This window comes from Lepidochelys kempii, chromosome 7, assembly GCF_965140285.1.
Source record: "Lepidochelys kempii isolate rLepKem1 chromosome 7, rLepKem1.hap1, whole genome shotgun sequence".
Classification (NCBI taxonomy): Eukaryota; Metazoa; Chordata; order Testudines; family Cheloniidae; genus Lepidochelys; species Lepidochelys kempii.
Window position 1 is genome coordinate 63,501,091 of NC_136386.1, and position 576,716 is coordinate 64,077,806.

The 576,716-nt window shown below is 39.4% G+C and overlaps 1 protein-coding gene and 1 non-coding gene across 2 annotated transcripts; both read left to right on the forward strand.

Moving 5' to 3' along the window:
* The first annotated feature begins 19,408 nt into the window (after nucleotides 1-19,408).
* LRMDA (leucine rich melanocyte differentiation associated) lies at nucleotides 19,409-483,787 on the forward strand. The gene is made up of 6 exons (XM_078853926.1): nucleotides 19,409-19,553; nucleotides 39,952-40,119; nucleotides 68,542-68,674; nucleotides 84,373-84,499; nucleotides 346,090-346,177; nucleotides 479,247-483,787. The coding sequence occupies exons 1-6, from the start codon at nucleotides 19,409-19,411 to the stop codon at nucleotides 479,324-479,326; spliced, it is 741 nt and encodes a 246-aa protein (XP_078710052.1). The 3' UTR covers nucleotides 479,327-483,787.
* Nucleotides 68,958-69,061, forward strand: LOC140915415 (U6 spliceosomal RNA). The gene has a single exon (XR_012160151.1). It is a non-coding gene; the product is annotated as a U6 spliceosomal RNA (small nuclear RNA).
* Nucleotides 483,788-576,716: the final 92,929 nt, after the last annotated feature.

Genomic DNA, 576,716 nt, shown 5'->3' on the forward strand with positions numbered 1-576,716 from the left:
TTTGCCACATCACTGTTTATCCCTTTCTCCAGATCATTTATGAATAAGTTGAATAGGATTGGTCCTAGGACTGACCCTTGGGGAACACCACTAGTTACCCCTCTCCATTCTGAAAATTTATTCCTACCCTTAGTTCCCTGTCTGTGAATCTGAGGAGGGTAGGAATAAATTTTCAGAATGGAGAGGGGTAACTAGTGGTGTTCCCCAAGGGTCAGTCCTAGGACCAATCTTCCAAGAAAGAAAATCCTAGTGTAGACAGGGCTTTGTCTCCGTCTTATTCTCTATCCCTTTTTTAATGATTCCTAACATCCTGTTTGGCTCCTCTACCATGTGATTAGAAATAAACACTAACACCAGGTAAGTTCCTCACCCTTTGCTAGAAAAACCAAACAGTAATTCATAGCTAACTTTTCAGTGGGCTGAACCATGGTTTTCTGAGGATAATCCTAAAACAAATGATGAAAACTTAGTTATTGAAAAGAAAGGTGATGTCATCAAAAAGATCATCAATGAGACTAAAAGAAAAGGAGTATTTGTGGCACCTTAGAGACTAACAAATTTATTTGAGCACAAGCTTTCGTGAGCTACAGCTTCATGCATCCGATGAAGTGGGCTGTAGCTCACGGAAGCTTATGCTCAAATAAATTTGTTAGTCTCTAAGGTGCCACAAGTGCTCCTTTTCTTTTTGCGAATACAGACTAACATGGCCGCTACTCTGAAACCTATCAATGAGACTGTTATATACCTAAGAGATCTGACAAAATTAGTAAATAAACTCAAACTTGTTCTGTAGGCACCCTGGGGAACGGGTGTCATATAGTATGGACTTGTCCTAAGTCCATGTCTGTTGGGAGATGGTAAAGAGATGCATCAAAGGGATACTGTACTATGAACAATGATGGAATATGACAACTACACTTCTTGGGACTATAGACACTTATTTTCTCCCAAGGTTTGGTGGGGAGTTTGGAAGATGCTGTTCAAAGCTCCAATTCTTGAAAGAGTTACGTCCTTATTGCGTGTGTATTTGTAGGATGAGCATCCAAGTTTGATATTTTTAATCAGTGGACTATTGACTTTATAGCCATAAGAGGACATGATGTGAAAATAGCTGAGGGATTTCCTTCTAACCATTTGGGATTCCCCTAGTTGTCATCAGAAATCACTTTACTGTTTAGCTGCTTACATAAAACAAGTCAGATTTCTGATCTCTCATAAATATTTCCAAACAAATGGAAGGAGTAGACAAATCAACCATCAAAGAGAGGTACCATGTAACCTTTGTGAGTGTCTGAAATTCTCCAGTCGCCGAATGCTGCAGAGGGGTGAAATCTGGTGGTGGTTTTGCCTACCCTTTTTTGATACTCTGATCTCTAAATAACATTATATCAGCAACTGATTATGAAAAAAGTTCCACATGTCCATTTTGTCTACCCACTTCAAGATATCATCAGTCTCCATTGAGTAAATAGCAACAAACAAAAAAACTTCAGTGCTGAATTTTGGAGACAAAGCCCTGTCTACACTAGGATTTTCTTTCTTGGAAAATTTCCCCACCTTTGCTAACACTGCTGCAATTCCACGTGTGACTCTAACAATGGGAGAGCTAACCTAGGTCCTGCACCAGTGGCCACCAGTGCTTTTACTGCATAGCCAGCCTATGATCCTCATAGGGGCACAAGGTTAGAACTGTGATATAAATATTTAATAACCATCACTTGGCAGTTATTCTCTTGGCAACCTGTCCTAGGTTAAACTGGTTTCTACGTACACAGTAACCACCAAACAGATTCCCGCTATAAGGGGACACACTGAAAATGGCATTCTAATCCAAACTGAACACAGGTACATTTTTAGCTGATGTGCTTGTGATACAGTACTGTATTTTTGGCAATTACCACAACTAGTCCTATATTGGCTACTGTAAACGGTCCAGTTAGTAACTGCTGATATCCTTCAGTAATAGGTCTGGCCATTGGCATGCTCAGAAAGCTAGCTTCCATCAGGTATAGTGCTCATGCTGGTCTTGTATAACATATAGCAAATGATAGCTCAGCTGTGCCTCACAGCAGAGTGTGGACATTTTGACATCCTGACCCCATCTCTGAATTTTGACATTTGGCTCCTGCCAGATTTTTCTGTAACGGAAAACTCTACTAGTTTGATGAAAACCGTAAGAAGTTGTTTCAACACGTTCAATGCCAAAACAAGACAAGTTGACCTCTGGACTTAGGAAAATAACTTTTTTCCAAAAATCTGAGAGGTACCAACAACGGTGGCTTTGATGAATCAGAGAAAAGAGAGACAGAATATGGAATCTGGCTTCATTTATTGAATATTCATAACATAATGGATTGACAAAAAACAGCCTGATACATTTGCGACCTTTTCCTCTGTATATGCTCGCCAAAATATCTAACAGGAAAAGACATGCAATTACAAAAGGAAACAGCTATTCTTTTTAATTGTGTGCTATCATACAAAGTGTATATAAGAGAAATCTGGTAGAATGACTATTCCCTAGGAGAGAGAACAATATAGACCAACAGGTATAAACTTGTATAATGCCCTCACACATCTGAATAAAAGTTAGTTCAAGTTTGTTTCTTATGACAAAATCCTGTATAAAGATGCATCATGTGAATGCTGAAAGCTTATTTTGTATCTCTAAAATAACAAAGTTTTCTTTTTTTAATGGCTAAAACTGCTCAGATTTCTTTGGTAGTGACTAAAAGTCAGAACCGTCTAATGGCTGTTTTGCTGGCGTATGGAATGTGTAGTAATTTTAGTCAATTTCCGAGTGAACAGACATTCATATCACAGAGAGCAGAGTCTCACAACTGGTACTATCTGACTGCTGGGTGTACATGTTTTCATATCGACAGCAAGATTAAACCCCCTACCCTTTCAAGACCATATCATTTTCTGACCATGCTCTATAGACTACAGCCTTCCCAGCATCTTGAAAACGACTGACAGAAAGCCAAAGGAATTCATTTCAGGGTAACAAACTGCCCACTAGCACTGGTAATATAGCCCACTGATACAGGGTACCGTGGCATAGTTCTTCCCAAATTATGGAAGGCTTAACAAAGACACATTTTGCACCATTAATGTCTTTTTATTTATTGGATTTTTTTTCTTTCTGTTGCAGCAGGATTTTTTTTGTCTCCAATGCATACAATTGGCAATGGGGGCGGGGAATGTGCAGTTTCATTCAGACACACCTGAAGCTGTTTGAGAGAAATTTCTTCTCTCTCTACAAACTTCTTCCAATCTTTATCAGCCCTTTTGTCAGTAATTCTATCAGGATTGGTTAGATGATTATGTTGCAGTCTCTTGGAAGAGGTGTTAAGGGTTTATTTAGTGCTTGCAGATTGATGGCTAATGCACTTTGTTGGGCTGTGTAAATGAAAGTTTTCCACAATCTCATACTAAAGTGGAGGCCTTGAGTGAAGCTTTTATCACTCTTTCACCAAGTCTCATCAAGAACTTCCCTTTCCTTCCTGGAAACTATATTTCATGTTGTGTATTTCTAATCCAAGTGTTACATCAATCAACAATCTAATAGAAGTTTGTGGTTCCAACAAAAAGAGCATTTTACATGCTGTGGAGGGGTTTCCTGGTCTGGGATATATGTCTATCCTAGACTTCTGTGGAAAATACTTGAACAAATACTTGAGCTTTACCTACAATTTATTATGCTCAACTTTTCCTACTTGATATTAAACTAATTTCCATGGCTGGCTTTCAATTGCTTTATCTTAATAACAAGAATTCCACTTTGGGTTGTGCTTGACCGGCAGATGAAGTCAACAATATGTTTTTCTCATGTGACATTAAAATATAGATGTAAACCACCTACTAGCAATAAAATAACAATCCCTGAGAAAAATACCCATCAACCCTAGGTTTAATATAGCGCTTTTCATCAGTAGATCTCAAAGCGCTTTACAAAGGTTAGTCTCATATCCACATTTTACAGATGGGGAAACTAAGGCACAGAGAGGTGAAGTGATTTGCCCAAGGTCACCCAGCAGGTCAGTGGCAGAGTTGGGAACAAAACCCAGATCTAGTGTTCTAGACATTAGGCTACACTGCCTCCCCTAAAATGTTAGTAATTTTCTTTTTTAAAGTAGTTTATTAAATACATACCTGTATATAAATGTATGCATGCACTTCATTTTGATAACATCCAGAGCACTATTTAGATGAAAAACTGGTGGGGGATCTTTGAAACCACACCCCAGAACGCTGGTAGGAGGAACTGTGCTGGTATAAGTGTCGTCTTTTGGATAGAACGTGACACTGAGGTCCGGACTATAGCGATTGTCCCATGGCATTTTGTGCAAGAGTTATAAATATTTTCTGAGTAATTACCTTTTGCTTGTACATTCTGTTAGATACAGTTTTCCTGTGCTAAACTCTTGGGGAGCATTGTTGTGCGCTGTTAAATGGGTGCATTTCACTTCTCAGGTGGCTGTAGTTCAGTGGTGGACAAAGTGATTGTGATAGATCTAGATGTATATTAAAATGCCACTTTACATACATATGCCTTGCACAATCAGTAAAACATGCAAAGGGTTTCGATGAAGAGCCACACAAATGCAAGCTCATTATGTAGAAAATCTTAGTTGATTTAAAGCTGATGGAAAATGACACTTTAAGAAGTTACTATTGTATGTAAAGTAAAATGCCAGGAAGAAAAAACAATCAATTATTATTGCTAGATGAACATATTTCTATACGTCTCTTTGGTCCAGAAGAAAGACAAGAGTATGATATTAAGGTCACATGAATAAAGGAGCAGCAAATAGGGCAATAGTGTACTGAATTTAAAAGATAATCTGCGTTTTGTGTAGCTTTTGCTACTACCAGAAAAGCTGGGAAACTGAAGCCTTATGAAGTCAGAAGGACACACATTTGATTGAGCTTTTAATAACTAAGTGTAACAGATTCACATTACATTATGTGCATATAAATAAAATAATGTGCTAATCCTGATAGGTACTGAGCATCCGCAACTCCCATTGTACTCTATGGGAATTGAAGGCACTCAGCAGCTTAGTAGGAGACTATCACTAATTTGCAGAATCAAGTCCTAGGTTTGGCAGTGTGCTACTGCTGCTATATGTGTGAGTTTCAAAAGAGGAAACCTCATTGCAAAAATAATATTAACTAAGATCACTTGGAGCTAAAGTTTTGGACATTTTACCCCACCCCCCACCCCCCCAAGCTTTTAGAAACCATAGCAGCTTTTTAGTAACACCTGCGCTGAAAGGGACATCAATGCTGACTGCATATCTCTTCTTACTTTATAAAAAGTAATTTTTGAGGCAGCCATGACAGCTCTGTCATTTCACTCACACCTCTAAATTTCTCGTTCTGTTGTCAGTCAGCAGACAGCAGTCACAGAATTCTGATGATTGTGATTGATGGCAAAATATATGAGAAATGTATAAAGGGCATTGAATATTATGTCTAAAACAATCATTTGTACTCTTGTTTTTCTATGGACTGTAAGTTCTTAGGAAAGCACTGCTATGTTTACATGTAGATCAGTCGTAATTTATATGACTGACTATATATTAAAATCTGTATATTTGTGTAAGGCATAGAGATTTCTACAGTAAATCACTTGCTCATTTAGACTCAGTTCAGTGGTTATATTTTTGCCACTGTTGAAATCCTAACATTTTACAGTTCTGCAAATCCCTCTTCCTCTGTATTCAAATGACTAATTTCCCACAAACCCAGGGCTTAAATGACAAGCAAGGAGCTAATATCAATCGGAAAAAGAATCTGAGTCATACTTTCCTTGAAAGATCTTTATCTCTTCTTAGAAAATGAGGACTGCAGACATCAATTACATCATAAGTAAATACAACATAATTTTTGAAAACGTTTTATTGGGTTTTTCAGATCAACACAAGTTCTGTATAGAACAGTGGTGGGAAATACCAAGAAAGGAGATTCTCAAATCAGTTCTTTGCATGAAATTTACTGTCTTATTTCTAGTAAACGAAGAGGAAAGTTGTGTGAGCTTGACCGCTGTGGAGCTGCTTTTAGGTTTTTCATTTATACAAAGTAATCATCTACTGTAATTGGAAAGGCAACCTTCATGCACACTGTTACTGTAGATAAATAAAACTTGACAATGTTAAGGCAGCTTGTGTGCAGTGACCACTGTCTGTGCTGACCAGTAACATCTCACTGTTTCCTCATACTCTCCACATCTGTTGTATTCATCTGTTGTTTCTCATTTTATACCTAGACTCCTCGGGGTCGAGCCTGTCTTTTTGTTCTGTGTTGGTACGGTGCCTGGAATAAAGGGGCCCTGATCCATGATAGTAGCTTTTCGGCACTACCACAGTACAAATAATACCACTGTGACTTCTAAGAAAAGTGAAAATCTCACATATCAAAGATGATGGGTAAGAGTGTGTCTGACCAGGGTGAATGTATGTCAAGAAATTAGGGAGGAGGGCACAAAAAACCTCTCCCTTCCATGCAGGACCGGCTCTAGGAACCAGCAAAGCGTCACAATTCCAGGGGTGGCATTCCAGCCACCCTTTTTTTTTTTTTTTTGCTTGGGCAGTTGCGCTCTCAGAGCTTGGTGCAGCAAAAAACTTAGAGCTGGCCCTGCTTCCATGCATACACTTCGGGGATTGCTACTGCTGAATTTCACTACGGACCCTATCCATCCCAAATAAGGAGTGAAGAGTAGGGTCTCATTCCCACGCTAGCCAGCAGACCTCACTGGGTGTCCTGAGGGAGTATAGCAGTGGGCACACTCTCCATGCGTGCTGGGGAGCTACAGGAGCTACAATGTCATGCCTCCCTCCAGCACAGTCTCTCCCAGAGCTGTCCTGGGGCAATGTGGCACTGGTCCCCAGTTAAAAGCCACTGTGTTGGTAAACCAAAACAACATGATGTGATTCCACATAATAAATCTGAGACCATAATCTGCTCTTAGTAACACACACGCAACTATGCTGAATGTATTCAGGTTACAGAGTGAAGGCAAACTTTTGCATGTCCCGTTGTCCAAGGGTTTATGCCTTTAGGGAAAAATTTTACTATGCTCCGGATCTCCTCTCCTTATGTCATTTGCTGGAGGCTCTGTCTGTAACTACAAAAAATGCAGTCTACAGAGATGTTGCGGATATAACTAACTTTCTCCCTTTTTGTGTGGAGAACTACAAAATGGGGGTTGAATTCAGAACAAAATTGGTAAGACTTTGCTGAATGTTGGTAAAGGTGGGTCTTGCATTCCTAGCTGTTTGTTAAGAGACAGCACGTAATAGTGGCTAAGACACATGAATCATCAAAGTTTCTCTGACTTACATACATCCCATTCTTAAAACATTTAAAGTATCCATATTGATATTCACAAGGAGGGAGTTTCTTTTCATACTAGTTCCTTTTGCACTCAATATTGTGGCAGTCTGGGTTGATGATCCTTTTGGAAAAGGGAATCATGGGAAATACTTTGTTTTCCCTGGGAGCCAAGGCTATGTATTTACTTCAAGCTTTATTAAATGAGTTATAAATTTTCCCAGCAATTTACTCATAGCTCAAGAGGTTTAATTTGCATGTGTTGCCTTTTACAATATGCTTTTCGTAATGTTGCAGATGCTTCTTCCCTAGCTTCAGTAAACAACAGGCATTTGGCCAGGTTTTTGACTGAACATTTGCCAACTCTTGGAAATATTAGTTAACTCTCTAATGGCCATTGGGTGGTGTTTAGCTTACTTTATCCAAAAGAATCTGAGCAAGTGAAGTATATGAGGCATAAAATAGGACAGAGTAATTTGCTGGAATATCTTGTTAGTGTTTTTTTTTTCTACAGTTTAATCTTCTCAAATTAATTTCTCTTTTCTGTTAACATTTAGCTGCAATCATAGCAAGTGGCTATGGATAAAATCTAGTGTTATGTTTCCAATAGTTTATTTGAACATTTTTTTTAAAGGGTTGCCATAATAAAACTTTCCTATCTCAAATTCCTTGTCTGTAATGATACATTCATTAATATCTGTGAGGCGTTCAAATACTATGAGGATAAGAACCATAGAAAAGCTCATGAGGAAATTAATAGTTCTGTATTCAGTGCAGGGTTTTGATGACATGCAGTAAATTTAGCATGGAGTCACACATTGATGAGGATAAAAAATAAATGTTGAACAGCTTCCTCATTTTGCCTGTCCTGTGTGCTGAATGAAGGAGGTTTCCTTTAGGGGGAAAACAGTATTTGATCATGCAGTTAAACACTGAATATATATATATATATATATATATCTCACACTCACACTCTCTCTCACACCCTCACACTCTCACACCCTCACACTCACTCAACTAAAGGTACATGGGCAATTTGAGTTCTGCTGTTACTAATTTTTGATTGCTTGGCTTTGCAACCTGAATTCGAGAGGGGGGGGAAAAAAACTTGTTTACTGAGTGTCAGGGGCCACTTACTTGTTTCAGGTAAATACTTTTTTGAAGGGATAATCCATAATTGAGGTGGAATTTTAGTGGCTTTTGGCCCTCACTGAACTGGGTTAGATTTCAACAGGTGATAGAGCAGTGAAAAATTCCATAATCCATTTTTAATTCACTGAACCATCCCAGCCTCTTTCTTTGGCTGTACACGTTTCATTTCTTCCCTTGTGTCAGTTACTGCTTTCCAAAAGGTCTTATGATGTGTAGCTAGCACCATGCTGAAATTAAATAAAATGAAGACAGTAGGTCAGTCAGTGATTCTTCATGACCAATCTGCTCTTTGATTCCTCAAGTTCATTTCATCATGCTGTCACTTCCGCAAGGTCCCTCATTTGTGAAGAGACACTGTGCTGAATACCTTAACGCTGTAACAAACTAGGAAAAATGGGCTCTAGTTGACAGAATAGAGTTTTAGTATAATTTTTAATTTAATCTCGGGCCACAAAATGATGCATCGTCTACTTAAAACAAACAAAAAGTACAAATGTATGAACTTGGAAAAGTTACTTTTTAGACTTCCAAGTAAATTTATACAACCAGAATGTTGCTAAAGTTGGGATTCTTAGAAAACTTAATATTGGACTCTGTTATCTCTCTTGTGCTAAGGGAATGGAGTGTTGCTATTGTGATGTCATAAAGCAACTGATGTCTTCGTATATCCTGCAAGAATTATGTGCCCATTTACTCTCCTATACATTGTCCCTGATGATCAATTGAATTTTCCCCAATATTTTTATTTTCTGCTTTCCTCCCTCTCTTTCCTTCCCTACCCCATGACACTGAAGAAAGAAAAAGCAGGAATGTTGCTTAGCAACTAGTATGAAATGTGTCAATACAGTTGTAAATATTAGCCCCTCCCCAATAATAGTGTTTTAAGGACACAAAATGGGAGTCCTTTGTGATTTTAAAACTTTTGATAGTGAGGGAATAATTTTCCTCTTGAAAATGTTGGGGCACGGTGGTAGCCTGGACTCCTCTGCACAACCAGGACAAAATTTTTAGTCTAAAGTCAGAGTATTAAAGTTAGGCACCTTCATCCACAAATTTTCAGTCAGAGTACTAAAGTTAGGCACCTTCATCCACATTTAGTCATCTAAATAAATATCAGGGTATTTAGTTAGCTCTTAGCTTTAGGCAAGTGATTTTGAAAATTTCATCCCTGATTTTCAGAGCTGTTTGTGCCTGGGCAAATCACTTAATTTCTCTGTGACTCAGTCTTCCACTGTAAAATGGAGAAGGCAATACCCCCTTTGTTGGCTCTAATGAGGACTACATCCTGCACACGGATCTGCCCAACTAAAGCCCCATTGACTTCTGTGGTACTCCGCTAGGGTGCAGCAAATTGCAGTCTTGGGGAGCAAGAGACTGCCTCTTACTATGTAATGGGCAGCATCTAACTAAGTGAGGACTCTAAGTGTTACTGAAATACAATTAATAACAATAGTAGAGATTCTGAAACTAGCAACTCCTATTGACATTAGTTGGAGTGATCGATGCCCAGGACTTTATCCTTACCTCTTATCCATCTCACAGGGATGTTGTACAATTTAACGTTCATAAAGTACTTTGAGAACTTCTATTTGAAGAGCGTAGAGAATTGCAAAGCATTAGTCTTCTAACATTATTTATAATAGCACAGGAAGTTTTATTTAAGATTTATTTACCAACTAATCAGCCACTACTCTACAGTGGAAAATAACACTCTGTTGTACTTAATTTGGAAATGTGCTATGATTAATATTTGAGCTTGAAAAATCACTGTCTAAACATTTGTCTGTTCCATGATAAGGCATTCCTATTACAGCACACAGAAAGTCCAACATTAGAGTACTCAGGGAACTTAAAACCAAGTGTAATCATTGTGGACTGCACACTCAAATTTAAAGCAAAGATCTCAAGAACTTAAACACACTTTTTATATCATTTATTACTTGTATTACTGTAGTGCCTAGACAACCCAACTGAGACCAGAGCCTTGTTGTGCTAGGCACCATGCAAACACATAGTAACAAATGGCTCTTGCTCAAAAGAGTTTACACTCTAAACAGAAAAAGACACAAGAAAGGAAAGAGAGGCACTTCTCAGTATTTGAGGCCTACAGTTTTTCATTGGGGAAAAAAGAACCATTTAAGAGGTCATTGGGAGAGCTGGGAATTGAATCCAAGGCTCCCGACTTCCATTCAGTGTACCTTATCCTAGACCACACTGCATCTCTAATGTAGTGTTGTATTATTTTTTTTTATTTGTCAGGCTCTTAAAATAAAAATATGCATAATCCAAGTGTTATGCATTACACTGAAGTATACATTGAAAAAGTAATCAGAAAATGACATGTCTGTGGTTATGCCAGTGACTTTAAACAGGAGTTGCTCCTGGCATAACATGTTTATCATTATTATATATGCAATTCCTCTCCCATTGATTCTATAACTGGGCGATGAGAACATTTAAGATGTCTTAATACAGTTCCTTTGAAAGGTAATCTACTAATTTTTGATGGATATGATGGCATTTTGAAATGGCAGCTGAGCTGTATTTGTTAGAGATGTGACCACCAAACCTATTTACCTGGTATATTGAACCTTCAGCATTAGTATTCAAAAGTAAATGTCTTCTCTGCTGTGCTGCAACTTAAAACTCAATAATGTGTGCGGGTTTTCTTGTTGCTAAATTACAATTTTTTAAATTAGAAACATGAGAGGTAGCTGTACTGTCCATGCTCTGCATAGAATTACAGCTCTGTGTATTTTGCTATGCACTGTAGTTCTGAAATAAAGAAAAGCCTTTTTTTCTTTTTTTGAGGGTTACACCTTGATCCTCATTGAGGCATCACTCAGTTGTTGGAATAGAAATATAATAGGGATATAAAAATGTAGATGAGGCTTGAATGTATTTGCCAAGAGGAGAGTTGCTTAATGCGGTAACTGATGTAATTACTCTGTTACTTAAGAGATGAATAAAAAGTGTGGAGACAATTTTAAAAAGATTTGGGAGAATGATTAATTTGTTTAAAAATAAATTTGATCTTATTACAATGTATTCCTATAAGGCTGTGCTTGTGTGAAGTTAACACTTGTAATATGTCACGTGTATATTTAAATAAATGCAGAACTGTTTCTTGGATCAGGGTGTCTAAAATTCCTAAATAAAGTGCTTTCACTTAAGAAAAATACATTGTCTCTATGTAGAGCTAAAAAAGAATCTTTTTGCTTTCTTTTAAAACTACAAATCTCATACTTCCCTTTGATTAAGTTGGGAATAATAGGAGTAGGATAGATCAATTACCACATTTGGTCAACTTCTGTTAAAATGGGTACAGAGAGTAGAAAAATATGTTTTGTACACATCTTCTTTTGGGACAGAATTTTTTTGTACTATAAGATTTCCTGTAACTCTAGTTGCTTTTTAAAGAAAACACATATTTTCCTGCATGCTTTCCTATGTCCTTCCCAATCAGTGTTTAGTGGTAGAATAAGTTGACTGTGTATCCTCTTGCAGCATGCTCAGAATCCTTGTGCTGACCATTCATTGCTTAGGACAGCCATAAAAAATTCAGTTGGAAGCAGCTGTAGTTGGACAAAATTAAATTGGCCAAACAATCTTTTTACAATGATTTTTATTTTAAGACCAATGTATCGTTTGCCAGAAAAACAGAACCTCCAGAAAACATTGGTCTTTGGAAAATAATCCTAATACCTAGGTGATTTGTTTTGTTTTGTTTTCTTCAGGAGACTCACTAATGAGTTATATCCTCGCTACCAGTTGCCCAGTTAGGGGAAAAATGTATTTGCACTCTTATTACAATCATCCTCAAAATGCATTTCAACAGATTCCTAGAAGTCTAATAAAAATACAAAAAAAAGTTTATCCATTTTTGGGAACTGTTATTTTCAGGTATCTAATCCAGTCTGTTTCTTCGTATCTCTCATCCTTGTTCTTTTGTCAGTACATCTTTTTTAAAATTTTCACCATTTTGCTAGATGTTAATAATGTTGTTTAACATGACTGTTAGGAATTTGACCAGCTTTCTGAACCATTATATTCTGTGTTTTCCATATTTCTTCACTTTCTAATACATTAACTAGAGGAGCTAGTCTGGAGATTTTATCAATACCACTGTTGCTTTATTCAAAAAGAGAGGTTGCTGAAAAGAAATATTTAAAGATGTTAGAGAAAATGGTTTGATCTTGAATTTATGAATTTCCTGTATTGATTAATGGTGAATTGCTGTTTAATTCCTGAGTCATCTTCCAGCACATGCTGTGTCAGGAATTGTGAGAGTGCATAGACACTTACCATTATTGCATTTTTTAAAAAAAAAAGGTCACTTGATGGTTGATTTACTGATTTTCATGCCTGGAGTACAAACACACACATCAAACACATTATTATGTCACCAATCTGTCCAGTCCTGAGGACAAGCAGCTAAACCTTGCGTTAAATTCTGGAGCCAAACGAACAGGTTGCAAAACACCTAGAAGAACAAGAAAACCGTGCTATCCTGAGCTGCCTTGGCAATGGAAGCCTCACTAAGTGAGTGAGGAAGAAATAGATGTAGATCGTGCCAGGGCAGAAAATGCATTCTTCACAAGGCCTATCCCACTTGCAGTGAGCTGGATAGGACCTGATGGTCCTGCTGCTTTAACAAGTAGTGTCATTTGTCACTGTCTAGACGCAGATTTCTACATGAACAAACACAAAGAGAGAGAAGGCATTCGCACGTTCATGCGATATAAGCATTGTTGTCTTTTGCATATTGGGAAGCATAGATCTTGATTTTTGCCGTTTTACAAAACTATTTGTTAATTCAGTTGGCATCACTTCTTGAACCAAAAGTCTGAGAACTGTGCTACCACATATTTTGTGAAGAACCACCCTTTATTAATCACTGTGTTCAGGATAGTAGATATTTATAATGCAAAATGGTGACACATTATTTATTGCCACTGGTCCTGCTTCTGGAAGCACTCCTCATAATTAGTGCTTAGCTCCCCAATTTTAGCCACAGGTACAGAGTAGGGAGCTGGACTCTGATTACAAGAGGTACTTTAGGACCATAGCTGGCAGCATGAAGAGCTCCCAGCAACATTTTTGCTATCAATGAAAGATGCCTCTTAAAAATTAAGGTGCCAATCCTCTAGACATTTAAGGCAGATGCTTAAGTTTGCATACGTATATAGTCCAATTCAAGTCAATGGTCACGTTAAGCACTTGAGTGTAGGTGATTGAAGGGTTGCGGCCGTACTCTTTTCACAATTGATTTGCAGGGGGAGAGGAGAGGAAGAGAATGTGGAAGCAGGACAGAGAAAGTGGGGTAGGGCCTAATTCTACCTTCAAAGTGCTTGCTTTTTTTGTGTGCGGCTTAGATGGTTTTTGCCACAGCGACTATGATGATCGCTGCTCTCAGAGATCATTATACGTTTGATCATTTAACATCATCTGTCTTCTTCTGAAGACTATGTGCAAAAGATAGTTTGAGGTAGTATAATTGATTCCAATTGTTTAGGGGAATTAAATCTATTTGTTGAGGCAGAGAGATAAATATTTCAGTGATGCTGAAAGTAGTGGGGACAAGTGAATTAAGATAAGCTTATTTTGATCCAAGTTAAGCTTGCTTTGCTGATATGCATTCATCTATAAAGCTGAATTTATACTAGAAGCCTAAGGTTGTTTTTCACTAGGGCCTACAGAAAAGAGTTGAAAATCCTGATGATGCTGATACATTTTGGCTTGGGTGAATTAGACTTTCACATCTCATTGAGAAAAGTGCAGGACTGACAGCCAACTTGCAAGAATACAGTGATGGTCAGGCACGACAAACTTTTGGTGCACATATTCCAGAAACGGGAATGAGCAAAGCCCTACTGGCGTGGCACAGAGAGAGTTTTTATGGAGAAAGACTTCTTGCTCCTTTATGGAGAAATCCTACAGAAAATAGGAGAGAATAATATTCCTTCTGTACGATTTTTAAACTAACCTATGAATTCTATAGCAGGGATGGCAGGCTCGTTTAATTCTTAAGCTTGCTTTTAAAAAAAACAGAAAAAACCTAGAGAGGCTATAATTTTTCACTGCATTTTATGGAACTTTTGCATAAAATTTGAGAGTAGAGCAGAAATTGACTATATCTGCCTTGGTGTCTATGTTAGTAGAGCAGCTACATTATATTTAAAAAATCATGAGCAAAATTCTATCAGCTAAATTCCATTTTCAAAAGTGATGTAGGCACTTAGGAGTCTAAGTCCTATTGGCTTTCAATAGATAGGCTACTCAGTGTGCCCAGTCACCTTTGAGAATGTTGCTTAGGCTGCTAGGGCACTTAGATGTCTTTTGAAAATGTTATTCCTTATCAGTTTCACTTTGGTACTCTGCTCAACTTGTACATGGAATGGAACAACAGAATGGGGAAGACTAATTTGGAGAGGGTCAAATAAGAGTAGTAAATGGGAAGGCAGAGGAGAAATGCGGAAGAAAGGCAGTGGTGGGGGAGAAACAGAAGAAGGCGGAAGAAAGGCAGAAAAAGAGGCAGTGGTGGTGGCGGGGGGAACAGAAAAAGGATACAGATGAAGAGAAGGAGAAAACAAAAAGAGAAAACATACAATGAAGAAAAGAACTAAAATAAAAGGAGAAAAATGTTTTTGATGTTATTAGAAATGGGAATGTAAAAAAAAATGTTTCAAAAATGTTTTTGGCACTTAACAGAAAAATCTGCTTCTCCTTGTAATATTGGGACAAACGCAAGGTAAAATTAAATCAGTCTGAATATGCTAAGGCCCTTTTTTTGCTCAGTAATGTTATTGTGGTTCTCTGATTTTGACTTATAGTGCATGCACTGGTGAATGACCAAGGTTTAAACAGTCATTCAACATTAGCATGTGTAAGAAATGTAGGATACTTTCATTAATTGGATCGGGGTTATATGTGTTTCATTTAAAAGCTGCAGTGATCACTAATGGAATGACCTTGAAGTCATTATCTGTTAAGAAGCCTGAGACAAGATTGTTCTTCATGTTGAGTTGTATTTGTCATTACTTGTGAATATAATTTTCATATAAAATATTGCCCCCCTGCTACAATTACACCTTCTTCTTTTTTCTCTAAAGGATGGTTGATCTTTGGCTCTGTTTTGCCACCCTGACTCGTGTTTGGCCAAATTGGTTTTGGTTGCCCACAGCAGGGCATCATGCAGACCAAGTAGGTGATCAAAGGACTTAAAAGTTATACCAGGTTTGATTCAGAGTTCCCTTCCCAATGAAGTCCACTTTTCTCATTCTGTGGCTGCATCACCAGATACAACCATTCCAACTAACTAATGGGCAGATTATGTGGTTTAGAGACCAAGATGTCACTCAGTTGACTAACTCTGTTACAAGTGTATATTGCACTCTACGAAGAGCATTAGAGAATGGTTATTGTTGCCCTACTTATCACAAGTATTCTGCGGTAGCTGAATACTGTTACTAGAAGGAGCTCAGCAACCCTCTCCTCCAAAACTTAATTTCCAAATATTTTTGCAAATAAAAGCCTAGCTTGGTTTGCTGTAATTCATAGGGTCATCATATTCCTTGTTTGCCAGTGTTCAGATGAAAATAATTGTGCAAAAATGAATATTTATCTGAAAATGTAGTTGCAAAATTGCATTATTTACCATTCATTATTCTCTTCTTACAAAAATTTGTCATCAGACAAATAGCAGCAAGAATACTCTGCAACCTCAGGTGACCAGTCTCACAATGAGAATAAGGAAAATTCAAAACAAAGACTTTATGAACTGTCTGTTGACTGACAGATGTTTGGCAAACATCCTGGTGAAATACGCAGAATACATACGCAGATTGTGGGGTTGTTTCACGAGGAAACTGATAACTGAAATATGGACTATTTTCATAACTAATATCAAGGTAGATCCTTGGGTCCAGAAAAGCTTCATTTTATACTCTTTCCTCCTTTCTGCCCACTTACCCCCAATTCAGCTGGACCCCTAGTCAAGTTAGAGCATCCTCAGTTCTGTTCTAATTTGCACCTCCATGTGATGACCCTCAAGGGGTTATTCTAGCAGCTGAAAATTGGTGGAATACAACAGCCCTCTGGCTTGGATAGAGTGTGGGAAGAGGTAAAGTGCTGGCCCTCTACCAGCTAGGTATTTCCTTTAGGACGTGGGGAATCCTTGTAGAGCCATCTAATAAACAGACTATGCAGCTGTTTCACCCAGGTGGACTGTTGCAAAATGAGCACATCTAAGGCCAGGGTCTTGCCTATTTATTACATGTAACACATAAAAAGAAAAGGAGTACTTGTGGCACCTTAGAGACTAACCAATTTATTTGAGCATAAGCTTTCGTGAGCTACAGCTCACTTCATCGGATGCTGAAGTGAGCTGTAGCTCACAAAAGCTTATGCTCAAATAAGTTGGTTAGTTCTAAGGTGCCACAAGTACTCCTTTTCTTTTTGGGGATACAGACTAACATGGCTGTTACTCTGAAACATGTAGCAAATAATGTCACTAATTATTCGAAAAGTGATGTTGTTTGGGGTTTAGGCTGGAGGGGATAATAATGTGTATGCATTTCCAAGGCACATCCTAATATCAAACCGGAGCACAGAACCTTATCATAAAATACCTTGGTAGTTCTTCCAGTCACTATAGCATGTTCAGGTTTCAGGGAAAAGGCAGGAATCAAAAGAATCCTCCTGGCCAAAGGAAGCTGAGATCAATGAAAATCCAGCATCCTGTCCCCTTGAATCAATCCCCTTTTGTTGATTATCCCAATTGCTTTGAGTTCAGGTTTAATATTTAAATGCCCCCACCTTCTTCATCCTCCAAAATAGGCATTAATTGTTGGCCTTTATCAAACAGGTGGGAGGGCTGAAATATTTCCGGTGAATCATCTGGTCTAATTTGGAAAGGTTTTAGGGGGCAGCAGAGCTGTTGATTTATACGGGAGTATTGTCTGTTATCAAGATATATATGTTGGGATTTATTATCAAGAATCTGTTTTTAATTTTAAAGATTGTTTACCTAAACTACTGTATGTCAGAGCTCAGGGCAAATTTCTGCTTAGCATTTAATTTTAGATACTTGCCAGAATGGACAGTAAAAAATGAATCCCTGGAATTTGTGGCATCATTATGTATCTTACCTTCTGGCAGCCCCTGCAAGTAGTTTGTCTTTGAAATCTCCTTGGTACTTGTTAACCCTGCTCCGATATGTAAGAGCTATCGTTTATTTATTGGACTTTGCCCATTTATGAAAAAGTACAGAAATTATTAATGGTTTAGTATCTATTAATGCATTACTTGGGTGGAATTCAAATTCCAGTATTTATGGTAAACCCCTTTATAATGAAATGTGCATAGAAAGAGGAATGCTGATTCTTAAAGTTGGAAAGCGTCTTGTGCCATTAGAACAACTGCCTGTAAAATATCTTACCAGCTTTTTATTTATAACTATAAATAAGAAATAAACACTTTGCATGTGAGGGGAAATGATTAAGAATGTTTGTGTAGATAACAGAGTAAGTAACCTCATTCAGTGAACCAAGTGTTTGTTATACTGCTGAGGAGGCTGGTGTTTAGAAGGTGGACTGATAATACTACATATCCTACACTGAAGTCCTGGCAAATGAATGGGCACATGTGTCCTAGTAGAGCAAGTAATTTTGCAGTGTCAAGCATCCAGATTTTTCTTTGGTTAAGAATGGACCAGAATTGAAGACTATAGGAATGTATTGCTGCTTGAAGCAGGAATGGTTTAGGATATAGATTTTTTCCCTACAGATTACGGGACAGGTGGTAAACTGAGGTAATGAATTAGTGCACTTGAAAAATAAGTAAAATAAGTAGGTATTTAAGTTGCCAGATCAGAGAGTGCATGTTCACTAGAAGTTAGAAACTTGTTCTGGCTTAAAATAATTGGAAATCAGTTGCTCTGTTATTCTACCTGATGAGTTTTTGTGCATCTCCTGCAAGAATTGATGGCAACAGAAAGGCCTGATGCAATGCAAGGAGAGTAAATCATACATGGTTTTCTTTGTGATAAAGGGCTTGAGTCTGATGTTTCCTACTCACAAGTCAGTGGGATTGAATTGGTGTAAAAACAGTGTAAGTGAATCATCCTTGTTACTTCCTCTTGCAGAAGCCCTGAACTTTGGTCTTGACCAGTAAAATTGGTTTCAGTTTCCCTTTAATTTATTGTACATGTAGGTTATGGAAGAGAGGTTGATACATTTGAAACACATGCTATTAATATGACCACTGTGAAGAAAATCATGCCATGAGCTCTCACTTTGTAAATAACCTACAAGATGAACAGGGACAGGACAGAGATTGTTGGATGGATCAGGCCCATAGCCGCTATTTTTTGAATGTTGTAAAAATGATTAAATCAAGAGATGATTCAGAAAATCTGGCTGTGGTTTTCACACTGTTAAATTTGAAGAAGTGCTTTGAAGCTAATGACATTCCTATGTTTTTCAGAATATTATTATAACTGTATTTTTATTATTTTTGGTTTAGCCTAATGTTAATCTATAAAATATTCATCACCAATGCTAAACAAGAACAAGAGTAATCAAATTGCATGGCTCCTTATATAAACCCAGAGCCCATCCATCACAAAGCATACCGTATGGCAATGTATCAATTTTAAGCATTAAAGTTATACTGTATTATCTTAGCATTAGGTTAACTGTCAAATAAAAATAAAAATTGATAAGCTGGAAAAAAGAAAGAGGAGAAGACCCTTCTCATTTAAAATCCTTAACAGATCCAGTAGAATTGAAACATCTTTTAGCAGAAGTGTTAGCTTTAATTTGATGAGGGATCAGACCTTATACAATTTTTATGGTAGTCCAGTATTTCCTTTGCCTTCCCAACTCACTGCCGTGGAACGTCTCTTAGGAATTAAATAATGCCCATCAAGCTTGAGACCTCTAGTTCTTCACATGGAGATGGTAGAGAAATTCAGAGACCACTGCACATGTGGGAGTCAAAAATGTCAGCTGCCATGTTATTTCCTGATCTCTTCAAGGAACTAACTGAGATGGGAACTCCTGGTATGCACTTAAAACGTGTGTGTAAAATAGGTGCTCATTTGTGGGTTACAAGCTAATAATTTTTATTAAAAGCGATGTAGTTTAATTTTGGGTTGGGTGGCTATAGGGCCAGAATTGAGGGTCAAATGCTATCAGTGCTGAATAGAAATAAAATTTTTGTTCTCTAGGTGCCCGAATAATGTATTTTTATTGTGAAAGTACAGTAAACAAGTAAAAGCAACAGTATTGATGCTATGCTTCTGCACGCTCAGCTGTATTGGGTGGGGGTAGGTGTGTGTTAATCATCTTCACCATCTGCATTAAGCAAATCCAAGATAAAACATCCTGGAAATTCAGTCATGTCTGTAAATGCACTTCCAATAGGGATATTCAGCTATTCTTTCATCTGTTTTAACACCATTAAACCTCTCTTATGCAAGGAAATACTTTTTAATCAAAGCTGTTGTAATTTTTGCAGGGTGAGTCTACACTGCCAGATGGGAGCATACCTTCTAGCTTGGTCAGATGGATACGTGTTAACTCTGCTTGAGCTAGCAAGCAATGTGGATGTTGTAGCATGGGGAGCAGCTCGGGTTAGCCACCTGAGTACAAACCCTCCCAAGCCCCTGAATCCAAACTCAGGTGGCTAGCCCATGCCACCACCCATGCCACAATGTCCACAGTGTTGTTTTTCGCACGTTAGCTTGAACAGAGCTAGCATGTGTCTATTTACCCAGGCTGGGATGCATGCTCCAAGCTGCAATGTAGCCATACCCTTAGTGGCTCCAGTCCATTTATCAATGTTGATCGCTAAGGCTAAAATTTTGTCACACACATTTTTAGTAACAGTAATGTACAGGTCACAGGCAATAAAGAAAAATTAACAGAATCCCATGATCTGTCCCTGACTTTTACTAGAAATATTCCTGACAAAATGGGGAGGTGGGTTCAGCACCCACTGCTGCTGGAACTTCAGCATCACCCTCTGCTGTGTTGAGTGGGAGCTCTGAGTCCTCTCCTCTCCTCTCCCCGCCCCCCCGGGGCTGAGCAGCTCTGGGAGGTCCCCACGGCATCAGGGAACTCCAGGGGGGTTCCCCGCCACCTGCAGCAAGTGGCAGCTCTGTGGTCCCCTGCTGCCCCTGGGGGCTGGGCTGCTGCAGGGTTTCCCTGCCATGGCTGGGCAGCTGTGGGGGATTCCCCCCACCGCGTCTAGGCAGGCAGGGGGACCCTGCAGTGTGGGGGCTAGGAGCTGTAGTCCTGGGGCAGAAAATGTCATGGAGGTCAATGGAAGTCATCCTTCTTGTTTGCTCGCTTATGCTGACAGGACCCTTGATTTTTCATTTCTAACAGAACTCAAATTCACGTACATAGAGTTTGTTTTGGTGCATGGTATTTTGACGTTTTATGATTTTTTTATTTTTCTGGCCAGCGTGCCTTACTTACCTTAAATAAGGCTGAATTTACTGACAATGTTAAGTTTACTGATATGTCACAGCTGTTTGATATGGTATCATTTGAGAAGCTAAGGGCCAAAGTCTTACTAAAATAACTTTAAAAAATGCTGCTGTTCTTCCTCCCCTTTGCCATTAAACAAAGTCCATGCTCGCCATTTTCCCCTATTAATATTTGTCCAGAATAAATTTAATTCAAAAGCACAAAATAAAAATTCCCACATGGAACAAGAAAAGAATTCATCATCTGAGTTCTGCATGATCTGCCACCTTAAAATATGTTTTAAGATCCCAGATAATTCTTTTTAAAGGAAAGATGAAACAAAAAAACAGTCTTTGTGTTATTAGTAACATCTTCTAACATTGATACTGACAAAATCTAACTTACTTTTCACTGTTTCTACCATTTTGTTCGTTTTCTGAACTTCACTCAGTTTGCACAGTGAAACAACAATCTGTCTCATCAACGTGTGCTGAAGTAGTGAATATTTAAATTAAAATGATCCTTTCTTCCCCTGTAGCCCTTTCCTGTTTTACTGAGAGTAAAATACAGAGAGAGAACATTTTTATTAATAAGTTTTGTGAAAAAAAATTATTCTCAACTTTGAGCTTGAACTTCTGCTAGCAGTAAATATTTATATTATGGTAGAATGCAAAAGTATAAAGTGTCCTGGCATTAGTACTTCGAGAGTGAGCACAAAGATTTTTTTTCCTTGGTGTTCAATAAGGTGCAGATTGGACGGAAGAGAATTTTAGGTTATGCGCGGAGTGATTATGGGACACGCTTTTTAAAAATCAAGTTTAACACTGGTTGAATAGTTAAAAACTACTATAAAAGGATGTGGATGTCACTGCTAAACAAGTTACTTAACACTGTACTGTAAATTCTAAGGTTTATTCTTTTAGGTATGGTAACAAAAGACCAAAACCATTTCTAGTGGAAATGTCTAATGCATTAATGTCATAAATGTTCTCTCAATGTGTATATATAGAAGGAGAACAATGGGATGCAATGTACTGTAGACTCCAGGAAAATTTGCTTAACATCTGGGAATAAGCAATCTTGAAAGTACTAGTTTCAGGGCTCTACTTTATGTAATATCTCAACTGTTTTGTTCACCTATTGGTTGCTCTCAGATCTGCCTGCCTCTTTGTCATTCATTTTCCTTGAGTATATTGTATTTTATTGATAAGTTCCTTCATAAGAGGGTGCAAAAGAAACTAGGTAGCCATGGAGTGAGGCAAAATATCGACCTGGATCAAAAAGTGGCTAAGAGATGGGGGGTGGGAATAAGAATAAATGACCAGTCTTCATCATGGCAAAAGATTAACAATGAGGTGCCTCAATATTCAGAATTACACCCTGTGTTTAATACATTTACTGATGGTATGAACAGGGGGTGGACTGCAAGGTAGAAAAATTTGCAGATGGCAAAGTTATTTAGATTAGTTAAGCCCAGAGAAGACTCTAAAAAACTTCAGACGGACTTAACCACGCTAGATGAATGGGCAGCACAGTGGCAGATGAAACTCAATGTTGACTGAAGTAATGCACAGTGGATGGAAAATGTGAACTGCTCTTGCATCTTACAGGGTTCTAAAATCACTGTATTAACTCACATAATGGCCTTTGACATCACAGTGTGTAGCTCTATGAAGAGTTCTGCTCAATGTGCAGCTGTGGTCAAAAAATGGAGCAAGATCTTAGGATGCATAAGCCCTGGGATAGAGAATAATATAGAAAATATACTTTTATGGAAATCAATGGTGCAGCCTCATCTAGAATGCTCTACTTAGTACTGGTCACCCTATCTCTAAAAGGTTATTGCGGAAGTAGAGGTGGTTCAGTGAAGGATGATGAAAGTGATTAGAGGCATAGGAAAACTCATATGGATGGAGATTGAAAAGACTGGGATTGTTTATTTTAGAAAAGAGATAAATAAGAGGGGACATGACAAAAGTATATAAAAATGAACGGTCTGAAGGTATACTGGGAGTTTCTGTTCTCTCTCACATCACAAGAGCAAGAGGACATTCAACAAAACTGAAAGGTAGAAAATTCAATGCTGCGAACAGGAAATACCTTTTCACACCCTGCACAATAAGACTGTGGAACTCCATGACCCAGGATGTTTTGAGACTAACAATTTAGTAAATTAAAAGTAGAATTGGATGTTTATCTGGATAACCAGCATATCCACAGTTTAATACAAATAAAGCATTATTGAAGGGGTAAACCCCACACTTGAGAGGTTAAATCTATCTATAACTATTAGGGATTAGGATGAGACCTTCATGGGGGCAGTTTATACAGTCTCTGCCTACTGTAAGGGTTCCTGCATCTTGCTCTGAGGCATCTGGTGCACTGACGACTGTCCGAGACATGATACTGGATTTGATGGACCATGGGGCTGAACCAGTACGGCAATTCCTGTGTGTTCAAGAGCTACGAATACAAATAAGGGTTTTGGCCCAGTAAGATTAGGATGGGATCATATCAAGATGCAAAGAGAGATCTGTATTTAAGGGAATTCTTAGTATACGTCTCTGAATACACCTTGGAACCAACGAATATTGAGATGTTTTGGAGTAGAGAGAAATGTAATCCATTTCGTTTTTTTCTGGGTCTTTCTTCATGCTACTTCCCAAGGCAGCTGTTAATGCCCATCTCAGCTGAGGTAGTATGCTCCATCTTCCTGCCAAGAGAGAAAGCATGATTAGAAGGGGACTGCAGAGGAGGGCTGGGGCAAATTCAGAACTAAGTTAAAATGTTTGGACCTAGAAGGAAAGGCTCAGCATAGGAGTGTCTGGTGGTGCCTCCAAATAGGGCAAAAATTAAAAATATATGAAAGCAAACCAACCATCTATTAGTGATTTTAATTGTTAGTATCCTGAATCTATTTAACTATATATTTATATATATATTTAACATGAATTCTACTTGCAATGGTGTTGTACCTGTGAGGCTGTTTCATAAAGGCACTATGTTTTTTATATAACATTTTGTCCCTTTAGAAATTATCATGACGTGTGTCAGGAGCTTTCACACTGAAAAAAATATGTCACATTAGCTTCCAAGTTTCTGATTGTCTAAATAACACAGTAACTCAACATACAGCTGTCTGGCATTTTGACAGTACAATAACCCATAATTCTTTCTGCCACTCAACGCTTCAAGGTTAGCATTTTGTAGTTTGCTCTCAAGGAGTATTCATTTAAATTTTCAAGAGGCAAAGAGTTGAACGCTGTCTTATATCTCTTTTGATTTATTTTGTATTTACTTTTCTAGTGTGTTGCATTTTTTTTCTCCTGCTATATACTTTTCTTTTTAACCTGCAACTTTTGAGCAGCTAAAAATGTTTGTCTACCTCTCAACTTTTTGGACCTCTGAAGGCCCCAAGTATTAACAGCATACCTTGCCGTAGCAAGGGGTATATCATAGACACCTGGAAGCTTCACCTGTATTTATAGGCTGTGGTGGTAACAGCATAGGAATAGATATAATGAATTATTGAACAGCTCACAGCAAAAGTTAAGGTTAGCCAGTTGCCTTTGGGAAAAGTTGATGTCCATCTAATTTTAAGTTGGACAAAATGTTGGGAAATTCAACATTCCACCCTTGAATGAAGATCTTTCAGAAGAGGTAACTCTAATCTTACCTTAGTTTTAATCTTCTTGGCTTTGAAACACTTGCTTAACCTTAGGCCTATGTGAAATCCTATACTTCCATGTCTCAAGAGGCACTCCTATTGACTTCAGTTGATACTGGATCAGGCCCTTATTGCTCAATGAATAATTAATTTTTTTTATTACTAATGGGAAATTCTGTACATGTCCAAGTTTGTTTTATGGACTTTCCAGAGAGATCAGAATGCTGTATTCTTTAGTCCTTAGCAAGAGAAATCTGACCATTCTTCTTTCACAGCAGAATAAGTGGAAAAATTGTATGTACATAATGTTAGGTCCACATTTTAAGTAGAATTAATATTGTAAATTTTGGTGCAAATTAAAGATTAAGGGCCAGATTCTATCCTCAGATACACATTCTGGGCTTGCATTGAAGTCATATGCATATCCAAGAAAAGAACCTGGACCGTGTCTGATTGGCTTTCACTATGGTCAGGGGAAACCCAGAAAGCTTTTGAATTTTGTGAAATGTTGATACTGCTCCGAAACAAACCATATGGGGGGAATATCCTGCCCCCTTTGAAGTCGATAGGAGTTTGCCATCGCCTTCACTGGAGTAGGATTTGAACCCGGGTCATTCTCCTCCCTCCCCCAATTTCACTGTGTTCTTGATATATTACAGTTAAATATAAGTGGACGTAGGGCCAAGCATTGAGATGTGCTAACAGCTTCTTGTATGGTCCAAGGTTTGAAAGCCATCTGCATGTAGCAGGATCAGGGCCATCATTAATAGCAGAGACTTTTTTAAACAGTAACACTTTTTCCACTTAAAGCCCAATCCTGCAAGCCAAGCCATCTCTGCATGGAATTCCCATAGGCTCCAGCTGACTCAGTGTGTGTTCAGTGAAACAAGAAGCTGCAAAATATAACTTTTTTCTGTATCTCTTGAAATCCTTTTACTATTAATTAAGCATGACAACACCTCTGTGAAGTAGGCATATTTTATAAATGTGCAAACTGAGGCATAGCAACAGAGTGACTTTCCAACGGTCATACAGGAAATCTGGGGCAGAACCAGAAAAAAAATATGCATCTCTCAGTACCCCAGTCCCGTGACTTGCTCACAAGGCTATCCTTGCACATTTATGGTCAGAAGAGATTAATGTATTCAAAAATACAACTTTTGTATATGGAAAATGTATGAGATCTAGTGCAATTATATGTAATTTAGAATATATTTTTCCAAGCACTTATTACTACGTATAAATAAATTTCTTTTGGTCAAAGCAGATATGCATGAAGCAGCTTCTTGATTATATTAATTTACTTGTGCTTTCAAGGAATTTAATGTAATTCAGCCTTTTAAGGCATAGGAAATTGATGTATTCTTCTAGAATCTTAAAAAAAAAAAAAAAAAAATTGAAAGGTCAAACTAACTCTGTTGGCCACCAGAATTGACATCAGCATACCTGGACTAGCAAAGCCAATAAACAATGTTACACTCCAGACAAGGGACCATTTTAAAATGGGAGGTTTTTTTAAACGTAGTATGTACACACACGCGCGCACACACACGCCCCATTGCTACCAAGTCTGTCCTTAACACACCAAAACCCTTTTGGGACCATCTCTTGCTCCTCAGACCCGTCTCCCCTTTGTCCTTTTCAGCAGCACAGTCCTTAATGGGACAGGGTAAAGGTAAATGTAATGCTAGCATTTCCGTATGAATGCTACAATACAGAGTTAAATCCCTCTATAATGCAATTTGAATATTTTCACAAACTGCTCACAAGTTTCAGGAAAATTAAACACCCTAATACCTGCTACATTTGGTGAGGCATTTTATAGTTCATTTTGGAATGTTTCTCAAAATGCAGTATTAGAAATTTAATTAGGTATAGTCTACATCTGCTGGCATGAACAAATTAATACATACTGTTGCACACTCTTGTCTGGTAACATCTCTTAACACCTCTAAGGGTTAGAGACCTAGGGGACAATCTGTGAACTTAATAAATCTTTTATGGCCACTTGTCTTTGACTCTTGCTTTGTTTCTCACTCTTCCTTGGTCTTTTCTTTCTTTGTATTCTCAGATCTGCTTATGGTTCTCTTTTTTTCCTGCTGTTCTCTGGGATAAGGCTTGAGTGTCTTAAAAATGCTGTGTTCCTTTCCCAGTGAATGTCTTTCTTTTTTCCCTTTTTCTTCCTTTTTCATGCAGAATACTAATTCTTAGACCCACCTCTCTACACCCTGCTGATGTAGGAGATTCCTTAGTAATTTTGCCCTCTTTAAACTCGAACTTAATTATGGCTAGAAAATTTCAAATATTTGAGTTTTCCGCCATAATGTTGTGTTGTAGCTAACACATTCCTTCCACTTTTGGTTATCTTACAAGAAACAATTTGTCTACCACCTCTTAAAAATTTGCATGGAAGAAAATTTTCTATTACATCAATATGATTTTAGCAGGGGGCAGAGAGGAGGAGGAGAGTTGGGTTTTTTTCTGTTGTCAATGGGATCCTTGTCTTTAAACTTTAACTATTTTTGTTTCAGTTTCTGTTCAGGTGAGTAGTAGCATCTTCAAAATGATACAAATGAGGCATGTATTCAGCTCACCTAGAAAAACCACTTACCCAGCAATATGTCCTCATAGTTTTGGTTTCTGATACATTTTAGATATGTGGAACAAAACTTCCTAGTATTCTCACTCTAAGGCTACATTTTAGTATATTTTATGGACCTGTAGCATCTTGTCTTGGAAAATCTCTTACAAAAGCAATGAATTAGTATTTGTAATGTACTTGGCTACCAAAAATAGGCTTTCAGCTATTGGAGCAAAGGGCTAAAAAGGAAAGGAAAAGACCAAGGACTTCAGATCAATTTATTTTTTGTATCCTACAATAAATAGAATTGTCTGGCTTTGACTGATTAAGGAAAAAAAATACCCAAGATTTGTAACAAAGTAAACCTTCAAATGTATCTCTGTAGTCACTATCTCCAAGTAATAGAATACAGGATTTCTTCTCTAACTCTGTTCCATCAGGAATATGCACTGCTTAGGTATTCATTTCAGTGGCATTGACAATACTGACAATATAATTGACCTAAAAAGTTCTGGATTTCCTGTTAATGCACTTTAGAAATGTACATCAACTACAAAAAATCATTTCTATCTACATTTCACTTGATTTCCATTTTCAAGAAAGAGGTTTCATCATTATTATTCTATTTGAATAGCACTGATATCTTGAGAGATGGAAGGAGACTTCTATTGTATGCAGGAGTACTTTATTTCGATATTTTCTTTGTCTGATTATACATGATAAACACACATTAGTGACATTCCGTGCATGTTTTGAAGATAAATGGGATATCTCTTTAAACCATTCCTGACACTTCCTAACCTGTGGGCTTAATGGCATATTCTTTCTTTGATTCAATAATTTGTCTGTCAAAAAAGCTGTGCTGACATTCTCCTTGTTGTGGGACTGAAATGGAAAGAAATCTCTTATCTTTAAGATAATTTTTGAGAAATCGAGGTGAACATTTTAGGATAAAAAATGTTTTTAAAATGGTTTTGGTTAGAAAAAAAGATGTAAGTGTTGACATTATACCAACTGCTAGGTGGCAAGTGATGAAAGGAAAAATATTATCTAAAACTATAAGTCCCCTTGAAATAATTAGGAAATGTGTGAAATCTTAGAAATAAAGACAGTTTTTCACTGCTATACCTTGGGTAAGTATTACTCTTGTCAAATATCTAGTGAATTTTAAAATAATGGACTACAGAGGGATCTACTGCTGTCTGAGTTGATAAACCTATGTCTGCTCCGCGTTTGTGCAACAAAAATATGCATGCACGTACGAGTGTGTGAATATATGTATATACATGTGCATTTATAACTGCATATATGTCAATACGTGTGTACATGTTAGCGTTTTACTCAGGCTGGGACCATTTTATTTACAGGATGGCCTTAGTAAATGTGAGATTTGTAGCAATGAGCCTGTATTTCTGAAAGATCTTTCTTTCATGTTTCTATATTCTAACATCTTAGATTAGTCTCTGTGGAGTGGGGAAAATAACTCTCAGGCTTGGTTTACGCTCAGAAATTAGGTTGACATAGCTACGCTGGTCAGGGCTATGAAAATAACAGACTGGACTGACATAGTTACGCCAACACTTAGTGTAGACACAGCTATGTTGAGGGAAGTATGCTTCTGTTGACACAGCTAACTTCATTCAGGAAGGTGACGTTCCTACACTGACAGAAAAGCCCCTTTAATCAGTGTAGGCTGCATCTATACTGGGGGTTATGCTGGCCTAGCTGTGCCATTATTGTCTCCATAGTATTGACATGGCTTGTGATTATTACACTGGGCATGGGATCTTTGTCAAAACAAAATTAAATTCTGCACTTTTAATCTGTGGTTCAGCTAGTGCAGAAGGTTCTCCATAGTAAGAGTTCTCAATAATAGTATTATATTGCCATGCAAGCTTTTGTCCTTTTGAGAGTTTTCTCTGGTAACTTTATGAGCTAGCCATGAGTGTGTCTATTGGGTGCGCCAATTTCAGATGTTGTTTTTGAGGAGCGTGATAGAAAGTGATTCTAATGGATTTCAACTTAAAATATTATGCTTTTATCAGAGATAGTTTAGAAAAGGGCCTTCACAGCAGGACTGACTGATGGAGAGCTTTGAAGCACATGCTAAAATTTTTCTTTCTTCATTGTTTCCCCCTGAGTTTCATTTTTGCCAATGGCCACTCTTTAGCACTTTTTCAAGAGCTGGGAAAATGGGTAAGATCCCTCAGAGCTGATATCAAACCTGGATGGCTGACTAACAGGGATTGATCTTGTGCAGGGTATCTGCCTTATTTCCACTTTCCTGATTATTAGACTCATTCTCTTTACTTTACAATCCTGCAAGGCCGACCTTGTGACTGCAGCCTATAAATAATGATTTAAAGCTGAAACTCTTGGGTTCACAGTGCTCAAGAGATTTGGAGAGGTACAACACGTTTTGAGATTCATGTTATCCAGCTAAGCCCCAGAGCATAAGATGTTTTAAGACATTAACCAAACCAACAGACCTGCTGATGCAATAAACAGAACTTAGTTGCACAGTAGCAAAGGAAGAACAGACTGGTTGGGAGTCGGTGAGAGAAGAAAAGAATTGGTTGAAACAGAAGAATTAATGAGTCCATGCTTGTGAGAGATGGAATAGTCAACCTCTTGAGCTAATGGGACTCAGGCAGATCAGGACCTGGTAACAAGCTGGAAGGATGGAAAGGTCAGGATGGCTTGCAGGAAGATGCGGGAGGGAGAAATCAGAAGACTTGAATAAACTTTGCACCTGGAACTTGGGGTTTAACTGCCCTGTCATTGTATTAATTTCTAGACAAAGGAAGACCAGTTCTCTAATGATTGCCTTTCTGCCTGTGGTTGGCCTTTCTAAGCATAAAGATGCCCTTTCTGAGTTAGGTTACGCTCCCTACAGAGTTGAGTTAATGGCAAGGCCCAGGGCTCTCAACATGCTCATTGGTGTAGTAGGTGGCGTCATACAGTATTGAAATATATCAGTAGCTCATCGAATATATGATGATGCATGTTTAGACATAATGAAATCTCAGTGGCCAGCTCCGTAGTCCATTAACCCACTAGCACTGCTCTCTGATTTACAGGTTCCTACTTCAAGGTTGTGTTTGTGCATCAAGGATGTGGTGTGTTATATCCCATTCACCATGAGCCCTTTTGTTGTACTATATGAAGTAAAAATAACAGAAGGCTAAGTGTGGGTCTGCTCACCTGTTGAGGACTCTCTTCAAAAGGGTGGGGATCATTTTGTTCGTTGTCTCCCAACAGGGATATAATGTCAAAATGTTGGTTTCATTATGGATTTTCTTTTGGTCAATTCTAAAACTATTCCCGGTCATCCAGTCAAGCAGAGTAGAGCACTCCAGACCTGGAAGTGTGTTTGTGTGCGCTGATGTGGTTGCTATAATTTTTCCTTTCCACCTTACTGGAAGAATGGGAGCTTTCTGATGTGCAGTAACTGGGAGAAGGGTAGCAAGTACTTTTTTTTTTAAATTATTCTTTGTATTTGACAGTGGTGAGCCCTGTACATCTGGGCTTAAAATCTGGGCCTGTGTGTGACTGTGACCGTCATTAACTAAATCAAGACTCAAGATGTTATACCTTAAACCTGCATCTCATGGTTAGCAGAAAAATACACTGCAAATTGATACTTGCCTGGGAAATTTCTTGAAAATAAAATATCAATTTAGTTTAGCGATCAGTTAAAATGTAAGCTTATCTTCTTGAATCCAAACCAGAACTGGTGTATAGTTACCATTAGTATGAAATATTAGCAGTCCATGTATTATTGTGTTCTGGAATCAAATGAAAGATGTTGATCTGATTCACTATTAAATCTTAAACTCTTATTACCACAGTGTTAACAGATTCAGCTGACATTAAATGGACGGTGTCAAGTTGCCTGACTTGCCTTGACACTAACCAGGTTATGAAGCATCCAAGTAAAATGATTATTCATAGATTCCTCCCTGCCCCCCAAAAATGAACAAAATCCCACAATAAATAAAGCAAAAGCTCTCAATCCCTTTCACAGACTTATAAATATTTAATAATCATCTGTCTACAGCCAATCTAGAAAAAAATCTTTAAATAGACTCTCTTAAAGGCCAAAACCTGAATTTTAAATTCAGGAATTTGTAATATGGAATACAAGTTAGTATGACTTTTTTCTTGATGTGAGTATAATTTTCATTTTTTGAGGTGGGGTAATACTTTTAAAATGCCATGTTATTTTAAAATGCAGCCTAGTGTGATCAGAGATTCATTTTTAAAGAAACAAAAGGTGGCCAGATTAGGTAGGAATATCCTTAACCACTTGATTTCTGAATGAAGTTATATCTTAGAAGATGTGTATATTAATGCATATATATATATATAGTGACACAATCTTTAAAGATTTTGATGGGTTTGCTGGAACTGTATTTAATTCCCCCCCTTCCTTTCTTTTTGGTCTCATCATTGAAGCCACCTGATTCAACTGTCCCCTTGGATGTACCTCTTGTATCTCACGCTAGCCAATTTCGACAGTCTAAGTGCTCAAATTGAGCCATTTTGTTCTCTGTAAAATAAACCCAGGCCCATTATGCGTGATTTTTCATTCACACGCCCCTCCCCTTCTCTTCATTTTCTCCCTCTCCTTTTCTACAGCTCTGTGAATGTAGAGTGGCAACATTGTGAGGACCAGTGTTTTCACTCCAGGCATGTCAACTTCAATCTGCTGCGATTTGGTGTGAAATCTGTGCCATGGTGTGGGGCAAAAAGGTCAAACCCCCCATAATTGATGTTGCTTATTCATCTGCTTCCCGTGTATTTTTCTCTCCACACACTGGCCTTTGTTTGGATAAATTGTTTGAAGATTTACTGTAGTTCTTAAAGCCTGAGAAGCGGCTCCTGCTGCACAACTTCAATGTCCCCGCTAGGCAGGAGGCTCAGCCGGGATGACACATAATGGCATTTAGACAGAAAGATCTTTTTCCCAAGACAAAACGTAGAGGACATCTTCTAGCGTAACAATTAAGGCAATTTTCAGACTAATTTTCTATAGAATCGCTTTGTACAGCCCCCTTGTACACTGGTATGAAATATGTTAATTGCTATTAAAGCCTGAAATGTTATTCTAAAGAATTTATAGACTTAAGCAAGTGTGTGTGTGAGGGGAGAGCTTTTAATCTGTGTCATGGTTTGAATTCCACATTGACACTTTTCAGATTATTGTAAAAAACCCAATGATGATAAAGAGTCTGAATATAGTAAATTATTCTGTGTTGGGTCATTAACCTCTGTTTTGCTTACGGCAGCAAATTCACTTCATTTAAACCAAATACCATTTTGAACTATTTGGGTGTTTGAGGTCTTACTGCAACTCTGAAAATCAATTTTTAGTAAGTGGCAGAATTTAAATATAAAACATTTTTTTTTAAATGGACATCTGTATCTCTGTGGCAGTAGTCCTGAAAAGGGTGCACAATTTACTCTGCGAAAAGGAATCTTTACAAATGAGAGAGAAGGCTTGCTTCTGTGATAGAAGAAGAAAAGAACATGTGCTGTCACCTAGTAATCCTCTCTGTAGATTGAATAAAATAGTTTGAAATCATTGTTTTGATTTTCCATTGACTGAAGGCTAGAGTAGCTTTATTGGTTAAGCTGTTAAATCTGCTGCAGTTTAAACACTTTTTTCCTCGTGGACCCTTGTTTCAATTGACCTTGAAATACATTAACTCATATTTTTGAAGAAAATTTCCTTTGCATCAGGCTCCTGAAGATGTCTTTAACATTAAATAAATATACTTTTCTGTTATTACGTAGTAGTTCTTAAATTTTTAAAAGGCTAACGTCTGCATGCAATCAGTGAGCATTTCTCATATGTATCTAAGAGAGCCTGCATCATCGTACCAGCGATTCACAAAGGAAACTATGCACAACTGACTTGCATAGTGAGGTTGTGGGTGGCACCAAGAACAGTTTTACTTGTAGAATGCATGAGTGGAACACCACCCCCTGCTTTCTTGCCTACAACGTGGTTAGATGCTAAGATGGTAACGCACTAAAGAATCGTTACCTTATCGAGAATAATGGATTAAAGAAAATCCTCTTGCAATTTAAAGTAACAGACAATAAAATTCAGATAACCAAAGTGATGCAGAATGCCCATTACTTTGGAGCTAGAGCAGGTTTGTAGTAGTGCATCCACACGTACCGCTCATACAGTCATTTTGGTTATATTCCTCCCTGGTGTCTCCATTCATGCACTAAAAATACAGCAAATATTTTTTTTCAAACCCAAAGAATGCAATCAAAATATTTGTGTTAATATCTCACTTTTTAAGCACATTCTTATTATGCTACTATCATAATGAGTTTCGATAAAGAAAGCATGCAATCATTCTTTTATTTTAGTCAGTACATGCATTTTAGTACAGTCTGTGAAATTTTTTTGTGGATTTGGTGTTCCTATTATGTCTTGTTTCAGCCTTGATTAGCTCATGTTGGGTTTTTTTTAATGTAAAAAGACACTTTCTTTTATATGACAACTTTCTGGACTAAAATGATATTATTCAATACAGCTGTGTATCACTTTTAAAGAGGACACGTGGGCAATTTTATTGGAGAAATGTGGCTCAATAACTGAACATTCATTTTCCTTTGATCCCTTTTAAGCAACTAACATGCACTTTCATGGATGTATTGAATTATACCTGAACAGGATAACAAAAATGCAAACACCATTTGGAAAACTGAGTGGAATGAGCAATGCTATTGTATTTCACACAGCTTCACAAATATTAGTTGCTGGATGACCATATAAAAGTTGATACACATAAAATAAAATAACAATATGAAGAATATTTCTACCATAGGTTTCCTTGACAAATGGAAGAGTTATAATACCCCAATCATGTTTGCAAACAATACTTAAAAATATTGCATCACCAAAATTAGCTTTCCTTAAGACCCATAACTATTTTACTACACTTAGTTGATGTCCCTTTCACTGGTCAAAGAGTTAAATTTATTCACATTGCACTTGCTGCCAAATATAGAATATAACCTTGCAGTGTAAGGCTAACCTTTCGTCTCCCTACTCCATTTAGAAGTCGTTGAAAGGCCTTAAAAATATAGCACCAATGGGAAAGGCATACTACACTGTAAAGGGTAAAGAGGCAGAATTTGAATTTATTCAGGAATTTTTTATTTAAATAGTAACTCTAATACAGAGGCAGCTTCTTCATCTCTTAAACTTCCTGTGGCTTGCTAAAGTGGAGCCCCTCTTCGAATGGACTAGGGCAGGTTTTTCAGCCTGGCTCTCTCTATACTAAACCTATTCAGGTTTTGTCATGGGGAGGTTGGAGCATTAGGAGAATAAAGAAACAAAGTACCATGTGGTTGGCAGATTGGGGACCTGTGTGAAGCAACTTAGCCAGACAACTGCAAAGCTGGCTCAACAGCAGAGTGTATAGAGTGGGGCTGTGGAATAGATATCTGCCATGTACTACTTTTCTTCATTGTTATCTCTCTGGCCCCACATCCCGGCCTGCCACCCTAGATCCCCATAGTTAGGAGCTGCCCAATGATCTATGTGCAGAGTGAAGCTGGATAGCATTGGCAAAAGGAATCAGGTGGTGGATATTGACACAGTTACGGTTTCCTTATACACATTAAATAGTTATCAGAAGGAAAGGGAACAACTTTTTATCTCTGCTTAATGTTAACATTTCAAAAAGTGCCCTATATCTGTGTTGTGGTGAAGATGTGAAGTTTTGAATTTTGGTGACAGGTTCTTTAGCTCTTTTAGTTTAATTTCTTTTTCTTTTCTTTTCTTTTTTTAAGTTCCTGCCTATTTTATTCCAAGCTATGCCTTAGAAAATGCATTTGTCCTCTGAACAGATAATGTAGGAAATGTGGAGACTAAATTCAATCACTGAACAGTGGAAGTGCTGCTTTAAATGAAAAGCTCATCATAACCTTAACCATGGAGTCATTCCTGATGCCACCATAATATTAGTCCAAACAAGCTCCAGTTCAACTCTGTGGAAATAATCCCAGTGACTTCATTGGAAGTTGGATCAATGCCTGAATGAGAGATTACTTGCATGGTTGTGTCAGTGTCTAACATATATTGCCAAGTTGCTTGGGTGTTATTTAAATAGCTAGACATGTATATCACACATTGTTTGAGGGGAGGAAGGTTGTGTTTGTTTCAGTAAAGTGTGAATGTAGTGTTTGTGAAAGGTGCCAGATTGGCAGAGAGGAGTTGATCCTCCAGGGCTATCTGCAGAACAGATACAAGAACAGGCATCAGAAGTAATGGCTTCCCTACTTTGGCTTACCAGCCTACCTTAGCCCTATCCCTGGAGGGTTCACTGCTGTCAGTGGGAGGTTGGTTTGGTCCCTGGCTTCTCATCCGAAACTAAAGACAAAAGTGCCAGTGATGGTGCATTTTTATTATGTGGTTACCAAATCACTGAGAGCTGGATTGAGACCATAAAACTTATTTCACATTGGCCATCAAACAGCCTTCATAGGGTAGCAGCTCACAGCAGCTGGGCTGAATGTAAACTGAGTACCAAGGGTCTCTAATTTCTGTCAGCCCCCTGAGACCTAAACTATGTAGCTCGTCCACTTGTTATCATATTAAGCTGGTAGTAAACAACCTGAATGCAGATTCTTGCAAAATGATTTTTTTTCCTTCTGGACTTTCCATTTTATGTTCAAGTTAAACTTATAAAGTGCTGATGCAGAAAGTATATGAACAGTGAAAAAGTCTCTTGAATGAAATTTTGCATGTCTGGTCATGATTATATTGATTGTATTGGATCAGTCTTAGCTGTTGCACTCCCCCTACCAGCCCCCAATTTATTTAAGCAGGGTGAAGGTCACCTATGGATAGTTATTTTTTTCTCTTTTAAAATCTCATCCCGAATGGGTTTGTAAATACTCAATCCTGACTTCAGCTTGCATTGCATTGTCATCAGTTATGACAAACTGCTGCCTCTTCCCTCCACTCTTCATCTTTTCCCTGTCAAAATGCACCCTTTGGCAGAATATTTTTCAAGGGATAAATGTGAGTCAGAGACGCAGTTGAAGTATTTTTTCATAATCTCAAGAATTCTTCTCTCCCTCTTGTTTATAATTACTTCTTAGAAACTCAAACTGAAATCAGTTTCTTTACTCCCCCTTCCAATATATGTACACATTGGATTGTGATTGCAGGGTTTCTTTGACTAGTGTGGAGAAAGTAAATAAGGAAGTGTTATTTACTCCTATAATACAAGGAGTAGGGGCCACCAAATGAAATTAATAGGCAGCAGGTTTAAAATGAACAAAAGGAAGTATTTTTTCACACAATGCATAGTCAACCTGTGGAACTCCTTGCCAGAGGTTGTTGTGAAGGCCAAGACTATAACAGGGTTCAAAAATAATTCATGGAGGATAAGTCCATTAATGGCTATTAGCCAGGATGGGCAGGGATGGTGTCCCTAGCCTCCGTTTGCCAGAAGCTGGGAATGGGTGACAGGGGATGGATCACTTGATTATTACCTTTATTATAATAATAATAATTATTATTATTATTACCTATTCTGTTCATTCCCTCTGGGGTACGTGGCATTGGCCACTATCAGAAGAAAGGATACTGGGCTAGATGGACCTTTGGTCTGACCCATTATGGCCGTTCTTATGTTTTGAGAGTTATTGAAACAATGATGAAACATCACAAAGCAGGGAAACATCACATGTAAAGGTTTTACATGATTTATTGCAAGCAAATAAAAAGAAATTGATAAATGTGGGGTCTGCTGATCTGGACTGATATCTCTTTGTCAGAAAGTTCTACCTTCCCCTAATATATTTCAAATGGCCAGCTGCTCATGATCCATGCATTCCATAGTTGATGAATAATGAGCCCCTAGGGTCGCAACAACTGTTTACGGTCTGGTGAGAGCTACCCTCAAAGACCACATGAAGATGGTGACTTTCTTTGATATCCCTGTTCTCTGTTGACCTGAGAATTGCAGCTTGCTCTGGCTTCCAAAAAAAAGAAAAGAAAAGAAAAAGAAAACTGGGCTAGTATGTAAGGTTTTGCCTACATAAATTGTGATCACCAGTAAGAATTTCATTTTGCTTGTTTGTAAAGGCCTCAGTGATTAAGTAATCAAAGTGAGATTTAATGTGCAGTTTTTCTAAAATATTACATGTGGAACTCAGTTTTCTCCTACCATTGCTAAATCTATATCTGATTTACACAATGTTGTCAACTCATGTCATATTGAGTTATGTAATATTTGGTGCTTTTCTTAGAGCCCTAAGCGCTTAGATTCATTTGATCATGTGAGAATCTCAGCTGTCATTTTCCTTTTAAAAAAAAAAGGGGGGGATTTTCTAGTCCGATAATTGTGCAGAAAAACTTGCAAATGTGAACCTATAAAGACTCAAACATAAGACAAATAAAAAGAATCCCAAAGATATTACTTTGAAATTCTCATAATTTTTATGTCAGTCTCATGATTTTTGAACACTTGGTGTTGTCATGGACACGGAGGTCAGGATTTCACAATTCAAAAACCCCTTTTATTCCCAAACCCTACCCCAAGGACAGTTCTGGCTCCATAAAGGGAGATGTGCCAGAGACTCTTTGAAATTCAGTAGGAACTTAGCCACTGGTATTGATTTTACATGGAAAATATTCAGATACTATGGTGGTTGGGTGACCGAATAAAATCCTAAAATAATCGTTCACAATATTATTTACAGTAGAGCCTCAGAATTATGAACACTAGAGTTACAAACACACCTCATTTGGAACTGGCAGTACACAATCAGGCAACAGCAGAGACCCCCCCCAAAAAAAAAACCAACAACCCCAAACAAATACAGTATAGTATATAGTGCTCAACATAAACTATTAAAAATGTAAAGGGAAAGTTTAAAAAAAAATTGACAAGCTAAGGAAACTGTTTCTATGCTTGTTTAATTTAAATTAGATGGTTAAAAGCAACATTTTTCTTCTGCATAATAAAGTTTCAAAGCTGTATTAAGCCAATGTTCAGTTGTAAACTTTTGAAAGAACAACCATAATGTTCTGTTTGGAGTTACAAGCAACCTCCATTCCTGAGATGTTCATAACTCTGAGGTTCTACTGTATATCAAATCAGTTTACTGTCACCTCTGCAACAGGGATGCCAAACACAATTCCAGTAGATAGCAAGGACCTGTCCTCTTTCACGTTTACTTCCACAATGTACCTAAGGTTCCACCTTCTTACATATTAAAATTCTACTCTATAAATTGTTCCCACAGGGCAGCCCAAACTAATGCAACAATGCCCAACTTTTATTTCTTTTACTCGTTGCAAGTTGAGGAGATTAACTATATTAGGCCTATTTGTATAGAGGTTTTCTGAGTCCATTGCTTGGGTTTTGTTGCCTCATCTAGCAGTGTACATTTAATACAAATCATTGGGACAAGAGAATTATTTGAAAGGGTTGTGTTATGAAGTATCCTTTTGCTCCTCCCTGTGAGCTTGCACATATGAAAGGCTTAACCTAGCTTTAGAAGGTTTGTTTCGTGTGCATGCATAATAGAGGAGAATGGTCTCGTGGTTAAATTAGGGAACAAGGATACTAGTTAATATTTTATGCTTGGTTCTTTCCATATGGCCAAAATGTGTCTGATGAAACTTACGGTACTTCACAGTGGTGTAATATGGCTTAGGTGAATAAAGTTGGTAGTGCTTTTAAATATAAAGAAATTGCTACTGTAGTCAAATAGTTGTTGGAAGGAAAGTAAAAGAATAGAAAGGATGAGGAAGATATTGATTGACTTTCCTCTACTGTTAATTCAAAAACTTTCTAACTTCAGGTTAGAAATTCTGTTATACTCTCTGGGTTCGTTTCTCTTCTTGATATGCACAGGCAACTCCGATTAGTGCCAGCAGGAGTTTTGCGCTGGCATCACAAGAGGAGAATAGACTCCTGTGCCTATAATGATAAGTTAGATAGCCTCTTGTTGGCTGTGTGTGTGATTCCTGATCTATTGTGCCAGAGATACTACAGCATGAGAGAGAGCTGCTGTCATTTTTCAGTAGAAAGTGAGGACTTTAAGAGCTAGAGAACTGTCCTCTTTTCTGAATAGCACTTTTGCTGCATGAAGTGTAATTTATTTTTATCACAGCAGGCACAAAGCTTCCAGGTTTTCATAAAGAAAAATGATCCGTATAGGGTCCATGTCGATGGAGCAATCATTTGAAAACCTATAAGTTCAAAACATAAACCTTTCTCAATGCAAAGTATTGTTTCTTTTTGTTACAGCTTTTTATTTTTTAAAGTTGGGTCTTCAATAATACTCCAGACACCCCATAAAACACTGTTTTGTTCACAGTAATATTTTAGTCAGCTATCAATCTACCTTATAATAGTGCATGGTGCTTAATTACAGTGTCAGAAACTTTTGCAGAGAGGGCTTTCATATCCTTTGAATTACCTTCAAGGAGATTTCTTCACCTTTTTTTAACTCAGTTGCAAATATGAGTCAATAGCAAAGTTGAAATTTTTATCAGAAAAGAAGTCTGTACCTTCTCAGACACACAAACACACAAAAAGAATGCAAACAAATAGGACCATATTATTAGTTCTACAACTTGTCAGTTTGATTAGTGAAGCAGTTGCCTCTGTCACTTCTGAGAGAACACTGCCTCATTAAATGATGTCCATTCTTAAATGAAGAAACCCTGCATTGTGTCTTTTTAGTGCGTAATTGGACTGTCTTCGGAATACAAGCAGAGGCACTTGTTTCTGAATATACGCCCTGTACCTCAACAGGTCAGAGAGATAGTAAAAACCTGTTGTTTGGCTTTGTCTCGGGGAATAATGGAGTCACTAATCCACTTGATCTCTCCGAGTCAGATAAAGAAGAAAGTGAGCGATGCATACATTTCAAAGATGGAAGGCACTTGTAAAAGCAATTTCTTTGGAGAGGAAAAAAACTAGAGCAAAGGCTGTTGGAAACCTTTTAATTAGTACTAATTACCTCAGCAGAAAACGTTGGAGGCTTGAAAGGATTTGTGTCAGCAAGTGAAAGATCAAAGATTGCGGCGCTTGCATTTTAATCTGTTGGCTATAAAAACGAATAAGGGGGTGGTAATGGGGCCCAGGAGAATGACAACCCAGGTGGTTGAGGCCTTAATCCCTTCTTTACTGCTAACGCCTGAAGCCTAGTTCCAATTACATAATAAGATGATTTAATTTTTGCTTTAATTTTAACAAAAATTAAGGTTTTTTTTTACCCTTCAGTAATGACAAGATGAAGTTTTCAACTATAAAATGCTTCTCCATTTATTTCTTTTAATGTTTTAAACCCAAACCTTTATTACCAAATTTTATAGCAAGGTCCAGAATGACTGTATAAAAGGCCATGAGACAGCAAAAGTGCTTTGATGTGGTCTGTGGAAGGGGGAGTGGTTTAATATAGGCCATTGGGGCACCTATGTTGTAGACATCTATTGAGTCTCATTGATCATTCACTGTGACAGTTACTGAAGAATTTGGTAACATGATGAGTGAGACCTGCAGTGCGTGCAGTCCAGAAATATGATTGCCCCAGGAACAAACTTCCTCTGTGTACGCAGTGTGAGCTCAGGGCCAGTGCGTTCTCAGAATAAGCCACTGCAACCCACTCACCAGATGGGGGAATTTAATGTCTTGGAATCCTCAGGCACCTTCTTATAGCATGAGCTAAAAATTTCACCAGCTGAAGGGGGGGAAGTCTTGAACTGATGTCCCAGTTGGTTTATAATTCAATACATGCACTCATATGTTCTCTACCAGTTAGTCAAAAGCTGGGGGGGGAAGAAGTGGGGAGGAGCTTTGGCTGTTGTTGTTTTGCACCAGAGACAACTGGTTATTTACACTCTGAAAGGGTTCCAAGATGATAGGTAGCCAGTCACCTCTTTGTGTGCGGAGGTAATCAGTTTGAAAACCTGGGGAAAATGGTAACACAGTCAAGGTCATTATTTTAGACATTTACATAATTGAATGAACATGACAAACATGGCTTGAAGTAAACTACTTTGAATTAGGTACCTAACTAAAGAGAAGTTCAGTTAATTGATGTCTGAAAGGTAAGTCTCTTAAATTTAAATGTATACAAAATTCCATTAACAGTAGTTGCTATAGTTTACAATGACTTAGCATCATCCTGAATTAACCTATTTCCTGTTGTTCACCCCTGCCCTCCATGTTTTTCAGTGTGTATATTCTGATTGTCATTATTCTGACCTTGTTGAAAATCTCATTCTGTTCTGAATCTAATACTCCTTGGTTTATTGTTTCTCCTTTGGGCACTTCTGGTCTCTTATGAGGCCCTGTACTTTTTGTGATGGGAGGTGAGACTTAATGAATACTGGACCACAAGTTCAGAAAGCTGAATTTCATCACACAATATATAGGGATCTATACCTTCTTCAGTACTTTTTCCTAAACTGTGAAAGGGATTTTCCCTTTCATGATATGAGGGATCATACTACATCAGTCATCCATCACCTTCCTTAGACATGGAAAGTGATGGCTCAATTACAACCTGAAACTTTTTACATTGTGGTGCAGAGGAGTAACACTAGATCGCCTTGTTGATCCACCACACAGCCCTGCTCCTGCAAGTGACTGTCACAGGCATTAGAGACTATTCATCTTGCAAGATCTGGCCCACAATTTTCCACAATTTTAAAGTGGAAATGAAGGTGTTTACTTAAATAATGATGGAGCGATGTTTCATTTTGTTGTTTTGGTGATGCATGTAAATACATGTAGTGGAATAACAACTGGTATTGTGTTCATGACACCTGTGCTTATTTCTACTTTCTCCTCCTCCCCTTCCCTATTACAAAAAGCATGTAGAGTGGCATGTCTTTTAAAGGTGCATCTAGTAGAGTATAATCAATAGAATTGTGGTTGGTATGTTCAAAGAACCACATAGATGGTGTATTCCTGCTATATACCATATGCGTAGGCATTCATGCGTAGGCGTTGGCCAAATCATATCAATTAGTGATTAAGAAACAAACAAATTAGATCCTCTAATCTATCCTTCCTCCACTGTAGGATTGTTTGCTACAGGGTTTTTTTCTCCAGTGTTTTGTCCAGTCCAATTTTAAATATACTGCTGATTAATAATGGAATGTTAACATGCTGTCAAGAGGACAGCATCTAACATTCTCTGTGATGTGCTTATTCCTTTCAAATGGCGTCGGAACTAGAGGAGACACATCTGTTGTCAATCATGTATGTTCCTGGGAAACTTCAGTGATTCACATGGCAGAGAGTGACACTTTGTGCCATTCTGGGGGCTTCATTCTAGAATTTTATTTTGACTAACTGTACTCACTATTAAGCACTTGCTGCTTCTGACACTGAAGCAATGAGGTAATATTTTTTTGCGATATATGAACAATAGAAAAATATTCAAATTAAAAGGGGAAGAAAGAGGTTTAAATGAGGATAAGCATTAAAAAAAACTTTGTTTAGGGAATTTTTTTAAATTACTTGATGGAGGTAATGTAATTCCTTTTTTCGGTTGGAAATTTTGTTACTTAATTGTGAATGAGTGTAAAATGGAAGAAATTAGTAGCAGTAAAATGAAAAAAATTATCAAGACAACCACTTGCCACTGAATAGAGGATAAAAGTATATAATCTAAGGCCCTTATCCTGCAAAGACTTACTCGTGTACTTAACTTTATGATGGGCGATCACTCGTTACCAAGTATGATCATCTTCCATGGGAGTTATGGGTCCTCAGGTGGCTAATAAGGCCAATCCTTGAACCACAAGTTCTACTGCAATGAGGGAAGATGTTTTCAGACTCAGCAGGAGGCTGTTGACCATGATTGGAATCCAGTCTCTCCTTCCTTCTGCGCCTCTTGTCCTCTTCAGCTTGTCGGCGAGCAAGTTCAAAATGCAGGGGACCATCACATAGGACTTCACTCCATTTTAAGCGATCCTGGGCAAGTGTCTCCCAAGTGTCAAATGTCAATATTACACTTTTTTAGGTTGTTCTTCAGTAAGTCCTTATAACGCTTCTGTTGTCCACCCACGTTATGGTATCCTTCTTTCAGCTGAGAGAACAGGACCTGTTTTGGGAGGCGATGGTCTTGCATCTGGACAACATGACCAGTACAGTGGAATTGCTGATGGATGATCATTGCGTCGATACTGGTGGTCTTTGTCTCTTCCAGGACGCTAATATTGGTGTGCCTGTCTTCCCATTTTATCTTCAGAATCTTACAAAGGCAGCGTTGATGGTGCCTCTCAAGGACTTTCAGGATTCGAAGACTTAACTTTATACATACTGAGTCGTCCTATTGAGCTTACACATATACAGATTTGCGGGATCCATCCTAATGGGAGTAAAGTTATTCATGTGTTGCCATTTTTACACTGTTACCATGGTATTGATGTAAAGAACAGGAAAATTTGGTCCATTGCTTGTATATGTACATTTTAGAATGATACACATATGTGAAAGACATGCTTTTAAGCAGGTAGATATCTTTTTTGGAAGAATTCTAATCACTTTTACAAGCTGGTTCAGTTATATAGAGGTCACTCCCATCCTAATTCCTGTTCCATAGACCTAGTCATCTGTTTACTAGCTTTTCTGGCTAAAAAACCCATTACAATAAGGAAATCTGTAACAAGGATGATAAGGATGATGATAATAATAATAATATGCTTTTGAACTCCGAGAAAGATGTGGGAAGGAGAAGGGCAAAAGGAGAATAAAATTGCAAAGCAAATATAACAGTATGTTTATACAACAAAAAAATGGATCTGTTAAGAAACTGAGATTATGCCAAAATTTTTGAAAGTGTGCCCAAAATTCAGTTCCTAAATAAGTGGCCAGATTTTCAAAAGTGCTTCTGTTGAAGTCAGTGCACTCTGCACAGTGCTCAACACTGTACATGTCTAAGACTTAAGAGCCTGACTTCAGGCACATGCTTTTGAAACTCTTGGCCTCAGTGTTAAGAAAAAAAAAAAAAAGACACAGTCCTGAAAAGCTTAAGCAAATCCCAGACCCCTGGACTGATCTTTTAGCTTAAATTTTTGTACACATTATGAACTCATTATAACCAATGTTTACTGGTATACCAGGCCCTTGGAATGATGTCAGTTTCATTTCAAAATTGTTTTAAAAATATCTTTCAAAATGTGAGTGAAGGGCAAATCAGAAATTAAATTTAAAGTGTTGTCTCTTTAAATATATATATAACAGTAACAGAAAAGGAGGACTTGTGGCACCTTAGAGACTAACAAATTTATTTGAGCATAAGCTTTCGTGAGCTACAGCAGCTTACTAGTGCAACAGTTTGCATGCTGATGAAGTTATTCATTCTTGCTGGAGAAAGTGTGAAGTGTAGGTAGACCTGATCAGAAACATTGCATTAGTGTGATGAAGCTCACTTTAGTAGTTCATTAGATCTATTTAAATATGCATTAAAATATTTCTGGGACCTATCAAACTGAGAATATAGTTCAGCTTTTAGAGAGAGATGAATATAGTGGCTGTTAAGTTTTAATTGTCTCTTATCTCTTGCTACTAAGGCAATAAAAATAAAAACTTTGTACAGAAATATTTGATATAATACATTATTTGCTGAGAATATTCTTAGTCAGCAAATCCATGCAGACAGGAGCGTATATTTTCTGCTTTTCCATCATTTTAATATGTAAGCTGTATGCTTTTAACAATCTTTGTGTTTTTATTGTCTGCTTTTAACGGCATTTAGAAATCAGTCTTCCTTTATGATACCGAAAGCTGCTGTTTGAGTGATTTCCACCCTCCAAACAAATTTGATAAGAAAATTAAAAATTTGAAATGATTCCTCTTGAATCGTATTCTTTTGCTGCCGTGCAGATCTGAAGTATTCTGATGAGACTCAGATAAGATGATGTGGCCTTTAGAGAGAGACACATCAAATATAGGCAGACAGCTCCTGTGTCTGGTAACAAAGACTGAGGAGGTCAAAACTATCCCAACAGGCTTGAGCAGGTCAGTCAGAGGCAATGGTTGGAAATAAAATTTGGTGGTGAGGGGGGCAAGGGGCGTGGGTCAAGTCCTGTTCAAAAAGTCAGCTTTGTCAAAAGCTTCAGTCACATTCTTACCTACAGGCAACCTCTGCTGATCCCAACTCATTAATCGAACTGGAGAGCCGTCTTGACCCTGGCTCCTTCTCTTTGAAGTGTGGTGTCCTCTGCAGCATGAGGAAATAATTTGCTGCCTGATTCAATGAGCCATCAGTAGAGCCAGCAGACCTAATGACATGTGAGAATATTAACCTCCCACTACGAAGAGCTGTGAATCTTGAGAGGCAGTCTATAATTCACCCAGCACTCCTGAGCCTTACCTCTCTGTCTTTGTCTCTCACTCATTTTCTGACTCACATACAGAGGGAGAGAGAGGAGAGACCCTCTTGTCCTAAAACTTTATTTTCTTCAGTCGTGGGTGCCTTTCTGAGCTGCTCAGTAATGAGTTACTTTCCTTTTGCAGTTATATAACATTTGTACTGAAAACTAGACATACCTCTTAATGTAATCATTTCTGCTAAAATGTGACAATCTGAATACTTATTAAAGGAGGCTATTTAATGTTTCCTTCTTTATTTTTCATGATCAAAGGAAAAAGTAAAAACGGGAGAGGACAAAGATGGCGCTAACATACTATTCTGTGTTGTGCATTCTAGCTGCCCTTGGTCAGATTGATTTCCTCTGTAATCCTCTTCTGCGTGGCCAAATACTGTATTTTACAGCAAGGTATATTCTCATCCCCTGTAAATGTAGTGTAAAGACAGATCCTGGGCCGAATTCTGCTGCCGCTGAAGTCAGTGTAAATTCCTGTTGCCTTCAATTGCAGCAGGATCTCTTCTAAGAGTAGGTTTCTACTGCTGGTACTAGTGCTATTCATTCTATAAAGGAAGATTTGCAATAAAAGTGAATAGGGTTCTGTGCATTTACAACAGTCACCATTAAAATGTCAGTAAGTACAAACATTTGCACCACAGTATGTGAGATATCATTTCCTATTCAAGTGTAAGGAAAATAGTGTTATCTCAGACATCACCATCTTGGTGAATGTTGATTTTTCTTCATAGTGACCACTATGTTATTGATGAATAAAAACAATATTGCAAATAGATGTACAGTAAACGAAGCCCTCCAGCGCTTTTTCACATTGCTAATGTGGCTGTTGTTGCAAAGGCGAAGTGTCACTGCAGTAGATATGCAGGACAGTAAATCCTGGAGCAATTTTGGCCTCAAATACTTTGGAGTGTCCAGTGAGAGGGATTGTTCAGGTAACCTGCACTCTGCTTTCCTAAGTGAATAAACAAGATTGCTCATCACCCCATATAATCCCTGAATTATGAAAAAGGACATTGCTTTGGGCTGACAGTGTGTGAGGAAACTTTTTTATTTCACTAGCTTCTGTTGGTGACAGAGACAAGCTTTCAAGATACACAGAGCTGTTGTTGTTTCCTGTTGGCCCTCATTGATAAAATCACATCAGATTTCACTGTGATCAATATGGCAGCATTGAAGTGAAAGTTGCCTGCTGATGGATATGCTAAATAAATTAAAAACACTTCTTGCATTGAAATTGCTGGCTGTCTCCTGTAGGTTTGGAAGCCCCCTGTGACCTCAGCTGGGCCCTGAAAGGGCAAAGCCTGAACCAAAAGAACTTTCATTGGCGACCCAGCAGAGTTTAGGCCTACACTAGAAAGGGTTTGCTGTTACAGGTCTACCAGCAAATACCTGTAGTGGAGATGCAGCTTATCCTGGCAAAGGAGTGCTGTAGATGATATAGATATATCAGTTATCTGAATGAAATAAGATATATAGGCAAAGGGGCATTGGTATAACTGTGTTTACGCTAGGGCAGCGATTCTCAAGCTTTTGTACTGGTGACCCCTTTCACACAGCAAGCCTCTGAGTGCGACCCCCCCCTTATAAATTAAAAACACATTTTTTATATATATTTAACACCATTATAAAATGCTGGATGCAAAACGGGGTTTGGGGTGGAGGCTGACAGTTTGTGACTCCCCATGTAATAACCTTGCGACCTCCCTGAGAGGTCCCGACCCCAAGTTTGAGAACCCCTGCACTAGTGCTTTTGGCCAGTATAAAAATGTTGTAAAGAATTACACCCTGAACGAACATTATTATATGAGCAAACATTTAGAGTGTAGATCTAGCCTTAGATTGTGTGTGTGTGAAAAAGAGACAATATATGTGTAGCTGTTGGGTGGAAAGTGGCAAAATAGTCTTTTTACAGTGTGCATAATGAACATTATTATGCTTTGTTCCGTTTTTGCACGTGTGGTTTAGTTTAGATGTTCTAAAGACACTTCTTAACAATGAAAGGGAGGGATTCAAATGATACGTCTGCAACACTTCTCTTCTCCTATCTAGCTTGAGCATCTATTATTTGTTCTCACCTCTCACAGCTGGTCACAAAGGCCAGTCCTCCTTGCCTCTCTCTGCTTCATCTTTTTTATTAAGTTTATTAAAACTAGTCAGATTATACTTTCTTATGGTAGAGGCTCTGCTTCGTCCATTCATTATGGTTTCTTATCTTGGCAGGCAATCTGAATTGAACGGCAGCTAGTCCATTATGCACATATGAAGCCCATCACTCCTCCAGCAATGGCCAATTCATCAAACATTTATCTTTTGCCCTCTGAGCAGTGCGTCAATTTGCTTGTCAATCCTCAGCCTTGGTTGTTCTGGAAGATAGGAGAAAAATTACTTTTCTTTCCCCCTTCTCACCATACTCTAGTAGTTGAAATGGGCTTTACTCTCTCTCCATGGGTTTTCAACTCCCCTTTTTCTGTACAAAAAGGGGAGGGGTCAGGTTACTCTCTGAGTTAGAGTGATAGAATGATTCAAAATGCTTCCAAGTAAAACTTCCATGATGGCACTACCATTGCACTTCTGGCTGTCCCTATTTTCATCCCTGTTGTCAGAGGATTTTACAAACAGGGTTGAAACATAGCCCTTGTGTCCGGTTGGTGTTTGTTTTATATAACTAATTTATAAATCTTACATATGTGGTTTTTGAAAGGTAGAATAGATCTTTTACCAGTTATAATCAGTACCCTTTGTTGCTCTTACAGAATTAGGAAATGGCGGTGTATGTGTCTTTTTTTTTTTAATGAATTTGGAAAATATTGGTTTTGTTATGATCAAGTTCTTTTTTAGGAATGGGGAGGAGATAGATGAGGTATATTGGTCTAAAACAAACAAACCAACAATCTCCCCCACTTTGCTTGTTCCTTGCCAAATCATTTCAAGGGTTTGAGGAGAAGGATATTAAGGTCCCCATTCTTAGGAATGCTGCTGCTGTGATATCCGCACAGTGGTCCACAGTGACTTCCCCTGAGTTGTTTGTTACAAATGGCCTTTGATAAAGTATGATGGAGTGCAGTAGTCTGTTGTCTAGTGGGTAATTTTAAGCCATGTTTTAAAATAGAATTTCTTCCATACTGTTTATTTGCCCATTAGACCACTAAGATGACTTTTTATGTTTGTTTTCATTATACATAACAGGGTGTATTTATATAAAAAATAGCCAATACACCCTGTCATGTGACCTCTCATACTCTTCCACAGGGAAGATTATATTCTAGATTGTCATTTTGTTCAAATTATTTTAAAATATAGCAATATATATTGAAATCCCACAGTGTTTAAATAATCCTAAGGGTATGTCATAAATCAATTTTAAAAAAAATGAGGGTTAAGAATGGAGCTTTTCATCCTGAAGAGACCTGTGTAAAACGCATATAAAGAAATCTGAAACTGAAAGATTCATTAAAAAAAATCCTTCCAGTTCAACAGTTCGTGGTTGGAGGTAAAAGGCACGAAAAGATGGTCATTTCATGTAGATTTGACTGCCAAGCAGGAAAATGTTGATGGAAATAGCAGTTTCACTTTGAGTGATGAAATGGTTATTTATTATTTGTATTGTGTTAGCTTTTGAAGGCTCTAACCTGGATTGGTGCCTCACTGCACTAGGTGCTGAATATGCACTTTTGAAGACAGTCCCTGTCATAAAGAGCTTACAAACTAAATGTTGCAAATGGTTTGTTTTATCGGGAATCTTACAATATTTGGAGTTTTACTCAAAGCTGCAACTCCAGGACTGAGATGATGCAAGAAAATCTCCTTTTTTCTATAAGAAAAAGTAAGCTTCTAGTCTTTATGGTTGTACAGAGAAGATTGAAAACATGACCCAAATGCACCTACGGGCTCAAAAACCAGAAGAGAGAGTTGGGTTTTTTTTAATCTCATGATTTTTAAGCTATTCTTGATTTCTTGGAGGCCTGAATCATCATTTTTGGACACTTGGGATTGGTAGTACTGCATACTCTAAGCCTCTAAGAGCAAAATGTGGGGTTGTAAAACTAAGTAAACTAGAGAGAACATGTTTTCAGGAACCCTGCCTGCAAAACAACTGATTCTTGTACAGCTTTCAGAGTAACAGCCGTGTTAGTCTGTATTCGCAAAAAGAAAAGGAGTACTTGTGGCACCTTAGAGACTAGCCAATTTATTTGAGCATAAACTTTCGTGAGCTACAGCTCACTTCATCGGATGCATCTTTACAGCTTTATTACTTAACTTGTCTTGTTGGGCCCTGCCATTGCTGTATGTGTGGGACCTAATGTCACACGCGTACACACATAGTCTTGGATGCAGTGTCTGAGCAAAGCAGGCAAGTGAGATTATCCATTCATTGTGTGTCTAAGAGTGTGTGCCGTAAGGGAAACAGCTTCTTGGATACATTGGGCAACCAGTTGCGGATGAAGGGTCAATTCCAATTTTTCCTGTGATTTTTGTATGTTAGTATCACAAGCAAGTAATATGCAAATCTAATTCTATGAAGACTCTCTTTCGGAGGAGGGCTATTTAGTGGTCACTGCCCATCCTCCCCCTTCACTTCTTCCTTTCTCCACCACTCATCACAGGCCTTGTTTCAGTTTTGGTCCAATGGGAGGAATCTGGAAACAGTGCCATCCAGATACCGTACTGCCTCAAGTGGAGTGATGCATGCTGCAGTCTTCCAGGGATTGAGGGAGCAACCTCAGTGCTAACAGCCCCAGCGATCTTGGAGAGAAGATGGCATTTATTATTGAAGTGCCACCACTGTGTATGGACCACAAGGACCTGGCCCCTGTTCTTTGGGGATTACAGTCTATACTGAGGCCTGGCCTACACTAGAAAAGGTTTGCTGGTATAGCTATACAAGGATAGCTATATAGGTAAACCCTTCTCGTGTAGACATGGTTTATATTGGCTATATAGTTTATGCCATGTCCTCAAATAAAATAAGCTATACCAGCAAAAGCACTCTTCTGCCAGTATAACTGTATCTACACTAGGGCTTTTGCTGGTATACAAAAGTTTTAAAAATATCAATCTCACCCCTAGGCACCATTACTATACTACCAAACATTTTAAGTGCAAACCTGGCTTGAGAGAGAGTGAACTACAGACAAGCTGCTATGAATTATAGTGGGAGAGGTTATTTTTAGATTTTGTAGATTTAATTTTCATCATTAATGGGTCTGTAACAACACACTGTAGCTTAGCTGACACTGACGTGATTTAAAGAGGGATTTGAATGAAGAGAGGGAAGATGCTTGGCGTTAGAACTGAACCCAGAGGCATCTTTGTTAGTTGGATTTTTCTTAAATTGTATTTGTAGTTGAGAAAAAAGTCCAGAATAAAACCTGAAAATCAGGCAGCCGCATCTGGTTTGTGGTACGGTTTTGAATGTGGAGTTCAGCTCAGCTTTGTAAACCTAGCTAAAAGTGTAATGCAAACCCCTTTTTGTCGCACAAGTGCTGGGAATGGATTTATTGTTTTGGTTGAGTTTTGCTTCAGGTTTTCAGGTTCATTGGAACTGAAAGTGAGACTTAATGTGGAGTCAGAATAGGGGGAACTGAAACTCAGAGAAAGTTCTGCTGAATCCCCCCAGGTGAATTTGATACACCAAGTTACAAATGTCTCCGTTTATATTATGGATCTCTGTTGTGGTGGTGGTAGTTAAAGTGCAGGACTGGAAGTTGGGAAACCTGGGTTCTGTTCCCTTCTGTCCTCGAGAATTGTTGGGTGTCAACTGGGGCTAGTCCCTTAATCTCTCTCTCTCCCTTAGTTTTACCCTCTGTGTAATGGCGATTCCTTGCTCAAAGCAGTTTTGTGATGCTTAATACATTAACATTTGTAAAATGCCTTAAGATCCTTGGACAGTTGATGCTATAGAAGTGCAAATCAGTCTTATTTTCTTTAATTTAAATACTGAAATTATGATTAGTGCCTCATTGTGGGCTGCTGCTTTTTTTTTTTTTTTAATCTGCTAAGAAATTAGAAAGGCCAGGAGAGAGAGATTTAAACACTCTCCTCTCCTAACAACTCTGTTTTTAACTTCTGGTAATGGCTACCTGTTGTCACCAGAGCCCAAATCAATTTCAAGGGAAAAGCCAAACTCTCTCATTTACATATGGTTAACTGCCCTCTCTTTTTCCTGTTAGACCAGAAAAAAAGTAATTAGGAACGAGTCAGCTGTCTTATTAAGAGAGAGAAGGCAGCATGTTCTCTTTTAAATATACTTCTGAGCACACTGTTATTTCAGGACAAGGACAACTGCATAATATGGAGGTTTGGTCATTCTTGGATGAGATAACATTGCTTTTTTCTCTCTCAAAATCCTGTGAATGCACAGCCAAATATTACCAATAAGAGGAGCTGCTATTTAGTTTCAGTGTAACCAAATCCGTTTCCACATCAAGCCAGAGGGACTGGATAAAATAGCATAGTCGACAATTACTGTGCCTATGCACAGAAAAATCTCTACAATGACATTCCTTTATGATTAAAACTTTGCTGGAAATCATGAATGAATTATGGAAAAGCGAGCTGGGAGAAATCAGACTGATTAGCTGAAGGACTTGGATAAAGGACGTTGCTGAGACCTTTGTATTATAAAGGATTATTTACTGTCTGGTTACAGAACATCTTAAGTCATTTTGCAGAAGGAGTCAGTTGCCTGTTTAGCGCACTGTTTTTGTAAGCTAATGAGGGCAAAGCATGAGCCATAGGCAATGATGCTGTGATATTAGCTGTGACAGGGAGCTTGATCATAATTATCTTAACGAGGATAGGGTTAATTACAGTGGAAACTTAAAGTTCTTTCTGTACAGATCAGGCAGAGCTGAATACATTGTGATGTTTTGTCATTTTGATGTGACTTCAGAAATTGCAATGGAAATCTCTTGGCAGCACTTGCTCTCCTCTGGGAGTGGAGTGTGAGCCCTGCAATGAGGTAACTGAGATGGTACCTGTGGGTGAGATAATGGGCAGCTTTCATGTCATTAGAACAGGGAAAAAGCAACCTGCAATACAATTCAGTGATGCTTATTAGCTTTCTAAACCAACTAGGGAAAAGAGCTAGCTGCCACTACCCCTTATGTCCTGGTTCTATTGTGGTGGTGAGGCGGTGTTTGTTAATTGACCAAGACGGGAGTTGCTCCCCTGCTATGAACTATGAGGAAGCATCCAAGATTTCATTTTAAGATGTTGCTGTTTCTCAGAAAATTCCTCCAGTTTTCTCTGTGTGTCTAGGTTTTGTTGTTGTTGTTTTGTTTTTTTACCATTCTTCTCACAGTGATATTATTGCTGCTTTTGCTGTCTCTTTCACCCCTTCACTTTTGGGTATGTTAATAATAAAATATTTTGAATACAATAATATGTTCCTTCTAGCACTCCATTGAAAGGGTAATATTCTATGTCGTACTTTTATGGCACCTGTCACCTGGGGCCCTCAGAACGTTTTCCAAAAATCTGTTCGGACTCACAATACGCATGTGTCACGTAGGCAGGTTTTCTCCCCACTCCACAGATGACAAACCACGACACACAGCAGTTATGTAACTTGCTGAAGTTCAAGCAGCAAATTGACTCTGGAGATCATACTTAGAGCTTATCCTTTTCAGTCCCAGGATATAACTACTAGATGACATTCCCCTAATATATTATGATGAGGATACACCTGCACTTTTATATAGATTTGATAACTGTTATCACTCATGATAGCAAACAAAATTTCTTCCTTGTTTCCTCAACAACTTTCAAATGAAGTTCTTTTTTGATTCTTTAGTGGGGATGGGAGCGGGGGAAGCTGATAATTCTGTGAATAGCAAAATAACATACGAATGTAAATTTATGTTAATTGTCTACACCCTCTCTGCACTGTAGCAATCCCTGCCCTGTCCCTAGGCTCTGAATTTAGCTGATTAAATCACCAAGTGCACACCATGCTGATGACATGAAAACAACAATTAATAAGCAACCCCCTGTGTAACACAGCTCCTTTTTAACTGAGCAGTTAATAACATTACATGGCAAAAATTATCAAAACCAGACAGGTGTAAGGGGATTTACACACAATTTTCTCTACTCATCTATGAAGCTAGTACCATTGTACGCAGCCTAAGATTTAGAAAGAAAGGCCATTTCAATAGGCAACTCCCTCTAGTGTTTCAGGGCCTTTGTCCCACTTCATGGCTTGTCATTTTGTTTTATGCCTCCCCTGCAGCAATGCTGGATGTATGCTTTCTTCTCCTTGCCAGTTGCCAACCATTTGCTGATTCTTATGATAAAGGCATTATATTTGCATAACATAACTCAGGAACAATGTGTATTTGATGCTGACACTGACCAGAACCCAAGCAATGTTTATTCACATAGGGTCTATTAGCGTCCCATAAGGCTCTGTGGCGCTGACAGAGAAGTGGTCTATTTTGAACTCCTTTTGGCAAGCAGAAGCCTTATATTAAAAAGTGAGGGTTGGCTATACTCCGCTATTAGCTATTTATATAGTAAAGAGTGTTAAGGGGAATTTTCTAAACTAGGTTCGTCAAAAAAACAAATTAAAAATCATAACAGCATAATAAATTAGCTCCTACCTCCTCTAGATTGCTTTTCTTTCACCGGTACTTGTGCAGAAGCATTGGGGCAGCTCTGGGTTCTAATCCTGATCCTGGCAGAAGCCAGGTCTGTATGGAGTGCTTTGCTGGTATAGCTATGCCAGTACACTATACCAAAAAAATGCTCCTAGCGTGCATGCAGTTTATGCTAACAAAACTGCTTTTGCTGGGATAGCTTATTCCAGCCACCTCCCTGCTCCTTCCCCCACTAAACCCCCCAAACAAATAAAATAAGCTGTACGTCTACACTGGGGGCCTTTGCTGACACAGCTATGTGGGCTAGAGATGACACCTCTGACTGGCATAGCTATGCCAGCAAGAGGTTATAGTGTAGACCTGGCCAATGACTTGCTTTGGGCAAATTCACTTAACCTCTGTGTACCTCAATTGCCCATAAGTACAATGGGGTTAATGATACTTAACTATACTTCCCACAGATAATGCAGTGTAAGTGTTTGAAGTCCTGTGAGAGCCTTAGACTGAAGGTGCTGTTTAAGTACTTGAGTGCTGGTTTTTACTTTTGAATATTTATAACTAGTAGACAGTGCCCTTAAACTTTAGTTTGAAGGTTGCAGGTTTGACTTCCCACATAAGAATTTTCAATTTGCACCCTCTGACTGTGCTTCATAATGGCAATGGGGGAGGCAGTGATGCATCTGCAGAAGCAGCATCTGGGTTTTTGTTGACTTGGTGGACATTAAATTAATCCACGCAATTAAAAAATCGCATTTCATCCTAACTGCTGCATTTTCCTCCATTAGTGACATGTTCCATATCTCTCTCTAAGAGGCTCGCCTTATTTTTTTTTTTAAATGGATCTTTGTGCAAAGAAACAAAGAAAGAGGTGGGTAGTGGAAGGGGGAAAATACCCCTAGTATAAATGTCATTAGAAAATGAATAGTGTAGACTGCATCTCCCTTATTCATCACATTTTATAAAACAGCCAAGAGATACAGTGATGATCTTCCCACTGGCCTGCATAGTAGATCAGCTGTCAAGTCATGCAATCTCAGCATCTCTCTAGGTGTCTGGTAGGTGAATGAGCTGTGAATGTGTGGCTGTTCATTTGCTCCATATAACCTGCTGTCTCTCTTGATTAATGTGGGTTTTTCTCCCCTTACCTCCCTCCTTTAGGAATGTGCAAGCCTCTGAAATTAAGAGTTAACTTCGGAATAAGTGCCTCAGCAGAGCAGGGAAGCTAGTTCCTCAATATCTTCCTCTACTTTCCTAACTGGGTGGTGGTTTCTCACAGATACCTGGCATTTGCATTTTTATGTTGTAAAGTTCTTCTTTTTAAAACTGCTTTCTACAGGGGTTGGGGCAGTAGGCTTTAAAATCAAAGCATACGGCTTCTGTGTCTGGAGCAATTCTGCAAATATGAAGCATTTTATGTTGGTCTCAGAGATGCAAGCAGTAGCAAATTAAGTAGTTAATAAAAAAAGAACAAAAATCCCCACAGCTTTTCCTATGATTGCAGTAAGGTAACTGCTAAGAAACGATACTTGAAGTTGGATGTATTTTTGTTGTTGGGGTATGATATTTCTTGGCAGAAATGATGAATGATAACTTAAATTTGTGTCCAGGGAATGAAGGTGAACTGTGACAGAGTTATTTATCTTGGGAATGGAGGTTAGGGTCAGGCGAGGCTGGGTGCCTGAAGGCACAAGACATTGACAAATTCATCCTGCAGGCCCCGTATCTGAAGCCTTTTGTTTTGGATCCTGGCTACTCACTAAGTGACCCCCATCCTTCATCCTGCCAGCATGTGAAGGATGTGTTGCCGTGCCAGCATTCCCCTTGCCACTAATTCTTGTCATTCACTCTCCTGACAGGGCCAAACCAAAACTGTTCCCTCTCTTGAAAGGGAAGGTTAAAATATTTATTTCAGCTCATAATGGCCTCTCTGATTTAATGGAGTATCATTTTTCCTGTTGTCTTTGTCGTTTGCAGGTCACTAGAAGGACTAAAAACATTCAGTTGCCTGGAAGAGTTGATCTTGGACAACAATCTCCTCGGAAATGACCTTTGGTTACCCAGGTTACCTCACCTCCATACCTTAACGCTCAACAAGAACCAAATATCCTTTCAAAGAAATACCTGCAAAATGTCAAATGAGTTTTATGTGTCAGCCAAATTAAAGTATGTGAAATATAGTTCATGTGCAGACAAAGCAGCCTCTCTCTTGGCACCTGGAATACTTCACAGTAATTTATTATAGGTCATTCATAAATGAAATGCACCATTATATCTTCCTGTTGCTCCATTTTAGAGTGAGATCTAAGTTATGGCTCTGAAGGAATCTTTTTTAATAGATAAAGTAGAGAAAGAAAATAATGTCAATGCTGGCAGCATGCAGCAGCTCCTGTGTTTGCTTGGGGTTTTGTTGCAGGCTGACCTCTAGTGGAATAGAGCATGCAGTGAAACAGCATAAACTTTTAAGACTTTGGATACCTCTTTTTAAAACAAAAAAACTCCTTGGATGTAGTGATCTGGTAATGCGGTTGGTCAATATGAACAGTTTGGTAGCTGTTGCGCATGTACAGTTCTGAGTCGGTCACTGAATTTATGACTTTCCCATTAGCTACCCCAAAAGATGTAGGCAATCTAAACCTGGGTCCAATTCAGTACGACATTTAAGAATGTGCTTAAGTCCATCGGTAACCAGCAAAGCACTTAAGCATGTGCGAAGTGCTATTAGAAGCAATGTTTTAGTGTGTGTTTGCACACGCCTATAGTCACCAAAGTTAGGGGTGATGAAACTGTGGCCTGAAGTCAAATGAAGCCTGCAGAGTCCTGAAGCATAGACCATGGAGGCCCCTTCCTTGTAATGGCAGTATAAGGACAAAGCTGCTCAGGCATTTATTACAATAAATGCAAACAGAAAAGCAATTTATAGTCCTGTATTGTGGCGCATAAAAAGTAGCTGCAAATATTACAGCTGCACACATTTATCTTTGACTTTTTAAATTTAAAACATTGAAAACATATGAGCAAAATTAGGTGTAATCTTGGGGTCCGAATAACTTGCCATTGCAGCCTTCTGTGTTCCAAAGATCACCTCTGTACTAGTTTAATTTGGTTGGATTTCTGGTTAATGGCAAGGTCCTGAGGGTTGGATATAGACAACTATTTTGTTTTATTATTTGCTTTTACAGTAAAACCTTGATTAAACACACTATGACACAGCGCAAACTAAAAAATTCTCGCTGATCCTATCCATGGTACAAAATCTGATGAAGCATTCCCCCCGCATGGGGTGTACAGTGTGGGTTGCCAGATCAGTGATTGTGTAGTTCTGCATTTCCCTGTTGCCAAGTGGAGGACACTCTCCTGAATCAAGACTAAATGAACAGAATCAGAGAAGGAAATAGCATTAGTGCGATTTAAAGAGGTTCTGTTAGAATTACAATGATATTCAATATATAGCACCAAATCCTGCTTGCCTTAGTCCAGTGAACAGTCCCTCAAAGTAATTGCGAGTAAGATGAGCAGGGTTTGGTCCATGAAGCAGTTTTTTAAAATGCAGGTTTTAAATTATGAAGGTTAGTTCTCTGGGTGTATCTCTCAAAACTCAGCTGTTCAATGGGATAAGGAATTACATATACCAGTGTACATTCCTGCAGCATGCAGCCAGTAATTTAACAAAGGACGTACACAAAATTTGTTAGTACAGTCAGGGGGGAGGGCATTGAACTTGCAGAGAAGGGGGAAAAATGCTCTTTGGAAGTATTTTTGAGTTCTATAGATAGGTGCTCTTAGGCAGGGAAGATTTGGCAGTATACAGAGGAAGGAGACCTCCCATAACCTTCTCTTCAGTTTGGATGGCACATTTGAAGAATGAGGGTTCATGTGAGCCTCCTGCAGCACATCAACTGGTACATCCTTGACTTGGCTATTTGCAAGGGGCCATGGATATTTAATAGCATACTGAAATGAGTACCATAGGGGATCAGTTTAAAATGGACTGCACTGATGTTGGAAGCCAGAATGCAGTAGAACTGTGGAAAAGGACATTAAACCATGATTTGAGGACTTCAGTAGCTCAGACATGGGTGAGAGGTTTTTCGCAGGAGTGGTGGGTGAAATTCTGTGGCCTGCGTTGTGCAGGAGGTCAGACTAGATGATCATAATGATCCCTTTTGACCTAAATATCTATGAATCTATGACATGGCAATGGGAAGAAGACCCATCTAGAATAAAACAGGAATCGGTCTATCCTTCCAAAAGGGAAATGCTCACAATCCACTTTATTTCTGAGATGACTAGTGGTGCATGGAGTAGAGGAGAAGGAAGTGAAATGCTTAATGGTGAAAATCTGTGGAAGAAGCAGGTAGACCTGAAGCCTAAAAATTATGTGTCCTGTTCCCGAGCAGTGATTAGAATACTTTAGCAGCCGTTAAATCATGGCTCTCTGAACTCTTCAGGATAGTGAACTGCTATATCCATCCTGATTAACTTCACACTACCCTGGAAGAAGAAGGCATCACATGTCATGAAGAATGGTCACCCTATTTGACAAGAAGGATCACCTGGATTCAGGGTATGCTCTCCAGGCAAAAGGAACTGTATATTGAGCCCAGGATTAGAAACATCGCTCCCTCTTGCCAGTCTTTGTCTCATGCTCACAACAAGATACTCTTGAAATACTACAAGAAAGCTTAGCTCAGACCTATGCCCTTCATATCTGTGAAAAACACCTGGGAATCTACCTACACAGAGATGCATAAATGCCACTTTGGAAGATCACTTGCTCCCAAAGTATGCAGTAAGTTTGGTCAGTACTAAGGAAGCTATCCCTGGGCCTATCAACCTACTGCCTGTATGCAACCCTCTATCTTCATCAAATTGTATACACCACTAGCAAAGAACGATTTTCAGCTTCACCTTGTCTGCTGCCAAGATTCTGTACCTCTGCCAGTCAGGTTTGAGATCAGAAGATGGAACAGAAATGGCATCATTTTTGCTGATGGATGATGTCATCTTGCACCCAGACAGGGAGTATGTCTACTCGTGTATTACTAGATAGTTCTGTGGCTATCCCACCTCGAATACCTAGCACTGCACGTAGGGTATGTCTACACTGTAGCTGGGAGTCTGCTTCCCAGTGGGCCCAGGCAGATATGTGATAGCTCTGCTCGAGCTAGTGCACTACAAATAGCAGTGTAGTGAGGGATAGCAAAGGCAGAGGCTTAGGCTAGCCACCTGAGTACATACTGTAGGGGGTCCTGATGGGTTTGTACTTCAGCAGCTAGCTTGAGCTGCCACCTCTGCTATGCTGCTGGTTTTAGCCCACTAGCTCAAGTGGAGCTAGCACCTGTCTGTCTACCTGTGTTGGGAAGCATGCTCCCAGCTTCAGTGTAGCCATACCCATCACCTCTCTTTCAGAGGTTAACTTCCCTTTTGGTACCACACCATTCACCTGTGGAATCTCTCCTGAATCTCTTCTGATCATCAACAAATTGAAGCAATCACATTCTCAAATGTAAATAATGTGTAGCTCTACTTCTTGCTATTTCAGTCTCTGTAGCACTGTTGCCTGGCCAAGATCAGCAGGTGGATGGAAGGGAGATGGGTGAAGCAAAGCCTGAGCAAGACAGACTGGAAGCTGGGAGGGAAAAGAGAAACGTTTTGAAGAGGTAAATGGTCACCATAGTACCTGCCTTCAAAGGGTCAAATTGGTTTGTAGCCTAGGAGTTGAATTCCTCACTGCTTCTGGATGCTCAGATAGGTGCAGCTGCCAAATATACCTTCCTCTATCTGCTCTTGGCAAGAGCAGAGCATACTATCAGACCAAGGTCTGGCCTTCATAATGTCCAGGCTGGATTACCGCAGCTCATTGTATTGGGAATGACTGCACTGATCTTAAAATGTGGGAGCTCCAAATGATCCACAATGCAGCAGCCCACCTCCTGAATCACACCAGCTGCCAAAAGCATAACACAATGGTGCCCCATTTACTACATTGTCTTGCCATAGAATATGGGTATTCAATGGCAATCTCCAGCTAGAGAGGACTGCTGCCACACCACCGGGGGAGGAGGATATGGCTCTGTCGCAGGGAGGACCCTGCCTGCTGGTTACTTCTGGCAGCAGGCGGTTCTCCCTCCCTGCTCCCAACCCACCCACCATAGTGATGAAGAACAATTATGCTGCCCTGGCAACAAAGGATGAGGAATCGCCCCCAAAGGTGGAGAAGGAGAAGCTCTGTACCCCCAAAGGCTGGGAGAATCATGGTCACCACTCCCAAGAGGAAATGGGAAGATATCTTTGGAAAAAGGCGGGCTAACGTAGCAAGATGGACTTTAAACTAGGTTCTGTGGGGGCAGGAGAAAAAAGTCCACAGGTGAGTCAAAAACATGGAGACCCGGGAGAAGGGTCAAAATCTGGGGAGAGCGTGGGCAATTATATCCAGGACAAAAGAGAGACAAGCGGGAACATAGAGGAGAAATCAAATCCGTATCTTAGATGTCTGTATACTAAGATGTGTTCAGTTGCACTGAGGTTGAGATGGAAATAGGAGGAGGACTTGTTGAAAGTCTCTGGGTAAGGATAAAAGGGGTAAAAAACAAGAGTGATCCTATGATAAGGGTTGACTGATTAAATAATTAAAGATCTAGGAAAAGAAACCTATGAGGGAAGATTCTAAAAAATTGAGTTTGTTTAATCCCGGAAAGAAGACTGAGAGGGGACATAAGAGTTTTCAAGTACATAAAAGGTGGTTACAAAGAGGAGGGAGGAGGTTCTCCTTAACCTCCAAGAATAAAACAAGAAGCAAAGGACTCAAACTGTAGCAAGGGTGGTTTAGGATGGACTTTGGGAAGAACTTCCTAACTGTCAGGGTGGTTAAGCACTGGAATAAATTGCCTAAGGAGGTTGTGGAATTTCCATCACTGAAGATTTTAAAGTACAGGTTAGAGAAACACCTAATAGTTATTAGAGAAACGCTAGTTATTACTTAGTCCTTCCTTGAGTGTAGGGGACTGAAATATATGACCTATTAAAATCCCTTCCAGTCCTACATTTCTGTAATTCTAAGGAGAAAATCAGGATATCTGTCATTGTCTGTGAGGTCCTCCTTTAATAAACAAAGCTAACTAAAAGTATGCCTCTTGTTCTGTGATTGCAACATCCCTCATTGGTTGTGTTCTATAGGGAATTAAGCTGTCAGTCTCCATGTTAAAACTTGAGAGGCCAAGCTTTCTTGACGGCTGTTTTAAATACTGTGCAACTCCTTTCCAGAGAAGTTGAAAGTGACCACAAACCTGGCCACTTTCAGAACTCTTTAATCCAACTCTTACAGTCACTCTTACGGTCACAACTACTAAGAAAAAAGAAAGGAGAGGGAAGAGAAGTGAGCTCTCTTTGACACGTGCACATATACACATACACACTACTGACCCAGCAACCTTTAAGGAGGAGTGAAGTCTTGGCACTTTATTGGACTTTATTCTTGTTGAATAAAAGAGTGCTTAGATACTATGGTGATGTGCACCAGAAGAGAAATTAGATAGTCAAGTTAGGTAGAAAAGAATATAAGTATCTTTGATTGTTTCACAGCAGACAGCACAGTATTGTTAGGATGGTGAAAGGGAGATAGAAAGAAGGTATTTTTGGTTGTGCCTAGCTTGAAATGTGGTGTTTGATTTTTATCAGTAGAATAAAAACCATCTATTCATGTGCATGTGTGTGTTTATACAATGGGTGGTACACAATGTGTATGCACATACTTTGTCTATGTCAATGTATGCACAATGAGCAGACAATAAAAGATTTAGAGACATTACTCATTCTAGTAATATTCCCTGAGTTTAAAATGGGGAATACTGCAGGAACCAGGAATATCTCTAGATCCAGAATAAACTTTAAGTATGCCTGTGTGTGTGTGTACACACACTTGTGCACACACACACAGCACACTTTAAAAAAGTTTATTCTATCTATTTCTTTGGGATTGGAAGGTATACACATGTATAATGTTTGTACATTTAGTGTGTACTGACAGTTCTGGTATCTTTAATCAATTTGAATAAAATAAAGGGACAGATAGCTCATTTTTTTTGGTGAGGATTTATTTTTTGGTAAGTGTCCTTAGGAACAACATAAACTATTGGTATGATTGATGATACTACTGAATAAGGAGACTGGTGAATACTTCCTGAGGCACTTTAATTGACATAGTTGAGGTATTTTAAAAACAGATTTCAAGTGATGGAGACGGCCGTATTCACATTTGCAGGCTACACACACGCACATGGTAGGTAGTCAAATATCTAAATAGTCAAAATGTACATAAAAATAAAAATAAAAAAACTCCATCAGTCCAGCACCAACGTGTCTACCCGTCAAAAAATAATCTCTAATAGTGTCCATGGATGTAATGGTGGATTTACTTTTCACAGAGAGCGGAGTTAAAATTGTGGTCTTAAAGTGCTACAGAAGGATTTTGCAGCTCTTTGGTTCAGATCACACCATGATGACACCCTCTGGGCTGCAATAATAAACCACAATGGGGAAGCTGAGAATGGATTTTCACTCCCACTTCTGACTCTGCTTACTTTGTCTGTTCTCAACACAACCTTATAGATATTTTAATGTATTATTTTGGTGGCCTAGTGTTGATCTTTTATAATGAGCACATGATATGCCAATTAATGAAACAGTGCACTGAGGCATCATGAGCTATGGTTCATTTCAGGGAAGCACTCAATCACGAGAAATCTCCTACGTGACTTCAACATACTTTGCAAAGAATAATCTGTGACAGTAGATGGATGGGTCTCCTAGTTCAGGGGGGAAATCTGTACATGTGATGGGCTCATGGCTATTTTTCATGGGTGCGTGTGTGATGGTTAGAGTCCTAGAGAGCAGAAGTTCAATTAATGAACTAAGGCATAATCATTTTAGTAATGACTTGGTCTCAGATGCTAACATAAATTATTCTGGCTTTCAAATTTTACCATCCTATTCCACATATTTCTTTTGAAGTGCTACCAGCAGATGTTGCTTGCTACTGTCCAAAAAATCCACTTTTCTGTAAATAAGTAGTTTTTTTTAGGGGTTTTCTTAGGTTAGGGAATGTGTCTTACTCCATGTTTCTATAAAACACCATGAAAATTTGTGGTGCTACATACATTACTGTTTTAAATAAAATAAAAAAAAAACCCATAGGATACCATCATCCATTCCATTGGAACAGGGTAAATTAAAGACCGCTAATAATACATATCTCAATAAAGAATGTGGTGAGAGGTCACATAAAACCGGCTATCAACTGAATCACTATATGATTCCCTTCATGCTTGCCTGGAAGTTCACATGCAAAATTAAAATCTCTAAATCATAGATATGTTATGGCTGGAAGAGATCTCGAAAGGTCATCAAGTCCACCCCCCGTTCTGAGGCAGGACCAAATAAACCTAAACCCATACCTGGCAGCTGTTTGTCTAGTGTCACTGCCGTTTTTATAACAGCCCATAACATATCTGAAGACTGTTATCAGGGTCCCCCTCAGTCGTCTTTTCTCAAGACTACACATGCCCAAGTTTTTTTTTTTAACTTTTCCTCAGGGGTCAGGTTTTCTCAATCTTTTATCATTTTTGTTGCTGTCCTCTGGACTCCCTCCCATTTGTCCACATCTTTCCAAAAGTGTGGTGCGCAGAATTGGACATACCAGGACTGAATAGAGTGTGAAAATTACATTGTATTCGTTACATACAACACTCTGTTAATATACCCCAGAATGATATTGGCTTTTTTTTTTTTGGTAGCTGCATCACATTGTTGACTTGTATTCAGTTTTGATCCACTATAACCCTACTTCTTTATAGCAGTACTACTATTTAGCTGGCTATTCCCTATTTTGTAGTTGTGTATTGATTTTTTTTCCTTCTAAATTAAAATACTTTGCACTTACTTTAGTGAATTTCATCTTGTTGATTTCTGGCCAATTCTCTAATTTGTCAAGATTGTTTTGAATTTTAATCCAGTCCTCCAATGTGCTTGCAACCCCTCCTAGCTTGGTGCCATCCACAAATTTAGTAAGCATACTCTCCACTCCATTATCTAAGTCATTAATGAAAATATTGAATAGTACTGTATCCAGGACTAACCTCTGTGGGATCCCACTAGATATGCTTTCCCCATTTGGCAGCGAACCATTGATAACTACTCTTTGAATATGGTCTTTCAACAAGTTGTGCACCCACTATATAATACTTGAATCTAGACCACATTACCTTAGTTTGCTTATGAAATTGTCATCTGATACTGTGTCGAAAGCCTTACTAAACTTGAGATGATATGTCTACTGCTTCCATCCACTAGGCAAGTAACTCTCTCAAAGAAGGCAATTATGTTTGTTTGGCATCATTTGTTCTTGTCAAAGCCATGCTGGCTGTTACTTATCACCCTATCATCCTCTTAGTTGACTGCAGCAGAGGAGTAGTGTGGATTTTCTTCTGCAGGCTTTGATATGGTATCTGGCTTCAAATGAACTCTAATTTTTCTTTCATAGTGTAACAAGCAAGGCACTGGCTGGGAGTTCAGATCCAAGGGTTTAGCCCAGGATTTGAAAAGTGGTTTGGAATCCTTCTGGATGAAAGATAATTTATTATTATTTATATTATAGTAGGACCTTGAGCCCCCAACTGAGATTTGTAGGTTCTTAAGAATTTTTACATAATTTGTTCCAGTATCTTTCCACATATAGAAGTTAACTGACATTTTTAATTCCCCAGCTCCTCCCTTTTTAAAGATAGGTACTATGTTTGCCCTTCTCCGGTCGTCTGGGATCTCACCTCTCCTCCATGAGTTCTTGATAATAAATGCTAATGGTTTCAAGATTGCTTCAGGTAGTTGCTTAAGTAACTGGGACAAATTTCATCAGGCTGTGATTACTTGAATACATCTAACATGTCTAAATATTCTTTAAGCTGTTCTTTCCCTGTTCTGGGTTGTGTTCCTTCCCCCTTGTTAACATTAATTGTCTTGAGTATCTGGTGACCATTAACCTTTTTAGTAAACACTGAAGCATGAAACACCTCAGTCTTCTTGATGTCGTCTTGGTTATGAGTTCTCCTTCTCTGCTGAGTAGGAACCTACATTTTTCTTCTTCTAAAAGTAAAGATCAGTGTCTGGTGCTCACATTTAATCTAGATACTTGCGGCCATATTTTTAGATTCTTAAAGGTGCAGATGGGCATCTTGTGGGATTTACCAGAGTGCCTAAGTGAAGTTGGCATGTCAGTACTGTTGACTTTCAAGGGAAGTTAGGTGACTAACCTGTTGAGGCACTTCTGTAAATCCTGCTAGAGGTTCCTCTCTGCACTGTTAGGCACCTAAATACTTTTGGTAATATGGTTCATGGCTGACTTGGATTTATAGTGAACACTTCTGTCCCAACCTGATTCAGCATTCTTTAAGTAGCTCTAAGGATTGAAAAATGAATAACTTCTGCTTCACAAGATGTTTTAATGAAGTGATGACAGAAAATTCTGCTCACTCACTCTGTAAAGGAAGATCTTTTCTACCTGTGCTACACTAAGAATTTTCTGTAATAAAAGGTCAGATCTTTAATAGCAAACTTCTTGGGATTGCCATTAAGGAAAAGAAATGGAAATAATTAACTTTTGTGGTGCTAAAGCACCTCTTTCAGGGAACATCTTTGTAGGTTGAGATGTCCTACAGAAGATTAACAGGATTGCACCTGAATCAGGGTTACTTCAAACAATCATGTGATCTTCCTTTGGCAATGTCTGACGACTCTCTAAATTCAATGCTAATGTATAAGTACTTCACCTCAGCAAAATGTGCTTTCTTTCTGTCAGTTATGTACTGACTAAGAGAGCCATGAATGATCTCCTCCAAAAGGATAATCTGTGAATCAGGGGTTCAGAGGCATCAGAGTAAGTTACCACTATGTCTTGGTTAGGCTTGGGTAGCAGAAAAAGATGGATTTGTAATAATATTGTTACAATAATGCACTTTTTCCAAGGGCCTGATCCATTGTCCCCTGAAATCAGTTGGAGTCTTTCCACTTTTTTTTTTAATGGTTGCTGAATCTATCTTGATAGTTCTAACATAATCCTCTATATGTGAGGCTTAACTCTGCTGTATCATGTTAAAAAGTGACACTCTTGTCTGCCTTAATTTTCTCTCTGTAGCTACTTTCCCCATTCTTATGCAGAGTATTTGAGGATACATAAGAGTCTATGGAAAAGAGCATAAATGTAAATATAGAGTTGGTGGCTATCAACATACAAAAAATCTTAATGATAATTATCAGCATGAGCTTTTATACACGTGAGAAGTAAAATAGAAATTAAGTTTACAACAAAAGAAGAGTTTTTAGCAATGAAGCCATTCTTGACATTCCAGGGCCTATTGCTGCTGCTGCTGCTCCTAAGACATTGAGGTGAAGAAATAAAATAAACTCCATCTAAAAATAACAAAGATCATACAAAAACATAAATCAAGTATAAATAATAGCAATAAAAGTGAACTGAGGATTATTTTGAAAAAAAATTGTCTGTAGCAGCAGAAGTGGATGAGAACAGAGCATTGAATTGTTCTTGAATAGTTTTAGAATAATTGTCACTATTGTCAAAGCCAGTCCATTTTTAAGGTAAAAATAATATGTATGTACTGTGATAGATCCAGGCCAGTTGGGTACAGCAGAGTAGTAGAAGGCAGACATACTGGTCACTGGATAAGCAGTTTTCTGTTCCCTGACTGAGCAGAGCAGGGGCTGCTCCAGGCTAGAGTGGACACATGACTCCAATTAACCTGCAAAGAGTCAGGTGAGGCCGTTAAGGTAATGTGAACACCTGACTCTAATTAAGGCCCCTCTGATACTATAAAAGGGCTCACTCCGGTCAGGTCAAAGGGAGCCAGAGAAGAGGAAGTGTGGCTGAAGGTCTGGGTAATGAAGACACCCTCAAGCCACTGGAAAGAGAGCCCTAATGTAAGAGTGAAGAAGGCGTTTAAGAGAGAAAGGCAGGAGAGCTGTTAGGAAGTGGCCCAGGGAAATGTAGCAATTCTGGCGGTGAAAGGTCGGCTGCCAACAGCTGCTGCCATTAGGGTCCCTGGGCCGGAACCCAGAGTAGAGGGCGGGCCCAGGTTCCTCCCAACCCGCCACTACAGAAACAACCCCTGGGAGGGGAAGACAGGCCCCTGTCAAGACAGGAGGCTACACTCTTCTTGAATATGCCCATAGGGATAACAGAGACTGTGGGAGTTCTCTCACTGACCTTCTTGCTGGCTTATGATGAAAAGGGCTCAGTAGACTGTAACCCTGGCCCTAGAGAGAGAAGGGGTATGTGGAGGGTCGCAGTGAGCCTCTGAGGCTAACATAAACTGCCTGGAAGCCGCGGGGACAAGGTTGGAGCTCTGCCACAGTACATACAGCTTCTTTCCTGAGAATCAGCATTTTCTTGTATATAATTGAAAGAAATAAGGTTATATATAATCTTTTAAGGACTTTTATATTGTATGTTAACAAAATGAATACTTTTTCTTCGTTTAATCAACAGCCCAGCACCTGTTCAATCTGATGTGTGCTGTGCTGCTTAAATCTAACTTGCATTTCTCATGTTGCAGTGGATATTTAAATCTCATTTTCATATTCATTTAAGGTATCCAAGGTGGAGATATTTATATAGTGAGGAAAAGCCTGATCAACACCCAACTATACAACCATTTGGATGATGTTTCCAGAGTTTATTTCCACTTGGTATACGATGTATACCTCATGTTGTAACGCTGGGGTTTTTAAGTTGCTTTCAGTGAAGCATTTATTCATGTATACAAATTGAATAATAATGAATGCATTGCTGTGACACTCAAAGCATTTATATTCTTGTAGTGAAAGCGGTTTGTTGTGGGTTGACTCCTTTTTTTAATTCACTTTCTAGTGGACTGAATGTATTAGTGATGAATGTGCTATGAAAATAACTGTTTGTTTCCAAGTTGGAAAAGTTTAATGGCTCCAGAAATGGCTAACCATTTTACCACACAGTATCCATCATTTTGTCAAAGTTTTCATGTTTTGCAGTGAGCCACATGGAAAAAGAGAGAAGGAAAAAAGAATGACACAACAGCCAACTTCTTTCAATCTGTGCCGAAAACCTCACTTAAATTTAACCCCATTTGCCTTTATAACAATTCATGTGACATCTTCCTGAGGGTCATAGTAAATTTGATTGCCAGTTATTGTAATGTATTTTTAAATCAGTGGTGGTGCAACTATAAATGCTTTTTGCATTAATGTAATTGAATCCTTAACCCACAATTTTTGACACATAACAGATTTAGAAAGCCTGCTGGATCACTTGGCTGATGTGGTGCCCTCCTTGGAATATCTCAGTTTACTAGGAAACATGGCTTGCCCAAATGAACTGGTCAGCAAGGACAAGGATGAGGATGACTACCAGAGGTACAGGTTAGTATCTTAGCTCCCAAATATGATAAGATGCGTCCATTTCTTAATGCTGGATAGAGTCAGATGGCTAAAACCAGAGCATGTTCCCAAAATAACAAACCTATACTCTTTAGGCAAAGATGACTCCCTTAGGGCCAGATTTTGCTGTGTGTAGTGCCTTACTATTTGAATAAACCCACTGATTTCAGTGGAATTACTGGCAGGGGGCCCGGTTCAGGAAAGCATATAAGCATGTGTTTATTAAGTCCCACTGAAGTCAATGGCAGTTAGGCACATGCTTAAAGTGAAACATGCAGCACATATACTAAAATTGGAACGATACAGAGAAGATTAGCATGGCCCCTGCACAAGGATGACACGCAAATTTGTGAAATGTTCTTAAGTGCTTTCTTAAATAGAGATGAACTTAATTGTGAGTTTACGTGCTCTCTTTAGTCCAGCTCAGAGCGAGGCACTACTCACTGTGTGAGTAAGGGTGGCTGAATCTGGTGATTCGAATCATTAGCTTATCGTAGATCTACGTTCTTTTTTCCTGCAAAGGAATTATGAGGACTTGCTTCTTTCAACATACTTCAAAAGAAATCAATTAAGAATACAGAGAAGGCTCCTCTTTAGATATCACACTTCTCTGCTCAAAGAGAGAGCAGTCAGTACGTAGAGTCAAACCATGAGTCTTGAAATAAGCAAAATATCCGTGTGACATTTGAATGTCTTTTCATGAGCAGAGTTAGACAAAAGGTAGTTTGGCAATTAACAGGAACCACTTGGAAGTGGAAGCCTGGTAAAGTGTCCCCTCTTGAGTGTAGCCCTACAGAAATGTATCTGGGAATTAGTTATATGCAAATAGGTATATTTTTTGAAGAACAAAACGTAATATAAAGGTTAATTGTCATTGGTGATCACAGTGATTGAATATAGATCCAAGACTCTGTGGAATGCCTGCTGAAGTGACATCATTCTTCATAGCTGCTGCCCTCTGGCAGTGAGACATTATAATAAAATTCTATTTGATGTCATCTGAGCTTCTTTGCCCCAGTCAAATACGATCCCGGATTTCAGACCAAGAGTACTGGCGTTTTCCATGTTAGCTGACTGAAAATGGCCCTTTTGTTGAGTTAAACAAGAGGCAAAAAGCATGGTCAGTAAGCTATCTATCCAAGTGAGAAACTGAGCTTTTTCTTCAGCATGTTATCTAAGATATTGAAAACACTGATTGTATCTTTACACGATCAAAAGTGTTATGTAGGAGGTATAGTTCAACACATGCAGTAGAAAGGATAGGAGACCTGAAAGGAGGTTTGTTTGGAGAGAGCAGTGGCTTATTGGTAATACTGTACTTGGTTGAAATTTTGCTTGTGGAGTTGGCAGCGGCACTGCTCCCTTGAGTATAAACATTCTATATTCAGTATTCCCAACTTCTGAGAATAGTTTCTATGTATCTTTAGCCTAAAGATGTTAACTGCTAACAATCCTACTTTTGAATTCCACATAGCTATGGCATCTTGGTTTCCACTAAGTAACGTGGCCTAGATTTTATAAAATATTTTCCCATCACTTTCACCCTGAAGTGGAAGGTATGCCTAATACCTAGCTTACAAAAAGCCTGATAGTGCTGTCTCTATGTAAATTTATGTGACATTTTCACTAGAGAATTGCTTAAAAATGAATGATATTTCTACAGTTTACTGTTTTTCACTTTAAGTACACTTTCTGACAATATGTCTGCTATTAATCATTTAAGCAAAAGTAGTACGTTAAAGGAGCCATTCAGAGGCAAGAACCCATGGTTCATTTAGTGCTGTCTGAAAAAAATCTTATTGATTGACAATCTCTGCGGTTATGTGATGTAATATTTATAATATGTCACACAGCCATACATCAAAACAAGCATGTCTGTTGTTTCATTTCACTGCAAAATGTTGATTTCTATGAGGTCAAGGTAGTTTTAGGTCACAATGTGGCAAACCACTGTGTCAGAAATGTGAAGTGACTGGATTTATCTTTCTGTTGAAAACTGCAACACTGAAGTCCCCCCCCCCCATCAGATTTTTTTTTTTTGGCATTTTTGCGTCTATAAAAACAGTTTTAATTAACCAGTTTTAAAGTGAATCGCCTACTCCGTAGTTAAATAACACATAGCTCTGGAGCTGAAATGCAAACTTCCTGGTACTTTCCCATAAGCATTCATTGTATCTCATAAACTAGCCTTGTCTGCATGGTGCTGTAATTTAACTACTGGAGTATGAGCTGTAGAGTGCTTGGAAGTGTCACAGTTTAACTACCCTATGTAAACTCTGCTGGTGAGAACTCAAAAGTACTTAGTTTGTGTTACTGTAGTCCTGTTTGAAATGGGACTACATAAATGTGAACTAGTGACCTTTTAGTGCACACCAGCAAGGTTTACACAGGGCAGTTAGAGCACAACGTATTAGACCATTCTACAGTTCACATCCCCATAGTCTTGACTTGTCTATACAACAATTAGACATCTATGGCTGTGTCATAAATATAAAGGGAAGGGTAAACCACTTTGAAATCCCTCCTGGCCAGGGGAAAGCTCCTCTCACCTGTAAAGGGTTAAGAAGCTAAAGGTAACCTCGCTGGCACCTGACCAAAATGACCAATGAGGAGACAAGATACTTTCAAAAGCTGGGAGGAGGGAGAGAAACAAAGGGTCTGTGTCTGTCTGTATGCTGCTCTTGCCAGGGACAGAACAGGAGTGGAGTCTTAGAACTTTTAGTAAGTAATCTAGCTAGGTATGTGTTAGATTATGATTTCTTTAAATGGCTGAGAAAAGAACTGTGCTGAATAGAATAACTATTTCTGTCTGTGTATCTTTTTTGTAACTTAAGGTTTTGCCTAGAGGGGTTCTCTATGTTTTTTAATCTAATTATCCTGTAAGATATCTACCATCCTGATTTTATAGGGGGGATTTCTTTATTTCTATTTACTTCTATTTTTTATTAAAAGTCTTCTTGTAAAACACTGAATGCTTTTTCATTGTTCTCAGATCCAAGGATAGCTGACACTTGTGCTCCGGTGTCCCTCCACGCGGTGACCTTCTTCCCGCCCACACTCACAGTTTCCCTCCGCTCCAAGGGTATCTGGGAGGTATCTGGGCCTGTGGACCTCTGGTGTGATTCCGGTGCAATGAACTGTAATCTGTTGGGGTTCTTGGGGCAGTTGGCCTTTACATGCCCCAGCTCGTTACACTTAAAACATCGTCCAGCTGACGGGTCACTGGGGCGAGGAGGGTTGCTGGAGAACGGGGTGGTGGGACGATAAGGGGTCTGGAGGGTTCTTTGGGAGGTAGGTGGGGCTTTGGGTGGCCCCCGGGAATAGGGTGTGGTCTGGGGTTGTCCCTTCTGGTCTCCGCTCCAACTGCGACCAGTTTTCTTCTTCTCTGCCACCTCCACCCATCTGGCTCCAATCTCTTCTGCCTCAATTACAGTTTTGGGTTTCCCATCTAGGATGTATCTTTCTATTTCCTCAGGAACACCCTCTAAGAATTGTTCCATTTGCATTAGGAAGGGCAAATTTACTGGAGATTCAACACTTGCTCCTGATATCCAGGCATCCCAATGTTTCACAATGTGGTAGGCATGTCGGGTAAATGACATGTCTGGTTTCCACCTTAGGGCTCTGAACCTCCGACGAGACTGCTCGGGTGTTATCCCCATTCTGACTCTCGCCTTGGATTTAAACAGTTCATACTTGTTCATGTGTTCTTTAGGCATTTCAGCTGCCACCTCAGCTAAGGGTCCACTGAGCTGCGGCCTCAGCTCTACCATGTATTGGTCAGTAGAGATGTTGTACCCAAGGCAGGCCCTTTCGAAGTTTTCTAGGAAGGCCTCAGTATCATCGCCTGCCTTGTAGGTGGGGAACTTTCTGGGATGGGAAGTGGTACTTGGAGAAGGATTACTAGGGTTTGTTGGGATATTCTGCTGAGCCTTTATCTTCTCCATCTCCTCCACATACTTCCTCTCTTTTTCCTTCTCCTCCAGTTCTTTGTCCCTCGCTTCCATAGCTCTCCTGTAAGCAGCCGCTTGGTGTTGTTCTGCCTCCCTTTCTTGTTCCTTCTTCAGCTGCATGAGTTCTATCTGTCTTTCATGTTCCCTTAGTCTTTCCTCAGCCTGAAATTTGGCTAATTCGAGCTGTAGTCGAGCCGCGGATTTTGCCATTCTAACCTCTCTGTTTTTACTAACTTTACACCCGAGGTTTAGAAATAAACAAACAAAACTTGGCTGTAAAATTTTGCTGTGCTGGAATAGAATACCTATTCTCTGATAGTGATTGTCAGCCTACAGAAAAAGACAATTCCCTTGTCTCTGCTCTGGGCCCAAATTAAAGTAAAAAACCTCCAACTACTTGGAAACCTGCTTACCCAGCCCAAAGAAAAAAAAAATTCCTTTTCAAACCTGTGCTCCTTGTAAAACAAAAAAAATCAAAATCCTAAAAAAAAAGACCCTGCCACTTTTGTCTCCAGGCAAATGGGTAGAGCACACCCCCCCTATTTACTTTTAGGAAGAAAAGAAAAAAAAACCTCTGGGTTGGAAGACTGTGAATTTCTCTGCAGGAGTTAAGTACCCTGCCTCCAGGCAAAGAAAACCTGCAATTCACAAGATAATCCCCTTTTGTCTCTGCTTGACCACAAAGCAGAGAAAAAACAATCTGCTTTCAGAGTAACAGCAGTGTTAGTCTGTATTCGCAAAAAGAAAAGGAGTACTTGTGGCACCTTAGAGACTAACCAATTTATTAGAGCATAAGCTTTCGTGAGCTACAGCTCACTTCCTCAGATGCATATCGTGGAAACTGCAGCAGGCTTTATATATACACAGAGAATATGAAACAATACCTCCTCCCACCCCACTGTCCTGCTGGTAATAGCTTATCTAAAGTGATCATCAGGTGGGCCATTTCCAGCACAAATCCAGGTTTTCTCACCCTCCACCCCCCCCCCCCCACAAATTCACTCTCCTGCTGGTGATAGCCCATCCAAAGTGACAACTCTTTACACAATGTGCATGACAATCAAGTTGGGCTATTTCCTGCACAAATCCAGGTTTTCTCACATCCCCCCCACCCCCATACACACACAAACTCACTCTCCTGCTGGTAATAGCTCATCCAAACTGACCACTCTTCAAGTTTAAATCCAAGTTAAACCAGAACATCTGGGGGGGGGGGTAGGAAAAAACAAGAGGAAACAGGCTACCTTGCATAATGACTTAGCCACTCCCAGTCTCTATTTAAGCCTAAATTAATAGTATCCAATTTGCAAATGAATTCCAATTCAGCAGTTTCTCGCTGGAGTCTGGATTTGAAGTTTTTTTGTTTTAAGATAGCGACCTTCATGTCTGTGATTGCGTGACCAGAGAGATTGAAGTGTTCTCCGACTGGTTTATGAATGTTATAATTCTTGACATCTGATTTGTGTCCATTTATTCTTTTACGTAGAGACTGTCCAGTTTGACCAATGTATATGGCAGAGGGGCATTGCTGGCACATGATGGCATATATCACATTGGTGGATGTGCAGGTGAACGAGCCTCTGATAGTGTGGCTGATGTTATTAGGCCCTGTGATGGTGTCCCCTGAATAGATATGTGGGCACAATTGGCAACGGGCTTTGTTGCAAGGATAAGTTCCTGGGTTAGTGGTTCTGTTGTGTGGTATGTGGTTGTTGGTGAGTATTTGCTTCAGGTTGCGGGGCTGTCTGTAGGCAAGGACTGGCCTGTCTCCCAAGATTTGTGAGAGTGTTGGGTCATCCTTTAGGATAGGTTGTAGATCCTTAATAATGCGTTGGAGGGGTTTTAGTTGGGGGCTGAAGGTGACGGCTAGTGGCGTTCTGTGTAAAGAGTTGTCACTTTGGATGGGCTATCACCAGCAGGAGAGTGAATTTGTGTGGGGGGGTGGAGGGTGAGAAAACCTGGATTTGTGCTGGAAATGGCCCACCTGATGATCACTTTAGATAAGCTATTACCAGCAGGACAGTGGGGTGGGAGGAGGTATTGTTTCATATTCTCTGTGTATATATAAAGCCTGCTGCAGTTTCCACGATATGCATCTGAGGAAGTGAGCTGTAGCTCACGAAAGCTTATGCTCTAATAAATTGGTTAGTCTCTAAGGTGCCACAAGTACTCCTTTTCAATCTGCTTTCAGTTTCAACTGCTTTCTGGACTTCCTTTCCAAAGGAAAAAAAATTTCTTTTTAAAATCTGTATTTCTAGTTCAAAAAATCTCAACTGGATCTCAAAATGATTTCAGGTTAATCCCACCACTGTGCCACCATGTCAAGGTTCCTCCCCCACTCTGAACTCTAGGGTACAGATGTGGGGACCTGCATGAAAAACCTCCTAAGCTTATCTTTACCAGCTTAGGTCAAAACTTCCCCAAGGTACAAAATATTCCCCCCGTTGTCCTTAGACTGGCCGCTACCACCACCAAACTAATACTGGTTACTGGGGAAAAGCTGTTTGGACGCGTCCTTCCCCCCAAAATACTTCCCAAAACCTTGCACCCCACTTCCTGGACAAGGTTTGGTAAAAAGCCTCACCAATTTGCCTAGGTGACTACAGACCCAGACCCTTGGATCTTAAGAACAATGAACAATCCTCCCAACACTTGCACCCCCCCTTTCCTGGGAAATGTTGGATAAAAAGCCTCACCAATTTGCATAGGTGACCACAGACCCAAACCCTTGGATCTGAGAACAATGAAAAAGCATTCAGTTTTTTACAGGAAGACTTTTAATAAAAAATAGAAGTAAATAGAAATAAAGAAATCCCCCCTGTAAAATCAGGATGGTAGATATCTTACAGGGTAATTAGATTCAAAAACATAGAGAACCCCTCTAGGCAAAACCTTAAGTTACAAAAAAGATACACAGACAGAAATAGTTATTCTATTCAGCACAATTCTTTTCTCAGCCATTTAAAGAAATCATAATCTAACACATACCTAGCTAGATTACTTACTAAAAGTTCTAAGACTCCATTCCTATTCTGTCCCTGGCAAAGACGACTACAGACAGACACAGACCCTTTGTTTCTCTCCCTCCTCCCAGCTTTTGAAAGTATCTTGTCTCCTCATTGGTCATTTTGGTCAGGTGCCAGCGAGGTTACCTTTAGCTTCTTAACCCTTTACAGGTGAGAGGAGCTTTCCCCTGGCCAGGAGGGATTTCAAAGGGGTTTACCCTTCCCTTTATATTTATGACAGGCTAGCCCTTGTCAGCTGACTCGGGCTAAGGGGCTGTTTAATTGCAGTGTGGATATTTGGACTCAGGCTTACAGCCCAAGCTCTGGGATCTTCCCACCTTGCAGAGGTCTAGATCCCAGGCTCCAGCCTTATACTGAATGTCTACATTGCAGTTAAACAACACCACAGTTAAACAGCCCATTAGCCCAAGCCCAAGTCAGATGACATGGCCCATCCATGGGTTTTTAATTTCAGTGTAGTCATATCTCTAGAATGTGCCAGACAGTATTATAATCAAAAGGTCTTGGTATGTATACTTATTATGGCTACTGCTTTATGGAGAAAATTGACTCAGTAGTTACATAGGTAGGTGAGAGTTTCAAAGTTTTGCTCAAAGGGCTGTGGTCAGGTAGTTGAGGCCCAAATTTGAAGGGACACATCTTGCAAAATTCATAGTATAGTCACCTCCATTCCAGTCAGTCAGAGTTCAGAGTATTTAGTTTCATAGGACTCTGTGCCTTACAAAATTCTGCCCTAATTTTTTTAAAAAAGAGAAAAAGTTTGACACAACCTATATGAAATTTAAAAAACAAAAACAAAACACCACACACACCAGAGCCTTTTGTTTTGAATTCAAACCTTCTGGTGCTTGCAACCTGAACATTGCTACATCCTACAGATGTGTGAGAACCAGAAAGTATGTGGCTAGAAATCAAGGTTTTATCAACTATTTTTGTTGTAACAAGCTGAATGGAAATGCAAAAAGCAAAAAACTAAACCAAACAAAACCCTACAAAAACGTAATCCAGTGGTGAAAAGTCAAATATATTTTTCAGCTTTTCAGTTTTAATTATCTAAAGTGCTGTTAGTTGCACAAATTAAAAAACGAATTTTAATGTAATTTTTTAAAAGTTATAGCATATCTAAATACATGTGGGATGTTATATACATAATTTTGCATATGAAATTATTCTTTCAGCAAGGCCCTGATCCTCTGAGATCCATGGTGTTGAATGTGTTTAAAAAACTGTTTTTGTAAAAAAAAAAAAAAAAAAAAAAAAATCTTTCTGTTGAAATTTTTTTACAAAGAAAAGCTATTTCTCAACTAGCACTATTGAAAATGCTGGAACAGAGTGTTTTTTGTTTTTGTGAAGATTATGTATATTTTTTAAATGTGAGTTCAGTTTCCTTTTTGTGTGAAATGCTATTGTTTAAAATGTTTACCAACATTACATTTTTACATAAGTTTATTTCAAGAAATAGTGTCTTTAATACTTTGGGGGGTTGTGGGGCGGGAAGCGGGGAGAGCAGCTCATGGGTATGTGTGGGATAACTGGGCATTAAGAGCCGTATATTAAAATATAGGGGAAGGAGGAAAGCCAGAAAATATTCCAGTCCAAAAAGGAAACATAAAGAAAGTGGCCTGAAAAACAGTGTGCATTCTAAATAACTTCACCTACAGTCTCTGCTTTGAAGATTGCAAGAAAGCAAAGGTCATGACCCAGAGATCAAAGTAACAGAAGTCAACACAATAATTGCTGGTTGCTTCTCTTGTACCCACACTTGGTCTCTCCTATGGGTGTGTTGTTTGTAGTGAAAACTTCAAACATGTTGTTATTGAACTGTGAAAAATCATCTGGGTCAGAATGTGTTACCAAGCATTTGTTAATGCTGTAGGTGACCTCACCTATTTTTATTAAAGCGAGATAATTGTGAGGGGTGTGTACCGTGTGTGAAGTTTTTAGTGCTTATTCATTCTTCTTTGCTCCTTATTGACATTTCCTGGTGCATTCATTAATAGCACTGTTGACATGGAAACAAAGGCAAGTGGAAACAAAAGCCTGAGTTTATTTTAAATTAGCTTTAAAAGTACAATATGCTATTTTTGGCAGAGAGGAGTAAATGGTGATAACCTTATAGAGTCCTCTTAAGATACAACCATAAGAAAGGAAGTTCATACATTTTGTACAGATTAGCTTGCTGAACTAAATCAGTTGCTCTGCACGTGTGGTCCTGCAAAATTGCAGCTCCTCTTGTGAGATTTTCAGCCTTCTTGTCAACTATTGCCCTTATTGAGAGCACACTACCTTTTGGTTTTAATTTTTTTGCTTATTGTATTTTATAAATAATATAAACTCCACAACTATGTATATCAAAAGGAGAAAAAGAAAGGAAATCTTTTCCATAAGGATAATGAACTATTAACAGGTGCAAACAGGCATAGGCTAATATTACTCATCTTATTGATGATGATGATATTTTGCCTTTCACCCAAGGCTTTTTTATTTCAACAGTGTCTAGAAAGAGAGAGAGAGAATTACAGCAAACAGCGCTTGCCAAACATTAAATAAGCCCCACAACTCCAATGTGAGAGTCACAATAGAAGCCAAGGAGCCAAATCTCAGTAGACAATCTAGCCCAATGCCTTAAAGTCAACCATTCATTCCCTCTGGGTTTGTTCTGATCTCTCACCAGTTTTACACTGGTGTAATATACTTCACTTCAGTGGTTTGTACCAGTGTAAATGAGAACAGGCTCAGGCCCTCTAATCCTGCAAGTGAGGTTATGGACATTCATGAGCCTTCAGGCTACTAGGGTTTGAGGGAAAAATATAGTAATACAATAGTTGAAAGGTTCCAATAAAAATGAAGATTTTAAAATGTTCTTAATCCAAAACTTTGCCCATCTATTTTGTTGCACATATGGTACTAGGAATGCTAGACTTTTCTGGATGTACTACTCTCTATCCTTCAACCCAAAATGAATTTTGTGCCATGAATTTGTTTACAGCATAATATGTATTTTTTTAAAAGTAAGAGAAAAGGAGAAAATTAATGGTCTTTGTATAGTTTAACCTTTGTTCCTTCATTACATGCTCAGTGTAACAGTTTTTTCTTCTATTATGTGAACTTCTATATATCCACTTCTCCTATAGGGTAAGAAGAGTCAAAGATCCATTTCCAATGGGCAACTTCATTGGCACCCTGTAGCTTTCTTTTTAGTCTGGTTCAAGAGTGATTATGTTCTCTGGTGCCATAAAGCCCAGCATATTCTGCAACTTGTGCCTGCTTTACGATGGGAGGTAATCTATGAATCCGCATGCACATGAGAGTGCAGATGCTATGACATTGTATGACTTTTCTTGTTATGGACTCCTTGACTCTAGAACAGAGATTTCCTAGAATTCCCAGTAGTACTAATGAATAATATGTTAATGCCTGGCAGTGATTTCTGACCCCTTAAACCTAAATGGTTAATGAAATATACCTCCAAGTAATATAAAGTGTAAATTAACACATTATAATTATTTAATGCAGCACATAAGGACCTGCTTTGCTTCAATGAGTTTTGGATCAGGACCCAGGTATTTCACATACATGTTTAAAACAGCTTTCCTTACCCTCCCGCCTGGTGTTTTTTGCCCAGTTCCATTTGAGGCTGGTTTCAGAGTAGCAGCCGTGTTAGTCTGTATTCGCAAAAAGAAAAGGAGTACTTGTGGCACCTTAGAGACTGAGCTGTAGCTCACGAAAGCTTATGCTCAAATAAATTGGTTAGTCTCTAAGGTGCCACAAGTCCTCCTTTTCCATTTGAGGCTGGACTCTTATTTATTGAAATGTCAGATCCTCTCCAAGGACTTTGTGAATGGTTTTCTTGTCTGTCCCGAGGCTCCAAAACACAGGCTCTGTCTACAGCGGGTAGAGTACTGGTGCTACACACAGAGCTACATGCTGCTGTGAAAGGCAGGCTAGGTCCAGGCTTGTCGCTGCAGTGGGTAGCTATACACGGCAGTGAAAGGTTCAGGCAGCAGGGAAAAGCTCTGGTAGCTCCCTCCTGTCAGAGCCTTTCCCTTGTTTCCAGAACCTTTCCCCACTACCTCCCCTCACTGGAGCCTTTCAGTGTGGTGGGGAAAGACTCTGGCAGTGGGACACTGCACTGCTAAAAATAGTCTAGATGTGGGAGGCACTGCTTGGGCATGTAGAGAGCTGTATAGGATATTGGGGTTCAGGGGTTCAGATGTCCAGGGCACTTCGTTCTACTCGTCTAAGCTGTGCCTCATGGTCTACGCTGCTGTTCATACCCATGCCAGCTGGGAGTTCAAAGTCTGCACTCTGCCTACCTCTGGAAGTGTAGATGTACCTTGAGGAGTACATTTTAAAAATAAGTTACATAGAGCTTTCGATTTGCAAATCACTTTATAAACATTAATTAATACCCACAATATCCCTTCAAGGTAGCTAAATGTTGTTACCCCCATTTTACAAATAAGGAAGCTGACATGGAAAATCTGTGACCATAGGGGCTGGAACTAGGGGTGCTGCTGCACCCTGTGACTTGAAGTGGTTTCCATCATATATAGGGTTTATAGTTTGGGTCAATGGCTCTCAGCACCCCCACTATACAAATTGTTCTAGCACCCCTGTCTGTGACTTGTCTAAGGCTGTGGAGTAAGTCAGTGTTGGAGACACTATTATTATTTGTTCACTGTTTGTATATTATGCATATAAAACTGCAAGTGTGTGTGTTGATTTAGTATTATAACTCACAGCTTCCTAAGTCTGGTTCCAGTACTCTGACTTCAACACCTCTCTCCAGTATTATATGGAGAATTTCCTCCCCAACTTTCATTAACATTGGTGGTGGAGTTGTATAACTGAATCACCAACCTGTGCATCCCTTTGAAAATGTCCCCTTAATGTTTTGACAGGTCTGTGTAAAAAATGTTAAAACAATCCTAATCACATGGAACACTTATGAAATTGGTAAATGAATCCTTAGCCAATATTGTCATTTCCACTTATTTAAAGCTGAGATAAAATGGAATACAATATTCTGTGCTGGGTTTTTTTTCTCCACCTACAGCTACAAGTGATCTTGACTTCTGTTTTGTGTTGGTCCCCTTTGTTAGTTTACTTTCCTAACACACTTGGGGGCGAAAAAAGTTTTGGACAAAAGATGATTTCGGTTTCCTTGCATAGCCGGTTTCCTTTGGGTCTTTACATACCTTCCTAGCATCCCTTTCCAGAGCGCACCACTTTCCTCATCACTACAGATAATAACCTTTTTTTCACAGTACTGCAAAGATGGTGATCCCCACAACAGCAGTCTCAGGGCACCTGCAGCAGTACTAAGATTCAAAATGATCATAAAAAACCCCAACTGACCCCTAAACTAAAACAAAACATTCCAAACTTGGATTGTAAAATTCAGATGGATTTTTTTCATTCAGTGGTGTTCTTTTAACTGGCAATGGTATAAGTCTAAAGCAGTTGCAATGTGTCATGCAATTTATAGATCCCAGTGCCTGCCATAAAGTATTTTATGATAGCTGCACTCTGTGTTATTAGTAGCTGTCTTTTTCTGCAGCCATCGGTGTTTGATAATAGTCTTAAAACACCCAAAATTACTTACCTGCAAGCAACATTCCAGATAGTCCCTGTTGACAGTTTGAATAAGTTTAGTGCCCTTTTGTTGTACTTTACCTTCAAAACAAACTGATTGAACCATCAATAGCTCCTGGAAGCTGACAGAGGCATGTCATCTGAGCTAACCTTCTGATAGTAGGTTATCTGTGGGAGTTAACCTCCATGCATTGTTAACTGAAATGTTTTATGTACTATGCAACTTTAGGATACTGCTGTGATAACCTTAGTAACTAAGTCATACATCACAGCAAGGAGATTTTGTGCAACAAATAACCCTGGATAATATTTACAAGGGTTGAATTGATATTGTAGTGTTCATTCCTTGGCTTTAGTAATCTTTTATAGTATTTTTATGGCAAATTGGTTAGGCTGAAGTTGCATCACAAATGAAATATATTACTAACTAAAATATACCTTGAAGTCGTATGCTGTCCTTAAACAAGTGTTTTATTAAAAACCTGTTTAATTATAACTATAACATTCAGTTGTAATTTAATTTTGGCTCTTTTTAAACTACATCATTATTGGGATACTTTACTCCTAATGATAGATAGCTTTTTAAAGTCTGTTACAGATTGCCTTTGTGTTTTATCATCCCCTGCAGAACCTCTGCCCCACTAGGAATCCAGAAAATACTTCTGTCCTGTGACACAATTGGCTATTTATTTTATGGGGCCTTTCTTAGCTAAGGCCCTAATTCTGGAATATTTTTAAAAAAAACGGGGGTGAGAAAAGGAGAAAAATCTCTTGTAGAAACAATTCTGTTATAAGTTTAAGTTCTCTTAAAATGATAGAGAGACTGACGTTTAGGGCTGTGCTCCAAAGTCAGCAAAAATGACAGGGCTGTCTTCATCTGTTGTCAGTTTTGTTGCTGCCTGCTTTTTGATGGCATCTTTCATTCCATCATTAAACATTTGCTGATTTTCTAATACTGATGTTTTCTTCACCTGAATATTCATCTTTTCTCACCCTACACTTAGTGGGTGTCTTTGCTCATTTGGAGCTTCGCTCTTGACATATTATTTCCTTCTGTACATGTCTTCATTTGAAAGAATCTGTTGTCATCCGAGCTTTTCTGCCAGTAACACAAGATGGATATATTCTCTTCCAGGGAAAGATACGGGGCAGCAGAATGTCAGAAAGGACTGGAAGGGCACCCAGGAAAGATGGGAGGTGTCTGGGAGTATGGCAGTATCTCTAATATCTAGCTAAACCGAACAAATGGTCTGTCTTGGGACATGATCTACGTAGCAAACTGACTTGCTTACTTTATTATTATTATTTCACTGAAGTGCATAGGCTGATGATTCATATTAAAATTGTAGACCATTTTAATGTGTGTCAGTGAACATATTCAATTTGCTTGTTAAAAATTTACAAGGCCATTGCCTCAGAGGAAAGGTGTATATAGCTGAAAGGCTGCTGTGTCGAATTTTTTTTGTCTGGATGTAGAAAGGTTAAATAATAAAAACATTCATGTGATGTGCATGAACTCTGTTAGTCTCACAACTTGGGACAAATTTGGAATCTCTTTGAGTTAATCATAGAACCATAGGGTTAGAAGGGACTGCAAGGGCCATCTAGCCTAACAAGATGCAGGATTTGTTCTGTTTAAGCCATCTAAGATGACTATGCAGCCTCCTTTTGAAACCTACAGTGAAGGTGATTCCAGGACTGAGAAATACTTGAAGGTAACTCTGATCTTTAAAATAATAACACTATTTTTCTCTTTAAAATATAGCCATCTGCATTGTGCAAGGTTTTCTGGGACTTCTGGATGTGTGTGAGTTCTTTCAAATGCCAGAGGGAGTCAGTATGATTACCAGTTTGACTGACTGACTGACTGATTTAGTGTTTATGGGAAGCAGCTAGGCATGGGGAATATTATCAATCACCTTTCCACCCCCTGCCAGGAAAGAGTCTGGCACTTCCTCCCTTTGCAGAGTCTGTTTCACATCTGGTTGACTGAATGTAAATAGGAGGTACTTGAAGTAGTTAGATATTATCACCTTCCATGGTTGTGTGTTTGGTTTTGCTTTTGATTCATGCCATGCTTTCTACTTCTATATGTAAGGAGCCGTCAGTATTTTTCAAGCCAATGAAGCTTTTGTTATCTGATCAAAACATGCAGTTACAGAGAACTAGCAGTGGGACTAAACAAGAACTTTGAATCTGAACGCCTGTCCAAAATTTGTGAGTGTGCGTGTGTGCGCACTTTAGAATCTAAACCTGAGCCAGGTTTAGATGCATGGGGCCCATATCAGTAACGAGACAAAACTGGAACTATACCTCCAAACTGTGGCAGGGTCAAAATTCCAATCTTGAAGCCAGATCCAAATTATATTGCTCAGTACCATCTCTAGATAAAGACTTGTTTTTAATAAGACTCTTAAATGCCCTTTGATGCACAGCATACATCACTGTGTACCTTGGAATATTATCTTTAATGCAGGTGACTTTCTAGGGTATGTGATGGAAAGCTGGATCAAAAGCCTAATATACAATTTACCTGATGTTGCTAACAATGATGATTGTTGTATTTGTAGCAAAAGTCAATAAAAGTTTGAAGGTGAGTTTGTGACTGAAGACCTGAGCATTACAGAACTGCACAGCAGGTGGAGAAGATTTTGTTGGTTTTTTGTTTTTTTTTTTTTACATAACTCCATGCCCAAATTGTCCAGCAGGATATCGGATAACATTATACTTAACAAATTAAAAAAAATTTTGGAAGCTGTGCTTATCAAAATCTCTGTATCTAGTCTCTGTTTTTATGTTCTCAGAAAGCTGCCTTTTCCAATTTGGCCCATTCATGGGCATGTCATACATCACATAATGGTTCATTCGGGTGTGCACCTACAGCAGAGTGTCCCTGGTCCACTTAGTATTGCATTCACGAAGGGAAAATATCAGTTTCCTGACATAGACAAAGTAGAGTAGGCTAGATCAGAGGGAGTGGGTGAAAGGTTGGGGAAAGAAAGGTCATTTCAATTGTATATTTTTTTGAGTCATATAATTTGTGAAGATGGATTTGTATGTCAATGTGGATTTTAACTTTCAAACGTTTTGTCATTTCTTTTAGGTATTTTGTTCTGCACAAATTGACCAACCTGAAATTTCTGGATACTCGGAAAGTAACCAAATGGGAGCGTGAGGAAGCCTTGTTACGAGGTGCTTTCATGAAAGTGGTAAAGCCCATGGATGCTAAGGTAGGAGACTAAATGGAGATTATAACATACACTGATCCCACAAATCAGAGAAAAGTAACTATGCATACCTTCGTTAAACAGTAATATATCTTTAAAACAAGTATTCTGAAAGGTTGGTTAAATCTATGTCTAAGCAATGGACAGAGATCTTGCAGGCCACAGTACTGCTTATTGAGTCAGGTGTGGGACAAAAAAAATCCTTAATCTGTATTTTCCAAGTTCAAAATTTTACTGTTAAATCTGATTAATGGACTGTAGTTGTTGCATCATAGTTGAAATGCTGGTTTGAATCATAACTAATCATAACTAATCAACACATACATGTTGCCAGGATCAAAAGATCTTTCTAAAGATCTATAACAACTCTGTGATATGTTAGAAAAGAAGGAAATTTTTCTGACGCTTTGTCCCCTGCCATGCATGTTGTACACAGATGTTGATCTCAGAGCTCACACCTATGGTGTTTATTGACCTTTGGTTGATACAATGTAATTTAATGTGGTGTCATATTAATGAGTGTTGACGGAGAGACAGTTTCTCTAATCTATGATTCAGACTCAAGCTTTCTCACACCAGTTGCCTCAAAATTGGGAAAATAGCATGCCTTTGACTCAAACAGAATACAGATGTGATTTTTTTCCAGTTTGCCTTCTTTCATCATTGATCAGTACAAGATAACAGCACCCTTAGTATTTCAGTGTATTTGTAGCATTACAAATATCTCTTGAAATGATTAGCTATCTAAAATTCTTTTCAAGTTTATTAATCTGGTTGGTTTCTGCAGGCTGTTTTTTCTCAAAAATACATCATCAATAGTTTATTGCAGATTTCCAATAATGCTGAATAATAGTGCAGCAGCAATGGAATTACACTATATTTGATGGCGTAAGTGTTACTAGATAAATTCCTTATCACCAGTACAATTGCAGTAGATAGTAAATTAATTCAGATTGATTCATTTTATAACTACTAAAATGCTAACGGTTCTTATTCAGGCATAGGTTTGACATATTGTTTACTAAGTATCTTTAGCTATTTCAGCTTTTATAATACAGTGTGTAATAGATGAAATAATTTATTTCTAAGCTTTTTTGAAATGGTTCCTCACAGAGTATTCTTTACTAAATCCTGCAAAATTCAGCAGTTGAAATGTGTAAATTATGTTGTGCTTATGCCACTTGTTTTTTATAATTATTCTCTTTCTATCTGCTCACATTTAATAGGTCATTATTAGTCAAGTTTTAATCTAATGCTATTAACAGTTACATTCTTCATTTATAAATCTATCATTTGTGTTTCGACTAGTGCAGGAGAAAGTGGCAAGTTTGTGTTTGCTGTTAAACCAATTGCTAAGGGTAAGGTGATTCTCATAGACAGGATCCAAACTCTATCCTTTGTATTACTAATTTAGACAATTGCGTAGTTTTGAATTAGTAGCCCTCTAAGTCTTAAAGGTAAAAAATACATTTATTTCAACAATTCTCTTCGCACAGGGTTCAAATTTAGTGGTGTTGTGGCCTTGTTGAATTTTTTTTGAAAAAAAAGTTGTTACAGAATTCAGAGTAACAGCCGTGTTAGTCTGTATTCGCAAAAAGAAAAGGAGGACTTGTGGCACCTTAGAGACTAACCAATTTATTTGAGCATAAGCTTTCGTGAGCTACAGCTCACTTCATCGGATGCATACTGTGGATCCGATGAAGTGAGCTGTAGCTCACGAAAGCTTATGCTCAAATAAATTGGTTAGTCTCAAAGGTGCCACAAGTACTCCTTTTCTTGTTACAGAATCGCTGATGTTATCAAGCATGATAAAATACCTTTGTAAATGCTTTCTGATGGCATGAATAAATACCTGTAAGTGTGCTACAGAATTATCTTCATCATACAAAGTTATATACTATACAAATAACCACTTTTAAAATAAGCAACTGTAATTGAGTTTGAATATACATATAAAAACAAATAATTGCTCTGCGTTAATGTGTTTTACTATGGATGTTCAGACATATAATATGAAAGCATATTTTGCCTGGGTGGAACTGTTTGTAGATGCTGTGTGTGTATATATATTTAGAGATACACTACACATATACAAATACAGTGAAAACCATTAAAAGGAACATTTTCCCACGAGTTTCCACAAAAATGGTACTCTAGAATGGGAAATAACTGTGGTATCGCAGAAATCACGGTGTGATAATTATTGAGAAATTATGCTTTTTAGTGGCAACCGTTATGTTTATATACAAGTATATATGGTACTCTCCTGTTTATTTGAATGGCCTGGGGGTATCTGAAAGTTTTGGGTAACTGGGCATTCGGATAAATGGAAGTACTATTAACGACGTAGGACTATAAGGGAGGCACACTGCATTTGGATAACTAGGATTTTGGATAAAGGGAATTAATTATACTGTACATGGGTGGGGGCAAGTAGAATCATAGGACTAGAAAGGACCTTGAGAGGTCATCTAGTCCAGTCCCCTGCACTCATGGCAGGACTAAGTATTATCTAGACCATCCCTGACAGGGTGTTTGTCTAACCTGCTCTTAAAAATCTTCAACGACGGAGATTCTACAACCTCCCTAGGCAATTTATTCCAGTGCTTAACCACCCTGACAATTAGGAAGTTCTTCCCAATGTTCAACCTAAACAGACCATGTTGAGGTTTAAGCCCATTGCTTTTTGTCCTATCCTCAGGGGTTAAGGAGAATAATTTTTTTCCCTCTTCCTTGTAATGACCTTTTATGTACTTGAAAACTGGCACCATGTGCCCTCTGAGCCTTGTCTTCTCCACATTAAACAAACCCAGTTTTTTTAGTCTTCCCTCATAGATGATGTTTTCTAGACCTTTAATAATTTTTGTTGCTCTTCTCTGGACTTTCTCCAATTTGTCCACATCTTTCCAAAAATGTAACACCCAGAAATAGACACAGTACTCCAGTTAAGGCCTAATCAGCGTGGAGTAGAGCAGAAACATTGCTACTTGTGTCTTGTTTACAACGTTCTGCTAATACATCCCAGAATGATGTTTGCTTTTTTTGCAACAGTGTTATGCTGTTGACTCATATGTAGCTTGTGATAATTAGTGGAATTGGAATGTGTTGTGGGGTTTGAATAGATGCCATATGAAAATATTTTCCTGAGTATTGTAGTACACTGAACCTGTTAGATTTATTTTTCATAACAAAATCAAATTTGAAGTTTGGTTTCTTTCATTATGGTAAGCAGGAAATAGAAAAACGTATTCAGCAAAAAACAAACAAAAAAAAAAAACAAAGCAGATTGATAAACTGGAAGAGGCTGCGATGTGTCATTTTATTCTTTCCATAAAATATGTGGGAGAGCAGAATGACCCACTGAGAACAACACCAGAAATGAGAATAAAGTCAGGACATTTTCATCCAACCCGCTTTTATTTACACAAATGCAGAAGTATCTGGCAATCACAAGTCTTCGCAAAGTCATAAATATTTTATATTGTATAAATTCCTATACTTACATTTATGTCTCAGGTTTTTATTTTTTTAACAAGACACTGCACTTTCTTGTGCTTTGCTTCATTTCATCCTTTGTTGTTTAAAATGCATCTGTTTGTGATGTGACTCTCTGATAGAGAGATGCAGTCATTCATTAGAAAACAGTTTAACGTTACAATGCACTGTTCCATCTCTCCCTGTAAAGTGAGCTAAACTTCATTACTCTGTGATGTTTTTATTTTCCTCTGTCAAAATATTGAATGTTGTATCATGCTTGATTTTAATAAAAATCTTGTAAGCCTGGCTAGATAAGGGGCATTGAGCCAGATGAGGAAGCCTCATTTAATGACCAGACTGTGACCTCATTTCAGTGGCATAAGTGTAGATCAAAGTGGAAGATGCCTGTCCAGTGTGAAGTATGTTGCTGGGCATGACAGCACTTCACATCAGAACGACAGCTTAAGAATACGACAGTCAAAATTGCTTAATTATGTCCCAGCTTTGTAATTATTCATCCCTGCTCCTGCAAAGAGCTCAGTTGTCATTTCTTTGACATAATTATTTAAAGCTGTACCCTCCTCCTCTTTATAGCTTGACTATGAATTTTGCTACCAAGTGTTTCATCTTTAAGAACTTAAAAATGCAAAACAGGGCAGGGTTAAATGGGCATAGTTGAAAATGCGCATTTGAGGATTCCCCCTGTTTGTACATTGCTTATGAGCATGAATAAACAAAATGAATGGATGAAGCGTCAGAAAACTGGTTATATTAGTTTTGAAAAAAGCCTACCTGGTAATTTAATTCTTCATCCAGTTTGTATCACATTGGTTACAGTTTTATATACAGACATACTGTAGACATACCCCCCACACTCACGGAGTGTGTGTTGTATATACATATAAATCTTAGTTAATGACAAATCTATATACACCATATTTTAGGATACCGTGTGTAGTATTATGTTTATTTTTCGCAATGTATGCATTTGGCTATTCTAGCATATTGCCAGTGAAACCAACACTTCTTTGTTTCCCTTACTGCATTTTAACTTTATAGTTTTCTCAGTTATGCTTATAGTAACGGATAATGTGAAGAGGACGCACATGAGTAAGTCTTGTGGTTTAAGCGTGTTGGACCAAATACTCTGCTGGTATGAATCAGCGTAGCCCCAATGAAGTGACTTCACATCCATGGAGCTATATCAGTTTACTCCAACTGAGCACCTGGCCCATTATGTTCAAAAGATTGAAATTCATTTATTTTTAAATGGCTTTTATTTTGTGATTATTTTTCAAATATTTTACTCTTCACACTGTAGTCTCAAAACCTGACATAGATTGCTTTTTGTAAATACATAAAAGAAGCTAATTAAGCAACAAGGCAGGTTGAGGTTATGGCTGTATTTCATAGGATGAGGTCATCTAACTTGTGTTCACACTGTGCTGTTTTGATACCCATCTTCTATAGGGAGGTGGAATGTTATTTTATTATGTTAGGAAAAGTAGATATTTAGAAATGCAGCTAACACCAGCTCAGCTAAGCAAAAACTGCAGTACCTGTTAGTTTTTGATCACTATCAGTGTTTTCATGTTGCTTACCACCCACAAGGTATATTATTTTGCTACCCTAATAGTTTTATCATCTACTTTCTCTAAAGCCATTAAAATCAAATCATACATGAAGGGACATTTGAGTGATTATACTATATGCTGTATAGGTATAAACAAATGGTTACTAGTAAAGTCACTCAAATGTCCCTTCATGTATGATATATATATAGATAGATATAGATGATATCGCTGTATAAATAATGCTTCTAAGAATGGAGGCACAATTCTTTGCTTGGATATGTGGCATCTGTTTTAATTTGTCTCATGCGCCTTTTTTTTCTTGAATCAGAGAAGTTGGTCATTTATAAAAATAGTAAAAGATACATTAAAATGGGGCCATTTGGAAACCTTTTTCCCCCTTATGCATGCTCATTATTTGTATTTTAACAAACCTTCCTAGGATCCATTGCATATGGACCTAGCACATAGCATCTACACTAGCTACAGAGTTAAGGGCTCTAAAGATGTCATAACCATACAGCTAAGGGTAGCTTAGAATTCCTCCTTACCTGTAAGGGGTTAAGAAGCTCAAATAACCTAGTTGGCACCTGACCAAAAGGACCAATGGGGAAACATGTCAGGGTTCCCTTCCCACTCTGAACTCTAGGGTACAGATGTAGGGACCCGCATGAAAGACCCCCTAAGTTTATTTCTACCAGCTTAGGTTAAAAATTTCCCCAAGGCACAAATCCTTCCTTGTCCTTGGATGGGTACTGCTGCCACCACCAAGTGAGTTAGACAAAGATTCAGGAAAAGAACCACTTGGAGTTCGTGTTTCCTTAAAATATTCCCCGAAGCCCTACACCCCCTTTCCTGGGGAAGGCTTGACAATAATATTCTTACCAATTGGTACAGGTGAACACAGACCCAAACCCTTGGATCTTAAGAACAATGAAAAATCAATCAGGTTCTTAAAAGAAGAATTTTATTTAAAGAAAAGGTAAAAAAATCACCTCTGTAAAATCAGGATGGTAAATACTTACAGAATAACAAAAGATTCAAAATCACAGAGGAACCCCCTCTAGCTTTAGTTTCAAAGTTACAGAGAAAAAAAAGCAGGTATAAACCTCCCTCTAGCAAAGGGAAAATTCACAAGTTGAAAACAAAAGGTAATGTAACACACCCTGCCTTATTTACTTACTCTTTCTGCAATATTGAGACTCATTTTAGGATGGTTTTAGGAGGAGTTTTCTGACCTGATGCTGCTCTGCTTCCCCAGAGAACACACCAAAAAAAAAAGCACAAAGCAAGCCTTCCCCGCCCCGCCCCCCTGGATTTGCAAGTATCTTCTTTCCACATTGGTCCTTTTGGTCAGGTGCCAACCAGGTTATTTGAGCTTCTTACCCCCTTACAGGTAAGGAGAAATTCTAGGCTACCCTTAGCTGTATGGTTATGACAAAAGGAGTTAAGATCTGTTGTGTCAGTGAAGTGCCAGCTAGTTAAGAACTCTCTCTAAGTGATCCTTGACACAATAGACTGTAAAAGTTTCTTCTGGTCCATTGTGTCAGAATTCCATGTCTTAAAATGGTAAGCAGCCACAGATTTAAGACTCCCAACTAGACTGTGATGCAGTAAATAATAATGGCTTCAAAGAAGACATTGCAGTAAGTCACGTTACAATCAGACATGCTGAAGCATCCATCATATACAGTTTCAGAAGTCCCTAAATATATACTTAAACAAGAGACCATAACACAGTGTTCGGTCAATAGTCCATGTTTAGCAATATAGGGTATAAAGAGTACTTAACTCTTTGATTGTAAAAAAAAAAATCCCCAAATACTTCTCACGTGGCAAACTACAGTGGTTTGCAAGGAGTCCTTATTGTCTTTTATGTCAAAGATCTACACCGAGTAATAGTGATGCTTGCCTGGACCAAGACCAACTTGGTGTCTATTTTAAATTTGTCTATTTTAAATTTGTCATTTTAAAATATTTCACTGTTAAAACAAAAACACAATTAAAAATACAAATTAAATCTAGCCACAGAAAATGTTTTGCAGTAATGTTAAAGGTATGAGTTAGAGCATTTAGGAACACTGTACAGAAAACATCATGCTGTAATGGTCTCCAAATAGTGAATCAACTTACTTACCTTACCTACGACAATACTGAGGCATAGCAGGGCTGAGTTAAGGAGGCATTGTCACCCTTAACTGGGAATTCCCTTGCTTTTGTAGCTTTAACTCAGATTAATGTATTTTAATGCTCCGATAAGAAGTGTGTGTTAAATATAAGGACTTTTTCCTAATTAACCAGAAATTATTTTGCTGACATAAGAACATTAAAATTCAAGATAATCCTACTCACTAGAAACGTATATTTATGCCCTTTTTCGACTCTCCATTACTGGCACACCTTGGAAGTTTGATCTCTGTACATGATTCTTCTTGATTTCTGTCCGTACCATTTAAGTGAATTATCAGGAATACTTAAAACAAAACAAAGAAAGAGAAATAGGCTGGTGCACCTGCTGGGTCCTCTGTCCTTTTAACTGCTGTTACCAGTGTTGGTTGTACCGAACATAGGTGCATGCTTCTGGTATGGCTAGTCTAGTTGCTATTAGTCTACAACCACTAATAGTCCCAGAGACTTTCAACACTACAGCGACCTGCTAGCTCAGGTACTAGTAAATGCCCATTTTAGTAAAGCCCATTTGCAATTAAAAGCAAGACAAAGGGCTCATTCTCCTTTCTTCCTTCACAACTCATTAGAGGAAAGCAAAGTATGGTGATGGCAAAATAAAAACCTTTGGGCATGCAGTTGGAATAGAATTGAAGAACTGTACAAGTAGCATTTATAGATAATCAAAATAGTTTGTTATTTGATCTTGTGTAGACACAAATTTGAGGGATGGTTAGTAGAGGGGTAAGTATCATAACACTGGCACCTTTGGCTGATAATAAAACTCCAATGAAAGTAATGTAATATATTAACCCAGTACTCGTTTGTTGACTTCTGTAATGATTATAGGCTAAGAAGTAAAATAGTCCTAACTCCCCAAGCCAACAACACTCAATGGAAAAAAAATAAATGTGTAAATGAAGTTGGCATTCCAACATATCTGTTGTTCCCTCCTCACAGTAGAGATCCTAAGGCACAATCCTGGACCCTGTGCCCAGTAGGAGAAAACAAATTGTATGTAGGAATGCTCTTCTGGAGTCAGAGGATGGAACCCTCTTTGTTCCCTTCTATCCAGGCTACAAGGTTTCAGCAGAGCTGCTTTACATCCGCTAACAGAGACTCAAGCCTGCATGGCTAGACAATATACCTAGCTTTAAGTGAGGGATTTTGGAGAGTAGATCTGTGTATCCAGCCACAGTTACCCCAGATACCCTCACTGTGCACTATAGTACATGGAGTGCTCTGTAGTGAACAGCCTTTGCTTGTGCTGGAAGATTTGGCCTGCACATTACTGGTGCTGTCATCTGTGTATTCAGGTAATAAACTATGATAAAAGCACACCATTGCCAAAATCAAGCATTCAAGAATCATGATCCAGGCCTCAAAAGCTGTTGAGATTATTTTGGGTTCTTTGTCTCCTGGTTTCTGAGTCCTTTGGGGTCACGTGTGTCACACTTTCAAGTTTTTCTGCACAACTGAGGACTGGGAATTTGCTTTTTATGTTATTTTTTTAGAGTTGAAATCATATTCATGTGATTCTGGAAAGTGGGGCTTTAAGAAAACCCCCAATATTGCCAAAGTTGGACAACATCAACTTTTAAGCCAAAACTATTGGTTAAGTTTGAAGTTTTTGACGAGGAATAAATGAATCGAAAATATTGGACCTGCCATCCCTACCAATCTGAAATGAAACTAATTAGAGAGGAAGGATGATCTGGTGGCTAAAGCACTGGAATGAGAGTCAGGAGATCAGGGTTCTGCTTCTGGCTCTGCTACAGATTTCCTGTATTACCTTGGGCAAGTCATTTAAACTGTTTTTGTGCCTCATCTTATCCTTTGTCTCGTCCATTTAGACTGTAAACTCTTTGGGGCAGGGACTCTTGCTTACTGTGTGTTTGTACAGGGCCTAGCACAGTGGGTCCCCTCTCTGCTGCAGCCTCTAAGCACTTAAGTAATATAAATAATTAATAGTACTACTATATTGGAACTGACTGGGCTTCTTTTATTACTTGAAGACATCCCTTGATTTACCGAAAAGACCCAAGAGCTGTTCTTGAGAGCTTTTAAGAACCAGGTAACCTTTGTTATCCTGGTGCCCAAAGAAACATAGTCTTGATTTCAACTCTGAACTGAATCCGTACAGATGTCTCTGAGAACAGCATAAAATGACACATCCTTTGGGAATTTGGCCCATTTATTATGAAGGCACTCTTACTCTGTTTGCAGCCTTTGCCATGAGATTTTCAACAGGGAATTTTTTTCTTTCTCATCATTGGGCCAAGACTAGAGTTTAGAAATTGTTTTCTCTTAACCCTACTGGTCTGTTTGTGTTTTGGTCTGTGGTAGATTACGAGATATCTTGTCTTAAAATTACGTCATTTTTATGTCATTTTTTGCTTTTTTTTTAAATCCCTGAGTTATTTCAGTAACACTTTTGAGAATTGCATCACTTGAATACCAATGATAGTTACAGTATTTGAACATTGGGGTTCCAAATTCTCATTTAACGTAGTACACTAGTTTTTAGCTCTGTCAATTCTTTAGACCAATAGCTACTAATATTCTGTTAGCATTGAACTAGAAGGGGGAAAGCAAGCTAGGGGGAAATGACCTACCACAGCTACAAAGAATTGTTTTATGTGACTAGAAAGATGAAATTATCAACCTTTGAGTACTATAAATTTGTAGACATCTTGATTCACGATATCTTTGAGGTTAGCTGTGGAGGAAGAAAAAGCCCAAACCCACAAACTTGACAATAGTTAAACAGCTGGTGTGCTGAGATCACTGCCTATCATGCTGAGCAGTAAGTCTCACTTTTTATTGTGCTCCCCTGTCTGTTTGTTTGTACCCACCTGTTGTCTCTTGTTTTGTAGTTAATCTGTAAGGTCTTTGGGGCAGGGACTGTCTTTCTATTATGTATTTGTACAGTGTGTGGTACAATGAGGTTCTGGTCTGTGACTCAGACTCCGATACAGTACCACCATGAAAATACGTGGTTCATAATAGATCAGAATTAAAAGTAGTATTTAACTCCCTTTTTTTTAGCTCTTTAGAAAATTTTAAATAGCAAATCTTGGGCTCATGTGTAACTTTAATTCCTTCCAGATATATTGCATGAGGAAATAGTAATTTATGAGTCCATGTGTCTTCCAGCAGAACATTTCTGCAGCAGCGTGTGCTGTTGCAGTTAAAAAGTACAGCTTATATCTGTTACTCAAGTTCATTTCAAAAGAAGAAATTGTTCAGCACTGAAAATTATGCTAAGAGTGCATACTGGAATGGATTTAATTCATTTGCTAAAAACAGCAGAAGTCAATAAAAATTGTCATGGCAAGTAACATAGAAAATTGTGTAGGTTATTATACAGTGGAGGGCTCAGTCACAAATCTTCAATATTCAGATGTGGTACCATCAGTGGGGATAGAGATGAAGGTATGGTGATGCTAAAGTGGCAAAGGAACATAATCTTCTACGTCTAACCTGGTTTATCTCCATCTGACATGAGAGGAAGAATAGACTCTTGAGGATTAGACAATTGTGTTATGGAGGAGGAGAGGGACTTTTCTTCACTGTTTATTTTCATAGTGATGTTTCTTGAAAGACTAATATATTGTAGCTCCTTTTGAAAGTTATTTTGTTTGGATTTCAATATCCAATACTTGTGTCCAAGACACATTATGGAAATGAAGTCTCTTTCCAAGGACTTGTGCTTTCTTTTTATTTGTTTCTGACTCATGGAATCAAGGTCCTTTTAGTCTTTGATGATTCAATGGCATTAGGGGTGTTAATCCCAGAGCCCTGGCCAAATCCCAATGCAGGTAATTACATTCTGTCTCCCTAGATTTCTCTGCAGTTTTAATGTACTATGGCATTGTTTTTACGTTTTGTCCTAAACTGTTATGTAGTGTTGCAGTGTGCTATTTAACCAGTTGCTGATGTGTACCTCAAAGTTGGCTGTATTTCAGTGGTAGGTGAATTGATTCCTACATAAGGCTTATTAAATATTTGTAAAACACTTTGAGATTCTCTGGCGAAAGGCACTCTAGGCATTGTTCATCATTTAAAATACATTTAAATGAAGATGGTAACTTGGGAACTTGTTTGTTACCTTTGTTTTAATTTTTCTACTCTCGGATTTGTTATATTTCCCATCTGTTAAGATTGTCTGGAAATTGTGAGATCTTTCGGTATGGAACCCAGTACAATGTCACCAATGTATCCATGACAATAGCATCCTCTAGACATTATCAGACTCTTTGGGTTTAGAACGTGGATGTTTGTCCAGTATTCCACCTATTCACCTAATTTAACTACGTTATTCTAGGGACTCTTGATACGTAGTCACTGGGGGTGAAATCCTGTCCCCCTTAAGACCAGGCAAAATTCTCATTGATTTTAGTGGATTCATGATTTCAGCCCATAAGTTTTTGTTTTTCGCTTGTTGTAGGTAGGATGAGACACGGTATCAATATGGCTGGGTTCTACTTTAGTTCTTGCTTCTGAGAGAAGCTCACATGATTGGATTTTGTTTGCAGAAGACATCACAGGCAAGCGTAGGAATTTCTTTATATGTCATAATCTTGATTAAAGAAAAATTAGTTCTATTTCAAAGACACTTTTAATATAACATTTGTGGGACTCTGGACTGGTTCATCTCTGTATTCTTTCTCCCCCATGCTGGTGCTTTCCCTGGATTTTGAGGCATGTTGATCCTGAACATTCCCTAAACGGTTGCCCATGGCTACAGTTAGAGCGGTATTCTTAAGTGCAGAGGTACACACATTGTTTACAAACCCTGAGGAAAGCTGATGTAATTTCGCAATTAGACATCATGGCCTTATTTCTTTTGGGAGATAAAATCGATGGCAAAACAACAATAAAAAACTACATGTATTTTGGTAAATGTGAAATATCTGGCTCAGAAGTTGAGAAAACTGTCATGGCTATGTTTTCATATCTCATTTGTTTTGACTGTGATGAGATATGATATGGCTGCCATAATAAGCTCTGCAGGGCATGTACACACTTTGTCTTAAATTGCCTTCATCATCCTACTGACCAACCAAGAAGGTCAGCAATTACTAGGGATTGCAGATGAGCCTGCTTGCAAGGGGCACTGGAAATGATAGCACAATTAGATATTATGTTTGCTTTTATGTTCTTTACAGTGGGGTGTCTTACAGTAACAGACAGGATGCTATCAATAAGGAGGCAATGCACTATAATTAGAGCTTTCTTTGATGTTAATTTGGCTAAGTTCACTGGCATTGTCACTGATAGCAATTATACCAAATGTTTTCTGCAAGGGTATTTTAACATCATTTTATTTTTCCTGTGTCTTTTTAAATATGATAAGGTTTTTGGCTATATTCCTGGAACTGGAAATCATTATTTCTTACCAGCCCAGAGACTTAATACTGCCACGTATGATCTTAGCTTAAAGATTTTTCTAAGTAGGAGAATGAACCAAAGTGGGTTCCCTTATTGCTGCAGGGCTTCAACTGTTGTCCTGCTGTAGAATGAGGATTATATAATAATTTGTTCGTTCTTTATAATGTTCATGACTTGTAAGTCAATGAAGCCTCTCCCTTACATTTCTTTTTTGGTATCTTGAGTCTTTTTTCTCTAAACATTGTAAAAAAACTGGAACCTAAACTTGTTGGGAGTTAGACCCAGAATTTTTTAGTCCCTCTCCCACACACTTCCTGCCTAGCCACTCCCTTTGTTTACTTTTCTGTTCTTTGTTTTCAGTCAGTCTTTTATGCTGCCTATTATTCCTGGAGCAGCCTACATAATATTGTGTTTCAAATGACCACACTCTCTTCTGTTTGAAATCTCCACCTCTTGTAGCTCACATCTGCTCCGGAGCTGATCAAATATAATCTTCCTATGAAATGTACTTCATTCCTTTATGGTAATAACATTTGTACATTCAATTTAAAAAGTCAGTAAAGAAACTGAAGTACAAACAGCTTTTTCTTTTTCTTGTCTTCATGTAGTTGCACACTCTAAAATACCCTATCTGCCTCCTTTTATTTACTATTGTCCTCCATTGACCCTCCTGTGTCTGTCATTATTATGTCTGTAATAAAATTTTAGGTCCTGATCTTGGCAATTGTGTGCAGGTGGACTCTGATGTCAGTGGGGTTGTGCCCAGGGGCAGCAGACCACCAGCACACAACAGGTTGTAGGATCCGACCTTAAATTGTAAACCCAACAGGACAAGGCCCATGTCTTTATATTTGCATGTAAAATGCAGTACAGTAGCACTGTGGTATGTAAGTAGCACATGTCACAGACCCTGGTTGTGATAGAGGTGTTCCGGAGTGGACTACTGCTTTTAATTTTGCTCTGTGAATTAGTTGAGTGAATCTCAAAATATTTGGAGCAGAAGACAATTAAAATATAATGTGGCTTGTATCCACCAAAATTTCGGGGCTCGCTTCCTGCTGCTCCAGCCTTGCATCTTGAGACGTGCTCAGGCCAAATAACTTCAGATAAAACATGATGATCCTCCCCCAAAGCAGAGTCCAATGGTCCTGCATGACCTCTTGGAATGATAGGGATGATGCTACCACTGAACACGCTCCAAAGCATCAGTCACTTTGTCTTCAGTGAGGACAAAGACCATAACTAGTCCACAGGGCAAAAACAATTTGGTTGATAGGTTATTTTAGGGGGGGGAAAGAGCTACTCATTTGCTTTTAAAAAGCACTATCCTTCTTCCCTCTCCCCCAATCTAAAGCTACCATTCTGAGAGTTTCTTAGGCCAATATAATTTTTTTTTTAGACATACGCAATGATAATGGCCCTTTCAGCTTATGTCTAAAAATCTTCCATTACTTCTCTTTGGCAAAGAAAAGGGATGAGGCGAGATCAGGCCTGATATAAATGGATGTAAATTGATTCTCTTCATTGGGTTGCACCTGCTTCCACCAAGGCCAAATTTGGCCTAAAATCTCTGGTTCAGAGTCCAGAGGCTAGAGAGAGCTAGTGGCGGCCTCGTATTTTGTTGGAACGCAATGAAAATAAATGCATCAATTTTGTGCCTGGTTGCAGTGGTTAATACCAGTCACAGTGCAAGCTAATCAGGCCTTTTACTGAATATCTAATTTCAGCTTCGATTTAAGTCAATAGAAGGTTTTCCATTGAGTTCCATCTCTGGATGAACAGGGTCATGATTTGCATGACTTTGGGTAAATTTCCCTTTCAGGAACAATTGACAGAAATTGGACTTTATAGATAAAGAGCTTGATTTGTATGAGATGCTGAGCACCCTTATTTCCTCTTTGAAGACACTTTGAGCTGAGAGTACTCAGTACTTCTCAGGTCTCTGGGAATATCTTACCCTGATTTATTTTGAAATTCATGTCCTAGTATGAAATGTACATAGCAAGACCTGTAAATCACAACCACCTCTGTGAGTTGATATTTATCTAATAAATGAAGAATGTTTCAAAAGTAGCAGTGTTTTAAATATGCCATAATAAGGAACAATCAAAGTTTTATGAACTAGGATCACTTTTAGAGCCCCTTGATTTCAATGAGCATCTTTCTGTTGACTTCAAAAGGAAATCGATTGGGCCTCTAATTCTGCTTAAAATTTATTTTAAAAATGTTTACTGAAAATATATTTTTACACATGTATGTTTCTCATGCATCCATCATCACTTATGTAGGTGTCAAATAAAAAAAAAATCAGCGTTGTCCTACAAGAATATTATTCTCTGTTCTACCCATGGTAGTGTGGTGATCCATAGATCATCTTTCCTCTGAAGGCGATATCTATGGTGTATTTTCTAAAGTGTTAAATTACAGCTACCTTTGTGTTTCTAATTTATAATCCAGAAGCTAATGGACATGAACCTTCTTTTAATGTACATACAGCAAACTAGCATGTAAATCTTGCCCAGCCAAGTTTCACGAGCAATTGTATTTATTTAAGTTAAAATAAAAAAAAAGAAGTAAATTCCTTTGAAAAACTAGCAGACTCTTCCCCCACCCCTTCCCACATTGTAAGACTAAATGTACAACTTTGTTCACATAACTGCTACAAACAGTTCACTATGTAGGCCAAATGCTCTCTAATGCAGTAAAATTAAGAAATAATATGCTTTGAAAGTGATTTATGAGTGTGGTTAAACTGCCAGATTTACAAAGAAATAGTTCAGATCTAGGGAAGCCTCAGGAGTCACGTCAAAAATGAATTTGACCATGATTTAAACTGCTACTTTTCTTACATGACATTTAATATGTGTACTTTGGAGGCCCATATGTCTTTAATAAAATAGCATTAAGTTTTAAACATAATATGAATGCAGTCAGTTTCTAAATTCATAACCTTTTCCACAACTCCAAAATGCTAACCAATAAGGGAGTCATACATGCAATAAAACATAAACCTTAGAAAATAGCTTTTTATTAAAACGGTTGGACAGTTGGCAGCTGTGTTGTAATGTAATAAATACTTGCAGCCAATATGGGTTTATCCGTCTTTGTTTACACTGTAAGCAACTCTGACCAGGCAACTAATTATAACTTGAAACCAAAGGTCAAAAAAAGTATTTATACTATGTCCAGTCAATGTATATTTGGTAGGTGACCCTTATAATGTTAAGAAAAGTTGTTTAATAAGGAAATGCTACAGTATGTTTCCCAGTTGTATTTGTACAGGGATATTCCATTTATTAGTGAGCTTATCCTTTAAGACTGTTCTGAAATGCTAAGTATTTCAGAAATTATGAAATATATTCACAATATAAAGAATTTTAGTGTTTAGTAAATGGAGGCCAAGTAAGTTTAGCGTTTCATGAAAACAGAAATAAAGGAATCTGCTTTATACTGAATTTTATAGTTAATAATGAAAGAATGTTAACATTTTGATGGGTATTGCTTTGCAATACTAGATATTTAATTTATTTAAAATGATATTTCTTCAGAATATTTTTGAAACAAGGGCTTGCGATATCAAAACCAAATTTCCAAACAGTTACTGCACTACTACAGATAGTTTGAACTTTTATTCAAAACAAATAATTCTGGCTTGCTTGCTGTTCTGCACATTTGTCGAGCGTAAAGACTATTTCACAGCCCTGTTACTGTGGTGCTAACCAAATATTCTCTGAGTACAACATTGTAATGAAAGCTATTGAACTAGTATGAGAAGTCATACAGTTTAATAGGAAAAGGTAAATTTTATGCTTCCTATTGAGAGGAGGAAAAAAACCATACTGGATTGCAGTTCATTTCCCTTCCAAAACACTCTCAACTGTCTGATTTTTGGTTAGTGTGGTTCTAGAAAAATGATTAAAAAGTCTGCTTTGAGAAATCACAAGGCGTATATTCAAATGCTAAACTGTAGTCCTCCAGAATTATAGGCATCCCTAGAGCATCCAGAAAATTATTAACAGCATGTAATCCAGCTCAGTGTGAATGCGTCTTTAGTCTGTTAGCCAAATCTTTACATAATACAAATCATTCTACCTATAAAGCACAAATATGTTGTTGTTCTCAACAGGCAATTTAATGCAGCTATAGGGAGGAGAATAAGAGAAAAGAAGATTACAAACTAGCTGATCACACTTTTATTTCTCTTAAATCTCTCTGCATTGCTCTGTGGTTATACTTGTTGAAAGATTGTATGTAACTATGATGTCTATATGATTTGGAAAGCAAATCAGCCTAAGTATGAAGTTTCATTGGATGTAGTTTTTAAGGGATTTGATATATTTATTACAAATTTACATTTCCCCCCAGAGCAGCCCGGAACCTATAATGTTTTTTTTTTTTTTGTAATTTTTTTGAAGACTTAAATTTCACTATAGATAGCTCATTTATATTTGTCATCCTGTTGTGCAGCTTTATTCATAGAAGAGCTATTAAAGCTAATCATTTTCTGGGGGGGTTTTAATGAAAAAGAATATTGGAGTTAACAAAAAGTAAGTGTGTGTTGGGAAGAAAAATGCTCTATTGAAATAATACACAGCCACCTTTTGTTAACTATGTCTCCTGACATGCTTAGGGATCAAGAACAAACTATGATGAGCACTATGCAAAAGAGCCTCAGAGTTTAACCAGTAATTCTGATAACCAAAAAGTCGGCTTTTAAAAAAAACTTTCTCCAACATAGATGGGACTGCTCTTCCCAGAGACCTCTGTTTGGCACCTAAATGAACTTAGAATTATGATATCTTTTGTCAAGTATCAAGGGGTATCCGTGTTAGTCTGTATCCACAAAAACAACAAGGAGTCTGGTAGCATCTTAAAGACTCACAGATTTTTTTGGGCATAAGCTTATGCCCAAATAAATCGGTGAGTCTTTAAGATGCCACCAGACTCCTTGTGATACCTTTTGTATTTGTCTTATGCTGCAGCAGCTAGGACATTAAACCATCACTCCAACTCTGCTCAAACTGACGACCATGCTTCCCTTCTATAAAATAACCTCTTCTTGAAAGTTGCAGTAGAGGAAAAGAGGATTGTTTTTACATTATAAGGTGATGTCTGTTAATATCTTCATAGCTTTAATGAACATTGCTGTGATAACATTATTGATTTCTAAATGACAATTATACAGATCTTAATGGTGACTGTGCAGTTTTGGAAGTTGTGGCGATGTAACTGTGAATTGAAAAGAGCATTGTATGTTTTGTACTGAATCAGTGGGTTTTGAGATTTCTTTTTAAACCTTATTCTTTTTGAGTTGCATTTTTGTGAGTAGTCCCATGCAGTCAACATAGGTAAAGGCTGCAGAATTGGTTCCATAATCTTGTGTTTTCTGGTAGGTGCTTGGTCGAGTGTATCAATTGGAGAGTTAGAGTAAAAAGAGAAAATGTCTAAAAACTGAGTTAATTAAAATGTCTGTCTATATAACTTTATATTCAAAACCAAAAACATATCACCTTCTGTCATAAATATAAAGGGAAGGATAACAACCTTTATGTATGCAGTATAAAATCCCTCTTGGCCAGAGGTACAGAGGTAAGGGGTTAATCAGTTCAATTAACCGAGTTGGCACCTGACCAGAAGGACCAATGGGGAAAGAAGATACTTTCAAATCTGGGGGGGGGGGAGGGGGAGGAAGGCTTTGTTTTGTGCTCTGTGTGTGTTCTCTCCGCGACAAAGAGAGAGACCAAGCAAGTAACACAGCTCCTACTGAAATGATACATCCAATATTACAGAAATAGTAAGGAATGCATTAGATTATCTTTTGTTTTAGCTTGTGAATTTTCCCTGTGCTAAGAGGGAGGTTTATCCCTGTTTTTTGTAACTTTTCAGTTTTGCTTAGGGGGGAATCCTCTGTGTTTTAAGTCTTATTACCTTGTAAAATTACCTTCCATCCTGATTTTACAGAGGTGCTTCTTATACTTTTTTTCTTTATAATAAAGTTCTGTTTTTTAAGAATCTGATTGGTTTTTAGTGTCCTAAAAACACAAGGGTCTGGTCTGTGCTCACTGTGTTTACCTATCTGGTTGGTAGATTATTCTCAAGCCTCCCCAGGAAAGGGGGTGAATGGGCTTGGGGGAATATTTTGGGGAAACAGGAACTCCAAGGGGTCCTTTCCCTGAATCTTTGTCTAACTCACTTGGTGGTGGCAGCAGCACTCATCCAAGGACAAGGAAGGATTTGTGCCTTGGGGAAGTTTTTAACCTAAGCTGGTAGAAATAAGCTTAGGGGGTCTTTCATGTGGGTCCCTACATCTGTACCCGAGAGTTCAGAGTGGGGCGGGAACCCTGACACCTTCCTAAATATAAGTAAAAGTGCAGTGCTGAGTAAGAACAATCTTATGGGTTATCATTGGGCAGGTAACCCATTTGATATTTGTTGTTTTGAGTCTGTAGAGAAGTGGAAGATAGAAAATACGGATTATATGAGGTCAATACTGCCCACCAGAGCAGCATGTATTTCCTCAGTAAAAGACACATTCAACATTGAACGATGCAATGCTGGAAGGTCAATGACTGCTCCAAAGTAGGGGACGGCCCAGAATGAAAATGGTTTTTTTTTTCTAATAATTTATGAAGGTGACTTTGGAGGTGATGGGGAAACAAAAGAGAAGACATGAATATGATATATCTATAGTCACTTCCATTTTACTTCTGCCTTGAAATTAAAATGTTTATATTCTCCAGTTTGTCTGTAGAAAGCTTCTGAAAAATTGTTTGTGAAATGCCTTTTTTCTTTTATGGATACACATGAGCCCCACAGTAATTTTGTTACTAGAGGACTTGCTTGGTTCCCTTGAGATGAGCTTTTGGGTAACACCAAGCTTGCTTCTTTCTTTCCTTCTTTCTTTCTTATAACCCCATTGCAGAATATGGTTTGGCATTTGGAAATTATTTATTACAAAACTAATGGTTCTCTTCTTCCGAGTCTGGCCTTCTAGATTCTGCCAAGAATTCAGTGAGAATCAAAGGCCAGTGGCTAAGAAGGCACCATAGTGGCGTTACTCAAGATTTATGGGGCTCTAATTTATGGGGATCTAAAATTCAGTAATTCAAGCTCCATAAATCTTCCACTATGGTGAATTTTCAGACAAGAGACAGTGTGGTCTAGGGGACATGGAGCACATGACTGGAAGCCAGGAGTATTCTTAGGAGTGTTACAGTTTGGAAGTCATTGTGTTGTAATCTGGACTTTCCAGAAGTCTGAAAGGAAGGATAATTGAAGTTTATTTTCAAGTTTTTTTATTTAGCTGGGCGATGTCCACTGAAAAGTTATTTCTAGATAGGACTAAAATGGACATAAACTATCGCAGACTGGAGGAAAGAGTATACAACTAGCAATAAGTCAGATGGTGACAAGGGATGTATAAGTATCTAGATGGAGAGACAGAATGTGTGTCTGATTCCAGGAAGAAGGGACTTTTATGTTTCTGTACATTATCTGACTTGATAAAAGGATGTCTTAATCAAATGCTAATATACAATGTAAATTAAGTTAATCTCAAAAGCAGAGAGTAGGACAGAGTCTGTAACTGGCTGATTTCACATTACTCTCAGAAATGTTATTCCCAGATGTAATTCTGACAGGTTAAGGTAGATCCATAGCGGTGGCTGACAGAAGGCCAAGCAGCTTCTACTATACTGGGAGAAAGGTAAACCATTCATTTATTCTGTAACTCAAGTGTTAGGACAGCTCATTCTTTGACATGTGTGGGGTGAAATTAGCAATAGCAAAACTTCCATTGACATCAGTCGGGCCAGGATTTCACCCCAGATGTTTAATATCTAACATCGTTTTGTTTCTGCTCGCTCTCCTGCATCTTGCCAAGAAGTACTGCTTTTGTTTAATGTAACCTGAACTGATGTGGATTCTTTAGGTCTGAGAGAATTGTATGCTGGAGCTTTACAAGGAAACGGATCTCTCTCCGCTCTCAAAGGAGAAGAGAGAATAAATTAGACCACCTTTCTCTTGTTAAGGATATGGGGAAGACAACAGTCTTTCCAAAAGAGTAGTGGACACAGGAGGACCTTCAGATACCACTGTGAGCACAAGACGGTGAAATATCCTAAGGGTGTAATGCACCATTACTGTTCTTGGTGGGGGCTGCTAGTCTAGCCTTCTAGGTACTATTGCCCAACACTTTCCATTATAAGACCTTATTTTCTGTTTTATTTTATATGGTGTTATGGTTTAATCTCATTGTGAAATGGGTTATTCTCGTGCATATTCCCCTGCATACATTCATAAATATTCTTGGAATATAAAGCGGGTATCAGGGGATAGCCGTATTAGTCTGTAGGTTACAAAAACAACAAGGAGTCCAATGGCACCTTAAAGACTAACGGATTTATTTGCGCATAAGCTTTCATGGGTAAAAACCCCACTTCTTCAGATGCATGGAGTGAAAATTACAGATGCAGGCATAAATATACTGACACATGAAGAATCATAGAATCATAGAATATCAGGGTTGGAAGGGACCCCAGAAGGTCATCTAGTCCAACCCCCCGCTCGAAGCAGGACCAATTCCCAGTTAAATCATCCCAGCCAGGGCTTTGTCAAGCCTGACCTTAAAAACCTCTAAGGAAGGAGATTCTACCACCTCCGTAGGTAACGCATTCCAGTGTTTCACCACCCTCTTAGTGAAAAAGTTTTTCCTAATATCCAACCTAAACCTCCCCCACTGCAACTTGAGACCATTACTCCTCGTTCTGTCATCTGCTACCATTGAGAACAGTTTAGAGCCATCCTCTTTGGAACCCCCTTTCAGGTCGTTGAAAGCAGCTATCAAATCCCCCCTCATTCTTCTCTTCTGCAGGCTAAACAATCCCAGCTCCCTCAGCCTCTCCTCATAACTCATGTGTTCCAGTCCCCTAATCATTTTTGTTGCCCTTCGCTGGACTCTCTCCAATTTATCCACATCCTTCTTGAAGTGTGGGGCCCAAAACTGGACACAGTACTCTAGATGAGGCCTCACCAATGTCGAATAGAGGGGAACGATCACGTCCCTCGATCTGCTCGCTATGCCCCTACTTATACATCCCAAAATGCCATTGGCCTTCTTGGCAACAAGGGCACACTGCTGACTCATATCCAGCTTCTCGTCCACTGTCACCCCTAGGTCCTTTTCCGCAGAACTGCTGCCTAGCCATTCGGTCCCTAGTCTGTAGCTGTGCAGAGAAGGGAGTTACCTCACAAGTGGAGAACCAGTGCTGACAGGGCCAATTCGATCAGTGTGGATGTGGTCCACTCCCAATAATAGATGGGCAAGTGTCAATTCCAGGAGATGCTAAGCTACTTTTGTAATAAGCCAGCCACTCGCAGTCCCTATTAAAGCCCAAATTAATGGTGTTAAATTTGCAAATGAATTTTAGTTCTGCTGTTTCTCTTTGAAGTCTGTTTCTGAAATTTTTTTTGTTCAAGTATAGCTACTTTTAAATCTCTTATAGAACGTACAGGAAGATTGAAGCGTTCTCCTACTGGCTTTTGTATGTTACCATTCCTGATGTCTGATTTGTGTCCATTTATTCTTCTACGTAGGGGCTGTCCGGTTTCGCCAATGTAGAGAGGCATTGCTGGCACATGATGGAATATATAATGTTAGTAGACGTTCAGGTGAATGAGCTTCTGATGGTGTGGCTGATGTGGTTGGGTCCTCTGATCGTGTCACTAGAGTAGATATGGGGGCAGAGTAGGCAACAAGGTTTGCTACAGGGATTGGTTCCTGGGTTAGTGTTTCTGTGGTGTGGTGTGTAGTTGCTGGTGAGTGTTTGCTTCAGGTTGGGGGCCTGTCTGTAAGCGAGGACTGGCCTGCCTCCCAAGGTCTGGGAGAGTGAGGGATCGTTTTCCAGGATAGGTTGTAGATCATTGATGATGTGCTGGAGAGGTTTTAGCTGGGGGCTGTACGTGATGGCGAGTGGTGTTCTGTTATTTTCCTTGTTGAGCCTGTCCTGTAGTAAGTTATTTCTGGGTACCCATCTCTCTCTGTCAGTCTGTTTCCTCACCTCCCCAGGTGGGTAGCTTTAAGAATGCTTGATAAAGATCTTATAGGTGTTTCTCTGTCTGAGGGATTGGAGCAAATTTGGTTGCATCTTAGGGCTTGACTGTAGACAATGGATCGTGTAATGTGTCCTGGCTGGAAGCTGGAGGCATGTAGGTAAGTATAGCAGTCAGTAGATTTCCGGTATAGGGTGGTGTCAAGGTTCCTTCCCCACTCTGAACTCTAGGGTACAGATGTGGGGACCTGCATGAAAACCCCCCTAAGCTTATTTTTACCAGCTTAGGTTAAAACTTCCCCGAGGTACAAACTATTTTACCTTTTGCCCCTGGACTTTATTGTTGCCACCACCAAGCTTCTAACAAATATATAACAGGGAAAGAGCCCACTTGGAAACGTCTTTTCTCCCAAAAATCCTCCCAAATCCTACACCCCCTTTTCTGGGGAAGGCTTGATAAAAATCCTCACCAATTTGCATAGGTGAACACAGACCCAAACCCTTGGATCTTAAGAACAATGAAAAAGCAATCAGGTTCTTAAAAGAAGAATTTTAATTGAAGAAAAAGTAAAAGAATCACCTCTGTAAAATCAGGATGGTAAATACCTTGCAGGGTAATCAGATTCAAAACATAAAGAATCCCTCTAGGCAAAACCTTAAGTTACAAAAAGACACAAAAACAGGAATATACATTCCATTCAGCACAATTTATTTTATCAGCCATTTAAACAAAACAGAATCTAACGCATATCTAACTAGATTGCTTATTAGCCCTTTACAGGAGTTCTGACCTGCATTCCTGCTCTGGTCCTGGCAAAAGCAACACACAGACAGAGAGAGCCCTTTGTTTCTCCCCTGCCCTCCAGCTTTGAAAGTATCTTGTCTCCTCATTGGTCATTTTGGTCAGGTGCCAGCAAAGTTTTCTTTAGCTTCTTAACCCTTTACAGGTGAAAGGGTTTTTTCCTCTGGCCAGGAGGGATTTAAGGGTGGTTAGCCTTCCCTTTATATTTATGACAGGTGGTGTTTATGTGATCATCACTTACTTGCACTGTAGTGTCCAGGAAGTGGATCTCTTGTGTGGACTGGTCCAGGCTGTTGTTGATGGTGGGGTGGAAATTGTTGAAATGTAGGTGGAATTCTTCAAGGGACTCCTTCCCGTGAGTCCATATGATGAAGATATCATCAATGTAGCGCAAGTAGAGGAGGGGCACTAGGGGACGAGAGCTGACAAAACATTGTTCTAAGTCAGCCATAAAAATGTTGGCATACTGTGGGGCCATGCAGGTACCCGTAGCAGTGCCACTGACTTGAAGGTATAAGTTGTCCCCAAATCTGAAATGGTTGTGGGTGAGGACAAAGTCACAAAGCTCAGCCACCAGGTGTGCTGTGGCCTCATCATGGTTCTTGACAGCTTATAGTCCGTCCTCATGTGGAATATTGGTATAAAGAGCTTCTACATCCATGGTGGCCAGGATGGTGTTTTCAGGAAGATCACCAATGCTTTATAGTTTCCTCAGAAAGTCGGTGATGTCTCGAAGATAGCTAGGTGTGCTGGTAGCATAGGGTCTGAGGAGAGAGTCCAAATAGCCAGATAATCCTGCTGTAAGTATGCCGATGCCTGAGATGATGGGGCATCCAGGGTTTCCAGGTTTATGGATCTTGGGTAGCAGATAGAATACCCCTGGTCGGGGCTCGGGGTGTGTGTCCGTGTAGATTTGTTCCCGTGCTGTAGGAGGGAGTTTCTTGAGCAGATGGTATAGTTTCTTCTGGTAATCCTCTGTGGGGTCAGAGGATAGTGGCCTGTAGAATGTGGTGTTGGAGAGTTGCCTGGCAGCCTCCTGTCCATAATCCGACCTGTTTGTTATGACTACAGCACCTCTTTTGTCAGCCCCTTTGATTATAATGTCAGAGTTGTTTCTGAGGCTGTGGATGGTGTTGCGTTCTATACGGCTGAGGTTATGGGGCAAGTGATGCTGTTTGTTCACAATTTCAGCCTGTGCACATCTGCGGAAGCACTCTATGTAGAAGTCCAGTCTGTCATTGTGACCATCAGGAGTCGTCCACGCAGAATTTTTCTTCCTGTAGTGTTGGTAGGAGGGTTCCTGTGGGTCAGTGCACTGTTCAGTGGTGTGTTGAAAATATTCCTTAAGTCGGAGACAATGAAAGTAGGCTTCCAGATCACCGTAGAACTGTATCATGTTCGTGGGAGTGGTGGGGCAGAAAGAGAGTCCCTGAGATAGGACAGACTCTTCCTCCGGGCTCAGTGTGTGGTTGGATAGATGAGGGTACCACTGTTGTAGCCCCCTGTGGCATGTAGGAGTTTAGATAGTTTACTGTCCTTTTTCCTCTGTAGAGAAGTGAAGTGTGTGTTGTAAATGGCTTGTCTTGTTTTTGTAAAGTCCAGGCACGTGGAAGTTTGTGTGGAAGGTTGGTTTTGTATGAGAGTCACTTTTGAGAGCTCATTTCTTGATCTTTTCCTGTCTGCTGATTCTTGGAATATGTTTTCATTCCTTCAGGATTTGATTTTTTTTTTTGAGGGGGAAGATAAGAGCTGTGTAGTCATTGCAGTTTCTCATGTTCTTTCCTCAGTTTTTGTATATGATAAGGGTGTTTAAAAAGCCTTTGTCAACTCTTCTTCTCTTGCACAGTCTTTATAAATATTTATAGAACACCATTAAGAAGAGCTAATCCATTACAATGTTTTAGGTTAAGATTAGCACTGACATATGTCAAGCTTATCATGGGATGGTCCCCCTTTCTTTATGCATATGGCTAAAAGTAAAAGACAAATAGATGAATGCACCACAATTGATGGAGCTTTTATTCCTTTTCAGTCCTTTCCTTTTCTATAATACAACATACAAATTGTTCCTGGTATTATGACTTTCATGCGAAAATATCACATTGATTTGCAGCTGATTACATGAAAATATGTGTATATCGGTATAATATTTCCTACCTCTCGGAGATGTGCTAGGCAGGAGGGAATTAGGTTCCAAGTAGTAATATGCAGTCCACCATGTGTTTGGTTTGGATGCTTGCTGAAATTTGTTAAAATCTGTTCAGGCCTTCCTTTGCTGTTTACATCCTCCCATCATCATCCCAACTCAACCTGGGAACAAAAGATACATTGTCTCCTATGTGACTTAACCCATTTCAGACCTTAGATATTTTATTAGAGTCCTGAAACATCAGAATTTCTTGATAACTTTCTGTCTCTGTAACCACAGCTTTAGAAGTGGGATTTTCAGCAGCCTAATTTTGGTCTCGTTGAATTCAATTGAGATTTTAGTATTGACATAAATGGGAGCAGAGAGACCAACATTGAATGCTTTTGAAAATTCCACCCTAGATAACCTTAAGAGATCTGCAGGATATGTATTCTTACTGCAGCTTCTTAGACACATTTTTCAAAGACAGTTTGTGGGGCTTTACTTAGGAGTAACAAATCACTTACACCACTTGGTGATAAGCAAGGGATTTAATTGAAAGAATAGGAAAGCAATGGACTACATAAATTATCAAGAAAATAAACAATTCAAAACTACGAGTAAGAAAATCATGTGGATTATCGCAGGAAAATGGAAAATATGAGCCAGGTCGTTTAAGACGAGTACATAAGTCATTAGAAAACTGGACCAAGTCATTGAAATGAATTATGTAGGCGTTCCTCAGAATAGAGACTTTCTCAAAAAGTCTCTGAACTTAGCTAAATAAATTTAGAAAAAGAAGCATGAAAAAAGTGTGATATTGTATAATCATAATGAACCATGCATTCATGTCATCCAGTTAAGTGTGGTATCCAACTGCACTGGCTTTTCTATTGTCAAACCCCACCTAAGAAAAAAAATCCAAATGTCAATTAGACCATGGATCAGAAGCCTCTAGTTGACCCAATATATGTATGAAAGACAGCCTATAAAAACCAAAGTATAAAAGAGTGGTTCATTTGAATCTATTCTTCCAATGATGATCTGATTGCCGAGAAGAATCTGACATGCTATAACTTCTCTTCAGATGTTGTGATTATCTTGTAGGCGGCTTACAAGGAATCTACAAACGGAATTTATCCTGGCAAATGGGGCAGAAGAGTCACTATCTTCACAAGAAATGAATAATGTGATTCAAGAACTTCTTCCCTAAAAATAATTCCTCAGTACCTTACTGGTACTGGTTTTATACTCAGCTTCAAATGTGAGTTAGGGGAATTCTTTCAGGAATGACTTTACTTTAAAAGGACAGAAGACTATTCCTTGATCACTCATTCCCTCTTTTATTAAAAGACTGATTAATTTAAGATTCACCAGGAAGACACATTGCCCAGTTTTGTTTTTCCAGCGTTGTTACACTCTTCTCCTGAGCCACACTAGGAGCAGACTTCAAATACTTGTAGGGCATCAGAAGACTTGCATCTTTCCAGTCAGCATCTATGAAATAATGGCTAGCAAATAGTTTTCTGGAGCTAAAATATCGAAGGGAAATTTGAGTACCATGTAAATATTATTAGATCTATAATGTCGTAATTTAGAATGATCTGAAAGGTGATGTCAGAAGGGCACTATAGGAGTAATGCTACAGAGCAAGGAAGTGTGATAAAACTGAAACTTGTTTCTTGGTTTTGCAGACAAGACAGTTGTTTGGGTTAATCTTTTTTCTACTGTACCTTTCCTTGCTGGAACAAGGGCTGTATTAAAGGAGCTTATTTACTTAAGAATAAATGTTTTCCCCTTTTTTTTCTCCACCCATTCTACATACTAGACACAATTAGTTTCATACATTTGTCACATACTTTTCTGATCCGTATGCAGCACCTTTTGGAACCATTGCAACTACATGTTATACACCTACTTCCTCTCTGTTTGCATTAAATTGTCTTTATCTCTCTCCCCTCGTCCCCTATTTTTAAAGTACTTGACACTTGAGCTAAGGTCACTGCAAGGAGCAAGTTTCACAGTAGGAAATGTAGATTTTTCACTATAGCCTGCCTCTTTTTTCCCCTTTCTAAGCACTTGTTAGATTGATGCAAGTGTCCCTCAAGGTCCTCCTCAGAGGAAAGTGGCTTTAACTTCTCTTTATGCTAAAAATACCTTTCATACTGACTCTGAAGCAGCTAGTCATGTAGGTTGCATGTGGAATTTCCACTGGAATTGTCAAGAGGAGGTCGGAGTCATGGAGTCCTTCTAGCTAATAAGTACTGGGACTAAAAGGGAACTGAGACTGCTGCATTGGGGAAAGAAAAGAGAGACTCTAGTTAAAGTGGTGGGGGTGGGGAAAGGGGGAAATCTATATAAGAAACCTTCCCTTTTTATAAAATTCATTCATGTGCAGGCTGCTTTGACCAGCAGTGGTAGAAAGTTGAGGAGAGGTCAGGGTAATATTTGGGAATGAGGCAGTAAGAAAATGTAAAGGAAGCTAAATTTATTTCTCCAGAGGGATCAGAAAATGCTAGTTCACCATACTGAAAATGGTAAGGAAAGAAAATGATTTGATCACAGAAAGGTTATGTAGCAGGAAGAGTCTTTGTTGAAACCTTTTTAGTACTACAGAGTCCAGGCCTCCTTGGAGACGTATTGTATTTCCCAACCACCTTTCTAGTTTAAAATACATGAAGGCAATATATATATATATATATATATATATATATATATATATATATATATATATATATATGCATGAGAAACATGGCCAGATCCTTAGTTTATGCCAGGTTTCAGAGTAACAGCCGTGTTAGTCTGTATTCGCAAAAAAAAGAGGAGTACTTGTGGCACCTTAGAGACTAACCAATTTATTTCAGCATGAGCTTTCGTGAGCTACAGCTCACTTCATCGGATGCATAAATAAATTGGTTAGTCTCTAAGGTGCCACAAGTACTCCTTTTTTTTAGTTTATGCCAACTATCACAGGTCATTTGAAGTCAGAAGAATTATCGTAGTTTACACTAGATGAGGATCTGCCCTAGGATATCCAGACACTCAGTGCACTTAGGTCCTTACCACATGGTTTCACTTGGATATTTTTGTATAAATTTAATCCTATTTAATAATTGTAGCATTTTTAGCTCTGTTTAAAAAATAAGCCTTTCTCTGTAAACGTTTCAGAGTAACAGCCATGTTAGTCTGTATTCTCAAAAAGAAAAGGAGTACTTGGGGCACCTTAGAGACTAACCAATTTATTTGAGCATGAGCTTTCGTGAGCTACAGCTCACTTCATCGGATGCATACCGTGGAAACTGCAGCAGACATTATATACACACAGAGATCATGAAACAATACCTCCTCCCACCCCACTGTCCTGCTGGTAATAGCTTATCTAAAGTGATCATCAAGTTGGGCCATTTCCAGCACAAATCCAGGTTTTCTCACCCTCCACCCCCCCACACACAAACTCACTCTCCTGCTGGTAATAGCCCATCCAAAGTGACAACTCTCTTCACAATGTGCATGATAATCAAGGTGGGCCATTTCCTGCACAAATCCAGGTTCTCTCACCCCCTCACCCTCCTCCGAAAACCACACACACAAACTCACTCTCCTGCTGGTAATAGCTCATCCAAAGTGACCACTCTCCCTACAATGTGCATGGTAATCAAGGTGGGCCATGTCCAGCACAAATCCAGGCTTTCTCACCCCCCCCCCCTCTTTTCCCGGGGACACACACACACACAAACTCACTCTCCTGCTGGCAATAGCACATCCAAACTGACCACTCTCCAAGTTTAAATCCAAGTTTAACCAGAACGTCTGGGGGGGCGGGGTAGGAAAAAACAAGGGGAAATAGGCTACCTTGCATAATGACTTAGCCACTCCCAGTCTCTAGTTAAGCCTAAATTAATAGTATCCAATTTGCAAATGAATTCCAATTCAGCAGTTTCTCTCTGGAGTCTGGATTTGAAGTTCTTTTGTTTTAAGATAGCGACCTTCATGTCTGTGATTGCCTGACCAGAGAGATTGAAGTATTCTCCGACTGGTTTATGAATGTTATAATTCTTGACATCTGATTTGTGTCCATTTATTCTTTTACGTAGAGACTGTCCAGTTTGACCAATGTACATGGCAGAGGGGCATTGCTGGCACATGATGGCATGTATCACATTGGTGGATGTGCAGGTGAACGAGCCTCTGATAGTGTGGTTGATGTTATTAGGCCCTGTGATGGTGTCCCCTGAATAGATATGTGGGCACAGTTGGCAACGGGCTTTGTTGCAAGGATAAGTTCCTGGGTTAGTGGTTCTGTTGTGTGGTATGTGGTTGTTGGTGAGTATTTGCTTCAGGTTGCGGGGCTGTCTGTAGGCAAGGACTGGCCTGTCTCCCAAGATTTGTGAGAGTGTTGGGTCATCCTTTAGGATAGGTTGTAGATCCTTAATAATGCGTTGGAGGGGTTTTAGTTGGGGGCTGAAGGTGACGGCTAGTGGCGTTCTGTTATTTTCTTTGTTAGGCCTGTCCTGTAGTAGGTGACTTCTGGGAACTCTTCTGGCTCTATCAATCTGTTTCTTCACTTCCGCAGGTGGGTATTGTAGTTGTAAGAAAGCTTGACAGAGATCTTGTAGGTGTTTGTCTCTGTCTGCGGGGTTGGAGCAAATACGGTTGTATCGCAGAGCTTGGCTGTAGACGATGGATCGTGTGGTGTGGTCAGGGTGAAAGCTGGAGGCATGTAGGTAGGAATAGCGGTCAGTAGGTTTCCGGTATAGGGTGGTGTTTATGTGACCATTGTTTATTAGCACTGTAGTGTCCAGGAAGTGGATCTCTTGTGTGGACTGGACCAGGCTGAGGTTGATAGTGGGATGGAAGTTGTTGAAATCATGGTGGAATTCCTCAAGGGCTTCTTTTCCATGGGTCCAGATGATGAAGATGTCATCAATATAGCGTAAGTAGAGTAGGGGCTTTAGGGGACAAGAGCTGAGGAAGCGTTGTTCTAAATCAGCCATAAAAATGTTGGCATACTGTGGGGCCATGTGGGTACCCATAGCAGTGCCGCTGATCTGATACATTGTCCCCAAATGTAAAATAGTTACGGGTAAGGACAAAGTCACAAAGTTCAGCCACCAGGTTAGCCGCGACATTATCGGGGATAGTGTTCTTGACGGCTTGTAGTCCATCTTTGTGTGGAATGTTGGTGTAGAGGGCTTCTACATCCATAGTGGGCAGGATGGTGTTATCCTTGATTATCATGCACATTGTGAAGAGAGTTGTCACTTTGGATGGGCTATTACCAGCAGGAGAGTGAGTTTGTGTGTGTGTGGGGGGGTGGAGGGTGAGAAAACCTGGATTTGTGCTGGAAATGGCCCAACTTGATGATCACTTTAGATAAGCTATTACCAGCAGGACAGTGGGGTGGGAGGAGGTATTGTTTCATGATCTCTGTGTGAATATAATGTCTGCTGCAGTTTCCACGGTATGCATCCAATGAAGTGAGCTGTAGCTCACGAAAGCTCATGCTCAAATAAATTGGTTAGTCTCTAAGGTGCCACAAGTACTCCTTTTCTTTCTATAAACATTGTTCACTGAACAGGGATATAACTTTTTAAAAATTATCTACTTAGTAGAAACCGAGAGATTTGCATTTTATGACTGTATTTGACTGGCTAGTATTAGGGATGACTGCTGAAACACTTTAAGTTTTACAAGTCATCTCAGCGATAACAAGAGGTCACACAACACGGCCAGTGTGCACAGATCAACCTCATTTGAAGAGCTGACTCATATTTTTCATATAAATCATATGGAATTGCCTATTATGAACACCCTGTAAAACTCAAAAGGCTTTATGATTGTTAATAGCTACTGCAGTAGTGATTTACTAGCTAAGCCAGGACAAAATATGCTGCAGTGTATGCTTTGAGTGTATGTTACCCCATCTGCCCAAATAATAGTACATAATCAGCTGTGCACTTTAAAAATAAGTGTAATACATATTACTTTACATCTTCAGAGTAGATTTGGCATTTAACTTTTACTTATGACTTAAATTAACTTGATTAGTGAGAAACTTGCAAAATTGAATCATGTATTAATTTTTTCATACTGTGATCTGTCACTTTGCTAACCTGTGAACTACAGTTACACTGCAACAATGGTAATCACCGTGTAACTGCAGTTTATTCATACTGAAAACTGCCTGATTAGGATAAAAAATAAAGTTTGAAGTGACATTTTTGTAATGATTGTGATAAAAACTTTATGTATCCTAAATGTATTCAGTGTAAGACATTTATAGTGGCCCTGGTGGAATATTAATATACACTTTTATATAGATAAGAGGTCAGATAGGCTTGATTATATTTCCCAATATAGAATAGAATTTCTTTTAGAGTTTGAGTTTTGCTTCCTCTGTTCTAAATGTCAGAACCAGTTTAATATTTTTTTAATTTTTTTTTAAGTGAATTCAGACCTCATTAAAGGCACTGGACTGGCAGCATTGCAAGAGAAGGTAGATCCACCAAATAAGCACATGAAACTGTCAGTGTACGTCCACCCCATCCCAAAATAATATGCCAATATGCTTAAACCCTACTCTGGAGACAGCACGTCAGTGGGTAAAAACCTCCATGTCAACTCCGTTCTTGGCCTTTCTTCTGAAATTGCCAGCATGAATGCTAACAGCTGATGACTGTTGTTAACAATGTGGGTGTCTTTCTATCTAACTGGTATTTGATACAATCCAATTATTTCACGTAGTCCATAGACTAATCAACGAGAGGTCTTGGTCACTACTGCTCTGGACTTGGATTCTAAATGGTAGACCAGGAGCTAGAAGGATCAATATGTAATTGTCAGTCTTCTGAGCTATCCATTATGCCACTGGCGTTGTTTGACGTTTAGTTTTTGTATTAAAAATAAAGATTTTAGTTTATGCTCTTGGAGGAACAAGTATGAATTGAAATTCTCAGATATCCTACAAGCAAGTCAGAATGTGTACTTTCCACAAGGAAAATTTATCCCAAAGAAATTCAGTACTAGAAAGCCCATGATGCATCTTTTTCAGTTTTGAGATGTATTCTGACTCCTGTTAGAACACTTCAAAATCTGCAGAAATTTTTTAGAGGTTTTGCTTTAGGTTCATCAGCTTTTAAAAAGAAATCTGCAGGATTTTTTTAATGAAAAGCCCTCCAGAAGCAGAGAAGCACATTAAAGTGTATATTGTTGCAGAGTGATTTTAAATAAAAATGACTTTTCATCAGTCATTTAAAAAAAATCAACCCACTTTTCTTCAGAGTTTTTCCAATACCTCCATAAATTCACTTTATCTGAGAGATCTTCCAATCCGTCAATTTTCTTTCTTTGCCCTTCTCCTCAGAGTAGTATGCTGATGCTTTGTACCTTGTTTCTGTGGAATGATCTTTCAAAGCTATCCAACTATGCTGGATGACTCATATTATCTGGTTATTTCATTGCTGTAGTTCTAAGCAGAAGGTGTTCCTTGGAGCTGTTGTCAGATTGCAGATTCTGGAACACAAAGCACTGGGCTGCTTTGTGATTTGAAGTGTAGATTTGCCAATAAAATACCTTTTTTTAAGGAGAGGCTGATCTTCAGCTGATGTAAATTGTCATAGCTCTATTGAAGTCAATGGAAATATGACCATTTATACCAGCTAAGGATCTGCCACAAAAACGTATTTCTTTTCCAGAAATATTAGAAATACCCAAAATCCACAAATAAGAGTCTTAAACTGTGCAGCATGTGTTCCCAGTGGCCTTTCTCCCATGATTAAGTTTATAGCATAGAGTATCTGTATTTCTCTTATACGCAAGTCCAATCTTTCCATCGGTTGCACGCCCATGAAATTGTGAAATTCCCTTAGGTGAATTTGTGGCCCTATTTAAGTTAAAGGGAGTTTTACCATCAATTTCAATTGGGCCAGGATTTTTACTCCTTGTGTCTTCAGAGCCTGAGGATTGGCCATACAAAAAAAACCCTCTTTGTTCAAGTCCCAATCTTGGCAGCAATTCAGATCATGAGCCATTTTCAGGATATTTTATAGACATCTTCAAGTTCCATTTGGCTGTTCTGAAGTTACAAAAATGTTTTGTTTGTTTGTTTTGCTTTTAAGTATCATTGTCATATGTATTTTCCCCAGTTCCTATAACTCCAGAGGCTTTTAGTTTACTTTGAAATATGGCTATTCTGTCTTCACAATTACTTTTACTTTAAATGTCTTTTTATTTAGTAAGCTAATTGCAACAACAACAAATTCCAGATGTGGAATAGATAGCAAAATATGATTTGTGCAGAAAAAGGAAAACCATGGCTGAATCACTGATCAGTAAATTTGGCAGTGCTGCGGTGCGTACCCCCGCCAGAGCCTTTCACCACCAGAGAGAAAGGCTCCAGCAGTGTGGAAAGGCTCTGGCAGGGGGGAAGCAATGGCAAAAGGCTCTGGAAGCTCCCCACTGCCAGAGCCTTTCCCTTTCACCTCCCCACTGCCAGAGCCTTTCCTTGCTGCCATAAAAGGCTCCAGCAGCAAGGAACTTCTGGAGCCATTCATTGCCATGTGTAGCTACACACCAATGTGGATACAGTCCACTTTTACTGTGTCGTGTAGCTACATGTACACTACATGCTGCCATAAGTGAAAGATAAGGCTTATATGGAGTAAATTGGAGTTTACATCTTTATACTGATTTTCTTGGTTTTTGACTACTGAGGATGAATACTCTTAACATTGTATTAAGTTTCCAAATATTTGTTGGTGGAAAATCTGGAGTGCTTGATGATCTCCAGACATCCATAGCACAAGGCTATAGTAGTCAAATAGTAATACTTTGCACTTGTATAAACATTACATATTCAGTGTGCTGCACAAACATTAATCCTCACAATGCCTTTGTGTAGATAAGCCACTTGGAGATAATGCTCCTGACTTAAGCAGGAATAGTTGTTCTGTTACATGAATGGAGGAGGTAGGACAGGAAATGCATTCAAGGACAATTAAATGAACTAATTTCTTAGAAAATCATTTCCCATTTATGTTGCTATAAATCATTTAAACAAAACTCAACATTATAATTACCAGTGGTCTCTCTTCTTTGAAGATGTTCTCAAAAAGTTGATGGGTCACTGGCAGCATATGGAGATCCTACCAGAATTGTGCTAGTGAGTTAATTTCTGATTCCGTATTCCAGCACACTCGAGGAGGCTGAATTCAGTCTCAGGAGAGAAGTGATAAAGACACTTTCCCAATTAAGATCACACTGCAGTGTAGCAATAGGCTACAGAATGAAGCCAACACTATTCAAGCTAGAAAATAACTCTCAATGGCCATGACTTGACAGATAGTTGAGATCTCAATTTTGGAGGCACATGCAGCCTCACATATTTCCGGGTGGAAATTTTCATACCTAATTTAGTAAACCCACAGTTAAGAGTTTGTCAGGATTTTAATTATCAGCGCTCTGGTTTCAAAAGTTTAATGCTTGGCTATAAAATATAATTTTGGTCTGAAACCCATTTTCTAAACTCTCTGCCCAAGGAGTTACTGGAATATAAACACATAAGATTAACACAATGACTTATTTATACAGATGCAACTGTGTGGAGAACTCCTGTGATTCCAGGATTGTTCAGGAGAATTAAATGTGCTGAAGGGTAAAGACAAACACTGTCTATGAAGAAAGCAGCTAAAATGTAATGTGTAATCCTATTACAAATAAAAAACATTTATCCAAAGATGTAAAGGCATATGACTGAAAACAAGAGAGAATGGTGTTCAGACAGCAAGCAGACAATATTACACTGTCTTTTCAGTGTGTTTGTAAGAAAATCTGAACCAATTAACAAATTTACTTTTCTCCAAAAGAACTATTAAAAATGGATATTTTATTAGCAGATTTATATAAACTTCCCACTTGGTAACAGTGAAAATAATCATTCAATAGGTATGTGATAGCCACAGCATATCTGCCCAGTCTTTTCTCAGCTAGAAGAAGACAGTTAATGGGTAAAGGTAGAAAAGAGGGAACATAATAAAGGATAAATTAGCAAACCTGGGGAAGTGAAAAGTCAAACTCTGTAAACCTTATGTGTACTTTAAACCACAAACAGAATGTTAATGCATCTTTCATATTAACTGTATCCTAACTAAAAATACAGAGCGTAACGTGAGACAACACCCACTGGATGTTTGGGATGTTTTCAGATTTAGAACAGCAAGTGATAAATGTTCCTTTTGTTAGACAAAGAGGGGACTGTGACACAGCTTTTAAATAGATTAAATGAAAACTTACTTATTTTTAAAATGAATGTAATGTCAACAGTGGAATCCTATCCAGGTCAACCAAAATTTACAGAAAATTAAGCAGAAATTTGAAAGGGATTTGGCTCCAACTGCCATAAAGTATCTTCTTCTATCACATACACATCTTCCGCATCCTATCCAGCAAAACACGTGCCGTGCTTCTACTTGGGTTACCTCATAGGTCAACTTCCAGATAAAATATTTCTATAGGTGTCTTTTACATTCTTTGTAACTCACAATATATTATTCTGGAATGTAAATAAACTTTCTTTATGTAACATCTGGCTAAAATAGATTTTAAGTGTTGCAACTTGCTATGTAATGAAATGTATAGTCTAGTGTTTAGCTCCAGTGGTAAAGGCCCTTGCCAATGACTTAACATATCTGATTTGACCCAATGTAACTGGGTTGCATGTTGGCCAAAGCAGCTGTAGGTTTAGCTTCTGAACTAGAGTGAGGTTCTTTGAAGCTGGACTTGCCTGGTATGGTTGAGTGGTGACAGGATCTGAAGAGCAGGAGCAATGGCAGGGGATTGCTCTCACAGGCTACCACTTTCCCTGTCCCAGAAACATGTTGTGTATTTTCTGTTCTGAAACAACCTCCAAATTTTTATGGCTAGATTAGATTGGGCTAATTCTGATTTAGTTCTTCCTGGTTTGGTGAGATTTAATACTATGCTGCTGTTGCCAGTCAGATGCCTGCAAGCCTTTTAGATTTTTCCAGATTAGGAGAAATTATAAGATGATGTTGTTCTTTTGAATTTCTGACAAGCCTTATAACTCATTCACTCATTGGACAAAGACTGGAGTGCCCACAACCAAACTTTATTTTGTGGACTGGGCAAGTGTAGGAAGGAAAGCAACTCTAAGAGCATTAGGTTCTCCCTTCACCACATTCACCATAAACCATGGCCTGTGCCAGATGCAAGTGCATGGTTGCACCGGTTGGTAACTTTGTTCTTTGCAGCCAGATGTGTCTGTGTTAGAGTTGCTCAGGTGCCTGCAGCTGGACAGTCATTCTAAAGGTTGTGCTTGAGGAAGAGAAAAAAAGTGTTCTAGATTTGGAAACTGTCCCCCACCCACCCGAAGCCTATGTCAGATTTGCAGCACCGAGTGGTTGCTTGAGGCTTTGGACACGTTGTCCATCTCACAATTTTCCCCTGTGTCCCTGTAAAATCAAGATTTTTTTTTCATTTCTGCCAGAACGTTTAATGATGTCTTCATGTGTGCATGCAATCCCTGACAATGAAGAACTCATTTCAGATTGATGTAATCTAAGTCCTACACATCAGTGCTACTGTGAAATCCTTGCAAGGCACGGAGAATTTCCACTTTTATACTTTCATCTAATTTCACAACATTTGTTCTGCAGGGCCAGTTGCTCCACCAATTTATTCCTCTTCCAGGACTCCCCAGAGACTGACTGTGGCAGAGGGATTGAAGCAGCCAGAGTCTATTCTCACTCTTTCTCCTGGAAAGTATAAACTGCAGTTTCAGCTGAGCTTGGAGTTAAGTTGTGTTTTTAGTCTTATGGCACTGACTCTTAATTGTCCAGTAGTTCCCGTAAGAAGGAAGGTGAAGAAATGGTGGCCACCATAATAATTAATAAAATACATTAAACTGTGCCATTTTTTTACCTAGGTAAAATATAACTGAGCACACAATGATTAGAGACATAATTCTCTCTGCATTCCTGTGAGTAGAAGGGATTTTAAGTAATGCTGGCTTGTTAAAAATCACATCTTTGTGTGTTGGAAAATTTAACACAGGACTTGGAGAGAGAGGTTAAAGCTTTGTGTTTGAGAGGGGTGAGGGGAAGAAAGTGTTGGCATGAACCATTTGAGCTGAAATCTTAGTGGGATCTTTAATTATTTCTGATCCAAGTCTATTGGTTTGCAACGTGAACAAAAGAGCTTCAATCATATTAGGCACAAGAGACAAGAAAATCAAAGTGAGGTGTGTGTAGCAATGTAACTTTTGTGATCTTTCTTTCTGTGTTTTGAACCTTTAAGTTTCTAGGAGTCGACTAAGCAGCTTCCACTTTGTGAGGTAGAATCACAGCTGCAGCCTGCTACAGAGGGGAGATACACACTGTGTGCTTTCTCATGGAGACTTTATGCTTGTTCTTTCTTAAATCTAAAGCAAACCATTCAAACTGAAAGTAGAAGGCTGGGGTTTTTTGTATGTAGTAAACATAATAAGAAACAGAAATGCTACCTAAATGTACCTTGCACCAAAGGGGAGGATCCCAAAGTGAGATAATTAAAATCTAGTCAGGGAAGCTAGACCAATGTCATCTGACTTTGTGAGATCTTTAGAGAGAGGAGGGGGTAAAGGTGTGGGTGATGAGGAGGCTGAATGCATAAAACCAGACCATGAGGAGTTTCTCTTGCATTTTTGTCTCCTCCAGTTTCTGGGTCACATGCTCATGAGAGATACAGAGGTCTAGAGGAGCTCTCAAAGCAACCAGACTGTTTGTTTTAACAACTGCATCTTTACCTCTTCTTGTGAATAAGCTTTCTGCCACATTACCAATGCTTTCTATTCGGTTTTTCAGTAAGGTGCGTGCTGTACAATCTGTATTCATTTTGCTTATTTCCTCTTTTGGGTTTTGCCATGCAAAATAAGTGCTGTATTTATAATCCCTTTTGACTGCAATATTTCAAGGACGTTGCCTATTGGCCTTCCTCTTGGAAGCTCCTTTCCAAGGACTCTTTATGGGCAGCTCTGTTAGTCCTGAACAGAGTCGTGTTTGAGTTGCAGCTCTGGAATCTGTCCAGTTGCTTGTCCTGAACTTAAAACATGTAATTTTTAACCACTTTGCTGTGACCTTGAACGTTCATAAAATATTTTGGTCTGTGTCACATGGGTAGGGTCTGAGAGGGCAATGAAGTAGAGGTTTCTGAGAATGGAGTCTGTACCCATCATACGAATATTTAGAAAATTGATTTTCCATTGTTGAAATCTCCGTGTATTGTCAGATACTTTTATGATTGACAAGTTATAAAAATTATTTTTTTTTCCTTATTCTTAAAGGTTGTTCTTTTATGTCGCTTTTAAGAAACGACTTGTCTTTTGTGACAATATCTGTGTTTAGAAAGTTTCCTTAAGTTTTAATTGAACTCCCTTCCTTGAGGGGATAGCCTGTGGCTTGTCTTATGCTAGATGGAAATTGAGAAGGTATTAAAAATCAAAAAGGACTTAGACCTCACAAACACAGTGTGAGGTTAACAAACAAACAAACAAAACAGGCTGAGCTACAGTGTACTTTACTTAGGCTCACAGATGGGCCTCAGAGGCAGTGTTAACAAGCCAGATCCAGTTTTGGTGTAGACTAAGTGTGATACTTTCTGGCGGGTACCCAGGATTGTGAACCACCTTGCTAATACCTGCCCTTACTGTGAGGAAAACTTGTCTCTGTCTGCCAGGATCAGGACCACAACTCCACTGGCAGCGTAAGCACTTCCCTCTAGGCCTACGCAAGCCCCACTTTCTCTTCAGGCTAGTGATAGGCATGCTCCAATCCCTGAACTCTCCGAGCAACCCCCTCGAGAGTCCAGGCCCTGGTCCACTGGATACTTGCAGTATTCACAGATTCGCTGCTTCCAGAAAAGCAGTGCACCCCAACTTACCAGTTCCAGCTCAGGTCACTGCTCCACTTAACACACAGCACTTGGAGATGTTTATGGTGAAAACTAGTACAACTTCATTTAACGAAGTATAGAGATGCAAGTGATAGCAAGTAGAAGTATTGGAACCAAATGGTTACATATAAAATAGTCATAACACTCATTCTAGAAGTTAGAAGTACTTAATTAGATACTTTAATGTCTTCCATGCTCACCTAAAGTCCTTCATTTTACAGCCAGAGTTGGCTGTGACCTTCCATTAATGAGACAAGTCATGCTGTCGGCTTGCCCCCTTGGTGAAAGATCCTGGCTATCTCTTGGTACCCTTAGATATATCAGGATAGTCTTTTCTTCTTTTACATAACCAGGACACCTGATGTTGATTGTTTTGTTTTTCCTGTTGCTTCCTTCTCTTATTGATTTTGCAATCTTTCGATTAGCCTCAGGCTCGGTATGCAAATAGACTACCATTGTGAAGTGGACAATACATGATGATCAGACACAGGGATGAGTATCTGTTACCCACTTCCTGAAAGGAAACTGTTCAAGACATGTCGCCTCCTGGTTACCTGCCTTAAGGATGGAATTCTCAGTATAGACACATAACTCCTTAAATATTATCTGTTCATACATTTTGCAATGATTATGATGATCAGTGGGCTACTGGCTGTCTGTAGAGACCTCTCTTTGGTGAATCTTTATTCACATATCTGACCCAGGGCATCCCTGTGAAACTCTATGTACCTCTTGTGCTCCCTGCCCTTTGGCACCAAGAGGTTCCTGGGTCAAATGAAGATGTGGTGTTCAATTTTGAGAATGAATCTGGGCTACAATTTGGGTTTGAATTTCATGGTGCCCAAATCAAACAAGCTGTTTTTGTGAGCTTTTGGCCACTTCTGTAGCGGAACTGGAAAATAGGCACTTTCCAACTTGAACTTGACATTATACCAAAACAAAGGAGACCGATTTAATTCTAGGAACAAGATTCCCCTTCGCTTTTCTGCCTCCACAAAATTCAGGGTTCTAATGCTGACCCATCTCTACTTCTTTCCCTAAAAGAGTGTAGACATTTTCCCATAAATTGCTTAAACAAAACAAAGATGATCTAGCAGCCCGTATTGCTGCATTTTACCTCACCATAGTCCATTGCTTAATTTTCAGTTTTCATCAGCAGTGCCTGAAATTATACTTCACTAGAACAGAGGACAATAGAGCTGGTAACAGTCATCGAAGCATACAGATATTAGAGAACTGAATAAGTCTATTACACCTTCCCATCTTCGCATGATTGTTGCCTAAAGTTGCTGGTCAACTGTTCAGTTAGCTTCTCCCTGTGCTCTGTTTTGGCCTTCCCTGTCCCAGTCTCTGCCGCTTTTGAAGCTAGCCCTGTGCTGACACAAAAGCAATATCGAATGAACTGGGACATGTTATGGATTGTGAGGAATAATAATGCATACCCATAAATCCGCTATGGGCAGTTGATGTAATAAATTCAGTTAAATAGAAAGAAGCAATACATTCAGGTTTAGCAGAAACAGGGACCGGGTGGGAAGGATGTTTTGGCAAAAGTCTGCACCACAGCACATGGATTTGGCATTGGTAACAGGGTCCCTGGGGGTGGGGAACAGGTCAGAATGCATTCAGTTGGTAGTGGGGTGGCTAAAGAAAGGAGGATGACCAGATGTTTGGGGCTGGAGAGGAAGGAATCTGAGGCTGGAAAGTTGTGATATGAGGAAGTATATCTTTCACTTCGTACACAGCCCTCACCCCAACTGTCAAACCCTGTTGTGTGTTACCTCCCCAGATGTTTCACCCTTCCACAATGTTAGGTGTCCCAGATTTTCACTGAAAGTTTTTCATTTTCATTTTTCATCTCAATTTTGTTTAGCCTAAAGGCTTGCAGTGGGGTTTGGGTTACTGTCCTACAGCCTAATCATTCATTTTCCTTGTAAGGAAATATGTCCTGATATTCAGCCTACCCTTTTCTGAATTCCATCCCTATATTCTTAATTGGGATACAATATTTTTATCAGACTAAATGAAAGTCAGTCAACCCACAAAACAGCATTTGACTTCCGAGCATTTGACGCTGCATTAGGATTGAGAAAGAATGGCTATGCATCAATGGACTACTTCCTCTGTTTCCCAGTTGGGTGGTAGGCCAACAGTTACACCGTTAAAGTAAGTGATTAGATTTGAAAATTTTCCAAGAATGTACTCTCTAAAAGTGCTTCTTAAATAACTCTTGTTATTGTAGGAATAGGTGAAGAGCTGGAAGAGAAAAGGTTCCAAGATCAAATCTACTGACTCAGTTACTGAGTGACCTTGAACAAGTCACTTCAGGCCTGATTTTTCAAAGGTATTTAGACACCGAATGATGCAGATAGACACCTAGAAGGAGTTACAAAAGCAGGTTAGGCATGTAACCTCCACTGAATTCCAGTCACCTAACCATCTGAGGCACTTTTGTAAATCCTACTAGGGTACTATCTGTATCTTTGGCTGCCTAAATACCTTTGTAAATCAGGCCTTCCTCCTTTCTTTTCGTTTCCCTATCAGTAAAATGGTGGTGTTAAATCTGAAATGATCTTTCCATTCTCCCACTAGCCAGGTCGCCAGTAACAGTGGATTGAGAGAATCTGGGGGAATGGGAAGAGAGACTACATGTTCTCTTTGGAGGTGTAGCTTTAGGGGCACTCCTATGTGAGTCTCTGGTTGCATTAAAGAATTGATGGAATAATGATTAAAAAAAAAAAAAGACAAGTTGGTCATACCTTTTTCTCTCAGATCGCCCAATGATAAAATAGTTGTTCATATAAACCAGCAAATGTAGATTAGTTTGTACAGCCCTTTGAATATAAAAATTCCTACATTAATGCTAGTACTATTCCATATTATGGGCTCAATCCTGGAAGTTGCTTAGCAGGATGATATCCTATAAATATGTGGCATGGTTCCATATTTCTTAGACAGCTATGGTCATTTAAAGGAGAAACAATCCCATATATATTGGGCGACAAATATGAGAGCAGTATGTCACAATAATACTCTCAATTTATAGGAGATAGTAAAGATTTATTAGGATTATTTTTTAATCAATCACTGCTGCTTTAGAATGATGAGATACTAATTTAAATGCCATTTATCAAGCCTACTAAAATAAACTTAACAGGGGAATAGCAACATCAAGGAATTGCTTTCCCTAGTCTTAATTTGGAGATTGCTATTTTTCTAACAAAACGTTGCACCTGGCATGAAAGTCAAATCAAGTTTTGATAGATATATCCTGTTTGAAAGTATTAATGAAAGATTCAAAATTACAGGCATTATTTACTTTATTGAAAACCTCTTAGAGGATATGATTTAAGTCAGCGACAAGCTTTTTGGTGCAGCATAAGAATCTAGAACTGCAGGCTACGGACCAGAGAGTTTAGACTGGAGAAAGTTCATTTGAAAGTCATGTTTCCAGTATAAATTATATGCAGTTGTGCAAACATGTCAAAGTTTGGTAAATTGGATTTGTTTAATGTAAACAATTTTTGACCAAAATAATAACACAGCTTTAGAAAAAGACATTATGCACCCACTTTTGAAAAGTTTGTATAACTTAACACACGCCAGAACTTTACTGTAATTCTATGCAGAAGTATATGAAGGATAACTATTTAGTAAGATCTAACCTCCATAAAAGAAACCTATAGACATGCTTTAACTTCTTGTGCTAATCTTTGTATATATGCCCATTGAAGACCCACATACATAGATGTATTCTCTTTTGTCAGTTAAAATAACTTTAAAAGGTTGGGTAAAGTTTAATGACATTAAAACTAGTTGTTTAAATGTAAAATGTATTTGAAGTGCAGGTGATATAGGTAAAAAAAAAATAGAAGCGTAAATAGTGGCCATTTCTGTTGGATGTAACATAAAATTCTGTGTCAAAATAAGAAGTGGTACACTTGTGAATGAACAGAGTATTGTAGCATCAACTGGCTTTAGTTTTGGATGCACTTTTAGGCACCAGTCCGGCAAAAATTTAAGCTTGTGTTTAATTTTAAGTATTTGAGTACTCACATTTGAGTTCATTGTGAGTATAGGACTACTCTTATGCTCAGAGTTAAAAATGTGTATAAATCTTTGCAGGTACTTCACCTGAGAGCAAAAATTGCATGAACATTGCTGGCTTTGGGCTCAATCCTGCATAATGTGGAGCAGACTGACCCCGATCCAACAAAACACTTAACCATGTACTTAACTTTAGCACAAGAATACTCTTGTTGACATCACTGGGACTATGCACACCATTAAAGTAGATCCTAAAGAGAGTTAATAGAATTTTATGGTAGCGCTTCTACGTGGTTATGGTCTGACTCAGCACGAATGGGAGGAATTACCTTTAGGTTAGGAATTACCTGTATAATCATGTATCCAAAGACAACGTTCAGTTGGGCCATTTTGCCATTGAAAGAGGAAGATGGGCCAGAGTGGAGGTAGAATTGTTCAGAATGACAAATCTAATTTGGGTAGACTCTGAAAATGTGGGTTGATTTAATAATAATCATAGAGGTTTCGGTCCTCTCAAGGAACTTTACAGTAATCTCACAATTTGCCAAGATGCCTCAAGGTGAACAGATACCAAACTGGTGAGCCTAATGTAAACTGCATAGGTAGACAGAACTGCAAAGTGTAATTGTACTTTGAGTGAAGTACAGATTTATGAGCTGTTTTTCCTTCACTAACCAAGCAGGCTGGGGGACTAGGGTATTCAGAAACTCCATTTAAATACTTTTAGAAACAAGTTTGTTTGTTTTCTTCCCCTCTCCATGAAAACGTTCTGCTTTTCTGGGTTTGCTAAATTTCCCCAGATTAACTTTCTGGGACATCACAAGAAACTACAAAATTCAGCAGATACGTGAAACATCTAATGTCAGGGACGTCTCCTCATGATGCATTCTGAACTGTCTCTAGCTAACCCAAAAGACCAACAGACTTTCAAAGAGCAAGAAGGAAATTATGTATTAAAAATAATCTGACCACTTTATGCCCGTATGGTGTTGTGGTTAATTGCTCATTTGGCCACAAGTCTGTGCTTATTTGAAGGTAGGGCCTGTCTTTTATACTTTCTCTTGAGAGTGGATGAATGGGTATATATGTTCCCATTTATCAGTAAGTGAAATAGCTAACTGAGATGTATTGAAGCATGCTAAAATCGTCAGTTTTCATGTCCTCATGTACAGGTCAAATGACATACCATTTTATTTGCTTTGGAGTTTCAACTACCATTTGTGTAGCTTCTCAGGAGAGGTTTGGTTTAAAAAGAAGGGAAATTATAGCTCTCATGTTGACACTGCAATAGCTGTCAGGGACATTTTGCTTTCGATGGAGGTCACAAGTTGTCATTGCATCCCATTGTTGGCAGAAAGGGTCTGGTTTTCATGGCATTGATATTTGTTTTGATTTGGTCTCCTCCTGGGTGCACAGATTATAGAACAGTAAAACCCCTCATTCACTGACTAATGTGGGTAGTTCCAGTCTCTCATAAACCTTAAATAAGTCTTAACTCCAGAATGCTGTCTTTCGAAGTTTAAATTACTTAATGTTTTGCTGTGTTTTTTAGCCCGAGGGTGCAGTTGACAGAAGGCAGTGTTTTTCTTCTCTAGTTGCTGTGTCTCCTTTTAATTTTTTTTTGGTATTGCATTTGCCTGCACTAGTGGAGGTATCTGTGTTTGAAAAAGGATTACATTAGTCAAAACTTTGCACAGATGATTTGCCTCCTTTCCTTACTAACTGACATCAACCTAAGCAACACATAATCTTTTGCAATGCACAATCTTTTGCAGCATGTCAGAGAAGTTTCAGAACCTTAAGGTTTAACCTCTTAATGCAGCATAGTTGAAAAGCTTTACATCTGGGGAGTGGCAGCCTACCTGTGGCAAAATATTGATTTGCTGGCACCAACTTTTGAACTGAATCATCTTGCCCTGTCTTTCACTCACACATGGCCTCCCGAATAACTCCTATTGCGGAGGAATGTTGGCCTTTACTATAGTAAATGCCCAAATGAGCTTTCCTTAAAGTGTTGCAAATCTTTGCCTTAATCCTGTATTCTAAACATCTCTGTATTTTGGGGGACCAGACTTCAGCAGATCAACAATGTGTACTCTTAAGGCTTTCATGTAACACTGGAATATTAAAGGCCTAATAGTCTGGGTAGATTTAAAACGTGAGAAAGAGAGCCTTAATTTTCAAGTATTCCAAGTGGGATGATGATCAAATCTGAGTATATTTCAATTGGCAGTAAAACAGCTTTGAACACACAGTGCCAGAGATGTCTTGCTGTTGATGCTGTTGTCACTTTTCCCTTTGCCACCAGAGTGGCTTTCTAACGCTTCAAATATCCTCCTTCCTAAAAAAGGCTGTAATGAAAGAAAGGTGCAGATTTTTCTGGAGAGTGGTTTCCTGGGACATTAATAATCTTTGTAAATAGCAAGGAGGAGGATGTACCTATACTACAATCGGAAGGATTTTTGTCTTTCAGAGTTCACAAGTTCACAGGTAAAGTTAAAAGTTACTTGCTGCTTCTCTCCTGAAGAAAGCCGTCTGTTTGTGCCTGCCATGGAAACCTTTCCTGAGATTTCGTAGTTGTCAAGGATGGGGTTCAAAGTTCATAGAGCTTGTTATTGTGGCTTTTTTGAGGGATAGAGGCTGATTTGCAGCACTATTTGAAGCAAAGATGCCAAATGAAAGTTCCTCGTTTTAAGTTTGTGCTTACACAAAGCTTCTTTGTGGTTTTTTAGGCCTGTCAGACTTGTCAGGCGTGGTAAGAAAAAGTATATTGTTTCCAGCACTTGGATTCCTTTCCTTCTGACATCTGCCACTCTGTAAAGATGATAAATTCCTGCCTCATTAGCCAGGGGTGTGGGATTACAGGCTGACAACACATTAATCACCAGCTTCTGTGGCAGGCTGACTAGCAATAGGCATTGTTAACAAAACTTTTCTAATATGTCACTCTTCTCTATGACAGCCTGTAATCAATCATCTTGATTGACAGTGCTGATAGATTACACTATTTATACTTTGTGTAATGAAAGATAGCGTTTCCACCTACTGTCATTTCTAGGCTAGCAATGGAGGATCACTGAATAGAAACAAACACAACAAAAACCGGGCCTTAGCTCAGCATTGTGAAGTTAAGTCAGACAGTGTTGTAGGTCTTTTGTGGTAGCTTTCAGATGAGGTGTATTGTTGGGTAACCTGGTAAAGCAGAAGCCTTTAAGCAACTCTCAGAGTGTTGCTTTCCCGACTTTGTCCCAGTAGCTGTCAGGTCAAGTTCAGGCAGGTAGGAGAGTGGGTTAGGCATTTGGTAGCTAGAGCTTCCCTTCGCTATCCCCCTTTGTCTGTTGACAAGATGAGAGATGAAGATGATTTGGATGTTGATGAAATATTTGCGTTTCATGGTTTCCAGGGCAAAATTATACTTGTTTCCTATAATTGTATGGTGCAGCACAAGTAAATACAGGGAGGAAGCATAGAGCCAATTTGCCAGCAAGGGGCAATTTAACTAGGAACTTTGTTGGAGCTTGTTCTTCCTTTTTAAGCTCAGAAAATTTTAAACAGGATCAGGCTTAAACTAGAGAGCCAAATTATTCCTACGTTTTCTTTTTTGTATATAGCTGTGTTTCTTGTCCTAGAATCACTAGATTATGGCCTTTGCTTATTCTTTACCTTCTGACACTATTTGAGGAGGCTCTAAAGAATGATTTAATATGAACTTTTTTCACAGGAGGACAAAAGATATCTGTTATAATGGCTTGCTTCTTTTTTACAATTGCCTCCTAATTTCACTTGATATTGATTAAGCACAAATAAATGCCTTTTATTGCCTCTTAATGTTGTTGTAGAGTCCCAAATTTTATATAAATCTTCATTTGTATCTGCTACCTGGCAAGGATTTTTACTTTGACACTACATTTATATTTATTTATCTGTCGTTATGCATAGCTTTTTTTAATTTGGAAAGTATCATGTGTTTAGTCAAAATAAGAGGCTTCAAATCAGCCTTTTGGTGAGGAAATGGGAGTTGGAGCTCAAATGATAGCACTTGGAAGTTCACTAAACTTACGCAGTTGGACAGAAACGGGGAGAAGATGCTTCTAAACTTTAATCTCCCTGAGAAGAGTTTCATTGTAAGACTATAATGATTAATGAGAAATCTGACCATCTGATTAAGCCCCTCTATGTCATAGGATATGATTAGTAGGTGACAGAGACTGTAACAGTATCCAGCCAGGCCTTGTTTCTTTCACAACTCAGACTATTATATGATTAATGTCCCCAAGGGCTATCTCCGGGTCAGGCGGGGGGACCTGTCAGAACAGGTAGAAGTGACAAATTCAACAGAAAGTCCTTTTGCGGAAGAGACAGAGTGCGAGAATGGATGAACGGGGAGGATTCCAGATGGGTTGCTTGACCTTTCTGTCCTCTGAACAGATACAGAGAGCATCATGGGAATGAAACATAGTAAGTATAAAAAAACTGCTGATGTTTCATAGTTACTGAAGAATTATAGCATTGCCAAGTAGGGCTGGTAAAATGCACAACACATCACAGTATCACCAATGGTTTACGCTTTCTGATATGCTACAGGAGACTGTAGACCATGTGTGTGTGTGTATGTATATATAAATATATATACTAGATAAAGTACCACACACTTTGTTTTACGGCAGAATGGTAAGAATCTTTGCTTCAGTACAGATAAGGCTGATAGAGTTGATGTTTTAGCATAGTGGTTTCTCTGCTAGTATATATAGTCTATCATATTCTCATCAACACTGCTCTGTTTAGAGCAAGACAGTGCTAGAAGTTAAACTAATCCTCATACCTTTTTATTAGGTGTTGGTGATTGAGCAAGATATTTTATCTCATCCAGAGTACTTTCACCTCTTGGGTCATAGGTTCAAATCCCAGCTAAAGTATCCTGACAAGGTTTGCCTTTTAATATCACAAAACACAGCATTAGCAACTGGTTTGCTATAGGTGTTGTATTTTAGATAAATAGACCTTCTCATCTTAACACAGGAATAGTATAAAAGATCTCTGTAGCACCTTAGAAACAGAAAAAGGGGTTAGCACTAACATCCTGATGGAATTTCCTGTGCCCAATGCTAATATTTAAACGAGGGATCAGTGATCATAATTAAAAATAAAGATTATTCACTGCTCAGATATCTAATAAGAATAATTTCATTGTGACATGACCCCTTGATCCGTGGTGACATTTGTATATATTTTGAGAAACTTGCTCTCTTAAGTTGTTGCTCTAGCATATTTTGCTCTTATATAATGGTTTTTAATCACAGATCTCAAATAATTTTTCAAAGGAAGATAGGTATTATCTCCATTTTACAGATGAGAAAGTGGGAAAAAGAAATGTGATGAGACTGGCCCAAGGTCACACAGCATGTCAATGGCACAACCAGCACCAAATTCTCGTCCCCTTAAGTTAAAACATCTTATTTAACTCTTTCTCTGTTTTCTCTAACGGGAGCCACTCTCTTTTTTGGTTCTGAGACTTAGAATCCCAGCTTTGCAAGTCTTTCATTCTTACAGCCCTGTATTGGTTTGACAAATACCATGCTCTCTTAAAGGCTTTCCATACGCTGTAGTTTATACTTTCTGAATCTTTGTTGGCTAGGCAGAATGTCATTTTTTCAGAACAGTTTTCCCAAGGTATAGATAATAGAGGAAATGGACACGCATCACTGGGTCAGTGACTGGTGATGGTACAGCTTTCTTCTGGGCATCTTCACAGTGTGGCAAGTGGAAAAAATATGGATAAGAATGAACACTTAAAGTAGGAAATGGACTGAACCGGAGCTCCAGATCCAAATACCCCCAAATTTTGAATTTCAGATCTGAGGTTTTCTGCTGGTCGATATCTCTATTTAAAAACAAACAAAAACACACACACTCAAAAAAAAACAACCCAAATCCCTAGCAGCATAAAAGTTTTAATAACAATTTCAAGTATTAGCTGTTAGCTGTTCCTATAAAAGTGATAGACTTTGATACATTGTGACAACTTACCTTATAAATAGTTTGCCTTGCTATTGTTTGTTTCAAACTTTACCTCCAGTTTTTCAAACTCTTGTCATTGTATATCCTTTCCTGTAGGTTGATCAGTGAATCAGAAATTAAGCCTGTGTATGAATTGTGTGTCAGACACAGGTATAGACAAGTGTATGGCTGACTACTTAACCCACTATGTTGCCCTAGGGAAAAACCGTACATCCAGGAGCAGAAATTCAGAGCATTTTACTGTCCAAACAATGAAAAAAATTAAGCATGTGAATTGTGGGAGGTGCTAACCCAGAATCAGGATTGCAATGGAGTCCTAAAGTGCAATCCAGCTAACTCAATGAACTTTGCAAGGTCTTGCTTCTTTTGAACATTGATCAGTCTTAGTGACCTGTGTATCATTTGTCTCATACAGTTCACTGCTTAATACTTTGCTTAATAAGCTAGGATTAGAACTCCTTTTTTTTTATTCCTACCTGGATCTGTTTTGTTAGAGACCAGTTTCCACAGGGAGATTCAAGAACTGACACTGAATATTTCTTCAACTTGAAGGGCAAATATTTATAAAGCAGAGGTCTCTTGTAACAAGTTTATAATTAATTATTTTTTAGAATCCCAAGCTAAAATAAAGTGCTGTGCTTTTATTAATAGAAGATGTGCTCTCAAAAACCTGAAGTCTGGGTAACCAGCACCCAGATTCTTACTAATTTTAACATAGAAAGGAAATATGAGGCATAGAACTGAAGATTAAGTACATTAAGGGACAGATCTCCTAGTGCTATCTTAACGGAAGATAATATTCAAATGTTTCACTCTAGTGAAGTACATTATAATCAGAGTTTGGCATGCTTAGGACCAAGTTTTGACTATTATGTATAAGTCTGCACTGAGGCAGGTGGGCAATGCTGTCCCATCCGAGATGTGTCTAAAAGGGGCTGTCTGTACTGGCATGCATACTTGGTTATTTGACTGTTTACATGCTCATGCATTCTCCCTATAACTGCACCAAGTTTCCACATGTGCTGGGCATGGGTATAACACTGTGTACACATGTATACATGCATCTGCACTGCTGCTGTTAAACAACATTGCTGCTACCATTTCAGGGGTGATATCCCAGGATTCTGTGTGTCAGAGGGAGTCACTCTAGGAACTGCTTTGCTGTCTGTACTTGATGCTGTCTGTTGCCTTCAAACATTTGCTGCTGGCCGTTCTGCTCTTGTCTCCCTCCTACCAAAATGCATGGAAGACATGGAGCAATTGGATGATGATATGGTTCTTCTCCTGCTCCTTAGTGCAGGACAAATGTTTATGCAATGGAGTAAGTGATTCACACATGTTGGATGGAATCAGAGCAGAGCTTTGTGAGATGCCAAAGACTGCTGGCGTTGAAGGGGAATAGCAATTCATTTGGTTCCCCTGGAACAGATATGGTGAATGATGGTATTGCCACAGTAAGTCCATGGGTGGACTGTCTCTTCTGATGCTGGAGAACCAGCATGGTGTGGTGAGATGACATGGTGTGGGTGACCAGCAGTGGGTTCAGAACTTCTGAATGAGGAAACGGATCTTCATGGAACGGTGTGAGGAGCTTGCACCAAACCTCCAGTGCCAGGTTCAGGGAACCTATACTCATGCAGAAGCAAGTGGCTATTGACCTGTTAAAGTTGGCAAAAACAGACCGTTAATGGTCTATTGCAAACCACTTTGGGCTTGGAAAGTCCACTTTTGAGGTCATGATTGTGCAGGTTTGCATGGCAATTACACTGTGACCTACCCACAGATGGTTGCCATAAGAAGAGTTCCAGAAATAAATGCTGGATTTCAGAGGATGGGGTTTTCAAATTCTGCAGGATTATCTGTGGCACCCATATTCACCCACCAGAAAGGTTGCTATTCACTCATTCTGCAAGGCTTAGTGGACCACCAAGGCAGGTTCATGAATAAACACATAAGAAACAAGTGGAAAAGTTCATGACGCCAGGTTGCTGAGGAGACTGGGATTGTAACTGAAGAGGGAAGAAGGGACTTTATTTCCAAGAAACAATATGATTCTCCCTGGTGTGTCTGAGTCACCTCTTATATTGCGGGACCCCACAACCTGTTCCTGACTTGGCTAATGAAACCATGCGCCAACATCGGTGATCCTGAAAAAAGGGAATTCAATTGAAAACTCAGTAACTGCAGAATGGTTTTGGAGTGTGTATGTGGTAGACTGAAACCTTGTCGGCACTGCCTATGCACCTGTCTAGGTGCCAGTGAGGCCAACATGATTTATATAATTGTTGCCTGCTGCACACTGGATATCCAATGTTTGGGAGAGTTAAGAAGAAAGTTTCCATCCAGAATGGGCTCAGCACAAATCTGGTTTACAAACTGTATTCAGGCAGCTAGTTCCCAACCTTATGCACACAGGTCCTAGTTCCCACCGAACAAGGGAAATCAGGACTACCATGTATGCACACATCTTGCAACAACAGGGAGGCAGAGGATGACATCTGCCTGTGCTGAGGGACATCTTCCCACCATGTGCAGCTGCTGGAAAAGGACATGAGGGAACACTGGCACATACTTGTGGGGCTTCAAAGCTGTGTGAAGATTTTGTTCCCCTGTAGCTGAAGGTCATTAGCCGTTCATTCCTGCTACACATTACAGACAACTATAACAGGGCACCTCCACTGGGGTAACACTTTTGGGCTGGGTTTGTGCTGTGGAGGATGGTGGCTGTGTTGTAATGTGATCATTGTGCAATGCTTTTGTCTTAACTGTTCTTACTTGTTTACAAGCCTCTGTTTATTAGGAGCACTCTCCTTATAAACATTTCCTTTGAGGGAGTGTGCACCCATTTTTTTTTCACCATTCCTTGTCAGCAGTTCTAACTGCCCTTAGCGGCTGTTATGGAGCACTAATTGCTACTAAAGTTGCAACTGGTCAAGGTTCGAGGGAGGGGAGAGGAGGCAAGAGGCCATATAATCACTGGGTAGTGGTAGATGCTGTCTTTGCCTGTATTGTTACTTGAATTAGGTTTCATTTTTCTGCATGTGAACTAAGCTATAAAGACATTTTATCTCGCCATTTTCTGTGTTGACTGAGTTTGACTAGCAGTGCTTTCTGTAAGCACAAATCACAAACTGCACTTTCTCCATCTTTCCTGTGTGCTCGTGGGACTTCGGATATTTCTTAACCTGGAGAGAGTTGTGAATGCAAGACAAACAGAAAAGTGGTTGCAATATGATGGTACCATACAGTTATGCTATTCCAATTAATTTGTTGTGAATCATGGGCCCAAACCAAAAACAGCTTCTGTTCATCATACTTAGGAAGGAGGGACCATACACGTGTCAAGGAAAATATAACATTTATTAAAAGTCCTATGAAATGTGTAACTAAAAATGTATTTTAAAGAATGTGAAACAACAAAACATAACAGGACTGAATCTGCGAACAGCCAAACGTTAATGTCTCTATACCCATCTCCTTGTACTCTCCCTGACAAGGGAAGAATGATGTGGGGAAATGTTTCTGGGGACAAATGGAGACATCTCCTATGCAGTGTTTGTCATGTGGACAATTGGTGGGGTTCAGGATCATTGTTCCCCTCCCTGCAAAGGTTTTGAAGGGCTAGTGGAGAGTGTGGTCCCAGGAGTCCTGCAGGCTCTTTCTGGTCACTCGGAGGTTGGGTCCTTTGTCTCAGTAGCATGCTGGGCAGCATCTGGAGGAGGGCTGGTCGTTCACAGACCGGAGCAGTGGCCAATGGCAGCAGGTGGACCCTGAACTCATTCAGCCACCAGTTTTATCAACCCCTTCATTTGGGAATGCTCCCTTTGCCTATGGTGTGCCTCTTGCTCTGTGAATTGGTTCATCAGTATTGCTTCCTGTTTAAGAGCCCAATCCTCCCATGCTCTAAGGAACTCAAACTGCTCCTGGTTTCTCCTGTCCATCCTGATGATCAGCTCCCCCAAGGTCATTGTCTGTCTGCCTCTGCTGTTTCTGGGGTGCTGTTCCTGCCCTCCCAGTGGAATGGTTTTCCTCCCTCTCAGGAGCTGAAGGTCCTGCCAATTCAAAGACAAAGGTAGCATTTCCCCCGACCTTTCGAACTCACCAAGAATCAATCAGTCTGTCTCTCTCTGTCATACACACTCACACAAGTTTGCTGTAAAGGGCCACAATTCTGATACTTTTCAGCATTCCAGGAATGCAACTGTTAGCTTATCCTTGGTTCTCAGTAACTTTTGCAGCCCATGAGGAAAGAGTAGAGGCTATTAATGATAGGATACATGTACTAATGTTTTTAAAAATGTAAAATGTCCATTGTGTCTCAAGGGGGTAAGAGAGGCAGTTCCTTCCAGCGACTGTTACCAGTTTGCAGTGTCGTCGTCTTAAAGGCTGGCCAAAGTTTGGAGAAAATTGCAGTTTTCAAGGTACCCGGAATGGAAAAGAGAGGTAGCTTTCCAGTCCTGTGGGGATCTGGTAATCTGTGTGAGAGAGATGTTTCTGCTAATGGTCATCTGGAATACTGTCCTATTTTTAAGAAAAATGAATTCAAACTGGAACAGGTGCAGAGAAGGGCTACGAGGATGATCAGAGGAATGGAAAACCTACCTTATAAGAGGAGACTCAAAAAGCTTGGCTTGTTAGGCCTAATCCAAAGAAGACTGAGTGGAGATATGATTGCTCTCTATAAATACCTCAGAGGGATAAATACCAGGGAAGGGGGGTAGTTATTGAAATTAAGTACCAATGTTGACACAAGAACACATGGATATAAATTGGCCATCAATAAGTTTAGGCTTGAAATTAGCCAGAGGTTTCTAACCATCAGAGGAGTGAAGTTCTGGAACAGTCTTCAAAGGAGAGCAGCGGGGGCAAAACAACTGAACTGGCTTCAAGCCTTAGCTGTTAAGTTCATGGAGGGGATGGTATGAAACTGCCTACAATGGCATGTTGCTGATCTGCGACTGCTAGCAGCAAATATCTCCAGTGGGTCATGGGACACTAGATGGGGAGGACTCTGAGTTACTACAGAGAATTCTCTCCCAGGTTTCTGGCTGCTGGGTCTTGCCCACATGCTCAGGGTCTAATTGATCAACATATTTGGGGTTGGGAAGGAATTTTCCCCTTTGTCAGATTGGCAGAGACCCTGGGTTTTTTTTACCTTCTTCTGCAGCATGGGGCCTGGGTCACTTGCAGGTTTAAACTAGTGTAAACGGTGGATTCTCTAAGTCTCTAAATCATGATTTGAGGACTTCAGTAATTCAGCCAGAGTGGTGGGTGAGGTTATGTGGCCTGTAATGTGCAGGAGGTCAGGCAGATAATCATGATGGTCCCTTCTGGCCTTTAAGTCTAAGTGTTACCTCTCTACATGTTGCTGAATGGAGGGGTTTGGTCAGCTATGAATGTGGACCAAGCAGATTTGTACTGCCATTGAACCTCAAGATCAGAAGAAGTTTTTGCTATACCAGAAATTTGTTGAAATATGTTTACAGGACCAGGAGGCAATTGAACTGGAAATTGATTATATTCTCTGCTGGGCTAAGGTGGGTGAGGTAATATCATTTATTGGACCAACTTCCATTGGTGAGAGAGCGAGCTCTTCTTCAGATCAACACTACAACACCGCATATGTTCTCAGCTAGCATACAGAGTTTCTGTGAAAAAAGAGATGCGAACCATAAAAACCACCCACCCTGGGATCACCAGAAAATCTTGCCCTTGTGCCTGCCGAACAACAGTGAAATGGACAGGGAAAGAAAAAGACAGTTTCATATCAGCCTCTCCACAGCAAAGGGACAGTGGACTGTGTTAGATCCAGGCTGGCAGTTGGATATTCTCCCAGCCCTGTATCCCCCAGCTTGTGCAGGGAGAGGACAAGGACTGTACATGTTTTGTAATCTTCCAAGATAGCAGGATGACTGTGACTAACTTTTTCCTCAGACAACCAAAGGGTTCCCTTCCCCATACAAGACCTAACGCTGCCCGTCCATTCTGTTTGTCTCTGGTTCTGTTGCTTCTGCAAAATGCATAATAGTGGTTCATTGGCAATTGATAAAATAATTGATTTATAGCCATGTCTTGCTCAGGGACTATTTAAGGGTTGAAGGTGATAGGGGACTGGGCTTAAAATCAGGAAAGTAGCACCAGAGTTGTATTGGTGGGGAGGGTGGGAGTCCATTGTAACTTGTCAGCTTTGGGTTCTGGTTCCTGGCTTGGGATCCTCCTTGGGTTTGACAGTGAGGGCTTCCGCAACTGGCTCCTCCAGATTAGGGTGACCAGATAGCAACTGTGAAAAAATGGGGCAGGGGTGGGGAGCGGGCGGGTAATAGGCACCTATATAAGAAAAAAATCCCCAAAAATGGGACTGTCCCTTTAAAAATCGGACATCTGGTCACCCTATTCCAGATGGAGGTGCAGAATCACATGTTCCTCATCTTCCTTGTCTTTTGGGTGTCTCTGCTGTCTCCTCACCTTAACCCTCATCAGCATCAGACAATGAAGCCAGTGAGGTCGAGCAGGGGATTGTGAGTCACTTCATGCTCTGCACTGGGAGCCTTTGACAGCACCCAGTCTAGGTTGTCCTGGAAGGGCCCTTCTGGAGTGACTGTTGGAGTCTTTTACCTTTCTGTACAAGAGCCTCAAGTGCTTGATGTGTTCCCAGCCTAGGGCCGAAGACTGCTTGATGCCCGCCTGCTTCAGCCTTAGTGAAATTTCCTGGTACAGGTGTATGTTCCTGCCATCCAGGAGAAGTCATAGAGGACAATGTATTCCAACTGCACATTGATCAGCACCCATGTGCGGTCAATGAGCCAGGCAGCTGGTCTCAGAGTAGGATCTATTTTCACGGGTTCTGACCCAAAGATTGCAGTGGAAAACTGTTCTGATGTTGTCAGCACAATTTGTTACTACCAGTCAAAACTAGGGCCAAAGGCACCTTTATAGATTAGGTAAGGATCAGGAAGAAAAGGGTTCAGTGCATTGGGGGGCTGAGGCTGGAGGACTATAGAATCTTGAAACCTGGTACACACCCCTTACCAGTCCACACTGCACTCTGGTATGGATATGGGGCTGTGCCCCAGCCTGAGGCATGTACTTACTCACACCCCTCAGGCATACTAGTTTACTCCACTTCAGACTCAAACTTCTGGGGTTTAGAGACAGACAGTAGTGGGGGGTTATGGCACAGGCCACATGCATGGATGTGGATACAGTCCCTGCTGTAGACATAGCCCTTGAGGACCATATCAAACAGGTATAGTGTACAGGCTGCATCAGCCTTGAGATACAGCTAGCTTTACCTCCCCCCTTCCTACCTTCCCAATGAGTTTGCACTCTCATGGATGCCCTTAAGTTTCCCAACCAACCCCATCCCTTCCATAGTATATATGTCCTGGGAAATATGAATTGAGTATGAAATGAAGGTTAATTCATATTAAGGCTGGAGGGGAAAACCTAGTGCTCTCAGCATGACATTTGAAATACTTAGTTTCCTGGAATCACAGGATTGCTAAACCCTTCTGTGAAAGATAACTTGAGTTCCATGGAGTTTAATCTGTAGGAGGTCATTTGGAGTAGTCCCTCAAGGACTGAGGAGATTGTCTGCTCTGCATGGGTAGTAAAGATCAGGGTGTGTTTTTTATTTGTTTTTTGTAATCAACGAGGTTTGCCTTGGCATCCTTAGCCAAACTGTTATGCTCTTTTGCTGGTTGTCAGTCTGACTGTTACCGTCTACTCCAGAGGTAGCTGCTTTCCATTGGTCATGTGATTAGTGTATGTGCCAGTGTATAGTTTAAGGTGTCCTTGGACATCATACATACATGCATGTAAGAGTTTGTTGCCTTTCTAGCTGAGAGAGTTCTATGATGATAATTTATAACTTTGCTCATCAAAATCTATTGTGAAATTGAAACCTGTAATGCTTTCTGATGTGCTAGCTCCAATGCCTCTTTTTAACATTTTTCGAAAGGGCACAGGGCAATATGCCAATAATGAGCTTGGAAAGTATGTATGAAGTTTCTGATAATATGACATGGTTTTTCTTACTTTTGCTCTTTATTTCATCTTAATTAGTCCCAGCAGGAAGGATTGATTTTTAAAGCCTGGTAGCGAACATCTGTTGGTATTCCTGGGGTCATTCTTACACTGTCCTATGTTTGACATTTCTTGTAAAAGAAGAGGCATTTGTTCATATTGACATTAGCTGCCTCTGTATCTCTCAGTGGTGCAGATGGCCTGTGAATAAAGACATCAAGCTAATAGGCAAGATGACAAGCTTCAGTAGCGCTGGTGCACCTCATGCTTAAAAGGCAAGGCAGCATAGATTGCTTTTGCTGTGAAGGTCCTCGGTCTACTGGTACTAAAGCATATGGAATCAGTTAAAAATGCAGAGGGATCTTGGGAAATGAATAGTACTATGAAAATCTCCAATCGAGACTATAAAGGCTTCTCTTCTTTTGGACAGTATGTTACATTTCCAAGAGTAGCAAAGCATAAAGTGAAGTACATGCACTCGCATACATAAGAGAGACCCCCATTTTGTTACAGATATTCAGAATGTGTGTTTATTTTATAATTCAAAATAAGGCATTGCTAAATGGTTTATTCATGAAATTCAATCTGCCCATGTGATATTATTAGGAGAAAGCAACTGGTTATTTGTATGTATAAAGAGTCATTCCTAAATACAGGGACATTTGTAAGCATATTTCTTCCTTATTATTAAAGTATTATTATGGGGGTGTTTGTGGAGGCATGTCATGTAGTCCCAAAAGTGGAAAACTTATTTCCCACCGCCCCCCACACTGAGATTTAAGTTACTCTATGAAGAACACACAGAAAAGACTTAGCATTCCAGGCAAATTTAGCTGATAATTTTGCGGGGTAGAATAGAATATAAAAGCAAGAAATTCAAAGTCAAGCAAACAAAGCATGAAAGAGAATGATAATTAGGCTCAAAAAGGGTAAGATTAATAAGATGCTATAGTTTTAACAAGACAGCTAGTTGGCAGAGTTAGTTGCTCAGGAATTCGATGCTGATATGGGTGTAGAGCTCTTTTGGGTAAAATAAGAATCTTAAGAGATTCAGTAAAAATCAAAAGGATTCTGTCAAACCACTGTATACTCCAAATATAAATTTTGTAAAAACAAGCTTTTGCAAAGGCTAACTTCAAGAGACATTTCTATAAAATAAAAACTAAAAATGACCCTCAAAACAGTAGGAACAGTTTTTCTCGTAAAGGAATTACTTTTCCCTGAAATGTCTGCCACACACGCCTAGCAGTATCTTGCTAATTTATGAAGGACACCAATCAAACTTCATCTAAAACAAATTACAGTATAAACAAGTGCAACTGACAAACATTTGTCCACCCCGAGTGAAATGCAGAAAGTGAATAAACAGCACAAATACTGAATGCTACATTTTTATTTTTAAAATTCAATTCCAGTAATTTAAGATGTTACTAGTAACATAGGTAAGAGGCTGCTTCTTTTTTGTTTTGCTTTTTTAATGTGAAGTATAACTTGTCAATGTCCTTTTAAGATGTTCAGGTGTCCAGCCACCTGAAAAAAATCCCCATCAAGCTGCAAACCCTAAAAAATCAAATTTGTGAGTCTAGCAAAAAGTGGGAGGGTAATACGGTTTGTTGAATGTGACCCAAGAATATGTTGGTTAAGAATATGTCGTTAAGCATTCCAGTCTTCAGCCTTATTTTTCAACTGTTTAGAACTCATCCATTCTACTTTGTTTTGTACAAAACCCTAGCACAGTTTCTTAACCGCAGGTGATTAAAATACATTTTTCAGTTACTTTATTTAGGGATGAGTAAAAACAATAATATTCTTGAGCCTTTTAGGTGTTTTCAACAGTTTTGAAGCAAAAGTCTGTATGTGGAAGAGTTTGACTGTATAGTAGTCGTCTCATTAGAATGGATGCATGCTATGTCTATAAATGTGCATGCATGTCTGTAGTGCTTAATGATATGTAGTATTGACATTAGACAAAGGAGTCAGTGTTGTATTTCTTTTTTACTTCCCCCTTCATTTCAACAACTATGAGACCTAGTGATTGAGCATCAACTTTGTGGCTTTCATCTGAGAACTCCCCTTTACAAACACAAAGTTATCATTAAATGGGACCATTTTCACCTGGAAACAGTCCTGTTTTATTCTTGGTAGCTTGCTTCAATCTATTGTAATCAGGACCAGGAAAGTGAGCCTGGTTATGCATAAATAAATAAAAAGCACTCATCTCTTCTGTGAAAAATAGACCCATTTTCAAGCTACTTAAAAATATAGTAACTTTAAATTGCAAGCACTTGTGCAGTTTATTATCTAAATATACCCATTTTACAGACTGATAAAGTGACAGAGTGGTTAGCAGTTATATCTTCAAAAGCTTTGGGTGTGCAGCTACCCATAGGAGTGCTTATTCCAGCAGGCAAATGTTCAGAGGAGATGGCTGATGACCAAGACACACACAGCACATGCCTGCTGCAGAAAGTCTGTACTGCTGGACTGGGTATTGGCTTTGCTCTCAGAGATAGGTGCCCATAGTTGCTCAGACAGACATGAAAACTTGCAGTTGATTCAGGAAGGTACAAGCTAGAAGATGCTAGCAAAGGTGGTCTCCTGTCAGACCTCCATTAGCTGTTGGGCTAACCATGACAGATAAAAAGAGGCAGCAGCTAAGGCACATTGGTGTCCAATCTTCTGATCCCATTGGGTGGTTTCTGCCATGATGGTCAGGAGCCTCCAGACATCTTGCTGCATCAACCCTTCTTCTTCCTTACCTTTGGCTAAATGGCGTTCCTCTAGTTGTTTTATTGCCAGCCTTGCCCTTTGGACACATGCTGAGATCCTTCCTCCTCTTTTAGATCTCCTCCAGGGTTCTCCTGTGGCAATCCATAGCATTGAACAGGGCAGCTGTTGCCTCTCACAGCTCTCTCTGAGGATCATTCATCTCATGGGAGAGGCCCTTTTTTAGAGCCTTTGCTTTTTCCTCAGCAGAGACCCTCCACCACCAGCAGCAGCACAGGTCTGGCTAGACCAGGCATCCTGCTGCAGCCTGTTGTGCTCGGTAATAGGTGAGTTGGTGTGTATATGGTGGGACTATTTTCATATGTTAATGACTCATTAGCTTAGGTTGATGTGACACATGTTAGCATGGCCACCTAGCCTTAAGATGCTGGGCTTTTTTGTGCCCAGATTTTGAAAATAGTGTCTATTGTGTGGCAATGCTGCAAGTCTGTGGTCTTGCAGCCCATGATCAGGTAAACTATGACAGGCACAAGGATAGCTCCTGACATCCATGTGGTGAATGGAGCCTAGAAGCAAATGAGGGCATGACTGTTGAGTAGCCATATAATGAAGGTCACCCTTTGGGGAAATACCACCCCTCAGGAATCCTTCAAGTGCCTTTTGCTTGATATCAGATTCTTGCAAGGTTTTTGGTATAACTGAATGGCACCCACTGCTGTGCAGAGCACTGGCCTCATTTTCAGTCTGCCAATGAGCACCCCCTAAATCTTTGAAAATAGACCTTTTCTTGCGCAGACAAAAGAGTCAAAGCCTACAAGCACCACTGTGCACCACTCATAATTCCTTGGAAATGTAGAGCTAAACAATTTGACGTAGTTCATTCAATGATGTAATAGGAATGTTGGGGAAAGAACACGAACTCAGAATGCTATTTCTCTGCTCCGGCCCATAGGCCAGTCTCCCCATAGATGTACTTGATCAGTACAGATATGTACAAAGTATCTATGGTCATATATATTTTAAAATAATGTGGCTGAATGTGTATAAGTACACTATATATGATTATACTCTTGTTTCATTTGAAGAAAGCAAGATGAAAAATAACTGTGATTAAGACTGATTGCAAATTATTGTTTTACTTGTAACGCTCAGCTCGGTGTAATGAGTGACTAGATGTAAGTGCAGTTTTTCATTCTAATACAGTCAACCCAGTAACTTTGATTACAATGTAGCTTTTTGTCTATTGATGTACATACTGTTGCTCCTTCCTATCTTGTAAATTTCTGCCTAAAACAGGCTCTTTGCAGAGGACTGTCATCCCACTCAGAAGGAAGTCTTCCCATAACACACCGTAGCTTTCCTTTGGGTGTACCTGGTTGTGACTGGGGAAGTAAGTGAGTGGGAGGTGGAGTCTGTATGTCAAGTAAGAACTGCATAGTTTTGTTCTTTATGTTGTTTGAATGCCACAAAGTATGTTTTAAGAAGCTTAGTAATACAAAGAAGAATTACCTTGTTCATTACTGGTGTTTATGAGCAACTTCTTTCCTTATGGACTGAATATGTCCTCTTCTCAGTAACCCCACACATGCTCTCAGAATTTTGCATTTCCCCACACAAAGGTCTCCTTTTAGGAGAGCACATTTTAGTTTATATTGGTTTTATGATTAGGCTATGGTGTGTGGGTGGTGTGCTGAGATATGGCTTCAAAATGTCTTGAACATAAGAATGTTAAAATGAATTAAGTTCACTGTGGTGTATGACATATGCGGGACTGCTACTCTGCTAGTGGATGTTATGGGACAGTCCCTATGGCTGTTGGCCAATGCCCTATTAAAGCACTGAGCCAGGGCTAATTCCATGTCTCTTTATCCAACCATGGTGGTGATGTTTCTCCTAAATGGGAAGGTGGGTCCAAGCTCTCACTCCTCCTAGAGCAGCTCTGGTGGCACCAGACTTGGATGAGAGAGGAGCCTGGCTGGCACCTTCCCATGAGAAGTACTTGTCAGGGATCGAATTGGGAGGAGAGAAGGGGGACGGCTCTCCCTCGAGCCCTGCCCCTAAAAATAAGCTCAACTTTACTTGAGATTTCAGAATGAGACACTATTCTTAGTAGATTGTGCATGTTCTTTGAGCTCCTTGTACCATCCTCCCACTCAGTGGTGGTCAAATACTTCAGTAAGCTCTCCAGTCTCTCACTGCTTTCTTAGTAGTCCCACTCCCTTTTCTCCTTGTCACCTTCCCTATACCTTTCCTATCTTGTATGCTCCCTTGAATTTCTCCTCTTCTCCCTTTTCCCTGCTAGCACGTACTAGACACGTACTAGCACGTACTAGACAGGGTCACATCTGGGGATGGAGTCCAGATCAAAGTTATTGGTAATACCTTCTCTGACTTGTCAAACAGTAAGACCCCGGAGCCTTCTCAGGTAAATACAGCAGGGCTCTTACTGTGGTGTTGAGAGTGATAATTTGGAGACTCAAACATAAAAATTAATTTACTGGGAAAATAACTCAGAGGAGAAGACTGAAATTTAACTGGAGAATAATTCACATCCATAATGTCAAAGGCCACCTGTGAATTGCATGGCCTAGTAGTCCCTGGCCAATGGAAGTATTGCCCTTTGATTTCTTGGGGCATGTTAACCTAATTGGTTAGAGTGTGATGGTGAAGTCACAATTGTGTTAGACTACTATTTAATGACTGAGGAGGAAACTGGATAGCTTGGGGGTTGATAATGGTATAAGGAGCCTTTCATTTCCAGGTGACTTGTTCAATTCCAACACAGATTGGGAGTAATCGAGTCCTGTTGTTATAGTTTCTCTGTGACCTAGTGGGTAAAATATATTGGTTACACCACTCACCTCTGAAACTGACACTAATTGGAATATATGCTGGCAATCCTGGGACAGAGAGCCTAGTACTGAATTCCCTCTCACCAGCATAAGTAAATGGAGCAACTAATTTATCTAATTTCGTGGGGTCTGTCTAGACATCTGTGAAATGTGAGTTTGAGTTTTGTGGAGACTTGGCTGACGTTGTTTTGGAGGGGTTCTGAACTTAGAGGTTCACAACTCCTCAGTTTTGGATTTGAACAAATCTCAGAATTCAAACTCAGCTGAAACAGCCAAATGTTCAGATCATAACCAAGCCACAGAATTGATGCAGTAATACTAATTACACATGCCAGTTTTTAGGACTGGAAACCAATGTTGGAAACACATAAATTGGGCCAAACAGCTATGTCCCTGTTGGGAGAAGCAAAAGTGATTGATCAGAGCAGATACATTTCTAATAATATTTTCTATATCAAAAGATCTGTGGATCTAGGTGCTTTTTTGTGCGTTCCCACCGTGAAAGACATCTTGGCTGCTCTTGAGAGTACTTTTCAACTATGCATTTTTGCACTTAATCCTCCCATTTTGCTTCCTCCTAATCCCCTCATTAGTAAAAGCTCTCTCTTTCACTCACTCATAAGACCCCTTAAAGTAAGAGTCCGTATATCACCTAACAGCATAGCAGTGTTTGGGCAGGCAGTGGGAAGATAGGGCGAACATTCGCCTTGCTTGCTTTCTGGCTTGGCACCTTATCCACAAATGTCCTAGAGGCAATGTGTTGAGGGTAAAACTATGATGTGCCACCCATATTTTAACACTTTATGCCTTCATGTTTTTCTAGCTGTTTACTCTGCAGTGTACAAGTATATCATAGTTGAAATTGATGCTACTGGTGTACATGAAACCAACACCTTTTCTGAAGCAGACTTTCTATACACTACACTTACTACCTTTTAAATGTCACAGCTATTGAACAAACAGTGAAATAATGTGTTCAGAAGGTAGCTAGTGCTACATTTGTTGCAAATTTTGATAACTAATGTATTTAGCAGGCTATTTGCACTTGATTGAATTCCAGGTTTATTACTATTACATTTTAGTTGCTATTCCTCTCCAGTACCCATTGTACCCATTATGATGATGATAATATAATTAATTTTTGTTAGCTTTCAGTTTTTGCTAGTGTGAGACTTCTTTCACATGTATAAATATATCTGCAACATTGCATTCGTGCAAAAACTATGGAAAATGTTCCACTCTAACAACAGAACACCTCAACAATTCATCATAGTTCCAATTCAGTCTGCATTTTGGAACCAGCACTGTCTTTTTAAAACTTGTTTTCCTCCACAAAGTGTTTGTGTAAGCTGTTCGTAAACTGCTTTTATTTATCTGCATATCCACAGATTTTATTCAGGGTGCATTTTGAATTGAAGAGAAGTTTGTTTGGGGCACATGGTGAAAGCTACACAGTATTTCTCCTGTGATTGTGATTGGCTGAGCCTACCCTGTATAATCAGGAAGTTAAGTTTAACTGATTGGTGTTCTGGGGAGGGTTTTTTTAGTTAATTGAGCTCCCTAATCCAACTGAAAAAAAATGAGGGGGATCATTTTAAAATCTTCTGAAGGCATGTGTATTTCAGATTCTGGCAGGTTGTGATTTACTACATTATTCATGCCTCTAGTTAATAAGAATTGTCTCATTTTCTATTTTGGATCATATAATAATTGTATCCCAGGTTTTCAAGGGAAAAACTAGTTTCTTTGCTATCAGTTCTTTGGAAGGAATCAGAGCTGAGACTTCAGTCCTATTTTCCATTCTGGTGCACTCAGTGAAACTATTTGAACACAAACTAGGACTATGAGTGCTTCAAAGAAATTCGACCATTGGGAAAAATGATTTTATTCCAAGCTAGTTCCATTTTAAGCTTGTAATGGTCCGTGAACTATGCAAACAGGTTCTGACACATACAGTGAAGCCATTTCAAATGAACTTGGAAGAATCTAACAGCCTTAATAAGAATAAGGCTTGGTTCTCATGTTAAAACCAATACATTAGCGGAGGTGTATGTTTACCACATCTGTACTGTGTCTCGTGGACATGTCTCAAGCACATTATGGCCTTGTCTACACTACCGCAGTAAGTTGACCTAAGTTACGCTACTCCAGCTACTTGCAGGAATTTTCCCACTTATACTAAACACTATATTATCTTTTTTTTTAAATGTGAGTTTTTAAATTGAAGTGGAAAGGATGATCTCAGTGGACCATATCCCTTTTATTGACTGTAAAAACCTTTTTCATCGCATTTGCCCAATTTATCTCATGTGCTTTAGCAAATTGCAAACACTCATCTACTGCATATCAGAAATTTTCATATTAGCTTTTGGGAATTAGTTAAATTTTTGATGCTACAGGTCGATATTAGGGTCAGATGTGCATTCGTTTTGCATTAATGACCAGAATAATAGTTTTAAAAGTCCAAGTATTTTTTTGAGGTCAGTGTGAAGATTTCATTGACCTGAGAGATAAATATTGATGGAGATATGACATGTTTTCAGATACCTTTAACAATATAGAATGCACTGCACTAATTTGTCAGGTGGTGGTGGAAGCTTTCCTTCTATAAACACTGCCTGTTTAACTAAAAATAAAAATTGACAATGTGATGCTTAAACAGTTAACTTACCTGGGTGTCATGGAGGAGCGTTTGATGTTAGAAGTGAATAATAGTGCCAGTTACGGACCTCTGGTATTAAATGGGTGAGCATTAAATGTTCTGACTTGTCATGTGATTATTCTCAGTAGGACTGGAAAATTCCATGTTTGTAACAATCATTAATGGAAACATAAAATGTGCAAAACTATTGTTTAGTGTGAGGGAGAATATTATCTTGGCCACCTGTGTGGTAAGTGATAAGCTTTGCAAGTGTCCTGGTTGGACCACATTTGAATAATTGCTTGATGTAATATGAGTTCATTAAGACTTCAGTCAGGTTAGTCACCTGGCATACACATCTGATGTTGTGAAACCTAAATTAAACAGTATGTTTTTGTGGGTGAATAATGAATGCAGCATCTTTGAGACTGAGGTGGTGTTTTTCATAGAAACCTGAGTTACCCTACACAAAATAAATAAAATGTCATGGATTTCTTTAAAAAGCATTCAGAATAAGATCTTTCTAAGGGTCCTACTCACTCAAGCAAAACGCTGATCAGCTTGTGAATAACTGAGATGGCACGTTGCGAAACAGTAATTTGAAAGGGGACTTCAACTTAAATTTTGGGAAATTTTTAGGGCTCAGTCCACATTCAGTGTAAGTAAACCTGGGTTGATCTCTGATGGGAAAAGTGCAAAGCTTGGTAGTTTTGAGTAAGTTTAGCTTTGAGATTTGTGCATTTTTTGAACCTGCAACTTAAAGTGAAAAGTAAGTGTGTGTGTGTGTACACTAAACTGAACTGAAACCAAAAGATAATATCTCAGCAAAAAAGATAGGCTTTTATAGCAGAATCTATTAGTGGTACAACTGTGGTTTAATTGATTGAAAACACTGATTTCAGTAGAACTTAGGTGACCAAATACCTTTAACAGTCTGGACCATAATGCTTTCCTGCCCCATTTGTAACATTGGGGTGATCATACTTAACTCTGATATACAAGTTACACTAATATACAAATAAAAAAGCCAGATTATTTTAAGGGTTTTTTAAAAAAAAATTATAAGTGCAAAGTATTTTTATATTTCTAGTTTTCAAGTTTCAGGCAAGGGCCTGAATTATTTTCATGTGTTTCCTTGATAGCATTAGGAAATGATAGCAGAAAGAAGTGAGCCATCAGTCTTTTCAGTTGATGCACTATGTTCATATTACTGTTATGCTGAAAGCACCTTTTTATTAATATTGGCATCTATTTTACAAAAGTAACTTCTACTTTCTTATCATTCCCCATCACTGGAATCCAGAATCAGCTATAAAGCTGTTAAGCTTTTGCTCAAAATCATCAGATGTTTTCTGTGATATTTATTTGTTTATGTATAGCCTCCAAAGGTCACTGCATCTAGTTTCTCTCAAACTTGTTTTCAGCCATTCTACAGTATCTTCAGTCTTGTTGCAAAGGAGAAATAGAAAACTTTGGATCCCTACATAAATAGCCTGGACAGTAGGAAGTTCAATATACAGTAACTCAGAGGCAGTATCCTCTGAGAGCCAGGATCATAACCCTAACATTAATCAGGGGGAAAAAAATTAAATTGTGGGTGCTTATAAAAGTGAAGAACTGAAAGCACTGGATAGAGCCGAGCAGTCAGTGTGCCTCCTTCTCCACCATTCACCCCCACAGACAGTTATGTCAGGGCACTGCAGTCCTTAACTTGCCTCTCTCCTACTGGTCACTCTGTTTTAAACCTTAAATGCCATAAACCTCATTTTGTTTTTTAAATGAGCGTGTGAATGAAGGCTCTGAGTTGCCCAGTGCCTCCTTTAGGCCTCACTGACTCACAGAACTAAACATGGCTGAATGAGACTGTTGTCCAACTGCCAGTTTCACAGTGGGATAAATCATGTAAACTCAGATTAATCTCCTTTATTGATGTGAGATGTGAAAAACCAGGTTGGTCATTTAAACATTTTAAGTTCCATTCTAAACATTTCTGATGCTTTCGTGGCGCCATTGGCGCCCACTGTAGTGAAGGTCTGCGGCAGCCTTTCCAGGGCTTCAGAAGTCATCTGTAAAAATTCTTTCAGGGCCAAAACTTCCCATAGAAGGAATTAATAGCTTAGAAGCAGCTGTGCTTTTTTGATAATATTTTAATGATAAGAATATTAATCAAATTAAATTGTAAAGACAACAGGGAAGGGGTTTGGGATTTTTAGTCATGTATGAGCGTAAGGAATATTGCAATTAGCTATCTTCATACTTTTTTATACTTGTAGAAAAATGTGCTCCTTAAGTTCCCAGATACTATGGTGAAGAATGCAGCAAAAGAATCTATATAGAATAGGATAGAACTCAAAAAATAGGAAAACCAAGTGGACAAGTAATAAATAAATAAATAAAGTATTTTAAAATATTTTCTATCAGGCAAAAGCAGGGTCTGACATCATAAGGTTTGCAAATTAGCTATTGCACACAAAAAGTTAATATTCTCTAAGGAGTTTCACATTTTATAGTTGTCTGTGGCCACTGGACTGGTACTGCATAATAGATCTATCTTGCACCCCAGACAAGCCACTTGTGTTCTGTCAGCACATGATCCACTAGTAAATGAGTTTTGGAACTTAAAATTTCCACTATTAGATCAGATAATTGTTTCTTCAATTCAAATTCCCTGCCTCTAGCATTGTCAAATATATGACTCTTGACAGAAAGGCAATAAATAAATTAATCCCCGTAGTGCAGCAGGGCTAGTGTACAAAGCTGTGTATGAGGTAAACCTCTTTCTTAAGCCCTGAAGCATGAGATTTGGTTACACTTATCTTAGAATGCATAACTGCAAATGGTGTTATTGGTCATAAAATTATCCAGGCCTTTTTAGAATCCAGTTACAGTATTTGACCTCCTGTGGTGATGAATATGGACAGATAAGAGAGAGATAGCGGCTTTGAAAGTGTTCTGGCCTCAATGGTTAATAAATAACGATTTTCAAATGCAGTGTACAAACCTGAATACATGTTTACCCTAGAACATATTAGCTCAAAGAACTAATTAACATTTACTTTTCCATAATAAATAATATTTTATGCATTCAATGCTCTCCTAGACTAAACCTTAAGAAAAATATAACTACAAAAAGACATCAACCAGAAACTAAACAGATTGTAAGCCAGAGTAAAAAGCATTTCAATAAACTATCACCCTAAGAACCATAAATAGGACATTATAGTCATGCCTAAGGTATGATTTTAATAGGGTAAATAATATGGGCTGTATCCAGCAGTCCTTACTATGTTAAAATTTCAACAGAATTTTAGTCTGAGTTAGTACTGCTGTATTTGGTCCTGTATCTTTATAAATGCCCCCATGCATACAGTAGTCGTGGTCAAAGTACCTATTTTTGTATTGTAACAAATGAATTGAATTTCTACACATGAAAGTGAGGGAGCAATGACAATGTTTTCAGTACCTCCCTCTCTCCCCCAGTTGTCAGTGAAAACCTAAAGGTGTGCAGTAGCCATTCTGCTGTGGTGGCTGCGCTGCACCCTAATGGAGGTATGATTTGAACTGTTTCCCCGAGAGACTGTAGGACTGAGCAGATTGCCAGGCTGGAGAGTCAGAAGGAATTCTCTTCCCCAGGACCAGGTTGGCAAGATATCCAGTGGATTGTTTGGCCTTCCTCATAGCAAGCATTCTGTAGGCCAGGTTATCAGTTGATAAGGCGCAAGGACAAGATTTTTAAAGCTGTATGTTTAGAAGTGGAGTTCATAATTCTGTCTGTGGCAAGTGAGGGTGAGGTTTAAAGGGACTAGCTCCCAGAAGTAACATGAGTAAGAAGCCAACCCAGGAGATAATTGGTGGACCCTATTAGTCTTGAGGGAGAAGGGGAGACCTTAAGTCTTTGCACAGAGGTAGCCTTGTGGAGGGAGGACAAGAGGATTGAGATGTGGGCTGAATCCCAGAGGTTAGCCTGAAAGAGCCAGAACTGATTTTTTAATTTAATTTTCTTTCTTTGTCATTTAACACCACACTGGACCCAAGTAAATGCCTCTTCTTTTTTTTTAATGGAGTGCGCCAATCTCCCTCTCCTAAAGTTAATAAAGTTATAGCTTACTACTTTAAACTGTATTCCTGTGTCTGTTTCATTCTCCCATGTGTTCAGATATACCCATCTTGGTTATAGTGTGAGTTTGAATTAACATTAAAGAAGCTGAAATATAGATAAGTTGAAGTGCAAAATTATACAAGACACTGTCTCTTAGGTAGGTAATACATACATTCAGTAACGTATTATATGTTTTTCTTTCAAAGTTGAATGTTTATTATAATAAATTTTAATTTTTTCCATTGTCAGTTCCTCTATATGCCCCCCATCCTATGAAGTCCTGTATGACATAAAGCAGGAATTGCTTGTCAGCCTTAGTTTTAAATTTACTGGCTTTTTATTGGTTATGTTACAACTATAATATTACTTAAACATACTGTAGGCATCCATTGTTTTTATGAGAGAGAAAAAATCAGACTTCTTGCTCTGTGATTCTAGGTACCCCTGTATTCACACCCTACACACTATTGCAGTAATATTTGTACAAAATATGCTTTGTGTGGTATCATATGGTGGTGTGGTGGTATATGTGTGGTAACACACTAATTAATACAATTGTAAATCACATGTTCACATGTAAAATCCCTATGTGTGATGTTACTAGAACATATTTAAAACCAGACAGCCTAGGCTAGGTAAAGGTGATAAACAGGTCAGTCTTAGACAGAGGAATGTGGGTTTACCTGAAGTAAACAAAGCTATCAAGTTAAACCAGAGGGGACTATCCCAATCCTGAACTCAAGAAGCAAAGAATGAATGTGGCTAGTGTACCACAGAGAGACACAGGAGACGGAATCCTCAGGAGGCTTCCTGACTTGAAAGACATTGAAGGCCGGATTACACATTATGCATTGCCTAGGGGTGCATAAAAATCAAATTTTGCCACTCATGGGTCCTGGCAGGGGGCAGGGCTGGCTGAGGGGAAGACTGCCCCATGCAGCCCTGCTGGAGCACTCCTTGCTCAGCCCAGTGGACAGTCCTCACCTCCCAGTGGGGCTGGTGAGTGTGGCTGGGGGCCAGGCATGGGAGAGTGGGTCTCGGTGTGTGTAGGTGTGCTGGACAGTGGGGGAGTGGGGAGCACTGGGCAGTGGGGGATTTGTGCAGGGTGCTGGGAAGTTATGGTGGGGCTGTGCCGGAGGTGCTGGGCAGTGGGGGGATGTCTGTGGGCAAAGGGGCGCTGCAGAAGGTCAGCTGTAGGCGGGGCGGGAGGGAGGAGTGCTGTGCTGAAAATGCTGTGCCTAGGGGTGCGCAAGGTGTAAATCTGACCCTGAAGAAATGCCTTTGGCAATATAAGGAACAGACTGAGACTCCAGCTTTATCCTTCACCTTGAGGAGACAAAGAAGCCAATCAGTTTAATCTCTGTGATGGGTCCTGCCCAGGGAAAGGAGAATGAGTGTAAAATAAATCATCTTGAACAAAGACTCTATCTTGCTAGATTGTGTTTTACACCTTGATACATTTTCAATTTTATTTGCTTGCAGCCACCTTTATGTCTTGTACATGATATCATTTAATCCATGCTCTTTTGTTGATAAACTTGTTTTACTTTTACCATAAACCAACTCCGTGCTGTGTTTGAAGGGAAGGGTATATTTTCCCCAGTTAAATTAATAAGCTGTAATGTACTGACTCTTTAACAGAGCAAACTGAATATCTTTTGTGAAGGCACAGTGGTAGGGGCTGGCATTGCAGAGAAACATCTCTGAAGAGCTCAGAGGCTGGAGTTCACTGATTTTTACCTTCTAGATGAGCTTTGGGCTGAGAAAGCCTTGAGGAGTTTGCTGGGGAGGAAGACAGACTGGTATGGCAGAGAGCTGACACACAGTCTAATTGCCCAGAAAAGACACGCTTGCTAAGTCAGAGAGGTAACACAGTGGCTCGCAGAACTGGGGTATCCGCAGCAACATGTTACATGCTCCTAGCAATTTGCTATGCAGCAGCCGGTCTGTCAGGAACATGTGAGCAGCTTTTTTTGAATTGAGCATGTGGAAATTAGCAGATATGTTTAAATATGATATTTGCTTTGCTGTGATGTTCCTGTGTATGCATAGAATCTTTTGAAATGACAAGATGAATGCATTCCACTCCTGAGTTGTATATATCTTGTATATTTTTGTCAGGAAGGTCTTCCTTTATGAATGGAAGAAATGGTTTGAATAAAATTAAAAATCACCCTGAACTTGAATCCTAAAGCCAAACATTTTTAGAAGCTTGGGAAAATTTGGTGAAATGTTTCCTTTTGTTGTAAAACAAAAACAAAACCAAAAAAAGGGGTGGGGGGGGAGAGAGAGAGAGAATTTCATCCCCAAGTACCATGAGTGAACACATGTATGTGGTGACAATAGAAAACTTACTATCCAAAATAATTGTGGAAGAGGGAGTTTGTTTGGCATTTCCTTTCTGACCAAAACCAGGAAATCGTAGAGTTCTCTTACAGAGGGGCTGATCTGACGAGATGGCTAACCAGAATAAAGATGTTTAAATGAGCATCTGAACATTTTTCTGTTTATGCAAATTGTGCACTCCTCCACCTCTTTGAGGTTTGCCCATCATTAAACTTTGGGACTCATTAAAGCATGGGCCGTTTTATCAACTAAATCTTGTAAATAGTTAAACTGAGAAAAAAAAAACCACACCACGAGTTTTTCATTGAGATGTACTAGTTAAATAAGAGCAGGTGCATAGAGATCTGAGATAGTGCAGGTGTGCTGCTTTGCTTAGGTTGAGCCACTTTGTAAGTCATGCATCAGGTATTTTGTTTAATTTAACAATAGCATTTAGCAAGAATCTGTTTAAAAAAAATTTTTTTTAGATGTCCATTCTACTCTGTGTATGCACTTAACTCCTTATAATGGGGACTTTTCAAAACACAGGTATTGAGAAAAACATAGTCTTCTCTGACTCCAGGAAGAGAAGAACTTCCAGATGGGACAACCTGTCAAAGTAGGCCACGTTCTGAGCAACAGACAAATAACCATTTAGCAGATGGATATATTCTTCAGTCACTAATTATCTGCAACATAATCTAAAGCAGCATTTTTATCATATTTTAGAAGAGCATTTACTGATGATGTTAGAAACATTTCCTTGTAAACTTTAAAACTTCAGCAGGCCCAAAGGGGCACCAAAAGAAGTAGATGCAAACATATATACAAATACTTTGTTCGCACCATAAAATAAAAAATGGAGTCACACTGGTTTTTTCCTTTGAGGTGGTTATATGAACATTTGCATTCAACATGCCCTTTAGAAGGTTGTTGAAGCAATAGAAATACAAGTGTTCTGGACAAAATATCTTCATTGAAATATGATAGGTTTATATACTGTAAGTAGGGTAGACTATTTAATATTCTGCAGTGCTAGTCGATGGTGGTAAACACTTTGGATCTCATTGATAAAAATAGGATGCATACCAAGTCTGAAAGTCAGGATGTGCAGTGGAGAGCACTGGCTTGAAAAACAGGCTCTTTCTCTTCAGTAAACTGTCTTTCTTTCTTTCTGCTATTTGTTAGGGTTTAGGCAAGTTTACAGCAAAAGCAAAAATCTTCATGGTAATTTATTATGGTTGCATGAGGAGAAATGAATATTTTCCCTCAGATTAGTGTTTCATTTTTATTCTTTGAGATAACGTTTAATATCTTATTTTCAGTCATTGTGTTTCAAGCCAACAGCAAGAACAGAAGTGAATCTTTAAGTATGGCACTGTTAATGAGGTACCTCACCATATGATCCTGCTCTCAGTCCGCAGACTGCTTCTGGTGCTCCTAAACACCTAAACAATCTAAACGTTCCCTTTTTCTTCCTCCCACCAAATGTAAAAATTATACAGCTATGCTTTTCTTTTGGCCAACTCCGACTGCTTTGGATCTGATTGTTTGTTTTTAGAATTCTTGATCTGAGTGCAGTTCCTAGTGGACTGCTATACATGCTGCAAACTGCACTGTTGTTTAGTTTCAGTTAAAGCCTGAATGGTCATGGGGTCTGAATTCCTTCTTACCTGTACATCTATTTTCCTGATTAGGGTTGGGGCACAATGGTGGAGTATTGTGAGGCAGTTTGTAGTGCTGCTATCTGTAAACTGTATCTCGCTTGTTGGCAAACAGAGGACAAATCTTACTTTCCATCTCCATCAGTCTAGACCCATTCCCTAACACAGCATTCACTTAAAAAAACATTTACGTAACCAATAATTGTTTCTCACTGATGATAATATGCAAGTTGGACTTAAAATATTGCATGGACTACTGACAGGACTTCTCTAGTGGCTCAGTTAAGTTATAGAGGATGATACAGTGATGATATTTTATATTATAATTGGCAGGTAATGCTAGTCATTAGCACACAGAACTTCCAGTAGGAGTTAATGCAGTGACACCAACTTGTTGTCTAATCTTGAACAAGTCCCTGAACCTCTTTGTTTCACCACTGTAAAATGGGGATAATATTTATTTATCTTACAGAGTTGTGAAGCTGCTTATAATCAGTGCTTTTAAAGCACTTCTTGAATTTCATATGAAATATGTTGTTGACGGGTAAACTATCACTCTAGAAAGTGCTGTGAGTAGTAAAAGACCCAGTAAATTGGCAGTCTTTACTCCACAGATTACTCACACTTGAACTGGTGAATACAATGCAAAGGGAGGGTTGGGGTAATTGATGGTTATTGGGCAGATCCTCTGCTGATCACCTTGAAGGGAGCAGAGCTACACCAATTTATACTAGCTGAGGATCTGCCTATATTTGAATGGATACAATGAGTTTATGTCAGTCTTCAATGTACTTCCTTATCAGTTTCATTATGGATTATTCTAAAACTTAATTTTTTGTTACTGAACTGTATATGTTTACAATAGGCTGCAATACGAAACACTAGAGGCCAAGAGTACCCTCAGAATGAATATGGGGATGGCCAGCTAATCTTGGAAAACATTGACTAAGAACACCCCTAGGTTAGTAGCAAAAGTTCATTATCTCTGGACTGAGCTTGGTTATCACACACGTATCAGTGAAGTTAGAGATGAGGAAGAGTAGAGTTGAATTTGGGATCTTCGATATTAGCCCAACTTGAAGCCGGGTTGTCAGAGAGAAGGGTTGCCAGTTGGAATAAACAAAAAGCCTTTCTCAGGGCTGATAAAATGTGTTGGAAGTGGCAGCTAGATTAAAGCCTTCACATCAAAATGAATACAGAAGAAGCTCTTTTCATGGCTGAAGAGGAGATTCAAGTTGTCAGCAGCCAGCCTGAGTCTGGCAAACAACATAATGCACTTAGGGCTAGAGAACTTTAATTAGAGCTCTCTTCAGGCTAAACACAAGTTCTCTCATAGTCTACAGTCATGATAACAACGCACTGACTGGCTTCAGTTCTACCAACAGATATTGATATTAACTTGGACAGGACTTTGTGTGTGTGCATGCTGCACAATCAAACACTACATTGTTATCAGAGCAAAGACTTCAGTCTTGTAGGGTGCCATAGGTAAAGTGGGTGATACATTCATTATAGAAATGCTCAGAATTGTGGGAGGATTCTATTACAAAAACGTTGTTAAGTAACTAATTCCTGTATATTTTGTCTTTCCTTTACAATGAAAGCATTGCATCTAATTATTAGGTAAGAATATGACTTCTTATGAAGTGAACTGGACTTGGCATGATTTGGAGATATATCCGAACTGTTATTACTTCTTAGTTTCATGTCCAAAGAGTTTTATAAAAAGATAACTCAGTTCACAAACAGCTCTTCTGTCTTGTAAAATTAATTATGAAGAGATGTCAACCAATGATATACTGTGAAATGAGATATATTACTTGTGAATTGCATTAGGATTCTATCAAATGTGTGTTTTACAAACAATACATTTTATTCTTCTAACAGAGTCTGATGAATTTGACTTTGAATGAAATTATCCAGTAAAGTTTATTCCAAGAGTCATGATTTTCGGGTAACAACTTGGATTTTTTTCTCATTTCCCTCATAGCGTTTATCACACATATAGGCTACTAAATCTAAAATTGAATAATAATTTATTTCCTCTTCTCTATAATCCACCATATCAGTTTGTGCTTCCTAAAGTAAGGGGCATGTGAAATTAAAGGGATTATTTCCTATCTTTACTATCTGCATCAAAGTACTGTTAACTGGTGGAGAGAGTACCTTCTTCAGAAGTACCATGTATCAGTGTGTAACCCACTACCACAGCCAGAGGCAAGATGAACCATACTTGACGGACCAATGATTTAATTCTTTATGGCAAATCCTATGTTCCTATAGTTAGTCAAGTCATATTGTGGTGAGACACTGTACATGCGCTTCTCCAAATGATTACATCATGCAAACACCCTTGCTTTCCAATCCTGAGTTATCTTTTTAAGATAGTTTTTGTAGGGGCGAAGATCAGGCCACCACATTTATTTTTCCTTATGACTGAAGCATAATTAGTCAGTTCACTGGCAGTTGAAATGAACTCTGCCAAGGTATTCACACACCTTGTCATATACAAGGTGTGTAAATACTTGAAATGAGGAGAAAAGTCTGAAAGTTTAAAATTGTACATGGCACTATATTGATACCATTACCTCCCTGAGATCCATACATATCTCAGCTGCCAACTTTGTTTTCTTCTGGCCCAATCAGTGACACAAGAAGCAAACAGAATGAACATTTTGTTTTAGGTGGTGTGTTGGCTTAATATATTTAAGGGCACTTGGGATGTGAAAATCACTGTACAAGTGCTGAGTATAGTTATTAGTACGTGTCTTAACATTTTATTTATAGTATTTGCAATGTCACTTAGGCAAAGCTATCAGGAAGTCTCCAGTTCATGTTAAGGTTATTTTAAACCGTTATAGTTTCCTCTTTTAAGATACTAAATGATCCTTGTGCATTCCCATTTCACTAGCGCCTCTCCCCCTTATTTTTAAAATGCTTTTAAATATTGTTTTTATTTAAAATAACCCCTTTAAAACTTGTACCTGAAGTGTTTCTTGCCAAATGTTTTTTCCTTCTGTTATTCATTAGGGCCACAGCCAATATTTGCAGAGCCAGAGACACGATGATACCTCTTTTCCCGATGACTTTCCTTTGTTGACACTCCCTATACCAGTTTAGTGTTTCCCAGCTTTTGTCTGACTCTTGTGCAGTCCCACTTCCCCACATTTACATCTTGGTTCACATGTTTTTATTTTCTTGTGTGTCTCCTGCTGCTCTCTTTCCTATCTCCCATGTTTCCCTTTAACCATGCAATCAAAAGTGGAGGTGACATTGATGCGCAAACATCTCTGTGACTTGCTGCCAGTGGACAGCTCAGTTGCTGTGTTCCACTCCCTTCCCTTCCCTTCCCCTGCTGCTCAGATTGGACTTAAGCTGTGCCATGTGCACTCAAGCTGCACCCAAGCTTGGCTAATTCTGAAAGTCACCACTATATGGCAGCTGCTTGATGGCTTATGTGAAATTATTGGATGGACTATGGACCTAATCTAGATCCCTTTGAGATCAGTGGGAGTTATTGGATTTTGGATTAGGACCTTAGTTTGGTTCTTAGTAGGCAGCCGTACTCCTCATACCTGCATCCCTTGTGTTCACGGGTCTTTGTGCAAATAAGCTATTGACTTAAAGGACTACTGAGATGGAAATACCATGTGACTCGCAGAAGTGGTCCCTCTAGGTCAGTGTTGATTAACCTTGTCAGCGCAATATTGGGGTAGTATGCACTATCGCTTCCTGAGTTGCAGTTAATTTACTTAGACTTGTATTAAATGTCCCGTTCAAAGCTGTGCATGCAAGTATAGGACCAACATCCCAGCCTAAAAACTCTTCCATCTCCTCTATAAATGTAGAACTTCTGTTCCACTTAACTTTACTAACATTCCACCTCCCTCCCATAACAATGCCTTAGGAGAACAGATCACTCTTGCAATGTGACTTGAAAGTCAACACATTTGGGCTCTGATGAGTCAAGAAGTGTTTGTGCAGTCTTGGACCCCTCATGTAGAACACTCTTTCCCCATGTCCTCCTCTGTTTGCATGATGAGGTTTAGCTACAGTGTGTCAGCTGATTGTAAATGCTAAGGTGACTTAGGTTGCCAGATACCAAACCATTTAAGGCTAATAGGTCAGAATTTCATCTGGAAATCTATTAGTAGCCAGTGCAGATCACAAAGCATGGATGTAACTTTCTTAAAAGGAAGAGAGCCCTTCAGCAGTTGCCTAAATTTCCAAATGGTTTTAGATGTAGCACTACGTAGAGTCTACTGCAGTCATCGAGACTGGAGGAGATAGCAACATGAAAGTCCCCATGTTAAGTTTACATGTGAAAGAAAACTTCACAAGACCTATTCCCTATGGTTGTAAATCTCTGTATATAAATCTTTCACTCGTAAGTTCTTCCATTTCACTCATCTTTTATTTTTAGTTTTAAATGTTAAAATGTTCTCTTTAAAGCTTAAAGGAATAAACAGATTTGTTTAAATTAAGTCAAAGAAGATAGTATCCAAAGGAAAAATTCTTTATATTTATTATCCTCATCCCCCATGTAGATTGGTTGGAACTTGATTCACTTGACAGATAATTGCCTGACAACCAATGGCTTTGATGTTAAGCTTCAGTAAAGCAGAAAGCAAGTTCCTCAGCACCTCCCCAGCAGTCATTGGGTGGTCTGCTGTTGCCCTGTGCTAGAGCACCTCTGAAATTCTTACAGAGCTTTTATTTTTTTAAGCTTCATTTCAGCAATGCAAACCTTACTTCACACAAGTGAATGCATGGGGGTTGAGGGAGAGAAGCAGGAAGGGAGCCGGAGAAAACAAGTACAGTTTAAAACAAACAACTTCTAAATTAAAAAGAATGTTAAATACAGATCAGCTGCTCAAACCATGACAGCAGATTTAATTCTTTCCTCCTTTTACCTGATGGAGATGCGCCTGCAGGGTTCGCATCAATTACCTGTCGACATGTGGAAAATGATTGATGAGCTGCCTCAGGCACTGGAGTATACTTTGTCAACCACTCATGATTTATACATCTTATCTCTGCCAGAACAAAAGACAGGACAGCATGCACGTTGAAGGGAAAAAAGAAAAAATACCTCTCCAAAACGGAGGCTGTTTGGGTTCCAGCATATAGTATGAGGTGATAAGGTTGATAGCTATCTATTAGGTCCCTCATTAGGCATCTCCTGCCTGTTTCTGCTGTGGCTGCTTGGGTTCACCAAGCTATTTGACCATTCCCTGCTGGAAAGATGCTGACACAGAAAACATGGAGCAGTCTAGAGTTACATTTTAATTACACTACTATCTGCAAGAGTCTCTAGAGCACTGATGTTTGCTCTGACCTTTTGTTTTAATCAGCACTCTCAAGGCATGCTGTTAACTGCCACTGACAGAGATTGATAATTTATACAGTGGGGTCCTCCTTTAAAAGCTTTCATTAGGGACTATTACTGAAATCAGATACTTTTGCTTTAGCATCTACACATCATTTTGAAATATATAAATACTGGGGACAGGTAAGTCTGTTCCATAACAGAGGAACCAAACTTGAACCTTCACCTCAAACTGGAAACAAACCCATAGTAATGTTTTTGACATTTGGGGAAAAATGGTTGTTTTATTTCCCTTGTGCTTCTGAGACCCTTTGAGCCACAGTACTCATTCAGCACTCAGCAAGAACTCACAAAAAAAAGTCTTATGTTAAATATCTCACTGTGATACTACATTCTGGGTTAAATTTTCAAAAAGTAACTAGAATTTTATTTTGGGGGCCTGGAACAGCTTAATGGGGCTGATTTCCAAAAGCCTACATCCTCTGAAATCAGGCTTCTTTAAGGTGTCTCAAATTGTCGCACAAAAATCACTAGTCACTTTTGAAAATGTAGGCCTCGCAACCATAGGACAATATTGCAGTTTATCTTGATCAAGTCCCTAAGGGAAGTTGTTTCCTCTTTAGAAGGCCTACCACACCACACTGTGTTTGATTGGAAGGTTTCATAGTGGCTACATCTGCCACTGTGAGACAAGGTTCTATTCCTGCTTCTGCAGTTTATCTGCTGTGTGACCTTGGTCAGGTCACTTCACTTCCCTAGGCCCCTTCCCACTCTTTCTGTCTTGCCTATGTAGATTGCATGCTGTTCAAGTCAGGAGCTGTCTACCACTACAGGTTTGTAAAGTGCCTGGGACAGTGGTTCCCCAATCTTGGTTGAGGTCTCTTGATGTGATATTGTAATACAATTTAAGTAGTAATAATACTTCAGGGCAATAGAAAACTGCACTACGGCTGTTAAACATGGCAAAAACAGGGGTGCTCAATCATACAAAGGCAAGAACCAAAAGCTTTGTGAAAGTTTCCTCTGATCATGTTGGCTATTGCTGCTAAACTATCAAAGCAGCAGTTCTATTTAACTTCTAATTTAGGGCTATATTCTGCCACTCTTACTCACATGCAGTGATACCTTCCTCTGAAAGTAGTGTTAACTTCATTAGGATTACTCACAAAACTAGGTTTCAGAGTAGCAGCCATGTTAATGAGCTGTAGCTCACGAAAGCTTATGCTCAAATAAATTGGTTAGTCTCTAAGGTGCCACAAGTACTCCTTTTCTTTTCACAAAATTAGGTAGCATTGAGCTTCAGTAAAGGTGGTGCAATCAGATCCTATGTATAACATGCATTTTAATTAAAACACTGGATAAATTAATGTAGGATAGGTCCATCAATGGCTATTAGCCAGGATGGGCAGGGATGGTGTCACTTGATGATTACCTGGTTCTGTTCATTCCCTCTAGGGCACCTGGCGTTGGCCACTGTCGGAAGACAGGGTACTGGGCTTGATGGACCTTTTCTCTGACCCAGTATGGCTGATCTTATGTTCTAATGTTCTTAATTCAGGTATATGTTGTGATCTATATGTGCTCATATGTTCCTGGGATTGGCATTTTAGAGATGTGTGTAGCAGAAATCATGATCTCCCCCTCTCATGCCTGTCCATCCACTGATGTCCGCCAATCCTTGATTACACGTGCTGGAAACTCACTTTAAAAATAAATCCTGTTTACTTTATATTTTAAAGTGCTGCTTTCCTTCATAGTGCTGAACTGCTTTTTGTTGTTGTTTTGTTTGACAGGCTGCTTGTAGATAGAACAGTTTTCCATAAGGAATTGAAATCATACATCAAATGTATTGTTTTATATGTAAGCCACTTGAGAACAATGAAAGCAGTTGCTGGAACCCAAATACCATTACAAATAGATTTATTGCAGTATGTTTTCTCCCACCTTTTTCTAGAAGTTATTACTTTAATCTTAAGAATTTATGTAAGTAGGCTTGTAGCTTTTATATGCTTTATGCATTCACTTTTGAGACTTTTTAGCTATTTAGTGGCACAGTGTTTAAAACAAGTGTTATCAAGGAAATAATTTCAGCTTTACATCATTTTTTTTATATTCGCTTCTGAATGCTACATATAAAATAGCCAGATGGTAATATAAAAGAGTTATGGCAAATGTCATGGAAACTTATCTTCACAATGCCCTTTAGCTTGGTATGTTCATCTCAACCTACAAACATCAAGAAGGGATAGAGATATAATATCCCTTTGTCATAAAATAATAGAAAATTTCAATGTCTTCAAACTTTAAACATTTCTAAGAAAGAATATTTTGGAAATATGAGCAATTAAAGTCATTCTAGCAGTGCATTTGTAAAAAAGGTTATAAAATGCTTTTAAGCTCCCCTCCCCAACAAGCACAAAGCAGTTTTGAAGTGAAAATAATTCCCAAAGTATAATTCTTATAAACTACATCAGATGATTTAAGAGAATTTATCTTTATTTTCTGATATTTTATTATTGCAACTAAATAAGATCTCAAAGGGGGAAAAGTTATTTACATATTGTTCACCCAGAACTTAACACACATTCAATAAGCATCTAAATGGAATAACATTTCATTTACAGCAATATTGTTAAAATTTTAATCATCATCCTGAATGAACTGATGTGCCTAATACTTTTCCCAAATTTTTGAACATAGAAGACTTCCAGTCATGTTCTGAATATCTTGTTCGGGGTGGAAAAATGTACAAAATTAATTACATTGTTGAATGGAGGACTGCAGTTTAACCAGCTCTTTTAAAAAAACACTGTGTTCCCTCCAACCTAACACATCTCATCTATTTCCAGCTTTAATAGCCATCAGTATTAAACTGTTGTTGATTAAATTGCTGTTGGTTTTAAATTATTTTTAAATAACAACTAGATGTGAGCCTATACTTTCTGTAGTACATAAATTAGATGAAATTTAATACTGATCAAGCTGACGGTATGATGTAAAATCAGCATAGTTGATGAGTTTATCTGCCATCCCAGACTGGATGCTAAGGTAAATGGTAGGTTCTGAAGTCATGCTTATGTCATCATGAAGAGATGCAAGATTATTAAATTCAGCTGAGTTGCCACCTAAGGAGGCGGTCACATTCTTTCAGATGCAGTAGCCTTCTTGAGATTGATATGAAGAAATTAGACAAGTAAATACCTAGGTGAAAAATAACAGTAATGATCAAATGAAGACAAAAACCATAAAAAACAAATTAGGGAGGCTAAAAGAACAGAAATTGTAACTGTATTGAGCTAGACTTGTAATCAAAATGTTGTGATTGAACAGTGAGCAATTTTCTGCTGTCTAGGGCAGTCCTTGCCTTCCATGTGAGAGTGGTGCAGAATTAATTGTTGTATTTTAGAGTTGCATTTCTTGGAGAAAAGTGGGGAAAAAAGGCAATTTCACTTTATGGGCATTGCTGTCATGCAGCACCATTTAAGTTAACTGAAGCAATGTCAGCAACATCTCTCTGATTTGTCCTAAGTAGGCTTACACTTTAAAATCTATGGTGCACCTGCCAGTAAAACCTGTCTGAAAGTAAACTACACATCTGGTGGTGAATATTTGGTTAATCCACCCCCACCTTGGAACCAGTGAAATATTTTCCTGCCTTCCTGCCACCCCACACTAATAGCCAATTGCAAATGTCTCCAGGTTAACACTAAATAATACATGATGCCCAAAAGAGGGACCTTTCTTGCTAAATATAGGTTTGCTGAAAACTCCCTTGAATTTCTTAAAAAGAAAAGGAGTACTTGTGGCACCTTAGAGACTAACAAATTTATGTGAGCATCAGCTTTTGTGAGCTACAGCTCACTTCATCGGATGCATTCATGAATGCATCCGATGAAGTGGGCTGTAGCTCACAAAAGCTGATGCTCACATAAATTTGTTAGTCTCTAAGGTGCCACAAGTACTCCTTTTCTTTTTGCGAATACAGACTAACATGGCTGCTACTCTGAAACCGTGAATTTCTTGTATCTCGTAGATGCACCAAACTGGACACCCTCCTGTACTTGTAGGGTTACAATAATGATCCCTCAGCATATGTGTGCTTCCGATGCTACTTTTTAGCTTCTTCATAAAGAACTTGGTGCAATGCTACTTGAAATTGTTTTACGAAGGGCCTTCTTTTCTTTTTACTTAAAATGTATTTTATTTTATCTTAGACGTAAATGACTTTTGGGGATTCTGTCGGCAGACTCAGCAAATCAAAGAGTGAGCTCTCTCAATGCCAGTCTATCAACCAGACTATAGGAGGGACCCAGTGGAAGGTTTCTTGCTTGGGGTTCCCCAAATCAGAGCAATTTCCTTTTTTCACTCTCTTTCCCCATTGTCCATGATCTCCTTCCACCATGTTCTTACTCCTCCATCCCCTTTTCCTTTACCTATATCTTTAAATTCCTCCCTTCTGTCCTTAACTCTGTCCATCTATCTCCAGTGGAGAAGCTGAGAGTGACTAATTTATTCTTTCCCTTTAGGGAGAGGTGGGAGAGAGAATTGAGAGTAGCAGTAAGGGCTTTTTTGCCCCTCTTATGATATGTATGGACCACATGTTCTCTCAGCTACTAAATGGTTAATAGGGAAACAGACTGCCTGCTCAGCTGACTGGTGGGCTCAGAACAGCTGCAGAATTTAAAGGGCTACAGACTGGAAGGGCGGGGTGACAGCAAGAAAGGGTGAGGACCCATTGAGAGCAGGACCCTTGAGTAGCAGACTGGTGAGAAGTCCCCCAGAAAACCAGAACCTCTTATAGAGGGGACCAGAGGGTCTGAATCTGAGGAAAAGCCTGCCATTGAGGTAGAAAGGTGGGTAGGAAGGCAGCCTGGAGAAATGTAAGGGGATAGGAAAGATTGGTGCCAACCATTTCATACAGGTCCATCCTGGAACCCAGAGGAATGTGTGAGCCTGGGTTGCCCTACCAAAATCCATGAGGGGAGAGTTTATTAAGGCCTGAGCAAGCCAGTTCTACTTGAAGAGGTCAGGGACTGTATGTCCTTCAGCTAGTGCTTGGCTTCCCGATATATGGAACCCCATACCACTCCGAGAGAAGAAAAGACTAGCAAGAACCCAACTGGAGGGCCAAGGACATAACAACGAGAGAGTTAGCCAGTGATCAGCCCACCAATAAAATAAAGGAGGGAAACTGAGGCAGAAATGTGTCACTACCCTGTCTCTCCACAAGGGGGCACCAAAGACTGAAAGAAACCCTAAATAGCCCCTGAATGTGAAAGCCTATTGGGGCCCTATCTTCCCCCCCTCTTGTGGAAAGAAAAGAAGCCCCTAAGATGAAGAAATTTCTTTCACCTCTTGTCTCTCTAATCAGAGAGGTGAAGATGTTTTTTCTTTGGGCCCGTGGCTTTACTTGACCAAGCATGGCTGGGATGAGGAAGGAGCACAATAATTAACTTATGGAGAGTACTGCCTTTAAGGCCCAACGTAGAATGCTGACACATGAATCTTAATAGAACCTATGGTGTCTGACAAGGATTGTTCTTTCAGGCCCCTTCACAGTATGAGTCAATGGATCCCAGGGTAATTTGTCCCTAATTTAGACCCTCAAGTGTTTAGACTGTTAAGTTGAAGTTCTTGTGTCCACAGTGTTTTTGGGATTCCATGGTTGCTGAGCATTTATCCCACATAAAGCTTCATTGATAGATTTTGACCCCCTGTCTATAAAAACTGTGGCTCTCCAGGGACTGAGGGAGCAGTAACTGATCTGGGATGAGCCATAGACAAATACACTCCTTCCCTCTACCTTTGAATCCTGGTCTGATACACAGCCAACTCAGGGCCAGCCCTAGACTAAATGGCACCCCAGGTGAGGAATGTCTTCGCCTCCCCCTCCATTTGTTAAACTTTTTAATACCTGATTTTTATTTCATTTGAAGCCCAATTCAAAACTTTGATGCACAATTTGCATACATGATTTATCCATGTCATATAGGATGATAAATTGGCATGCTAGGATCTGTAAATTTGTATTTATTCATGCCATATATAAGCAAATAAAAATGTTTCCTCTAAGTTTACAGAGACTTTTAAATTTAAAGAACAACTGAAATGTACTAACACTGAGAAATTGAACTGCACACCAACATTGGGTGGACCATTATTAAATATTGTTACCATAGGTGACAGCCTTAGAATGTTAACCCTAGTCCTTTAGTTCAAAATGTCGCTTTTCTCACCTTTGCCCTCGCGAACTGAAACACAGTGTCACAGAGATCCAAAGACTGGCCAATGGCATTTTCAAGTGATAAAAAAGCAAGCAATGCCAGTCTCAAAGATATGTTTTAATGGGCCTGAGCTTCCACTGCTTGCAGCTGTGACTGGCAGCATGAGCAACAGTGACCGGCAGCATGAGCAGAATCCTCAAAGCTAGCCACATGTTAGGAAATGTGTCCTTCAGCTCTGCATCATGAATGAATTGGAGAATTTGGAATGGAGAGTGCTTCCCGTGTTGCAAAATGTGACAGATGTTGTCTAATTTGACACAGAGATCTTTATCATTGCTGTCCGAACATTCCCCATGTGTCAGTCTCTGGTGAAGGTCTGAACAATTGTTCAAGAATGTTTTCCTGTCCACCGGCAGTTTACTAAGGTCATACAACACCCCCCCAGCCCATGTCTTTATGTGGTGCTTCATTTGTCCAAACCTTTCTTTGATGGAAACTAGAGCAGTGGCAGTCAGCAAGCAAAAAAACTCCCTCTTGAATTTTTCTTCCAAGCTTCCCATCATCTGATCTCTTCCCTTATAACCAAACTCTCTCTTCTTCTGATGAATATGAATTTCCTTGAAGACAGGCTCAACTCCTTAGTTTTCTGCCATTTATTGGGCAGCAATGATGGTATCTTCAAATCTGTTGTCTTTGTAGGTCACAACGAAATCAAAGTAGCTTTTCATTAAAGTAATAGCAGTCACAATGTCCATCAACTGAGTTTGTAATGCCTGGCTTACAGCGTTTACTTGGAACAGGATATCGTGCCAAACCATAATTGAGACCAGAAATTTAAAGTCAGTGATCTGGTTTGCCAGGCTTTGCATTTTGTGTTGGGATTCCAGCCTCCGCTTTAGTCGACTGTGCCAGTTCCATCTTGGTACCTCACTGGCCTTACGATGTCTCCCAGCGAGTATCACTTAGCAGCTTTGTGGTCAGATTTGAAACATTGTCCATGAGGCTCTTCCGCCTGATAGTTGATGCTGAAAACAAGATGCATATCCTTTGCAGTACTCTGAAGAAAGATACTGAATCTAAAGAAGATAACCTTGCATCTGACACAACCAGATTGAGGGAATGGCAGCCAAAAGGCACAAAGAAAGCTCTTGGATTCAGTGCTAGGATCCTTGCCTGGCCACCACTGTTTCTTCCCTTCATGTTTGTGCTGTTGTCGTACTCTTGGCCACGACAATCCTGAAGCTTTATTTTATTCTCATTCAAAACATTCATAAACAGTTCTGTTTGGCCTTTTACAGTAGAGTTATCCAGAGACTGGAAACAGATAGAGTGTTCCTTTACTTGGATACAGCCATCCTCATCATCAACAAATCTTACTGTAAATGACATCTTTTCACTGTGACTGTGAGGAATGCAATCTGTTATTATGATGTAGTACTTCGCGTTGCCATGCTGCATCTATATGTTATCAAGCACCTTCCTTGCCATAAGGTCAGTCAATTCATTTTGAATTGTTTTGCTGCAGTAATGGTCCATAACTTTTTTATGAACCGCTCGACGTAGGTGCTTACACATGACATCATGGTACTTCCCAAGGAGCTCTATCAAACCAAGGAAATTAATGTTATGTTCGGTGAACAACTTATCCAGTGAGCCCTGGAAAGCCAAATTATTTTTTGCAAGGAAGAGAGTAATTGAGATCAAATGCTCAAGCATGTTTCTCCAATGCTGGATTTCTATATTAATAATGCACTGGTTTTCTGCCTCTGTATATTTGTTCAGCTTGAGCCTGGACTTGACCTCCATCCATTTGGAGTACGCCGTAAAATGGCCGGGTGACTTTTCATGTTATGCCAGTAATTGTACCCGCAAAGTGCAAGCAACTTTTTGGCATTCCTGTCAAATGCTTTGCAAGAAAACCAAAACACTTTGTCAGCTGATTTCAAGAAAACTAGTCAATGCCAATTCAGTTTCTCACCATTCTTGAGCACTCTTTCACAGTGTGACTTTGAGAAATGTCACTTCTGTTCATTTACTGGAAACATCATATCCTTGATTTTGCCCAGCCCATTGAAAATTGTACCATCAGTATCGGCAGAGTTTAGGATCACTGGCCATAAAGCAGAATGTGATGTATCGATTTGTGGTGTGCAATTTTTCTGACTGCTCTTTCTGTCATCGTGCGAGGCTGATTCTTTTTCATTGTTTCTCTCCTTTTCATGTAAACCAGATTTTTCTTTGTCATTACTCTCGTTTTTATGTGCACCACATTCTTCTTCATCATCACTCTCCTTTACTCAGCAAGGAAAACTGGACAATTATCCATCATTGTCCTCACGTTTCCATTCCTGATCTTCAGGCAAATCTGCTAATTCCTTTCATTTAACTTTTGCGCCTCAATTTCTTCTGTACTGCGATGATCACTACTGCCTAAAGCCCAGTCTTTGTTGTTCTGTTTCCAATATTTTCCCTTCAAATTTGCACCTTACTGCAAACTAGATTGTAATTGAGCCTTTCTATACTGAGCTTCTGAAGGCTTCTTCGGAGTCATATATTTTATTTTCTATGGGGGAAAACAGACAGTATTAGGCAGAGCAAAAGTTTGTTCCTCAGTCTTACAAAGTCATCAAACATTATGTGTTAAGCATGGCAAAAGAAGTATTAATATTTATTTTATATTATTGCATAGATAGGGGTTCAATAGGTATCTCTGGTGTCTCATTAAATATGTTCTTTGTTAGTTACTACTTACACTCTTCAAGTCTTAAAACACAAATACACTTTCAAAATTACACAATAAAATAAGGTTCACAATATCACAGCTAGGCTGTCATTTTACTTCACTTAGTTCTTATATCTCACTCACTGACTGACTTGCAATGCCCCACCCCTTATATTCCCGTGAGGGCATGCCTGACAACATTCTAGGAGGTTCATGCAAAATGTAGTTCTCAGAAAGTCTGGAAGGTTCCATGAGATTCTACAAAGGTCCAAAAAATTCTAGGAAGTTAGTGGAAAAATGAATCCACATATGGAGTACCTGAAGCATTTTACTTCAAAAAATCTGTTTTCCCTTTTGTCACGAACGACAAAAACAGCACCCGAGCCCGGCACCTCAGCCAGTCACCTGTGTCGCCTGCACCTAAATCCGGCCCTGCAGCAACTCACAACCTGATCTTATTTATCCTCTTCTTCCTTCCATGTAACCAAAATGGAAGAGTATCTTCAGTCATCTAGCTAAGGACTCCATTTAGTAGTGCCCAATGGTCAACAAAAGAGTCCTCCAAAGTGTAATGAATGAAATGAGACCATGTGTAAGGAAATTGCCTATAGCAAAAATTTGCTCAGATGGTTTTATAAATAGTGTCCTTTTCTTTTTTGTATATATGTCAATAATGTGTAAAGAAAGAGAAAAACTGAGTGATGGATGCATAAGAAACATGGTAGTGTGAACAAGTAAATTCTGTAAATCAGTTTGGGAAAATACCAAATATCCTATGACAGGTTTCAGAGTAGCAGCCGTGTTAGTCTGTATCCGCAAAAAGAAAAGGAGTACTTGTGGCACCTTAGAGACTAACAAATTTATTTGAGCTCAAATAAATAAATTTGTTAGTCTCTAAGGTGCCCCAAGTACTCTTCTTCTTTTTTTTTTTTTTTTTGCAAATATCCTATGTTTTTCAACACAGTGCAGGTCTCACTGTCTCTTTATTTAATACTCTTTGATACTGTTTCCATTTGTATGGTAGTTTTTTTTTGTGAAATCTCATTTTTATTCTTGCTGGTATCTACATTAGAATAAACGTTGCAGATCCCTGCTTCCTGAGTCCATTGTCTCTTTATTATGTTCTGTGCAAGGAGATCGGGTTTAATCATCCAATCTACAGTATAAAAAGCTTGGATTGCATATTCTAAGTGGAATGAAGAATATGCATAAAGAAGTAGATCATTTTATAGGCTACTGTTCTATTTTACAGAATTATAAATAAGGTAAAATATATTCCTTTGCATATGTAAATTGTGGAGTGTACATAACTGGATTTAAAATAAATTCCAAAATGAATTCATTAAGCCTTGCAGAAGGTCTTGGATATGTGCTTTAGTCTTAGTGTCTCATCTAATAAATAAACTGCTATGATTACAGCTTCTTATTTAGATCATAAATTTTATCTGGACAGATTAAATTTTAATCTGGGTACTGTAAAAGTCCGTCTAGTCACAGTTTGAGTTTTAAATCATGGATTCATCCCAGCAGTTTACCATACCCTCTTAAAAAGAGTCAAGTATATCACATGAACTAATTGACTAATTTATTCAAGTATCCAAACTTTATAATGAAAATTTATTTTAATGACATTTGAAAACTATTTCTATGCAATGTTTACTTGTCTTACGGTACGGTAGGAAGAAGGAAGGTGTCTAAATGTTAATTACTACCCACATTTGTTGTTTTTTTTTTTTTGCATTCTTATTAAATGATTTCACTTTCTTGCTTTCCTCCTCTCTGTTTCTTCCTCTGAATGAATCAAGCACATAGAAATTGCTTATTCATTCTGAGATTTGCAAAATCAGAGCATTTAGTGCAAATTCAAAATGGAGATAATGGCTCAACTGAGAATTTTAATGGATCACTACATGAAGGAATTTCTGTTCCCTTTTTTCTGAGTGCTCTTTTCAACTACTCTGTGATGTAATATAAATGTATTATTTTCAGCACTGAGTTCTTTATGTTGATTGCTCCTTTTCATTCATTGGTATTAGTGTTGTTTTGATGTGTAAAAGTGGGACAATTTGATGGGTTATTGTTTTTTAACCTTACTGTAGCAGAGTCGATCAGAAGCGACAACCATGGGGCTTTTTAAAAAAAACAAAACCTTAAATGGGCACGATGTGACTTTTCTCACCGGATCTTTTACACTCACATCTCTCTGTCTGTGAGAGATGCATGGCAGATTGACAATATATGGATGAGAGATGGCTTAGGTTGCTCTAGAAATACGGATACCTGACAACTAGGGAGTAGAATAAGTATTTTGCTTCCAAAGATGGCATTTTCTATAGAAGCTGGTGGCACAGTTCTTCCTATTATTTTTATGATTTCCTTCTTTCGGAGATGAGACCAGTGAGATTGATGTCATGGTGTGAGAAATGCAGTGAGGCTTACTACGTACCATATCTCACCCAGTGGCAGGGAGATGGACTAGGTGACCTAATATGTCTCCTCTGTCTCTGACTTCTGTGATTCTATGAGTGATAGTGCAGTGCAGAAGATCAATAGCCAGTTTATTGGCAGTTGCGGAAAGACAGCTCAGATATGAGCATTTGTTGTAGATACATGATGGCATGTGGCAGTTAACTTTGGAGATAGCACATGAACTTTGGAGTTGGCACCAGAGAATCACGTATTCCCCTCAGGAAAACACTGTCTTCACCACTGGAGTTAAGAACTCTTTTGGTTATTGTGATGGCTCTCAGGGCACACAGGACTGTGTGTCACCTTGTTACTCCCTGTTTTCAGCAAGAGCAAGACCTGTTTGTGATTAACTGGGGTCAGCTCTACAACACCTCCAGCCATTTAGCCACCCAAGCACTCTCCTTTGGGCTATGTGAGCCCTTATTTTGCTGTGTGGTTTAACAACAGTCCCTGTGCACCCCAGTCCCTAAGCCCCTTTGAAGCTTTCCCCTGTAGTGCCCAGACTCCTATCCACTGAATACTCACAGTAATACCAGTCTGCTATCCTCAAGGGAACAGTTAAGCCCCATCCTGTACGATTTATCTTAGGGTCTGCTCCTTGTATAATACCACAGTACTGAGATATATTTATAGTAAAACCAACAAGAAGTTTATTATCAAATATTCAAGAGATAGTGAGTAAGGATAATGAAAGCAAAAGATTATGTATAAAAAAATGTATCACTGTTTTAGAGACTAAATTTAACAGGCTAACCTCCTGTCTAAAGATGTTTATCTGACCCCAAACAACATTTGCAGGGTTTCAACCAAAGCTAGCTGTGATCCTGTTTTCATGAATGTGATCACACTGCCCAGTTACTTCCTAGACACCTAAGAGGTGTCTTCCTTGCCTTCTCTCTGTATCCTTCTAAGTTCACGGTCCATACTGAGTCAGGATAACCCCTGGTGGTTTATTTTCTGATGTGCTTCCTCCCTATTAATTTCACATTCCCCCACCCCTCCCCCGCCATTGATTTTGTATGTAAATAGGGTTCCTGTGGTGTTGGTTTACAATGCTTATTTTACATGCTGACAGACAGGTGAATAAGCATCTTTTGTCTGACAGAAAACCTGTTTATCAATTCTGCCCTGATACAGATATTAGAATATATTTCCAGTATACAGACATAACTCCTTACATAGTATCTGTACATACATTTCACACCAGTGTGACCCTGGCTTTCAGTTAAGACCTCACATGACATTCTTTGGCAAACCAGATTGTATATACCAGAATCAGTATATTCTTGTAATCTTGCCAGTTGTCACTGAGGGGTTAATGGGTCACGGTTATCCAACCATCGTTTTTCACTGCATTTCCAACCTAGAAACAGAATTTTAGAATGTGAGAGAACTGATATAGCACAATTACTAAAGCTGTCCCTTGTATCCCAGCTTTTTTGTTCTCGACGTGTCCAGGGACTCATCTATTCTTCCTATGTTAAAAGATTTAAAGGGGGAGGGGAGGAGTAAAAACTAACTTAAAATATTTATTTTAACTTTTGTTAAAATTATATCATGACTCCAGGGTGGAAGTTCAATGGTTGTTGAGCACCTAATTTCTTTAGCTCCTTTGAAAGTCTCAGCCAAATTTTAAAAGGCTTTACTGTATATAATGTGTCCCCCTCGGCCCCTTCTTTACTGGTACAAATCACTAGCAGAGGATCTGGACTCATACAATCAATCACTAATTGAAACTGTTACAATTAGTCTGAGGCTCCTTACTAACACTATACCAAGCAGTAGTAGCTTTCAAATTAAACTGAACTCTCAATACATTTTGATCTCCTAAGGGGTTTTGCAGAGTCTAAAAAGAAGAACACTATAAGATTGATTTTGCTACCTTCACTTAGATTAAATATCTTCCGCTAAAGCTCTGGTATGTATGTTCAAAAGTTCACAACTTTGAGTGGTATGGTGGAAAAATATTTTACTGATACAGAAAAATTGAAGGGAGGCACCAAATTGTATGGTTATCATTTTCAGTGAAAGAGATTGCTACCTCTCACCCTGTTCATTTTGACTAATATCCAGGAACAAAAACAGATCCTTCAAAACACAAAATTTAACTTTTTTTTTACAGGATACCTGTGGAGCTGTCTTAGTTTATTTGCTGAAAATATAGCCATTATTGTGGCTTATGTAAGTATGGAATTACAGCTCTTTGTATGAAAAGAGATAAAGTTTACAAAAGGTTGCCAAAATGTGGGTCATGTTATCGATATGACAGAATTACAAACCTAAAGGCTGGAGAAGAGGGATGATTTTGAAGTCAAGTGAAATATCTAGGTATCTGAGAGGAGGAGCCAAAGTGAGATTGTTTTTGGACAGGCAGGTGAGTTTGAATGAGAGTAGGGGTGTATCTGCAGCTTACAATATGGGTCTGGATTTTGAGCTTTGGTTTGGGCACATCTCTCAATGGGTCTTTTACTTTTGGTTTCATTATTTTATTTGAAAACTGAGTGAAATCAAATGACAAACAGACACAGAGCATCTTATGTGGGATGTTCCTCATGACAAAATCTATACTGAAGATAATTTTTAAGATAATGAAGACATAAGGTGGTGAATAATAGGGGTCTTTCTTTGCCAATTAATAAGATAGCAATTTTGAATCTAGTGAGTTGAAGAAAGGTATGAGATATCCAAATTTATGTCTCCTTTTTATTGATTTAGCTCTTTCTTTGCTTTCTGCCTACCCCAAGCCCTTCAAATTTTGGTTATCATGCACAGAGATACCTACTATTGAATTCAGACATGGGGGCCATGGAATACTGAGATAGATAGGAATTGGGAGGAGACCACAGAGTAAATGTTTGAGTGGAGGAACATGTAGCAACAAAAATGGGATGGTTGAATAGATAGGAGTGAGACTGGGAGCAGAAGATGAGTGAGAAACCATGAATTGTTCCATATGATCAAAAGGATTTCAGGGTGGCTGATAGTATCAAGGGAACGACCGAGGATTAAAAAACAAAATAGAGAGGAGATAGGGCCGCAGGAATTGAAGGGCATTCTCACCCACGGGAAAGGGGAAGAAGCCACATTATAAGTGATTGAGCAAAACATTAGTGGAGAAACAAGGGGGGAAAAGAAGTATGTAGAATGTTGGGTTTTTTCCATACTCTTTAGGGAATCAGAGAACACACCAGTGAAACAAGAGTGTTGGATTATTGTTGTGATACAGAGACAGAAGGTGAAAGGCAGAGGAAATAGAATTAAGGAGGATGGATTGTTTCAAATGTTGCAAGAAGTATGAACATAAGGGAAGATTAGTGGGTCTGGTGACCTGGGAGGATAAAAATATCAAGGATTGGAGATTGTCAAATTTGGTGGTGCAGGCACACCATTGTGACAGATGGCAACAATCACTTTATGAAATAAATTTATTATATTTGCCACACATGCAGAAACAGGAGAAAGTTCCATTATGACATTACAAGGATGCGTAACATTGAGTCAGAAAATTGTGGACCAACATTCTATCTTAAGTGCTTTTATTAATAATAAAATATTTTATTTATCCCATTTTCCTATCTGATAAATTAGTTATGTATGGCATTGGCCACTGTTGGAGACTAGACAACGGAATAGATGGACTTTTTTTGTCTATCAGCATGGCAATTCTTATGTTCTTACATATTCAGTGTGTTGTAGTACACCATATCCTGCTGTAGTACTTCTCCACTCCTTCAGGCAGCAGATTTGTACTAAGGGAAAGAGGGTCGGACAGTTTGGTAAAAGCTACTTTCTTTGGTAAAAGAAAGGTATTTCCCGCACTTCTTAAAAAGAGAAAAGTGAAAGAAACTCCTACACAAGCAGGTAATTATTTTGTCTTCATTAGGCCACAGCTTTATAATGTCCTAGTTCAGAAAATTGAAGAGAAGTATTGTTTTTGTCATCTTTATTACAAAGTTTCTCACTGGGTTAATTATAATAGTGTGTGTGTGTGTGTGTGTGTATGAGGGGGGAATGTTCAGTAGCTAGTTCTTTTTTTTTTTGGTGGGAAGGAAATTTAGAACCTATCACAATGATTTTCTTTCCTTTTTTTTAATTCTAAAAAGGGTCTGTCTATAATGTAGCCATTTTAAATCAAGGACAAGGCCTGTCAAGCTAGTTCTGCTGAGCCATTTGTGTTAGTGCCTCATCTGCTTTGTCTGACATCTCTAAACAACTCTTTAAAAATGTCGATTTTGGCATGCTCCACAAAGGAGAACTGAAGGGTGTTGTTTAAGTTATTTGGGGCTTCTCTGTTTTTCTTTCTGTCACACAAAAATGTGCATTTTTTTCATCCCCAACAAATGTGTGTTTTAGCCTCAAATGACCCTGGCATCTTAACATGTCAGAGTGTTAATAAAGCATTAAGGCTGTCATAATGTGGGGTTAAATAAAGTCTTCATGAGCTGTCTATTAAGCTGATTTTTTGTTTGTCACTTTCTGTAGTTGCTTTATGGATGCAGCTTGTCTTGGTTTGTGGGCAGCCAAGCAAATGGGCTTTGTCTTTGTTCACTGCTCTGTTTAATTCTCCCCCTCATTCATTAATCATCCCTTTGACTATTTATACCAGTGGCAAGTATAGCTAACCCACTTAACGTTTTCTTTTGTCTAGGTGGCACCCTTTGTGGGGACCAGAGGAAGGCTAATTATTAACTGTAAAGTGACATTAAAAAGTCTTAGATAAGCATACAAATGCTGCATCCAGTGAAATGCTTTATAAAAAAACTTTCAAGTGCTTGGGGCCAAATGAATTTCTGTTGGTCTGTGTAGTTGTGAGTTCACTGTAGCAGTGCCAGCACCCAGATGATTAATGAAGGAGATCTATTAAAACTCACTGAGCCTGCCAAAGTCAAGTTTTCCGGTTTCACCTCTGGACAGCTTAGCTGGATAGTCGATGCCTTATCATTTGGCAGCAGGAATGCCAGCTTGTGTGATCTAGTCAAAAAGTCTCCTCCTGTCCTTAAAGGCTCTCGTGATTCCATGTACACAGATCTTGGGAAGTTTTTGCCCAAGTATTTTTTCCTTAGTTTTCTAAACTGAAGCCTGAATCTTTATCTTCATTTATTACTGTACTGATAAAGGATATTTGACATGTAGGTTGCCACCTTCTACCCAACAAGGACCTGTGAATTCCCATTACCATGGGATCACAATACTATCTTCATTGGAACCTCCCTGGTATTATGTGGTATTCCTGAAATTAAGTCTGGCCCAAGTAGACTGTGTACTGTAGCCATTTACCATCTGGTAAACAGCATCAGTTATTTGGCCTGCATGAAACAAGTTTGTAGTCAACCTAGTGGGTCAGGGGTCCATATCAGGGTTCTCAGACATTTTCATAGCATGGATCAGACTTTAATCCAGAGAGAGACTCTCCAGCCCTCTGAGAGTCATTTTCCTGTGACAGTTATTGTAATTACATCCACGAAAGAGTAAAATGTAGAAAATATGCAATCTATATTTAGCTTTCTGTTAACACAGATGGAATAATGACCACCATGACTTAGCTTGCAAGTTCTTTGGGACAGTGTTCATCATTTGGTTAATTCTTTGTACCATGCCGTCTGTCTGTCTGAATCCACTTGCTGTCTCCTGTTTTATACTTACATTGTAATCTCTTTCAGGCAGGGATCATCTTTTTGTTTGTACAGCACTTAGCATGCAGGGGTCCTGGTTGTGACTCAGGCATCTGTGCTACCATAATACAAATATAAAGTAATAATAATATAACCTGCAACCTCATCCCCAAAATACTCATAATGCTGTGTAGATTGTATTAGCCACTGGAGACAGGGGATACTGGCTCCTGTCAAGTGGTAAAAGTATTAACTTTTAGTAACCCTGAGCATTGATGAGTGGCTGAGGCCAGGGGTGAAGTTCAGGTTCCAACCAGAACTCTGTTGTGACAAATGTATTACATGGACTACTAATGGCTCTCAGATCAGAGTCTGAGAATATCTGCTTTGCGGTTGACACCTTATTGGTCAGTATGAGCAGAGATGTTAGTAAGTGGACATAAAACTTTAACTGTCCCATGAAATGGCCTTTCATATCAAGCTGAAGGCACAGGGAAGCATAGAAAAACTTACACTCTCCCACCCTAAAGTTTACCCTTCCTATAGATAAATACAGGACGTTAGTGTCTATGAAAACTACCAGCTTGACAACACTGACGTTTTAGATGAAACTGCAGTAGCATTGTCAGTTAAATATATCTCCAGTGCAACTTGCCTATGGTTAAGTTGAGTAGAGTGCCACCGCAAAGTAGGTTGATAGTCCTGACTTCTTTCTGCACTGTGCTGTAAGCAAGGTGTAATTCTGATTATACAGAAACCCCACTTTGGCAACAGTGAGAGGCAGGCTCAGCGTCCACTCAGCAGCATGTAGTTCCACATAGCAGCGAAAGGCTCTGGCAGGGGAGAAGCAATGGAGGGTAGGTCTACACCATAATGAGACACCTGCCATCTTGTGCCAGCTGACACGGGCTCACAGGCTCACGCTAAGGGACTGTTTAATTGTGGTATAGACATTGTAGGGTCTTAGAGCCTAGACTCCAGCCTGCACCTGAACATCTATACGGCATTTAACTTTCCCCTTAGCCCGAACCCTGCAAGCTCGAATCAGTTGGTACAGGCTAGCCAGGGGTGTCTAATTGCAGTATAGTAATACTCAGAGAAAGGCTCTGGCAGCTCACCATCTACGCTGCTATTTATATCCCTGCTAGCTGGGTGTGCAGTACCTGTTCTCTATATGCCACTGAATGAAGCTGTAGACGAGTGAAGTTCTGATGGGGTGGTGGTGGGGGAAACGTAAGAGTGTGTGATATAATTTAGGCGTTGTATTAGAAGTTGTGTTCTATATGCTCCTTTTCATTCCTTTTGTGCCTGTTACATCTGCATAGCTTTCTCTTCAAAACTAAACCTGCATAATGTGACCGGTTTATTTCTTCTTAGCATGAGGTACAGAATCAATCATTTATCACCACTCCGATCAGGACATAAATTGGGTACTGCTGTATTCCTCTATAGTGTAAGCCACAAAACTAAACTCACTACAGTATTGTGGAGAGGTTTTAATTTTTCCTGAATAAATTTACAATAGTTAAGTCTTAATATTTTGTGATCTTAAAGTCCTGGGATACCGGGTACCGACTTTTAATATCAGGTACCTGAAGATCAGAGGATTCAGAGGATATTGTTCAAGGAAAGCTTTCCTGTGCAATGAATCTTGCAGACTTTAAGTAGGTAAATCTCCTTCAAGGGCTTGTCTGAGTGGGAAATTAGTGAGCAGCAAGCTAGGGTGTGAATTTACAGCATGCTGGCTGCGCCACACTAACTCTCCTTGTGGATTTATTGCACACTAAAAGTGCCTTTGTGTGCTTCAGCCTAAAGCACCCCAGGGTACTTCTAGTGTACAGGAAGTGTGTCACCTAGGGAGTTAGCGCAGAGTAGCTAGCACGGTGTGAATTCACACCCTAGCTTGCTGCATACTGGCTCCCCTGTGTAGACAAGTCCCAAGAAGGTAAAGCTCATTGACTTCAATAAGGATTTGATTGCATAAAGTGTACAATGTTGTCAGTTGGCTTGTGTGTCTCTGTTCTTTCCATATGCTGTCCCAGCTCTGCACAGATGGCTGGTTCAGAAGACCTCAATAGTACTACCACCCAGTGTTGTTAAGTGCAGACGGCTGGAATGTCGTTGCCTCAATAACACTATTCAGACTGTCCAATGCTTCTGTCTTTGAAGCTCCAAGTGTTATAACTACTAACAGCAGATAAGGCAGTCTGCTCATTCAGCAGACCTCGATGTTACTCATAAAGAAAGACCACAGGCTCGGTTTGGTGACGAAAGCACTTGGCCACATTTGTTGTCAAGGAAGCATGGTACTAGCTCCCTGGATCAACATCTACAGTTACACTAACACATGTATGCTCATTACAATGGACTCAGCTCAGTCAGCGGGACTGACAAACAACTGGGATAAACAACCTACATAGCACCTTACATGTTCAGTGACATCAGTTTGTTACCTCTCCTTGTTCCTAATATCTTGGACAAAACATCCCTATTCTTCTTTTTTGTCAAACCATCTTACCTTATCTTGTACTAGATGGGGCTGTATCTGTGCTAGCTGGAATATTTATGTAAATATCTAGTGCCTAGTACATTAGCAACATCTTTGCCAAGTTCATGTCCTGAACAGCAAACTTGTAAACATAAATGCTGTTATATGGCTTAATTTTGGTTCACAGCCACTCTCTGCTACATACAGGACTGCAATATTGAGTATAAATCTGCCAGTCCAATAAACATAATTTTAAAAAAAATTCTTAGTCTTTATTTTTTATATTAAAACTTCAAAGTTCCCTCTCTGCAGAATGGGAGATAGCCACCATTATTTCATCTAGCCTATGATAATATAAAAATGCACTATATTAGAATACAGTGTGCCAAGGCAACATATTGTAAGATCATATAAACTTCATGATAACTTTAGTCTCCTGCAAGAGTTGTCAGCTTGAACAAAAAAACCTTTTGAAATAATGCTACAACAAAATTCACCCTTACATAGGTCACTTGAAATAGGACAAGACAGGTGTTCTTTTGTAAACAATGTTACCTTAATGGGAGTATATAGTTTGCTAACAGCTAGAGGGGTCTCGTGAAATGCTGAAGGGATTTTGGGCACCGGAATGATGCTGAGACTTGCAAGGAGTGTAGGGGGAGTCAAACACAGAGGTGATGTAGTTAGGTGGATAAGCTGCAATGATCTAATAGATGAAAGTGACCATTTAGACCCTGAGTGTGGGAGAATGATGTGAAACCATGTTCGCATGTTGCCCTCTGCTACTGACATGTCTGCTTGGCTTTTAGGTGGGGGAAAAAATAAGTACCCAGAAATATATCAGTTATTAACATCTGTTATTTGAAAGTACTAAACAATCACTGATCCTTTGATTTCCAACAGCACCCTTGTTTTGTCAGTAGTGACTATCTCATCAGCATCACCATACACTATTGGCATTTCTGTAAATTGAGTAGCTAACAGGAAAAAAAAATCTTAATCCATAAATCAGGTTAGGTTACATTGGATACTCTGTGATGTGTTGAATAAATTTTAAAAAATTGCAGTATTTCTAATGTGCACAAAAGTCACCTCACACAAACTACTTCTAATGGTTAGATTGTTAGATTGTTTTTAAACAAGAAAAAAATAAATGATTTACAGGATGTCAGTGGATGCACTTTGACATCTTCGGGCTTAATTGAGAGAGTCAGCCCTTGTGACCTGAGGGTGACAAATCTGATCAGCTTTGTGTTGCAGTTCTCTCTCCCTAAAAAAGTGTGAGGCAACGCTTTTGATTAGCCAAATTGCAACTTTTTATTTATATATATATTAAAAAAAAGTTTTATTTAATATATAAAATGTACTGGGAGTAGAGATACAGGGACCTTTGGGTTAGTGTTTTAGTTGTGTGGTGTGAGGTTGACTTTTGTTTTCCCCTACAATTTCTTTTTTTACCACACTTAAAAGGCAATGTGGTCTAGTGGTTAGGAACTGGACTGAGAGTCAGGGGAGCTATAGTTCTAGTCACATTTCTGCCACTGAATTGCTGTGTGATCTTGGACAAGTCACTTAATCTTTGTGTCTGTTTTCCACCCTACCCTTTGTTTTGTCTGTTTGGCATGTAAGTTTTCAAGGGCAGGGATTTGTACAGCACCTAACACAAAGGGGCCTTGTTCTCAATACAAATGATAACAAAATTCACAATATGTAGATTCAGCAACTATATTCTGGCAAGTCTTTGAAGGAGTAAATAGAGTCAGTACATAAGACTTTTTTTTTTTAAACAGAGAAATAATTATCACTGGACTAAGGAAGTAGATGACTTATGATATACAGATAAAGAACATCCAAATAGCTATTTTCTTCTATGACAGGTTTCAGAGTAGCATCCGTGTTAGTCTGTATCCGCAAAAAGAAAAGGAGGACTTGTGGCACCTTAGAGATTAACAAATTTATTTGAGCATAAGCTTTCATGAGCTACAGCTCGATTCATCGGATGCATTGCATTGCATCCGATGAAGTGAGCTGTAGCTCACAAAAGCTTATGCTCAAATAAATTTTTTAGTCTCTAAGGTGCCACAAGTCCTCCTTTTTATTTTCTTCTATGATACTTTGTCAACCTCAGTACAGGTAAAAACAGAACTGCAGAAAGGGAAAAAATATCTGCCCATGAATTATTTACATTTTGGCTGTGCTCCCTCTGAAAATCTCAGCTATGTTTCACAAATAAATAAAGTAATTTCCCAAATTGTATGTGGTTGGGTGGGGTGGGGGTGAGGGAAGAAACAATCGATCTATGACAGGTTTCAGAGTTGTAGCCGTGTTAGTCTGTATCAGCAAAAACAATGAGGAGTACTTGTGGCACCTTAGAGACTAACAAATTTATTTGGGCATCAGCTTTTGTGGGCTAAGACCCACTTCATCAGATGCATGGAGTGGAAAATACAGTAGGAAGATATATATACATAATACATGAAAAGATGGGAGTTGCCTTCCCAATTCTAACGAGACAATTCAATTAAAGTGGGCTATTATCAGCAGGAGGAAAATCACTTTTGTAGTGGTAATGAGGGTGGCTCATTTCAAACAGTTGACAAGAAGGTGTGAGTAACTGCAGGGGGAAAATTAGCATGGGGAAATTAGTTTTTAGTTCTTGTAGTGACCCATCCACTCTCAGTCTTTATTCAGGCCTAATTTGATGGTGCCCAGCTTGCAAATTAATTCCAGTTCTGCAATTTCTCGTTGGAGTCTGTTTTTGAAGGTTTTTTTGTTGAAGAATTGCAACTTTTAAGTCTGCTATTGAGTATCCAGGGAGGTTGAAGTGTTCTCCAGCTGGTTTTTGAATGTTATAATTCTTGACATCTGATTTGTGTCCATTTATTCTTTTGTGTAGAGACTGTCCGGTTTGGCCAATGTACATGGCAGAGGGGCATTGCTGGTACATGATGGCATATATCACATTGGTAGATGTGCAGGTGAATGAGCCCCTGATGGCATGGCTGATGTGGTTAGGTCCTATGATGGTGTCCCTTGAATAGGTATGTGGACAGAGTTGGCACTGGGGTTTGTTGCAGGGATAGGTTCCTGGGTTAGTGTTTTTGTTGTGTGGTGTTTAGTTGCTGGTGAGTATTTGCTTCAGGTTGGGGGGCTGTCTGTAAACGAGGACTGGCCTGTCTCCCAAGGTCTGTGAGAGTGAGGGATCGTCCTTCAGGATAGGTTGTAGATCTTTGATGGTGCGCTGGAGATGTTTTAGTTGGGGGCTGAAGATGACGGCTACTGGCATTCCTTTATTGAGCCTTTGCTCGAGTAGGTGACTTTCTTTTTCAAACTCAGGTATTTTTATAGTTCCAGTCATGGCAGCGAATAGTTCCTGATTATCATAAAATACCCCAAAAAAGATCTTGGACATCCAGAGGTACATAATGAGTTTACTAGGTCTATGAAAGAGTATAAAGAAAAGGAGTACTTGTGGCACCTTAGAGACTAACCAATTTATTTGAGCATAAGCTTTCGTGAGCTACAGCTCACTTCATCGGATGCATACTGTGAAAAGTATAGAAGATCTTTTTATGTACACACAAAGCATGAAAAAATACCTCCTCCTACCCCACTCTCCTGCTGGTAATAGCTTATCTAAAGTGACCACTCTCCTTACAATGTGTATGATAATCAAGGTGGGTCATTTCCAGCACAAATGCAGGGTTTAACAAGGACGTCTGAGGAGCGGGGGGTAGGAAAAAACAAGGGGAAATAGGTTACCTTGCATAATGACTTAGCCATTCCCAGTCTCTATTAAAGCCTAAGTTAATTGTATCCAATTTGCAAATGAATTCCAATTCAACAGTTCCTCGCTGGAGTCTGGATTTGAAGTTTTTTTGTTGTAATATAGCAACTTTCATGTCTGTAATCACGTGACCAGAGAGACTGAAGTGTTCTCCGACTGGTTTATGAATATTATAATTCTTGACATCTGATTTGTGTCCATTTATTCTTTTACGTAGAGACTGTCCAGTTTGACCAATGTACATGGCAGAGGGGAATTGCTGGCACATGATGGCATATATCACATTGGTGGATGTGCAGGTGAACGAGCCTCTGATAGTGTGGCTGATGTTATTAGGCCCTGTGATGGTTTCCCCTGAATAGATATGTGGGCACAGTTGGCCACGGGCTTTGTTGCAAGGATAGGTTCCAGGGTTAGTGGTTCTGTTGTGTGGTATGTGGTTGCTGGTGAGTATTTGCTTCAGTTTGGGGGGCTGTCTGTAGGGAAGGACTGGCCTGTCTCCCAAGATTTGTGAGAGTGTTGGGTCATCCTTCAGGATATGTTGTAGATCCTTAATAATGCATTGGAGGGGTTTTAGTTGGGGGCTGAAGGTGACGGCTAGTGGCGTTCTGTTATTTTCTTTGTTGGGCCTGTCCTGTAGTAGGTGACTTCTGGGAACTCTTCTGGCTCTGTCAATCTGTTTCTTCACTTCCGCAGGTGGGTATTGTAGTTGTAAGAATGCTTGATAGAGATCTTGTAGGTGTTTGTCTCTGTCTGAGGGGTTGGAGCAAATGCGGTTGTATCGCAGAGCTTGGCTGTAGATGATGGATCGTGTGGTGTGGTCAGGGTGAAAGCTGGAGGCATGTAGATAGGAATAGCGGTCAGTAGGTTTCCGGTATAGGGTGGTGTTTATGTGACCATTGTTTATTAGCACTGTAGTGTCCAGGAAGTGGATCTCTTGTGTGGACTGGACCAGGCTGAGGTTGATGGTGGGCTGGAAATTGTTGAAATCATGGTGGAATTCCTCAAGGGCTTCTTTTCCATGGGTCCAGATGATGAAGATGTCATCAATATAGCGCAAGTAGAGTAGGGGCATTAGGGGACGAGAGCTGAGGAAGCGTTGTTCTAAGTCAGCCATAAAAATGTTGGCATACTGTGGGGCCATGCAGGTACCCATAGCAGTGCCACTGATCTGAAGGTATACATTGTCCCCAAATGTAAAATAGTTATGGGTAAGGACAAAGTCACAAAGTTCAGCCACCAGGTTAGCCGTGACATTATCGGGGATAGTGTTCTTGACGGCTTGTAGTCCATCTTTGTGTGGAATGTTGGTGTAGAGGGCTTCTACATCCATAGTGGCCAGGATGGTGTTATCAGGAAGATCACCGATGGATATATGCCATCAAGTGCCAGCAAGATTCTAAACCATGATTAATGGCCCACACTTTGCATAATTACAATAAGACTTCAGAGTTAAGACTTCATATTTCTAGTTTTAGATACAAGAATGATACATTCTTGTAAATAGGATGAACATACTCAGTAGATTATAAGCTTTGTAATGATACCTTACAAGAGACCTTTTGCATAAAGCGTATTCCAGTTACATTATATTCACACTCATTAGAATATTTCCATAAAACATATGGAGTGCAATGTCACAGGTGCTCCCCAGGGCCACTCCAGCAGAGGCCACTGCAGAAGTCACAGAGGCTGCAGAAAGTCACAGAATCTGTGACTTCTGCAACCTTTGTAAGAGAATTGCAGCCTTAGTTATAATGTCTGAAACAGGGTCCTGATTCAGCAACATACTTAAGCACAAAAAGAAAAGGAGTACTTGTGGCACCTTAGAGACTAACCAATTTATTTGAGCATAAGCTTTCGTGAGCTACAGTTCACTTCATCGGATGCATGTAGCTCACGAAAGCTTATGCTCAAATAAATTGGTTAGTCTCTAAGGTGCCACAAGTACTCCTTTTCTTTTTGCGAATACAGACGAACATGTCTGTTACTCTGAAACCTATGAAATAGTATGTTACACTTGGCTCTTTACAAATTGCTTCACCACAGGTAAATCTGAATACATTTCTGAATACAGCACTGAATCTAGTCTAGAGTATGGGCCAACTATTCCACTATGCCACACCACCTATCCATCATAAATTGGCTGGTTTCTTCTAAGACATTAGCATAGAATGCGTCTTCACAAGGCTAGTGGCATCACAGATAAGTTCAGTAAGAACTTTCTGCAGTCATAGATGAAAGCTCTGAATTTTGTAACAGTTTAACTACATTAGCTTTGTTGTTCCCCTTTTTGTCATATTTCTAAGGTGTAGTCACAGATATTTAATGTTTAATGGCTTCTTTCCGCAAGATCAATAGATCGATGGAATACACAACATTGTTAGTTGTGATGATTATATTCATTTTTTGAGGTTGTTAAATTATTTTTTTCTTAGTTTGGTCTTTTGTATTGTTTTGTATATTTTATTGTACTTATCCCTTGTAAAAACTTGTATAGGCCAGTAATGTTACATAACTAAATAATTGACAGTCTGGAGTTTGCCTTTGAACTTTTCCGAAACTTTGTGTTTTGGGGCTTTTTTAAAGCAATACAACGAAGGTCTAGTTTGTTAGGTGCCATTTTAGTATTGCTGACAGTTATTTTCCATGTAAATATGTACTTTATATAAAGAATAGCTTAGAGATATCAAAAGCAATCTGCTTTCCTGAGGGCTGTTGTAAGGATTTTAAAATGTGCAATCAGAGATCTTTGTGCCCTAAAACAAGCTTTAGAAACTGCTGAGAAAGACTAGGTTAATAATTTCAATTTTTATGATGTAGTCTTGAGAAGTTGTTGAGATAAGAGAAAAGACTAAAAAATAAATGAAAGATAGGTGAGATAATGGAGAAAACAGGGAGATTCAAGACACTTCTCAAATGTTTGGCTGCAGAAAGAAGTAAAGTTTGTATTGGGAGATAAATTGGAGAAACATAAAAGGGAAGAGAGATCTTGTCTGTGTCTCATGTATTTCTCTTTAAATAAACAAACAATATACAGAAATAAGAGAGCTCATTTTTTAACCTTCATTTTTGTTCTGGAAGCATGTGATTTTTACTGATTCCAGTCCTTTATGAGAAGGGAGAGCCCCAAGCACTGACCATATTTTGGGGTTTCCTTTCCTTTTGGTTTTTTCCCCCCTCCATGAATCCATTTTCAAAACATGTATGGATGTATTTTAAAGGAAATAATGCAAGAATGAATTCCTGCTTATGAACTGATGTCCATGGATAACATGATGCAGCCCAAGTTCCTGAATTTGGAAAGAAGTCCTTTGGAGAAATTTCTAATGTCTTTAGTGCCTGCCCGTGCCTCGCATAGCATGCAATGTAGGAGAGACATGAGCCATTCCATGCTTCCATGTCACGAAAAGGGAGGAGCTGGGCAAAATCATTCTTTATGCGCTTAGGAATGGAAGGACAAGATGGTCCATAGCTCAGAGCCCTTGAAAGCTGCCTGGAGGGATTTGCAGCCCACACAAGGGCATGATAGCAGGGATATATAACTTCTGTATATGCATGAGCTACCGGACGCAGGGCAAAATGTCTCCCATGCTCCTTTGTGGGTGGGACAGCTCTACATTGCTCCTTACTATGTGACTTGTTTCTGTATGGCACAAATGGATCCCTCTACATTTACTCAATTCAGCTGTTGCTGAAGTCACTGGGAGTAATACTAGGTAAACACTGAGTAAGGAAATAGGACTTATCCCATATGAAAAAAAAATTCAAAGTAATACAAAATCAGCAAGGGCCACATTAAAAAAAATTATGCTCAGAGTAATATTACTGCCCTCTTTTTAAAAAAAAGGGGGGGAAGTAAGTAGGTTTATATTCCTTCTTTACTTCTTTCTTCATTTCTTACCTGTGGTTAACTCTAGAGAACAATGATTCATTCCTGTCAGTTGTATATGGATGTTCTTGAGCTTAATTTAATGTCTTAAATGTTGGAAAGATTAAATCCAGCCAGTATTGCATGAGTGTCCTTGAGCTTCATTGTTTGTATTCAATCTTGCAAATGCTCTGTGTTGTTGAATAATAATCTTTCTTTCCAAGGCTCAAAGAGGTGTAATCGAAAAAGAGTTTGTGGAAATAACTTACCTATATACAAGCTGGGATAAACTAGGCACCTATTTTTCCGTGTTGTTCTTTAGTTTGTTGCTTATTGTTCCTTCTGTAACTCAGTTTTCAGTCCATGGTTAGCAAAAATTAATGAGTACGATGGGAGGAGCGGGGGGAGGGGGAAAGCATTGGAAAGCTGTATTAAGTGGTTAAAAGCGCCAATGTAAGCAACAATGATGCTGTTATTTGCACCTAAATGGCAGGTACATCAATGTCTCCTTGTAACAGTATCAGAGAGAGACAGTTGTGGCTTTGTTCTCAGTCTGACCCTCTTGGGGGTTGGCTGCTTGTTGATGGATATTATCATTTTTAATGTGAGTAAATAATGTGATGTCAGATAAGCGATCTGTTTCCTTTCAGTGGTGTAGAGCTCATTTATCTTTTAGGAGCACTCATAAATTGAGAAATCTGAGCAGGAGGAAGGGTTTCCAACTGTGCAAGACTGAAAATATTGTATTAATCCTATTAGTTAGTACCAGCCAGGTTGATTTAATTTTACTATAAAGTTCTACTAAATCAGTGGATCTGCATTTAATCCAAAGGATTACTGAGTTTACAGACATTTTAGGGAGGGGGAAGGAAGGATATGTCTATTTTTAAAGTCAAAGAGAATCCCTGTTGTAAATGGGGTGGGGAAACTGCTGTAATTAGTCTGTTAGCCAAATTAAGCAGGCATGTTATTTTTGACTACTTCTAAGAATATGGTGTTATTAATGCAATTACAGTTGTGTAATTCCATAATTTATTTATTTCTCCTTATTTGAATGGTCAGCAAGGTGCAGTCAGAAATTAGAAAAAAACAGTAATATACTGTTGTTACAAGAAGAATCTGCATAATTGACTTCAGTGAAACTGCTCAAATGCTTATAGTTTTAAGTATGTGTGTAAGTGCTTTGTTGGGACCTTAGATAACAGAAGATCAAGGGAAAGAGTTTGAAAACTTACCCTGAAATATACATTTTAAGGTTAAAGTAAACTGAGATTTCAATGAAAATATCATGATTAAACCCAGCCCTACAGTTTTATTAAATCTGATCTGATTATGCCACTCAGAGTAAATTCTTTTTGAAAGCATTGAAACCTTAGATCCAGATTGGTTGAACTGTATGTCGTTCCCTGCATATAATTTGTGATGAATTCATGAGGAAGATCGGCATTGTTTTGAGGCTCAACAGAAGATTTATAGGGGCGATTTGAAATTCTGTACAAAGTATGTACTCTGTTACTAGGACTTGCATACTGGAAGCTGACAGAGAGCGAACAGCAATTGCTTTACTTACTTTCTAGAGTAATATTGGTGGTTTTGTGCTTTTCCACCAACAATATGTTAACTTTATAACAAGCAATCCTACAAAGGTTATTTTGCATTCTTGCATATGTTGCAGAATCGGATGTTAGAACAGCAGACTAACCTTTTCTCTGCCTAAGTGATTGTGGTCTAAAATTTCTGTTTTCCATAAGAAGTTTATCGGTGAGTCACATCATATGTGCATTTAACTTACACGAATTCAACTATATGCGCTTGGCAAAAAAAAAAGAAAAATAACAGCCTTGTGAAGAGAAGGAATTCAAAGCCAGCCAAGGTTGGCTTAACAGTTTTAGGAACCGCTTCAACCTCAAAAACGTGCAGCTACTGGTGAATCTGCATCTGTCAATGAAGAATGATTTAATTTCTGAATACGATCCCTCTATGGAACGAAGCCTCAAAATCACACATAGTGTTACAGACAATTTGAGACCATATCAAGAAATGTTTGAGCAGCTCAAGAGACAACAGCGACAGTTGCCGATCACCATGTTTTTCAAGGAAAAACAACCAGCAGCAGATAAGCCTACGCAATCAACTTCTCGAGCTGAACCAGAGCCAACCACTTCGTCTACAACTCACTCTCTGTCACCCAAGCTCTCCGTCACCTCTGTCTCCTGGATCGACATCAAGCCCTGATGACCCCCTGTGATTGCCCCCTGTAATTCAAAATACAGTACTGTAAAATTATATTTTGCATACGTACTCTTTATTATATACTGTACATTACTGTATACATTATACATTTATGCATATTACTGTACAGGGATGTATACACAAAACCATGTACAGTATACTGTACTTTGTGGGTGATTTAAGGGATTTTCAAGGGTAATATTGATTATATTCTATTTTCGCCTTACGCGCTGACTTTAGAACCTAACCCCCATGTAAGATGCGACTTTTTAAATTAGATGTAAATACAAGTAAAGTACACATGCATATACACACATGTATATAGAGGGAGAGAACCATGTAAAAACAGTGAATGTACAGATGTGGGTTTTATGCATAAGTATTATATGCTGTTAAATACACAGCTAATTTCTGCAGCATTTTTATATCCTGTTTCTAAATATGAAATATTTAGGTACAGTACTTGCTGATTATTTTTTTAATTTGCAATGACTTGCAATGTAAGCATTTGTCATTCATCACTATAATGTCCAGGCTCCTCACAAACAGGATAATAGATTTATCGTTACCCGTATTATCTTCATTTTACAGATGGGGAACTGAGGTACATAGATTCATAGTCTGACAGAGCAGCCAAAATTTCATTAGAAATCAATGAGAGCTGCAATTGCTCAGCACCTATGAAAACCAGGCTTTAAGGGTATGTCTAGACTGTAATTAAACAGCCACAGCAGGCCTGTGTCAGTTGACTCAGGCTGTAAAATTGCAGTGTAGGCCTTTGGGCCTGGGGTCTCAGACCCTCCCCCTCATGAAGCTGAAGCCCGAACGTCTACACTTCAATTTTACAGCCCCTCAGCCCAAGCCCCACAAACCCATATCAGCTGACGTGGTCCAGCCACTGGGGTTTAGTTGCACTGTACACATACCCTAAGTGAGCAGTCTAAGGGCACAAAGGTAGAACTAGAAGTAAAACCCAGATGTCCTGAATCCTAGTCAAATGCCTTAACTACATCATTCTTCTTGGGTGGCTGGGGAAGAATCCTCTTACATGGATGTGCATGAGGAGTATTAATTAATTGAATCTGGTACAGCCAAAAACAAGAAAAAAATAACAGGATGAAACCATCTTACTTCTGTATAATACCCTTGGTCCAGAAGGGTCCCAAATGGTTTAAAAGCTTATATGGATGTAAAGTTTAAAAAAGAGTTGAATAGAGGTAAAGTGACTTATCTCTCCTATTGTCACGAGCTACATCTTTCACTCCTGATCCTTTCTTAAGATGTGAATACACGTCATAAGAACAGCCACAGCGAATCAGACCAATAGTCCATCTAGCCCAGTGTCCTGTCTCTGACAATGCCCAGTGCCAGATGCTTCAGAGGGAATGAACAGAACAGGGCAATGAATGATCCATCTGCAGCTGTTCAGCTTTTGACAGATGGAGATTTAAGGACACTTGGAGCATGGGATTGCATCCCTGACTGACCATCTTGGGTAATAGCCATTGATGGATCTATCCCCCATGAACTTATCTAGTTCTTTTCTGAACCCAGTTACACTTGGGCTCCTCCAAACTAAAATGAGTTTGTAAGAGAGAGGGCAATTTCCTGCAATAGCCTGGACAAGCTTTATTGGACAGGTGCAGTTGCCCTGAATTGTGACATGTTTGAAAAGGTGAAAAATAATATAAAAATTAAAAATGGTTCGGGTTTACTGATATCAACATCTTAATATAGAGAACTCATGGGAATTGAATAAGCTTACAAAATTTTAAAAGTTAAGGTAAAAAGCATTTCACATGCCATGGGCCTTGAAATCAAGTGTCCAACTGTTTGTGTTTCTTTCTACAGGTTTGGGTTTTTTTGGTTAAAATAAATAAATAAAATAAAAACCTGTTCATCTTGAAGAGAGATTTTAGCTGAATTCAGAGCTCACTTAGCAGGTGCCAGCACTTCTATTTATTTTTGAGAAACGCTTTGCTCTAAAGGCTGTAATATTGCATATCCATGTGAATAATCTAATCATTTCACCCAAAATTGTAATCATTTTATCAAAAATTAATAGTAAATATTTTGAGCTGACACAGCGCTTTACATCACAATCTCTCCACATGCTTTACGGGGTAGCATAGGCAGGCATCGCCGCCCTGTAGTGTCCCAGGCTGGTCAAGTGTGGCATGGCTCACGTTCCCTGCCTCAGTTTTCCTCCCTCAGGTTGGTCTCTTCAGCTTTCCAAACACCAGACTGTGCTGAAGATGTTGGTTAGCCCTCTGGCCAAGTCACAACAAACATAGCCCCCAACAGCCCAAACTAAAAAGTCCCGAACAACAAATGTTGTTTTTCCTTTGGGGCTTCTTTTCAGCCCACCCCTGAGCCCTATTCCTGACCCCTTTCTGGGCTACCTTTGAGAGTCTCTTTGTGTTTTGGACTAGAGCACTAGCCCCTTCACTGGTTCCCCTGGTAGAATACAGGTGTCCTGATATCTATTCACTTGCACTAGCTATGAGGCTATGACTACTCCCTTAAGCCATATGTAATACATATTTAACACTTTAAATTCTGACCTGGAATTATAAATTCAATATACACAGCCTGAATTACATTTAATGTATTTTTAAAGATCTATTCTTCCTTTCTTTACTACAGAAACGTCTACTTGTGAGTACGTATATTTTTGCAGTACTGACTTCTGTTTTCTGAAGGCTTTGCCAAGAACCAATAACAAATAATTTGTTTAGATTTTACAAGATATTCCATAGATCTATGACAGAGTTTATTTACTAAACCATCTTGCATGTGAATGAGATCTCCTGCTTTGTCCCAAATGGATGCAAAAAACTGTAAAATTTCTGAACTGCTGCGAAGAGCCTTCTTATTACTGTCAATAATAATAGCACATTTAGACCCTGATCCTGCAAAAACTTATGTTCATGTTTAACTTTTTGCACAGTTAGTACCATTAAAGTAGATGAGACTACACACATGTATAAATGCTTGTCGCATCAGGGCCTTATGTGTGTATAGATATTAACTTTGAATCTGTAGGAATCTAAAGCACTTTTATAAAAACCACGTACCGATGTAGTCATACATTGTTTTCAGTCAGCCTTCACTGAAAGTCACCTCTGTGGTTAAACAAAGGAGGTGCTGAACAATAAAGTATCCAGGATATTCTCCTTCTGAAATGTACTCCTCCTGTAAAAAAAATTTTTCCCCCCAACAAGTTGAATGTCACCATCACCAGCAAGACAACAATGTTAAAAACATCCTTGGTTGTAAAACTGCATGGAGGTTGTACTACAAAGGGGAATATATTACTCTGACATAAGTATCATATGAGCTTTTCCAGCATTATGCCTAATCACTTGTCTTCACACTTAAGTAGAGAAGGAGAAAACCCTTCACTATATTATACCAATTGCAAGAGCTGACAAAGATCGGAAATCTTGGAATCAAGGAATGACCCTTGATTATTCAGTGCCAAAATTATTACGAGAAATATTATTTTGTAGCAGCCAACAGGCTTCGTCTGGTGTCTGTCTTCATGAAACCCCAAAGGACACATCTTTAAGAGAGATCGCTATTAGCTAGTACAGGCTGAACATCTTCATCAGCAGTGTGAATGGAGGAGTAGGCTGTAATTGAGACGCATGTGGCGCTGTCAGCAGGTGATGGCAGACAGACACACCTGAATGACAGTGTGACAGGGAGCAGAGACAGGGGGCCCCATCTAGCCACTCTTACTGCCAGAGTGATGAGCACACTGGAACATAGTCTGCGAATTATCAGCAGGCCAGGATGAGATGAGGCTTAGGGAGGGCTGCCAGACAGTTTGCAATGTGCTACAAATTTCTTTCAGCAGTTACTATTTTGCTATGCATAGCCCCTTGCTATTAAGCAGACAGATCAGCTCATATCCTGTGGACGGATGATAGATATGTCATATCTCTTAAAAATTGTTTGTCTTCCACAGGTGTATGGGTTTCCTTCTAAAGCAGACAGAGCACATGACACTTTTCAACACTCTTTTCGATACTGATTTGGCATTCAGGGTCTATCAAAGGAGAAATCTTTCACATGCAATTATGACAGAAAAGAAAGGTGGTGAAGTGTTGTGTACAAAGAATGGAAAGAGATCAAAGGGCTCTAATGAAAACTGATTACAATAAAAGAGCTATTTCAACCCTGAGAATTGTACAAGACTGCTTGGGGCATGACAACACACACACATGCACGCACGCACAAAGGAAAGGTTGCAGATAAAATCTCAGACACTACCTCAAATAGAGTAATAAATTGGGAACACTGGATGTAGCCATTCAGCTGGATTTCATATATAGTATGGACTAGTATTAAGACAATAAAATAACACTAAAAACAATGCCCTAAAATGGGAGAACCTGATCTGATTCTTTTTTAATGGCTCCATCAACATAGTTCCAGGATTTCATCTATAGCATAAAGCTCTAGGTTATGTACATTTATAAGATCGTTTATATGATAGGATTCGTGTTTGAATCCACCTATTGTTTTTTTTATTAATATCCAAGGAATCACGCAACAATTGTACAGATCATTCATGTTTAAATATTAGCAAGGTAGTAGTTATTGAGTACTTAGTTGCCCTAGAAGTGAATACAATTAATCAAGTTTGGCCATCTATCCTTTTGAATATGGGCCCCATTGAAAGCCCACAGAAGTCAATTGGAGTCCTTCCACTGATTTCAATGGTTTCTGCATGAGGCCTTGAAATATTACACCAATCTTACAGGCTGGTTTCACTTAAGTGCTGAGCATCTGCAGCACCCATTGAAATCAATGAAGTTGGAGGATGCTCAGAGCCTTGTGAGTTCAAGCCCTGAGCAGGTTTCCTGGTTCCATCTTTTTTTCTAGTATCATACCAGTTCCTCAGGTCTTCATTTGAACAAAATGTTCATCATTTAATTTAGGTAAAGATTTGGAAGCATGCACAACTCTTCTGTTTTAAAATACAAGTTTTCTAACAGGCTATAGAATTCTAATTAATAGTGAGTTTAGATTCAAGACACATGATGAAAAGATTTTTTGCAAACCTTGTGCAGCCTACTTGTTTTTCATTTCCCATAATTCTCCATGGGGCAATTTTACTTCTGGTCCCAAATCAGAGTTGCCTTATGCAACATTTGCTCAGAACACTTATTTATGCTAATAATTTTATAAGTGATTTAGCCTCTGAATTTGTGTGAAAAGAGTGTACTTCATTGTTTGGAACCTCAACTGCAAACCTAGAAATGTTACCCATAGTGCAGATGAAATTTTAAATAAATCTGAAAAAGCAGTTTACCATGCCAAAAAATGTTCTCTCTGTGTCTTGCTTTCTCTTTGCAAAATTCTGTTCTATATCCTTGAACATAAGGCTTACTACTACTTATAGCAATATATTTTGCCCCATAGTTAGAATTTTTAAAAATACATCTTGCATAATAAGCTTAAACTACCTCTCTTCATCAGGTCTTATTTCATGTCAGAACTAAGCAAGGGTTTTATAAGGGCTACAGTGAGTCCCAGATTGAACATCCAAAATGCAATTAGAAATGTGGTTGTGTAGGATGCTAAAATGCGCTAAAGAATTTCTGTTTTCATTAGATGCATAGTAGCACTTTAATTGAGTGCTAGGCATATTGAGATATATTTATTTCTTACTGTGAAGTCTAACTGTCAGAATACCAGGCTTACTGTTAACCCCTTGTGACTGGGGTCCTAGTGGGGAGCCAGCTGTGGTCACTCAATTAGGGTGAACTGCAAAGAATGGGGCAGCCAAATCCCAAAAAGCTGGTGGATATTCCAATACTTAGATTTACCAAGCTAGCATAAAACAGCTTGTTTATTACTTAACTGGTTACTCAGAAGTCCAAACAACACAGTTCACTTAAAGTGATCCAGCCTCAGGCCTCCATCCAGGTATCCCCGTCAAATATGATGAAAAGTTTGGTAAATCTTACTTCATCGTATAAAAGAAAAGATTCTACCAATCCCAAAGGATCGGACACATTATGTCCCAGGTTAATGAGTGTTTCAGATCTTACCCAAATACACGCTACAGCCAATTCTTATTAACTAAACTAAAATTTATTAAAAAACAAGAGAGAGGGTATGGTTAAAAGATCAGTATACATATAGACAGAGTTCAGTTCATTGAGATTCAGATTCATAGCAGAGATGGTGAGCTTTGTAGTTGCAAAGAGTTCTCTCAGAAATAGTTCATAGGTTATAGTCCAATGTCCAAATCTCTCATTCAGGGCGTACCAGCATAACTGGGACCTCAGTCTTGCGACTCAAACTTCTCCTGATGAAACTGTGACAGATTTCTGTTACTAGTCTGCCTGAGGCATCAGGTGATCAGGCTGAAGCCACAGGTTCATTAGGGGAGGAGATGACGGACCACACCAAGTGTCTAAGTTTTAAAGCTTTATTGATAAAATAATAAAATAACAGCGGAGAGTGATGGATGCTCCCCATGTCTGAGATGACAGAATCAGGACCCAAGGATCTTTTATACAATTTCATGTCTTTTGACAAGTTGGGAGTTCAAAAGGTAATTGGCATGACTTTGAAGAAGGTCCATCACTGGTACTTGGCTATACAAATTAATATAAAGCCATTTGCTTGTTCTTCCACTATTCACAGTACATTTCAAAAAGAGATGAATACCGAGATATCCCATGTTTACAATTCATTTAAATGCTAGGATGTTCTTTTGATCTCTGAACTATCAGAATACAGCATAGACAGGCACTGTTAATTATATTGTCGGACCCTACTCATATATATGTAAATACACAAAACCACAAACATTATCTCTCCACGTCTTTTGAGGGTTATTTATTTTGCAGGATGTTTAACCCTTTCTAGCCATGCATCACACCCCTTCAGTTATGTTTTTTTGTTTCTCCATGTGTCAGTGTCACTTTCTTCTTAACATTAACAGTCAAGGAAAAGGAACGGCTCTTTCAAAGGCAATCAATTTACAAATAGATGACCTCTAACAATAAGAGTGCCTTCTTTTTTTAAAAAAAGAGAGAGAATCTGGAATCTTTGTAATTCGTCCATGCAAGATTTGGATCTTTTGCTTGGCTAAAAATAAGCCAAACTTATCTATGTCACAAGCCTGGGCAGCCCTCTGCAGAGGGAACCTCTGCCAGAGAAAACTCAAGTCCCTAGATGCTCTCTTCTAATAGAAATACCATATGTAAAATAAAGCTATTTCTCTTCATTTGTGGTGTTCAAATATTTTTTGTTCCTCATTTTTAAGGAACATGGTTAAATATTTTGTAAACCCCCCCTCCCCCCAGTTTCATGGTTTCTTTGAGCCATTGCTTCTTTTGATGAAAGTTAGGTCATCTGGTCAAGGAATGGACCATGTAACTTAAGTGACCAGTCACACAAACTAAACACTAAGGAGCACTTGCTATGGATATTGATATCTTTTGATATTGAGACCATGGGAAGCTAGAGCCAAGCAATATGGAACAGATCTGTCTGTTGGGGTAGGCAGAAAAAGCTGTGTGTCAGAAAGTCATGCCGTTACACAGGAAGCTAAGCATGGGAAAATGTGTTCACTACCCACCTCTCCCATTCAACAATTTTCTGTCATGGACCTTTCTCCCAGAAAACCTAGTTTGGGCTACGCAGCCAGGGTTACAGCAACTTCCCTGAGAATCCTCAGTACGGGGTGGAGCAAACAATTCCCAGGCAGCTTGTGGGACATGTATTTAAATAATTAAACAATCTGGTTGTGGGCCTAGGTAGTTTTGTTTGTTGAGGGTCATCTTTAGCTTGCCAGTCACTCACTACTTCTCTTTGGCTGAATTAATAACCTCCTTAGGAGAGGGAGAGTCTGTGCCTTGCACAAAGCACCATTTGCTGGGGAAGACTAGGTACTGTACCTGGATTCATTTGCAGCCTCTCCTCTCTCCCTTGCATGGGCACTGAGTAATGCTAGGTAGGGGAAGGGACCTGTTCTTTCCCAGCCCATTCTCCAAGACCAGCTGATCTGAGGGTTTGAGAGGACGAGTGGATGAAAGGAGGTAAAATAAAGATCTTGCCCATCATATAATATCTGTGTTCATTTGCCTACACCCTCCTTGACATATGCTTCATTTTGAAGGGGTTAAGCATTAACATCTTTATATCACTACAGCTGGCATTACATAGTTGCAATCAAAGATAAGGTAGAACACTTCAGAATCAGGAGCAGCCATCACAGCTGCAGAGCCAGGAATCCGTGTGCCCTCAGTCACAGAGGCTGCTTGACTATTGGATTAGAACACTTAAGACTTTATGCTTATGTATGTTTGGCTGAGCTTGCAGTACTATTTAGGCACGCTTTCTCAAATTTAGATACAGAAAGTATACACAACTGGATAATGGTCTGGGCTGGCTTTCAATACATAACACTTTTAACACAGCATTAGATCCAATGACCCCTCCTTTAAAGATAGTTATGTAAAATAACTGGCGTTGTAGCAATGATTTGTGCTTTCTGAGAAAAGGGTACAGCAACTAGCATTATCTTAATTTTTGCTGCCCTTTCCCCAAAAGTAGTGTTAATATTTCAAATGAAACTTAACTCGGTTAATGAGAGATTTTCAATGCAGATTGTCAGAAAGTGGAGCTGGCTAAAGATTTCAACAAGTTGACCCTGTAAAGATTAACTGTACTCTGACTTCAGCTTCTGGGATGAGAGACCTCTCTAAATTTCAAAGGCAAAAGGCATTATTATTTGCATCTGAATGGCACTGTCTTTATTCATATAACCCGAATCTGCCAAATGCAGATGGGACCCATTTCAAGCTGGAATAAGTTAGACCAGATTTACAACAGAGATTGTATGCAGAAAACAAACATTGTAAAATATAGATACGAAAGTAGACTTGTTTGTGTGTGTGCTGTGTTGTATGTTTTTCTATTTAAACTGGAAAAAGTTATATCTTCCTGACATTAAGTCAAATATTGTTAGATCTGAAACCATTTGTGTATATATATTTGTCTGCTTTAACCTTGTAAATGAATCTCTTGTTTCCTTTTTCTGTTCAGTACATCTGTATAGTTTATTATAGTTTCTTTGGTTTGAGATACAAAGTGCAATTGACTTGGGATAAGTGACTGGGAGAAACTTGAATATTTCTCTGATTCTTGGTGTAAGGGACCATCTGTCACAAAGGTAAGCTCACCTGGGTGGCAAGATATAGTGGAGTACCCAAGGGGACTGTCTGTGACTCCATGTTTACATGTTGTTTTAGTGCCTAAGGAGTTTACACTTGGTAATTGGTTGGTGAAGTCTAAGTTTGGAACTCAAAACCAGTTTGGGGTTTGTGTCCTTCTTCACAGTCTGCCCTGTTCTCGGTACACACGTTCTTGAGTCATTGGCAAGCTGCCTGCAATAAGCATTTGGATTAAAAACTGAATGTTCCTCTAATGACCAAAATAAAAACATTGATTCATTGGTTGGACTGTTTGTCCAAATGAGAGAAGTGAAAATGATTGGACCTTCCTGAATAGCCCTAGTACTTAATGGTAGTATGAAAACTAGTAACTTATTCATGGAAATCCCTCTACAAATTTCATATTCTGTACCAAGGTTTTCAAGGGTAGGGAATATTTTAAAATCTAAGAGTTTCTTCAGTTGTGTTCAGTTGCCAAACACACCTCATTTTTATATGGCAAGTAAAATGTGATCATAAAGTGGTTTATTAGATGAATTTTATTTACTGTATATCTCATTTATAAATGGATTCAGAATAATCAAGCAATCAGACAGTAATGTGACTATTTAGAAGTGGTGGGCTGCATCCCCAGCTGTGGCAGAGGAGGGCATAGTGTAGCTCTTGGTGAGCCAACTTTTTGCTCCCCTCATCTTGGGCTAGCTGTTCCCGGTGGGGTGTGATTCACCTGCATAATTTAGAGCAGCTAAAATATGCTTTAAATTACACTTGCTCTCAGTGATCCTGAGGGGTCATATGCCAGTCAGAAAACACAGGGGGCACAGGGAAGCCCTGACCACATACCCTTTTCCACAGTCACATCCTTCTGGGAGTGGGGAAAATGTAGGAGCAACTATACTGTGCTACCAGAATATTCCCCTGTTCTGGGTTAGCCTCCTATGGTCAGTGACACTAGCTTTAGAGCTGCATTGCAATCGCAGAGTGGTACCAAAAGGCCTCAACCTAGGGAAGTAACTGATCCTCTGTGGTGTATTGTACTGTTCACATTTTGGCAAACACTCCATGTAGCACTACATTGGCGCTTCCATTATAGTCTCCTGATCTCATGTACATAACTTTCTGAAAAAATCACTTCTTTAGCTAAAATTTTCTAAGGAAACCCTTTTACCCTGTTTTTAGTTATACCAGGGTAAAATGTGTATGCATCCTCTGCTGAAAGATTGTTAGTTTTTTTTTTTTCCCCTCTTGTATGACTAACATAAAAATCACTGAACTTCACAAGCTGAAAGGTTCCAAGTAGCTATCCTCAAGAGGAACTAGTGCCTCTGCTGTTTTTTAAAGGCATTATAACCAAAGGAGAAATGGTATTTGCACAGACCCAGCATAAAATTTCCACTAAGTTTAACTCTAAGCTGCTACTGAACTAACTGTTCATTTACACAAATACATAGTATTGATGTTAACTCTGTATTATTTTGCTGTTGCCTTCTGTAGCTCCACAGTTGTGTACATTTTTGATGTGTAAGTGTACACCATCGGTTCTAGTACTGTTGGTGTATTCAACCTATGTAAAATAACAAGAGAAACATGGGCCTTGACAGCCTGTGAAGACTATGACTACAGGATTCTTGACTTGTCAGAGGACCTTCAGATCAGTCCACTACTCTCAGGGACAGCACCACCCAGACTGTTGCTGATGGTTCTAGGCTTGCCAAAAGCTCCCTCCCAGAGAGATGCTTATAGATGAGCCAGCTCCTCTGCTGAACAACCAGTGAACTGCTGGAACAGAGCACTAGTGCAAAAGACAGCCTAGTCCAGTGGTCTGAGATCGTGGGAATTCTGCATGCTCTAATCCTGTCTCCAATACCAGCTCCCATTATAACTTATTCAAGTCACCAAGGTCCAACTTTTCAAATGTCCACTCATTTGATTGTTTTGATACATAAGGGTTGATTTTTTTTTCCAAGTTGCTCAGTATCTGCTGCTCCTGTTAATTTCAAGGAGTTGTGGGTATTCAGTATCTCTGACAATCAAGCCCAAAGATATCTCAAGTTGGATCCCCAAGAATGGAGGCACCAAAAATTAGTGAGCACATGAAAACAGTGCCCTTCTCTTCAGTGGCTTATTTTTCCAAAATGGAGATGCTTGTTTATTTCACAGGACTGTTGCAAGTGTTAATGTTTGTAAAGTGATATGTGAAGTGCTAAAATTCCTCAGAATGCACATATAGCCTCTAATGGCTGGGTGCCCACTGTATTTGGACAATTATCTCTCATAACTTGACAACTATATGCTAAGCTCCTGACCACCACTTCTCTACCAGAAAATATTGAAGGTGAGGCACTGGAAGATTTCCCCCTTCACAAACACACACTTTTTAAAGAAAATTAATTTGTGTGGATGCAGCACAAATTTTTTTTAACCTCTCCAAAATCTTCTAGTCAGCCCTGTGTCTAATGGCGTGATCATAACTAAGAGGAGCTTGTTAACACTTTTGGGGAGGAGGCTAAAACTGGTTTTGCGGAACTAACCAAAACATGCTTAGGTCAGCTCAGTCTGGTTCCGTTAGAACTATACAGTAGAACTTAATTATTCAGTACTGTCCAAAATCATACGTAATCTATATAAATGTAATCAAAATCATGTGTAATCTATATATAGAAAACTTGATGATTTCTTAAAGAAGAAAATATGAAGAGAAAATATTAAAACTCTCTAATTTTGTTCACTGAGAACAGGAGTACAGTAGCTTAGGGTAAAATTAGCTCCTAAATGTACAATGCAGGCAAGGTATGAGATCCTTAATTTTCATGCACCTAAATGTACACTAATGTAGAAATGTGTGTACATATCTGTATGTGTGCGTAATGTGTATATTTAAATATAACTGCAGGTTTCCTTCTTTCTCTCCCCCCTCCCCCCGCCAATATGTGGAATACTGGGATATTTCTATACTCTCACCATCTGTACATGTGTATGGGTGTATATATATAGTACATCTCTATTCTGATTCACATACGTACAGATCCCAAAGATGTTTTATAAAATTCTAGTAAATCATTTGGGTTTCTAATTAATGTTCTAAGCACATAATACACTGAAAATATATTTTTTAGAATTCTACAATAAAGTAAGGTTTACTGCTGTTTGGCTGCTGGGAATATGAATATATGTACAATCCAATAATGCCAAGGGCTCCTGTAAAATATGACTTATTATTAAAATTGGCTTTATTGCCAGCCTTAGCAAAACACATTGTTTAATCTTATACTCTGTATTGTTTTTATTAACACAATGTACATTTTGTTAAATATAACTACAGATAATGCAACATTTATTAAACAGATCTCTTGAATATTACTATAAGATGCTAGTATTGTTTCATTTTTACATTTCAAGGAAGATTCTTTTAAAACAAAAATAATGTTTAGCCTGAGGTGTGGAATATCAATCAAGTAGTACTCTAGGGCTGTTTTATTATAAACAGAGTGGCTGAAGGTGGTGCCAGATTTGCGCTCCTGGAAACGTATGTCCTCTAGTCACAGAGAAGGAACAATACTTGCATTGACATTATGAGATTCTCTGCCCCCCAGTAACGTCCAGACCTGCAAGGGGTAAAGAGGGTGGAGCACTACTTCTAGGGATAAGATTCACCTTTCATTCCCTTTCAGCTTCTGGCCTTGGTGCTGAGGCTGCTGAAAAGGGTGTAACAAAGCCTATTGTGCTGATAGTTGATTGAATTTTACAAAGTGCTGCTCTGCTTTATGCTCTTTCATATACTACATGGTTTAACCATCACACCAAAATATCCTGGGCAAAATTCTCTGCTGGCCTAACCCCATTGGAATGATATCAGCAGAGAATTTTGCCCAACAACTCCATCTTGGAAACCCCCGCTTCCGCCCGATAAATCTCAAAACCAACCAATAACAAATCACACTGCTTTGTAAAGAGGTAAAAGAAATACAATGGTCAAGTTAAAATACTTGTGGCAGGAATTTTCACAGTCATCTGTGAAGTATTTAATTTTCAGAAGTGCAGCCTAGCAGCACTATTTAGTTTATTTCTGTCGTGGGTATTGCAATCTACATTTACAGGGAAACGAAGTGGTAGTTTTCACTTTTTGTCAGCAGCATGGCTGATTCATTGAGACATTAGAAGTGGTTAATGACTATCAAGGTACCAACATTTTGTTGTTAGAACGTAGAAGTATGCAGTAAGCAATGGATAGCTCAAATGTTTTATTGCAATCTGTCTAGGTGTAAACAGAGCTACCTGGTTTTGTGAAGTACATTCCAGCCATTTGTGTTGGTTTTATTCCCACCCTGGAATGAGATCTCATGGTCAGCAGCAAAAAATATTTAGTTACCGTAATAGGGTGATTTATTTTTTCTCAAATTTATTCTGATTATTCCCTGAAATTTGATGGCATCCTTTCCTAGCTTGAGTTGTGATAACACTTTTGTTTTGTTTTTATATTTATTGTATTATACTTGAAAAGCATGCTTGCAATGTGTATCTTTGTTGTAGTAGTGTTGTGAAGCTCAACAGGAGAAACGTATGTTAACTGTAATCTTCTACTAGAAGTTGTAGACCTCATACAGCATGATAATTATTAATACCCAGGATTAACACAGTAGTCTAAAGTACGAAACAGTGAGGACTCAAAGTTTTGCCACTGGCTTTCTGGGCAACCTTTGTCACCTCACTTATCCTCTCTGAACTTCAGTTGTCCCATATGTTGAATGGAGATAATAATTTATAATACTTTTCTCATATTTTCTATAAAGTTGACTTGTCTTGTACATTCAGGGCTTTATTGTGATTTTTAGCCACAGGGGTTGAGCAGAGCTGCATTGCTTTGTGAGTTCTGCAAGACATGCATCCTTGAGGTTCCAGCAGCACTGGGGTAATGTGCCTGAGGTAAGATGCCTTCAAGAGAAGCAACTGATATTCCCCGGAGCAGCCAGGTGGCACTGCAGACCAGTGCTGGAGGTGGGGTGGGGGGTTGGTTTGAGGCGTGTTCTCCAGGGAGCTTTAACAGGACACAGTTCCTGCCCTGCAAAGAACACAAGGATGTGCCATTGCCCAGCAGCATAGACCTTAACCCTGCACACGCTCTCTCTGGACTTGCCATGATCTAGCCCTATGAGTTTCAGAACAGTGTTATCAGAGACAAATTTGACTTTTTGTGTATAATAATGAATAAAAATTTGAAAAATATAAAACAAAGCAAACATGCGTGCGCGCACACAGACACACACACAACACAACTTTGAGTATCAGGGGATACTTTTCCTTGTCGGGAAAGGTGCTTCACAATCAAAGCAGTGGTATTTATTTTATGACTGGACATCACTGACAGCACAAACGTGAATCCTAAAAACCCTACTGCCACCTCAAAACACACGCTGCTCCAGCCAAAGTCAGTGCACCCCTCATTGAGAGAATGGATGTGTTATGTCTTCTCTAACTTGTTCTCACCATGAGTGAAAAACCTCCAGTGTGAGCAATGAAGAAAGTTTAGAGATCACCACAACCAGTGTAAATATCCCAGCAGTGTCACCTGCAATAATAGCATGCTTAGACTCTAGATCAACGTTTTGTTTAGCTTAGCTTGATTTTATCTTCCCATTTGTATTTGAAAGCAGTTTTTTTCTGTCTAACTTTGCTGTGAGTCCAGCAGATTTTTCCTCTGGGGGTATATAAGGGGAGGAGCTCCAAGTTCCTAAATCATATGTTGGTGTCCTTAAGTACAAGCTGTTCTGTGTATTTAAAAATTAAAGTAAATTTTACTAAACCTTTGCTGCCAGCTAACAATTACGAACTATGACCACTTTATCTTCCTGGATTTATACCACCCAGCCTTTTGTGTTTCAGGAGGTTCATGTTTGCTGGACTGTTATGACTCACTATATATTTTGTTTACTCTGAGTTTTTTCATAAAACTTCTTCCAGGTTCACCTCCACTGTTGGTAACAATGATTGCGACTTGAATGTAGAAAATACATCAGCATTTTTTATCACTGTCATCTGACCTTGCTCAGAGCAAGTACATAGTGGTAAGATGCTGGCAGCTGACAATACCTTGTCTGCGTTAGCATTTCCACGGTTGCTCCTACTTGGGGGAGTGCACTGGCAGGAAACTTTAAGGGAATTGTGGATACAGACTAACATGGCTACCCCCTGATACTTTAAGGGAATTGTCACTGTAAACAAACTAGGAAAGGCTGAGGTCAATTTTCAGTGACCAATCAGAATATATTTAATGTAAATAAATATAAAGGTGCCTAACATTGAAGGTGGTGTAACTAATAACATTATAACAAGTTCATGCTTAGAAAGAGAGAAATATTTAAAGCCTGATTCTATTGGTTGGAGATCTCTGGGTATGAGTGGCAGAGTACTGCTAAAAAATCCAAGGCTAGTGTTTCTTCATAAAAATTCAAATATTAGCAGTAATGTTGAAATACACTGAATTGTTGGAAACAGCTCCCTCTTCTTTTTGGTCATCCAGAGAGGAGGAAAGTGAGTGTTTTGTACCATGACAAGTGACTGCTCTTTGGATTTGTCAACTAATATTAACCGACTTTTTAAAAATCATGAGTTCTAATGTAAGGGATTGGCTGCCTAAAGGGAGGCTAGAGCATTCACAAGCATTGAGGTAGCTATTCCAGGATGTCAGAAGATATGGTTAATTGGTAATGATTAGGGCTGTCTGAAAGCTGATTCCCTGAGTTTTTAGAACTCATAATTGTTCTATGTAATCCAGAGCGGCATTACTCTTTCATCTATATGAAGAGATCAGAAAAGAGAGATTTACAGCTTAGGTTGCCCCAAGCCACACATAGCTGTCTTAATTTTCCTTTCCAAGGGAATTTGAAGATTGTTGTTGTGACTAGTTCTCTGTGGATTATGTGTTGTTTTTGAGGTCACCTGAGAGATTTTGTTAAATGATTGATTGACTGAAATTAATTATTCTGTCAGGGCTGTAATGGAGGTAAGATTGAGGACACTGATAAATACAAAAGTTAAAGCAATTCTTATAAATGCACTTATGTCTTTTTCAGTTTAAATAAATCAGGCAGAATACATATATCCTGTATGGTGTTATGTGTCCTTACATATTTCCCTGCACAGCCAGAGAGTGTATTTTCTTTGGGGACCTGGAGCTTTGAAGCAAGAGATACAATTCAGCCTTCTCTTCAAGTAGGAGTCAAGTGCATTCTTTGATATATTCTACTGAATGCGATTTCTGTTAGAAAAAATAATCCTTTTGTTCTCATTTAGAGATTGATCTCAGTTAAAATTGTGGATTAAATCAAGAAAGTTCAGAGAAAATGCACAGGGCTGACAGCTGATTTAATCTGGAAATAAGACATGGAGCAGAGAAGAAGCCTTTTATGGACAATATTTATGGGATCTGATTTAAAAGAAACGGGGCTGAAACTAGAGTTAGGCCATCAGCTTTGGAACAAGTTCCCCCCTCGTTGGTCCAACATAGTTGACATTCTGGGGCATACTGCAAGGTGCATTTATTTGTGTGGTCTGCTACAGGGGATGGGATTGGATGGAGGTTAGATCTGCATGGTGGGAAAAGTTTGCATTAAGCTCTGCTGGCTGTGTGTGTGGAGAGAAGGGTGGGGGAACTTGTTGTTAATTGTTCTCGTAACTCATCAGAGATGCTGAGAGCTTTGGATAGGAGCCAGTTTTAGTTTTTGTGCAAGTCCAAGGCTGGGATTTGAAAGGACTCCTGCAGACCTTTTTGGAAATTCCAGCCCAAGTAAATAAAATTGTTTTCTACTAGTGATCAGTTTTTGAGGAAGGGACATATAAAACATGTTAGGATCAGATCCTGCAAACCTTCCCTTTATAAATAGTCCTTTTTTCACACAAATAGTCCTATTCACTACAACAGGACTGAGTTTATGAGTAAGAACTGCTCGTGTAATTCTGGGTTGGGGAATTGGCCATTAGGAAGCTCCAGACCTGTCTAGTTGTTGTAGTATGCAGTAACAGCTAAACCGACTAAAATTTAGTAATGTGCTGTATTTGCTACTAGAAAGATTAAATTGTTAGTGAGTCACTGAGTTCATCAGATGCAACCTATTTGGCCGGTTATTGAATGTTCTCCTTTGACTAATAGCATAAGATAGGAGGTCCCGAGAAGTTTATCACCATTTTAGTTACAAATCTTTGAAAGGAAGCAGTGTGAACAGTGTAATCATTCCACGTATAATACTGCCCAGGCACTACCAAGATGGCAGATGATCACATCCATGTTATCTCTCTTGATAAAGCAGTTTTGCATCTGGAAAAATAAAAGTTTAAGGGAGTAAAATGTTTTCTTGTGAAAGCCTGAATGTTTTTTTATGATTAGAATGTGACTCTGCTCCCCCCTGGAGAGTTTCCATATCCATGTGGGCAAGGATTCGCTGAACATAATCGTAATCTTTCTCATACCCATGCTTAGAAGACACTGAACTTTTCTTTCATTTTGATTACAGAAGGTGTAAGGGATCAATCTAGTAAGTCAGGAAAGTGGTGAACGGGTTCAGATGCTACCTGCAAATGAGGGGGGGGGCCCACAAAAATAGGAGGGGAAGTGAAGGGAAGTGCTGAAATTTTGTGGGGGCCAGCTGGATCCAGGCTGGGAAGGACGGTCCCTGGCTTCTACCAGTCCCTCCAAGTCCAGCTCTTGAGCCTGATCCCTGGCGATGTGGTGGCTGCTGCAGCCCCTCCAGGTCTTGTTTTGTCTCTGCCCCCCAACCCCCTGGTGTGCACAAATTTATGTGGACACCCCAGAATATTTCCATTGCAGGGAGTGCTAGCACCCCCACCCATCACTTCTCCATTTCAGTAAGGACATAGAGACGCCTCTATTATTTAAAATGCTTCTGCACTTTCTATCATTGATTCAATTTGTCAAGATTACATCTTTTTGATATTCATGAAATAGCAGTGTTTAAGTGGCAAGCAAAGGATCACGGGATCTGAGCCAATGAGAAGCCTCCAATTGACTTCAGTGTTTCTGGATCAGGCCCATAGAGATAACTGTACTCGTAACATGTAATAGAGGCTTTTATATCAATTTTGCAAATTGGCACACTCCTTTTTGTCTTGAATTACAATGTAAACTGTGGCTATGCCTACCCTTCCGTGTTGTTCTTAATGTCTATTTTTAATCTTTTAAAAAAAGTGAGAGAGAAAAAGGTTTATCAAGTATGACACTATTGAAAAAGAAATCTTTTTTAAACAAATCCACTAATGTGTCTTGAGTATTTTTAAATATATTTTAAAATGGTGCGGTTGTTACAATAAGTTCCTGATAAGTCAAAAGAACTCCCAAATTAGTTTCTGTACATTTCATTTATAGACTAAATAGTTAAAGGAATTACAATCAAATATAGAAAGATAATCGGATCCAAAGTGTATTAGGACTAAACTGAAACTGGTCTATAATTTGTACAGAACAAACTCGGTGGGTTTTTCTGTTAATTTAAAAGTGCTGCATATTTTGAAGCATGAATTACCAAAATCCTTTGTGAATGTCCAATTTTGTGACCTTCAGTACTGGAACGGAAATTTAAAAGCAAATCAAAGTTTTTATTTTAATTTTATTTTAAACTGTGGGTTATTCCTTAACATTTATTGCTGCTATATATGTCTTTTAAAAAGCTTTGTAGAATGTTCATGGGCAGTGTTAGGGGCTACATTACATAAATATTTAACTAGAGATAAGACTGTGTTTCTTGAAATCTTGCATATGTGCAGAAAGTATTCGCTGTTTTTTTAAGAATCCATGTTTTAATATAAATTGAAAATAATAGAAGATATTTAAAATAACTTAAAACATAGAAAGAATAACTTCATTTTCCAAATACGTAAATTGTCATGAGTGTTGAGGAAGAGAGGTCTGCAATTTGGCCTTATTTGCTGTTACAGTATGTCTTTCATCTCTGTTTTGAATTGACTAGATGATTTCAGACATCTATATGTTATTTAGGGTTACGATTCATCTATATATTACTTAGGGTAAATTCTGATATAAGCAGTATGTTCTTTAAGAATTGGCTTATTTAAATACCTTTTCATATCATTAGTGAATGGGCAGTTAACAGAATCTCAGGCTTTCCAGTGGGTGGAGGAGAATATTTTTCATGTTTGTGTACAAACTAAGGAAGATTGGAGAAGCGATTTACATTGTATGGTCCATCTGTATCACTGTGTCCCTGACAGTGGCCAATCCTGAATGCTTGGATGTTGAGTGAAATTCCATAAAGGACAATTATGGTATCTCCAGCCCATGAGTAGTTTCTTCTTAACCTCGTCAGTTAGTTGGTGACTAGATCCTCGAAGCATAAAGGTTGATATTCCTTATACGTTTTGTATCTGATGGAGCTGTGTTAATCTGTATAGGGTGCTTGGTAACAAAATAAGTGTTCAGCACTTAAATGTATGAGAGAAATCAGAACTTCACAGTAGTTCTAAGAGTTGCTATTAAAAGTTTTTTTTTCTAAATTTAACATTAATCTGATATGAATAAATTAGATGCATTTTCTACATTCTTATTTTTACTAATAGATAGAACTTGTCAGTATTTTTTATTCTGAAAATCTTATATTTCCTGCTGGGAGGCAACAGTATAACAGATCTTTCCCTTAAACTAATCTGTGATCTAGTTTCAAATCTGGCACATTCATTTGCAAATGCCTGGTACACATGACTATGGCTGTGACTATACTAGAATTTCCCACTGGTGCTGGTCCACCACTGGTAGCAATGATGAGAGTGACACCATTTTAATGACCAGGTCATCTTACAAACTGTACAGAAGTCTTGTGTCGTTTAGAAATGCCCAAGGATGTCACATTTTTGAATGAGCGATGAGCATAGGACATCTGAAATTAGCAATTGACTATCTATCTTAGGTTTCAGAGTGGTAGCCGTGTTAGCCTGTATCCTGCTGTTAATTGAATTGTCTCATTAGACTGACCTCACACTTGGTAAGGCATCTCCCATCCTTTCATGTATTTATACCTGCTCCTGTATTTTCCACCCCATGCATCTGATGAAGGGGGGTTCACGAAAACTTATACTCAAATAAATTTGTTAGTCTCTAAGGGCTCTCTTCACCTTTGCTTCACCATTTCCTCAGTCCTGTTGCCTGCTAGTCCCGTCACAAGAAATGTCATGAATTCTCAATTTGCAGCTGTAAGTTTGTCATTCTTTTCTTGAAATAAGACCAAGGCACTGTTATAAAACAGCAGAAGCTTGGATGCAAGAGCAACCAGCACATTATTGACTGATTCATTGAGGTATTTAGTTCTTAAAAATGGAAAAACAAAACAACACAATACCTAAACAGCAAACACAGTAAATTAAAGGAAAGTTATTCTGTGAACCAAGCAGCTGTTTGAATACATGCTTTGTAGATTTGTATGACCCATTTCTTTTAGAATAAAATACTGCTTCCTCAAAGGTGTCATTAAAATACTGGGATGAGAAATTTGCTTTAATCTCACTGTCAGTCTAACACTGCATAAAAACGCCATTTAGAATTTGTTTTACATCCAGCATTTGGATAAAAAAGATAATCATACTCATGTGATGTCAATTAGTGTTTTGCTAAGGAAACCTTGTGATCTGTGCCCTGAGGTTTAAGTTACAAGAGTTATTCAAGTGGTAGATGTGATAAGAGTGTTACCAGACTGGGCCTTCAGAGTAAGTACAGTTGATGCACTGGAATGCATTTGCTGGTCACTCTGGTTTTGGTTCTCTCTCTGGCTCTAGGACCCAAGCAACTGATAGGAGCAGGCTGTGGTATTCCCTGCGAGATACACTCAGAATCAATTCTCAGTAAATATTTGCTTTTTGTTTTAGTTCAGATTTGTAGTCAATGTGATTTCTTGGTGGGTAGGGCTTAGGGCTTAAACCTAAACCCACTGGGAGGGTTGCCATTGAGTTCAGTGAATGCAGGATAAGACCTGCTTCTATTTGGTTCCATAGATGTTTCTCTCACCTTGGAGAGTCTGTTTAGTAATGGTGGTATATTGTTTTATCTGCTTAGTGGATGTTCCATTAAATCCTATGCTGATACTTCTTGTGTTTTATAGGACTCAGGCCGTGGTTAGAGCACCACATTTTTGGTCTGTGCTCTTTCAGGCCTTGAGTCCATGCAGTTTATACCATAATCTTGACATCTTTCAGGAAAGAGCAGGGAGAGGCAAGATAACATGAATTACTGTGGGAGCTAACTAGGGGTGCTAGCGAATTCTTGTGTTGCTGTATGAATGTGACTGTTTGGAGAACAATACTTGCTGTAGGTTAGAGGTTCCTAGAATAAAGACACTGTTGGCAATAGGGTGATGTTGCTCTCTCTTAATAACAGTGCATAACTCTAGACATTGACTGTTCAATAACTTGACAATATACTGCTGCAGTTTCAAAAGTTCATGCACCAGAAGTATGTGTTTTGTTTTGAAACCCATAATATAATCTGTTTATCCTATAATAAAATTTGATGAACCTAAAATGAAAGATTCAATATACAAACATTAGAGTTTACATACATACAGCATGCAGTATATTTTCATTGCATAAATTATTACAGTATTTATCATAGATGCATAGATTTAGTAGTCCCGTTGATTCTCTCCATCCTTACAATTAAGAAGACTATGTGTAACATGTGCTATGTGACTATTTTTCTAAGGTGGCATCTAATGAAAATATCCACAGTCTGTGGAAACTGTGACTAGATTTACTGTACTTTACTTTCAGACTAATCAGGTTCTCTCAGAAGCTCATCTATCCCAAATAGAGGAATATAATTAGAAACCTAATTGGGGGGGGGGAAGCGTATTCACCAGCTGGTTAAAGTAATGATTTAAAAAAGAAAAAAACAAGGCAAAAAAAAACCAATAGCTGTGTGTCCATGGAAGTTTACAAACCACTAGTTCAAAAACCAACCAGTAACTCAAGGGAAGTCTAAAATTCTACTGTCTGTCTTCTGGTTTTATACTGTGGCCCATCACCACAGCATTTCAGTGTCTTCCTGGAAAATCAATAGCCATAGCAATGTCCCTATTGGCCCTTCTCCCTTTTTGGAATTGAAACTCTGTGAAGTTTGTTTTGTTTGTTTTGTTTTTGTTTGTTTTTTTGTTCAGGGAGTTGCTAACAATAATCAAATATGGAAAAATACATAGTTAAGGCTGTAAAATTGTTAGCTGAAATAAATGTTAACTCCAACCATGTGTGGCCCTATTCAAAAAGGGTACTTAAATCCCATTGATCCCATTTAAGTCCTACTGAAGTTAATAAAAAGAACAGGAGTACTTGTGGCACCTTAGAGACTAACCAATTTATTTGAGCATAAGCTTTCGTGAGCTACAGCTCACTTCATCGGATGCTTAAGCATATCCATCCATTGGTTAATTCTCCAATGTGTGTAATACTCAGCCATTCTAGTTCTATGCCTCCATTCATAATTTCATCTCCAAAAGGAAGTCACTCAGTAATAAAATTCATATAAATAACAGGAACATAGAAATTGCCAGACTTGATCAGACTAGCAGTACATCTAGTCCCAGTATCCTGTCTCTGGCATTAGCCATCATTATATGCTTCTGAGGAAGGTGCAAGGAACACTGAACCTGGAAATTACTGAACTAACCTGCTTTATGCAAACTTTCATCCTGCCCATGACATTTGGAGGATGTTTAGTGTCCTAAAGGACGAGTATGTATATCCCTTCCAAACTTTGGGTTTCTGTATCCTTATTTATATAACACTGGATGTTTCTTTATCTTTAATGTCTTATCTTTTAAAAAAAAATACTGCTTAAGCAATTCTCCGCAGCAATCTTGTAGCAGTTAGTTGCACAGGTCAGTTGTGTGTTTTTGTTGAACAGTTTCAAATGTCCTGTCTTTTAGTTTAATTAAACATCTCATTGTTACTGTATTACAAAAGTGGGTTACTAGATATGCAACCTCTCTAAACCATTCCTTACACTCTATACCTCTTAATATACCCTTTTTGTCTCCTCTCTAAGCAGTCACAGATTTTCAATCTTTCATCACATGGAAGTTTCTCCATAACTCTAATCACTCTTCTTAATAATGTATGACTACTGTATAGCCTGTTTATGGAGATAGTTACTGTACAGTTATGTTTGTTTACTGGGATATTTACTGTATGCATATGTTAATTTAGTTAAACAGCAGGGCTGTTAGGGAGCTTGCTGGACGGCAATACAATGTGTCTAGATAATGAGGTCATAGTAAACAGAGCGAGGGCCACTAAAAGAATACTGAACTAGTAAGCTGTGAAGATGCTTCGTCCTTGGCTCCGGCCCAAAGTTACACAGATGTTTTGCCAAGGCTGGGAATGGACAGATCTAAAGGACATGAAACAGTTAAAAATGACTTCCTAGACAGAGAGGGTGGAGCAATTGTCTTAGACTCTTTGTGAGGAGCAGGCTGACAGATACATGCCCTCAGAGGAGTTGTGAAGCTGTTGGGTGTTCCTGAGCATCTACAGGATGGTGAACCTAGGTGGATAGATGTATAGAACCTGTTTTATTGTTTTAAAATCATATATCTCTTATTCTTTAAGATTAAACAGTACTTGGTTTTAAGAAAGCTGGCTGGACACAAGCTTCCAAAGGGAAGAATTGCAGGGCTGAACACAGTCGGGCCTGCTGAGTAATCACAACTGGTATCATCAATTACCACATAGGTATCTGAGATTCTACCATTGCTTTGTATGTACAACATAAGGAACTACTGCTGTATGTTGGACAACTATTGGTATATGTTAGCTTGTTACTGACAATGTGTGTGTGTATGTGTGTAAAATATAGTATTACACATGCATGTCTTATACATTTGATCTACAGACTGTTACCGAATAACATTGTTCACTAAAGCATAGTGTGCACCTGGACTGCTTTTCTATATGTTCTGTAAATCAACAGGGATACTTAGACAACTGCAGTTTTCTTCACAGCCAGTCTCATGGTTCTGAACAGTGAGTTTTTCTCTGATTCTGCAGGCCACGACCAGCCCTATCAGAAGTTTTTAACCCTTCCTGAGAAGCTTTAGTTCAGCTGGCAGTACTTATTAGTGGTTACCACGTCTCTTGCGCTCCTAATCTCCAAAGCCCAGGGAAATCCAAATCCAAATTTGGCTCCTTTTGGGGCCTCTTTACGTCCTCTCTTGTGCCAAACAACCTTTTTTCTTGCCCTGTGGGAATATTTTCTTCTTTTGCCTTTTTTCTTCTTCTCTCTTCCCATAACCCTGCTTGCCCCAAGCCCATGAAAAATAAACTTAAACAAAGGAAGTGCACTCAGCACCCAGCCCTCCTTGTCTCCTACCTGGTTAGAGATCTTGTGCCTCCATTGTGGAGATGGGAAGATAGGCTCCAAAGACTCTATTTCTCAGCACTCACTAATGGGGATCCCAACCTGCCGTGGCACTAGTAGCATCCTAACTAGCACTCCCCCTCCTCTACCACCATCAATCATCCAGCTCCTGCCTCAGCCACCCAGAGACTGTAGGAGCAGGAGAAGAGTGAATTTTTGAGCTGGCTGCCTGATCAGCTCTGCAGGGCTGAGGGGCAGAATTAGCTCAACAATTTCAGACCCTCTCTACATCTCCTCTGTCCCACCCCCCCACCTCTATTTCAAATTAACCACTTGACTGATGGACCTGCAATTTGAAATCGGGATTGTTTTGGGATCACTGGAACATTTGGACATGCATACCCTGTGCATTCATCAGCACAGGAGAAGTGGACAGTACTTGGACATCTTTGTTCTGTTCAGGTGCCACTGAAATGTAATTTAGTAACATGAGTGTTATTGAACCATAAAAATATTCCTATTCAACTAATTTCCACAAAAGAAGTTATTTCCACATGATTTGAAACTTCCTCCTATAATTTTTTTGTATCTCATTTTTGTCACTTGTCACAAAAGTGACACTTCTTTACATTGAGAGATGACTGAGAAGTGTAAATCCCAGAACATCTCTTAATAGTAATACAAAACCATACCATTTCTTAAATTTAAAAAGTAATTTTTTGTCATCTGAATTAAAGAAAAGTAAATTGGAGAACTTTTTATGAGTAGGGTTTTATTTTTCAAAGACCATAAAACCAGTAACTCAGCACAAGGCAGCACAATGCATTTTCAGTGCTGGGATCTGAGTATGGGATTCCAATGTTGTTGAGGGGAAGAGTACTACAAAATTAGCACACTTGTCCCATGAATTGCATTGCTTGAACTACCTTCTCAAGGCAGTGTGGTTGCGTTACCAAAGGGAGCCTTGTTCAGTACAATACAATTTAAAATACTCCGTGGAGGAAAGTGAGAGTCAAGATTCCAATATTCATAGCATCAATCGGAGAGGAACGGTAATTCCAATCCCACGGAGGTGACAGTCCACGTGGTTGGAGGTAGTGTTAGAATGGTGGGGATGGCAGGGAGCATGTGAGGACCTGGGAAAGGTGTGGCTGGTAGAACCCAAATCCATGTCGGCAAGACACCTATGAGATTAGCGTGGGTGACCAGGGTGGAAGGATCTGAACTATAAGCGATCTGGATCTTGGGAATTCTGACCTTTAAGATAGTTTTGCTTTCTGACCTGAACATCTGTATTTAGATGCCCACCCAGCTGCAACTGTTATTCCCCATCAAGGTTCCCAAGAAGATGATGCAATGCTTTCATAGTTTGAGAATGCAGGGTTTGGTTACAGGAGCTTGACCTTTGATCCCTGCCATGATGGGCTAAGAGGAATCATTTAGTACCTCTACTATGGTGAAAAATGCCAGGTTATCTTTAATGGTCACATTGGTTTTACAACTCATATGAATAACTATACTGCCAGCACCTTTGTGCTGGATCATTTGCTCAGTACTGTTGCAGGGAGAAGAGTGCTACGTACTGATTCTCCAGCACCATCTCCTGTCAAAGTACTGGTCAGGCCAATCCCTGTTTGGCTTGTGAAGTTCACTGTTAGTATATAGAGAAGGTCTGAAGATTGTTGAAGATAACTATTATTATTATGTTTTCCTGTAGTCTTAAGGTTGGGAAGAACTTTTAAGTCTATCTATCATTTCAACCAGCTTGTTGGTGGAAAACGTTGCTTTTCAACAGATATATATGGTGATTATATTTGACACTTATGCCTGAATAAACCTGTAGATAAGGTTCTGTCTTGGATTTAATTTTTTGACAAGATTTTCTTGGCCTCTTTGAGGTCAAGATTGGTCTGGAAATCAATTAGTGTCTTAATATTTCTGCTTCTGCCCATGGCTGAAAGCCAGGGAATTCAGAAGTTTGTAACGTTTTTAATAATTAATTGAATTGTGTTTTAATCAGAAATGGTTCAGTTTTGGTTTGAGTTTTGGACAAAGATTCCCCTTCTCTCGTTTTATACTAATATGTTCACACATATGCAATTAGAATGGCCCTCTGCTTACCAAAGTGCCCCTTGCTCAATACAGCTAAACAAAAAATCTTTTCCTGTGTTACAGTGATGAAAGGTGTTTTGTTTTTTAGCAAGATAATGCACCTGTAAATTGGATTAGTAACAGAATAGCCTTTGAACCATGGGATATAATCGGGGATAGTCATTTGTGCATTAGTACAATCAAAGCAACACAATCCATGATGGATCAGTGTAATGATTCTCATGATACAGTGTCACACAACCACTTGACTATATGTAATTTTATTTCATTACAGCATGGTACTTATAAATAAAAGTCCTTTTAATGTGTGGGTACTGTAACTGGAAAACAATTGAGAACCAAAGGGAAACCCTCTAATCACAGATTGAAGGGGTGTAATTTTCACATGGATATTTTTCCATATGACATGAGTATTTGTGAATTATTCTAGGTGTTCCTTTTTCTCCCGTCATGGTAGAATCAGTGTGGTGTGTATTATATTTAAAGTATTTGTATTATTTTTTCCCCTGCTATGGATTTCATGGATGAGGCACTTTAATAAATCAGGGCAGTTTCCAACATTTGATGTCAAGATGGTTTAATAAATTAATGCATTCAGATGATTGTATTCTTACATCTATCACTAAATGTACAGTTCTGTTATAGTTCATCATTGATCCAAAGAAGGAATTTCTATAATCACAGCTTAAAGCTAAATTAAATAACAGTTTACCTATAAAGAAAAGGAGTACTTGTGGCACCTTAGAGACTAACCAATTTATTTGAGCATAAGCTTTCGTGAGCTACAGTTCACTTCATCGGATGCATAAAGTGGAAAATGCAGTGAGGATGTTTTATACACACAGACCATGAAAAAAATGGGTGTTTATCACTCCCCCCACCCCACTCTCCTGCTGGTAATAGCTTATCTAAAGTGATCACTCTCCTTACAATGTGTATGATGATCAAGGTGGGCCATTTCCAGCACAAATCCGGGTTTTCTCTCCCCCCTCCACCCCAACCCACTCTCCTGTTGGTAATAGCTTATCTAAAGTGATCACTCTCCTTACAATGTGTATGATAATCAAGGTGGGCCATTTCCAGCACAAATCCAGGGTTTAACAAACAAAAGATTCAAGTTCAAGATTTTAACTTGGGGCCACCTTCCGCTCAGTGTGAACACTGCATTAAAGAAGGGTGTAGCAATATTAAATGCCTTTTGTTTGGATAAGGTTTTAAATCTGCTGCAAGTTTCTTGTGACTGATAAAGGCCTGACTGTGCAGTCCTTAAATACATTGAGTTGTGCAAGTAGTCTCACTGCAGTCTTCCCACCAATTTCACTGGGCCTCTTATTCTTGACAGAAAGTACTACTCGGTATATAGTGCTGTAAAGTATATACTCTCACGGTGCTTTTTCGAGTATACAAGTGTCTGGGCTAAAAATCCATATTGGGGTTGAGAGTTGGGGGAGAAGGAAGGACTGATGCCTAAAGGATGAGAAGTATTACTAAGCATAGAAAAACTGGTCTGTTTTTCAACACAGTCACTTACTATTAGTATTTAGTTCATTGCATTTGCAAAGTGCTTCAGGTTTAAGTATCCTAGGTCCTTTCCTATATGCAGAATAGAAGGTTCTGTATGTCTGCAAGCACTTTAGTCTAGCAAATATTGAATTTTTATTAGGGCCCTCTGTACTTTGAGTAGAAGAGGTTCTGCGTAAAGCTCATCTACATGTTGTTTACTGTATCATAGTAGCTCCAAAGTTCTAACTAGTACATATCTTCTAGTGGGGTAGAGAGGATCTATTTTTGTACAATGAAACAGAATTTAACTCTGTGCTAAAGTCTTTTGCTGCTCCATGTCCAAACCAATGCAAAGGGATGGGAGGTAATGAAGCCAGATTTCTGACTGAGGAGATAATAGGGAGCTAATGGCTGCAAGCAGAGAATTCTATTCAAACAATTGCAAGGAGGTCAAGGAAAAATGGAAATAGCAAAGTTAACAGCTGAACTAGGAACCCCAGACTTTGATTCAGGAAAACATTTTAGCATGTGCTTATGTCACATGTGCTCAGCTTCAGAGGGATATAGGCATGTTTCAAAGTTAAGCACCTGCTTAAATGCTTTTCCTGAGTAGGATTACTTTCTTGCATTGGGGCCTCAGAGAATGTAGACATTCACAAGTGGGGCCTGATCCAGAGCCCTCAGAAGTCAGCGGGAATCTTCCCATTGACTCTAATGGGCTTTGGAACAGAAAGCACTGGTTTTGTATTTTCTCTCTTTTCTGATTGTGTGAATCCCATGTTTAAATAAAGCTTCCTAACAATAGTATTCAAGAGAGAACTCTTTGTGTACAAGACTCTGGTGTTGGACTGTGTTTTGGGACCCTGCTTTCTGAAAAGAAGAACACCACTTTAAAACAAAACAAAACTGGATTTGTAAACGTCTCAGCTAGCCATTGTGGTTTATTGCATAGAGCCATATATTTCATGAATTATTAACCTCCCAGACTAAAATGGCTGCTTTGGTGCAGTTAAACTTTATCATGTTAATCTTTTGCTGTGAATGTAAATATGCTAACATCCTTATAAAATTTCAAAGAGGAAAATAAACCCCACAAAACAAATCTAAACACATACTATGAAAATCACATCCCCAAACTAAATAATTCAATCTTTTTCTGTGTTTATTTTTTTCACATTTCCCAAAGGCACTTAGCTACATTATGAACAACTGCCTTGCAAATTGTCAGGTGGCTTATAAGTTGTTTTGCTTTGTTCATTGGTTTTAGATGTAGACAAGGAAAATATAAAACCAAGAACTAAACTGCCTTTATTTTCACTCATCATTTACAATTATTTCCCACTCCAGTGCCCTACCTTCCTTCCAAAGATCCAAATCTTTAGTCAAGCTTCAAAATTATCAACAGTGAGAGGTCATCAAGGGGGTAGTTCCATCACTTTACTCTCAAAATTCAGACTTTGACCTTAAAAGCACGTAAAGGTATGTCTACACGGCTATAAATTCTGTGGCGCAGCTGTGGTTGGCCCAGGTCATCTTGTTCAGTCTGTGGGGCTAAAAGTTTCAAAGTAGACATTTGGTCTCTGAAACCCTGCAAGAGCCCAAACATCTACATTGCTATTTTTAGTCCAAGCCCTGTGAGCCTGAGTTAACTGACCCAGACTAGCAATGGCTGTGCTGCAGGTCTTTTATTACAGACAGGAGTCTAAATCCCAGCTTCAGAAGTGTTTTTAGGAGTTTCACTTTTGACTTTCAGTGACACTTAGGCTCCTAAGTATCTAAGTCACTTTTAAAAATGTCTTATTCTCGTAAATCACTTAAATGCTTTTGAAAATGTTTCCCTAAATCTATCAATTACATATGGATAATCCCTGAGAGAGTGCTGTTTGCCTTTGTATTTTATGTCACTGTGCTAACATAGTTCTCACCTGTAGGATTGTACAGCATTAATGAATTGAAAGATTGCACTTACTCAGTGGTTTTCTTTCTTTTTAATGGTGTGTTACTTTTTTCTTGTCAGCTTTCCTGTTTAGAAATTTACATATTTTAAATACAGAGTGTGGATTTTTCAGTTTTTCGAAAGAATGAAATGGAAGTTATCAGGTTTATTAACTGAAGAGCCCTTTGTACAAAGGAAAGCTAGCTGGCAGTCAAAAAACCACTAAAAACTGCTGCTAAATAAAAGAAATATAAACACCCATTTAATGATTTCTTTTTTTCTTTGCATGAAAGTTTGTGTCAAGGATTTTAGCTTATATAAGATAACTGTTAATGATGTGGAAGCTGGAGGAGGAGAAGGGTATTAGCTGATAATTTCTAAGCAGATGAAAAAGAATATTTCAAGTTCCTGAGATGCATGTGACTTTCTTGGACGTAGCTAACAGATAAGATGACAGCTATACCAACTTTACACTTTGGGAGAAAATAACTTACTTCACAATTTGTAATGGCAAAGCATTCTTGCTAAGTCTTCCTAAAAATAACACGGATGAAACATTTTGTAATTAGTGGTGAAATATCTCCTCCTTTATGAACAATAATCACTTATCAAAATTACAAGATATATCTGCAATTTAATATGTTAGGCCATAATAATTGCTTTTTGTATTTGGAGTAGTGTATTCCTGTTCAAACTTTGCCAGATCCACATAGTTGGCGTTACTAACTTAATTTTGTATTGTGTGTATAAATATAACTTAGTGGAAACAATCCTGCGTGTTTCTGTCTCCCAACTCCCACTCCAGTGTCCTAGTAACAACTATCCTGTGCTGCCTTTTGCACAGTGTATTCTCTGTTACACTGAATGGGTATTTCTAGAGGTAGTATCCATAGAAGGGACTAAAAACTGAACACCTTTAAGACTGCAGGATGTCACAGCTCCACTAGGAAGCAGGTATCTTCAGCAAAGCCAGGCTTACCATTTCAGTCCTTCTGCTGTATTCTGATCTCCACTCCTCCCACCTCCTCCAAGGACTCTATCAAATGTGAGGCACTAAATGGTTCTATTCTGTAATGTTTCCTGTTCTATATGTATGTAAAGGGAGATAATAGGATGATTTGGATATCGGTATCTTAACTATGTTAACAACATTCTCTTTCTTTCTTTGGACCTGAATGGTGCAGTTAATCAACTTTCTCAGGGTCTAGCACAGATTGGCATCTGAATAAGAGCTAGTTGGCTGCATTTTTTCCCGATAGAGTTAATATTATTGTGGGAGAGGAATCTACCAAAGGAGATATTTGATGGATTATCTGCCCTCCGATCTGTGCATCTTTATTAGGTACCGTGATCACACTGGCAGTTTCTACTTGGTTGGGGTTTTTATTTTTACTGGTTTTATCAATATTCTCAATAGATATATAGGAAATCTCTTGAAATCAGTAAAAGAAACCAAAAAACACTTTCAAACCACAATTTCAGTTGTAACCACTGTAGATTAACAACTTGAGCATCTTGTTTGATTGCTGGATGACTGTGGATGGCTTGCATATCAATTGTGACCAACAATGCTTTTTCCAGCTGAGTATGGCTAGGAGGCCATAACCTTCTGTGTAAGATATGGATTTTGACACAAATATTTGTGCCTTTGTCACCTCCAGACTATATGGCTGCAATGTACTTTACTTGGGGTGATACTTCAAGAACACTCACTGCATATATGTTGTCACAATTCTCAACATGATGTGGCCTGATGGAATCAAGGCAACATAACAGCAGTAGACATGCCATTTCCACCTCAGTTAGGATATTATCTTGTGGCAGAGTGTCAAGTGCTCGGACTCTGGAAAGAGATGCAGAAGTTTCTGCCAGTTCAAAATGCTGCAGCCTGACACATCACAATTATATCTGTGCTCCATAAACTGCATTGGCTTCCCACTGACTCAGACATGCAGGAAAAATGACAAAATGCAAGGGATGTGGTTTAATCAGGCTGCAAAATTACTAATTTATCTGCTGTTCTGTCGGTAACTTGTATAGTGCAGGCCATCATTCCTTTCTTATTCATTTCCACTTGTTTTAGGGATGGCTGCTGTCAGCCATCTGCCCCCACCCCAAATACTGGTCCCACCATTTAAGGGGCTTGTGTGTCTGCTGTGCCAGATATAGGAGTCCCAACCTCCTTCCTCAGTTTCTTTAGGGAATGCTTTCCCCTAAGTCCACTTCCAATTCAGATTTGTTGGGAACCGGAACCCCTATGGAACAAGTACCTGCACTGAATGCCTGCCACCTGCTAAGTTACAATAACTTGAACCTCACCTCCTGACCTACCCTATTGGGTCCGTCCTGGACCTGGTGTGGGAGGGGAGATTGGAAAAAAAAAAAAAAAGAACCCTCCTGCTCTGGCCAATTTGGTGGTGAGGAAAGAATTCCTTCAAGAAAGGTGGCTAGCACAAACCCACAACAAACCACAAAGCCCCAGTCCAACTGTAATCCCATGGGTGGGAGCTGCTGACCTGTGAGTGAAAAGAGGGTTCCTTTGGCAGAAAAGGGTGCGTGCATGCATGCTTCCACCCACCACAGTCTACAAGGGGTTAATGGCTTGCCTGAGCCCTATAAGTGATGCCTCCCTCCTAGCCCAAAGAATTACAGGGAGAACCGTTATACCACTGCTCCATAAATTGCATTGGTTTCCCATTCCCAGGTTTTTTTCAAAGGGATTTGCTTTCTATTTTGTATTTTTGATGCAGTGATTATTTTGTGTCTGGTAGCTTACCTTGGTCTAACTGGAGTTTGGAGTTTGGTATTGAATGTTATGTTAAAGTGGCTTGCAAAATGAACAGTCCAGTGGCATGCTGTGGTTAAGAAAAATAGCAAAGTAGCTGTAATTACAACCACTAACTTAAAGAATACTGAGGCTTTTAAAATCCAGGTCTCTTGTTTAATCTACAATGAAGTGACAGAGAACTGATCAGAATTCCCAAGGCAGGAAGAAAAGAACCTAACTTCTCTTTTGTCAGTCATAGTTAACGTTGCATGGAATCTTTTTTTTTATTTTAAACTTTGCCATAAATAAAACTGCAGGTTTCACATTGAAATTGTTTGAAACGTTCATTCTATTTTACTGTCAACAGAGTTCCATTATATATTGGACTCAGGACGGATAGTCTCTTGATTAAACATCACAACTGGAAGTCAGGGGAGCAAAGTTCTTTCCTCAGGTCTGCCACAGACTTCCGAGTGACCTTGGGCAAGTCACTGAACCTCTCTGTTTTCCCATAGCAGAAATAATTATATTAATAACCACCACAAAGAGGCTTCATTCATGAATGTTTTGTAAGTACTCTGAGAACCTAAGATGAAAGGTGCTATAGAAATACAAAGTTCTGTTATATTCAAGTTCACTGTAAACAGGTTGGACTATATCAGTATGTTAGCACAGATAGAGCAAGGTTAGGGGAAAATTGGCAATTTAGAAATGTTAAAATTTTCCCCAAACATTTCTTTGAAGAGTTCCCCTTCCTATTCAGGAATAGAATCCAGGATTTCTTTGGCTTGGTCTATATTATATGATTAGTTCAATGCAAGTCAGCTTCCGTCAGCCTAGTTGGGGAAGTTTCTACACTTAAATTTTGCTCCCACTGACGTAAGTAATAACACCACCTTTCCTAGCAGTGTAGACTCAATATCAATGTAGTTAGGCTGACACAGTGTCAGTGTAGACACTGTTACTTACATCAATTATTAGTAGCCTACAGGAGCTGTTCCACAATGCCCCACACTGACCACTCTGCTCACCATTGTGAACTCCACTGGTCAGGTGGACAGGAAGCCACACCTCCCCTTTAAAGCCCTGCAGATTTTTGAAATTCCTTTTCCTGGTTGCTTGGCTTGGCAAGCATGCGTAGCAGCTTTCCACTGTTGTGAGTAATTGCCCAGCTGATCATGCTGGCTACACACTGCAGATGCACTCCTGCTTGGAGTATACAGGAGGTGGTGGATCTCCTGGGCCTGTGGGGAGGAGAGGCTGTGTAAGCACAAGTCCGATCCAGCTGTAGAAATGTTGACATCTATGAGCAGATTGCTCGGGGAATGCAGGAAAAGGGCAACAACAGGAACCAGCAGCAATGCCTCTTGAAAGGCAAGGAGCTGCAGCAAGTGTACCAGAAGGCCAGGGAGGCCAACAATCAATCTGGTGCAGAGCTGTAGACCTGCTGATTTTACAAAGAGCTGCATGCCATCCTCAGTGGAGACCCCACTACCACTGCCAGGAGCGCCATGGATACTTTGGAGGAGCCCAAGTCACAGACCCCTGCCATGAGCAGGAGGAAGTGGATGAATAAGGGGAGGAGGAATATGGGGGACAGACAACCGGGGGATCCAGCTGTGCAGCAAGCCAGGACATGGTTTTGACTCCACTGAAGTCTAGCCAGTCCCAAGAGTCGAGCACAGGTGAGCCTCATGCAGGGGAAGGAACCCCTACTAAGTATGCTTGGAAATTACAGGGGAAGGAACCTCCAAAGTATCAGGACACATCTCTTGATTTACCTTTTTTTAGCTTTTGCTAGAAGAGGTAGCAAAAGAACTAAGGTAGGGTTGCTATCGGCTTTTCATTCTCCTCTACAGTTACCTAGAGGGGGCCTGTGAATCCTCCCTAGAGATCTTGATGGAACTTTCATGGAGGTACTTTGCAATCCTCCGCCAAAGGTTTCTGGAGAGGGTTGTCTCAGTTTTTCCAGCATGGTAGGACACTTTCCCACCATGGTAGGCAATTACTTCAGCACGCACCATTGCAATATATAGGCTAGCAGCATACAGACCTGCGCAGCATCGGAAAGCCAGCAGCTGTTCTACTTTCCCTGCCTCTCTTACCTTCAGGAGTGAAATATCAGCTAAAATCACTACCCAGCCCAAGTAGATTACTCACCGTGGCTGGTGCTGTGACTGGCACCACATTGTATTAATCCCAAGGAGAAGTGAAAATGTAGTGCTTACAACTTTTGAGGATCAAGAGGAGGGAGTTCAGTATGCTAAGTTTCTATCTCAATTGTGAATACACTGACAGTGGTACCTCTGTGTATCGGATCTGCAACTGCTACCATCATGGCCTTCGGGGTCTCCTTCTCCAAACCTGTGGAATGTCTGAGCCAGATGAAGAGGAGTAAGAAAATAACTTAGGAAGACATATTCCAGGAGGTCCTGCAAGCCAGTGCTGCATCAGAGAAAGACACCAGGGCCTGGAGGATCACCCTTGCAGGCAGCCTGGAGAAGGATAAAGTGGAGAGGAGAAAGGTGCAGGAAAAGGAGAGAAATGTGCAGCAGGAGATGCTTCCACGTCACAGACAGCAAACTGAGATATTGCAGATTGAACAATCCATGCTTGCCTCCCTCTATAGTCCATAGAGAGCTCAATATTGAGAACTCTGTATGCCCCACCCTTACCATTCCACCCTGAGGGCCATTAAAGACTATCACAGCTTCACATACACTGACCTGTGTAAGCACGGTTGGTATATATGTACCTGAAATGGAAATGTGTGTTGTTTCCACTTCATTAGTTATGTTCTCTTAATTTATTATGTTTTAAATGTTTTTAATTGCCTGGTTCATGTTACAGAATAAAATTCTATTTTTTGGAACAAAATTCATCTTTATTAGTTCACAGCATATACGGTCTGGTGCTGAGGAGGTTCTGGCACCTACCAATTTCCTGTTATTTCATTAAGTTACAGAATCCATAACATAATTCACAGAAAATACTAATAAGTACATTGGCAATGTTATATTCCTACACACCCAGCACATACTACAAGATTCATACTGGGCTGCAAAAGAGTAAGGCCAGGTAGAGCACACTACAGCAACACATGCTGCTCTGACTCACTATTAAAATGGTCTTTCACAGCCTCCCTAAGCTGTATAGCTTCACGTTGAGCTCTTCTAATAGCCCTGTATCTGTCTATTCCAATTCAGCGGACAGTCACTCCACCTCTGCCCTCCACCCAGGCAGAAACTTTTCTCCTTTTGTTTCACTGATATTCGTCAGGACACAACAGGTAGCTATAACCATTGGGATATTTTTTCTCACTGAGATCCAATTTGTAAGTAAACAACACCAACGACCCTTCAAATGACCAAAGGCACATTCAACTGTCATTCTGTACTTGCTAAGCCTGTAATTGAAACATCATGTGGTGTTGTCAAGGTGGCCAGTGTATGGCTTCATGAGCCATGGGAGCAAGAGGTAGGTTGGGTTGCCCAAGATCAATATTGGCCTTTCAACAATAATAATCCACCAGTCAGGAAAGAAAGTCCCTGCTTGCTGCTTTCTGAACAGTCTTGTGTTCTTAAAGATGCATGTGTCATGCCCTTCCCTGACATTGATGGTAACACTGATGTTGGTAAAATGTCCCCGGTGTTCCACCAGTGCTTGCTTTAACAAAGAAAAGTAGCCATTTCTGTTGATGTTCTCTGTGTCAAGGTGGTCTAGTGCTAAAATAGGAATATGCGTGCCATCTATGCTCCATTGCAGTTCGGGAAGCTCACTGCTGCTCTGCTGTCCACTTTGTCCTGCACATTGCCCAGTGTCACAGTCCTGTGTAGCAGGAGATGATTAATGGCCCAGCACACTTTCATGAAAAGAGGTGCAAAATATTGTGGGTTGCAGATGGAATGAGGGTATGGAGAATGCTGCATTATGGGCAGTTGACCCCATGCTCCCAGTCACCCCTGTGCAACTTGTTTCTGCCACATGAGGCATTGCAAAAACTTACCAGAACACCCTACACTGGATGGTGGTAAGTTGCACAATGAGATACCTGCCCACGGTTCCTGCTCTCTGCATTGGTACAAGTGCTCCTCGTGAGGATATGCACCACCGACACAAGGAGCATACCATGCACACACACACACAACTGATGTAATAACTGTGGTGGCTGTATGTCAAAGTAATGGGTTGACATAATTCTGTAGTGTAGACATGGCCATAGTCTCAACAGTCTCCTGCTATCTAATAAATCTGAGGTTGCAATCTTTAATTCTGGTATTTCCAATTTTCCAGTGCGTAACTTTGCAACTTTGAAGTTCTTTTTAATGTCTTATTTAAAAACATACATACACGTTACATATAAAAATGCACTGATACAGGTAAGAAATAATGAACACAGTGAAACATAGCAATAACTCACATTGATAGAAGTTTTATGAAGAGAGAATTCAGATTTTTTTCTGCTTAAAGTCGTTTTCAAAGCTGAGAGCTATTGTTTTCTCTGAAAACAAAAGTCTTCAATAATGTCACAAGATCTCACTCAGAATCACATGGGGGTATTACTGCAGGGCAGGAGTGAAATTCAAGCATGTCACCAATGTGTGACATTGTAACAGAGTTGCAAAGTACACAGAAAGTAATACCAGACCATTCACCTTAGGAGCAATTACTAAATAATTATCTCTTGAAACTACAAGCGGTGGTTGTTATTTCATGTAGCCCATAATGTGATAGGTGCTCTATGAACGTGAAGCAAAGAACAGCCCATGAAGAAGTTTACAAGCTAGGCACCGATTAAAAATAAGAACTTGAATTGAACTCCAAGGTGAGAAGTCTCCCTTTGTACTTAATTACCTACCTCACAGGAATATCTGTGAGGCTTAATTAATCAGTGTTTGTAAAGCACCATATAGATCTTTTTGTAAAAGGCTTTATAAAAGTGCACAGGATTGTTTTGATTTATTGTTTATTTTATTAAAGTGAAGGTGACTTCTTGTTACTTTTCCCTCACCCTGGACCAGGGGACAGCTACTCAGTGCTATTAGAGGGTAACACAAAGTTTCCTGCCATCTTATCACATTGCTGATGATTCTGCTGATACAGTAGTGGTGCTTCCTGTCCATGATGGGTCAGTGGAGCAGGCAGTGAGGGTAACTGGTAGGACAAAGCTAGGACAAAATCTAAATTCTAAAGCATTGTCAGAGAGAGTGGACGAAGTTTGCAAAATTGGGAGCAGCTTTAGATTCTTATTTTTTTTGTTTTTCAAACCCACTGCTGGAAACTACTGTACTATAGGTTTCAGAGTAGCATCCGTGTTAGTCTGTATCTGCAAAAAGAAAAGGAGTACTTGTGGCACCTTAGAGACTAACAAATTTATTTGAGCGTAAGCTTTCATGAGCTACAGCTCACTTCATCGGATGCATGCAGTGGAAAATACAGTGGGGAGATTTTATATACACAGAGAACATGAAACAATGGGTGTTACCATACACACTGTAACAAGAGTGATTAGGTAAGAGCTATTACCAGCAGGAGAGAGAAAAAAACAAACAAAAAACGTTTTGTAGTGATAATCAAGGTGGGCCATTTCCAGCAGTAGTAGACAAGAACATGTGAAGAACAGTGCAGGCGGGGAATAAACATGGGGAAATAGTTTTACTTTGTGTAATGACACATCCACTCCCAGTCTTTATTCAAGTCTAAGTTAATGGTGTCCAGTTTGCAAATTAATTCCAATTCAGCATTGGAGAGGTTTTAGTTGGGGGCTGAAGGGGATGGCTAGTGGTGTTCTGTTATTTTCTTTGTTAGGCCTGTCCTGTAGTAGGTAACTTCTGGGTACTCTTCTGGCTCTGTCAATCTGTTTCTTCACTTCAGCAGCCCCCAACTAAAACCTCTCCAACGCATCATCAAGGATCTACAACCTATCCTGAAGGACAACCCATCACTCTCACAGATCTTGGGAGATAGGCCAGTCCTTGCTTACAGACAGCCCCCCAACCTGAAGCAAATACTCACCAGCAACCACACAACAAAAACACTAACCCAGGAACCTATCCTTGCAACAAAGCCCATTGCCAACTCTGTCCACATATCTATTCAGAGGACACCATCATCTGGCCTAATCACATCAGCCACACTATCAGAGGCTCGTTCATCTGCACATCTACCAATGTGATATATGCTATCATGTGCCAGCAATGCCCTTCTGCCATGTACATTGGCCAAACTGGACAGTCTCTATGTAAAAGAATAAATGGACACAAATCAGACATCAAGAATTATAACATTTGCAAACCAGTCAGAGAACACTTCAATCTCTCTGGTTACTCGAATACAGACCTAAAAGTGGCAATTCTTTAATAAAAAACTTCAAAAACAGACTCCAATGAGAGACTGCTGAATTGGAATTAATTTGCAAACTGGACACCATTAACTTAGGCTTGAATAAAGACTGGGAGTGGATGTGTCATTACACAAAGTAAAACTATTTCCCCATGTTTATTTCCCCCTCTCCCCTACTGTTCCTCACACATTCTTGTCTACTGCTGGAAATGGCCCACCTTGATTATCACTACAAAATGCTGGGTTTTTTTCTTCTTCTTTCCTGCTGGTAATAGCTCACCTTACCTTATCACTCTTGTTACAGTATATATGGTAACACCCATTGTTTCATGTTCTCTGTGTATATAAAATCTCCCCACTGTATTTTCCACTACATGCATCCGATGAAGTGAGCTGTAGCTCACAAAAGCTTATGCTCAAATAAATTTGTTAGTCTCTAAGGTGGCACAAGTACTCCTTTTCTTTTTACTGTACTATACTATCTCAGTCTACGTCTGCTTTTAATTTAACTGCTCCAAGTGTATTCTAACAGACAGTCCGCTGAGTGCAGTATAAATGTATAACTCAAAGCAATCTTTTAGCAGAAAAAATGAGAATTATTCTCACTAGCTTATTATCATGCTGCAATATTTAAGTAGTTTAATTTTGCTAATTTTAAACTCTTGCTTTAAGAGTTCATGTCACTAGATTATGTGAGACATTCCAGAGTCAAACCATCTGGCTTCTATAAAAGCCACAGAGAGATCAAGGACATCTCCAACTGCTTTTATTGACCAGAGTGCCTCATTAGATTTTAACAGGAGGAACGGGGCTGGCAGGAGAGATTTCAAAATCTGCAGAAGCTGTGATTTCATTGCTCAGACAGGGACTGTGTGGACCTGAGAAGGGAAGTCAAGTTTGTACAGAGAATGTTTCATATAAATCTCCATGCTAGAAGGAGTATACTTTGTTTTCATCATATAAAAAAAGGATATCCTGAAATTTGAGGCACATTTCATTTTTTAAACAAAGTTCTTTTCCAGCCCCAGGTATTTTTGTTTGATTCAGTCAGTTGAATTGAAATTTCACAGACTTCAATGGCTTAAAATGAAAGAGAAGCACATATTTGGTGCTGTCTAAGATTATTTGGGCATTTGTCTTGCATGTCTGCCACAGTAAATTCATGTCTGAATTGATAAAGGGCAAGGGTCTGTGAAGAAGTTTCAGCAGTGTGAGGGAGTGGAGCTGCACTGACAATATTGTGCTATTCAGAATCATCATTTTATAACAGCTTTATCCGGTAGACAAATTGGTAACATTGTTCATTGTTACTTTTAATCATAGCAGAAAAGGATCTGGATGTTGATGGCCAACTCCTGATAATGCTCTGCAAGTATGTAGCACCTTTTGTCTGGGAATATGAAAGAGCTTTGCTGAAGTGGTGATATGAAGTTAGTTGCTAATATATTAAAATATTATTGTTTCCGGTGGAAGAAGAGAGTCAATAAAGGTCTTTTTTCTTCTTTTTCAAGGGGCCAGTTATGGTGACTTTATTCTTTATAGGAGCTTTATAATAATGTGGATAGAGACATGGCTTGCCCTCCTGTGTAAGCAAATGAGAGTGACTTAACTCCAAATTAGAGGTCAGGTTGGAGAATCCCAAAGATACAGCTTGAAGAATCCCAAAGAGACAAAAAGAAAGAGAGTACTTGTGGCACCTTAGAGACTAACCAATTTATTTGAGCATAAGCTTTCGTGAGCTACAGCTCACTTCATCGGATGCATACAAAAGAGAGAGTAGAGACAGTATTCCTGCTCATTTTCGTATTTCTTTGAAACCCCAAAAGTCTGTTAATTTCTGCTCCGTTCTCCCTCCTGACGTAACTGCCATTGTAGTCAAATGTAGTCTTTAGGCCAGACTTCAAAATCTGCTAGATTTCATGTCTGGCAAATACGTTTAACCTTATGATTCTAACCATGTCTAGAAGTCAAGGCACATTTCCAGAGTTAGGCCTACTCAAAGGTCTGGTTGGGTGTGTCCAAGGAGTCAATACTCTCAGCTCGTATGGCACGGCTGATCCCATTGAGAAGATCAGTGTTCTTGCTAGGCTGCAATTTTGTTGATTCATCCACTTCTACAGGCCGCTCTGTTTCAGATGGCTTGGGAGGGAGGCAAGGTAAAATAAAAATCACTAGAACCCCATGAGACTCAATAGAAGAAGGGCAACAAAGGTGTGACAAGATTATGACTATCAACAGATGGCTTAGGCAGTGGTGCTATAAGGAGGGCTTTGGGATGTATGGCCACTGGGAGGCATTCATGGATAGAGGACAGTTCTCTGGGGATGGACTTCATCTGAGTAGGGAAGGAAATAGGCTTCTAGGATGGAGGCTGGCACAACTGATTAAGAGAGCTTTAAACTAGGAATTAGGGGGAGATGGTTGGGAGATGTCCAGGTAATCTCCACGCCAGAATTTAGCATTGAGAGGAAAGAAAATGAAGTAAGAGTGGATACAGCCCTGGGTAGGAGGAAGGGAAGTGTAGATACAAGTCTAATAGGTTATACTGGTAGTAAAATGACCGTGCCTAATAGGGTACAGAATGTGAGTGAGGCCAAACAGCAAAAATTAAGATGTTTGTACACTAATGCGAGGAGCCTAGGTAACAAAATGGAGGAACAAGAGCTACTGGTGCAAGAAGTGAAACTAGATATTATAGGGATAACAGAAACATGGTGGAATAGTCGTCATGACTGGGCTACAGGTATTGAAGGGTATGTGCTGTTTAGGAAAGACCGAAATAAAGGTAAAGGTGGTGGAGTAGCACTGTATATCAATGATGAGATAGAATGTAAAGAAATAAGAAGCGATGAAATGGATATGACTGAGTCCGTCTGGGCAAAAATTAAATTGGGGAAGAAAACTATTAGGGCCTCCCCTGGGATAGTGCTTGGGGTGTGCTATAGACCGCCAGGATCTAATTTGGATATGGATAGAGCCCTTTTAATGTTTTTAATAAAGTAAATACTAATGGAAACTGTGTGATCATGGGAGACTTTAACTTCCCAGATATAGACTGGAGGACAAGTGCTAGTAATAATAATAGGGCTCAGATTTTCCTAGATGCGATAGCTGATGGATTCCTTCAGCAAGTAGTTGCCAAACCGACTAGAGGGGATGCCATTTTAGATTTAGTTTTGGTGAGTAGTGAGGACCTCATAGAAGAAATGGTTTAGGGGATAATCTTGGCTCAAGTGATCATGAGCTAATTCAGTTCAAACTGAACGGAAGGATTAATAAAAATAAATCTGCAGCTAGGGTTTTTGATTTCAAAAGGGCTGACTTTCAAAAATTAAGGAAATTAGTTAGGGAAGTGGATTCGACTGAAGAATTTGTGGATCTAAAGGTAGAGGAGGCCTGGGATTATTTTAAATCAAAGCTGCAGAAGCTATCGGAAGCCTGCATCCCAGGTAAGGGGAAAAAATTCATAGGCAGGAGTTGTAGACCAAGCTGGATGAGCAAGCATCTCAGAGAGGTGATTAAGAAAAAGCAGAAAGCATATAGGAAGTGGAAGAAGGGAGGGATCAGCAAGGAAAGCTACCTTATTGAGGTCAGAACATGTAGGGATAAAGTGAGACAGGCTAAAAGTCAAGTAGAGTTGGACCTTGCAAAGGGAATTAAAACCAATAGTAAAAGGTTCTATAGTCATATAAATAAGAAGAAAACAAAGAAAGAAGAAGTGGGATCGCTAAACACTGAGGATGGAGTGGAGGTCAAGGATAATCTAGGCATGGCCCAATATCTAAATAAATACTTTGCCTCAGTCTTTAATAAGACTAAAGAGGATCTTAGGGATAATGGTAGCATGACAAATGGGAATGAGGATATGGAGGTAGACTTTACCATATTTGAGGTAGAAGCGAAACTCAAACAGCTTAATTGGACTAAATCAGGGGGCCCAGATAATCTTAATCCAAGAATATGAAAGGAATTGGCACATGAAATTGCAAGCCCATTAGCAAGAATTTTTAATGAATCTGTAAACTCAGGGGTTGTACCGTATAATTGGAGAATTGCTAACATAGTTCCTATTTTTAAGAAAGGGAAAAAAAGTGATCCGGGTAATTATAGGCCTGTTAGTTTGACATCTGTAGTATGCAAGGTCTTGGAAAAAATTTTGAAGGAGAGGATAGTTAAGGACATTGAAGTCAATGGTAAATGGGACAAAATACAACATGGTTTTACAAAAGGTAGATCGTGCCAAACCAACCTGATCTCCTTCTTTGAGAAAGTAACAGATTTTTTAGACAAAGGAAACGCAGTGGATCTAATTTACCTAGATTTTAGTAAGGCATTTGATACCGTGCCACATGGGGAATTATTAGTTAAATTGGATAAGATGGGGATCAATGGGAAAATTGAAAGGTGGATAAGGAATTGGTTAAAGGGGAGACTACAACGAGTCCTACTGAAAGGTGAACTGTCAGGCTGAAGGGAGGTTACCAGTGGAGTTCCTCAAGGATCGGTTTTGGGACCAATCTTATTTAATCTTTTTATTACTGACCTTAGCACAAAAAGTGGGAGTGTGCTAATCAAGTTTGCGGATGATACAAAGCTGGGAGGTATTGCCAATTTAGAGAAGGACAGGGATATCCTACAGGAGGATCTGGATGACCTTGTAAACTGGAGCAATAGTAATAAGATGAAATTTAATAGTGAGAAGTGTAAGGTCATGCATTTAGGGATTAATAACAAGAATTTTAGTTATAAGCTAGGGACGCATCAATTAGAAGTAACTGAGGAGGAAAAGGACCTTGGAGTATTGGTTGATCATAGGATGACTATGAGCTGCCAATGTGATATGGCTGTGAAAAAAGCTAATGCGGTCTTGGGATGCATCAGGAGAGGTATTTCCAGTAGGGATAATGAGGTTTTAGTACCGTTATACAAGGCACTGGTGAGACCTCATGCGGAAAACTGTGTGCAGTTCTGGTCTCCCATGTTTAAGAATGATGAATTCGAACTGGAACAGGTACAGAGAAGGGCTACTAGGATGATCCGAGGAATGGAAAACTTGTCTTATGAAAGGAGACTCAAGGAGCTTGGCTTGTTTAACCTAACTAAAAGAAGGTTGAGGGGAGATATGATTGCTCTCTATAAATATATCAGAGGGATAAATACCGGAGAGGGAGAGGAATTAGTTAAGCTCAGTACCAATATGGACACAAGAACAAATGGATATAAATTGGCCACTAGGAAATTTAGACTAGAAATTAGACGAAGGTTTTTAACCATCAGAGGAGTGAAGTTTTGGAATAGCCTTCCAAGGGAAGCAGTGGGGGCAAAAGATCTATCTGGCTTTAAGATTAAACTCTATAAGTTTATGGAGGAGATGGTATGATGGGATAACATGGTTTTGGTAATTAAATATTCATGGTAAATAGGCCCAATGGCCTGTGATGGGCTACTAGATGGGGTGAGATTCGAGTTACCCAGGAAAGTATCTGGCTGATTAATCTTGCCCATATGCTCAGGGTTTAGCTGATTGCCATATTTGGGGTTGGGAAGGAATTTTCCTCCAGGGCAGATTGGAAGAGGCCCTGGAGGTTTTTCGCCTTCCTCTGTAGCATGGGGCATGGGTCACTTGCTGGAGGATTCTCTGCTCCTTGAAGTCTTTAAACTACGATTTGAGGACTTCAATAGCACAGATATAGGTGTGAGGTTGTTTTTTTTTTTTGTAGGAGTCGTGGGTGAAATTCTGTGCCCTGCGTTGTGCAGGAGATCAGACTAGATGATCACAATGCTCCCTTCTGACCTAAATATCTATGAACCTATGAATCTAAGAAGATTAAGCCAATTGTCTTTGTCTAAAGCAAGATCTAAGTTTCACATTTTTTGATGATGGCAACTTCAGGGTTGCTGAAATCAGTCCAAGCTGTTAATTTAACAGAATACTGTGACTCTTCCAGAAGTGGATCAAAATATTGCACTTGTGCATGTTCCAGTGGCAGGCACCAAAGCAGCCGCCTAAAGACTTCATTGAAAAACACTGGAAGCCACGGCAGATTACTGAGGAACTCTAAAAGTCTCCTTGATTAATGAGCACATGTACAGCTAACTGAAGTTCCAATGTCCCAGCTAAAACTTGAACTATGATCCTTAACTGAGTCCTCTGGACTGATCTAATAATGAAGATCTGTTCCAAATACTACATAGCCTTCATTACAGTACCTCTCTAGAACAAGAGTAGGAGACAAGTAATTTTTTTCTATAAGTAGTTCTGTACAAATCGGGTGGTCGGTACGATGGGCATCTACAGTTATGTTCTGTATTATACAAAAGATAAGAAATTATAATAAGACAGAAAATCATTTCACACTGGTGGTCCGATTGCCAAAGCAACAGAATATGAATAAATTGCACAAGGACAGGAGTTCATTCATTTTGTTATTAGATAAATTCAAAGCATTTTATTTTTCCAGCATAACCATTTATTCTACATTACAGTCTAATAGAGAAATTCAAAATATGAATACACTGAAACATGCAATACATGAATAAAGTATAATGTGAAAATATAACAACTACAAAGAGTGGGCAGATTTACCACCTACTACCCAGAACTATGAATCTGTCTGGTTAAAAGAGAGACAGATCTCTGCTTTGGCTTAATTATACATAATTTGGCTGACAGCTGAAATGCAAACCTAAACAGTCAATCAGCTAACGATACACAAAATTAAGCATTTCACACAGTGTCCAACTCCTTCAACCTTTATTTATACTTTAATTGCAATGCTTTAAACCAGGGTGTAATTAATGTAACTACAAGAGGAGGGGAAGAAATGATAGACTTCCCTAAGCAATGAGTTGAATAGTGATTGTGTTAGAATTAAAACTATTAGCAAAATGCAAAGTAGCAGTGAATTGTAAATAAATTCAACAGTTTACCCGTCCTGTTATTCCACCCCTTAATTCTTTTCTGTAACGACAGACTGTCTCAGATGCTTTATCAGTGTTCTAACCATACACTCCAGGATAATTATTTGTAGGTGTGTATTTTCAGATTCAACAGAAATGTGAATATTTGGTATTTGCATTCATTTCTCATGTGTGGTTGTGTGTGTGTGTCAGGGACAGTAAAATACCATACATTTGTCTTCTCACTGCATTTTGCAATCAATATATAGCAAGACCAGCTCTCATACTGAGCATTTAAGGCACTTAACTACCTACAACACTGACACTTAATGACTGTAAAGTATTATTTCCCCCATTTTACAGATGAGAGAAAAGTGGAAGAGAGATTAAATGACTTGACCAAGGCCACAGAAATAGTGGCATAGCCATGATTAGAATTTAGGACTTTCTGACTTCTGATCCCATGCTCATTCTTCTTGACCCTGCTGTTGGTTTTGCTCCATCAAAGGCAGTTTTAAAAGTTCATATAAAAAGTAAATATGAATACCTTAAAATTCTTGGCATCAAATACATGTATAATTTATTTTCTTATATTTCAACAGTAACTATCGTCCATTGTTTGATAGTTTGTTATTTAATTCACAAGTCGTACATGCTTTTTGTTTGTTTGTGTCCCATCTCCCTTTAATGGCCTGCAAAAGGGATCTGGTAACCAGGCTCATTTACATTTTACAAGTCTGCCACTTTGCAATGATCTATGAGCTTCTTGGATGATCCATGTGGGTTGTGGAAGCCAAATTATTCTGAAAATCAACCTGAAAGGGCATTTTAATATGTTAAGCTGCTTACAGATAAGCCCACGTTTTTCTAAACAGTGCTCAGGGCTAAGCATCACTTTCTTGATCTCAGTGGCATTTTGAGTTCAGTCTTATTAGACCATGTACTTATTGGTATAAGTAACAAACAGTAGGTGAGTAAAAATCTCAGAACAAGTTCATTGTGTCCAATGTAACAGTTGTACTGACTAAGTGTGAACAAAAGTAAAGGGATAGCTGTTTATGTGAAGGTGAGAGCCTTGGCATAAGAGACTAGAGAGTGAGTGTTGGTTAAGACATCTGCTGTAGAGCTAGGACATCTTGGTTTTATTGCCACCTTTGCCGCAGACTTCCTTATGGATGTCACTTTACCATCTGTGTCTGTTTCCCCATCTGGAAAATGGGGATAATATTTATTATGCCCACCAAATAAGAAGGTTGTGAAGGTTAATTCATGTTTGATGTGCTCAGATGGAAGGCTATTGAAGAACAAGCAGGGAGAACTGGAGGTCCTGGTGATGTCAAGGAATTATGACGTGATTGGAATAACAGAGACTTGGTGGGATAACTCACATGGCTGGAGTACTGTCATGGATGGTTATAAACTGTTCAGGAAGGACAGGCAGGGCAGAAAAGGTGGGGGATTAACACTGTATGTAAGGGAGCAGTATGACTGCTCAGAGCTCCGGTACGAAACTGCAGAAAAACCTGAGTGTCTCTGGATTAAGTTTAGAAGTGTGAGCAACAGGAGTGATGTAGTGGTGGGAGTCTGCTATAGACCACTGGACCAGGGGGATGAGGTGGATGAGGCTTTCTTCCGGCAGCTCGAGGAAGCTACTAGCTCACATGCCCTGGTTCTCATGGGTGACTTTAATTTTCCTGATATCTGCTGGGAGAGCAATACAGCGGTGCATAGACAATCCAGGAAGTTTTTGGAAAGCATAGGGGACAATTTCCTGGTGCAAGTACTAGAGGAGCCAACTAGGGGGGGAGCTTTTCTTGACCTGCTGCTCACAAACCGGGAAGAATTAGTGGGGGAAGCAAAAGTGGATGGGAATCTGGGAGGCAGTGACCATGAGTTGGTTGAGTTCAGGATCCTGACCCAGGGAAGAAAGGTAAGCAGCAGGATACGGACCCTGGACTTCAGGAAAGCAGACTTTAACTCCCTCAGGGAACAGATGGGTAGGATCCCCTGGGGGACTAACATGAAGGGGAAAGGAGTCCAGGAGAGCTGGCTGTATTTCAAGGAATCCCTGTTGAGGTTACAGGGACAAACCATCCAGATGTGTCGAAAGAATAGTAAATATGGCAGGCGACCAGCTTGGCTTAACGGTGAAATCCTAGCGGATCTTAAGCATAAAAAAGAAGCTTACAAGAAGTGGAAGGTTGGACGTATGACCAGGGAAGAGTATAAAAATATTGCTCGGGCATGTAGGAATGAAATTAGGAGGGCCAAATCGCACCTAGAGCTGCAGCTAGCGAGAGATGTTAAGAGTAACAAGAAGGGTTTCTTCAGGTATGTTGGCAACAAGAAGAAAGCCAAGGAAAGTGTGGGCCCCTTAATGAATGAGGGAGGCAACCTAGTGACAGAGAATGTGGAAAAAGCTAATGTACTCAATGCTTTTTTTGCCTCTGTCTTCACGAACAAGGTCAGCTCCCAGACTGCTGTGCTGGGCATCACAACATGGGGAATAGATGGCCAGCCCTCTGTGGAGAAAGAGGTGGTTAGGGACTATTTAGAAAAGCTGGATGTGCACAAGTCCATGGGGCCGGACGAGTTGCATCCGAGAGTGCTAAAGGAACTGGCGGCTGTGATTGCAGAGCCATTGGCCATTATCTTTGAAAACTCGTGGCGAACGGGGGAAGTCCCGGATGACTGGAAAAAGGCTAATGTAGTGCCCATCTGTAAAAAAGGGAAGAAGGAGGATCCTGGGAACTACAGGCCAGTGAGCCTCACTTCAGTCCCCGGAAAAATCATGGAGCAGGTCCTCAAAGAATTAATCCTGAAGCACTTACATGAGAGGAAAGTGATCAGGAACAGTCAGCATGGATTCACCAAGGGAAGGTCATGCCTGACTAATCTAATCGCCTTCTATGATGAGATTACTGGTTCTGTGGATGAAGGGAAAACAGTGGATGTATTGTATCTTGACTTTAGCAAAGCTTTTGACACGGTCTCCCACAGTATTCTTGTCAGCAAGTTAAAGAAGTATGGGCTGGATGAATGCACTATAAGGTGGGTAGAAAGTTGGCTAGATTGTCGGGCTCAACGGGTAGTGATCAATGGCTCCATGTCTAGTTGGCAGCCGGTGTCAAGTGGAGTGCCCCAGGGGTCGGTCCTGGGGCCGGTTTTTTTCAATATCTTCATAAATGATCTGGAGGATGGTGTTGATTGCACTCTCAGCAAATTTGCGGATGATACTAAACTGGGAGGAGTGGTAGATACGCTGGAGGGCAGGGATAGGATACAGAGGGACCTAGACAAATTGGAGGATTGGGCCAAAAGAAATCTGATGAGGTTCAGTAAGGATAAGTGCAGGGTCCTGCACTTAGGACGGAAGAACCCAATGCGCAGCTACAGACTAGGGACCGAATGGCTAGGCAGCAGTTCTGCGGAAAAGGACCTAGGGGTGACAGTGGACGAGAAGCTGGATATGAGTCAGCAGTGTGCCCTTGTTGCCAAGAAGGCCAATGGCATTTTGGGATGTATAAGTAGGGGCATAGCGAGCAGATCGAGGGACGTGATCGTCCCCCTCTATTCGACATTGGTGAGGCCTCATCTGGAGTACTGTGTCCAGTTTTGGGCCCCACACTACAAGAAGGATGTGGATAAATTGGAAAGAGTCCAGTAAAGGGCAACAAAAATGATTAGGGGTCTGGAACACATGAGTTATGAGGAGAGGCTGAGGGAACTGGGATTGTTTAGTCTGCGGAAGAGAAGAATGAGGGGGGATTTGATAGCTGCTTTCAACTACCTGAGAGGTAGTTCCAGAGAGGATGGTTCTAGACTATTCTCAGTGGTAGAAGAGGACAGGACAAGGAGTAATGGTTTCAAGTTGCAGTGGGGGAGGTTTAGGTTGGATATTAGGAAAAACTTTTTCACTAGGAGGGTGGTGAAACACTGGAATGCGTTGCCTAGGGAGGTGGTGGAATCTCCTTCCTTAGAAGTTTTTAAGGTCAGGTTTGACAAAGCCCTGGCTGGGATGATTTAATTGGGGATGGGTCCTGCTTTTGAGCAGCGGGTTGGACTAGATGACCTCCTGAGGTCCCTTCCAACCCTGATATTCTATGATTCTATGAACATGATTTTGTTAAATTAAAAACCTAGAGAATTATAAGAACAAGAGTTAAATTATATTCACACTGCAAGAGAGAGAAAATTATTTTTATATGCAGAAAAATCATTATTAGTCTTGATCTTAATCTACTTCAAAGATGATGTCTTATGGGCAGATGTTCATGGAGACTTTGATAACCTGAAAATCACTCTTGGCATCTTTTCAGGTCTTTGGATGATTTTCCAAAGTTCCATCTTTAAATTATTTCAGGCAGTCTTAGGGAGATGTTCAGGGTGTCCCAACTTTTTTTCTTTTCACTCTTCCCACATCAATGCAGCTACACATCCTTTCAATGTTCTTCTATTTCCAAAATCAGTTTGAAGGCAAATTTTAATGTTCAAGTTGCAAACAACATGCACCTGTGTTCCCACAAAGCTGCTGTGCAGACATCTCTTCATGTTCTAAAGCACTCATCTGGAGCACCTCCTGCTGATTTGCTAAGTGCTTTGATATCTACTGACCAGGTGGGCCCCTTTTTGCTACAGCTGGGTTATAAAAAGCTTAGTTAGTCGCTCTTGAGGCAGAGGGTGCTAGAGACAGAACAGTCCTGCAGGGGAAAATAACACTCTGAATAGTGAAACTCAAAAAAAAGCTTAGGCTAAAGTTTGTCTGTTGTTATTTAAGGTAACAATACAAGAACCTCCCGGAAGGAGATATGTGTACTACTTAGGGTACTAGGAACGGGGTGGGAACTTCATTTGCTTATGTTCATGAAAGCAAGGTGATCATCATAAAAATTAAACGTTTGCCAATAAATACCACAAGAATGCCACCTGGTTTAGATAAGAGTCTATATTTGAATGAGGTATTTAACTGTGATATTTCAGAGACCATTGTATTCTAGGTTTGTCATATACTGATGTTTTAATGGCTACAACTATAGTTCTTTTGCGGCCAGTCATGTATTAAGGACTTGATTTAGCAAAACACTTACGCACATACTTAATGACCTTTGTAGAACAGGATGAACCTAAGCATATGCCTTGCTGAATTGGAACCTTAAGTTTACAGGAGATTTTTGGATTAGAAAGCAAGGACTTTCATTTTTTGGTACCCCAGATCTAGTCTTTCATATATGTCTAAAACAAGTGATTCATCCTTCATAAAGAAAAAAAGGGTCAATTCAAACTCACAATGAACAGTAAGTAGTGTGAGAGATTTGCAATAAACATCCCTATGTGATAATCAGATACCTCTACTCTATACCATACTGAAGAAGTAGGGCAATTTGAATTATAATCTACTATATAACATGAAACTAGAGCCACACAAGTTTGATCATGCTGAGTTGTGAAAGAGTGGCTGCTTTCTTTGTCATTTGATTGACAACCTTAGTTATATTCATGTAATAAAATTAGGAGATGTATCAATTCACAAAGATGAATAATTATCTCTTAGTTGTAATCTTCTTAGAATACAAAGGGATGACATCTCGATTTCTCCTTAATGGCAAAGTTATCATCTCAATATTTAATTAAGCATCTTTTCTAATCAAATTAGCTTTCACTTCTTAAATAGAGGTTTCTAACCTTTAAGTGGCCTTAAAGTGTTGCTCCTTTCAGCCATTGCCTTTGAAAAGAAAGATAATGTCCCTTGAAGTGATCCTCTTACAGTGAATTTATTATTCACTGGTTGATTGCAAATACACATTCCTAAAAAAACATATCCATAAAGTTTTATAAATGATTTCAAGATGTGTTTAAAACCTTTGGAATTAGTTCTGTTGCCTGAAGGAGGTTGCCAGAATAACTTTTGTCCTTTTTAAAATTTAAAACCAATTATTTTTCACTATGGGGAACGTTATTATAGCTTACCTTGGATACAACTGACAGCGACAATTTGAGGTAACCTGCTAACTGTAATGGAAAGGTATTTAAAGCCTGTGTCTTGGAGCACGCTTAGTAAATTGTTCAAAGTTAAGAGCTCAGATACATTTGCAGATCACTAAGGATTTTGGATCTTTGCTGTCTATCTATTACTTCATTGACAGTGTCAGTGTGTCTGCCTGGAAAATCTGAGTAGCTGAATCACTAAAGCAGTTGCCTGAAGTGGTTTTTCTGTTGTTCTAATTAGCGTTTAAAGGAGCTGGATGGCACTGTAATATAGACTATAGATGGTATAGTATGATATCTCTTCCATTCTTGGGATAAGTTAGGTAGGTGTCCATTTAAGTCACTTTATTACTGCTCCTTCTCATTCTTCAATCCCCTGTCATCTGTCTCCATCTTTAAGATCAACGAATGGAAGCTTATTCACTGAAGATTCCTCTGATACGTATATTCTTTTCATTCTTCAAGAATTCTGAAGTTCTGAATATCCACCTACTAAGCTGTCAACAGTGATATATCTGCACAATATGTCTCTATGTTGCCCAGATGTTTGTGACCAATCTGCGATCCTTCAGAAAATTAATTAAAATATTCTTTACACCCCCGATGTGGGGGCAACCATTCATCTCGAATGACAATGGTGTAAGCACCAAAGGAGTTCTGTTACTGTGCGTCATACTGCACCATTGTGAGTTATTAAAAAAGTCCAGTTCTCAACCAACCGTCCTTGCCAAAAATAGTGTAGGCATAAGGAGCAGGGCTAGAGGATGAAGCTGGCACACTACTAGCACTTGAGGCCTGCTGTACTTTCCTCATTGCTCACTTCACTCAGCCACCTCTCTTTATCCTCTTTGACTCCTTGGCACATCACAGCCTTCCAGTGTGGCCTGTTGCTAGCTGTATCTTCCAGCTTGTGGTGTTGATGTCAAAGGTTTTCTGGTCCCTCTTTGCAAATATCCTTGAACATGACCCTAGGTGGGACTAAGTGGCTTTGGAGCATCCATAATGTCTCCATATAGGAGATCCTTGGGAATGCATCCATCTACCATCCCAAGCAGATAACCAAGTCAGTGGAGATGTTTGTGTTTGAGAGTAGTGATTAGACTTGGCTATTTTTCTTTCTCAAGTACTTTGATGAGCAAAGACAGTGAGTATGGAAGGGGTATAACTTTCTCTCAGGCCTGCTGAAGGTGGCTCAGGTCTTGCCACCATACAGCAACGTGCTCAAAGCACGTGTCTTGTAGACCCATATCTTGGTGTTCAATATTAGTTTCCTATTATTCCCACACACACTTGGTCAGATAGCCAAATGTGGTAGCTGCCTTTCCAATGCAAGAATAAGCTCTAGGGAAAAATTATCTGATACAGTTGATCCTAGTTTGCAGAACGTGTTCACAACTTCTAGCACAGTGTTAGCTATTGAAACCTCTTGTGCACTCAACACACCTTGGACTGTAATTATTGTCTCCTTTAGACTGATGGTTATCCCAAATTTATCAGACGCTCGTATTGCAAAGTTGCTCCTCTTCACTGTGTGCAATAAGCATGCATTGTCAGCAAAAAGAAGTTCTCTTATCAGCAGGTGTTTGGCTTTGCTTTTTCCTGATAGTCGTGCAGTGTTGTAAAGTTTTCCATATGATTTTGTATGGAGATATACTCCCTTGTTGCTAGTGAGAAAGCATAGCAAAGCAGCAGAGAAGAATATACCAAAAGTGTTGATGCCAGACCCTATCCCTGTTTGATACCACTGCAGATTTCAAAGCTGTCAGATTGATCACCATCATACTGGACTATAGCCTTCATGCCATCATGGAAGGACCAAATCAAAATGAAAAGTATTGGTAGGCAACCAGCTCTCTATAGCAATTGAAAAGAGTACTTTGGCTGACCAGGTCAAAAGCCTTTGTAAGATCTGTGAAGTTTGTAGAGAAGTTTTCCTTGTTCCGGATGCTTTTCTTGCAGTTGCCTTAGTGCAAAGACCATGTCAGTATTAGATCTAATAGCACAGAAGCCATACAGATGCTCTGGATATACAGTCTTTTGAAAATGACCTGTGTGAATGCCTTGCTAGTCACACTCAGGAGAGAAATTCCTCTGTAGTTGTTGCAATCATTTCAATCTCCTTTGTTTTCATACAAAGTTATGATGTTGGTGTTCACATGTCTTGTGGTACCCCTTCTTCCCTCCAGCAGGCAAGACATTATCCAGATGTTTAAGCACAACCTGTCGTCTTTGTTTCAGTACTTCAGCTGGCATCCCATCACTTCCCACTGATTATTCTGGTACCAGGAAGGTGATTGCCTTTTCAAGATCATTTAAAAGTGGTTCTATATCAATTTCTTTGATGGTCTCGTAGTTGGCACTGCTTCAGAAATAGTGGTTTCACATGAATAGAGTTGATGATAGTATTCCACCCAACATCGCACCTGTTTGCTTCTGTCAGTGATGATGTCTCCATTAAGAGCTTTGAGTGGGGTAGCCTTCTTGGCTGAAGGGACCTATACTTCCTTGATTCCATCATACATATCTCTTAGATTTCCGTTCTCAGAGGACTTTTGTATCTTCTCGCACAGATTGAGCCAGTGTGATTGTGCACATTGCCTTGCTTTTTGTTGCAATCAGTTTTTGGCCACTCTGAAGTTAGCTCATGTTTCAGGAGAGGGGTTGATGTTGTGGTGGAGATATGCTGGGCAGTTTGCTTCAATAACTGGACGTATTTCTTCAGCGTATACTGCAAACCATTCCTTAGCTTTTGGTAAGGACATTGTACAAGATCAAGTTGCAACTCTGTGGATTTTTATTCAGAGTGTGTTCCATGCTGCATTAGCATTCAAGGGAGGTGCAATCGATGACATAGCTTCACTGAGATTCGTAGTGAATTGGAGATACTTTTCTGGATCTTTTGTGTCACTGGTGTTAATGCATGGGGAAAAACTTTGATACAATGGAATTTCCTTAATGAAAGCCTTATTTTGCACTGCAGCATCCAAATGCATGGTCTGTAATACTGCACTGTGAAAACTGTGAGCCAGAAGAATATTCTGTAGGTGTTTCCTGCGGGTGACAATTAAATCATGGGGGACTTCAGTTTGAGTGACACATGCTGGAGGTCTCATGCTGCCAGTACTAAAACATCCTTGGAATTTCCTAACTCGAAAAGTGTTGCATCCCCCATGGAGAAATTAGACCTTGTCTTGACAGATAAAGAGAAACTGATAACAGAAATAAAAATTGATGGTAAGTTAGGTAGAAGTGATCATCATTTGATCACATTAATAATGTGCAAATGGAATAAAGTCCAGACCAGTAATATATATACTTGGTGCTTTGAAAGATCCAATTTCACAAAGCTGAAAACAATTATGAGCCAAATAAGGTGGAAGGAAGAATATAATCAGAAAAATGTGAATAAAAATTGGGAATTAAGAACGCTTTACTAGATGCCCCAAAAGCCACAATCCCCCTATCAAGGAAGAAGGCTGTATTGGTTAAAAACTGATCTGTTTAGTGGGAAAGTGAAGCTAAGTGTAAATAGATAGATAGATCTATATGTAACAAATGGAAGAAACATAAGAACATAACAATGGTCATACATGGTCAGACCAATGATCCATCTAGCCCAGTATCCCGTCTTCTGATAGTGGCCGGTGCCAAGATGCTTCAGATGGAATGAACAGAGCAGGGCAATTATTGAGTGATCAAGTCCTAGCTTCTGGCAGTCATGGGCTTTGGCACACCCAGAGCATGGGGTTGCATCCTAACCATAGTATTGGTCAATTATTAGATGGAAATGGTAGAACTATCAGTAATAATGCAGCAGAGGTATTCAATATATATTTCTGTTCTATTTGGGAGGAAAAACAAATGATGTAGTCTTATCTTATAACAACACTCTTACCATTCCACCAGTATCTCAGGGGGATGTTAAAGAGCTGCTACTAAAGTTAGAGATTTTTAAATCAGCAGGTCTGTATAACTTGAATCTAAGAGTTTTAAAAGTGCTGGCGGAGGAGCTCACTCTACCATTAATGTTGATTTTTCAATAAGTCTTGGAACAACAGGGAAGTTCCACAAGACAGGAAGCAAGCTAATACTGTGCTAATATTTTAAAAGGGTAAATGGGATGATCCTGGTATTGTAGGCCTGTCTGTTTGACATCACCTGGGCTAGATAATAGAGTGGCTGATATGGGATTTGATTAATAAAGATGTCAGGGTTCCTTCCCCACTCTGAACTCTAGGGTACAGATGTGGGGACCTGCATGAAAGCCTCCTAAGCTTATTTCTACCAGCTTAGGTTAAAACCTGGTACGCTGCCACCACCAAGTGATTTAGCAAAGAATCAGGGAAGAGACCACTTAGAGACGTCTTCCCTCAAAATATCCCCCCAAGCATAGGGCACCCCCGTTCCTGGGGAGGCTTGAAAATAATATCCTAACCAATTGGTTACAAAATGATCAAAGACCCAAACCCCAGGCCTTGGAACAATGGAAAAATCAGTCAGGTTCTTAAAAGAAGGATTTTTTTTAAAAAAAAGAAAAAGAAAGAAAGGTAAAAATCATCTCTGTAAAATCAGGATGGAAAATACTTTACAGGGTATTCAGTTTCAAAACGCAGATGATCTCCCTCTGGGCAAAACCTTAAAGTTACAGAAAAGAGGAATAAACCTCCCTCTTAACACAGAGAAAATTTGCATAAAACAAAAGATAAACTAATCCGCCTTGCCTGGCTTACCTATACTGGTTGCAATATTGGAGACTTGGATTAGGATGGGTTGGAGAAGATGGATTTCTGTCTGGCCTCTTTCAGTCTCAAGAGAGGACGGCCACAGAAACAAAGAACCCAAACAAACCCTCTCCCCCCGCAGATTTGAAAGTATCTTTTGTCCCCATTGGTTCCTTTGGTCAGGTGCCAACCAGGTTATTTGAGCTTCTTAACCCCTTACAGGTAAGGAGGAATTTTAGAGTACCCTTATGGTTATGGCAAAAGAAATAAAGGAGGGTAAAATATTTAATACAAATCAACATGGCTTTATGGAAAATAGATCCTGTCAAACTAACTTGATATATTTTTTTTATGAGATTACAAGTTTGGTTGATGAAGGTAAGAGTGTTGACATAAGAGTGTTATGCAAGGCATTTGACTTGGTACCTCATGACATTTTGATTAAAAAGCTAGAAAGATATAAAATTAAGTTGGCACATATTAAAAGCTGACTAAATGATAGATCTCAAAATGTAATTGTAAGAGGACAATCATCATTGAACAGGCGTGTTTCTATTGAGGTCCCACTTTTTAATATTTTTATTAATGACCTGGAAGAAAACATAAAGTCATCACTGATAAAGTTTGCAGATGACACAAAAATTGGGGAAGTGGTAAATAATGAAGAGGACAGACTTCTGATATGGAGTGATCTGGATGACTTGGTAAGCCAAACACAAACAAAAATATGCATTTTAACATGGCTAAATGTATGCATCTAGGAACAAAGATCATAGGCCACACTTAACAGGATGTAGGACTTTCTCTTGGGAAGCAGTAACTGTGAAAAAGATTTGGGGCCAGGGTGGATAACCAGCTGAATGAGAGCTCCCAGTGTGATGTTGTGGCCAACAGGGTACAATCCTTGGATATATAAAAAGGAGACTCTCAAGTAGGAGCAGAGAGATTATTTTACCTCCGTATTTGGCACTGGTGTGACTGCTGCTGGAATAATGTCTACAGTTCTGGTGCCCATGATTCAAGAAGGTTGTTGATAAATTGGGGAAGGTTCAACTGAAGATCCACAAGAATGATGAAAGGATTGGAAAATACGCCTTATAGGGCTAGACTTCAGGAGCTCAATCTATTTATCTTGATAGGGTTAAGGGCTGACTTGATTACAGTCTATATGTACCCACATGGGGAACAAATATTTAATGTGCTCTTCAATCTAGCAGTGAAAGATATAAAATGATCCAGGGGCTAGAAGTTGGAGCTTGACAAATTCAGACTGGAACATACAGATATATGCTAATACATATTGAATATAGAAACCAGAGCTGTATTTTTTATATTTATAAGACATTATTTTCTTTGTTTTAGTTAGTTTGCTGAATGTCTGCTTAGGCCTCTTTATTGTAACTTTTGAAAGAGATCTCAGATAGTAATTTGTCCATCGTTTGCCATTATCATTTCTTGGGTATAAACTGGTTTAATTATGACATGGGGATATGACCATTTTATAAATCTGCATTATTTTTGGCTGTAGCAGGGTGACAGTAGCAAAATGTCATCTTTAAAACCCATCATAAAAAATACTTTATCAATCCCTCTCAAGTTTCCCTTCACTGAACCTGGTGGGTTGTTTTTTTATTCTTTCTAATCTTGACATCCAAGCAGTGGATGTGCAGTTGTGTCTGTCGGATCCAGGCTGTTTGCCTAGCCCTTAAAAAGCACCTGTGTTTGAAGTGGAGTCTGCTATTGTAGTATTTGGTGAATAGGATTTCACCGGGAACTGATCTGTGTGGAGTGAAGAAAAGGTCCTTTTTACACACTGCTTGTAATGAAGTGGAAAATTACATTTCCCATTGCAAGAACAGCCCCATTAGAGGAAGAGCAGATTCTTTTGCAGAGAGCTGGAGTGCACCTCAGGCAGTGAAGGGGTGACAGCGCAAATAATGGGAGCTGGGAAAGAATTGGAAGATACTAAAATGAAAAATGTTTTTCTTCATACACTGTGGTTCCTTCATAAACTTTCTTCCCTGCTACATTGGGAGCAGTTACATTTGAAATGCCAAGGAAAACACAAATTTAAACAAATGTTTTTAAGATGTTTGAGGATAAACCTTACCCTTGTTTAAAAAAAAAAGAAATACTATAATATTTTTTGTAAGTAACTATCCAAACTAGAGTAGAGTTACTACAGGATTTTACAACATTACTGTGGAGCATTGCAATGTGTTTTTTTAAATAAGAGGTTGGAGTTTTTGTCAGTTGCATCCTGACCACATGAATACCACATGCCTCAGGGAACATGTCTGAAGGATCTTCCTCTATACAGCTAGTAGCATCCATGGTGAATAGGTAGGCATATAACCACCCTCTATGACCTACCCTGCACCCAACGTTTTTTTTCAGGTTTAAGCATGTGAATGGTGTCATTGCCAACCTCAAGTTATTGATAAGTGTCTGAAAATGAAGATAAACTACACATGCTGGCAAAATATGTAGCTAATGACACCCTGAAAGGATAAAAATGGGTTACTTCCCATTGACACTGAAAACAGAAGATTATTTTAGTGGTCCTGAAAGATGTAAGATCAGTAGTTCTGAGGACTGAAATTCTCCCTTCTTTCATAAATAGATTTTAAGGCCAGAAGGGATCACTATGATCATCTAGACTGGCCTCCTGCATAACACAGGCAATAGGATTTCACCCAATAATTCATCAAATCCATAACTTCTGGTGGAGTTAGAGTGCAGGGTTTTGATAGATAGCCAGACTTGATTTAAAGACTTCAAGTGTTTTTAAATCCACCATATCTCTACATGAGTCGTTCAGATGCTTAGTTACTTTCACTGTCGAAAATGTGCGCCGTATTTCCATTCTAGTTGTCTACATTGGGGCTGGTCCCACATTTAGGGGGCTTTTCAGCTTCCATGCAAATGCAATTCAAATATGTTGTTAGTAGTTTTCTGAACTGAATTGGAAACCCAACTCCTTTCACACACCCCACTCCAAGCAGTCATCAGATAGTAACAACATTCTGTCACCATTCTGTGGACCAGTGTCCTAGAGATAAAATGTTCTATATCTCATCAGCATCTCCTAAACTAGCGGTTCTCAAACTGTGGTTCGGATCCCCAAAGTGGGTCGCGAACACATTTTAATGAGGTTTCCAGGGCTGGCGTTAGACTTGCTGAGGCCCAGGGCTTAAGTTGATACATGCCCCATGCCCAGGGCTGAAGCCCTTTTGCTTCTCCCCGCCTCCACCCCCACCCCCAGAGTGGCTGGGCTCAGGCTTTGGTTTGGCACCCCTCCCTGCTCTGCCCAGGCTTGGGCATCCCCCCTTCCCCACCCCGTCACCCTCCTTGGGTCCTGTAGTAATTTTTGAGGTCAGAAGGGGGTCATGGTGCAATGAAGTTTGAGAACCACTTGCCCTAAACTATCCAGTCTGCCAATAAAACTTATACAGACCTTCAGCCTTTTCCAGTAATAAGCTATATGAAAGTGTAGATCCACTAAGAAAACAAAGTAGACTTAATAACTAGAAGTGTAATAAATAATAAAGAGCCTGAATCTCAGATGTTTTCATAGAATCCTTTGGATTGGAAGGTTCCTCAAGTGGGTTATCCACCTACCCTCTGATCTGTGATAGAATTGATTCCTGTTCTGAGAATCATATTCCAATTTTTGCTGCTGCACGTAGGATTCTTCTCCTTTTTTTCCTATTTATTGGCCAATGTTACGATATGACTTTCCTCCATGGTTAGCTCTGGTGTTCGTATCAAAATGTAGTCCTTATTTTACATTGATATAAGACTTTGATAATCAGAATATTAGGGAAATTATGTTAAGCTTGTAGCTTTTGTCCACACTTAAAACCAACATCCTGTAACAAAATTCAGGTACTACACTTTAATTTGACTTAAAATACCAGTATTATTTCAGGTTATTTCATAACTCAGATGCATATAAATGAATGCCCAGTCCAGTGGGTCTTGGTGGGCTCAGCAGGAGAGCTAAAATCCCCTTGGGTCCAGAGATGGCCTCATTGCTCAGCCTCTCCTCTTCAGGGTTCCGGTGCTGCACAGGAAGGGAGGGCTGAACCACAGGCAAAGAGCAAGTTGCCATCCTCTTCCCCCAGTGGCTAAGATGGCACAGCTAAAGACCACATGGGAGTTAGACTATGTCTCTTACTTTGGTTGGGAGGCATTTCAACTTTGTCTGGGACACATGGCATCACTCATTCTGGACTGTTACCATGCCATGCTTCAGGTTGCGTGTTTGCGACTGACTTTTGCTTTGTTACATTATAGCTGGGTGTCTGTGTGTTGGCTGCTAGCTGATAGTGCTTATTGGGGTGATAAAGGAATTTTCCTCTAATGCAGATTGGCAAAGACAGCTGTGGGGTATTCTTCCCCCTCAGAGCAATAAGTGGAGGTCTAGCTCAGTTTGTCTTGTTAATTGAAGAGTTGTGTAAGTATTTTTTGCAGCTGACTGGCAGGTGTCCAGTGTGAGAGGAGAAGGCTGTTGACTTACCCTCGCCTTGAGTACAAGGTTTGTAAGTAAGTACTGCAGGGGCTGCAGTACGGATTGAGATGGGGGTGCTGAGCTTTCACGGCCAGCAAGAATTGAAGCACTGCACATCTGAAGCAGATTCCTGATATGAGGAAAGTGTGACATGGTGAGTTCTGGCATTGGGCAAATTCCCTGCTTCATGAATGGGTTGAATGTAGCTTCTCCCTGTTGGTGGGGTCTCTGAGGCAGAGTGTTAATACTACATTGAACTAATGACTGCTAGGTAGTTTCTTTGATTGTTGTGTTAAGTCTTACAATTCTCGTTAGTTTCAGCAGTTAAGATAATTATAGTCTCTGCTTAAACCATTATCAAATGTGCATTATGTTGAAATTTGATGTCCGTACCATAGGCGTATGTATATTATATATATATATACTGTATGTGTATAGATATAATTATATAATTTTTAGTATCTTAATATGAGAGTTCTATTTACTGTAAAATACTAGAGAGGAAATATGACTAATGAATTCAGTGCCATTAACATGAAGCATTTTTCTTTCAATTAAACTGAAAAAAAATAATTGGAAATGTTACAGAAACTTTTAATTGAAATAATACATCCTGATTTTATTTTCTGCTGCTAAGAGGGCAAAAATTATTTGGAGCGAAATAAATATATACTTCTGGATGACACCATCTTGGCATTTCCAAGCATTCTTTTCTAAATATGTTCTTTATCTGAACAGTCTTGAAATACTTGAAATAATATAATTAAAAGCACAAAATGAGTGCCAGACTTGTCAATTTCAACAACAAAGTGCTGAAATTTTTAGTGAAACTGAGAGCTCCATCTCCCACACATTGTAATGAATAGGTTCATAAAAGGAAAATAGTTTAATTACATTTTAGTTCTTGGATTGTTAATAGGCTGGAGTATCTAAATTGAATAATGTGATTCTGGTAATAATTATGTGTAAATGAACTCGTTTAAATGATATTTTACAGCTTCTTTATAAAATTACAGCTAGAGGCAATCCAGTGATAGACAGACAAAGGCCATGCAAAAATTATCATAAACTATTAGCTTGTTTGCAAAGGGTTTTATGTTAATCTTCTAGTACTTAAAGCACTCTGCAATTAACATATCATGGGGAGCTGCCTCGCAGCAAAGGCATGCAAATTGAAGTGCTCAGATAAAAAGCCATTCACATAAAAAAAATCAAAGAAAGGGTGGCATAGCACTCAAAGGGTACTGGTTTTATATTTGAGATTAAGGAGGTGTAATGACTGTGTTATCTAACTATGGTTGTAATTAAAGCTTTTCTCTTGCAGACATGACAATAGGTACAGCATTGATTTGGTTGTTTTAATTGTGAAAGTCATTTTATTTCAGGGCAGAAGATATGAATAGCCTAAATCAAAGGGCTGGAAGATTGCTTTGTTGATAGTACTTGTTCAACAGCTGCCTTGTTGCTTGATACACAAACGAGGAGAATGCTGAAAGAGATCCTGGGAGGTGCTCTGTATTGTAATTCTCCTGCTGGTTTCCTTTCCTTTTATGAAAAAGGCAAGGATCTGTGTACTGATTGTAAACAAGCAGCCTTTTCATACATACTGATGTTTTTTTTCCCTTAGTGTCCCCTGAACAAAAGAAGTCATAAAAGGCCTTGAACTAACTTTTACTATTGCACTTTCCCAAACTTCAAAAGTTTATGTAATAAAACCATCATCTGCTCTCAAACATATCACACTTTTAGTGGAGAACAAAAGTCTTGATGTGGCTGTAATTCCTGTTATCAGAAATGCCATTGTGACAGAAATGATGGGCTGCAGAGAGGCTGGATTGGCTATTATTTACATTGTGTGTGTAGACACCAAATCCCCTCAGTGAAAGATGGGAAGGGCACTTTGGACCATTCACCACAGTAACTCTATACAGAATGAACTAAATATATCTGGTTGGATTCAAGACCAACATAAGCAGGTACAGTGTATTTCAGAAGCATTGTGGTCATCCTACCCCCTCATATAGTCTGAAAAGAAAGGGCCTCTGGGCAGTCAGAAAATACATCAATAAGGCCTATACACAGTTTTTGTAACAATGTTGGGTTAGGGGTGTTATTTTTTATTTATTATTATTATTATTATTATTCCAATAAAGTTATACTGATGTGGATGCAGTTATACCAGCATAAAAGTGCCTTATACCAGTAGAGCTTATTACCCTTCCTATAAAGGAATATCTATACTAGTATAAAACTCCTTCATTCCAATACAACTGCATCCACACTGTGTGGGTTTTACTGCTTTAATTATACTGATGTAGTTAAAAGCAGGACAGTTTTCTACTATAGTAAATGTGGATTTCCCTGTCTTCTTCCTCAATGAGTACAAACCAATAAGAAATTTAAGGGGAGCTTTACACCGCTTTTGACACAACAAGAGCCATCCCAAACACCTGGAGACTTTGTGGGGTTCAAAAAAAGGCTGAGAAAAAGCACACTTGCACCTGCTTATGTCGATCTTTAATCCAGCCAGATCTATTTAGTTCATTCTGTATAAATGTTACTGTGGTGAATGGTACAAAGTCCTCTTCCCAACCTTACAATGAAAGGATTTAGGATCTACACACATAATGTAAAACAAAGCCAATATCAACCTGCATAACTTCAAGTCAGCGGCACTGCTATGGGTATCCGCATGGCCCCACAGTATGCCAACATTTTTATAGCTGACTTAGAACAACGCTTCCTCAGCTCTTGTCCCCTAATGCCCCTACTCTACTTGTGCTACATTAATGACATCTTCATCATCTGGACCCATGCAAAAGAACCATTGAGGAATTCCACCATGATTTCAATAATTTCCATCCCACCATCAACCTCAGCCTGGACCAGTCCACACAAGAGATCCACTTCCTGGTCACTACAGTGCTAATAAGCGATGGTCACATAAACACCACCCTATACCGGAAACCCGCTGACTGCTATGCCTATCTACATGCCTCCAGCTTTCATCCAAACTACGCCACATGATCCATTGTCTACAGCCAAGCTCTACAATACAACCGCATTTGCTCCAACCCCTCAGACAGAGACAAACACCTACAAGATCTCTATCAAGCGTTCTTAAAAGTACAATACCCACCTGCTGAAAGTGAAGAAACAGATTGATAGAGCCAAAAGGGTACCCAGAAGTCACCTAGGGTACCCAGAAGTCACCTACTACAAGACAGGCCCAACAAAGAAATTAACAGAATGCCACTAGCCGACACCTACAGCCCCCAAATAAAACCTCTCCAGCGCATCATCAAGGATCTAAAACCTATCCTGAAGGACGACCCCTCACTCTCACAGATCTTGGGAGACAGGCCAGTCCTCGCTTACAGACAGCCCCCCAACTTGAAGCAAGTACTCACCAGCAACCACACAACAAAAACACTAACCCAGGAACCTATCCTTGCAACAAAGTCCGTTGCCAACTTTGTCCACATATCTATTCAAGGGACACCATCATAGGACCTAATCACATCAGTCACACCATCAGAGGCTCGTTCATCTGCACATCTACCAATGTGATATATGCCATCATGCGCCAGCAATGCGCCTCTGCCATGTACATTGGCCAAACCGGACAGTCTACGCAAAAGAATAAATGGACACAAATCAGATGTCAAGAATTATAACATTTGTCAAGGTTCCTTCCCGACTCTGAACTCTAGGGCACAGATGTGGGGACCTGCATGAAAACCTCCTAAGCATACTTTTACCAGCTTAGGTTAAAAATTGCCCAAGGTACAAACTATTTTACCTTTTGCCCTTGGACTTTATTGCTGCCACCACCAAATGTCTAACTGGTATTTTATTGGGAAAGAGCCCATTTGGACACCTCTCCCCCCCCACCCGAAAATCCTCCCTTACCTTTACAGCCCCTTTCCTGGGGAAGGCTTGATAAAAATCCTCACCAATTTGCATAGGTGAACACAGACTCAAACCCTTGGATCTTAAGAACAATGAAAAAGCATTCAGGTTCTTAAAAGAAGAATTTTAATAGAAGAAAAAGTAAAAAGAATCACCTCTGTAAAATCAGGATGGTAAATACCTTACAGGGTAATCAGATTCAAAACATAGAGAATTCCTCTAGGCAAAACCTTAAGTTACAAAAAGACACAAAAACAGGAATCTGCATTCCATTCAGCACAGCTTATTTTCTCAGCCATTTAAAGGAATCAGAATCTAACTCATATCTAGCTAGATTACTTACTAAGTTCTAAGACTCCATTCCCGTTTTGTCCCCGGCAAAGGCATCACACAGATGGGGAGAGAGGCTTTGTTTTTCCCTCCCTCCAGCTTTTGAAAGTATCTTGTCTCCTCATTGGTCATTTTGGTCAGGTGCCAGCGAGGTTATCCTAGCTTCTTAACCCTTTACAGGTGAAAGGGTTTTTCCTCTGGCCAGGCGGGATTTTAAAGGTGTTTACCCTTCCCTTTATATTTATGACAGCATTCAAAAACCAGTCGGAGAACACTTCAGCCTCCCTGGACACTCAATTACAGACTTAAGTGGCAATTCTTCAACAAAAAAACTTCAAAAACAGACTCTAACGAGAAACTGCAGAACTGGAATTAATTTGCAAACTGGACTCCGTTAACTTAGGCTTGAATAACGACTGGGAGTGGATGTGTCATTACACAAACTAAAATCTATTTCCCCGTGTTAATTTTCCCCCTACTATTACTCATACCTTCTTGTCAACTGTTTGAAATGTGCCATCCTGATTATCACTACAAAAGTTTTCTTTCTCCTGCTGATAATAGCCCACCTTAATCGATTAGTCTCATTAGAGTTGGTATGTCAACCCCCATTTTTTCATGTTCTCTGTATGTATATATCTATATATATCTGTATCTTCCTACTGTATTTTCAACTGCATGCATCTTTTGAAGTGGGCTTTAGCCCATGAAAGCTTATGCTGAAATAAATGTATTGATCTCTAAGGTACTACAAGTACTCCTCGTTCTTTTTACCATGAGAGAGGGCATTCTCAAAAGTTGGTGGGGTCTGGCAATACTTTTTTGCTGAGAATACGTCACTTTATTGCTCTGGTTTCTGTATTTGTTCCTCTTGGAATATTCGGTTCAGAGTCTTGTTCCTAATCTTCAAAGCTCTCCATGGAACTGGCTCAAACCTACCTATGAAATTGCCTCTGTCTGTCTGTAGTGATGGATTTCCTAGACAGCTGTGTATCATAGGAACTATGAAACTGTCAGCCTCCAGGGTGACGCTTGGGAGAGGAGGAGACAGAGCTTTCTCAGCAGCTGGCTCAAGGCTGTGGAACTTAGTTCTGGAAGAGAATAGAATGATCACAAACCCCACCATTTTCAAAGCAAAGTAAAATCTATTCCTTCAGATGAGGTTACCAATAGCCGGAGGAAAAACAGTGATTGTTAAAGTAAAGGATGGAAGAGATAGGAGAGGCTAAAAAGGCCTTGCAGGAATGTAAGGAGGAGACAAGACCATGTGTCAGCCTATATATTAGCCTGATTATAAACTTTGCTCAGATGCATTGCACTGAAGAGAATGGGATGTTTCGTTACAAAGTATCAGAAACACATTTTTATAAGATGATTTTAATAATTCTAAGCTGATTTCTGGGCCAAAAACATCTGGGTATGTTTTTACATATGGTGCCCTTGATGTGCACAGTGTTAGACAAATATCTAGAAACACAAAGTGACCCCTGCCTCAAAGAATGTAAGCTCTTAATTTAAATTGATAAAAACCTAACTAAACCTCTAAATCTTTTTTGTTCATCTATAACTACTTTAATCAAGCATTGAAAATACTAAAGAATAGTCACTGTTCCAATAGAAAGCTGCATTTTTAGATGTCTAGTTTCTATAAAAAACGCAGATGGTGAAATAGTAATGTCTCATCTGTATATTTATTTATTCCATTTATTACTGTATGCTTTTCACTTCTGATTTTTCTCTTAGACTTCATTTACCTACACAAGGATGGTCTAAATACAAAATTATGAAATCAGTGTATATTAGTTAGAAATGGTGGATGGGATTTTTAGAAGCGCTCGGTGATGGCCTAATTCTAGACTACTCAGATTTCAGTGGGACCAGAGTTAGGCCAACACTTTGGAAATCTAATAATCTACAAAAAGTTGGTTTGAGAAATGTTCCTGTCTGGAAAAGCTATATAATACTTAACAGAGGCAACATCAATAGCATTGTGTGGAAATATGACACAGTTCTATAGAAATTATTTTGAATCTTATAGAATTGAACAATGAGACTGTTTCCATTGGCGTTTTTTCCCACTCAACAATCCAAGAGAATTCTGTAGCAGGAATAGAATTCATTGAGAGATATTATGGGAGGCTTTGAAAATGCCATAAAGAAAGGTGGTAGTTTTCTATGAAGTACTATGGGGCTTCTTCATGAGGGAATCCTAAATGAAAGATGTTGTATCACAGCTATATTCGTGCACACGTGACACCAAATTTTAGGTACTTTTTACATTTTTTTTCCTCCTTGTCAAGCAGTTCACCCCACTAGATCTCTGTTCAATGCACCAGAGTTATGCTAGGCTTCCATTTTCTTAGAACATGTTTTGCTAGTGTTAAAGAACTCAGTACTCATTGTATTCCTCTACCAATTCCAGTGTACAGATTTGGGGGGAGGGGGATGGCACATGAGCTATTAAGAAAGAAAGATGCTGTTTTCATTCAGGTATCTTTAGTAATCAGGCATTTCAGAAGATAAATACAGCATTGATATGGCACTAAGAAAAACATTTCTAAGTAGAAATAGAGATGGGCCTCAATCAAAACCATAGATCCAAACTTCCTCAGGCTCTCCCTCTAACCAAAATCTTCTTAGTGAGGTAAACCAAATCCTCAAATCAGAACACCCTGAACTTTCCCCAGTTCAGCAAGGTAATCAAGCTTGTTTCTAATTTCAAGCATGAGGGTTGTGTTATCAAAACTAAATGGGACTATTCTCCTACTTAAAATGAGGCACGTGCTTAAGTATAGGTTTCAGAGTAACAGCCCTATTAGTCTGTATTCGCAAAAAGAAAAGGAGTACTTGTGGCACCTTAGAGACTAACCAATTTATTTGAGCATAAGCTTTCGTGAGCTACATGCATCTGATGAAGTGAGCTGTAGCTCACGAAAGCTTATGCTCAAATAAATTGGTTAGTCTCTAAGGTGCCACAAGTACTCCTTTTCTTTTTGTGCTTAAGTATGTTGCTGAATCAGGACCCTGTTTCAGACATTATAACTAAGGCTGCAATTCTCTTACAAAGGTTGCAGAAGTCACAGATTCTGTGACTTTCTGCAGCCTCTGTGACTTCTGCAGTGGCCTCTGCTGGAGTGGCCCCGGGGAGCACCTGTGACATTGCACTCCATATGTTTTATGGAAATATTCTAATGAGTGTGAATACAATGTAACTGGAATATGCTTTATGCAAAAGGTCTCTTGTAAGGTATCATTACAAAGCCTATAATCTACTGAGTATGTTCATCCTATTTACAAGAATGTATCATTCTTGTATCTAAAACTAGAAATATGAAGTCTAACTCTGAAGTCTTATTGTAATTATGCAAAGTGCGGGCCATTAATCATGGTTTAGAATCTTGATGGCTCCCATTGACTAGGACAATTGGGTGTAAATGGCTCTGTTTACTTGCAAGCCTTCCTTTGTTTGTGTGAGTCAGGTGGGGAAGAATGGAGGCTTGGGGACTCACAGGACATGTGACCATGTCACATGGTACTGGAATCTGTCTTAAACATGGTGCTTTTCCATTTAGAAGGAGGGACGGGGACTCAGAGAGACAAAAGATTCCTGCCTTCTGCCAAAGCTATAAAAGGGGGTGGAACAGAACAAAGGGGGCTGCCAGTCATTAGAAATCCCCTAGTTACCACCTGAGCTGGAACTAACAAGGACTGTACCAGGGGAAAGGATTGGGCCAAGACTAGGAAGGAGTCTAGTCTACGAAAGAAGCTTATTGGAACATCTCTGTTCCTGTATTCAGTTTCCTAATGTATTAGGCTTAGACTTGCCTGTTTTGTTTTATTTTGCTTGGTAACTTACTTTGTTCTATCTATTATTACTTGAAACCACTTGAATCCTACTTTTTATACTTAATAAAATCACTTTTGTTTATTAACAAACCCAGAGTAGGTAATTAATACCTGGGGGGAGCAAACAGCTGTGCATATCTCTCTATCAGTGTTATAGAGGGCGGACAATTCACAAGTTTACCCTGTATAAGTTTTATACAGAGTAAAACAGATTTATTTGGGGTTTGGATCCCATTGGGAACTGGGTGTGTGGGTGCTGGAGATAGGTAACCTGCTGAATGGTTTTCAGTTAAAGCTGCAGCTTTGGAGTCCTGGGTCTGTTTTGCAGCAGATTAGCATATCTGGCTCAACAAGACAGGGTTCTGGAGTTCCAAGCCATCAGGGAAAATGGGCTCAGAGGTAATTTCAGCACATCAGGTGACAGTCCCAAAAGGGTCTCTGTGGCTGGCCCCGGGGAGTACCCAGGGAGCGGTCCTGAGGGCTGTCCCAGGACCAGCTGCACCGGCCACTTTTAGAGCCGCCCCAGGACCAGCCACTCAGGCTGTCTCCAGGGCCAACCGCACTGGCCACTTCTCTGGAGGCCTTGGGTAGCTGGCCCGGGGGAGCACCTGAGCATTGGTCCCGGGGATGGCAGGGGGCTAGGGAACCCCCTGAGCAGCAGCGGTTCTGGGGGCAGTTGGAGCATTGGTCCCGGGGCGGCCCTGGAGGCCATTGGGAGAGAGGTCCCTGGGGTCCTCGAAGCAGTGGGGCACTGGGGACAGTCAGAACCCACCTCTGGAGCAGGGTCACCCTCCCCCAGAGCAGCAGGGCCCAGGAGCAGAGATTTAGTCATGGATATTTTTGTTTATTGCCCATGACCTGTCCATGACTTTTACTAAAAATACCCATGACTAAATCTTAGCCTTAATTATGACTCGCAGGCCCATCTCCAAATATAGTGTACTTTTGCAAATGCTCTTTGAGGCATTGGTTCAGCTTCTCTTTAAAGGCTCGATTCTGCAGGACCTTCATGCCAATTTTAGGGGCTGATGCTGCGAGAAGCTGAGCACCCTGTAGAAGGTACCTATCTCTTTTCAGTACAAAGCCCTTATTCATTGAGAATTGTGAGCTTGAAAGGTTTGCAGCATTGGACCCTGTCTCAACAGGCCTTTGGGTTTCTGTCCAGATTTCACTTGGCTTTTCTGAGCTGTACAGAGTGTCCACTTAAAAGAAAATTGAAAAATATTTTCTCTAAACGAATTGCTAACTACCATATTATACCTGGGCTATCAGTTACTGTACAAGGAGTTAAAATGTTAGAAATTTAAAATTGCTCACGAGTGGACATTTTATATAGTACTGACACTGGGATTTGTTATCTAGCATGAGAAGCATGTGGCAACTTCATTAAAGTTTTGAAAATCTCACAGCTGAAATATTACCTCTAATCTCGTTTTCTAATCCTAGTGTGTCTCTTATTAATACTCCACATTTTTATTTTGTGGTGCATGCGCTGATGCAGCAACATTTTTGCTTTAATAGGATAGTTAACACAAATGATGTTTTTTTTCTTGATTAACACAATATTCTCTTTCCCATACGTTGTAAGTTATGAAATAATCACTTCCAGTGAAAAATTGCAATCAAGGCTAGTCATGGATTATACGATTTTTACGGTACTGTGCAATTTTCAGGCCCACTTTCCTTCCTCAAACATTTTAGGAGTATTTCTCCTTCATTTATTTGATATGAAACTTTGTAGACATTGTATTTTAGGAAATGCCACCATTTCTGGGATGGCAGACATTTGCAAAGTTGCAGCTTTCAAATTGTTGAAACAAAGTCTGAAACAGAAATCATTAAGATAGGGTAATCATTAAAAATGACTACAGTGATGCTGGTCGAGAAGGAAAGTGCTTTGAAGGGACTGGTGCATAACACTTTCCCTCACTTCCCAGAGTGTTGCCCATGCCAGTGAGTGACCCACACCCCAGCTGTCTGAAGTGTCTGAAGGGGGGAGGGATAGCTCAGTGGTTTGAGCATTGGCCTGCTAAACCCAGGGTTGTGAGTTCAATCCTTGAAGGGGCCATTTGGGATCAGGGCAAAAATTGGGGATTGGTCCTGCTTTGAGCAGGGGGTTGGACTAGATGACCTTCTGAGGTCCCTTCTAACCCTGGTATTCTATGATTCTATGATGCTCACTTACTAAAGTGCTGGCAAATCTGCTGCGAGTTCAAGTCTCTTATGAAAAAGGACTGGCAGGCTAGGCTAAGGCTATCCTGATGGAAGCCACACTTAGACTCATGTTGGAGCCAAGCCGGTCAGACTTGGCACTGAGCACCTTGGCTTCGGTACAGAGCACTGCTCTGGCAACACAGGTTTCTTGGCAACGTTCCCCTTCTCCGGTCCAAGAGGGGATACTCCTTGGAACCTCAAAAATACAAGTGAGGGGAGTGAAGCGGAGTGCGACCCACCTCGCACCACTCCTCCACCCACGTTATGCAAACAGCAACATTAACTCCGACCTGCTTGCAGGTGCCATTGAGTCACGTTTGGGACCATCCACCAACACTGGGGGTGGGGGACATCCTAATGCCAGGGGATTGCTTTGCCGTCCGTCCCAGAGTCTACCCTTACCTTGACAACCAGCTGATCAAAGGCCAATCCAAGGTTCAGGTGAAAGCCAGCATCAACCTGGTCCTCACTACCTTCCATGCCCTGGACCTACTGATACATAAGCAAAAGTAGACTCTCATCCCCATCCAAAGGATAGAGTTTATCAGGGCAGTTTACCTGGGCCAGAGCCTTCCTCCCGGAGTCTTGATTCCAGACAATGTGAGCTCTGATATCCAAGGTCAAGGCCCACCCAGTCATGACAGCCCATTTTTGCTCAAACTTTTAGGTCACATGACCATGTTCACTTATATGGTATACAATGCGAGACTGTGCCTCAGGCCCCTTCAAGCTTGGCTGGCTGTGGTGTACTCACCGAACTGCCACCATTTGGACTCTGTGCTTTCAGTTCCTGTCCTGGTCCTCGCCTCCCTTGACTGGTAGAGGGATATCTGATCAGTAGATGCGGGCGTTCCCTTTGTCAACCCCCAACCTTCAGTATACCTAATTTTGAACACATCTGATCTAGGTTGGGGGCTCACCTCGAACACCTCTGGACTCAGGGTCTGTGATCCCAGGAAGAGCTCTCCTTGCAAAAGGTCCTTCTGAAAGTCAAGTGAGACAAAGCAATGGTTATTCTTATAGTCCCTGCATGGCCTTGACAACACTGGTTTGGCATGCTGCTGGATCTTTCAGTAGTGATCCCACTGCTGCTCCCTGCCCCTCCTGGACCTGATCTCCCAAGATCATGGCTATTTGCTCCACCTGAACCTCAAGGCCCTCCACCTGACCATGTGGAAACTCCATGGTTGAATCCGACAGAGCAGGCCTGTTCAGAACAAGTCTGCCAGGTCTTGCTAGGTAGTAAAACCATTGCTTGACTTACCTAGCCAAGTAGAAGTGTTTCTCAGTGTGGTCTTCCCAATGAGGCCTCTCACCAGTTCAGTCACTTTTCCATTAATACCTCACATGATGTACTTCGTAATTTGTTGCAATTGTATAACAGTGGCAATATTAACGATGTAAATGGGCATGTTTCAATCATACAGTGTCGCACTAACCTTTTTGTAATTGTTGTTGTTTGAAATGTTTTGCTCATGTCCATTCCATGACCCACCCTCCTGCCCATCTGTCATAATTAGCTGGCAAGAAGGAACTGAGAGGGTGCGAGCCCTTTATACCAGGGCATAATCGCGCAGCAGCAGAACTGGTCTGACTGATACCGCTGAGGGAAAAATCTCCAGTGGCTATGCAGGGGGTTCATTCCTCACGTGGAATGGACATGAGCAACACATCTCAAAGAACAACAATTACAGAAAGGTTAGTAGCCATTTTTTATTACAACATCATGGTGGTTTGGCCTTTGAGCTTGTGTTGGCCATGTCAATTCCATGGACATTAACTGGCACCTTGAATGGTAAACCTTGTCAAGAGGTGAAACAATGAATGAGCATGGAAACCAAACTCCTCTCTTGCTTGTCAGGAAAGGGACAGGTTGTCAAAGAAGTGAGGGGAAAAGTGCCATGCTTGTGCTGTACATGATATGTGCATAGTGGACTTCATTCTTTAGGGCAGTCAACCTGGCATCTTTCCCATGCCCTAGCACAGGAGAGAATACAAAGGAAAAACTGTGGTTCAGCATGAAGCTCAAGTTCAGGAATGAACCAAAAGCTTCTAGAGATGGGAAAAAACCTTACCAAGTACTTTTAGCAGGAGGAACACAAGTGTTCTGTATGTTAGCTTAAACTTCTGTTTAGTCTGAGAGGAACAAAGCAATCACTGGAAAAGACAGACAATATCGTCCCCCACACTTAGCAGCACAAAAGATGGGTGACACTGTTATGGTGGAAAACTTGCTCCTCTTAGCTCCATATAATATATCTCATTTAAACCATCTAGAACAGAAATCTCTGAGTACACCGAAATGCACTTTTGAGCTAAATAGCAAAGCTCTCCTGAATCCTCCAGTACTCGTATTTATAACAGCAATAGCCTCCGGAGTCAACTGTTTATTTATCAATTGTTAATTGAGATGATGTTTACTCATGATTGCAAACAGATGATTAATTTATAGCAGAGTTTTATTACTATGATAGTGAAGAGATCATTAGAAAGAAGGATTATAATAGACTTATCTGCACTTGTGAACCTAGTAATAAAGATTGACTAATATAATTAGATATAGCTTTATAACAAATACTATTAAATTGAGTCTGGATTTTATTTAAATGCACTGGCCTGTTATCTTAAACTTATTAGCAGGGTATGTGGGTTAAGTAGGACCCCTGCCTACACTGTTTACTGTCTCCTTTGGAGATTAAAGGAGCTCTGTACTTGTTGTGTAAATTGCAATATTATGCAATACATATGAGCAGGATTTCTATTGAAAATTTCTTTTAAAAATAATTATTGCAAGCAAGTAAAAATGTGATTTTAGTCTTGGGTTTTAACATGGGATGATTTTAAACTTTAATGTTGATCATCAGTTGACCAAGATTAACTCAGGGAGCTGGCATTAGGCTCATTCATTTGAAGAGCCTGGCATGTCTTTTGCATAATTCCATTTAATGGATGCCTGAATTAGAATTTCATGGGATCATAACAGCACTCCCATGAAGCATTTTACTTTTTTCTTCCCCTGAGAAGCTTGTCTCCTTGCAGTTCTTTACTGAGTTTCTGGGGGAACTGGGAATAGAGAGCAACAGCTAGAATGGAATGGACCCAAGGATTTTAGCAGAATTTATTAATACATCTGCCCTTGTATCTTCCCCCGATTAATAATCCCTTTTCACCTTTTAGCGAGGAGTTGTGTGCGCATTATTTTGTGAAACTACTCCAGAGTTGTTAGAATTGCAGCAGGATTTATTATTCACTGTGCTACCACATGGCCATAATGTTGAGGCGAGTCCTCACTTGCCCGCTCGAATGTTAGTAGGAACCCAAGTCAGAAAGAAAATGTGAGTAATCTAATGCAATCTGGGAAGGGGGATGCTGACACAGCCTGCAACTCTTTAAGAACATAAGAACAGCCATACTGGGTCAGACCAAAGGTCCATCTAGCCCAGAATCCTGCCTTCTGTCAGTGGCAATGCCAGGTGCCCCAGAGGGAATGAACAGAACACGTAATATTCAAAAAGAAAAGGAGTACTTGTGGCACCTTAGAGACTAACCAATTTATTTGAGCATAAGCTTTCGTGAGCTATAACTCACTTCATCGGATGCATACTGTGGAAAGTGTAGAAGATCTTTTTATATACACACAAAGCATGAAAAAATACCTCCTCCCACCCCACTCTCCTGCTGCTTTAGCTAAAGATTTAGCTAAAGAGTGGAGTGGGAGGAGGTATTTTTTCATGCTTTGTGTGTATATAAAAAGATCTTCTACACTTTCCACAGTATGCATCCGATGAAATGAGCTGTAGCTCACGAAAGCTTATGCTCAAATAAATTGGTTAGTCTCTAAGGTGCCACAAGTACTCCTTTTCTTTTTGAGAATACAGACTAACACGGCTGTTACTCTGAAACCTGTCACTTTTAGGTCTGTAATCGAGTGACCAAAGGGATTGAAATGTTCTCTGAATGGTTTTTGAATGTTATAATTCTTGATGTCTGATTTGTGTCCATTTATTCTTTTACATAGAGACTGTCCAGTTTGGCCAATGTACATGGCAGAGGGGCATTGCTGCCACATGATGGCATGCATTTCATTGGTAGATGTGCAGGTGAATGAACAAGCCTCTGATAATGTGGCTGATGTGATTAGGCCCTATGATGGTGTCCCCTGAATAGATATGTGGACAGAGTTGGCAACGGGCTTTGTTGCAAGGATAGGTTCCTGGGTTAGTGGTTCTGTTGTGTGGTGTGTGGTTGCTGGTGAGTATTTGCTTCAGGTTGAGGGGCTGTCTGTAAGCAAGGACAGGCCTGTCTCCCAAGATCTGTGAGAGTGTTGGGTCGTCCTTCAGGATAGGTTGTAGATCCTTGATGATGCGTTGGAGAGGTTTTAGTTGGGGGCTGAAGGTGATGGCTAGTGGCGTTCTGTTGTTATCTTTGTTGGGCTTGTCTCGTAATAGGTGACATCTGGGTACTCTTCTGGCTCTGTCAATTTGTTTCTTCATGTCAGCAGGTGGGTACTGTAGTTGTAAGAATGCTTGATAGAGATCTTGTAGGTGTTTGTCTCTGTCTGAGGGGCTGGAGCAAATGCGGTTGTGTTGTAGAGCTTGGCTGTAGACGATGGATCGTGTGGTGTGGTCTGAGTGAAAGCTGGAGGCATGTAGGTAGGAATAGCAGTCAGTAGGTTTCCGGTATAGGGTGGTGTTTATGTGACCATCGTTTATTAGCACCGTAGTGTCCAGGAAGTGGATCTCTTGTGTGGACTGGTCCAGGCTGAGGTTGATGGTGGGATGGATGTTGTTGAAATCATGGTGGAATTCCTCAAGGACTTCTTTTCCATGGGTCCAGATGATCACAATGTCATCAATGTAGTGCAAGTAGAGTAGGGGCATTAGGGGACGAGAGCTGAGGAAGCGTTGTTCTAAGTCAGCCATAAAGAGTTTGGCATACTGTGGGGCCATGCGGGTACCCATAGCAGTGCCGCTGATTTGAAGGTATACATTGTCCGCAAATGTGAAATAGTTATGGGTGAGGACAAAGTTCAGCCACCAGGTTTGCCATGACATTATCGGGGGTACTGTTCCTGATGGCTTGTAGTCCATCTTTGTGTGGAATGTTGGTGTAGAGGGCTTCTACATTCATAGTGGCTAGGACAGCCAAGCTCTACGATACAACCGCATTTGTTCCAACCCCCAGACAAAGACTAGCCTGAGGTGAGCTTGAAAGCATTCATATGATGAGCTGAGGCTTGAAATCCCTTATTATTTATAATGGAAAATAAAAAGTTTCTGCACTGTGGGTAGAAAGTGCACTCACAGTGCAGTGCAATCGTTGCTATCCTGCTGTATTTGCTGTGTGTTCTGTGTTCAGATGCACAATATTCTCCACAGCCACAAAAGACGACGAGTCTGGAGTCACGCTGCCACCCCCAGTCATAAAATATTTCAGTATTTTCGTACTTCAAAAAAAATGTGTGTTCTTTTCCTTTTCCTGAAGCCCTTCCCTGCACAAATGGCTTTGGAATAGATTTGTAGTGTTTTATTATTTTAATTGTTGAAAAATGCATTTGGAAAGAGTCCAGTTGCCAAAGTTTGAAAACTGGGGGCTAATGTTCCAACTATAGATTCCTTGCAGCAAGCTCCATCACTCCAGCCGCACAGAAGGGTGGATGGAAACTGGGGACATTAAAGACCTGTGAATAAAATGAGACTAACAGGAAGGATTTACAAGTGCTGAAAAGAACCAAAGAGTGCCTCTTCAGATATAGAGAGTTTCCACACTAAGGTCCTGCCAGTCTGAGTCATAGCACAGCAAGTGAGGCCCACCCAACTGATCCCAAATGACTTGATGGGCCAAACGGTGAATTGCAAGTTCTCAATCTCAAACGCCTAAGAAATCAATTCTCAAAATTTGAGTTTCCCACCTTTCCTTTGCATAGAAAGACAACTTGTTTTTCAGTGTTGTTTGCAGTGTTGTAGCTGTGTTGGTCCCGGGATATATGAGAGACAAAGTGGGTGAGGCAATATCTTTTATTGAATCAACTTCTGTTGATGGAAGAGTCAAGCTTCACAGAGCTGCTCTTTAGATCTGGAAAAGGTAACCATAGTGTTGCAGCTAAATATAAGGTGGGACAGATTGTAAAGCACAAGGGGTTAACAGATGTTGCAAGAAAGCACATAAAGTGAAGTGGACAGTTAACACTTCTGGAGTCATAGTTTAAAGGAGGGTTGGAGGGACAAGGTGGATGAGGTAATATTTTTTACAAGACCAACTTCGGTTGGTGAGAGAGACAAGCTTTCAAGCTTACACAGAGCTCTACTTCAGGTCCTAATATCTGGGGCACTAGGGCTGCAACAACACTGCAACAAAGGAGGGTTAATAAGTTACAAATTGTTGTGATGAGCCATAGAACCAGTTTCTCTGTTGAGACCATGATTTTTAGTGTTTGGCAGAGTTGTGAATTGCTCGTCTTTTGAAGGTGTTTTGCAGGATTTCTTTGAGGAAGAGGAAACTTCTTCTTGAAACTCTTTCTTGAAACTCTTTGAGTTAAAAATAGACGTTTTTAAATGCTTTGTATAAATCTGTTGGCAAGCTTTTACAGTATGTGAGTTTTCTTCTCTGGCACTCAATCCCAGGGCTTCTAATTCACCCACACTTGGAGGTAAGTAGTCATCCTCAGACTCAGTTGCTTACCCTCTGAAATGTTGCACATGAAGGGTACAAAGGATTCTGTTTTGGTCCCTTCCCAACAGAGATGTGTGGTGGGAAATGAATAGGACCCATTGGGAGAATGGAGTGGAGAGCAAGTGGTGAAAAGAAGGAAAGAGAGAAACCACAAAGATAAATAGAGTTTAAAAGGATGAAAGCTGAGTCTGAGGGAAGGGAAAGCTAATACTGTGGAAAAGACATTTGAGGAAAAGTGGTAGAGAAAACGGAAAGAAAGTGACACTCCCTTGTGGTAATATAGATCCACCCTGATTTTCCTGAAATGAGTGATTTATATTATCTTTGACTTGGTTCTAATGGAACCAAAATAACCACTTTTAGGGAGTTTACTGAAAGCTAATATTACTGAGGGAAGTCTGCTGGCTTCAAATGGAAGCAACTCTAGGCCATTTCTGACAGGCAGTCTGAACTACCTCAGCTCTGTGGGAGGTGGGTAAATGCAGCTCTATATGAACAGATGCAGACTTTTGTGCTCAAAGAACCTCAAATTTATGTAGCAGTGTTTAGGGAGAACCTTGCAAGTTGGTAGGAGTTCTTTCACCTTCCCCCAAAGAACTTGATACTGACCTCTTGAGTCAGGATACTGATACTGGATCGGCCACTGGTCTGATCCCGAATGGCAATCCATAAGTTCTTATGACTCTACTAGTTCCAGGTGAGCTATAAATTAAATGGTCCCTGGCATTGTTGTTGTTAATTATAAAATCACACATCAACCTGATGTTTGTTGTGCTTTGAACATAAGTGAAAACGGAACCTAAAAAGGCAAACATTATAACATTCTATCATTATTACTGTTTTGAACTTGCTTCTATTCCTTTGGGCTTAGCTGCTTTATCATTAGCCTGTAGTCAGAGCATATGATTTGGAGACATTAAACAAATACAAGTGCAGGCAGACTTTATAGAAATTTGTGAAAATTGCATGTAGGTTGGCACATGAAAGACCTGGGTGTTAATCACAATTTTTAGAATAGGTTGGAATAATATTATAATTATATAGCATCTGCAATCCCAAAGGATACCAAAGGGATGCTGCAAGTACTTAAGTTCTCTGAACGTCAGGCCATTTTTATATATGTGTGGAACATTAGGCACATACATTTGAGAATCTTGGCCCACATATATAAGGTAACTACTTCCCAAGTTGATTGTTGTTCTGTTTCATCTTCTTACGTTCCCAAGTATACTACAAACCAACATTTCACAAAAGAATCTACAGTTCTTTAGTTGTTAGAAAAGTAGAAAAGCAAGCCTGGCACAGCTGTTGTTTTTAAAACAGTGTGTTGACAGCCATGCAGACATTGTAATAAAGTTGTAATTCATTTAACAAAGCTGTATACTGAGGCAGCTGAAGTCCCCACTGGAGCTCTTCCACAGTTTCCCAGCTGTTGTCTTCACACGAGGAGGGTTTGAATCGTATTTTAAACCTTCAAGAATTTACATTTCTCCAGATATATTGTGTATTTTATTCTGGAGTGGAAAAATGAAGCCAGTGATAAACTGCACTTATTGCTTGACCTTTTCATTTCTGTGACATTAGACACAAAAGGTCACAAGCTTATGCCCCATCAAAAACAGCAGTAAAGATTCAGAAGACTTAAAGAAAGGATTGTCTGGATTAAACGTGTGTAAAGGAATAGTCTGTTTATAAGTGTAACCTGTAGCTTCATTTATACTTTTATGACATTTCTTACTGGAGATGAGCATTTAAAGATGAAAGTCTTTGAAAGAAAATAGAGACCATCTCTGAAAAATCTGAGGGCATTTGGACAGCATACATACTGTCTGCATTCCATACTTACTGTGGTACTTTTCCAAACAATCTGGCATGTACGTCTGTAGAATATCTGACTGGAGCACAATCATTAGACTATGCTTTGTTTTTACTGGCATGAAATTTGCAAGAGTGGGTAGAGTGGAAGTCTCTGTAATCCCAAAACTCACTATAGAATTGTGATACAGCTTTCAGTGTCAACCCAGGTTAACCTCTTACCATTTCCAAATAGGAACAGCTAGCTAAGAATCATGAAGTCTACAGCAGAATCACAGAGCACAGGATTAGTTCAACTGATGTTTGCTCTTCCTAATGCTTTCTGTTTATATTAAGGAGAAAGAAGGTTGTCAGTTGCATTACAATTTTAGAGAGTGAGTGGGATTGAAACAAGATGGATTTAAATGAGCCAAATGACTGCAGTTTACAAGAGGGAAATTACTTCAGATATTTTTTCCCACTTAAAATAGGGAAGGAGGAGAAAGGAGGACCAACAAAAGCTGGACAAATAAAGGGGGAAACAATTCACAAATAATTCATTTAAAAACCACTAAATTTGTGTGCTGTTAGTAAATTATTTGCACATTGCATGAATAATGGGAAAAATATTAATTCATTTATTTGAAAAAAATATAGTGACATTTATCAAAGTAGTTATTCAGTGCTAGTATTAAATAGCCCCATCTCTTAATATGAAATCTTTGTTCCAACTTTAACAAAGAACTTCGGAAAAAATCCTGGAGCTATTGACACTTGCTTTTTTTTTAATAGTTGTCATTGCAAAAGATAAGTTTTCACTTGTTCAGTATTAGAAGAAAGATGTATTTATTTAAAAGGCCAATTTTTTTTACAATAGTTTGAGATACCCTAAGTACACTGGTTGTCAGAAGTTTAACATTCAGCGCTTTTTGAAAAAGGGGCCCTCAGGTGTTTTAAGTTAGGCATCCAAAGATTGAGATAGCCAAACTCACTAGTCACTGTTGAAAATCTTGGCCAATGGTGTTACTGATGATAGTATTCAATTTAAGTAATAGGTGACTGAACTATTGCTATTAACTCTTGTGAAACCTAGTGTCCTATAACCTGCCAGTTCCAGCCTTCAAAGAGAAAATAAAGCACAGTTGGTGGCCTGCTTAAGCAGTCTGACTTGCTGGGGATATTACACTGTAGGCAGGGAAACTGTGCACCCTGGGGAAAAAACACCATCAGGAGGGAAAGAGACATGGGTATTTGAGAAGTAACCAGGAGCCTAGAGTGGGTGCCTTTGAGGGACCAAGGAGGGAGAGTGCAGTTGCTCTGAACTGTGCACTGTGGACACTCCATTGTCTCTCTCCTAGGGCAGTATTTTTTCTCTGCACTGCTAACAAAAGATAAGAAAAAGAGTTCATTGCTTAGCCATATGCAGTGCAGTAACTTAAACACCTTAGGTTTCAGAGGCCAACATTTGGTATATATTTTATCATATCTGTCTGCAGAATCTCGCACAATTTGAGGGACTCTAATACAGAAAAATGGACCAAATCCATCCCCTGCGTAGCCAGTATGCTCTTTTGGAGGTATTGTTGAAAGATGATGTGCAGTGACGAGAAGCACATGAGATAGGTGTGCAGTGACGAGAAGCACATGAATTAATTACTTCTAAAAAGCCAGGTCATATGCATTTGTTCTGACATCAGACAGAGGTTTTATCTTTTGGGTTTATTTAAGGGAAACAACCAGCTTTTAATCACTCTGGAGCTCTTTTCATTACTCAGTGATCACGTGTCAGTGCTGCAAATGCTCAATGAGAATTAAAGCACTGATTTTCAAAGACGCCTAAGAGAATTAGGTGCCCAACTCCTGTTCCATTCCAATGGGATTTGGTCGCTCAGCTCCTTAGGCTCTTTTGAAATGTCCAGCATTTGGAAAAAAAATCCCACTTTTTTCATGTTTAGCTTAAGGAACCTGTGTAGTAGGGAGGCCACAGGAGCTGCCAGTGAGTAGCTCGTGAACTTTGCTGGGTTTGCAAACCATAGCTGGTAATGGATGACTCAGTCCAAATATTTGCTTTGTATAGGGGCAGACTGAAGGACATTCACCAGCTCACTACCGCAGCAGTGTGCTGGCTATCAAACAGATATAAAGTTGTAGTTGTTGCTACCTATCCAAGCCATATGAAAGAACAACAACAACTCTGGATAAATTTTTATATGGCTTTACAGCACCACTCATGAAAACAGGAGGCAACGATTTCATTGCTGAGTCTCAAGTGACTAGGCCGGTGTGGCTTCTGCAATTTTTGTAGGTGACTTGAGAAATATTGTTGTTATCCAGCTGTGAGGAACAATGAATGTGCTAATGGCTAGACTGGCAGGGCTACACTTAAAGCCGTTCTGCACAAACACCTTAGTCAGCAGTCACAGGTGGGGAAATATACCTGTAACTGTGAAAACATTGCAGATGTTTGATTTGGTTTTATTGTACTGTGACCAAGAACTTCCCCTAAGGCTCTGCCTGATGCAGCTACAATCATATACAGAAATGTTTTGTTGTGCTTTCCACATCCCACCTGAACTGGTGTGTGCGTGGGTGGGTGGATGGATGGATAGATAAGGAGGTCTAGCAGAAACTGTGCGATAGACAACCACCTCTTGCTTGCCAAAGCAGATCTTGGAACATGGTTTCTAAACTCTGAACATGGTGCTGTTACTGTTTGTAACTGTGGTTTGTAAAAATGGCTTCAAATGTAGATGAGAGCCCCAGTATGTCCAGAAGTGCAGAAATGTTTGTTAATTTGTGTTATAGTAGAGCTTAGAGGCCCCAACCAAATTTAGGGCCCTGTTGTGCTAGGTGCTATACAATTATGTAGTAAATGACAGTTTCTGCTCCAAAGAACTTGCATACGATTAAAAAAAACAAGACAAAGGGTGGGAGAAAGAAATGATCTTTATATCCCTGTTTCAGATGGAGAACTAAAGCACAAAGAGATCGAATGACTTGCCCAAGGTCACAGAGGAAGTCTGTGGCAGATCTGGCAATTGGACTCCTGAGTCTTAATCCAGCCCCTTAACCACAAGGTCATCCTTCTTTTATCTGTGAAACCTGATGTTGTCTAAAAAAGAAACACCCAAATTCAGCCTCAATTTAATTGGGCATAACTCTTATTCAAGTTGATGGGTGGTGCTTGATTAGTCTAGGGTTGAATTTGACCTGGCACTGATTTTTAATTTGACATAATTTTTGCTCTGCTGTGGAACCACGTGTGCGTCTAAGCATTATAATGCACTAACATTTTTGTTATCAAAAATTGATGGGAAAATCTGTTCTGCCACTATTAAGGATTTAAAATGGAGAGTCTCCTGTACAGTGCATGTCACATGTACAGTACAATAGTTCCCATAAATAAGACACATACAATCAAACTTGTTTCCTTTTAGAAAGATGTATGAACATTCACCCAAAAGTATAGGCTAGGATTTTTGGCTTTTTTTTCTTCCTTTCTTCTTTTTAAGGACACTGAGAGATTATTGTAATGTTTTTACTTTAAAAGTACAATGTTTTCCCATTGCAGATTATAATAAATTATTCAAGACAGTTAAATCCAAAACTGACTTTGAAGAGTTACAAAGGGATCTCTCAAATCTGGGATGTAAATTAGCTGTTACCACTCAACAAAGAGATCTTGGAGTCATTGCAGATAGTTATTTGCTCAATGTGCAGCAGCAGTCAAAAAAAGCTAAAAGAACGTTAGAAACCATTAGGAAAGGGATAGCTAATAAGACAGTACATATGCCACAGTATAAATCCACACCTTGAATACTGCATGAAGTTCTGGTCACCCATCCCAAAAAAGATATATTAAAATTGGAAAAAGTACAGAGAAGGGCAACAAAAATGATTAGGGTATGGAACAACTTCCGTACACTGAGATATTAAAAGACTGGGACTTTTTATATTAGAAAAGAGATGACTGAAAGAAGATATGATAGAAGTCTATAAAATCACCAATCGCATGGAGCAAGTGAATAAAGAAGTGTTGTTTAACTCTTCACATAACACAAGAATCAGTGGTCACCCAATGAAATTAATAGTCAGTAGGTTTAAAACAAACATAAAAAAGTTCTTCATACAATGCACAGTCAACCTGTGGAACTCGTTGCAAAGGAACGTTGTGAAGGCCAAAAGTTATAACTGGATTCAAAAAAGGGTGAGATAAGTTCATGGAGGATAGATCCATCAATTTCTATTGGCAAAGATGGTCAGAGCGCAACATCATACTCTGGGTGTCCCTAAACCTCTGACTGGCAGAAGCTGGAACTGGATGATGGGGGGATGGATCACTCAATAATTGCCCTGTTCTGTTCATTCCCACTGAAGCGCCTGGCATTGGCCACTGTTGGAAGACAGGATACTGGGATAGATGGACCATTGGTCTGACCCAGTATGGCCATTCTTATGTTCTTTTAAGCTCCCAAATGGATGATTTAGAATATTGTTCATTGTTGTTCCGAGTTCTGCCACTGGTCCAACTGCATGGACAAGAGAAAATACTTTACTTTTTATGTTTTTCTTTGTCCATTCATAAAATGGTTATACTGTAGTAATATCTGCTTCACTGGGGTGCATTATATAGCTTGATGTTAGTAAAGAGATGTGAGATGCCTGCTTGAAAAGTGACTTTTCAAAAGTGACTTAAGATTTCACATGCCCAAACTGAGACACCGTAAAGAGGCTTAATTTTCAGAAGTGTTGAACATCCTCTTTTAATATAAAATATGTCAAGCTGGGCACCCAAAGTCAAAAGTCACCTTTGAGAATTTAGGCCAGTAAATGCAAAATAATAATATAGTTATGCTGAATAAAAAATATCAAATAAAGTCACAGTCCTGGGAAAAGAAAGCTTTCATTGAGGCTGACCTCTCACCTTCATCACCTTACGTCACCTTGACTGGTCATTGCTTCACCTACATTGTATGGTAGAACTTTGAAAATGTTTCATGTTGTTACCAGAAACTGGGTTTGAACATAGGCATGAAACTAACGGAGTTTTGTGTAACCACATGTGACCCAGGGTGCCTAGGGTAGCCCACACTGAAAATGCCAAGGGCAGGGCAGGGCTGCAAAAGAGGTGAGCAGATTCTCCCAAAATTGGTGGATAGGACTGAAATTAGATTCACCAACCAGTCACAAACTGTGCTCCTGATCCTCCACATTGGTTATCAAGAAGCTAAAAAAATGAGATCACAGAGCCCCATTTATTGCATTCCAGTCCAGTCAGCACATAGGTCCAGTACAGTGAGAGGTTATTTAAAAACTCTACTTACTACACAAAATGTTCTTCTGACTCCGAAGGCCAGCCACATTTCAAGATCAATATTGGTTTGGATCTTACCCAAAATACCACTCTGCCAGCCAATTCTTTAGCACCTAAAATTAAAGGTTTATTATAAAAGAAAGAAAAAACAAAAAGAGGGTTGTGTGATGGGTTTGGTCACAGAGACCCCTTTGGGACTGTCACCTGATGTGCTGAGATTACCTCTGAGCCCGTTTTCCCTGCCAGCCTGGGACTCCAGAACCCTGCCTGGTTGAGCCATACATGCTAGCCTGCTGCAACACAGACCCAGGTGTGGTCCACGCCCTCATAGCTGCAGACTTAACCAAAAACAGCTTTGCAGGTTAGCTGCCTCCAGATACCCAGCTCCCAATGGGATCCAAACTCCAAATAAATCCTTTTTACTCTGTATAAAGCTTATACAGGTTAAACTCATAAATTGTCAGCCCTCTATAACACTGATAGAGAGAGATGCTGTTTGCTCCCATAGGTATTAATCACTTACTCTGGGTTCGTTAATAAATGAAAGTGATTTTATTAAGTATAAAAAGTAGGATTTAAGTGGTTTCAAATAATAACAGACAGAACAAAGTAAGTCACTGAACAAAATAAAACAAAAACATGCAAGTCTAAGCCTAATAAATTAAGAAACTGTTTACAGGTAAAATCTCACCTCAGAGATATTCCAATAAGCTTCTTTCACAGACTAGACTTCTTCCTAGTCTGGGCCGAATCCTTTCCCCAGTACAGTCCTAGTTAGTTCCAACAGGCATCTTAGGTGGAAAGCAGGGTGTTCTCATGACTGGCAGCCCTCTTTTGTTCTCTTCCAGCCCCTTTTATAGCTTTGGCACAAAGCGGGAATCTTTTCTCTCTCTGAGTCCCCACCCTGCCTCCTAAATGGAAAAGTACCAGATATAAGATGGATTTCATTACCAGGTGACGTGGTCACATGTCACTGCAAGACCTCATTCTTCATTACCCATGGGCTGGCTCACACGTACACAGGAACATCCACAACCAATTGTCCTGGTCAATGGGAGCCATCAAGATTCTAAACCACCATTAATGGCCCACACTTTGCATAATTACAATAGGACCTCAGAGTTATATAGTACTTCATATTTCTAGCTTCAGATACAAGAATGATACATGCATTCAAATAGGATGAACACACCCAATAGATTATAAGCTTTGTAATATACCTTATAAAACACCTTTTGCAAAAGGATATTCCAGTTACATCATATTCACGTTCATAAGCATGCTTTCATAAAGCATATGGAGTGCAGAGTCACAGGTTGTTAAATGGTTAAAGCAATCAGATACACCCATAAGACTACAAAGTCCAAAAATCAGGTTTTTAGCAGTGTTGGTGAGTTTGCTGGCTTGAAAGTCCCTCTGGAACACATCCACAGAGTTTCAGTTTGTAGAAAAATACTCCAGAGGTAAGAAGTAGGAATGAAGACAAAATGGAGAAGATGCAGCTGCCTTTTTATATCCTTTGCCATATATCTGGTACTTCCTTTGTTCCAAACACAAACTCATAGCACACGGCATGGAAAAACCTTGTAGTCCCCTGTCCATAGGCATGCCGCTACAAGTCCTGCTGAGTCATAAGATGTAACCTTGGCTTCTTTCAGTGGGTTCTTTGTACAGCTGATGACCCTTGATTGGCCATCGAACAGGCTAGGCAGTGCTGATGCCAATCTGTCTAGGGGTGTCACCCAGAAACACAGCACTAGTTTGGAAATAGATATACCCTACATATCTCTAACTCATAATACAGTGATGATACAAACACACAAACACGATCATCATACTTGGCAAATCATAACATTTTCACAGATACCTTACGTGAACACATCTGGTCAGATTCCTTGCAATTTCATAATATTGGTATCAACAATGCCATAAAGTGTCTCCCATATTCCATACCACTTCAGGCCTGTAAACTTCTCAGCAGACCTGCAAAGTGTTGTCTGTGGATAAGACAATATTTCTGAAGACTTTTCATTGTTTACTTTTGTTTCGCAATGAAGTTTTGTGTTTCTGGGGATCCAGACTTCAAACAAAACCAAAAAGTGATAGATCTGGTTTTGTTTTGAATTGTGGCTTTGCCATATAGGGTCAGATGAAGTCAAAACTCAAAATGAAAGTAAGAGGGTATGAAACTGTGTGGCAGCTAGCATATTACCAAGGTTAATTTGAAAATTCTGACCCTGTGTTGACATTAATAATGCTATTTGTTTTATTAAATGAACAGGAAACACTAAGTCCTGAACATGGACGTTTAATCTCCCTTTTGCATGTCGTTCCCTTTTTCAATTCATTTGTGTGATGAAAAATCCTAAAAGGGCTTAATCCGTTTGATAACTAAACTGCCTGCAAGTTTTTAAATAAAACCTTTGTCTTTTGATTCCGCTCATGTCTGAAAATGAGTCCTCATGGGCTTATTCTCTCCTGTATGGCACTAGCCTATGTTAGGAAAAGAAACATATTTTCAGCTCACTCTGTTTCCTGTTCTTCCATCAATGGAGGACATGATTTGACCTTCCAGAGAAATAGCCAAGGATTCCTGCCCCCTTAACTCATGGATATCAGCCGACCCACAAAAGCCCCTTTCCCCATCTCCTGTCTTTTGCTGGTGCCTGCAGCATCTGTGCTTCCTTATCTACCCCAAGAATCTCCTTATAGAGAGATTTCACAGAGTGGAGGAAGCAGCAACACAAGTTAATAAATGCCTCAGTGTAGTCCATTGATGCTGTTCCCCCAGGCCCTGTCGAAATCACTCAGTCCTTTGAGAATGAGGGGGTTGTAATGCCGAGCATTCTATGGGTGCAAGAAAGAGTTTATGTGCCGCATTGAGCCACCAACATAATTATGAAAATCAGCTTCTGTGGTTTGAGCACAGACTGTTTTGTAAAGTTGTTAGGTAAGAAAACTCACCTCCTGGAGTGGGGGGAGAAGCACTGCCATTAAGCATGAAGGCAACACCCTTGCATGAGAAACGGTGCTTGAGAAATGGTCAAGACTCCCACTAACAGTTCTTGTATTTTCCTACATCTCAGTTGTGAGGATGTATTGCCCCCTTGCTCCCTTTATTCCCCCCAAATCACATTGGACCTGATTTAGTGTAAGTCCTATGAAGTCAGGCCAGTTTACTTTACCTAGTTCAGAAGCTATACTTGATTGCATCAGTTTCCAAATTACCGATTACTACACTAGAATAGAATTTCTGAAGTAAGTTTTTGAAATGGAGTTCTGAAGAAAAAGTCCAAAGTCACTACTGCTTTAATTTTCCAGGATGAACAGACTAAGAAAATGAAAGTCTACTCTTTAAATAGATTCTTTTGTAGGTACAAAATTTAATTTTCTTACTATTTAGCAGAGGCTGGCATATAATTTTTCATTCTTTTAAGCAATGTGAGCAAGGCATGATGTTTCTAAATATAAAAGTTCTTATGTACTTAGGCTGTGTGGTTTGTCCTGTGACCCTGTGAAATATCACTCATGATTTTCAAGTTGACCTTGAAAGGAGTGCTGGAGCAACATTTGTATGCCCACACATTAAGAGAAACAGAAGTATCTGTTTCACAGTCCTGAAAATGTTTTAAATCTCCTGTGTGTTAAGCTTTAATAAGTAGAAGGTTGGATCTAGGTTTTATTAGACTATGATAGCGTTTCCAATGAATACTTCAAGTGCTAAGATTCCTTTATTTGATTTTCCTAAGATTTTATAAAATTTGTTCTGGAACTAAAAAAGTATTGAGAGAGAAAAACAGATACTGCTCTAAAACCTGGATTATAAAAGTTGCCAAAATCAAAGTTCTTCATGGTATTTAAGACCTAGGATCAGCAAAAATAAAATTCTCACCATCTTCTTTATCAGACTTTGGATTGGCAATGTAAATGTGGACCTTTAATGTTTTTAACATAGATATTCAGTTTCAATGCATGGGGGAGGTAGGGCATGCATGTCTGATTGGGACTCTTTGAAGATGCCCCCAAGACTTCTTTCAGATCAGATCACACCTCACAAAAAGACTTCATTGAGCCCAAGTTCCTTTTTTATTGGTCTTCAAAAGCATTAAAAAAAGTCACTGAAAATAAGGAATCCTTTCAGAAGAGATACAGTGTGAATTAGATCTTTGTGAAGTTGTTTAGAAAACCGTACATACAAAGCGTTATCTTCACTCATTGCTTTCAGTATCATGTGAACATTTAACAGAAAAGTTGACATTCCTATCATAGTGCTGTGTGTATTCTTCTCCTGTCCTACACAGTCATTTCCCACATTTGTCAAGGCAAAGGTTGAAGGGGGTATGGACAAGGGAAATAGGTCGCCCATTCATTCCTATCTGTCAGGAGTTCACTTTGTCATGATAACATTCAAGGAGTATATTTATCTATCCTGCTACTGGAGGTTAAAGCAAGGGTAAAAAAGAAGAAGGGAAGAAATCATGTTTAAAAAGTTTACAAACTCTGTTGCAAAGACTGTAAACAGAGAGAGATTTGTAGTGGAATGTGTAAAATACTGCTGCATTGATGGCAATATGGCTGCTAGCTGCTACAAAGCTGTTCATATAAACAGAGGAACGTTTGCTGCAGATTGGGTCTGTTTTGGCTTAAAGTCTGAGGAACACATTGCTTTCAAAGTGAATTCTTAGGTGTCACTTCCCATAACTTATAGCAGAAGATTACAAAGCTACTGATATAACATATTAGTTTGATGGACAGAATTATACCCCCAACGCTTCCTGCTCTCCCCAATGACGCACACTAACTTAGTGTGCTCTGACAGCTGCCTTGATTTACCATCAGGCTGGGAGGCCAAGTGGGAGAGGGAACATTCACATGAACGCAGGGGCTGATACTGGCCCACAGCCTAGTTTATAAAGCTGCCCTGTAATTCACCACAAATGTGTCACCATTAAAAAGGAAAAAAGGATTGCAGATAATAAATACTCTTTAATTTATTAGCTAACAACAAAGAGATCAGAGCCAGTTGTGATGTGATTGTTTGACATAATATTGTCAAGGAAAAAAGCTAAGTTGACCAAAGATGTATATTACACATTCAAGCAGATGCATCAACTCTTGGCTTGTCACAAGTGGAGCTAAACAAAACGCCAAACAGAGGAGAGAACTGGCAAACAGCACAGTCATTTATCTCCAAAAGAGACATATTCAAGAGCAAGTGAAATAAGACATAGTTCTCTGGGCTTGGTCAAGGGCCAGGTTCTAACTATTATAAATTAAATGTTTTGTGTATCGTTTTTGGCAACTGCAGCAGCTCTTACCGTCTTGATCATGGTAGGAGAGTGTTAGATTTCCCTGTTTTCTCTTTCCAGAACGACTGCTTTTGTTGTAGGGGGTGTTTGTGCATGCTAATAGCCCCAATGCCTGATAGAAATGTATAATTATAGAAAATACAAATGTAGAATTCTTATGGTGTAACATAAGGAGAATTTTCCAACAAACCTTTTAGAAGTCATGACTCCTTAAAAATCCCTCTCACTGGAGCATTCTGCAGAGGGCAGGATGTTTGACTATGCACTGAATAATCATCAATAAAATTATTTCAGGTTCATATGCTTTTAATCTGAGTTTTGAACTTCATGTAGTTTATTTTAAGGAGTCTTCTCTTGGCTTTTTTTATACTGGCATTGTTCGTGCCACTGCAGTTAAGTTTGTGTCAGCATTTCCATTATAAATTATGCTCAAGCAGTTAAGATGTCAGCAGTCTGGGATGAAAATTGACACAAGGTCTGAGCATGAGTGGGAATGCTTTATTTTTAATATTGATTTTAAATTAGGTTTATTAATGACTTCTCAAAATGGAACACTGTAATGTGTAGTGTCAAAAGGTGTCTAATCACAGTTTCACACGGTGTATTCTCATAGTGGAGGCAAAACAAATGAAATATGTGGGTCCAGCTTCTGTTTTCTCTGCATTCGATTTAAAACTGGAATAACACCATGGCCTTTAGTGGAACTACTCCGTAGGTACACTAGTGTAACTGAGTTCAGAGTCTGGCCGATAAATTTGCGGATCGAATCGTATCATCTACATTATGTCAAACATTCCTAAATCTTCTATATAAACCACAGGTATTAAAAAGCCCATAAATATGTAGTCTCTGTGTCTGAAAAGTATGTTGTATTTGGGAGACAGCAGAATTATTTAAGTGATGAGAATAAGGAACTGGGAAGTTGAGATGTGGCTCTATAACTCTGCTACTGATCTCCTCTATGACCTCTCTCTAACCACTTGTTTCCGCATCTGCAAAATGATGTTGCTACTCACTCTACCCACCTTTGTTAAATGCTCAGAGATCATCAGATAAAAGAGACAATATAGAGCAAGGGTTGGCAACCTTTCAGAAGTCGTATGCCGAGTCTTCATTTATTCACTCTAATTTAAGGTTTCGTGTGCCAGTAATATATTTTAACATTTTTAGGAGGTCTCTTTCTATAAGTCAATAATATATTACTAAACTATTGTTGTATGTAAAGTAAATAAGGTTTTTAAAATATTTAAGAAGCTTCATTTAAATGTAATTAAGATGCAGAGTCCCCCGGACCAGTGGCCAGGACCCGGGCAGCGTGAGTGCCACTGAAAATCAGCTCCCGTGCTGCCTTTGGCATGTGTGCCATAGGTTGCCTACCCCGATATAGAGTAATACTTATTAATTGTATTAATAGCTAGAATTCACAAAATGTAAACTTTTCCACTGTACAGAATCCCAGCACAAAACCTATGCATCATGTAAACCTACAAAATAGAGCTCAGTTGATAATTAAGTGGTACATTGGTCTTGTGAAGGGTCTCTGCATAGGGCAGAAGCTCAGCCATAGTGAGCTCTGCAAAATAATTCAGCTAGAAGTCTCATGTACTCTTCTAGAAGCAACAGCACATAGCTCAGCTAGGATCCTACAAACCTGTAAAGATCTAGCTACAGGAATCTTGTCTGTTTTTGTTAAGCTGACATTGTTATGTAAACTTTCATATACTTCAAAGTACAAAGAAAGTCGGAAAATTAAAACTACATTCGTGTAATGTAAGGACTGGCCTTCTTTCTTTGACTTTTGGCACCTAAATGCTACAGTGGTTAAGTTTCTGAGAGAAGAGAGGGATGGTAGAATGTCATGTGACTGAAGGACAAAGGCCCAGATCACCCCCTTCCAATCATTGTTCAGTTGGGATGAAAATTCTCTAGCACCCCAGCTAGCATCTGTGAAGAGGAATCTGCTTCTGTGCCTAAACAGATGGGACCCCTATTCCGCCCCTACAATGGAAATCATAGGTAGGAGACTCCAATGGTGAAGGACTTCATTGTATATGAACAGCTGTAGACTGGAGGCCCTTGTGGCATTTTGGAGCACTGGCTTCTGGCCCATCAAACATACTATGGGTTCTGAGAGGAAAACCCACTGCATATTGCTTCTGAAACAATCCATTAATAATCTGATGGAAAATTATTGTGGAAACTTGTCACATAGGTGTCGCCCTGTATGGGTTTTTTCTTGGGTTAAGGGGACAGTTTGTACCAAAGTCACTAAATTAACACTGTAATGACAAAAGACAAATCCTGCTTCCACCTCCAGTGGGGCCATAGGCTCCTAGGGAGAAGGAACCAGTTCCTACTGTGCGAGTGCACAAGGGTCTTTAGAGGTAGGCCATGGTAGAGGTGTAGCAAGATGGACTTTATTGTTTGCTTCAATTAGTGCATCGTGTTTTTCAAACATACAGGGAGAGACAATCTATGCATTGAAGAGCTTCCAGTCTAAAAAATCCCTCCTTGTCTTTTTCCCCACTTCTGCTTCCATGAATGGAGCTGCAAATGGGTGACTCCTGATGCTCTTTAGCCTTGGGAGGAAGATTTCTCCCCACTTTATCCTGTAGAGATCCCTGATGTTAAATGGAACTATTTGCAGGATCCACACAAGCCTGTTAATGTGCAACATGCTAGTATGAACTTGGATTTACACCCATTTGGTGTGAACTAATGCATTGTGTAGATGAGCCCTTCCGTATTGAGTGTCTTTCCGTATTGCCAACTTGCATGATTTTACAGCAGGTCTCGCAAGAGATATTTTTCTCAAAGTCCCAGCTTCTGGAGTCAAATTACTACATAAGAATTTGTTTCATTTTTAAAACAAAGTTTCTAATTCTCATTGTTGCATAGAAAAGTTTTCAAATGTGTCTGACTGAATCTCAAAGGCTCAAAACCAGAAGGCAAAGAAAAATAACCTACAATTTCAGATTATTAAAAATATTTTGTTTAAAAATCATGTCATCATCAGTTATTTTTTTAGGGCCCTTTGTCATCATTTTGAACGCGTGGAATTTGAGTGGTGTTTCTGATTTCTCTATGAAATAAAATTCACCTTCCTGTTCTTTAAATTATGAAGGAAAATTAAAAATCATGGAAAAGCATGAAGCCAAGCTGAAAATATATTATAGCCTATTTTATTTTAAACAGAAACTTAATAGTTTTAACTTGTATTGAAATGATGATAAGATTTGGAAATTCTAACACATTTAAGTTCAAATGAATTCAGCAGAGCTCACCCTGCTGTCTTCCAGAAATCACTTTTTATAACATTAAAGAGTAAATTATACGCACATGTTATTAACACTAACACATACTCTATTTTACTTTATCATTCCCTAGATATGGAGTAGTTGATTCAAAATTAGTGCCTAGACAGATGAAAAAATAAATGGCATTAAAACCACACAAATGTAAAGAAAAATAATTATAACCAGAAGCAGGATGTAAAAGCACATCAAAACAGGGAAAGTACCAGAACACATGACAAAATGGATGTTATGGATGAAGAAATTGATACAACATGCAGAGAGCTTAATGTAACATATAGCAAAATAGATATAAATCATACTGAAATAAATAAAACATAGCAGAATAGATATATTGTATTGAATTGAAGCATATAACAGAATTGATTAGAAAGTATACCAGAGTGAATACAACATAACAGAATGTCACGTATTGAATGGAATAAAATATATAACAGATGGAATTACGTTGAATCAACTATAACAAAAAAGATCAGAGTTAAACTGTACTGAGTTGAAAAGAATAAAATATATAATGGGCTGGGAGGTACAATGCAGTAAACTTTGGGTCCCTAGATCAGCCTTGTTGTATCATTGACTTAATCATTTTGGCCAAATGACATAAGCACAAAGGTTGGTCTAAGGCACCAGGCTGGGACTCTAGGATATCTAAGGTCAGCTTCTGGTTCTGCAACAAACTTCCTGACCATTTAAATAATCTCTCTGTGCCTCAGTTCCCCATTTATGAAATGTGAATAATGATCTTTCCTTTATCCCTCCCTCCCTTTCTTTCCTTTTTGTTTATACTAGAGCTCAGATCAGGGACTGTGTTTTTTTACAATGTGTACTAAAATAGGACCTCAGTCACAGTCAAGGCTTTTACGTGTGTTACTATCCTATAAATAATAAATTATGTTAATAGCTCAGCTAGGTGAGTTCTGAAGTTACATGACATTCATATACACAATCTCACTTTTTCTTTCCTAGATATCAAGCAAACATTCTTTTCTGCAGTCTATATTGCTGGGATTCTGAATATGCTCTCAATCTGGAGGTCTAATGTCTGGAGCCTCTATTTAAAAAGAAAACAAGTAGTTGATTTTTTATGCAAAGCTAGAGTGGTTAAATAGGATAAGAAGAAAGGGAGCTTGGTTCTATCATCCCATTTTAGCTCCAGGAATTTTCTCCTTGCTAAATCCTCTGTCTATTTCAAGTCATTAATCTTTTCTTTCATGGGAGAGGCCATTTGATAAAAACTGTAATGAGCCTAGGGTACTGTTGCACCCATCTGTTCTTGCCTTGTCTATCTCTATAAATATCTATCATTTTATATATATATATAAAGAGAGAGAGAATGTGTGGTGGGTATGTTGTATGTATATCTTTATGGAAATATAAAGCCAAACAGTGAGATGGGCTAAGATAGTAGTAATCAGATTACATTTAGACTTGGTTTTGAGGTCTGGATATGAAAGCTATACAGTGGAAATCTTTCTACCATTTTGGACCAGAATCTCACAAAATGTGTTTTTCTTAGGATATTTTGTCTGCATCTCACCCAGAAAAAAAACCACTCTTCTAGTTCTGAATGCAAGTTCGGGTATGAGAATATGATTCTCACCCTTCCCTCACCTCTAATACAAAAAATAAGATAAGTTTAGAAGTTCCAGTTTTGTATTCTCTATATTATGAATAAAGGATTGGGCATTTAATGAATACATAAATATATTGGTCCAGTTGGTCTTTTCAGGGCCTTTACTGTATTGTAAGAGTTTAAATAGAAAAATAACAACAAGATTTACCAAAACTGATTTCTAAAATTGGTTTCTTTCCCGCCCCTTTTATGTCCCCCAAAACTCGCCCATTAAAAGTCTTAAAAGTTGGAAGCCCCACAGGCTCCTTTCTTTGTGGTTTTATTTCTTAGCCATTAATCTCAGACAGCAAATGAAAACTGTATTCCATTCCTGCCAAGGTTGGATTCAAAAGTTTGCCCCATTAAGTTCATTTTATAGTAATCTTTATTCTAATTGAAGTCTTCATTCGGGTTTTAACCACAGCTGATGATGACTTGATAGCTTTCCAATGAAGTAATTTTTGCTATAGGACGTCCTCTGTTATTTTTTTGTTTTTTAAAGAGAAGGAAAGAGAGGGGGGGGTGAGGGCACGTTCTCATTGTTTTGTTGAGTGTCTGTTTGGAAGAGTCATTGGCTTTTATAAAGATATTTGTGCTGAAATATTAAATAGCAAATTTCACTCAAAAAGAATAAACATCTTTAAAGTGTTTCTATGTTTGTTTCACATGGTTAAGAGAGCTGAGTTTCTGGCTCAGTACCTAAAATAGCATAACATAATCAACTACAGTAAAGCTGTTAAAAAAAAAATTAGCAATGTAGCATTGTTTAAACCTGTGAATCAGCTATCCTGTGAATCAGCTGTCTGTAAGTTAATAGGAAGAAGACATCAGTTTCCATTAATTTCTTTGTGGGAGAAAACCTTACCCTTTCTATGCCCTGCATCAGGGAGAAAACTACACTTTTGGAACAATGGAGCATTAGGGGGTACTGTTCTCTCTCTCTCTCTCTCTCTCGGATTTGCGGATGAATATCTCCTCTCTCTCCTCGACATGTATATAGGGGTCATTTTATTAAAGAAAACAAATTTGGTCAATGCTAGAAGAGAGGGTCAACCCCACCCTTCTCTATCAGGATCAGTACTTCCCTGCCTCACCAGCGGTGTTATGAGGCACTTGGACACTACACCAACAGTACCGAAGATGGACAGAGAGATTCAAGCAGAAACTGGAAAAAAGTTTATAAAATCAGTCAGTTTTGCTATTTCCTTTGGTACCATTGCGTACAGTCAGCTTATGTCTAATAGAAACATGCTGGAATGGTTGGCTTCCTGTGGTGTCTAGTTTTGCTGGTGCTCTGGTGAGTCTGTTACTTGACGGTCATATTAAGGACCAGCATGGGAAGTCAGCTCTGATAGCCAGCCTCAACTGGTATCTTCTAATGAAATTGGCTAGGAGCTCATTAGTACTTTTTCCAGATTGCAGTGGGAAAACATTTGGCTTGACAACAGAGGGTATGTTGTGTAATGATTAGATCAGGGCAGTCATAAGTTCCATTCTGGCATCTACCATTGACTCTACTGTATTGGCTTATGAACCTTATTTTTCCCATCTTTAATGATTATACGAAGAGCAATTGCAAAAGGAAGCAGTGCATTGAGATCATTATGTGATTTAAAGTGCTATGTACATATATCTTTGGAGCTGAGAGCCCCAGTTGTGCCTTGCCCCCTTTGTCTGTTAGGATTTCTTTTCAGTTTTCTTCTTGCATTATATTTTATTTAATTCCCACTTGCTGTATGTTGTTAAAGTTCTCGTTTTATTACCCTTCATACTTTTTTGAGGGGTTATGCTGACCAGATACTTGGGAACGTCAGAGGAGACCAACAAAAGAGAGAATTTCTGTCTCCTGACTTAACCTCATACTTGCATCTCTGTTGGCCTTTGTTGACCATTCCAGTATGTTAAATAAGCACTGGTTAACAATATACTGAAATATCTTCAACCTTCCATCAAATACACAGACATTAAGCTTTCACAGCAGGAATCAGATACCCTTCAAAAAGTGAAGGAATCGGTTGCAATGTTTAAACATTCAAACCATATTAATTCCAGTGACAGTTATCCCTTAAATCACTTCAAACAGTTGCACACTTTTTAATGTTCACAGCTTTCATGTGGTGATCATGGATTTTTGACTCACTCTCTGCTTCCCTCATATATGTATTTATATCAGTAATTTTTTTAGACAGAAAAATATTTAACAATTTCACAGGTAACGGATGAAACCATTACCGGTTCATTTAATTGAGCCAGATTTAGGATTTTAATTGGAACTCTTTTCAATCATTCTGGTTGAAATGGATTCATAGGATGATACCAGGCTAACATTCTGGACTGGACTACCACCTGTTAGGTCCAGAATAAGCTTTTGGATAATTCATTTGGTAGGCTCTAGACAAATACAAGAACGTAAATGAAATTAACCTACCAAATGTAGACATTTTTGCTATATTTAGGCCTATCTACAGTCCATTGAAGTCAATGGGACTCTTTCCAGTGATTTCAATGGAGTTTGGCTCATGCTCTTTATTGGGCTTTTTATTCAAAAGCCTGGAACTTATCCATAGTAACTTAAGCTGCTGTGCTCTGGAATTGAAAACCTGTACTGAGAGAATGTTCACATGTCATGGGACTTCAATAGCTGGAGATTGCATCCTGAGTCTTCTAGTATATGGAATTGTGGCAGGAGAAAATGAGAATTAAACTGGGGAGATTATGATCAATAAAAGAGATTATATCTAAAAAGTTACATATCTTATGAAATTGTTCAGGGGGGCCTGATTTTCAGTGAATTTAATAGGAGCTATGGTTGACCAACCCCACTGAAAATTGGGTCTTCCAATATATTTACATACTATAGTTCCCAAACTTCTTTGCATAGAAGATGTTTTCTTGTACTGGGAATGCTCTCCTTCCCCCCTCCACCCCCCGCCCGTGACTTAAATTAGTCACTTTTAATAGTTTTAATTTTTTTAAACTTTATTGTAGCTGCGTCTGCATCCAAGGACATCACTTAACTTCATTTAGAACTATGGACACAGCGACTATGTCCATTTCCAACCACCATAAAATGGCGATAAATCAGGAAAAATGCCATGCCACTTAAAGCTGCTGAAATGAGCTATTGAGTGTTGTGCTTACAGGAATGTCAACCTGTCACAACGTAAATCAACAAAATTTCCTTCGTTGCATCAACGAGATCTCTGACTTCATGGGTTGAGGCTTGTTTGTTCATTTTGTCTCTCTCTCTCTCCTGCTTGAGGGTTATTTTGTTTTGATACTGCATCATGCTTAGTTCCAGCCTTTTTATGGTTTGCAGTATTTACTAGTAACTATAGGTTTTATTGCTCACCCTGCTTAAATTTTTGTCAGAAACTATCAGATGAAACCTTACTAGTTTCTAGCCTCTGAGAAACCTTGGATTTACATTAATGCATTAGGAAGCCAGAAGTATATATTACTGCATGAATGGACAGTAGGAGCACAGATATTTTTTATTTCCCTTTATCATGTTATTCTCTGCTCTTAGAGGTAAAGTTGGTGTATTTAAAGCAATCATTTGTAGACTGCCCCTTCCTATCACTTCCAAATGGTAGTACAGCATATGCAGCAGATTATTTTTTTATATTTGCAATTAGCTGTAATCTGGTTTACAGCCACTTGAGCTGTTCATCTATTTATGGGTTTGCTTGTGTCCTGTGCAAGTTAACATGGGTCCAGTGAATTTCATGTCTAGTCCTCTCCGTCATCAATGAAAATTCCTTTTTGCTTCATCCATTTACTAATAACCATCCAATCTATGAAATGAAAGTGAAATTGAGTTTACTGCAGAGGTTCTGCACTGGACCCATTACACCCCTTAAATCCACTGAAGTCCTTAACATGGGGTCTTGTGTGGGCCTTTTCCGTTAGGATGAATTTTGTCCAGAGGGGTAATTCCAATAAGAAGTGGGTTCCAAATATTCAGTTAGTCATCTCTTTATTTTAAAAGAACCAAAACCTAACTAAAAAGTCTGGATAGAATCTCCAGCATCAGTTAACAATATGTGTGCACCTAGAGTGAATTGCAGGGAGGTGGGAAAGAAGACAGAAGATAAGGTATCTCTTGCTGATTTTGAATAGTTGGGGAAGCTGATCATAATATTGTGTAACTAATACCACATGCTGATAGGCTTTTGCCTTCGCAATTGATTGTTAAATTCTATTTATTCTCCACCCGCCTTTGTATCTGACAAGTTACGTGCTTGGGAGGAAAAAACTAACGCTACATATAGTTTGGTTTTATATATCATAATCATATGCTTGTTACTTGGTGTTACTACAGGGCAAAGTTAAGGTATTTTGGGTTCCCTAACTGCATTTCCATTCCTTATTGTGTTTGGCTTTCTTTTAAGATTACCCTTACCACTGAATTTCCTCTGTTTATAATGTTTAGTTTGGAGATAATTATGATATTCCTGTAATCCCTTAAATCCATTGTAACATAATTTCTGAATTGGGAAACCTGTGCATAGAATTTTATTTGTCCACCCCTGCTGAAGAAGAAAATTTATATAAAATGACCATTAATCTTTTTTTTTTTAAAGTCTTGAAATGCAGCCATTCCACAAGACTTCAGTGAGTTTTTACTATATGGAAATTTTGAAGTGTCTGCTTCATTCCATTATTAAGATAATTTGAGAGAGATAAACTGACATTATGTGATAAATTTCTCTAAGGGCCCATTTTAAATTAATTTTAACTATGGCTGTCAAGAGATTAAAAAATTAATTGCAGTTAATCACACTGTTAAACAATAATAAAATACCATTTATTTAAATATTTTGGATGTTTTCTATAATTTCAAATATATTGATTTCAATTACAATCTGTAGTTTCTGCATTGGAGTGTTGCTCTTTTAAGACATCTGAAAGCATGCTCCACACCTCGTCCCTCTCAGATTTTGGACAGCACTTCAGATTCTTAAACCTTGGGTTGAGTGCTGTAGCTGTCCTTAGAAATCTCACATTGGCAACTTTTCTGCATTTTGTCAAATCTGCTGTGAAAGTATTAAAATGAACAACATGTGCTGGGTCATCATCCGAGACTACTATAACATGAAATATATGTCAGAATGCAGGTAAAACAGAACAGGAGACATACAATTCTCCCCCAAGGAGTTCAGTCACAAATTTAATTAAGGCATTATTTTTTTAACAAGCATCATTAGCATGGAAGCATGTCCTCTGGAATGGTGGTGGAAGCATTAAGGGGTATGTATGTTTAGCATATATGACACTTAAATACCTTGCTACGCCGGCTACAGAAGTGCCATGCGAACTCCTGTTCTCACTTTCAGGTGACGTAAATAAGAAGCAGTCAGCAGTACCTCCCGTAAATGTAAACAAACTTGTTTTTCTTAGCAATTGGCTGAACAAGAAGTAGGACTGAGTCGACTTTTAGGCTCTAAAGTCTACATTGTTTTGTTTTTGAGTGCAGTTATGTAACAAAAAAAAATCTACATTTGTAAGTTACACTTTCAGGACAAAGAGTTTGAAGTACAGTACTTGTATGAGGTGAATTGAAAAATACAATTTCTTTTGTTTATCCATTTTAGAGTGCAAATATTTGTAATCAAAATAATAATATAAAGTGAGTATTGTACACTTTGTATTCTGTGTTGTAATAGAAATCAATATATTTGAAAATGTAGAAAAACATCCAAAATATTTAATAAATTTCAATTGGTATTCTATTGTGTGATTAATCGCAATTAATTTTTTTAATCTCAGTTAATTTTTTTGAGTTAATCGCTGAGTTAACTGTGATTAATGGACAGCCCTAATTTTAACTTAAAACTAATTAACCAATTTACTTGTAAAATCTCATAAAATTCATTCAGTGCTCAAAGAATATGTGTTGTAATTTTTGGGAGGATACATTGTATTCTTCATACATAACAAAGTGTTTGAATACATGCTTTAAGTGCAAAACTCAACTCAGCCTTAACTCTGGAAGTATAAGCAGTGTTTCCATAATATACACATATTATTCATACACACATAGGGTATATCTACACTATGAAATTAGGTCAATTTTATAGAAGTCAATTTTTAGAAATAGATTTTATACAGTCGATTGTGTATGTCCCCACTAAGTGCATTAACTGGGTGGAGTGTGTCCTCAATACCATGGCTAGCATCGACTTACAGAGTGGTGCACTGTGGGTAGCTATCCCACAGTTCCCGCAGCCTCCACTACCCATTGGAATTCTGGGTTAAGCTACCAATGCCTGATGGGGCAGAAACATTGTCGAGGGTGGTTTTGGCTACATGTCGTCAGTCACCCTTCCCTCCCTCCCTCTGTGAAAGCAACGGCAGACAATCATTTCACGCCTTTTTTCCTGGGTTACCCGTGCAGACGCCATACCACGGCAAGCATGGAGCCCGCTCAGCTCACTGCTGCTGTTGTGAGCATTGTAAACACCTCGCGCATTATTCTGGAATATATGGAGAACTGGGCTAAGAGGCGCCAGCACGAGGACGATTGTGATGAGGACATTGACACAGACATACCTAAAAGCACAGGCTGTGGCAATTGGGACATCATGGCGCCAGTGGGGTTGGTTGATACAGTGGAACACCGATTCTGGGCCTGGCAAACAAGCACAGACTGGTGGGACTGCATAGTGTTGCAGGTATGGGATGATTCCCAGTGGCTGCAAAACTTCTGAATGCGTAAGGCCACTTTCCTTGAACTTCGTGAGTTGCTTTCCCCCCACCCTGAAACGCAGGAATACAAAGATGAGAGCTGCCCTGACAGTTGAGAAGCGAGTGGTGATAGCTCTGTAGAAGCTTGCAATGCCTGACTGCTACCAGTCAGTCGGGAATCAATTTGGAGTGGGCAAGTCTCCTGTGGAGACTGCTGTGATCCAAGTAGCCAATGCACACTGACGTTCTGCTATCAAGGGTAGTGACTCTGGGATATGTGCAGTTGCAATGGGGTTCTCTAACTGTAGTGGGGTGGTAGACAGAATGCATATCCCTATCTGGGCACCGGACCACCTTGCCAACCAGTACGTAAACCACAAGGGGTACTTCTCAATGGTGCTGCAAGCACTGGTGGATCACAAGGAATGTTTCACCGACATCAACGTGGGATGGCTGGGAAAGGTGCATGACGCTCTCATCTTTAGGAACTCCGGGCTGTTCGAGCAGCTGCAAGAAGGGACTTACTTCCCAGACCAGAAAATTACCGTTGGGGATGTTGAAATGCCAATAGTTATCCTTGTGGACCCAGCCTACCCCTTGCTCCCATGGCTTATGAAGCCATACACAGGCAGCCTGGACAGTAGTAAGCAGCAGTTCAGCTATAGGCTGAGCAAGTGCAGAATGGTGGTAGAATGTGCCTTTGGATGTTTAAAAGCTCGCTGGTGCTGTTTGCTGACTAGGTTAGACCTCAGCGCAACCAACATTTCCATTGTTATTGCTGATTGCTGTGTGTTCCATAATATCTGTGAGAGTAAGGGGGAGACGTGTATGGAGTGGTGGGAGGTTGAGGCAAATCGCCTGATGGCTGATTTTGAGCAGCCAGACACCAGAGCGATTAGAAGAGCACAGCTAGGCGCGCTGCACATCAGCAAGGCTTTGAAAACCAGTTTCATGACTGGCCAGGCTACGGTGTGACAGTTGTGTGTGTTTCTCCTTGCTGCAAACCCGCCCCCTTAGTTGATTTTAATTCCCTGTAAACCAACCACCCTCCCCACTTAGATCACAGCTAGCAAAGGAAATAAAGTAACTATTGTTTTGAAACCATGCATTCTTTCTTTATTAATTAAAAATAAAGTGCGAGAACTAACAAGGTAGCCCTGGTGAGTGGGGATGTGGGAGGAGGGAAGGACAAGGCCACATTGCTTTTTGTAGCCACACTACACATCAAAACTGTTTGAATGACAGCCTACTGTTGCTTGGGCCTTCCTCTGGAGTGGAGTGGCTGGATGCCCGAAGCCTCCCGCCCTGTGTTCTTGGGCGTCTGGGCGAGGAGGATGTGGAAGTTGGGGAGGAGGGCAGGCGGTTATACAATGGATGCAGTGGGGGGTCTGTGCTCTTGTTGGCTTTCCTGCAGCTCCAACAGATGCGTCATCATTTCTGTTTGCTCCCCCATTAGCCTCAGCATCGCCTCCTGCCTCTGCTCTTCGTGCTCACTTAATGCTTTCCTGGCCTCTGCCACTGAATGCCTCCATGCATTAAGCTGTGCCTTATCAGCGCAGGAGGACTGCATGAGCACGGAAAACATGTCATCGCGAGTGCATTTTTTTTGTCTTCTAATCTGCGATAACCTCAGGGACTGAGATGATGGGGGAGCATAGGAACATTTGCACCTGGGGGAGAAAAAATTTAAGATGATACATTTCTGAGAACAAAAGGGAGACTCTTTCACAGTGAATCAAGCAATTCACAGCAGACAGCACATGTGCTTTAGGTACAAGGTCACATTTTGCCTTTTATATTGAGCGCCTGTGGGTATGGTGACACATCACAAACGGCTGGGCAACAGAATTCAGTTTCCAGGCAGCCATGGTAAGTCTTTTAGTATGCAGGGTTGGCTTCTTACGCCTTCATAACATGTGGGAATGGTTTCAAATTGCAGTGCTATCGTTTCCCATAGTAAGCAATGCAGGTTGGGTTTCACATTTAAAAGGAGGGCCTGCAGTTTTCAGGTAGGTGTGCAGCACACACCTCCCCCCACCCCGCTGCGTGGCTATTCTCCGGGATGATCCCTTTTAGCCAAGTGCAAACAACCCAGCATGAACAGGGTCCTTTTCCTGTTCCCTTACAAAAATTCCCCTATTTCAACCAGGTGACCATGAATGATATCACTCTCCTGAGGCTAACACAGAAAGGTATAGACCGAATGTTGCTTGAATAAGACCAAAACCCAGGGCCATTCACTGCCATGCTTTGTGCTGCAATGATTCCAGACTACTTGCTACTGGCTTGGCGTGGTAAAGTGTCCTACCATGGAGGACAAAATAAGGGCAGCCCTACCCAGAAACCTTCTGCAAAGGCTTTCAGAATACCTTCAGGAGAGCTTCATGGAGATGTCCCTGGAGGATTTCCGCTCCATCCCCAGACACGTTAACAGACTTTTCGAGTAGCTGTACTGGCTGCGAATGCATCCCAATTCTTCAGGGCAAATCAAACATTAAACACTATTGTTTTTCAACCCTGTACTGTAGTTACAAATGTGCACTCACCAGAGCTGCCTTCTCCAGCTTCAGGGTTGGGGATCCTGCCTTCAAAGGGTATTGGCTCCAGGGTGATGAAAAGATCCTGGCTGCTGGGGAGAACGGATTCACCACTTGCCTGCTGCGCATTTTCCTCCTCCTCCTCCTCCTCATCCACAAAATTCTCCTCCGTGTTGCGTGGGACTCACCCCTTGCAAATGTCCACGGACAGTGGTGGGGTAGTGGTAGGGTCCTCCCCTAGAATGCCATGTAGCTGATCATAGAAGTGGCATGTATGGGGCTCTGACCTGGAACGACCGTTTGCCTCCTTTGCCTTTTAGTAGGCTTGCCTGAGCTCCTTGACTTTCACGCGGCACTGCTGTGTGTCCCTGTTGCAGCCTCTTTCTAACATGCCCTGTGCGATTTTGGCATATATATGAGCATTTCTTCTTTTTGATCGGAGTTCGGCCTGCACAGATTCTTGTCCCCATACAGCAGTCCGTTCCAGTGTCTCCCTTTTGGTCCATGCTGGAGCTCGTTTGTGATTCTGGGGGGACTGCATGGTCACCTGTGCTGCTGAGCTCGCCACACTGACCAAACAGGAAATGAAATTCAAAATTTCCTGGGACTTTTCCTGTGTACCTGGCTAGTGCATTGGAGTTCAAAGTGCTGTCCAGAGCAGTCACATTGAGCACTCTCGGATAGCTCCCGGAGGCCAATACCATCGAATTGCATCTGCACTACCCCAAATTCTACCCAGCAAGGTCAATTTTAGCGCTACTCCCCTCGCCGGGGAGGAATACAGAAGTCGAGCCCTTTAAGTCGATGGAACGGGGTTGGTTGTGTAGATGCATTCATTTTAAAATCGATGTAACACGGCTAAATTTGACCTAACCCCGTAGTGCAGAACAGGGAATCATGAAGTGCTTCAGTCTTCTGTAGTAGTGATCCCAAACACTGCTGTGTTTCGGCTGTTACTGCAGCATTCTGTAGTATGTATTGATGTGAGTTTATCATAACTTTTATTAATGAAGCAGCAGATGTATAAGTGCAAGAAGATTTCAAGTGTTCTAGAGTTGTGGGTGAGGTGAATGGGCAGCCTCGATTTTATTTGCTTGTATCATCTCTTTTCTGTTTTTATCCTGGTTCCTTATATTTGTGAATTCTCTATATTCAGGTGTGTAAGGATGTCATATAGGGTAATTACTAGCTTACAGAACTTGAAAAATAACAGAATGAAGTAACACCAGTGTTAAGTAGGTCACATTCATTGTCATGAACCTTTTACAAATCCTTCTAGTTGCGTTTTTGTTAATGACTTATGCATGGTATGAAGAGAATGTGGTTATAAAGATATATTAATGGTATTTTGCTTGTGGTCCTGTGGCTGTCATGTTGATTAAATTTAAAAATCTGGTAACATTAATAGCATAAAATGAAATATAATTAATGAAATATTTCATAGGTAATACTTCAAATGGTTTACAGATAATATTTAACCTCGCAGAGAATAAACAGAAGCCTCAACCTTATATATAAATGGTCCTACCTCTGTGACTCTGATTGGAGGATAGGTACCTCAGGAGATGATTCAGAGCCCAATGAAGTCAATGGAAAGATTTCAGTTGGCTTTGGATCACACCCTAAATTATTTTAAAATAATTTTCTAGTTACCCCCAAATGATTTGTTTGTATATATCTCTTTCCAGAGAAGGAGTCTTTCTAGGCGAGGGGTCTTCTTTTCAAAAAGTAGTTTTTCATATGAGCTTCCTCTCTCTTTGGGAAATATCATGCTGAAGAAATGAAAAATATATGGGGAATTTGTTTCAAGTAATTTCCAAGGTGGCAGCATCTTGCAGTGTCTAGCTTTAGCTGGAATATGGATTTGAGTTCAAAGGTTAATTGAGAGGCTTGAAAATGAATGTGGAGTTCATGTAGCAGCACTGAGCCAACAGTAATTTACATTTTATCATATAAGGTGGTGGTATTTGAAGCATACTCCAAAGAAATTTTCAGTTTTCTATGTGCTTCTCTGTAATGTAATGGTTACATACACTCTGTCAATCCCAGTTATAAATATTAAAACAAAATTAGTAAATACACCATCCCTAATTAGATGTTGGAATTGTATTTTCCAACTAGTCAAATGTGAAGAAAATTGTACAGACAGTATTTCCTAATGATCATACAACAGACTGTTTACTTTCTCGTATAAGCCAGAGTTTTTATACACCCAAAGTACTGCTGAATGGGATAACACAGAACTATATTTAAAGTAGTTAAGACTTTACTGTTGTAATTTTATTTTCATCAATCTTCTCCCGCTCCTCCGCCCTACACACACCCAGCTCGAGTTCTGGCATGAACTCTGTTGCTATCTGTCAGAAAGCTCTCAGTAGTGGAAGATTGCAGTATAGCTATTGAAGACTATCCATAGTGTAGTTTTTGAAGACTATTCTAAAGGGTTCTCAGTGATAGGCACTGAGGGTATTCCAGAGTGGCTCTTAAAAATCAGCCCTGCCCTTTCTATATGCAATCTGCCCCTACACATATTATGCCTTCTCCTAGCAGAAGTGCTTGGCAAGGAGTTGTTGTGCACGGTTTTACCATGTACTAGAATACCTTAATGCTGTGCACATTTGAAGAGCGTAGCTGTGCCTGTTTCATGTGTGGTTCCAAGATTTGGGCACATGCAATAAATCATGAGAGAGAGATTATTATAAAAGGTTAATTTTGCTTTAGGAAAAAAAAGATGTGCAGATAGATACTGTATGAGTCAGGTATAGCGGACAATTGAAGGGCTGCCCCCTTACCCACAGGGTAATTTACAGTGTTTGCAAGAAGTATTATTTAGTTCCCTTTTTGGATGAAAACACTCAGTGTTGTAGTGATTTCCTCCCCCGCCCCCCTCCAAATTTTCAAACCAAGTGCAGGGTGTCTGATTGTTGATTTTGGAGTAGATCCCAGTGCAAATCTAGCAATTTAGAAGTGTGTGTGTTTAAACTAGATAATTCAGTTCTTCAGGATTTTTAACAAATTTTGTGTTTGTTTTCTAAGATACTTTTAAAAGCAAAAAAAGATATGATACAGCTGTTGAATTCAGAGGAGTTGCATGTGCAGTGAATTGTCCCTATACCTAAAGAAGCAACTGAAGTGTGCTGAAAAATCGCTTGCGCTCCTTGAACAGAATCTGGTTGTTCCAAACTGAATAATTAACCAATATAAGATTATTCTGACCACAACGTCATGTTCAGAGATATTGTTTTCTATTGTGGTATACCGTACATTACAATAATGTTCTCCAAGGGAATGTGTAGCATAGTTGTAATGTAGAAACAGTATGTAACCATGGCTGCCAGTGTACGTTCATCAACATCTTTTAATCCTTTATACAGATGTGCATTACTTATATTACTGCCAATTGATTGACAGCATATTTTACCTAGGACACTAGGGATATCTGAGAGATCTTCAACCTTTTGATCCAGAAACAAAATGTCCCTAGTGTCACACCCCGTGTTTATGCTCCATGCTCTGTTTGTGTCCCTCTGCTTTTGTCCCTCTTGAAGTCCACTGTTCACCATGGGAGTAGTGTTACTGGTATGAGGTCAGCTATAATATAGTAGTTAGCAAGGTATAGCATGGTTTGAGAAGTACAATTGTTTGTGATGGCTCTCATGGCTGCTAGGTATATGGAATAAGAACCATATAGTTTCATGAAATTTCAGTAAAATTGTTTTATTGTGGAAAAAAATATTGGTAAGCCTGGCTAAACTATACATCCACTCTGCTGAAGTGAAGGATCCCCCAAATATGATGTAAAGCATGGCAAGATTCATTCTTCAAGGAACATGCCTATTTAAAGACACTCTTCTATGTCCTTTCAGTTTTGTCCAAATTAACTCAGTTTCAAAAGTGCTGAAAAGGAACTTCGCGAAACCCTAGTTATTATTAAACTTGCAAAAATACCTCCCAGCCAAGTTTTTCCCCCCTGGAATTTAAGATCCTGACTCCAAGAGAATCTGAGCACCCAGAACACCTATTGACTTAGGTGGAAGTTGGGGTTGTTCAGTGCCTCTCAGGATCAGGCCCTAAATTCTCAAAGCCTATTAACTTCATGGAGTAATTCTAACAAATTGTAAATATGTATGAAAGGAAAAATCCTTGCTCACCCAATGCACAGAGAGAGCACAGACAGCACTTGCCTGTCATTGTTGTACTGTCCTGATTGCAGTAATAATGTATTCAGTTCAGAAACAACCTGAAAAGCTAGCAAAACCCAGAAGGGTTAACTCCAAAAGATTCTCTCAGCCCACCCTTGAAAATGGAGTTGTTTTCATTGTCCATTCTACCGCCTACCATAAATCCAATCAGCTGTAGCTTTGGGAGAAAGCCCTTTCAGTCATACATGCCCATTCCTATGCCACCCAGGAAATACTAGCCTAAAGCAATGCAATTGTTAGGGTTGGTCAAAATGTATTATGGAAAAATTTTATTTTTTCAAAACGTTCTGATTTTTTTCAATTAAAAAAAAGGAAAAACTTTAAATAATTTGTTTTGTTTTTTCCCCTTTTCTCTCCCTTTCGTTGCCTCTTCCCTTCTTTTTCTATTTTGCCACTAGAAAAAAGGGGAAGCAAAAGGGGAGTGGGAAAATTGAAAAAAAAATCCAGTTTTTTTGGTTTTCAGATTGTCAGGCTGAAAATTAGATATATTGAAAAATTTTATGAACATTTTAAAAAAAAACAAAATTTTTCACAAACCATACTTTAAATTTAACAGCTTTAAAAATCATTATTAGAATACTTTTTTATCTGTGTCCACAGTTCAGCAAAGCACTTAAGAAGATGTTTAACTTTAAGCATATGCTTAAGTGCTTTGTTGAATAGGATTCGACTTAAGTTCATGCTTAAAGTTAAGCATGTGCTTAAATGTTCTGCTGAATTGTGCACTAACTTAAAAAGTGATTGAAATTTGTTCCTCTTTTTTTGTTGTTGATCTTTTGTATAACTACCAACTGTTTCCTGTTGTTGTTGTTTCCCCAGTAAGAAACAAGTCTTGAGAGTCAGGAATTCAGAGAGGGGTCACGCTGGAGTAACTATCAGGAAGAAGTCCAACAGAAACTCTAATGAAGGCTTCTAACTGACTCTTCTAAAAACAAAATAAAACCAAATTAAAAATACTTCTTGATCCATGCCATTAGTCCTCTGGTTAAAGAGCATAGCTTTGTAACATATTTAAAAACAAAAACAAACCCCCGGAAGGGTCTGTGTTATAGATCTAGTTAAGAGAAGAGTCATGCAGCATGCTTTAGCACTGTGTTTCTCTTTGTTGTGTACTTGCTTTTGTGAATCAAAAATGCTCTCACAAGCATCCATCTTGCCCTTCCACCTCCTGTTCAACATATATATGGGCCATTGGTACTGAGCATGAACAGACTTCATTCACCAGCTCTTTACTTCTTCTCTCTTGCAATTCGGCCATGGCTGCTGAACATCTTACCTGGCAATGCGAAGGGACTAAGGGATGGATGGGGTGCGAGCTATCGAAGATGGATAGGACTGAGGTTATGCGTGAAGTAGCCAGAAGTGTGATGATTATATCTACCCCCTTTATGGGGTGTATAATGCTGCCATTCAGTAATGGATTTGGCAATCTGTGAGTATTGTTGGATCCTAAGCTACTGCTGGGCCCTCATGTACTTCAGTGCTAAGGAGCACGTTTTTCATCTCTACCTTACTTGCTACTGTGAGCCAGGCCTATTTCACTTCAAGAACAGAACCCTGCAAGGTGCTCTGCATAAAGCTATATCTTAAATCCACCAAGAAAATTAAGCTGGTGCAGGACATGCAGCCCCATGATCATCATCACCCTTTGTATATCACTGCAAGCACAAGACACCAGTGCTAAGGGATCTGTGCTGGATGCCTGTTAATTTCTGGGTAGACTTTAAGGTGTTATTTATGACCTGTTGTAAACCCTAAATAGCTTGGATCCAGCCTACTTGAGTGATTATCTCTTTCCCCATCCAATACAGCTACAGTTTCAATTACTGGAAGTACTTAGGCTGGTGTCCCTCAGAATCAGAAAGGCATTGTCGAGAAGGGTATCTATACTGTGGCGTTTACTCCTTGACTGGGTCTGCAGTTGCCCCAACCTGTCGACCTTCCGGGTGTTCTTCAAAGTCCATCTGTTTATCCATGTTCTTGGAGAGGGAGCAACACAGCAGGGGCTGCAATTTGTGGCTTACATAGATTATTCAGGTTTCCGCTCTCTGGGTGTTTCTCTGGTACTGGTGTGAAGAGAAATTCCTGTTTATTTCTGCATGTGATTGTACTTTTAGTTTCTATCTAAGGTATCCAGGGCTAGGCTTTGGTACCTCTATATGTTTGTGTTAATTTAAAGTAAAAAAACCACTACAAAGTTTTAAAAAGAAGAAAATCTTCATTTCACAGAGGCTACCAGCTGCAAAAAAAGTCTTCAAATGGTAATTACTTTTGGTCACTACCTACCTGAGATAAATTTGAACCATCAACCTAGAGGTGAAAGACTCCTTATCCCATTAGTGGTCCCCTGCATTTTATCAGTTAGAAAAACCTATTTAGTCACATTGCTTGGTGTGACTGAGAAATGTGTTTGCTCTTACTTCAGGAGTGGGGGAAAGGATTAAATAAAAAATATGAAGTAATCTCAGATGAACCTGTTCTCATGCAGACCAGTTTTATATATTTAATAACCCAAAGTAAGTAGCTGTATTAATGTCTGTGTCAATCTCCCTACCTTAACTTGTATGGAGGACTTAGTTCTAAATTTTCTCTTGCTCTGCACAACTAGAAATGAGTAAAGTGGAATGAAGAAACTGCGGAAAGAATCATTTTTATTCATTGGTGGGGGGGACGGGTTGAGAGAGCTCCCAATTATCTCCATCCACTAATTATAATGACTGTCTAATGTGTTTGTGTGTATGCGATAAATATGAGTGCAGAGTGTGCTATTAGAAGCTTGGAAGTAAAGTAATTTAAAAAGTAAGCATAATCGACAGTGTTTTTACCTATTATACTTCTCAGCTTTGATAATGAACCACTCACTAGCATAAGAGTTTAATGTATTTTTTTCTAAGACCAATTCTATATCCTTTTAAGCACTCCTAATATTTAAATACAACATTTTAGGAAAGAACTTGCATATATTTTAGGGGAGAAAAATTATTTTATTCCTGTAAACATGCTTCTGTAATTGCATAAAGTTTATTTCTGTCCCCAGATGTCAGCAATCAAAATCCACATAAATATATTTCATGTAAATCTGTCAGCAGCTGCTCTCCATTCAGGTTCCTCAAGATATTAGCCTGTCTTTGAGTTTATGACAAAGTTAAAAATTATTCATTAAACTGACCTGCAGTATATTCAGTAACTGGAAAATTGCCTTGCAGTTCTATTTGGTTTGTAGATGTGATCACGAGTAAATTTTTAACTTAATTAATTGGCCGTTTCTGTTGACAAGAAATTTATGTGGTAATAATTTGCTCGAAATAGATGCCGACTGTAGGAAATGAGATATCCATCATAGGCTTGTGTTCCACCAGCTGCACAGTGGCTATTATGAAAGTATTTCAGCCTGCGACGACCCCACTGTTTGTGCAGTCAGGATTATATATACCTACGATCCATTGCCTGCCTGAGAGCCGCTCATGGAGGTCTATGATAACAAAGACTTTGTGATTTATGGCTTGCTGTGAAAGCAGAGCTTGATGAGATTAAACAATTTCATAGCACAAGTGTTTCCTAAGACCTGATTTGTAGTTGCAAGCTGATGGTAAATCACATTTATATATCTGAAAGCATGCTCAGCAGAGGAGTGCAATTACAGTTTAAGACAGCTACTTTTTATTTAATTTTTATCCTGGTTTTGTCTCTTTTATATCCCTTCCTCTGTAAACCATTCACCTTCACAAGTCCTTTACTGGTTAGAAGGCCAAAGACTAAGTCACTGATGTTCTTCTTGTCTTATGTGCTCTCTTAGAGGCATTTCAAAGTGACTTTTACTGGCTCAGACTGGCTTTGAACTGGTTTCATCTACATTTCTTGATTCAGTGTCATATTCAAATGTAACTGAATTCCTTATTTTAGTCAACGTCTAATCATGTAAAGACTTAGTTTTTAATGCAGTGGTTAAAGTGTAGAGTAGTGGCATTGTATATTTTATAGCCACATATTTTAAATGGAATCTTTGTCGTAGATATTAGAAAAAATTAATTCTAGTGATCTTGACTCACTTCAGGTTTTGCATGGAAATTGGCATTAGCAGACACATCTTTGCTGTACTTCATAGCAGCTCCTGCTCAATATTGCAATGAAGCTTTTTGCATTTAAATTAAATTGTGGTTTGCATGGTTGAGCGCTTTAAAAACAAAATCACAAATGCTTATGGTGCCATTGGGTTACATGGATGGGTTTATTGGTCAGGTTGAAGTCCAAGATGAAATCTCCAATAAAACTGAATGGTTTCAGCTGTTGCTAAAAAGAGACTTTCACATTGATGCAAACATTAACAAGAAAAAAAGCAGAATACACAATGTGGTTATTGATTCAAGTGGTTTCTACATTCCTTTTGCTAATAAAGGGCCTAATCCCGCTAGATGCAGAGATCTCTGGAGGATGTGCCGCACCTTCATCCCCCATCAGTTTTCCGGAGGCTTTCATTGTCTGGAGGAATCATGCCTAAGTTTAGGTTTATTTGGGGAGAGGTGAAAGGGGGCAATTTCTTTTGTAATACAGCTTCTGCAGTTAACTCAAAATCTTCTCTTGATGACATCACATTGCTTGAAACTAATTATTATGCCACAAATAGAAACAACCCTGCTACAAGATCAAATAGCAGAAGACTGGATTTCAGGAGAATATTGTTTAAATTGCTTGATGAAAATTATAGCAGACATATGCAAGAGAAATGAATGTTTTCTTTAGCGTTGAAGTCCCACATGAAACAATAGAAATTCTAAAGCACTAAACATAATTCAGCTCAGACATACTTATTGTAAAATTTTTTCTATGGATACCCAAACTGATCTTTCATTGAGATGGAATCCTTTATTATCTCAGACAAGGTCTGTTTTGCGGTAATTGATGGAGTGATATGGACTCAGGTCCTTTACAGCTCCCTGTAGCACTGTATATTCTTTCTGGATGAAATATAAATAAAAAGAAGACTTGTTAAAAGTGGTATTGGTCATCCCACATCTTTCATTCCAAAATTTCAATTTTCAAATTCAAAATTTTATTCACCTCCTTCCCCCAAAATCACTGGAACCTGTCAAAAATAGTTGGTCATAGGTTTCAACGTAAAATTGACCATTTCATGAAAACTGACACATCGGAGTTGCAAAATAGTCTGATAGAATATGACAGATTTTTTGTTTTGTCAAATTTTGAGATTTTTTTTCTTTTTTCCTGATGGTGAATAAGATTTTTGCAAAGCCCATAGAAGTCAATGGAGATGATCCCTATAGACTTCAGTGGGCTTTGGATCAGCCCCTTTAAAAAAAAAATCAAAGGAGTTCATAACCCTTTATAGATGTTAGAGGAATTAAACCTTATAGTATTCCTGTCAGGTAGGCAAGTACTGTTTTGTAGATGGGGAAACTGGGAAACCAGCAGGTTGTGACTTATTTAATGTGTCACAATAAGTAAAGTGGCAAAATCACAAATTCTCATTAATAGACTAGCCTCTTATTATAGCTTTCAGACTTTGTGTGTGGTTGAGATTTCACAATGATCATCAGCATGTGGATTGACAGAACTCCTGATTTCTGCACTACTGTTGTAATCACTAAACCATACTTTATCCATTATAGTTTCTGTGTGAAACAAAGGAAAAAAATCTGTTGTTGCTAATGACTGCAATTGCTTCAGAATAGGAATACATCTGATGATAAAACATTTATTTTATGTAAGAACTGGTAATGACTGTACAGTTAGCAAAAGATAATGTTTTATTCAGTGTGATGATGCAGGCATATCTAAAAACATTATGAGAGTGGAAAACTTGTAATTCCTGCAAAATATCCCAATGGCAATTTGAGGTCAGGAGTTGGATACCAGTCTCAACATTCTCATTTTACTAGGCGGGAGAATGTTAGGGTATGGTGGCTTCTCACATTTTTAACACGTGAGTACTTCCTCTAGCAGTGACAAGGTCACAGAACAGCTAGTAGGATGTGTCTGTTGCTGCCTCCATTAAAAAACTGACTTTCCCCACACTTGAAACTAAGCTGAAGTATCAAAAATCATATTATGCTTTTTCTTCAGAAATGACAGCAGGGCAGAATGCACAGCAACTATTTAAAGGGTTAGTGTAAATGATGTCATGATAGCTGGAATCGAAGAAAGGAAAAAAGATTTGGGTTCTGCTAATATTAGGTAGATGCCTAGACTTGTCTCAGAAGATGAAGCAAAGTTCTATGTGTGGGTCAGTTGTTCTGTGCTGGTTCACCCATGTCATTTTACATGTACACAAAATAAGGCACCAGGGTTAAAAGGTTGCTCACTAATTCAGTGTCTACCACATGAAGGAAGTACCACCTTCTTTCCTCCTCATAAATTTTAATCTAACCCACTGCCAGCTAGCATTGTCTGCGGACCTCATACAACAAAAAGTAGACTTCCACTCAAGACTGCAGGAGTCAGGTTTTAGCAGGAATTCTGTGGCCTAGGAACAGGGGTCTTTTTGGTGATGGTGGTTGTTTGAAATGGGCCATTGTATATCAAGGTCATTCATAAAATCTCTGCCTGCCAGTGCAACCGAGAGTATATGGGCTTCTATTTTCACCCTTTTTGGAACTGTAATGTTTTGTTTGTTTATGTGGATATAACTTGTAAGCAGCAGCAGCTACACCTAAACAATTGTTCTTTATCAGAGGGGTTAAGGCAGAGTATTATTGGTGACATGCTCTGCATCTAAATACAGAACAGCATCACAGCTGACAATAAGCATTCCTTCAAGATCTAACTACTGCACATTAACATAAATAACAAGACCATCTGCAATAATGTCATCTAGTCTAGTGACCTCCCCATAATTTCAGAGTCTAAAAGCTTTCATTTTATTTGTGTGGAAATTAATGTTAAAAGTTTTCCTTCTCTGTCCCAATAAGGGTCATATGAAATAATATAATAGAACTGAGAAAAATTTTCACAACTGTTTATCATCCAAAGGATTTTGGCCCTTTAAATATCTGCCAGCAAATTGTGATTTAGTTTGGGTTTTTAAATACTCTGTGAATTTGGTTAGGGCCAGATTATTTTTGCACTCAATATATGAAATTTTGAACTGTGGTGTTAATTGTGATTGGTCAGATAAATGCCAAAGTGTCGAGACCCTCAATTCAGCATTCCATTTGTAGTCAGCAAAGGACTTTAGCAGATCCTCAACTTTAGGCATATGCCTACATCCAATTGATTTAAATGGGACTTAAGTACATACCTAAAGATAATTGTGTGCTTACGTGTTTTGTTGAATAAGGATGGACATCAATATATATGCTGCAGAATTGGGGTCTGAATGAGCATACAAGCACTTCTGAATATTGACACTTGCACATTTTCTAATCTGCACTTCAGAAATGCTTGCAGATCTGATGAAAGTTTGTTTTCAATGAATAATAATGGCAGTAACATTTGATGCCTCCAATTTTATTGTGGAAGGTGAAGATCATTGGGGTATGGCCATGACTGCAACTAGCTTATTTTAAAAATCTGGGCAGGTATTGAGCGACTATTTTTAGCATTATTTCGCTCTGTGTGTCTGACTTTGGGAATAGCATTTAAACTATCCCTACCTATTATGAACGTTTTGGTTACTGCTACTCTAAAAAGTAAGAAAATACATATTGTACTGAGCTCAGTTTTCCAGATTACACTAGAATGATCTAGGTTCTCTTGCTGGCTCTGCCAGTGACCTGCTATATGACCTTGGGCCTCAGTTTTCCCATCTGCAAAATGGGATAAATAATGGTACCGGCCTTCCTCTGTAAAGCTTTTTGAGATCTACAGATGTATAAAAGCTACATATTAGATTTAGTTCTATTTCTTTTACTTTTCCACATGCTTTGCAACCACATAGTGTGTTCAGGTAGTATTTAGACCGCAAATAACATCAGGCTTGTCCTCTGTCTGTGAAGTGAATAGCAGCCTCCATGTGGCACATCACAGCAGAGAAAACATTAACACAACATGAAAGAGCTGTAGTTCTGCAAGGAGGAGGAGCAGAGGAACACCAGAAACCCAGATGGCAAAAGTCAGTGTTTGGCAAAAGCTGTGTGGATTTCTAGTCCTTTGAAGTCTACCTTGTTCTAACATTCCTCAACAGTGAGATAATATGGGGGGGGGGGGCAGAAATTTCACCAGACATGCTAGCATGGATGAATTCCCATGCCCATGTCGTTTGCATACACAAGAGAAAGTAGTTCCCTTCTCTCAGGTGCTTGCCTGGCTCTGGTGTGCTAAATAAATCATCTGAGTTGTATAACTGGAGAAATTAGAACTAATTTGTTTCTAAAAAGGATGTTGTTCATAATTTTTTAAACACACTGTTTACTAATACATGTTTGGAAACAATACTAAAATGTTTGCTGCATGGAATTGCTTTGACTTTCATTGATTTATTATTGTAGGGTTTCTTGTGAGTTATGAATTTTGATAGGCGATTCTGGCATATTTTTATATTTTGTTAAGAACAATTTATATTTCATTTGAGGAACAATAAAAACATATACAGTGAAATCCTGGTACCATTAAATTCAATGGCAAATATCCCATTGATTTCAACAGGGCCAGGATTTCACTCATGAAGTTAACTAGAAGAAGAGGAGAAGCCAGAGCAAAGCAGTTCCTGGAATTTGGGAGAGACAGGAGGACACGTTGGTGTTTATATATCAGTGGAACCTAGAGACCCAAGCCCCATTGTGACAGGCACTATACATACACACAATCTGACAGTCCTTGCACTGAAGAGTTGACAGTCTAAAAAGACCAGCCTGACAAATGATGGGAAGAGAAACAGAAGCACAGAGAGGCAAAAGGACCTTCGTGCGCGTACACGCAGTAGGTCAATGGCTGTGCCGGGAGTAGAATTCAGCTCTCTGATCCCAAATCCAGTTTCTATCCACTGGACCACATACTGCTGTGACTTGGAGTTCTTTAGGCTCCCTTAAATCCACTTACACCCATTTACTAATGTGTAAGGAAGCTCAGATTGGCGTAATTTACATTAGAGCCCTGCACGGGACTAGCGTAGAGCCCTGCAGCGGGACTGGGATCCCACAGGACCGCTGCTATAATAGCGGGAGCAAGATTTTAAAAAGTCCCGTGCAGGGCTCTGACTTACACACTGAGTGGGCTGCCAGAAGAAGGCTTTAGAAGTTGAAATAGCAGAGAGCCATTCCTAAGATAAAATACTGTTCTTACTTAATAGTGCTTAGGAACACTTCAGAAGTTAAGGCGAAGGTACACATAAAAGTTATATTCATGCACATTGAAGATAGACAGGTGTGTGTGTGTGTAATTCATGATTAGAGTGAGAAAGAATAATATATGATTGGAAAAATCCATTGTCACCTTTTGATATTAAGGGTGCCATAGAAATGTGAAATGTTATTTCTTTTTTTAATTAACTCTTTACCTTAGTTTAAACATAGGAGTTTATGGAACTTAAAAATCCTTGATACCTTTTTATATTTATGCATGTGTGCCTACTTCAAACTTGCACTTAAAAATAAAATGAAACAAGGATTTATTTTTGCTGAGGTAACAGTAAATGAATTTTCTTACAAATAAATGTAAAATTCTCTTCTGTCTCAGGAGGGACGTTACATTCACAGCCTATGGTTCTGTCATTTTTAAGTTCTCAGAACAAATAGCACATGCACTTTATCTTTAACTTCAGATAATCAGAATCACAGACACCTGGGATATTGTGATGAGCGATGTAAATTTTATACACACAGTCATAATAATTTAGAATGTCATCTTAATCTATTTATGATCTTCTAATGACTGAAATGTTTTACCATTGTGTGGGATATTTTATAACTGAAGTTTTAATGGGTGAATCAGTAACACCTGGCTGTCTGGAATGCTTTTCTTTTCCCCCAGTTAGGCATTTAAATACTTCTCTGGAAGGCCCAAGGGGTGTGATGTGACATATAAGCTCTTAAAAAGAGGAAAATTAGTTCTTGATACCATAATGATCAGTGGGATGAACGTTTGCATACTTAACACTAATGCTGTTAAATGTAAGAGTTTGATGAAGACTCCAAGAAGGGTTTTTTAATGCCCTTTCTAGTTTCACTCTGTGAAGATACAAAAGGAGTTGATGTTTTCACTTCTGCCTCTAGAGGAATCCTGAATCTTTTTATAGTCTTTCCTCCCCACCCACCATTGTCTAAGTTTTCTTCTCAAATCAGCTCCTTAGCTAGTATGCTTAGCTTAGCAGAGCTCCTTAGTGCTAGTAAACGTGTTAGACACTAGTGCACCAACAAGCTAGGAATACAAATTCAATCAGACACTGCTCCTAACAGAGCATTTAATATAGCATCCCTAAGTCTAAAGATGTCTCTCCATTAGCAATCCATTTTCTATCATTGCATATAAGCAATAAATATGAGGCCTTTTATTCCCTGCTCTTATTGTTTCTAAATGTTGTACATTAGTTACCAATCATTTTTTAGATTTAAAACCATCTCGGGCTTCATGTATATAAAACACAATATATTATTTTTTGCTTATTTTTCAAGGCTCAGAGGGTTGTGTGCAAAAGCCAGTCCTAAAAATCTACAGGCCTCTAGTTCTGACCCATCTATTCATCCCTCAGGGGAAAATGTGAGAAAAACAGAGAGCTCTTCTCTTGTGTCCTAAGGGCACAAGAGAGTTCAGGTCAATTGGACCAGTGAGACAAATGAATTTGAGTCAAGGGCCATGCATTGTGAACACTTTGCCACCAACCCTTCAAAGGTTTAAAGCTGGGCCGGGGGGGCTTGACCTGTCCTCAGCTCTCACAGTCACTCATTGAGGGAGAAGTGATTGCCCTGATAACTTTGACCCAAGCTGTATAGGTTTTTATAGATCAAAGTCAACGCCTTGAATGGCACCTGGAAGAAAATGACAAGACAGTGAAGTTATTGGAGAAGTGGTGAGATGTATTCTCAGTGGATCAAATTGTTCTATTTGCTGGGAGTAGCTTCATTTTGTGGCTGTACCTTCTGTCTGATCTTCAAGTGTGGCCTCACTCTGAGCACATTGCAATTATCCAGTCTAATACTGCCAAGGTCTGGATCTGAAAGAAATTGTCACAACTACCTAACCCACTGCAGTTCTAGCTTCCAAAGTGACCAGAGATTGTAAGGACAAATTAGGATCCTGGAAAATCCCCAAATGGTGAACCTCTCAAATGAAGGGCAAATCAGTCACGTCTATTAACAATAGTAGGAACTTCTCTCTTTCTCTCTAGTCATTAGCATCATTTCAATCTTGCCCAGATTGAATTTTAGAGATTTTGCTTTCAGCCTGACCCTGGGAAAGCACAGACCATGCAACATCCAGCTCTGACGAAAACATTAGAAATGTATAATCCACAGAAGGTCTACTACATATTTTTTCAAATAGGAAAAAAATGTTTTTAATGAAATAATAAACATTACTAAACATTTATCAGATAACGAGGGTCTCTAAGGACAAATATCCTTAATATCACTTTATCATTGCTCTTAATTCACATTTTTACTTCAGTCAACCTTATGGGTAGGTTTAACAGTTTTTCATGGAGCTGTACTCCGTGGCTCATCATTAGTTAATCCTTTTACTTAGTGATACCCATTACCTGGTTAATTTATAATAAGTAAACTTTATAAAATTGACTATCATACATTACTTTCCACTCAGCTAGCTGACTTTTGGGGGCATTTCAGTACAGGAGAGCTATTCCTATGGATTAATGAATGACAAAGAGTGGCATTCTGAATAGAAGAACATATGCACCATGTTCAGAGAGAAGACAAAAGAGAAGTCAACAATTTGTCTGAAAAGCGAAGGGGAGGTGCCACTTGAAATCTATCTTCACCTTCTTCTGTTTCTTCAGGAATAAAAACATAATTGGAGGGTATCTTCCTGGTTCTATTTTTTCCAGTAGTTGTATAAGAAAAACAAATGCATCTTTTTTGGCTTCCACTTGGTTTAAACTCTAGTCTTCAAATGCTCAAGCTCTGTTCAGAACTCTGGAATGTAAAAGGTGTGTGATATCACATTATGCTTTTGGGATGCCTTGTACAAGATAAACAGCTTTGTAATGTGGGTGGATCATCTTGTTCAGAGATGCTTTGATAAGAGGCTTATCACATTAAATGGGCTCTTGTGCATTTAGTTACACAAATGATTAGGCTGGCTCTAAATGGCAGGAGTGACTTATCATTTCTATGGATCTTGGCAGACTATGTGGAGTTTCCATGTTTCCTTATCTCATATATATAATTTATTTATTTATATTATTCCAGCTGGAGTTTAAAAATTGTACAAATGACTGGTCTCTAGGTTATCATTATATAGTAACTTAGGCCCCTTACATTTGTTAAGTGCCCTGTCCCATTAGTAACACAGTAATACGGTGTTGTGATAATTGTTTTCTATATCCATTTTCTCTTCATTTTCTGAGATAACCCTTCTTACATTGAAGGGGCTTACACTGAAGTCAGTTTGTTTTTTATTGAAAATTTTCCTTTCACCCTTGATTGAGATCTTTTCTCCAGAGCAAGAGAAACTGGTCCTGTGGCCATATGGTTGTTCATGACTTAAAAAATTAAACAAACAGAGTGAAACTTGCTTTGCACGAAATTTACCAGTTCTTATGAATAGATAGTATTTAAGCTTTGTTTCAGTTTGGGAACAGCCTGCCTAGAATCCTGGTTAATGCTGTAAAACCATCTTTCCCACCTCCCTCTCTCCCTTTCTGTGGTTGAAATGAAAAAAGGTCGTCAGGATTGTATGAGCTCTTAGACATTCAGTTTCAAAAGAAAAGTATGGCCTAAATTTTCAAAAGTAACTAGTGATTTTGGTTACCCACCTTAAAACACTTTAAAGGGGACCAATTCTCAGAAAACGCTTGGTGAGCACCCAAAAAATGGAGATGCTCAATGTATGCCTATGTATTCATTTCAGAGGCCTCTCCAAGTGCTCCCTTCACAATCCCTCTTCCTCTTTTCCCTACCTGATGATAAGTGGCAGCTACTTAATAGCGGTTGATGTCTCTTCTCCCAAAGAGAAATTCCTGTGCTGTAGATCCCTTGTCTCAGAGCTACTTGCTCCTACTTGTTTTGCAATTTCTCGCTGCAAAATAGCATTGACTCTGGCAAAATATGCTATCCATACTCTCACCTTGCCTAAGTAGGCATGCTTATAACCATGTCATCCTTTATCACATGCAGTTATCCCTGCAAATACCTTTCAAAATTAAGTACCCCCGATCTCTACCCAAACCTGTTTTTCTCCCTTTTTCATATCCAGATGCTCATAACCTTAGCTCAGTCCCCTTTCTCGCCAGCAGCTGTCCCAGGGCTACCTGCTTTTTTTTTTTTTTTTTTTTTGCTATTTGCTGATTTTACTTTCCATGTTTGCCTTTTTACAGCAAGAAGCAAATGTCTACATCAAGTAATTTATCTTTAGAATAGTAGTAGTTTTGAAAGAAGGAGAATTCAAAAAAAACAAGGAATATTAAATGTGAAGGGAAAGTTGGATGTTATGTTGGTCCTTAAGAAAAACAGTGTGTTGGTGAAGAGCTACAGTTAAACACTGAATGCAGTGATGAAGAGGTGAAAGTGGAAGAAGAGTAGGTAAGACTGGAAGATAAAATTCCTGGAGGTTTGATTCTTAAATTTGTTTAGGACAGGGGAATGGAAGAGACTTAGGGTAGGGTTCCATATGTTTTTCAAAAGTTTGCAATTGAAAAGACACCTGTTTCTTCTGTGCCTGTTGTTTGTTTTCTTTACTTCGATCAAGAGTGAGACTTTCCCATCTTTCCAGCGTATTCATCATTCCTGAATAATTTTTTTCCTTTCCCCCATGCATCCCCTCTTCTCCCTCTCTCTCTTTTTTAAAATATACTTTGGAACAAGTCCTAGCTATAACTGTAAAATCTGGATCACATTTTGAAACCCTCAATTTTTTGACAAGTTCAGATGTACAGAGAAGGCCAAGCCAGAAAATAATCTCCAAATATATTCGCAGAATCCAACACTCAGCAACCTCACCAAAAATTAACATTTTTGGTGCACGTAAAAAAATGGAAATCCACAAAAAATACTTGAAGAAACGTTATTGTGTAAGTCAGGTTCAGTGGCAGGGAATGATGAGGGATGAAATGGCTACCTGGCAACTCCACTCACTGGTGTAAGTGCCTTGATGTCACAGAGCTTGCTGTGTGTGGGTGAGGGATTCTTCAGATCCATTAATTTGTGGCTACTTTGTGAGAGTGTAGAAGTCCTGGTATATCAGGAAAAGTTGACAGTTCTACCCCCATTTCCAAAAATGTTTCATGTTGCTACTGGTTTTGCCTTGAGCACATTCATTGATTTTTACATCATTTTAGTATTCAACTTATGCTATAGTAATTTCAATTATAACTTAACATTATTTTATAGTGATCAATATATGTATGTTAGGCCTTAAGTTTTATTTTAGTCTCTTCTGTAGAGAAACAGAAGGAATATTTCTTTCCACTTTAATTAACCCCTTTAAAGTGCCCTTTCTCAGAATTGTAACATGCACTGAACTTTCATGTTTAGTTATACGATATGACAAATAGTGCATTGCACATAGCCATACGCATGCCACTGCATAGCTAACTATAATACTGTTGCAGTTATATGGCTCCTTTCATTCAACGATCTCAAAGCACTTTCCAAGCACTAGTTAAGGGTCCAACAACAGCACCGTCAGTTAGGTAAGTGTTAGAATACCCATTTTACAGAAAGGGGGATAGAATGAGGCAGAGAGAAGTTCAGTTACTTAGTAACAGAGCTAGAAATAGAACTCAGGCAACCTAATCCACAGTCTTCAGCTTTAATCATGACACATGCATTCTCTTTGCAACATCATTTTAACAGCTGGCTGTGGTCAATATTACACTCCTAATTTATGCACACAAATGCTATGATTGCACATGTGTACATGCCTAATTTAAGCTCCAACAATTGCATGCTCCTATTTTTTAAAATCAGGTCCCTTGTGGCCAAACAAATTTAAAGGGCTAATTTGACTCTGTTTACAAATCAAAGTACACATGCAACATTTAATATTTGTAATGGCTTAATGTGTTAATAACCATACAGCTGTTGTTTTCCAGTCTTCTCCTTTATTGAGTTAGGCTCCATTTATAAGTCTCCGTTCAAATTGTAAACAAATTATTTTGCATATGGATCAATGTAAATTTAATAAAGTCTATTAAAAATTTATCTTAGATCCAAGAATTCTTTTTTTCCCCCTATCATGACATTTTTCCAGCTAAGATATAACCTGACTATCAGGGAAATATTTCTTTTGCATCTGTTTTTTTAAGTTTAAAAAAAATTCTGGGTGGCATCATAAAACAACCAAATATTGTTCTTGGTTATTAAGTTATTTATACAGCTACATTTAAAAAGAAATAAATGACTTTATAATATTGTTCACATACGATCTTTATTAACTTTGGTGGGAAAAAATTCATTATGACACATATTTAGCATATGATTTTCTTATAGTGCCTTTTCAAGGTATAATCAAGCAGTTTACAGTTAATTACAGTTAAACAGAGTCTGGATAAAATAGTGATTTGGGCTTCAGTTCAGCAAAGCACATAAATATGTAAGCATATAAGCATTACATATTTTGTTTAATTTTGTCCTTAATCGATCACATGTAATCACAAACTAGTTATGAGAAATCATAGACCTAGTTATGAGAGAACCTAGAGTTCAAATGAGAAATGGCCCATGCCACAAAGTTTTGTTCTGGATGCAAATTACCCCAAAAGTTTGGAGGTGGTCAGATTATAATGTGGTTCACTGAAGATGGAGGAAGCCATGAAGTTCAGATGTGAATCCAAACTTCCCCAAGGATATGGGGCTTTGGTTCAGGCCCAGGTCTAATTTGGATATGCACCAAAAAGTTCAGATGCTGGGCTGGAAGCAAAACATGAACAGTAGTTATGATGGTATTTTAACATTTCTGGTGTTAATTGGAAGAGCAGAAGTACCTGAAAATAATAGTTAACTGTGACTGTCTTCAAGAGATGGGCTAAGGATTGGAGTTTTTCTTGTGTTGAGTGAACCCATTCACTCCTCTGTAATTAAAACCTGTTTTATTTAGGAGAGCCTGCTATATTGAGGTGAGATGTTGACCTCCAACCCATAGACACTATGTGGGTTTGTAATTTACAAGTCAATATTTAGAGTCTTCGCTGTGTTGGGGAGGAGCAAAGGGGGGTAATCTTGAGCATGTGTTTGATATTTAGAGAGAGAGAGAGAAAAGGAATATGTTGTTGAGGAAAAATTTAGTTTGTTTTTAAGTAGAACATTGTATTAACTGTGTATTTAGAAGTATTTATCAACCATAAGGTTTTGGGGAGTGAAGTTCTGAAGCTTTTAAAAGAGAAAACTGAAACTTTTGAAGTCTCTCTCTCTTTTACTTTTCTTACATTATTTGCAAAATATAAAGTAGAGGTTGTAATATTCATGGAGAAATAACTGAATGATTATGGATTCTGAAATTTTTTTTACTTAGGCTGATGCTCAAGAATTCACTTGGGATCAAATTGTTAAAAAAGTCTTTAGCCACCAAGCCCTTGTTTGACCTATGAAAAGCAAATAGAAATTTTCAAAAAGCATTCTCACTCTCTCTCAAACACTTCAGTACATTACACTTCTTGCTGCAAAGGCATCTGTTAACAAAGGTGTTTATTGGTTCTCTTAGCAGTATTGGTCCAAAACATTAAACACTGAAATGAAAGTATAAGGCTATGAATCAGCAAGAATATATTATGGCTCCTGCATTAGAATACCACCCCATAGGAACTGAAAGCTAGAATCAGTTAAAAGTCCTTGAATCGTCTGTAGCTCATATTGTTTTCTGCAACATGAATGTTGGATGCATTTTAAATTGGGTCAAACCCTAGAACTAGAGAAGCTGTGGTCGCTGTTTCTTCTGATGCTTGCTTAGGGCCAGATCAAGGGCTCATTGAAGTCAATGTCAGTTTTCCTTTAGACTTGAGTGGAATCAGGATTCGGTCCCTACATTAAGAGGGCCTTTTGGAACACTTTTGGTTTTCATTGCCCACAGCATCGTGATACTCTGTTGCTATTGCTCTGACATTTCTGTCATTCTTAGAACAGGGCAGTATTTTATTTTTAACTGCTGAGAGCTCATTAGAAATGTAGATATGGCAACATTAAGGTTAAAATAAATGGAGCTCCTTATTACAGGTTTACCTTTGTGTTACCTGAGGCAGAAAACTTTCTTTTTTCCTTTGTGTTCTTTCATCCACAGAGAATAGGGATTAGCCTCTGGCTAACCTAGTGCTTTCAGGCCCTTTCAGCATTCAGTAAGTGTTTACTTATCCAGGTATAAATAGGTAAAAACACACAGTTAAAGCTCCCAGCTGCAAGGTCAGCTACCTCTTTAAAATTCAACCTCATGTGCCGCATTCAGTTGAGGGCTTGCTGGTATGAGCCATTAACTGCCTGTTGTATGTAACCTCACCTTGTCTTACACAGAGCTGCACATGAACCTCTGGTACTGTACAACGGGCCTTCAGTCAATGCCATGCGAGAAACAAAAGCAGTTTAACCTGTGATCAGTGATCATATGATCCATTTACAGGGTGCAAGCTCAGTCAAGTAGACCTGGTAAATCATTAAAAATGCGCTCAACACTCTTCCTGCTGAGTAAAACACCATGCTAACATCTTTCTTTTCTAAGCAGCCTGGGTAGTGTTGTTAGTTGGTTTACTTGGTACAGCAGTAAGTTTTAAAAATACTGAATTAATTTGTGAAGTATAAAATATATTACAAAACATAGGACATTAGCTAAATGCTATTAAAGGTAGCAAAAAGAATTGCTTATACTGAAAGCAATCTCTCTGAAAGATAATATATATGTGTGTTATACATGATATAACAATGGTACTTATAGTGCCTTGATTCAGGAAAGCACATGTGCTTAAAGCCATCCCTGTTCAGGACATCACTTAAGATTTGTTTTTGCAGTGAATTTTATCCGACATCTGGATATAATGTCTTTTGCTCATTTGGATAGTTTTCTCTAAACACAGTTATTTCAGAAAGCAGCTGCTGTGTGTGAATAACTACTTTTCATCAGAACTCTTATGGTTTTGATTATTGGAGAATGAATTGAGGAACTGTATTAATTAGTGATGGACAGATCTTGGGTTCTGTTTGGACGAACATCCCAATGTCTAGAAATGTATCCAGATCTCTCTCTCCTGCAAAAGCGAAAAATCTTATGAGTACAGGACTTCATGTGAGATTGTCTCCTTGTAAGAGTAAGTAGGGATATGCAAAAATCTCTTCTCCTGTGGGGGGAGAGGGGGGCGGGGGGGAAAGAAGGATTTAAGAAGACATCATTGACTTTACTGGTAGGGGAAAAAGTGACTAAGGCATGCTCCCCTGTGATATGGGAGACCTGTTTATAAGTATTATACAGTCCCGCAGGAGTTCTGGGAGTCATTGCATTCCAGTGCCCCTCCCATCCATGCACAGACAGTAGCTGGGACCCGGGTCCATAAAGCCCAGCTGGAACCCCCCTACATTCTGATTGGAAGAGCTGGAAGGCTCCTAACTGGGCTGCAGCCCCCATTTAAGCCAGAGGAGGAAACAGGAAGTTGTCTATACAATGGGGCTTGACCCTGCCAGAGACAACTTTGCCTGGTATTTACCTGTTCCTGACTTCCTAGTATCCTGACTCGGCTTGACTCTTGGTAACTGCCTCCTGGTTCCTGCCCTCTGTTTCTGTCACCCGATCTTGACCTCCTGGTGTCCTAACTTGCCTAATTCCTGGTAACTGGCTCTTGATCCTTGTCCTCCAGTTTGTGTCTCAGTTCTGATCTGCTGGTATTTCACCAGGCCTGAATCCTGGTAATTGGCTCCTGGAATCTTATAATAGAATCATAGCATATCAGGGTTGGCAGGGACTTCAGGAGGTCATATAGTCCAACCCCCTGTTCAAAGCAGGACCAATCCCCAACTAAATCATCCCAGCCAAGGCTTTGTCACGCCTGACCTTAAAAACCTCTAAGGAAGGAGATTCCACCACCTCCCTAGGTAACCCATTCCAGTGCTTCAGTACCCTCCGAGTGAAAAAGTTTTTCCTAATATCCAACCTAAACCTCCCCCACTGCAACTTGAGACCATTACTCCTCGTTCTGTCATCTGGTACAACTGAGAACAGTCTAGATCCATCCTCTTTGGAACCCCCTTTCAGGTAGTTGAAAGCAGCTATCAAATCCCCCCTCATTCTTCTCTTCTGCAGACTAAATAATCCCAGTTCCCTCAGCCTCTCCGCATAAGTCATGTGCTCCAGCCTCCTAATAATTTTTGTTGCCCTCCGCTGGACACTTTCCATTTTTTCCACATCCTTCTTCTTGTGTGGGGCCCAAAACTGGACACAGTACTCCAGATGAGGCCTCACCAATGCCGAATAGAGGGGAATGATCACGTCCCTCGATCTGCTGGCAATGCTCCTACTTATACAGCCCAAAATGCCGTTAGCCTTCTTGGCAACAAGGGCACACTGTTGACTCATATCCAGCTTCTCATCCACTGTAACCCCTGGGTTCTTTTCTGGAGAACTTCTGCATAGCCGCTCGGTCCCTAGTCTGTAGCACTGCATTCTGGTGATTTTACAAGCTGATTTCAAGGCTGCAGTTACTCAAATGGAATTATCAGGTGGAAATTTCTTTTGATCCTCTGTACAGCTCTTGTCTTTTCAAACAAAGAGGGTTGAACAAATTATTCCAATTCTGACTAACATGCTGAAGTCCGTTATATAACACCTGTGGTTCTTGTGTCCTGTCAGCATTATGATAATTATTTTTTGTGGAAAAACCTCTTGAAAGCTTTCAGAGATTTGGTATCAAGTGTCAAAGGACACTTAAGGAGGATTTAAAATTATTATATTAGAAGATTTCTTCCCATTATGAGAATATTTCTGTTTATATTCTATCCTAGATTTATGCACTATTCTTTAGATTACAGAATGGTATCTCTCCTTTGCTTAAAAGAACAATCTGGGTATAACATAAAAACTTGTCAAATCTGGTGGACAAAGGTTTGGCACCATGAATGATGATTTCTAAAAGATCTCATTATATAATTCTAACATAAAACCCTTGAAAGTATCTGGATAAGTCAGCTGCTGCTTATAACTGCTTCTGAAAATTTCCAGGTACATCCAGATAGAATGTACTTATATATCCTATTGTCATATTATGTCAGTATAGAAGTTCTAATGGCATAAGTTAAAGGAGACCACCTGATAGTGTTTGCTAACTGAAAAGGCAACAGATACCTCTGAAAACAAGAAGATACAGAATCTACTTTCTTCAGCAATAAATCTCATTTTGCCATCTGTGAAAAGCAACAGAGAAGAAATAATAAACAGAGGAAGCATCAGAAGTATGAGAAGGAAACTAAGTCAGTCATTCTCTTAACTTGTCTTCTTTTGCCTTTTTCTGAAAGTCTTGCAGGAATGAGCTTCAGCAGCTAGCAGCAGCATAGGGAAAAAACGTAATTGTCTAAGGAAGCTTAGCTTTGACATACTAATTTATTAACAAGTAAATTTCTTATTGTGGATGAAAGTACACAAAGTACTTGGAAACAATTTGTCCAGCAGAGCCAACTTTACATTTTGAAAAGCAAATTTAGGTACTTGTTGATCTTTTTCAGTGGTCAGTGAAAATACAGATTTAAAAATCTGTAGGGCCAGATTCTCTGGCCCAAGTCAGGAGAACAAAGGGAGTGGTTGCTGGCCTACACTCTCCCACTGGGGATTCCCCTGACAGTAGAGTCCCTAAAAGGCATAGAGCCAGTTTAGCTGGCTCCTATGCTGCCATCTCTCACCCAATCTTAAGGTAATAGGGAGTTATGGACCATGGCCAGGTTGTGATCTCTGGCTATCTACAGATGGCAGATGTTCCCTTGAGAATTATGACCAGCTGGGTGGAGTTAGAGCAACACTCTGATGGAATCATTGCCCATCGCAGCCAGCCAAAGAGTCAGTGAACTGGAACCAGCTCTCTTTCTACTGCACCCAATAGAAACTGGCCACAGCAGAGAATATGAGCCTGAAAAACGGCAAACATTGGCAGGGTTCTGATAAGAGTTTACACCAATCTGACGTGTACCTGACTCTAACCCTTACGCTGGGCTGCCCATGCACCAGCCCTGACAATTATCTGTATTTTAATTTAACTTGATTTAACTTGAGGCTGTATCCTTTGTCTCAACTAACTGGTGAGAACCTGATGAGAGACATTAGTTAGAAGTAAGGGTGGATCCTTCTGGTTTTCTTCTAGGAAAAGGCTTTTTTCACCTGTGGTTCAGGTATCTGTGACTCTTCATTTCTGGCAGGTGTGAGTGCACAGAAAAAAAGTACTGGAAAATATGGCTTTTAAAATGTGTTGAAATGAATACCTTTCTCCAGGCTTGATATGAAATTAGAGTTTCAGTTCACATGTTAAGTGTTACAATATCAAGTTGACTATATCTTCTTCAAATCTCTGTTTGTATTTATACCCTCAGCGTATTAACAGAATACACTGCAAAAATGATCCACATTCACTTCTTTCGTTAATTTACATACAGCAGAGGATTCAGCAGCTGTGATCAGGGCCATGCAATACAAGGGAATAGAAAAGTTTTCAGCATCCGGGGAACAAGGCAGTTTGAAAAATGGGAAGATCAAGACAATGGATATAAAAAAAATCCTTTAAAATGGGTCTGTCTATCTCAGCTACTGCCCCTGAGGCAGAGAGCAAGAGAAAAGTTGGGAAAATAAAGTCTTACCCAAGTGAGCCTCACAAGCACCAGCATAGGTCAGACCAATTTTGTCTGGATCGGGGCAAGCAACTCCCCTGATTATGAATGCATAACTCCCTGTGCACTGAGATGGGAATATCTCTGTATGTGATGTAAGTTCTTACAATAGCAGTAATGGAAATATACCCAATTCTTCCTGTGTCTCAATATGAAATGACTAGAGTGATTCTAGATCTGGTGTCTCCATTCCAAGTGCAAAGCGTACATATGTGACTTTTCCTTTACTAACAGACACAGCAATGGGTACATTTAAGAAACCCCAAACCCTACCAAAACAAAACACTCCACTGTACATACAGTTCACCCACTGGGGAAAGAATGAAAGGGAGAATGAACCACACATGGCAGATGTTAGTCAGATCCCTTTCTTCATCATGTTGCAATTAGGCCTGACATATGACAAGCAGCGTGGGGATCTCTTGTTTATGTTTAGGAATCTTAGCCCTTAGAGTCAAAGAGCATAAACAGACCCCAATTCCTTCTGGTTAGGGATTTTTATCCCCCTCTCTAGAGTCCAGGCTGATGGGATGAGTGCTTCTTCACATAGCCTCTTTGTAGGTGTGGGGAGCAATTGGCGAAGTCTTTGTTCCACAGTGGCCCATTTGGATTCAATAGTCCTTCCTAATGTGCAGGTCCTACCTTCTGTAGGAATCCAGCAGTTTGCATCAGGTGAAGTTTTTTTCCAATTTGGTGAGTTAGTTTCAGAACAAACATTTTACAGTTATAGAACAAACACTTTAGTATTACCTTATAACATGTGATCAACAGAAAATGAGTTTTGATGTGAAAAATCAAGATGTCAAACAAACTTTTTTTGTTTTTTCACCCGTTGAGATTTAAATAATCTAAAAACCGAAGTCATGCCAAGACTCTTGTTGAGACCCACATCCAGTGCTAAAAAAGGATGATATTACATGCTTTTCAGGTTCTTTCTTTTTATTTCCTTCTGCCATAAGTTTCAGAATGAATAGAATGAATATAGCTGGGAATAAATCTCTGTTAAACCTCAACTTCCTAAGAGATCTGACATGATTTTATATCTGTTGTACGTGTGTCATTGAAGAGGTCTGACTGCAGCAAAGGAGGCAGGGATATGAAAGCAACGTTTGCTCAAGTTATTTTAAAAGTACATTAAAGATTCTTTTTTTTCACTATGTTTCTATCCCAATTTTGCAGTTTTATAATAATTAATCCACTATCCTGAAAAACTGATCTGAAGATTTGATTCCTCCCCCAACCCCATATACTTCTGTGCTAACAGTTTTTAAAAAACAACCACTTCTCAAAACAAATAAAAGACATTTAAATAGGAATTAGGGAGTTTAATTTGTGAATCCCCTGCCACCCGTACCTTCCAAATGCAGAATCAAGACCTTATATAATGCCAACCACCAAGTTATCTAGGGTCATTGGTCCTGATTCTGGTCTGATTTCCACCAGCTATACTAGTGTAAAACCATTGACTTTAATGGAATTTACTCATGATATAGGCCAGTGAGAATGAAGTTAGAATCAAACTCCATAGAAATCCACAAATACTCAAACAATGACATGGAATGACCCCCACCAGGATAAATGTCGTAATATGCTGATGTAAATTGACGTGAACCCAAAATATCTGAGCCTGATATTTAATTGGCCAGCTGTACTTCAGTATCATAAATGATGACTGATTAAAGCATTATCCTGTATTATTTCATGTTCTCCCTACTGGCCATAAGAAGACAACACATTTTAGGAAAAGGAAAAAGCCATGTGGCTGAACATCACAGAGTAATTTAGAGATTATCTTAATTCCATGTCCTTGGTTTTTCATTGTACATTTTTAAATTACCTCTGTCCTCCAAACAAAAATGTGGGATGTATCTTGAACTCGTTTACTTTATACTCTAGGCTTCATTCCTTCTTTGGTGTAACTTAATTTATATGTTTATTACTCTTTGTCTGAAGTAGTTCTGGCTGAGTTCCCCACTTCAAATCCTAGTTTGAATTTTGCTCCTAACTGTATCCCATGGTTTTGAACCCCTTTGCCAGTATGAAAAAAATAAATGCATCTCTATCAAGTTTAGTGATCCATGATATCTTTCATAATTTTCAAAACATTTGGTAGGTTACTTTGAAGTCTCTTCTGTTTTCAAGTGAGAATGAGTCCAGCTCACATAAACTAGCTGTCTCAGTAGATATACTGTCTGTCTTTATAGGTGTATGCATTTTTTCTGCATATGTCTGCTTATTTATATGAGATTGCTACAACTGCTGTTTAAAAAGAAAAAAATGAGAATCAAGGAAATTAAAAATGGAAAAAGGTATTTCTAGGCTATCCACTCCGTAGGTCCATTGTTAATGCATGCTATATGCTGTGTTGTTGGTAAAATGGTACCTGAAACACAATTTTTTAAAAAGATATCTAATTTATAATTAGGACTATCATTCCTATCCCTAATGCACTCTCTCATACATAGCTCTTGAAAATACCTAGGTATATAAGAGTACCGTGTTTTCTCAATAGCCAAATTGCAGCAGGAAGAACTAGGCTGAGTGGGAGTAGGGGGAACATTTGCTTTTGAATGTCTTAGTTTTGTTGATTTTAGTCATATGTTAGCATTTATTTAAGAAATATATTGAACAATATTATATGAGACTTGCTGTGGTATGCACAAATTAATTAGCTACCAATTTATTTTTCCATTGCACCTTTCCTCTAAGGGTCTCAAAGTTCTTTGGAAACACTAACTGCTGAATTCTCACATCAGCCCTGTGAAGCAGTTGGTAAGACGTATGATATATAAGGGTATCTTCACCCACTGCTGAAATTCTTCGAGAGTGGAATGCAGCAACTACACAGCTATACAAGGCAACAGTTTAGTATAGGAAGTGAAGTAATATCATAGCCAATTGAAAAGGCCAGGTGAAATTTAGGAGGAAAAACTGAGTTAGAATTTGGACAGGGCAATGGGGTTAATGCACTTATGGTTTCAGAAAGCGTCAGGGGATCTTTACAGACATGAATGATAAGTAGCTTATGTGAAACTGTCCTCAGTGTTTTCTTTGATGGCCTGAATATTTGTCAGTGTTCTGTATATAAATAATTGCATATATTTTGCGTGGTACTGGGTGGGAATGATGAGTGAAAGAGTTGGATGTTTTGGAGTCCAACTGATTATTTCTCTGGAAGTTTTTTTTTAAAAGTTAAAACAATGATGGGCCTAAACTGGAGCATTGGGTCCTAAACCCCTTCATCTTTTGGGACTTTCAGATTTGAAATCTTCAGCTAAGACTTAATATATTGATTGCTGATTAATAATGGATCTATTTTTGAAAGGTGCCTATCCACAACTCAAACACATTTGCAAAAGTTAAAATACAATCAGAACACAAGTAAAATTTCCGGCTGTCACACTAAAAGTAACAAGTTGGCCTGTTTAAAAATGGTATTTTCTATGACAAAATTCAAAACAACCATATTTTTCAAAACTTTTTTCTGAAATTTTGGAAGTTTTTGACACACACAAAAATGAAAACCATTTTTTTTCCCAGAAGCTGACTGTTTTTTTTTCATTTAAAAAGAAAAACACTTTTGTAGGTGAAACATGCTCACTTTAAAAAGGCCAATTTCTGTCTCTTCTCTCCCCCCCACCCCACCCCCCTATTGTGTTGAAGGAAAATTTTGACCAGCTCTAATAATTAACCACAGCAAAAGCTGAACTCCAACAAAATTCACTTTCCCTATAAACACCATTTCCTATGTCCCTTCCTTTGCAAAAGCCTGCATAAATAATTAGCTCTTGTAATGTGCCCTGAAGGTCAGCAAATTTGAGATGTTTGAGACCAACAGGGAAGTAGTTTCCAGAGGTGAAGGACTCTTAGGGAGACTCTGTCAGCTACTCCAGGCATTTTCACAGCTAAGGGGCATCAGCTCGAATGTGTCTGCTAACAGCAGTTGTGGCAACATCACGTGGAGAGGTATATGGTCTCTGAAGCAGGCTCTCTTCTGCCTTTCAGTCGCTTTTTTTTACAAGGAGAGAGTCTCTTCAACATCAGTCCAGAAGATAGAGATGGTCTTTGTCTTCTCCTGCCCAGCCATTGCAGAAACAGAAAATTGGACTGGAACTTTCTCTGATTGGAACTTTATGGCCCTTTCTCAGAGTTAAATATAGAGGTCTGGTGGTTTGTGATTTTTGGGGTCATCTAGGAACTCTTATCCAGGAAGGAAAAAACAAAAATCATGTATGAGAAAATCCCTTGAGTCACAAGAACACAAACATTCTTTATCTTCCTCCTCCACTGAAAAGATTGAAATTCTCTGGTAGGGATCAAGAGGAAGAATCCCTGACAAAACACTTTCTCCCCATCTCTTCCGCTGATTTCTTACAAAGTTATCCACTCTGGACCATGTGAGTCTACCATTGGGAAGGGAACTGTTTACAGAAAGAAAGTGAGACAACAGTAGCGAAGATGGAGAGGCACCTGCAGACCTATTCTGCTTTCCTCCTCACCAAATTGTTGATAGGAATCTCTCTAGGTTACAGGGACTGCACCTCTGTCCCCTTTCTGGTGTCTGAGTTTACCCACTTAGGAAAAGGCATGAGGCCGAACTCCTATCTCTGGGTGGAATTTCCCAATTCTTCCATCCTTAGACCAGGACCTGGGCTACAGCATCCTGTGTATCATCTTGAATCATTCTTTTCCTTCCTGCTTGTTTTTTCCAGGCAGCTCCCTATTAAGTTAAACCAATATATTTGTACAATAAAGATCCCAGTAACCAGGCGTATTCATAAATTATCACAGGGCATCTCCAAAGCTGTCACAGCATCTAAACTGATCAGTAAAAACATTGAAATGGAGATCCTTGAAGACTACTTTGCAGTCATTTCTCATGGCAATTTCCAGAATTTCTTTAATTCAAAATAAGGGATGAGGCTATTATGCTGTCCAGGCCAAGGTATGTTTATAATAATTTACCAGAATTCTTAAAAAGATTTTTCAACAGTCTCTCTAGGGCAGTGGTTCTCAACACGGGGTACGCATAACCCTGGGGGTACGAAGAGGTCGTCCAGGGGTACATCAACTCATCCTGATATTTGCCTAGTTTTACAACAGGCTACGTACAAAGCACTAGCCAAGTCAGTACAAACTAAAATTTCATACAGGCAATGACTTGTTTATATTGCTCTATATACTATACACTGGAATGTAAGTACAATATTTATATTCCAATTGATTTATTTTATAATTATATGGTAAAAATGAGAAAGCAAGCAATATTTCAATATTCGTGTGCAGTGACACTTTTGTATTTCTATGTCTGAATTCGCAAGTAAGTAGTTTTTAAGTGAAGTGAAACTTGGGGGTAGGCAAGACAAATCAGATTCTTGAAAGGTGTACAGTAGTCTGGAAAGGTTCACAGCCACTGCACTAGGGAGACTCCAAAAGGGGAAACCAGTCTCTCCTAGAGATAGAGGTGGTCTTGCCTTCTGACGATGCAGAGCCAAGGAAGAACCACAATATGAACGATGAGCCTGGTATTCAGAGAAGAAAAACCACCAGATATCAAAACTTACTTTTAAAAAATTGTCACTACAGCAGACTTGCCATGTTAGCACATTTATCTGATGCAGTGGAGTTGGCCGTTATATTATCATAATGTTACATCAGCATGTTGTAAGGGAAAAAAATGTTTGGAGCTTGTTTTTTTGTTTGTTTGTTTTGGTACAATTCTGCCAAAATGTTACAGTATGTATTGATGCCTGAAAGTCCTTTTGGGGGCCTATGAACCTCCTACAATTATAGCATGTAGAGTCACCCCTACAAACTGGGGAGACCAATGAAATGTCAAGATGCGTGCAAGCCATTTATGAGTTACTCATAGTGTAGATTGTGTGCATATTTAATATTTGTTAATATATCTCTCCAACGTGAATGACCTTTTGGATACCATGAGTATCCTGCAGTATACTCCTAATGAAACCCCACCTCCTTGGTCTAACCCCCACAGTGAGGCACCCCTCCAGTAGCTTTACAATTCAAATCCTCCATCAATTCTTCTCTTGGCATCTTTCCCCAAATTGTCAACGTCTTTGAAAGGTGGGCAATGCTATGAAGGGGAAATTGATGTGTAAAGCTGATTTTTATCTTGGACCCATCTCCAGCTGCTTAGCACAATTTAAATGTTGTGCCAGTCAGACTGAGCTGTGTTGCTGGAGTGTGGAAGTTCAGCCCTTGTGCTGATTGCATGTATTGGTGCACTGTTTGTGCAATGCATGGATCTTAGCTTCAACACCGTAATAACTAGTTTTATAATGCAGTCCACATGTTGCACAATAGCAATCACACCTGGGAATAAGGAGGGTGCACGAGCTATTGGTGTGAACACTTTAACACTGAAACATTTTCCCTTTTAAAAAGGAACTGAGGTAAGAGGATATTCAAGTTATTGTAGCAATTAGGTTTTTTTAAGTTGGCTGTCTATATGAAATGTTTCTGAGTAGGAAAAAAACCTTGGTAAAATATAAAGTTTATTACGATGCTAGACTACATTATCCTTGTCAGATAGATTAAAGCATTCTCCTAGTCTCTGTTCTATATTACCATAACAAGTGAGGAAATAATGTAGTGTTGTTATACAGAGCAGCTTATAAATTTTGACATAAGTGTGAGAGAAATCACTTGAAATGTGAAGCAACCAAGAGGAATAATTAGGAGCAGCAGAATGATCTCAGTAATATGACAACAGTTTCTAAAGCATCCCACAGGATTGAATTCGTCAGGTTTGCTTGACCTATATCTTTAATAATACAGCTCATTGCCCTTGTATTGAAGCTAGAGGGCAGGACAAAGTATGAGCTTTATCATGTTTTAGGAGAAATTGCAAAAAGTTTATTTATTAACACACCACAAAATGGCCCATTTCCATGATTACCAAACAGTAAAGCAACTTGGGCCACAGTTCACCACACAGAACACTCCTTTTCATAGTCAGGCTTGGCTGGCAAAAAATATTATGTAATACTCAAATAAGACAAATGGCTGTGTTGGCAGTGGAAATAACCTCCTGTTTAATTAGAAAATAAGAGCTATATGGGACAGTAAAAATGGTTACTACTGTCCTCAGTCACTGTTTAATAAATATGATAGTGCTGAAGATAATGCTAAGTGTTATTTATTTGTGCAATATCGCAGGCTTAGTAATTGTTCATGTTGATAGCTACCCTGCATGTGGAATGAAGCTGTTTCAGAATTTTCTTTGTTCAATTCATAAAAAGGGAGATGACCGTTTTTACATTTTAAATGTTTTTTTAAAGGCTTAGGTAGATAGTTACAATATTTTTACCTCTCAGTGGTACTGGGAAGGATCTATTATTGGCTTTAATAGTGTATTAATAAACTTTTCATTGCTGACTCTCTCTTTCTCAGAACACAGCAACAAAAGCTGAAAATATTTCTTGAAGGTAGTACTTTTTATGCTGGGTGTCCTATCTGCAACCGAGTATATGTTTCTTCATCCACCAGTGTAAGTAGGGGAGTATTATTAAAGCTCTTGGTGCAATTGTAATTTCCAGTTTCGCCAGTGCTATGGTTATAATAAAAAAGAAAAAAAAATCTTGATTTTTTTTTCCAGCACACTCTTGACTCCCATTGACTTCATTCAGAGTTGTGAAAATCAGCCCTTTAGAGCTCAGTGCTAGAGACAAAAAGATTTAAAGGCAGGCCACTCACTGTAGGGAATAGATTTTACCAGCAAATGAGCATCAAATCATGTGTGTGCATCCCAAGTTTCCCTTTACTGGGTCGTGAGATGGTCAGACATTGACGTTCCAGCTGAATTCCTAGATTTAGCCTTGTATATTTACCGGCTGTTTGATTGAAATGTCGGCTAGGCACACATTTTGCAATATGCTTTCAATAACAATCAGCTCTGTGTCCTAGTGCTATTGCTTTTGGTCACAGTCTTTCTCTTTCGAATGCACTACTGTAAGAACAGGGATCTGACAGAAAGGCAAAGTCTGTGATATTCCCTGTTCTGATCCAACGGGGAAAATTAAAAAGATGTTTGTTTCATCCATGTGCTTTACCTCCTCCTTCTCCCTCCCCCACCCAAAAAAGTAGACTGTGTGTCAAGAGGCAAAACAAAACAAAACCAAACCCCCTTTCTTCTCACAATTCACTGTAAGCTCCAAAATCCTCCAAAATCCCCAATCTCCCTTTGCAGTCTGGTTCCCACTCTTGAGCTTTCCTCATCTCCCTCTGAAAGAAAAAAGCTCTTCTTTAAGGGACTGATAGGTTGTAGAGCGATGCTTAGCAACAACATTCCTGTGCCTTAAGTAGCTGCAAGCCCCTAGCTGAACCCTTTGATGTGACTGTCAGGGCAGATTTATTTTGTTTTAGCACATTGTCTACTTGTCCAGATGTATCAGGAGATAAAAAGGAGTCAGGTTTACACTCTTCCTCCCTCCCCTTTTTTTTTGAGATGTAATTAAATCCTGTTTTTGATGAGTCTCCGGGAGATCGAGATGAAGAAAACAGGAACTGGCTCGAGTAGAGGGAGAGGAAACCTACTTGCTGGTCTAACACCTGCCAACATAGGAAAATAAAGTGTAAAGCCACAGTGCAATGTGTTGATTTGGTCCTGCAGAAGCCTTAGATTTTGTCTTTTCTCACATGCTGGTAGTTCACCAGAGCAACAGAATCCAAGAAGACCCTTTTGAAAGCAGTTGTCATGTTCCATAGATTCTCTCCAACTTGTACGGTTTTTAATATTTGTTTGGTTAGTTTGAAAATAATCACTGTCTCTCTCTAAAATGCTAGGTGTATTGATCACTTATACTAGAAGAACTTTTGACTGCAGTAGGTGGTTGTCAATCAGATGCATGAAAAAAGGAAAATCTTTGAGCCTCTATGGTCTTGAATTAACAAATCTTCTGTGCAAGGCAGGGCCTTGCTGAATTCTGCCAGAGAACAAATACCACAGATAAATCCATTTTTGTTTATTTGCTTTTTTAACTTGCACATTTAGCAACACTGTTCTGAGCGCTATTAATAACCTGCGGTGTGCAGTGACAAGCCTGATTCCAACGTTCAGTACACTGTGGGCATGCCAAGTGAATAAAATGCTTGCTTTAATCTGCTGTTACAAAAGTTACTCTATTTGCATCTTAAATAGGTTACACTATAGCACCCCCTTCTGCTGACTAAGCTGTCTGACAGGAAGCTTAGCTCCAGCTCAGTTTTCTTCCCACATGCCTGTAGGAAGACTACTTAAAAGCATTTTCTAACCTTCCAAAACTTTTAATTCCCATGTCTGTTAAGCAAGGAGAGCAACATACCTGGATAATAGCTACCAAACTAATGTTAACCTTTAGGGTCAAGCTTTAATTTTCACATAGATTAACTTTTTATCATTCATATGTCAGAAGGAAAAAAATCATTAATTTTCAAAGTGAGAAAGAATGGCATAACAAACTGAAAAGCAAAGTTAACTCTTTGATATTGCAAATTACTGGACTTAGGTCTGTTGTATACAGTAATATACCCAATACCCCACTTGCCAGATTGCTATTGCCTGAATATGTTCTGAAAAGATGGTAGTGTGTTATATGCCCTCTTCTGTGGAATAGCCACGAAAGCAATTTTCCTTGCTGGTTCTAAGTTGACATCTGATGACCCCTGGAAACCAAATTGGCAAGGGAATTTAAGAGTTTATAGACCTCCTGTATTTCAAAGACCAAAATGTGATTTATTTATGGTAGCCAAAGGAATTCACTTATACTGAACTCAAATACAGTGAAATCCATCTATAGACAGATAGACTGATGGTCTTTGATTTCTTCAGTGCACTGACAGATGCCCACTACAATGCTGGTAAAAGTGAACCATTGCATATAGCAAAGTTCTGTTAACGTAAGTAGAGGATTCCACTGTACATGTGTAAATGTTTATTTGTATATGTGCAATACACCTACATGTGTAAATATCTATGTATGTGTCTGTATAGTCTATATGGTACTATGCACTATTATATAATATAGACTCAGAAGTACCCTAGCTCACAGATTCCTGAAGATTAAGCATAATTTTCAACTATTGGACTTACATTCAAAAAATGAAATTGCTCTTTGGATGTCTTCTTGCTGAGCACCTCCTGCTGGCTAAACCCTGGAGTTCAGAAAAAGCACGTTGGTTCGATACCGAATGTAATGCAATGTATTTTGGGTTGGCTTTTTTCGTACGAAAATAGTGCACAAACACTTCATAGTGGATTAAGGATGTATGTACCAAGATCAACAAAGTATAGAGGTGACAATATATTCTCTCCCAAGTTGAGTCTCAATGCACGTAAGTCCCATCTACTTATTGGGATTTGGACATAAACATCTGATGGAAGAATTTGGCCAGCCATCTGTGGATGTGATAAAATAGGTGAAGGGTACACAGGCTAAAAATTAATAGAATTCAGAGATACTGAAATTTTTACACATTCTTAATTTATTTACATGCACATTTCATAGAATCATAGAGTATCAGGGTTGGAAGGGACCTCAGGAGGTCATCTAGTCCAACCCCCTGCTCAAAGCAGGACCAATCTCCAATTTTTGCCCCAGATCTCTAAGTGGCCCCCTCAAGAATTGAACTCACAACCCTGGGTTTAGCAGGCCAATGCTCAAACCACTGAGCTATCCCTCCCCCCACTGAATGCATCCGATGAAGTGAGCTACAGCTCACAAAAGCTTATGCTCAAATAAATTTGTTAGTCTCTAAGTTTCACACTTACCCATCTTTTTGCAACTTCTTTCTGAATTATTATGAGTTTTTTCAAAGGACCGAATGTTGTTCTTTAAATCTTGAGAGATGGTTGCATGATGTAATGCAATGAATGAAATGTAATAAACATGGAATTAAGGTAAGAGTAAATTGAGAGCACAGGCTTTTGGCTCTTGGGAGGATCCTGCATCTGTCCATCTAGAAGTGCATTTGTGGTTCTCTTTACAAGATATCTCAAGGAATAATTGTATAAGGCTGTTGGGATTTCCGGCAAGACTTGCACAGTTGTTCATGAAGGCTTATTTTCTGTACTGTTTAATAGTTTTTTCCCCTCTGATACTTTAAGACACACCACTAGAATTTTTCGTGTGTGTGTGCATATATGCATGGCATAAATAAAATGAAAGCAGCACATAGGCTGCATTCTCAGCTTTCTTTACTGGAACATAAAAAGGTACATTAATAGAAAGTGAAAGACAACACAAAACATCTTAGTGTGTCACACACTTAAACATTTCTTGCAAGGACTACATTTTCCAAAACTTGGAAGAGCAACTCAAGATCAGCATGCTCTGCAAGTCTATTGTATATTTTGTTGGGCCACTAAATGCTTGCCACTGGTGGGATATTTTCCTGGTTTACTTAATGATAATCTTAGGAGAGTTAAGAATCCAGGAGAATTTATAGTTTGATTGTTTGGTTTTATTTTCTCTGCCATTTAGTTGAAAATCATTGACCCACAACTTGAGTTTATTTTGCCAACTATTGGCAAGTGTTAATCCAATCACTTGAATTAGTATGTCAATTTCATAATTACTCTAACCTCAGATCTATCTCCTATGGGGACCAGTGTGCTTTAAAAGTACAATTTTGTCCTGTGGAGCTGTTTGAAATCAATTATTCTTATTTAAAAATCCAAACTCAGGTTTTGCAGTGGATACGCTTCATACTGGATTATATAAATGGATCTGCTTTCTACAATACCGTTTTGCAGTATTTAATTTCTCATATCTGTACCTGTCCCAGTAACAGACAACACTATGCTGCTGGAACTTGCAGCTATGGTGCTTCCTTTAGGACCGGATTCTATTATTCATTATGTTGAATGGTACTGAACTAATGGAGGAGTAAGGATCCACTTAGCATGAGTGAAAATATTAGAATCTGGTCTATAATCATGGAGGAGGTTACAATGCTGAAGGCTCTTCCTCCGCACCCCACTCACTTAAACTTGATCTGACTAGCAGAATCTACCCCAGCTGCTTGTGCCCTCAATTATAGATACTTTTAAAAAACTATTAAAAATAAATATTCTTTAACCCAACATATCAAAGTCAGTTTCTTCTGGCAGTTCACCACAGTTTGAAAAAAAAATCAGTGCTAAATATAATTCCTGAAATACTTGGCTTCAAGTGATAATATGTTTTAAGTTGAAAAACAGGTCTTGAAAGTCAAGGAAACAAATGCACTGTTGTTATACATGTACTACGTGTTACAGTAAAACAAATAAATTCAGGCTGCTTAGAAGCAGTCACTGCCTTGTGATTATATTTGTGTAGTCTTGGGCCCTTTGATCAAAGAAAGCCATTTCAGGCTAGGCCTAATCCGGGCTGCTTTAAGGTGTTTAAATGGGAAAAAAAAAGGTTGACAACAGCTGGGATTTAAATTTACTTTTGCCTAACTTTTGTTTTGAAAAGATTTCTATTATTCACTGCTTTCTTTTTCATACAGAAGATGGATCATTGAGTAACCTAAAAGCGAAAGAGGATATGGGAGGAAATGGGTGGAGACTTTGAATTAATCTTCTGAGGAAAAATGTTTGATCAGCGGGTAAGAGAGGATGAAAACCTCTGATGTTGACAGCAGGCAACTTTCTGACTAGCGTGTGATTGACATCTTTGAGGCTCCAGTGGGGAGCTAGTATCCAGCCAGGCTCAGGCATCCTCTGTCTGTGGGTGGTAGTGTTAATAATGTGGCAACTGGAAAGATTAATTGTGGACAAGCAGCGGGATTACGAGGAGGGCTTCACAGGTCTAAAACGAACAGTGGTAGGAAGGCTTCTGATCTATCAGCCCAAAAGGAAATTAGTTAGGGCAGACTGGAGCAGCTTAAAAAAAGGGGGGAGGGAGCAATGGGAGAGGGAAGTATTTAGGATATTAAAGCAAAATGTGAAGAGGATATTGAAATAGGTCGTGAGGGGACGGGACCAATGTTCTTGAAAGGTAATATGCCCTTTTCAAGAGGTAGCTTGAAAGACCTTAATGCACTGCATACTTTTACAATATGTTCACAGTTGAACTTGTTTTGCAGTGAACTGGTAACCAATTGACTTGCTTAGTGGTTTGAGCTGCCACAGAAGGTAAAATTCATTATTCATTTTGAAAATGTGGTTCACAATAAATTGTTTGTCCACTGCCACACGTAAATTCAAGTGAATAAATATCAAAGGGCCCCTCAGTGCAAAATACCTTGGAGAGAGTTTACTTAAGCTGTATCTGCAAGTAACTATCCACTGCATATTTTACTTCCCACCCTTTTTGGTAGTAGTAGGGATTTTGCCAATAAATTCTGCGTTACCATTAAAGAGGCTATTCATCATGCTTACTAATGTTATTAATCAAGATACACCACAGTACCCTTAAAATGAGATCATTTTGATAAATCATGTACGACATGAAAAGACTTTATTCCTTTTAAGTGCAATTTAGACTATAATTTTTTCCCTCGTTTATGATTCATGGAAGAAACATGGATAAAATTCCCTTGCACATTTACACCTTATCTCCAGTAATAATTCAAAACTGCTCTTAGATGAAAATTCAGGGTCTGATTCACCAAAGCTGAATGCCAGCTCATTATTTTCTGGCATTCAATAGTCCAAAAATAATGTCCATACATTAGGTACTATTCACAATAGTTAGATTTGGCAGCACACTAGACATATCAATTACACTCAATTAAGCCTAAATGAATAAGAATTCTCTTATGTTCATTTACATTTTTGATCCAGTTATACCCAACCTACCCTAACCTTGCAATTTTATGTTAGGAAACCAAAAATTATAACAAATTCAGATGTGGTTTCTAAGTGATTGTCTCCTATACATGAAAATGAGGAAAATGCATTTTCAGATGCCACAAGTTTTGTTAAGCCCTGTGTTTGTTTAAATAACCAAAACGGTTACTTTTCTGGCGATAGGTTATCAGAGCTGTGATGCTGACTCCAAATCAGAAGGTCACTGTTCTCTTTGTCTTCCAACAACCACAATAAATCAGCCTATTCTTTTAATAGCATCAAATCCAAAGGTAACTGATAAAACTCTCCAGAAGAGATATTTGTGAAGCTCCACCTCACACTCTTGATTATAAGTGAGACACTTGTACTATTCATTAAACTGAAGAATGTCTGAAATGTTGCAATATTTTTTTCTACTATTGAAATAAATATTGGATAAACGTTTAATTATTCAAGTATTCCAGTTTTTTTTAAAAATGTCAGTAGCGATATTTAATTTGGATGGCAGAATTATTTAATATTTGGTATTTCTCAAACCATGACTCAGAGGGGACTGGCTGAATTACAGTCTGCCCTTTACTTCCACCAGGATTTGAAGAAAAATGGTTGATTTCCAAGAATAACAAGACTATTTATGTTTTCTTTAAACATTGGTCCCTATAAATTGGGTTGCATGTGGCAGATGTACAATATATCCGGCCACTATGTGGAACGAGCATTTTGAAGCACTGTCCAAATCTTGGTTTTAGCCGGTGCATAGGGAATTCAGGAAATAAACATACACATATCCTATTTTATTTTTAGTTTAATTAAGTGCCAATATTTCTCAGAAACTTTGGTAGTCATCTGTCAAAGTATAGTTGAGTCCTTTACCTCTTGGATGGTGCAAAAGTGTCACTCCTTTAGTTTTTGTCTTTTGTACTTTGCTTCACTTCAGTATGTGTGAAGGTTGTAACTCTTTCTCCACGTCATTATAGAAGTGACTATAGATTCACTTCCCGGTCTGAAAAAGCCTTGACTTTTGATGTGGTTCAAGCTTTCTTATTGAAAGTTTCAGGTTGTTATACAAGAATAAAGTGAAGCAGAGTAAAGCCTTTATCCTATTGACATCTGCCCTTCTTTCTTGTCTCATGGATTCTGCTCATTATTAATAATAATATAATCAAATTGGTAGACCCTTTCCCTACATTTTAAATTTAATTCCTAGTAATATACTTGTAATTATAGACTAAAATAGTGTACTAGCAAAAAGTAGTCAGGCTGTGTGTCACTCTAATGGAACATTTTCATAGTTGCTATTTTTAATTAACAGAATTAAAAAAAAAAAAAACCTGAGTCCCTATTTGCAAGAGTCATGTTAAAAATATCCTCATTTTCAGTAGCACTCAGCAAAATATCACAAGCACAGTTTGCTTAGAACATGAGCATTCTTAAGACTTATATACCGGGCAATGCAGTTTCCCCCACTCCATCACCCCACCCCACCCCGCACCTTAGCATAGTATTCATTTGTGGTTTGTTCCCAACCATGGTCAAATGTCTAAAAACAGATTTTGAAACAAGTCACTATTTTTATGTGGGGTAAGTAGGTCATCTCATTAAGGCTAGAAAGATCAGGCAACTTGTGATAATGCCGTGCAGCTGGTATTTCTTAGTAATTAAAATGACTCTAATTTATGCTACAAATTTACCAACACAAATCCCCCGAAGTGGGATCTGCAGTTACAAGTTCGGCATGAAAAATATTTCCTATGTCATTAAGCAAAGCAAACTTCCCTGTGTAGTCATGCCATGCCACCTGTTGGCTTCTCTGAAACATGACAGGGTCTTGGTATCAGTCATGGCAGTTGTTTGACCTTTCTCTGACCTCTAACCTAGTTCACAGTAGAGTGGTCCTGAACAAGACCTTCCCTCGTCTGCCTTAAATAGTAAGAGCTCTGATAAGCCCAGCCTTGTCAGTTCTTAAAGTCTCCTTAATTCTTTCTTCTTTTTTTAAGTTGAGAAATAAAGCTGTCAACTTTTCAGTATATGTCCTGAGTTAATATTAAAGTTTATGGCAAAAAAAAAAAAATCCCCCAACATAACAGTTTTAAGAAAGTTTTATCTTCTTGGTGTGCCTCATGACCTGTTATATGGACTCAGAGTTAATTTTTTGTGATATAGTAGCAGCTGAAGCCCTCCCCCGGCCAACTAATGTCAGGTTTCTATGGTGCTTGATGTTGTACAAATGTATGATAAGAAACAGTCTCAGTGCCAGTGTGACTCCAACAAAGTAAACAGATGTTTATGTAGGCAACTATAATAATAATAATGGTAGTAGTAATCATAAAGATTTTAAAATAGTGTATGTGTTAAAACATTACATTGTCAAGCATTGAGTACAATATTTAAGTATATTTACAACAGAAATCTTAACACTGAAAGAGGAAAGAAAATGATTTAAAAAAAAAAAGCAAATGTGAGTTGATCCCTACTCATAATAATATAATTATAATATAATATAAATTAATTATAATACCTAGCTCTATTATAGCGCTAGCATCTGTAAATCTCAAAGTGGTTTACAAAAGACATCAGTATCATTATTCCCAGTATCATATTGTCATAGACATTTTGGGAGGAATGGTTTAATAAATACAGAAACTGGGTAATGCAGTGATTTTGTTCATTCCACGTCTTTTTTTGCAGTGGAAAGTCATAGAAACTAACAGGATTTATTTAATGAACTTTAGTTTTGCATTTGATGATATAGATATTATTGGGTTGATGATGACACTGTAGTACTATCTTAAATTTTTATTTTCATTTTAATTTGAATATAAATTTATAAAATGACAAACGGCACCATTCTGACAGAGTAGGTGAATTTGACCAGCCTTGTTAAATACAGTGAGTTGGTGTATGAAAATAAACAGCAACCCCACAAAACACAAGAATGGCAGATAATCATGCAACACAGATAGAAAACAAAGGCCACGCTTTCTCTATACATTACTCTGAACAATGTTCGCTTCAACAGTCTTTTTAAAAAGATGGGCCTTGTAGTGTTCCATTAAAATGCAGAAGATTCAGTCTGAGTGGAAAAACACTGCAATGGATAGAAAGAGCCTTTAAGCATCCCCAAATGCTTACAAAATTACTGAACTGACATACAAACTATATACACAAGAGTAACTTTGGCCTGTATCCAGTATTTCTTATTAAATCCTACACTCTTAATTCTTCTAACCTGTTCCTGTTTTACTACTGATAACTAGCCATTCTGCTACTACTTTTCAGGTCATACCATTTTCCTAAATCTTTGCTCGGTTCATATTTTTCTCACATATAGATGGGTAAATGTCAGTGACACATAGTGTACATATTTGTGAGGTTTATCACCCTGACCTGAGTACGTGTGTGTGTGAGTACATGTGTGTGTTTGTATTTACATGAGAGGAAGAGAGATATCGAGGTCTATTTATATACCTTGATATGTATTAATATGGCAAGATATATATCAACTCCTATTTATTCTTGAGAAAAGATAAAGGCTAGATTTCCCGCCCTCCCCCCCCCCCCCCCGTTTCTCCTTTATAACACAAAAAGTACAGGCTGCTGAAACTAGACAGCGTTGTTTCCAACTTTTGTATACTACATACAATATCTCATTTTGGGATGAGCAAGTGTGGCATAAGTACACAATAAGAGCTGAGTGATTGTGAGTGCATTCTGGAATTGTTGTCTTTTAGAGTATTTGTTTAACTGCATTGTTAGATTTATAGCTTCTAGACTTTTTTTTTATAGTGGAAGAATTTGGTAGCTACCCTATCTCATTTCTAAACATGCCAGCGCTCTCCACTATCTATCTGTTGGGTCTGCTCTGGTAACGTCCAGAAAATGCCTGCTAGAACTAACATTTCTGTTAATAATATCCAATGAAAAATATGCCTGAGTTTAATGTATTCAGCTGGGGAAATCAGTTTCTTGTGCAGTTAGCAAAATGATCTTAATAAACCATGTCTTTTCGTAAGTGCTCTGTATATCCATTGAATTCTTTTAAGAGAGGATGCCAACTTGGTCTTCTTCCTGTGTTATAAAACTTGTCAGATACAATGTATTAGTGACCATTACAGTTATTGGTGAGCGTGTGTGTGTGTGAAGAATTTATGACATGTCATAGAAATGAAGATGATCTCTCATATCTCAAGGGTAAATATTTCAAGATAGAAAACAGAGAAATGCTAGGATAGGAATGGTCACTATCTGCAGCAAGTTGAAAAATACCTCATATTAACGGGTCTCTTTGGGATACAGCAGTATAGCATGAAGCAGCACCAAACGATTCAACAGAATACAGAATTTCAGAAGCAAGTGCCATTGTTCTAATTAAAACGATCAAAACTATTTTTATTTACGGGTGTGCTTTTTCTTATTTCAGCTTTATAGGTAGTCTTTAGATTTGGAAAAGGTATTGAATTGAAAGCCCAGTAGACTTTTGTCTTCTATTTTGTTTACTTAGGATTGAGTTTTACCGTTCCTACTCCAACAGAACTCTGGAGGATATTCCTAAAGAAACGTTCAGATCCTGATTTGGCAGGGTGCTTAAGCATGTGCATAACTTTAAGCACTTGAGTAATCCCATTTACATCATTTAAACTACTCACATGCTTTGAATTTATGCATTGTACCTTAGTATCATACTAAGGTACAGATTATCAATGTTACCTGTTGGAACATTCTTACTAAACCCTTCGACATGTTCCCAGTAGACAGAAAATCTCACTTCTTCACCCATTTTTCCCTTTAAGATATTTGTAAGTTATGTCCATTCAAGGTCACTTTTGCACTGTAACTAGAACTTCATGTGCAAATAGCAGAACAATCTGAAGACAGAACTCTCATATGTCAATGCTATCACCATCAAAATATTCTTCTGAATAATAAATCTACGCAAGTCACTTTGGAAAATAGCTTAGGGCACCCTCTCAGTAAACAGTAAAAAGAGAATTTGCGGCTTCCTTCTACTGGCACACAGGTTTACATAAAAACTTGATACAGGATTTTCACTCAGTTGACATTTGTGCAAAACAGTCCGATCCCTATATGGTATTCCATGGAATTAAAGCTTTTGTAACTGAACACTTAGCAGAAAAGTAATGAAAACTGTTGTATACTTGACAGGGAATTACATACTGTACATAAAACAGCAGCAACATGCCAATAAAAAAATCATCTTCTTCTTGCTTTTCCTAAAATTGGAAATTGCCCCTTCACTACAATATCCTTTTTAGAAGCTCTGGAATTTTGCTCAGTCAGTGGTATTTGCTGAAAAGGCCATTTCTTCCAGTAATTTTAGGAAAAGCTATCATCAAACTGTCAACAGCCTAAATTGTGATTAAAAGCACCAAAGAGAAACCTTCACTATTATCAGAGTCCCAAATATGAGTACTTGAATAGACAGATAACATCTAGAATGTATAATATGAGGCCTCCATGTTGAGCTTTTGGAGAGACTTTGCGGAAAAGATCTTATGTTAAATAAATTATAATCACAGTTATCCTCATCTTACCCAATGCTACCAGGCCAAGATAAAACAATAGAGCATAGTGGACACATGCTCTGTACTTCATATTTGGGACTTATTGCATACATTAGTGGCCTGGCCATTTGGGGGCCTGATCCTGTGAGGTGGCAAATGCCTTCAGCTCACATTGTCTTTATTTAGAGTTGGAGGGCATTCAGCATCTCGCAGGTCTGAACTCTTGTCTGTATCTTCAGCTGGTGTAAACTGGCAGATTTCAAATGAAATCAATGCACCTACACTGGTCACCAGGTGAGGATGTGGTCTGTGCCTGTGGCCTTTTCAGCTTTGGATTCATGTAGTCGGAGGGTATAATAGTATTGAACTGCAGGAGGCCGTAGGAGAAGCTGTGCAAGAATTAGCTATAGAATCCCTGTCATGATCTGTAACGTCCTTGCTATTTCAGGAGTCCTATATCTGTTGTAAGATGTCCTTTGTGCTAAATAGTGCAGTGTTTTAGAGATGTGGCTAGATTTCTGATAGGTACCAAGCTACAACTGCAAAAATCATTCCAACATATGACCTTGTGTGAAAACTGAAAATGGGTCTCCAGAGTGAAAGGCTAGTATGCTAATCCACTGAGTCACTTACCTTTTAAACTGTATTAGCATCTACAAAAGTACAAAAAGAATGACAAACAAAAGGTTTCTAAATATTCATAGACTTCAAACAGAATATGTATTCCTTATTTTTATTGTTATCATTACTATTTCTAAACCAGTGTCAATCATCGTTTTATTCCTGGTAACCTTTTTAAAAAAATGGAATCAGTGTTTCCAAATGTTTGAAGACCTGCTGAGCCAAAACATTGTAGTCCCATTTTACATTAAAATTGATATTCCCATCAACCTTTGTAAATTATTTTTTTAAATATCTGTCCAATTAAAAAGTCTGAATCAAACAGTGAGTGATTACAAAACCATTACAAATACATAGTGAGGTTTACTAGGATTACTTTGATTTATTAGTAGCACTCATGTCAATGGGTGCTTAGGGAACCTCACGCAGTAGACTATGGCTACTCTTGTCTCATGACCCATCCCATACATTGTCACTGGATTTAAGAAATAGCTTAATGGTTGCATTTCTTCTTCCCCTTTGTTTTATCTTCTCTAAAAGTCATCAGTCTGATTTTTGTATCTAGATGAGTGGGTTGCAGCAGTAGGAAAAACAGTGTGGTGAAAACTAAGTGCTTCATCTCTACCACATTAACTAGCATGGAAAGGACATGAAAGCCCTGGAGATTATTAAGTGCTGCTACTGTGCTGCCAGGAGCTGAAGCAGCATGGTCAACTGAGCCGGGTGCTCGCCCTTGGAACTGGGAATGCACCACTTGCATTTTATACCTGGGATGCTCTGGGGCAGGGCCAGTGCTAAGGTTGTGCAGCAGGTTGGCCTGTTCCTTTGCATCTCCCTCCCACCACTTTGCATGGACTTTCCTTCCCCTGTCACTATGTAATATCAACCCCTGCTGGCAGCAGGGGATTCCCATGTCTTTGCAAATGTCTAATCTTAGGACTTTCCGGGTAGCGGCACAAATCGCATCTGCTCCAGGCACTGTGGAAAGGAGGCACTAAAGAAAACCTGTATATTTTAACACATATTTTACAATCTCTAACACTTTTTTTAAATGAGGAAAAAAAATACATCTTTTTAAGGAATACTCTATGGGAATGATACATGTTCACAAATAAGACCTATCTTTTGCTTTAAGATCTCATTCCAGCAACACAACATTGCTGCCCTGTAACTCGAAAGCATAAATAGAGCCTTGTTCTGATCGTTGTAATGCTAGGTGTTTATAATATTCCCTTGGGATGCAACCCTGTCTCACTGGATAAAATGTACTTTGCCCTGGATTTAAAACACCTCTATATTTTCTTTGGATAACAGACAAAGGCATAAGATCTGGAATTCTTCTTTATTGTGGGGAAAATTTGGGATTGTGTTACATAGAGTTGTTTTTGTCTCTCCCCTGAACTAAATATGTTTTTTTGGTTAAATCAGGCTTTGCAAATGTCTCCAACTTTTGATACAGGTTATTTTTCCTTACAGCTGTATATCCTATTTAATTTCTTTTGCACAGTGCATTATGAACATTCTCATTTGTGACATAACCGTTTATCTTCCAAGTGAGGCAATGAGTAGTGCAAAATATATTTTGTTTTTATTTTTAAAAAGGAGGTGATAATTAAATCTACCTTCCTATCCTGCTGAAAGAATCTGCTGACTGATGACTTTTATGCAGGCAAATGAACTCGTATTGAACTATCAATGACATTTTTAATGTTGTCAAAGGATTCTTAGTGAAAGTATCATTTTCTAAAGCTGTGATGTGCGTTAGAATATTTGTTTAGTGACACTATTCTAGTATCACTGTAGGGAAAATTATGGATACTACGTCCTTTTGAGGACTGGCAACTACATTTAAAATCCTTACATTTTCCCAGGTGATTATTTATCAGTGTTGCATATGACTGTCAACTCTGTGCATCTGTAATCACATCAATTAATCAAAACATTAATTTTGCACCTTTGTTTAGTCATTGACTTTTTTTTTAGAGTATTGATAATATTTGTTTTATCACACAGGCCTCCTCCAGTGACACTGCCTCTGTCTCCCCTGAGACACACTATACGCCGCTGCCTTCAGGATCCAGGGATCTCACCAATCACAGAGGTAAAAATTAAGCTTCTATTGCTATTATTACTACTGGTAAACTTTGCTGTAAGGCCTTCTGAACGCATTACTGCTGCATCGGCACTTTAGTGAGAACACTGTGCTTTTCAAGCAGTTGATGAGAAAACCATACCTGTCAAGACTACAGATTTTAACTATATTAAACAGGATTTAGAGGTAGTCTACTGGGAAAGCAAATAAATCTATGGAATAATAACATTTAGCGATTTAAAAAAACATAAAGAGATTAGAGTACTTAAATATTGCTAAGTAGATGATTACATGCAGCGCTGGTGATTTTGAAAGAATTTGTAAATTCTAATATTTGTGAAGAGAGAGTTATTTTGCAATTTAACAATTTAGGGCTACAATTTCAAAATGTTAACACATTTATATTGCAATAAAAAGGGATTCTGTTCTGTTTTTCAACATTAAAAGGGGATCAATGTGCAATTTTACTGATCCTTAGAACTTCAAAACCACCTTGGGCAAATTCTCAGATTCCTTCAGCATGCCTAGGGAAAGCAAAGTTCTGAAAGCAGGCAAAGAACTGTTGCTGCCATAAAGGTAGCATTCCAAGCCACTTCACCCTTTGTTCCAAAAAAGAAAGAATTTTGAAAACCTTGTAGCACTCTGCAGCCAGAAACACGTATAGGAATAGCCATATAAATTTCCCTAGTTGCTCATTGGATTCCACATCATTTTAAAATTATAACTCTTTTCCCAATGGGATTGATGTAAAGTAACCAGATACCCCTGTTGAATAGAGACACTCACACTCTGTAAAGACTACTTAAATCAAGGCCAATCTTATATTTAGGAACTGATTGTAAGTACTACTTGATGCTTCCGAGGAAGGTGAAAGAGCTTATATGAACCTGACTGATCGTGCCAGACTTTTTCTGAAGATTAACAGAAAGTGCTGAAAGTGAAGCAAATTGAAGGTGTTAAAAATCACTTCATGTCTGTCCTTCCTGATATGCGTTACCTACCATTTCCGGTAAAGAAGGGACTGAACCAAAATGCTGGATCTCAGCAAGCCCCAGACTTTTAGGATGTAAAAATTGGAGCCCGTCGAGATGTATTATTGTGGCCTGAGTCCATCTTTAATTTCTCAGTAAATGCAGTTGTCTTCAGATTGGAATCCTGCTGTTGGTTTAGTTGGCTAGGTTCTATTATGAAAAAAAATTAGAAAATTAAAGAAATATCATCATGAACAAGTGAACATTGCAATTGCCTAACAGTGAAAGAGATTATTTTAAACTAGATCAATATATTCCAGATGGCAATTCAGATGATAATGTTTTACAGTTATGTCCCTAAATTATGGATTAATTTATCCTGTAATCCAGTTCTTTTTGGCTGTGTCTGGCAGCAGGAGCATGTCTTTATATGGCTGCACATTTAGAACTAGGTGAGATGTTGTCCCATTGCCTTCTATGGGACGTGAGGGAAGTGATAGCCCAAATATCTCTAGTTTTACCCCCTTTACTGTTCATCTCTGTGAACAAGAATGGAGAAGAATTCTGCTATTAAAAATAAACACAACAACAATATTTGCCTTGTCACTTTTTGATAGGGGGTGCGTTTTGGATTTAGAACCTAACACACACAAAATTATGCAATTCACCCCCCCGCCCCGGCCCTCCTCACTTTGCATAGTAAACATGTGTGCTGTTGTTTTCCTTGATGCTTAACCATAACTCTACCTACAGTGGGTGGGAAGAGACCATATTGTCCAAAAAAGGGGTAAAACTGGCCCATTCCAACAAGCAACATGTATATGGGCTTAAGAAAATAATTAAGGAACCTGGCAGAACACCAGCTGCTATGAATAAAGTTTGGAACAACGTGATAGCAGGATTTACTTGACCACTTAACTAGTTTTGAAAACTAAGAAAAGTTGTCTAAGCTCACAAACCTAAAGGAAGCTTAATTACAGTTAATGGAGCGACCTCCAAGAAAAAAGCAAAATCTGTAAACACACCATTTTTGATCCACACTCCCAAAGGTTTTCTCTTCTTGAATGGTCTCAATCTGATGTGAAATGGTTGAATCAACTGTTACATACAGAAATGGAGGACCCCGAGAGGTCATCTAGTCCAGTCCCCTGCACTCATGGCAGGACTAAGTATTATCTAGACCATCGCTAACAGGTGTTTGTCAAAGCTGCTCTTAAAAATCTCCAATCATGGAGATTCCACAGCCTCCCTAGGCAATTTATTCCAGTGCTTAATATGTAAATATTGGCAGCTTTCAAAAATACTTTTCAACCCAAACTGAAAGGGAGAATGGCCATGAGTTTGTGAACACTTTTTATTCATCCCTGGGGGGTCTTTCTTACCAGAATCTGAACTGCTGGCAAACAGCTCAGTGCTAGCAGTAAATTAATTCTTCTTTGGGGCTGGGAGGAAGAGCAGCCACATTGGAATGCATTGGACTTGCAAAGTTTTACATTGACAATTTTCCCTGTATTTTATTTATTTTTCATATTGGAACAAAGACAGCAAGCTGTGCTCAGGCTACAAAGTGTAGCTTTTCATCTTCATATTTTACACTCAAGAACTTAACATAGTATTTCCAGGATTGATTTAATCTTCTCAGGATGATCCCATGTCTTGGATGCGCTCCTTGCACGGATTTTATAAGTTTCAGAATCATTTCCAGGGTCCACAAAATACCACAGTTCAATGTCATCTCACAATGTTATGACGTGGGAATACAAACACCATGATATTACATCAAAATACTGTGATACCTGAGTTGCCCTGCTTATGAAGACAGCACTGTATGTAGTTCAAATTTACCCCCTTCCTAAACTTCAGCCTAAGCTTTCTCCAAATCTTGTCTGTTACTAGGATTTTCCTTATAGGACCATCTTTGTCTCAGACCCTAATTCCCTCAGCCTGATTGAAGCACCAATCCCCCTACTGTTCTGTTTGGAATCTAACTGAAACTATCTGTTCATGTGGCTCAGTAGTACTGTCCATATAGGGTTTTAAACATCTCGTAACAAAGTGACTCAATAGAAGAGCTCAGCACTCCTACTCTGTCATCCTACAATACTCCTGTTGGACTAACTTTCAAAAGTAGTAACTATACTCCAGCCTCATGACTAATTTTTGGTTCCTACACTGTGATCTCAAGCTCCTCAGATTAGTTATTCAGCTACATTAAACAAATATTTTATGTCTTAATACCTGTGTTTACACATATGTCACTTCCAAACCTGCAGTAAATATTAATAAGTATTCCAAATAACTCCTCCAATAGATTGAAACAATCAGAGTTGTGTAAAACATTTGCAATTCTTTTGAAACTAGTGAAAATTCATCTGGTAAGCTAAAAGCCCCCAAATTTGGTGGCATTCTCCTTTTTTAAAATTCCACTGTTTACGCTGTGACAAACTTCAGATTTTTGCTATGTTGCGTGGGCATGAAGAAAATATACACACAAAAAAATTACATTTATGTTGTGAGTAACAGAAATACTCTTTCTTTAAACACATATGTATAAAAGGTTAACTGTTAGCAGAACCCTTCAAGAGGGTTCCATGTGTGAAGATGCAATTACCTTCCTGTTCTGCCTCTTCAGCTAAATTAGAGATCCTAAAATAGTTTTTTAAAATTAATATAATTAGAACTATGCAGCGTAGTTGTAGCCATGTTGGTCCCAGGATATTAGACAGACAAGGTGGGTGAGGTAATATCTTTTATTGTACCAACTTCTGCTGGTGAGACAGACAAGCTTTCAGTTTGAGATCCTATTTTTATTTGTCCCACACTACTTGGTCTCCAGTAACATTTTATGAAGGACTTCTTTCCTTGCCATCTTGCCTCTGGGAAAAAACACTGACAAATCCAATTCCCCAGAGACGTCTCTCTGTAGTGTCCTCTCACTGGAGACTTACAGAAATTAAGTTCACTGCCTCCAAAGAGACAGACCACACACCAACTTGTCAGTGTAGCTGAAAACTCACACTTTACATCATAGCAAGATATCACTGAGATAGTTTATAGTAAAACGAAGAATAAGTTTATTAACAAAGAACAGAGCTATAAGTGAGACTAATCAAGAGGAAAAGCGACAGATATGGTTACAGACAAGACAAAACAAAACAAAACATGGTTTCTAATGCGTAAAATTTAATTCTAACAAGTTATAACTTTGCCTAAAGCAGTTTCTCACCCACAGCCCGTTATCAGCAGCTCCTGCTCTTCAGGCCAAGAGAATCCACCATTCACAGGCTCCTGTTCCTTATGTCCCCTATGTGATGGATAACTAAAATGTTTTTATATTACCCGAACTCCATTGTCTGTCCCTCAAGAGCCAGGAAGGCTTCCTGAGGTGCAGATTCTGTCCCCGGCATGATTGCTGAACTGTCTTCTCCGTTGCTTGTTTGATTGATTGATTTTGTTTACCTTATATAGAAATGTACTTTCATTGTCCCCCTTCCTGTAATCAAGCCAGTCAGGCAGGTAAATACATATTCCTTTATGTAAGGCAGGTGTGTTGTACGCACTGCCTCCCAAAAACCTTTGAAGAATATATTTCCAGCACACATATATAACCCTTTGTACATAACCTGAACATACATCACATAATCATTTTCAGGATCAGCATATTTCCAGTTTACATATGATATCTTATATAAGACCTTTTAGATACATATTATGACAATAGTGTGTTGGAAGTAATAAGTGTGTCAGGCCTGATGTGAGTTGCAGTACAGTGGACTCTCTGCCAGTTCACACTGAAGGGATTCCCAGGGTCACAGCAGTCCATATAATGATCCTTGCTTCTAATGAAATGTTATACCTTCTATGAGTTGTTTTCAACTCTGACAGCTGAAAGCACTTCATGTGCATGTATTGTCAGACATTAATAATGACATGGGACTGGACAACATACAAAGGATGGTGTAAGTCATCAATTCCTGCCTGGAAACAGAATTTAGTGGAAAATGTTCTACCAAGACACATACATGTTTGTGAGAAGGCTTCCACTGTCTGAAACTGGAATAGGGAACTCTGGAAATGAATGCAGTCAAACACTATAATTGACTAGTGGTCATGGAGTCACTCTCTTTGTGGTCATTACGTTGTGCCCCATTCTCGGAATGTTGAGTTTCATTATTATTTTTGTAATGTAATTACAATGTAATGTAATGCAATGTAATTGTCACAGGAAGTGTGTAGAAAGGATAAAGCATACAAAATCCATTCACAAACCTTAGGGCTTCCTCTAGGAGGGGAGGCATCTCTTGTTCCTGGATATTTAGCCGACCCTTTGACTGTCTTGCAATCACCATGCCAGCCAGACATGCCAGTATCTATGTTCTTAAGGAAGATTTACTACCTTCATTGCATATGTATGTATTTTAAAAATGTACTCACATCGCATCTGTCCCTGGGTTCCTGGGTACTTTACAAAGGTTAACAACAACAATAGCTAAATTAAAACTGGGCTCAGAAGGAAGCTTCCACTTTGACTACAGAAGGGGCAGCAAAGAACTTATAATTTATAGCTGGTCAGATGAGCTGACTTGAAAAGAAACCCTTTGCACTGAGCCATGACAAGTGCTAGAGAGGTTCCTGTGGATTAGTCAGGAAGGGAGTCACAGCTATGAGGTTACTGAACCAACAACAGTTTGTCAGTTTGACCTGAAAAGCTAGATGAAACCTTAGGAATGGGCAGAAGTAGCTTTGGAGGGAGAGCACAGGAGACACAGAGTAGGTCTAGATTGCTAACATCTGTAATCTAGATTTTTAAAGTGTGTAATTAACAGGACTATAGGACAGAATCACCTTGGACCTAGATTAATGGTTATTCCATCAGTAAGACCTTTAATTAAACGTATTGTCTCACCAGCAACCAGAGCAGATCACAGAGGGGTAGGTGTTATTGATTCCCTCACAGCTATATCAAGGAAGAGTCAGGCAGTCTCATTCGGCAACTGTTGCAGTTTCTTGATCAATTTCCAGGGAAACCTAATTAAAAACAAATTACAATAATTTATCCTAGAAGAGATGAAGGCATGAATGACAAAAGTCAGTTCAGCATTAGAGGAAAAAGTTTTCTGGGTTCTACAGAAAAATCCAATTTTTAAAATAAGCTTCTGTTGGGCTAGAGGGAGTATAACAGTGTAAATTGGGATGATTTGCAACCCAAAAAATACCTTCCACTGGTAACTCTTTCTAGTCCAATGGAAGCTTAATTTAAAAATAAGTATTTTCAAGTAATTTGACTGTAAGTGGGACTATTTGTATGAGAAAAGTTAAACACATGCATAAATGTCTTAGAAATTGGGGCCTAGATTATAAAATGATGTCTTAAACATTTTCTAAAATGGTAAGTGACATAAAATTGACTTTGAAGTATCCCTTTATAATAAATGTTAAAGTATAAGGGGGTTCATTTTTGAAGACTTTCTAGGGGATATACAAATAACACTGAAAAGTCACACTCTTCTTAAATCAAAGACATAAAAAAGCAAAGGAAATCAGTTTGCATGAAAACTTGCTTCCAGAAAGATAATTATCCTGTTTATATTATCATTACAATCTTCTCCGTTATTATTATTGACACAGTTGTTAGGTGCTCATCCCATTTTCCAGCCAGAGGCTTATTTTAAGTTTTAAATTGATTGCTGGGAATGTCAGAGAATAATTTACATAGCAACTTATCATAATTAGTTATAGTTTGCAGTTTCCTTAATGTGAACTACACTTTATGCTTAGGAATTGATTTCTTCTATATTTCTGCATGAAGCAGCTTAATGCGTGCCATCCAAAAAAATATCTGTGGGTTGTTTTTATCATTTAGTTAACCTGAGGGATCATAAAATAAATTTTAACAGAAACTATAAATAGGGAGTATTGGCTTTAACTCATTTAATAAGTCAAACTGAGATGAATAAGAGGGAATTTTAAGTGAATAAAATATATGGAAGTTCCATGCCAGGCAGAGATATTATGAAAATAGAGAGACGTTTGCTATGTTGGCTTGTATGTTGCTATGTTGGCTTGTATGAAAGCAAGCAAGGCACTTCATAGAGAATCCATCATTTCTGTTTTTTGCATTGGGTTATATGTTTCAGCTGGTAATGCAATATAGGGTGAAGCAGCATGTCACAAGTTACTGGTCAAAGTGGCTAAAAGACCCCCGAATGTAGAAACTATGATTAGTTAGTACAATCTAAGTGAAATAACCAAACTCAGGATTGGGTGTGGGGGGAGCGGCAGTCAAAATGATCGTGTTTTGGAACAAGGTCACTGTGAAATTTTATGTTGAATATCAGGAACTACTTCCCAACAGCGAGTTGCGTTAGGATCCAGAATTATCTCCCACTCTATTGTTAGCACTACTGATGATAAGACTGGAATAAGCAGTTCAAGGTGAAAGCCTGGTCTGCGCTATCCTGCACAGAGTTTATTACATACACATCTTGATGGTTCTGGCAATTTGCAGCTTTGCACCAGTTGAGAACAAGGTGATGGCAATGATGGTTATGTCCAACATGCAGAAGAAGATACTTTTACAGAAGATTTTAGAGCTGAGGTCAAAGGAATTAGAACAAAAGGCCAATCATGAATGAGGTTGGAAGATATGAATTGGAGGAATTTAAGAAACTTAAATTTTACCATGCTGACTCCTGCTGAAGGAAGAATTGCAAAGATGGAAATCCATTGTACGTGCCACAATGGTTCTGACATTTTGGTTGGTGTCATGCTGCCTAGAGTGGCTTCTGATCGTGAGTGCTGACCTTAGGCCAGACTATCAAGGGCAAAAACTACAAATGGGTTGTATGTTTATTATTTGATTTCACCAACCCAGTAACAAGTGTAAACTCCTACAGCACTATAACAGTCATATCATGGAGTCACAGACAGCCCCCTTGGGCATTCCAGTCTATCTTGCCACCCAGCCAAGCCTGACTTTGTGATAGATGGTTGCTGTATACCAAAAATCATAATGTTCAGGTTAGTGTCAGGCAAAATAGCTGGGAACTCCTTGCATATGCTTAGAAATCCTCACCCCTCAGAGGTCACGCAGTGAAAAAATAAGTTCTCTGTGACAGTTATTTGTATTCCCTTCCCCCAGCATTCAATCTGTGATGGGATGAGGGATTGAGCATGTACCCTCTTCAGGGTTGTGGGGAAAGCAATTGACAAAGTCCGTCCACAATGGCTTGTCTAATTCCCTTCACTGTGGAGGCCATAACACCTCTTCTGGTGAACTGGTATTTCACACTTAGTAATGCTTCTCCCCTGACTGTGGGGAATTTACAGTCTTAGCAAACATCTTTATAGTTACAGAGCAAACAATTAAACATCACATTATAACATGGGATACAGAAGTTATAAGTAGGACTAATATATGCAGTATTCTACAAGCATCCCATAAAGTCTAAACACATTCTTAAAATGCTAGTATCTATTTTAACTATACTAACCCACAGGTAAGCTGGACTGTTTTCCAGCTATGCTTTTGTCAGTTTTCACTGAGGTCTGGCGTCTTTGCATAAGCTGGCACCTGGTATGCTAACATCACAGTTGGCTGGGTTTGGAATTGAGATGATGGATGTTAAAGAGGATGTGGAAGGGTACATAAACACACAGGAAGGGGAGGGAGAGAAGGTGATGATGAGAAGTGGGCGTGGGATGAAGAGTGGGAGGCATGATTAAACTAACTTGGTGGCAGGGATTTAGCAAAATAAATTTAAAAGGGTCAGTTGGTGGCAGTGGTAATGGTACTTAGCTCCATTAGAGAGTCGTCAAAGCAACGTAAGTCCCTGCAATGCGGATGAGGTGAGAAGATGGCTTCAGGAGATTAGGGAACTCTGTGTTGTAGGGGGTGAACAGGAACTTCTTGTGCTCTTGCTGGTTCTGCTCAAGTGGGACTTTTCTGAGGAAGGTGGGTTGTTCACCACTGGATGATTCCTGCTGCTGCAGTTGATGTTCATGTAGGAAGAGTGAGCCACTAGTCCCTGTACCAAGGAGTGGCTTATTACTGGGGATCTCATGAAAAGGCAGAGCAATGAGGCTGACACTGCTGCCATCCCTGTAGCAGCTGCCACTGGAATGGAGACTGCTCTGGAAAAGCAGTGGCCTTTAGCGGGACAAATTTGAGTTACTTGTTAAGTAGGGAGGGTCTGTTTCGGTGTCTATGTGTTTTGCCATAAAGCACAGAGACTTTACCAAAAGTGGAGTAAATTGCAGTTGGTTTTCATTTTGACCCTGACTAATATGGTTCAAGAAATACATTTTGGGGATCATTGAACTCATGTTCTTGTCACTTATAGTCACTATTTCCTTTCTGTGCTTCAAGAGAATGTTGGATTTGAATCAGGATACTGTTGATTAAAACTTCAGCATAAAGACAACCACTTATCTTGTGTATTACACTGATGGGAGCAGCCAGTCATGTGGAACTAGGGATGGGTGAACGGACTTGGAATTTCATGTAAACTGACTCCAAGCTTTGCTCAAAACGTGCATAAAACCTTTTCTGAGGTTTGGAAAAGTTGAATTAATACTTTTTAAATAAGAATTTTTTTAAATTATTTTGTGAGTCTCATCTGCATTGCTTGGTTCGAACCAGAAGTTCTGAATCCATGGGCAGGAGAAAACTGTTTGTGTGTTGTTGAGCAGGCCAACCAGAAGGCGGAAGTAGCTCTGTGGTAGCTTTTGTGATGGATAAATAAGAGATCTTGGGCCTTGAAGAAGACTGTGTAAGAGGGGAAGAGGAAGAAGTTAAGTACCTAAAATTTCAAGAATGAGATTTAAAACTTTTGTTTGGGATTTTCAAAGAAGCATAAGGAGTCAGGTGCCCAAGTCTCATTCATATTCAGTGAGTGTTGGATGACCAGCATCCTTAGACTACTTTAAAAATACCAGCATTTATTTTCAAATTACATTTAGAGATTTAGCTTAGAAAAGTTCTACATTCCCTGATTAAGTTACTCAAAGCACGCCTGAACCTCTTTATATTTTCCCTAATATCTCCATAATTTCTGAGTTTTTATCATGACTTTCCCAAAATTCACCACAGCCATCCCACAAACCTAGCTGCCAGTCATCCCTTTCAGATCAGAGAGAAAATGAATAATGGGGAAATAGCTGTGGCTGCAAAAGCTTAAATGGAACAGAAAGCTTCAGATTTTTCAAGACATAGCTCATTTTGTCATGAAAGTATCAAGAAACCATGAAAATGCTCAGTCTCCCAACACCAAGTCTATAAAATGACAGAAAGTTGTGAAAAGGTTGGCACCAACAAAGTAAACTGATATTAAAATTAGCTTTAGGTTTGCAGGAGCCTTAGAAATTCAGTGTGTACACAATTGGCAATCAAAAAAAAAAATTGGCCAGTAAACCAGCCATTTGGCTCTATAATAATAATCTTTTTAGAACAAACAAGTCTAGTCATGCTATTTTTTGTAACCATGGTATTACAGCTCCCTCAGAGAAATGGGCTTCAAAGCACAAGCACTGTTGTGTAGTCATACTCCTGAGAGTTCCCATGTTTAGTTAGTGCTCCAGTCTAGCCTGTTTTAGCACTAGTCTTCCAATTTTATCACGCAGGCATTTTTACAGCCTCATTGGAACAAATATACAAACATCTGGAAGCATGTGGGATATTTAATTAAAAAGTTTATGTTTGGCCAAAAATGGTAAAATCATGAAAAATTGCCTGTCTCCGAGCTTAGAAAGGCCAAATGATGAAGCTGTTGGCTACATATAGTTTTACAGTGTATTGAAATGCTTAGATGTGCACACCTGCTATAGTCCTCCTCTCTATTTTGATTCATAACCATTAACGAATGTTCAGCACACAGATTATAACCCTGGTTTAAATGGAATTTGAAACGGTGTGGTTTTTACACTATTTTTAATAATACACTGACCATTGCACTATATTAATACAGTACGTACTGTTCTGTAATGCAGTGTAAGTGATAGTCTTGATACTGTTAATGGCAAAAGTCACATCTCCTACCTGCAGTGCAGGTCCTTGTGTTGCATTTATTCTGTGCACTGAGCTTTCCCTGATGTCAATATGAATTCTATATGCCAAACAATGGCAAAACATGCACTTGATGGTAATGGGGATGGAAGTGGGAAAATAAGCGAGATGAACTCTTGTCTTACAAGCAGGTTGTGAAACTAGAGGTTGTATTTTTGCAATATTGTATTTTTCATATGTATCTTGTACATATGAAAAACTAGTAGTTCTTGCACACTCAACCTTCAACAAAGTTTTTCTCCAAGAGAACTGTTATGTAAGTGCAGCCACAGGAAGGGGAAAACAGAAGCTTGTCCCCCTAACTTCTTTATATTTTCTTGATGTCTGTTTCCTTGCTTCCTTCTAGACCTATCTATCCTTCCAAAACTGGGCTGTCCACTTGCCAAGGTTGGAACCAGTCTAAACCCAGGGGTGGGGAGGGTTTGCCCCACATGCAATGAGCAGTGTCCCTCGTGTATATCTAACACAACTGGCCAAAAACGGACATTGCCACTAAGGTGTGTACTAAAGTCCAGGCAAACATGCTTTTTATTTTTCCATTTAACAATTATGAACATTTGGAAATAAAGGTTTCTAATGGAAGTATCATTAAATCTTTTAATATAGTGGTATGTCAAGTAAGATGCTTTACCATGTGACTATGTATATTAAATGCAAAATCTATTTAATGAAATAAGATTAGGAATTTACATGCACTTTTATAATATATCATTTTTACAATTCTTCCCTGAAGGCTCAGTCAGAATTAGAATCATAGTGTGCTAGGTGATTTACAAACACACAGGGCCAGACTTTCATAGTTTTACTCTCACTGAATAGACCCTTTACTCCGTGAATATCCCCATTGACCACAATGGGATTCCTTGTGGAGTAAGGTGCCATGCGAGGTTAATAGGGCGATCAAAATCTGCCCCGTGACAAAAGACAGTCCACTCACCAAATCAGAAAATACAAAGTTTAAGGTTGTTGCACTAACGTTAGTGAAAGCAATCGTGTAATATGTGTTTGTGGTTCACTTAAAAAAATTGAAGTCTTCCATAAGCATAATTTTAGGACAGACTCAATATTTCATAGATGAGACCTCTCGCTATATTCAGAGCTGGGTGTAACAGGTGGGCAAATAAAATGCTAAAACACTGGATAATTGCCTGTGCAAATGGGCCATTAAGCAACCTGGTACTCACTTTGCATGTACAAATACAGGATTTTTGAAGTGTATCATGTGCATTCATATTTTTGTGGCTGCACCCATTCCATGCATTTCTGAATATCTGGCCTTCCATACGTTTAGCTCCTTCCTCCCCACCACCACCCAAACAAAAAAGTACTTCTGCATTTTCACATTATTCATGATGCTATTTTAAAATTAAAATAAATTGGATGTTTCCATTTTCAGCTGCCATACTCTGTGGGAGTCACATTCTGGTTCCATGCTTACCAGCAAGATTCTAATGTGGCCTCTGCCTGTTGTCCCACAGTGAATGTGTGTTTCTCAGTTGTGGGGAGAGGTGGGTGGGTGGGTGTCATTAGAAACAAAATACTAATTCCCACATGGTGAATGCATGTAGAAGCCTATTTACAATTAAAAGGAAAAAGAAAAAGAAAATAAATTTCCCGCACAGTCAGAAGGGCAGCCATCTGCATCAGAGCAATAAAACTATTTTATCCCCTTGCGTGTTGGTTCTTTATGGCACACACATCTTGCTATTACATGTAAATGTCTTCCAATCCAGAAGCAGCCAAAAAGATGCTCTGTGTGTGTGTGTTTAATTCTGCCTTCAGGAAAGAGAGGTATCTTTGTAATGTTTCAGTGTCTCTTCCTATGTGAGTGGAGAAAGCTGTCAACATTTTATAGGAAATGAATGACTATATTCGTGATGTAATTATATGTTTGCTGATCAGAGCTCCAAAAGAAAATGTCACCTAGTACATTGAACAACTTTCCTCTTTTGGCTTTATAATAATTCCGGTGTCTTTAGTATTCTCACTGGACGGAAGAATAGATGGTTGCAAAATATCTTAGAACCCTTCTTTAGCTTTGTACTCCCGAAGACAACAAGACTAATCAGTGATTTTAAAGGATAAAACACTAGATGTCAACAAGTGAAGCTGTCTTGTGTGCCTTAACAGTAAGGTTAGATTATCTTTTTTAGTTGTCATCAATTGTGTTGCCTTATATGCAGTGATGAGCTGCCAAAATCTTAACAACCGGTTCCCTATAAAAAGTTCTGATTTAAGGGATGTGCCCCAGTATGTATTTTTGTGTACCAACAGGGTTACCATATGTCCATATTTTCCTGGGAGGAATTTTTAAAATTTAAAAATTCCTCCCGGATGGCGATTTAAGAACCAAAAAGCCTGACCTGTCTGGGAAAATACGGATGTATGTTAACCCTGCCTAAAGTTATTTTTTAAAAAGATGGGCCTGAACTAGAGATGAGCTCCGTTTCACATGTGTGGGTCCCTGCCGCTCCCTGGGGGTGTGCTAGAGTGCCGAGATGTCCCGATTTTATAGGGACAGTCCCGATTTTGGGGTCTTTTTCTTATATAGGCTCCTATTACCCCCCCAACCCCTGTCCTGATTTTTCACACTTGCTGTCTGGTCACCCTAGGGTGTTCACATGTGTGGGTCCCAGCTGCTCCCTGCTCCCCTCATTGAAGCAGGTGTGCAGGGTTACTGCCCTGGGAACTGCAGGGCACCAGTGGAGGTGGGGCCAGCTGCAGACAGGGGCGTGGGGCAGGGCTAGCTGGAGGCAGGGGGTGCAGGGCTGGCTGCAGGCAGGGCAGGGGGTGCATGTGGCAGGGGCTGGCTGCGGGCAGGGCAGGGGGTGCATGTGGCAGGGGCTGGCTGCGGGCAGGGCAGGAGGTGCGGGGGTGGCTGGAGACGGGCTGGCTGCAGGCAGGGGGTACGGCAGGGGCTGACTGGAGGTGGGGGGTGCAGGGTTGGCTGGAGACGGGCTGGCTGCGGGCAGGGCAGGGGATGCGTGCGGCAGGGGTTGGCTGGATACAGGGCAGGGGTTGCGGCAGTGGCTGGCTGCAGGCAGGGATGCAGGGCTGGCTGGAGACAGGGCAGGGACTGGCTGCGGGCAGGGCAGGGGGTGCGGGGGTGGCTGGAGACGGGCTGGCTGCGGGCAGGGGAGGGGTGTGGCAGGGGCTGGATGCAGGCAGGGGGTGCCGGGGGGGGGGGGGGGGGCTGGAGGCAGGGGCTGGGTGCAGGCAGGGGTTCGGGGGTGGCTGGAGGCAGGGCAGGGGGTGTGGCAGGCCCTGGCTGCAGGAAGGGAGTGCAGGGGTGGCTGGAGGCAGGGCAGGGATGTGGCAGGGGCTGGCTGCAGGCAGGGGGTGCCGGGTGGCTGGAGGCAGGGGCTGGCTGCGGGCAGGGTGGTGGGTACTCACGGGGAGAGCAGCAGGACGCAGCCCAGGCCTAGCAGAGCAGCCAGGGACCCACCAGGCAGCATCAGGAGCCCCAGGGCCAGGGGAGCAGCAGCAACAGGGCTCGTGCCCAGGGCCAGGCAGCAGCCCACATGGCTCCCGCAGCACAGCCCCCCCGGGGGCCGGAGGAGGAATTACATCATTTCCCAGCCGGAGCCCATCAAAGCCTCAGCGCCCCCTGCAGGGAAGCAAGTTAACAACAGGTTCTAAAACTGGTTCAAAATTTAACAACCAGTTCACGCAAGCCGGTGAGAACCGGCTCCAGCTCACCACTGCTTATATGGTTTGAGAGCTGCACGACTGACAACACCTGTGTGTTCTGTAAGTGCCTTTTAAGAAAGCTCAGGTGTGGTTCTAAAGCATCTAGTAAACGTAAGCATCCTCCTGAGAGACCCCCCACCTGTGGCTGCATAAAACTGAAATGAAGAATGGAAAATAACCCATTGACTATGCACTCTCCCACCTGCTGAGAACAAAATACAATGCATTGCAATTTTAGTACTTATGTGCCACTAGGGAAAATAGACTCCTAAAATCACATAGTGAAGCACTGGCAAAATTCAGTAAATTTGTTTAAGCTCTGTGTTATAAAAGCTAAGGAACCATAGGCTTTACTTCTGAAATGACATTGCGTTGTAATGTGATTCTATTAGAATACCCACAGATATAATGATGATGTTTAGTAAAGTAGGTTGGAAAAACTTAAGGTTAATAAATAAGGGTCTGATTTTGCCCAGTTCTTCCACAGGTGCACAATGTCGAGAAGGAACAAGGAGCCTTCATGCTATTCGCTTAAAGACCAAGCACAGTTCCTGTCCCTGAATTTGTTATCCTATCATACTGCCTTAGTGTCATACAGTACCCCCAGTGGAAGAGTGAGAGAAGTGGGTCCATAGCTCAGCTTCCCCATACATGCACTGGCTAGTCGAGATGGGTTTTAGTCATGAATAAATAGAGACTAATGTGAAGCCCCTAAACTCATTGTAATTTCATTATGACCCAAATAGAATCTGAATCCCGTCCCAGATGTTAAAAGCTAACACATTAATGATCTGAAAAAAAGAGGCTAAATTAGAATAGTACGTTAAATTTGCAGATGACATTCAATTGGGTGATGCTGGGAATCTCAGGGAGGGAGAAATAACACTAGAAAACACCAAGAAGTTAAATATGAAGTTCAGCTTGGTAAATTGCAAACTAGAACATCTGTTGAAAAATCATATCAAATACAGTTATGTTTGCTACAGTACAAAATGCTGAAAGATTCCTAGAGGTGATTGTGAACAGAGTCCTAGAAATGAGCTTGCAGTGGCCTGAGGTGGCGACTAGAAATGCCTTGAGTGGGAATTCCATGTAAGGAATGGCTACAATAAAGTCTGTGATAGGAACATTAAAAATATACAGTCTTTTCTATAAGTATTATTTAGGAGATTCTATTGTGAATCTCTAGTATGGTTGTGTGTGCCTCTAAAAATGTGAACTCCATCAATGTATTTTTGAGTGAGTTAAAATATTAACCACAGTTAAAATATTGCACCATGGAGTCACATTCTACTTTGTTTCAGCTTTGTAAACCTGGAGCAATGGCATATAAATGTAATTTAGAATACCACATGTAGGCTGAACTAATATTATTACCGTGAAGATGGAGAAGTTGTTCAGGATGTAATGTAACTGAGAGTTGACTTTGGTCTTATTCTATTGAAAATTTGGAGAACTAGCTAGGTTGTCAGAGTTTCTGAATTTGTTCGAAAGGTGCTGCGCACTTTCAGTGCATGTTGGCAGTTGGTGAGGGCAGTCAGGATCCAGTTCATACAACTCAGGTCTTGAACCCTATTTTCCAGTCTGTGTGACCATCTTGCTCTTATATGATAAGATTTGTTTAAAATCTAAACAGGCTTGATATTATAACACTGACTTTTAACTGGTTCCCTGTTTCAAAGATGTTGAAAAAAATAGCAGCAATAGCAAGGTCGAATCATCATAATACATAAATGTACAACTACATTTATCTTTGATCACAGATATTTTCTATATATGATGATGGAGTGAAGAATGAAATATAAAGCAAAAATAGAAATAATGTAATAAAATATGAATGGTGAGAGTTAACATTTCTAGTCTTGAAGTCAAGAAGCTAGCGCATTTTGAATTACTTTAAGATTTTGATTGGTTTTGTTATTTGTGTATTCTTTATTTCTTTTTCACGCTCCAGCATTCGTCATTTAATATCCATTTACAGCTTTCTTGGACAGCACTGATTTATGGATTTGAAGATATCTGTTATTTTTCCAAATACTATTCCATTACTTCATAATTCAAAGGCCATTGGATTTCTGTTCTCTTTCAGATCCCCAAATTTAATAAGTTTAATATAAAAGACTTTTTCAATCAGTTCATGCAATGATTTTTCTGATCTGGAGGTTTGAAATACTGTGTTTGGAAGCATCTAAGTTAATACTTCGGGGAATTTCTAGTCTGTTTTCCCCTATGGCTGTAGTTAAACTTGCACAAAATATTGGAGAAAAATCTATGCACATGATAGACATCTCCATGCTTAAAAGCAACTAAGTGCAAGTGTTTAAGCCATACACATGTGACTGGATATATGAAACTTCAAGTCTCCACACACAGAGTAACATAATGTTGAAATATATATGGCAATATATAAAGTTGAGGCAATGTTGTAGTGCATTGTTAAGCTGTTGCTGCATCTCACCCCAGAAATAGGTTAATTCCTGTATATATCACTTTAAAATCCTTGAGGGTGATAAGTGCTGTATATGTGTAATATGTTCTCATTATTAGTTGGCTGTCTAGATATATTTCTGCTTAATAGCTGTTGCCTATCGAGCTGGTGAGGAACATACCCTAGGGGGGGAAATCAGCTGTATCAGACTTTCTCTGTGTGTATAATAGGTTATGTAGAGAGATTCCATCACTAATACTCTGTTTCACTGCAAAATACTCTGTAGCAATGGCCCCTACCACCAAATGGGGTCATTATGAGCGGGATTTTCAGGAACACTCAGCATTGACTGGAATGGGAGCAGACTTAGGTCAGAGCTCAGTGATTTTGAAAATCTCACCATATATAGGCAGAATATAATTATTTGAGTTTAATCTTTAATTAGGTTTCAGAGTAGCAGCTGTGTTAGTCTGTATTCGCAAAAAGAAAAGGAGTACTTGTGGCACCTCAGAGACTAACAAATTTATTTGAGCATAAGCTTTCGTGAGCTACAGCTCACTTCATCGGATGCATTCAAAAGCTTATGCTCAAATAAATTTGTTAGTCTCTAAGGTGCCACAAGTACTCCTAATCTTTAATTGTCACAGCTGGACAAGACTTCAGCTTTATATCTCACCTCAAAAAATGCCCCCTTAAGTGGCAAAATGCTCCATACCACCATATTACAACACTGGCTCAGTACTGACTTTGAAGGAAGGTTGCTTGTTGTTAAACCATTAATTCAACTCCTTACAGTCCTCAGATGTTCCTTAATGATCTGTCATCCAAGTATTGGCTGAGTTTACCTATAACTACTAAGATCCAACGGCACAAAGTGATATTTATGGCTGCATCCTCTCTGGAGTGCATCCAAACTTATTAGCGCCTCTTAAGAGAGAAATCCATTTAGAAATTCCACCATAAGATCTATTTTTGAGATTTCCAATTTTTACCAGTTTGGGGACAGGCTGGAAATACCTTAAAAACAGCTTGTTCAGATTCATGCACCACTAATTAAAAATAGTTTGATGACTAGTGTTTTTAAAAAGGAAAGGAAAAGGGGAAAAAAAAGTGCTTGATAGATTGTATTACAATGTCAATGATTAAATGCTTTGAAATATGTCATTGGAAAGACACTTATAAATCTAACATCTCAAGATGGTTGTCAGACTTCCTTCAGTCTATGAAAAATGAGAATATGTGCTTGGAGATGAAATATGGACAAATCTTTTGTCTTCTAGACAATTACAATATTTAGACAAATCCGCTCACTCTCAAATAATTCATTAGTCAATTCTTGGTTTTTACCCTTTCTTCATGTGACTTTAACGCCTTATGAGAACCCTAAATTAGTGGGATTGGGCACGATCTCGTCATAGCACAAAAGCAATTGTAGATGAAAAATGGTTTTGTGGGTAAGGCACAGAACTGTGGGTTCAATCCCACAGATTTCTTTCATGATTTAGGGAAGAGGAGGGCTACACTCGCTAAATTGGGGGATACTTTGGAGTGATTACAAACATTTCTAAATGATTTAAAGTCTCCCCCTAGATTTTCTTTTGTCTGTCACATGACATACAAGTGCCCAAATTGGTTAATTTTTAAAAAATTCTGCTATTCTGTTTCCTTTGTGTACAAATTAGAATTAAAAAAGACTAAAAGAGCTTCCATTGCTATGATGTAAAAAGCGAGGAGATTCCGATTAACAAAGAAATCTTCATTTATAAAGTATCTTTTATTCAAGGTGTCTCTAACCCCTTAAAGGGCAGTAATCTGCAGAGTTTGATTAAACCAGTTGAAAAGCTTGAGACAATGGGAATTTTGAATATAGGGAAAGAAGGGAGCTTGATCTAATGTCATAAGGCAGGGAGGTTTGGAGCCTTGGGGCACAGTTAACAAAGGATCTGGCATCTGCTGGATCCAGTTTTTGTATCTGGTGGAGAAAGACTTTGTAATCCTGTTCCTGGGATGAGGCTCTTTCCCCTGTCTTTACTTTACCTCATTGTGCCCAGCAAAATCTATCTCAGTACCTGGGGTACAATAACACACATCCTATGCTTCATGGCCCCTGGCAATATCTAGGGAGAACTTGGTTACATTAGCATTGTCGGAACCTTATCTCCATGTTTCCTTTCTAGTTTCATAGCCATAATGTTCTAGCATAAGTGTGCAAGTAACAAAGAACAAACTCACTCAAATAGTTTATTACACTCCTCATTACTGGGGTTACTGTAGAATCTGTCACATTTTGATTTGTTTTAGTTTATAACATTATGTCAGTGATACAGTGATCCCCATTAAAATGTCAGTAGTGACCACCACTATTTCTTTTTTGAAGTATCAGGAATACTATAGCGTCCCATTGACCACTGTGTGGTTACCACTGGCAAATGCTGAGGGTTGGGGTTTTTTTTGGCAACCACCATGATGCAAAGGTCAATAAAGAGAGCAAAATGATTTCACAACACAATACTTGAGAGCTTTATATTATCACATTTTGAAGGAAAATAGATTTTACTTTTCGGTCTAGATCTCCTTAGTAGTAGTAGAAGCTTTTACAGGCCCTGTTGTTCTAGGTGCTGTCCATACAGAGATATTTCTTGCCCCATAATGCTTACAGTCTTAATAGATAAATTAAACAATGTGTAGGAGAAAGGAAACACCATTATCCTCATTTTACAGAAGGGAAATGAGGCACAGACAGATTAAGTGATTTGCCCAAGGGCCACACCGAAAGTCTGTGGCACAGCAGGGAATTGAATCCAAATCTCCCGTGTCTCAGACCCATGCCTTAATCACACAATTACCTGTCATTTAAGTGATAAAAATGTCCGTTTCAAAAACATACACTTCTTAGGAGATAATGAACGTGTATTGTACTCACTGTGAGGAAAATTGAAATCTCTCTACAGAGCCATTTAGAACCTCATGTGTTTCACATGAAACATAGGAATTGCCTTCTCCTCGCTCCCAGAGGTGGTGTGTGTATCTGAAGTCTTTCAAAAGTCTCACTTTCCCTTGGGATCAAATGAACACCTCAGCTGGGCTCCATGTCATCTCCCAATCTCGACTACCAATTTGAGGTCCTTCCTTTTGAGGAGAAAATCTCCACAAGGTGTAAAAATAAACAAACAATGAAAGAAACCACAGATGCAATTTAACCAAGTTGAGCTTTGGCTGAGAACTCAGGAGAGAACCCCTTTACTCTTGTGAGAAGTGCCAGAGAATATTGAATGTGTGGTGTATACAAAACAGTTAAAATTGCAAGCTATTCCTTTCTAGCTTAACGTGTCACAAACGGGGCTTTGGGAGGTCATCTCTAGTGGGATGAGAAGCTAGGAGCATCACTGAGGGTCAGAACTGGAATCAGGAACTAGGATACAGAGCGAAGGTCAGGAGTCCAAGAGCAAGCTGAGAGGCAGGTGGATCATACAGTTGGTGAAGAGAGTCTCCCTTGTTTCATTGATACTTCCTGGAACTCTTTCTGGGGTTAAATAGGGCACCTGGACCAATTAGGGGCCATGAGGGAAGCTATCAGTCCTGCTTTCTGAGATGGCACTTTCTGTGGTGTTTATCTCCTTGGGGTCTATATGATAATGCGCTCAACCCTATCATGGTTTCTGGGGAGCAGCACAGCAGTGTGTGGGCCATCCTTCACCCCACAGACTCAGGTTCTAGTCCATGCAGACCCTCTCATGAGGTTTTCCAAGACCTGCTTGCAGGCTAGCAAGCTATATAGGCAAGCATGTGATCTGTGTTCTCAGCGATCAGCATAGAGCAAGGTGGGTTGAGTTGTGGCGCTCTGCTTTAGGGAACAGCCTTCTTTGTCTCCCTCTGTTTTGAGTTTTTGTATGTTCAGGGTTCTGAATTCTTGGAAATAAACTTGTTACACTGCAACCTTTCAGCAAGAATATTTATGTTTTTAGCCAAGTTCTCTGTGTGTATGTCAAGTAGGCTGCAATTTTTCAAAGGAGTGATTTTCATAGTGATTATCACATTTTTTATTGATATTTCCTTTTCCTTTTAATGACTTTCATTTTTGAATAATTTCAAAGTGCATTTCCCAGGGAGGAGCAAACCAATCGGTGAAACATTTCAAACCCATTGTGCTCCTTAAGATGTTGCAGGGAGAGGGGAGAGACAGCCCACCTCATCTATAGTGGGCAGATAATGAGCAAAGCAAGGGCTTTTTCACTGAATCACAAGGGGTGTGTTTTTTTTCTGTGCAGTAAACCCCCAAATTGAAATGATCCACAGCATACTTCTCTGAGTTGTTCACAAAAATAAATATGTGATCGCTTCTGATGCCGTGTCATTTCTTTGCTGAAGCTCATGTTGTTATGGCTATAAACTACTATAGCATAACAGCTGTTTATCAGAATATTCATGGAAATTTTCTGTGACAGGAGAAATGGGCATACTTGTAATACTGTTTCCATGGGAAAAGATGCATGTGCTTAGATTTACTCAAAATTATGTCATACTGTTCTAAACTTGACAGAACTAGTTCAGTACATAATCCATAATAAAATAAGAACTGTGGTATTTAAACACTAATTCAGTGCATATCAGTTTGTCTGAGAAGACATTGTTTAAGATATTGCAAAACATGTTTTTATAACAAATCCTACCCAGATTATGGCATTTATCCCAGTCTTGAGCAAAGGCCCTTATCAGAGGTCCAAATTGTGGTGCCCCTCAGTTTGCTGTCTCTGACCACTATAACAGCTAGTAGATGTTACATTGCATTTTTGATTGACAAGGTATTGAGGATGATTTGGAAATCTTAAAAAAAACAAACCACACTATTACAGAGCTTGCAGAACACTGGAAAATGGAGCTAGGAATGTACCTATAATTTAGGATAAGGAGTAATAATGAGCGCCCATAAAAACAAATAACCATGATGTTAAGTAGACTGCAGATCATTTACACCTTGAGGTTTTTCTTAGATTTTGTGCCAGTAAAGAAATATGATAATACGCCCTTGTGCTTTTTCCCAAAATAATTTCTTGTACAGAAGATTTTATTAGTTTTGAGGCAATCAGAGTTCCAGAAAATGTTTAGAAGATTGGAGGGTGGGGAACAAAGTCATTAAAAACTGCATTTGGAGCAATACTTCACATTCAGATTACCCTCGATCATAAATTGCTCCTGTCTCTTTCATAGCTGATATTCCAATATTGAAATCTTTTCTAAGCAGTTATAATTGTTTTGGTTTTATTCAATAAGAAATAATCTTTGATCACTTTGGAAGCAAGAAATGAACTCTAGTGACTTCTGGCCAATTCCTGTAGCAATCCTGAAAGCTCTCTTAACTTGTCCTTTCAACATGTCAGTCAAAAACAAAAATGTTTCCCTGCTGTGGTCTTTTTTCCCTTAGGGACATGAATTATTGCATGTAGGCACCTTGGGTAACAAATTTGGGTAACTTTTCCCAAATTCCCAAGTGCCCAAGAAAATGAAGAGACTGCTTTTGTAGCTAAGGTTTTAGACAAAGAACAATCTTGTGTGGCCTTACTCAGAACTCCAGCTTTAACCTGAAGATGTTGCTTTGATAAAACTTAGATAAGAGTTGATTTTAAAAAATAGTATGCATGTTTTATCTATTTTCAGGATACTTATTGCCATTATTTATGTATTTGTATTACAGCTACTTTGAGGCCCTGTTGGGCTAGGCACTGTACAAACCTAGAGTAAGAGACAGTCCTTGTCCTGAATATTTTACTGTCTAAACTGCTAACACAGACGAAGGGTAGGAAAAAGGAAGTGGTATTATTCCCATTGCAGTTGGGGAACTGAGGCACAGAGAGATTAAGGACTTGCCCAAGGTCACACACGAAGTCTGTGGCAGAATCAGGAATTGAACTTCCATCTCCTGAGTCCCTGTCCTGTGCCTTACCTACAAGGTCTTCTTTCCTTCCATAGCTGAAGTTTCCATCCAGTTGATTTACGAGTTGGCCGTGCATTTTGCATTGCCTAGCAATAATTTCCACCTCCTGTAGAGACTCAGACAATTTACAAATCAATTGTTTGCCCTGCTATTGCATAAGAAGTTTTGTAGAGATGCTGTCTCTTTCTGTCTAAATTTATGGACTCATAGTGAAAGGAAATTTAGAAAGCAACAGATTCTTAGTAAAATGTTTTTAGCTCAGTGAAAGGTAGAATGGTCAATAACATTCTTCATGCTTCAAGTTCCCAAAACAAAAGGGAAAATTATCCTCCTCCACTAAGGCATAAACTAGTCTACTTTTAGTCATTTATCTGCAAACTTGATGCTCGCCATAGTAATTCATCAAACATTTTTGTGGCGTGAATTTGGCGAGGCTTCTTGGCATCAGCCTTTGAAATTCTAAGAGTTCTTACATCCTCAGGGAATAATGTGACTCTCTCTTCTTCTTTCACATCTGGAAGGAATGTTGCTGCCTCTCTGTTTCAACATGGAGATGTTTTTTAGGGTAGTAATTTCACCTCTGAACTATCTGTTAGTATCTTAAAGTGCTGACGACTTGATGAAAATTGAACAGAAAAATACTAAGATTTTTTATAAAACTTCTTTTCCTATAGTCCAGTGTGTATAGCTGGAAGATAAAGTAATAATTTTGTGTGAATGTTATAATGAAGAGGGCAGCTAAAGCAATACTGGAAATGCTTTATCAAATGTCTACAATAAAGTCATCATTAACTTTGGTATTTTCACAGAATAATTTTATTGGGGGGAAAAAAGGAATGAAAACGGATTTTGTGATTTATTTAGGGTAATATATGTTAACCCAATTGTGCCATTTAGTGTCACCACTGACATTTATTTAAGTGGAAAATAAATATCCACTCTTGTTGAGTGCCATCAACCTTTTTAATTATCTAGAAAGCTTAATAACAAATCAAACCAAAAATCATGTTAAGTGTAAGTCTAAGGTTGTACATGTAAGGAAAATTTAACTACCAAGTTCCTGATTCTGCAGTCAGATCTGATTCCAATTCTAAAGATTCCAATTCCTCATTTGTAAGTTATCTTAAAAAAATGAAAATTGACATACTATATTCCAGTAACAACCTTATCTCTGACGCACAATAGTAACTGGGAGGAATCCGGGCACCATGAGGTATGTAAAATCTCGTTTCCTTTTTTTATGCAGTAGTTTATATACAATGAAGTCTTATAAATGTGTTGAATTGTTTGAGCTCATGTGCATAATAATGTACATAAAGAAAAAAACACCAGTGTAAAACTTCACAAATCAAAAGATTGCAAGTGATCCTCCCAGCTAACCTAGGCCTACCAATCAAAAAGTAAGTGTGAGGTCCACACTCTCTTTCAATTGCTGTAAAGATTTGTTGTTCTTATCCAGCAAGATATAACTAGCATAAGGACTATGGCCCCAATTCAGCAAAGCACTTAAGCTTGCAGTTAATTTTAAGCATGTGCTTAAAATTTTTGGCAAATATGAATGGACTTAAGCATATGCTTCAAAGATTTATTCAAGTAGGGCCTATGTGTGGAATAAGGGCTAATGCTATTTGGAACTTCTAAGTTGCTGAAAACCAGCAAAGTTTGAATTTAGAGTAAGATCTCAAAGACAAATGGTGAAAGGCAAAATGCCAACAGGAGATGCATTAATAATCCATATAAAGCATTGGTAGACAACCAATTTGGGACATTAAAGGAAATAATGGCTTTAAACTATCCAATGTTTCGAACACACTAGGTTCCATCAATAAGTGCAGGAACCATTAAACCAGATTTTTAATGTACAAGGAGAACAATAAAATTCCCAGATATCTTATTTCAGTTCAGCTACAACATTTTTAGTTTTAATTTTATAACACAGTTCAGTGTATTATAAAATATTACTGTACTTTTGTGACTAATTTTTTATCATTTCAAATTATTAGCTACTTGCTATGGGAAGATGGCAAAACCATCAGTGGTCTTTAGATTGTATACCTTTCATGACAAGAATTGTCTCACATCTTTGTACAGCCCCCAGCACAATGGGGCCCCATTCTGTATTGTGGCCTTTGGGTTCTACCATAATATATATATTTACTGTTACTGCTAATAATCATGGTATAAGTAATTTTATACTTATTTATATTGTCACTCATCCCTTTTATCTCTGCAGCCTTGGAATTATATATTCTAGGGCACAAGGAATGGGAAATTCAAGATTTTCAATTATGATGTGAGTGTAAACATCGAAATATAAACCAACTGGAAGTGTATATGGACACTTGTGGGCCTCAAATTGCCAAGGTCTTTTGCAGTGACATGTCTTAGTACTTCAGTGTCTTGCCAGCAGGGATTTTCTATACAAGAAGTTGTAGCGGAACTTTGCAATGAATTTCATACATAGAGATGAGTGGCACTGGGATAAAATTTAAATACTGTATAAGGTTTGAGATTTGAGGCTGAATCAGAGTTTGGATTTGATTTCAAAATCTCATAACTGTCTTAATGAAATTTTGGCCCAAACTATTGGATATTTCCCCTACCTTAATTGATGAAAATCTCCTGAAGTCACCTATCTCCACAAAATTTCCACAATCTTAAGGTTAAACTACCACACAAGCAATTGATCTCATGAGATTATGGCTGTAACCAAACTGGAGCTGGAAAATGAGAACTGTTTGTTTTAATCTGAGCTGCAACTTAAATTTTAGGGATTGATTTAGGTATGGAGATCTGAATCTAATCATCCAAAATTCAATTGGGTTCAGATTTGAGGTTTTCATTTTGGTGGTTCTGTTATATGAAATATGTGCTATGATTGCTTCCTAAACAAAAAGAAAAGGAGTACTTGTGGCACCTTAGAGACTAACAAATTTATCTGAGCATAAGCTTTCTTAAACTACAGCTCACTTCATCGGATGCATGCAGTGGAAAATACAGTGGGGAGATTTTATATACACAGAGAACATGAAACAATGGGTGTTTCCATACACACTGTAACAAGAGTGATCAGGTAAGGTGAGCTGTTACAGCAGGAGAGCTGGAGTGCGGGGGGAGCCTTTTGTAGTGATAGTCAAGGTGGGCCATTTCCAGCAGATGACAAGAACATGTGAGGAACAGTGGGGGTGGGGGGGAATAAACATGGGGAAATAGTTTTACTTTGTATAATGACACATCCACTCCCAGTCTTTATTCAAGCCTACGTTAATTGTATCCAGTTTGCAAATTAATTCCAATTCAGCAGTCTCTCATTGGAGTCTGTTTTTGAAGTTTTTTGTTGAAGAATTGCCATTTTTAAGTCTGTAATCAAGTGACCAAAGAGATTGAAGTGTTCTCCGACTGGTTATTGAATGTTATAATTCTTGATGTCTGATTTGTGTCCCTTTATTCTTTTATGTAGACAAAGGATATCAAAATAAGAAAACTTTTGCAAGTGATATGGCAGATGCCTTTGTTCTCTAGGCTCCTGCTAGGAGAGGCTGCGACTGTTTCTGATCTAAACCTTCAAAACCTAAACCTTAGAGCACTAAAGCCAAATATACTCACTTTTAATGTTAATGTAGAGTGAATGAAGACAAGTTTACCTGACTTCATCTTCTCTCTGCCACCAAACTGGATCCCAGCCTTCCTCCCAGCTCTTCCCTCTCCCTTAAAAGAATAAGAACCTTTCACTAATGTCCTGAACACCCCACTTTTACTGTGGACCCAGGCTTTAGACACCCCTTGCTTCCCTTGTTTTCCCCAACTTCCTCCACTTGCTAGGGCCATTTCAGTTCTCCCTGATGTGAACTTCCTCTCCCGTACTGCTTCTTTGTTTAAGGAAGAGATTGGAAACCGCACCAGCATAAGGTGGGTTGCATCAAGAAGGCAAAAGGGAACAGAGGAGAGGATTTCCTGTAGGGGGTGGGGGCAAGCATTCACTCTGTGCAAGATGACCTACTCCAATTTACAATGGTCAGAAACTGCTGCTGAGCATCTGGATGCCCATCAAAAACTAGCCAGTCCTCTTCCCTAGGTGACATACACCGGGGAGAATTCAGGTTCCTAAGTGTTCAGTGGACAGTTCACCTGAGTTCAGGTTCACTCCCTCAGCAGCTCAATAATTCTGTCCCTAGAACAGGGGGACATGTACCCTGGGGTTATGCAGAGGCCTTCCAGGGGGTACATCAGCTCATCTAGATATTTGCCTAATTTTACAACAGGCTACATAAAAAGCACTAGCAAAGTCAGTACAAACTAAAATTTCATACAGACAATGACTTGGTTTTTGGCTCTATATACTATACGCTGAAATGTAAGAACCATATTTATATTCCAATTGATCTATTTTATAATTATATGATAAAAATGAGAAAGTAAGCAATTTTTCAGTAATAGTGTGTTGACACACTTTTATATTTTTATGTCTGATTTTGTAAGCAAGTCATTTTTAAGTGAGGTGAAACTTGGGGGGTACGCAAAACAAATCAGAATCCTGAAAGGGGTACAGTAGTCTGGAAAGATTGAGCACCACTGCCCTAGACTAGTTTAGTACCAATTCCTTGGTTTTAAGAGCAAGGCTGTCTTGGGTAATCCTCAGTCCAGCTGATGTGATTTGCTGTTGTAAGAGACATAGTTAACAAGGAATTTTTTAGGAGCGGAGATATGAACAAATCAGTTTATAGATGGTGTCAAACACCAACAAAAATTGGAAATCCATGTATATGTTCTATCTTCAGATTATGCAGCATGCTTGCTGCGGATTAACAGAATGTTGGCCTGTTTGATGAAATGGAAGTGCTTTGAGCCTGGGCACTGCATGTTAACACAAGGAGCACCTTTTCAAAGTACGCTGAGTAGTTTGATATGAAAGTCATTTTATGTAGCAAATGTGGTTATAGTGAAGTAAAAGTTGCAAGTTGTCTCAGGGCTTTTCTATGGATGTCCACTAATTTTATAGTGAGGTTTCACTCCAGTTGCAATAAAATTTTACTCCACTGTTAGTGGATATTACAGTGCTGATCACGATGTAATCCAGTGAGTATCACTCCCCAGACAGATACAAAGTGCTGCATTCCAAAGGGGATGATCACCTTCTCCCCCCCCCAATCCCCCTCCACCTCTGTGGGTGAGCAGGGGAGAAGTTACACTCTCTAGATGTCAGGTAATGGATGGAGGGTAATGAGGAGTCTTGCTGCAGCTGCTCCTTGTAGGAAGTGAGGAGGAGCTGGCTGTGAGCACTTGCAGAACATTGGAGGGAAGATATAAACTTTGATCCCTAACATGCACAGTTACTAGTACACACAAGCCATACTGCAGAGGAGTAAGTTGGAAAGCAAGCCAATTAAACTAAGGTGGTATTGATGATTGGTAATGTAGATCTGGAAATGAAATGTAATGCAAATTCACCTGGAAATAACCCATCAAGAAGAAGTGTGTTTCCTTTCCTGTTTGATCAAAATAACTGAGTCATAGCTGCTTCTGAGGTCAGTTACTCATTTTCAATGGTGGGCACAGTGTTGCTTGGTCTGGAAAACAATTATATAAATTCACTGTTTAGAAAATGGTTCATAGTATTAGACATATACATCTTTAGACCTGGGGCAGGTTCTGGACCCTGTTTTGGTCTGTTTGCACTGGTACAGTGGCAAAAGGAGTCCTAAAGCTGTCTTAATGCAACTCCTGAGGATTTCCTTGGCTCGGTGCTCCTGACCTAGGAAGCTATGTAGGGGGTCTGCCTGAGCAAGAAAGGGTGTGACTGCAGTACCACCATTCTAAAGCTATTTCTGGCTTCTGGAACAGCCCTTTAGGGTGCAATTTAGAATAACCTGAGGCTGCTATTATAAATTGTAATGACGTTTGAATCATCTCCTGACTGATCCCTGGATCAGAAGAATTAAGAGATGGCATAAAGCCACTTTTTCCCCACTCTGCCTAGGGTGAGGTGCTCAGACCATCTTAACCAGCCAGCTGTCATGGTCATAGAATCCTAGAACCATAGGAGTAGAAGGAACTGCAGGGGTCATCTAGTCGAACCCCCTGCCAAGATGCAGGATTTTTGTGTCTAAACCATGATAAATGGCTATCCGGCATGTTTCTGAGAACCTCCAGTGAAGGAGCTTCCACAGCCTCCCTAGGCAGTCTGTTCCATTGTCCTACTGTTCTTACAGTTAGGAAGTTTTTCCTGAGATTTAATGTAAATCTGCTATTCTGTAGTTTGAACCCAATGCCTCTTATCCTGCCCTCTGTGGCAAGAGAGAACAATTTTTCTCCATCTTTTTTATGGCAGCCTTTCAAATATTTGAAAACTGCTATCATGTCCCTCCCATTAATTTCTTCTTTTCCAAAGTAGACATACGCAATTCCTTCAGCCTTTGGTTACATGGCTTGAGTTCCATCCCTTTGATCATCTTTGTTGCTCGCTTCTGGATCCTTTCCAGTTTCTTTACATCCTATCTATATGTTGATGACCAAAATTGGACACAGTACTCCAGCTGAGGCCCAACCAGCACAGAGTAGAGCAGTACTATCACTTCCCATGATTTGCATGCTACACCTCTGTTAACACAACTTAAAATTGTATTTGCTTTATTTGCAAAAGCATCTCATCATTGACTCATGTTAAGGTTGTGATCTACCACAACTCTCAGATCATTCTCAGCAGTGCTGCTGCCAAGCCAGTTATCCCCCATTCTATATGTGTGCATTTGGTTTTTCTTTCTTAAGCATAACACCTTACATTTGTCTTTGTTGAATTTCATTTTGCTGTCTGTAGCCCAGTTCTGCAATTTATCAAGATCCCTTTGAATTTTAGCTCTATCCTCCAAAGTGTTGGCAACACCCCCTAGCTTTGTGTCATCTGCAAATTTCATCAGTATGCTCTCTATTCCTACATCCAGCTCATTAATAAAGATGTTAAACAACACCGGACCCAGAGCAGATCTCTGTGGAACCCCACTTGAGGCTTCCTTCCAAACTGACATCATTCCATTCATAGTTACTCTTAGTTTGTGGTGGTTTAACCAATTCTGTATCCACTTAATGGTAGTTCTGCCCAGGCCACATTTCTCCAGATTACTTTTGAGAATTTCATGTTGGGACTGTGTCAAAAGCTTTGCTGAAGTCCAGGTGTATTATGTCCACACATTCCCCCTATCCACCAAACCAGTTACCCTGTCAAAGAAGGAGATCAAGCTGGTTTGGCATGATTTTTTGTTAGTAAAAATCAGGTATTTGCAAATTGAATTGTTCTAGTAGCTTCCTAGGTATCAAGGTCAGGATGACTGGTCTAGAGCTCACTAACCCCTCCTTTCCCCCTTTTTAAAGATGGGCACTACATTAGCACTTCTCCAGTCTTCCGGGGCCTCTCCTGACATCTGAGAGTTGGCAAATATTATTTGTTCTAAGTGGTTTCTAAGTGGTTTCTTCTGCTAATTCTTTGAGCACCATGAGATGAATAGCATCAGGCCCCACTGACTTAAATTCATTCAACTTGATCAGAAGATTTCTGATGTGTTCTTTACTTATCCCAATCTGCGTCCTTCCATTTATTGTGTATGGTAACTTTGCTAGTCATCTGGTCACATGTTATTTTTTGTGAGAAGACTGGACAAAAGTAGTCATTGAGGAACTCTGCCATCTTATTATCTTCTATTACCAGATCACCTTCTCCATTGAGCAATGGACCCGTACCATCCTATAGCTTTTTTTTGTCTGACCTATTTGAAGAACCCCTTCTTGTTGTCTCTAACATTCCTGACCAGCTGTATGTCGTTCTTTCTTGATTTTGTCCCTATACGCTCATGCTATTTCCATGTATACTTCTTGCATCCGATGAAGTGAGCTGTAGCTCACGAAAGCTCATGCTCAAATAAATTGGTTAGTCTCTAAGGTGCCACAAGTCCTCCTTTTCTTTTTGCGAATACAGACTAACACAGCTGTTACTCTGAAACCTGTCTTTTTCCTGTACGTATCCCCTTTTGTTTTTAGATAGCTAAAAAGCAACTTGTGCAGAGATATTGGGCTTCTCTGGCTCTTCTTATCTTTCCTTTGCATCGGAATAGCTTGATGCTGAGCCTCTAATATTACATCTTTTAGTAACTGCCAGCCCCCTTAGATTCCTTGTCTTTCTAATTTGTCTTTCCATAGGATCTTGCCAACTGTTTCTCTAAGTTGGTTGAAATCTGCCTTTCTGAAGTTCAGTGTCCTCGCTTTGCTGTTCTCATACCCTCCTTTCCTTAGGACCTTGAATTCTATCAGATCATGATCACTTCCTCCCAAGTTCCCGACCAACTTCATGTTCACAACTAATTCATCCCTGTTGGTCAAAAGCAGATTCAAAATGGATGATGGCCTAGTTGTTTCCCTACACGTGCTAGGAACTTGCAGGACATATTATGGTTTGCTGTAATAGTCTTCGGACAGATCTCAGGGAAGTGAAAATCCCCCATTAATACTAGCTCGTGTTTGTTCGCTAAATTTATTACCTGCTTGTAGAATGCCTCATACACTTCGTCCTCCTCTTCCTGATGTGGTGATCTATAATAGACCCCCCCACCATAACATTGCTACTATTCTTTCCCCTTTTTATCCTCACTCAGAGACTCAGTAGATCTGCTGCTCTCTTCCTCTTGAACCTCGGAGCAAGTGTATACATTCTTGACATACAGCGCGACACCTCCTCCTTTTTTCCTTTACCTGTCCTTCCGGAACAAGCTATATCCATCAATGCAGGTACTATGATCATGGTAATTATCCCACCAAGTCTCTGCAATGCCAAATAAGTCATAATTTTCTTCATATACCATGACTTCCAGTTCATCTTGATTGTTCCCATTCTCTGTACAATGGTATACAGGCACTGAAGATATTTTGCAGACTGCCCTATTGTTTTCTTCTTACCTCGTCAATGCTGTTGTGGTTTCTAGTCCCTTCTCCAGAATTTAGCCCCATTCCCTTGTCTTCATTACTTGAGCAAAGATGTGTATTGGCCAGTTTTTTGTCACCGTCCCCCATAAGACCTAGTTTAAAGCTCTCCTTATCAGGTTAGCCAGACAATGTCCAAAGATCTTTCCAGTGTTTGATAGAGGGATCCCATCCAGCACAGTAATCATCTTTCCTGGAGCATTAGCTCACTGTCAAAGAAGCCAATGCCCTCTTGCCACCAACATCTGTGTAGCCACACCTTTACTTCCATGATCTGACGGTCTATGCCCAGGCCTTTTCTTTCAACAGGGAGGATGGAAGAGAACACCACTTGCTCCCCAAACTCTTTAATCCTTCTTCCCAGAGCCACGTAGTCTGCAGTGATCTGCTCAAGGTCATTCTTGGTGGTATCATTGGTGCCCACGTGGCGAAGTAAGAAAGGTCTTGGAGTAGTGGTCCAAAGCCTTTTTCTTGAGCTATTTAATATTAACACTTAAGAAAAGTACAGTGGATAAGAAAAAAAATTTTTTAACAACCTCTGTGTCACTACATAGTTTTAATGACAAGTTCATAGACTGAGTGCATTGAACATCATTATCTAGTAGAGCATTCCTTACGATTGTAGTCTTATGGTTCAAAAGGCCTTCATGTTTTCATTTTTCTTAATTAACCTCATTCTGATACATTTCCAGAATTACAGAGAGAATAGGTTCACTCATCAAGAACATCCACATGTGTCTTTTCATCAAGCTATGCAAGTTAACCTGTGGGTTTGAGTGCGCAAGCAGTCAGCATTACTATCTGCTGTATCAGGGTATATTTGACATGCAGGTCTCAGCAAATTATAAACTACTCTGCAAACTATTGACTGGATGAACTAAAGTTGACATGTCTATCCCTACTGTAGCTAATGTTTATAAAAGAGAAATGAAAATAGTTCACATACAGTTTTATGAATAAATATTAGCATTAGTAAATTCTCAAAAGCTTATGCAATACATTCTCCTGCTTTCTGCCTTCTTTATTCAAACAGGTTAGGGAGAAATTCTACCTTACGTGTCTATTTCTGCTCCACCAACAACATTTGCCAAATACTTTTAGGTTACTGGTTATCACAGTGAGGAAAAACACCATAACACTGGGTATTGGCCTGTTGTTTTCCAAATAAATTATTTCATCTGATGTTTGATAGTCTGAACTTCAAAAATTGTTCTCCTGTCCAGTGAATTGTATCATTTCTCAGAAGTTAGAGAGAGCTGTTAGAGGAATTGATTGAAGGGATCAAAGATTGCTGAAAAGTTTGGTAGTAAGATCTTGCAGTGAATAGGCAAATAATCCATATTAGCTCCAAAGAAAAGGAATTATGTACTGTATTTCACTAAGCATTTCTCCTGCTTTCCAGTGTTGGTGGTCATAAAAGACTCAATGAATTGAACATTTTGCAACTCAGTATACGTTGCTTCAATTTCAGCAGAATTTTTAACCATCCCACAATCTATTTAGAGATCTGTTTTCATAGTATATTGCATAGAAAGCATTGGTACTAAAAGTTGGTTTTCATTGGAAGCTGAAACAAATTGGTGAAAAAATACAGATCTTTACAATAAGATGAAAATGTAAATTTTATAAAGGAGCATCAATACAAATATTCGTCTCGAGTCTTCTTATAGTCTAGTAATTGTTTGGGGTTGGGGTGGGGGGAGAAAGTATCTTTCCATTTGGACTACAGCTTTCACAGGCATTCTGGAATCACTGGAAGAGTATAATGACTTAAACTCCCTAAGGAGTTATCCTATTGTAGTTTTCTGAGACACGTTAGGCATTTACTCACATGGTATGTAACATGAAATTCAAATCAAACAATGAAAGAGCTGTGATTCATTTCTCTTATACCTTCTGCTGGGCATAATTCCCAGAACTACTGCAGCAAATGGAAGGAAAGCAGTAGGATAATGTCATGACTCGGCTACACTTGCTGTACGCATCCCACAGAGAGTCAGATATCATTGTAATAGGTATAATAAATGAACTTGAATAAGATATAGAGCAAATCACATATTTACCTCTGAACTTGGATTCAAAACAAAAATAAAACCATACAGAAGAATAATAAAAAAGTCAATTATTGATACCCATCTGGACAAAACATTTCCCATAGTCGTTTGATCATTGTTACTTTTCCACACACTTCCTTGTACACTCATTCGTACCATTATAGCATGGACTGCCCTCGTTAGCATGGAATAGTCCCATAATCTTTCAGCAGAATGTTTCTGGCCTAGTTCTCACTCATGATCAAGGATGAAAGACATCTTCATATCATTCAGCCTACCCCTCCTCCCCCGGACCCTATCGACCACTTAAGCCCTATTTTAGCCTTAGTGCAGGACTTAGGTGGTGTCTTGGATCTTTTGTAGAAGCCGTCTGCTCTGAGGGGAATATGATTGGTGAGCCACAGATGATACTAAGGTGGTATTGCAAATACTCGTGAGGCCAGAGAAATAACACAAAGGGACCTAAATGGGGCTAAAAATAACAGCAGAAAACAACAATGTAATTCATCTTAGAAAAATAGACTAATATGTTGAGGGTGGGTCAATAAACCAAAACAGAGATATTCAGTGAGTGGGACAAATGTAGAAAAGTAGATATGTTAAAAGAGGCCCATTGATAAGAATGATAGCTGACAGGAAATCAGAAAATGAGTTTGTGGTGAAAAAAACGCTGATGTAATTGGAGGGGGATCATGCAGAGCATCAAGCCCCACCACAGGAAGTATAAGTCCTTCTCTGTATGGCTTTGGTGAGAGATCACACTTGGAATATTATATTCCTTTGTGGACTTCTGAAAGATATTGACAAATTGTAAGAAGTTCAGTGTAAATTAACAAAAACAATTAGGTACCTGGAAGAACTGGTTTATGCAGAAAAACTAAGAACTTAATCCCATGTGCTTGGTATAGATTGACTAAGCAACAATGAAGTGTGTGTGTATTTGGTGAGCAGGGGTCAGTTATAAGTGTCTGAGTATTTGAAGGTTTCAGAGTAGCAGCCATTTATTTGAAGTACATTTTGTAAGGCAGGGTAGAGAGGAATCATTTATGTCCTACAGAGTGAATAATAGGATGGAATAAGAAGGGAAATTTAGGCTTACTATCAGGGGTAAAGAACTTCCGAACAGTGAGGTATCTATTAGACTGTGGTATAGTCCCCTGTGTGAAGTGGTGGAGTTCATATTGCTCAGGACATTAACAAATATACTTTAGGGAACAGCTCAGCACTAACCAGGGAGATGACTACATGACATTTACTTAAGCACCTTTACTATGTCTACTTTTTCTTAAATCTATGGTGGTACAACCTGTAGAACCTGACAATATTTTTTTCTTTTTTGTTGTTGCTCTCTCAAACTATGTCATTCACTCTATTTACTACAGATTTTATGCCCCGAACTCAATGACAACAATACGTGTTTAATGAGGATACTCCTTTTATCTTTCTCTGCCTGTTCATTCACGTATTTGTTCTCATTTGTTATTTTGTGGCAACATAACTATTGGCATACCAGCATATCCTGGTGTGAAAATCAGCTGTTTAATTATAAGAAATGTATACATGGAAGCTAAGCAACTCGATTTCAAGAAAGCAAATTTTTGAGAATTCAGAAACTTAGTACCCATACTGCAGTGAGAGAGAGAAGTAAAATGAAGAAGTGTTGTAAATGCCGAAAGTATTCTCAGACACACCATGGTTAAGGTACATAAACCAATCACCAAAGAAATGATAGTAACTGTGAGACACTAATGATATCATTCTGACTTTCAGTAGTGACCACCTAATTTCTAGAAAGTGATCAAGAAATTGGGAGGAATTTAACAACAAAATAATGAAGAACCTAGCAGAAAGGATTTAGGAGGAAAGATAAAAAGCATTTAATGTGTATAGTTTGGCTAGCCAATGATAAAGTGAGGATGTAACGCTCTAAATCAATTAAACAGAAGAATTTCTAGGGTGGTTGTCCAATGGAATATTACAAAGCAGTGGGAAAAAAGTCTATACAAGAAAATAAAGGCTAAATATTGTGAAAAATTCCCAGTGTTGTGCTTTCTTAGCTGGAAGTATAGCCTTCTAAGCTTAGGGTTGAAACCTCTATTCTTGCACTAGTCGTTTAAAACTGGATTGAGTCCAGGGCTCAGGAAAGGTGATTGTGCAAATTAGAGAGAACTGAACGAACACCACATAATTGAACAAGCAGCTAGAGAGAAAGTTTTGAGAAAATAGTTTCAACAGTGAACACTGGTAAAATGGTAAGATAGTTTAGAATGTGTTTCTTTTTCTTCTGTGGTTAATTTCCAGGTTTCAGAATTAATTTTGATGTGTAATCAAGATGTACTAGCATTTTTTGATAGTTACAATGATGGATTCTTTACAAATTGTCATTTGTGACTATATAGAGATTGTTTGAGTCCAAAACTGCTTGAATCCTGACTTTCCAGTTGGTTCACACAAATGATCATAACTAGCTATCTATGAGGTTCTTCAATAAAACTGGTGCTTCAACTGAAGCAGTGGCAAACATAAGTTCAAATTGCTGAACAATTATGAGATCTCATGCAGGTTGTCATAACATTTTGGTTTGAGCCTTTCTTTTGACTGGATAGAATTGCCACAGCTACAGTGCCTTGCATTTGGCATGTTCCTGGTGACATATTGTTTGAGTTTTGTGCAAAGGCTTACTCAGTGTTTGCCTATGTTTATATTTAACTTCTCTATCTACCTTTCACACAGATGATTTATAAGAAAATGTTTATAATGTGTAACATAAAAAGGTAAAATGATTTATGATTAAATAATTTGTTTCTGAAGCTTTGGCTGAGCATGAAAGTATACCTTCAGATGAGACCCCGTTTACATCACTCTAGATCCATATAAATCTTATGCTAGCCTTTAGTCACTGACTTTGCCTTAACCCCACACTGCTTCCGGTTTCAATTAATCCATTTTCAGCAATGATGAAGCTCTGGGAAAATAAGTCTCTTGGTGTGAAAGGATTATTAATCATTCTGATTATGTACAGTTCAAACTTTCTGCTTTGTCATCTGGATGAATAGAAAAGTGTGGCGATAAAACCCCCCCACCATATTCTGAAGATTTCTTAGAGGTTATCCAAAAACTTACAAATATACCGAAAGAATCTCATATGAAGCTCTGTGTGTGTATCTGGTAAAATGTAGTAAAGAAACATTTTTTTAAATGCCTCCTCTCCAGAGAGAAATTATGAGTCCAAACCTTTTCTTTATTACAATCAGGTTTCCTCTAAATATATTATGTACTGCAGGTCAAAATGATTTACTTCTATATTTTTGGACATCTGAGTTCTATTCTACTGTTGCCAGTGTGTTTTCAGCTGTGCCAAAACTGAGCAGATCTGTGGTTCCTTTGTAACATCAAAACGAAGACATTTATCATTGAGATTTATCATGGGACAGCCAGCCAGATGGTTTGGGTATTTTAAAGGTGAACTGTTCGGGTCTTGATTAGCTCATGTGATCTTTTAGTTAAAGACAACTATATCAGCTGCTTAGTGGAAAAGCTTTTTTTTCCTTTTAGTAATGCAGAAAATATTAATGTAATAGCATATGCGGCATAGATTGTCACTGCAGAAAGAAAACCAAGTCATAACCAATTCCGCTGATTGCATTCTAATTATAATGTGACCTCCTATTGCTTTGCATAGAGGCAGTATTCATTTCAGACACACCGCTGAGAAACGTGCACAATATATGACCCTCAAAGGGGCAATTGCAAGATTCAAGGTTGGAATTTTTTGCTCATACCAAAGGCCTTTATTCTGCTAAGTCTGTGCTGATTGGGCCAGAAAAAAATGCTTTTGATTATGCATAGACCAGATTTATTGTGAAATAAACTTTGGAATGTTTTCATTCAAATCATATTTAGATTTTAAGTCAGCATTGATTATGATATAAATTGGTAATTGTAAAGCACTGCAATGTCCAGAGAGAGAGAGGATACACTTTTCTCTGGTTTCTTGTTAGATGACAGAAGAACATTGAAGGAAGTGGGTTTTAACCACGAAAGCTTGTGCCCAAATAAAGTGTTAGTCTCTAAGGTGCCACAAGGACTCCTCGTTATCTTTGGAAGCTTGTTACAGATAATCATCCATACATTGGCATGCTTATCTGACCATCTTTGGATGGTAAATCAGTTTGGAAATATCATGAGAATAGGGTTTATCATGAAATTTCTCATACTTCCTGTTTTCTGCCAAGCTTGAAATATCACGGGAATAGTTTTTCCCGTTGTATTTTGGTGTTTCAGCTTCTGATCATTGTATAATCAGGAAGGTACAGAGGGGGAATTTTTTTCATTATGTGAACCTCTCTAGATGTTCAGGATGTGTTAGGGGATGGTGGCTTCAAGTGAATGGATGAAGGTGGTATTGGTGATTTTTTAAAAAAACAATTATTTTCTCTGATCTATTTCCCTGTAGTTCTAGGTCAGGAAAATGCTAAGTCTGCTGGGGTTTAACACACTTACATTATCTTTTAGTTACTCTTGGCACTGAGAAAGAAAGCATTGGCTGGATGACTGTACATCTATCATGGTTATATACTGGAAAAGGGGGGTGCAGGGAAAGGGAGGAAACCAGCAATCCCAGCTGTTGGTGGAGATGAACTTCTGAATGGTTTGCAGGGATTTTTTTTTCATACAGTTTGGATTCACACCATCACAGTACATGGTTTCATCACACATTGACTAATGTGGTGGGTAGTCTTTTTGCAATTGAAAAAAAATTGTCTGTACAGATGACATGAGATCTTGTATTTTGATTTTTATAGTATCTATCATTGAATTCCAGCTGCCTCACAAAATAAATATCAGTAATATTTCCATACAAATTTAGAACCGGATGTGTACTTGCAAAACTCCCCATATGTAATTACTTAACAGATCCAGTACTATACAAGTCCACATGACAGTAAAGTGTATCCAGAATCAAACTACCCACTATCCTCTTACATCTAGATATGGAGTAGCAAAACAGTAGGTAACTGATGCTTTCTGCAACCAGCAACAATCTGTAATTCACCATGTTCAGGTCTAGCTATTGCCATTGGCATGTAAAGCCACCGACATAAGACTGAAGTACCTGAGCAACAGTCTCTCCTGCTCTGTCCTTCGAATGCAGCTGAGGTCTGCTGGATTAGTTATGTTCTCAGCTGTGAGATTGTCTGAATCAAAGCCAGGTGAAAACTTCTCAGTTCAGGGATTCTGCTTATAGAACTCACCTCTGAAGTCATTCACTACATCTCAAGGGTCAGTGTGAGTAATTTCTAGTAACCTAGTCTGAAGCCCATTGAAGTAGTTTAATTCTTGAATATTAGCTCTCATGGCCAATTTCTCCCCTGAGATATTTACAAGTATCCCTCCATTGAAGTCAATAGTGGTGTTCATCGGAGGAGAGAATTTTGCGCTATATGTGAATATAGCTTAATAAGAAAAGAAGAGGAACCAAATCATCATTATTTTAGTAATTTAAGGCCCACTTCTGTGCAGTGTCCCTGAAGCCATTAGAAATTGGGTGACTCAGCATCTTGAATGATTGGTCACTTAAACAGTAGAGAGGACTACATAGAAACCAGACATCAATATACCATCCCAACTTGCTCAGCACATGCTGTGGCGGAATATAGATGCAAGAATGTGTCTTGCAATATCTAACGTAATTGTACTGATATGAAAGTGTAAAGTGAGTGAGAACTTTAGAGGCACAAAGAAAAGGAGTCCTTGTGGCACCTTAGAGACTAACCAATTTATTTGAGCATAAGCTTTCATGAGCTACAGCTCACTTCATCGGCTTATGCTCAAATAAATGTGTTAGTCTCCAAGGTGCCACAAGGACTCCTTTTCTTTTTGCGAATACAGACTAACACAGCTGCTACTCTGAAACCTTAAGAGGTACAACTCCTCACTTAAAGTTGTCCTGGTTAACATTGTTTCGTTGTTACGTTGCTGATCAATTAGAGAACATGCTTGTTTAAAGTTGCGCAGTGCTCCCTTATAACGTTGTTTGGCAGCCTCCTGCTTTGTCCATTGCTTGCAGGAATGCAGCCCATTGCAGCTAGCTGGTGGGGGCTTGGAACCAGGGTGGACCGGCAGCCCCCATATCAGGTCCCCGCTCCCCTAAGTGCCCTGTGCGGCAGCTGCCCAGCAGGCTACCAACTGCCGGCAGTTCAGCTGTCCCTCCCCCCACTGCCATGTGCTGTTCCTTCCCTCTGCCTTGGAGCTGCTCCTGGGAGCCTCCTGCTTGCTGTGCAGGGGCGGGGGGAGGAGGGGGACTAATGTCAGGGTGTCCCCCTCCCCTCTATTCCTTTCCCCCACTTATCCCTTCTCTATATAGAGCAGGGGGAGACACATCTGAGCTTAGGACAGAGAGAGCTGATCACAGCTGCTGTCTCAACTTCCTGATCTTTTTAAAGGCAATATACTTAGAGTGTGGTGTCAGCATACTTAAAGGGGCAATGCGCATCTCTCTCTCTCTCACATACACACGGTGTGTGTCTCTGTCTGCCATGCTGTCTCCCCTCCCTCCATTCATGCTGCCTTGTAGAGTATGAGGCTACATTAACAACAATGTGTTAACTTTTGAGGGCTCAGCCAAATGCTAATTCATCATTTAGCAGTAAGGCATTCCCTGGGAAATATCCCACCCTCTTCCACGCTCTGACTTCACCACCTCAACCAAGCTTCACAATCATCATTGCTGTGTAGAGTAATAAATTGTTTGTTTAAAACTTATACTCTGTGTGTGTGTGTGTGTGTGTGTATGTATGTATACACTACAGTTTTTTGTCTGGTGAAAAAAATTTCCCTGGAACCTAACCCTCCCCCCCCCCCCCCCCGTTTACATTAATTCTTATGGGAAAATTGGATTCACTTAACATAGTTTCACTTAAAGTCGCATTTTTCAGGAACATAACTACAATGTTAAGTGAGGAGTTACTGTATATAATTACAAAGCTCCCCACACATAATCACTTAAGGGATATTTATATATATTTGTTTATATTTTAATAGGGCACCTTTATTCTCAAGGGCCTTTTTCTTATTCTTGCATGGCATCTTTTTGGAATACTGGTGTGTGTGTGTATATATATATGTATAAAATAGAGGAGATGGAAAACTAATGATTCAAGAAATCACATAGCATCAGATAATTCTATTTTGAAATCACAACAGTGGCACCCAGAGGCATAAACTCCCCAAATTACTAGTGAAAAACCCCTTTGATGTATCCAGTACTGGAAAAGCCTGGAGGCACTTTTTTTTATTATTGCCTAATGTTTCCTGAAATAAACATTTAGCGGACATTAAAATATATACACACAATATAAAATACACACACACAGAAACCCCCTGTTTAATTTTATAATTCAGTCTCTCTGACACTTATTTACTGATGCTTCATCTTGCTGCTGAGATTTAGTGTCTAGTCCTGTCTCTATAGCTTATAGTGCCTCTATGTTTTAGCAGATTGGTGTGCATAACTGAGGCAAGTCTTTTTTTACCTTGTCTTTGTGGCAACATGGCCTATGTTCACCTTTACACATTGTGTTAGAGCTGCTTACAAGACCCTTTCTCACTGAAAGAGCTGTAGGTGTATCTGCAGATACAGATGTGAAAGACTTAGGGTGTGTCCACTACTTTCCGGACTGGCCATATCACCAATATTGCCCCTAGAATTTCTCCTTTGCTATTTTTGGTTACAAGTAACTCCCCCTCCCCTCCTCAATGCCAAGCCTCAAAGGTATATGACTGAGAGAATTATTTTTGTTACTATAAAACACTGGTAACTTTCACTCTGTCAAATGTTGTTCTTGCTCCTGAAATCTTGTTCTGCTGAACACAGTTTGTGATTGGTGCTCAGAAATGTAAAAAGTCTTCATTCTTAAGTTGATAGTGTTCCAGTTTCTTCACAGTTGGTTCTCCATTTGAGGACTTCTCCTCTCCTTGGTATTTTCCAGACTATTTAACACTTCCTTCAAATCCCTACCAAAACATAATTTATAATAAATAAGCATCATGCAACCTCCCAAACAATTACTGTCACCAACCAAAGAGGGGAAGAAATCAGATAACCGGGATGAAAATTACAAAGCTGGTCCTTTTAACAATTTTGATTTGTTCCTGATGAATTAACCATTTACATATCTTACCCAAAAATAATAAAAACCAAAATGTGTAAGACCCTCCCTATTAAGTAAAGGCACTCAAGCACATACTTAAACCCTAATGAAGTCAATGAGACTTACCCCCACACAAATGACCTCTGGTAGCCTTGATGGAGTCTCTCGCTTGGATCCCTTTTGGGAGTGTAGAATCTACTTGGGATAGGACTACTTTTTTGGTTGGTTGAATGATTTGTTTGTTTCAAGTCTGTTCTGTTTTAGATTTTGTAAAGATGTTTTCTATGTATTTTATTTGAGTCATAGGGAGAGCCAGTAAGTGGGGGTGTTGGGTTTTTGATTGTCGTTCTTCTGTCTTTGGAAAGGCTTCATCAAAGAGGAAGGTTTTGCATTATTTTCATAAAGTTGGTCAGAGCCTTAAAGTTCAGTGCCTCAGGGTGCTGGGGAAAATAGTTCCAGAGGGTCCACAAATTGACATGAGTTTTCCTTTGTTTTTCATCTGGTTGCAAAATAAAGAAACATCTTGGAATACATTGGAAACATTCTCAGCTCCCATATCAGTTGTTCCAAACTATGTCACCTAATGCAACAGAATTTGAATTCTATGGGAATCTTTGTTTGACTGTTTTTTTTTTTTGCTTTGTTAGTTGTGGGAAGGGGTTAGGACTTGGGATCAGATAATGTTCCCAAAACTTGGCAGGGAGGAATGAAGTTGTTCTTGATAAAGTAGCATAATGCTGCTTTAAAATGGAAAAACGAGGGTAAGTGTCACCTTCTGGAGTGAAATCCAGTCCAGCGAGGGGCTATAACCCTGTGTGCCTTAAATTGGTGTGTTCCTGTAGTCCTTTTCTCTTGGCATTCCTAGGCAGCATACAAACATGGACTGAGTGTCGGTGTGATAAGCAGCTCTGGACCAACAACTCTGGCTCCAGCAGGCTGCTTGTTACACTCCAGCCACACACTCATATCCACCAGTTTTTTGGTTACACCTGTTAAGATGACCCCAATGCCTTCCAGTCCCAAATTTTCCCATGTGTTCTGCAATGCCCAGCCCTTTCCTGTACCACTCAGTGTAATAAAAATGTTTGTTTGCTACTCTAAAGAGACAAAATCACTCTCAGTGGAGTTAACAATCAATTAAATTCAAACACAGTACTGAGTTGGTTTAGATTAAAAGTAAAACAAGTTTATTAACAAAAGGAGATAGGATTTAAAGTGAGTTCAAGTATAAAGGCTAGAGACAGGAATAGTTACAAGCATATAAAAGTGAAAAGCACTTTCTAGAGACTCAGACTTAACAAAACTACAGTGTTGGATCAAGGTAAGATTCTTATCACCCTACCTTCCAGAAAGATGGCTGACCACCACCCGTGAGGATCTCCCACAAAGTCCAAACTGTTCCTTAGTGGTCTTAGGTGAAAGACAACTTGGGGTTCTTTGCCCCTTTCTTTTATAGTCCAATGAACCTTTAAAATGGAGTCTTTTGAAAGTTACCCCACAAAATATAGTTCATTCAAGCTGTGAGGAGGGCAACATGGAGTCTGGTGATGAAGGAAATTCTATGCTGGTTTCCTCCCCTGCTGCTGTTTGCTAAAATTTAAATAATCTGTTCCTGCCCTCTGCAATGTAAATGAATAGCCATTTTCCATGTGATTTCCACTTGATACTGATGACAGCTGGCCGGAGGTGTCGGCTTGTCCTTTGGAAGCAACCTGTTAGCCACTACCAAGACTTGTCTGGTAAACACGTTTTAGTGCCACAGATCCTTCGTGTGTGTGGCATTTACCATACACCCAACATGCAAGAATATTAATGATCAGTGTGTTTTCAGTTTTCCAATGATACCTTACTTGACACACATCAGATACAGTTTGACATTAATGAATTGGGGAACACTGAATTGGTCAGGCCAGCAGAAACTTACTACCAGATACCAGTGAGCCCTTTGTCCTCTTGCATTCTGATGCAGTTGGGCTTACAATAAGGTATTATTTTAATTTGAGAGGACAACTCACTTTAGTTTAAGAACTTGATTAGCTGATGAGTTTCGACAAGCAATGTCACTTCAAGAAGATTCAGATGAGTGAATTGCAGAGGTCAGACCTAACAGCTAATGGCAAAATACTGTTACTTTACCTTGTAATGGCTTGATTTTAACCAAGGGGGAGAAATGAAATGATATGTAATTATGTGGTTAACCCTAGCACTTAAAATTTTTTCTGCCTTTGCAAAATTGGTAATTTAAGAAGGTGATCAGAACATCCAAAAAGCCTCAGATTTTTCCTTTTATCTTCCTTATAAAAATCCGTCTGATTAATGATGAAACTCAATAAATTACAAAACAAAAAAAAATAAATAAAATTCAGCTGATAGAGTTAGTTTACATTCGCATATGTTATTTATTTAAAATTTGGATCGCATTGGAGAACTGCTGACTCTGAGGGTTAAGGAAATATTGGTGCCATTTCAGAGAAGATGCATAACTCTCCATATTTGCTTATGTTAATTTGACATGCTGAAAGGGAATGAAATTCTATTTGTTTTTAAATAGAGGAGAGGGTAAACATTTAAGAAGCCTAAATTATAGTATACTTATTCCAAACTGCTATAGAATTAAGTGTGTGTGTGTGTGTGTGTATTATGCATTTATATGTGAATGTATGCATAAGTTTTTGTGGTAGCTTTTCATTCAAGGGCTTACATTTGTATAGGAAACATCTGTTAAGTAGGTGAACATCAGACCCTCTTACAGCATTATGCATATTTATGTTGCTCTAGTCTTTACTTCTGTTTTGACTTGGCATTGGATCTGTTTTGGTCAGCCTAGGACATGGATAACAAATGTATTCCATGTGCACCTGAAGCATAGTCTAATCCATAGTATCATAGTCTCCCTTGTGAGCAATCCATGCCTCTAGATTTTGGCAACTACAGTTTTACCAGTTTTGTTCCCTATATTTTCGTTTATAGCCTTTGTTATATATTTCTAAGAACACCTTCCTTCTGCTACAACCTTACTTTATTACAGCTCCCGATTGGTTTGTATATGGCAAATGGATGAAATATGCACATGGCCCCTGAAGCCATGTCAAGAGAGATGGTTAGACTCCAGATCCTGAAAGCTTGGCAATACTTGCTGCTGAAATTCTTAATGGAATACAGGTCACTAAAGCAATGCTCATATTTGTTGTTTATTTCTTATGGCTTCTTTTTCCTCTTTTTAACAGTATATCTAGCTTACTGAATTGGGAAATGGGTCAGAGGCAAGGAGTTATTTCCAGAAGGGTTCCAGAAATTTGAACTGGTAAAACTATTTGAAATAATCACCATAGCAAGAAGCTTACATTTTCTTCTTGCAAATGCATTTCAGGGCTGAATCCTACTGCCATTATTGAAGTTGATGGGAGTTTTGCCATTGACCCCAGTGGTGAGAAGAATCAGTCCCTATCTGCACAAATGGGGGATGGCTAACCTGCCAGGACTTATTTTATTATTACTATTATTAATGTATCGTGCAGTTAGATTTATTTACATAAGTTATTGGATCAGTTGGAGTCTGGAGCAAATACATTCGTGGATTTATACTGTACTAGTTATGCTTTGTTTAGACAGAATGCTTTAGGTTCATAAGGTAACTAAGACATCAAGTCACATTGTTTAGTGTAGTTGTTAGTCCTTTAACAGGTGGTTGATTGGAGGAGGAACGAGCGGGGGTTCTTGGTGTCGATCATTGTTCTTTTTGGTTGCTGGTAATCTTAAGAATATTTGCAGTGGATGGACAACTTCTAGATGAAGGCTGCTCTAAAATTTTGTATCAAAACATTTTTCAGTAAAAAATTGGGTTTTCAACAAAACCAGGTGTCACGCTGTCTGGAAGGGCCCACAATTGAGAGTGCCTCCTCAAGGCAGAAAACAGGGCAGACACCACAAGCAGGTGGTATGTTAGATTTCCATTAGATTTCACCAAGCCAGTAACAGAATGTGAACTCCTGGATCACCATATCGGTCTTACCCGGGAGTCACAGACCATTTCCTTAGACTCTTCAGTCTATCTTACCACCCTGACAAACTGAACTTTGTGATAAAATGGCTAGTTACCGGGGTAATCACATACATTTAGGTTGCTTCCAGTCCTAAGAGACCAGTCACTTACCCCAGATCAATTGGTACTTTAGATCTCACATCAAAGACAGTGCTGGCAGCCAATTCTATAGTAAACTAAGTAAAAGTTTATTAGCTCAGAAAAGGAAATGAGTTATTGAGAGGTGAAAGCAGGTAAAATATATGCACAGGTGAGTCACAGTTTGTAATTCCAAATGGAGGCAGTGATGTAAGAAACTACCAGTTTCCCAAAAGCCTTTTCAGGGTACCCAGATTGTCTCTGGGAATCTCCGCTTTGCATCTGCTACACTTACCTGTAAGAGTCCAAACAGTCCAGGGATGCCGGATCTTTCCTTAAATCCATACTTATAACTTCTTCTCACAGAAAACAAATTGACAGTGTCACTACCCATGTGGGCTTTTCCTTGGATGACAGAGAGTGAGGAATGCATTTTAAGTCTTTGACCTCCAGCCATCACACACAATGACCACTTGCTTTGAAATTAGCACTTTTCTGTTAAAGTTCTGCCTTTGCATTCCACAAGGTGGCTTCTTGGTTTGATGGGTTATTTAGTAACAGCATTATACACAATGTAAATGTTTGCTCACTCCATTATAACGGGATACAGATAAGTGAAAAGAATGCAAGTAACATCCTACTAGTTTTCATGAAGTTTAAACATGAAGTTTCATGAAGTTTCATGAAGTTTAAGTTTATACTCTCTCATATATTTAACAATCACTTTGATGCCACTACACAAGTGAGTTGGGCTGGAGCTCTGGCATGACCTGGCACCTCGTCCGACAGCATCACACCAGGGTATTTTAAGTGTCTTCTTTCCACAGAAAAAAATTTGATTTTTCACCAAAAAACCAAATATCCCTAAACTGAACTGTTTAGGCCAAAAACCAAAATATATTGTTTTGGATATTCTGCTGTGGTATCTTATGGAGGCATAATTTGCTATCCTTATGTTCCCATTGTCCCCGGTGGGCCATGCTCCCCAGCCAACTAAATCTCCTGTGATGCAACCATCTTCCCTCACCAGGAGGTGAGACCATGTTGCAAAATGGGAGAGGCCAAGCCACCCAGCCTGTAAAGGAGCATGAGGCATCTGAATGAAAACTCCCATGAGGCACCACAGCAGCATTTCTAAATCAAATTATTTCATTTTTCAAATTAAAAATTTCAATTTTTTGGTGAAAAGTTGAGCTTTGTCATAGAAAACTGCAACCAAAACAATTTTTGTCATGTCCGTCAACATTTTATGTGGAGAAAAAAGCCCATTTTCTGATCATCTCTATTGTAGATGGTAAGTAAAAATTCATATGTAATTTTGGCTATCCATGGCTCATGTTTTTCATAAAGGTCTTTCATTGTCTTTCGACAAAACCCCTATATCACTGATTCCCAACCTTTTTCATAGTGTGGGCCACATTTTAATACAGAGACTCTTTCATGGACAGACTGCTATCGCATTTACCATTCTGTAACGTAATATCCTTGTGACAGCTATAGCAATTGCTTTCATGGGAAAGTAATATTTGGAAATATAATAATAATGAGGAGGAAATACATTAATATTCAGGTATGGCTTAGCTGGCTCTTCGTGCAATTTAAGCAGCAAGAAATGAGCAGGAAGAACCAGCCTCATGAAACTATCCAGCTTAAACTAGAGAGTTACCAAGTTATGCATGGAACATCAGTGGTCCACTGACCACAGATTTTTCTGCACTGTCATGACAGAGTCCTTCATACATCAGCTGTTGAGGTTTGCTAATATCAGTGTCACATAGCATGCTACAGGTAAACAGCTGTAGATTATATGAAAGGGTAGGTGAGGAACATATATTTTCCTTAAAAAAGAAATTAATATTAATAAGATACCAGGTATTATCTGCATACTCATTCTTTTCAGAGCTAAGTGTTCTTGCATAGTGTACTTTGCATGCTTGGTCAAACTGGAAATCCCTATTTTTTTTCTATTACATGTTAAACTACAACATTCTATGTAAGCTAATGCATTCTAACCTGAATCAATGATACATTTTGCTATCATTTTCTTGCCTACTTTTTGATATTTCTTCTCACCCTCACTTCCAGAAGTTGTTCATGCAGTCAGAAGAACATGGTGAAATGCCTTTGTTACCCATATTTCCCACCCTAAAAAGCCTCTCTCTTTCTATAAAGCCTTATACAGGGTCATAGACCATTTCTACTTGTCTCAAGACCTGGCATATAGCAAAATACACCTGTCACCTACACTTTTAAAATGAGTCTTTCTGTTCCATCTCATCCCCTTGGTTTTGAATTCCTGTCTACAAGACTGGGTTCCACACCCAATGTGCTGGTTCTTGGTTTTTTTCCCCTTTGGTTAGTGCTGCTCATTGTCATTCATTTTGTTAGCCTGTCCTAGTTTTCTGGAGACGGTCCCAGTCCCATCTCTTTTGTGGTGATATCATCAGTGTCATGTTGTCCATTTGCATTACAGCTAGGTGGGAGACACCTAAATACATGCGTCTTGCATTCTATGACTTGAATTAGGTGCCTTATGTTTATAGCTCTAAAATATAGTGAGCTGATACCATGTGCCTGGCCTTGTTAGTTTCAAAGTAACTTTGGCAATAAAATATATTTCATAGTTTTGGGCATGACATTAACATTTGTTTCCCCTTAGTTCTTGTTCCATTTCCTTGATAAAAGTCTTTGATGCCCAAGGAGTGACCTTTTCCTTTATATTTTCATCAATAAAGTATTTGTGTAGTCACTTAAGAAATTACATGTGTAGCCCTCCTGTTCACATTCTGCATCTTGGTCTCTGTGCTCTTGCTAACTTTTATTGACTTTGTTGTCTCCTCATTCATGCTAAGTTCTGTGCTATGTCAGTTCTCTCTCAGTTCCAAGGGGCCAGCAGGACATGGGAAAGTTTAAATAAAGAACTCACTTTATATGCAGTGTTTTGCAGCTGTCACAGGAGAGGTTTTGCCCCTTACATCCTGGTTTAATGGCTCACTCCCTGTCTGGTTTCTCATCAGCTGACTAGCTGCCAGTCTGCCAGTTATTGCCATGCTATTCTAGAATTTTTTTCCCAGATCTCTATCACTTCACTGTCTGCTTATTGTTCCTGGATTCTACCCTCAACAAAACATGTTTTCATCCACAAATCTCCAAACATGTCATTCTTTTGACATGTTTGCAGGGTGTGTGTGGGGTGGGGGGAGCGGGGAGAGGGATGGTCTCAACATATTCCTTTATGAAGCTGCAATCATTTTCCATGCAATTCAGTTCCACACCCATGCCAGTACAGATGCATATATTAAATTTGTTTGTTTTAAAACAGGCTATCTCATACTTAAATACAGAAACGTGGAACTGCCGTATGCAACCCAGCTTCAGAGGGGATTGTTTCAGTAACTGAACTCTGTGGGTGGAGTTAGCAAGATATAGACATATTTTAAAAGATAAGCAGACAATAAACCATTTTATTGCATTTGGGGGAAAAAATGAATATGTTTAAGGGAATACAAAGTATTTGCCAATTCCACCCTGCCCACCCAAAGGTTCCTGGTACTCCAAATATTGTAAAGAAGGCTATGAACTAATCAATGTTTGGAATATTTTGATTGTGCCAAAATCTAAATAATCTAAATAAAGCAGGATGGTTGTAATTATTTAAATATATAGGTCCTGATCCTGCAACTTGTTCCATGCAGGCACATCTCTGTAGTAGGCAATAGAACTTCATGTGGGTACAAGGGCCTGCCCATACAGAAAAGGCTGCAGGATTGGGGTCTTGGTTAGGACAGCTTCCACCCCCTGTTGCCCAGGGCAAAGAGAGAGATCTGTGTGGATGCCTCTGCTTTAGTGCAGGCCTGTGCACAGTATAACCAGCTGTCACATCACTGTCTTAATCTGCTTAATGATTTAAAAATATAATCTGTACAATGGTTTGTTCTAGAGCACTATTTATTTTAGTGTTCATACAGTTTAGTTCTGGGCACCCTTGTGACATTATCAATGAATAAAGAAATCTGGGAGTTCCTCAACAGCCATCACATCCTGTCCACCACCTGATGTCTCCTGAAATCTGGTGGGTCAAGGAGCTAGCAGGACTACAGCCTCAGCCAAGGCACCACTCACGGAAGTCCTGATTGGAGGATTGCCCGGCTCCACTGATTGGTCCAACCATGCTTTTTAAGCCAAAAAGAGGCACCAGAAGTTGTCTGAGCAACTAGGTGATTCCCTGTTGTTGCTGCATTCGATTTTGCTTGTGCCGTCTTCTTGCATTCTGCACCCCAGGTCTGTTCCTGATTCCTGCTCTGCACCTGGCTTCTGCCACACCCCTGCCTTTGCTCCTAGTTCCCACTGTTGTCCTACTACTCTGTGCCTGCCCTTGCGCCTTACTTCCGACCACTGGTTACAAGTCCTAGCTCTGACCCCCTGCTCTGACTTCAACTCTGGCTTGACCCTTGGCTCTGGCATTTGGTGTCTGACCACAGCTCTGACCGTCAGCTTTGATTCCTGCTGTCTCTGTCTTGGCTTCTGGCTCTGGTAATTGGCAGCTGATTTTGATTCTGTTCCTCGACTCAATTTCCTGATCTGGATGCCTACTCTGCGCAGTAGATCTGATTCCTGCTCTGACCACTATGCCAGGTCCCTAATACCAGAATAGAAATTACTTATAAATATGGAACAAACACACACAACATTCTGCTTCCAGCTCTATTAGTTTGTGTGTCAGTGTTTAACATGTGGTATAAGTTTAAGATCAGATCTGAATAAAATTCAAAGATTTATCGAAATGGGGAAAGGATCAGCTCATACAAGTGTATCACATTCTGTGTGAAGTTTGTTTTACCTCTGGGGAAGGGGAATATCTATGGTAACGCTCATGGAAGTCCTTAGAATCCTCCTATTTTTCCTGTTTAGCTTATTGATGCTCAAGGCCTTGTGCACTGCTACTGTTTGTTTCTGCCGGCACTGCAGGGGTTCTCAGGTTACAGCTATGGGGGGCGGGGGGCGCTTAAAAGGACACATTCTGTGCGTTAACCATAGTCTCTTCTCAGACGCAAGGGAAAGTGGGGTTACAGTTAAGGGATAGTCAATATCGGCATGAGAAATGGGCTGTTAGAACTAGTTTGGTCACATGATGAGGCCTTCTTGAAATGACTGCTAGGAGTCAGCGTTGTGTTGCATTCAAAAAGCTGAATCAAGAAGACAGATGCAGAAGAAGGGCACAGAGGGACATATAAAATCCCTACTAATGTTTTCATGCTATACATAGGGAGACACCTTTTAACTTTGTTGGAAGGGTTTGAATTAAGAAAAATTTTTGGTGGGTCACAGTGGAAAAATGCTAAATAATTTCATATGAAAGTGGACTCTCTTCTAAATAATAATAGTTGCCATGTGCGTTATAAAGACAGATGACAGAAAACACTGTCATATGCACATCTCTTTGGAACAAATTGCCAGCATTAACTAAGTATTAACTGATTAAAAAATGGGCTTTCTTGACTCCCCATATTTGAATGTGGAGCTTTTTAATATAAATTATTGAATTTTCATGATATAGTAATTATTCTTTGAGATATGATAATCTCTATAATATGGTGGGATGTGTGTTTCTAATATACTGTTCTGTTTTCCAACAACTTTTCAAAACAAAATACATAAAGTACAGAAGAACAAAAGTAATCCTGAGGTTTGGATTCCACAAGCTGTGCAGATGTTACATTTAAAGTAACTATCAAGTGGTGGGTTTGCGGTATTTGTTGTTTTTCCATGTTCTGTTATTTGCCAAGGCTGATAGTAGGGGGTATTGACAGCTAAAATACAGTAGTTCATATGCGTTTCTCTAGCTGGAATGTAGGCCAGCAGTTAGGGTTTGATATGTACAGTGTATTTTGCATGTCAGAGTGGAGATTGTAGCATCTTTTAGTAAATAGAGTTGGTTACTGGTCTGTGAAAACAGCTATGACTTCAGAACTCAATGAACACAGAAACTGATCTGTTTTTTTCCTCCTTGGGCTGGCCCCACCAAGTTGGGGTTGGGATATAATTGTGAGTTGGATTGGAAAACCTACATGATTGTTGCCTGGACTGTACCTTTTTTGTGAATAATGAACTTCTGTCAGTCTGACACCTAGACACCAAGGCCATAAAATGGAACGAAACAAAGTCTGACTCAGTGATGCACACAAAAATCTATATATAGAGAGAAATAATGTCGCTCTTTTATTATACCATTAATTTTTACTTGTTTGCAAGAAAACTAATATGGCAAGACCTATGACATTACTTTTGCCTTATAATCACCCCAATTGTTTACACTACCACATCCACTCTCCTGCTTTCCTTTTGTTGCTTCTGTCCCTTGCTGAGGGAGCAAATGGAAAGACGAGTATCAAAGAGTGATCAGCTCTGTGCTGTGTTACTAGTTCAAAAGATATGCTTGTGCAGCCCTACCAATTGCTACTTGACCGGCACCCAGTAAAATCAACAAGCCAGTACCCTGACGAAAGCTACTACAACTGTGCATGGAGACTGCATTTTAATTGCTTTTCAGGTCTCTAATTAGAGAGGAGAATTCAACAGGTCTTATATTTTGTTGTGATTTTTTAAGAAATTTTAAGAACTGATACTGTTTAACTCATGCAAGTGAAAGAAATATATTTATTTATTCTCTTGCACCCATTGTTTCATAGGCTCATTCACAGAGCATTAATCTACCCTCAAATAATAGACTAGCACACGTGCCTGCATAATTCATGGTCAGTTGTCAAAAAGGATAGAAGTTCAGCTTCTGTCTTGTGGGCACAGATTTTTGCATTGATATAATGAAAAGTAATGCACTTACACCTCTATCTATCTAATTTGCACCTGTGTTCAGGTACTTAGACATTTGAATATCCTGACTTGACCAGAATTCATTTTGCAGGCACAAAAAATAGGTATAGTTTTAAAACCACTGTTTTGAAATTTTCATCCCAAACACACAAGGGAAAATTTTATAAGATACAGAGTCATATGATGCATATTGTCAAATTTCAGGGCAGGAATGAGCCCATCAACATATTAAAAAAAAAGAAATGTGTGCAGTTCAGCTTGGGTTTGCAAAGCCACCCATCCATACCATTCGGCCCATGTGCCAATTACAATGGAGGATTGAGTCTGATGTGGAGCAGTAAAGTATAATGAGGGAAGAGAATGTGTGTCAGAGTAAAGCAAGGTGAGCTAGTTCTGTACCATGAAAGGCTTAGAGTGTTACCGTGTTCCTCAGTGTGTCACTAAAGGAGCACAAATACGGAGGCATGCACAAGTGTTGATTGGGTTGATCTGCCTTGATAATGCTGGGGAAAGGACAAAGCATTAATTGCTTTCTGCAAACTGATTTGACCACCCCTAGTTTTGCCTGCTTTCCTTGGATCATCTTTAGCTGTGGATTTGCTTGGGTGGGTGTAAAGTATTGAATCTTTGTGGAGAACCCTTAAATTGCAGACACAGAGAACAAATATTTCCCAATGTGAACTCAGTAGATTAAAGAACCTCTCATTGCCTACCTGCCTATGTATAGTGCATGAATATAATGGATATAAAACATTAGACATTAAAGTTATAACCTCGAAGGGAAGGCACATTATTTTCTTGTGAAACCATGATGTCATGGTCTTACCTCACCTTTAGTTTCAGCCAAGCAAATAATGTGTACTGAGCTCTCTATCATGTACCATTATAATTAGCTCTGTCAGGTCTTAGCCCTGCAACCCTCATGCAGATAATATGATAATATGTCTTCATAACCAAGTGACCTTACATGCACAATATTTCTCTCCTTATGAAGATTGCATGTCAATAAAGTAATTGAGTCTCAGAGGCTGCAGAGAGTGAAGATTTAGATGATTGGACTTTCAGGGCAGTGATGTATGACCGTTATTATTCTACTTGTCAGGGAGCGGCGTACAAGCAACGATGGTCAGAAAATGACAGGGATGAAAGGTTGTGTTTCATTAAAAAAAATATTGCTGTTAATCACCACTCTATTCTTTTCAAAGTCACTGTGGAAAAAAAACTCCTTTTTCATTTTAGCCCTGCTTGAGAATTCAAAAAAAAAAAATGCATGCTAAGCTTTCAGAGTGAGCTATCTAGGTTCAGTCTCAATTAATGAACTAAATTATTATTTCAGTTAATAAAGTACAACAAAAATGATAGACACCAAGACCACTGTATATTTTTATTGCATCAGTTTAATATTAGATATATCCTACTAAGATTTAAACACATTTTGTCTCACTCCTTAAGCAGTTATTATAAGTATTATGAAGCTAGTATAAAAACAGACCACACTGAATTCAACTATTTTTGCTTGTGCTAATTTGTTTGGACAGTTGCAATACTTCAAACGTTTACATTTCCTTACTTTGTAAAAGCAAATTTTTTTCCCTTCACCAAGCTGTTTTGTAACTCTAAATTTGTCTTATTATATCATAACAGCTGGAAACTTGTAGCTTGACGTGATTTTGTTTCATATTTAAACAGCTTAAAAATGATTGTTTAAAACACATATTTCTTTCTCTCTGAGCTTTTTCCCCATTTTGTTGCACATAACCCTGGACGTGTTTGCAATATATTTTAAAGCAAATTATTTATTTGATCATTTAGTTGTTAATTCCTGGTGATTTACCTATATAGTGAGCTTTTAGTTTATAAAAAGCTAAACGAAAAACAACCCAAAACACTGTTTGGGTTACTCTGTGTAGTGAAATATAGTTGAAGGTTTTGGGTGAGTAGCATGTAAAGAAGCTGTATTGTCCATTCAGTTAGTGGAAAATCCTAATAAAAGAACATCTCTTGTGAAGAACTGGCTTCAGGAGTCTTTACATCTTCATGGTTAAGTAATTGACTGAGATATAACAGCCTTGAAGGAGAAAAGCTTATCATATCATTTTGGGCCATACGTATGAAGGTGATAATTTATAACATAAAATTAACCACTGCATCCTTTCAAGACAGACTCTGATAAAAATGATTCTATCAGGACACGCAATGGAAAAAAGAGAGAGAGACCTGTATATTTAGACTGTAGGAGATCAAATTCTGCTGTGATGTGTTCTCTCATCTTCTCCAGTACAAGGCAGTTTTACTATGTGGCACAGAATTTAAAGGGGCAAACTCAAACTTGTTTAAAGTGGAAATGTATTATCATTATTATGTACTGCCTAGTGGTTCCATCTGAGATCAGGGCCTTGTTGTGCTAGACACTATACAAAGACACAGTGAGAAAAGGGCCTACCCCCAAGGAGCTTCCCATCTAAATAGACAGAACAGACAATGTGGGGAGGGAAACAGAGGCATAGGAAAGGTGAAGCACATGATCTGTATCACACAATAGCTCAGTGGCGAAGCTGGGTATAGAAGCCCTAGTCAGATGCCCTAACCACTGCTTCTCTATTTGATATAAAACAACAATGGGGCTGTTGGTTTTAGAGGGAGTTTGCCAGAGGAAAGAGTGTAAAGATCTTTCTCAATATTATTAGGTGATGCTTGTAAATATAGTAGGTTAAAAAAAAGTCACAGAAGTGTGATTTTTAAATTGATCCTATTGCTTTAATTAAACACTCTAAAGAAATCATAAGGCAGTAAAGTGAGCCCCAAGGTTAACAAAAAAGGTAGTTGTAGTCACTAGCGTGGCTTTAGAATGCAGCCTTTAAGCTATGAGAGAAGGGGAGGGAGAAAGAAAATTCCAAGAAGCTAGTATATACAAGGGTATACTGGAATTAGTGAAGTGCAAAGGGCACTCGCCAAAAAAGTAAAATATACCTCCCCAACCTACTTAAACTTGAATGGGTTATGCAAAAACAAGAGCTAATAGCCCATTATATTTGTATATGTCCTTTTAGATAAGGGAAGAAGATTGATGCCTTCCAGTCAAATGGAGCCCTGACGTGAGTGATCTGACTCCTCTATCAATGTGACACCTGGGTCACTGTTAGCAGTTATTGGTGTTGATAGACATACCCCGCATAGAGAGCCAAATGTGGTTGTTTTGATCCCTTGTTCTTTTATTTCCATTCCTTCTCCCTGTTTTCTGTCACAATGTCATGTCAAATCATTGTTTGGTGGCAGATTCAGAACCCCTATGGTACAGAGGTATCAGGCTTCAGGAACCACATTGAAATGAATATAACAATGGGAACCAAAAAATAGCACAAACCACTTATCAGGGAACGAAGCAGCTAATAAGTGGTGTTAGTGGTTTCTGAGGGGAAGAACCAGAAGTACATCCTGTGGACAGGCAGGTGTAGGTTGGCTTGTCCCGGGGTCCAGTTACAGGCAGGCTGGGAAGATTAGTATTGATGTCTGTCACTTTGTGCCTGTCAAGCTGTTTGTTTGAGAAAATGGAATAGGCAGTGGTTATCTGGTAATCAATCCGCTCTGAAGAAGAGAGCTATAGAAATACTATTTTTTAGGGATTTCTATGTATGTCTGGTTAGTCCTAGCCTAGTTTACAGTATTTTCTTTTAAATCTAGATTTCCTTCCTGGATAAATCAGAGAGCTCATAAAGGACAGATGTTTTCATCATTACCCAACGTTTTTCAGGCTCATTCTCTAGATATCAGTTTATCTGTGTGTGTATTTGAGCATATATATATGTAAAATATTATATACTTCTCTTTGAAGTATTCAGTTAATGGGCTGGAGTTTTGTTTCCAGTTCAGTTAATGGTGTTTTTCATATTTTTCTATATTAAGGATTGGTCACAGAGGTCATTCTTTGGTTTTGCAAGCTGAGAACCAGAGTGTTGGATAATAGTTCCTTTTTATCTGAACCTCAAAAGTTGGTAGGGGTGGGGAATGGAAGAAAATTTTCCACTTTTGCCCCCCTCTAATATGTATGTATGCATGTTCACATGTGAATAATTATAACTAGAACAAATAGCAGCTTTAGCTAAGGCTTCCGAAGTGTTTCCGTTATAGCCTCATTTTCAGCCATTTATAACTTTTTGAAATGTCAGCTATCCAACTGGTATTTGCCGAGTCTCTGACCAAAGGTGGGTTTGGTCTTGGGGCCTTTTTCTGAAAAGCTTAGCAAAATAGTTCCACTGTTTCTCATAGAGTCACAGAGTTTAGGGCAGAAGAGACCATTAGGTTATAGTATCTAGTCTGACCTCCTGTGTGTCACAGGCCATTGAATTTTGCCCATTTACCTCTTGATTGAGCCCAATCACTAGTGTTTGAGTAAAGTATAACTTGTGTTATGTAAAGCATAACTTGTGTAAAGCAAAACATATCTTCCAGAAAGACATCCAGTCTTGATTTGTAGACCTCAGTAGATGGAGAATCTACCACTTCCCTTGGTAGTTTGTTGTACTTGATTCATCATCCTCACGATTACAAATTTGTGCCTAATTTCTAATTTACATTTGTTTGGCTTCTAATCTTCCAATCCTTGGTTCTTGTTGTGCCTTTCTTTAGCTAGATTAGAGTCTGTTAGTGCAAGATATTTTCTCCCTTGAAGATACTTATACACTTTTATCAAGTCACCTCTCTATCCTCTTTTAGATAAACTAAGCAGACGGAATTCTTTAAATCTTTCACTGTAAAGCATATATATGCCCTTGAATCATTTTTGTGGCTCTCTTCTTCACCCTCTCCAATTTTTCAATTTACTTTTTAAAATATGGACACCAGACCTGTATTCCCACACTGGTCTCACCAATGCTGTACATGGTGCTAAAATCACCTCCTTACTTCTACTCACCTCTTTACTCATCCAAGTATCGCATTAGCCCTTTTTGTCACACTGGGAGCTCATGGTGATTTGTTCATCCACTATGACCCCTACATTTTTTTCAGAGTCACTGCTTCCAGGATGCAGGCCTCCATACCATAGGTATGGGCTGTACTCCTTGTTCCTAGATGAGTAACTTTGCATTTGGCTTTATTAAAACACATTTTTTGAATGGGCCCAGGTTACCAAAATGATCCAGATTGCTCTTTATGGCTGCTGTGTCCTTATTATTTCACACCACCAATGTTTGTGTTATCCACAACTTTTGTCAGCAGTGATTTTATAGTTACTTCCAGATCACTGATGAAAATGTTGAATAGTGTTGGCTTAGTACTGATTCCTGTGGAATCTCCCTAGAAACATCCTCATTTGATGATTATTCCCCATTGACAACTACTTTCTGAGATCTGCCAGTTATCCATTTCCTAATCCATTTTCTTAATCAGAATGCCATACAGCACTAAGTCAATTTCCTTATAAAAGTCTCTTATGTCTACATAGCTACCTTTTTCAAACAAATTTGTATTCTTATCAAAGAATTAAATCAAGCTTGTTTGACAATGTCTATTTTCCACAAAACCATGTTGACTGGCATTAATTGTATTCCTTTCCTTTTATTCTTTATCTATTGACTCCTGTATCGGCTTTTCCATTATTTTGCCCAGGATTGTTGTCAGGCTAACTGGCCTATAGATCATCCCACTTGTCCTTTTTGAGTGCACAATAGCACTCTTCCAGTCTTCTGAAATTTATCGGGTTTTCTAAGCTTTATTAAAAGTTAACATCTGCGGTTGAGAGATCTCCTCAGCCAACTCTTTTAGGGCTCTTGGATTCAAGTTAAGTCTGGCTGATATAAATGTTTATTGTCCCTATTAGACATTGTTTAACATCCTCCCTAGTTACTAATGTACTGGGAAGTACTTTATCAACCTCATGTGATATTACTGCATAATTCTGCTTCTTAAATACAAAACAGTATTTACTGATACTTCTTTCCATCATTATTAACAACTTTATCATCTCCATCAAATAAGGGGCCTATACCATTGTTATGATTTCTTTTGTTTCTAAATATTTGAAAAAGAAGTTGAAAATAAAATATCCTTTCCCCATTTATGTATACACACACATATGTCCCTTTTCTGGAATATCTCTAGTCACAAAATTAGTAGAGAGAGATCACTGACATTTGCCAGGGAACTCATCTTTACAAAAGGACGTTGGACTGTGCTGTGCATGTATGTAAATGTTTATAATTGCATGCAGTTTCAGATACTCAGCCCAAGTCTCCTTTATGCTGCTCCAGAGACAGCTCTAAGTATCCTTTAAGTCTCCACACCAGCTGATCCCCAACAGCTTCCATTTACGGGAGCATTTCTGGGTGTGACCAGGAGTGGGAGGAGGTGTGGCCTGAACACACTGCCAAAAGAGTATCCAGAGGACTGTTCCAGCAGCATAGAATAGTGTTGCCCTATGACTGGCCCTGGATTGGAGCCATTTTTTCCTGCCCTCTCCCCATTGTGAGCTCTGTGCACAATGAGTATCAAGTCCGAAGTATTTAGATATATCTGTATCAATCTATCTCTACAAATGTGTGTCAGAGCATAAGGGTGTAAAAAACACTATATCGTCTTTGCTTTAATTAATAAAATATGAATGTATTTTCTGTTATTCATTAGCATAACTACTCTGCCCTCCAAGCCTCTTCATTCTGTTTCTGTTACCTGGAACTGACAGACTGCCTTGTATTTTAGTCTTTTAAATTAACATAATTAGTTTGTTACAGAAATAAAAGTTGATTGGTGGTTTACCAGTGTTTTCCTCGGCATGCTATATTTTCTCCTGTGCCTTTTTAATGCTTGGAAAGGATAAACTCTCTTTTATCTAGTGCAACAGAGGTCAAATTGAATTTGAACTTTAGCTGTTCCACAGGGTTTTTTCAATCAGTCACTCTTGGGTGTGTCACAGTCAACATAATTCAGGCACATACAGGAACAAAATGTCTAGTGTGTTTTAAACTGCGGGCAAATGCATCTGTTATGTAATTCAAATCCCAGTTGCCTCCCTCCCTCCAGTTTAAGGAATAATAATGATGTGATATGTGATAGATGCTGTAGGTACTCTTGCATGATAGTGAGGGAAATGTACTCCATAGATACTGAATCCTGTTTCAGGATACTAAGAACACTAGGAATAAAGGATTTACCATGCTGGGCCAGAACCGTGATATACCAAATTGGGTATTTTGTGTACAGATACCTATTTGAGTGTCTGTACTAAAAGAGAATGAAGATTTCCCCAGCCTGAACATTTTGGAATAGGATAAATGGTCTTGCAATAGGAGGAATAATGACATAGGAGGAAAAGAAGAGATAATTTTAGCTTTCCATACATGGCTTTTTTTTTTTTAAATAAAGCTTTGCTAATGGCATAGTTACAGGTGTTTTAAAGTGCCTTCATGTCCAGGCATAGGGGTCATCAATGTTGCAATGTCTTTCCAAACATTTTAAGAGGTACCATGGCAATTTTTTTAACTGATATTCCAAAGGCTCAGCTATCTTGCCTGATGAATGACAATAATTGTAGAAAACACATTCAAGGAACAGGGATACTGCTTTTGAGCCATATTTTCTTATTCACATCTGTTTATTTCTTTGATTATCCTGCTTTGCTGCTACTTCATTAACATATACAAGAAAGCTGGTGCTGAAGGAATCTCAGCGGACTAACCACCATGAAGTAGCTGTAAAAAATGGTAGGCTTTAATCCAAAATGCATGGCTGTTTACTGAGATCCTTCGAATTCTGACTCCATAGCACTTCTCTTTCTTAGGCCGAAGATGTCACCTTTACATATACCCAATCAAAATAATTTGGTGTGACCTTGTCACCATTAGTAATTCAGTACTTGGCCACATATGCTGTACATACAGTGGTATCTGAGACACTGTAACTAATTTAGATAGTTGCAGCCATTGTGCTCAATTGTTGACTACTCCATCATTCCAACTTAATCTGGTTGGCCATATGTGAAGATGATGGTCTTCTGCCTCAGAAGCAGGTGCTGGTTTGTTTGTTTTTTAATGGTAACCATTGCATCATTTGTCTTCAGTTTATTCTTTCTTGCTAAAGTAGCAGTTTTAATGTGTTAGTGGGGATGAAAAAGATATTTCAGTTTCCTTGATAATGTCCATTTTCAGGGGTTGGATTTTTGTTGTTGTTCTTTTATGTTGGTTTGGTTTTGTTTTCATTCCCTTCCAAGAAACACAGGTATGGAAATAAATTCATAAATAAATAAAAAGTCCCATCCATTAGAATCCTTGGCTCCACCCACATCTGCCCAAATACAATATTTTTAAAGCTGCCTCAGTTACTCATCAGAGCGTAGACTGCATAAGTATCTAGTTTAATAAAGGGATATACAATAACGGAATGTCTCTTTGGCCTACCAATCATAACAGTTTCCAGATCTTGCTAATATGTTTGCATTATTTGTCAAATCCTGTGACTCTAATGCTGCTTCACTTGTAGAGATATGAAGAGCACCCAAAGCTGTTTGAAGTGGAAGCCAGTTGAAACAAAACACACACTGCCTGGAAATGATGAAAATTTTAAAAAACAAAACAAAATGGGTACATGACTGGCCACACACACTTACTCCAAATTACTTTTTCTCATTTTGCACTTGGGAAGGTGCCTCTGGGCCAGATGTCCTCTGAAGAATCTCACTTTTGTCGAGAGGGAAAATATATCAATCTATATCCTGGCTATTCCAATATACCATTTTTGGTTTTAGTAATTTCAGTGTCCTTTATCACTGCTACTCTTTAGTGTAACTTGAGCAACTGGGCAGGACTCTTAAGACCTAAAACAAGAATTGCAACAGAAAGGGCACTGTGATATGTATTGGGTTAGACTGTGAATAGGGGAGTTGGTCCTGCTGATACTTACAAATAAATAATTAGAAAATATGTATACACAAACAAGTAGGTGGAGTACACCGATTTCTTAATGTACCATATCTTACATACCTACATAGCATTGCTATTTTATAATTTAACTTAGCAGGCATGCATACTTCTTATTCAAAAGTGTCCCTACTTAAATGATTGTAGGAATTTAATTATCAAATCATCACAGGAAAATTTTAAAGATTCTGGTCTTCAAAGGATTAAGTTGCCTCTGCATAATTGTAACTAACTCCTGTTGTAGTCAAGAAATGTTGTGTTAACATTTTTACCAGGAAGTCTTTTACTGCAATAATTCTACTTCTTAGTCCAGCACTTTCTAGGACATGGGCAAATAACAGTTGGGATTTATACAGCACCTTCCATCCAAGGATCTCAAAGCACTTTACAAACTAAAATTAATTAGTCTAGAGTTGATGTAGAGTTGTTTACTGTTAGTTCTGTTAAGTTTAATTTTTAAATCATTCACTATGTCTACATTTAATGTTGATGCAAAGAATTATAGTATGATTCCTGCACACTGGACCCTTGGCAAAGGTGCTCAGTAGCTAACTGAACAGACTTGTGAATCATCAAAATACCATTAATATCCACTGCAATGGAGTAGAAAATCATTGTAGTTTATAAACTGTTGCTGAAATAACCTCTAAATCAGAGGTAGGCAAACTTTTTGGCCTGAGAGCCACATTGGGGTTCTGAAACTGTCTGGAGGGCCGGGTAGGGAAGGCTGTGCCCCAGCCTGACCCCCCATCCCCTATCCACCCACTCCCACTTCCTGCCCCCTGACTGCCCCCCTCAGAAACCCTAACGATCCAACCCCCCTGCTCCTTGTCCCCTGACTGCCCCCTCCGAGGACCCCCCCACCCCTAACAGCCCCCCCGGGACCCTATTCAACTGCCCCCTGTCCCCTGACTGCCCCCTGGGACTCCCTGCCTCTTATTCAACCTCCCCACCCCCTTACCATGCCGCTCAGAGTAGCGGGACTGGCAGCTGCGCTGCCCAGCCGGAGCCAGCCACGTTGCTGGCCTGCCTGGCAAGAGCTTGCAGCCTCGCCACCCAGAGCACTGGTGGCATGGCGAGATGAGCTGCGGGGGAGAGGGGACAGCAGGGAAGGGGCCTGGGGCTAGCCTCCCTGGTCAGGAGCTCAAGGGCCAGCCAGGATGGTCCCTCGGGCCGGAGGTGGCCTGCGGGCCGTAGTTTGCCCACCTCTACTCTAAATGGAGGTAGGTTGTAATCTGTGACCCTTAAAAGTTGTACTTGCAAAAGTGGCTTTATAAAATCTCTGTGCTTCTACTTCTAAACTTCAGCTGAAACGCTGTTGTTCTTTCATTAGCATGTGCCCAGTTGTGCTGTATTTGGACCTTCTAAACCTCTCCATCTGTGTTATCTTCCATCCTGCAGCAACTGTCCTGTAGAGAGGAGTTATTCTTTAATATGGCACCTGAAGATTAGAAAGCTCACTCCAACTGGCAAGTAGGCTTTCTGACCGACCTCCAGCAAAGAGGAATAAAGCATAGCCTTCACACTCTGCCTTATGGATGTATCCAACTCCCACATTAAATCAAAAATGGTGGTTTTGATACCAGAAAAGATGTTTTGTTTTGGACTTTCTTTAGGAATGGGTTGTTTTTGTAATGTACAGATGTACATATGGTCGAATTAATACATAATGTCGTCAATCAAGGTTTTTAAGTTACTACCTTTTCTGATGGCTTGCTACAGTAGCAATTGAGCACACTTTTCTGGGACCTATTTTCAACAGCCTGAGGCTAGATGTCTCCATTCTACAACAAGGTTGTTCACTTGAGAAAAAAGCTTACAACTTGAAAACCTGAGTCACAATATCTAGTGAAAACATGGTGGCACTGTCAGGACTGTGGTTTAGCTAGGTTGATGCCAGCAAGAAGTACGTGTTCTTTAAATGAGATGCTTTGCTAGTAGCTTGTAAAACCAAGCCTGAACTGGAGAAGAATGAAATGTACCAACAGGAGTATAGAAGTTAAAATCTACACGTATGCACTGCACTGTGTCTTTAATGTCAAACCAAAGTTTTGAAGCTGGGTGGAACCTAATCTGTGAATTAGGATAAATAACTTGTAATTCTAGTCCCAGCTTGGCCATTGACATGCTCTGTGACCTTGGGTGAGTCACTTAAACTTTCCACGCCACAGTTTTCACTATTTGTAAAGTGAGGTTAATATCTTCAAAGGAGAGATCTGAGGCAGACTTAATACCTGTAAAACAATTTTGAGATAATTGGATGAAAATTATTATATAAGTTTCTGTAAGTTTGTTGCTGTTGCAGTGATATGGAAGAGTCTGGTGTTTACAGACAATGAGGTGAATTGTTGGTATGTCTAAGGTATGTAAAGAGTTCTAATGTTTAAAAGAAAAAGCCATAGGCTCTGAAATAATGTACTTATCTAATCAAACACTTCTTTTTTAACCCTTCAGATTCCTCTGTGGTTTGAAAACCTTGAAATAAGCTAGATATCACATCACACTTCTGTTCAATCTAATGCACCTTTATTCATGCTATAGAAGTTTTGTGCCATAAAAATAGTAGAAAAATGAGTGTTAACATCAGCCTTAATTAATAATTATTGGCTGAATACAATACTGCCATCCTATAAGAACTTGGGTTGCAAACTCCCTTTTGGAATTTCATGTTTATTCCTCTTCCATCATTATTTGTTAGTACAATGATATCCTTGATCAAAGAGCAGGTACTCTGCAATATCAGTTTTAGAACTAGTTTCCACAACACCCAAGGCAGTTATCAGCAGACGTTATAATTTAGTTAACCCAGCAACACTGAAGAGAGATTTGTGCCACCCAAAACTTCCATTTTGTTTGTTTGCTTTTGGTTACTTCTGCTGGAGTGCAGGTGGAATCAAACATAAGAAGAAATAAACACTTCACTTTCCTATTATTAAATGTTTTATTTTGGGCGAATGCTTAGGCAAATATAGCAACTGAAGGAATGATTGCTTTCCTCTGTTTGCTGTACTTTTTGGAAAGCTGCGATCATGAAGGCTGTTGTTATGGGACTTCAAATAAGATGAATGTTGACGTTCTGATTATTGATGGTTTTACTTTGGATACATAAATCACTGTGTCTTTCTTTCTTCCTTGTTTTTTTTCCTCTCCCTTCACCCTCTTTCATCTCATTACATTTCCAAGTCACTTCAGAGTAATGACTATACTAGTGTATCACTACTCCACTGCTTATTACTTATTTGTCTCTGCTAAAATATTGTTCTTGGTGCCGTTTGCTCTCATCAACTATTTTAGTGACCGAAGGCACTACAGTTACAGAGATGAGCAAACTGATGATGTCATTAGTCTAATCAGTGACATCACTGCGTTCGTACAGCTGATCAGAGCTAAACTAAAAAAATCATTTAATTACTTGTCAAATGAGAAATAAGAATGCAAGTCATATGCAGTTATGTATGTATGATGATGGTGCTACCAAAAGAAATGAGCTGATCTTTCTGATCTTTCTGCTCAGCTATTGAGACAAAATTGTCATGTATCTCATGAAGCACATTGGGGTGTTCTACATGTTGTCTCTTAGTAATAGCTTTAGTTTTATACTGGGACACCATTTACTGCACTCTTAGTACATTAAGAGTGCCACAAGAATGTTCAGAAATCCCAGACATCAAGTAATGGCTTGGTACCTAAAAATGTATTTGCTTTTGGTTGTTGTGTTTTTGCAACTGTAAGAATGGAGCACGAGATGGCTACAAGTAACTATCTGAACAGAACTTCATTTAAAATATGTATGCAGAATTTCTGTAGACATAGGGGAAAGATTCTAAATAGGCTGATTTGATGGAGATAATCATCCCGACCTCCCTTTCTAAAGTACTTTTGCAATCTACTGAGGAAAAGAGCTATATGAGAGCTAAGTATTCTAAGAAGAAGAAGAGAAAAAGCATCTTCCAGTTAGAAGGCTCCCAAAGCACTTTACAAAGTGAAGTGAATTATTTTGCCCAGCACTGAAGCACTTTCATATCTATGAAAGGATTCACAGGCTTTTCAGTGGCATTCAGTGACACTACACAGTCTAGTACAGGAGTTGAAGAGTGTTGTAGCCGGCTGAAAGTATACACTAGGCAGAATGTAATTACCTATAACAGAATCTGATTAAGACAGCAAGAGTAATGCCCTGGTGAACAAAGCTTCATGTACTACCTGGAAGATGGCCCCTCCAAGAACACATTGCCTCTTTAGGCATTTGATCAGTATTATCCAAGATTGCCAACTCCAACCATTCAAAAATCCTGAGTCAGCCCCCCCTCAAAATCACCAAATTAGCTTTAAAATCATGAGAATTTTTTTTTAATCGGGATTATTTTGTTACCCTTCATCCTGAGCCTTTAGAGTACACTTCATTCATGTTTTCAAGCTTGTCTTCACAACCATGAGAGCTGGAAACTTACTTTACAAATAATGAAGCTGAGATATTTATGCAATCTCTTGATTCCCGTGACTGGGTTTAAAGGAGGGTATGGAGACTTGGCAGAAAACTGCGAGAGCTGGCAACACTAACTCAGGTGCCATGTCCCTTAGAAATGACTAAGCTAACTAGAATTCTGATTTAGATAATTTTTAAATTTGGGGGGCAGTAAAAGAGTAATGTAGTGCTAAAATGACTTAAAGATCATATTCTTCAGCTTTTTGTCCAGGGATAAACTTTTCAATGTAACCTAATTTATTTAGGAGCCTAAGTCTCATTGACTTGCAATAAAAATCACTGAAAATGGCGCTTAGGCTCCTGAATCACATAGGTGCCTCTGAAAATTTTACCTTATGGCTTTGTTGGTATCAGGGGGATTAGAAATCCCTTGTGAGTATATTGTAAAATATGTTTTGGTCTGTGCATATTAAAGAGTAAATACTATATCCTCTAGGGTAATTAAGAGATTTCTGGTCTTGGATTACAGTCATTTAGATTAATGATTATTTCTCATCCTTAATGTATCTCTGTGTGGCTTTTCTTGCTTTTAACCATGAAAATAAAATGCCTGCAATCAGAAATTTCTCAATATTGTTGCCATTTTCCCATGGGTTAAGTATGCAGCTCTAGAATTGAAATGTCACAAGGAAATTTCTTTGTACATATATTTCAGGCGGTACTGACATCCTTACCAGCCACTGAGGTTCAGATAGGCAAGCTTTTCTTACAGTGTAGAATACTAGAAGATTACTGGGCTGCTGAGGATCATTTTAGGTTATGGCATGAGGGGATTAGCTCAAATTTATAACAGTTTGCATTTTCCATTTTCTCCCCCCGGTTTTCAGAGTGGCATGGAAATTATATTTGTGATTCCCTGGGGACTCTCACATTGGTGTCAGTTTTCAGGTTTTGCTATATACATCTAAAAGTGGACATAAAACATAATGGAAAGAAATAGAAAAAAGTATCTTTTTCTTGATTCTTTATTACTAAAGAGTTAAGAAAGCGATTCCTCAGGCTATTATGCAAATCTGAAACTGGGAAGAAATGTTAACATGAACTCAGATTGCTTTTAGAATCCTTTGTCCATGCATTTTTTAAAAAGGAGTCTGATAATATACGTATATATCAGATTCTTTATATAAACCTTGTAAGGCAGCTGAGATGGCAGTTATTTGCAATACACTTGTATTAATTTTAGAATGGTTGAAACCACAGAAGGATTTTGAGAAACCAGATTAAACAGTTTGTTTCAAACTTATTTTTTTTTAACAAAAACTTAAAGGTATCATATGTGCAGAACGTCCAACAACCTCTCATTGCCTCTCTTTCACATGCATTAAATCTTTCTCTCCATCAGTCTATTTCTCACTGATGCTCACAGTTGGTGTGGAGTCCAAAGCAAAGTATGTCTAAAAAACCAGACTGATTTCTGCTCATTAAATGGGGTGGGGGAGGGGAGGGAGAATGCAATGAATTCTGAAAAAATTTGGCAATGTAGAGCAAGGCAGTTTCCTTTGAACTGAAACTTTTCACTAAGCAGACATACTACCTATGGCTATTTATTGTGTCACATAATGTATAAATTGCAAGCCACTACATTAAAAAAAACAGAACTGCTTCCCTGCTGTGTAAAGTACCAGATATGTGATATGTACCAGGTACATGATACAAAATGTACATTCAGTGTTTTCTACAATACCTGTTGCTATATGTCCCCTAGGGATGCTGGCATTTTAAACATAGACAGTGCCATTGATGAGTTACAGAGGCAGAAAGCACCGAAGAGGTAAAAATGAAGATGGACCCAAATGAGCATCCTCCAACTGAATTTTGCTGATCTTTGGGGGTATACAAGGTCCAAACCCAGAACCAGATTTTGCAAATGGTCCTCGTCTTTATGTTGAGTCAAATAGTGGAATAAGAGCACCCCCAAATTTTGAAAAGTTTGAAATCCAGATCCAAATTTCATAGTGAGGGTCCGTCTCTGGAAAGCTGAAATGCCTGTCTTACACCACAGAAGAAAAGGGGTTCAGTGCTACATTTTTAAATTATAGTTTGATTCATTAAATTCAATCTGAGATGCATAGTTGAAGTGGTATCGGGGAGGAAGGGCAGTTTTACAATGTGGACAATATTCCATAGGATCCTTGCTGGCATAGGCAGCCTGATCAGAGGCTCTCAATAGGCTCTTCCCACTTTGTGCTTTGCCAACTGGCAGGATCCAGACCCCCAGAGGGAGCAGGTTTTATGGATTGTTGGTATCTTCAAACCTAGTTTAGCACGACTCTGGCTGGGCACACAAAGGGCAGCATGGTGCACTGGGCAAAGGGATGGAACAGTGTGCAGAGTCCCCCAGCATATAAGGAAGCTCAGGGGTAGGTGGAAGAGATTTTGCTACTTAGGACAATTCCTTAAAGTCACAGCAGGCACAACCTAAAATGGAGGTAGAAGATGTCATCAAAATATATGTAACACTGCAAGTATGTATCCCTAACAGTGGTTCCTGGGAATGTTCTACCCATGTAAGACACCATACCTCCCTAGGCAATGGAGAGAGAGTGCTGAGGAGCAGATCTTGTTATACAGTTTTTAAAAACTTAGGTGCTAAGTCATTAGCTGATGTCAACTGAGGAGGCACTGGAGTACTCAATGGAGCTGTGACAATTTACACCAGCTGACAATCTGACCTATAGCTATACTCCTCCAAGTGCTGTATTTCACTCTCCCTTGAGCTCCTATTTGCCAATCATGTAGGTGCACAGGGAGCTCCCTGTATATTCCTTCTGTCTACCCTAACCCCAGTACAGCTATGCTCGAGTGGCCATAATTTGGCACACAAGATTTATACATTCCTTTTTAATTGGCTGTTTTCTTGTGTTAAATTGTCCTATGTCTGATTGTTCTTGATGAGTACCTATGAACAGTATGAGTGAACAACTCAAGCCCCTGTTTGTCAGCCTTAGCTTGAAGAAGACTCAGTCTTTGTTGGTTAGTGTCACAATTTTAAATGTGGCTTTATGCCTTTCAGTTTAAAAAAATGAGAAATGTTTCAGTAAACAGTTGCCTGTAGGAGGGTACTAACAAAAGACACTTCAATTTCTACTAAATATGCAAAATGCACTGCATTTTGATTTACTGACTTTATTGTTCTTACTTATGAATATGTCCTTTGGTGCCTGCCTTTCATCATACCTGACTTGAAGAATGTGTCAGACATTAAACCCACTGCACTAGACAGGTGTGTATTATTTGCAAGAATGTCCAGTTGTGGACATTATAATTGACTAGTCTCTTAATCAAGCCTCTCAATTATTTTGCATTCAAATGCACCTACTCCTTTTAAACTTAGTAAACTTTTCTTATATTCAAATCATACTTATAGTTTTGAAAATTATTGGCAGTGGCATTACTTAAATATGCTGACATTAAATTTGGGTTTCTCAATTCTAACACCAGTGATCTGTCTGTTATGGAAATATATCATTTAATCTGTGAGTTTATTATTTAGATCAGTGTGGATTAAAGCAGTGGGAGTAATTATGGTTCAGGCTGGGTGAGCTTTTCCATTCTAACTCCCTATTTTCAATTGCTCATAACTTGGTAAAACTTTCACATTTCTGTCTGAAATTTTGTAGGCTGGTCTTTGCTGGGAGATTGGCAGGTAAGGGTTGTTTTGATTTGGTTTTTAAAAGCTTAAATAAACATGTTTAGCCACTTTGAAGTACAAAGAGAGTGGGGAAAATACATTGTAAAAATATTGTGACACTTTCCAACATCTCTGCAGCAAAAGTATTTTTGGATAGAAACTAGAATTATCATATGGAATTAATCTTCATTGAGGATAAGTATCTTTGAGCATTCTAAAATTGGTTTGGATTTGACACAGAACAGATTGAAAATTATCCAGGGCATGAAATGATAAAATCCTTCTGGGCAGTCTCTCTGATTCTGCAAAGTCCTAAGAGGTAAAATCCTGTACCACCACCCTTCTGGTGAATTCAGTGAAGCCAGGATTTCACGTCTGAAGTCAATGGGACTATTAAAATACTTAAAGTTAATCATGTGGTTGAGTGCTTTGCAGGATCAGGGATAAACTACCCCTGTGCAGTCATAATACATTTGGCAGAATTAAAAAAAAAATTGAACACGTAGGGTCAAATATTCAATAGGGCTCTAAAATTGTTTTCACAGACAGTGTATATGTCTATTTGTGCATCCAAAAGCTGTAATTTGCATACACAAATTACATAACTCTGTGTGCAACTGGGCAGTAGCTATGCAGCTTGGTAATCAACATCCAGAAAGAAGGGTGTTTTCATGCACGAACAGATGCAATCACAAATGTCTCAGGTGCATGTTCCAGAAAACCTTTGCAAATTCAGCTAATGGAAAAAGGAGGTTTAAACTACATATGCATGCTTAGCTATGCAGTGGAAAGTGTATTTGAAGTCCACATGGGCTGGGGCTTCTCACTACTGCCCCTAATCTTTTTTTTAATCCTGCAACCTTCCTGGTCTAACATGTGTGGAACAGGTCATTTTGGTTGATGTTTAACCAGATATTATATTTGCAAAATAGCTCTTTTCACTAGTGCAAATTCATTATAATGCAGTCTTTAATTATGTGATCACATGCCATTTCTCAAATACAATATAATATATGAGTTTATTCTACTATCTTATGTGCACACTTGCAAGATCTCATAGTGCTGTGCACTACTCAGGCTTGCCAATCAAAATACAATTATTCACTAATTAATTTACTCCAAAACTTTTGTTGAATTAGGCACTGTGACAGGGTCGGGCCAGATGGCTATAGGAGAGTAATGGAAGGCAGATATATTAGCCCCAGGCTAAGTAGGTCCCTTTTCCCTGGGTAAGGTAACAAGGAAGGTTCCAGAATAATCAGGAACCTTCTGGAGACGATTAAGACAGGCTGATTAGAACACCTGCAGCCAATCAAGAAGCTGCTAGAATCAATTAAGGCAGGCTAATCAGGGCACCTGGGTTTTAAAAAGGAGCTCACTTGAGTTTGTGGTGTGCGTGTGAGGAGCAGGGAGTAAGAGGCACTAGGAGCTGAGAGTGAGAACGCGTACTGTTGGACGACTGAGGTGTACAAGCATTATCAGACACCAGGAGAAAGGTCCTATGGTGAGGATAAAGAAGGTGTTGGGAGGAGGCCATGGGGAAGTAGCCCAGGGAGTTGTAGCTGTCGCACAGCTGTTCCAGGAGGCACTCTAGACAGCTGCATTCCACAGGGCCCTGGGCTGGAACCCGGAGTAGAGGGCGGGCCCGGGTTCCCCCCAAACCTCGCAACTCCGGGTCAGACACAGGAGAAGCTGACCTGGACTGTGGGTTCACGAAAACGGCCAAACTGAGGGCTGCCATGAATCTACGAGGTGAGCAAATCTGCCAATAAGCGCAAGACCCACCAAGGTAACACAGGAACTTTGTCACAGCACTAATTCAGGAAAGTACATAAGCACAATGCTTAAGTCCATCTTTCTTCAGGAGCACAGTTAAGCACCTCATAATTTTAAGTCCTTTTGACTTAATGTTAAGCATGTGCTGAAGTGCTTTCCTTAACAGGGATGTTTTCCTGAGCTGGAGCATTCATTTGTTGAATGAAGTATTTGAGAAATATTTTAAGGTAGCTCTATACAAAACAGACTACAGTTCAAATAGAATAACCTAATTATAGTGAAATTTTATGGCTTAGGAAGACCCACTTTAGTTCTCAGCCAAGTTACCTGCTTAGTTAATTTCTTTATTCCCTATATTTGCACTTAAGGAAGACAGTACTATGCATGCACTTTCTCTCTCTCTCTTGCTCTCCCTCTCCCTCTCATATGCCTCTCCATTCCATGTGTAACATAGGGCCTCCACCACTGTCTCCCATCTCTGCCAGTCTCCTGGTACAGTCTTAGCTTCTTCATGTGTCATTTTGTTAGCTTTTAATTCTGCTTCTATTGTGCATTTTTATGTTATCCTAGGTCTACCTAGGTAAATTATAAATGCATGCACATCCAAAATACCTTAGCTGTTATTTACCTCCTCCCCTGAACAGTACATATGAAGATCCCTAATGCTGGTTGAGAAGAAATATGTAGTAAGTTGGTCCTGACAAACTTAGTCAAATAATTAACATTAGAGAGGAGAGATCTCATAAAAAGTCTGTCAATAAATATATAAAACAATGGAAGTAGTGTAAGTAAACAAAAATAAAAAAATAAAAGGAATATCTAAAGTTGGAGAAATAAAAAAATGTATGTATATTATATTGCATTATCAGAGAAATAGTTTGTGATTGTGTAACCAAACTGTATTGTAATGCATGCACATAAGGTAGTCAGATTGAAGGAAGTATGCACAACCTTAATTTTGACAGTTCACGACTTATGAGCATTTGTATGTTTCAACCTTAATGTTTTTATGTTTAATATGTGTGGATATATATCTAAAATTGTGTGTATATTGTCTGTATGAATTATCTACACATAATATAAAAAACGGAATTTCAAACACTATATTATTTGGATTTGACTTCAGTTTTCTTTGCATTCTAGTGCAACTCACTGCTTTTAGCAGGAGACAAGACAAGTACAGTGTTTGTCTTGAAAGTCTATGGTATATAGGTCTTTTCTTTTTTACCAGGTTTGCGATTGCTACCTTTAAATACGTATTTTGGTACATAATCAACGTTAATATGACTTAGTGATGTGTGGACCTTGAGAGGCTTAGATGTCTAGTTTGAATAAGGATCCAAAAGCAGAGATGATAATATGGCTTGTATGTTAATATTATCATATATAGTCTAGTTACTTTTGTTATACGGTGATATATTTAACATACATAAATAATATTTTCATGTAGTCTTTAAGATTTCTTTGTATAATTTGCATAACATTACTGAGATTGTGACTTAACTTTATACAGAGTTTGGAATATAGACATTCTGATAGATGTTTTGATTACCTCAACAATTGACTATTTTAATGCTCTTTTTACTGGCCTTCACTCGAGAGCCTTTCAGCTAGGAATGCTGTCTGCAGAACATAGCTCAGTTAGTGAGAAAAGCTAAGAAAACTGAACACAGTACATCATCTTTATTATCACTTCTCTAGATGTCAGTTCATTGTAAGATTGAGTTTAAACTATTATTGCTAGTGTTTATTCCAATAAGGACTTTGCCTCCTCTTATTTGACTGAGTTGTGATACCTTCCTCTCCACCTCACATTCTTTGCTCGTTCTGTGCTACATGTGCACAACTGGGCTGAATCTTGGGGCACTGAGGGCACTATTTTGAAACATCCAATGTGAAAACGTAACATTAAGGGTGAAAATGCCCATTAACTTCAGTGGGGCAATTCATATACTTAAAGATAAGCACATGCATAAGTGTTGGCCGGCCTGGGAGCTTGGGGATTTAATTCAGTATAATTACACGTGAGCAGCTCCCACTACATGCTTGTAACTGAGCGCAGAATAGGTTTTACCTATCCCTGTTATGTTCATATCTTATTTCCAGTATGATATTTGTCTGTCTCTTAACCTATTGTTTATGGAGAATTTTTTAGTAAGGTATTACCTTTATGGCTGACCTGCAGTTGTATTCCGCACTGTAGGCAATAACAGCCCCCATCCCATCACTTATCCACCCCTCAGTCTTTTGCATTAGGGTCAGTAGTGTCCTGAAGGGGAGCCACAGCAGCCAGTGGATTTGGGAGAGCCTGTGAGGAGGCAGGGAACCATCTTATTTTGTTTAAATTATTTTGATCATGGGGCATTGCTTCATTACACGTGTCATCGCAGGCAGCTGGCTGTGATCCTCATCCCCTACTCTTTGTGTCTTTACATTGTAAACCTTTTGAGGCAAAGATTGTCTCTTTTGCTCTGTTTGTATAGTTCTCAGCACAATGGAGATCCAGTCCCAACTGGGTCCTTTGGGTGCTACCATAGTAGTATTTACTGTTATTACTTAGTCCACATGGATGGCCCTGACTTGGAAAGTGCAATGCGCGTTTTGCTTCATGGCTACGTTGAAAACAAAGGAAATACTTCTGTATGTCCCAGTGTCCTTAGCAGAGCTTAGACTGAAGGGAAAATGGAGGAAGCACAATTATAGGTCTTAAAATAAATAAATTAGATTAATATATATTGCATATGAGAATGAAAAGATAACTACCTTAGTTAAACATTAATCCTTAGAGCCTTGCTTCCTTGGGCTAAACCTATGTTAGCCTTACTGCTACAGTAGCACTTGCTTTTTTCCCTTTTGTACACTTAGGAGTGATAGAAAACTGGATGAAGGAATGTCTCCCACCCTTGTCAGGTTATCTTCATCCACTGTAGTCAACGTATAAAGCCTTTGCTGTCTCTGAGGACAATTACTTCTGTTCTCTTTATTTCAAGGCCTTCTCTATCTCAGAGTGGTAAATTAGTACGAAGTGCTTACTCAGAACAAAACTGGAATGATGTGATGTTATTAAATGGGGTTTGCAAAGGCTACAGTAAAAATGAGAAATGACTTTGGTTATTCTTTCTGGACTGTGTTCAAGTTCACGTCTCAGAGAAAATCCAAATGTGCTACAAACACCAATAGTTTTTTTTTTAATGCTCTAATTGCCATTTTTAATACTGCAAAACTAACCCTTTTTTGATCAGTTTTAATTGCAGTTTTGTAAAACCCAGTATTTATATGTCCATTGCAAATCTTAAAGGTTTTTGTAATGTGCACTTTGATGTCTACTAATGTTTTCAAATCTATCCTCAGTTTTCATTAAAAAATAATGTGAATGTGCAAATGTTGGCCCAGAAAAGATCATTTTCATTGATACATTAGATGATCAAAATAACTAATTTTCATTGTTTTATGTTTGGTTGAATCAAAGTATCATGTCAAAGATGTTTTTTTAAATACCCAAAATATAACACGATACACACTGAAAACTGTTTTTTTAAACCTATATTCCTAGTATTTCAACTGTGGAACATCTGTTTTATTTTGAGGAAACTATGATAAGCATCTGTTTGCATGGGAGATATGAATGAAACCAGACCACATTTGTTTGCAGTGTTATGGATTATCTGGTCTTACATTGTTTATGAATAAATCATACAGGATGGATAGCTCTGGTAACCACAACAGCATGTTTTATACTTGGTTAAAGGCATCAATTTATGTATTTGTGATTTTTCCTGTAGACACTCAAAAATTTATGTTTTAAATAAAGAACCCTGTTGTAGTTCTAGGCCAGCATTTAGGCTTATGGATACCAGGAATTCTTTCAAATTAGGCTCGTGAACGCAGTGAAATTAATTAATTAGTATTTAATAGAATATATGGGGAGAGTTAAAAAAATTCTCCACATTTATACAAAAAACAGTGTGATATATTTTATTATTGGAGAAATGGCATGTGATCATGTCAGTAATTGTATTATAGAACACATGTAAGCAGAGTTAAGGTTGCACATGCAGCCTGAAAGACCAATCCTGCTGACAGTAATTATTAGATGCAGTACTTACAAGTATGTCAATAGACTACACACTAGAGTGTTTTGTGTTCAGGATATTCAGATGGATGTACTAGAGTGCCTGGCATTAAATGAGGATATCGATACAATGGCATTGTGGAAACTTGGTGAAATGAGGATAATCAATGTGATATGGTAATATCAGGGTACAAAATATATAGGAATGATAGCATAGGTCGTGCTGGTTGGGGGGTGGTACTGTATGTAAAAGAAAGCATAAAGTAAATAAAGTAAAAATCTTAAATGAATCACACTGTACCATAGAATCTCAATGGGTAGAAAATCCATGGTTGAACAGTAAGAGTATAGCAATAGGAATATACCACTAACTACCTGACCAGGATGGTGGTGGTGATTTTGAAATGCTCAGGGAGATTAGAAGGAGTACTAGGGCTGATACATGTAATAAGAATGGGGGATTTCAATTATCCTCATATTGACTGAGTATATATCACCTTAGGAAGGGATGCAGAGATAACATTTCTAGTCATCATTAATGGCTTCTTCTTGGAGCAGTGTGTCCTAGAACCTAGAAGGGGAGAGGCAGTTCTTGATTTAGTCCAAAGTGGAGCACAGGATCTGGTCCAAGACATGAACATAGCTGAACCGCTCGATAATAGCAACCATAATTTAATTCAATTTAATCCTTGTAGGGGGAAAAATACCAAAGAAACTCACCACAGTAGCATTTAACTTCAGAAAGGGAAAATACACAAAAATGAGGAAGCTAGTTAAACAGTGATTAAAAGGAACAATCACAAGGGTGAAATGCCTGCAAACTTCCTGGAGACTATTTAAAAACACTGTAATAGAGGCTCAAACTAAGTGTACACCCCAAATTAAAAAAAGAACAGTAAGAGGACCAAAAAAAATGCCATGACTAAACAGCACAGTAGAAGAGGCGGTTAGAGGCAAAATGGCATCCTTTAAAAATTGGAAGCCTAATCTAGTGAGGAAAATAGAAAGGAGCAGAAACTCTGGCAAGTCAAGTGTAAAATTATAATAACACAAGCCAAGAAATAATTTGAAGAGCACTAGCTAAGGGCAAAAATACTAATAGCATTTTTTTTAAAGTACATCAGAAGCAGGAAGCCTGCTACACAGTCAGTGGGCCCTTGGACCGTCGAGATGCTGAAGGAGGATTCAGAGAACACAAGGCCATTGCAGAGAAGCTAAATGAATTCATTGCATCTGTTTTCCCTGTGGAAATGTGGGGGGAGATGTGGGGGAGATTCCCACACCTGAGCCATTCTCTTTATGTTCAGAACAATGGGTATATATACCATAGTAAGCACTACCCTTGGTTGTAAGTGTTTGAGCATTATCTAACCTTAATGATCTATTCGTGTACTTTTTTCTCCGAGTGATGTGTATGTGTAATGCACAATAAGTGTATTATAAAATTGTGTCCCTGTGGTGGTTGTATATTCGAAAACTGTACATTAAACAATCTGTAAAATCTAGTTGGAATGCTTGTCCATCCCCAGTAGCAATCCCTAAATAATCTCTAGGGCTGCATTTGTCACAGTCAGGAAAACTGAATGGAGTATTTCGCTGCTGCATTACAGGAATATCTGGAGATACATGCTGATGAATGGCAGTGGTGCTGATTTTATGTTTACTAGCATGTGGAACCTCTGGATTTTATAGTCACGTCTGTATCTTCCTGGCCCTGCTTTTGGGGCACTGCTACTGCCGAGCCAGTGCCTTTATTCTTAGTTCCAGATGATGCCTCCGGTGGCTTTTTGGCTAGAGCAGGAGACTCAGAAAATCTTGCAATTTGGGACTCAAGTGCTGTGTAGGTGTATAGAAGTGGTAGTGGTTATTATTTTATTTAAGTGATTTTCTGAAGGTAGCCCTTCCTATATGTAACTGACCAACGTTACTCTGTCTGGCAACTTGGATCTTTCCTCTTCTCTGTCCTTTCTTTTTGCTTTTCTTCCTGTCTCTTAGTTCATTTTCTCCCTTTTCTTTACACTTTTCTTCCCCTCCCCCTGTATTTTAAAAGTAAACTGGGCAAAATCCAATTTGGGTAACTACCTACCCTTCCTCTTCTTTTTTCATCTAGATACAGAGTCCTTCACTCCCTTCCATCATGTGATAGTTCTAAACAGTGTGTTGTTCAGCATCTGCCATATTGTACCCCAGATGTGGCTTTGTTATAATGGCAAGTGAAATCATTCTACTATCTATAGCAGACATGGGCGTTTAAAAAAAAATGATGGAAAAAAAATTGAAAATGGATGACATTTATGCTACTCTTCTCAGCTCCCCCATGGCCAGACTCTCCGTTGTGCTTAGGGGCAAAGAGGCCACATTCTGGCTGTGAACGGTCCTCAGATAATTTCTCTTGTGAAAGAACTCTTCCACTGACATACAGTCCATTGAGGACTTTACAGTGGTGACATAAATTAGAGAATAATTTTGACTGCTCTAGCAATCACCAGGAACAGACTAGAACAGAATAAGGCAGCCATATCAGCTCCCTCATGGCTTTCCCCTGCACCAAACAGAGCTCGGATGCCTGGGCAAATTAAGCCAATACTTTGTAAAGCATTTGAGGATTCTTTGGCCCAAAACCTGCTGCGTAACATTTTTCTTCTTACTCCTATTTTAAATTATTTAGAAGATAAGATGGACATATTTTAATTAATAGATGGTAGAATGTGGTAGAAATTTACAAAAAATCAAATGTTAGAAAATATCCCTGCAATTTAATTTTTGTCGGGTTCATTGGGAGGAGGAGGAGAAAGGTAATCTGACTGAATTGTCCAAGTCTTGCTCAGATATATATGTATAAATAAGTTAATTTAACTGGATGTTTAAAAATTTTGGATCATTTTATCATCATTTATCTGATATTTATTATGATTACTATTACACCTTGTTAGCTAAGAAAATAAAGACCATATCACCTCATGTTTTAGGTTATATCCTTTCAGGCACAGGCAGGGGAATCCAGTATTGCCAGTGTTCAAAAATCATTAGTCAGTCCTTGAAAAACATCTAGAGATTGGTTTAAAATCATGAGATTTTACGAAATAATTATCTTTGCGTTTTTTTATTTGCCTTCTGGTTTTTGAACCTTTCAGGTTCACATTTTCCAGCTTTACTCCACTACCACAAGGGCCAGAAACTTTTTGTTTTTAAAAGGAAAGCTGAGATTTTTCTATTATCACAGGACTACAGGAGCTGGGACTTAAGAAAAAACATGAGATTCCACAAAAGTTGGCGACAGTGGGAATATTTCCTTCCATGAGCAACTTTGCACAATTGATTGGATGCATTGTAGAGCCTTTGTCACAGCAGAGGGATGAGGGGTTATTGCTTGCTGCTGAATGCCGGACATGATTAACTGGTCACCAGCAAATCCCTCATTTCAAGGTCAAAGATTCCATTTCCATATATGTTCCATCATAGAAATTTCAAATAATTTGTTCCCATAAAAAAAAATCTGTGTGCTAATGATTTTTCCAATATGATTATTTAAGCCTAAAACCTAAGCCCTGTAACAGAAAACCTCCCAATGTACTCTTTGCTGGGAATGATATTTCACGGAAACCAAACCATGCAGTCAGTAGATCTAATCTTCAGAACTATGGTGCTTTGAAGTAACAGAGATGATGTCATAAGCTCTTACACTGCAGCTGCTACAGTGATTATAGAGCACTGGTAACACAATGAGAGATATAGATCTGTTCTTATACAGGCATGTTCAGGGAAATTTATTCGTATAGGCCAACGACAACACTCCCGTAGTAGTAGTAGTAATAAACCTTATTTAAGGAGTGATTGATGTCTGTGACTTAGCCATCTATGTATTTTTTATATTTTTTTCATTTATTTTTAAATTATCAGCGCAATGATGAAATTAGACTCAGTGTAAAGACTCAATTGTTAATTGTAAATGGACATTTTTTAATCAGGTTCATGTTATAGGTTCTTCAGGGTCCAACACCCAGGTAAAAGTTGAGATCTATAAATAAAAACATGCAGATAAAATACTCTGATCCATTGCGATAACACTTTGTTGTTGCTTCAAGGGATGATTACTCCTGAATTTCGTGTTTCTTTTCTTCCTCTTGTACTTGCTGATTTAGAGCTAGCTTGCGCTCTTTGCTCAGTACAGTATGGCACTGTCCCAAGTAGCACCCTCTTCAGAGTCGCACTTCCTTCTCTGTTCCCCAGCTGGCTCCCAGGAATAAACAGCTTGTTTCAGCCCTTTATTGGGTGCAAGTTACTTTCCCCATTTGAATTAGCTCAGTTCTCTTCGCTGATGTGGGAGTGGAGGAGGCAGAGTCACTGCTCCACCTACTTCCTGTCCCTCCCTGCCCAAACTAGCGAAGTTATCTGCTTCTACCACTGATTTAAAGAAATAGGAATGGCCATCATTCCTCCCCTTCCCCCCCACCAACAACCAAGCAGGGATACAGCATAATTATTTTGATTCTACTTCACCCAAGAATTAGCTAAAGCAAAGTCTTTCCATTTTTAAGTAGCACTAGGAGGGTCAACTCTTATTTTAAAGCAATGGAACAATAACTCCCTCAAGAATCCTTCTGTAGAGTGGCAGGGAGCTGGATATTACTAGTACACTGCATGGTATACATTCAGATGCTGGTTCCTTCCTTTTGAAGAGTGTCTTGGCAAATTGTGCTGGAGCAGAGTCCTCCAGATTAGACAAATGCAATAATTCAGTTAGCCAATTATCAAAGAAGGAAGGGTCAGAGGACTCTAGTTCCTCCCAGAGTACCAGTAAGTCTTAATGCTTGAACATGTGCTTGTTTTACATTTCATCCATCTCTGAAAGAAATGTTTTACTATCTGTAATTAGATCTGCAACAGTATCAGAATGATATGAGGCTGCTGACTTCATAGCATTCAATTTGATTCTGTGAAAATGTTCTACAGCCCCTTTGCTCTAGGTTTCATGATTGATTGTTGTAAATTGTCTAGTCTTTTATTAATAAGGTCCAGAGTCTTAGAAATGAAGCTTTTCAAGTATTTTACCACAGATCCAATAACTAAGTCCCTTTTAGTGCCCAGGGAACTAAGAAGGCCACCAACCTTATGGTTTTTGCCTGCCCTGTAAATAATTATGCTTTAGCTGGTGGAGACTAGTTTTTTCTTGCAATTGGGAGGTGCCTGTAGCAGTGGAAAGATCAAGTTGGGGGACATGGGCTTGAAAAATCTGTTTGGAATGGATTTGCCACACTCAGTGTCAGAGTCCTGCAGAGCGCGCACACATAATTCTGCACAGCCTTCCACAGGTGCATGTCTCTCTTCCTTTCTTCTATATATATTAGTAAAGCACTCATTCTTTAGTAAACCAGAATTTTTGCGGTATCAGAGAGATGAGCTGGCCCGTTCTCTCAGTTTCAACACTTCTGATCATGGCAATAATCAGGCAGAGCAGAGGCCCATGAAAATTCAAGGGAAAATTTTAATCTCTGGTACCTAAAATTGGGCACCCAAATCCCAATGGGGGCACCTAAATAAAAGTAGCCTGATACTGAGAGAGTACCTGCAGTGTGCATGGACATAACTGTTCATTGTGCCACACCAGCTCTAGTGGAAGCTGGTACATAGCCAAAATAAATAGCAGGAATCATCAGGATCAACTTTTTATCAGAATGAATTAAAATGAGTTACCATAGCAAAACAAACCGAACAAAAAGATTCTTCAGCCCAGGACTTACCCCCATCCTCAGCACTTGGGTGTGTGGTGTCCTGCCTTCATACAAGCACTCTCTCTCTCTCCAGGTGCCCTTTTTATAGCCATTTTGCATGGGGCCAGGGGAGAAGTGAAACCTAATTTAACCTCTTGTGTATTTGTAATGATGTAGTGTTCCTGTACCCAATCACATTTAAACAGCTGTGATGTAACATTGTTGACTGTCAAGAGATTTTCCATTATTGTTTGAATTTAGGCTAAATTTTGAACAGATTCTTGAATTGTTTGAACATATGCTCTGCTCCTTAATCTAATGTTATGTTTGTGTCATTCTGCCTTAGTAGGGGGCTTTCTTTTGTCCCAGCCAGGCACATATCCAAGAAGCCAAAAGCTATTCAAGATTTGGGACTTTTGGAAGCTCTCTTTTCGGGAGTTGGGTGGGGTGGAAGGTGGCGGCAGCCTCTTTTTTTATTACGTGTTCTTCCACCTTCCGAATCAGGTTACTTGTATCATGTTCCCAACCCAAAGTTCTGCTGGTCTTATCAGGGAAAGCAGTGCTTCTGTAAACCAGACATTAGACTGGTAGTTATAAATGAAGTGAGTAAGCTCAGCCAATTCTCTCTTCCACATAGGCACCCTCCTAGCATATCATGGAAGTAACATGAGGTTAGCATACACTTTGGGTCTCCTTTGCAAAACAGAAGAGAGACTTGACACTTCCTTTAAGCCATTTGTATCCGCCTAGAGGAGAACATTGCATCTCTACTTTTCTTTTAAGTATTGTGTGGTTTCCAAATAAGATTGTTATTCAGAAAATATATTTGGATCATATTCTGTAAGCATTTGAAATCTAGTACCAGGAAGAGGTTGCAAGAAGATAGTATGGATTTTATTGAGTTCCAGATTAAAGTTCTGACTGCTAGAATAAATCTTGTAGTCTGAGCCAAAGGATCTCATATTTAATATTGTTTGCATTTTCAATACAAATCAGTCTTGAAGAATCCTTTCTGTTTTTAGTTACATGTAAACATTTAGATGAATATAAAAGAACTTATTGATAGTCCACACACAGAATGCTTTATTGATAATTTTGTCAGATTTCATAATATTCATCCTGCTAATAGCTCCATTGATTTGGTTGGAGCCAAAAATACAACTTAGGAAACTGAAGAAAAATGATCGCTCTATTCCTGCACAATCTTGGCTGCTTGTAAAAACAAGTCCTTAGAAGCAATAGGTACATATAGTACCTTTAACTACTGCGGGATGCTCTTGCATAAGGGTGATGTTCCACAATCTCAGCTAGGTGCATACCTGCAAGGAAGTGCCAAGTAAAGTCTCATATTGTTTGTAACAACACTGTAGGCTGCATTGATGACTGCGCAGTTTAATCCTATCTGTGTGAAGCACAGCTACACTTACCTCCTTTAAGCTTCTTTGAAAAATCTCAGCCATTATGTGATGTCTAAGGCCCAATCCTGCTCCACATGGACCCATTAGAATCCTGGACCCATTTGGATCCCTGTTGAAGAAATTGGGGCTGTGTGTGGGTGCAGGCATCTGCCAGTATCTAACAGTTGCATTTTTATCCTGACGAGCATGCCCTCCAGCATACATGTCTGGACCTTGTGATACATATGAAAGTTGCAATCATCCAGCCTTGTTAGTTTTACCTGAAAACTCACTTTGAGAAGGTTTTAGCCAAGAGAAATGCAGCAAAAGAGTCAAGAAGAAATTACAGTTGGTTGGCAAGATTTATCATCTCTGTGTTGAAGTAGGTACAGTGCTTGCTGTGATGGAGTTTTGAGGGGATTATTTTTGGTAAGTAAATAACTTGGATTCAGTGAAGGAATGATGTAAGAAAAAATGAACAACATTCTCCCAGCTCTCATTTTCACTCTGAATGCAGCATCCTAATGGGAGTTTGGATATCACAAAATTTCACTGGCAAAGCAATCACGAAGCCCCTGACCTTGCAAATGCTTATGCATATGTTTAACTTTAGGCACATGAGCAGGTATCCTATTGAACTCTCCGGGACTATTTGCATGCCTAGAATTAAGCATTTAGCATGTGTGGTTTCAAGAACAGAGCCTAACTTCATGAAGGAGCAGAATTCCCCTTTGTCATGAATATAAAGGGAAGGGTAAACCCCTTTGAAATCCCTCCTGGCCAGGGGAAAGCTCCTCTCACCTGTAAAGGGTTAAGAAGCTAAAGGTAACCTCGCTGGCACCTGACCAAAATGACCAATGAGGAGACAAGATACTTTCAAAAGCTGGGAGGAGGGAGAGAAACAAAGGGCCTGTGTCTGTCTATTTGCTGGTCTTTACCGGGGATAGACCAGGAATGGAGTCTTAGAACTTTTAGTAAGTCATCTAGCTAGGTATGTGTTAGATTATGATTTCTTTAAATGGCTGAGAAAAGAATTGTGCTGAATAGAATAACTATTTCTGTCTGTGTATCTTTTTTGTAACTTAAGGTTTTGCCTAGAGGGGTTCTCTATGTTTTTGAATCTAATTACCCTGTAAGATATCTACCATCCTGATTTTACAGGGGGGATTTCTTCATTTCTATTTACTTCTATTTTTATTAAAAGTCTTCTTGTAAGAAACTGAATGCTTTTTCATTGTTCTCAGATCCAAGGGTTTGGGGTCTGTGGTCACCTATGCAAATTGGTGAGGCTTTTTATCCAACATTTCCCAGGAAAGGGGGGGTGCAAGTGTTGGGAGGATTGTTCATTGTTCTTAAGATCCAAGGGTCTGGGTCTGTAGTCACCTAGGCAAATTGGTGAGGCTTTTTACCAAACCTAGTCCAGGAAGTGGGGTGCAAGGTTTTGGGAAGTATTTTGGGGGGAAGGACGCGTCCAAACAGCTCTTCCCCAGTAACCAGTATTAGTTTGGTGGTGGTAGCGGCCAGTCCAAGGACAACGGGTGGAATATTTTGTACCTTGGGGAAGTTTTGACCTAAGCTGGTAAAGATAAGCTTAGGAGGTTTTCATGCAGGTCCCCACATCTGTACCCTAGAGTTCAGAGTGGGGGAGGAACCTTGACACCCTTTAAAGGTAAATCACATGAAAAAGGGAGCCTCCCCATTTTTGCTGACATTTCCTATAATTAGATGTTCCAACCCGCGTGTTTAAATATATATATTTTCCAAAAATATCCCTTTACTGTCTCATTCAGGGTGTGTTGACTTCACCGGTATCACATTGTATAAGCAGTGGTAGCAGTAGCCTGAAATGTTAATAAATGAAGTATTTTGCCCTCAGTACTGTATTGCTCTGCCCCAATATACAAAACCTAATTAGTGCATCCAGAGAAGCGTTAAATGGATTTCATGCTGTTTAATAAATGCAGTACGTGTTTTCATGCTACTGCAAAATGTTCGAGACGATGTTCCCAATGCATCTTTCTGCTGTTTCTTTTGCAATTAAGGTGCAGTTTACATTGTGTGCGTCTTCCTTGGGAAGGCTCGGTAACTTTTTGCTCATCAAATCTTCCTATTCATTGTTATGCTCTATTTGTTTTGGTGCTATTGCATAATGGTATTGAAATAGTCTCTTAATGCATGCCTTTGTTAGTTACTTCACAATTGGGTGGGGGGATATTTGCACTAGAATATGCCATGGTACGAATGCTTAATGACTCTGGGCTCCACAAACCTTCCTCTTTGGTGTCAGTCTTGTAACTAACAGCTAAGAAGGAAAGGTTTTACTTTGCGACATCCACACCCCTGAACCTTTTCACTCTTTTGAGCTCTCATTAAAATGAGAGGCTTTTTCTCATGGGCTGCCATTGCAGTCAGATTTCCACAGCCATAATGGTGTTTTATTCCTGATTGCCTCCCTCTTGTTGGCCTGACTTGAATGAAAGTATATGAAATGCAGACCTTGTAGACTTCATACACTTGAGTCCAAGGGGAGAAAATACTTTAGGGAAGGATAAAGATGCTCATATTGTGCCAATTCTTGTCGTGGCCAATAGGAACCCTCAAGATTGCCTGGTGAATTAAGGAGAGTTCCGCAGTGTCCACTTGATCTGTGGTCTGTCTGGGACAGAAGAAGATTCCATACATCTTCAAGATCTTCTCTTTAGCTTCAATTAATTCATTCTGTGTGTTTAAATTATCTGATCAAGTTTTTTAGGAAACAACAAGCTATATAGTTGCATGGAACATAATATTTTATGCTTATCTAACATCTACAAAGATAACTAAAGGTTTTGCAAGTATTAGTGAATTAATCCTCACAGTACTACTTTGTTTTACGTAAGTATCACTATCATCGCTTTTTATAGCGGTGTAAATTGAAGCACAGAGGAGGTGTGAAGCAGTCAGTGGCACAGCTGGGAATGCAGCACTGAAGGCCTGATTTCCACTGGCCTTCTCTAGCCATTAGACAATACTTCTCAATCAGTGGTGCACAAACAGCAGATGCGGAAGCAGAGTTGGGGGAGTAGCCACACAGTCGCTTCTGCTTTCAGTGATCTTTTGGGAATACGTACTCACCTGCTTAAAAAATCTCTCTAAAGACCACTAATAAAGAAAGTACTCAAAGATGCAGAAGAGAAAATTGAGATTAATATATTGTGGGTATAGTACTGTCATCTTACTCTCAAGTGCTTATGTAGACTGTATACCTGCTCATGTAGCATCCACCAACATCTTGTACAGTAGTTCACTGACTTATGGTAGTGTGCATCTGGGTCTTGCAGCCTATGCCCTTAGTTACAGTGTACAGAATTCCCAGACTCAAAGCTTACTGACTCCTTACATTTACATTGTTTCAGAAATGCTGAAATGAAGAAAGACCCCTACACGAACAAAAACTTAAAATAAAAAAGCACAGGCAATGTGAAAAAACAATTAATAGGTCTGGAGCCAGCCTATGTCCCTACATTTATTATTATATCCTAGCCCACCAAACCACACAAATAGGAGCGTGAATCTGAGAGTAATTGAAGTGAGTTTTCCAAATGTTACATAATTAAAGAAACACCTGTGCTCCAGCCAAATAATTTCATGCTGATCTGCTGTAAAAATGTTGTGCTCAATAACCCTAAAAATGTCTCATTTCTTACGCCTGGTGGAGGTTGCACACAGAGCGGCAGTATATAAAACATGAGAGACGTTACTTCAAGTCCTCTTAAAGGTCTCTTAAGATTGATTTACTAGTGTTCCACTGTGCCTTTCTTAGTGTCTGCACTTACGCTTGGCACATTTCAAATGGAGCAAAATATATTTTAGGTTTGCTGTTGATTTATGGAGACTTAAGTTCTACTTGTGGACCTAGCCTTTAATTCTTTCAGCCAACAGAGGTTTTGAAAGGGAACAGAGGTCATATATTCATTCCCAGGAAGATGCAAGAATGTTCTGATTGCTCAACACTGACCACCGTGACATATTAAAGGGTGTCCACCTCTTACTTTAAAGAGAGTTCTGTTTATACTACATCTGGAAGTTGTAGTTTCTAATCAGGAAGGGAGAAAGTTGGTCAATCTTCAGTGTTCCCTCAAGGGCAGGAAAAACCTCACTACCGGAGATTGGGGGGAAAGGAAAAGATGACATTGATATAATTTTTTTAAGACTACAAAAGAGCTGTGTAAAGTTTGAGAGGGGAAACCCCCCATGATGAAATAAGATCCAAGTGGGGATTGGGACATGCTGAAAAAGCAGGAAAGTGGGATTAAGATAAATCAAAAAGGCAAAGCTGTTGGCCTGGATGGGTCTTTTTCTGTTTCTAAATTTTATGAAGTTCTTAAATTACAGTTCTGAACTCGCAAGCCTCCTCCACTGGAACCAAATGCCCTGCCATCAAGTCCCAGGTAACACCACATGAGCAGGTGGAAGTGTAACAGAAAGGGATGTCATGACAGTTCTTTATTTATCATGCATTCATCCCAAGGTGCACTGAGTGGTGCATTTGTTATAGATTTAAGTACTTCCTTTACTATTACAGCAGCTTCCAAAGTATTTAAGCATGTGAGTTTATCTGTACGTAAGGTGCCATATGAAAGGACATATTAAAAAAGGACACTGAGGTTTCACAGCAGCTAAGGATGTCTCCCCAGGGTTGATGATAGTGCTAGTTATGAGAGAGAGAGAGAGAGATGAAGTTCTGGCCTCCAGTGTCACAATACACATCATCACTCTCTGTCATCTGGAATTAATTGTCCTATTCAATCTCAATGTAGGCCTTGCTGCTGTTTATTTCAGAAAAGAGTCCAGAGTGTCTGCATTGTTGTTAATAGGTAGGTAGTAAACACTCTGAGGGACTGGACTGAAATAATGTGAATATGAGTAGGTCATTTCAGTTTAGTCCCAACTCAACCTTAGTAGTGACTGAATATCACAGTCATCAGATGTCTCTTAACTATCACATGAGATATGAGTAGGGGTATTAGTCCAGTTCCCAGTGGATAGGTACTGACATCAAGATATCCTCACCACAAAAAACTCCCCACTAGAAAAATTTGATCATACTTTCAGCAGCAAGCCAATGATTGAATAGCTATGAAGACAATAGTACAGTCCTTTCTCAACCTCCAGTTAAGAAGGAAGGCCTGTATGTAGGTTTGATTTGTAAAATATGCACCCATCAATAATTTCTGGGTATATTTACATTAGCAAATATCCTCCCAGAATAAAAAAAATGACAAAACTCAGTTTAAAATAGAGCTCTCAGGTACATCCACTACATGCATCCAACGAAGTGGGTATTCACCCACTAAAGTTTATGGTCCAATACATCTGTTAGTCTATAAGGTGCCACAGGACTCTCTGCCGGTTTTACAGATCCAGACTAACATGGCTACCCCTCTGATACTGTGAGAAGAGACTTGCATAATGACAGGTTTCAGAGTAACAGCCGTGTTAGTCTGTATTCGCAAAAAGAAAAGGAGTACTTGTGGCACCTTAGAGACTAACCAATTTATTTGAGCATAAGATTTAGTGGGTTAATACCCGCTTCGTTGGATGCATGTAGTGGATGCTCCAATATGTCTGTTAGTTTATAAGGTGCCACAGGGCTCTTTGCCTCTCTTCTCACAGACTCTATTCCAGCTGCTGAGATCAGCTGTAAAATCAAGCAAAACAACCCTCAATCTGAAATCTAAGAAGCATGGGATACTCAGGTGAGCTCCCTTCTACATTTTGATCTGGCAAAGCCCATGTTTTTTACCTTTAGGGGCACTGCATGTAGGAAGGCCTGACAGTCTCTAAGGCCTCAGTCCTAGATTGCAATTTGCACATGTCCATGGGTGTCAGTGGGGGCTGTGCACTGGTGTAGCAGCCTGTACACGTGGATCACAGTACAGGATCAGGACCCATGAAAGCCAGTGCCCAGATCATGTATAGTTTTATAGATTAAATCAGTGCATTTAATTGAACCAGGAAACACACGAGCAGCCAATTAAATCTACAAAGTGCAAGTGCTATATGTTCCATGTGATTAAGGGAACAGCCAAGTGCCACAGTAGCTCAAGTTTCTGAGTGGTCTTTGAGGATAGCCTCATGTAAAGTATGCTGAAGTAGTGCAGTCCTGAAGTAATAAAGGCATGAAGAGTTGTAGATTGGTCTGAGGGTAAAACCTCCTAGACAGACATAGATAGGGGGAAAGAGTCCATCAGCAGGCAAAGATCCAGAAAGAACTCCAGATTCCACATCTCATTAGCAGTAGGCAAACTATAATTCCTCAACAGTGGAGACAAGTCAGTACATCCACCATCTTCTTTAGATGGCTCTCCAAACCCACCAGCTTTCAACCACCAAACCTTCCACCAATAATTTACTTTGCCTGGAGGGGTAGATGACTGCATCATGCAGGGCTATTGGTTTGGCACTTTTCACCATCTCTACATTTTCCTAAGGGAATCAAGTATTTTCTCTGGACACAGGTAGATGACTGACGCTTATTTTTCACTTGCTTTTGAGCTAGCTCTAATTTAGCTTTATTCATGGAAAAATGTCAAGAGAAAGCTCAGATCTTGCATTTCAGACAGTCTCACAGGTCTCAGTGTGAATGTTCACTTTTAAAATCAGAGTGACACTAATTGTATTTACTGAGGAATAACACTTTAACTGCTGACTCACAATTTCCTCTTAATTTTGAAACAGCTTGGCGCTGTTTGTCTGAGTCTCTCTGCCTTATTTAAGTGAGGGAACGTATGACCCTTCAGCCCTTTTACTGCTGTCATCACGATCTTTTTCTTGGCAATGCACTTTAATATCATGCATGCTGAGACTGTGAGGCCACAAGGGATATCCATAACATGGATGTGTTATATAAACATTTCATACAATTCATATGACTTTCTCCTGTGACTTGACCCTCCAAATAGGGCCCCTTCTAGGCTTGCTCTGCCTAATCAAGAAACAGGATTTTAGGCCTAACCAGAGCATACGTAGCTTAACTCTCCTGGTTTCACTTCATTACCTTTTTAATTCTCTCCTCTCCCAATGGATAGGCAACAGGTTAGGATTTCTTGCCCTATCTTTGGCGAGTGCCATATCCACCTCCCTCAGTATCATTATTAATTGTGATACTATAGCCAACCGAGCTCAGGGTCCCCTTGTGCTAGGTGCTGTACATATATGTAGTAAGAGACAGACACTGCCTCAGAGAACTTACAGCCTAAATAGTCAAGATAGAAAGGAAGGAGCAATATCCTTATTTTGTAGGAGTGAGAGATGAGGCACAGATGAGGGATATTTTCAAAGGTGCAAAGAGGAGTTGGGCATCCAACTCCCATTGAAAACTCCCTTTGTGCCTTTGAAAACCTCTCTCATAGAGATGAAGTGGTTTACACAAGGTCTTGCAGAATCTGTGATAGACCTGGGAACAGGCCCTGGATCTCCTGCAGTCCAGTACAGGGACAGAGCCACATATAGCTTATTTCACACACACGTTGGGTGATATGCAGCATAGTTGCAGGATGCAATGCTTCCTTTCTATTGCAGCTGAAGGCATCACCTCCTGGATGCACTGCTTCTCTTGCCATGCTGTATGGTAAAAGGATGAGACTAGAATCTGAACTGAGATCATCCACATAGTGGCACAATTCTCTAATGCTTTATAGCTCTTTAAAGATATACAGCTGGATTTACAACATGCGTAAACTGGCATAGGTCAGTTGAAGTCAATGAATCTATGCTTGCTTACACCAATTTACTTACTATGCTTATTTACATCAGTTGAGGATCTGGCCCATAATCTCCATTAGCACCTAACAAGGCCAGAAAACATATCAACATTTTCAAAAATGGATGGCTAAAGTTCAGCTCCTGTTATAGGAGAGCTCTGTATCTATATATATGCAAATGGTAGAGCTGGATGCAAAAACTTCAGTGAAACCATTTGCTGTCAGAGACTGCCATTCTGCTGAAGTGGACACACTTCATGAAATCATATCAATTTCACTGAAATTTTGTTTTGGACAAAATGAGACTTTTTTTGTCATTGTCAAAAATCAAGTTTTGATTTTCTATTTTGAAAATACTTTTCAATGTGAATCTTTTTGTGTTTTAACATATTATAATGCAATATAAAAATAATAAAAAGTGAAATCAAGATGAAAAATGCCAAAGGATTTTATTTTCAGAATTTTCCTTTGCAGAGAATGCCAAAATATATGGGATTGATTCCTAATTGGAACAAAGACAAATTTCAAAATCTTGAAATTCTTCTCAAAATGGAATTTCCATTGTCTGCACAGATCTAGCAACTAAATGGTGCTCGAGAACACATGGCATAGTTGCTGGGTTTTGTAGGACCAACAGAACTTGTGCACTGCAAACGGCTCCCTCCAATAGCTCTTAACATCAATCTTTATTTAGGCATCCAAACGATTTTCAAAAGTGCTATGCCCAGCATCTCCCAATCATGTATGGTCAATGAAAGCTGCTCGATGTCAAAATAAGAATTTTAAGCAGCCATTTTTTAAAATGTTGGATTAAATATTATATCCTCTGCACTAACAGTGAATAGAGAAAATATTACACTGGATTGTTTGTTAATGAATAGCTGGTCAAAGAACAGACTTTGAGAACATCAGAATAATAGAGAGCTGGACACTTTAGCAAAATAAATGTCCTGAAATAGTCCGCATTAAAAAAACAACATTTGAGAACACTTAGCTCGAAGTGGTATCTGAGAAAGCATAGTTTCTTCCATGGTTGGAATAAGAAGTAAGTTTATTATGTCTTAGATACCATTTCTCTGAAAACTGTAGGTGAATGTTGACTTCTTAATGGTGATCATTACAGACCATTCTACCAACACTGTTTAATAAAAACAACGGAAAAGATTTAAAACAAAAACCTGTGAAAGAAATTGGTCTTTTTTTGTAGAGTGAGTTCATGCGTTTGACATGCATTTTCCTCTGTTCAGAAGTACATCTTGGATCCCAGGTTTTGACAATTTTATGCAGAGTGCATTTCTTAGACAGTGTACTTGTTATTTGGAGGACAGGTATGATTTATGGCCCCCAGAGACTTGGTCTGTTGTAACTTCCATGTAGGAGGGAAAGGGCACTGATGTTAGTATCAGAAAGAAACAGTGAGAAAAGACTGAAATAAAAAGGGGGGAAATTTGAAGTGTCAAAGGTGGGAATTATGATTTAAACATAAGGCTGTAACAAATGGATTATTAAAGTGAAACCAAACTGTCCCTTTAAGAGAACAGTTAACAAAGATTATAAGATGATAAAACGTTTGTGAATTCCTTTACACCTTTGCCTGAGAGACTGTGCACTGGCATATGGCATGTAAATGTGTTTTGAACTGAACTGACAAAAATGTGTTTTTCCAAATAAGCCAGATTTGTCTAGTGTTCAAAGTTACACACGAGACTATTATATGTGTGTGTACATCACTGTTATAGAAACCAGAAAGTTTAAACCATGTGGAAAGCAGTTGTGGCACAAAGGAATGCCCTATAAATTTGTACTGACTGCTTGGTTTTCAGTTCCTCTTTTGGTTTCTGAAATTCAGCTTTTATAACTAAAAATCCATATAATAAAATATTATACCATGTCAATTTTATTTTGCCCTTGGCCATGAGTTTCTGACACACATTGAATAGTTTCTGGTCTTAGGACTGATATAAAAGTGTATATTTTAAAAAGTGTGCTTTATGCATGTTGCAACAGAGGTATTTTGTTATAGTCCAGATAGTCTATTTCTCCTTCTTCAAAGATAACATTTGTTGGGTTTTTTTATTGAACGTACAGAGAATATTTCTGTAATCTTGCACTTTTTGCATTTTGTTGTAGACAATAGTGATATGTTAGTTTTTTTAATCCAGCTAAGTAAATTGATAAATACAGCTGATTCAGAACATTTACATAATCTTTCCAATGTCAACAGTCAATTTAAATTATCCTAACTTTATACTGAATCTCCAAAATCCAATTACCAGCTAATAATAATTGTCAGTTTTACTCTAAACCTTTAATGATAGGTCACAAGGGATGTTGTACCAGAAGGATTAAATCGTTATAGACTGTAGCTATGCCCAGCCTTAAATTACTAGCCTCTTATCTCATGGTAACAGAGCTACTATATGTTTTCTCGCCATTTTTGCTAAACAGAATAAATGTCACCAAAATTAATTTCATCTCTCTTAAATTAGCTTCTTAGTGTGATTTCTCACTTCAGTCAAAATTTATTTCTTCAAGAATTTAATTTCCTCCTTCATCTGTTTTGTTTGAGAGAGAGGAAAAGAACATTCAGGAACAAATGCCTTTTAAAGCATTCTATGGCTACTTTAGAAGATTACTCTTCATTAATAATTGCTGATCCCTTTCAGGATAGTTTTATGTTTTTAAACCATTGTGTTTTTTAAACCAAACTAGGTCTTGTTACTTTGTCCCAACTACATCTGAGGCACCATGAAATAAAGTGGTGAAAATTTTGCCTGTAAGGAAAGATAAAGTTAAACCACACTGGTACAAAATTTCCCATGTGATGGATGATTCAGGAGGGAGTGTGGTAATTAGACAATGTAATTGTCTTTCCTAGTTTTTAATCATATTAAAGATACGTGCTCCTGACAGAAAACGCGCTTAGTTTAAGGCATACTACGATTGAAAGAAATACTCTTTGGACTGAAAAAAAATTACACTTTGGTGGTACTGAAAGAGCATATTACCATTCTAATATTCTGATGATGTTATAGGCACCTTGACAAATACCTCCTATGGAATGAGATTCATAAAACATATTACCAGAAATTCAACCAGTTGAAAACTGCACTCTTCTGCATTTACCTTTCTGTTAGCTTTGAGCTGTTTGGTGAGATCACTGAGAAGCCCACTCCAAAATCAGAATGTAAAAGTTCTCTAAAAGTAGGAAAACTCCCAGGAAAAGGTGTCTAACGAAACAGGAGGGTCTAAAATAACAAACCTTGGGATTACATGCCCTGTCTTAAAATATCACTGGACTGGGGTTAAATAGGGTACAGTGCATAAAGGGAAAATTAAATGAACATTTAACAATAAATAAAATGCTGTTGTGAGAAAAGCAAAATCAGTTTACATTGTATCTCAGGAAACGGTATATCTACCGGAGTGGTGACAGGTTAGTTAAAGGCCAACCCTTTCCTTTCTGAAATATTTTCCCCCTTCTTAAGCATCTGTGATGGGGGCAGGGTTCTACTCACTGCTGGGTGGCACCTCCTTCAGGTGCAGCCTGGGCAGTTACTGGGCCTACCTGACTGCCTTAACCCCTTCCAGTCTTGTGTGGGGTGGACACCCCATCACATACCTCGCTCCCAATTTTACATCCCTCAGAGGTATGGGTGTCTCCTGACCTGCATCTGCCATAATAGGGCCTCCAGGTCATTCCTCTCTTGCTCCAGGTCCCCCTCCATGAGGAGCAATCTTCCTTTCTCCTTCTTGGTGTCCTGGTACTTATTTTGCTGCAATTCTAATTCCTCTGTAGCTTCTCATAAGGCCTGCGCAGTCACTGATCATTTCTCCTGCAGTGTCTTTACGTGTTCCACAGAATCCCCCATCTCCCTTTCCCTTAGGGTCTGAGTTCCCGTTTCTGTATGGGCCTTCTCCATCCCAACTATTTTATCTTCTTAACCCCCTTTTTTCTATCTCACTGGAGTCCATGTCTTCAACTTTTCTATTTTGCCCTTTCTCAAGAGGGCAGTGCCTTTTTATATGACAGATCTCCAAGCACCTAAAACAAACCCTTGTCCTTGCCTTTTCAGGAGGCCGTGCTTCAGCCTTCTCTTGTCTAGTCACTTCTCCTGGGCTGGCCTTTACCCTGCAGTTCATATAAGGGCACTGTCTTTTAAGATGTCCCCTTCACCCATGGGCATAACAGTCCTTTGGCAAGGGCTCCAGCCTCCTAGCCCTCATACTTCCTTTCCAATCTAGCTTTCTGTGGCCTCTGCTAATTTCTTCCCTCATGATCTTGAATAAATACAGCTATTGGTGGATCAGCTGTGTCAAATAACTTTAGGTACAGGTACAAGTGTGCCTCCCATTGTGTCTGCCAGCATTCCAGCACCAGTCTCAGCACGGCCTGGATCTGTCCCTGATGTTTGTCAGTGCCCTTCTGCAGGGCCAAGAGCTCTGGAGTCCAGCCTGGGAGGATGTAAGTGCCATCTGCAAAGAAAGCTTTTGCATACTGTGGGTCCATTGGCTCTTTCCCTTTTTTTCCCTGCTATGACATTCCAAACTCCCCTTGTGTCAGTGACCGCCTTATACAGTCCTTTACAGTCTGCCACAGTCTCTTACACTCCCCTTTTAGATCAGGGAGTGACCATCATGCACAGTCCTTATACCCTCCCCTCGTATCAGGCTGTGTTCTCCACCAATTTGTGACGGAGGGGTAGGGAGGCTCAACTCAGCACTGGACAGCACCTCCTCCAGGTGCAAACTGGGCAGTTAATTGGGCCTACCTGCCACCTTAACCCCTTCCAGTTTTGTGTGGGGTGGACACCCCATCACGGCATCCAAGATGTGCATATTGGATGCATAAACAATGGGGCTGAATATTTGCAAGAAGATGATGACACATTCCTACCAGCACTAATATTCTACATGATAGGATCAGCAGGAGTCCACAGGAGACAGGCTACTGAAGTTTGGAAGACCTTTGTTCTCATGTATAGACAAAGACCCAGATGTTGTCATGAGGCATTCGTTGGCAGTGGACAAAAGAAAGTATGTAAGGAAAGGCTCCAAATGACAATTTCCTTAGTACCCCCAAATCCTTACAGAATATACATTAATTTCTAGGAGTTAAAAAAATTATCTCACAAACAAGTGACAGAAGAATTTAACTGTGCAACTCTCAACAGCAGATTCCCTTTCTAATAATTTTCTGACCTCCCACAAATTAGAAGCATTCCAGCCCATCTGTGGAATGATAACGTTACATAGAGTTTCAATGTGCCAACTCTTTTCATCCTAAACTTTAAGCAAAATTGTCCGTATAAATGGGGGTCTGGCTCTATGATACATCTGTCATTATGATAGACTTAGGCCCCTCTAGATGAACACTTAGCTGCTCCCATTTCAAAGTAGAATAGATCAAAGCACGCTACGGCACTTTTAGTGCATGGCAGCAGTGTCCACATGGACAGTTAGTGCATAACAAGCTACTGCAGGATACATTAACACACCAGCTTGCCATGCACTAACTGTTCATCTACAGAAGCCTAAGTCTTTCATATAGCTAGTTATATAGATGATTTTGCTTAGGGATTAGCAGCTCAGCTTGTTCTCTAGACAAGCTTTTCATGTGTGACCTTGGGCAAGTCACTGTATGCTGTATTTTTCCATCTGGAAAATAGGGATAAAGTTACTTTTGTTCATCTTTTTTCTGTCTTGTTTGTTCAATCTTTAAGCTCTTTCAGGCAGGGACTGTCTCTTGCTGCCTGTATGTACACTGGGTTGAGGCCTCTAGGCACCACCTCCACACAAAGAAATAAATGGACACCAAAATTCTCCTTCCTGATGATGATGTATAAAATAAGAAGGCTGGCTTTCTTCCTATGCATTCACCACCCTCCTTCCACTGCTACTCCTTCCCATTCCACTCTACCTCCACCCCAAATCCCTATCCATCTCTCAAGATCCTCAGGATAAATACTCAGTATGAAGGGAAAACAGGTTTCTGCCTTGGTTAGTGTCCCTTCTTTCTTTGCTCTTTGTTGTATGGTGCTGCTTTTAAGTTCCTTTTGGGATAAAGTTGGTTTTCTTATACTTCAAAACCTTCAATAGAAATATATTTTCCTTTATAAAAAAATGGGAAAGAGACTGTTTAATGTTTGTAACATTTATCAAACCACAAAAACCCATGTTAAAGTAACAACTGCATAAGTCACAAAAGTAAAATTGGTGCTGAAACATCAGATTGACATTCTGACTTTCCTTTGAGCTAAGGTATTGTAGAGGTCTGCAAGCAGTACATGATAACTGATACTGCATCTCATATGTGCTTTAATACCTACTCAAAAGAGCAATTTTTCTCCATGTATTTTTGGTCTAACCTAATAGTACATTCCGATGGCTAGTAACTGAACTCATTCCCTGTTTACTATGCTTTCAGAGTTGTAAATAATCGTTCTAATTTGGGCAATGCTAAATGTTTTCTTTCAAATTCTAATCGTTATCTGGTTTTAGTTATAGCAACATCCAGTTAAATCATAAAACAATCATTTTTGGTAAGATTTAAATACATATTCCTAACCTAAGAAGTGTTCTCAATTGACTTGTTGAATTATAAGCCATGATTTCTAAGAATAGCTGTTACAGTGACCATAAGTAATCCTCATGATGTTAGTCATCTTTCTTTCATTCTTTTTTAGTCTTCCCTTCAAGTTGTTTTTCTCTTCATCATTATACAGGATGGATTAAACATATAGAAGCAAAAGGATTATTCTGTTTTGGCCTTAAAAATCCAAGTTTAAGAATTCATCTTTCTCATTTTTTCTGCTAACAGGCATGCAATTTACTATACAACAAACGGCACAAGCCCAAAATCCCATGCTGTACAATGATCTGAAATTAGGATTAAAGATAGTTACTTTAATTCAGAAAAGCAATACTAGGATAATACCTCTACCAAAGCCATACTGGCTTGAAAAGTTTTGCTGAATGTGCAGAGTTCCATTCACGCATGGAAAGCTCCACATTGGCAAAGGTTGTCTCTCATTCTGTAAGGCCTCTAATATTTCATCACTAATCTTTTTTAGAGACTGGCCTGGGGATTTCGCCAGTGACAAAAGTTGAGTGGGGTGGAGCACAGCGTGATGGTAGCAGCACTTTGAGAGTTGGCTGGATATCTGGAGTTTAGCGAGGGTACAAGTACTCAGTGCTGAAAAACTAGAGCATTCGGTTTCTCCCAACAAAAATACGAAGGCGCGACTTCCCCTTTATAATGAGGGGAAAGCGCATGCTACAGTTGTTATGCTAGCTAACGAGCAAGTGTCTTTCTCTCGTCTCCCTCCATGGATATAAGATGTACACCAGATTTCTAGAGGTGGGAGTGATTCAATTTTTAGGCTAGGCTTTTGGGGGGGGGGGGAAATGCCATGTTTTCCTAGGAGAATAAAATTATATGATTCTACTGGGACTGCATAAACAAGACGTGACATAAATCTTGTGTCACACGACCCACATAATGTCATATGCAAAGGCTTTATGTACCAAATGAAGTAGACAGATTGACTTTATAAGGTATTTTTGATATGCCCCCCTTCCCATCCTGGTTACATTGTAATGTATTGCGTTACTTTTTTGTCCATTATTTCTACTCTGGGTTTGTTTTGTTTGTTTCATTTTATTAGTTAGTTTTTATTTATCTTCCTGATGGCTTGTGGCAAAGCCATAACTGAGGTAGTGAGATGCATTGCATAGTCCTCACAGTATTGAGAGATCCAGCAACTAAACTACAGTGCAAGTTTCAAGGATGTTCTGACTAAGGAAGAATGGTGGATGATCTGCTTCTATCTTAGGCACTTATCTGTATCTTGGTGGGTGCCCTGTACCTCTTTCTTTCTTTCTTTCTTTCTTTCTTTCTTTCTTTCTTTCTTTCTTTCTTTCTTTCTTTCTTTCTTTCTTTCTTTCTTTCTTTCTTTCTTTCTTTCTCTTTGCCTGTTCCTTTGTGTAAATAACATAGTGTTTCCTTGTTTCCTAAGTGTGTTGTTTCATTTTATCATCATAAAGTTCAAACCTGAATACAAAGCAGAATTTCGTGTCGCAGCTGCTTCTCCAATTCTAAGCCAAAACTGCATCTTCAGGAAGGGGTCCCAATCCACCCACAATTCTCCTGCACAGAGCCACAGCACTGTGTGCAGAAATAGATTTCACCCTGTGTGAAGATCACTCTGTGACCACAGTCATCTTTTTTTTTCTGTCATGGTGTAAGATTTTATTTGCCTTTTCAGAATGAGCCTGTTGCATTTTGACTAAAAGTCAAACAGGCTGGGGGTGGAGTAGTGGATATGTGTTGCTTCACTAGATACAGTAATTAACCATAATACTGGCTGGCTGCTGAATGTAAAGAGGCTTAGATAATACGATGATGACTTTTCAGTTCTCACATAGAAAAGATTTACTGTGCATATATTATAATTCTGTAATTTATAGCTCCCGGTGACTTCAATAATCCTAAGGCACATCATTCTTGTTAGCCCTGGAAATGCCTCTTGTACCAGCTGCCTGTAAAGAGTTGAAGCACCCTTTCAGGTTGCTTCTTTCTGGTCCCATAGACTAGTCCTAATGTTAATCTCAAGCTCCGTTACCACTATAAAGTACATTACAACTATTTATTTTTCTTTTATCTCTCTTTCTGTCACTTGTTGAGCCAATAGTTCATAAATGCACATAAATATCATTCAGACACATGTAAGATACATATTGAAAATTCCTTCAAAGCAAGGATGGAGATGCAGGATGCTTTAAAACCTTAGGAAAGTGCTGAAAATACAAATAATAGTTGGGATTCCAAAGACTGTGAATACCAAGCGTGTTTAGGTTTCTTTCCAACCCAGGTTTTTTTTAGAGTGGGAAGATAAGCTTCATTTTCACAGTTCTTAAAGTACTGTAGTTAATCTGAAGAGCATCTCATAAAAGTTGCCTCAGGTAAAGCGGAAAAATGGCTCCACTAAAGTTGTCAAATTCGCCTTAATGAGTGTCTCTTTTTAAAAAAAAAAAAAAAAAAAAAAAAAAAAAAGAACAAGTTCCATTATTCAAATTCAAAACAATCTTGAGAATATTGCCAGTTTGTGGCAGCTCACACAAATTGTCGGGGGGTTCATTTGGTCTTTGTGGCAGGTTTTCTTTTTCTCTTTCGTCTATTTTTAATTTAGAAAACCTAGTAACTAATCTTTTAAGCTAACCCCCAAACAGTTTTATTTATAGTTGCCAAAAGTAAGCTCCTAATGTCATCTTAATTAGAAACATGTGGGGAAATAGAGGCAACTCTTAAGCTGACACTATTTTTGAGTTAAAATCTGGCGTTCCCCTGACTACTGACAGGCCTGACAACTGCAGCAGCAATCACCTCATCAAATCTTTCTCTCTCTCCTGGTTTTTGGCATCCTTCCTGTGTAAATTTTTATCAGATGAGTGCTTTTTTTTCTTGGCAAGTATTTTGAATACCTTTTTGTTGCTTTATCTCTGCACCGTCACCCTTTGCCCCTTAATGTCATTTCTCACATGTAAGACCAGCAGAATTTGAAACAAATTAGTTAAGAATGCAGATTCAAAGAACTGCTTTTCTTGCCTTCTCCTTTCCCCCACCCACTTCCAAAATGCTGTTGTGTCACAGATGCCACAGGAACTATTGTGCCTACAATGTTTCAGTTTTTAAGATGCATTTATGATGCTTTAAGTCATTACTACTGCACCTACCTTCTCTTTGATACAGTTTATTTCAGTTTATTTTTTCCTTTGTCTTGCTTCTTCATGCCCCTGAAGGACTCTGGATTATGAGTAGTGATGGGTGGACCTTAAAAGATTCAGAGGGTTGGTTACATTAGACTAAGAAGGTTGGAAGCTTATTTAAACCATAGCCAAACTAGCCAATCTTTCCATGTGTGTGAGGTTGGGCTGGAATAGGCTTTTTTGCAAGAATATTGGTATTGCTTCCTATTGCAATTAGTTGCACAGTTGAAGCGGCAGCTGGAAGTTCGGAGGAGCAAAAGATAGAAAAATACATGGTTGCAAAAGTTAGTGTTTACATTAGTTTCATCCTCCAAAATAAAGAAAAAAACTAGGTTGGGTTAGGGCTAAGCTTGCAGGTGGGTTCTTTATACACATTGGTTCTCCTTAGTCAGATGAAGAATTTCTACCCATATCTAAAGGAAATTCATATTTGTCATGAAACTGTGTGTGTGAGGTTGGGCTGGAATAGGCTTTTTTGCAAGAATATTGGTATTGCTTCCTATTGCAATTAGCTGAAATTTTTAAGCAAACATAGAGAAGTAAAATTGCTCCATCTCCCTCCTTCCAAATATTCTTTAAAAATGAAGAGTTAGTTTCATGGAAGCTGAATGCTATCTGACCCCTTTATTGCTTGGTTGATGTATATAGCTTGTCAGCATCCTAAAATTTATGGCTCAACCTAAGTGGAGACTGTTTTTTGTACCTTAGCTTAAAAAGAAGAAGAAGAGTAAGACAGATTTCCAGCACTAAACAAAGCCCAGGGTCTGTAAGCAGTGTTACATAGCTAGCAGCATCCCATGAGAACATGATTTAAGAATATTATGGAGTAGACCTTACAACAAAATAGACCATGGTTATCAGAAAAGTTGACAAGTAATGTGGGTTTGTGTGGTTTTTAACCTCAGATTCAGTTTGCAGTCCACAAACTAGGAAAAAAGATACTTGAGTAAGAAAAGTGACACATGGACACAACTAGCAATCATTACTCACATACAGTATGACAGGACTTTTCAGGGAGGAAAGGAACATTACCTCTGGGTACAGTTTGCTGTTTAACTCTGGAGAGGTGATGAAGAAGCATTTCTGGCACCTTATTCTATCATTTAACTTCTCAGTGACAGAAGGACTTCTTCACTGCTTGATAAAAAAACAGAATGTTAAATTCTTCATGAGGTTCAAGCAGCAAGCACTCCAAGAGTTATATGTACACACAGGTTTTTTTAATGAATACAGAATCCGTGAAAGTGGTTGGATATGACAGGTTTAGAGAAATGAGGTTTACCTGCAAAACAGGTGCAACATATGCATTAGCAGTGACATCTCCAAGCTTCAACTCTGATCTGGAAGACCCAGTTCTATGGCTGAGATGCCATGCTCAGTTACTCCTTGCTGAATCTACCAGATGATGTCATTTGCTGCCAGTTATGATAGTATCTTTGTGATGAGCTCCATTATTCCTCAGGAACTGAATCAAAATAACTAAATCGTGTTCCATAAGCCAGTGTAACATCATTTGGTGGTACTGTGATAATTCTTAGTCACCACTAACTTGGATGGGATTTGAACTGTTGGGCAAAAAATAAAAGGTGCCATGTCCCATTCCCAATTAGTCCTCCTAGATAGTTTAGCTCAACATAGTCCCTATTGTTTGGGGGAAATAACTCTCTAGTTTAACATATTGCAGTGGGCTTAAACTTTTGAATACAAAGGGAAAATTTATTTTACCAAATTCTATCTTATTAGACTTTGGTTTCTTCAGCCTCTAGCAATGTAGAAAGATAGGGAAATTTTGTTGTCTTGGATGCTCTTTTTGGCTCATGTTGAGAATTATATTTTGCAAGATGTTATGATAGAACATAGGTTAGTCCCCTGTGCTTATAAAATAAATAAAATCAGATGTTTAAATTGGAAAAATGGTATTACACCCCTTCAGTCATTTCTTTTCAGTACTTTTTTTTATCACAAATCTCTAAAATACAAATCTTGCCATTTTAAATCTTCTTTCAGAGAGTGTAGTACTTCATAATATCTTTTTGTGTTCTGTGAATCTGTATTGAAAAGCTGTTATTTTATATAGTATGCCTATATATTTAAAATATTACTAAAAACTTGTAGAATATGAAACCTATACTATCACCTAAGGAAAAGAAATCCTAGCTATGCTTTGACATGACATTTTGACATCCTTTCTTTTCAGTAGGGACAAAATATTCCTTGTTTTATTATATTTATGATCTCTGTAACAATGTAAGGCCAAATTTTGCAAAAACATGAGCCTAAAGTTAAGCTTCTGAGGTTAGATTTTCAAAAGTGTTCGGTGACCAGTAGCACCCCTGAGAGTACAGTGAGCTGCTGGATGTTCAGCACCTTTGGGAATCTGGCCCTTTTGTTTAGGTGTCTACATGGGAGCTGAGCTCTTTTGAATATCCCGCCCCAGTTGCAGGGTTGAATGCTTTTGAAAATAACAGCCCTAAATTCTGATTTAGGCTCCTTAAAGAAGGGGTTTCTTTTTCAAGTGCTGAGTGCTAGAGCTGGCTGCAAAATGGAAATCCCATCCCATTCATTTTTTAAAATAAATGTTCATCCAAAATCTGGATGAAAAGACAAAAATGTGGAATTGTTGATGGGTAGGGATTTTCAGAAACATTCTGTTTTGGGAGAACTGAAATGGAAATTTTCATCTCCTCGGCTGCCAGCCTGGAAGGCTCTGGCTAATTTCATTTTTTCCCAGGAGGCAGAAAGTGAAATTTTGCAGAAAGGGCATTTTCTGTCAGTCAGCTGTACTGAACCCCAGGCAGCCCCCATTATAGTCAATGGGAGCAGGTAAGTGCTCAGCACTTGGTAAAATCAGTCCCCACCTTGATTATCATGCACATTGTGAAGAGAGTTGTCACTTTGGATGGGCTATTACCAGCAGGAGAGTGAGTTTGTGTGGGGGGGCAGGGTGTGGGGGTGGAGGGTGAGAAAACCTGGATTTGTGCTGGAAATGGCCCAACTTGATGATCACTTTAGATAAGCTATTACCAGCAGGAGAGTGGGGTGGGAGGAGGTATTGTTTCATGATCTCTGTGTGTATATAATGTCTGCTGCAGTTTCCACGGTATGCATCCGATGAAGTGAGCTGTAGCTCACGAAAGCTCATGCTCAAATAAATTGGTTAGTCTCTAAGGTGCCACAAGTACTCCTTTTCATTTTTGTTAGGAATCTGTATCAGGAATTAGGGTGGGATTTTGAGAGGAGCTTAGAGTTACACACCGAGGCCCAGATTTTTAGTCTCCTAAATGAGTTAGGCGTTGTGACACTGAGTGCTGCAATGCCTAAATACCTTTAAAAATCTGGTCCTAAGTGTAAATTTTTCAAAAGTACCTGAGTTCTGTTTTCACAGGTGACTTAGGAGCCTAAATCTCATTGACCTTCAATGGGTTTTAGGTTCTTAAATGCATAAGTCACTTTGAAAATGAGACTTAGCCTCCTATATTGCTTGGAGACTTTTGAAAGTGTTATCCTAAACTCCTTTTAAGCTCATTTGAAAATCTCAGCCTATAAATCTAACTTTAGGCTCCTGTTTTTGCAAATTTTGGCATAAGACCTTAAAATTTTGGTTCACTGGTTACATATAATATGTAATTAGTTTAGCGGGTCACAGTGAATTAGAATATCATACCATTAAAATATACACACCACTGCTTCACAATACCATGCTATCATGTTGCACTGCAGTGTGACAACATTGTGACAATATTGTCAAATTGTGTAGCAAACACATTTTTAATCATGATTTGATACTGCTACTTAAGTAGCAAAAGTATTTTTGAACACTTTAAATATCAGGACACAGGACAGCTAAGGCAGCAATTGGTCTGACCCAGGAAAATGAGGATGAATGACAGCTGTACTGTCCACTCCCAGTATTGTTCTTAGTAATTTTGAAGTCTCCTGTAGAATGCAAAACATAGGTACTATGGTACAAGTTAAGGGCTATACTGACAGTCCATATTTTGAATATCTCACCCCTGTCATGCTGAGGCACAATCCTGATGTTACTTAAACACACAGGGACTAAGTGGGAAAGAGGCGGATACAACTGTATGTGTTAATAGAAAAAAGTATTAGGAATTGAGACAGTGATTTATTAAAAGATTTTGTAGAATAGTGAACTTAATCTTTTAAAACCTTTGTGCAAAGGGGACATTTCGTACCAGGAAATAAGACCAAATGCACTCCTTATATGCTATAATTTAATGCTGATTTGTAGAAACATTGCATGGAAAAATATTATAACAATAATTTTGTTGGAAGAAGGTTAAGCACATCTTTATGAAAAGCCAACATTGTACAAATAGTCCCATTGCTAGTGAGTTGTTCTCTTATTGCATTGTAGCGTGTGCAACATCCAGGTCACTGCCAGTGCAAACCAGACAGGCTTAAGCCGTGATGAGTGATACTAGGCTGGGGGGAGGGGTGTAGGGATCTGGATTGTCTCAAACTCAGACCCCAAGCAGAGATCCAGGGCTGGCAAATACAGTGTGGGTCTGTGGGGAAACTCTGCAATTGAGGTCTGCAGGGAATGTGAAAGAGTAGTTCCAGACTAGGCCACCTTGACAAAGGTATTAGGTGTAGCAGGACATGCTGGTGTTCTGAACACATTGACAGTTATGAGCTTTTTAAGCAAATGTTTCTCATTTCTTCCCCCACCCCCCGCCCTTTGTTAGTTAAGTTGGATTGGGTGGCTAGTGCTGAAACAATTTAATCCATGTCTACAAAGCAAAGGAGAAAGCCCGTTATTGCATCCTATTGCAATTTGATGGCTTTGTTGTTGTTGGCGCAGTTTGCACTTTTTTCTGCTGAGAAATTTCATTTTGCAAATGTAGTAATAATACTTTACATGTGTATAGTGCCTTTCATCACACAGCACTTCACAGACTAGATAGAGGACACAAGGATAAGGCTCTGTGGTGAGCTGGTCTTAAATTCTGTGGCAAGGGCCCCAGAAATTTTGTGGCAGTCTCATTTAAAACAAACAAAATAAAACAAAGAAAAAACTCAACTTGTTTAAGGAATTAACTGTGTCAATGAATAATACAATCTTAAAATAGACCACCTGTGTTATATAAAATTCAATTTATTTTACACTGTCCCTATATTTTTAAGAGGCCACAGATTTTTGTACATAGAGGGGCAGGATGATCTAGTGGTTAAGACAGGAGCCTGGAGCTCAGATCCCTTCAAGACCCTTCTCCACCTCAGGTTTTCTGTGTAACTTTGGACAAGTCCCTTAGTCTCTCTGTGTCTCAGTTCCCTATCTGTGAAATGGGGATAAGAGCATTTCTCTGCCTCCCAGTGGGGTTCTCAGAGTTGATACATTAATGATTGCCTGGTGCTCAGGTACTATGATAATGGGAGCCAGAAAGATAACTAGATCAGTAGATAGAAAAAAGCTGGAAGCATTGGTGGCTAGGGCATTTGGCACTGGGGAAATGTGGAAAGGCAGGATGTCTGGCTGTTTTGTTTAAAATGCTCAGTAGTGAAACAGCTACCAATGTTGGCATTTAAGTGCAATCTTGAGTTTTCAGAGTTGAGATGAATGGATGTGGTTTACATGTCTGCGCCATTATTTTGGGATGTCTGCAGACTCAGAAAGACATTACTGCATCAGTTTAGCCATGGTTTGAGTTCTAAGGTTTTCTGCACAGCCATAAGATGTCATTAGTTTAAAATGAAAACATAAGGCTAAGTATTGAGCTCTGCTTCTGCCTCTCTGAGCAACACCCATTGTGCAGATGGGGGTAAAAGCTACCTAATCTCCCCATCTGGGAATCCTCAGGCATGAGGGATTCCCTGGGTGGCGTAGAGCTGGAATAGCTCGTTCCTGTTTCCCCAGCCCCTAGCATAGGGAGTGTGCTAGGGCATTCCCAGGAAGGAAGTATGATCACCAGGGCACAGTGGCAAATAATCTCTTGGCTGCTGTAGCCAGCCAGATGTAGTTTAGAGTAGCTCTGAGACTGCTTCCCTTCCCATTGGCTTCCCTCCCCATTCCACCGCAGATGCAACTAATGGATACTTCATGCAGTTGAGAATAGAGCCCTTTGTGTCTGGAGCATAGTTCCTCTGCAAAGGGTCGATGGGGCCCTGTAGGTACAGTACCACATCTGGGGTGAAGAATTTCAGAAAACTTTTGAACATGGCACTGCGCAACGACAAGGAAGAGGGGAAGGTTTTGCCAGGACAAATATTTGCTCTTATGAAAAGTGATATGAGATCTTTAATATCCATACAGGAAAGGGAAGGCTGAGCCTAAGCATTTATATCAAATATTTATATTGTGACGAACAGCAAAGCATTTTGCTGGGATTCGAACCGCTGGTTTAAGGTTTTTCATGTATCCCAGGTGGCAAAGTAATAATCTAACCATGCTGGCTGTGCAGTATCATCGTTTACTTGGCATATAAGTAGTTCAGAAATTTAAAAAATCTTAACAAAATTTGTTAACCTAAAAACATCAAAGCAAAGAGAGAGGGAGGTTCTGAGAGCAGAACTGGATCCAAAGCTGCTGTTACCTCTTCCTTGCATTGTGCTGTCAGTCAGTGCTAATGCATGGGAGAATTAGGGGTCCCACACTGCACGAAACAATTCAACTGATGCTTTGTATCGAGTCCCATAGCCTAGGCTCTCTTATCAACGGAAACAGTGTTGAAACTCTTCCATTGAAAGTATAATGGACTTATAATGGAAAGCAGGGGACTGATGAGGACAGATGACGTCTCGATGTTCTTCCAGTTCTAGGATTTTATGATAATGGCTCTGTTTTAGGGCACTTGTTTCACAGCGTGTCTGAGGGTCTTCCAGACATGATACAAAGTCAGTGGAACAATCACAACTGTATTGCAATTTCCCTCATTTTTCTTAATTTAAGTTATAGTTTTAGTGTGGTTACCTTTTTTTAAAAAAATAAGGTAAATTGTGCAATATTTCCAAGCCACTTCTTAGGAGAACATTATCAGTGCTGACGTTTCATAGTTGGTGCACTGTCACCATAGATAATAATTCAGTTCAAACAAAAATATATTTAAATAATTTTAAACGTCTGACTTAAACTGACAAAAGCCAAGAAATTTACTGTTGATGCTGAACTGCCATTTTTTGCTCATTTGCGAGTGTCCCCTGGTGCACAAATCAAAACAGAATTACTTGAATTCCATGGTGAGCTCCATAGAACTCATCAGAATTTGTGGAAATAGACTCTTGTTTTCATCCCTGTGACTTCAAAACTACCTCACCTCCCAGGATTCACTTGGAGTTTCAGTTTGACACAAAGTCCAAATTTCCAAGCAGAACTTGGATTTCCCCTGATTTTTTACTCAAAATCAGGATATTTTTATTCAATGGAAAGCCATAAATCAGCTCAGGTTTGCTTGTAAGTTTGATGAAATACAGGGAACCTTTCAGTGAACTTGTTTTAAATTTCAAGCATATAATAAAACACAAAAGCACATTCATTTTGCACTTTGAATATTTTCATACATCTCTGGTCATTTGTTCTTAGGTGATTTTGCTTGTAAATTTCTAGGAATTATTCCTTAGCAAAGCCCCTACGGACTGTGCCTAGCTATGCCCGAGGATACCAAACGCAGATGCATACATACAAAGGCAAATCCTTAGCTCTGGTGACTTCATTGGAGCTATGCCAGGTTGCACCAGCTGAGGTTCTGCCCCAAGACGGCACACTGCTATTCACATGCAGTACTCAGGCTGGCCAACTGTTGTACTGACTGTCGCACCTCGTACTCTACCTGGGCACATTCAGAGCACTGCTCGCTGCTGTGCCTAAGTAGGGAAGCTCCTATAATTGGCACATGGCTTATCATGCCTGGATGTAGGAAGTGCCAGAGAGCTCCCTACCACAATCACGTAGAGCAGGGAACACTGTGCAATCAGACTCAGCAGCACGCTAACCATTAGACTCCTGAAGAAGGGGGAAACAAAGAAATTATTAGCTACAGTGCAAAGAACCACCACCATAGAGATTCTCTTGTCCCTTAGCTAGGAGAGAGGGAGGCAGGGAGAGAACTGCACCCATTCCTAGCAGCCATTTAGAAGAGATAGATGTTTTGATAGCACATTAATGGAACAAAGAGGGCTATTTATTTACTTTGTGGCTAACAGCAAGAAACCCACCGGTGTCAATGGCAACTGCCCACCCGAATCAAGGGGGTTTTATGTGGCCACCCACTGATGCTGCATATGTTCTCAATCCATAACGGTTCTGCCTATAGGAAAATGAATAGAGAGACTCTTGCTCTGTAGGAATTATTTTCAAAGCGGAGTAAGAGGATTTAGTGGCATGTGTCCTGATGACACCAAAGGAAATCACACAGCTATGTATACTTTGTAACTCTGAGGCAAATGGGTATTTAGGCTTTTTTGGTTTTAACAACTAAGTATCAACATGGATCGGTTTTTCATAGCCAATTTATAAATCCCTGAAAATAAGACTTCTATGGGAATCTGTGATGGAATAGGCAGGATCCTAGAGCATCTACATACTGTTTATTTTTACACTTCTGGGGGGGAAGAGTAGGAATTCACCCAGGCTTGTTTCATCCACACCTTGCTGTCACTTCGTACAGAAGAGCCTCCACCATTCAATTCTCAGTGCTACCTTCTCCAATCCTTCCCCTTAGAGCTTGGGTGCCCCTTTGTGCCACTTTCCCAGGGACCTCCAGGTCTGACCCTGCCACCACAATTCTTTACAGGGTCTTCTGGGATTACAGGATACACAGCCTATTTCTCCACCTTAGAAGCCCAGTAAGAGTGTGAAAACCACTCCCTCTGCCAGCAGGGGCTGAGAGAACTCCTTAGGCCTTAGTGAAGTAGCTAAGGAACCCTTGTTTGTATTTATACTCTAACAAGGATTCACGATGACCCCTGGTATGCAGCTGGCAGGGCATTATGCAAAGGACTGTAAGCTTCTCTCTGTCCCAGCTGAATAGAGACATGACCTCTGAAGTGTGATTTCTACTACTGGTGTGGGGAGATGCTGCTGCCCGTAAGTGACAGGTTTCAGAGAAGCAGCCGTGTTAGTCTATATCCACAAAAAGAACAGGAGTACTTGTGGCACCTTAGAGACTAACAAATTTACTACAGCATAAGCTTTCGTGGGCTATAGTCCACTTAATTGGATGCATAGAATGGAACATACAGTAAGAAGATATATGTATATACATACAGAGAAGGTGGAAGTTGCTATACAAACTGTAAGAGGCTAATTAATTAAGATGAGCTATTGTCAGCAGGAGAAAAAAAACTTTTGTAGTGATAATCAAGATGGCCCATTTAGACAGTTGACAAGAAGGTATAAGGATACTTAACATAGAGAAATAGATTCTATATGTGTAATGACCCAGCCACTCCCAGTCTCTATTCAAACCCAAGTTAATGGTATCTAGTTTGCATATTAATTCAAGCTCAGCAGTTTCTTGTTAGTCTGTTTTTGAAGCTTTTCTGTTGCAAAATTGCCAACCTTAAGTCTTTTACTGAGTGGCCAGAGAGGTTGAAATGTTCTCCTACTGGTTTTTGAATGTGTGATTCCTGATGTCAGATTTGTGTCCATTTATTCTTTTGCATAGAGACTGTCCGGTTTGGCCAATGTACATGGCAGAGGGGCATTGTGGCACATGATGGCCTATATCACATTGGTAGATGTGCAGGTGAACGAGCCCCTGATGGCATGGCTAATGTGATTAAGTCCTATGATGGTGTCACTTGAATAAATATGTGGATAGAGTTGCCATCGGGCTTTGTTGCAAGGAAACATTCCTGGGTTAGTGTTTTTGTTGTGTGGTGCGTAGTTGCTGGAGAGTATTTGCTTCAGGTTTGGGGGCTGTCTGTAATTGAGGACTGGTCTGTCTCCCAAGATCTGTGAGAGTGAGGGATCCTTTTTCAGGATAGGTTGTAAATCTCTGATGATGCGCTGGAGAGGTTTTAGTTGGGGGCTGAAGGTGACAGCTAGTGATGTTCAGTTATTTTCTTTGTTGGGCTTGTCCTGTAGTAGCTGACTTCTGGGAACTCTTCTGGCAGCCACTTAGGAAGCAGCCAACTAAAGATATCTGAAGATGAAGGAAAAACAAAGGCCCGATCCCTCTCCAGGCTCCAGAAAGAAGTGGAAGAAGGGTACAAGCCACTGCCTTCTTCCCAAAGACATGTCAGGTACATATGAGGTCCTGAGGTTGCTTGGGGACAAGGGAGACTCGCTGAAGTGAGGGTAGTGAAGGCTGTTAGGAACAGCAAGGGAAGCTTGGCTGAGTAGGATGCTATTCACAGGTGTCATAGGTGTCATAGGTGGGCCATTAACACCTTGAACCTGTGGCTCAGTAGGGTGGAGCTCAGATCTGACATAAAATGTCTATTATGGGAACAAAGAATTTGTTAAGAAATCAGATTGCAATGTCAGGGTTCCGTGGATGTTTTATTAGAAATGGGGGGAGGGAGGGAGAGAAGATAGTAAAACTTCTGTAAAGTGAACCTTGAATGTTCTGATTTCACCTTGCAATGCTGATACGGTGCATATGTTACGTCATTCTGTGTGGTTTGCTCTGTTTAACATCCATTTGTATTTTCTGCGTTTAATCACATTTTAAGATGCAACATCAAATAGTATGAACCATTCACAAGATGTGCTGTCATTCTAATCCAAAGTAACATTTGCCTTTCCTAAACCTTTGCAGAAAGTCTACAAGCTTTATGTGGCCCTGGGTATCTCAGAGCTCCAAGGCTGTGTTTTTGATAATCCCTTCCTAGCCCACAAAGCTTCTGAAGAGATGCTGCTGTATTGCTGACTGTACTGTTTTTTGTGTACTCATGCTAGGATTTAGGATTACACCAGATTCAGTCCCATTTAGAGGTTCTCTTTATCCAATTTTATATTCAAGAATAAGCAGCCTGATCAGTGATATTACAAGCAAATCATTTCATCCCTCTCCACTCACAAAAATAAAGATACACTTCCTGTTTTAAGGCACCTTTCTGCATTGAAAGCAGAAGAATGGTGCCTCTAACAAAGCTTTCCTTGCACCTAGAAATCGGCAGGACCCCAAATGACATGTAGGCTGACGTGGAGAATTCTAGCTTTTGTTGCAGTGCACTGATGTGCTCCTGCCCTGCAACAGAGAACCTGCCTCTATCATCATCTTCTATGTCGTCTTCAGTTTTGGAGTCTAGATTAGAATCATTTGGCACAATGAGTCTGATGCCCTAGAACTATGGGCTTTGCTAGTACAGCGATGCCATTTATTTATAGGTATTTAGAAAGGGGGAAGAAAACCAGGATGCATTTCATTGATCTTTCCATGTTGTAAATGTAAAATTAATGTGCATTTCTTGTTTGTTTTATAGCGGCACTCTTTTCCTTTTCCTTATTTAATATGCACTTCAGACTGTGCCAAGGGGTCAGTAGGGCAAATCAGGGAGCCAGATGCCTTACCTCCACCCTAAGGAAACATACTGATATTTAGCTGGGCATTTTCCCAAATAAAGGCAGGACTGGAATCCACAATAAATGTGAGAGTCGGTTAAAACCGTAGCCTTTCTTTGGATTTTCAGTTTCAACCTCCTTGAGGCATGAGCTTTTTATACTTCACCGTCACTCTCTGTAGCTTTCTCTGAGTTAACTGCATCTAAGGAGATGTTGGCAGGGGGCGGGGGAGGGAGGACACTCATTTTATTTATGGCCTATGCTCAGAAACAAGTTTCAGTTATTTTAATCTGACTGAAATAAGAAACCATAATCCATGGATGAAAAGACAGTGGACAAACTCAGTTAAATCTCAGATGCCCCGAGGACGTATATTTTGTCCATTTCTGCTTTTTTATGTTCCTTTTTTTCTCCTCTTTTTCCCAACTTTAACTTTTGAAAAGCTGAGCAGTTTAAGTGGCTGGGCCTGGGGAGCTTATTTGTATGCAGCACAAATTTCAGGATCTGTTCCCAAGCCTGAGCAGAGTGAAAAATGGCCTGCATTTTCTTGATAGCCCATGTGGTTGTAAAGAATAAATGGCTAATGAATTACAGATGAACATTGACGCAAATTAATCTTCCTGATGTCCCTGGGTTATATGGCAGCCATTTAAAAGTTTAATCAATACACTAAAGTTGAAAACATGCAGGCACTGCAGTTGTTTGGATGTAATAAACATCAGAGGGAAACGGGAGGCTTGTACCCAGTCCATGTATCATAATGACAGGTATTTATGTTTAATGGACTAAATATTTTTTATTGGAAGAGAGCAAATGTCAGCTTAACTTTGTAAGCCCCGCATTCAACTTTCCTTTGAGGTTGGTGAGAGATGGCTGACATGTCACTGAAAATGAAACGTAAAAAAACCAATTGAGACAAAGTGAGGATAAGGAGCTGTTCCACCAATGAGATGCTGCTTTAATGCTCTGCAACTATTCATTAAATAAAATGTAAACTCTTCCACTTCTAATGTTACAGTAAAAAGGTTTACTAAGGGAGACTTTTAATGGTTATTAGGGAAAACAAGCACCAAACGCTGCCAAATATTCTTTTCTGGGAAGCATTTTATTTGAAAATTCTTTTCCTGAGATCAGTTTTGGAAGAAATATCATTGGTGAGGGGTTTTCCCCCCCTTTTCCTTCTGAGACGAAGAGAAACAGGACAATAACTTTTAGAACCCTCATTTCCTATGTCTTTCCCTTTGAACAGAGTAATACCATTATATAAGCTTTGCAAATGCTTAGATATTAATTACAGTTGAAGTAAATGAATTTTAGAGTTATGTAAGTCTAGGACTTACCCATCATTGCTATAAAGAGTGGGAAGGAGGGAAATTTCAAGGCTACCAGATCCACTAGCCCTATAAAGATATCAGGCTGTGTGAAAAACCAATACTGGTTGCAAATATACCTTTATTTACATACTTACTTATTTTTGGAAAAATATTGTTGTCCCCCATGATACATAACTAGGTCTTGCAAAATCACTGTGCAACCCCCTGTCACCTGATGCTAAATATAATTAGAGAAAACTGAAAATGTTTTTAGCATCTCTTCTGTGATCCAGTGTTCGAGAGTGGCCCGTTAGCGGGTCATTTTTCTTACCCAAACTTATCCCTGATGCTCTATAGTCAACATGTGGAACTTCTAGATAGTGCTGACCATGCATTTGTGGATCCACTGGGTTGTTGTTAGTTTCTTCGGTTGAATAATTGCTCTTTTGTGGCTTCTCCATCTCTACAAAATATTCCATTCTATTAAACGTGTTCACACATCTTAATTTTTTTCCCCAAGGGAAGCTATGTGATTGCAGCATGGGATTATGCAATGAGCTGTTAAATGCAGGGCTCCTTGTATGTTACGGCAGGGTTTGTTGCCACTCGTCTAACCCCATGATACCTCCCAGAATCTTCCTCATTGTCTATAACTGATTCTTCAGAGGGGATGGAGCCACAGCTTGTCCAGAGAGTTAAAGGATTTGATTGCAGCAGGGATCTTACTCCACCCCCAAAAAGAACATCCCTTAATATTTACATTTTGTTTATGACAACTGTTTTATAATAAGCAATGTCTCTCCCAATGTTACCATAGATATGAGACCCCATTTGTGCATTTTAGATAGGGTGCCATTAGGTGGTCATCTATAGAGCCTCTGAATAAAGCCATCTCTGGCAAAGTCATGTTGTAAGGTCATATTGCCATACCTCGTATTTATAAAATGTTAGGTGCAACTTCCAAGTAGCAAGGGAAGTTGCTTAGCAAGCATTTTTAAAAATTACTGGGGCCTGATCATGCAAGCCCTTACTCGCGTGTATTTTACAGGTAGAAAGTAAAAGGAGTAATTACTGTAGGATGATGGTCAGATTGTCTACTGTGGCCAAGGATCACAAAAGAGGTCAGTGCAAAGATAGTCTTCATGTTCCTCTGCTCATGGGTTGGCTGTGGGCCAATCTATTCGCACAGCATAAATTAGGAGCATCCTCAAGGGGCCACCTTGGATAAGTATGATATAGGGAGGTCCGCACTTTACCCTCTCCCCTAGATACACATCCAACAACTAATGGTAGGGAATGGGCCACTGTTTGCTGGGGTGATCCTCCCAGGGCTGGCTCTCCGGGTATAATATACCGACAGTGCAGTGCAAAACAGCTGCATCATATGCCAGGATGTGGGCCAGCATGCTATTAACATAGCTTGGCTTTACTCTTATATAACAGAACCAGCCTAATTCATGGTTTTTAGTTGACTTTATAGTCTCCATGGTGATACAGGCTGAAATGTATGTGAGCAGCTTATCAGCTTCAGAATGAGGATGTCATACTGAGGATGTCATACTGAGGATGTCAAAATGGAGCTGTGGTGTCCAACTGAACTAAGTTGAATTATGGTTTATATTTCCCGTAACTCTTCTGTCATTGATTCATAGGCCCCAAAAGCATCCTTCTGCTGGCGCACGATAGTAGAATGTGGAGCGAAGCAACTGACAAAGCGAATCGGTATTGAATTTACGTCAGAAACAGGGGGCTTCTGGTAGAAAGCTGGATGTGGAGAGAGGGTAATGTGGGTTTGGATCTCCATCTATATCAGACAGAACACTGCATTTTCAATATCCATTAACAACAAAATACTATACATGTATATTTTACATGTGGTAAAATGTAATGCTGGAGAGTTGAGACTGTCAACATACAATATGCAACTCATTTCAAAATATATAACAATAATTTTGTTGGTCTGGTCTCCTTGCTATTTGGCTAAATGATTTCAAGTTAGTTTTATTAAACAGAAATAAGTCTGAATTCTGATATCAATATTCCTTTCCAATGTATAATTAAATTATATAGAGAATGATGATGTATATATTATAGGCTTAGTGGCTTTTGAGTTATCTCAATGGGTTAAAAAAAAAAAGGACCTTGTCTTTGTTAGAGAGAAATCTAAGCCTTGGGTGGGGGGTGAGGGGGGACTCAAAAGCTTCAAATTTGATACGTGGTGAAACTTCACTGAGGAAGAGTAACTGTATGAGTGTGAAAAAATGTTTTCACATTACAAAATTATTAGTGATTAAACATAAATTGTTTGGCTTGGCATTTCTATCAATCTGAAGTTACGTGTGTGTGTGTGTATATATATGCACTTATATACACTAGTCTTACACAATTGTCATGAAGATTTACCAGCCCAGACACACACATCTACCTTCTTACCCTTTCCCTTAATGACCGAAAAAAATGTTTTATCAATCCATCAAAAAAAATTACCTCAGGTGATGGCTGAATAATGTTCTGTACGGTTGATGTGTAGTGTGCATATATGCATCTATATCCCTGTCTTAAGCTTTTTGTAGCACCATATTACTAGAGCCTTGAATATATGTCTATATGGTAAGTCAAATTTGGCTATAATATTATTTAGCTATCTAAATAATGAAAAGAATTAAGTGAAAATGTTGACTTGTTAATCTAAAATTGTTTGACTACAACTTAAAACAGAGATAGCAAACTGGCAAGGTAACTTTCCCTCTTCCATGTTCATGCTGAATTTCTGAGAAATATGAATAGGATAGTAAGAAGTGAAAACAGGTTGAAAATTGTCAGTCACAGGCTTCGGGAACTGGTACCTACACCCCTGACAGCTAATAAAAAATCAAGCAACTTTTGGTTCTGAATCTGTATAATGAGCATATGACAAAGAAGGGGGTTTCTTGTACATTACCCTGCAGATGTAACTTTCCTGTCTGCCAACTTATCCTGCATTTTAGTTTCAGGAAGAGAGAGCATTAGAGAACGAAAAATCTCTTAATCAAAAAGCTTAACAGGGAAAAAAAAGTCGAAAGATGTTGTCATGTATTGCTAGTTATTTGTGATGGTTAAAAGAATTATCTAAAAACAAAGACGCCATTCACAAAGAAACTAAAATACAAAAGCTTTAATAACATTTCCATCTGTGTATCATCCATGTCTCCAAATGCAAGTCATGAATAACACATAAACTAGAGCATATAAGGAGCAGAAGAGCTAGCACCTCATTTAAAATCCAACACACCCCATCGTCAGTGGAATCAAATACACAGCAGGAATGGTTCCAGTTGATAGACACACAAAGAAGTCATTGAAAATGGAAACATATTAATTATGTTCCTTAAGGTTAAGATAGTAATGGCTGAATTCACTAATCCTGGCATCACATTAATGCTCAAAACCCATGCAGGAAAAGTGTGTAATGTTTCAAAAATTGTGGAAATTGCACAGTTTTGAATTCACTTAATCCTGCATCTGTAACTCACTTGTGACTGACTCCACACCATAGGGGGGTAGCACAGAACAAAAACAGGGAGAATTACTAACAAAAAAGATGTTCTTGGTTGAAACAAGCGACTTGCACTACGTGAGCTAATTGTAAAAATAGACCATTTCTGAAATGCAGCTGTTATGTGCTTAAGCAAACCCTGCTGGGAGAAGTGCTTTGTGGAACACCTCTGCTAGCAGATGCAGAGAGACCCTCAATAAAGGAATCCAAAGTGCAGTGTTGAAGAAAGAGCTTTTGTTTCTCAGAGTTTGGTGCTGAGCTTCTTGCAGGATGTGAGCTTAGCTTATCATTCTGATAGCGGTATCCCCTTCCTTAAATGTTTTTTCTATTTTCATTTTCTTTTTGCCTGTGCTAAATCAAAACAGAGGCTGGGAGGAGTGTGTGTTTGTGTGTGTTTTGGGAAAAGCTCAGGTTATGTGCTGGAAAATGCTAGGTGTCAGAAAATTCCAGCAAGCTCTGTTGTGGTCATTTTCTTTGTAAAACGTTTTTTGTGTCCCCGTGGAAGTTGGGAGGTCATTCATATGATAGATTTATATTTTTTCCCCTCTGTCTTCTTTTCTTCTTTCTCTCCCAGATCCTCATCCATAGATCTCTGGCACAAGACCTAGGTTCCTAACTGTATTAACTCCATTGTGTTGGTGTGTTTGAGTCTCCCCTGAGTCTTAACTGCTTAGTGCTAAATCCCAAATCCTCCCAACAGCAAGGGGTTAATTGTCTTCTTTTGATGCACTTTAAAATTCTCAGCTCCTAGGAATGGTGTTTCAGTGAGAGTTGAGTGTAATTGCTAAATAATACAGGCACTCTGTCTTATTTTAAATGAGTAGTACTTAAGTTGTTACTGATGCTACCACATGTGTGTAAACTGGCTATTCCTTCACTGTCCTTGGTGGTGCCTCGGATATAGGTGTTTGCAAATTTAAGCCTTTGGGTTTTAAATGTTGTGCCACTTCTTCTATTCCTTACTCATTCCAGATTATGTATAATTGATGACCTGCATTTACGGACATGGGTGGTATACAGATGTAAATGTTATTATAGCTTTTATATTTTATGTTCTCTCTGAAAGATCATTTTGTCTTTGAATAATACTCCTGTTCAGATTTCGGGGGGTTTATCTTTAAAAGAGAATATGAAATGGATATTGCACATCATATATTTCTTAAAGTAATTTGGAATTTTAGGATATGGGATTGGTGGTGACTGATACACTGCCTGGATGAGCTATATCCCTTTGAAAATAACAGCGCCAGTACATGCCTGCATCTGTCTAACCTCATAATTCACTTTCACATTGGGTTATGGATGTCTGCATTCAGTGAGTCTATCTTCCCTTTAGGTATTATTTCAGCTCTTTGAGATAATAAGGAAAGTTTAATTGCGTTGTTAATTGATTTTTTGCACAACATTATTACCTTGATTGATTGCAGAGTTGATGAAAATGTTAGACACAGGCAGTGTAAAGTATCAGCCCAGTAAGGAGTGGGAGCCATGTGGAGAATAGATAACCTTGATGTTAAGAGCTATATCCTTCAGATATGTCTTCCCTTGACATATTGATGGCCCTTGAAAAGGGAAAAGCTGATTGTATGCAGAATGCAATCATTAAACCCACTTCAGCTGGCTGTTGATTAATTTGTTTTTTCCTGGAGGATCTAGTTAAAGAGAAGGCCTCACTAGTATCAACAGCAACTATTTTCCAGGCTTCGGATTATTCTTAACCCTCTCCTAGAAGAAAGAAAAATACAAAACTGTCTTGGTTTAGTCAAGAAAATGGTCTGAAAACATTCAGTCCAGGTGCAATTTGGGGATTACAACACACACTTTATGCTTTTAACTGTCTGCTTTCCCTACCTCCTTCATCTCCCCCTTACAATATTTGGCTTCCATGCAGCCACAACAAACAAAAAGTCACATTTGATGTTTCATTAGAAAGGCCAGCACATATTCTCAGCAGAAATGCCACAAAGGTTGTCAAGCTAGTTTAACCATTTTTGTCCTGGAGATTGAAATACTTTGAATAGTGTTCAACTATTTACAGGTGGCTTCTCTGAAAGGACGAGTCCAGAGGTTCAGGGCACAAATTAAATTTCTTAAACTTTCTGCACCCAAGGACTTGTGTGGAGATCCTTGTGGTATCAATTACAGCAGCTTTGCATTGCTCCTGATGGGGAGCAGGGAGGGTGCTTTGGAGGTCAATGTGCCTCGACGATACCACTGCTAGTGCTTGCACCTGCAAGAGAGAGACTGTTCCAAGGTTGCCCTGGTTTAATCACAGCAGAATTGTGTACTGCACTCTTCTATGTTTAACTGAGCAATGAGGATGCATCTGACCAATTTTGTCCTTGCTGCTATGTACAACTGTGAACTGATATGGCAGGATCTAGGGTTTTAACTAATCCGTGGCTACCCTCTACCTCTTTTGTATTTTCCACTTGTACTTAGGCACAGTGACATCCGCTTTTAGACAAAGGGCTGTGATGTGTAATCTTCACTGCCCTGATGACCTTCCAGTGACATTCACTGGGTTGAGGCACAACTTCCCCCTTCAGCACTTCCTCTTTATAAGCAAATGACCCAGGACATGTAAAACATGTATACACCTTTAACCATGCAGGAGAGTACCTTGGAAACAGAGTGCTTTGGGGGCTCTGTCTTTCAATTAACTATTTAATAGACATTTGGTAAAGTAGCGGATAGCAGGTTATTGCTTCCTGTTTAACTTAGTAATGTCCTGGACAGTTGCTGTTAGCTTGTGTTTGCCAGTGATGCTGTGATCAGCGTTGTTTGATTGTTTGGCCAGATGTGTTTTATTATGTCCAATGTGCACATGTGCCAGTTGGCTCCTTTTTAATATGGGAACATGTTAACTTATGACATAGTCAAGTGTGACAAATTTGAACCAGCCAAATAAGTGAGTAATATTTCAAGCTGTCAAAGCAGCTGAATACTGATTAATTGACACACTCCGAAAGCTCTCACCAATATCCGTGCTCCAGTGCAATATGTTTACTAAGTGTAATATTTGTTAGAAAGTCTTTGGTGCTTTGACTAAATTTTAATGAGTCTGACCCTAATAGAGGGGTTTTACTGTGCCTCTTTTGAGTTGTTTCTTTAGCTTCCTATCTTTAGTCTTCAGCACAAGCTTCCATAGAGGCGGAGTGCTCTTGTAAACTGCATTCTGCTGTCCATTGTGATTTAATCTTCAGCCTCTCCCTCATTAGCATGTTTTTAAAAGGAGGCTGAGGGAGCGGGAGAGAGTTTAAGATAGAAAACAGTGACAATGTTTTGGCACTCTCTACTGGAGTCAGTCAGTGTTTGAGAATTAGGCTATGAACCCTTTGCAGTAGCAAATCATTGTGTGTGTATTCTATATAATGCAGGGTTTGTTTCAGCTAGAGACAGGCCCCAACTAAAACCAGTGAGCTGAATGCCTGCAGAACTTCCAGGAAGTTCGGCTCCAGGGCTGAACTTTATGGCTCGGATGTATTTCTGGTTTCAGCTGAGCCGTACGTCACCTGGGTTGGAAGAGTGGGGAGCACCTTTAACACTCGATTCTGTGAGATCTGGATGCCTGCTGCAAGGTGTTAAGCACTTGCAGCTCCCACTGGGAGTCAAGGGAACCCAGCACTTAGCAGCGCCAGTCCCTTAAGGAGGGTTACTTTATATTAAGAAGAATCCTATTAATCCTATCATTAGCAATCAGTTAAAAGTCTCCTTTGTTTCTGATGAATGGCTTATGGAAGGGAATGAGTAACCGTATACAAAGAACATTCCCCTAATTGATTGTCACAGTATCATAATATGACAGCAGCACTGTTTAACCGTGCTCTTTAATTTTGAGAGACTTGCTTTTTTATTTTTAAAGCTGGGGAAGAAACTTGGTCTTTATCTCAAATGACTCTCTTGAGAAATTTCAAACCAGTTGAGCCAGACTGAATTGTGGATGGCTTTCTTTTAAAAAAAAATGTGAACTCCTCCAACAGAAAACATCTGAGATCCAAAAAGCAAATTTTACTCATGAGATGAGCCAAATTTACTTCCAAACTCTCCAGAAGGGCCCTGCTGCTCATATAAGAATTTGTAATTTTGCTGGAATGCTTGCAGACTTTCCGAACAATTATTCCAAAAGTTTACTTTCTACTCCGTAAATCATGGTACATTTATTTAATCCTATCACAGTTACTGAAAGAGCTTACTTTCCTTTTTTTCCTTTTACTGCTAATGCAATCTGCACATTCCTAAACTTTGTGAAGTACAATATAATTATATTCATCCTCTGTTTCCCTAATGGCTCTAGCATTCTTTATGGTTTAATTCTGTTGCTGATTAATGGAGGTATTATTAGTAGAGTGTAACCCAAAGTGGAGAGCAGCCTACAGAAATGTCACTTTTGCATATGTTAGTCAAATCAACTGAGAGTCTTCTAAGATTATATGGGAGGAGTTGACAGAGCAGCTGAACTTTAATATGCAGTAAGGATCAGATTTTAAAACCTTCTTGCCCACCATTCTGAATACATTAGAAGTATCACTTGCATCAATGCAGTGATCATGTTGTTGCATTAGTAGAAATAAAAGAAACATAATTCAGAACAATCAATTCAATTTGTATGTATATTTATTCCCTCTATGAAACATATTGAAACTAAATAGTGAGGGATTGGTCCTGCTTTGAGCAGGGGGTTGGACTAGATGACCTCCTGAGGTCCCTTCCACCCTGATAGTCTATGATTCTATTACTTCTTTTTGTAGCCACCCATATACCCAAATTGATGTTCACTGAGGTTAGTCCACCAGAAATCAGGCTTCCAGGTAAAAGGTTAAAAGCACAGATTGTATAAATATAAGATTTGACCATTATAGAACATAAACTTGGCTGCAAAACTAAGGAACAGTATTGTTTAATTGTCATAGGGGAATATTTAGTTTGCTGTTTTAGCCAGTTTAATAGACAAAGGGATGCTGCCCTCTAGTGGTGATGACCTCAACTTTAAATTGACTAAAGAGAAATCAGTATGAGGTTTGTTTGGTTTTTTGTTGTGTGCGCGCTTTTTTTGTGTGCGAGGGGGGAGACAGAGGAAGGAGAGCAGCTGTTGTGTTAATAGCTAAAATAAGCGGAAGTAGTACAGCTTGGAGCACTTGGCTATTAATAAATAACTTAAGTTTTTGTGACTTCAATCTAGGAATGGAGAGTGAAGGGCATTTAACAAATTTTACCTGATTTGCATCTGATCCTTGCATGCTCTTTGGAAACAGTTCCATCTTTTATCCACTCTGTTTATAATACATATGAGAAAATGAGACATGTAAGTACAAATAGATATTGTAAATTCATAGCTGTTTCCCTTTGAAGGTATCCAATCTATATAAATTTGAGCCTCAGTTCATATGTAAAAGTTAACCTCTGGAAAAGTTGATATCTTTATAGCCAGTGTTTCTGGTGCTCAGTAACTCCAGTAAATAAAAATACAAGTATGTGCTTGATTATTTTTTAAATTTTACTCCACCCTTTTTTAAAAATCCAAAATATTCAACAAGAAAATGTTCATACTGACCTCTAGGCTTGTCACATCCACAGAGTCATTTGAAATAGGAACAATGGTGAAGACACACATCTGAGTGGTGGAAGGGAGAGGGCTGGTTGTTTGTTTGCTTTGTTTTTAATAGGAAAAAAAGTCAGCATATTGCAATCATCATCAGAAGTGTGGAAGGATTGCTAAGAAGTCCCAGTGCAGAAATGTGGGCCCTTATAATATTACTGAACTATCCTGGACAGTACAGAACTGATTAATGATTTAAAGTGATTTGCCCTTAATGGTTTTGTTTTAGCCAGCCGTAGATGATCTGTAGACAGCACATGCCCAGATCAAAGCTGATCATGTCAATGTCATTCAAGGAGGGAGAGCTATCCTCCTTTTCTTCTTTGCTTTAAACAAAGTAGGACATCTGAGGAACAATGTGTTGATTGTTCCACTGCCAGGACACACATAATGGAAACATTAGCTCCAAGATAACTTTTAATCTGTCAGCCTAATGGGTCCTTAATGTGTAGAGGGCTTTAAATGTATGTCAGCCAGGGCTGTATAAAGTAATATAGTTTGTGGCCTGAATGGATCTAGATGACTCTGCACCATGACACAATATGGTTTATTATTAAGTATCAGCTCATCAGCTTATTCCCACGGACTTGGACAAGCGTCTCAATTTTCCAGTAACAGATTATGTGAGAAAAAGCTTGCAGTGCATTTTTTTGCCCTTTCCTCTTCTTTTTTTTTTTTTTTTTTTTTAAATTACAAGTTTCATCCCCAGCTGCACTGGGAGCCCTGAAGTGTATTTACAGCAGGCTGCACTTTATCACACATCAGCTCGACTGCTCGTTTACACTGAACATTTATGCAGTCTCCCCTGGCCTGGGATGCAAACTTCACATCTTTGTATTCCTATCACCTTCATTGCAAATTTTTCCAACATCCTCTCCCTGTTGACTGCTTTCCTTCCTGCTTTTTTTTCCTTCCTACAACCAGGCCAGTGAGCCTTGACATGACACAGTACTTGTCTGTGCAGGATAGTTGCCATAATTTCATGGTCTCACTTGCTTGTTCTGATTCTTCCCTGTTTGATAACGTTAGGTGCATAATGCCAATGTTATTGCTGTGGACTAAATATGAGTTTGACTTGGTTCCTGGAAATAATCTGATCAACTGGAAGGCATGTATATTCGGGGAGAATGAATCATCACTTTCTTGGCACCCTTGCATAGGGGCTAAGGAGATTTGTAGCCATTGCAGTCCCATGACTAATATAGTGGGTTATGCTAGCACTTCTAGACACAGCAGAAGGTGCAGGACAGCAGCACACCACCTAAAAGTTCTTCACTGTCTTGAAGAGTGGTGCAATTGGTCACATTCCCCTCTATTATGGGGAGATCTGCTGTTCTATACTGTACCCATCATCATAGTATCCGATTGCTTCTTTGATGAAGATGGAGCTCGCTCTGGGCTGGGGCAGCTACCCTCGGCCTTACGAAGCTGCCTTTATGTGCAGCTACTTTTGGAGGACTAGCCCATTATTTCTGCTTACATTTAGCACTTTTGTTCTCTTAAAAATCAATTAAAAGACTGTTAGTTTATAATGTAAGAAGCGTTAATATTTGTGTATCTTTTTCTTTGGTATTTCTGATAGCATTTCCTGATGTCATCTTAGTTCATTACTACTTTTGGTGCCAGGGTATTGCTAGTCTTGTAAGCCAATGCTCATATAGTTTCTGCTCAGAGGTATTTGGAGCCACATGCAATGACTTCAGCTGGAGAAGGCAGAGCAGAGAATGGCATAACTCAAACCCTTTCACTCATTAGAAGCTGCTGAAATCTAAGCCTGATTCTTACTATTTATCATGTGTATTTTGGTAGCGTACAGTGGTCCTCAGTCAGCATTGAGGCTTCACTGTGCAGTGCTTACAATCTAAGAGGAAAAAAGCAGCCCAAGGATGGGGGAAGGGAATTCAAGATAGCCATGCCAACAAGTGGTTCGGTGGGTGGCCCATGACTTGTTCATTCCATGGGATTTATTTGTGGGGGAGCAGAGGACGGTGGAGAAATTGTTAGGAATAAAAAGGGAAGAGGAGAGGAGATTGATATAGTGAAGGAGGGGAAGTTCATAGTCCAAAAAAGTCCAAGTCCATTGTGACATCAGGAAGCTTCGAGTCTGAAGTCTATTTTAAATAGACCCGGGTCTGGGTCTTTCATGATTTGGGCCTTTTGTAGCCTGCTGTAGAAGCTTCAGGCCATATGTAGGGGTTACAGCTGAGGCCTAGTGCCCCAGAGCAGTTTCTGGCAGGTCATTTGGGAGGGGATGCAGATGCTTCTCCCCACTGATATTGGCCCAAAGTGCAAGCATTTGTAGGGGGAAGGGCTGGCCAGCTCAGCATTTATCTCATTCTTTGCTGGCTCCTGCTTCTGCTGCTCTGATGTATAACCTGAAAATTATGACCCAGTGACTTGAATTCAGCCTCTAGTCTGGCAGTTGGGGAGCTGCAGCCACCAGTGAGCAAGTTTACTTGTGGCACACTCAGATTCCATTACAATCACTTTCCTGTAGTTATCATCTGAGTCGGAGTCCTGTATGCGATGAGGTTAGAGTTGCCGCATGCTGAGGGCAAAGGCTGGCCCAACTCTCCCACTTCCCCAGGTGACAGTTGTTCATGGTTTTACATTTCTTTAAATGTTGTTTGGCAACACCATGGCATGTTCCCCATTTTACAGATGGGGAAACTGAAGCACAGAGCAGTCAGAGTGACTCTCCAAGACCATTCAGCAAGTCATTGCCAGAGCCAAAATTAGAACCCAGGAATCTGATTTCTGACTCCCTAGTTTCCTCTTCTAACCACTCAAACTACTTGCCGTGTTAAAGTGACTCTTAGATTCCCATAGCATCTACAGCACCTTTACATGGCTTGTACTTTAAAAATGCAAATGAAAATAGATTTCAGCATTAGCAGTAGCATTTTCTCTTCAGTTAGATGTTACATTTTTCTATTGTAGATATTCTAGCAGTGTAAGAAGAAAATAATGTAGGAAAGGAGCAATAAGTTGCTCTTATTTTATCAAATGAGGCATCATGTGGAAAGAAAGAAACAAAAACTGTCTGTTACCTATGAGACAGTCAGTTAGTCAGACACCAGATAACTTTGGATATCCTTGGTACTGAGACTTTGAGACAGTCGAGTTGCTTTTCTATGAGAGTCTCTGCTCGTATAAAGCAATGCACGATAATCTAATAGCCATCACTCATAGCACAGTATAGTGAGGATTGGGTAGCTTTGGCAGATATTGTAAAATAGTTTAGGGACTCTTAATTAGAGCTATGAGATCATTCCCTCCCCGGTATTCCCTCCACCAATATGGATAGACTTCTAGATGTTTGGGTGTTGGGAGGTCCAAGGACAAGCTGTATATTTTGTCTGCTTGCCCTGCATAGTAGTGGGGATCACTATTTTGGATGCTGTTATTCCAGCATTGCACTGCCTCTAAAAGGTATCACAACTGATATGACAATGTCTTGGCCTCCACTAGTTGAGCAATGAGCCTAAAGGAAGGTAAGTAGTAAGTGTGTGTGTGTGAGTGCACAGGTAGAAACCAATTCAGGTGGGGCTATTTATCACAGGACTGCCTCTTTCCTGGGTTCTAAGATTAGGGAGAGTTTCTCTGCAAGCAATGGAACAATCACCAAGGGGAAATAATAAAGTAGTTGAATGTGATATTTTTATTTCGTGACTGGACTTGCTCTTGGAGGGAGAAAAACTGTTGAAAATCCAAACGTAAATAAAGAAACATGTGTGAATTAAAGCTGATGGATGAAACTCAGAAGACTCAGTCCAGAATAAGAACATAAAATCTTGAATGTGTATTTAAACCTATTGACATTCCCCCACCTTCTCTTAGGCCAGCTATATAGATCTTTGTTCCTTATAGATTGCCTCCTCCTTTCCCTTCCCCCCCCCCCAACTTCCTTTCTCAACTCCTCCCCTCCCCCCTCCACCCCCTCATAACCCCAAAACAACCCTTCTTCCTTCCAAACGGTCTAGGTCAGATATCCTCCCTGGTGATGCAACCACAAGTTCCAGTAGAACTGCAGTCTCTATGCTTGGGTCCAAGTCTGCCTTCTATGCCCTGATCTATCTATTTATGCCCTTATCTAAGTCACCCATGGAGGGTGACTTATCTATGCTCCAGGGAAAGGGCTGAACTTGGGGCTGATTCTTTGGGGGTTTATATGTTTTTAAACTAACTGAACAGCCTATCTCCACTTATTGTCAGGAGCGGTGTATTGGAGCTCCTCTAAGCAGATAGGTTTCAGAATAACAGCCGTGTTAGTCTGTATTCGCAAAAAGAAAAGGAGTACTTTTGGCACCTTAGAGACTAAGCAATTTATTTGAGCATAAGCTTTCGTGAGCTACAGCTCACTTCATCAGATGCATACTGTGGAAAATTCAGAAAATGTTTTTATACACACAGACCATGAAAAAATGGGTGTTTATCACTACAAAAGGTTTTCTCTCCCCCCACCCCACTCTCCTGCTGGTAATAGCTTGTCTAAAGTGATCACTCTCCTTACAATGTGTATGATAATCAAGGTGGGCCATTTCCAGCACAAATCCAGGGTTTAACAAGAACGTCTGAGGAACAGTGTGTGGGGGGGAAAGGAATAAACAAGGAGAAATAGGTTACTTTTTATAATGAATCAACCACTCCCAGTCTCTATTCAAGCCTAAGTTAATTGTATCCAATTTGCAAATTAATTCCAACTCAGCAGTCTCTCGTTGGAGTCTGTTTTTGAAGGTTTTTTTTTGTTGAAGGATAGTCACTTTGAGATCAGGAGGGTGGGTTTGTGGGGGTGGGGGTGGGGAGAAAACCTGGATTTGTGCTGGAAATGGCCCACCTTGATTATCATACGCATAGTAAGGAGAGTGATCACTTTAGATAAGCTATTACCAGCAGGAGAGTGGGGTGGGAGGAGAGAAAACCTTTTGTAGTGATAAACACCCATTTTTTCATGGTCTGTGTGTATAAAAACATCTTCTGTATTTTCCACAGTATGCATCTGATAAAGTGAGCTGTAGCTCACGAAAGCTTATGCTCAAATAAATTGGTTAGTCTCTAAGGTGCCACAAGTACTCCTTTTCTTTCTAAGCAGATAGTTTACAGCTGCTCATTTTGGGGCTTTTCACACTTTTTTGCAGCATTCAGTTGTTTTAATATTTGTTCTCAATTATTTAGGAATAAATAATTTTGGAATAAATAGTGTGACCTGCTTATTTTTAACTAAAACAAGTAGGAACTCTTTATGGAATGTAAGGCCCCATTTAGCAAATCATGTAGGGGAACATTTTCAAAAGAACTTAGTGATTTAGGAGCCTATGTTCCATTGAAAGTCAGACTTTGACTCTTAAGCACCAGATTCTTAAAGGTGTTTAGGCACCTAAGACACAAGTAGGTGACTAGTGGGACTTTTTCAGGTAACTTCTAGTCACTTTAGAAAATCCCACTGTGCATCTGTCTGCATTTTAGGTGCCCAAATACCTTGAAGAAAATGAGACTTAGGCTTTTCAGTTACAGGCACTTTTGAAAATTTTACCCATAAGAACTTGCTTATGTTCTTTGCTAACTGGCGATGGTCTTAAGTATGTTTAAAATTAATGGAAGTGTTTTGTCTAAATGAGTAGCACTATAGACTTGAGTTGGTTGTAGACAGATGTTTATTCTCCTGTGAATATTAGTTGTAAATAGGGTTGTACTCTCCTATAAAGAAAGGTTTCAGAGTAACAGCCGTGTTAGTCTGTATTCGCAAAAAGAAAAGGAGTACTTGTGGCACCTTAGAGACTAAGCAATTTATTTGAGCATAAGCTTTCGTGAACTACAGCTCACTTCATCGGATGCATACTGTGGAAACTGCAGAAGACATTATATACACAGAGACCATGAAACAATACCTCCTCCCACCCCACTCTCCTGCTGGTAATAGCTTATCTAAAGTGATCACTCTCCTTACAGTGGTCACTTTGGATGGGCTATTACCAGCAGGAGAGTGAGTTTGTGTGTGGGGAGGCGGAGGGTGAGAAAACCTGGATTTGTGCTGGAAATGGCCCAACTTGATTATCATACACATTGTAAGGAGAGTGATCACTTTAGATAAGCTATTACCAGCAGGAGAGTGGGGTCGGAGGAGGTATTGTTTCATGGTCTCTGTGTATATAATGTCTTCTGCAGTTTCCACAGTATGCATCCGATGAAGTGAGCTGTAGCTCACGAAAGCTTATGCTCAAATAAATTGGTTAGTCTCTAAGGTGCCACAAGTACTCCTTTTCTTCCTATAAGGAAAGTTGCAATTAGTATTTTAGGGAACTTTGCAGTTCCCATTCATGATGGGAGAAAATCTCCCAGAGCCTTTGAAAAAAGTTATAATGGTGTTGATTCATCCAGAAAGCAGTTTACACATTGATACTATAACCACCACTCAAAATGTAACTAGCTTCTTGGTGGAAGGTGACAGCTGTTTAATAGCCCACAGCGGCACTATCCAACAGTGTGAGGCAAGAAGTGTGAAGATGAATATCTGATCCAGCACAGACTGATGGGGTGGGATTTAGGTACTGTAGTCAGAATAAAATTAGCTAAACTGGAATTTGGTTAGGACATCAAGTTTGGTACTAATTGCCATGTGATCAGACCAAAAGCAGTCAGGACTTCTGCTTAGGATCCCCCTGAACACAGACATAGTATAGTGTTGTATAAAGTATCATATGCCCTTTTGGTTTACTTATGGAATATAGTCCTTCTCACCTAATGTAAATAAGATTATCTTTTTCACTAATATTCTTAAATGCAAATACTTTACTATATGCTAATACATGGTAGCACCTTTTACCTGTATCAGAATTATTACAAGCATTAGGAAAATTAAAGCCAACAACTCATGCAATGGCACCAGGATGCCACCAGATAGTCTTAGCATTAGGTCACAACTAACTTGAGCTGATTTGAACTGGTGACCTAGAAGTGCATTGTCCCATAACCCATTGTGAATTCCTTCTACTGTCCGGTCCCCAAGAAAAATATCAAGAAGTGAAAACATATTTTACTCTAGAAAAGAACATTGAGGAATCGATGGCATAATAACTCTCTGAAACACACACCCAATTTAAAAGGCGAGAACATGACTTTAACATTTTTTCACTTGCTTTAGTATGCATGTATGTATTTATTTATTTATGGGGATAATTGGGTTTTCCCCCAGCTAAGGCAACGCTCGTGTTGCTGACACTACAATGTGTTGGTGAAGGAAGACTGATACCACAACACACACAAGTGACTGCAGGGTTGTTACTTACCCGTCATAATTAGAACATCCATTCTGAAGGAGGGGGAATTTAAAAGATAAAAGGTATATTTAAACATGATTCTTCCCTATGTAATTTTTTCTTAATTATAGTTTTAACAGCTTATGGTGATGGTGGAAGCAGCTACTTAAGAAAAAATTGGAACCTCATTTGGGGGGAGACGATCCCTCAAGAGATCTCATGTTGTCATTTTTCAAGAGCCCCGAGCAGAAAGCTCATTCAGAATGCTGTGCATTAGGTTGATGCATTGAGAGTATACTTAGCTTATTATGACCAATGCCAGATATTTTAATTAAAAACACCACACATCATTAAATATGTTGTCATCCCCTGCACACACGTGCACGCATACACACACACATGAGTTTGTGAAGCTGCAAACAAATGAACACATGGCAGATGTGAGGGGGAAACTGTCTCCTACTTAGTCAGACACAGTAGATTTCCTAAATCCATGTATTCCATACCGTAGCATCAAAAGCTCTTACTGCAGCATATAAACCCTCTGTAATTTTCACAGTTTTCTTCAAGCCAGGGGAGGGGAGGGAGAGGAGGAGGGGAAAAAAGTCACCATTTAATTTATGAGCAAGCCTATTGTTTTACAAATAACCTTCATGATAAATAAAGTCTCATGGCCACATTTTCAACTGTGCTTTTATCAAGGCTCTCTGAGCAGTGTGTATAATCTGCCTGGCAATCGAATCACAGCTGTGCGCCTTGGTAGGGAATCTCTGTGGAGACAACACTTCCTTAATTTAAACAATTGTAGGCTGCGGGAGTTCAAAAATTTAAGCTGACTTTAACTGTCACTAGCCCAAGCACCTTTATCCCCAGGCGAGCAGCAGCAGCTGGATTTCATTTCCTGCTGCCAGACAGTCCGACATCTTTGCTGAGCATCCCAGGAACTGAGCGTCTTTGCTTTAAGGATTTTATTCAAGGTGACAGCTCCTCACACTTTAGCGTTCAGATCACCTCAAGTAGCTGAGATATCAGTGAAAATGAGCGCACTTCTATAGCAAACTCCAAATTTAGATTGACTGAGGTTATCCTTAGGCCTCTAGACCCAACCTCCATGACAGAACAGGCCTGCCAGTAACTCTAAAACTACAGTGGAGTTTGTAATGATGTCTGGGGAGAAATATTCTGCAGGAGCAGTGGAGAATACTATAAGTGATAGGAAATGATGTCAGATTTAGTTAGAGCTGGAGACACTGTTAGAATATACTTGGCATAATATGGCACCGGTATCTCTGTCGGCATCTCTGTTTTCTGTCACCGCACACAATTCGAGGTCTGTCTGTAGTTCTGACAGTGTCTTTTCAGATCAGGTTATTGCACTCGCTCAGCGCAGCACCATCCAGCCCCCTTTGTTTGAAGTCTGCCCTTTTGTCATTAATGCACTTGATGTCTATTTAAATCTGACGGTGAACGTCGTATCTGTTTTCCTGTCAAGAGATCATTGACAGTATTAATACCTCATGTCCTTGCCTCATTTTCTAAGCGCTGACACCTTGCTGCAGTCTCCAGCATTCATCAAACAGCACTCTCTCACCAAGATCTCCGTGAACAGTCGCTTCCAGTCCCGAAGAAACACTGCAGACCTCAAATAGGACTTTTATCAATGACAGTGAAAAAGGAGTCTGAAGAAGGTCATTAATAAACTGTTCATATCCTTTGAATTTAGAGCTCTACCACTAGAAGCCCAGCCAAGCTTTCTACCAACTAATGACAACCACGCTTTACATGGGATAGCGTCACCTCAGGATATGAGAACTTGCTTTTGACCAGACACTGGTTTATGAAGGCGAATAATTTCTTCCCTTGAATGTGGAAGTTGCTCCACTGATCAATCAGGTTATTGGAGACTTGGAGAGAGCGAGAGAAGGAAGCGGAGAAGGGGCTAAGCAAAGCACATATAGCCCTCTTCTGTGCTTCCCTTAAGAGGAATGTGTTTTTCAAAACAGGTGATAGGCCTATCAATTTCTTTCCATAGGAATGTGTTATAACCTGATGCTTTAAAAAAGGAGACAATAATAGGGATTAGCTTTAATCCAGCACAGCCCCTGCTTCCAGGGATTTCATAGCTTATTTGATGCTTATAATTATATTGCTACATTACATAAAGATTATTAAAAGAATACTTAATGCATGCTGCATGTAGGTGCAGCTAATAAGATCCCATTTGTTCATGTGGGATCTGTCAAATTTAAAGCCCTGCACAGTAAATGAGAATATTCCCTCCCAGTTTTTGTCCCTATACATAATGTTTTGTTTCCTATGGGCTGGGAGTTGGTGGACCTTGAGTGGATGAGCTAGATACTATAGTGGTGAGAGCTTTAGAAAATCCCAAGATAGATAGAGGGAGACAGAGAGACCCTTGCACATGACTTCCTTGTGCAGGAGGCAATAATAATTTGACTGCACATGCCTTGGGGGGCAAAAGGAGGCATTGTCAGTAACTGCCACAGCACTCCCATGTAAGGCTATTGGCCATCGCTGTATATCAGCCACCACCACTAGCGGAAGGACAATGTATAACGTTTAAATATGGCTTCCACAGACAATATGCCTTGCTCTCCCTTTACCATTGCTCTGGCTCGTAGAGCCATTTATATTTAGAAAAGGAGGGCAGTGAGGTCTGGATGACCTTGGGTAAGTCACTTCACTTCTCTGTCTCTGCAAAGTAGGGATAATAATAATTACTTACATCAAAGTGCTGTTGTGAGGATGTCTGAACAGAGTTTTTTCATGTTTATATCACTAGATCAGTGCCAAGCTGTTGTTTGCTGGTATTATTTTTTTTATCAATAAAACCATGTGGTTTAGAAAGATTCGTCCCCATATCCATATTTTGGAACAATAACAGACAAACATACAACTCTATCCACAATGCCATCCCTACAAAAAGCAGTAGGGCGTGGATATGTGCTTAACAGGGTGATTCACAAAGGTACTCAAGTGTGTGTTTGCAGGGCTGACCCCAGTGCCATTAATTAAAATAAATTAATTTCAAATTAACATACTTTGCTTTCCGAGAAAGGCAAGAGAGAGAGAGCAGTTGCCAAACACAGAGGAACCTTCTTTTCCCCAACCTCAGTAATATCGTTCCATTACATACCATGCTAATTGCTCATTTTTTCCTTATTTGTTTTCTTTTCACTGTAGGTGTTCTGGGAAAATGTCGCTACATTTACTATGGGAAACATTCAGAAGGCAACAGATTCATTCGAGATGACCAGCTATAAAACAGCACCGTTCCATGCCTCTTTAAACAATCCACAAAACATGCACACAAAAAGCACAAATTGCATCTACATTTTCTGCGTGTAACTAAAGTCCTCCAGTACCTTCTGCTGACTTTGCCAAGCCTGTCAAGATCATCTTTCTGTCTTAGTCTGAGTAGTCACATAGAGATTGACATGATTGCCTTTAAGCAGGTCCCATCCACCAGTGTGACAGACAGCTGCAGCCAAGCACCAGGCCTGACAGGATGAACACCATGATGGATTGCCTGGTCCAATTGCTGCACACAGAAGAGCAAAGGTCACACCTGGGGCTTCAGTGAGCATGCTCAGTTGGTTTTAGCAAGAGCAATGCTTTTATCTAAAGTTTGCATGTTGAGTGAGAGAGGCTTGCAGTGTCAATATGCTCATAAAACAGCAGCTATAACTGAAGATTTAAAAAGCCCTTATTTCCCCCCCCCCAAGTATTAGGTACTTAAGTTTAACACACACAAACCTTTTCAGACAGTGTTTATCACAAGTCAAACTTCGCAGTTTCCTTTGCTCTTTCTTTAAGGGGGCGGAGGATATGTTGTCAGCAATGTTGTTATGAAAACACGTTAGCAATGCATAGCACTGAATCTGCATATTTTTATTGAAGAAAAGGGGTCGAAGCAGTTTTGCACACACAACTGAACCAAAGCATCCTATTTTTGATTTAAATCTCAAGTTTTACTACATCATAACATTCAGAAGTGGGGCCATTTTTAACATTGCAGAATATGTGACACAGAGGGCACACTGTTTAACTGTACATGCTTGATTATGGTAGTGACAGTTCTACTTATGCTTGGTTTATTTGACAAGATTTTTTTAACATGTGCAGAGATTAGATTTAGAATTAAATGTTTTGAAAGGAGAAAGCAACAAAAGCCTGCTGAGCATAGATGATATTTAGAGGAAAATAAGGTACAATTGTTTGTTTCATATCACTAACGTTATTGTTGGAATCTACATAATTTACAATCTTGCTATATATCTTAGTCGCCTCCCTATTGTGGTCATTATTAATCCCCTATTAATATACATGCCAATTATGTAAACATGGCTTCTTGTCAACTTTTCAGTCACAAAATGAAAATCCTTAGCATTTCACAAGTCTTTTTAGCAAATGAGGTGAACGTGTTTGGAGCAACGACTCATTTCCTTTGTTACTGTGCTTCAAGTTCCCAAGAGTTAATACATTGTGTTTGGTGTGACTAGATGTCATGGGATTGACAAAGAGTATGCAGAGCCTTTCACCTCTAGGATGCGATTTCAAAACCAGCCCATGATGGTATTGTCTAAGAGCTGTTGCCATCTGTTGGCTATTTGTTGGCTTGTATGAAATGAGCTGGTGGTCTGTGTTCACTTTCCTAGAAGACGGGTGACTCTCACAAACCTAAATACTTACAAGTGGCCCATATTTTGGCAATCTTCAGCAGATGCTGTGGATGGAATGGGACTGGAGACTGATGTCTTTCTCTGCCAGAGGTGGTCCTTCCAGAAAATGATGAGGCACCTTGGCAGAGGAATGAAGGGAAGCTGGCACTGCTACTGTCCATGTTATTTGCCTCTCTGGATGAACGGAAGACTTGACTCACCATGGCTGTCAATATGAAACTGCTAACCAGCGTTACATTTACTTTTAAATTTGAAAATAAAAATATATACTAATAGAAATATATTTAAAATATACAGGGCCCGGATCCTCAGCTGCTATAAACTGGCATAGCTCCGTTGACTTTAATGGAGCTACACAGTTTCCATCAGCTGTGCATCTGGCCCCATCTATTTTAAATTCAGATCTGTCTCTGAGTCGGCTGCTGTACAAATTGCTGGGAAGTGAGTTGTGGCTACGGTAGCACAACTTCGCTTATGTCATAGTCTCTTATTTGGCTATTACAGATAGGAAACCAAATTCTGATTAAAAGGCTCCTGAGCTTTTGGGGACTCAGGAGGTTGCTTCTTTTGTGACATAAATAATTATTAGATTTCTAACTCAGTGACCAAAATAACAGCAAGTTGCCATCCTAGCTCATTTGTATCATAATATCTGTTCTGAATCATCAACTCATGTTTTGACCAAAGCATATTACAGGCAGCAGGGTGCTAAACAGAGGAGTCTAGAATAACCTACTGTCACATTCCGTCTGGTTGCATATACGTTCCTGTCTCAATCAAAGGCTTTAACCCTGCCTCAAACAATAAAAAACACTTGCAAACTGACCACATGATTTTTCTCTCTTTTTTTTTTGTTTTTTTCCTTATTTACTTTTTGTAATGTCAAAACCCTTTGTATCATTCTCAGAAATGTTTTGGAGGCAATAATATTTTTGGAATGAGATGTGACCAAAGATTTTTTTTTAGTATTAAATAGTATTAAATAACGTAGCAACTTTAAGTAAAGTTAGCTGGATTAGAACTCTCAATGAAATCCACTAGTTCTGTATAGTCATCTGAATAATCTTAACTATTACTTTTTTATGGCTATAATGTATTAGTATATTATTTAAAGACATGTGGGACTGTTTACTGCTGTCTGTGTTACATACATTGCTGTAGCATTCAAGGTATTTCATTCTCAGATGTTTTGAACTGAAATACTGTTTCAGGGTGTAGCAAACCTTTTGGGCTCAGTCCTGCTGGGTCCTTTCTTAGGTGTTGATACAAACTGGGCCTGAGTCAGAGCTACAGGACTGGGCTGTAGGTTGTTCACAAGTTCAAAATTGTAATATGTCAATCTCTTGACAGGAAGGGGATCAAAGGAGAGATCCCCCTGCCTCATCCGCATCAAATTACTCTACCTTCAGGGTGGAGATTCAGGGTAGGCTATTCCTAAAATATCCTTTTCATCGGGTCCTCAGTTTCTCCTTGAAGCTGCATACATGCACAGCACACACGCATTTCCCCTTCTTCTCCTTAGCTGCAGCAGAGGGCTATGTCCCCGTGACTGAGGGCTGGGAGCATTTGCTGAAGCTTGTGTATATGAATGTGCAGAAAAGCTCTTTGGGGCAGGGAGATTTCTTTTTGTGTTGAGTTTGTACAGCAGCTAGCACAGAAGGGTGTTGGCCCATGACCAGCACTTCTCAGCACAACCCACAGTACAAGTAGTAAATAACAATGATGGTGTCTGCATCCTTCTCTCCTTTGTGAGGCTGTCCCTTGCATGGCCCTCCTAACCCTCACTGATCCCAATCTGGTTCCCAAACCCAAGGCCTCTGCATAATAACTCTGCCCACTCTTGGAATATCAGGACAGTCTCCAATAATGTAATTTTATGGGACAATTTGTTCCTTTGAAAACACTAGTTTGGACTGTAGAATTATTGATTGCAAATGTAAATGCTTTAATCACCTCCCACACAGCTAGGAACAATCCCATTGTCCAGTAGCATGGGAAGACCAATACTTGGTCAGCAGAAGCTGCTACCCACCAGATGAGCTGCATTCAAAGCTGCATTCAAAGTCAGTGGGGGTCTTTCCTTTGGTTTCAATGGGCTTTGGATCAGGGCTCTGATGCCCTCATTTGCTGGTGTACCCAACTTGATGATGAAAATGAGAACCATTCTCTGTCCTCAGTTGCCTTGTAAATGTCACCAATCAGCCTAAGAAATATTGCACTGACATGCTGAACCAGCTATTTTCTAACTCCCTTCACTGACTCTGCTTAATCCAATACTGCACTTAAATGATGAGTGCACACGAGTGCAATGTATATACTGTATTGGAGTAGGGGGCACAAATGCTTTTGATGAGCATTTACAAGGTTCATTGTGAATCAGTTTTGTTTTCAGCACTCGTCTGGGCTCCCTTGTCAGTAAGAGTACCAGGTTTTTTAAAGTATAAATCAGATTCAGCCAGGGGCCAGTCTTTCCACCCTCCCATCCCTCTCAAGGCCTTGCAGCAGTGTAAGAATTGACTTTGCCATCTTTCCCGGTGCTGTCTGAATGGAAGCTGTGCTGTGCACCATATTTTGCCATCGTGTCTTAGCAGAGATGACACACACAATATCAAACTATTTCTCTTTTCCTTCCCCAGGCTGAAGTATGTGTGCACGCACCTTCTCGTGTACCCAAACAATAGGATAATAAACAAATCAGTTGCCTCTTAAACTCTCTCAGGGGTGATTTCTGAGGAAGTTGCAGGGGGTCAGTAAGTTATCAACTAACAAGTGGCTCTTGAACAGTTCACATGGTGATCTGCCAAACTATTTAAAAAAGGTCATCGCTAAGCCACCAGGATTTAAAGATACATTGCTTCTATGGAGTTACTACATTGTCCTGTAGCTCTGGCAGAACAACGAAGTGGGATAGCTGTATTATTTGTTGGCTAACCATATTTGGGAATAGAAGATGGGTGGTTTTACAGGGAACTGTGTCTAGCTGCTGTGTTTTGTTAATGTATTTGTGACAGTTATACTGAAAAATAAAATATCCAAACTGAAGTTTCTGGAGTAATGTATGTTTGTTCTTGGAGGGAAACAGGATCAGGGCCTTAGCGATAATACTATTAGAGTAAATGAGTAGGCTTTTTTCTACTTTAAGGACCAATCTTGCAATGGCTTACTTATGCAAGTAGTCCTTTTTCAAGCCAGCATTCCCATTTAAATCAAGGGGATTATTCACATGAGTAAAAGTTTGCTCTTTTTGAGCTCTTAATCTGCAAATCAAATATAATCCATGCAGGTCTTTGTGCCTGAATATTGGCAGCAATAAACTTCAATATTGAGTTCTTACCTTTAGATTTCATGTCTTGTGGAAAATAATTAGTGACACAGGGCTCATGTTCACTAGGAAAATAACATTTCTAACACGTTAATTAGCTCATGTTAGAATTCTATTTTAGACAAGGCAATGGCAGTTTTACCATACATTATCTGATTGCAGTAAAGATAGTTAACATGGATTATTTTAACACAGATTAAAAATAATGAAGACACAGAGTTTATTGTTAGAAAGGCAACCAATATTAGGTTACATTGGTGAAGTCTGACACACTGTATTGTTAAGCACACCATAGAATGTCACTGCAACAGGTCAGGACTCACCACTGCGGTGCCTCCTGCTGGCCATCCTGGGAATTAGCGCTCATTTCACCGGAGCACTCTCCTCTAGTGGTGTCTCACCATCGTTACTTCTGCTCCGCCTCTAAGACCCACATCGCTCCCCAGACCGTGGCATCCTCTTCTGGATTTGGTTAGGTATACAGCCAGTATGGCCTTCTCCTGTGCTGCCATCCTTCAACCTAGGTGTGTTCCAGCAGTCCCTAGTAAGTGGAAGGCCCTGTGGGGCCCATAGCTTGCTGGTGTAAATTAGAGAAACTCTTAAACTCAGAAGTGGCCCCAGGGCCAATGAGACTCAACCATTTCCCATGCTGTTCCCCTGTCAGCTGCCCCTGATGGAAACTGACAACAGCTGAGAAATCTGTGCCCTGATGTAGTTAAGGTTGCAAAACTGTTTCCATTATATTTATTTTTTTCACATGCTCATAACTTTATGAACTATTCCAGGCTTCATCCGTGTAAGAAACAGAAATGAAATTGTATTGAATGCTTAACAAAATTCCTTCAGCTGTTAAAAGCTGCACAATTCAAAATCTCAAGAAGAGTCAGGAAATGCAAAATGGTACTGTTCTAAGAGCAGCCTTAATTTGGCTTTGCTGCACCAGTACTTTCTGTTGCTGTTCTGTTTAAATCTCATTTAATATGGCCCTGATTGTACAAAAAGTGGACTCTTTCCCTCTGGCACTCCATGGGAGCACTGGCAGATCTCTTTGAATATCTGGGCCCACGATGAACTGCTTATCAGAAAATATACAGGAGATGTGCAATGCAGCTTAATCAATGTTGTTGCTGGAACCTGAACTTTTTCATTTCCTATGTGATTTTTAGAACTGGGTGGAAAAACTTCAGTGGAACCATATTCTGCAGGAATATGCTAGTCTGTCAAAATCAAAATGCTTTGTGAAATCATGTTTGATTTCATTTTGAAGCAAATAATAGGAAAAAAGTTCCAGCACTGTCAAAAACATCCCGTTTCAACATTTTTGGAACAAAACATTTTGATTGTTCCTTGTGAGAAATAACTTTTCATTATATAATAATATAAATTAAAAATATCAAAATCAAACCAAAACATTTCAGTTTTGTCAAAACAAAATGTTACGGTTGACCTGAAACTAAATTTCTTTCAGAATTTTCTTTTGGAGAGGAATTTCAAAATTTTCCAGCTTCATTCCTAACTGGTACAAGAGCAAATTTCAAAATCTCCAAATGTTCCATATAAAGAAATTTCCATTCTCCACACTCCTCTTTGTGATTTTAATTGTACACTGATGATTTTTGTGTGTGTAATTATTGCTAAGACTTTGTCACTTTTTCAAAATATGCTGTGGTTCCCTTACTAACACATTATGAAGTATTTATAATGCAAATTAAATTACTGTTGTCAGATCACGCAAACAGAGCTCATTTATGAAGCTGTGTTGCTCCTCTTGCATTGTTTTGCTGAGCCATTCATTTGAAGAGCTCAGTGATTTGCAAATTTTGTGATCCAACTGAAGCTATTGCATCCATCCCTATATTTTAATCCCAAATATTCTGTATTTTAGAAAACTATCTTCATCTGGAGTTACTGAGACCCCAGCCATTCCTTTTCTGAATGATGGGAACAGGTCTGAGAGTGCACATATGCTTACCAATCAAAAGGGTATGCAATATGAGGTAAGGACAAGACATATACCCTGTGAAGCTGATGACTCCTGCCTCCACTTACCCAGTGATGACAGGCTTTGATTGCCCAATTGTTAAAATTTCAAATAAACTCCCTTGTGCTTTCTCCCACAAAGAGCTCCATGTAAACATCCACAAGGCCACCTCATTGTCTTCCTCTCTCAATGCCTCCTTAAAACTCTCTGTCATGATGGTTACAAAACATGCATTAATGGTTAGGCAGCTGGTGTGCTGTTACCACTGCTTCTCATGCTGAGTGATATTGTTTCATTGTCTTCCCCCGTCTGTCCATATCCATTGGTTGTCTTATACTTCGACTGTAAGTTCCTTAGGGCTGGGCCTTTCTGTGTTTTTACAGCATCCAGTACAGTGAGGTGCTGGTGAATGATTGGGGTTCCTAGCGCTCTGACAATGCTACTACTAATAAATTAGACAATGAATTGAAGGCTGGCGCCACACAATGGACACAATATGTGGCATAAAATATGGAACCCCATAGGTCTGAATGATCCTCTATATTGTATATGTTATATAAAAATAGTATGTATTTATTATTTGCACTGTGTTAGTGCCTAAAAGCCCCCGCTGAGACCAAGGCCCCATTTGGATAGGTGCTGTATATTTACACAGCAAGAGACAGTCTCGGTTCCAAAAATTTCTCAGTGAAAATAGACAAGACGGACAAAGATTATGAGAGAGGAAGTAGCAGTATCTTCATCTTATAGATAGCTGCCTAAGGCACAGAGAGAGTACATGATCTGGCCAGGATCACACAAGGAGTCTATGACAAAGCAAAGAGTTGAACCCACATCTTCTGAGTCCCACCCCAGTATCTCATCTACAGGGTTATCAACTGACCATTATATAGTTTATTCGTATTGGCTTCCTATTCAGTAGCATATGCATAATTTTTTAAAGATTTATCTATTTGAAAACTCCCTGTTAGTCTCTTTTTAATTTGTACTTTTTTGGATCCTTTTAAAGTGGGTAGCTGTGACCTTTGATTTTTCTGTGAGACTCAAGATAGGAAAGAGTTGGATGTCTCAGCTATGCAAAGTGTCAGCTCCTTGGCTCAACACATACTTATTTAGGTTAGTAAGATTGCCAAAGAATAAGAGTCTGAGTGATTGCGAACTATAGAGTAGTGTGATGCAGATTGCCATGAAGGCACCTATTGTACTGCTATGAAGTCATTCAGACTGCCACTGCATTTATGGCAATTTACAAAGGATGGACAGTTATACTTTTTGACTTTTAAAGCTATTACATGTTGGCAAGCTCCAGAACCTAAATTGAGATCTGTTCCTCCAAGATGCTGATATTCTCTCAGGCTGAGGCAACACTGCTAAGTCTTCAGAGGAATAAAATGTGTTTGTGGTAAACCAACCCTGAAGGTCCTAAATTGACACCTCTTGATATTGCTGTGAAGACAGCTATTGCCTTCATGGCAATTCTCCGAGTGGCTCCCATAATTCTAAGTGATCTTTTCATTTTGAAACATAAATGCTAAACTCCCTGGTCTAAATAAATATTGTCAGCCCGATCCTACAGTCCTTGCTCAGGCAAAACTCCCACCGAAATCCCACTATTCATTTCAGTTTTGCCTCAACAAGGAATGCAGAGTCAGGACTCATGGGCCAGATTAACTGCAAATGGCACAGGGAGCTGTAGGGTGGGATTTTCAGAAATGCCCAGTGTTTCCATTGAGGGCAACACTCAGCGATTTTGAAAATTCCTCTTATAAATTATATCTTTCTGACCAGCCAGGCTCCTTTGCGCCCACTGGGGGTGTTACAGCACTGTCCTCCCTAGTGTTTGCTACAAAGGAGTAAAGAGAAAGCTTTGGCTCAGCAGGGGCTCTACTGGTGAGAGGTGAGGTTCAGAATCAGCCTATTTTCCAGTGACCCTGGCCATATCCTTTTCCTGGCCAGTTATGGCCCTCTGTAGCCAACCGTGTGGAATGGGGTTTGTGGGCATAACCATCTCTCCTTGGCAAACATTCTGGTGACAGGGACCTGTTTTGTACGGGCCTGGAATGAATTTCACTACATGTATCTGCTTTAGGTGGTATGGAAGTTAGCACATTCACGTGTCGTGATCTGTTTGGCTCTGCTTGCCCAGTTTGGGCAGGCTTATAATCTTTGCTCTAATACACCTGTCTGTCTGCATTGCAAACTGGCAGGCGCAGATTGAAAAAGAAGGGGGTAAATTTGATATCTTCAGTATTCTAGCCACGCAGCCAAGCTTGTTGATGGATGTTTGGACTTACATTTCCAGGCATCAGTTTGCAATGTCAGTCTTAAGAGTCAGACGGTGAATTAGGTGACCACAAAGTCAGGGGTTTTGGAAGTAGTGGTAGGTTACTTTAGTACTTGCTTCTGCTCCTAAGAGTCTCTGCCTGTGTCCTTGACCATTTCAATTGCCAGGTTATTGCTCTGACAGAAAGTGATGGCAAGAAATAGTTAAATACTCCATGTCTGTTTTGAGACTGATGTTTCTGCTTCACTGAGTGTGGCATAAAGCTTGGAATGCATAGTCTGCTTTTTCAGTGTTTGTACCTCTAGGTGATATCCTCCTTTAGACCTTGCTGTCCAGTCCAGTTCAGCTGCCTGGATAAGATATTTTTGCTTCTATCCCATCCACCTATTTTAATTTTTAAAAATTCTGTTCTGAGGGAAGAGCAAACCACCACAATCAACCCCACAGTGCTGAAGAATAGTGGAAACTATGATCTTCTCTTTCTCCAGAGATACAACACAGACAGTGGCAGTGAAGGTTTCCTCATGCTTTCCCACCTCATGGAAAGCCAACTCTAAGGATAGATCGCAATGTCTTTGGAGAGACTCGGCTAGTATGTTGGCTGCAAAGAAAAAAAATGTATGGCTGGATTCTGAGAACCACAGTCAGGCTCGGTAGTGCCTCCAATGGAACTACTCATGCAGTAATTGCTACTTGACCTAAGTAAGGGTGTTAGTATCTGGCTCTGTATCCAGCACCATCATTATATAATGGTGGGTTCCTTTGTCTCAGATAAGAGACCAGAAGATGTTTTTGCACATTAAAGTAAAATACCAGCGAATAAGGAAAACTAACAAAATCAAACTACGCTGCTTGGAGCCATTTCCAATGGGGTTTTGCTTTAGCCCTGAGAATGGAGTTTATCCTTTCCACAGGTTTCTCTTCTTCAGACTGAAGTTTTGGCCATGTCATGGAGGCTGCCTCCCTCTCTCTGCCTCCCCCCAGCTGCTCTGAATTTGTGACCATTTGGGCCAATAGCTCTGAAGAATCCCAGACTCCTTTTTAATAAAGTTTAGCTGGGCCTCCATCTTGCACCACTACTTCCTTTCTGTAATAGTGAGATATTAAACCACCAGCCAACTATATCTGCTTACCGTAGTGCTACTGGGTCTCTTGTATGGAGATCTCACTTCAGCCTCAGAGCCTCTCTGGTCTGCAAGGGAAGGTTTCCTAAATGAGATCTGACAGCTTCAGGAAACATGGTGTCCTTTATCTACTTGGGCACAAAGACAAGATCTCTGGTCATTAAAGAAAATAGACAGATGCATAAAAACACACACTTGGGAATGTGTGTAGGAAACGGAAAATATGGAGGCATGAAAAAAACACTGCAGGCTGTTTAAAAACGTAGAGAGAAATATTTTTTTTTCTAACACAGTATTTTAAAATCCAAAGGCTCGGTGAAAGAGAAAGCCAGGGCAATGCAGGAAATGAAGTCTTAAGAGGACAGAAAAACAGAGGGTCTGATTTTCATGTACTCTAAAGACCTCTTTAGACCAGTCTGGCAGAGTAAAGGGGTCTTAACTGTAATTTATGCCCACTTTAAGGCTCCTTTACACTGCTAGAGGAGTGTAAAAGGGTCTTACTGTAAATAAGAATTAGTCCCAGAAAGTATTTAATAAGCACTATTTCTTCCAAACATTTATAAAGCAAAAGACTTAAAATAATTTATTTTGGCATTTGCTGTCCAGAAATATGCATAAAATACCCAGCACTCACATTTCAGGAAAACCATTTGAATGAATATATTTTCCATACCTACCACAAAGAGCTCTGAATCCTCCTAAAAGTTACCTTTAGGTTAGGTGACTCTGATGGACTTGCCTCCGGGGGTGTTGTCAACCTGAAACTGACCCTTTCTTAGTCTTGCTGACAACTAGACTAAGGTTTCAAATCAGTATTTTCACAAGCCTTCAAGGAAGCAGATATTTTTAAGGACAAACTAAGTCGTGGTCATGGCACATTCACAAAACATCATCATCATCTCAGCATCCTTGACTTCTTAGGAGAACCGCATCTTGGAAAATGTTTGTAGTTCTGAGTGGATTGTATTCATATGTTTAAATGCATAAAAAATAGTGTAATTGCAGTGTTGGGGATGTGAGAGGAAGCTCTCAAAAGCAAAATAATTCCCACAGTTAAGTTTCTTTTGGCTACGTTAATGCATCCGTATTGCACATGCTGTATATTTTTCCAATACACATTAGAAACAAAAATACAGTCATAGACGTCTTGTTTGTAGTTTCAATATAGAAATTCTTTGCTGGCCTACCTCAGGTCACAATGGCAATTCTGTAGGCTCACCTCCATTCCCATTTGGAACCCTGTGGTAGCTGCAACAATGTCTTACATGGAATTTAATTAAGGAAGTATTTATGTATTTTTAGTTGTCTTTTAATTCAGTGTAGCATCTAAAAGTAAACAGGAGGATTCTACAGCCTGTGAGCAGGCAGCTCTGAGACCACCTGCAAGTGTTCTGGAGCACACCGCTGAGTTTAAGATATTCTGCATTACAATATATATCTATTTAAAGGGAAAGATGTATAAATAATTCCACATATTTGTAAGGTGGGTGAGTTGACACTGCTCAGGTAACTCCCAGCTTAAAATACTTGACCATATACTCTTACGTTAACACTAATCTTGTTAATTTAATTTCTTAGGATTTTTGCAAGGCAAAAGCGGGAAATAATGCAAAGAAAATCTGTAGACAGATCTTCTTGTCCATTTTACAAGCTCCTCTGATTTTGAAAATTCTTTCAAACAATAAATGTGCACCTAATTAGCTACTGTGTTATTTTTGTTTCTATGTTTACTAGGTAAGCAGACGTGTAGACTTAAAGGAATTTTCTAACACACTTACTTGTGATGCAATTTTCAATGCTCATAACTTTGGAACCTTAATTTAGAATTTACAAGCTTTCCATGTTATAGATGTTTTGTATTCTTTAGCAGCATTGTTCTTTTAAGGCTTTTTTCCCAAAGGGGTTAATATTAGGTCAGCTCAACCTTACCAATTTTCTTTTACCTGGGAATTGTTTTCAGAAATTCCCAAGTAATGAAAATTCTGTTAAAGCTCATAGCTGCAAATGAGGACACAGTTGCTTCATTTCCTTTTGACAATGAGCCAAATTTTTCCCAGGTGAAACTCCATTGATTTAACACCATTTGAACTAAGTTACGCTGGGGATGAATTTGGTCAAGTGTGAGATATTTTTATTCATCTTTTCTTTAATTTCCTTTAGCTTAGCAGTCGGGTTAGGGCTGGTCAGAGGATTACAATGCAAGTTGAGGGGAAAACAAAACCTTCTCTGTTCAAGAGTAATTTCCTTTTTAATACCCTAATGATTTAACCGCCATTTATAATGTGTTTCAGGTAGCCAAATTTCTACATCAATTTTGGAAGAAAGCTCACTATGCAACACTTCAGAGCCTCCTTGTTTGGCTACTTCCCAAACCAGAAAATCACCACCTACCTTCCAACAAAAGTATTATAAAGGGCAATGGAAATGTCAGAGCACTAGCAAGTAATCCCAGTAAACAGTGCTGTTATCAACTGAAGCTATTCTGCAGTTAGCTTGATCTACACCAGTTACCCACAGCCTCAGCCATTCCTTCCAACGTATGCTAAGCTGCAAGGTATCACAATGGGAGGGTACTGAATGGCTCTTCTCTGTAACTACTGCTTTCTGTACCTGGAGCTGTGAGAGTCTTGGGTGGTTTCTGTTCATACGATGTTTGTGCCAAGCTTTTTTTCAGTTTTGGTTATTGTGGGTTCTCACCCACTGAGTTTCAGGGTGAAGCAAAAACTGGAAGCAAAACTCAGCCAAAACCACCACTGAGCTGTTCATGGTTTTCACCTGAAATCATAAGTGAGCCCAAGTTCGCTGAAAGGTTAGCAAACCTGGCCTGGATATCGAGATTCGAGCAACCCATTCCCCTCACCCCTGAAAAAAGATCAGGCTGTTTGGGTTTCGTGATGAAAGGCTTGAACAGCTCTAGCTAGACCCTCATTTTCCATGTCCAGATAAATGTTTTTTCAGCTCTATTTATGAGGCTTAAGGGTAAAAACCTACCAGCTGTTAATGTTAATCACAAGTTTATAGCATAAGCACATTCTGAGTCTTATCCTGTTCCCATTCAAGTCAATGACAAAATTCTCATCAACTTCAGAGCGGCGTTTACAAAGTGCAGGAACATACACGCTATTCCAAAATGGAAATGGGGGTCTCCTTGAACCAACAGAGCCATAAATTAGGCAATATACCGAGAGCCTTTTGTTCTAGGTCAGCATTCCATTTCTAACTAAGGAACAGATCAGCTATGATGGTTGGGCACAATGGAGGCAAGGACAATTTTCATCCTTAATGATGGAATCATTCAAATTTTGTTACAGGGCAATGAATGTCATTGTAACAGATGGGTGATTGCTGCAGTGATCAAAACCCAGGACCTCTGGATATGAAAGGATGAGCCTCCACTGCCTGAGCTAAGGAACCCAGGTGTTTTAGTTTTGAAGCCTGTAGCTGGCTCAGAAACACTGTGCAACACTGTGTAAGCAAGAGCAATATCATCATAAGGACATGCTTTGGGAGTGTATGTCCCCATATTGTGTCCTGGGTTCCTTCCTACATTTACTTCAGCCTATATGGAAATAAATCATGCCTTGCAACTGCTTCAAATTACGCTAGTGCTTCCACCACTCTCTCACACTTTAGGAACACTTAGAGCAGTAAGATAATAGGTAGAACTGCCTGGCAAATGACTGGGCCAATTTAGTGCAGCACACAGGAGTTTGCAGTGGGACAGACGTGTGGTGAAGAAGAGAAATGAGAATTTAAATGCTGAGACGGGGAGGAATGATCATCTGGTGGAGAATTTTCTGTCAATTTTTTTTCCAATGGAAAATACAATTTCTGCAAAATCTTCACATTTTTGAGGAAAATTTCCATTTTGCTGATTTTTTTTCTGTTTTACTAACAGAAAGTTGAAAGGACATTCTTAATTTCAAGTTGGATCATTCCAATTGGAAAATATTTTGTTTCATTCAGTTCATCATTACAGTGTGTCCACCTGATTTGCTGTAATGCTTCCTGGGAGTTTTGTTTGAATGCCTAATGACCCCATTGTCCTCTATGGGCTGGGCTTCCTGGCTGGCCTACAGCTGCCATGATGCAATGTGGTCTCTCCTTAAGCTGAAATGTAGCTGTGCATCATGGGAAGTCCGATGACCACAGCGGATCATGGGAGACATAGTCTAACCAGGGAGCCTGTACTATAAAAGAGAATTTTTTGTTCTGCTCATTTCTAAAGGTGATCAATAAGCATTACAGATGGATTGTGTTCTTTTCAGGCATTATAAAGAAGAAACATCATTTTCTTTTCTTCCCAAGGAAACAGGATAGGGTTTCTTTTTGAGTCTTACTTTAGACATATCAGATCTTTTCATGTCCTGTTTTTTGGTAGGACTTTTAGGATTTGAAAACTGAGCAGGAGTTTTAGCAATTTTTCATGGAAGGGGCAGGAATGCTGTATATTTAACTAAAAGTTCTTTCCTTATAAGTGTTTGTCAGATGTTTGAGTTAAATATGGTAGGTGTTAACAAAGTCAAACAAGGTTTTAAACAGTAAGGTTAAATCTACATTTCTCTCTCTTGGCTCAGGATTCACATCTTTGGTACTAACGATGTCATAATCCTATGAGTTGTGCATTGCATCTTCCAGGAAAATCAGTGTAATCAAAATGAATTTCCAATGCAAAAAAAAGTAAATAGGAAAAGAGGCAGCATGTGCCACCTTTAAACATCATAATGAGGCAAAAAAGTAAAGAACACCTTGCAGAACCCCTTGAATGGATGTCTTTTTTCTCTGGATACCATGCTACCCTTTTGTATGACATGGAAAGCATGAAATCAAACATCAGAACAGAAGTTAACATTGTTAACATAATTTTACTGTATTTTTAAGGTAATTGTAATGTTTAGATGTTAGGGAAATCTGCTGCGTTTACTTTGAGTAGATCTCTCAAATCAAAAGTGAAGGATGTGGTTTACAGACCTGCTTTGCTCGAAGTTTGGATTTTGAGGCTTACAGGTTGTGTTTTATCTGGTTTGGGGCTCAGGTTCACTGAAAATTTTGAAACCTGAGAGAACCTTTCAGCAAACCTCATGGAACATCAGGTTTTGTTGTGACCATTTTTATGGTAAAGAGGATGGATGGTCTTGTGATTAAAGGTCAGGGCTGGGAAATGGTAGATCTGGCTTCTATTTGTGGCTGACTCACTGATTTTTTGTAACAAGTTACTAAACCAGCCTGTGGCTCAGTTTCCCCATTGGTAAAGTGGAAATAATACTTTGCTACATAATAGTGTGTTCTGGGCTTTAGCTAAAGGGCTTTAAACTCTACAGATAGAACATGCACATTTCTGTCATATTATTGTCGTCCTTATTTTGCTCAGTCCTAAATAAACATGAGGCAGAAGATAACTTGTGCTGCCACACTTTTTATTCCAGCATATGCAATTACTCTTGATTATGGTAACAATTAGAACTGTCCTGCTGTTGCCTTCTTGAGCTGGTTTGAATTTGTGGCCTAATGTGCCATATTTTCTTAGCACAATTTGCATGTATGCCTTCCGCCCACTGCTTTGAAAATATACCTGTAAAAACAATGGCAGACAATTTAATATGTTTGTTTGCAGCCTCAGTCTCATCTTCACCAAGGAGTTAGGGGTGCATGTCAAAAGGAGAAAATATCTCTGTGTCCATAAGGAAAATGTGGTGTGCCAGTGTGGGGTCATCATGGGTGCATCAAACACAACAAGCTCTGAGGAGGATTGTAGGATTTTACTGTAGCGACTCAGACAATTGCTCTGTCATGTCCCATATTCTGCCGGCAGGGCACTTCCCAATTCATGGGGAAAAGGGTGTGTATGGAATCCTTTGAGAATGGAGATCTGGTTATCCTTATCTTAACACCCATAGCTACAAGTGTTACCTGGGGTCACAGATATACTCATCCATCGTATTTGGCTCTTGGCCAATCCCCCCTCCCCCCCCCCCCGGCCCAGAAAAATTCCAAAGGTGACCCTTGGCTGTCTGAGGTAGTATTTCTGTTCATTTGTTTGCCATTAACTTTTTCTTGGGACTTCTTATTTGGCAAAAAATGGACTATGGAAACTCTGGATTCTAAAGTAACTTGGATGCTCTCCAGGCAAGTGAATATAATCTATATGTTCTGCAGTAACCTGTCCTGTCTAGCCATGCATTTAAAATGGGTGGTGATGCGACATGTCAGAGAAGAGAGGACAGTCAATCTCAAGAGTAAGGGCTGAGAATGGAGCAGTGCTGAGAACAACCTTATGGGCAAATTATGCCGTTGAGGCACTGGCCTGAGGTGTCGCACAAATCCAGGGGGAACTCTAGGAGGCATTGTGCTTCAGCAAGCTGCAATGCCTTCCAGAACATTCAAGTGTACAGGGGACGTGCACAGGCTGCTTAGGAGAGTGGAACATGCTCTCCCTTTTAAGGCCAGCCTGCTCTGCTGGTAGATGCAAAGAGGGTGGTGGGGCATGTCTACATCTACCCTTTGGAATAGCTGACACCCCAAGGATTGCTGGTTGGAGCATGTGTAAATATGACCTCTTTTACAATTGCTAAAATTATTTGGAAGAATAAAAGAGAGAACTGTTTTGAGAGGTAAATGGTCGGACCCTTGTACTAATGTCCTGCAATTGCATTTTTCTTTCTTATTGCTGGTTGTTTGGAAATAGGCAGCTTAGCTAGGAACCGGAGAGATGGTTTTGGGAAGCCAAAGGTTTTACAGGTCCAAGTGCTAATCAAATTCAACTCAGACATGGTCAGTTGAAATGGGCAAAGAGGGCCCCCAAGTAAATTACCCCGTGTTTAACTTTGTGAACTAAGTCTGGCCTCCCAAGCACAGTTACACGTAACTTCAGGAAAATTCAGAGTTCTCAAGCTGCCTTGGGAAATGGGGAATATAAAAGATTATTCATAATATCAATTAATCCTGATGAGAAAATATCATAATCAAGGAGTCCGGGGGCTGCATTACTAAGACCCAAACCCGAGATTGATCTTGACGAAATGACATATATTTGTTCAAAATGAATTAAGCAAGCTTGCTTTTCTCTCTCTCTCTCTCTCTCTCCTTTTCAACTAATGAGACTCATTCCGGGGAGTACAGTCCTATACATTAGCAGACCCATATTCTACCCTTAAACTATATATTTTTATCAAAATGTTAATTCTTCCAAGCCTTGGCAATACCCCAATACATTGTGTAGTTATATGCCAAATTATTCCACTTTAATGGAAAAAGAGCAGAAATATTAAGGAATTCATGTGTATCTGAGTTTTGCACATCGGTCTTCTAAGGCAGCACATAACAAAGGTCAGTGATAGCCTGGTGCAGTGTTTTGTGTAGCACATCATTCTATGAGAAAATGTGCCTAAGTTCCTTCTAAAACCTTGTTTTCAAGTCCGGTTACGACTGAATTTATTTCTAAATGACGAGTTTTGTTTGTCTGCATTTTGATATGTTTAGGGGAAACTCAGGCTGACAGTTAGAGGAGGCAGGAAGAAGGAACCACAACAAGTTCCACCCAAACACAAAATGTCATCTCTTCCCTAGCTAGGATACAAACGCATCCTGATGAAAAAAGAGCAGACATTTAAAAGTTTCTGACATGTGTCACAGACACAGCCATTGAGCCACTGCTCCTGATGTAGCTCGACATGACAGCATCCAAGCCACTGGAGCTGGCTGCGGGACATTCAAAGTTTGGTGTGTGTCGCATTTAATCCTTGTCATGGCACATCTAGAGATTAAAAAAGACAAATGGACATGGGCGGTAGTAATAGTTCAGAAAACTCAAAATAATGCTTCCCAGTCTAATTGATATTATAAAGCGGGGCTAACACAGACCAGCTCTCAAATATAGGTAGACAGAAGGTCAGCAGACTTTTAAAACAAAAATTCCCCAAGACATATGCATAAATCTGTCAAGCTGTTCTCTAAAGTTGACCCAGATGCATGAACTATGGATTCAGAAATATGATCATGCCAGAGATGTTCTTCAATAGTCAAAATTAATAAAGAAAGCAAGGCTTGGTACTCAGCTGGTGTTCATCAACATAACTCCATTGATGTCACTGATTTACACCAGTTGAGGCTCTGGCTGATACTGATGATTATTGTACCAGCAATCAGATGCTGTATTGATTATACTATGTCTGGATATTTTGCAATCTGAGGTTCTAATCGTGTTTCAAAAAGATCTACTTGTAATGTTGAGTTTCAGTCAATGTTCTATAACAATCACGTTGTTTGTAAATATCATGCCAGAATTTTGTTTGAAATGTTGCAGCTTTTAATGGGTATCCACAAACTTTTGTTCAGATATAATTGCTTAGAATGGCACACGGATTATATCAAAGATCACCTAATTCAAGAGCTTTACAGAGAATTTATTGTTAATATCCATTAGCTTGTCATTGATTACAGCAAATAAACGTATGATCTTTCAGTTTAATATAAGGGACACTTTTCTTATTTAATGGCCTAGGAGGTGAATATAATGGATTCAGTTTTAGCATTTTCCAAATACAATCAGACTTTGATAAAGTGAGTCCTCTGGCAAACTGCTTTAAAAAAATCATTCCTATAAAAATGTCACTGGTGCCTACAAGCTATGAGACTGGTTTCCACTTAAATATTTTGTCTATCTAGGCATGGTGATAAATGAAGCACAAGTTTAATAGTATATTTCTTCTATACATTAAAACAGGTAAGTAAGAAAATTATGGTGTTACAGACATTATGGTAGTGGAACATAAGATTCCATGATGGAATGTGTGCGGAATACACCGTTTTGCACAAAGCTTTGTTTAGAGGATTGGCAAATAAGTTTGTTACCTCCCGCCGACTCCCAGATTTGTTTGTGGTGCTGCAGGGGAGGGAGGGCGAGGTTGTTTTGGTTTTGTCCTCTAGTTATTATTAAATGTACTCTTCTCTTTGTCTTTCTGGGTTCCAGCTAGGAGCAGAGCTGAAAGCATGAAAACACTGTGAGAAATACTGTTGTTTTGGTATTTCCGTCTGGGATCAGAAACAGGGAAGCCATTTATCTCAGGAGAAAGCCTGTCCTTGTTAGATCTAGCCTAACGTCTCACACCAAGAGATTCAGATATCTCAATGAGCATCCAAACTCTGGGATGTTTAACCAAACTGAGCTTGAACTCTGAAATTTTAAAGTTCATCCATCACCAGTCCTGATGCAGCTTTATGCTGAAATTCAAATGTGGCTCACCTCAGCTTCCTCTGGAAGTAGAAGATGCTCAACATCATGCAGGATATGGGCTTCTTCCTGTCACATGCTTTCATATGCCTTTAAAACTGGTTTTCTGAGAGGTGGAGCTGTTAGTGAAGAGCATATCCTCTCCCTTCATCTGCACATGAAGAGGGAACTCAAGCAGTGGCAACAAGATTGTCCAGTCATCAGTAGCAGGTAATGTTTAGGGTGACTGTGCAGAGTGTCTGTTCCCCAAACATGTCATGGGGAATTGTTGCACCTGAGGCTTGTATGAGGGTGTGTTATAGGTAGGCCAGAGCTAATGGATCTTCCACTATGTGTCTCAATCCCTCCAACATACCACCTAGAAGTATAAGTGTGTATGCGCCTGAGGAGTGTGTGTGTTGGGATTGAGCCATGATATCTACTAGGCTGTTCAGCCTGTGAATGTGTCAAGGCTGTAGCTCCACCCCTCAAAATTTGAGCGGGGGATTCCTTCCTTCTTTCCCCCACAGAGTTACCCAGAGAACAGCTATTGCTGGGGCTGTGTGTGCTGGGAGAGAGAGGACTTGGTCCTAAAAGTGCAAATAACAAGTTGGCATTTCACCAAATTTGATAAAAATCAAATATCCATTCTCACATCCCTCTCCCCAGTCTACACTCTCCCAGAATGCATTCTAGCCATGCAGGTTGGCAGCAAAGCTGTTTGCATATACACAAGAAACTTGGAATAAGCCACACACAACTCATCTGGTTTGTCTGAAACTCACAACTTAGCCAAGCTTTATCAGAAGGCTCCTAAACTTTTCCAACAAACTAGGGCTAAAGCTTTAAATGAACCTAGGTCAGTTTAGAGCATCATATTTAAGACCTTGAGAAAGCAGGGGAAGCAGAATGCTTTGGACTGAAGGGGTTGGGGGTTTTTTTGTTTTTTTTTTTGTGTGGTGGTGGTGTGTCTGAAACCAGATTTTAATGTGGGGTTCCAATGGAAGAAGCATTTTTATAACTGTCCAGTGGAGTCAAATTACTGAGCTACACAGGTCTCTAGCCAGAAACACTTTTCTCCAAAAACAAACTGTTTTTTCACTTTGCTAAATGAAAATATCATGTGAAATTCTGGAAACCAACCAAGAAACAGTTTGGGCAAACCCACTGACATTCATTAAGCAAAGTGCTAAATCACGTCATTGACTTCAAGTCAGAAGGAATGCTCCTGAAGTGAATCCAGTAACTGAATGAATAACACATCTGGTTGAAATAATGTTTTGTTTGAAACTTTTTTTAATTGAAAATATTGTCTTTTTTGGAAACTGGAAATTTTTATGGAAAGCTTCAAGTTTTTGGAAAATTTCCTGTTTTTCATCAAAACCAGACACTTCAGTATATGACAAATTTGAAATTTTTGTTTTCATTTTTTGTTTTTTCTCCTTTCTTCCTTTTCCCCCTTTATTTTTTTCTTGATCATTTTGTCCATTTTTTTTGCCACTGAATACAGCAGAATTAATTATACCCATTTTTCAGTTTTTCATCTTTCTTTTTGTTAGTTTGTAACTATTCTAAATGTCTCCATCTTTTGAAAAGCTATAGAGTGAAAAAAAATGAAACATGAAAACAAGAATGAATGAAAAAGTGGAGGGGAAAATAACAAAAACCTGGGACAATCATTCATTCTACTGCATGGCAACAGGAAGGTGAAAGGGGTGATGTAAAAGCCTGCCCATGGGCTGGAGAACCTGGGGCTAAGACAGCCCTGATTACAAGGTGAATCCCACCTCAGAGGAATCAGGTGATTGAAATATAAAAGGCAGCAGGAAGCCTCGGAGGTGGACTGAGAGAAGTAGTTGGTACTGTCAGAGGCAGGAGGCCTTACATTAAGCTAGGAAAACGCAGGAAACCAGAGACTATGCAGAGCTAGAACTGATGAAAACTTTGTGTGTGTGTGTGTTCTGAGACTTCTGTTTCTGACAAACTCTGTTGCCAGTCAGGTGAAGAGTGAATAAAAGGATTTTGGACAGAGAAAGTAACCGGAACCTGAATGAATTCTTAAAGGGGAAGAGATGAGTGGTGGCCACGTTATTACAAGGGAAAAAAAAATACTGAATTTTTGAAATACTGAAATTTTGAAATTTAAAAAAATAATGAAAAAATTTGAAAAATAACATACGTTCCATTTTGGAACAAAAATATATTTGAAATTACAAAATTTATTGTCAAACTGCTTTGTTGATTTTTTCAGGCTAGTAAATAAGTAGAAGTGTATACATTGAACTTGTTTTCAAAATGTATCTTTTCTTTCATGTTAGAGGGCCATAAGTAATATTTTTTTATTATTCATGTGTAATTCTGTAATGATCCTATGGTAGTGCATATGAACAGGGGGCATAGTTAAGGTTATTGTGGGAAAACTTTCTCCCTTTCCTAAATTTTGACCTTAACATTTAGGGGTGGGGAATTGGGTATTATTTCCTTGTTAATATATAATAAACTTCACCTAGGAAAAACTAGATTAAGCTAAGGAGAGAAACTTTTCACTTATGTTACTCTGTTGAGATTCCAGATACTTACCTGGGCCCTAATTAAACCTGTATACATAATCTACAGCAACAGCTGTACATTATTTATCTCTGTGGCAGAAACTCTGAATTCAGTTCTTCCATAGATTTTCAGGGAATTTATGCAAGTAACTCCCATTTGCCTTAATGGGAGTTACACCTCGCTGTATAATAAATAATCTGTGCAGCACAGGAAGATATGTCAAAAGTCTCCTAGAGTGTGGTATGGTTTTTAAGAATTTGTTTTCTGTTGTATTCACTTTCATAGTATTCTCTCTGTGTTATAAAATGTCTGGTTGAACTGATTTGTAGCATTATAAATTAATGCTGCAAGTATCATTATTAAGTGAACATCTGATCATTGTGTATAATAGAAAAAGGCAAATATGGCACAGAACACCTTCATATAATAATTACTGGCCCATTTGTATCTTTCTTGTTAAAAGAGCAAATGCTATACACTCTAATTGAGAACGTTGGGCTATATTGTACTTTGCTTATCCTATGCAGATTACACAGGAGGTCCTTGCTTTTCTTTATTATCATCATCTGTGGTCCTTTTTTTTGCAGCTGAAAACTATGAAGGGGATTGAAAACAATCCAGTCAGTTTGCCAGGATCAAGTTGGCTAGGGCCTTCCAAAATGAGTCGTTCGGAGTGACTAACTTTTCTGACCTATCATCTTTTATATTTTGGGGCATGTGGTATTTTTTAAATCAAAGTATTTAATTAGAAGGGTCAGGATTTACAGATGCTAAACATAATAAACATAATAGTAACATAATACTAACAGAGACTCAAGTGGGAAGTAATACTGTAATACCAATAAATCATCATCATATATTGTAGTAGGCCTCAACCAGGTTTGGATTCCATCATGTTAGGTGAATAGAAAAGACAAAGACACTAGGAGGAAGGCGTTGTACTGCAATATTGTGCCGTAATAGCTCATAACTCTGTATGCCAGATTTTCTAGTTGAGTGGAGCTGGGCCAGAATGGAGTACAGGTAGCTTTAAGTGACTATTGTGGATCCCTGATGCGGGGGCTAGCTGGCCAGCCAGCTTAAAACAGAGCAGCTCCAAGGCTGTGACTGGCTACTTTTGGCTCAAAGGGCTAACTCTCGAAGCCCCTTTCTCCTGAAAGAATAATTCACAGTTATAAAATATATGGGCCTGAGTCTGTAAATCCTTTTGTGATTAGACCTTAGGGACCAGAACCTGCCCCCTTACTGACATTGGGAAGCATCATCCTCTGTGTTGATTTTATTAAAAACCAAGTTGAATGGGACTGTTTGTGGGGTAAGTTAATATCTTCAGTAAGACTGGCAGAATCTTGCCCTTTGTGAGTAGCTTTTCGGTGCGACTACTCTTGTGTAAGGGTTGGCAGGATTGCACCCTCTACAGCAGTGGTTCTCACTGACAGTCTCTGACATCTCCCTTGCACAGTTTAGGAAAGCAGCAAGCCTGTCCATGGTATCAAAAAGACCGAGAAACACTGCCCTGCAGCATACCTAAGAGGAAACCCTTCAACACACCCCTGAAATGCAGCCACCACTGTGGTGAAAGAGTGGCAGCCAATAGTGGGAGGAGAAATTTTGACCAAGAGTTCTAACAAAACCCTATTGTTATTGAAGGTGGCATGGGATCTTCCATCTCCACACAGAGAAGGTCTTGTCTGGAAGAGCAACATGCTGCTGCTTCTTGGGGGTAATAAAAAGAGGGAATAATTTCTAATGCTGCTGCCCTTGGCCTTTCTGAAAGTCACCTCCTGCTCTGTCTGGGGGTTCATCTCATCTGTATGGCGCAGGATGCAGCAATCTCATTCCCCACATTCTCTTCTGATTTGCACAGCTACATTGGTTCCCATACATGCCAAACTTTGATTTTCCTACAGTGTTTACAGTGTTGTTTGACATTATTTTTGTCATGCTCACTTCAGAAGAACAATTCCTACAGCGTGGAAAGGTAGGAGGCGTGAAACTTGCTCACAGAAGGGCAAACAATCTATTGTGGTGCTGAACTTTCCCTCCCACATGCTCACTCAGAGACTGTTCACTGTTTTAATATAATAAAGGATGAAATGGTTAAATACATCACAGTTTTGCCAATAATAGGTGTTGGTGTATAAGTCTAACTGGCAGTCAGACTGCCCAAGCTATTGATTTTACTGTCTAATGGCTGAAAGAGATGTTATCTTGATTAATTAGAAGTCAAAAACAAATGCATCTTGTTTCTAATAGATCTCCTGGCATTTGCTTTCTTTTTCCCCCTCACTGATGGTGTTGTACATGTACCTCTAAACTGTTATAAACTGAAAAGCTATCAAGGTCAGCAGTATACAAGCCCCAGTGACTTTACTTCAACTGTCAATGAGTCCTTAAAACACACTCAAAATTTTGGTGATGCAAGGAGTATAATTTTAAGGCATATACTAACTAGTTGAACCTTAACAAATGAAGACCCTAACAGACTACTATATATGTAACTTAAGCTCACAACAAATAACTCCTTTTCATTAGAATATTGGACAATAATGCTGAAAATGCCATTTGGTTTTCCTTTCCCTGGAGGTTTGTTAATGTGAACAAATGAGAACAATATTTTTCTCTTTTGAATTTATTATTCAGCTGGTAAATTATAATTGGTCTGTATTGCTAACTAGCACTCGTAAACTAGTTTCAAAAGAACATTGCAACAAAATATGATATGGAAGTGAATATCATTTAATCAGATACTTGAAGTTGAAGAAAAGTAAAATATTAAACTACAAACTATTTTTAAAATTTCAAAAATAAAAATCTAAACACTAACCTTACCGTTTTAAATTATATTTTTTCTTATTTATAGATTTTGGAGACAGGAGACCCTCTTTTCATTATATGTTTAAACAGCATCTTGCACAATAGGTCCCATGTCCTGACTGCAGACTGTAACCCGAACAATTCATCATCATCTATTTTAGTAGGGGTCAGAGGTCTCACCCAGGTTTGGGTCACATTATGTTACATGATGAACACACACACAGTAAATGATAGGCCCTCCCCCAAAAGCTAGCATCTGATCCAACTCCCACTGAAGTCAATGGAAGTCTTTCCACTGACATCATAGGGAGTCTGATCCAGCCCTAAATGAGCACTGTACATTTAAGGAAATTATTTTATTTAACATTTTGGACTAAACTGTGAAAAAGTTTTCAATCTGGCCCCAGTTTTTGTGCATGTTTACTCCTAGCTATGCACGTTTCCAGCAGTGACACCTGTGTAAGTAGTTGATAGAACTTACATGCACAAAACCACTCCTACAATGGGAACTTCTATAGATTTATAGCAATTTGCATGAATAATAATCACTTATCCAGTGCTAAATATGGTTCCAAAGTGCTGAGCAAACATTAGTTAATCTTCCCACCATTTATATCACAATTTACATTTCAGAACATCCTTAAGAACTTCACAAATTTAGAGCCAATTCCTATTCTCTTCAGCAACACGAGTCACCCTCTTGTCTTCAATGCATTACTCTTGTGAGCAGTATCGGAACTTTAAGTTAATTTATAAACTATATAGGGATAAATGAATCCATCCAACCACTAAAGGAGCAAAATATTGTATTGGTTAAAATGATAATCCTTTTGCCTTTCACTGTGCACTTGCTGATGTGAATCAATTAGAACCATATTCTCACATTTGAATTTTGAAGTTCCAGAGGAGATCCTTTCAGTTGTAACTGGTCTGATTTTAACAGTCTATACCTGCTAGTTATTTCATGTCTGTGTCGCCATCTCAGAAATCCTGAAGGTGTATACACACACAGACACACAGCTATTTTCTGTCTGTGTGGCATATAATGTGGCTTGCTAGCAAAACACAAACCACTGCTTTTGTCAGTTTTTCTTCGGCATCATCTCAGCGCTTATATGATTTCCTTTTTCTCTTTAATTTCTCCACAATATTTTAGCATACAGTTAACTTTAAATCTCAGTCCCCTCCTTTCAAGTCTTGTTGACTTGCTCCATGAAAGAAGAGCGTCTGAAGAAAGATGGTCTCCAGTGCAGCACAATTTATAGGTATGGAGTGGTTTAAGCAGCCAATTTGTAAAACTTCAGACTCAATTTATGTGCTGCTTTTCCCGTGGACTTTACTTAGAAAAAGTGTAATATGCACAAGACTTCTATTCAACTAATCCCTGCTTTTCCTTAGCAACTAGATCTGTCAAAAAAAGGAAGCTTGGTCAGTTCAAGCAGTTCAGATCTCTGAAAATAAGAAATACAAATACTCTAAAAAAGTTCAGGATGTAAATCAAGGACATGTAGTGGTTATTTTAATTGGCATCTTTGGCATCACTTATGCAATGTTTTGTTATGCTGTTCAATAAAACGAGAAGTTACTACAGCAACCACAATATCCCTAGTCACCTCCTACTGTGTGCCTGTGAAATGTTGAGCCATTTTGTTTGTATTTCTTTTTTGGATTCACAGAACAATGTAAATTTAGTGCTGTTGATGGGTTCCGGATTAAGAGCATTGGAGCACAGATTGGGTAGTGGTAAAGTAGAATAATCTAACCTGCTTTGCCAATCTCCTTCAGCTCTTACGAAAGACCTTTCTCTAGGCAGAGTGAATACTTCAATCCTTAGTGTTCTGGGACTACCAGCAAGGGTGCCTGTTAGTGCCAATTGTGTTGGAGGTTTTATGATGTAGGATCCTGTTCAGCAGCAAATAAACTGACACTGATCAATTCATTTTATGTAGACCATACATCAACAACAAATCTTCATAGAATCATAGAAGGGACCTCAAGAGTCATCTAGTCTAACCCCCAAGATGCAGGATTTGTTGTGTCTAAACCATCCAAGACAGATGGCTATGCAGCCTCCTTTTGAAAACCTCCAGTGAAGGACCTTCCGCAACCTCCCTAAGCAGGCTGTTCCATTGTCCTACTGTTCCGACTTCTCACTCTTAGGAAGTTGTTCCTGAAATTTAATCTAAATCTGCTATGCTGTACATTTGAATCCCTTGCCTCTTGTCCTCTTCATCACTATATTCTTGCTCTCTATTGGAACTGTTGACTCTGTACCCAGTTACCAACCATCAGAGAAGTTTTATACCTATTCAAGGTGAGGCATGGGATTATACAGTAAAATAATAGACTGCTGACATGTACATATTTGAATGTGTGTATTGTAATTATTTGTATTGCATTAGCAGCTGGGCATCCCAATCATGGACCAGGACCTCATTGTGCTAAGTTCTCTCCCAAAGGAGACACATCTGAGCACCATTTGTGGTATAAGAGAAAATAAAAGCTATAAAATATTGATTCGGAAAGTTTGCATGCAGAAAATACAAAGTCTCTCATCTAAATTCTAGAATTGCTGTCAGTGTCCTGGCTTTGCTGTTAAGAAGGGCCCAGCTAATTCAGTCAGGTTTACTCTGTCTGACACAGCTTTGAGTGACAGGCATGACCCAGTGCACATCCACTGAAAACTAGCATCAGGGAATGACATACAGTTTGATAACATAAGATGCTTAGGTTTTTTGGCTCAAGTGAGATGTTCAGAGCTAATAGCCCTGTGAGCAGAGTTTTAGCTGTGATTTCTACCTTGAGATATTGGTTATGTCTGGCTCAGGAAAAAGGGGAAAGAATGAAAGCTTATTTCTAGAAAGGTTTCCGATGAGCAGCATTTGTCATTGAGGGGGAGATGGGTATAATTAGCTTGTCAGTCTAGTTTGGGCTGAGCTGGCTTTCTGTGGTAAGAAAGATGGACTAACTGCCAGAAGAGCTGACAGGCAGTCGATAATGCAGCAATTAATGTCATAAATAATTCTGGAACCAATTATATCAAAATGGACTCCAAGCTTTAAAAAGGAACAGAATTCCCTTATTCTTCCTGCTAACAGCAAGAAACAGCTTTCATTTTTCTCAGTAATTACTTTTCATTGTATATAGCAATAAAGTAGGGATTTTCTGTCCATATTTAAAACTTGTCTCCCCTGCTTCTCTCCCTCCATCTTCTTTACTCCATAGAATAAGGTTGTTACACTAGATCTTCACTGGGGTGAACGTATAATCTTTTAGCATGGCTGTTAAATGATAACTCCTGCTGCACCTAAATGATTAAGAGTCAAGTTTTCTCAAATGTCATAGGCAATGACAGAGCACCAAACAATGGCATTTGGAAATTAAGACATTTGTGATATAAATTGAATTGTCTTATTATTTTAAAGGTTGCTCTGACTTTGCTTACATGGAACTTATTGATTCCCTCTGCCCTTCTTGTACTGTTACAACCACGGAATCCTAGCCAAACGATTCCCTTTACACTGCAAACAAAATTCAGCACAACCCATGTGACTTGATGGGCATTTTGTAACCCTTGCAAAAGATGGCAGCTTATAAGGCATCCTCTAGAGTGACAGCCTCCATGGCTAATTTTCTATGTACTGTAGTACACATGTAGATAATGCCAAGGCTATGATACCTCTAATGGCAAAACTGCACACAGTACTGCTGTTGCTAATGGTCTTTTCTGTAGCCTCATCAGCTCTTTCTGCTGTTTAAAACATAAAAAATGGACTGTGGAAGAAGCAAATTACTGTAGCATTATTTCACAGCTTTGTTCAGAGCCTAACAAACGTTTCCAACTTTTCATTTGTGGTGGCATTTTACTCCTGGTAGATTGGGGAAAACAGTTCATGAAGTTCCCATGGTTTTAAAACCAGAAACATCTGCTGGTGTCACATGCAGTTTGCTGGTCCGTTTCAGGAGTAAAGAAATCCTGCAGCTGATCAGCTCTCCCCTTAGCAGTAGGTGTCACAACTGTGAGTGGTAATTCTGGCAGAGAGTTTTGGAGGACATAGCATAATTAGCCCAGCTAACAAATGCATAAACACTGACATCTACCATATTTAAAACCAGAAACGTATCTGCTGTTCTGTACATTGTTTCAGGACCCACAATAGAGACAAAACTAGTTTAATCAAGCTTTCAAGGAACAAAGGGCTTTCAGATTTTTCAGCTCATTGCTCGCTCTCTCTGATGGAACAATCTGTGGAGGCCAAAGCACGGGATTTGGAATTCCGAGATTGATTCCATTCCAAGCCTTGCTACAGAAATGCTGCATGACCTCTGGAAAATCGCTTGCTTTATCTGTTGTCTCAGTTTCCCCATCTGAGAAATGCATTGGACATTCCCCTCACAAAGACCGCGTGTGGGTTAATGTTTTAAAGTACTTAGAGGTCCTCAGAAGGAAGGTGCTATGGAAGTATGACATATTAGTCTGATTTGGGAGAACTGGCGCATCCATCCCATATCTCAATAATGAGCCTATCCTGTTCCTACTACATAGCTCTGTGAGGCCTGAATATGAGGCACTGTGTGTAAATAATATGAACTCAGTTTAAACTGTAGGTTATCTAATTTAAATTCAGTCATGGAGACATAATTAAATCACCTTTGCAGTTCTTTGAAATCATAGACATAGACTATCAGGGTTGGCAGGGACCTCAGAAGGTCATCTAGTCCAACCCCCTGCTCAAAGCAGGACCAATCCCCAATTTTTGCCCCATATCCCAAAATGGCCCCCTCAAGGATTGAACTCACAACCCTGGGTTTAGCAGGCCAATGCTCAAACCACTGAGCTATCCCTCCCCCCCATCATAGATGGTAGAGGAAGGACTTTGGCAGAGGCTTCTTAGGCCAAATAATTCTGCTGCTTACTGACAGTATTACTTCTAACATTTACTTCACTCTTTTAGAGAATCACAAAATGCAGGGCTGGAAGGGACCACAAGAGAGTTCATCTAGTCCAGCCCCCTATTCCTACCTCCCTTCAGTGTTGGTGACTTTTTCAGTGTGCAGACCTTATTGTCCAAATGGAAATACCTGGTAGTGTTGACTGGGCTTAGCCAAAATAAAGGTGAAAGGGTGTGTTAGATGCATGGTGTCATTTCTTGCCATTAATTTGTCTGCAAAACTCCTGTTGACCTCTGTTCAGTGGATGTTCTGTGCACAGGAAGTGCGTTTTATGAATTATAGATAAGCCAAATGGTTTAATAACAAATGGTAGGCATTAAAAATCCTTCATTTGCCCCAAGTTAGCACACATCTTGCATGCTACTGTTTTCCACAAGCTCATATTTTATATTCTAACTGCAGTACTCTCCAGATTGTTGTGTGGTAAATATTTGAGTAAATATTAATTCTTCAATAGCAACTACTGTGTTGAAAACAAAAACTGAAATTGGTCAGGGAAAGGTGAATCATTTAAATACAGTGGATATTTTCTAAGTCCTGTCTTACTGTCACTTCTTCTTTTGAAAAGTCTGCTTCTGCCAGAAGATTCTTTTTGTTTTACAAAGCACTATTTGTAAAAATGGCACCAACATCTAGTAAAATGGTTTATTTAGGAATTGTGAGAGGCAATTGGAAAATAAGTTGAATGCACAATTTGCACAACTCTTTTGAAAATAATCATCCAAACAGGCAGCATGCAGAATCCACAAACCTGTTGTCACTTTTGCTATGAAATGGCCATCACGCACAGCCCATTTTGGTTGAAATGGAGGTGGTAATCTCATTGTTTTGTTGTTTCAAAATGTGGTGCTTTGGCTCATGTCTTACATTCAGGCTTTTGTGTAACTGCACAAATGAGGGTGAATTCCAGCATTTAAATTATTCAAATTACTGTCCATTGAGATGGACTGGTATAAGACCTTGTGATGATTTGATAGTATTGAGAAGTTCCGTGGAATGCATTTCTGAGCACCTAAGAAACAGAAGGAGACGTAGCAGGGGTGTGTTGAGTGAACTAACAAAACTATATATCGAAATGGAACAAGGGGAATGGGAAATAGGAAGTGTAATGAGGTACTGGCCTTTTAAGACTAGAGGAGGTAGTTTGAGAGGCCAGTTACCCCATTTGATATGTCCAGGGAAAGTGGATGAAACCAAAAGAAATAATTGAAGCACTCACTTGGAGAGAGGAAGTTTGTCCCAGGGAATGGTTAGTGTCTGTGAGGGGGGGAAGGTATAGGAAATCGAGACCATATTTTTTCAAGAGATCAGGACAGCAGCCTTGTAGAGGGGGTGGGGCAAGGCTCCCCTCTCTCCCAGCCAGTGCAGACAGGTGTTTGGGATTATGAAACCCACCTGGGGAGGATCAAGAGAGTAATTTGTTGACTGGGTTTGTGACTAAAAAGGGGGCTCCAAGTCCAGTCAAGGAAGGGAGCTGTAGAAGGTGCTGCTGAAAGGGAGAACTGAGCTGGGACACTGCCTCAAGTGGGAGGGCTGTGAAACCTCTAAACCTGAGGGAAGAGTTGACAGGCCAGGGAGACCAGGATTGTGGGAGTAGGACTGTGACCCTAAACCTGAAGGGCTGAGTGTAGAGGTCAAGGAGCCAGGAACTCAAAGCCACAGTCCTAAGAAGGAAGACTCTGAACCTGAGGCATGAGCAGAAAGGGGCCTTTTTGGGAGCTGAATCATATTTAATTAATTAGACTGCAGGAGAGGAAGGGGTATATGGTTTCAAAGACCTTGACTGTGACTGCATTATTTACTGAAGGGAAACTGAGGCAGGGGACTGCAGTGATATGTTACGCCACACAGGGATGCACTCAGAGGCTGCATACCCATTTACAGGCAGAAATTCATTGCCCATGCTATGAGGGGAAGGAATGAAGAGAAGATGGAGGTAAATATAACAGAAATATTTTATAGCTCTCTTTTATATTATTGAACTGCAAGATGAAACCTGAAATAACCATGTGACTGTTTACCTGTATCTTCATTCTCCAGTGCTCATTTTCCCTTTAAACCCAATCCAGCTCCCATTAAAGTCAATGATGCTCTCTGTCTTTTGTGGAAACTAGATCAGGCCCCTGATTTGTTGCATCGATTCTTGCTTGTGTTTACTTAGGTCAGAATTTTCAGAAGGGCTCAGCACACACAGCTTGGGCCCGGTTTCCAAAAGAGCTCAGATCCTTTTTAGGCTCCTAAATAAGTGGCCAGATTTTCAAAGAAGCTCAGTATGTTGAACTCTTCTGAAAATCTGACTCTTATTTCTAGATGTCTAAAGGGGAGTTAAACTCTTCTGAAAATCTGCCCCCAATTTTGGGTACTGAGTACTAGATAATCTGGCCCTTTGAATGTAAGGTCTTTAGGAAAGGAACTGTTTTTTCATGAGTTGGTATAGTGCTGTTTTTGATGGGGATCCTCTGAGTGGTACTTTAAGTTAAATAGTAAATAACAATAATATGAACAAGCAACATGGTAGTATAAGACCCAATCCCATCATGATTTTCTCCCTAGCACTTTTGTTATTGAGAATATTGTTTTTTTCCCCACTGCAATGTGTCTCCTGCAATCAGACTGACATGCATTTAGTTTCATAGCGGCTGTCACATGTTATGGATTCAGTCAATAGTGCTTAAAAGGAGTGCTTAAAATTCCTCTTTGTTCTTGGTACTTTTCCCTTTGCTTGCTTTCCTGCAAACTGTGCACCTTTTATTTTGGTTATCGAAATCACTCTGATGCTCTCTAAGCAGCCTAAAGAAAATTGCAAAATAGCACAAGATAAGTAGATACTAGTAAATTTATTTGTATCATGGAGTGATCAGGTGTAATGTTTCACCTTTAGATAATGGGAGGGGCCCTTTGTTGAAGAGCAAAAAGAAGTAGAGGAGCAGCGTGGTAGGAATGCAGGTTGATCGTAGTGAGAGCTATGAAGAAATGGGTTTTTCTTGATCTAAAGGGCTGGGCTGGTCTGCATATATCTCGGGGTTATTGTGTGCTGAAGTAGCTGGTCATAGTACAAATAAAGGTCTCAATCCTGCTCTTATTGAAGCCAATAGCAAAATTCCTATTGGCTTTGGTTATATAGGATGAGACCTAAACGGAGGAACTTGTATCACACAGCATTGCAATTTAGTTTCTTTTTACTGAGCTATTAAGTAATTGTCACACACATCCAGTGTTGCCAGGTCTCATAAGTCTCACAATATTTGATGATTTTCTTAAAGCTCTGCTCCTGGAGTCATATGATTATGTAAGAAAATCTCCATTTTCATTTAGAAAAGAAGTTGCTAGCCCTCACGGTAGTGAACAAGAGCTTGAAAATATGTCCCCATAATGCCTCAACCCCGATGGTGAATAAAAAGAATCCCAAATTTATTATTTAAAAAAAAACAACTCCTCATTTTTGGGGAGCCAAACTGATGAATTTTGAACACTTAGATGTGGTATTGCTGACTCCATCTGGAAGAAGAATAATGTTAGGTGAGTTTGAGCGAGCTTTGCCTCCAGTCAAAGGCTGGGAGTTTGATAGCTTAATCTTGCAAGGAACTGCTTAGCACTCTCTCACCTTGAGCCACCACTTTTCACGATTTGGGGTCCAGAGTGCTCAGCACTTTCCAGGATTAAGCCCTAAATGAAGAGGATTCATACAGACCAATGATATGCCAAGAACTACATATAATGGCCAGGGCATAGGCAGCTGAGCCAGTAGTGTCCACTGGGCAGGATTAAAGGCAAGGAGTCGGGACTTGTTACCACGCTGAGTCAGGGGATAGGTACCAAGATCAACCCAGGCTGGGATCAAAGGCAAGAGTCAGAAGCAAAACGGGGAGAAAAAGGAGGTCTGTAGCAATAGCAGGCCGGAGTCTGCACTGTTGCTCAGATGGCTCCCTGGGGCAATTTCCTGATATAAATAGTTGCTGTGCACCGATTAGGCGGCCATAGAGTTCTGTCACTTTGACCTTTTCAGACAGTACTTCCTGTGGTGCCTAATCCTCCGGTAATTGCTGGGTGCTGGTTCACCAGACTCTCTGGTGGCGAAGTGGAGCCATCAGTCACCCAGGACTTCACAACCCCGAATTCTAGACCTGAAGGTTCTAACATAACAGAAGAATGATGTGTAGGACTCTGTCTCTTCAATGCAAAATTGGATTTGTTGACAAAAGGTGTGTTTATACTTGGCGCTGGGGGTGTGTTTCCCAGCTGACGGAGACATACTCACACTAGCTCGATGAAGGTAGCCGCAGCAGTGTGAGCTGTGGGACAGGCTAGCTGCTCCAAGAATGTGCCTAGCATCTCAGATAGCCATGTGTTTGGGAGGGGACTCGCCTGTCCTGCAGTTTGCTCTGCTGTGACTTATGTTCTATTTTTAGCATGCTCGCTCAATGAGAGCTAGCAAGCATATATCTCCTTGATCTGGAAATGGCATCCCCAGCTCCAAGGGTATGCATACTCAAAGTGATTGCATACTATTCCTTGAAATGGATGAGTGATAAAGTCACTGAAAGAATTAGGGTAACATTTGTAGGCAATGACATTTTCTCCTCCCGTTTCCCTTGAGACATGAAAGAGGCATATATTTTGCCTTGCATGTTGCAACTGGTCTGTAGGGCCACCTAACAGTTTCCCCATGTTAAATTATTGTCCAGATTATTTCACCACTTTTCTTCCAGGGGCCTCTGCAAATTGAATCCAGCCCCAAAAATTTCCAGAATGAAACATCATTTCACTTTTAGTTTTTCCAGGTAACTTTCCAGTTATATATTTCTCTTCAGTGGTAAACTGGGATTTCTCCCAGGGTGTCGCCTAGACATCTGGAGATACCACTTTTCCTTGGCAGACTCCAAAGAAGGTTTATTGTTCCTGGTGCACAGTTAGCAGGATGTGCTTTCTCAGCCTCTCCTCCCTCAGATGGAGCTGTACCTACAGTGTCATGTTCTGCTTCTTTAGTTAAATAGTTGGCCACAACCCCCAACCCCAACTGTGTCAAAATACATAGAATTGACTGAGTAATTGAAAATGAAAAATAATAACATCTACTACTGTAAATCATGCCCAAACAACACAGTTATAATAGAAATATCTTCTCTCTGTCTGATCCACAAACACATACTTAGTTAGATAACAAATAACTTATTCTTGGAGAGTGTGCCCTGGATTTGATTTATCTCTCAGCATAAGTAAATATGAAAAGGCTGCCAAATCTGCCTATATAAATCTCATCTATCTCCTGTGTTGTGTATTGGGAGGCAGGGGGTGGGGTGGAAGAGACTAAGAAGGTGTTTTTATCCTAAGAGGATATAGATGCCAAGGGTTCCTTTTAGATGTCTGTCTCAACTAATATCAGTGAAAAATTAAAGGGATGGAGAAAATGATTGCTCATTTTTATGCCACATTCTGATCTCACTTACACTGGTATAACTGGAATAATTCTACTGGAGTCTATGCAGTATCTCCAGGTTTACACCAGCATAGCTGAAAGCAGAATCCGATCCTTTAAATTTAATAACAAGATAGTCTTAGGGTACGTCTACACTGTAAAACTAGAGATGTTCTTAACTCAGGTTAGCTAACTGGCATTGCCTAACTTGGATTAAAATAGTTTTTAACTTGGGTTAGCATTTCAACCCCAGGAGGTTCTATAGACCTGAACTTGAGCTGCTGACTGGAGTTAAAAGCAGAGTTGCCATGTCTTCACAGCTATTTTAACCCAGATTAACCTACACAAGTTAGTTAACCCAAGTTAAGAACACTTTTTTTTTTCCAGTGTAAACATAAGCTAAGTGATTAGGTGATTGCTTAATAGTAACCAGTACTTTTTATCTTTTTTGCAATAGCCATTGTTTGGTTGAACAAATAGGTAAAATGGAACCCTATGAAGATGATTACATGCTTAGTGTGAACGAGAGTAGTAATTGGAGGAGGGCACATATATGAAATTACACAGGAGCTTGAAGATCAATGTGCAAATCTAAGGATACAAATTTATCCTTGACTTATTTTTGTTTGAAAATCTCACATCAGGCTCAGTGTGCCTTTAGACAGAAAGTAGAGGAAGGCATTAAGGGCTAAATTATGCCCCCCTTACTCCATGTTGAGCAATACTTTATTCCATGTGTAATCCCACTGATTTGAATATTCTGGCCCTGAAAGTTCCAATTAAGGTCTGGAAGGTCCGTGAGCAACTGATGCCAAAACTCATACTGTGGGTCTTCTCCTCCTCTCACTTAATTTATTGGACTTCATTGGAGCTACTCCTAATTTATGCCAGTACTGGTAAGAATCAGAACCAGGCCCTCCATCTGCTACATAGGTTGGCTCACAGGAAGCTGTGTGACCCATTGTGTCCTAAGGTATATGCTAGGGTTCCAAAGATAGTTTGTTACCTCTGAGGTGAGGCTCTCAATTTAACATATCACCATGCACAAATTCATCAGATGAACAGTGAGTGTTGGTTTACATTGCAAAAGTTCAGTTGGTATGTGTACAATGCCAGCAGTATGGAATTAAAAAACATGTGTTGAATACATCTAGTGTGTCTTAGGTCTCTGAAGGTCACTCCACTGAAGTAATATATAGTGTTAGTACTGGTGGCTCAAGGTCAAGTCAGTTTGCTTTTCATAATGCATAAACCTGAAGCTCTCTCAGACACCAATCATCTGACCTAAACCTTGGAACAAATATTTTACTAAGTAAATCAGTGAGCATGCTGGCATTTCTATTAACCTTCAATGCACTGGTGACAGAAAATGAATAATGATAAATAATAACTCAGGCCTGTAAATCATGCTTAGCATCAAAGGCAAAAAAATGTTGTGGTACACTACCATCTGTTAAGAGTGGAGCTGGATGAGCTTGTGGGGAGAAACCCAGAAAAAAGGCAAGCTCCCTCTCTCCCACAAGATTTCTCCTAGCTTGGAAGTCAAGGCTGCACTTAAAGAGAACAGTGAAAGAAAATGAGATGTTGGGCATCCATAACACATTAAGTCAGACTGTGACATGTTCAGTTTTGCAAGGTAGTGGGAATTATTTTTTTGCAAAGCTTCAGAGGCTCAATCATTGTTTTGTCTCTTCTCCCTGAGCCTGATTCTCCCATTGACTTCAACTGAGTTACAACAGTTTACACATGCAGAGGATCTGACCCCTATGTTTTATCCCCATCCTCCCTTAATTCCTTCTTTTAAGCTTTCTGATAAAGTAGTTGTTGGCCAGGGTCACCCCACACATAACAGTATTAACAAAAAAGAAAATCCCCATATAGTAGAAAAATCCTACAGAGTAATTCCAGCTGCAGCTGGCTTGGCACCCACTGGCAAATATTTGAGCTTCCCTCAGTGTCACAAGGTCTGGGATGCTGTTTAACCAGTCTCATGGAGTCGTGCTAATTAAATAGAAGTATGGGAGTGAGTTTGAGTTTGCAGTGCAGTCTGTTACAGGCAGAGGCTCAAGCCATGAGGTTTGACTCGTGATTTGAACTTTCCCAAATTTTGGAGTATTCAGATTCAATGTTCTGCTTCAGACCCATCTAGGGTGACCAAATAGCAAATGTGAAAAATCGGGACAGGGTGGGGAGTAATAGGCACCTATATAATAAAAAGCCCTAAATATCGGGACTGTCCCTATAAAATCGGGATATCTGGTCACCGTAGACCCATCTTTCCTAGGAGATGAAAAAAGCCTGGAGGATCAGAGAGTCTATAGCCCTGCACGGTAAGGAGTTAGCCTCCCAGTTAGGGGTGGATCAACAATGGATTGTTAGGATAGAGACAGGGTTTGCCTTGCTCCAGCCAGTGAAACAGAAAGCAGCATGTCTCATAGCTGATTGCAGCTCGCTGCTGTTAAACAACCTGAAAGGAATTATGATTTAGGAAGAAGTGGGGGGAAAGAGCGGGGCAAGTGACAACCCTTCTCTGGTAATATTAACCTTTCATGTCAGGTTGTATTGTGAACCAGCTGAGGGAACTGGGGATAGGAAAGAGGTGGTGTGGAGGGGTGCCTCCCAGCAGGTTGCTGTTGGCTGCAGAGCTGGAGTCAAAAATGGGAGCTGTGACAGTTTGTACCCCTATGTTCAGCCCTTTTACAGGATTATGATAAATGTTGTGCAAAGTCCCGGTAAAATGTATCTGGCAACATTGTACGTAAAGTTATAAAATTCTACTGTATTATATTACTAAGAAATATTTTAGGGTTCCCGTCCACACAGACGTTCAGTATCCTGAACCTCAGCTGGAGATGATTCTCATAGTTCTTTCTCTTCTTCGGGAAGGGAGATGATATGCCCCAAATGATCTCTCCCTTTCTCTCTACTCATGGTATCGACAATACTTGAAGAACAAAGGAAGCAGCATCGGGCTGGGGGAGGGATCCTGACTGAAATAATTCAAAGCCAGTAAGACTGCTGAAACATGTGGTGAAACATTTGCTTTGAATTCACTTAGCTTAAGTTAGGCATTAGCTGTGTTTTACTTTTATTTTCTTGTATGCAATTGTGACTCTTATGCCTCATTACTTATAGTCACTTAAAATCTATCCTTCTGGAGTTAATAAGCTTGTTTTATTGTTTTATCTAAACCAGTGTGTTTGGATAGAACTGTTTGGGAAATGCCATTTGGGAAAACAGGATTTGTAATATCATTTTCTATTAGTAAAATGATAGACTTTATATGAGCTTGTATTGTCCAGGAGACTGGGGATTTGCTGGTTTTGCTCTGCTGTGTAATTCAAAGGTGGCTAGTTATAGCATTCATGCAATATAACTGGGAGTAATTTACATGCTGTAGGCTGTGAGAGAGCAGATCAGGAGTGGTTGCTCTCACAGCAAGCAGTGTTAAAGGCACCCCAGGTTGGATAACTGAGGGCACAACTGTTCATCGGCCCAGATGATACCCTGGGTAGTGTCACAGGAGCACAGCAGGAGAGGCACATGTGACCTGTTAAGGATTAAGCAGGGAAGAAGAACACAGCATGACAGCTTCTTGTGTGCCAGCAGTTTAGACATTGGACTGAGTCAGTGTTCTGGGTGAGAGGACATATTACAAATCACCCCCTCAAATATACAAGAGAAGAGTGTGAGCTTATGAGGGAAAGTAGAAGCAGAAAGATCATACAGAGTAAGTGGTTCCATTTATGGCTCAAATTCGTTTTTCACTAGCAATTGGGCCCAAACTGCTAGATTTTGGACTAGGCCAAGCTTCGGGGTGTTCCGATCCTGCATTTGGGTTCAGTCCATTATACAGGAACCAGCCATAGAGTTTGCATCTAGATCTGAGTTCAGATTCAATTCATACCCATCCAGAAAGTTCCCAGAATGTTTGAAGCTGCGTTTTTGTTTTGAGCTTGTTTCTCTTTTTACTAACATGCAAAATAAATATGTCATACACCAACTGGACAAATAAATGGCAAAGAATATTCCTGATTAGAATCTATTCAAATTATAACATTGCTTTTAATATCGTTGACAACTTCCATTAAAAGTAAATTATTAGCTGAAGCTACTAACCAACTATGCTAGTCTAGAAAATTGTTCTCTTCTCATGTACCTGAAGGACCAGATTCTATCTGTGGATGCTTGCATTTTAAATGGAGAGCTGTTTAATCCAGTTGCAATTGCGTGTGTGAATCTAGACCTGAATTTGGCTCTAAGAGAGTTGACTACTCACAGGACTGTATCTAAAATAAATGAATAAGTGAAATAGTGCTTTACTATGGCCCCAATTCAGAAAAGCTCTTAAATATGTCCTTAAGTCTGACTTCAATGGGGCTTAAGCACATGCTTAAACTTGCACTCACTTCATCACCTTTCCTGAATAGAGATGCCTTCCTGAATAGGACCTGTGTTTGTGTAAAGTGTACACACACACACACACACAGAATTGAAGGGATTAGAGTTAGCCCAGTTTTCAAATATGGCCACCTGCTGGGCATTTGGGTGTTTCCTTTACATTTTAGGGCACTTTATTGCCTACATGATCATGAAAAGTTGGAAAACTGGACCTAGTGCAATGACAGTTTTAAGCAAGTGTGTATGAGCGGGATGGGTGAATTACTGTAGAAGTATCTAGGGCTAAGCACCATCTAAACCAAAATCCATGAAAGAGGTACAAGATATTTTAAGGATTTGGTTAGAATGACGGAAGGGTCTTGAGCTAGAAGAATACCAGAGTGAATTGTGTATTTACAATATCTTAGATTATCAGAAATATAAGTCTTTTTAACTGAGTCAAAGGCCCTGCTCTTCTGTCTTTGCTGCTCTCATTAGGTATGGTTCAATTCTGGGCTTGCCTTCTTACTAATAAGATGATCATGTCGAGTGGTGAACTCCAGTATTGGGAAAGCAGAAAATATGTGAACAGCTAAACATTATATCTAGATCTGAGGAAATGCCAAACTACCTGAATCTAATCTGGGTAAGCAGCGAACCATTGTATTTCCTGGTTTGGGTATAATGTATATTGTTTACTGTCTAGTCCAGTTCTGTTCATCTGCTTTCATTTCTGATTGTCTACCCATGATCTGAATTGACAATAGGTATTTGGTCCCATCATCTGCCCCTCTTCACCAACCCTAAAGTTTGTCTCTCTTTTATGATTAGCTTTTTCCCTGTACTTGTTCACATTACCTAGTGTGCATTGCCACATCCTAATAATCGCAGCAGAATATGAAATGATGCTACTCTGGATTTGAGTAAGTCTGCTCTGCAGAAAATTTATTAACCATCTCTTCTCAATATTTCTTTCTGAAGGCTATCTTCCTGTCCCATGTTAATAAACATATGGACACTACTTGCCAAAGGTAGCTCTTGCTATCAGCATTTGCTAAGTTTTTAATTTACTGCTTCTATTTTGTAACTCCCCACCAGTCCTACGGCTAAATGTAAGTTACATGATGTAGGTCCAATTTTATTTCCAGCCCTTTAACATTACGTGCACTATTTGTGGGAGCATCTATTTGTGCATGAGAAAAGCTGTATTTGTATGTCCAAATAAAATAAAATGAGTAATTAACCCTGTCATTACCTGATTTGTTTGCTGAAAGATTTCTTTTAGATGTGCAGTTTGGAATTTCACCTGTGTAAATGGTAGGGATTTTTGAAAATGGCGAATTTTTTTGCAGGAACTTTTGCACCAAGATTTTCATCAATTCACATCAGGTTCTGTTTTCCACAAAATTTTGCAACCCAACATTTTTCACAGATCATTTTCTGAAGTTTATGTTGAGTATGAGATGCCACATTTTCACATGCATTTATCCTCGCAGCTATCTTTGGTAGACTTGGCTTGTGGAAAGAGGGCAAGAAAGAATAGAGCAATACACAAAGTCACACATACCCAATATGTGTGTATATATTATAACTGTAAGCCATTTGGTAAGGCACAGCAGTGGCTAGTGACTCAGATCCTACAGTGATGGGTGCAGTAAAAAATACATAGTTTGGAATGCATACTGTCACTATCAATCTCCACAAACGGAACAGGAAATCCGCACAAGACCCTGCTCCTGGCAGTCAAGAAAAGATGCAACTTTAAACTCAAATTTTGGGCAGCTGAAGTGAGGCAAGTAAGTCTAATGTGGATGATTTATGGTTATGGTTGGCTATTTGAAGTGTAGCCGCAGATTAGACAGCATGCCAAAAACGTTACCGATTCTTATGACCCATACACTGTGTATATCAGGGAAAGTATGGAAAGCCCAGCATTATCACTGCCAAACTACTGCACATTTAAAAGCACATGGGAAAGTGGCCTCAGTATAGGCAAACTACATGCAAAAGCATTCGGAAAATGAGCTTCCATACAAATCTAGTGATGGAAGAATCTAAGAACATATGAATGGTCATACTGGGTCAGGCCAATGGTCCAGCTAGCCCAGTATCCTGTCTTCCTGCCACATGCTTCAAAGAGAATGAACAAGGGCAGTTATCAATTGATCCATTCCCTGCCAGCCATTCCCAGCATCTGGCAATCAGAGGCTTAGGGATAACCGAATGTGGGACTGCATCCCTGACCATGTTGGCTAATAGCCCTGGATGGACCTATCCTCCATGAACTTGTCTAGTTCTTTTTTGAACCCAGTTATACTTTTGGCCTTCACAACATCCTCTGGCAATGAGTTCCATAGGTTGACTGTGCGTTGTGTGAAGAAGTACTTCCTTTTGTTTGTTTTAAAACTGCTGTCTATTTCATTGTGTGACCCCTGATTCTTGTGTAATGTGAATAGGTAAATAAAGCTTCCTTATTCACTTTCTCCACACCATTCATGATTTTACAGACCTCTGTCATATCCACCCTTAGTCATCTCTTTACCAAGCTTAACAATCCCAGTCTTTTTAATTTCTCCTCATATGGAAGCCCTTAATCATTTTTGTTGCCCTTGTTGGTACCTTGTCCATTTGACTGATGCTGCACATTGAGCAGATGTTTCCAGAGAACTATCCATAATGTCTCCAAGATAAATTTCTTAAGGGATAATAACTAATTTAGTCCCCATCATTTTGTATGTAGAGTTCGGATTATGTTTTTCAGTGTGCAATACTTTGCAATTATTAACATTGATTTTTTTCTGCCATTTTGCTGCCCAGTCCCACAGTTTTGTAAGATCCCTTTGTAACTCTTTACAGTCTGCTTTGGACTTAACTATCTTGAGTAATTTTGTATCATTTACAAACTTTTCCTCCTCACTGTTTGCTCCTTTTTCCAAATCCTTTACGAATATGTACAGATCCCTGGGGGATACCACTACTTATCTCTCTCCATTTTGAAAATTGACCATTTATTCCGATCCTTTGTTTCCTGTCTTTTACCCAGTTACTGATCCATGAGAGGATTTTTCCTCTTATCCCATGACTGCTTACTTTGCTTAAGAGTCTTTGGTGAGAGACTTTGTCAAAGACTTTGACAGTCCAGGTACACTATATCCACTAGATCACTCTTGTCCACATGTTTGTTTGACCCCCTCAAATAATTCTAATAGATTGGTGAGGCACAATTTCCCTTTTCAAAAGCTTTGACTCTTTTCCAACAAATCGTGTTCATCTCTGTCTGATAATTCTGGTCCTTACCACAGTTTTAACCAGTTTGCCTGTAATTGCCAGAATTGCCTCGGGAGCCTCTTTTAAAAATTGGCGTCACATTAGCTCTCCTCCAGTCATCTGGTACAGAAGCTGATTTAAGTGATACGATGCCTACCTCAGATAGTAGTTCTGCAGTTTCATATGCGAGTTCCTTCAGAACTTCTGGGTGAATACCATCTGATCATTGCGACTTATTACTGTTTAATTTACCAATTTATTCCAAAATTCCTCTACTGATAGCTCAGTGTGGACAATTCCCCAGATTTGTCACCTAAAAAGAATGGCTCAGGTGTGGGAATCTCCCTTGTAGCTTCAGCAGTGATGACCAATGCAAAGCATTCATTTAGCTTCTCCACAATGGCCTTGTCTTCCTTGAGTGCTCCTTTAGCATCTTGATTATCCAGTCTTCGCTGATTGTTTAGCAGGCTTCCTGCTTCTGATGTACTTAAAAACTAACAACAATATTTTTTAAGTCTTTTGCTAGTTTCTCTTCAAATTCTTTTTTGGCCTCTGTCATAAATATAAAGGAAAGGGTAATCCCCTTTCTGTATACAATGCTATAAAATCCCTCCTAGCCAGAGGCAAAACCCTTTCACCTGTAAAGGGTTAAGAAGCTAAGATAACCTCGCTGGCACCTGACCAAAATGACCAATGAGGAGACAAGATACTTTCTGGAGCTGGAGGGGGGGAAACAAAGGGTCTGTCTGTCTGTGTGATGCTTTTGCCGGGACCAGATCAGGAATGCTCTTCAGAACTTCTGTTAGTTTAGTAAGTAATCTAGCTAGAAATGCGTTAGAGTTCCTTTTGTTTAAATGGCTGGTAAATAAGTTGTGCTGAATGGAATGTATATTCCTGTTTTTATGTCTTTTTGTAACTTAAGGTTTTGCCTAGAGGGATTCTCTATGTTTTGAATCTGATTTTCCTGTAAGGTATTTACCCTCCTGATTTTACAGAGGTGATTCTTTTACTTTTTCTTTTATTAAAATTCTTCTTTTAAGATCCTGATTGCTTTTTCATTGTTCTTAAGATCCAAGGGTTTGGGTCTGTGTTCACCTATGCAAATTGGTGAGGATTTTTATCAAGCTTTCCCCAGGAAAGGGGATGTACGGTTTGGGGGCATATTTTGTGGGGAAGACATCTCCAAGTGGTCTCTTTCTCTGTTCTTTGTTTAACACGCTTGGTGATAGCAGCATAGGGTTCAAGCACAAGGCAAAGTTTGTACCTTTAGGAAGTTTTTAACCTAAGCTGGTAAGAATAAGCTTAGGGGATCTTTCATGCAGGTCCCCACATCTGTACCCTAGAGTTCAGAGTGGGGAAGGAACCTTGACAGCCTGCCTGATTATACTTATACACTTGCCCTGTCAGAGTTTCTGCTCCTTTCTATTTTTCTCAATATGATTTGACTTCCAATTTTTAAAGGATGCCTATTTGCCTGTAACTGCCTCTTTTACCCTGTTATTTAGCCCTGGTGGCATTTGCTTGATCCTCTCTTTTTTATTTTATTTTAGGGTATATATTTTAATTTGAGCCTCTGTTATGGTGTTTTTAAAAAGTTTCCATGGCGCTTGCTGGCATTTCACTCTTGTGAACATTCCTTTTAATTTCTGTTTAACTAGTTTCCTCATTTTTGAGTAGTTCCCCTTTCTGAAGTTAATGTTACTGTTGTGGAGGCTTCTTTGGTATTTTTCCCCCTACAAGCATGTTAAATTTATTGATAACATGGTTGCTATTACCAAGCAGTTCAGCTATATTCGCTTGCTGGTCAACTCCTCCCCATGCTGTGCTGCCCAGTGCAGCAGTCTGGGAGCTGGCCTTGTTCGTGAAGACAGAGGCAAAAAAACCATTGAGTACATTCACTTTTTCCACATCCTCTGTCACTGTGTTGCCTCCCTCATTCAGTAAGGGGCCCACACTTTCCTTGGCTCTCTTCTTGTTGCTAACATACCTGAAGAAACCCTTCTTGTTACTCTTAACATCTCTTGCTAGCTGCAACTCCAAGTGTGATTTGGCTTTCCTGATTTCACTCCTGCATGCCTGAGCAATATTTTTATATTTCTCCCTGGTCATTTAATATCGTTGACAACTTCCATTAAAAGTAAATTATTAGCTGAAGCTACTAACGAACTATGCTAGTGCACCGCTGTATCACTCTCCCAGCAGATATCAGGGTGACTGAAGTCTCTCATGAGAACCAGAGCCTGCGATCTAGTAACTCCTGCTAGTTGCCGGAAGAAAGCTGCGTCCACCTCATCCCCCTGGTCTGGTGGTCTATAGCAGACTCCCACCACGACATCACCCTTGTTGCTCACACTTCTCAACTTAATCCAGAGACTCTCAGGTTTTTCTAGATTCATAACGGAGCTCTGAGCAGTCATTCTGCTCTCTTCCATACAATGCAACTCTCCCACCTTTTCTGCCCTGCCTGTCCTTCCTGAACAGTTTATATCCATCCATGACAGTACTCCAGTCATATGAGTTATCCCACCCTGTCTCTGTTATTCCAATCACATCATAATTCCTTGACTGTGCCAGGACTTCCAGTTCTCCCTGCTTGTTTCCTAGGTTTCTTGCATTTGTGTATAGGCACTTAAGATAACTCGCGATCATCCTGCTTTCTCAGTATGAGGCAGGAGTCCACCCTCTTGTGCTCTCCTGCTCATGCTTCCTCCCAGTATCCCACTTCCCCACTTACCTCAGGGCTTTGGACTCCTTGCCCCGGTGAACCTAGTTTAAAGATCACTAGGTTAGCCAGCCTGCTTGCAAAGATGCTCTTCCCTCACTTCATTAGGTGGAGCCCATCTCTGCCTAGCACTCCTCTTTCTTGGAACACCATCCCATGGTCAAAGAATCCAAAGCCTTCTCTCCGACACCACCTGCGTAGCCATTCATTGACTTCCACAATTCGATGGTCTCTACCCGGGCCTTTTCTTTCCACAGGGAGGATGGACGAGAACACCACTTGCACCTCAAACTCCTTTATCCTTCTTCCCAGAGCCATGTAATGTGCAGTGATCTGCTCAAGGTCATTCTTGGCAGTATCATTGGTGCCCACATGGAGAAGCAGGAAGGGGTAGCGATCTGAGGGCTTGATGAGCCTCTGTAGTCTCTCCAGCACATTGTGAATCCTAGCTCCTGGCAAGCAGCAGACTTCTTGGTTTTCCCGATTGGAGTGACAGATAGATGACTCAGTCCCCCTGAGGAAGGAGTCCCCAACCACCACCACCCGCCTCCTTCTCTTGGGAGCGGTGGTCGTGGAACCCCCATCCCTAGGACAGTGCATCTCATGCCTTCCAATTGGTGGAGTCTCCTTCTGCTCCCTTCCCTCAGATGTATCATCTAGTCCACTCTCCGAATTAGTACCTGTGGAGAGAACATGAAAATGGTTGCTCACCTGTATCTGCATTGCTGGTACATGGACGTTCCTCTTTGTAGTATTTAGATTTCTAGCATTTGTACACAGCTTCAGAGATTGTCTCTACTTATATGAACCATCCAAACTTATCAAAAACCCCACAAGGCTATGTGCCCTTCTTTTCCCCTTTTCAGCCCTACCTAGCATTCTCTTCTTATAGGGAGGAATCAATGGCCTCATACTTTTCACTGTGCCTTTGTTAGATGCACCGCTCGGCCAAACTCACTGACAACCCTATAATTCCAAAAATGGCGGGGGAAGATGAGTAGCACCATCACCCATCTACTTCAGCTCTCACTGCCAGATCTTGCCCCTTGCTGTGAGAAAATAAGTCAAAAGGGCTTCTGATAACATTGCTAATGCCATGACTCAGTCAGTCAGAAAACTAAAACCACTATTGTTAGAGGGGAAGGGGATGGTCCTGTGGTTAAGGCATTGGACTGACAGTTAGGAGACCTAGGTTCATGATTTACCTCATAGGTGACTACTCCTTGGGTGCTCTGGGGCGGAAGCACCCATGGGAAAAAATGGTGGGTGCTCAGCACCCACCGGCAGCCCTGTCACTCAGCTCCTCTCCCTCCTCCCCAGTGCCTCTTGCCCGTTGACGGGACATACTGATCAGCACCTTCCCCTCCGCACCCCAGTGCCTCCCACCTGCCAGTGATCAGCTGTTCAGTGGTGTGGAGGAGGCACTGGGAGGAGCAAGGGTGGAGTGCACTCAGGGGAGGGGGCAGAGCATGGGCAGGAAGAGGCAGGTTGGGAGTGAGGCCTCGGGGGAAGGAGTGAAGGGGGCCTGGGGCAGAGCGGGGGTTGAGCACCCCCTAGCACATTAGAAAGTCAGCTCCTCTGGTTTCCCCTCTTGACTACCTCTGCTATTGGTCCCCGGAATGGAACTAATATTATCTCCTTAGCTCGCAGCTTTGAGGATAAATTTATTAAATGTTGTGAGGCACACAGATTCTATAGTAATGGGAGTTGTATAAGTACATAGACTGAAAGCAAACTGATCTGGGCAAACTGAATGCAAAACCTTGTTCCGAATATTCTTCCGCCATAATCAGACTAACAACCAACATTTTTGCTCTAATTGTTTGGCAACTATAGCTGTGGCTGGGAAATTCTGAATAGAAGGGAAGCTCTTTACGTACATCTTTATACATACCACAAAATATAATTGTAGTTACTTTAACCACAAAAATAGGCATTTACATTTCAACACAAATCCAAACTAAAAAATCAATGTTAAATATTTTGCCCAGGGCCAGTAAAATGAATGTGTGGGCACTGTTCAGAAAGCCTGCTGAAAGCATGGCTCATAGCTTTTTATCAGAGAGAAAATTACCCTCCACAAAGTATAGGTGCAATATGGCTAGTTGATGCATTAACATCCATATACTCTACCACTTCACTGTTGGAAAAATTAGCATTGACCTGAAGGGATCATCGCTAATGCTGATTTATTCTCTCCACTGCTCACTCCTGAGTTTCCCTAGAGAAGATCCTGCCAATTAAGCAAAAGTAAGCCAAATTGTGTGTGTTGTGGTATCTGAAGTTGACTACACCCCATGAGAGACTGACAAATTAATTTTCAAGGCTCACCGTTCTCTCTGTAGCCAGTTCTGAAATGGAAAGCTCAGCATTTTATCCTCTTAATCTGTTCTCTTAATTTTTTGAAACACAAATTAAATCACATAACAATTTAATAAGCATTAAAAAGTGTAGTGAACCAGATAATGAATAGAATCTCATATCATTTGCTTTAGCTGTTTCATTCTTAATTTATTTTGCATATTTTCTTTTTCTGAGAGTGTTTCCTGCACTATGTAGGATTTCAGGAGATTTCTGTTTCTTTTCTTTTTTTTTTCCCCTCTCCAAAATGAAACATGATTTAAAAAATAATGATTTGAACAAACTATTGTTTACCAGGACATAAAACAGCGATAATAAATAACCCAATGTATGTAGTACCTTTACTGCTCTGTTAATCTCAAGGCAGTTTAAAGAAGTGGATAAATACTGTTTCCTGTAGATTGGAAAATTAAAGCACAGAGAGACTGAGAGAACTGCACATGGTCGCACAGCAAAACAGTAGCAGCGTCAGAATAGAACGCATTTCTCCTGATTCCTAGTCCCACATCACTATCTATGGTGCCTTGTTGCTAATTTACAGTTTATCTGAACCTCCTTGGTGTTAGCGCAAATATTGATTTGTGGCCAACTGTTAAAAAAGAGGCAGAATACTTTCTATGGCGTATAAAGGCTAAAGAGTATAATAGGAGATTACTATAAGGATATCGGGTTCCTCAGCCGGGGTATGCATGGTATACTTAGAAAAGCAAATCATGCCAAGCCATCCAGCAATAGGTTGACATATTACAGTATTGCCAACCTCAAGTTTTAAAACAAAAGAAGAGTCTGACCTCAAACAATCATGTTTGTTTAAATCCTGATTTTTTTAAAATAATTTAATGGGGAAGCCACCCTCCCCCTCCCCCTCCACCAATTTGTGTGGGATTATTTCAGACCGCTCTAGAATATTCTATAAGAATAGAATCTTATTTTACTTACTAGATGCACATGAGAATTGCATACAATTGTTTAATGGGAATCTACCAAGGACAAGGCTCGGATTCAGTGAGTATTCAGCAGTACAGCATACTAGCACTTATCTCCAGCTGCTATCTTGTTCTGCAGCAAAATGAAAATCTCAAACTGTTACATTAGTGAAGAAAATCTCAAAAATGTGAACCAAGTGTAAAAATGACAGGTTTCAGAGATGTCTACAGGAGTCTGCTGATAGCCTAGGTCAGGAGTGCTAAGAGGTATGAACTGCCCATTCGTCTCTATGAGGGGTTAACTCAGATGGCCGAGGATAATTTAAATGTCAACATTGTTAACTATTTCATTCCTCCTGCAAGAAAGGAGGAGGGTCATAGATCTGCACAATTCATTGCGGGAGACTTCAGCACTTTTCCACAAGTGGGTGGCTATGGGAGATACCGCCACTTTTATTTTTCCCGAGTCAAGAAGGAGCCAAGCAGAGGTCAGAGAGCTACCACAATCATATTTTGAACATCTGCCCAATTTGCTGTAAGCAATGACTCATTTTTGTGTTTCACATAGGTGGAGCTTACATTGTGGGCACAGCTTGGGAGTGCTCCCACTCCCATTTTGACACCTGAGTAAGGACTAGAGCATTACAGTCCAGTGCTTACAGTGCTTGCCTACCACTTGTGGTACACACACCACACTACCAAATAGTTACAATAGCAAGACTCCATTTCACTTAGGTGGGAGGAAGATAACGGAGAGGGAAATGGGTGGGTGGGTGTGTGGGGGAGATTTTCAAAGGCACAAATTGCAATTAAGCACTTAAGTGCCTTTCAAAATCTCAGCCCAGGTTTTTGAAAATGTAAATTAAACACCAATGCTCTGTTTGCAATGCAAAATCTGGAAAGTTACTATAGAGATATAATATTTAAAAAAAAGAGGTTTGAATAGGTGAAATAAGGCGCAATAGTTGCAAGCCCTCTAATGAAAGTTGTATCGCATGCAGAAATCTCTTCTAATAACCAAAATCATTTGCACTCTTCTTTGATAAGAACAGCCCTATGCACTAGTTCTTATTGAAGATTACTATATAAAACAAGTCTGAAGTTTTTACAGCAAGTTATTTTTGAGTTATGAATAGAGAAAAAAGTTAGAACAATTTTTAAAATGTGATAAACTACCCCTTTTTCAAAGACCAATATCTCAAAATGGATTGTCCAATTAGCCTCACACCGTTCAAAAAAATTGTGTCCTCTGGGAAGAACACACACACTCGAGCCAAGTAATTCATAAAGAGTCTTTTTTCAATGAGTTTGGCATAAGGGTATATGGCCTCCATTACAAAGGTATCCGATTTCACATTCTTTAATATATTTATCCACATAATGCCCATGTGAGATAGGGAAATACTGTTCTCCCAAATTTTGAGAAGGGAAGCAGAGGCAAAGAATGACTAAGTGACAAGCCCAAGGCCATACAAGAAGACTATAGCATCATTGAAGTGAACCCTGGTTTTTCCAGTTGCCAGACTAGCATCCTAGCCACTTCACCATTCTTCCTCTGTGTGACCCTCTAACATGACACTGATTTAGCAATTGTGAGTGAAATTTCTTTTATGTATGATTTCTGTACATATTTCTCTAGACATTGAAATTCAGTTAATAATTGTGGTACCTGGCATCAGTGTTGTAATTTAGCAGTAGCTACAGGAGAATTTCTACGTTGGTCCTGCTCTGCTAGAATGACAAATTCTCATGGAATTTGCAAATTATTTAAGGAAGATAAAGGGGAGATAAAAATAATTTACTGTAGCTAACCCTGAGAATATTATGGTGGTTGTGGCAGCTCCCGCTTTAGTTCAGATTAAATCTGGACAAATTATACCCCCCCATTTTTGGTTACTCATAACTCTCCATCATTTGAAACCAAATTTTGCATGCTTCCTCTCAGCCTATGGGTGATTTGTATTAGGTAGTTTGAAGAATTTTTTTTCCACCATTTTTGAGTAATGGGTAAGGTGGCAGAGTTAAGGTTGTGTTTTCCAATTTAAGTTTCACATTCCCTGAATTTGGTGCATTTTTAAGTTCAAAATCTTAATGTTACACCAGTGTTGGTTTTTTGTTTTATTCCATTAATGTTGATCTGACCTTAGAATATCTGGACAGTCCAGGCTTGGTCTCTGCCTCTCTGGGTTTATGCAAAGGTAGCATTCTCACCCCTAGTAGAAAAGAAAAAACATATGTTCCAGTCTCGTGACTCCCTTTACCTGACCTAGGTGCAGCATTGGGCCTATGTAGCCAGAAAGATTAATTATCCAAATAAAGAAACCCTTGGCAGGTGGCAGTGATGGATCTGTGGCAGAAAGGAATGGTGTGAAGGAGCATCCCTTACTGTGATAAAATAAGAATGTCTTGTATTTGTTGGTAGTGTATGGATTCCACTTTTGAAAAATGCCACTTATAGTGGCTTACTCTTCTTCCTTGAGGGGCAGGTATCTTGTGGGCTTCAAAAGAGCAAGTTAGCTATAGACACACAAATCTAAGTAGGCCCTGATATTTCAGATTTCAGTGACACTAGTGTAATTAATCTTGAATCAGATTAATTACAATGAAACGGATCCTTGTTTTGTGTCAATGGATCTATGACTAATGACCTTGAAATCCACGTCACAGATAAATAATTGGCCCTTCAGCTATTTCATGTGTCTTTACAGACATGCAATCATGATCTATGGCAGACACAGCCATCTCAATTAACATAATCACTAGATCATTATACCTCATGTTACATTAGTATATGTTTAGGGGATACAATTTACTGGTGACAGTGCTAGGATTTTAACCCCACTGGAATTATCTGTATGCTCCAAAGAGCAGTTTGGATGCATTTAGCTTGTGCTTTGAACTTTAAAATGTTAATATTGTAAACTAAAGATACACTTTGTGTATCATAAATCTAAGTGTCTATTCTTCCTGTGCGCTCAATAAATATACTTCTCATCAACTTTTAATTATGTTGTTTGCATTATTCTGTCCTGAAGAGGATAACACTCTGTAAATCATCTACTTCTGGTGTACACTACAGCATAAGTTTAGTTAATTAAAACATATATTTTATTAGTTCTTGCATTTCAATCTTGTAAAAACTACACACTACAGTTGGAAAAATAATTCAAAGAGGTTTTTATTTATTATAGTTGAGTGTAAGATGGTACTACGAGAGTTTTTAACTGGGTTGGATGTGCACAGAGCTGCTGCATGGTGGCTTGCTTGTGAATTTCAAACCATGAAAAATCTATTGGCTACAGTGCTGTAATGGGGAAAGTCAGTGAGCTTATATGCACTGGAAAGTTCTTATAAAAGAACTCATTTTCCCCACAGAACAAGTTCATTCTAAGTTGAAGTTTACTATATCTAGATTGCCATCCATTGGAACAACCTTAGACTTTTGCGGGACTTAATTCTAATTATAGTGAGATTTTCATAATCAAATTCACTGTAAATGGGTTCTAAAGTACCTGTTCCAGGAGTTTCATTGGAACCGAACTCTACCACTTCACTCAACTTACATCCAGGCAGCTGGTGTGCTTTGATCACTGTGTTCATGTTGTTCATAATCTTCTCATTGTTACCTTGAGTGTCCTCATCTTTCTGTTGTATCCACCTGTTGTTTCCTGTATTATATAAATTCTTCGGGGCAGGCGGCTTTTTGTCATGTGTTTGTACAGTGCCTAGCACAGTGGGGCCCTGGTTGAGGCCCCTAAGTGCTGCCCAGTGGTGCTGGAACTGGGGGGAAACAGAGGGGCCATAGCCCTCCCACTTTTTGAAAGTGGACAGGCCTGCCTGGCCCATCCACTTTTTCCCAGGGGGAGCTCGCCCCCTTCCCCTCCTGTTCCCCCAGTGGCCTCACTCCCCCCGGCCAGGCCAGTGTGGAGCTCGGCTGAGGAGCCCGGGCAGCTGTGGGCATTACATGGACCCTCCACCTGCCCACGATATGGAGGGGGAATCTGAGAGCAGCCCCCTGCCCATGTCCCTGTCTGTCCCAGGGAAGGTGAAGATGGCTCACCACAGCTGCCTGCGTGGTTCTCCCCAACTCGCCTCCAGGCGTGGGGTGGGGGGGCAAGCGCAGCCTTGGAGCTGCAGCCTGGCCATAATAAAAGCTGCATGGGCAGCTGTGAGGAGTCACGGATCCTCCACCTGCCCTTGGAGGAGAGGCAGGGAAACAGGCAGGGCGCTGCTCTTGACGGACTCCCTGCACCGCGGTCAGGTGGCGGGTCTGCTGCGGGTCCCCACAGCTGCCTGTTCAGCTCTTTCCATGGCTGGACTGCGGCTCCAAGGCCCCAGCTGGACCCAGGTCAGAGAGAACTGCGTGGGCAGCTGTGGGGAGTCTGAGTCTCTCCATCTTCTCTGGGCTGGGGACATGGGCAAGGGGCTGCTTTCACCCCCCCTCTAGTGCGGGAGAGCCGGGCTCCCCAGCCACACTCTGGCTGTCAGCTTGGCTGAGGGTTGGGAATCCAGGAGAAGAGGAGGGGTGGGCATGTCCTTGGGGTGAAGGGGAGGAGCCTCAGGGGGCAGGGCCTTGGGGAGAAGAGGGAGGCAGGGCCTCTGGGGGGCAGGGTCCTTCACCCCTCACTTTTGGGAAGGCTCTAATGCCCTTGGTGTTGCCCTAATATATATAATAACTATAACATGGTGCCACTGTGTAGGGTAGGCTATTCTTGTGAGAGCTGATTCAAAGCCTAGTTAAGTCAATAGGAATCTTTCCATTGACTTACATGGACTTTGGATCAGATCCCTGGTGTTCCCGGCCCAAATTTACACAAAGAGTTTCAGAAAACCATCCTGTCAAAAAGCAGGGCCTGCAGCAGAGCCATCTCTGGGCAACCTAACAACTACCGCTGGCCTGTAGTAGGCTGCCTAATTGGCTACAATGCCTGATTGATTGGAAGAGTTTGAAGACTGGCTTCTAAACCCAGCAGCAGTACTAGTTCAGCAGCTGTTTGAAGCACTCCCCCATGGCTGTGATAACTTGTGTGCCTCCTTGTTCCCAGCCTTGTTCCTGTCTTCTCCAGCCCTGCTCCTGCCTTGACTTGCTCCAGGTAATCCAGTTCTGACCCTGGGCTCTGATTCTTGACTTCAGTTGTGGTATCTAGTCTCTGACTTTATTTCTGACCCTGGGCTCCGGCTCCAGCTCCAGCTGTGATTCGTGGCTCCGGCACTAGGCCTCTGACTCAGCTCTGACCCTGGGCTCTGATTCCTGGCTACGTATGCCTGCTCTAACCACCAGGCTCCATGGCCCAATCACTGACACTCCCAAACTTTTTGGTGCAAATCCAAACCAATGCTTTTGAGGTTTGATATCATTGGAGTCTACCAGACAAACATATTACTAGTAGAGATGGTCATGAACTAAACTCCCAGATTCAAGCATGCTGAACTTTGCAGACATTTGCATGTACAATCTGCACTTCGTGAATCTATGCGTATTATAGGCTAACCATGTTCCTTGGATTAAACATGCCCAAACTTGGGAGTCCAGGTCCAAACTTCACAGCTGGTACAGATCTATAAATTGGGCTAAGCCAAACCCTTCAGTCAGAATGCCCCTGAACTTTAGATAACCTTGGATCTAACTCCTGAGTCTCATGTTTTATATTGGGCTCACCTGGAAATACACTGTTGCTAAATAGAATGAAAAAGAGGGATTACACTAATTAACATTTTATCTAGGCATTTCTATCTTATCACAAAGTATAGAAACAGTGGAAGTAATATAGGGAAATGGTAAAAGATCTCAGTAGCAGGGCAACTTTTGATACTGGGCTATAGGAAAGAGAAGAAATGGAGTAAACATGAAAAATTAAACACCCCACTGATACAAACAAAATGTGTGTAGGGGGGGGAGAGAGAAGCAATATGGATTTTCCAGAAGCAAATTACTTTGGTGTAGAAATTCCATAACTTGGATAAACTATGCACTATTCACGTTCATATTAACTTTTACTTTGGCACCATCATTTCATTTGCTTACAGGTAAGCTTTTTTTAATATGCAAGATACATTTTTATGCTCATTATCCTTTTCTCTTTCCAGTAAGAAGGCTATGGGCCAAATTTAGGCTGTGTGAGCAGGTGCAAATGGTCAGTGGCATGCATTTGCTTATAGCAGGGCTGAATTCTTCTAAATGCTCTTAGCAAAAGAAAACTCAGCTTTATTTTCATGTAGTTTGAAGCAACAATTGTGTTTGCTAACCCGGGACTAGACACTTGATACAGAATAATTGTTCAGTTAGCAGACTCCTACCAGTGGCTAGAATCATTGTGTCTGATCCTGCAGTCTGACACTGGCAAAATACCCAGTTACTTCAACTGAAGTTTTGTGTGTGTCATGACTACGGGACTGAGCTCTTTGTGTGTGTTTCCTTATCTCAACATTGGATTTAATATGGTCCAGATTCAGCAGCAGTCCTGTAAAAGAAGTCTCTTCACTCATCACCATTTATGTTAGGGCCTGATGTCAAAATGTGATGAGCATTACCAGGAAGGTCAGTGGGATTTGAGGATGCTTAGCATTTAGCCAGGAGAATCTGGGCTAAGCTTTGGCAGATGCAGGTAACCCACTGCATATGTTACTCTAGTTCTGCCTACAGTTGCTTAATTAGTATTGCTTGAATAGGCAGATGACTATAAATCTAACCAGAATTGTAGGACAGGACTCCAATGCTGCAAATATTTTTCTTTTTGACCATATTGTGTCAGTGGACTTGGTGTGGGCTCACCACATGGAAATCTGTGACTTGGCATCAAGGAGTTAAAATCTGGCTGATTGCTGTTGTTGTTAAAAGTATTTTGGCACCTGGGATGGGATTAAGGCAAAGGTAACTGAAGGGAAAGACCAAACTGCTGGCTGTCAGCCAGTGAAAGCAGCAACAAAAACTTGAAATCTTTTATATGCTTATTCAGTTCTAAACAGCTGTTATGGTGAATTGTGGTGGGTGGGTTGTTTTTTTTAAAATTATTATCCTTCCCTAATGCTCCTCCTAAAAGCATGTTCAGGACATATTTTAGTTGAAGCTAAAACACTATCTGAAGGCACAGGTATTTAAGGACAATAAAAGTTTCTTGTTCTCTTAACTACTGCTGAGGCAGTTACGAACCCTGTATGCTTTTTTATAAACAGCCTCCTTGCCTCCCCCCAGGGTGATTGTGTTTTATTGATGGAGTGGACTCTTCTCTAACCCCAGCACATACTGTGCTATGTTTAACATTAGAGTAGCCTGGAGCTCTGAATCAGTATGCTTGACTTTAAACACAAACAGCAAAACTAAAGCTTGTTGCAAACAATGACATTTACTCACATTATCACCAGGCAGAGACAGTCACAGAGGTAGAAACTGCTCTTTCTTTTTAATTCCGGGGGGGGGGGGGGGGATATGTGCTCCCTGGAGGCATCCATTGCTTCTATAATGGATCCCATCTGACTAGGGTTACTCTGTGATATTCTTCAGTCGCAGAGCATCTACAGCTTGGATTGTGTGTGTGGGGGGGGGGGGGGAGGAGGTCAGTGTGCTTGGGTCTATGATCTTGAATTGACAGTTGTGTACTGAACTAAGTAATCATGTTGATGTGCATCTTAAAAAAAGATTTTCTGTGTTTGAGAGAGAGAGAGAGAGAGAGAGAGAGAGAGAGAGTTCTGCTTTGTATTCTTCCTCCCAGTAGCCTTCCTTTTACAAGCCTCGATTCAACCTTTAAGTGTACTTTAACTGTACTTTCTCAGTACAGGTTGCAATTAATTAAAAGGCTTCAAGCAGAGTGATACGTTTATGCAAAGTGGCTGGGATTACCCAAAATTTCAGAGCTCCACTCTAGAGTGAGGCTTATAAACAATGGGTGAGATTCCAGTCTTAACTCGTGCCTTGACGAAAGGGGGAAATAAACTCAGAGTAACTGTAGGAGTGAGGGAGGATCCGCATTCATTCTGAATGTTCTGAATTTTATTGCTTTGTGTCACAATCTTAATGTTGTTTAAACACAGCATTTTTCCTCTCTCAGTCTCTCTCCGAGAGCATGTACTTTTTGTTTGGGGGCGGGTTTTAAGGGGGAGGAGGAGGATGTTAAATTCCAAAAGGGAGTTCAGAACCCCATGAGCTGAAGCAATCAGGTGTAGCTGAGTCAAAAAAAATTTTTAAAGGAGCTAGCTATTCTTATAATGGGGGTTTGCTGATCATAGAATCATAGAATCATAGAATATCAGGGTTGGAAGGGACCCCAGAAGGTCATCTAGTCCAACCCCCTGCTCAAAGCAGGACCAATTCCCAGTTAAATCATCCCAGCCAGGGCTTTGTCAAGCCTGACCTTAAAAACCTCTAAGGAAGGAGATTCTACCACCTCCCTAGGTAACGCATTCCAGTGTTTCACCACCCTCTTAGTGAAAAAGTTTTTCCTAATATCCAATCTAAACCTCCCCCACTGCAACTTGAATCAGATGTTGGGAAAAGCAGCTCAAGTGGTATAAGATGCCTTGATCATGTAGTTTGGGATTCTACTGGTTGTTAATGACATTAAGGGAATGTGACTCCCTGGTGACTTTAAAATATGGAGTGGGGTTGATTTAATAAGAACCCTTAAGTTAAGAAATCCCAGAGAGGTTTTTCATTGCTTAACTTGGGCTTGTTGTGAACTTTCTCTCCAGATAATCATACCCTGACCTTGCCACACAGGCTAAGAGGAAAAAAAAATACAGAAAAATACAACACTCACATGAGACATGTACTTGACCTGATAAAGCACAAGCTGGGTGTGTCAGTCCTAAAGGAGAAACTTTTGGAACCTGGAAAAATTGATCCTATAATCCCTATGTAAGCAAAAAAGGTAAAAGAAGAGAGAGGGAATTGTTGTAGAAGCAGAAGAAAAACAGAATAATGCAGAAAGAAAAGAGCAAGAGATGGGGAATAGCGTGTGTGTGGTTTGAAATTGGCAATGCCTCTGTCTTCTCCTTCCTGCTCTTTTACATTTCTAAGGACTTTGTCTGACTGCAGAAACAACAGCCATTTTGTTCTCCAAAGTGGTGCAGATAGTCCCATGCTGTGGCTTCTTTACTTCTAATCTAAAAGAAAAGTAATTTTTACATTGAACTGTATAGTTGCTCATTGTATATGGAGAAACACAACAGAGGGGAATCAGGAAGAATGGGAAGAAGACAGAGAAAAATTATACAAGGACAAAAAACCCAGCTATAATGTGGTAAGTGTGCATCTTATTGTAAAGTCTCTGTGCTTGATTTAAGAATGGTAGTGGGTGGGCAGTATTTTGGATAATTCTTGTTCTTTCTACCTGTAATGGGTTTTATGTGCCATTATACCCCACTAGTCAGTGTGCATTATGTGTCCCCCTCTGTGCCCAGTCCAGAGAGTATATGGGTCTTTTATCGCTCTCAGCTTGAGACCCTGGCTCTTTCATTCAAGCTTTAGAACCTCATGGTTTAAGCTGTGGACATTGTCGGTTCAATTTCTTGTTTAGGCCAAAATGATAGATGTGACACCATTGCTGTATAAGACCCAGAAAGCGATTAAACCTCTTTCTGGGCAGACAGGAGCTGGTCCTTGAACACTAGCTGATAGCTGGCAGCTTTGGCTCCTTAAACTGCTGGAAGATGGAACTTGCTGCTCTGCATTTTTGGAGGGTGAGGGAAGGGAAAGCCACAAAATGAAAGCGGAGAGTTCTAGGGGAATGGAGAGAGATGCGCTCTAATTTTCATCTGGAAAGGGAGGCTCATGAATGAGACTCAGGCTTAGGGGTAAAGGGGGTTTAGGAGGAATTTACTGTTTGCCCCGAATTAAGGAGGGATAGACTGTTTGGGACTTGAAAAACAGCCTTGGGTTTGTTTCATTTTGTTTGCGGACCTGTGGCCAAAGCAGCCCTCCCTTGACTGGGTTGTTTTTCCTAGATTGGGCCCAAACCGCATGTTTTTTTTTTTCTTTTCTTGATTTGTTTTTAGGACCTGTTTTAAAGACGTCACAATCCCATTTCCCTGAGTGATGACTGGTGATCCTGTTACTCTGCCACTTAAATGCACTTAACGTATTTCTTTTAAAGAGTTCTTTGTGGAGATGGGCATATGGTTTAGAAGAAATATGCTTTTTTCTATTTTTGGCCTGGTGGTGAGGAAATTGTGATTTTCCTCAACTTATTAGTCAAAATGATTCCCAAAATGTACTGCTAGTTGGCTTATTACAAGAAGTTAAGTATCAGAGTAGTAGCCGTGTTAGTCTGTATCCACAAAAACAATGAGGAGTCCGGTGGCACCTTAAAGACTAACAGATTTATTTGTCATGTGTCAATATATTTATGCCTGCATCTGTAATTTTCACTCCATGCATCAGAAGAAGTGAGTTTTTTACCCACGAAAGCTCATGCCCAAATAAATGTTAGTCTTTAAGGTGCCACCAGACTCCTCATTGTTTTTACAAGAAGTTCGTGTATTTTAAGTTTAGGCTGTTTTGGTTGGTTTCAATTGTACATACAAGTCCAATGAGGTATTACTATTTCCTGATTGGTTAAGTGTTACTGTTAAAATCAGTTTGTCGATACCAATACTCATGACTGCAAATCTTAAATTCTCAGTGCAGTATTTACTAAAAACTTGCCATTGCTGTTACCATGCTTGCCAGTAAACTCATTTGGTAGAATATTTAAGCAAAGTATGATACATTTCTTCACACTAAGCCTGAACTGATCCTCTTCTGTACTTTAAAAAAGTTTCAATTTAACCTTTTTAATTTTTCTGTGACTCTGCACTTCCTGATTCCAGATAGGACTAGCGGTAGCTACATAGAGCATGTTATGAATTCTATTACACCATCTTAGATTATAATAAAGTATGTGTGCATTTGCTCTGATTGCAGAGAGGAGAGGGGCTGAAGTCTGCATATTATAAGGAATCATACTGCACTTCTTGTCTGGAATAGTCCTCAGAAATTTTCTCTCTTTAATAACTGATTTTAAAATTACAAGTTGTTTATATTTTTAAATCAATTCTCCATTCAATCAAAGCTATCTGAACCTTTGTTTTCCCTTAGAAGATGGCCCAGATTTTATTCTTTAATGTAGTCCTTGATTTATTGAATATCCACATTTCCCTGGATAGTACCATCTTTTGAGTTATACATCATCAGAGTGACTCATTCTGGTGATGTATTATATTAATACATCATCAAAGTGCCTTGCTCTGCTGTTGCACTAATGATATGTTAGTGTAATACATCATCAGAGTGAACTGCACTGATGATGTATTACTTAAATGGTGATGACATTCCATGAAGGAAGGGTTGATAAGCAGGTTCAGTATAGGCACAGGAGAAAAATCAGTCAATATAGAGTATAACTGTTGCCTTGGTAGCAGTACTGCTGCTAAATTAGCACAATAGCCTCTGATCTGCAACCTTACAGCAGCACTGAAACATGCATTATCCCCAGAAGAGGGATGAATTCAGAACACACAGTTGAAAACATTTCGCTGAAGAGAGGAAAGGTGTAACTATACATATCACTAAAAGGTTAAAGTTTACATGTATAGTTATATTTACTGGCTCCTAAGAGGCTGAATGAATCAAATGGGGCTGAACTAGAAGTAAAGTATACATATGCTACAGAAATTACCTCAGTTGAATGAAATACAAAGGACGAATGAAATATAAGAACTATGAATATGTTGTATGCATTGAGGTGCTTGTCATTTACAAACCACTGTCTGCAATTTTTAAAACAGTCAGAGACACCAGCACAGATTGCTGTACTATAAAAAAAATATATATATATTTTTTTAAGTTTTCTTGTGTTGGTAGTCCTAGGTCAGAATATGAGGCAGGGCACTGTCACTTGTCTTTAGCTATTTGCTAGGTCATGGCTAATGTGCATTAAAATTGCTGAATTGTGCATGCACATTGAGACTTAGTATGCAAACGTTAGATGTGTGTCATTTTCAGTGTGTGTCTAACTTTGAAAATCTAGGCCTAAATTGTTGCTGTGTTTATGACCTTCACTTTCTAAAGTAGTCATAGCTACATGGATCTAATAACATTTTTAAAAAATCATGTTGGGCTATTAGTGTTAGTCCTGATCATTGCTTTTCTACAAAATTACAGAGCACTGCACCCCCATCCTCTTTTCCTCCGAATGCTCTGGTTGTCTGACCTTTCAGAGATGTGTGGTCACTCTCTCTGAAAGTCTAGAATTCCTGCTAGCGCTGCTAGGTCCACTACTAGAATATGCATTATGTGGCTCAAGGCACTGCCTCTTCATGGATCCTTCCCCTGAAAGGAGATACACTGAGGAACAAGGAGGGTGAGGTAATATCTTTTATTGGACCAATTTCTGTTGGTGAAAGAGACAAACTTTCAAGCTACAGATAGCTCTTCTCCATGTCTGTTTGCAGCTTCATGTAACTCTACATTAGAGCAAAACAGCATGCTCTAAGCTGTTTCACAAGCAGCTACCCCTACTTCTAAATCCCAATCCTCACTTCTTCCATTTCTTCCCCTATAGCTACCTTTCTAGATATAGAACCTGGCTCTCAGCACCTAAAACAAGGTAGGACTAAGGTGGGTGAAGAGACTTATGTCATTCATTTTTCTCTTCTAGTCTTCCCTTGTCCCCTGTTTATTCTTTTCATCTCATTTCCTTCTTTAGTTCTTTCTCCTGTTTCTGTTTCTTTCTCTATAGGTGGTTATCATATAAACTTGCATAATGTGGTAAAATGAATGTAGATATAAATTGGGCTTAAAATAAAACACATGGCACCAGTTTTTAAAATGAAATCTAACCAAAATGTTCTGGAGGAACATCCCCAAGATCCCTATATAGGGGCAAGTCAACTGTTTCCTCACACTTTCAGATATCACCAGGCTCCACTGCCCAGGGGTCAGAAGAATTATTTCAAGCTTATATTTAGAAATGAATAATCCAGAACTACCTATTATTTGTGCCAATACTGTAGGGATCTCCAAAACAACTGTGCCTCTGCAGACCCTCTGTCATGTCTCCCCAGGAGAAATTGCATCATAAAGTTGTACTTTAACAAATGAAAAGATAATACCAGAAAACTGGTGTAACTATCATTGCCAGGCTATTCCTCAAAATACTACTCTCAGGAGACCAAATAAATACAATGTCATTCAGTGCAAGAATAGGGTCACCATTAAAAAATTAAATTGACATTTGTAAGTAATTATTATTACTACATTGTTTGTGATATTCGCTTTCCTAAGTGTATACTGAAGTCTAGGGAATATTGCAAACACTAAGGTAATATTCAGAAAGGAAAACAGTAGAGGTTTCAGTGGCAGCCATTGCAGGTAATAGTGTTAGAAGCAGTATTTCCCAAATCATATATATGGACCTTTTTAAAAAAAAAAATCTTAGTTCTGATTCTGTTCTCACTTGCACGGGGGTAGTCTTATTGAGATACCTGAAGTTAGTCCTGATTTACACTTGTATAGAAGAGTACATGCCTCTTGAGCCTGTACAAGGCACAGTGAATGGGCTGTCCACCCCACACAAGGCAAAGCATGTTAAATGAGGTCAAATTTTAACTTGATAGCCTGACCTGGGGAAGAGCCAAGGATTGAAAAGCTGATTGAAGATAGAGCCCAGCTGAGGAGGAACAGGCAGGGCTGGTATGCCAGGAAGTTGGGAATGTAAAGAGAACTAGTTTGCAGTCATTCCCTGGGAGAGGAGAGATATGTTTGGGGCTCAGATTTAGGTAGTCTGCAGTCACTCCCTGGCAGGAGGGAGTTTGGGCTGATAAACCCAGAGATGGGGGAGGCTAGGAGATAAGAGCAGAGAGGTACGAAGGAGTCCAGGGAAAACAGCAATAGGGTCTGGATGCAAGCAGACCTTAGTTGGTGGACATAGGGTCCTTGGACCGGATCCCACAGTAGTGGGTGGGCTCTGGTTCCCCTACCAGCTATGGGGAAGTGGCATAGACTGGGCAGTGGAGCTGAAGACTGCCTGGGACAGTCGTCCAAGGGGACAGCTATAGTGACTTGGCTAGAGGGCTGAGTCAGGAAGGAGTACCCCAAGTCATAGAGAGAGAGAAAGGTGCCATGATGTGAGGAAATGGGTGCTGGACCTGAAAGGAGATAATCCCCTAAGCACCCAGGAGGAGGTGCTCTAGTGTTGAGGAAACCCCATGCAGGCACATCTAAGTGTGCTCCTGTCACTGTGTTTTGTATGATTTATGGGTGTGACAGACTGACAATATCTTGTAATTTCCTGGACAAACCTTATGGAATTAAGACAACTTAATTCAGTACAGTTTCAAATGGACAGGACTCCTGGTCCATGAATTACCCGGATCCTTAGGGTAGGGTTGGAAGGACTGGGCATACTGTGGACCCATAAGACTTTGTGCTTGTTGTGAGCTGAAGCTGTGCTGAATTTCTTACCACAAAGGAAACTCTGTGGATGTGGTCTTGAAGGACTGCTCCTGCCAGAGCCCAAGTTAGGATTGGGGAGGGGTTCCCTCTGGTAAGATTATTAGAATGCATATAGGTTCTTTTATTGTTTGCAATGTTTTCTCTATAATGCTTTTACCTTAAGAATTAAATAGGCTTGCATAAGAAGTGCTGTCTGGGTAATGTATGACTGTAGAAATTACACTTGTTTAACTGCTTCTGGTGAGAAAGCAAGCAGGTGCTATCTCTGCTGGGTATAACACCTTGAAGGCAGAAAACTGCAGCCTGGAAACACCCTGGAGAGTGAGATGTGGATCTGCACCCAAGAAAGGCAATGGCATGAGAGTGGGTGCCCTTGCTCTACCACAGAGAGGAAATACAGATGCAGTTGCCCTGAATTTTGACAACTGCAATCTAGCATTGCACAGTGTGCAAAAAAAAAAAAAAAAATTGTCCTAATTTTGTTTGTTTGAAAAAGCATTATTTCTTGCAAGAAGTAATTGTCAATTGCAGAAATATATTAGTGCCCATAATTTATAAACAATGAACACTATTTTTGTCTGCAGGCCATGCAATTCCTTTCCACTCAAGGTCTAAACTGTGAATGAGAAATTATGATTGTTACAAATGGTATGACTGTCAGACCTAGGCAAGCTTTCCAGTGATGCTAACCCAAATTCAAGCACAGACTCTGTCTTGGTTGTCCAATGCAAAAATGTAATGCAAGATACTGGAGCTGACTATACAAATAAAATGTGAAATGAAATATATAACAGTGTAACTGTGACTGCTATGTAGTCCTGACAGAACAACCTCACTGCCTTGACCTCAGTCTTGGAGGTGCAGCCAAGCAGGAACCTGGACACTCAGTTTAAAAATGGAGCTTTAACAACAAAATAAAAACCATGATACTACATATACTATATTTTGAAGTGTTAAATGACTAACTGAATCAAAAGAACTGCTGTTTCTCAGTAGGTAAAATTGGCCCAAGCATTTAAAAAAAGGCAAAATATAGAGAGACTTTCTTTCATGAACAAAATAAATAAATCATATATGCTTATTTTGAAACTTAAATGTTCTTCTTTAAAGTACAATGACACAACATTTTTGGTATGATTTCTCCCACAAGAATGTTGAAGTTAATTATATTGTGGTCACAATTATCTAGTGGCTCAACTATAGCTGCTACTTAAACCAATCACAGTGTATTACTAAGGGCCAAGTCAAAAATAGACATTCTGCCTGTGTGCTCTAGAACTAGCTGTTCTGAAAAGTAATTATTTTAAGGTGATGACAAACTGCTTCTCTAAACCTTGTCCTGAAAGTGTCATTTGGCTAGCTTATTCATGGGTAGATGAAGCCACCTTGTATTACTTACTTATTTGATCTAATTACCTTTTTGATCTCCTTCACCATTGTGCATTCAATAGACTTTTCAGTATTAGGAGGCTGGTAGGGTATCTGTTTGACTTCGAATTTGACTCCATTCCGTTTCTACTGTGAATGCAACCTCTACTCAGAAATAGAGCTCTTTTTCAAAGTTTTCACAAAATCTTTCATTGAAAATTTGATTTCTTTTTATGGAGAAAAAATCCTGAATATTTTCAACTGAAATTTTCATTGAGAGAAATTTTGGTTTTTGGCCATATCTACTCAGAAATAATATTAGGTTTTATGGCATCTTTTAGGTCCTGTGCTGTTCCCCCACCCCTTCAATCTAATTTTGTCTTCCTGTATAATTTATAAACAGGTATTGTCATATCCCTTTGGATTTTGTCATTCAGAAATAGTTTGTTACACTAAGAGCCTGATCTAAAGCCCATTGAAGTCAATGGGAGTCTTTCAGTGGATTATCCTAACAGACAACTATGTTGAGTCGAAATGTATACGCTGCACAATGTTCTCAGATCATCACTAGAAGAGCATAAGGGGAAGGGTGCATACCTTTCTTGTAGCCGTGTGTGCACATACGTATTTAATGTATTTTCTCTCCAAATGTTGCCATACTAGTTAGGGACAAAGTAATAAATCTATCCATTATCTGATTAAAAACAAAATCATTCATATGCGATTGTGACAGATGTCAGGCCTATGAATATGTAAATATTCATAAACTAGCTGACAAATTGCACATATGCAAAGAGAAATCTTTTTCTTCAACATCTCATTGTGTATATTGAACATAAGGACAGGAAGTGTCAAATGTGGTTAGGGGAAATAGCAACACACATTGTCAGATAAGTGTGCTTTTGTTCATCAAATATATATCTTAAAAAAGAAGTATTTACACATCTCATACCTCCAAAACTAAAAAGTTTAGCTAAAGGTAGAAGTATTATAAATTTGAAAATAATTTGTTACAGCAACATTGAAGAAAACTCTGCTTGTTCAATAAAGGAACTGCATTTCTTTTGCAGGTTAATACGTTAACTAGTTCTACCTGCTAATAACTGAATAATTAGCACCCTGAATTAATCAGTAAATAGTCAGACATTTATCATGCATTAATTTGTTTATTAATTAACCATGCCTAGTAATCATTAATTAGCCCCATATTTAACCATTCAGAACTAGCCTTCCCCAGGAATTATTCATAGATAATTCTCCTAATAGTGTCCTTAACTTCTCTGCTTTCTACTTAATAACTATTTTTCTAATTAATAATTAATTAATCTCTTAGGTAATACTTCACTAACTAGTTCCTAGTTCATGATTAGATATCCTCCCCTAGTTACAGTAATTATGATCTAGTCTCTAATAATTAACTAGTCCTTTTCCCCGGTTAATTTTTAACTAGACCTCACTGGCTAATCATTAATGATTGACTTGCCTCGGTGTCCCACAACTGTGGTCTTAGTCTAATTCCTGTGGAGCAGGTATCCCCATAAATAAAACTACCTCCACAGCTGTCACTTTTGTTCGAAGAGAGGCCAATGTTTGAATTGGCCATGTAGACTAACAGATCTCCTTTGCTTCATTAAAAACCGTCCCATTGGGCAAGCACTGCTGGGAAGCTTTCAGAGCCACAGCTTGTGTCATACCTGTATTGTGGATAGACTTCAGTCTGCAGGGCTTCAGTTGGGTATTTTATTAAGGAGGAGCTATTTCAGCAATAAGTAACTAGGTCTAGAAAGTTGCCAAGGAAGAAAAGTATTGAATAGTTAGAGATATTTTAATGAAGACTGTTGCCCTCAATGCCCTCTCCCTCCCAAAAAGTATGATTTTTTTTTTCAAAGGACAAATACTGAACAGTATGTCTCCTCATGGGCACAAAAAGGTGTGAGAAATGTTGGTCCGATCTATGCTCAAGCCTCCTATTAATATCAATAGGAATTTTGCACAAGTACGGAGAGCACAATTCAAGGTTAAAATCTTCAATGCCAGTTGAGTGGATTTTTTATAAAGCTTACTTTATAAAAATCATTATTACAGTTGTGTGACTCCAGTGCACCCTTGGTGTGTTGTTGGCTGCAGAGATCAAACCAAAGACCTCTTAAGCTTAATGACACTTGTCACTTAGCCAGGGCTGCAACAGGTTCATTAATCTCTAGCTCACCTAGCTCCCACTAGAGGGTCACAGAATACCACACCGAGCAGGCATGGTTTACATACTCCCCTGGGTAGGCAGGCACATCCTAAGCTTCCCCAGCTGAATTGCCCACCACCACTTTTAACGGCCCCTTATTGGGTCATTGGCAGCGGGGGTCAAACCTGGAACCTCTTGAGCTTAATACTTCAGCCACTGCTGTCTGAGCTAGAAGACATGTCTCACTTAACTAAGGCTGTAACAGGCTCATCGATGTCTAGCTGGGTTAGCCACCACTAGAAGGGGACAGAGTGCCATTCTGAGCATGCAGGGGCTACAATTGCTGTAAGTCATCATGGTAATAGGGCAAAAATTATAATAATACAAACATCTTGAGTGTGTGCATGTGTTATGGCCTGGCCTCTTCCTGGGCACACACCTTGTTCAACCAGTATTTCTAGTCACTAGTATGGCCTTTTAGCTCTGTAATCTTCCTCTCGGCTTACTTGATATCATACGATATCAGGTGATCATGGCTGCTTTTCCTAACTCCATTTCAAGGACCTTGCAGATCTCTTCAAAACCCCACCGACTGACTACACCTTTGACATCTGGGTTTGAAACACCACTAAAGTTTTAGTTAACCAGAGTAAACATAACAAAAGCAACCAGGAGCCCTTCTGCTTCTTAGAAGGCTTCCCTTCCTGGTCACAGTCTTGCTTTCCTGACCCCTTCTGTTATCCTGCTCCCTCTCCCCTCAGGACTCTTCAAAGCACCCAAAGTTCCAAACATGCAGTCTGGGAGAACCCATAGTCCAGGAGTCCAAGCCTGTGTGTCTCTGTACACCCAGCAGCAAGTATTTTTTATGGTTTTCATCCTACACTTCCACTTTACACTTATCCTATAGCAACATTTCATATCAAACAATTCCATGTTAACATAGTTCCTTCTCCACAGCATGTATATATACGTGCAAAAGTCAGTGGTTGGGTAAACAAGGTTTGTCTTTGAACTTCAAGGACTTGAAGCAAAAATCTACTAAATCTATCGTGTTTTGCCTGATTTGGGGTAAAAAAAAAAAATCATGTAAAATGGGTATTTTTTTTTTGTTTCCACCCAATTGATCCTGGTTCACGAGAGGTTTCTGAACTACTTCATTTTTGTTGTTGCTAAATCTAGCCCAGAGTTCTGTTTAAATTTAAAAAAAAAAACCCAAACCCTCTTGTACATCTTTAGTAGTTGCACATCCTTAATAATCTCTCTTTGAGTCATTCAAAAAGAAATTTTGTTTAGTTGCTACACAAATATTTTCTTAATAAAAGGTAATTTAGTTGTGAGCTTAGCCATTGGTTTTGTATGATTCATACCAACGAAATTTAGACTTCTTTCATTATCAAGTTGAGGTACAGAATTCTAGGATTCATAGCTCACCATGACTTAAATTCTTTCACAAGAGGGCAGCCATTAAATGGATTAGTATCTACTCTTCCTATTTTTAACTTGTCCCTTGTATGCTATTGTTTTAGCCTTACTTTTAAACTAAGATTTCATTTACTGAGTGTGCAGGCATGAATGCTAAACTCTATCCCAAATCTACCGGCTTCATTCTCAACTTTCCTGTGCAAAGTCAGAGTGAAATGTACAGAACTGGAATGGTAGTATTTTACGCCCTCCCTTATACAAGTGTAAATCAGGGGTTCTCAGTTGGGAGTGGTGAAAAGCTGTCAGGGAATCATGATCACCCTGTCCATGTTGCTAAAAGGGGGCTCCTGGCTAGTTGGGAGGGGAATCCTGGAACAATCCCAATACGGAAAGGTGGCTGGAAGTACAGAAAATGTTGAGAACAACCAGTGTAAATAACTGTTAAAGCTGCAAGGAGTAGGAATTGGGCAAGTAGTGTCTACCAGCCTCAGTCATACTTAGATAAGTATGGTGTAATTAGCACAATTAAATTCCTTCTGAATGTTTCACCACTTCCCTAAATCATCTGGGAAGAGATTTTTTTCAACAGTGCATAAGTGATTTAGATGCACAAGTTGCATTGAAAGTCAATAGGATCTGTGCTCCCAGGCCACTATAGCACTTTTGAAAATCCTACCTCTAATCCTGTATCTTGCAGGGGAGTGTGTGGTGTGTGTATATGTCTATCCCCTCAAGCTGGTATTTTGGTGGTAGGATTGCTTACATACAGTCATTTTACTGAGGGTATGGCTACAGTGCTGCAGCTGTGCTGCTGTAGCACTGTTGTGTAGACACTTCGTACATTGACAGGATTTTTCCACCATCCAGTTAATCCAGCTCCCTGCGAGGTGAATTCTTCCATTAACCTAGCCACATTTACACCGGGGGTTAGGTTGACATAACTATGGCGCTGAGGACACAACAACTTTCACATCCCCGAGCGACCTAGCTAGACTGATGTAATTTTTAAGCGTCGGCCAGGCCTGAGTCCTGCCTGGCACTGTTCTCTCCCATTTTTTAACAAAAAGATGTACCTATGTGTGAAAGGTGGGATATGTCTTCGACAACCAGTCACACTTCCTTTATTGCCATCTAGGGGTTCATTACATTAGATGTCTTAAACAGTGAGGAGGAGAAACATTGCACAGCTGACTTCTGGACTAATGTGTAGTTGCTAGGGACAACACCTCCATGGTTGCTACCACTTTGCTGACACAGGGATTGGTGTCAGAAATGAAATGTAACTGCTATTAGAATACACATGCAACAAAATACAAATCTAATGAATAGCCAAAAAGTAACTTTTTATGGACTTAAACATACTTCTTTTTGAAGGCAAAGGAAACTACAAATAAGATGAAAACAGTTTCAAGATTCGTACTTGTAAACCCTCCCAGGCAAAGCTCCAGAAGAACGTCAATCAAAAGAGCCTGTCTTAATATAGCCAATAAACCCATCAGACTGTTTGTGGAAAAAATGTACAGAAGATTAAGGAGTTAGCATAGAAAAAAAATCCAAACAAGTGAAAAGCTAATGAAATCACTTTAGAAGCACAGCCTTCAGCAAGGAAGATAAATCCATGAACAGACCCATAGACAACATGAATCTACTTAAAGATTTTGTGAAGGGCAATAAAAAGATAAAAACAAGAAAAGTGAACAAATAGATGGAATCCAAAGAGGAGACAAGTCCCAGATGTGACCAAGAGCTGTTAAAGGGGTAAATTAAAAACAATTTGCTAAAATTAGAGCTAGTTTAATAGGTGAAAACCAGTAATTTATTCAACTAAATTCACCTCTCACTTTGTTTAATTGTCCACAAACAGTTGTGATTTTTCTCAAATGCATCTGTTCACAATACTTCATCAGATCATTTCCACAAATGATTCTTGAACTGTAGATTATTTGTGAGTTTGATGTTACTATTTGATATCCATTCTTTGAGCAGTTTTGATTGTATACATAGGTCACATAGTATACTTCCCGTACAGAAGGGCAGCCCATTTCTTGCTTGGAGGATTATAAATCTTAGAATTTGATTTCTGATGTGAAAACCTGTGATTATGAATCTGCAGTTCACTTTCTGCAAAACACAGCCCCCCAGATATCTGCCATATGCACCTGAACTTGACTTTTTCCTGGGAGAACACTTGTTCATTCTTCTACCATACCTCTGTTCCCAAGGAAGCTTGCAGTTAGTGAGCTTGGCATTCTTTTAGTGAATTGGTGCTTTTTGTTGTTCTGTGAATGCTTCCAGTTACACCAAGTTCCTTATTTTACTCTATGGCCAAAGTTTAGTAGCTAGAGGTAGAATCTACTATATCTGCACTTATAGTGCAAGACCTGGGGTAAGTTACAAAATCTCTTTCATTTTCTTTGCCCATTGTTGTTAAGTATTTATCACTTAGTCTTCAGCCTGGTTGATGTTAGAGGAGAAACATATAATATATTAATATATATAATACATATAATATATTGCTATATAATACACTTTCTTCTTTTCAGAGATCCATCCACCAGTCTGTAAATACACTGTTCTAGGAAGTATGCTTTGCGATCAGCTTCAGCACTTCAAATCTAGTAGGAAATAATCTTTGCAGTGCAATGAAAACTCCATTGACAATTCATTAGCTTCATCCACACCTGCATGCATGAGCCTTGTACTTGTCATGATCTGCAGCATGCTTGAATTGGTAGTGGCACTTCATATTATATTCTTTCATTACAGACACTTTCTCATGGCATACTGTAGCTTCTCTAGTATGCCTGATACACCTTGAAAAGGTAGCCCTGAAACATTGTTCGTGGATTGTGCACTCATTTCCCATCATCTTCTTTCAAAGTGACACCTCAACACAGTAGCAACGGGGGGGAGGGAGGAGGGAATCCTGACACTAAATTAATCCTTTCTTTCTCCCTTTGTTCTCCTAACTCTTGTTCCTCTGCTCCCCATTTTCCATCTTGCATTGATTGACACCTTGGACTAGGACTAGCCAAGTTCGTATACTTCATATGGCTTTTAGAGCATGTTTGCTACTCATACTTGGGTTTTGGTATTGTGTTATGACTCAACAATAAAATACATGGTGAATTAACATTACAATTGGAAAAATGAAACCACAGCTAGATTATCAAGTATTTCTTTAGTTCAATGAGTCCCACAGGATATACCTGGCTCTGGCACCGATAGTTTACATATCACTCCATTAATTGCTTTTATGTTCCATTTATGTTTTCAGTCCTTCACGGAGATTTTCAGATCCACATAATGTCTTGAGTGACAAATTTTACTTCTAGAGGTAGCTGAAAGTTTTGTGTAAAATCGCAGTGCCGTCCTCTAGGAATGACACTTATAAATAACATTTTTTAAAAAACAATTCCTGGAACAAGTAAATTGGTACATCCCTGTAACTGCAAAGAACGGAAGGAAAAAGCATTGATCAGAACACTCAGGCGAATGAATAATGGACATGTGGGATGTATGTTAAATGGCAGGCGCCAATTTTATTTGTTTTATGCTAGGAGGGATATCCTGCACATGCTCCCTCCTGCTTTTTCATACCAAGCTTAAATAGGTTCAGTGCAGTGTTCAGGACTCTGAAGTTTTCGTTAAGTGGTGGGGTGGACCTTCTGGGGCCCACTCCTAGGATTCAGCTGCCTTTTGAATCCTCCCTGCCTCCCTTACATGGGGGAAATACTGGTTCACAAGGCAAGACTTCAGTTCACAAAGATTTCATATCTCCTCTTTTCCCATAGGCAAAAGGGTCAGCTGTACAATCCTGGGTCTCATTTACATTTGGGAAACTGTTCCCTTTTACCCTTATCAGCCAGATAGCTGGCTGGCACAAGATGCTTTTTGAATGTACAGGGCAAGCTTAAACAGGCAAGAAGATGGGTGCTTCGAGCCAACCAGCTAGTCTATTCCTTCCACCTCCAGCTAGTGGGAAGACTGCAGACCTGGTGAGCGGGCTGCCTCCCACTCCCAGCCATGCACACTCTCTTGCTTCATCCCCACTACCTCCACCTGGGTACTACATCTTTCCCCTTTCGTTGCTCAAAGGAAGTGGTATTTATAGTGGTCTTTCTTTGCTTCTTCATAACTTGTTAGATACTATCAGATTGATAGGCTTACTGCAAACATGAAAGATGGCTAGATCCAGGTAACTCCTTATTTTGATGGCTGTGTCAAAAGGGACACAAGATTATCTTCTGGTGTCTTGTCTTTTGTTTTATTAAGCTAACAAGCTGGTAGAGACCGTGATTTGGTCCAGCTGCAATGTTAGTTCTGCACTAGCAGCAAGGATGGCTTCTAGCACTAAACTACCATGGAATTTGACCGTGTTATGACTAGTGACTTTGTGCTTCTTTCATTAATGAAATGATTCTGAAATATGAAACGTTTATGAAACTTAGTACATGCAATTTTCATTTTAAGACCTGTAGATTTTCGAACAGTTGGTTATACTGTGAACCAGAAAGGTGGGGGAGAGAATCAAAGAAAAGCTTTTCATATCTAGTAATGGTTGGATTGGTAACATAATCTTAAACTTACTGCCAAGCTCTAGGGTTTGATAAAACATTCATTATATAATAACAATGCATTCTGATTCAAGTACATTATAAACTGTGATGGGGGGGAAATACTATACTGAGCAGAATTATTGTACTAATGAAACTAGTTTTATGTTCCGCAAACCTTATTTGGCTTCTCTTGGGAAATCCTAATTAGTAAGAAATATGGAGTGCTTTTCACAGATATAAAAGGTTTAAACCCAAATTGGAAATGTAAAGGTTAAGACTTACAATGAATAGAAGCCTGTTACACTTAAAAAATATGACTGTGGTAGTGGTTATCATTCCTGAGTCTTGGCTCTATAAGTAGAAAGCTAGGCATGACTAAAATGGCTGGATAACAAGAAATTACACAGTCTAGGAAAAATGTGTACTAGACACCAAATATATTATCTGTGATCTTTTATTTAAAAGGGTTGCAAAGTCTGCCAAATTTCCATTTACTCTGAAGCATGAAATTTTACTTCTGAATGAAATATTGCTGGGAATAGGTAGAAATTTGATTTAGTTCTCAAAAGAAGAGAAAAATAATTGTCCAACATACTGTCCACAGGAGGCATTAAAAAAGAAAAGAAAAAAGGGTTGGCCCTGATTCTCCTTTCTCAGTACTGTGGATCTGAAGTAAGTCCACTGGTATCGATAAAATTAAAAAATATAAATCTGTTGTCATTGGTCGTGGCTCTCTTCTCTTCTAGAATTTACTCCAGCATTCATATTTGGTCAAAGAAAAGTACAATTCTTCAGTCTAAGTGAGAGCAGATTGTTTTGTGTGCATAAAATCTAGTGTAGATTTGATTTGATTTGATTTTGATTAACAGTATAGGCTTTAGGGTCAGAACAGGTTGTATTACAAGCATGCCAAGTAGTTAAAGAATTTACGTTGACAAAAGCTAAAGATTTTTCTGTCAGGATTAATATCCAAAAAGAGCAGGACACACTATTTGATACACCAGCTTACACTGAACCACGGTGCTGGGATTAAAGAGTTTTATTATGTTGTCTCCTTATATAGATATACAATTTTTTTGGTCCTGACACTGATGTTTGGTACTTGGCACTAAGAAAGAGTTCATTTACTCATAGTTACTGCACAATAGTACTTCCTTTGTATATGCTACTTAAACTTACTATGTAAGATGGGATACCAATTTCTGTTAACTGTGGATGACTAATGGTGAGCACTATGTAACCATATTAATATGCCACATCATGTAGTCCATGATTACATCTGCTTTAAGAATTATTTCTGGAGAAATTCTATGGCCTGTGTTACCCAGGAGGTCAAACAAGATGATTCTAAGGCCAGAAGGGGCCATGGGATCTATGAGTCTGTTTCTGACTTCTTCCCTTTTGAAAACCTGTCAAAAGGCCTGCTGATGGAATATAGAGCAATGCTCCCTTTAGGTCACCCTTCCAGATCCAGCCTAGGTTAGTTGTTACTGTCTGATGTCCATTCAGTGGCCTATGTGAAATGGGGAATCTCAGTGGATAGATGTCCACATCACAAAGACAACCCCCAACTAACTTGCTATTATTTGGACCCCTTATTTGCAATCTGAACAAGGAGCAATGCATTGAATGGGTGTAGCCGGAGAACTGCCCTTTCACCCCCAGATCTGGTCCCTTAAGTCAGGTCTGAGGTGTGTTGGTGGGGAGAAGCATGCACTACTGTGGCCCTTGTACCTTTGTACCTGTTCGGTGAATAAAGACTGGCATTCAGCACTGTCAGTCTACCACAAAATTAACACACTCATGAAATGTGGTAATGTATGACAGGGGAGCTTGGGCCTTTGGGTGGCTCAGAGTTCAGCTCACTCCTGTGACATGGCCTACACTCAAAAACATAGTGATTCTGGGACTTGCAATTCAGCAGTCATAGAAATGTAGGGCAGGAAAGCACCTTGAGAGATCATCTAGTCCACTACAGTGAGGTAGGATCAAATATACCTAGGCCATACCTAACAGGTGTTTATCTAACCTGTTCTTAAAAACTGCCAAATAAAGGAATTCCACAGCCTCCCTTGGTAGCCTATTCCCATACCTAACTATCTTTTATAGTTAGAAAGTTTTTCCTAATATCTAACCTAAATCCCCCTTGCTGCATACCAAGACTATTATTTCTTGTCCTACCTTCAGTGTACATGGAGAACAAATGATCACTATCCTCTTGATAACAGCCCTTAACATATCGGAAGTCTGTTATCAGGTTCCTTCTCAGTCTTCTTTTCTCAAGCCTAAAGATGCCCAGTTGTGTTTTTTTTTTTAAACTTTTTCTCAAAGGTCAGGTTTTCTAAACCCTGTATCATTTTTGTAGCTCTTTTCTGGACTCTTTCTGATTTGTCAACATCTTTCTTAGTGTGGCACCAGCTTTGGACACAGTACTTCAGCTGAGGCCTCACCAGTGGGACACTCAGCACGCATGTCTTACATTCAATATTGCGGAATGATATTAGCCTCTTTTACAACTGCATTGCGTTGTTGGCTCTCATTCATTTTGTGATCCACTCTAGCCCCCCGATCCTTTTCAGTAGTACTTCCACCTACCCAGTTACCCCGTATTTTGTATTTGTGCTGCTTAAGTGTACTACTTTGCGCTTGTCTTTATTGCATATCACCTTTTTGATTTCAGACCGGTTCTCCAATTATGAGAACTGTAGGCTGTTTACAAACCATGCAGATGGTAGAACTTAACATGAGTGTCTCCCTGTCAAGAAGGAGATGAGGAAAGAGCAAGAATGCTGATCATTCAGAAGGGAAAGAGAAGCCTGTGAGGAAGTTTATAGAGGAGCTGAGCAATGTATTATTTGAGCACTACATGAAGGGTTAACTTCTTCAATAAAAGGAAAATGTGTCCAGTCAGATTCTGATGAGTCTGTGGCCCCGACCATTCTGATTCCCCCTCCCCTTTATAACTATTTTTGTTTATCCTGGAAGGGTGAGGTTTTGGTTCAACTGGAGGGCTGAACCACTCAACCAAGCGGGGAAATAGGGGCACTGGCCAAATCTGATGACAGGAAGTAAACTACATTGTGACATGGGGGGAATGCCTTGTGATAGGAAACCATAATTAGCTGTGGTTTTGTCTCATTAAACAAGCAATGCACCGTATTACTTCTCTGAGTGTTCCAGAAGAGGTCTGGATGCTTCAGGGCAGATGGTTTCGGGGAAATCTGGGACTGGGAAAGTGTTGGGTTCACTGTGCAAGTAGTATGCCAGGCTGGTGGAGACCGGAGTGGGACTGTTGTGTTGTCGACACGCTGCTGAGGTCAGAGCGCTGAACCAGGGCTGCACAGCACACAGACGCTCAAGGAACTGCATGCTCATCTGCTGGCTGTTGTTTTTTTCAGCTGTGAGTCACAGCAACAGAACTTTTAAGGCACCCAGGGTTACATGGCAGGTTGTGACATGACCCCTTACTGGTCTGGGTTAAATCCCAACACATCACACTTCCTTATGAATAAGAGTTTATCCTGGGAAAGAAGTATTGGTAACCTAGCTGTATTTGTTACTTAACAATATTTCAATGTATACACAATAGATGAAGATACATTAAACTTTACTCCATGAGTTTGTTTATGGGCCCAATTCTATTCCCTTTGACTTAGTAAAAGTAGGCTCTTGTTCTACAAGGTGCGACAGACTCAGACCAGAGGGATATAAGAGAGCAGTAGAAGGCAGGTATATCAGTCTCAGAATGAACAAATCCCTGTTTCCTAGATAGCCAAAGAAAGGCTACTCCAGGCTAATCAAGACACCTGATGCCAATTAACCAGTTAAGGTTGTTAGGCTAATGCCGGCACCTGACCCCAATTAACTGGCAAAGGGTCAGTTAAGGCTGTTAGGCTAATGGAGGCAGCTGGAACCAATCAAGATCTCACTCATACTGCTTAAAAGCTCTCCTTTCCAGCCCCTTCGGGGGAAGCCCAGGTGAAAGGAGCTGGAGGAGAGGAAGCATTGCTGAATCCTGAGGTGAGGGTGAAGCTAGGAAAAGGGGACCACGGGGAAGTGGCCCAGGGAATCAAAGCAGCGTCAGTCGTGAAGGGAAAGCCGCCAACAGCTGCTACCATTAGGGTCTCTGGGCTGGAACCCGGAGTAGAGGGTGGGCCCGGGTTCCCCCCATTCCCCCATGCTTTATAGAGATCCCCTTGAGAGGGGAAGCAGACTTTGGTCCAGACAGGAGGCCAAACTGTGCCTACTGAGCTCTAAGGAGCAACAGAGGCTGTGGGTATTCCACCTTCCCACCTCCCATACTTGCCTGTGATGAAAGTATCTCAATAAGCTGTGACCTTTGCAGCTATACCGAGAAAGGGAGGTCATATTGAGGGCCTTAGCGAGCTTCTGAGGCCACTGAATCCGCCTGGAAGCACAGGAGCCACCAGTAAAGGCTCGGAGATTTCTCACAAAGGGCTTATCTACGATAAGGTCCTCTTTGTTAGGCGATAGATGTCCTTTTTACTCACCTGGTCAAATTACTGTTTGCAAGCCATGTTGCCTCTTTGAGTTCAAAATCTAAATCTCTCTATTTGTGAAGCCATTGGATAAAGGACACTGCCAACTGGCTACGTACAGTATGCTTGGACAGTCTCAGTACTGCTTGGCAGTACCCAGAAGAATAAATTTAATACAAAGACTAAAAATTAGTCTCTGAATAACATTGGATCATAAGAAAAGAGCAATAGAATGTTGTAAATCAATATTTAACACACATCCTTCAAGAATGGAGAACACTAAATGTGATTTACTTTGTAACTAATGCTGTTGGCTAAGTGCAGGTTATATTCATCATCATCCTTCATTACTGCCACTTCAGGATGAATGTCACATGGTGACACCAATCATCCCTCTCCTGAGGCAAATGGGACCACCTGGTTCTTGCAAATGCTATTTGTTCATGTCTGTCTGTCTTTTCTTTTATTTTTCTTGATCACCGGTCTCTTTCTTTCTCCCCTTATGGAATAGCCAGGAAGTCCTTTGTCGCTTCATTTTTTGAGTCTCCAAGATGTTCCTCATCTTGGTTACTCTTCTGTCTCTGTCTGATGAGTCGAAGGTCACTAATCCATCCTTTGTTTTGCCTTTGGTTTAGTTTCTCTCCTTGGGGAATGAATAATTGTGTGTGTTTTGGCTGGCAATGCACAGGTGTCAGAGAGCCTGCTAGCTCAGTGGTTTGAGCATTGGCCTGCTAAACCCAGGGTTGTGAGTTCAATCCTTGAGGGGGCCATTTAGGGATCTGGGGCAAAAATTGGGGATTGGCCCTGCTTTGAGCAGGGGGTTGGACTAGATGACCTCCTGAGTTCCCTTCCAACCCTGATCTTCTATGATTCATTTCCCTCCAGCCTGGATTCTTCTCAATGTACTTCATCTCTCTGGGTTGAAATACAGAACAATATATGAATGAAGCACTGTCTACCCCTATGGGGCACATGAGCAATTGGTTTTACCTCCTGCACAGCTACTAAGTCTAACAGGAGCAGAGGTCCACTCCTGTGCTGTTTAGGTGAACCAAATGGCAAACCCTCTCTCCCTCATCCAAAGCAGTGTTTCACTCCTTGTGCTCTGCATGCTCCTCAGTCCTCCCTCTTATACAATGAGTTGTTTATGACTCTGTGCACATTGCTTAAAAGTCTTCATTCTCAGCTCTCTTTTCCCATTTGCCTATCATTATTTGAATATGGTGTCTTTGTGGAATTTCAGCCAAGATGACAAAATTGTTTGCAAATCTTAAATATCTGCTTATTGCACAGTAATAGTCCAAAAATAAAGTTCATAATTGTTTTTACTGCAGACTTATGGACCAACACTGTGGAATGTGGAAGTATTTTTAGTAATGGGTCTATCATGATGCCCTTTCTAAGGTTGCTGAAGCCCTTCCTTAGGCAGGAATAGAAAAACTTGAGTGAGAAATCTCAGATTTTACTGGTGATACTGCTGTTTGCTATTTTAAGATAAATATTTAATGCAAATGAGGTTACAGTAAAAAGGTCCCATTAAACTTCCTGGGGCCATAGGAACAAGGAGCACTTAGAGGCAAAAGTGGTGGCAACAATCTGTAAGTGCTTTATTAATGAAGTGAAGTGGTACTTAGCATTACTATCAAATGGAGAGAGAACTCTGTGATTAACCCTATACTTTCAGTATAAATTTATGAAGTTGCTATCATTTTGCCATAGTTGGTTTTCAACTATATGAGGCAGTATTTGTTAGCCACTCTGGGTCTGTGTTTTTAGCACTCTGCTGTAACTGGGAAGATGTATCTATGTCCTAGTCTAGTGTAGACTAATAGACAATTTATCTCCTTCCAAATGATGATTTAAGTGGTGGTGGGGAATCTCCTGTGTCAGATGGTTCTAGTTTATACTAATTTGATTTAAAAATATAAAGAAATTTAAAGATTTTCTGTCACATGTATAAGCCAGGGAAACTTCCAGCTTCCTTTAGAAGCACTGCTACATAAGTAATTATAAAACCAGGTTGGGATGTGGGCTACTATAATAATCACAGAGCTATCCTTAATAGGTAAATATCATAAGGTATTTGCCTTTGCCATACAGCACAGGGAGGGGAGTTGGTTTCAGAGATTTACATGTGGTATAAAAAGTCACTTCTGTTGCAAACTATTAAAATGAAGTTCTATACTAAAACTATGTATGGTACCTTCTTCCTCAGCAGCTCTGCGCTCTTCAGGCAATAAAAGTCAGAGTTGCTTGCTTGAGTGATAGAAATCTATTTGTACTGCCTTGTGTTCTGGTTGCTCAAGCAGAATCAATGCAAAAAGGACTGAAGTAGATGGCAATGGGGTGGAAAAGATACCACTGAGATCCTAATTTGGCCTATAGAACCTCTATCATTGGCGATATGATACACATCACTGGGGAAAGAGCCCAGCTTGATTCACATTCTTGTCAATAATTGGCTTCTCTCTCAAAGATTCCCTACATTGATAGCACTGGTGGTAGGAGTGTAAGAATAGGTATGGTTACCAATGGCCATCAGCCTTTTAAGCACTATTTAAACCCTCGTTTAAGCAGGATTAGACAATGCATTGCTGCTCGAATTCCTGTTTACATTACTGCTCCCAGCATTGTTGTTGCCTGTCAGACTGGACTAGTAGTACCAAATGGTGGAAAATTCTAGGAAAACAGCTTCATTTTTCTTTTCCTCCTTTTGAGCCTAAGTAGATTTTTCAGGGCTGGCAGTTAGAATTTTTGCTTGTGAACAGAGCATATTCAATCTCAAGCAACTGGGAGTCAATAAACATGGAATGTCACAGTGTCATTCTTTGAGTCATGCTTTAGAATAGAACTGACGACAGCCTATTTGGACTATAAATTCTTTGTTGCAAGGACTGCCATTCCATTCTTTGTGTTTATAATTATGATGTGATAATTGGGCTTACAAATTTACCCTAATTATAAGCTTAATTGTAAAATGTATGTGAAAGTTCATAAAATGCTACAATAACCTGTAATAAATATTGATGGGAAAAGGAGACAGAAAAGCTGAATTAGTCAAAACATAAAAAGGCCACAGTGATATGATTCAAGGACTATGTTGAAATCATGCTTGGTAAAAACAGAGGATGTGGAACTGGAAATTAATGAAATAAAATAGTGTCAGATATCAGGATTAATTGGTGGAGAAAATAATGAGTGGATGGGCTATTCCACCCACCACTCCCTTTTTGGGTCCTTAAAGAAGAACAGAGGGAAGAACAGACCCAGGCTATTGAAGCAAACTTCACCACCCTGACTACCAGCCCCATGTTTCCTGAGACCCTAGGTTTTTGTCATCCTGATCCTGAGAGTTCATCTGAACAGACAGGGCCAGAGAGAGGGATCCAGATAACATCACCTGAAATGAAAAGGGATTGGATTTCTCTCTCTTACCCAAAAGGACAGTTATTACTGTCGTTGATACCATTTAAGAAACTGTCAAACAAGGGTATTTTCTTTCTGAAACTCTTTCCAGGGAAAGGTAACAAAAAATGTGAAAATTAAAACCTTACTAAATACTTTAACTGTTTCTCCTTCTCTGTATCGTTAAAAGGTTAAACAGATTTTTAATGTTGTGTTTGCCATAGTACTAAACAGGCTGAGGTCTCTGTATCCCAAACCCTGGACCTTGTTTAACACTGTTTAAGATTGGACTGTTACTGGGTTATGTTAACTCCTTTGACTCTTTGGGCCCCTTTATTCCATCCAATTTAATATAACAGTGCCTAATGCAATATGGCTCTGATCTTAGACTGTTGTTCCTTAGCACTGCTTCAATATAAATTATAGATAATAAAAATGGTGCTTTTATTTCCAGAACAGGTGAACATCCTGCTACTAGAATGCTGCAATTGGGTATCTACCAAAACAAAATATCTATATTGTGGGATAATGCAGCCACTAAGAACTGAAGACAAGAAATTTTCCTGATGCAATTGGAATGATGCAAATGTAATTTCTTCTGATCAACTTTTCAAAGATGGCCTGCCATGCCAGTTCTACAGCTCAATGAAGCATTTAATTTACAGGAAAAAACCAACATTGGCAGTATTTACAGTTTATGAGTATCTTCAAAGTGAGGGTTAATGTAAGTTAGTGTGAATTCCTGTTTGTCACCAGCATTTTACTTTTTGCATTTCTCATGGCTTACTGTGGAATTTTAGTCTGAGTATTTATAATTACTTATTGAAGATCATCAAATATACCACAGATAAATTAATCTTGGTGTAGAATTTAGCCTTGGAGAGTCAAATAGATATTTACAGCTGGGAGAATATACACAGAGTAGAAATATTAATAGATTATCACTTGATATCAAGCTATAAATAATTCAGCAACATTTCACTTGTAGGACTTATTAGGCTCCACATGGAATGGAAAAGGCAGGGAGAAAAGAAAGAGAAAGAAAGAATGATGTTTGTTTAAGAAAAAAGAAAAGGAGTACTTGTGGCACCTTAGAGACTAACCAATTTATTTGAGCATGAGCTTTCGTGAGCTACAGCTCACTTCATCAGATGCATACCGTGGAAACTACAGCAGACTTTATATATACACAGAGAATATGAAACAATACCTCCTCCCACCCCACTCTCCTGCTGGTAATAGCTTATCTAAAGTGATCATCAGGTGGGCCATTTCCAGCACAAATCCAGGTTTTCTCACCCTCCACCCCCCCACACAAATTCACTCTCCTGCTGGTGATAGCCCATCCAAAGTGACAACTCTTTACACAATGTGCATGATAATCAAGTTGGGCTATTTCCTGCACAAATCCAGGTTTTCTCACATCCCCCCCCACCCCCATATACACACAAACTCACTCTCCTGCTGGTAATAGCTCATCCAAACTGACCACTCTCCAAGTTTAAATCCAAGTTAAACCAGAACATCTGGGGGGGGGGGAAGGAAAAAACAAGAGGAAACAGGCTACCTTGCATAATGACTTAGCCACTCCCAGTCTCTATTTAAGCCTAAATTAATAGTATCCAATTTGCAAATGAATTCCAATTCAGCAGTTTCTCGCTGGAGTCTGGATTTGAAGTTTTTTTGTTTTAAGATAGCGACCTTCATATCTGTGATTGCGTGACCAGAGAGATTGAAGTGTTCTCCGACTGGTTTATGAATGTTATAATTCTTGACATCTGATTTGTGTCCATTTATTCTTTTACGTAGAGACTGTCCAGTTTGACCAATGTACATGGCAGAGGGGCATTGCTGGCCACATGATGGCATATATCACATTGGTGGATGTGCAGGTGAACGAGCCTCTGATAGTGTGGCTGATGTTATTAGGCCCTGTGATGGTGTCCCCTGAATAGATATGTGGGCACAATTGGCAGCGGGCTTTGTTGCAAGGATAAGTTCCTGGGTTAGTGGTTCTGTTGTGTGGTATGTGGTTGTTGGTGAGTATTTGCTTCAGGTTGCGGGGCTGTCTGTAGGCAAGGACTGGTCTGTCTCCCAAGATTTGTGAGAGTGTTGGGTCATCCTTTAGGATAGGTTGTAGATCCTTAATAATGCAAGAGAGGCACTCGTAAGGAGGCTGTTGTAAGAGTTACTTATGCTGTGGCTTTAAGATAGAATGTCATTTGGAGGGGTGGGGAGTATTAAGAGGGAGTGTACCACAAGGAATCTTAAAGAGGCATTCTGGATACTTAAGCCAGATTATCTTCATGGCTCAGTGTGCATACCAGAGCTGTTATTAACAGGGTACATCATGCATTGCTCCTACCCCTTTCTGCTCCTTCTGTGAATTTAGCACCACTGGTTGCTGTAGGCTTGTGTAACCCTTGCACTCTGGGAGTATGAGCATCATGATTGTGTGGTTAGTCCCTGTGCTAGGGCACAGTGGGTTGGGAAAGATTCCTGTCATCCTGTTTTGCTGCCCCGATGGGATTGCAGTTCCATTCTTCCGTTTGTCCATAATTTTTAGCATCTGGAAAACAATAATTGCCTGTTTTCTTCTTTATTTAGTGTTTGTTTTTTTCTACAAAGTGGAGTCCAGTGGGCTTTGCCTAAGTCGAGTTAAACCTGAATAAGTGTGGACCTCATGGGGCACCTGTTTTATTATTGTTACCTAATGTTATTTTATTCTCTCTACAAGCAGCATGATAAAATCAAGGAAACCCTCTCCATTACAAACACAAGACACGCACCCTGACAGAGGAATTAGTTCCTCTTTTGCTGGCCTTGTACAATCTGCATGGTTAAGGGAAAAGGAAACGATTTTTTTTCTTTGCCTCTCAACAGAACTTGCTGTTGCTCTCCTTTCATTCACATGAACTGAGGAAGTCAAAGTTTGCCTTTCCCTCCTTGTGTCTAAAGTGCTTTCTCTATGGGCTCTGTGGATTACAGTAAGCTTTTATAACTGACAGCATAGCATGGGAAGGGGGAAAGCAGTGGGGTAAAAGATATTAAAGCTTCTTACTAGGACACTGGGACCATCCCTCATAATCAGAGCTGTCCTTTGGAGCTGTGATCCTTCTAGCAGTCCTTGGAAAGGCATACTCTGCCACTAAATGGAAAACAACAATTATGCTTTGAGGGATGTACAAGATTACAGTACTTATTGTTTGCAATGTTGTTGTAGCCATATTGGTCCCAGGATATGAGAGACAAGATGGGTGAGGTAATCTATTTTATTGGACCAACTTCTGCTGGTGAAAGAGACAAGCTTTCAAGCTATCCAGAGCTCTTCTTCAGGTCCTGTCACTTTCATTTACCCAGGATCTTACTGACTACTTCAAGGAGAAGTTCATCAAGCTCTGGAGACTTAGGAGTCTTGGGTTCAATTCCCTTCTCCATCACAGGTTCCCGAATGACTTTGGGCAAGACCCTTATTCTGACTATGCCTCAGTTCCCTATCTGTATAATGAAGGACATAGAACCTCCCCACCTCTTAGAGATGTTCTGAGAATAAATCCATTAAAGACTGTGAGGTGCACAGACACTACCGTGTTGGGAGTTATATGTCAGAAGGATAGATACATCCATCATAAGCTTACATCATTCTCTGTACATATTCATATCCAGAATCTTTTTTTCCTTCTAGAATTCATATGATTTTGCCGAGTGGTGTCTGCCAGCCATGTCTGCCAGCCAATGCAGTGGGCACATTTCATTTCACAAGGAAACTAGTCTTCTGTTCATTCATAGATCATGTTACAGGCAATTGGAGATAGGAATGAAATATGCTGCCTCCTGCTATGAACATGACTATGGGTCTTTGGAAATGTTATGCTTGAAGTTATATTTTGGTATAGCCAGGAGCTTGGAAGCTTTCAAATCTGATCCCTTTAAAAGGGAATATATGTTATAATTATTTTCTAGAGATGGGTCAGTACAGGAACCTTTCATACAAAGCCCCTGAATGTCGATGGTACCAGTGGAGTCTGTGGGGAAGGGAAGAATGAATCCAAGTCTAAATGAGCCCTTAGGTTTTTGATGTAAACCGAAAAACAAACTCTCACCAATTTCCCCCTAATAGAGAGGGCGAGAAAAAAATCTGAATTCCCAAACCTTTGGTGATTTGGACAGAGTGAAACATTGGATTTGGACCTGTCTATGTTTCTGATTTTGTTTTGCAAATTCAACAGAGATTTTGTAAAACCAAAGCCTCCTCAACCCATTTCTGTGTTTATTTCTCTGTGGGTTTTTTCCAGCAGATAGCTTGCACCATTCTCTGTCACTTCAGGGTGTGAAAATAATTCTGTCTTCCATAACCCTTTGTTTAAAATCCCTTTTGAGGATAGGGAATGCTGTGATCATTCTAAACATAAATATACTGTCTGTATCTGTTCTACATATACTGAGTGATACACATCATTTGGGAGGAATTTCTTCAAAGACCACAACCTAGTTAATTAGTTTGGGAAGAAAAGGAAATACCTTGAAGACATTTAAAGGACAATCACTGACAGCAGAAATTGAATGGAGAATGTGCCTGTTCCAAATGGCATCATGTGAATCATGTACCAACCAGACTTGTATGAACACACAAACTATAAGAGCAGGAAGACATACTTGAGAACTTAATCTCTTGATCAGCCTTGGAAAGTTCTACTTGCCCATTTGTCTGCGATGACTTTTTTTAAAAAACCATTAAATACAAAATGATCTTTTTCTCTGTTGTTATGGCAAAGGACAGGAGGGTAGATATTGTACATGAAATATTTAATTTTCATGACAATCTGCAAGGTTCGATGGTATAAGTGATGTGTAATATGAGTGGATTACATAAAATGGCTAGACAACCTAACAGGACTTTTCTAATTCTAAAAACTATGTGCATAGATGTGCTTTCTGGATCACATGTCTCACCAATCAAATAATCACAAAGGCTTCTGTAATATGTTGAGGCCAAATCAATCAGTCTCTAGCTGCAATGGTGTTAGCGCAGTATAATTTTGTCTGAGTTCAATATTACTATCTATTATTTGTATTACTGTAGTGCCCAGCAGCCCCACTCCTGGACTAGGACACCATTGTATTAGGTGCCCCAAAGAGCTTACAGTCTATGTATAAGACAACGGGTAAGATGGAGACAGCAGATGGGAGAGTACAAGGAAACAGTGAGACCATAGGAGATTGTAAAAGCTTCGTTCTCTAGCATTATTTTGGACTTTTTTGCTAGTTTTGATGGATTCTGTTAACTTTTTATGTTTTTTGTGATCTATCTGTAAAAATCTAGTTTTAGTTTAATGGCATGGGATTAGGGGATCACTATAAGAACAAAGTGGATGTTTTGCTAACATGCAGAATTAGTACGGGGTTCAGCATGAATAGAAAACTACTCAGGAAAAGTTCATGGTGAGAGGAGTAATAGGGGTTTGCAGGCTTGAATAGAGGTACAAAAGTAATGTTTGAGGAATGTGGCACCAAATCTACTTGTTTCATACCTGTTTCTTACCAGCGAAAATGGTCTCTCTTTCGGAACATTAGTTAGTTTACAGCATGGATTTTATTATCATGATTCTGATCTCTGACCAGTTATACGCCAATATAACTTGACTGACTTAAGTGGAGTAGCTCTTGATTTACACCATTGTAATTGAGAGGATAATCAGGTCCAGAATCTATTTTCTTGCATAAAATAGGTTTCACATACAATTTTTTCTACTGTCTCTTTATTGTAGTTTGTTGCATCTAGTGAATCCAGTCCCTTTCTTTTCAGTAACATTGTTTGTTCTTCCACTTTTAGTCTCCTTCTATTTGTATTTCTTTGCAGTCTCGTGTGTTTAGAGTAAGTGAGAGAATAATCACGGTGGTGATTGTTCCTAAAAGTTTCTTAAATTTCCATTCCCTGTGTCTAGTTAAAAACACAAATAAAGAGTGAGTGGGGTGGAAGTACCGGAAGAAATCTTTAGACTGGCTTCACGACAATGGCCTCCAAGTACTGTGGACTTAGACAATGATTTCTGATATATAGTCAACACGGTCTCTCTGTGTGGTAGTAGGATCAAGTGTAAAGAAACAATATTTAAAGAGACTTTATTTACATAGGCTTCATGTCCTGCCAATAGCGTCTCCAGTGAGAGTCCATTTAATAACTCTAAGAAGTAAAGGTTCCAGTTGCTGCATGGATCTCCGCTGCTTCCTGCCTGGGAAACAGCCTCTTTTTATTATTATTATTTTATAGGTCCCTTGTTTGTTTGTTTGTTTGTTTGATATTGACTTTGTCTTCATCAGGATCACGGCCGCTTTTAATGTAACCGTAGCCTGTCATGAGGGACAGAGCATTCTCAAATTGTAAATAAATTATACCTTATGGACTGCCATTATTGACTTTCTATAGTGGTTTCAATGGCTCCAAGCTCTGGTGGTCTCTAGACCATATCCCTTTAGGCAAGATATCCCTTCAGGCATGATAGGCTAGTTGTAGTTGTTACAGTATTACTTTAATTTTATTCCAAATTGCCCCTCATTATTGTGTTTGCTCTTTACAAATGTATACATAATGAGTCTGTCATTTTCTCAGCCAGCAATCTATTCAATACTTCAAATACAGCTTCTATACTGAATAATTTTTTTAGTGTATAAATTTTTTTAGTGTATAATGTCTCAGGACAGGTATGCAAGTATTAAAAAGATGGGAATATCAGAATTTAGTTGATAGTTATAACTAACTGACGTAAGCCCCGTATTATACTACAATGCATCCTCATCACCCTATCAGACGATATAAACAAATAGGACTGCACTGAATCCTGAAGGTCAACTGATTCAGGATCTGTCAGTGCAATGGAAGATGTGAATTTCAGAGCTGAAGGCCCTTCATTCAGAATTCCCTGCCAATAGCCCCTGCATTTACAATTAGTCCATTAATGCAAATGTTCCGGTTGACTTCAGCTATCATGGCAGACCACACAGAAAAGCAATTCAGTTAATTTTGATCTTTCAGAGCCCTGCTGGTGCCTAACAAGTTTTCTGTTATAATTCCCACTGGGCTTCATATTTATCAATGCTGTTGTCGTTGTCCTTTACATCATTTCATTCATCATTCAAACTGGAACAGGTACAGAGAATGGCTACTAGGGTGATCCGAGGAATGGAAAACCTGTCTTATGAAAGGAGACTCAAGGAGCTTGGCTTGTTTAGCCTAACCAAAAGAAGGTTGAGGGGAGATATGATTGCTCCCTATAAATATATCAGAGGGATAAATACCAGAGAGGGAGAGGAATTATTAAAGCTCAGTACCAATGTGGACCCAAGAACAAATGGATATAAATTGGCCATCGGGAAGTTTAGACTTGAAATTAGATGAAGGTTTCTAACCATCAGAGGAGTGAAGTTCTGGAATAGCCTTCCAAGGGAAGCAGTGGGGGCAAAAGACCTATCTCGCTTCAAGATTAAACTCGATAAGTTTATGGAGGAGATGGATATGATGGAATAACATGGTTTTGACAATTAATTGATCTTTAAATATTCATGGTAAATAGGCCCAATGGCCTGTGATGGGATGTTAGATGGGGTGGGATCTGAGTTACTACAGAGAATTCTTTCCTGGGTATTTGGCTGGTGAATCTTGCCCATATACTCAGGGTTCAGCTGATCGCCATATTTGGGGTCGGGAAGGAATTTTCCTCCCGGGCAGATAGGAAGAGGCCCTGGGTTTTTTTTGCCTTCCTCTGTAGCATAGGGCCTGGGTCACTTGCTGGAGGATTCTCTGCACCTTGAAGTCTTTAAACTATGATTTGAGGACTTCAATAGCTTATTTATAGGTGAGAGGTTTATCGCAGGAGTGGGTGAGTGAGATTCTGTGGCCTGCGTTGTGCAGGGGGTCGGACTAGATGATCATAATGGTCCCTTCTGGCCTTGGTATCTATGAATCTATATGAATCTATGAATCATTTCCTGTGGGAGTATCAAAGCATTTATTGTTGCTGAAAACATTTGTGAGACAGCTTCTCAAGCTCACAAAATCCAAAGAGCATTTACCATGTTCATATTTCCTAATGAATTCCATTATTTTTACTTAAAAAAAAAATTAAAAACCTCACGTATGTGTAAGGAGTCCAGACTGTGCTCTTTCATAAATCTGTTTATAACGCCACATAAATGTAACTAAATTGCTCCAGATTCACACCTCAAAGACTCTGAAACCACAAGGAACAAACATGATCATCCAGTCTGACCATCTCACCCACCCACTTCTGCAGAAGGGCCATAGCCTTGGGCCGAGTTAATGAAGTCTCAAATCTTGATTTAAACACTTCATGTTATATAGAATCCACCATTTTCTCTAGTTCAAAACCAGCAAGTGACCCATGCCCCACATTGCAGAGGAAGGTGAAAAAAATCTCCCAGGTCTCTGTCAATCTGACCTGTGGGATAAATCTTTTCTAACCGCAAATATAATGTTCAGTTAGACCCTGAGCATGTGGCCATGTGAACACCTGGGAAAGAATTCTCTCTAATAATTCAGAGCCCTCCCCGTCTAGTGTTCCATCTCTGGCCATTGGAGATGTTTGCTAGTAACAATTACAGATGAGCCATCTCATCATACCATCCTCTCCATAAATTTATCAAGCTCAGTCCTGAAATAAATTAGTTTTTTTGCCCCTCTCCCCCAACTCCCCAGAATGGCTTTTCCAGAATTTCATTCCTCTGATGCTTAGAAATGTTCATCTAATTTCAAGCCTAAACTGATTTATGGACAGTGTGTATCCATTTGTTCTTGTGCCAGCACTGGCCCTTACCTTAAATATCTCCCTGATGTTTATTCCTTTGGTGTATTTATAGAGAACAATCATCTCTTCCCCCACCTCTCTGTCTTCATTTTGTTAACCTGAACAAGCTAAGCTCCTCAAGTCTCATCTTGTCTCCATTTATCTGATTATCCTAGCAGCCCTTCTTGTCATCTATTTCAATTTGAATTCATCTTTCTTAAACATGGGAAACCAATTGACCACAGTATTCCTGGTGAGGTCTCACCAGTGTCTTGTATAATGGTAATAATATTTCCATGCCTCTACTAGAAATATGTTGCCTGATGCATCCTAGGATTGCATTAGCCTTTTTCACAGCCGCATCACATGGATAACTCGTCATCACCCTGTGAATGACTAATATACCCGGGTCTTTTCTCCTCCTCTTGTTCCCAGCTGATGTGTCCCCAGTTTGTAGCAAACATTCTAGCAAATGCATGACTTTGCACTATTAAATTTCATCCCATTTCTATTATGATATTCTGATCCTCCTCCATATTGGCCATACTTCCCAACTTTGTGTCATTTGCAAATTTTATTTGCTCACTCCCTCTATTTTTGTTTCCAGGTAATTAATGAAAATGTTAAATAAGATTGGCACCAAAAACCGATCTTTGAGGAGCTCCACTAATAACCTCCCTCCAGCCTGACAGTTCACCTTTCAGCAAGACTAGCTGTCATTTCCTCTTTAATCAGTTCCTTACTCTCATTTCAATTCTTGTATTAATCCCCATCTTCTTCAACTTAACTAATAATTTCTCGTGTGGAACTGTATCAAATGCTTTACTGAAATCTAGGTAAATTAGATCTGCTGCATTCCCTTTGTCTAAAAAATTGGTTCTCTTCTCAGAGAAAGAGATCAGGTTGGTCTGGCATGATCTAGCTTTTGTAAAAACATGTTATGTTTTATCCCTGTTGCCATTTACATCTGTCCTTAACTACTCTCTCTTTCAAAATTTGTTCTAGGACCTTGCATGCAATTGTGGCCAAACTAATGGGGCCTGCAGTTTCTGGGGACATTTTTTTTCCTTTTAATAAAATATAGGCACTATATTTCTAATTCTCCAGTACAACCCTCGAGTTGACTGACTCATTAAAAATTCTTGCTATTAGGCTTGCAATGTCATGTGCCAGTTTCTTTAATATTCTTGAATGGAGATTATCTGGGCCTCCTGATTTGGTCCCATTAAACTATTTGAGTTTGGCTTCCACCTTGGGCATGGTAATTTCTATTTCTATATCCTTGCTCCCATTAGCCACCTTGCAACTCCCCCCATGCTCCTCATTATCTTGACTAAAAATTGAGGCAAAGTATTCATTTAGGCGTTGGGCCATACCACGATTATCGTTTAACCTCCACCCTGTCCTCAGTATATAGTGGTCCCACTTCTCCTTTCCTTGTTTTCTTTTTATTCATATGGCTAAAGAACCTTCTATTACTGGTTTTAATTTCCTTTGCAATGTCCAACTTTGCTTGGTTTTTGGCAGTTCTCACTTTCCCCACTACATTTTCTTACTTCTAAGAAGGGTATTCTTCTTGCTGATCCCACACATCTTCCATTGCTTTGTAGGCTTTCTGCTTTATCTTAATAACCTGTTTGAGATGCTTGTTTATCCATTTTAGTCTGCAACCTTTTCCTATGAATTTTTCCCCTTCCTTGGGATGCAGGCTTCACGTAGTGTCTGCAACTTTGATTTAAGGTAATTCCAAGCCTTAGAATCATAGAATATCAGGTTTGGAAGGGACCTCAGGAGGTCATCTAGTCCAACCCCCTGCTCAAAAGCAGGACCCATCCCCAATTAAATCATCCCAGCCAGGGCTTTGTCAAGCCTGACGTTAAAAACTTCTAAGGAGGGAGATTCCACCACCTCCCTAGGCAACGCATTCCAGTGTTTCACCACCCTCCTAGTGAAAAAGTTTTTCCTAATATCCAACCTAAACCTCCCCCACTGCAACTTGAGACCATTACTCCTTGTCCTGTCCTCTTCCACCACTGAGAATAGTCTAGAACCATCCTCTCTGGAACCACCTCTCAGGTAGTTGAAAGCAGCTATCAAATCCCCCCTCATTCTTCTCTTCTGCAGACTAAACAATCCCAGTTCCCTCAGCCTCTCCTCATAAGTCATGTGTTCCAGACCCCTAATCATTTTTGTTGCCCTTCGCTGGACTCTTTCCAATTTATCCACATCCTTCTTGTAGTGTGGGGCCCAAAACTGGACACAGTGCTCCAGATGAGGCCTCACCAATGTCCAATAGAGGGGGATGATCACGTCCCTCGATCTGCTCGCTATGCCCCTACTTATACATCCCAAAATGCCATTGGCCTTCTTGGCAACAAGGGCACACTGCTGACTCATATCCAGCTTCTCGTCCACCATCACCCCTAGGTCCTTTTCCGCAGAACTGCTGCCTAGCCATTCGGTCCCTTCTCCACATTCAGATTCTCGAGTTCTTTAGTCCAGTCCATGTTCCTAACTAATTCTCTTTAAAAATATTGTTTACACTTTTGAAATCAAGGGCCCTAGTTGTAGACTTATTTTAGTTTATTTAATTTAAACTGAATTAACTCATGATCTCTCAAACCAAGGTTATCCTCTACAATCAGCTCTTCTCTGAGGTCTTTGCTACTTACCTATACTAAATTTAAAATGGCATCATCAGCTCTTGTTAGTTCGGTGACAATTTGGGGAAGAATTCTGCCAGCTATACCACATCCAGAGAGATCTGGACCTACCATTATTAGTAGTCCTTGTGCTCTAATCTATATCTGGGAAGCTAGTCTCTCAATCACAAAAATCGCAGTAGTATTTATTTCATTAAAAATATTAGAGGTGCCTATCCATATCCAAATCACATCCCGGAGGTCTGTAGCAGACTCCAAGCACTATCCCAATGGAGCCTCTAATACCTTTCTTCCCTAAAATGCTTTTGACCCAAACAGTTTCCATTTTATCCTAATTTCTTTACAATCTACCTCATCATTAATATACACTGTTACTCCACCACCTTTCTTTTTCTTGAACATCACATACGCTGCAATACCTGTATTCTCATCATGACTACTATTCCACCATCTTTCCAGTATCCCTAAAATATTGTGGTTTCACTTTTTGCACTAGTTCTGTACTAGTTCCTTCATTTTCTTACCCAGGCTCCTTGCATTGGTGTGCAGACATGTTAGTTGTTTCTGTTTCTCGTCCCACCCTCACCCAATTAAGTTTTACTGCCAGTGTTGCTTACCTGAGTGTCACTTTCAGTGGTATTGGCACTATCTTTCCCCTTGCTGTCCATTCTCCTACGCTTTGTTGTTCCTTTCTCCATTGCCATATCTTCTTTTACTTGATTTTCCTCCTGCTCTATATTCGAATTGTGAGCATCTTCCATCTGTCTCCTCTGAATTTCTAGTTTAAAGCTCTTTTAAATAAGTTGTGCCCACCTCCACCCTAGAAGTCTTTCTCTCCATCCCATGAGAGCAGTCCTCTGTCTATGAATGCCTCTCTGAAAATTGAGATTCAAATTTGGCTCAAGAAGTCTTATCACAGTCTCCGATATCAACTACAGGATGAATACTTAAGAGTGGCAGTCAGTCCTTGAATCATCACCATTCACGATCCTCTCTCTTAATAACCTTCGTTGCAGTTGCTATCTATCATATATATTAATTTATAAGTATAGCTTATCAACCCCTTGTTCTGCTTGCAATATTAGACCATTGTTCATTTCTTCATTTTCTTCCAAGTCTTCAAGATGTCCTTCATCTTTGACTCTTACCCATTTTTTCTACTCTTGTCTCTCCATTTGATATCAGCCATACCGTTTTTCGTGAAGGGTATGTGGTTACAGTAGGGAACTTGTAGTCAAGCCTCTTGAGTAAAGCTGGCAGTAAAACAAGACTAATTTTTTTCAGAAATAAATTGAAATTGAAATATTTCAACTTGGTCTACTCTTCAGTCACATTCCAGGCTCTGAGATGAAATCCCTGTGTGCAATTAGGTAATTCACATCCTCTCTGTGCCTCAGTTGCTTCCTCTGTAAAATGGAGGAAGTAATACCTACCTACGTGAGAGTATGGGTCTGAGATTCAACTTCGTAGAAAGCTTCAGGTTCTTTGATGAAATGTGCAAACTATTATCTGGCTTCATTATAATTAAGATTAAGATTTTGTCATGGTTATTTTTAGTAAAAGTCATAGGTTGCAGGCAATAAAAACAAATTCACAGGAGCCCGTGATCTGTCTGTGACTTTACTAAAAATAATGGGGGGATAGTGTTGGGGGGCAGGGGAGGAATGACTGCTGGAGACCCATGGGGAGGGCACACAGAAGTCAAGGAGGTCCAGTAAAATCACAGAATCGGTGAGAGCCATGACCTCCGTGACTAAATCGTATCCTTAATTATGCCATTATTTCAGTCTTACTGGGTTAGTTTAACCAGACCTAAACAAAACCATTCTGGGAGTCTCACCCTTCTTGGGACTATCCATCTGCTACCTCTGAAGTTTTTACCACTATTTCAAGTATGTATCTGTGTGGATCCCACTATAGGTCTCATGTGAAAGACTGGATTTTTTATTATTTTTTTTTTTTTTTACTAGCAGCATCATTGGATTTTGTGCCACTTCCTGCTGTGGCCCTTCCTTGGTTCCCTCCTGCCACCTGTGGCAGCAAGACAGACTCTGGTGAGTGTCTGATCCACCAGTTCTTAGCTCCAGCTAAATTTCTTCACTTCTGATCTTCTACTTTCACCATTGTGAATTGATCACCAATGTCTGGACCGAACCTTTCTGTTGAGATACCCCTGTATAGACCTCCCCCATTTGGTAGGTTTATCCTTCTCTGTGAGGATTCACAAATTATATTTCTTCATTCCAGAGAAAACGGGGGTCTTTGTCATATCCAAGACATGGAGCAACACCATAACTTTTGTTGAACATCTTATGCACTTGACATTGCAGCCAGGGGAGATATCAAATTCAGGAGAGCAGTATTTCAGTCTGACTGACTGCAGCTGAAACTTCTTACTTCCTGTGTCTTGGGAAGATGCTGCTTGCTGCTCACCTACAGTGGGCTGTGCACTGACACATAGTCAAAGAAGAAAGAACAGTTACTTATCCTACAGAAACACTGGTTCTTTGAGATGTAGTTAGTATGAATTCTCTGCCACTTTTCAGAGTCCTCGGCTGCACAGGCTGTGAATTGGTGACAACCTGAGGGAGGATTGCAACCACCTCATCTTTTATGCCCTTGTATCGAAGCAAGTAGAGGCACATGGGGCATGTGGATACTGCTGTTCAAAAGAATCCAGTCTTGAGGCAAATAGGCACCTATAGTGGGATCCACACTGGCAACACGATGTGAAGGACCACAGGTACTGTTGGGTAAGTAACCATTCTTTCGTTTTTCCACAGAAACCCTTTTGGGTTGGTGTCTTTCCCTGCATCCTCCTGACTGTCTCTGCTTACCTACTTGCTCCCCAACACACCTGTGGGTCCCAAGCTTCTATAACTACAATTCCCACAGGCTGTTGAGCCTATGGCAGTGCTTCAGGCTCAGCAAGGGTTTAGCTGCAGGCAGCAAATGCTTGAGCCAACTTGAGTTTGGCATGTGGATTATTATGCTAATAATTTCAGGTTATCTCCTTAGGTATCTTGTTAGTCTACTATTTTTATAAGTCTCTTAAAATATTTTTGGCTTTGTTTTACAATTTAAATAAAATATGATGGTGTTAGTTTACTTAAGAAAGAAAATTCTGGTATTTGTTTTAACAAGCTATTTTATTGTATTCGTGGGGGAAAACTGTTAGTGTTACCTCCTTTATAATATATAAATAATTATTTTAAAGTGTGGTTTTTGTGAGACTCCCTCTTACAAACTGGCATGTATGAAATCCAGATGCAAATTTTGCATCTCTTAAGATATATCTAGGTGATGTTTAGTTTGGTGTATTAAACCTTTGAAGCATATTTCACCTTTTATGTATAGCATGTCTTGGCATCCACAACTACAACCGGAATTTTCAGACATTTTTGCCTTAAAGTAGGCATCTAAATCCAGATTTAGGCCACAGAGTTTGAAAACTTTGGCCTCAATGTGTTGTAAAAATCTCTATTTGTGGGCACAGGTAACAGTAGCACATCGAAAAAAGTTCATTCCATTTTCAGAGAGATTCTATGCACTTAAAACAGGGAATGCTACTAGAACCAGAATGAATTTTGTGTGCTTGTCCTGTGCAGACCTCAAGGATCCGTGCTGGAGCCTCTTTGCCAGATAGAGGTTCTTTAAAGGTGCTTTTGTCTGCCACGCTCTCCTGGATCACAGATGTGCTGACTTGGAAACCACTGTGACCTTTGCCTACCCAACAGGTTGCGGGAAATGCACGTTTCTTTTATCACTAATCAGCCTTCCAGCTGGAATATTGTATCTTCCGGAACAGCCACATTTCAGAGGTGACCTAGAATATTGTCTCGTATCACTTGACCAATGGCTAATGGCAAGGGCATTACTGACTCACTGGAAGAGTTCTTATATGGTCATCAGGAAATGGCCCAACTCAGGGCTGCCACAAACCTAGTAGAAATTTCTCTTGTATGTGACACCACTGTTGTGTGATTTTGTTTACAGTGCTGTTAGTTTTGTAGCAATTAATGGCTGGGATAGAAACCAGTGAGAAAGCATTCATTCTGAATGTTCTGTTTTGGTTTTCAGTGGCAAAGCAGGACTCTATTCTGAATGCTTTTTGATTTTCTGTTTATATATTCCTTTCAAGATGATCTACGATCATATAAGGGTCAATCTGCGAGTAGAAATAGATATTTTTACTCCATTGTATTTTTGGCTAGCGTCACATAATTTCATAATTATAGTCTTAAATGAGAGAGCCCTTAGTCAGCCCTCAGAATTAATATGTAAAATCTCCTGTCTCTCATTTCTCACCCCTTTCTCACATCCACACGCACACACACTGTCAGATTGGAAAGTTAATCAAGATTAGTGAAACAAGTGAGGTTGATTAACAGCCACCAATTAAACCATTCCCCAGTGAAAGACCTTAACACTTTTTAATTCTTTCTATTGGATGGAATGGATCTCAATACCTATAATACAGGCTGCCAACGGGGACACCGAGAATGATGTTCGCTTTACTTTGTCAAACTCCAGCTGAGCCCCGTGGGACAGCACTGACAATATATCTATAGAAGTCTGTGATTCTGTTTACACAATTCTTTATGGAAAGCATTTAAGCAGCATATATCAAAAATAATAATATGATTACCTATATTAATGGGAATTTCATGCTACAGTGATGACTGTGCAAGAAATGTTTGGGTTGGCTGAAAGCAAAGTGCATAGGTTTACTCGTGTGTGTTCTACACAATTATGTAAAATCATGAACATTATGATGTGAACCTACTGTACAATGTAAACTAACCAAGGAAACAGTGCAGCTGTCATACGCTGTTGGAAAACAGATATTGCAAAATCTGTCAGATGATAAGACTGATATTAATGGAAGCACCACACAGAGTCAGTGTGCTAGGTATAAGCAAACCAAGTTATTGCTTGGAGCCCTGGGCAGCTTAAGGAGACCCCCTATTTATTATTAGTATGTTTTGTGTGGGCTTAGGGCCCCCAATGGGCTAGCACTGCCTTTGTCAGTCCATCCAATATGCTCTTATTAAACTGTTTTGATCATACAGGGATTGTTTGGCAGGGAAGGTTAACATTCTACATATTTTTTTTAGGTTTGCTCACATTACAGATGTGATCAGTATGTTGCTATTCTCTCTCAATAAGTGAATGAGTAAGCAATTGATTATAAGCTAAAGCTTATAATGCAGGAGCCTAAAGCCTTAGATCACATATTAAAGGAAACCAGTCTGATATGCTGGGATACCTCAATTATATATTTTTAGAAGTGCAAAATGTGCTGGCTTGGAGTGAAGTCAGTGGTGTCATACAGA

What these genes read in the sequence shown, in the direction of transcription:
- LRMDA (XM_078853926.1), top strand. Translation starts at nt 19,409, where the DNA reads ATGCCCATCAAGCTTGAGACCTCTAGTTCTTCACATGGAGATGGTAGA. An exon ending in CGAGTCAGATAAAGAAGAAA is followed by an intron (nt 40,120 to 68,541) that starts GTGAGCGATGCA and finishes GACACATAACAG; the next exon opens with ATTTAGAAAGCCTGCTGGAT. An exon ending in GATGACTACCAGAGGTACAG is followed by an intron (nt 68,675 to 84,372) that starts GTTAGTATCTTA and finishes CATTTCTTTTAG; the next exon opens with GTATTTTGTTCTGCACAAAT.